Raw genomic sequence first — 550257 nt, forward strand, 5'->3', positions numbered from 1 at the left:
GCAGAGACTATTCCTGTGCATATCTCCAACTCCATTTGTCTCTGCATTCTCAAGAAAAACCACAGGTTCCTAACTGGTCCCCAGTACAATGTCAGTCCCTGAGCATTTCAATCAGAAGCCTGATGAGAGATGAGTTCATGGGCCCTCCTACCTTACCCCCCCCGCCCCCCCACCATGCCAGGTCTGTCTCTGACAAGACACCGAATCCCTGCAAAACATGATCATCAGGGGGATAGGCTGGATCCCCAACCTAAGGATAGACCACCAAGGATCTCAAGGCCCTGGAAGGGGCTCCCCAACCTGTGGTCCATTTCACCTGCCCCATCAGTCAGACACAGCCACATCCACACTCACAGGAAGTGAAGGTTGGAGGCTCCTCAATGGAAAACATTGCATCCCTGTTGAGGACAGGGTGTCCGTCATACTGGAGAACAGACAAGTTACCTCACATGGTGTAATAGCCTCTCTCTGGTGAGATAGGAGGAGGGACCATAAGGGAGGAAAGAACACTGGTTCCCTCCAGAGCTCTGCATTCTGTATTGCACCATCTTCCCACTAACTCCACAGGGTGGGTATTGCTAATTCCGGCTCACAGGAGAGGACAGTGAGGCTCCAGGAGGTGAAGTAGCTTAGCCAAGAACCATAGTGAATGTTTGGGGCTGATGGTGACAAATTCAAGACTTGAACCAAGAGACCACTGATTGCAAAATAAACTCTTTCTGCTAATATTCCATGACGCTTTATTCCATATGAAATGGAATGATATTAGAGTGTTTGTCTGAAAAAGAGGAGTGCAGAATCCAGGGGAAAAGGCTGGAGCCACAGAGACAATGATGAAACCCTTCAGCTGCATCCCAGAGATTGCATTGGAAGGGCTCTCAGACCTCAGGCTGTGATCTCAGGACATGGGCCCTCCGGTCTCGTCTTCAAGTTCTACTTCTAGGTTTTGAAACTGCTCCTGTGAGGCAGGGACCAACTTCTTGAGTGCAGGGAATGGACATGTAGGAGATGTCCATGGACATGAGGGAGAAGCAGGTTTACAGTTGTGAGTATGTAAAACAAAGTTTATTCTTACATTATTATTTATTAATTATTGCATGACTATATATTTTTTTATGTGAACAACTATAGACCTACGTTTGCCCCACCCTGTATTTTAATAGCATGCTGGCAAAGGGACATGCCTCCAGGCTCAGGGCACAACCCTCAGCTGGAAGGGATGGTGCTCAGGGTGCAGAAGCAAGAGTAGCTTAGAAACCATCATCTCTAGACTACTGGTTCCACATCCATGTTCCTGACAGTGCCTCTGTGTGTGTGTGTGTGTGTGTGTCTGTGTGTTCATGGTTGGTATGTACATGTAGTCTTTGCTGTGTGCAGTGATTTGATTCTCCATCATCCTCTTGAATTAATTCACCAAATCTTGCAATCCTATCGGGAAAGCTATAGGCCCTTCCATGGATCCCCACTCCTTTGGGATCACCACTGCTCTGAGGAGTACACTGACTCTCCCTGACCTGACCCTGATGGCCTCTTTGCCTCCTCGTTTGCCATTCCTAATCGTGACCCCTACCCCTCTCCCCCAGGTGTGTGCCATTCTCAGATTGCCTCAGGCCTACTTACCTTTATGCTTTGCACATACAGTCTCTCTGCTTGGAGTGTCCTTTTTCCTTCCCATATCTAGCCAACATAATCAATGGCCACTTCCTCCAAGAAGTCTTCCCTGACCTGACCAGGGTGGGTTCTGTTTGTATACCTTTGCCATGGAATTTTTCCATACTCCCCCATGCCCTGTCCCTCTGTAATTATCCATCTCTGTGTCTATTATTCTTCCATCAGAGTCTAAAATCCTTGTGAGAAGTGGGTCTAATCCATCATTGCATTTCTAGAGTCCCACCCAGGGCCAGGCACAGTGTGGGTATCCAGTGAGTGTTTGATGAATGAATGAACGAATGAATGAATAACAATGTAAGGGTTAGGGGGGCTGGCCCTGAGTCCCTGCTGCCTGAATTGTAATCCTAATTACTGTACTTACTGTGTATGACTGTGAGCAAGTTTCTAATCTTCCTGTGCCTCAGTTTCTCATCTGTAAAATTGGGCCAAATAGAGGTGCCTGCCTCATTTGGAGTTGTTATGAAGAATTAATGAGTCAACATATGAAAAGCACTTAAAATGGTGTCTGGCACATGGCAAGTGACATAGTAAATATTAGTTGTAATTCTTATTGCAACTAAATAGTTTGTTCATTTCAATTGTTGCTAATTTTCCCATAAAACATTTCAACTAGTGCCTTTTCCTGTGCCAGGCATTGGTTAGGCACTGGATTGACAGACAGACGTCATAGCTTTTGTCCTCAATATGGGCAGGGCCAGTGGAGACAAATACAAATACTGAAAATTACATCCCCAGGGAGGGGTCCCAGTGCTCAGAGGAGCATGGCTCAGGCAGACAGCCCCTCTCCTCTTGGAGCTCACTGAGGATGAGGCGGCTCCTGGGAGAGGCACCTGTATAATGAGAGATGGATCCTGGAGGTCCTCGGGGTCTGGGAGCCCTGAAATCCAGGTCCTTTGATTTTTCATTGACTAATGCTGCATTTCATTGAATGGAAGCATCCTGTTAAATCAAAACAGATGAGATTTTAAAAATAATTCTAATTGATTCCATCTTCAGAGTTCAAATCAGTAGCTATTGGACCCCACCAAGAGAGAAGTTGTGTAAGTATGTATGTGTATGTATGCCTGAGTGTGTGCACACCTACGTATGTACAGACATATGACAAGATGGTCACTTTTCAAATACCTACAGGGCACCTGTCACAGTGCTAGGCATCTTTCTTAGTCAATTTTATATAGTCTTCATATCACCTCTAGGAGGCAAGCACTGTCATCAGCACCATTCAAAGTAATGGGACTGGAGCTCAAAGAGGTCATGACACATGCCCAAGACCATGAAGCAGTAAGTGGTAGAGTCAGCACTTGTTCTTGGTTTTTCCTAGCTTCACAGCAACACACAGTGAGGGGTTATGAGAGGAGTGAGACCAGGAGGTGAGAGAGAGTCACCGGGCTTGTTTTGATGAAGCAAGGGACCCAAGAGATGTGTGATAACAACAAAACTAATACTAATGAAAGATGACACCAAGCAAACCCACCTACTGTGTACTATCATTGGCGATTTATAGAAATGAAATCCTCATACTATTTCTGTGAGAAAAGTATTATTATTCTTAGTTTTCAGATAAGAAAACTGAGGTTCAGAAGTATTAAAACAAACTTCCCTATCATACCACAAATAAATGTTTCTGGCTCTCAATCCCTTGTGTCTCTAGATATTATGTTCATTACTAGAGGCCCAGTGCATGGAAATTTGTACACTCAGTGGGGGCAGTGGGGGAGTCCCTCAGCCTGGCAGTCTGAGAGCCCTCAGGGGATGTCCCATTGATGGCTTAGGCTGCAGTTTGGCCTCCCTCTGCAGGAGGTGACCAGGCAGGCGGTCGGTGAGCAGCCCGTCCCCCCCCTCCCCAATCACCTGTCCACTGCTGCTGGTTGCTGCTGTTCCCCCATTGCTGTCCCCTTCCTCTGTCCACTGTCATGTGCCTTGGCTGGCCTGGTGTCGCCTGCTCAACAGCCCCATCCCCTGTTGACTGGTCATTCTACCGTTTGGTCAATTTTCATATTATGCTTTTATTATATAGGACACACACACACACACACACACACACACACACACACACACACACTAGAGGCCTGGTGCATAGATTCGTGCACCGATGGGGTCCCTTGGCTTGGGGCTGACTCTTTTGCAGGGGCTGGGGACACTTGACCACAGGAAGTCAGAACAGAGACCAAGACAACAAGACAATCAAGGTTTCTACTCTCCAGGAGCTGTGGGCAGAGACAAAGGCCCTGAATTAAGATACCAGGAGGGCCTCAGTTGGTTGAGGAGTGGCTATTTTGGTAGGTTGATTTAGGGGGAGGGGGACATTTATGAAGATAAGACCTGACCACATGATGTTTTCGAGGAGGAGCATTCCAAGCAAAGGGAGCAGCTATTGCCTCAGTCCTGAGGCTGGAATAGAAGCACAGAAAAGAAGGCAGGGGGCAGGGCAGGAAGGAGATCAGGTCAAGGCAGGTGCCTGAATTAAATAGTGCCTGGTAGGACAACACAAGTAAATCACCAGTAAAACAGTCAAGGAGGTTGGATTAAGTGTTATGTGTTATTTGCAGTGGGAGCCAAAGGAAAGTTTTAAGCAAGGGTGTGGCTTGAGCTGATCCATGGTTATAAGGATTGCTCTGTCTGCAGAGTGGGGAATGTTGGAGGAGGAGGTGGGGCAATGTGGCAGCAGAGAGCCCATCAAGAAACTATTGTAGAGTCCAAGGGAAGGATGGCTGTGACCTGACTGAGATGTCTGCAGGTGAAAAGAGGTGGACAGACTGCAGATACGTTCCTGAGTAAAGAGCTTTCTGATATACTGCATGAGGGGTATGAAGGATGGAGGAATCAAAGGAGATCCTTAGGTGAGTGCCTGGGTGAATGGTGGAGCTTTCACTGGAGATGTGAGAAGACCATGGAGGGGCAAGATTTGGGGGTCAATAGGGAGTTGAATGGGGATGCGGGAGATGCCAGTTAGATGCTCAAGACAATGCATCTGGAGTTCATGGCTATGGACTTAGATTTGGTTGTCATCAGCACATGAGAGACAACATTTAAAGCCAAAAGACCTAAGAGAATGTGGAGACTAAATTCAGGTGAGCCAGAGAAACCAGATGCAAACATGAGGGGCTCCACTGTTGCTTTTGGGTGTCCTGAGAAGGAAACAAAATGGTTTAGATACTTTGATGTTCAAAACTGGCTTCTCTCAAGATTTTGATAGACTACGCTAACTGTGGATCCAAACCAACTTCACATCCATCCTTCAGTGTCTTCCCTTTGATACTTACTCTGATCTCTCACGGATGCTCTTTCCTGTCTGCTCCTGGGGGTTGATTGCCAAGTTTGGGAGAAGGAACTAGGCTTGAGCAACTTAACTTTCTCCCACTCTCAGGGATCAACCTGCTTGCAGGACAGTTGTACAGGTGCCCCAGCCTCATATCTGCCAGGTCCACACTGATCTTTTCATGCGGGCAAGCCAAACCTATGTCCTGTGGGCCTTTACTTTCTCTCTACTCATTTGCCTTCCTCCCTAAAGACAAGAGGGGATTGGCTAGAGACATAGCTAGAATTTCTACTCAACTCAAGTTCATGTGGGGTCTGGAGAAATGAGACAATCATACAGGAAACTGCTGGGAATAGATCCAAAAGTGGATGGAACCCACACTTGTATTGTGCCACCAGGACCCCTCCTGCGTAAACAGTGGACTGAGACAGCCAGGTGTACACCACCCCTATTCCCCCTGGGCCCAGACCCTCACATCCAAGTTGCAGAGCAGACATCTCCACCAGAGCCTCCAGGTGAACTCAGCCCAGCCAAGCCCTCCATGTCCCCCACATCCCTGAAACCCACTGTGTACAGAGATGACAACACTCTTCTCTGTCCCCTGCGAGACTGTGGGTGCTGTGAGTGCAGGAGGAGTCATATTCACATTTATTTCCTGAACAGAGTACAAAGCTCCAACTAGAGCTGGCCTGCCTGGGAGTGACTGAGGATGGAACTGAGACAACCGAACCTGGAGCTGTGAGAGTGGTGGGGAGGACCAAAACCAATAAGGTGGGCTGTGGGTCCGGGAGAGGGAGTAGCGACTGTTGGGTCCAGTCCTGGTGGTACAGCCTTCATAAATGCCTCTAGGACTTTGTGGGAGTGAGAGAGCATTTTGAGTCTCATCACCCCTAATTCTAGGACTGGAGTTGGAAACACCAGGGACTGGAGGAGTTGGCCATTTACATGGGGAAATTGTAAATGGGAAAGATAAACATTGGAAAATTAGGCACTGACCCATGGGCTCACTGCTGGGACAGGGAAATCTGAGCCGAGCTCATGGAAAAACTATAACCAGAGTAGGCTGAGCCCCACCGTCCCAGAAAAGCAGATGGGGGCAACCATAAAACCTGACCCCTTTGAGCTGGCCAGGCCAAGCCAGGTGCTATTTTTAGACGCCAGTGTTATTCTAAAGCATTCCTCCTCCTTGAAATGCTGCCCTTTGCCCTGTCATGCAATGTGGTCTAGGGGTGCGCCACCTGAGGTCCCTGGGTCTCCACCTCTCCATCTGTGGAATGGGGTAATCTCTCTTCTTCCCTGTCAACCAACACGAGTCTACTTGGGGTAAAGAGAGAGTGCTTTTGCTAGAACATTCTAGAACTCTGCGATTCTGGTTCCCTTCTTCCCTTTTTGTCCTCATTAGAAGGAGAAAGGTTTTGGAGCTAGCATTACAATTCTCAAGCGTTCCAAGCTGTATGATGTTGGGCCAGATTTTTCAGCTCAATATCTATAAAAGGTGGGCATGGAGGCCCTTCTCCAGCCTCACCTTACTCTACCTTGCCAACTTCTTTGCTCAGTCTCCCTGTGTGCCCCTGTCTCTGTGCAATGCCTCTGTCTGGGATGCTTTCTCCTCCTCTCTCCGGTGTCCACACTCCTCTGACTATTCCACATATAGTCTCTGGGCACCTACCTCCTTTCTCCCAGTCAGACACTGGGAGATGAGTGCTGGGCTGTGGAGCCCGACCTGGGGACCCTGAATGCTTCCCACAGGTGTAGCACCTGGTGGATCCCGAGAAGAGAACAGGGACGCCGAGGAGGAAAAATTGACAGTAGGCATTCAGGCCAAGGGAATACGCGGGCCAGTGTGCAGAGGGAAGCTTGCATGCGAATGAAACTAAGCACAATGGTGTTTGAGGCCCATAAAGCGCAGGGTGAGGTGCGGGATGGAGGGTTCTGGAGAGGATCTTTGGGGATAATGTGTTTGTACTTACTCTGCCTGACAGCAATGGGGAGCCATTGAAGTGTTTTAAGCAGGGGAGTGACAGCCCATTTGCTATCTTCCCTCTCCATAGACCCCACTCTGACCAGGGATCACATGCAGTTTTTCTCAGGTGTTTCACAGCCCATCTGCTTAGCATGGACTTGTTCGTTCTCATTCTCACATGGCCTCCAGGTCCTTGTCTTAACACTCTGATACAGGCAAGTCCTTTAAATATGATGTAGTCCAAACCCCCATTGTACAGATGGACAAAATGAGACAAATAGAAGGGCAGATTCAGGCCTGGAGTCTGGTCTTCTGACTCCCAGCCCAGGACTCTGCAATGTCATGCTTTGCCTTCGAGTCCTGAACACGCTGGGCATGGTGGGAGGGATTGTGCCTGCAGGCCTGTGTGGGCTCTTTCATCACTTCTTGAGATGCAGTCCGTCTCTTGAGAGACTCCCATATATTCCATATCCTCCCCTCCATTTTAAGGGCAAGTTGCTTGTAAAACAGTCAAAATTAAGCCATTTATAGCAGAGGAGTTTGGAGAGGGTTATAAAAATGTATGGCTGGGGGCAGGGACATTGTTTTTCTTTTTCCATTTCTCTTCTGACTTTCTCTTCCAAGGGCTAAACTGGAATTGTCTGGAGCCTGGTAAACTCCTGAGAGATGAATGCCAGCGAGGGCCTGCTGGTGGAAAACTGTGGGGAGTGGCATCACCCAGGCACTTCCAGAAAAGGCTGGGCCCGTGTGGGTACCCAAGGAGAAGGAGGTCAGGAATCCTGGCCCTGCAATTCCAGGTCTGAGGAGTTTCTTAAGAAGAAAGAGGAGAAGATGTGGAAGAAGACAAGAGAAAGCCAGGTCCTTATCTTAACCCTCAGATACCATGTTCTCTAAGGGCAGGACAAGTCCTTAAAGATGATGTAGTCCAAACCCCCATTCTACAGATGGACAAAATGAGACCCAGAGAAGGGAAGATTCAGGACTGGAGGCTGAGGGAGATTCAAGCTAAACCAGAGTTTTGGAAAGACAGGGCCCCACAGGGACTGGGGATTTAGGGGGAGGGAGGGAGGCAGTCTGATGGGGGAGGCACCTCAGGCTCCTGTCCCGAACTCACTCTGTAGGGCTGTCAGCCTCTCCTTCTCAGTGTCCTCATCCTCAGAGCTGGAGCTGCTCCCTGCCTACTGATGGCTGTGAGAGTCAAGGAGATTATGGGGTGTGACAGCATCTTGTAAAGGTCTCTCAAAGAAGGGGAAGCATTGTGAATGTCATCATCACAATTTCCAACCAATAGTGAGGCTGCCCAGAGAGCTGGGCACTTCACCCAAAGTTTTGGCCTGTGGACTTGCCATCCAGGATGGTTACTGAGCTCCCCTCCCCTGTGGGAAACCTACGGGCACAGCACTTCTCTACCCACCCATCCACCATCTCACTGATTCCTTGCCCTGAGGCTAGGAAGCAAGTAGGGCAGAGAGCAGTTGACCATCAAAGGGCAACTTGCCCAAAGCTATGTAGCTACTAAGTGGAAGAGCTCCCACTTGTAAGGGCCAGTATTCTGGCCATTGGGACCCTAGGTATCCTAACAGATGAAGGCAGCCTGAAGCCACGGAGTTAATCATTCAATAGTACTTGCTAACATTTCGCAACATGTACTCCATGCCAGGGGCTCTTCTAAGAACTGTAGGAACAAAGCATTGCATTTGCTTGGTTCTTATACCAACCTTATGAAGTAGGCACTTTCATAGAGAAGAGGTAAGTAACTCGCCTGAGATCACACAGCGAGGAAGTAGCAGAGCTGGGATTTGAACCCAGGCAATCTGGCCCAAAACTTCATGTTCTTAAACACTAGAAGTATGCAAGCAAACCTCCAGGGGAAAGTGTCCTGGGGGAATTCCCTCTGAGAAAGTGGCATTTGAGGAGTATCTTATTCTCTCCTGAGATCAGCTCTTAGAAGGAAGTCCAGAGAGCCCCAGATCTTGGGGAGAAAGGGAGCAAGTCTGGGTGTGAGCACCAGGCTTGTTTAAAGTTTCTGGGTCCTGGGCGATCTCATGTGTCATGTGCAGTTGACTAGAGCAGGGCACCTCCAGCCTCCCAGGCCCTATAAGTGGCACCATCATCCATAAGTTTTTAGAGCCAGACACCTGGGCCTGATCCTTGATTCCTCTTCCTCCCCTGCAGCCAGTCCATCTGTGATTCTAACCAGTGCTTCCCCAGGATACCTGTTGAATTTGCCCACCTCTCTGCCTCCCCTGCTGTCACCTGCCTCCTCGATTTCCCTCTCACTCCACCTACAACCCATTCTCCACACAGCTGTCGGAGGGATTTTCTTAAAATATAAATCGAATCACATCACTCTTCAGCCCCAAAACTCTTCATTGCACTTAAATAAAATCCAGATTTCTGGCCATGGCCTAGAAGGTCCTGCATGGCCGGGCCCATTACCCTCTCAGGCGTCACCTGTGCTGTTCAGCCCTTGCTCCCCGTGTCTCAGCCCGGCTCATTCAGCTCTTGTCATGCACCAAGCGATATTCCCTCTCATTCCCTCTCATACACATTCTGCTCCCTCTGCCTAGAACAGTTACTTGTTCTTCCCGAGGTCACCTCCTCCGAACGGTCTTCACTGGCCACCTCTGGTTGGTTCCTTTGTGACTTAGAATTATTCCCTGAGGGAGGCCTTGTTATCATCCTCCCGTCAAGGCAATGCCTGCTCCGCACCTCCTCAGGGTCCATTGTGGGGGAATAAGGGTAGAGCAGGAGAGCTTCCTGGAGAGGGGCTGTGAGCGCGCCTTGGTTGAGTCATTTGGATGGGAGGACAGATGAGGACATCCAGAGAGAGGACAGCACTTGGAAAGGCTGGAAGGAGGGGGTCTGCTGGGAGCAGCAAGAATGACTGGGCTGGGCATGGGCATGGGCGTGGATGTGAGGAGGAGCAATCCAGCAGGAGGTCAGAGCCAGGTGTGAAGCCCACCCTATTTTCCCTGCCCAGTTGTCAGGGCCATGGCCTTGTTAATAGCACCATCAGCAAGGGCTCTGGAGTGACTGAATTTGGAAACTGGGGCCAGGGAGCCTGGTGAGGCCTGGCAGCTGTGACTTCCAGGGCACATTCGGACCCCATCCTGCCACCAATCAACTGGCTCATCCCAGGATCAGCCGCAGGAGTCTGCTCAGAGGTGACTGCGAGTTGAGGAAAAGCGGGCGTCCTGGGGTGGGAGCACGTGAGGGCTATGAACGCACATGGAATGTATTTGTACGTGCTACGGGTCGGCTGTGGGGAATACATAGTCTCTGAGGTGTGGGGTGCATGTGGGCCCATGTGCAGGCACGTGTGTTTCTGCGGGACTTGCTGTGTGTGCTCTCTGTGCATGCCTGTGTCTGTGAGTCCCAGCTGCCTGTGCGTGTGTGTGGTATGCGTGAGGGCTCTGGGTGTGGGACTGTCCCGTGCACATGCGCTCCCTTCAGCTGCTGTTAAACACTCTTTGGACAGCTCACTAGGTAAACATTCAATAATGTAATTTGGAAACCGGGTCCCCAGGGCCCCGCTGTGTGGCCAGGCAGCTGGTGGGTGGTGGGCGGATTAAGATATTAGCGCATTAATGCCATATCAAAGCCCAGCACCCTGGGCAGCAGGGTGTCTGCTGACAGCCGCACAGCGCCCAGGGCTTCGTGGGCCAGCAGCCCCCGCCGCATCTCTCCCAGAATCACAAGGAGGCCTTGTGCTCTGAGCAGCTCTCAGAGCCACAGGGCTTGCAGACATGAGCTCATGCCTGCCAGTCCCTTCGGGAGGCAGTGGGTGGCCTGCTGGTTCAGCAGGCCTCATCCCCACCACAGGGGCCAGGATGTGGGAGGAGTGGGGGCCAGGCTTTGGGGCTGCGCTGGTCTTTTGACCTGGCCAAAGTAGGCACTTAAGTGTTTGGTGAATGAATAAATGACTGAATGTCTTTCCAGGAACTCTCTTGAAACTCACCAAAGGCATGGACCAAGTTCCTCTCACCTTGATATCCCAGTGCCTACCAATGCTTACCACACAGTTGGTGGTCAGTTACCGTGTAGTGGATGAATGGACTGCTGGCAGAGAGTGGAGGACTGGACTGCAAGTCAGGAGGCTTGGATTTGCGCTTTTGATCTGCTTTGTGGCCCTGCAGGAACCCTTTACCTGCCTGAGGACCAAGTCAGGTAACAGTGATGCTAAGTCAGGCCATGAGTGTGAGCCCCCATGGCAGAGATCGCATTGGGTCTGGCACTTGTTCCCTGGGAAGAGATCATGTGGAGGGTTCAGATTATTGATGCAGATCTTTGTATGAGGAGGTCCTCAGGACTGATCAGAAAGGGCAGGAACCAATGCAGAGATTTCTACAGAGCAGACAGAGGGAGAAACATGGAGTTCAGATAAGTGGGTCCATGTCCAAAACAATTTAGCCTGATCCTGCTGTGAAAACTCCAGAGAGGAGAAGTGATGTCCAAGGTCACTCCATACACAGTGTCCACACCAGGGAGTCTGAGCAGAGGGAGTCTGCCATCTGGGAGCTGGCATCGGAGCGCAGCAGGGAGGACACTGTGTAAGGAAGGGAAGACGTGAGAGGATGAGGTTGGGACATCAGATGGCTAGGGCCTTGGGCCCAGAAGTGAAGGAGCATTTTCTGACTATTGGGCTGCTAAACAATCACCAGTATTGCAAGTAACAATAGTAATAGTCAGGGGTTACAGGACTGGTGATGGTGAGAGAAGCTACTTAAAAAAAATTTTTTTTAATTGATTATGATACCACATAATTGTCCTCCCCATTCCCATTCCCATTCCAAACCCCTCCCCACATATATCCCCACTCCCCTGTTGTCCATGGCCCTGGCTAGGCCCATATGCATGCACACAAGTTCTTTGGTTGATCTCTTCCCCTTACCCCCACCCTCCCCTACTTTCTCTCTGAGGTTTGAAAGTCTGATCACTGCAAGAGAAGCTACTTTTGATGAAGGCCTCACTGCCAACCGTTGTGTTCAATGCTCTGCACATTTTCTTATTCATCCTCACAAAGCCCTGTCCTCACAGAACTCCTAGACAGGGAGCGTGGTTTGTCCCAGGTTATGGTACTAGTAAGCCAAGGAGCCAGTGTGCACTAGGCCTCCAACTTCTTCCCCACTAGATGACACTGTGAGCTCTTAAGGTGGTGGGTGTCCTGCCTCTGGTCCCTGAGCAGAGGCTGGTGGCCCTGTCAGGGGAGCTGGAGAGAGGCCCTCGCAATGGGGGGTGGGAGAGAATATCAGATCCAATGACTTGATCTATTGTTCTATTGCCAGAAGCATCTCAGACTCCTGTGAATCTAGACTCCTGAGAGTCGAGGAGTTTAAGGATTTATGCTGACTCCTACCAGATATCACCATCATTTTCTTCTCTGACTCTGAAGGAAGATGCTGAAAAAGATAAGGAAAGTGTTCCAGATGCCTATGTCTAATTTCCAGCCAAGGAGTCAGGTCCAGCAGCCAATGAGGGACAGAATGAAGAGGGCATCCTCTCTGCTTTTGGGAACTCTTGATTCTTGGGATCCTAGTTTTTCAGAGTTGGAGGGTTCTGTGGAGGTTACTAACTTGAGGCTTGCCCATATCACTTCTTCAATTCATTTCTACCTTAGTCAGTTCAACTTACTTTACCTCAACTTAGCTTTACTCAAGATCATGAAATTCAACCCACCTTATCTCAATGTGTCACAAACCAAACTCAATAGATGCAACCCAACCCAATCCAAGCCAATGAATCAAACTCCAGTTAGCTCACCTTGACTCATTGCATCTCACCTCAAATTCCAAGCAGGAGAAAGAGCCTGAGCAAAAACGTGGAAGCCAGAGAGCTTGCATGGGGGACAGTGGGGATAGGAGCACAGTCAGCTAGGTCAGCGCACTGGGACAGAAAGTGTTAAATGGGCCGGGACCGGTTTGGCTCAGTGGATAGAGCGTCGGCCTGCGGACTGAAAGGTCCCGGGTTCGATTCCGGGCAAGGGCATGTACCTGGTTGCGAGCACATCCCCAGTGGGGGGTGTGCAAGAGGCAGCTGATCGATGATTCTCTCTCATCGATGTCTCTAACTCTCTATCCCTCTCTCTTCCTCTCTGCGAATAAATCAATAAAATATATATATATATAAAAGCGTTAAATGGGACCCTGGCTCTCACTGCCACAGCTGCCATGCCAGGCAGGGGAGGCAGCTTCGCCCACCTTCACTAGCTAATACTGAGAGTTCCTTGGAAGAATTTGACTCCAGAGAGGAGAACCTCAGAGCTCTGCCCCAGAGTCACAAGGAGACTCATGCTAGGGCCCCGGATGTGCCCTTAAAGAGGACTTTGTATGAGAAACCCTGCCACATGTGCTCTCACAGAGGAACCATTAAGGTTTTCACAGCTTGGCAGAATCTGCAAGGCAAGGTTGCTTTCCTTTTCCAGGAGCCCCAGAAAAGAAAGAAATAAGTGCCCTAGAGCAAGTTGGAGCTCTCTTCCCCCCTCAACCCTCCACCCACTTCTGCCCTGCACCATGCACAGCTTCCATCTTGACCCTGCTGCTTACTAGCTCTGTGTGTGGCCTGCGGCAGGGCACTGCGTGTCTCTGGACCTCAGTTTCCACATCTGTCAAATGGAGCTCTCATATGGTATTATTCACATTGAACAAGGTAATTTGAACTTGACACTAAGCACAGTGCCTGGTACCCAGCAGCTGATGACCAAATAACAGAGATCCTACCTCACTTCTTAACTAATGGCCAGGCACCGGCATATGGAGAAAGACAATTTCAATGAGTATCCCAGCTCTGCTACTTATACCAACCACGTGACCTTGGAAGAACTACACACCTGCTCCTTAGCTTCAGTGTCCTCAAGTGAAGACTGTGCAGCATTTATCTTATAGCATTAATAGGACAGTTGAGAGCACTTAGCTTAGATTCTGGCACTTAATAAACTTTCAATAAATGTTTTTATTATCACTGACCTCCTCCTATCCTAGAGGTAAATTGATAACGTGAAAAGCTTGTTTTCTTCTGCTCTGGGCCTCAACTTTTCCACCTGTCAAGTGGGTGTGTCATCACTCTTCAAGGCCTCTTTTCTCCGATATCCTGGGCCTGCCAGGTTGTGCTGGTTCATGAGTCTGAAGGTCAGGTAAAGGCAGGGGGACATAGGTTGAGGGTGGATTCCAATCTGCTGGGGTGTGGCCCTGAGAGTTCTTGAACCACAAACCTTGCAGGACCCAGGGAGCCTCTGGCACCTCTTGCCCCCGCCTTCCCCCAGCGCTGCCATGGGAACCATGCGAGCCAGTGTGGAGCAGCTTGTGATAAATATGCATGAACGGGCTATGGTTGGGGCTTCTCCTCGAGTCCATTTGGGGCACCTCAGTGAGCTAATTGAGGGTGGCCATTGTCCCTGCATCCCAGCCTGGGCCCCATTTTCACATTCGAGTGCCTGGCCTTGGTTTAAAGTGGTCGAGTGGCGGGTCCTATTTTTATTCAACAAAAGCCCCTTGAGAGGACGGATGGAGAACTCTGTGGGCCAGCCCATTGCCTGAGCCCATTCCTGTCCAGGGCCAGGGGGAGGGGGTCATGCCAGACCACCTGATTGCAATTGAGGTGGAGGCTGCAGGATAGGCACAATGCATGTTCAAGAGGTCCGCTCAGCTATTGGGATGAATAGAGTAGGCGCTTTCCCTTCAACCCCCTGTTAGAACCTGGTATAATTTCCCCCGACTGGGGGGAGGGTGAGCTCTTCAGGATGAGAAGGTTCAGAGGAGAGGGTGGGCTGTAATAAAGCCAGAGGCTCTTTGAAACCCACCCAAAAGACTCTGCTCCTTTGCCCTCCTCCCCTACCAGGAAAATGTCCAGTTAGCTTAATGATGGCATAAATGGCCTTCACGAAGGGCAGGAGAGCCTTGAAAACCACAGATGGAGGGGAGGAGAATAGTTAAGACTTAGGGTGTCTCACCCCATCCATAGCTCCCTTCATGAAGGGCTCTCAGCTAAAATGCAAAGGGGGAGAGAACAGTGAACTCCCCCACCACACCCACTCAGTGGTGGCCACCTTTTAACAAGGGTTAAAGGCCAGGGTGGCCCACTGAAGTTGGCTCTGCATCCTAGCTATAAAAACAACAACAACACAACACTAGCAGTGAAGAGAGAGAAGGGCGAGGATGGGTGGTCCACTCTTGTTTCACCTCCTATCGGGGAGCACAAAGCTTGTTGCAAGGTTGGTGTTCTGAAAGCTTCTGTCCCAGCACTCCCCAAATTTCACCAGCCTACAGGGGATGGACCAGCCCTCCAGTCTATCAGTGAAGAGATTGGCCTCAGAAACAGCTTGCCCAATATGAAGCTCCAAAAGACAGCAGGGCCCAGCAGAGAGGACAATGGTTTTAGAGGCCACAAACCCCGTCTTGGCTACCCAGGAGATGACAGAACCTTGGGAAATCAACTATGCTCAGACATCAGAAAAGAAAGCGGCCTATGAAGAGGACAGCAGGAGAACTGGAATGAGCAGTGTCCCAGAAACCAAGAGAAGAGAGAATTTTAAGAATGAGGAAATGGTCAACAGCAGTTGCTACAGCTAAGCTGAGGTACTAATTCACACCAAGAAGTCGGTGGTTGATTGAGCCAGGAGGACATTGCAAGACTACTAAGCACGACTTTTTTTTATGGCGAGATTAAGGTCCTAAGAAGTGAAGGGATTAACTTAGAATCACACAAAATTAATATCAGGGCTGTAGTTTGAATGCCATCCAAGGTTCCCATGCATGGCTTTTCTCCCAGAGACATTTTTTTTGAGGCCTTTTACACCTTTCTTAAAAGAACAACTATCAACATCTTACTTCAACAGTTCCTTGTGGTTGGATTTGAGTTTATGGTGACTAATTTTGGCACAGGAGCAGACCATGGGAGGCATGCTGAGGCTTAGTCCTCCAGCCTGCTGGGCAATGGCTGCCCAGAGGACCAGCCCATATTTTGAGGCCAAAATACACATGGACAAAAATCCCACAAATGGGATATTCAGAGAGCTTCCTCATTAAATCTCAAAGATAAAGGAAAGAAAATCCAGGTAAAGGAGAAAGTTGAGAATGTTTGAAAAGAAAACGAGGAAATGAAGGTGACTGAAGAGTGTGATCCCCCTGCCTTGTGGAGTTGTCATAGTCCAGAGAAAGGGCTCACACTCTGAGTGGTGCATGTCTCTGGAGGCTAGGATGAGGTTACAGACACATAGCTGCCAGCCATACATGTTGAAGAGCGTGGCAGTCAGAACTACCCCATGGTTGAGCTAAAACTCTCCAGGTAGTGAGGTCCCCATTAACAGGGGTATGCAAGCACGGACTAGTACCTCTTGGGATATTTACTGGATGGAGATTTGGCAAGATGCTTCCATATTCCTTTTATCAAAATCTAGAATTTTCTCAGACCCAGAGTGGTTTGGGTTTCCTTAGTGAAATAAAACCACCTGGAACGGGTGGAAAGGCCGCCCACTGTGCCAGGCCAGGAGGAATGTCCACAATGGAGCCTCAGCAGATGGGCCAGACCACAGCCTTGGCAAGACCAGATTATTCCATCACAACTGACAGGCGTTGCTAGGATGGAAGAACTCTGGGGGCTGTTCAAAAGAAACTGCCCCATTGGGATTTATGGCAATGCACAGGAGCGGTTCTGGGCACAGCTAGATTCCTATCATCCACTGATCAGGCACAGCTAGATTCTGGACACAGCTAGATTCCTATCATCCACTGGCCAGGTGTGTGTGTGTGTGTGTATGTGTGTGTGTGTACATGCTCAGTAGAGCTCCTGCCTGACAATCAACTGGTAGGTGGATCAATGAGTATTTTATTAAGCAAATTTTATGAGCTGGGCACTGTGCCAGAATCTGGGCTACACAGTGAATGAGAGAAAGCCCAGCCTTACTCTTTAAGTTTGGGAGGCAGACACATAAACATAATCATAATAGGCAGCCCTAACAATTTATTCTCTATCAAGCCCCATTCTAAATGCTTCTATCAGTCAGGATAAGAGAGGTATGTTGCAGTAACAAATGACTCCCTATGGCTTAAAATAGCAAAGGGTTATTTCTCATTCATAGCACATGTTTATTATGAGTCAGCAGAGGTGCACAGCACAATCTCCTAACTCAGGAACCCAGGCTGAGGGAGAGGCAGGACAAGGGGACATGGCTAATTGCAGTGCCTCCTTAGGCATCCTCCTGGAAGTGGCATACATTCCTGGGCTCACAGTTCATTGGACAAAGTAAGTTACATGGCCATGATAGACCTTAAAGCGGTGGGAAGTTCAGTCCTGCCATCTTCCCAAAGGAAGAGAGAACCAGGGTACCTGTGAACAGCCCCAGTGACTGCCACCTGTCGTTTGTCCATTATGAATGTAAACTTCACCTCAGCCCGATGGAGTAGGTGATTTAATTATCCTCACTTTACTGATAAGGAAACATAGGCACAGAGAAGTCAAGGGACCATTCCAAGGCCACAGAGTTGGCAAGTGGCAGAGCTTGGATGTGAACTGGGCAGTCTGGCTTCAGGTCCATGCTCTAAACTGCTGGGCCTCACTGCCACACATAGAATCAGGAATAATAGGGAAATATAATTTCAGTGGTCAAGGGAATGGTCAATGGGTTAAGGGAGCTTATCACAGGGACCCCATCCCAGTATGGGGTGGCAGTCCAGGATGGCATCTAAGGAAGTGACCTTTGTCATAAGCCAGGAAGAGTGAACCCTGCCTGGGTAAGGAGAGAAGAGGAAAGATGGCCAGGGAGGTAGGGAACCGGGCACACTGGAGGAGCATGAAGCTAGATCTCAGCAGGAGAGGTGTCAGCGTACAGGGAGTCAGAGGAGCCAGAACTGGGGGCTGTGAGAGCACAACTGTGGTTCCAGCCTCAGGGAGGGGTTGCTGGAGAAGGTGACATCTAAGCTGGAGAAAGTAGGGAATTCCAACCATGTTCCAGGAAGAAGGAACAACATGAACAGAAGCCAGGACAGAGGAGGGGCATGGAGGGCCCAGTTAAGTGTGTGCTCTGCCTGTGAGGTGGGAGGTGAGGCATATGGGTGAGCAGGAAGAGACTCACAGTAACCAGCTTCTCTACTTCTCTGCATCCTGGATGCTTTGAGTTTGGGTCTGTCTGATCTTAGAAATTGAGAACCTATTGTGTGCTGGCCTTGAACTTAGAACTCTCTCAGTCCTTATCTCCTGGGTGGAATCCTGAACTTTTGAGCTAACAGGTGGGATGCCTCCTACTGCCAGTGTGTTTTGTTATTATCTAACTTTCTCATACAACTGCCAAGTGGCTCTGGGCATCACCCTGGATTCCACAGTCTGACTTCAGGGCACCAGCAATGCCATCTCTGCCCTTTCTGTCCTTTGTCTGCAAGGGCCACCCAGGCCCTTTTTCTTGGCAGTTAAACTGGGAACAAACGCAGGATCCCATCAGAGAACAAAGCCTGGGTCCTCAAGAGGGCAGCTTGTCCACTCCGTGGCTTTGGACAGAGCTTCCAAGTCTTCATACTATGGGCAGCCCACTTTGAGGACTGTGGTCGGGCCACTCCTCGTCCCAGCATAGCCTCAGGTGAGCTGGGACTGACTTGGTCTTCTGGGGGTGGAGATACCTGTCCTATTATGATAAGAAGGCGATCACCTCAATTTAAGTAAATTTAACTGAACTTCACATCTATTATGTGCTCTGGCCCTTGTTAAGCATCAGGAGAAGCATTGCTTACTGGTCCTTATCCCACCTGAAGCTTTAATATGTTATGTGTCCTGTCAGTTCTTCCTCCTAAGTACGTCCCAAATCCATTTCTGGGTCTCATTCCATCTGCTCCATCTCAAGGCTGCTGCCTGTTGTCATCCTCCTCCTGAAGTGTCTGGGGTGGCCTCTTAACTGGTCTCCACACACTACACCACAGCCATGGAGGCCCTTCTAACCTAGGGATTTCATCATGGTTTCATTATAAGCATCACCTTATAATCTGCTTGAAATCCTTTAATACTTCCCCTTTGACCTCAGGATAAAGTCCAGACTCATTAGCTTGGTATTTGAAGCCTTGTCTCAACAAGCTGGCTGCCCCTTTCTCCTGCCTTATTCTCCACTTAATAAAACCATTCTTGTCCTTCTACACTGTACTGAAGCCATCCTCTTCCAGGAAGCCTTCACAGATCACCCAGTCCTCAGAGATTTCTCCCTCTCCTTCCAGCTTTCCATCTTTCCTACTCAGCTATCCTTGATGGATTCAGCTACTTACCCCTTCCTCCCTCTCATTCTTCTTCAAAAGATACTTTTGGCCAGCTAGATACTGGATGTGGGTGCATGAATGAATGAAAATATGGTATGATGAAAACTGTTATATTAGGAGGAAGCCCAGGAGGCTGTGGGGACAGGAGAGAGCATTTGATTCTTACGGGGTAGGAGTTCAGGTGAAGCTTCCTAGAGGAGGTGAAGGCTGAGCCAAGTTTCAAAGGGGTAGATCTTTTCTAGGAGAGAAGAGTTCCAGGTAGAGGGGACAGCATGTGCAAAGCTGCAAAGTGGAGAAAATATTGTACATTTATAAGTACATATGACTGAAATGGAGAATGCGATGGCAGGGATGGCAAGAGAAGAGGGGGTGTGGGGATGGAGCCAGGGCCAGAACATGGAGAATACTGTAGGTCTTAATCTTGACTCCAGAGGGTAGGTTTTAAGGGGTGTGTGTGACCTCAGCTTTTTTGGGCTTTAGAAAAATGAGTCTAGCTGCAGTGTGGGGAATGAGCTAGGGCAGGGGTGTGGGTGAGAGCTGTTGGGGCAATTCAGCAGAGTGGATGAATTCCAGAGACATTTAGGAGGCAGGCCTGGCAAGTCTTGGTGATTGATCGAATTGGGGGGTGGTGGGAGGGAGGAGAGAGAATAAAGATAATCACTGGAAACCCCAGGCCCTTGGGCTCTGACCACAGTCCATAGTGGGTCCCTTCAAGTGCCTGGATGCTGTCCCTGGGGCTCTCGGCTTGGAGTCCCTGACGTCATTTACACTGAACAGACCCTGTTTCCTGTCTGGCCATGGAGGCCTCAGAAGGGATGCCCTGGAGGCTGGCCCACTGGCTTCGGATGCCAAAGTGACTTGGCTGAGATTCAAGGAGCTTGAGGGGGTGAAATCTGGGCACTCAGTGTACACATCCTTGTCTGCTCCTAGAGACCTCAGTGTGGGGCAGAGATGCATTGGGGAGGCAACAGATGCCAATGTCTTGGCATCCAGAGGACCAGCAGGTACCAGGGAAGCTGACCTCTCCTGGGGGCATGGAGAATAGGAAGTGGATCGGAGTCAGATGCAACAAGCATTAATCAAGCTATTACTACGTGCCAAACACTGTGCTAATTGTCTGGGAGTCAGAGACACACATCTCTGCCCTTGGAGGGTACCCAGCTCCAAGATGTAAAGTGTACTGAAGGGCTCTGCTTGTTAGCCATCCTGGAGCAGGTGAAGGGCTGGAAAAGGGAAGAGAGGGCTCAGGAAAGATAAGGGGGGCGGGTAGCTTTGGCTCTGGCTTTGCAGAGGCAGTCTATTTCAGTCACTGGCCACTGGCCTGGACCCCACTTTCTCCTCACCCTTGACAGCTGGGAGCAGGGATTCCCACAGACTGACAGACTGCTGGCTGCTGTGGGGTTAGCTGTAGTCATCATTCTTTGGGGGGCATATCCTTGTTCACATTGGCACTATGTCAGAGGCCCTCTTTCCCGCTGTGCCACCAGCCCATGGATGTCTGCCTTCTGAACTCACCCAGCAAGGCCTATTGGCTTTATTCTGAAGGTTTCAGGCTCCCTCTCACTCCCAGCCGCTGGGATCGTGATTTGTTTCTCCAATTAATTAATTAAATAATTCTGATTATCTTTTAATACAGGCTCTTGAGCAGGTACTAAGGATACAGTAATAAAGCATTCAAGACTCACAGTCCAAGAAAGCCGATAGCAAATAATTATAACTGAGTGTGAACAAAGCCCTAGAGCCCAGAGGAGGGGTTGCACCAGCGGGGGAGTTCAGAGCTAGCCTCTCAGGCAAGTGGTGCTGAGCTGAGACCCTGGGACGCATAGTAGTTCTGAAGTGCAGTGTGGGGAGGAGGGTGCCCGGCAGTGGGCACAGAGAGAGTGTGGGCATTCAGGCACTGAAGGAAGCACACGACTGTGGGACTCCCTCTGGCTTTCCCCTTCTAGGCATATGAGAGGGTTTCCCTTCCTGGCCTCCCAGTGCCTGGGTGATTTCATAAGACTAGTTATGGCCAATGACTTATGAAAGGAAGTGAAATGTGCCCCTCCGAGGCTCCAGTGTGAAGCCTTCTGTGGACATCTTTCTTCCAGCAGTGACTGTCAATGTTCAAGGTGGCTGCTGCTCCAAGCCGGGGACCCTGAGTGACTCCGATGACCAGAGCTCCTGGCAACCCTCAATGGCCATGTAGTGTGAGTGAAAAATACTGATATTTTAAGCTTCTGAGATTTCTAGTATGCTAGGTAACTATAGCATAACCTAACCATATGCACTAATATAGTGACAGAGAGTGTGTGTGTGTGTGTGTGTGGGGGGGGTATTTTCTATAAAAATTTAATTTAAAAGTTTTTAAAAAATATATATTTTATTGATTTTTTACAGAGAGGAAAGGAGAGAGAGATAGAGAGCTAGAAACATCGACCAGCTGCCTCCTACACAGCCCCACTGGGGATGTGCCCACAACCAAGGTACATGTCCTTGACCGGAATCAAACCTGGGACCTTTCAGTCCCCAGGCCGACGCTCTATTCACTGAGCCAAAGTGGTTGCAGCTGATTCAAAAATTTTAAGCAGATAGAAACCAATTAAGATATGTGTTTTAGAAAAATGGCCCTGGCTGCGGGGTAGGGGATCTGAAGCGGGGTCCAGTGACCCATGTGAGCCCTTAACTAGACTTGACAGTGGGTGGTGAAAAAATGTGACCGGATCTAAGAAATCTTGGGAATTGGGAGGAAAGGGCAAGGGAGATGTCAGGGATGACTTCCCAGTTTTCGTGGAGCACCTCCTAGATGGCAGTGCCTTCTCTGAGGAGGAACCACTTAGGGGAGGGAGAATTCTGGCTGGGACATTTTGGGTCTTGAGGTTGTGAGAGTTCAAGGAGTCAGTTGAGCTCTCTAGTAGTCAGTTGAATATTTTGGTCTCAACTTTGGAGACAGGCTGCAGGGAGAGCTGGTGGGGGGCCCGAAGCATGGAGATGAGGACTGAAGCCACCAGTAGGGAGCTTGTGCTCCTCGGGAGAGCTCAGGGTGAGCAGGGCAGAGCCCCAGGAAAGCTCCAGGGGACAAAGGAGGTGGAGAGGCGCTGACTACCCCAAGGGAGGCAGTCTCTGTCTGGGGTGGAGGCCTCTCGGGGCTGACATGGCTCTCACCGCCCCCCCGAGGCTCAGGGACCTGCAGCAGCTCTAATGCCTCCACAGCAAATGAGAACACCCAAGGCCACGGCAAGTTCAGCATTCAGAGCCCTCTGTTGGAAGCAGGGAAGCAGGAAAAGTATAAAGTTTCCCGAGTTCTCTGCTGCTCTCTAAGATTCCAGACCTCTCGGAAAGTTAGGTCTTGAGATCCTGTTATTCTAAGACCCCATGACTGGGGCCCATGCTACCTTCTTCCATGGCAGAACTCAGCCTGAGTCAGCTGGTTTGGGCTTTTCTGGCTCTGTCTTGAGCTCATCTCATGGCAGGTTTCCTGGGAGAGGCTGATGCTACCTTTGCTCATCGTCACCACCAAAGGTGCTGTGAGTCCTCTGGGGGTGACATGGGTGCTCAGAGAGTTGGGCTCCAGGAGAGCTTTTGCTGCATTAACTGCAGCCTGTTCTGAGCCCCTGACCCTGAAAGCTATCAAATCCCCAAAAGGATCTTTGCAAATCTCTGTTTTGCAGAAGTTTCCACCTCAGGGCGGTGAATGGCTGGCTAGGAGAAAAGCCTAAAATTGGACCTGAGCCTGTTTCCTGGGAAGATGTGATTGGGGCATCTAAGGGTGAGAGCTCTGGACCCCGGGCCCCTGACCTGTCCCAATTGTCCTTCGACTCTCCATTTGGGGCTTGGGCCATATTGATTCAAGGAACAATGATTGTAAGGCCCAGTTTCTTCTTACAAACGCCAGTGTTCCCTCCTGCAATGAATTCCAGATGGTGGGAGCTCTCGGTGAGGGAGCTGGCTCCTCCGAGGATGGCCTTCCCCCTGCAGAGTGACAGCGGGCCTCGGACGAGCCAGCAGTCTCCTGACACTCCGGCCTTTACAAGTTACTCGACCCCTTTCCAGTTTGTTTAAAACCTTTTTCTTTTTCCATGCAGATGTTCCTCCGGGTGAGCGATCTTTATAGTTTTGAAAAGATTATATCAGTTTTCCATGAGATTGTGTTACTGTGTTTCTTGGGCTCCCCCTTCTTTAATGGCACTGGAAAGGCCAATTCCTCCAGCAGACATCACTAGTGGAATGCGGAGAGGGAGGCGGGCGGCAGAGCGCTAAGCCCAGGGCTCAGCGTCCTGCAGAAGGAAAACAGACTACCACCGGCTGCCTTCCAGAGGTGGCTGCGCTGGTCAGAGAGCTGAGAAAACTGCTGGGGCTGCGCATTTTTCGATGATTATCAAAGGTGTTAAAATAGAGACAGAGGCACATGTTTGGCCGGAGGGTGGGAGAGGCCACCGCACAGTTTTGCAGGCTTCAGCTGTCTTGAATCAAAACTATCACTTTGATACTGGAAAATTATTATGAAAATGTTAGTTTTGGGCCTTGGAGCACAAAGCAAAGATTGCTTGGAAGGCGGAGAGCTCTTCATTTAGCATTTGTGTCAGGTCCAACAATAACCTCTCCCAACTGCTGGATTTCACCTTTATCCAGGCTTAGAGGCGGCTCTGTCCCGCCCTGGAGCTTTCTAGGGTGCTGGAGGGAGCCTGAGGCCACCTAGTGTGTCTTCCAGTTCTGCAAAGATGGGAGGGCAAGGTCAGGAAGGCTTCCTGGGTGAGAAGGATTAGCTCCAGGCTTTGGAGGAAAAACCACGAATACCAGGAGAGAAGGCAAGAAAAGGGACATTTCCCAAGGACCTAGTCTGCAGTCGGCTGTGTTACCGGTGAGGTTTAGAGTGGTTGTGTCACACACTGAGGCACCTGGCGAATGAGATGAGGTTCGACCTGCATCCCTTACAATCCTGGACCAGACTAATACTGGCTAAGATTAGAGGGGAGGCTGCAGGCCTGAGGGCCGGGTCTGCGATCTGGGCTGCAATGAGTGTGGAAGGGGCGGCAGTGACCCGGAGAGCATCTCCAATGCCATCCAGTCAAGAGGATATTGTTCTGTTAGATGCTGGGTGATTTAAACAACTGCTACTCACATTCTAAATTAACTTTTTCAGCCTCATTGGCATGGCTCAGTGGTTGAGCGTGGACCTATGAATCAGGAGGTTGTGATTCGATTCCTGATCAGGGCACATGCCCTGGTTTGGGGCTTGATCCCCAGTGTGGGGAATGTGGGAGGCAACTAATCAGTGATTCTTTCTCATCATTGATGTTTCTATCTCTATCTCCCTCTCCCTTATTTTCTGAAATCAATAAAAATACATTTAAAAAATTGTTTTTCATGCCCCAAGGCCCTTTGCTGTATTTGCATCGCAGAAACGGGGAGGAAAGAAATATAGACATTTACTGACCTCCTGTGTGCTGGGCTTTAGGAAACCCTGCCCTCAAGAGGCTCACAGAGAATTAATAGAAGGGCAGAAGCCCCAGGGGCCCAGAGTAGAGGCTGCTCACTCATCCTGCTGCGATTGGAAGCAGCTTCCGGAGGAGGACTGAATGCCTGCTCCGAGCTTTGGGGGATGAATAGGAGATGACTGAGCTGAATCTTCAAGGTAGCTGTGCACCAAGGAAGAGGCTGGGAGGGGCACTTCAGGCGGTTGGTGCTGTTAGGGGCCAGGTTTGCTGCAGGTCCCTGGAGATGGGGAGAGCAGCCCCCACTGTGACGTGGCTGCTGAAAGAGCAGTCTGGGATACAGCAGAGATGTTATTAGAGAAACACAGGTCATCATCCCAGCAGACTCCGAGCTGTCCAGATCACCTAGGAGGGCTCTGTGCCCTTGCTGTGTCCTCCCTGGAGGCGATGGTGGGGGTCTGGGGGCTTCATCTTGGCAGTGATGGTTGCAGGAGTCGGCAGTTGTGCCAGGAATTCTCAGACTCAGGGCAGAGCTGCTACTTTGAATCCCAGCAGATGTGTTCTGGGGCATAGAGAGCAGGGATGCTGTGGGATGTGGCCCCAGGGAAGGCTTGGGACCAGGAAGGGGTGATCAGCATCGCACTCACCTGGTGGTGAGCTGTTGGCCTGGTGATGCAGTTTGCCTGGTGGTGAGCTGTTGGCGTGGTGATGCAGTTTGCCTGGTGGTGAGCTGTTGGTGTGGTGATGCAGATTTGCTCTCCCATTTCCTCCATTTCACTCCCAGACCTTCTGCCAGGACCTTCTGTTTGGCACCTCTGGTCTCATACCTGTCTTCATCTGGTGTTGACTTTAACCTCTAAAATCTCCCTTCCCCACTGCACATTTCACCTCCGTTTTTGAGGCTGTCCATCCCCATGAGGCAGGGATCTCAATAAAGTGCTCATGCTGGGAGTGATCTGATCTATTTTTGGGTCACGGGACTTGGGGTCAAGTCACTGACTTGCTGCATGGGAAATTCACTCACCTCTTTGGGGCTGGGTTTCCTTAACTGGGTCAGGGAACTGAGGACCCTGGTCCTATCTGTCTTCCTCCCAAATGAGGTCAAGGATGGTGGTGAGCACATTCTAATTGTTAGAGGCAGCCCAGGGCCAGGAAAGGCTATGTAGATCCTGGCTTCTGGCAGTTCTTGGCCACACCAATCTCCTCACTCTGGAGCCTCAGATGCTGTAAGTGTTTACTGGCCAGAGGTGAAGAAGTTCCATCCATGATCTCAACTTCCCACTGAAGTCGGCTTTTAAAACAGTAAGTGTAGGATCAAGTGGAGGCCCTTTGGGAAAGAGGGGCTTTCCATTGTCAGCAGACCAAAGTCTCATGTGTTGCCTGCTCTCTCTGCTCTCTGGTCACAAGGGGGACATGCTCCCCCACCCCGCCTCAGGGCCTTGGCACATGCTGTTCTTGTGCACAGAGCTCTCACTCTGCCCCACACCCTTCCTCTGGCTTACTCCTACTCAGCATTCAGGTCTCAGCATAATATTATTTCTTCAGAGAGGCTGCCTTCAGCCCCTGCCCTGCGGATGCTCTCTTTGCACCTAGCATATCCTTTCCAAAGCATGAACCTGATGCATAAACTGTTTGTTATTTATTTGTGTGGAGGTTTGTGTTGCCAGTTACCTCTACAGGCTGTAAACACTAAGTCAAGAATAATGGCTGTTTTGTTCACCACAAAACGGTATTCCTGGTACCCATTCCAATGCTTCACCCACAATAAATGCCCAATAAAGTCTTTGTCCAACTAAATGCATTAACTATCCAGTACACTTTGAGGTCATTCTAAATGTATCTGTGTTGCTTGTAGAAAAACAGACTGGGAGGAGAGAGGCAGCTTTCCCAACTTCTCATAGTTAGGGCCTCTCTTCTGGTCATTCATAAATTCTGATAGCCTGTGCTGGGAAGGGGAAGCAAAGGGAGAATAATCAGGCTGGTCCAAGGGAGGGCTGCTGCCCTACCCCTCGGGCTCTGCAGTGCCTCCACACTGGCAGACCTTGGGCTGAACTTGGTGGGCAGCCTGAAGCTCTCCTGTGTTCCTGCCGCCTACAGGTGCAACCCACATGAGCAGGTGAAAATGCAGAGGTGCTGACAGCTCTCAACCCTGCACGCCCAGGGGCATCTGGTTTGGATTTGGTCAGGGTTTTTACTAGTTGTTTTAGAGACACTTAAGCTTGCACGTTACACCTTGAGCCCACCACATGGCTCCTCCAGGGCCTCATTGAGCCACCCAAGGGCAGAGAAAGGGCATTCCATGGACCTGCCATAGAGAGAATAAGAGGTTCCCACCAGCACCCTTTGGGGACCAGGCAATTAGCAATCACTGTGCTGTAAGCCATGCCCTGCAGAGATGTGGGAGACACATGCAGAGTCGAGACCTGATCCACCGGGACCTCTGTCTTTTGACCCCAATGTCCCATTCCATCATTCTATCATTTCTCTCTCAATGGCCCTCCATGCCCTTGACACTTGAGATGTTCACCTCCTGTGTACATACCTTATGCCTCCTGCCTTTGCTTATGAACTTGTCCCTGCCAGGATTTCCCTTGCCTTTGTGGGACAAAGAATCATAAATCCTCTTCCATCATTCTGGCCTTTGCAGTGGGCAGAACCAAGATAGGATAGAAAGGTTGATTCCAATTCCATTCAAGCAAACTCTTCCCATCAGAGTTTCCCAGGAATGGGCTGACCTGTCTCAGCTTCAGTGAGGGCCTGGAACATCCTCCATTAGCAAACCTTGAGGCCAGTCCAGGTCTGCTTCCAGCTGTGGCCTTTTCTATCCCATCAGGAGTCCTGCCTTTGTCTTCATTTCAGAGGCAACTTCATGTCTTATCACAAATGCCATTTGGCCCAACACTCATTCTTTAGGTCTTTCCCTGGCACATGTCCTGGTTGTCACTGTGCCCCTAACATTGTAGTGGAAACGTTGTCTTTTCTCTGAACTTGGTTGCCTGCCTTAAGGCTTGGCTGGCCTGGCTGAACCTGAGCATGAAACATGAACTTCTGACAACCCCTGTTGGTTCTATGGGACCCTAAGTTTCTGGCGTCCCAAGGTCCTGGGATTCTAGATCTTATTTGTCTAATGTCTTGTGATTCTATTATTTGATACTTTTAAAAATTATAATACCCTAAAAGTCCATGACACTAATTTTGTAGCATTCCCTAACTCTAAACTTCCTTGTGCTTGGAAGCCTCCAGTCGCCAGCTGAAGGCCTGACATCTCATAGGTGTTCAAGAAATATTGCTGTATGATTTTCTGTTTCTCTTACTCTGCAATTCTACTTGTTTCCACATTTCCAGGATTCCCTGAGTCTATAATTGATCATTTCACTCATCATTGACAGAGACTGGGCTTTCCACTTTCTAATCAATTGTTGCAGAGACAGCTTTACTGATGAGTCATTATTTTGGGAGTGTGAGGTCGAGGGGGGTGGCAGGCCACATAGATGGGTCAGCTTTTGTTCTAGCTCATTTCCTCTACTTGTGGGTGGTTGAATGGAGTCTCTTGGGTCAGCTTTCACTAGAGCAAGTTGTGTACATGATAGGGTGTGGCAGGAGTCAGCCTTTACGGCCTGACATCACATATGCACCGTCCTGCACAGCCTGTGTCTCAGCCAGGGCTCAGTACAGCTTGCCAGCATGGCCTTGGGGGAGCTGTTAGGTAGTCCTCCTGCCCCCCTGGGACTCTTGAAAAAGGAGATAGGAGCCTTCCAGGCCTTTAGCCCCTGAAGGGATAGGATAAAAGGATGAAATAAAAGGGGATTGAATATCTGAGTGTCTGAAGACAAAAGGAATTTCACTGCTTTCCCCAGAGGAAAAAATGCAAGTGGCTTATAGTTGTTCTTTCATTCTCATGTGCTAGAGGTGAGCACTGCTCTGGGTGGATGATGGAATTCCCTCTTTTTTTTTTTTTTAAATATATTTTATTGATTTTTTACAGGGAGGAAGAGAGAGGGATAGAAAGTTAGAAACATCGACGAGAGAGAGAATCATGGATCAGCTGCCTCTTGCACACCCCCTGCTGGGGATATGCCCTCAACCAAGGTACATGCCCTTGACTGGAATCAAACCTGGGACCTTTCAGTCCGCAGGCCGATGCTCTATCCACTGAGCCAAACCAGTTTTGGCTGGAATTCCCTCTTAAGGTGTAAGGTACACCTAGATTGGCTCTAGGCCAAGCATCTGAGAACAAAAGCAAGGCCCATCTCTGGTGATTAATACTCCAGGGGCAAGAATCCTGAGGATGTCAGAGGGACCCTGCCTGATATTCATGAAAGAAGCCCTTGGAAGGAAGGGGCTAGCCTGAGAACCAGATCTATTTAGTAGTGGCCAAGCACAGGGAGGATTCAAGGACTTCGGGAGTCCAGGTTTTGGATGGGAGGTTGGCCACATGACCTCAAAGCTTCCTTTCTGTTGAAGGAGAGGATGGTCAGATTCAGGGTGTCAGAGTGAGAAGAGGTCTTCAAGACAACTGAGGGCTACCCCCTCTTTATTCATGTGGGGAAACTGAGGCTCCAAAGAGGAAATGTCTCACTGTGTGAGTTGATTGCTGAGCTGAGACAAGATACCCATGGTTTTGTCTCTGATCACTGTGAGCTTTTTAAAAATTAACAGATCAAGGTCAGCCAAGTGACTTTCTTAGCTCTGGAAGAGTGACAATAAGCAACAAAGCTTTAGGGCAAGGATCAGCTAGACCACTTAGGTGGTTGGACTTGGGCAAGTGAATCACCCTAAGCCTCAGTTTCTTCTGTACAATGTGATAGTAATAAGAGCCATCCCAGAAGCTTCCATGCCCCCACTTCTCAAACTTTTTGTGGCAAACCACTACCTGTTATCTTCAATCTTTTGCTGATCAATAATACCTTTGTGAACGACAATAAATCTTGTCATGGCAATGCCACCTATCGATAAACATTTCTAATAGCTTTCTTTCAATTTCTGAAAACTCATCACAAAATGGTAACCAAACAGCCAGGGCCAGCTGGTACCAGGCCTTGGAGCGCACTCGGAGGGCAACCGATATCGCTGTGTGTACTCAAAAATGACTTGAGTAAGTTCACGGTGGAGGAATGAATCAGCAGGAATCACAACATTATCATGTGCTAAGCACCTGCCCCATGCCCGGTGGGCTCCCCACATTATTTTGTGTGAAATCCCGTCTGCCTGCCTGGGTGGCATGATGACCTCATTCCGCAGGCTTCTCTCAGTTTCCAGGTTCCTTCTCCTGAGAGAAAGGATGGTGATCACAACCGATTCTCTGCTCTGCTCTGGAGTTGGCCTTGCAAGGGTTATTTGGGTTGACAGAATGAACATTTCCTGTTGCTGTTTAGGAAAATGTCTCCCTGGCCCTGGTGAGAAGTTGTGGTTCCCACCCAGAGCACATGGCACGGGCTGGGCACCTCCCCCAGCTCCTCAAGTTAGGGGATCTGGCCTGCAAGAGGCTCCCGGGCACTTAACCCTTGGGCGGTTGGGCACACGACTCTTTAGGTTGGCAGGAGAGACAGACCTGGGCTTTGCTCTGCCATTCTGCGTGCACACTGGAGAGGAGATTTATGGTGGCAATCTGGGGGAAGGGATAGTTTATCTTCTAAAGGAAAACTTTGGGAAGCCTCTGCTTGGGTCCCAGACCTCACAAGGATCTAATTAAAGGCCTATTAGTCAAACTAATTCCCGACATGACATCGGTTTGCATTAGACAAACATCTTTGACTTTTCAAACGCTCTCTTGGGAGCCAGGACTTGATCGTGTGACATCTATTGATACATAATCGGGGAAATGGCTGACAAGAAATTGGGCTGTCTGATGCCAGGGAGGGGGTGAGTGCTGGAAAATCATGAGGCTGGTTTTATTTGTTTGGCAGGTGTTCAGCTCATGAACCCCTTGGGGCTCCATTTCTCTGCAAGGTGATCCCTCTCCTTGGTATGTTGATTAAGTAAATGATTAAAGGCCTTATAAGGTCCTTGCCGGTTGTCTGTGCCTGGCTATAGGTTTCTGGTCTCTGTGTCTCTGTGACCTGGCCAGGACCCAGCACATAGTAGGTGTTCAGGAGTGAGGCAGAAGGAAAGGCTCCATGACAGCAGCCCAGCCCACAAGCGAAAAACACAGTCTCTGCTCTTGAGGAGAGCAGAGGCCAGTGGGTGGGCGTGCACATGAACAGCGATCGACCCGGTGACCCAGCACTGTGGTCAGACAAGCATGGGCTGTGGAGGGAATACCGACGTGTGTGTGTTTCCAGGGGCAGAGGCTGTGCCTCACGCAGTGCTGTGACTTAAGTGTGTCTGCTTCGAGCGTCAAGGATTTGGACATTGCTCCAGCCACACTGAGCCATTTACACATTATCGTTGGCCATCTCCCCCATCCAACAATAATAGTCACTTGTGTGTGAGGCTATGGGTCAGAATCGGGCCCAGGATCAGTGTATAAAAGGGTTAGGATTTGGGCTGCATTGAGGCCCCGTCTGAGTTGGGCCTAGGTCTTAACCTATAACTAGGACCAGGGCTTGGTTAGCTATCCAAGATCAAGGCTGAGTCAATAGGAGGATTAGGGCTCAGACAGGACAGTGTCAGGCTCAGTCAGTAGCCAGGCTCAGGACTCACACCTCTGTCAGGGTCAGGGCACTGTCTGCTTTTTCTGTGGAAAGTTCTTGGAGGGAGGAATCAGTTTTTAACCATCTCTCTTCTCCTAATCTTGTTGCACAGGGAGTTCTCAGACGGTGTTTATGAAACAGAACTCTGCTGATTTGAATCAAGAATGATCACAGTCTTTGCAAGATTGTCCTGTGGCAAAGGAAACAGGCCAAAGGCATTTTCCAAGGGACCCCATAAAGAGTGCTGTTCCATAGTCTGTATAGGTAGTGAGTGTCTCATTCTGGGAGGTGTGCAAGCTGAGGGAACAGGGGATTGTTGCCCCAGCGAGGGATGAGCCACAGTTTAGACATTTAGTCTGTGGGCATCCAGATGCAGAATACCAACCATTACGCCAAAGACTCTGCACAAACAGCAGCTGCCCAATCCACAGCCAGGGCCGGTCCCAGGCTTCCGATGTTCCCCATGTCTTCAGCTCACAGGGTCAGCCTCATCCATCAGCAACGCTGCCTGTCATCAGCCCTCGACAGGCCTCTGGCCACCAGGGTCTGCTGCTTGGTGAAAGCCCTTATTAAAATTAATCTCATTTTTACGACGGCACCATCTATCTTCTGTCCAGTGGGGACTCAGGGGTCACTGTATTTTTGTTTACTGTCAGCCTACTTCCTTTGGCCATAAATTGCTTTCCTTCCCAGCTGAGCTGGAGCCCTAGAGAACAACCTATTTTTTTTAATTTTTTTTTTTTTTTAAAGTCAGCCCAGCTTGCGTTGCCTCATTTCTCTGGCCTCTGCTGCCGCCCTCCATCTGCTCTCAATTTGGGGAGTCTGGTGATTTCAGTTTTTCCTGTCCCTAGGTGGCAGCCACCCACACTCTGTCCTCTGCTCCTCTCTCATTCTAGGCTAGAGAGTCCAGTTGTTATGAAAGTTCTAGAGATATGTGCTGAGCATCTGTCACGGCCAACCATTGTGCTAAGGTCACCAGGGACCACATTCCAGCAGGAGAGATGGGGAGGATACACATACAGTGCTGCTGTTCCTTCCCCTTAGAGTGCTCTTTTCCCCAGAGAACTCCTATTCATCCTTCAAAACCCAACTCCAGTTGTGCCTGCTCTGAGAAGCCTTTCCTGATCTTTCTCCAAGACTGAGTTACATGCCATGCCCCCTGTGCTTCCACAGAGTTTTTTTTTTTTACTACCACATTTCCATGCTGTTTTGTAATTAGCTGTTTATGTTGTGTTCTTGAAAGTGGAGAACCTTTCTCTATTAGCTTGTTAGGGGTGCCGTGACTTAGTACCACAAACTGGGTGGCTTGAAACAGCAGAGATTTATTCTGTCAACATTTCTGGAGCCTGGGAAGTCTGAAATGAAGGTGTTGGCGGGCCATGCTCCTTCTGCAGCTTCTGGGAGAAGATCCTTCCTGGCCTCTTTCAGCTTCTGGGAGCCCTGGCATTCCTCGTTACTTCAGTGTCTGCTTCTGCTATCACATGACACTCTTGTGTGTCTGTGTCTCCTCTTCTTATAGGGACATCCGTCATATTGGAATAAGGGGTCCCCCCTCGTCTCTTATGACCTCATCTCAGCTTATCTAATTGCATCTGCATTGATTCTGTTTCCGCATAAGGTCATGTTCTGAGGTGCAACAAGTTATCTTGTTGGGGGGCACAATTCAGCCTCATAACAATCTCTCTTATTCATTATATTCCCGGCATCGAGTACAACCTGTAGCATGTAGTAGGTGCTCAGGAGATTATGTCACATAAGTTCACACTTTCTTGAACAAATATATAAAACTAGAGGCCTGATGCATGAAATTCAAGCAAGAGGAGGCCTTCCTTCCCCCAGCTGCCGGCACTGGCCTCCCTCTGGCACCCGGAACCCGGGCTTCCCTCTGGCCGCCGGCAGGCACCTAGGACCAGGGTTTCCCTCACAGCCCCAGCTTTGTCTGGAAGGTCGTCTGGAAGGACATTGGAAGAATGTCTGGTCTAATTAGCATATTATGCTTTTATTATTATAGATTCGAGGTAGCAAAATACAGAAACCCTAGAGAGAGAGATAAGTGAGTGTTCCATGCACCAGGTGGAAGAGAAACGAATTCCACCTTCTGGGAGGCACTTGAAGAATAACTAGAAGTTCAAATGATGGACAAGTTTGGTGAAGGCAGTAAGGAGCAAAGCCATGGACACAAAATAAAGACTATTCTCATTGACCTTTGGGCCAAGCGCACCATGGAAGACAGACTTGTTTTGCAATCACATGGCTAGGAGATGGCAGAACCAGCACTAAAACCTGGATCTCTCCATTTCTAGCCTGGTTTTCTCCATTATTGTGTTTCTCCTTTTGCATTAAAAATTGAGTTCCCTCTGAAAGATTTGTGTCTCCTTTCTTTTCTTTCTTAAAAAAAAATATTTCATTGATTTTTTTACAGAGAGGAAAGAAGAGGGATAGAGAGTTAGAAACATTGATCAGTTGCCTGATCCCCTTCCCTGCACACCTGCACACCTGCTACTGAGGATGTGCCAAACCTGTTAGGGCTGTGTCTCCTTTCTTGAGAAGATCTTACTTGTCTCGAATAGGCAAATCACTGATGCTTCTCTCTGAGACTTGTCTCGTTCGTGTTCTCATTGTGGGCCTGTGGGCCTGTGGGCCTGTGGGCCTGTGTTAATTTCCCCTTTCTATGCCCACTTTTCAGATTGGCATATGGAAGCACAAAGTGAGTGCTTCTGTGCCTAGTTCCTTCAGGCCACTATGGAGTATAAGGAGCAGGATATGGAGAGCTGCTACTCACCTGCTCCCCCAAAGTTAACTCCCATTCAACAATTCCTCCAGCATTTTAAAAAGCAGGTATCCATAGGACTATGGCAGGCATAGAAAAATCACCTATTAACCTCTTTCTCAGGACAGTCTTGCGAGTAATACCCTCCACTGGTGCAGCACATCAGAGCGAGTTGGGGAAGAGCTGGGTCTTAAATGACAGGAGTCAGGAGTAGGGGTTGGGGACATGGGCTCCAAAGACAGACATCCCAGGGTTGTATCTTGGCTCTCCATTTACTAGCCAAGGCCTGTGCCTCAGTTTCACCATCTGTGACAATATGGCAGTACCCAGTGGGGATTTTTGTGAGCATTAAATGAGTTTGGATGTGGCAAATGCTCAGAGCAGTGCCTGCCATGTAACAATAGTAGTGGCAGCTGCTATTACTATTATTGCGTGGAATTGAGCTTCATATGTAACACAAGGAGAGAAAGGGTTGGGAGGTCTAGGTCTGGACCATGTGTCTACGATTGTGATAACGCTGGCTTGGAGACCCGTAGATACTGTTGCCTCCTGTCAGCATCACTGCCATCACATGGGAAGGCTGCTTCATGACTAAAGGGGCTGTGAAGAAGAGTGAGGGATGGGGTTTCAGAGCAGAATCTTTGTGAACAGAGGCTGTGAGGCAACCGGATGGGGCACTTGGATCTGGGAGGAAATCAGAGGGTTTGGAAGCACTGAGCCCCAGTGAGACTACAGAAAGGCACCAGTTTGTGCCTACTCTCTGTATTTATTTAGTCTTGCTCATTTTTTTTTATTTATTATTGTCTAAAGCTTTACATATGTCTTCTTTTTCCCCAGTTGACTCCCACTCAACCCCCTCCCAGACATTCCCATCCTGGGCAATTGCTCATCTTTTTAAATCCTGCTTTATATATTCTTATAACTGAGTTCAATGTAATCTTTTAAAATTTACTGTTACCAGTATTTGATTATACAAAATGGACAGTAGCTCTCTCTGGGGAACATCAGAAGATTCTCTGAGGATAGCTTCTTCCTCACCACCCTCTCTGTGAAATCACTTGCCAGCTTCCTGATCCCCTTCCCTTCGTCACATCTGTCTCCTTTCTCCATCCACGCTTCCCCGGCCTTGTCTACCTGAGCCTCCCTCACCTGGGCTCTTGGACCCCTGGCCCGGGGCGGGTGGGCAGGCCGGCCTTCACCCCCTCCTCCCCACGCCGAACCTCTCTGCCACCGCAGAGCTGGGTTCGTGGAGGTTGGCATCCGAGGCCCCCCCAGGATTTGGCTTCAATCTCTCTTTCCAAACCTCTTTCCCACCCCTGCCTTGAACATATTCTTTCCTCTTGCCAAAATGGACAGCTTGTATGAGGGAAAAAAGGAAAAACCATTAGGCCCTGAATACAAAACCACAGTTAAAAAAAAAAAAAAAGTGTTCGTGTGTCTCTAAAGTGTGTGATTCTTTTTCTCACCGTGTTTCCTGAAATGACTTCCCAGCTGTCTGCCCATTCTACTGACTGAACTCCTCCCCTCATCCCACCCGCCGTCCCAGCTCAGCTCAGCCGGCGTTCCACCTCCCCGGCCTTGCCAGAGGAATTTGTGTCTACGCAGAGTTTCTGCAGCTCCTTTTTTTTTTCATTTCTTTGGACTTCCATCATTTTCTGCCTTGCATTATATTTATTTCTTGTGTATCTCCTCTAACAAGCTCTGAATTCCTTGAAGGAATAAGCTACTTGTCATTGATTAATTAAGTAGTTAGTAAGCTAATTAATTAATTAATTCCACTGAATGTCCAAAAATGCCAGTGGGTTTTTCCTAGGCTGTGACGAGACCAAGACAAATAAGGCAGGTCTTTGCCTCCAAAGAGTTTGACTCTCATTACAAAGTTAAATAGAAAAACCCAGTGATTCTTAGCATTTTGGGATCTTTGACCCTGAGAGTGAATGCTGTCATTCACCAGCGAGAGCATGCACAGAATATTGTCTGACATGTAGGGTGTTTCCTGAAGCCACCGGGCCGTTTCAGGAGCTCTGGATCAAAGGGAAAGAGATTAACAGAGCCCCTACTATGTGCAGTTCTTGCAGAAGGGACTTCACCCATGCCATCTCTCAGTCATTGCTCCCCCAGCCTCCCCTGCTGCCTGGCACAGGCTGGCTCAGCCATGGCTCAGGATGAGCCAACAGGTGCTGTGTTGGGGCACGGCTCCCTCGCCAGGGCCTTGGGCTGCTGAAAGGACGCTCGGGGCTTCTCTTCCCCGTGCTGCCAAGGTTGCAGAGGGGTGGAATGGAGGCTGGTCTCAAAGGCAATGGTTTGTGTTTTTCTAAGAACCGGCTTCCTATTTTAGGACTTGTCACTGGAACGGAATGGCCTCTGGCCAGGCAGCCTCACTGCTGGGAGGTGACTGCACTTGGGAGTGAAAATGTCACAGGCTTATTGCAGGCAAGCCTGTCTGGGTCTCTGACATTTAGGCCGGTGTCTGTCCTTACATTTGCAGCACGGGAGCAAGGGGAGCGGATGAGAGAAGTCACTCGGCTGGCCTTTCCAGAGCCGAGGAAATGAGGAGAAGGACCGGCTCAGAGAATGGGAAGGAGAGGACTGTCAGGAGGGCTCCTTGCTGCAGCCCAGACACAGGAGCCCGGCCTTTGAAGGTGGCCATCTTGGTGCATGTTGGCATGGAAGAACAATCTAGAAGATTCTTTGCCCTTTCTTCTCCTTCCAGCAGAAGATTTGTGGTATCTGGAGAAAAAAAAATAAAGGAAAACTATTAGGTCTTAAATGTAAAACCACAGGACTTAAAAAAAAAAATGTTTCTTTTTCTGCAAAGTTTGTTTTTCTTCCAATGGGAGCCAAGACGCCCTCTCACGCCGGCCGCTGCTGGCGCTGGACGGAGTGGGGAGACGGCTGTGTGTGGAAGGAGTTCGCTGATGGGGACCAGCAGGCCCACGTGGAAGGGGGTCTGACTCACATGTCCTCCTGAGAGGGACTCAGGCGGCAGCAGGAGGTCTTGTCTGAGGAGCAGGGACATGGAGGACATTGGGGCAACATGTTGCCCATCTCACTGGAAAGAGAACTTTCCAGACTTCGGGCCAAAAATGATGGCTACTACCGTGTTTCCCCGAAAATAAGGCATCCTCTGAAAATAAGGCCCCCCTAGGCTAAACATAAGAAATTTGGTCCACTGATTCTGAAAGAAATGGAGTCACAAGGAATTCACCAGGAAATTCAGGAATTGGATTGTTATGATGATGTTCCAGAAGATGATGACATGATTGTCATTGAATAAATGAGTAAATTCTTGATAGTGTAGGATTCACAGTTTGTCTGGTTTGTGTTGACAACTACCGTACTACCGTACCGTATACAGGTAATAAATTTCCTTTATTTTCATTTAACAATAAATGTGTACCGTATTCTTCTTCATGGAAAAATAAGACATCCCCTGAAAATAAGACCTAGCGCATTTTGGGGAGCAAAAATTAATATAAGACACTGTCTTATTTTTGGGGAAACAAGGTAGTTTCCAAGTACCTGCTACGTTCCAAGCACCTAGCGAGGAGCTTTCTACTGGTATCATTTGCTCCTCCCAGAAACCTGTGGAGGGGTTCCTATGATTGCCATTTTACATATGGGGAAACTGAGGCTAGAGACTGTAAGTCATGACCCCACAGCAAGTAAGTGGTGTACAGCTGGGATTTGAACTGAGGTCTAGTGTGATTCCCATGTCTTTGCTCTGAAGTTCTTTGTTATCTAGTGTCTCTTAAGTGACCTTGGGCAAATGGTTTAATCTATCTGTGCCTCAGTTTTCCGACCTATGGAATGGGAATAATGACATTTTTTGAGGCTACAATGAGAAGATGAGTGTAACACACTTGCAGTAATGCCTTACACATAGTTACTGTGTGTTTGCTACAATAATAGGGATGGTTATTGTTCCATGTTGACAGGCTTTGCTTGGGGGACAGGAAGAGGAAGGAGGTTGGCCCCTTTGCTCAGGGGGTGCCCTGTCTAGTGAGGTCCTGGGTGCCAAGGACTCCATGATGGAGACATTTGGTCTTGAACTTCATTCACAGATGGGTATTGCCTGCCCACCTGCCTGGTATGGGCCAGGCCGCTATCATTGCTGGGTTCACAGGGAGGGTCAAATGTAGTCACTGTTCTGGGAGAGCACATGGTGCTTGGGAGAACAGGCGGGTCAGCAGATGAGGAAACGCAGCGCGGTCAGCCCTGTGCTGAAGGACCACACTGTGGCTGTCAGGCCCGTTCTCCTGTGCACACTGCATTCTACCTCAGCGGGCCGAGGCTGCCTTCTGTTCCTGGAGTACCCCTTTGCCTCTGTGTGTGGTGAACCCCTCCATCCCTGGCTGACCATCGCCTCCACGGAGGCTCTGTCCTTCCCAACTCACTGCCCCCTCCAGGGGCTGAGGACTCGCTTCTGCTCTCTGTGCTCCTCCTGCTCCTCCTCCTCTCCAGCCAGAACCTTCATCGCACCCTTGCTCATGTCTGCTTCTGGGTTGTTCTCCTCATGGTGGGGACTCGAATCCTCACAATCAGGGAGTCTTTGCTGAAATTCTAGGACTCTAATATTCCCCCCTGGAAGGAGGCTTGTGTTTTTGTCGGTCATGCCAAAAGAACCTCCAGAATGGTGTGACTTGTGGCTTTGGTGGGAGGGAGGAGGGGAGAGCTGGTGGGTGGGTAAGGCTCTTTGGCTATGGCTGCGGTAGCAAGCCTGGCCACGAAGCACATTCCTTGGAAGTAGACAAATGCTGTCAGAGACCAAGCTCGTCCACACTTTCACTGATGCCCTTGAGTGACATATTGAAATGGATCTGTTCCACATGTGTGAAAGGGACAGCAGCAGTATCCACTTCGGAAGCTTGTCAGGAACTTAAATGAGATAATAGATACAAAGCACTTAGCACACGGTGCCTGGCACAGGGTCAGAGCCCAAGAAATATCAGTGTCAGTGTCATTTCCATAGCGATGATGACAATGGCCAACCAATACTGGCAGAATTGACCCATGGCAGCTGTCTACGGGTTTATCTCTTTAAGACTGATTCCCTATATAGGTGCTAAGAGAGCCGCTGAGACGCCAGGGGCTCTCTGCTGGAGAAAACAGAAAAGTGTGTCACTGTGTAACAGTCATACTTTACTGTACCTGCCCCCGTGTGTGGCTCCTCTTCCAAGAAGCTTTCCGGGACCAGCTGTTCTCTCTCCTCTTTGAGCTCTCATGGCACGTAGCATCCGGGCTGCCCATTTAGCACTTGATTACAGACTGTCTGGTTTGCTCTCTAATTGCTTTCTCTGTGCATAGGCTTGTCTGCCCAGCTAAATCACAAGATCGGTGAGAATAATGATTGCATCTCATTTATATCTCTCAAAATACCTCTCTCTGCTTTCTACGTAGTAGAAATTTAATCAGTGATATGCTGATCTGACCTGCCTTCAAAACATCTGGTGTTTTACCTGTCCTAAGAGAACCACCAAAAGTAGAAACATGGATAAAAGGCAGAATTCACAGAAACAGAAATGTAAATGGCCTAGAAATTAAAAAAAAAAAAAAAAAAGTTGAATCTGGCTTATTAGAAATCAAAGAAATGTAAATGAAATTGAGATCCAATTTTCCTTATTATAGGCACTCATTTAAAAATTATAAAAGTGCTGGCGAGGTAGGTGAGGGGGCTCCTGCAAATGTTGCTGGTGGAAGGGTTAATGTATGGTCTATGTGACAATTTGCAGTAACAGCCAGGGTCTAAAAAGCCCAAACCCTCTGTACTCGGTAATTACACTTCTAGTAAAACCTTTCCCAGGAAATACTGAGAGATACAGACAAAGACTTAAGGATAAAGGTCGTCATCACACTGTTATTTTTAATTAGAGGCCTGATGCATGAAATTCGTGCAAGAGTAGGCCATCCTTCCCCTGGCTGCCAGCACCAGCCTCCCTCTGGCACCCAGGACCCGGGCTTCCTTCTGGCCCTGGCTTTTTCTAATTAGCATATTACCTTTTTATTATTACAGATAGTATAGTGAATTCTAAAAGATGGGCTAAGTACATTATGGCATGGGGGAGAATTGGGGCGGTAAGATAAGGTTTTTCTTTGAAAAGATGTCAACTCCTTTCTCATGATAAAAGCAATGAAAATTAAAATAAGAGACTATGTTTATAAATATAAAGAGAATAAAAAAATTGATAAAATGCAAGCTAGAAGAGCTGACATTTTAATATACCGCTGGGATAGTCATCAATGACAATTTAACAAAAGCAAAAATTTTTAAATTTTATACAAATTAAAGAAATGCACTTACCTAGAAATTGTACCTCCAGGAACCTAATCCACAGACATACACACAGATATATGCACAGATATATGCACAAGGTTACTTACTGTGGCATTGTTTGTAATAGCAAAAACAAAATGGATACAACAAAATGCAAATCAGTAGGCGATTAAGAATGAGGTACAGCTTACTTTTAAAATTCTGTTTTTGAAGAATTTTGAATGACATGGGAAAATCCTTATGGAATAACATTAAGAGAAAAAAATCCAAAATTGCATATTAGTTATGATTTCAGATTTGTGAAAACAAACCACAGACCAGCAAACCACTCTTGCATGGGATGGAGGGACTGGGAAAGTGGCTATGAAGTGTTGATTTCAGTAGTTTCTGAGTGGTGGGATAGTGGGTGACTTAAAAATGCTCTTTTTGTACTCTTCTGTATTTTATGAATTTTATACCATGAGTTGCATTGCTTTTACAAAAGAAAGGAGAAGAAAAGGAACATTTCAAGAAGGGAACGGAACAAATGACACTCTTCAATAGCTCTTCACAGATAGATGATATTGGCTCTTTAACTCTCACAACAAACAGTGTTATGCGGTGTGGTTACTAACCCTGTTTGAAGATGAGGAAACTGAGGCACAAAGAACCTTGGTTCCTGGGGCTCCTCTCTAATGATCTCACCATGTTGCCACCTTCTTAGTCAATCAAGTACAAACTTGACATGAAGCCTTCACCACGCCAGCCTCACTCCTGGCCATTTTGATGGCTCCTTCCTAGGTCACCAGGACAGCATCCCCAAAGAGGGTCAGCACTGATGCCACCCTGGCCCTCGGGACCGGCTGCTCTCACCTTGTTACCTGGCTTACATGTCTTCATTCTTCAATACCCAGCTCTGCTGCTGTGACCTGCTGTGACGAGCCCTCCTGGCTTCCTTGGGCTCGGTCAGGTGTCTCTCCTGGCTCCTAAGCTCCCTTGCCTTTAACTTCCCCTGCATTAAACTCCCTTTAAAAACAGAATCACCATCGTCATCTTTATAATCTTCATCGTAGTCATTGTCATCATCATCATCATCATCATCATCATCATCAGGGCTGTCGCTATTTTGTTTAAAGTTGTGATCGAAAAACCTGTGAACTGGACCAGGCCTGCAGATGCTCATACCACAGACTAGTAGTATAACATAGTGTTAAAAGAGAACTGAACTATCAGCGTTTCAACATTGGGAGATCTTGCAGAGATATCCTGAGTTTTGGCTTCTCTTTAAAACTCCACCTGGCAACACTGGATGCACACTCCTGCACCCTGGCCATTGGGAGGAGCGGAGAGAGGCTGCTTCCTTAGGTAGGGACAGTTTGCCGTGATCTTCATCGCTCTGCCTGGCAGCAGTTTGGTCCCTGCTCATCTGGGTGGTTCCTATGCCCACGGTCTGTGGCTGGCTGGCTGTTGTAGAGGTAATTAGGTCTCATCATCCAGCAGGCAAGCCTGGGGTGGGGGCAGGGTTCCCAGGAGCTGAACGAGGGCAGGACTCCAGTTCCATGTGCTTTTCAAGACGTGCACTTTAATGTTATGTGTGATAATGTCCCACTCGCCGAAGCAAGTCGTAGGGCAGTCCAGAGTCAAGGGCTTGGGAAATGGACCCCATACCCTGCTTGGAGGAGCTGCAAAGTGACATAACAAAGACTCGGGTGGGCAGAGATGAGAATTTATGGTCATTTTGCAATTTTCCACAGGCCTTGCCTTACTTGTCTGTCACTCATGGCAACATCATAGGGCCTGACCTGTAGGAGGATAATCAGTAAACGTTTGTTTAATTAAATGGAAATGAATGCAAATGAAACTATTTACCTCTGGCTTTGAAACCTCTTCTCAACACACTCTTCTTCTAAGCTTTCATTAGCTTTCCTTTCATCCTCAAAGTCCCTTCCCTCCTATTGTGCTCACCAGAAGCAGGGAGGGTGGGACATCTCAGGACCCCAGAGCCAAAGGTCCCGGTGAGGGCGTGCTTTGGGTTCAGGCTCCATCCCAGGCTGAGTTGTATGGAGTGAGAAGTATTTAGATCTATGGTCACTCTAAGCGAATGCCAATGAAGCGCAGCTGAAACTGTCTGATTGGAATGGTCCCCTGTGATTTTGAAACTGTGGTGAGATAATCTAAAGATGATCTTCGTTTTTGCAAAAGGTGGGTAGGGGGCTGGGAGAGTCTTCTTGCTAATGGGGTTGTGCCTGCCACACAGTCCTGCCCTTGCCTCTGGCGTGGCCCGTGCATGGCTCACAGCTGAGACTATAGGCACCCTCAAGGCAGAGCTGGAGACAGAGGTATGGATGGTGACCAGGTGCTCAGCCCCCATGATTCATGATGACTAGGATTCCTGCTCATGGGCCAGTGAATTCTCATTTCAGCCCAAGCACTACCTTGCTGTCCCTCTGACTTCAGACTCCTGCAGAAAAGTGTGTGTGTGGCGGGGGGTGGGGTGTGGGGGGGGTGGGAGGTTGGGGTGGAGAGTGTGGTCCTCCCTAAGCCCTTCCAATGCTGAGGTTAGAGGAGCCTGGTGAATGTTCATCTGGTCCCAGGATGCTCACGGATTCCAGTAAAACCCCCACTTTCTCCCCAGCTTTCTCACTGGCTCCCATGACTTCAGTTATGCACCTACTTCAAGTCTTGCTTAAATATCACCTTCTCAGTGAGAACTACCCTATCTACCCTATTTAATACTGAAATCCACTCCCCTTCATACCACTTCCCTTTACCCTGGTTGACCTTTTCTTTTTTGCATCATACCTGTAATCCTACCTAATAATAGAGTAATATGCAAATAAACCATCACTCCACTACACCCATCAGCCACGCCCACCAGCCAATCAGACTGAGCACGCAAATTAACCCATCAAAGATGGCAGTTAATTTGCATACAAAGTGGGAGGGAGGAGTGAAGACTGAAGACAGCATAGAAGGAAGAAGGAGGGAAAGTGGAAAGCAAGGGGTCTGCAGCTGCTGGAGGGAAAGCACTGGCAGTGCATGCTGGGCGGGCTGGGGTGAGGTGGGCAGAGGTGGTGGCTGCGGTTGCAGTGGGGCGGGCAGGATGGGCAGGGTGCATCCCCGCCTGCCCTGCCCCGCCCTGCCCTGCCTGCCACAGCGGGAGAGGTGGGGGGGCAGGAGAGGTGGCGGTGGCAGGAGGGAAGCCCGCCAGAAGTCTTGCAGGAATATTCCTGTAACAGGTGCCTAGTCTTTTAATATGTCATATAGTTCACTTATGTATTGTTTGTTTTTTGATGTGTGTCTCCCTCTTCTAGAATAATACCAGTGCCATTGGGTGGAGATCTTTGATTTGCGGATGTATCAGTGCCTGGCACATCAGTAAACAGTATCCCCTGACCTCAAAGGCTCTTTCTCCCACCAGCCTGGGACCTACCTCATGCCACCCCACACCAGGCTTTCCACCTGGGCCCCTGTCAGTGACTGGTGCCTCCACCCCAGCTGGCAGTCCCAGGACCTGCTGCTGTTCAGGAAGGAGGTGAGCAGGCAGGTTTGTGTGACAGGTCCTGGGACCCGTGTGACACATCTTTCATTTGTGGTCATGGTGATTTGATTTCTTCCTGCAGAATTCCTTCCCAGATTACACAGAATACCACCTGTCCTGCCCTCTCTCCTCCATCACTCTGCTCCTGGTCCCCCTGGGTCTCTCTCCTTCACGTTTTTCTCCCTCCAGGCCTCTCTCTGATTGTCTTCCTGCTCCTATGTGTCTCAGCTCCATCTTGTTCTCTCTCTCCCTGACTTTCTGCCTCTGCACTGTCCCCATCCCTACACCAGGGCCTTCACTGCAGCTGGCTTTCCCTTTTCCCCTCCCTGGCTCCCTCGCTGGCTTGTCCGGTCTCTAAGACTCCCGATGTGTTTTTGCTCTCCCATGCTTTCTCTGTTCCCGATCTGTCTCCATCTGTGTCTCTCTGCCTTTCTGTCCAACTCTTAGTCTATCTCTGCTTCTGTGTCCACACCCTGCCTCTCTCCATCCATCTCCACATCTCCCTGTCTCTGTGCCTCTCTCCGCCCCTCTGCAGCCCCTGAGACTGAGCAGGTCTGGGTGGGACCAGAGAGGAGCCAGGCGGGCTTCTCACCCCCAGCACACAAGAACTCCATCGCCCCATGGAACTGCAAGGCCTCTGCACACCGGAATGTGCTGGGGCTGAGGCCTAGAGCTGAGGAAATCCATTTGTCATTTCTGATGGAAAGGGCCCCTTCCCAGGAGGTCTCCACCCCCGCTCTGCTCCCCCTCGCCTGCCTGTGAACTCTGCGAGCACCTGAGGGAGAGCCGCTTGCCTGCCGGGAAGAGGGTTCCACATGGGAGCAGCTTTCCAAGGAAAACATCGCCTTGATAGATCATGTGTTGGGAGGGAGCTGGTTCCACACACCATAAATTGCCAGCCTGACCTCCCCGCAGGGCCTCGCAGCCCCCAGGTTGAGGTGCTCCTGCTGAGCCCAGCTGGGTTGGGGCAGCCAGACTTGGTGCCCAGAGACGGGAGGTCATGAGTGAAACTCCCAACCTGCAGCCATCAACCAGGCCAGGCATCCCACCCTTCCACGGGATGGAGAGCCCAGATCAGGGTGCGCCAGGCACCGGGAATTAGAGCAGGCAATGTTTGGGGGACTCCCGTGGGCCTTGTAGTCTCAAAGGGTGTTTATAGTCAGCACCTCTTTGTTTTCAAATCAAGGGGGCTGCTTAGCGCCATTTTAGGTGAGGAGGCATTCACATTCAGGGAGGAAAAAATGACTGAGAAAGCACCACAGCACATTAGGGACATAGTGGAGAATGTTTGACTGGAAATCCTATCCCCACTGCCCTCCCACCTCCAATTTGAAGCCAGAGGAGATGCCTAAGGGAGAAAGGCATCAGGTTGGACCTAAATAGTGAGCAACAGCGTTCATTCACCTATTCACCATTTGTTGGGTCTCTACTTTGTGCTCAGTGTCCAGGGGCCACAGGGGTGAATCTCACATGTTTTCCACCTGCCAAGAGCTTACAGCCTGAGAGTTGATACAACTATTATAAAAAAAAGAATAGCCCTATATAGGAAGTACCAGTCAGAACTATGAAAACCTAAAGGAAAATCTAGGAAGGTCTAAAGATCCCTCATAGGTGGGAGGAGGGCAGTTAGGGAAGGCTTCCTGGAGGAAGTGGTCTGTGAGTTGTACTTGGGGGAAGGGCATTGCAGGCAAATGGAAAAAGCAAGGTGGCAATAGAGGTGCAAAGGCATGAAAGCAGGATGTGTTTAAAAAACAGGGGGCTGGCCAGTTTGGCTGGAGGGAGAGGGAGAGTAAGAAGCAGAGGAGAGGACAGGGTGGTGAGGGTCCAGGTTCTGGGGGAGGCTCTGAGGAGGGACAAGGATGTCATGAGAGGGTCGAGACATGGTTCAGATGATATGGTCAGATTTGCTTGTAGATTTGGAGTATGAAAAGGATCAGCAGCGATGCTGGTAGGAAGATTTTTATGACGTAATGTGGTGATTAAGGGCAACTTAGATTCCTGCCTCACCAATACAGCAGCTATGGGACAAGTTAACTTCCCTGTGTCTCAGTGTCTTACATTCAAAAGGGACTAATCACAGTATTACCTACACTTAAAGCTACCCCCAGATGAGGCTGCTGGTGGCTAGAAGATTATAGCGGTATGCATCTTACTCCATGATTCAGCTGTGCTAGACAGAGCCAGTCCCTGTGCTGCCTAAACAGAGATTTAGTGTTTGAGTCCCCTTCTCACTGAGATGGTAGGGAATGCAATCTTAGTGTCTCTCAGGCTCAACTCCACCCAGTTTCAGGATCTTGCACTGAGCGGATCCTGGTTGTCAGTCAGCTACGTCAGAGCTGTCCCTTGCCCCTGCCACATGGCACCTTCTGGAGTGGCAGCTGTGGGGGGTGGGGGGGCACCTGTACATAGTGGGGTGTGGCTGCCTGGACACGCCTCTCTGAGGCCCATCCTCACTGAGCATCACAAGTCCTCTCTGCCTGGGTATGCACGGATTTGCTCTGCTCCTCTTTATGGTCTGGTTCTATGGGAGATCCTGCTGCTTTCTGTATCGTCCAAATTGGTCTGTCTCATTTTTCTGTTTCAGCTTCTCTGTACAGCCCTATTTCTTTTGGAAAGAAAAACTAGGAACACTCCCTGGCCACATTTTTTCTACCCTACCACATTCCTCCCCTGGAACAATGAGCTCAGGGCCATTCTGTGCAGGAGCAAGGCAAGGGCAAGGGCAAGGGCAAGAAGACACTACCAATGGCGGAATAAAATACTACTGTCTCTTAATAACGTTCATTGTCATCTTCATCTCAGTCTCAGTGAAAGGAACAAAGTTAGGAGTGGGAACAAGTGCGGGAGGAGGGGACACATTACATTAGCACAGGACTAACTCCATCGAACCATTAGGGGCAGAGATGGGAGTAGGGAAACAATCCATCCTGGGGGGAGCAGCTGGAATGAGGACCAAGGGGAGCTGCTGCTGTGCAGTTTCCCCCCTCCACTGCCTGTCATGGCTTGGCCTATGTTAGCTGAACTGGAAATGCCCATCTCACTCAGAGACATATATGTTCTCACACACACACACACACACACACACACACACCACACACACACACACACACACACACACACACACACAGTCACACATACTCAATCGACACAGATTCACTGAGAACATAATCTTGGGTAATGTATGATGCTAAGCCCTGGAGAAGAAAACTGAGTGTTTTCCAGGGAGAGTATTTGCTTGGGCTACCATAACAAAGTACCACAGACTGAGAGGCTTAAATAACAGAAATTTATTTATTCACAATTCTAAAGGCAGGAAGCCCAAAATCAAGGGCTGGTTTCCTCTGAGACCTCTCACCTTGGCTTGCAGATGGCCGCCTTCCCCCTGTGTCTTCACATGGTCTTCCCTCTGTGCTTGTCCATGTCCTAATCTCCTCTTCTCACAAGGACTCCAGTTTTACTGGCTTAGGCCCCACCTTAATAATCTCAGTTAACTTATTTATTTCCTTCAAGAGATCCCATCTTCAAATACAGTTACATTCTGAGGAATTGGGGATTAGGATAAAAGTGACCAGACGTCCCGCTTTTGGCAGGACAGCCCCAATTTTTAACAATTTGTCCCGCGTCCTGTGGTGTTTTATAAAAGTCCCGATTTTTTGAAATCTTTATAACGCTACGGGACGCTGGACAAATTGTTAAAAATCAGGACTGTCCTGCCAAAAGTGGGATGTCTGGTCACCTTAGATTAGGACTTCAACATATGAATTTTGAGGGGACATAGTTCAGCTTACACCAGGGAGCTTAATTCTAACTGGAAAGATAGACCAGCCAACAGAAGTATAAAATGAGTCAACTCTGATCTGGACTATAAACAAACCAAAATGGGCTGAGGGAGAGAACAGGGATAGTGGAATAGGCCTTTGGACAGGACGGGTAGGAAGGAGCATGAGACACAGGCCACCCCTCTCTCCCCCAACTCTACTCTGGGCTGAGTACGCATGGTGGGCCCCAGTCTGTTCACCTCTGTAGTCCAGGCCCCACAGAGGGCCTGGGCTGGAGTGTGGCTCAGCAGGTGTGCTGAGGGTGGGCAGAGGGGTGAGTGGATGAATGGGCGTGGTACACCTGCAGTTGAAGAGACCCGGCCCTAGAGGAGAGGCAGGCCAGAAAACATCCCGTGCCTTGAGTGCCTGGGTGGTCAAACAGGGTGTGGACAGCCTGGCAGGAACCCAGAGCCTCAGCCTGGGAGCAAAAGGGAGGGAATGAGAGAGATGCCAAGCACTGCCCCAATGCTAGCTCTTGGTCTGCTGTGTGACTTTGGGCAAGTTACCTAACCTTCCTGAGCCAGTTTCCTCATCAGTAATAAAATGGTAGCTACCTCCCAGAATTGCTGTGAGGATTAAATGCAATCGTGCATGGAAAATGCTTAGCACATAGCCTACCGTGTAATTGATGCATAATAAACAGCAGCTAATATTGCTGCAATTGCTGGTATTCCTCTGGAAGGCAAACACACCATGTAACTGAGTCATCCTTGACTCTGCCTCTCCCTTGTCACACCCATTCATAACCGCTAAGTTCTTGTTGATTCTGCCTCCTATATGGGCCTTCACCCTCCCCTGTGGTAACAGCCTGGACATCCCTCCAGCCTCCCCCTTGACTTCCCAGCCTCCAGCCTCTATACTGGCCTCCAGAGCAACTCTCTAAACTGCAAATCTGATCACATGACTTTCAGGCTTAAAACTCTCCAGAGCTCAGTTCCACCCACATGATAAAGGGTACTCAAAGCCTTTTTGGCTCTGTCTCAAATTCCAGCCACCATCAACTTGTACCAGACCCCAGGGGCATATGAGACTACTTCCCAGGCCCCAAATCTCAGGGGTTGCTCAGACTTCTGGGCCTGTTTGCATACTTTCCCTCTACTTGGAAGGCCCTTCCCAACTTCTCTGCCCTGACAACTCTTACTAATCTTCCTTGATACTGAGCTCCTGGGTCAGAAAGCCCTGCCCTGGCTGGATCACCCCCCACTGTGGCTCTTGGTGAGTCAGGCCCACTCTGCTGCCTTGAGAGCAGGGATTTGCATTGCTCTTTTGGATGTCCCCGGCACCTGCACAGTGTGTGGCTTACTGGGCTCCCAGGACATTCTGTGAGTCACTGAACAAAGGCTTGACCCTGTGAGGTAGAGACTGTTCTCTTAGTTTTACAAACAAGTAAACTGGAGTTCAAAAACACAAAACAATCTGTCTAAGCTTACACAACCTGGCTAACCATGTTCAGAACCCTTTCTACACACTGTGTCCTCTGCTGGAATCCTTGCCCTTTACCCTCTTTCCTGGCTCATTCTTGCAACCCAGCTTAGCTAGCACTGCCTATGGGAAGCCCCTCAGGCTCTTTCTTTTGGGTTCACCCAACACTGCTCTCACAGAACTGTAAAGTAGACTGCGTCCCACCTTTGGATTGTGAACACAGGGACCAGGACTGCCTCTAGATGTCGGGGGTTATCCAAAACCGGAATGTCAACACCATTTTGGAGACCCAATTTTATGGGCACCAACAAAAGAAACATCATGTGGGCTAAATGAAATGATCAATTTGCTACGCTGCTCTCTTGGGACCAGGCCTGACCATGGAGCCCCAGGACAAGACCACAGAAATGAATCCTGGAGCTCTTCAGGATATCTGGTCAATCTCATGCATGCAGTAGAGGAAGAAAGAACCTGGAAGAGCAGAAATGGACCAGAGCCTATGCAGGTCTCAGTCTGGGCCTAGAACCTTCTGCCTGTAGGGCACTGCCAGCCCCTAGGCAGTCCCAGACATTGGAGAGGGACTTGGAAAATTTTGCAGAAGGCACTCCAAACTGTAGGGCTACCTGAGTGGGAAGGGGGGCAGAAGCAGGAACACTGCTTGCTCAGGTCAAAAAGCAATACATTTAGGGACTGTACCCATCCTAGTCCCACTGGGACACCTTAGCCTTGGGGCCATTCAGATAGCCTGGTTGGTTTACACAACCCAAACCCAGTATGAGTCTAGAGAGTTATTAAAACTGTGGGCGGCATTACCAGGAGAATTGTCTCACAATCAAGGGAGGTCAGTATCTGCTATTTTCTGCTGACCAATCCACATCTAGAATTAGGTGTTCAGTGAGGAGCTCCATGTTGGAGGAGGCACAGAGAGGAATTGGACTATGTTTACCTATTAGAAGGGTCATGACATGGAAAGGAAAGCAAAATTAATATTGTGAGACCCGAGGGCAGAGCCAGGGTGGGGGATGAGAGGGGGGAGGTTTCAGCTGGATTTTAGAAAGTGTATGCTAATAACCCAGCTCTTCAGAAATGAACTGGGCTGCCTGATGAGACAGTGTGGTCTCTGTGCCTAGAGGTGTGCAAATAGAGCGTGGATGGGCCACCTTAGGGGGGCTGTGGGGCAGATTCCTATCCTGGAGTGGTGGCTTGGTTAAACTCCTTGCAAAGCCAGTTTACCCTTTGCTTCTGAGACTGAATCTTCATTAGCTGATATTGGGGGGAGTGGAGAAAGAGGGAAAAGAGAGGAGAGAGGTGGTGGAAAGAGGAGACAAGGCCTCAGACACCAAGGACATTATGTCATTTTGGGAAGTAGTAGAGGTTCTATGGCCTGAGACAGCCCAGAGGAAGGACCCACCTGGCACCATGACCACAATTCTGTGTTCAAAGACCAAGGGTGTTGACCTCAAGAGCAGTGCTGTCCAAAGGCAATGTCTACGATGATGGAAATGTTTTCTATTTGGGCTATCCACCGTGGTAGCCTTTTAAACAAAAAAGTTGATTTCAGAGAGAGGAAGAAAGAGGGAGAGATAGAAACATCAATAAGAGAGAATCATTGATCACCTGCCTCCCGCACGCCCCACTCTGGAGATTGAGCCCGCAACCCAGGCATGTGCCCTGACCAGAATTGAACAGTGACTTCCTGGTTCATGGTTTAACATTTAACCACTGAGCCACACTGACTGGGCCACCATAGTAGCCTTTAAAACATGGCTTGGAGGCTGAAATTTTCCTTTAATTTTGATAGCTGTATGGTGAGTGCCTACTGTACGGGGCAGCACAGATATAGGCCAGTCCCATCATTGTAGGAGGTTCTATTGAATGGCCTACTCCAGAGAGTTACAACAGGCAGCTCCATGTCCCAAGGCCCAGAAGACGCCTCTCCCTGAGGACCCTTCCTATCCTTCCCTATCGTATTAGCAACACAGAAAGGAAGGCTCCAGACTGGGAGTCAGAGCACCTCGCTTCAGCACTGGACAGGCCAGCTTGCTGTGCAGTTTTGGACACATCCTTCACCCCTCTGGGCTACAGCTTCAATAAAAGGAAAAGTTGAACTATAATAGGGCTTAAAAAAAAAAAAAAAAAAAAAAAGACTGCGTGGATTTGGGATTTGGAGATTCCTTTTCTATCCTGAAAGGAACCTTCACTCCTTATCCTTCCTTCCTCCCTTTCCCTCCATTGACCCCAACCTCCTACCACCCAGACCTTAGTGCCCCAGGACCTGAAGAACTTTTGTGTTTACCGCTTAGCACTTGCTGTACGGGTCTATGACCTTCTTTAGAAACTTTTTCTTTACGAGTTTATTTTGGCTTGTGCTGAGCATTCATAAAATTCCTAGGGAACTGCAGGTTTAAAAGTTGGGCTTGTAAAAGGAGTAGGTGAAAGCGGGCGGGGAGGGGGCAGAGAGGGGAGAGGACAGCAGCCAGCTCGAGAAACTGGGGGGAAAGGAGAAGTCTTCCATTCTCTCCCACCGACCCCCCCTCCCCCCCCCCCGCCGCCTCACCGAATGAGCTTTGGGGCTTTCAGGTCTCAAAAGGGGAGAAAAGATGGAGGAGACAGGAGAGGGTGGTGGTGGGGGGAGCCGGGAGGAAGAAATTGGAGGCATGGAGGCTGAGATTTTCCCACTGGGCGAGCAGAGCTGAGCCGGGTTCTGATAAGGGGTCCCTTTGGCTTGCCTGGGATTTTTCTTGTCATTCATCTCTTCTTTGGCCCGGCTGCTCCTCAGCAGGTTGGAGGTGCCGGTGAATGGCTGGGAGAGCACGGGGCATATGAAACAAATTAGGTCTCTGTTACAGCCACCCAGAGGCGGGTGATGGATGGGGGCCTGTGTTCACGGCAAAGCTAATTGGCAACACACAGAGACATCCAAGAAAGTATATTATTTTGCCAGACTTTGGAGTCATTGGGCTTTCTTTTTTTTATTGTAGAACATTATACAGCCAGAGATAAAAAGCACAGTGAAAGTTTTAAATCTAATAAAAGCTTTTGACTGCAGAGTAAAAATAACATACACAGAGAAGTTTGATTTGGATTCAGGTTTTATTAATGTTCTTTCATTGCAAAATGTTTCCAATTAAAAAACAATTCGGCGAGCGCCACATTAATAAACTGCTTGTCTTTTGGAAGGGCCAGAGATTTTGAAATGTAACGGTGGTCAGATACGCACGCACACATACAGTGCTACCAGGAGGTTATTACGACACGTAACATGCTCCAAATTGGGGTGTGTGTAGCTCAGACCTGGAGGAGGTGAAAGACCTCATTGCTGGGCTTAGAGTAGGGGTGTCGAACTCAATCAGAGAAGGGGCCAAAATCTAAAATCCAGCCTAAATCGCGGGCCGAATGGTTTACTGAACAGTCATAAACTGACAATGTCATAAACTGACAGCGGAGTGCAGTGATGACAGCGCGGTGCGGGCCACATTGCAAGGCCTGGCGGGCTGGATTTGGCCCGCGGGCCTTGTGTTTGACACATGTGGCTTAGAGAGAAAGCACCTGACGTGTATTCAGCATCACCTGATCCAAGGGCCCCAAAATAACACCTGGTCACGAGTAGGGATTGGCAAAGACTGGAGTATACTAGGCCTCAGTTTCCCCATTTGTAAAGAGAGACTGTTGGGTCTAGTAGTCTCCGAGGATTTCAGCGTTTCTCCAGGCGGGAATTCTTATTGATTACCCCCCAAGATATCTTCATCCCTGCTTTAGGAAAAGGTCATGAAATCTGAAATTGATCGGCAATCAGGAGACCAAACCACATTTGGAAACTGTCCAGCCAGGGGCGGGTGCTCGTGCCTCCAATTGTTTGTGAGAGTAACTGGTGGTTTGACTGCCTTCAACTGGGAGTTTGCGAAATGACTAGGCAGCTTTGTAATGTGGGGGAACACGGTTGTCACATTATTTTTAATGGGTGGTTTTCAAACGAACTTCATCTTGCAAAGTGAGTGTTAAATTAATCAGTTCCTTGACTAATTCTTGACAAGTTGTTTTTAGAATAACTGGTCATTTTCTATTTAAGCACTTAACTAGATCCAACTGTTTTATTTTTGCCCCCACACAAATGGAGGTTTCACACGGAGGAGGAACCACAGTTCTAACCTGGTGCTTTTTTTAGGCAACTTGAGCAGTTTGCCACCCCTTCTCCCCCCTCCTCCAAGGCCTGGCCTGGTGGCTCAGTTTGGGGGAGTTAAAATCTCCTCAGGAGACCGCTCACACCCGTTGGGGGCCCAGGAATGCTGATCACAAAGCTAAAGATACACCCCTCAGGTCCCCAAAGGCAAGGAGCAAGGGTTTTCGTGCCAGAGTGTGTCCGAGAGGGCTGGGCTCCGGTCATTGGAAGATGACCATCTTGCTCATCCACATCCTCAATCCCACACAGTCCTCTCTCCCATCCAACCTCTGGGACCAGACTGGATGAAGAGCCAGCTCCCGGAGGAGGGCAGAGGCAGCCGGAAACCCACAGAGTCAGCGCGTTCCCTCCTGCAGGGCCCAGCATGGCCAGCCCAGCACCGGCGTAGAAGCTCGTTCTTGGGTCAGCTTTTTAAACAGAAGAGAGGGAGGGATTTAGCTCATTTTTTTTCCCTTTCTGTGGCTCATGATCCTCCCCTCATTTGCCTTTCTCACACCTTCTGTGTCTCACACTGACTTCTAGAGTCCTGGAGACAGCACACAATCAGCCAGATGGGGTCTGGGCCTGGTCTCCAGGGAGTCAGCTCATAGCTCTGTCCCACCGCACGACCCCCTGACCCACCCTGCCTGCTAGTCTCCGCCTACAACCCCAGTGTCTTGGAGAGCTGGCTTGGTCTGGCAGTGACCACCGCCCCCGGGCCCTCTCCTCTCCACCTTCCCAGGGCCTGGATGGCCTTTGAGTAAACAGATAGCCCGGCGAGGTATGTGATCAATTAGCTTTGCTGAAAATACAATCATTTTGTTATTCCAAGCTGATGAGAAGGCCTCTTCGGCCTGCCTCTCCCAGCCTCCACACGCCAATCAGCCCGTGTCACCGATATAATTTTCCACATAAACACAACCTTTGTGCAACATCTACTCTTGTAAATAGATGTAATTCCCAAACCAAATAACGCACTTAGGAAGGGAAATGGATATTATGCATGCAAAAAAGAAAAGCGGTGATTTTTACACTTCCCAGGCAACAAATGATTACCCCTAATTGCGATGGGGGAGGGAACCGTGCGGGGCGAGGGGGGCGGCGAATGCTGGGAAGCAGGGAGGCCGGCTTCCAGGCGGTTTTTCCCCCTCTGCACATGTGTGAGAGCGGACCACCAGGAACTGCTTAACCTGGGGTTTGTCCTGTTTAGGCAACGGGGAGAGCGTGGTTCTTGTTGTTGATATCTTAAAGGAAATGGCGAGTTACTTAATTATATGGTTGGAACTCCCTTGCCAGCAGGGACCCCCCTCTCCAAACCCCAAACTGTACACATCCTGTTGCAGAAATGTCCCCTGCATTTATGGACAGGAATGGCCTCGGTGACCGGGGACTGTGTGAGTTCCTCTGAGTGTGTCTTGCTCAGTGTTCTGTTCCTTCAAGTCAATGATCATTAAATTAGGCCTTGAAAGCAGCGGTGGCAGTTCCCAGGCAGCCAGGAGGGAGGCCGCCCAGAACCCATGCGCAATCCTGGCCAGGTCTGGGCACGGCAGCCTCATGGGCTCTCGTGGAAATGAAGGCTGGGACGCCCCTCCTGTGCCTCTGGTCTCTCTGTGTCCCCTTCTGCTGGAAGAAAAAAGCCCTTTGGGGTCACAAGAGGCCCCTTGGAGGGGTCCCAGGCCAACTGAGTGCTCCAAGAAAGAGCAGCAGCGGCAGGAGGAAGCAGTGGCTTCGGAGCTGTCCCTGTACGGTGCCAGCCACCTCTGGGCTGGGCAGCGTGGCCCACACAGAGCCAGGAGGCACCAGCGCAAGCCCCTGGGCCTTACCCCCGCATCTAACGGAGACCGTCAGAAGATTGTCTTTTGCAAAGACACTTCCATTAGCAGGTGAGCAGTGACATCTTGGCCTCAAGTAGGCCTTGATGCATTCATTTAATGCTCTGGGTCTTTATTTTGTCCAAATTCAAAACAGTGAGTGAGAAGTTAGAGAGGAGGTGCCGGTCTGTATATTGAGAGATAAAACATGGGATCAGAGAGGAGCGACAGAGTGACCACGGGGGTGGGGGTTGGGGGGGGGGCATCCAGGTTCCCAGGTTCCAGGTTCTGTCTCCAGGCCTGGAAGGGGATGGGTGGGCAGCCCGTAACACCAGCTACAAAAGATTTTTCTTTCTGACCCCCGCCCCCACCCCTCCCCCTTTGCCCACAAACTCAGCTTCAGAATCCTCATCCCCCAGCTCCCATCCATCCCGGGCTCCTGAAGGCCATCTGAAACTCATTAGCTGCTTGAAATGATTGTCATGGGAGCTCTTGATGGAGAACAAGAAAGGGAGACGGATACTTTTAAAAGGACAGCAATCGGGACCCAAATGCTGGCAGATGTTTGGAAGCCTGGCTGTTTGAGGAAGGGCCCCAGGAGGCGCAGGCAGCGTGGGGGCCGGGGGGGGGGGGCGCAGCTCCTCCAACTGACCGGGCCAGCCCCCACCCTTTGTCTCAGGGCAGCTCCTGGAGCCCATGCTGGATCAACTGGTCTTGTTCTGGTTTGCTTCCCAGAGGAGGAAGATCAGTGGCCGTGGGACATGCTGCAGCCTGATTCAGAGGACAGCTGTGGTAGTCACCTGGTTCTCTGCCACTTACTAGTACAGCTACTAGTTACTAGTACAGCTTAATTCCTGTACTTTGTAGATGAAGCAACATTCTGTTTGTCATAACAAAATAAAAAAAATAATCAGCCATGTTGGGATTATGAGAGCACACAATATTAAAATCATGGAGTGAAGAAGCTTAGAATTATAGACTCTTCAAAATGTAAAACTTTAAATAAAATATACCCCTTTGCATTGTAGGGAGTTAGAAACCCAGGAGATTTGAATCACAGACTGTTAGAATTCTTGAAAAAAATATGATTTAGGGAATCACAGAAATGCTTTTGATTCTTAGTAAACAGAATTATGGAGTTTTAAGGATTATGGATTCAGAATTCTCAAAAACTAGAATCGTAGCACATTAGAAATACAGGAAAATTAAATTTATAGGAATCCAGAATCCTGGTCTCTTAGAATCATAGAATACAAGAATGGTGGAATGTCAGAATTGTTAGAATATTAGAGTACGGAAATACTGACTGATGTAATCTTAGAATCACAGAATATTAGCATCACCAATGAGAGAATTAGAGGCCCGTGGCTTTTACAATCACAGCAGCTTGTAATTACAGACTCGTTGGATGACAGACGTTAGAATCATGGAACATTAGAATTGGAGCATGTCTGTTTTGCTAGAGAGGTCTAGGATCTACAAATTACAGAATTTTGGAATTATAGGCTTTTAGATAACAGCCTTGTAGAAATTCAGGGGCAATAGGAGATTTAGAGGTCATTTGGCCTCACTTCTGGCCCGGCCAGAATATTCACCTAAGCCTTGTCACATACACACCCCACACCCAGCCCCTTGGCGATCCTGTGCTTAGGTCTAGATAACACGTTTAATTTGATTATTCCTTATACCCCCTGGAGCTGCTGACCTCCTTTTCTGCTCCCCTCTCATCATTACAAATTCCTACCATCCTCTGTGTTTTGAAGGGACAGTTTGCTTTTCTTTCTGCAAATCGCCCAAAATCTTAATTCCCCATGCCTGGGCCCTGCAAGACAAGACTATTTCAATGATTAACATGTTAGTGAAATGAAGCTTTGGCCCCTTCAAGGCCTGGGATAGGGAGCAGGAGGGACGGACAGACTGCATCTGTGTGTGTGAGTGTGTCTGTGGCCTCTGTCCTAGCAACAGCAGCAAATGGGTCCAGATATGAACCTCTGGCTCCCCATTCCTTCCAAAGGAGGTGGGAGCTACTGCTGAGGCCGAGACCAAGCAGCCAGGCCTATTTAGGTGAGAGTGGATTGGAAACTGTAAACTCTTTTATGCCTATTTACTTTATGATCCTCACAGGCTGGTGTTTATACAAATCGGACAACTTGGGGATTAGATAATTTGCTAGGAATTAACAGTCTCTGATGGTTATCAGTCTTGGGCTGACGGAAGCTGAGTTGATGAGGACGGCTCAGCGATGAGTTGATGATGTTTCCTCATGGGGGTTCAGAGTTGTGGGGGACAGAATGCACAGTGCACAGGGATGGACAATAACACTTCGGATTCTATTGTAGTGCTTAGGAATAAGCCAAAAGTAAAACAGCCAGCTTCAAGGTCACCCTCGTCCTTTGGAAAAATGTCACTTCCTAGTGAGTTCATCCCAAATTGTAAAAGGACTGGTTAGAGACAAACAATTTAAATACAGAATCTCTTGCTTTTTATTCAAGCACCATGAAGACTTCAAATATGAGGTTGTCCTCCTTGAAAGAGCTTTTCTCTGGCTCAGCTCAAGCACAAAATTGTCCAGCCCCATGTCCACCATAAGCGCCCCAAGACTCCTGAGGGAGGGAGCAGCTTAGGTTGGAAAAGCTAAGAGATCGATCAGTGCAGTTCTCCCCACAGTGGAAACTTTATCGATGATCCCTTTCACCAATTTCAAATCTTTGGTTAAAAGCCAATTTAGTTTACAAACTGCAAAGCACCCAAACCAAATTGCAGCACCCAGCTGGTTCTGGCAACACCATTTCTATGGAGCCGAGATTTTTCCAAAACAGAAATGCCTGCCTGAGAGGCAGAGCGTGGCGGGCTCCAGGCGCTCTAGCCCAGCCTGAGATGCTGTGTGCTTTTAGACAAGTAGACCTCCGCTCTGGGCCCCAAGAGGACCACCTACAGGTCAGAAGTTAGATTAAATAATCTAAATGGGGGAACAAAAATATTAGAAACAGGGAAAGAACAAGTTGGTTTTGTTTAAAAAAAGAAAAAAAACCTAGGTGGGGAGGGAAATTGGTTTTGTTTCCTATTTGTGAGTTGAATTTCAAATTAGTCAGGCCAGTGTTTCTATTTATTTTTGAGTCAGTTTGACGGAGAATTGCTGTTTTCATAGCTTTAGCTTTTGATTTCAGATGCTAAACAACAAAACCCTGACCCAGACTTTTGTATGCACTTTCAATGGAGCGGCAGATTGCATTAAAACAAATGACAAATGCAGTTGTCCTCTCAATTCTGAAAGAAGCACGGTGGAAAGGAGCTAACTGGGTGTCAAAGGATCTCATTGTGTGACTCAGTCTCCCCATCTGTAAAATGGGGAGGGGATGGAGGCAGGGAGAAATCTTCCTGCTCTGGAGCCAAGTTGGAGCTTCTGAGGCCCCAGCCCTGATTGTGAGCAAGGCTATTGGGGATATTGTGTCCGTTACATGCCCCTCTGGGCCACCCCTGCTAATGAGTGATGGGAGGGGTGGGCCTAGGGAAATAAAGGGTCTTTACAAAGGGGACAATGGCAAATCCCCAATTTGCGGACAAGTCCCTTTCACTGGGAGCATGAAAGGCTAAAGGGGTTGGGCAGGGTGGATGGGGCAGAGGGGGTGAGGTCCCTCTTGCTGTAGCCCCATTGAAAAAGTCCATGGATCCGGCAGCAATGAAAGAAAGTGAGTTAAAGAGGCAAGTGTGGGGGTGGGAGGTGGCTGTGCTGGGGGCTTGGTAATCTCCTAACAGATACCAGACATGACTAGAGTGCTCTGGCCATGACACAGCCACCAGGCATGGGTGGGACTTATGGATAGGACAGCTAAGACTGGATCTTTCTGGAAAGGCCAGTGTTGACAATAAAGTTGAAGGGTGGGTTGGTTATCAGCTGGTTTGATTGCAAGCCCCAGACTAGTCCATTCCTCCAAAATACCCTGTCAGGACAGTCCCCCAGCCGCCTGGCCCCACAGCTGGTCACTATAGACAAGCAGCCACTCTGTTCCTCCAATGATGGGTCAGTTTAGACAAACAACAGGTCAGTCCAATCAAAACAGTAGTTCAGTTCAGTTATAAAAATGGTCGGAGGGGAGGGGGGTGCGGGGGGGGGCGGGGGGGAGGAAGACCAACGGAAAGACAACAATACCAGTTCAATTTTTAAAAAGCAGCCTTGCAACGTGCTTGGCTATTATGTAAGGAAACAACCAGTCAGTTACTGAAACAATGCCGAGTGTTGTCCAGACCCTCGGTGATTTGACAGGTTGGAAGGAAACACTGGGAAATGGTCCTTTTGTCCAGTTCAGCAAGGTGGTGACCATGGACTTCCCGAAGTCCTGCCCTCACTGAGACCCGGCCAGACATTCCCGAGCAGGTGGAATATTCAGGATTCTTCTAGAGGGCTGCTGGACGGACCGGAAGCCTCCATGGGCATTTCCTCGTGACCCTACTACCATCCCGGGCCCACTCATATTAACTGCTTTTAAAAAAGAATTCACACAAAACAAAACAGAAACCTCTCAATCTACAAACAACATTTCTCAGCTAAGTAGAAAGGGGACATGCTAATGTTCCCTCTTAGGGGGAATAAGGGAAGAAAGGATCAAAAGAAGTCCCAGCCAGGTGGCTCAGTGGGTTGGAACGTCATCTCGTACACCAAGAGGCTGCAGGTTGGATCCCTGTTTGAGGTGCATGCAGAATGCAACTGATAGATGTTTCTCTCTCTCTCTCTCTCTCTCTCTCTCTCTCTCTCTCTCTCTCTCTCTCTCTCCCTCCCCCCCCCCCCTCAAACCCAATAAAAATATATCCTGGGTGAGGGTTAAAAAAAAAAAAAAAGAAAAAGCATGGGCATGGGGGATGGGGGAGGAAAGGAGGAAGGAATAGGATAGGAATGATGGAAATAATAAGCCCACTTTGCACATGCAGAGCACTTTACAGTTAGAACGTACCATACAGTGTATTTCGATGATTCACAACTATCTTCCAATAATTATGCCCATTTCAGAGATGTGGAAACCAAGGTCCAGAGCAACAAAGTAACCTTGCCCATGTTTCCACAGTCAGTTGATAGTGGAGCTGGGATAGAGCCTGGGTCTCCTGTCCCTTGTCACCCTTATCAAGCTCCCAGTTGTAACAATGTTAGACCTGCTGGGCATGGGGCTTGGGATTCATATACTACTAGTCTCATCGTAGGAGTGATAAAAGGAAGCTCGGACAGAAGAGCCCAAATGCCTTACCAAGAGAGCTCAGTATTTCAGAAGGTTCTGCTTCCTCTGAGCGGAGTGTCCGTCCTTGGCAGCAAGATCTTCTTGGTGTCTAACCACACTCTCTCTTGCTGCTGGGCCAGGCTGGATGCTCCTCCTTGTGGCCAGTTTCTGGAGGTGAGCATTCAAGGTATGAGGAGCCCGGGAGTGGGCTGGAAGCCCCTCTCCCCCGAGGTGGCCGAGGGTCTCGCTGGCGGAGGAGAGCCCAGAGGGCCGCCTCTGTGTTTGGTGAATAAACACCAGAGACCAGTTCCTGGCTTGTCACTCTGCTGCCTTTCAGCGTGTGAGAGGCGAGGTGGGCAGCAAGGAGTTCCCGCAGGCGGCACATGAAGGGGCCGGGCCTGGGGGTCTGGGGCCCAGGCAGGCCCCTCTGGACAGCCAGTAGAGTCAGCCTTTTCAGGCCACAGAACTTCACACCTTTGAAAGGCTCCAGAGCGATCCACAGCAAAAACAAACCGTTCCTCCCATCCATAGCAGGCCGAACATCCTCAGGGGCTCCACATCATGCACACAGAAACTCTGTAAAAGGGCCCAGTGTTTCCTTTTCCACTCCTCGAAAGGATGCATGCTGAGCCTCGTGAGGATGGCCGCGTTGGGTGAGAGTGTTCTATCCACGGCTCCGTCCCCCTGGGCTAAGCCACCCTGGCTCTTTGAGCCTTGGTTTACACACCTGGAGGACAGGAATAGAAATACCTACCTTTGGCTTGCCTTCTGTGTGTGTTTGATGGTACAATAGGCATATGTGTGAAAGCATTTAGCATGTAGTAGATGCTTTATCTATGGCCTCCTCTTTCTTTTACCACCTACATATCCTAGAGCGAATCTGAGTTCCTGTCCCAGTCTCAGTTCCCTCCTCTGAGACGTGGGGTAACTGCCTATTTAGTCAGGATTAAGTGAGACAAAGGGTTCGTGCATACACTGTCTGCTCAAGTAATAGCTTCTCTCTCTCTTCTTTCTTCCCATTCCCGCCCCTAGGTCTCAGGAGCATCATGTTACAAATGGAAACTGGAATGACCTGAGGATAAATGCAATGCTGTAAGCACCTGGTGGGCCTGGCAAAGCCACAGAATTGTGGGAGAGGCTAGATCTCAAAACTCATTGAAAAGAAGCAGGAAGAATACAAGGGTCAGCGCGTCCCAGGGTTACTACTACAGGTCTCACTCTAGGACATGCTTTGGTTTCATCCAGGGACGGTGCAAGCAGGAACGTTGGGAGCCTTGAGGAGAAAGGGAGGCACCAAGGAGGGCTTCCTGGGGGAGTGCGCTGTCCAGAGCTGTGGAGCTTAGTCCTTCCATCTAGTTTACTTCATTGCAAAAGCTGGAAGCCCAGGCTGCTGCTGGCCCCTAGGCACGTTGGGAGATGCTCCGAGAAGTGCTTTTTTTTTTTTTTTTTTTCTCCCACTTGGGATTTACAGCTGGGAGGCCACAGTCAGAACTAGGATGCAAGAGCAGATCCCAGTGTGAACTCTCCAGCAGGTACCCCGCGCGTGAACCCTGTGACAGGCACTAGGTGAGAAGTGGGACTATCTGATCGTCAGACTTTGGGGTCAGACACAGCCGGGCTCAGCCTCAGCTTTGCAGGTCAGCCCTGTTTGACCTTGGGTTAGTCTCCTAACCTTGGTAAAGTCCCAGGTTCCTCAGATGTAAATGGCAGGAAGTCCTATTTCAAAGAGTCGTTTTGGGAGATTGAAGGAGGTAACGCATGTAGCACAGTGCCAGACACATGTGGGTTCCCCCTGCACAGCTGAGAGTCTAAGACCTGATAGGCTGAAATTCGTAGGGGTTAAGATCCTATAGTTTGAAGTCTCTGAAATGGTAGGCGATTGCGTACACTTATTTAACAGAATGCTTACATAATGCTTGCCCTGTGCCAAAAGCTTTTCTAGGGGCTTTACAAATATTTACTCACTTAATCTTCAAAACGACCTTGTGCGGGAGAAACTGAGGCAGAAAGTTACATAACCTGCCCACACCCACACAGCTGAAGAAGGGACGGAGCTGAGATTGGACTCTGTGTGCCTAAGAGTCCTCAACCACTAGATTCTAAAACTGCTCCATGTTCCTAAAAAATCCAGATAATTTAATTTTATGGAAATTTTATTAAAGGACGAGATGATTCTAGAACAAGAGTTGGCAAACTTAAAAAAAAAAAAACACCAGAAAACGTTTTTATTGATTTTAGAGAAAGAGGAAGGGAGAAGGAGAGAGAGAGAAATACTGATATGTGAGAGTAACATTGATCAGCTGCCTCCTGCACAGACCTGGAGCATGTGCCCTGATCTGGAATCTAACCAGTGACCTTTCGGTACACAGAATGGCACCCAACCAACTGAGCCAGACTGGCCAGGGCAGGAGCTGGCAAACTTTTTCTGTGAAGGGCCAGATAGGAAATAGTTTAGGCTTTGCAGGCCATAAGGTCTCTGTCATGACAACCCAACTCTGCTGCTATAGCCAATCATTAAATGAATGGGCATGGCTGTGTGCCGATGAAACTTTATTCACAAAAACAGGTAGTAGGTGGATTCAACCAGAAGGCTGTAGTTTGTTGACCACTGTTCTTGAGACACAGCTCAGGCATCTTCTGCTCCGATGAACACCTGCTGGGGGCTCCCTTCAGAGCTGAGCCTTAAGGAGGCCCGGCTCTGCCTGCTTTGGAGAGGCAAAGGGGCCTGGGATGGCCGGGGTGGCGTCCTGGGGTGTGGGTGGCTGAGTGTGGCTTTCTCTCTGTCCTGGAGAGGCTGTTGAAAAGGCTCCTCTCTCCAGCAGCAGAGTCTCATTACTCACCGGCTGAAAAACAATGTTAATTTCCCCCAAGCGGGAAGCAGCTGCACTTGTGAGCCAGGGCTCATTTTGCTGCATGAATATTTATGGCATGTCCCCTAATTAAGCCCAGAAATAAAATTTACCCTGCGCGTAGGGGCCACGGAAGACTGCGAGGCAATGGCAGGAACCAGCCTCTTGTGCCTGCGGAGGAGGGTTGTCAGGAAACATGGTGCCCAGAGCCACTTGGCCAGGCCCAGTGTCCACAGGACTGCTGGGGTGGGCGTTCTCTAGCAGGTCAAGCACCCTTCTTGTGGTCACATGCTGGTGTGGGGGGTCTCCTTTGTCACCTCACTGCACCCTGGGGGGTAGCTATTGTCCCAGGAGCTATTGTCTCAGATCTGCGTGGGGTGACGCAGAGGTGACCTGAGCCCCAGGCCCAGGCAATATTGTTTTTCTTTTAACAGAAGGACTCAGGTATTTAATGACTGGGCCTCCGAGGTCACTCTAGTGGCATCGGCTCACAGAGGGAGAGCTCCTTCAGGAAGCCGGGCTTGAGTTCCCCTCTGACACTAATTCTGTTTGATCTGGGCTGGCTCTCAGCTTTTCTAGCCTCAGTTCTCGCTGCCACCGTGAAGGAGGAAATGCCAGCATCACGGGGTTGTTACCGAGAATCATGGGAGGTGACGGGAGAGAAAATATTTGGGGCAGTGGTTCCCACCACAGTTCTGGCGTTTCCTAACCTCCAGGCCCTCCTTCTCTCAGACTGGGTGCCGAGGAAGCTGGCTCTGCCCAGCCCAGCCCAGGCACCTGGAGGGTCTCCGGAAACCATAAATCTTGAGGGGTCCTATCTCCGGAGAGCTGCTTGGGCCTCATATCCTCTTCCGCGGGGGGCCAATAAACCAAGCAAATACCATAAAGCTCCTCCTGACCCCAGCCTGAGGCCCAATGGTTGGAGCCGGACCTGGAGTGAAGAGGCAAGGGTTTCAGAACATGACCATGAAGTTGAAGGTGAATACCCCCTGTCTCTGTCTCTCCCCCACCCCCGCCCCGCCCTTGCTTTCTAGAATTTGCCTTTGAGTCTTTCCCATTACTTTCCTCTTTAAACTTTTCACAGCACCCAAGAGATGCATCCTGTGCTGGGTGGGACTGGGACAGGAGGATGCTTTCCTAAGGTGGGCCCAGGTGTGTAATTGTCCCACGGCCTTGGCAATCAGCACACCTTGTAAATCCAAAAGTCAATAAGATGTGGAAGTGGGGGAGACCCCAGGCTAAAGAGGCGGAAGTCGGGAGGGAGGAGGAGTGAGGGTGGGCCAGTCAAGAGTGGTTTCAGTGCCCTCTGCCTCCCCCAGGCTGGGCCTGCCCCACCCCTGGGAGGCCCAGGGTGTCCGGCTCTCTCATACTCCTCCTTCACATCCTGAACTCGGGTCTGATCACATCAACAGCCTGATGGTCCAGACTCTGAAGGGGCCCCTACCCCCATGACTGCTCTCTCTCACCCTTGATTATCCCGAGTGAAGGAATTTCCAGCTCAGGATTTGGTCATGAGTACATGAATGAATGTTCATTGAAGAATGAATAAGTGAAGGGATGAATGGAATCAGATGGATAATGTGGGCTCAGATAATATATCTCTGCATTTTCTTCTTTTCTATCCCTCTTCTAAAATGTGCCAGGCCCAGATTTTGGCACATGCAGAGGTTTGACAAACATCTGAAGGAATGAATAAGTGTGCAGTGAATGAGTGGGTACAGAATTTATTACAGAGCACGCACTGTGGGCCAGCCGTGCGGCCAGATGCTGGTGTTACAGCTGTGACTAAGACGTGATTTTTGTCCTCAGGCTCTTACGTTTTAGCTGAGAAGTCAGGCTCACACAGAGAGCTGAACAATCCATTGCCTATTTAGTTAGCCTTGTGATAAATCCTACAAGAGAGGAAAATGAGTCAGCAAAGAAGTGAATAAGTGAGGAATGAGTGAAGACAGGAATAAGCAAACAGAATGAGGGAGGGAATAAATATATAAGAGAAAATGAGGGAGAATAAAGGAAGGTATGAAGGAATGATGGATGAAGATTAATCCGTTACAAGGGAAAGCATCTGTTCCACATGACCCAGTGTTTACGGACACAAGGCCTGGAAGCCAGAGTTGCCCAGAGCCAGCCTCTCTCCTCTTCCCTGGGGACAGGGTCTTAGGCTGGGCAGAGAGGCTCCGAGGCCAGGAAGCCAGGCCCTCTGCACCCCAAGGTCAGCCCTGTTGCCACTTTCAGTACCTCCAGAACTGAAAGTCAGTCTTAGAAAGGGTTGAAGACTTTAATGTGTAGAATCTCAGGGCCTGCAGATTCTAATTTTTGCTCAGCACCTCCTCAAAGCTCTCACAAACACCTCCAACCCCATGAGTACCCTCCGCCATGAGGAGTCAGGCTCAGAGGGCGAGGGGGCCCACCCAAGGCACGCCGCCAGGGCACCTGACTTCGAGGTGCCTTAAGGAATATTTGCTGGGGCAGATGTGGTCCTGTATAATCCAGCCCCATGTTCGGCTCTCCTCTCCTCTCCTCTCCTCTCCTCTCCTCTCCTCTCCTCTCCTCTCCTCTCCTCTCCTCTCCTCTCCTCTCCTCTCATCTCCTCTTTCTTGGGGGCCTCCTCCAGCCTCCAGGCCTCCTCCATGTTCCTGGCCATTGGCACTCTGCTCTTCGTTCCCTTTGGTGCGCCCAGACCTCAGCAGGGTTGGCTTCTCCCATCCTTCAGGGCTTTCCTCCAAAGTTGCCCTGAGGCCTTCTGTGGCCTCTTTGTCTATAATTTTATCTCTGACTCTTCTTTCTAAACCCCTTCCTTTGCTTTGATTTTTCTTTATTGTATGTATCCTTATCTAACACTGTATATTTTTCTTATTCATTTTTGTATCTGTTTCTCCCACTAGGATGCAAACTCCAGGAGGGCATGGATTTTATATTGCAGTACTGCATCCCAGCAACTAGAAGAGAGCCTGCCTACAAATAGGTCCTGAATGGTAGGTACCCACAAAACGTGTATTGAATGAATAGGTGCCCATAAAATATGTATTAAATGAGTAAATGAAGCCAACTAAATTCAATCTCTTCTCTCCATCTAAAAGCCACTACCACTGTTTTTCTTGCCTGGACACTGCGATACCCTCCTCCCCGACCCCCAGCCTCCTCTTGATCCCCAGCCTTCTCTTTGACCCCCAGCCTCCTACTGACTCCCAGCCTCCTCTCTGACCCCAGCCTTTTCCCTGTTTCTCAGTTTTTTCCTGAACTCCAGCCTCCTCATGACTGCCAGCCTCTTCCCTAACAGCCCAGTCTCCTCTTTGGCCCACAGGGGTCCTTCCTAGATAGCCTCTCTGATAGATATGACCATATCATCCCCCTCTGGAAACGCTATACTGTTTACCTCTTTCCTTTCTCTTGATTCTGCCATTCTTGACTCTGAGGCAAAGATCTAAAATAATACATGGTACAAGAAGCATCTGCCACATGGCACACAACAAGTGGTAGTTGCAGTTATCCCTGAAGACATGGCATGCACTCCGAAGGCGCAATGAGCAGGGTGGGGACTATTTCGAGGTGTGGTGGATGTGTGTAGCAGCAGGGATAAGCATGTGGGGATGGCAGCAGCATGTCATGAACTGAGGGACCGCCTGATTGCTGGCGGCCTGATTTCAGGAGGAGAATCCTGACCACTGGGTGACAGATTGGTTGGCTCAGATCCCAGGAGGTACTGAGTGCCACAAGGAGGAGCTCTGCCCGTGCTGCAGGCTGCAGGAGACCTCTGTGCACTCCTCCAACAGCATTCTGCACGTCTGCGAGTGCAGAGCAGGAGTGTAGTGCTCCGGTGGGCTCTTCTGTGTGCAGGCTTCAGTGGAAGTCTTACAGCGGTCCTTTGAAATCTGTCCCCATTTTACAAGTAGGGAAACCCAAACCCAGGAAGGTTGAATAACTTTCCCGGAACTTTGAACCAGTCCTAGGTGCCTTGAAATCTTTGTATCTTTTTATTTCCCAGAGGCCTAGCACTCATCAAGTGTTTGTTGATCGAATGCAAGATCTGCCAGAGCCACCCCAGCAGCCTGCAGGCTGGTACTGTTTACCCCCACTCAGCCCCTCCCCGGTTCCCAGAGCCACCTCCACAGCTCCGAGCTGTGAATCCTGTGAATCGGGCCTTCACACAGCGTTTCTCGGACTTGGAAGTCAAGAAGCGAATTCACAGCACTTTGGAAAACACATTTTCTTTTAAGGAAGAATTTCTTGTTTTCATTTCAAACAGCCCTGGCTGGTGACGAGTGGCGAGGAGAGGTGCCCTGTTTTCCATCCCAACACCTATTTCCAGGTGGGGGCAGGGAAGGCTCCATCCCGAAATGTTATTTCAAAACCTTTCCGGGCCTTGCAGCTCCATTTCCAGGCCACATGCCTCAAAGAAAAGCACCATTTCCCATTACGTCGTGTTGCCCTTTCTGAACTGAGCACCTTTCAAAGCGGGAAGACCCAGCTTGCTCCAACACTCCCCCTTCTGTCTCCATAAATAAAGTCTCAGTGCCTGATGTGGGGCTTAAGTAAATAGCCTTGCCGGGCACCTGATGGCCACAGCGCTGATAGGCGAGCTTGCCAAGAACAGCAGACTGAGGCTGCCCCTCCCAGCCCCTCAACGATAGGGGGCAAGGCTGCTGTGCCCCAGCACTCCCTGCCTGCTTTCTGCCATCTGAGGCACATTCACAGAAAGAGGAGGCCAGCGAAGTCTTGTCATCTGATGGGAGAAGACAGAGATGGATGACACGCTCCCTGCCAGGGAAGGCCACGGTCAGACACTCCCAGATAGCCGGCTGCCACTTTATTAACAGCAAATATCCCCATCTGAACCAGGCTGGGAAAGAAAATATTTATGCTCGCCTGTCAGGAGGAGCTTCATTTTTCTTCTGGGGAGCCAGCCAGGGTGCTGGGCCAAGGCGGAAGGAGTGTGACCTGTCTGTGAGGCTGCTCCAGCCCAGGGTTGACGGAGACTCAGGACAGCTCTGGAAGGCAGGAGAGGCTTCCAGAGGGATGGACCTGGGGCCCGGGAGAGGTGGGCGGGGCCTGTGTAGCCAGAACAGGTCCCAGGCCCTGTGAAACTGCAAATGAGAGAATCTGTGTGTGGGTGTGGACTCAGTTAGAGACTGAGTCCAAATGCACCATTAATGAATGTCATTGTTGATTAAAACATGTAGCTGCATTCATCTGAGAAGTGACTTTGAACTGAGAATAAAATAATCTTGTATTGTCAGAAAATGCCAACTCTGGAGCTGAGCCTGTCATTTAAATATATGCCTGCCAGGCATATATTAAAATCAGCTTATGGCCCTAGCTGGTTTGGCTCAGTGGAAAGTGCATCAACCTGCGGACTGGAAGGTCTCGGGTTTGATTGTGGTCAAGGGCAGATGCCCAGGTTTCGGGCTCAATCCCCAGTAGGGGGCGTGCAGGAGGCAGCTGATTAATGATCCTCTCATCATTGATGTTTCTATCTCTCCCTCTCCTTTCCTCTCTGAAATCAATAAAAATATATTTAAAAAAAAATAAAATCAGTTTACGCCATCACTCTTATCATGGTCATTATTTTGAACAAAGATCACAAGCCAATTCTTCAATGGGTTTCAGGGATGCCTGAGAACCTGTAGCCTGGGAAGACGAGCCTCGCTCTCTGTGCTCTGGGAGACAGCTGTCCCCAGTTACGATAATTGAGTTATAAGGTGTGAGGCTGAACAAGTCAGGTGGCCCCTAGGGAATGGAAGCTTTGGCCTGGTGGGCATGATGGGATTGTTTTTTTCTGACCCTCGTGAGGTTCCCTTTCCCCAAGTGCTAGATCATTTATCATCCTACAGAGCATGTGCATGGGAGTCAGGAGGCCTGGGTTCAAATCCTGCCTCTACCACATAGCAATTGTGCAACCAACCCAGAGCACCTTATTCAAGATTTAATTTCCTTGATAAAATGGAGCTAATAAATGTCTCCCTCTTGGGGTTATCTTGAGAATAAAGTAAGGCAAAGTCTGAAACACTTAGCCTAGAAATTCATAAGTGATAAGCAGTAGTAATGGTAGGCATGACACACATATATATACAACATTATTATCTCTTTTTAGAAGTGTGTCAATAATTTTTATTGATATGTAAGTTGCTATTTGCAAATGTGTGCAAGTAAAATTCCTAGTTCATATCTGTATTAGTCTGGTTGGGCTGCTATAACAAAATAGCTTACACTAGGTGGCTTAAACAACAGATGTTTATTTTTCAAAGCCCTGAGGGCTAAGAAATCTAAGGTCAAGGTGCTAGTGGATTTGGTTTCTGGCGTGTGCCCTATTCCTGGCTTGTAAATGGCTATCTTCTTCCTGTGTCCTCCAGGGCAGAGGAAGAGAACTCTGGTCTCTCTTCTTATAAGGACACTAATCCCATCATGAAGGCCCCACCCTCATGACCTCATCTTACCTAATTACCTCCCAAAGTCTCCAAGTCCTAATCCCATCACATTGAGGGATAGGGTTTCAACATAGGGATTTGGAGGTGAGGGAGGCACAAACATTCCATCCATAACAAAATCTATATATGATATTTGTATAGTTTATATCTAGGTCTGCTTATGAACCTGTGTATTGTATTAATGTCTATAAGTTAAAACAGAACAATGGTAGTAGGGGGGTTTATATATTTCTGTGTATGCCTCTGTGTCCAGACCTTCGTGTACCTGAGAGCCTAGCACAGGTTAAAGTCATGGGTTCAGGCTGCAAGTGTAAGTGTATTCCTGTGTAGCATGTGTACACATGGGTGTATACAAGCATGGGAAGGGCATGACTCAAACCACCGTGGGCAGCTGCCCCTCAGCTCAACCTCTGGGCTGGCTGGGCTCCTGCTCCCACCAGCCCCTACCAGGCCCTAGCAGCTACAAGGGAACTGGGCAGAGGGCCTCAGAGACTCTCTGGGACTGGGGATCTGTCAAGGCTAAGATCCTCGACTGCAGGTACCTGAGGATTTGAGCTGTGCTGTGGAGGAACCCTAATCCCTGAGAGCACAGTTTGCCTGGAGAGGGGACACAGACGCTGTCCTTGCATTTTGGGGGACTTTATGAACCCGTCTCCATCCAGCATGGGATCTGTCTTCATCTATTCAAATGGACCATTTACCTCATTTAGAGCCTCCCAAGCTTCAGTCCAAATGACATTTGCTTAGCAGTTGGCCTATTTGAAAAAGCTGAGGTATTAGAACGAAGGCATTCAAATGCTGTACTGACTTTCTGAGTGGGGGGTGCAAGGGGACAGGCCCATGGGAGAGGATGGCAGGGAGGTGGGGAGCATTCAGTTGGTCAAGGATCCCACGGAAACAGGCAGACACATTATCCACTCCAACATGGGCAATTTTGTCCCCGGGGTGGCTAATTAGCAGGCAGCTGCCCGGGCTGTCTACTTGACTTGCAGAATTAGGATGCTCAGCACAGAGATTTGTGTTTATGCTCAAAACCTGTCCTCCCTCTTCTCCAACCAGGAGGGGGGGTTCTGACTGCTAGCTCTGCAGCCTGGAGGCCGCTCAACTGGCACTTCAGGGGCCCAGATAGGGCTCCTTCTCCATAGAAACTCCTGCCCTGTTGGAGGCTTCAGAAAATGGCAGGCTCATCAATGCAGTCACACAGGACATGTCCACGTACAAGCACAAATTTCCTCCACTTAGGTAAATGTGACACAAAGACATGGCCACCCTCGGAGACACACGAATGCACAGAGAGATACAGGCCCTCAGCCGGCACATCCACTCACACAAATATCCAGAGATGGCCCGAGACCTACATCCATCCTCACATACAAAAGGAAACACATACTTGCACATGTGTACACACAGACACATACCTAGACTTATATGAATGCAAGTAGATACCCCTGCACAGGCTCCTTGGGACAGGTGTAGGAGGGCACACTCAGAGACAGAGATGCTGCTTCAATCTATAGAAACAATTCTTGGAACACAATCTTGGCTATTCTCAATCAGAATCTGAGAACAAGACCACATATAAGAACTAGATATGGTCTTTTGAGGAGACATGAGATATCTGAATCTCTGATATCAGACAACATATGCAAATCAGAATTCTCTTGGAATCCCCAGGGAGCTTTGCAGAAGTGCTCAGATCCAGCTCTCCCTGAATTTGCTAAGCCGTGGGTGAGGCCTGTGAGATAGTGGTAGCCAGGTGAATTTTGAATGGCTCCCTTGTATAATGAACACAGAACACTTTTATCATAGAAAATACAATTAAATGGCTCACTGCTGAGTATGAGGAGGAAGAAGAATTTGATTGGGTGAGAACCATTGGGATGTTTTAAGGTGGTGGTTTTTGGTTTTGTTGTGTCAGGAACATAGGATAACTCAGAAGTCACTTTTTACTGGCTGGCTTCTTTATGTTGTCATTAAGCAGAGAGAAACTGTAACAACAAATACAACTTGTCCAGATTTTGATTTAAACACAGATGTCTCAGACTTCCTGTTTAAACTGGAAGGTCCCACTCCGGTGGCAGATAGGGAAACTGAGGCCTGGGTGGGGCAAGCCACAGCTTAAGGTCATATAGCTATTAGTGATTTCTGTGAGTTGCACAGTGAGCGCACACAGCTGGAGCTCAATACGCGTTAGCTACTATGATTATTGCCATTATTCTTCTAATCGTAAGACATTATCATTTGCAGAGAAGGCTAAGAATCCAGATCTTCCTCCTATCTGGTTTGGACTCAGGATTTCCTTCCCAGTTGAGAAGACACTGAGGGACAGTAACAATCTGGGCAGCAGCTCAGTCCCATCTTTAATTTTGACCTGATGTGCTCCAAACCTTCCACTTCCAGGGTAAGGGGCAAAGGAGGGTTGCTGAAAGCATAAGGGAAACAGCAGGGTGAACTTTTTTGGGGGGATGGGGAGGGGGGAGTTTCCTCCTGATGAGGGGCTTCAAAGGATAGCAGCCTACTTCTGCTACCCTCTGTCTCCGGAGACACAATTACTGATTGGCATCTGGCAGGACAGAGCCCTTGCAGGTACAGGACTGGGAACGCCTTTCTGCATGCAGCTCCCTGGAGAGTCTCTTCCGGCCAAGGAAAGCTTTGTTCTAACCATTTCTCCGGGAGCCAGGGCTGCTGGGTGGTCTGGGGCAGGAGGGCAGAATGGAGGTGGGGCAGGGCAGGGTAGGGCCGGAAGAAGAATGAAGTAGAAGACTGGGGTGTGGGGGAGGGAAAGGGTGAAATCTGTGTGTGTGGGGGGGGGGGCGGGGAGGGTAAAGGCTGGTGCAGAAGGCCAATTGGCATCAGCATGGGAAGGTTTGGAGGTACTGGGGGACCAGCAGATGCCAAAACAGGGGAAAGGGTCTATGGAATCAGGTGGGGGTCTGAAAGAGTAAGTATAGACTAAGATCCCTCCCCAGATCCTGCCATCCCAGGTGGCTAGTGGGAGGGGTCCATAGCGAGGTGCTGAGCCTCCTACACTTTGTGTCTGAGTCTCCAGAACATGTGGCCAACACGCTCCCGCCCCTGCCACCCCCGCCGAAGGGCTGCCATTTGGAACACATTTGCAGACACATGGATTGTTTTTAAGTTAATGCTTTTTAATTCACTCTGTTTCCCACTTGTCGTTTTTTATTGAAAAGGCGGATTCTGCTGGTGTGTGTTCCTCTGCGGGGGCGGCAGGGGTGTTCTCCACGGGCAGAGATCCGATGAGAGACAGAGACAAAAGGCCCAGGGAGACACGGGGAATGAGTAAACAGGAACAGAGAGCAAGGACCGCGCAGAGAGCGATGCTTGGGCGAGACAGACAGGCACGGAGAACCCAGGAAGGCTAAGGGCAGAGTGAGTGTGCTGAGCAATCCGGCTTCTGGGCGGCAGATCCCTCCACCTCCAACTAAGGCCCCTGGGGCTGAGCTTGCTCCCCTATGCGCTCTGGTTTCCTTCAGCACAGAGAAGGCTGGACTGGCCTCAGGGAAAGGGCTGGGAGGATGTGGCGTGAGATGGACTGAGTGCGCAGGACCAGGGTCACTGACGGCTAGGGATTTGAGACCAGAGAGAGAGAGGGTCCTCTCCCAGGTCCTCGTACGCACACCTGTTTTTGAGCGAAGCCACGAATCTTGAATCCAGTTTAGGGGCTCTGGAGAGTGCTGCCCCTGGCCTGCTGTGCCGCCTAGGGTGAGCGCCCTAACCTCTCTGAGCCCTGGCTAAGCCACCTGCAGGAGAGGAGCGCTGGTGGCTGAGGGTCGAAATGGTTCGGGGGGCCGAGTCTAAGACACCTCGGTTTGGCGGTTACATCCGAATTCCCAGGGAATTTCAGCCTCAGCCGCTGCTGGGGCTCACGTTTATGTAGAACTTGCGCAGATGGGAGAGCCCGGTGCTAGGCTTCCTTCCTTTGCAGCTGAGAACCAATTCATCCTCTCCCTTCCCCGGCCTCCTGCCCGCCCCACGACCCCTCCTCTACTTATCGGTGCCTGGCTCCAGCGAAACTTCCCAGCGGCCAGTGTAGTCACACAAAGATGTCCCCAAGCCAGCACGTGGTGGCCGTGTAGACAGTTGAGCAAAGGAACACAGACACAGGACACAGGGTGCTTGGCCGGGGATAGAGCTTCCAGGCCCGGGCGAGAGGGCTCCTTCCGCGGAGCAGTGGCTCCTCCGGCTCGTTCACCGTTCACCGTTCACCGGGGCTCAGCTCCCAGGCCCGTAGAAACTGAAAGCCCTGGGTAATTAGAGCTAATTACATGTGTGCAAACAGCCACAGCGGAGGCCGCGGGCGGGACACCCCTCCCCCGCCTGACCCCCGCTCTCCCGCCCCCGGCAAAGGCAAAGGGGCTTTGCTGGCACAGCTGGGGCTGAGCGCCTGGGGGAAGGGCGCAGGCGGAGAGCCCTGGGCTCAGGGGTTGGGGTGAGCCCTCCGCCTCCAGAGCGCCCACCCCTCCACCCCTGCAAACTTCACATTCCAGCGCGCTCTTCGGTTCTGGATGCCCGGGATGGCTGGTCGCAACCGGGTTAGGGATTAGCAACAGAACTTGGTCCGAGCTCCCCATGGCCTTGTGCTGAGCGGGCCCTGGCGGCATGGGCCCCAGCATTTGGGTCCTTAGGTTTCTATGATCGTGGCCTCCCGAGCATTCCGGTTTCTGCGAAGACTCCAGGCGGCTCTCCTTGTATCCCGCCTAGGAGCGCCTGCCAGGGGGCTGAGGCTGCCGGATGAGGAAGGGACAGAGTCTGGTGCTTGGCTTTTAGTGATCAGTTTCTCTCTGCCTGGATGACCCACAGGACCCCAAAGAGGGACTTTTCTGAGCTTTCCTTTGCGCTTCCATACGCTGGTGAATGCTTCCTCCGATATGCAGAGTCCAAGGGGAAGGAGAGAGGTGCGAATTCCTCAAGTGTGAATAAGGCTTTACACTTTAAACCTCTAGCCCGAATCAGCTATCTAGTTCTGTGGATTCAGCAGCCTTTGGCGGGTGGGATTGCCGTGGTGGCGGGGTAGGGTTTTATATTTCTTTCTATATTATAGGTGAGGCTCAGAGAGGTCAGACGTGTCTTTGAAGTCACACAGCGGGGAGAGGCAGCTAGTTGTCCGGTCTTTGGATTTAAAGTCCAGACGATGCTCATCTCCCCTTCACTCCTCCCGGACCAACTCCGTGGAACCCCAGGCACCTCCCAGCGCTGAAGAGCCTGGGAACCCGCAGTGAGCAGGAATGAGGATCGCGAAGGTCTGTCGCTGTTTGTGGGTCCCGCTCGCTGTGGGCCCATGGCGCCCCCTTGCGCTCGAGGCCGGAGACGCACCCTGCTCCTGGACTAGCTCGCAGAGCCCCCAACCTTCTTGCCAGATTACTCTGCCTCAGTTTGCCATTGTGCAGGAGAGGGCTGATTACTTTCGGAAAGGGTGACATGAGGTGACACAGGGATGCGCTTTGTACAGCGGGGTCTCAAGGGCACTTAGTGATGACACAGAAGGGCCGAGGGCAGGGGACATAATTGGAGCAGGCTCGTAAGAAGGGAAAGGACTGGGGAGCTTTAACCCCACACCCTCTGCAAGACCGAGGTTCTGGGGCAGGAGCCCTCCTGGGGTGAACCAATACCAATGTGCTGAAGGCAGAGATTCCTGAGATCTGCCTGGGAAGAGGTGCTGGGTGCTGGTGCAGGCGGTGCGCAGGCTGAGCCCAGGGGTTCTCCAACTTCTGGAGCACCGGTTCTCCAACTTCTGGAGCACCTCCAGGTGAGGGCTTGCTAAAAACGGATGGTCGCCTGTCCCCTGGGGCTTCTGATTCCCAGGTGCTGCTGATGCTGCTGGTCCAGGGATCACACTTGGAGAATCACTACTCTGACCAAGAACTTCCCCTGAGGCTCCAAGGCTTACCAGCTCCTCACTTACCAGCCCACCTGTCTGGATCAATCTTATTTGATCAGTTTCCTTTCTTGGCCTTGGCCTCAACATGAGATGCGATGTGGCTGGGTCTCCAAGCTTCTTTCCCTAGTCCTTTCACCCCAGTGGGTCAAAGAAGAAGTACGTCTCCATCTGCCAGTTGGGGTCCTCTGGCAGGCTTCCTGGAAGAGGTGGACTGAACTTGAAGCACCGTTAGAAGGGAGTTGGGAGAACAGCTGACCAGAGATGGGAAAAGTGGAGGGAAGACCTTCCAGTGGCTGTATGTAACATAGCAGGGACTCAGGATTCTGCTCTAATGCTCCCCCTGAAAAACATACAGCCCTGGGCTGGGGAGAGGGATAAAGGGGGGACTGCAAAAAGCACCCAAATGAATGAACCTTTGCCAGCTGGTGTGGCTGGGACTGGCCCTGTTAGCTGCAGAGTCCCAACAGGCTCAGGGCGGGCATGGCCTCAGGGGCTGCCCTTCCTGCCTTGGTTTCTCCATCTGAGGAATGCGTGTCATGTGTCTGCTGATTCCCTGACCTTCCCGAGCTGCCAGCAGGATAATATATGGAAATTGCTTTGACCTCCTGAGAAAAGAGGGTCTCCAGGAATAGAAAGTTCAGCCACTAATCCCGTCCCCCCAGAGTTCCCACTAATTCCTGCTTCCGATGTCAGCCTGGCAGGTTGAGTTTAGCAAAAAGAAAGAACAACTTAGAGGGATGATGGTTTTTCTAATGGCCCCGTTCTCCAAACACATCCACACACAATACACACGCGCACACACAGTCTGGTCACAGGCCTACCCTCACGCACGGCACTTCCCCTGGTCTCGCTCGCACACATGCCTCCAGCAGAGCAGTCATAATTGTGGAGAATAATTAGAACTAACATTTGCACAGAGCCCTGCCATTGACAGAGGAGTTCCACCCTACAAGCTCGTTTAATCCTCACAACAACCCCAGAGGCAGGGCTTATTGCTATTATTAACTGAGGCTCAGAGAGGTTAAGTGACTTGCCCAAGGTCACTCAGCTAGTAAATGATAGGCATGGCTCCAAGTTGGTCTCCTGGCTCGAAAGGCTATTCTCTTTCTGCTGTCCTCTGCTCTTTCCTCCATGCATTTATGCACATTCATTTATTCATCCATTCATTCACTCAACAAATCTATATTGTATCTCAGGGTCCCCTTCAGTTGAATAAATGTGTGCAAACTGAAGGGGACCCTGTGCTGAACCGGGTGAGCAGGAAGACTGGGCTGAGACAAAGTGTGGGACCCCACCCTGGGCCAGACTGTGTGAGAGGTGCTGGCTGCTTTCCTGCATCTTCTCACTGAATCCTCGTGACAGACACGAACTGAGCACTTCACCCATCCCCACTTCACAGCAGAGGAAATGAGAACAGAGAGACTAAGTGGCAGATTTGAGATCTGAGCCCATAGTGTGGCTCTAGAGCTCTGGCACCCGTGCTATCCTGATCCCATAGACACACCGTGTGCACTCTTGCAGCCCCTCCTCTCCTAGGCAGGGCCTGGAGCAGCAAGGTACCTGCCCGGGCCCTGTGTGTCAGACCCCCAGCCTGTCCCTGTCACCCAGACATTTCAACTGAACAGGCCCTAATGCTGTTCAAGGATAGGATTTTCTCCAAAATGCCATTGGCATCTCTGGGGACAGAGTCACATTTTCCTACTGATTACACAACACTGTAGCATTTACAATAGTCACTCTGTCCATCAATATCAGTCAGAGGCAGCAAGAAATGTGTATCTCCCACCCCCACCTGTGCTGACCCGGGCCGAGAGCAGAGGTAGGATGCAGGGAAGAGCTGACATGGCCCTGCCCTTCACAGAGCCCAGGGGTGAAGGAGAGATTTACTGCCTCGGGGGTGGCCTAGGGGTTGCTGTCACTGGTGCCGAAGGACCTTAGTGTTACAAGACTTAGATTCTGACCCAGGCTTTGTGCTCACCAGCTAAGGGACCTTGGGAAGTTCAGTTACTTCCTTTCTAGGAGCCTCAGTTTTCTGGTGTGGAAAATGGCCCTTCTGTGGAAGGATAGTGTGTGCAAACTGAAGGGAACCCTGTGCTTAACAGGGTGAGCAGGAATACTATCAGGCTGAGACAAAGTGTGGGACCCCATCCTGACCTGGAAGGGCAGGGACCTTCAAGTGGAAGTTCCCTCTGCACTATACCACCAAAACAGAGTTTGAGTGTAGAGAGATGGTGAAGGGGGTGATGCTGGTTTGTGCCAGGTACATTTGGAAGTTTAAGTTCAGAGACCTCTCTTCCTTTGATACTGAGTCACAGAGGAAGTGCATGAACCTATGACCTGATCCAAACAACCCCAGGGGGCAAGGGGCCCATGCCCCCGAGCCGTGTATGGACATGGGTATCACTGTGGAAAGAACATGGGTTTCTGAGCTTGTGTTTCTTTCCTCATTTATTTAGTAACTGCCTATGTGAATCGAGTAAATGTATGTTGAACACCTACTATGGGCTAGGACTGTTCCAGAAGCTGGGGCTAAAGCCACAAACAAGATGAGCAAAATGGCAAACTTCACAGAAGCTGGATTTGGCAAGCCAAGCGAAGGAGATAGGCAATGTTCATGCAACAAAAGCAAAACAGCAGCAACAACAAAAACCATGAATCCTAGCTCTGCTGTGTGTCTTTGGGCAAGCCACATAGCCTCTCTGAGCATGAGTGGCTCCATTTGGAATATTACATAATGACTCCTGCTTCACAGTACAGTTCTGAGAGAACGTATATAAACTGAAAATATATTGCAGGCTGGAAAGCTTTGTGCTCATGTGCATTGCTGTGGTGTGTGTAAACATGTGTGCTTGCCAGCACCCGTTTTCCTTGGCTCAGTGAACATAGCACCTGTGGGACTCCGGAACTGGTCCCAAATTCCATAAAATCCACAGCTCCTCCCATTAGAAATGTAGGAGGAAACCATATGGCTCTGATATCCTGACTTTGAGTTTGGTTTTGCCTCGAGACAACACATCTTGCAAGTTTCTCTGCTTGGAACTTATTTCCAAATCCTCTTGCTCTAATAGGTTTCATTTTAAAGAGAGCAGAGGAGGTTGAGCCGAACCTCCCTAAACCTGGGGTGAGGGGACATAAGCTCAGCCCCAGGCAGTAGAGCGGAAACCCACTAAGGGATCAATGACAGAGCATTGACTCTCGGCACTGTTGTCATCCCTCAAGCTCTCCTTTCCTGGCTCTGACTGAGAAAGACTGTCACACTGGAATCAAACAATTTGACCCCCATGTCCAAGTATCTGCCTCATAGAGGGTCCCAGCACAAATCAGCCACCCTAATCCAACCCTTGCCAATACCACCCAGTCCAGCTCAGTCCAGACCAACCACACACATCTCAAACCTTCCAACTCAACCCAATCCAACCAATCCCAACCTCTCTTCACCCAACCCAGGCCAAGCTCACCCATCCCAACTCATTCCAACCCCACCTAGCTCAGTGGTTGGAGAGACTGGGGACTGGCTCGTTCTGTCTCTATTCCCCTCTCCCTCTGTTGTGCCTTTTTAATTCCACAAAGGCTGAACGCTAAAAACTATTTCCAAGACTTCCCTATAGTTAGTTTTGATGTGATATTGGTTTCACCAAATGCCATGCCCTCATGCAAAGCAATTTATTCAGAAGTTAATTAAATGGACAGAAAATCAGGGGATGAGCTATCCATGCAAAACATGACTTGCAAAAACAAACATGCAAAAGTAGAGAGAACAGTCTGGTGTGCCCTTATGTCCCCAATCACCCAGCTTCAACAAGTATTAACTTTTTTTTTTTTCACCTTTGTGCTATCTATCCGAAGAATTTCTTCATCACACTTCTTTTCTGAAGCCAGAACCTGTCTGTGCTTTCATAGTGAGGTGTGCATTGAGCTGGTGTGGACAGAGCAACATGTTTCTGGAGCTAGAAGCTCGGCTGCCGGCTTCCTGGTTTGGCAGCTGGCTTCCTGATGGCTGCAGAAGGCGCAGCTGCCTTGGTGGTCCCCTTCTGCAGAGCAGCTTTGGGAGCTGGTCCTGAGGATGCAGCCCGCAATCTGTTTCTTCAGCTCTCCAACTATTCTGTAAGCCATTAAATACCCATTCATGCAGTTATTTCTGCTTACACTACCCAGAGTAGATTCTGTTTCTGCAACTAAATACTGGTTAATCCCCAACCTAACCTATCCTCCTCAACTCAGTCCAGCCTGCCCCAAACTGATCTATCCCCAAACCATTCCAGCCCATCCAGGTCTGTTCAATCTAGCCTGACTTTAATCAATGTGGTCCGGCTGAACCCAGCTCCAACCAACCTCTACCCACCTTCTCCCCATCCCAAAACTTCATGCAACCCATCCCAACCCAGCCTCAGCCAACTCTCTCAATCCAAACAAGCCAACTCAACCTGTGCAATCCCATCCAATGACTCTCAGTCCAACCCACTCTATGTGAGCTGAGCAGCATACATAGCCCATTCGATTCCACACATATTTTCTGAGTATCTTTTGGGAGCCACCACAAGGGAGCAAAGCAAACATGAACTCTACAGATGTAAGGTTGCTTTCACTTGTTAGCATTTCTTTCCTGTTTCTCCTCTGCCCATCCTGCCCCCGGCCACAGACCCTGCCTCCTTGTCCATGCCCATTCCCTCTGGCTATCCAATGCCCCCGAAGTGCTTTCTGGGTGTTCAAGGCCTCCAGAGGAAGTCCCTCTCTATCCCAGTCCCCTCTTCCTGGGGAGCACCCTTAGAACTTCCACTCCTCTAAGCCTCCCATTGCAGTAGGCAGACTTTCTGTAATGGCTTTCCAGAGCTGTCCTGCTCGAATCCTGGAACTTGTGAGTCTGATGAGACTACACTAGGCAGTGTCGTCCAGTTGACATTGGGATCTAAGGGAAGATATCCCAGATTAACTGGGTGGACCCACTGTAATCCCATGAGCCCTTAGAGAGTTTTTTTTCAGCTGGGGCAGAGGGGAAGTCAGAGGAATGCAGTGAATCAAGTTAAAGGTATTGGAAGCATGAGAAGAAATTGCCTCAACGTTGCTGGCTTAGAGAATGGGGGAAACCACATGAAGAGGAACGTTATGACCTTCAGGAATCTATGTCAGCAAGGAGATAGGGCCCTTGGGCCATAGCTTCCAGGATCTGGATTTTGCCCACTACCTGGCTGAATTTGGAGGCGCATTCTTCCAGAGCCTTCCCATAAGATCCCAGCAGGCTGACAACTGGGTTTCAGCCCTGTGACACCCTGAGCAGAGGACCCAGACACACCCACCTGGATTTCTGGTATCTGGACAGTGAGATAGTAAATAGATGTTGGGAATTCATTTGTTTAGTCACTCAACAAACCTTCTGGTGCCAGCCCCTGTTAGATGCTCAGGAATGGGTTCTGGGTTTAGCTCATGCATCATGGGACCCTCTGGATGTCCAGTGAGAAAGCTGACTAAAGAAGCTCGAGGGTTAGTGAGGGCCAGAGGCCACACACTTTGTCCTTGCTGGAGGAAGGGGTGGCAGCAGGTTAAAGCTGGGATGGCCACTCTGGGAGCTGTGCTGTGTTCCCGCTGCAACCTGCTGCTGTGCACCTGGAGGTCAGATGGCCCTTCATCTGGACTTTGGCTCTGTTGCTCACGAGTGACACCATTGCTCTTGTACAGCTTCCTCTAGGCCAGTGTTTCCCAAAGTGTGGTACGTGTACCCCCAGGGGTACAGGAAGAGTTTGGTGGGGGTACACGTTGCACCGGAGTTTGGTGGGGATATGCACTGCACCGTGCTTAGTTGCGCCTAATTCTATGTTCTCATGAGTACGAGGGGTACTCAGCGTTATGAAAATTATAGAAGGGGTACACATATGTCAAAAGTTTGGGAAACATTGCCTAGGACCTCGTTTCCTCATAAGTAAAACTTGGGCAAACCACCTGCTGTGCTAGGGCTGGGTGTGAGAGGAGAGGGTGGTACTGGCACAGGGGAGTGCAATCAGGGTACATGTCTTCCTCTGGGCCATGTTCTGAGGTGAGAAAACACAGCTAGCATTCATGAAGCATCTTCTATGAGCTATGAACTTGGTGTGAGAACTGCATTCTTACAGTGATCCACTTGGTGGGTCCCCCCAATGTGCAGAGAAACTGAGACCTAAGGAGATGAAGAAACTTTCAGGTTCTCCAAACTTGCCCCTGTATGGAGTGTAGGAGCAGGATTCCAGCCCAGTTCTGGAGTCCACGCTCTGCACACAGTGTGGAGCCCCTGCCCAGGCTGGAAGGAAAGCCACCAGGGCCCTCAGGTGGAGGCCACTGGCGCAGAGCAGGGAGATTCAGGCCTGGCTGTGAGATTCAGCTAGTGCAGCACAAACAAACCCCAGCAAGGGGCAGGGCCTGTGGTTCACTGTGGAAAGCTCTAGGGTTGGGTTTGGGTTTCACTTTTTGACCTGCTCAGATGGGGAGTGACAGGGCTGGGGGCTGCCTGAAGTTCAAAGAGAATATGTGGCTCAGAGGTCGCAGTTCAGCTGAGAAGTCATTCCCAGCCCCCTCAGCTGGGAAGAATGTGTTCAAGCTGTTTCCCCCTCTGGCGCGCTCTCCTCCATCCATCCCCTTCCTCTTCCCCTTCCCCTGTCTCTCCCACTACACTGCGGAAGAAGGGGAGACTGGGACCCAATGGGCCTGGCTCCAGCCCCTCCTCCTGCAGGAAGTCTCCCCTGAACACTCCTGCCCCCGCCAAGCCCTTCACTCCTTCATTCTAATTTCAATGAGCACTTACTAGACACCAGGCTCTATGCCAGGCACTGTGATGATGAAAGGAGGAACAGACAAGAACAGATAATGTCAGCACATGATGAGAACTTGCATTTCCCCTCTGCCTCCTACTCCCTCCACCCCTGGGATCCTGATGGCTCCTCCAGAACCAGCGCCCCCTCCTATGGCACAGGCACCACAGGCAGCCAGGGCCAGGAGGCAGTGCCCTGCTGAGACCCAGCCCATCAGGGGGTTCAATCCCTGCTCTGATGCTAATTTGCTGAATGAGCTGAGGCAATTTCTTTTCCTTCTCTGAGCCTCGCTTTCTCAGTGGCAACTGTGAGAAATAAATAGGATCTTGAAGGAGACAAACATATATTCCCTACCCACCCAGATGAGTGCACACAGCATTTCCATCACTCCCTACCTGCCAGAGCCTGGCACTTTAGGACACCTGTCCCCGGAGTTGCTACTAGCAGAGGCAGCAGCAGCAGGTGCAGGAGGGACAGCACTCTTTGAATCTTATTTCCTCCATTTGCTGAGATCTATGGCTTGGGGCAAGCTGCTCCCCCCTTTCTGAGCCTCAGTTTCCTCATTGGTAACAAGCAGAGAAAAGACCCCATGTGATAATGAATGGGATACCATTGTAGCGCTGGGCGTTTTCTGCCATTCATCAATGTTCACGAGGACAGCTGTTCTGTGAGGGGCGCGTTGATGAGGAAAACAGCCAGGCATCATCGGGCTGGGGAGTGTGAGGTGCCCAGCTGCCTGGGCCACAGAGCTCCCCAACCACCTAGGGGATCCCCAGCAAGGAAGTACCCAGACCCGCTGCCAGCACGAAGCACCTGTCATAGTCACACCGTGGGCACAGCTACACCTGTGTCCATGCAGCCAGCCCACGTGTATCCTCACACTGTCCAGCTACCCACAAACACAGTGTGAACATCCCTGCCTGTACAGGACCAGCTCCCCCTGTCAGTTCCGGGGATGAGTCTGAGGCTGAGGGGGAAGGCACTTGCCCAGGAGACAGGGCAACGATGGCGGAGCCTGAACTGCACTGGGCGCCTGCTTCCCAGATGGCTGGTTCCAGTGAACCGCTGTGTCCCACTCGGTTGTGCAAAGGGTGTGGTGCACACCTAGCTCTCACATGCCCGGCCGGGGCACACGCATTCAAGCGGAGCCCTGGGGAGCGAAGGTCCAGCTTGGCGCACGATACCCACCAGGAGTGTCCAAAAGCTCAGCCAGGACGCGCCGTCTGACAAGGGTGCCATGCACGGCCCAAACACATCCCAAAGCCTCCCGCCCAGCCGCCCTCCTCCCCTTCGCCAGGGCGGCCCTTGGCCTCTCTAACCTGGGCGCAGGGCCGCCAGGGCCGGGGCCATTATGCGGGCGCATGGCCGGCCGCGCCAGGGCGCAGAGCAAACTTAACCTTCATTTGGGAGCGCCCAGCGGCCAGAGCTCCCTGCACAGCCATCGATCGCCGCTAATGGCCTCGTCTAAATGCGGAGCTGCTGCCTCCGCCCCGCGGGTCAGGGCGCACCCGCCCTCGCCCCGCGCTCGGTGCAAAATGGTGTTTACCAAAGTCAATATTGGCCGCGGCGCCCGCTGGCCTCCCCTGCCAGGGCCGCCTCAGGGCTGCTAAGGCCTCCTCCTTGTGTCCCAGCTGCCCCTGGCCCAGAGGAGGAAGGAGCTTGCGACCCGACCCAGGCGCGCCACTCAAGGTCGCCCAGGGCTCGGGCAGCTGGCAGACTCTGCTATGGGAAGAGAAAACGGGAGGTCTGGCCTAGGAACGCCGTGGTTTGACTCCTGGCTCTGAACCTCCCTCTGGGTAAATTTGGACAAGTCCCTTCACCAATCTGAGTACTCGGAGCAGCATTTGTGAAGGCGGTCCCCAAAGGGTTGTTGAAAGGATCACAGTAGAGGAAGTTCAGGGCAGGTGCCCAGCTCGGATTCAGGAGGGCACTTGGAGAGTGGCTGCTCCAACCTGAGACTGGGAGGAGTCTGTCCCCACCTGCCTGTCTATGGCCTGGTTCTCTTCCCCAGGGCACGGCTGTATCAGCTGCTGCCAGCATCAACTCATTATGAACACAGCATAGATTCTGGAAGGTTCTCCATCTGAATCCTGGCCTCACCACGGAAGAACCAGAGACAAATCCTAGACCTCTTAGATCCTGTGCTTCCTTGTCTGTAAACGTGGTGACGTAATTCCTGTTCTCAGACGAATGGGTGTCTTGAGCTGGAGCACGGGCATGCAGTGGGTGATCGTGGTGAGAAGTGGGGAACATGCTGGGGCCTTGGGGTGTGGTCTGAGGGCTCCATTTATGCCTTCCCAGGCTGCAGCCAGCAAGTGCTTATATGGCACTACATTAAGCTCATTGGGCAATAAAATCACCTTCCTGCTCAGGTCCCCTTTCATTCTTGCGTTGTTGATCTTTGGATTGATACCGTAAGGAAAACATAGTCATTGCAATTTCCCCTCCCTCCTCCTTCTCTCTGATCCCATCAGAGAAAGGAACAAAGGAGAGCCCAGAGAAACTTGGGGCTAGTCGCATATCTGAGCTCTGGCCCAGCAGGGTTAGGAGGGACTGGCACTCGAGTCTGCCACCTGGTGGCCATGGCTATGCTGACCGCCCTCCTCCTGGAAGCCGGTGATGAGGAGTCCTAGTCCCTGGGAATTTAGACTCAGTTGACATCTGAAGGGTCTCAGACTCTTAGAATCACGAGGTAGTATCCTCTTAGGCTCAGATGATTTTAGATTCTTGAGATATTGTGTGCGTGGAACTTTAGAACAGTAATGATAACTAATGTTCCCTGAAAGCTTTCTCTGTGTAGGGAAACTATAGTGATGCTTTTGGGAGCTGTGTCTCCAATCCACTCTGCAATATCAGCACATGGCTACTGTTCCACCCCACTGTTTAGGCGAGAAAGCTGAGATTCATAGGAAACAATTTGTCTACAATCACGTTATGGTAAGCAATAAGTTGAAATGTGAATCCCAGGTCTCCATACCCCAGACCTGTGCTGTTAACCAGCATACTTTTTTATAGCATCTTAAGATAATATAAGCTAAAACTTCCAAGTTTTAGTATTATAGAATTGTAGGGTATTAGAACATTAGAGCTGGAGAGTCTCAACATTTTGGACTCATGAAATACTGAGGAGGGAGGGCACCTAGACTTGTGGACTCAGGAGACGTGAATGGTTAGGACTGGGAAGGCCCTTGGGGTCCCCCATTTTGCCCATGAGATCAGACAAGGCAGGCACCTGTCTGAAAGGTGCAGGGCAGGGTGGGAACCTCGGTTTTCTGTCCCTTAACCCAGCCTCTTTCCACTGTGGGTTTCTCAATTAAGGCTTTTCCAGTCATGTTCTTTTATAGCCACCACAATAAAGCTGTGGACTTTTGCTCCAGAACAGCACATAAAATATCCCATTATTTGCCTCTTAACCTGAGCTTCTGTTTTACATCTTAAATCTGATGTGTAAGCCTCATAAAAGGTAATCATCTAAGGCCTGTTCAAAGAGAAGCCATAAATTGGCCATTTAGCCCAATCAGTCTTTATTGCACTCTTACAGGCACCCAACCAGTATAAGCCTGTGCCCGCCGAGAGGACGGGGGAGCATAAACCACAGTCCAGGACTGTGAGCTGCTTAACTGTACTCTGAAGAGGAGTGCAAAGATGCTGAGTCAATCCAAGAAACAGAAATGTCGCCAGGGACGTCACTCCATTGCTACAAAACAGGGTAGTGCGAAAGGCCAGCGTGGGCTGTGAAAACAAAGGTAGGACGTTTTTCCTACTAATTACTAAGTAATGACTGGGCACTAGGCACGGTGCTAAGTGTGTGATGATGTACATTATCACAAAGAATCTGCACAATAATGGTATGGAGTTGATACATGGGTGATCTGAGGCTCAGGAGGTAAGTGGTTTACCCCAAGTCCTAGCTATTAAATTCTGGACCTATGATTTGAAGCTAGGTATGTCTGATTTCAAAGCCTTTGCTTTAAATCAGTGTCATACTATGTTGGAATTGGGCCTTAAATGTCCAGAATGGCTACTTGAAGGAACTCACGTGGTGTATATTGGTATGGGGGCTGGAAGGCAGGAAGAAAGTTGGCTGTGCTAGAAAAACCACACCTGCATGCAGGCTCACCCTGCTCACTCCAGTCTCATTTGTAGCTCAGTGCCCCCAAGATGATCAAGGATACAGGTCTTTTCCCAAGCTTGGCAACCCAGCATCAACTCCATTGTTAGGCCTGATAGGGCCTGAGTCTCCCAGGCTTCCGTGAGTCATCTCTCAGGGGAATACCCCATGAGGATCCTCTCCTGCTGCCTTCCCCCTCTACCACCCACTCCCAACTCTCCCCAAGTCCCACAAATGTGTATGAAAGTCTAGGAAAGGGCCCTGCTGTCCTTCCAACTGGGGAAGGTGCAAGGGGAGGGTTTATCACCATCTTTCTGACAGTGTCTGCTGCAGGCTCTGCCTGTGACTGTGGGGACCTCTGTCCCTGAGGCTAGTCCTGTCTCCACTCTCTCCTTCACACCAAAGGTTCCAAGGTTCTGCCCACCTTCCTCCTTAATCACTCCCAATCCTCTTCCCCCTCCAGTTCTCTAAATCTCAGCCCTCACTCAGGACTCATTATATCCAAGTTAGGGCACAAGTCCCCTCACTGGTCTCCAGGCCTTCACTCTCCCCAATTTTATGCTCTACACACAAATGTGGGCACTGCCCAGCCGAGACCCCTCCAGGTTCCTCTAGAGTTAAAGGCTTCTCCTTCTCTACATCTATTGGCATCTTTAGATTTTTCTGTTTGGATTCTTTTGAATACAGGATATAGCCTGGATTAGAACTTTAATCTCACTGCTATGGGTCATGTAATCTTGGTAAAATTACTCAACCTGTAAATCTATAAACTGGAGATGATAATTGAACATTCTGCATAGGGTTACCACAAAGATCTGGTAAGTAAAAACTTGTGAAGTACTTATAACATTGCCGGGCACATAATAAGCCCCAGTAAAATACTCAGCGTTAGCGCCCATCAGCAACTTACACGATAGTTCTACATCAAACCACATGCTATTCTTCTAACTCAGCTGTTTCACAGTCACCCAGAAAAGGTCATTTAATTACCGAGGCATATTCAAAATGGCTAAAAGTTCTTTGGTCCTGCTTCTTCACAGAGATGGGTCTGTGTTTCTTCTCCTTAAAGGTGGCATGGCCTGTGATTGCTTGACCAATGGAGTATGGCATAAGTGACACTACGCCAATGCAGACCTGCCTTTAAAGAGACAGGTTGGTTCTGCCTGATCTCTGGGACCTTGACCAGCTATATAATAAGCCTGACTATCCTACAGAGAGACCACCCAGGGAGACCTTGAAACTCGTGGATGAGGCCCTGCTGAGTCCAGCTCAGCAGCCAACCCCACCTACACACTAGACATCTCAGCCCAGTCAGTGGCGGAAAACTACAGAGTGATCTTAGACAACCCCCCCACCACCCCCCACTGAGAGAAAGAATTGCCCTGTCATGCCCCGACAATTCCTGAGGCAAAGTTGAGAGATATAATAAAATGATTGCTGGGTTAAACCACCAAATTTGGGAATAGTTTCCACATACATTGAGTTGCCAGATTATTATGATCTCTGAACGCACAATAATCTGATCACTCAGTGTATGTATGTGTGTGTGTGTGTGTGTGTGTGTGTGTGTGTGTGTGTGTATTAGAGGCCCAGTGCATGCGTTTGTGCATGGGTGGGGATACAACCAGGCTGGCCAGGGGCGGGGGACATGGACAGCTGGCTGGCCTGTCTGCTGGTTGAACTCCTGGTCCAGGGGACAATTTGCATATTAGCCTTTTATTATATAGGATATACACTGAATGGCTAGATTATTATGTGTTCCGAGATCATAATAATCTGGCCACTCAGTGTAGCCTTAGATAACTAAAACAATGACTAAGGGGAATCTGGGTTGGCAAAGATGGACTCTCTACTATTGGTACTTAAAAATATTTTAAAATACATTAAACATCTTAAATAGTTAAACATCATAAGCTTAAGTGCATTACTTTGCATAGTTGAAGCTGCAGTTACAAATTATGTAATATACTTTGAGTCCTCTAAACTCACAAAACAAACAGACAAAATGTATACAAAACAGAGTTATTTAAACTTCTTGCTGTGTTCACATTTATACTTATCCTAAAAGCATTAGTTTCATTTATTCCTTTATTATTTCTATACATAATTTTTATACCTCCTTAGTTTCTTTGATATGTATTTTGATACCTAGCCAGGGTTGCAAAAACTTTCCAAATTGAAAAGAAAAGTAATACTGACTCAGACCAGAATCTGAGGTATCAATCATTTGATTCTTGATTAGAAATGAAACATGTTGCTTCTCCTAAGGGCTTTGAACAAGAGGCACTGGACCCGGCTGCCTCTTTTTGGCTTAATCTTCCCTTGTTACACCAGTAAAATTTGCAAGTCTGGGCCTTTCTTTCACACAGGATTCAGTTTTATTGCAAACTGGTGTCTCTCCCCAAATACGATACGTTGCACACCTCACTGGGTCAGTGTTCCATCACACATTGTCCCGTCATTGTGACGTATGGATCTGGCTGTGAGAATAATTTAGTTTTTTAAAAATTTCTTTATTGATTAAGGTATCACATATTTGTCCTCATTCCCCCATTCCCATCCCACACCCCTCCCCAGGCATGTCCCCGCCCTCCTGCTGTCCTTGACCACTGGTTAGGCTCATATGTATGCACACAAGTCCTTTGGTTGGTCTCTTCCCTTTATCCCCACCCTCCCCTACCTTCTCTCTGAAGTCTGACAGTCTGATCCATGCCTTCGAGATCCTTTTAATTATCTTATGATCAGTGAGGACATCTAGAGGTTTAATAGGAGATGAGGGATTGGGTCTGCCTGGTTTTTCTTCTCTCTGAGCTATTCAGTGAATCTATCTGCTTGGCTATTGGACCCACTATGCTGTGGGCTAGCTCCCCGTGGGGCTTGTCTCCTACTTGTTTGTTAGCAAGACCAGCTGTTTGGGTTTTCAATACAGTTCCTACCTTTGCTATAACTTCTTGGCTTACACATGGTTTCTTGTGATTTTCTTTCCTTTTTATGTAGCCAGAAACAGATACATGACAATGCTTTATAAAGACATAAATTACTACAAAAAACAGAATATCCATACTCAAACATGCTCCAATGTATTGAAATAAGAAAAATAAATAGATCTTTTAGTTCCTATTATACTTACCTTTTAATTACAACCTCCTTTTTGTATACTTTATATTGACTTTTTAAAGTCCCAGCCTTTCATTAACTTACTTGGTTTTAATAAACCATGTATCTTCCTCTCTCCCTCCTTGTCTGCCTTCTTTTTGAGGTCCAGGTGATCAGGACTTTGCCAGTGGAAGGCATTTTAAGCTACTCCCCACCCCCATGTTTGTTTAATGCCACACTGATATCCTTTAAAACCTTGCTTCTTGCTTTCCAGCAACAGCAGGATGCCCCATAACCATCCACCAAAGTTTCCCCCCGCCCCCCCCTCTATCCAGGACCTAGAACCACCTGTTCTCTGAAGCATGTGATTCTTTTCAGTGGAGAAGAGCATTAGAGATCAGGATGTGGGCACCAAGTGGGCAGGTTAGTCCTGGTGCGGTGAAGCCAGCTCTTATGTTTGGGCCTCATGTGATGCTGCCACATGGATATAAGGGGGTTGTGTTGAGGGCCCCCAGTGCTCCAACGGGATGTGGGACACTGCTCTTCTCTCCAACACACTGTCCTAACCTTCCCTTAATTTCTCAAGCAAAGCAGAAGTTTTCTATAACTTTTGATTGGAAGGTTTAGAGACAATGGGGAGGAAGGGATTAGAGAATAACATAATCTCTGTTATTGGTGACTTCCCTTAGAGCTCAAGTCTAAATCCATTCTGAGATGATGTTCAAAGCATTCCCTGCCTTCCTCCCAGGCCATCTCTGCAGCGGGAGAGGCTAACTCACACCCACCCATCCCTGCCCTCACCAGGATCCCCTGAAGATATCTGCCTTAGAGTTTTGGGCCAGCCACCAGAAGGCATGATGAGAAGGAATTTACTCTCATGCTAAGTGTAGGGGCCACTCCTGCCAGTATCAGGGTGGATGGCTGCCTGGCGGGTAGACAATAGCAATGTCCACTTCCCTATCTTCACAAAGACCAGGCCTAGTTCTAAGTGCCCCAATGACAATCGCACCAGAAAGCAACAACTGAACAACAGCCAGCACATTCCCCACAGTCTGTGACATTTAGCTTTATAGCCTGGCAGCACATCCATAACTGAGCTAGTGTGAGGTACACACAACCCAGTCTAGTTAATGGTTACCATGGGTCTTGCAACCCTCTCCCAGCAGTGTGGGCCTGCACACCTTTCTAGGTTCTCAGCTTAAACCATCTGGAACTGTTATTAAGTAAGAATGCACACACACATAAGCACAAAGAAGTGTAACTCATACAAAGCAATACAATATTTATCTCTTCTTTTGTTTTTAAAAAAGGAAAATAAAATTTGCAGGGACACAGCACTCACCACAACCACATTTGTCAATTTACATGACCAAATATCTACTTCAAGCTACTTAGACATTCCTCCTAAAAGGAATTGGGGGGGGGGGGGGGCAGGGGTACTTGTGTTATAAGATGTCCCTAAATGGCCAGTTCTTGTGTCTTCCCAAAGGCAGAATCATATATAGATTTAAAAAATGTAATGCATTCCCATGACTCCTACTTTAGAAGTTATAAAATGATATACAATGAAAAGCCTCCTTCCCACCCCTGTCTCCACCCAGCCACCTCCACCCAGAGGTCCAATGGATAGTTTCCCAAATCCCTTTGCAGAGATATTTATGCATTTGCAAGTGAGTGTGATTGCATGATCTTCCCCCACTCCTTTTAAAAACACGAATGAGAGCACACTATGCTGTTTTGCATCTCACCTTTTTAGCCTAACAATCTATCTTGCAGATCATTCCATAATATCTTATTAAAACACTAGAGGCCCAGTGCACAAATTTGTGCATGGGTGGGGTCCCACCAGCCTGCCCCTAGGGGAGCCGATTTGGGTTGGGCTGACAGGGGGAAGGGAGATGGGAAGTTGGCCAGCCCTGCCTCCAATGGTTGGGGGTAGAGCCGGTGGGGTAGCAAGCACTGCCCCCAATTGAGGTGTGTGTGTGTGGGGGGGGGCAATCGGGGGCAGGGCCAACAGGAGAGAGGGGCCATGGGAGATTGGGGGGCAGGGGAGGAGGGCTATTGGGCCCTGATAGGACTGGTTGGCTACCGCAGTATGCGTCATAGTGATGGGTCTTCAGATTATTCCAGTTGTTACAGCATTCCAGTTGCTTGGCTTTTATATATATAGGTTCTTATTCTTTCCTATCCCAGAAGATACATTGAATATATCCAGTATGTTTAAACATCCCCTACTTATTGCCATTTAGTTTGTTTCTAGTTCTTTACCATTATAAACAGTGGTACGATTAATTCCTGTATGTTCATGCATGTGTATAATTGCATCTGCAGAATGAACTCCTAGGGGTGGAGCTGCTGGGACACTGGGGACCAGCAGATGGACTCTGATGTTGCCAAACTGCCATCAGGAGAGCTGAACCAATTGACACCCAACCCTCCCCAGCAGTGTGGGCATTTGGCTTCCATTTATCTTTGCCAACAGAGTATGTCATCAAACTTTTTGATCAAGACAATCTGGCAGGTACAAAAAAAAGATCTTAGGGAAGTCTTAATTTGCCTTTCTTTAATTAAAATTATGAATATCTTCCTATATATTTAAGAGCTATCTATATATTTCTTACTTTAGGAATTATTTGTTTTATATCCTTTGCTCTTTTTGGAGGGTGGTAGAGTGTTGATCTCTATAATTGATTTTCAGGACTTATATTCTAAAGGACATTTACTTTTGCCTGTGACATGAGTTCAGTTGAAAGTATTTTTTCAAGTTCTTTATTTACCCTTCAATATTATATTGTAAACATTTTTGCATGTTTACTTTTACATATAAACTTGAGAGTTTGTGTAGTTCCTAAAAATCCTATTGATATGTCTCTTGAGTATTGTTGCCATGAATACAATTTATATTTCTGTATAGCCAAATTTCTTGATTTCCTTTATTTGTGGCGTCTCAGTTTTGTCACATTTAAAAAGTTATTCTTGTTCTGAGATTATAAAATCATTCTCCTTCTCTGAAATAAGCCAGTCATAGAAAAATAATTATCTTATGGAAACTAATAAACAAAATAAACTAATAAACAAAAATAGAAACAGATTCATAGATACAGAGAAAAGGCTGCATCTGTCAGAGCAGAATAGGGTTGGGGGGGTTGGGTGAAAAAGGTGCAGGGATTAAGAAAAAACACACACCTCACAGACAATAATGTGGTGATTGCCAGAGGGAAAGGGGATTGGGGAAGGATAAATGGTGATAGAAGGCGACTTGATTTTGGGTGGTGAACACACAGTACAGTATATGGCGATATATTATAGAATTGTACACCTGAAACCTATATAATTTTATTTAATTAGTTACCCCTATAGATTCAATAAAAATAAAAAAAACATTCTCTTTCTATGCTTCGTGTAATACTTTTAACGCTGCATCAAAACCTTTGACCCACTTGGAATTTTTCCTGGGATAGAAGCTTCTACCCTATTGTCTCCTGTGTCTACTCTGCTCCCCTAATACACCCGAGGCTCTATGGCAGCACAGGGCTGAAATATGTTTTTTCATGCTGCTAAGCACTGGGAGATACTGGCTGAACCCATGGCAACGGCTCATGTTTCTCAACCTTAAACCTGGTGGACCTCAGAACCCTCAGTCTGTGGGGAAGAAATCATCCAGAATACTCCACAGTCTCTGATGAAGACTTCCTTCCTTCCTTCCTTCCTTCCTTCCTTCCTTCCTTCCTTCCTTCCTTCCTTCCTTCCTTCCTTCCTTCCTTCTCTCTCTCTCTCTCTCTCTCTCTCTCTCTCTCTCTCTCTCTCTCTCTCTCCCTCTTTCTCTCCCTCTCTCTCTCTTTCTCTCTCTTTCTCTCTCTCTCTCCCTCTTTCTCTCCCTCCCTCTTTCTCTTTCTTATAAATTTAGAAATTGATTTTAGAGAAGGGAGAGAGAGAGAAATATCGATCTGTTGCCTCCTGTATGCGCCCTGACTGGGATTCAACCTGCAACCTGGATATGTGCTCTGACTGGGTGGTGGGAATCAAACCCACAAACTTTTGATGTGCTTCAACAGGAGACGCTTCAACACTGAGCCACCTGGTCAGTGCTGATGAGTTTTATAGACTATTCAGAGAACCATTTTTATTTATATTTATTCTATTTTTTTCTCATTTTTTCCTTTCTCTCGGATTATTCTGGTAATTTTGGGGTTTATTCTAGTACTTTATCATAAACAAAAACCCAAGCTCTTTTAAAAGATTTTAGGAAGTAGAGAAAAGAGTTTAAAAAACCATATAGAAATTTCCTAGCACAACCATTAAGAATATTTGAGTCCTCTATTATAATCTTTCCTACATCGACCTTTATTTTACATAGTTGAGAGGATACATGGTGCACAAGTTGTAACCTATTTTTTTTTTTTTTTTTTTACCACCAAATAGCTTATGCTCACATTAGGGTCAAGTATTGATATGCATCATCTTTAGGGCTTTAGACTTCAGAGAAGAGGATGTGCTATAGTATAATTTATGTAGCCAGCCTTCATTGTTGGGCAGGTAGGTTGTTTCTTCACATTTGTTATTACACACAATGATGCACGGAGCTCTGTACAGATGATAAAATTACTGGAACAATTTTTAAGGAACCTGGTCCAAACTTTTGGACTAAAGCCTGCATTTATAGAGAAGGAGAAATGGAAGCTGAGAACAAGTAAAAACCTTGCTTTCACCCACATTGTTTCCTCAGTGGTGCTACAAGTTCCTCTGGTAGGAGAAATCTGCGTGGGCCCTTGAATATTGTTGTTGTTGATGAGCTCTTTGCAGTATTGTGAAATGAATTAAAAGTATATCTAATGTTGAATAGAGAGAATCAGAGCTGGAGAGAGAAAGGGAAAGACAGTGAGATCAAATGTTAGGGAAAGATACCACTTTGAACCACATCCATAGCTCTCCTGTATGCTGTAGTTTTCCATCTTAAAGACTCCTCTAGAAACTTGGGTGTTTGGAGAAATGGTGAAGTCTCAAAGCCAGGAAAATGAGGTCTGAGGACTCAGACGTGTGCCCAGACACAGGGTAGAGTTGGCCAAGGCAGAGTAAGGCTGGGCTGGACAGCGGTCAACTGCTCTAGGGTTGGTCCATCTCATGTATGGACTCTAGGTGGCGCTGTGGCTGTAAAAGTTTTGGGCTGAGGAATTTTGGCAAAGCTGTCAGGACTCTGGGAAGAAAGGAAGGGAGAGGGAGAGAAGAAAAAAAAAAGAAAAAAAAGAATAGTGGACTGGAGAGAAGGAAAGCCGGGTGGGAGGGAGCGAGGAAGTGGGGGGAGAAAGAGAGAGAGAGAGAGAGAGAGAGAGAGAGAGAGAGAGAGAGAGAGAGAGAGAGAGGGAGGGAGGGAGGGAGGGAGGGAGGGAGGGAGGGAGGGAGGGAGGGAGGGAGAGAGAGAGAGAGAGAGAGAGAGAGAGAGAGAGAGAGAGAGAGAGAGGTAACATAGAAAGAGAGAAAGGGCAAAGAGGTGCCCCAGCATGTGCTTGTGCTTGGTCTTGATGAAATGGAATAAGCTGAGGGCTTATTCATTTGCTCAACAAGCATTTACCAAAGTCCACCGCAGGCCTGCTACTGTGGTAGATAGTGGAGATAAAATGGATAAAATGGTGGACTGAGCAGCTTATTCTCAAGGTCATGTTGTACATGAAAAGTGAGAGTGGTCAACATTACTTAACCTACACATGAGTAAATATTGGCACACTTGAGATGGGCCCTGAAGAAAGAATTGAGGACCCTTGAGGGCCATGATTAAGGAGGCCGCCTGGTTTTGGAGGGAGGGGAGAATTGTCAGACACAATCACCTAAGGGAAGCTACTGGAAGTGAGATTTGAAAGTGAAGGGAGAGAGGAGGAAGAGGGCATTCTGGGCAGAAAGAACACACACACACAGCTGTAGTGAGAAGAAACAGGATGGAGAACCAAGGCCGAATCAGAGAGAGGAAGACAGGGTTGGAGAGGAGACAGGTTCTGTTCATATAGCACCTTATTCACACCAGAGATTTTGGTCTTTATCTTAAGAGCGTGGAAAGGGGCTGAAGGGTGTAATGTAAGGTAGGGGTCATGCTCAGAGTAGCTTTTGGAGATCACTGGTTCAAGTGTGGAAACTGAGGGGTATTTGGGAAGCTATGAGGTAATGAATTGAGTTGCTTCAGTAGGTAGTGGCCATAGAAATGGAGGGGAATACACATGTTGAAATGTTGAGGAGTAGAGTTGATAAAACATAGTCAGTGAGAAAAATGATACCTACTGCTAAACTCCTGACATTTGCACCTGTTGAGACTGTGCATCATGGAAGATGACTAAGTTTGGGAGGAAATCATGATTTTGATTTTGGAACAGTAGGGGCAACTGCTCTCTCTTCCTGGTGTTCCTGCCTTCACGCAGGGAATAGAGACTCCCACCCTTTCAGAAGAGTCAGGAAAAGAAGCTCCCTCCTCCATCAGAATGAAGGGAGGCTACTTATCTTACAGTGAGATTAAAATGACCATGTGTGCCCTCGCTGGTTAGGCTCAGTGCATAGAACGTCAGCCTGAAGACCAAAGGGTCTTGGGTTCAACTCCAGTCAAGGACATGCACCATGGTTGCAGGCTTCTCCCTGGCCTGGGCCCTGGTCAAGGCATGTGTAGGAAGTAAACAATTGATGTGTTTCTCTCTCATAGATATTTCTCTCCCTTTCCCTCTCTCTCTAAAAATCAATGGAAAAATATCCTCAGGTGAGGATTATAAAAACAAAACAAATAAAATAAAATAAAAATAAAAATAAACCTGACCAGGTGTGAATGCTACCTTCTCTTGTTGGACTCAGCCTGTCCATAGTGATGGAAGGTTCTACTCTGCTCTTTCATGTGGAGAGCCCAAGGGGGCAGGGTCCCACCTGCTTCTTGAGGTTATCTGGCGGTCAGACTCTCTTTGCTCCCAATATTGTGTCTCAGTGGCTATAAAGATATGATTCTGCAGAATTGTGTTTGCTCAGTTGGGTGGATTACTCCAAGGACTTGCGTTGGGGTACGTTTCAGGAAGGATTGTGGCTACATATTTCAGCAGAATTTTCAATCCAGATTCACCAGTACTAAAGCTGCTATTTTTATCTGCACCTATTTGAATCACATGCCTTTCTTTCAGTTAGTTCAGAATGGAAGGAAAGGGATTGACTTGTTGCCTTAGAGACACCTAATAGATCTGAACCTTGGAAAAGAGGTCTGGGCCAGAGAGTTAAGTGTGTGTTGCCAGCCATGAGATCAGAATGGAGGAGAGAAGAGGCTCTTCGTCTGAATGTTGAGGAACTCCAGCATTTAAAGGCTGAGAAGGAGGATGATCTTGCAAAGCAGACCAAGTAGGAAGGGTAGAAGGAAAGTCAGGGGAAGGTGGTAGCACTGAAGCCTGTAGAAGAGGATGTTTAAAGAAGGAGGGAGTGAGCAATAGCAAAGCAGAATGTTATTTTTAGTGATGGGGAGGCTGTTGGTGACTTTAGCAACAAGTCATGTTTGGGAGGGTGATGGGGGCTGCAAAAGCCAGATTGCAGTCGGAGAAGAGAGTGTGGGAGTTGGAACAGAGGTAGCTGGTGTAGCCAGCTCTTTTGAGAAGTTTGTGGGAGGTGTAGGTGTAGACACCTGTCATTCTGTTTGGTTGCCCAGTAACTGCCTCACATCCCTATGTTTGGGGAATTCCCTATCTATGAATCTTGCTGAAAGGCAGAGCTGTCCTCCCACTAGATATAAGAAAGGTGGCCTTTAGCTGAGATGAGCACTAGATAGGGTCAACCAATCAGAAGCATCACTTGAAATAGGGATTAGTGAAGCATAAAAGGAAGGACATAGAGGGATGCTTTCTGACAGCAATGCTGGTTGTAAAAAGAAGAGTGCCTGGCCCAGCAGGGCTGGTGATGGTGGTGTGAATGGCCTCATCCTGGCACCAAAAGGAAGGCCAGTGATAGTGATGGTTATAAAACCATACCCAAACTGATCTCTCCATCTTCCTGGCAATCTGTAAACCAACCAAATTATCTATCTATCTATCTATCTCTATCCATCCATCCATCCATCCATCCATATTATCAATATATATCTACCTCTATCTTTCTATCTATATACATATATGTAACCTTGAAAATCAATGTCAGGTATAGTCTAGGTACTCAAAATGAACTTGAAGTAACGTTCAATGAGTTTTGACAATGTATGTGCCTGCATAACCACTATTCTCATCAATACATAGAACACGGTCATCACCCAGAAGATTTCCTTGTGCTCCACCACCCCTGCTCCCAAGGAACCACTTATTAGTTAGTTTATGTCTATAGATCAGTTTTATCTGTTCTAGAGTTTCATATAAATTCAATCAATATTTTTGTGTCTGGCTTCTTTCCTTCCGCTTAATATTTTTCATACTTATGCATGCTGATGGGTGTTATCAGTAGTCCATTCCTTTTTGCTGCTTAGTGTTCTCCCTAACTTAACATACCACCACATGTTCAGCTTCTCACTTGTTGGTGGTTATTAAAGTTATGTCCACTTTTTGGCTACTATGAACATTTGTGTACAGGTTCTTTTGTGGACATAGGTTTTAATATTCATTTAATCATTTTTTTTTTTTTAAATCAGCAAGAACTTGTTTTTGTAACTAGCTAAGAAATCTGACTACAGTAGAAGGGTGAAGGGAAATTAGCTGGAAGGGGGTGTTGGGTCAAGGAAAGGATTTTATTTTTAAAATGCAAACGATTCAAACAGGCTTCAACAATGATGCTCATGACTTGCTGAGAGGGAACTATTGAGAGAAAAGAAAAGCGAATTTCTGTGAAGGTGGCAGGGAAGTGGCTCTGCATTCTGGGCCAGGAGCAGCTTGGATGGGGTGAGGCAGAGCCTCCAGAGGAGCAAGGGGGAATGAGGAGAGAGTGGAGTAGGTGCGATGCAAGTGCCGTAGATAGCCGGAAGTTGACGGAGCTTTCATCTGAGGGTTTCACACAGGGCCAGAAAGAGAGATATTTACTTCCGATTCCAGGCATATTCTGAGGAGCACGTATCATTTATCTGCAGTCCTTGGCACCCAGCCGGGACCAACACAGCAAGCCTCTGAGGCTGGCCAATGGGTCAGTCCCTGAGTTAGGGCTTGGGGGCCAGACCTTCACATTGCCTGTAATTATGCACATCCTGTTAAAATATATGACCATAATTTCACCGCAAACAGAACTTTTCAACATTTGCACCACAAATATCTTTTGAGAGTGGGCTCTGAGCCAGTCAGTGGAGATGGAGCAGTCCCGACTGTGCAGGGAAGGCAGGAGCCATGAGGAGCTTATGTGCCAGTGCTGGTGCTGCCGGTAAGTTCGGACATCAGGCACAGAAAGACATCTGAATACAATGTCAGGTAGTAGTCCATAGTTACACGGAGAAAACAAATATAGAAAATATAGAGACCCAGGGGGAGAGAGGGTGGAGTGGGTAGAGTCCTAATACAGGGTGGGGGGTGGGAGAGTCCCAAGGCAGTATTTTATATGGAATGACCAGGGAAGGCCTCTGAGAAGAGACATTTAGGGAAATTTGTGATGAAAGTGAGAGGAAGTAGCAAAATCTAGGGGAAGAGCCTTCTGGGCTGGAAGAACAGAAAGTGTGAAATCCTAACACTTAAAGATACTAGGGATGCTCAAGGAATGATGAGACCAATAGTGTTGGCAGGGAGTAAGCAAAGAGAAGAGGGTAGGGAATGACATCAGAGGCACTGGGAGGGGCTGGGCCATGATCAGCAATGGGGACTTCATTCTAAATCTGAGGGGGAAGCACGGGGGTTCTGAGCAGGGGACTGCCATGATCTTTATAGTTACACGTATTACGTGATCTTAGGGAGTGTAGCCTGGGGTGTGTAGCAACAGGGAGGCTGGAGAGATGAGGGTGGTCCAGCCCAGGGTAGTAGCATCTGAGGGTGAGGGTGGTCCATGATTGCATATATCCTGATGGTAGAAGTAACAGGATGGAAAAGATGTAGGAGGTTAAGGGAGAACAATCAAATTGACTCCATGGTGTCTGCTCTGAGGGACCAAGTTTTGAATATGGAGATACTTTCTGATGTCCGAGTACAGAGGTCCTGGTGGCAGCTGGATGCCAGGGTGGAGTCTGGGCTGGTATGTAGCTTTGAGACTCGTCATGGAGTATTGAGAGCCATGCGACTGGCGAAGCCACTGAGAGAGGGTGTGTGGACAGAGAAGAGGCCCGCACAGAGAGAGCCACTAAAAGATCTGGCTGCATATAAACGCGATTATATACACCAGACTGACATGAGCTGGCAGTGGGCAGGTAGTGCAGTGTGATGAGGAGTCTCAGCAGAAGGAGGACCTGCCTGGCCATCCCAGAGGGTTCTCTGAAACATGGAGTCAGGCTGGGGCTGGCAGTGAGTACATCTGGACAGGCAGAGTCCTTGGCTCCAGAAGGCAGGGGCTGGGGTTGAAGCAGCCTCTGGCTTCCAGAGTAGAAAAAGCACAGATGTAGAGTCTTGTGGGCCTTAAATCTCATTCTTGCATCCACTTCCTGGCTTTGAGGTCCCATGAAAGACCCCTCATCTTTCCAAACCTCAGAATCTGTGTCTATAAACAGGGCCAGGAGCGCTGAGCTCCCATTGCCAGACACCTGCATGGAAACACCCGGAGAACGAGGGTCCTAGGAGAGTGGGTGCCAGGTGATGACTTGGCTCTCTCCCCACTCTAGGATCTGGACACCAATGGTATACCCAGCACAGGCATGTCCACACCATAAAATCTTGGGCTTTGGTGTTGGGAGTGTTTGAGCCAAACCCTGGCATGAGAATTATGCAGCGCTTACCATGTTAACACATTATAAACAGATGGGATGGGTCTGAAGCTCCACAGCAGTGCCTTCTGCGATGGCCCCCCAGGCCCCTTATAAATGAACTGGTAAGAACAACGACCAGGGCATAGAGGGAAGATGGTCTGCTTTGGGTTCTTTTTTACCTTGTCTTAGCCAGTGCTGCTGAGATGGCTGACTCCACTGGCCTGGTTTCCAAATGTAACCTTCTGATTGATCTGCTTGGATTCAGGGGGTGCAAAGAAGACCCAGCTTTAATTTAGTTTTCCAACCATTCTCGCCAACTGACTATCTGGGCCCTCTGCATCCCTGGATGACCTATTTTGTAGATCCAATAGCTTTCCCTGTTACTGTCAGGAATTAGAAGAGTCTTCTTTTCATGTATTAAAACCTCTCATTTGATAAAAAACAAATTTAAATTTCTCATCAAATTCAAAGGGGTTGTTTCCTCTGCTCAGCTCAGGGTAAGCCCTGTTACCTCCTCCCCTGCTGGAGGCTGCTCTCTGCTCCTGCAAGGCTGGGTGGGAGGTGAGATGAAGGCAAGGAGGACAGCAGTGCTCTCACTGTGGCAGCTGTCCAAATGCTGGCTCTTTCTCTGGTTGAGAACTTCGGAGGGTTTTGTTTTTCCCCCCACAGAGCCTCTGATTTTCTCCTCAATGTGGCAAAGTCCCGTTCCCGCCACCCCCTATAGCTGGCATCTTCCAACTCTCTCACTCCTCCTGCTCTGATAGTCTATTCCTCATTGCTCCCCTTCTCCCCCCACCCACCCAAGGATTCTCTGGCCTCCGTCCTTTCCACAGTCTGGTTGGTTGGGGAGGGGTGGTATATGGGTGTGGAGCCAGCTCAGCTCTCCCTCAGCAAGTCCTGCAGGGGTGGTCTGGCTTCCTTCTTCCGAATTAGGACACATTGTCTTTAGCTCTGGGGCCTTGGTTATGACTTGCAGACACCAGGAAAAGTTCCAAGTAACATTGTGTTACACTCTAATTCCGTTGCCTCAAGTGCTCAACTTTTACCTTAAGTACAGAAAAGTGGGTAAGTGTGCAGGTTCTGGAGTTTGGCACTGGCTAGGGACCACGGGCAAATCATCTAATGTCTCAGAGCCTCAGTTTCTTTGATGTGAAGCAGTGACAATAGTCTTTAGTCTCAAGGATGTCGTACAGGTTGAGCTGCTCTTTATATGCCTGGTGGCACAGGACAAGCCCTCAATAAATGGAGCAGTGCTCTGTTCATCCCTGCGGGGTCCCAGTTTCCCCAGCACAGACTGGTGTCCAGATCCGGCTAATCCAGAGGTGGCTCCTCTACCCCCCCACCCCCCCTCGGCATCTCCCTGCCTACAGTGCTCTTCTTGATAAAATGCTTATCATATCTTAGGCATCGTTATCTCATTTACAGCTCACAGCAATTCTGCAGGATAAGTATTATTATCATTCCCATTTATAGACGGCAAAACTGTCACTCGGAGAGGGATGATCTCTCGCACAGGGTCAGAGAACTTGTGAATAGCAGAACTGGGACTTGATCCCCATCTCTCTTGGTTCCAAACCCTGCACGTGTTCTACCACTCATTTTACTCCCCCAGCCTGCTCTCTTTGTTCTCTCTGTTCCCTCTGCCAAGAGCTCTTCTGCACTGTATGGACACAATAGAGCATCCCTTTGAGTGAAGTCACTTCCTGTTTGAAGTGAACCTTGGAAATGGATCCCCCATTGCTCTGTAGAATGGCGCTTCCTGTGTTGCATAATAACCAATCCCCATGGCAGCTGCCTAGAAGTAATATGAATTCCATCCCTCCCTGTCTATTATTTAAGCTATATAAAGTTGCATTTTTATGAAAAGCATCCAGTTAGCATTGATTTAGCATCTACTTGGCATCCAACACTGCTTTAGTCATGAAGGGGAAGGTGTTTTCTGATCTTAAGCTTAGAATCTATTTTGAGAGGTAAGATATATGTTGTAGACACCCATGAAGGGGAACAGGTCATTAGTACCCAAGGAGCTCAAAGGCAAGAGAAGTCTGGTGGCTGGGTGGGTGGAGAGATGGAAGGTCTGGGCAAGGAAGTCACAGAAGGCTGACTGGAAAATCCGGGGCTGGGGCTGAGCCCTGAAAGCTGGGTAGAGTTCAGATAGGAGAAAGTGAAGGTGAAGAAGACATGTTTGGTGTATTTGGAGCAAAGAGCAAGGAGGTGCCCAGAGAGGCAGAAGCCCAGCATGGGTGCAGGAATGTGTTCTTCCAAAGGAGCCTCTCTTTTACAACCATGAGCCTCTTTGCTCCCTGCTTGGGGGATTTTTTATGACCCCATCCATCTGTTTGCAGTCAGCCTCAGGTTTGCTTTGAAATTCAAAAGCTGAAAGGGAAATGCTATATTGGAGCCAGAGCAGCAGGCTGGGCAGCTGTCTCTGAGAAGGAGGGAACCGCCTCATGGAGCAAAAACCACAGCAGGCAAGCACCTCTTCTCATTGGCCAGGCTCCCTTGAAGCATGGGACCAGGAGCGCTGGAGGGGTGGTGGATCATTAGTTCCAATGGGGGTCTGAGCTGGCACCCAGTGTGTCCATCAGCAAGTGGCCCACGAGGGCATCGAGGTCCAGCATGCAGATGAGTGGTCCTTTAGCCAGGGCTTCATGCCTGGTCCGGATCTGTCCTGCCTGTGTTTGTTGCTCTTTCCTGCTCTGGCAGACGCGCCCGGGCCCGCTGTGAGAGTTGGCTCAGCCCTCTGTGCCTCCTGAATTCCCTGGCCCAGCTACCATCCCTGCATTCCTTATGAGCCTCAATATCCCAGAGAGGCAAGATATTTTCCATCTTCTCAAATAAAAGACTTTTAGCGACAATCATTGATGAAACTTAAAATCCACAGTCTGGATATCCAACTTCTGTTCTAGGTCACGTTCTTCCCTCAGCCCAGGTCCCCTAAGACCCAAAGGTAATGTCCTTTGCCTGCCCCCCTGGTGACTCCTCTATCAGATTTCCCTGAGGCCTCCCTACCTGACATTTACATAGCCGCGGGAAGTATATACCCACCTATTTAGGAAAATCCTCCTGGGGGCTCCTCTTACCCATCCTGCCCACATCCCACACTCCTAAGGCTGCTCCTCCCTCCTCCCATCCCAAACACCCCCCTCGGCCTGTTCTCCACGCCACAACCAACCACCTACCCTGGGTGTGCCCCTTGGCTTCTGCTTGAATGTGTTCAAAGTGCTTCTGTCACAGAGCGGGAGCTTCTCATCAGGTCTGGAAGAAGTCAAGTGTCCCCTTTAAAAGACAGTCCAGCTTCTGGGGCTCAAGGCAGCAGTAAGTTGGGAAGCTTTACCATTTTATGCAAACTAACTTTTTGGAGGGGTAGCTGAGTATAGAGAAGGACCTTGACATTTCAGCCTATCAAAGTTAGAGGGAGGATCCTTTAAAGATCATTTGCTCTAATTCCCACATTTTTCTCAAATGGGAAGCTGGCTCTCAGAAAGGAGATGTCATTGGCCTAGTGTTATTCATGCAGTTGGTAGCAAAGCAGGACTGGAGCCCAGTTTGAGGCTCGAGTTAGCCATAATTTTCCATTTACACTCTTTGGGGACCCTGAGTGACAGGGATTATGTAATTCAAGGCACATGCTTCTCCTCCCCTCCTACCCCGCTCCTCTTCCTCTTTTCCCTCTTCCTCCTCCTTCTTCTTTGTAAGGCAAATTCTTATTCTCTGTGTGCAATTCTTTACATCCCTCACCCGTGATTGTTTCCCCTCCCAACAAACGTATGAAAGCTAATCCCTCCCTTCCCCAGATTTCCAAAACACCCAGTGGGTGGTGATCCTACCCATGTTGAAAAACACAGATTTGAAGGTTTTATCTTAGAAACGATGCATGTAAGAGGGAAGGCTCAGACCTGTATTGTACCCAGAGGAATAAAAAATTTTAAAAATAGATTTTTACTGATTTTAGAGAGGAAGGGAGAAAGAGATAGAAACATCAATAATGAGAGAGAATCATTAATTGGCTGCCCTCTGCCTGCTCCATACTGGAGATCGTTCTGCACATACTGCACTGGGGATTGAGCCTGAACCCAGGCGTATGCCTTTGACTGGAATCGAACCTGAGACCCTTCAGTATCCACCGAGCCAAACTGGCTAGGGCACAGAGGAATAAAATTTAATCCTAGTCTTGGACAATATTTAGTCTTCAGACATAAAATTAATAAACTAGATATTAGTCCACTCAGGGGTTGCAAAGATAAGTAAGACCTGGTCTCTGCATACACAGGCTTTGCCTTTTTTTATTTTTAACGGTGATAAGACACAATCCCAATTACTACCCTGTTTACCCGAAAATAAGACAGTGTCTTACATTAGTTTTTACTCCCAAAGATGCGCTAGGTCTTATTTTCAGGGGATGTCTTATTTTTCCATGAAGAAGAATACGGTACACATTTATTGTTAAATGAAAATAAAGGAAATTTATTACCTGTATACAGTATGGTAGTACAGAAGTTGTCATCACAAACCAGACAAACTGTGAATCCTACAGTATCAAGAATTTATTTATTTATTCAATCACAATCATGTCATCATCTTCTGGAACATCATCATAACAATCCAATTCCTGAATTTCCTGGTGAATTTCTTGTGACTCCATTTCTTTCAGAATCAGTGGACCAAATCTCTCATGTTTAGCCTAGGGGGGCCTTATCTTCAGGGGGATGCCTTATATTTCACTCAGAAGGAAACCTGTAAGTAGGTCTTATTTTCGGAGGATGTCTTATTTTCGGGGAAACACGGTATGTATGGGTGCAAACACTGAAAAGTGAAGGAGCCTGATAAAAAATACATTTTATTGAAATATGGAGTTGGAGGAGAGCTCTACAGAGACCCTGGACTCCCAGAAAGCGACATGAGTGGGTCCTAGAGCGAATGAAGCCCAAAGCATCACTGGAGGCGAAAAGGACAAAACTGTCCGTGACCTACTTCAAGCTCATCCTGAGAAGGCAGGGTTCTCTGGGAAAGACAATAATGCTGGGAAAAATAGGAGGCAACAGGGAAAGGGCAGGATCAAATATGAGATGGGCAGATCCTATAAAGAAGCCATAGATGTGAGTCTGCAGGGGCTGGGTGGGGCTGCTCAGGAAGGGACGCTGTGGGCATCACTCATCATAGGCTCGCCAGGAGTCAGAATCAACTCAACAGCACATCACACACACAAGACGTAAGGAAACCACAACCGAAGGCAACTGCATGAAGTGTGGCCTGGACTTCAGAAGAAGTGCAAAGTGTGAGGCTGGGGGACCAGAGCAGCTTGTACGAGGAACAGAGTTAAACTAGGCCTTGAAGAGCAGAAAGAGAATTTTCAGGTAAAAATAGGGAGCAGGGGAAATTGGCCCTGGAGGGGATAGTGGGGGTTGATAGTGGGAGTCAGTAAATGGGGGGCAGGTATAAGGACATGCAAAAATTGTGCAGGATGGAGGCTTATTCTTTGTGTGGGACTCTTTGCATCCCTCATCCTGGATCGTGCCCCACTCCCAACAAATGTTTGAAAGCTAACCCCCTCCCCCTTGGCTCTACGTGGCTGGAGCATGACTTGTGGGAGGTTGAAGGAGACAAGTGGCTGGAGAGATGGGCAGTGGGGCCAAGGGGAGGGGAGGGAAGGAGGAGGTAAGTGTGCTTTCCTATCAACTCCAACTCTTGGAGGAAGGCCCGGACCTTCACAGGATTCACCGTACCCGCCTCCCCACAAAGCATCAGGCTTGGGGAGAAAAGGGGAAGGTTCAGTTCTCTAGTTGGGAGCTCAGTGTAGGGCACAGTAATTTTTGGTTGAATAAATGAATTTTTTTGAATAAATCTACACATGCCCAGTTCTGAACATAGAGCTTGGCCCCCTGCCCACCCAGGCTTGTGGAAGGTTTTGGAAGCTGAGGGGAACTGGACTCTCTGGTCCAACGCCCTGTGTCCAGGTGAGACGAGGCCAGAAGAGGTGCCCGTGAGTGAGGAAACCAGGGTTCTGCCTCCCCTGACAGGTGCCAAGATGCCTGGGGACAGTTTCTCCTTGGTGGTCCCCTATCTGCTCCATGAGGGGCGGAGCCCTCTCCAGCTCCCAAGCCTCTCTCCTTCAGGTCACCTGTTTGGAGCCTGAGGTCACAGCCTGAGCAGCACTACCCCTGAGGGCAGCTAAATCTGAACTCCTGATGAGGGAGACTGTGTGTGTGTGTGTGTGTGTGCGCGCATGCGTGTGCACACATGTTGGGGGGAAGACTATGGGTCTGGCTGGGGGGGGGTGCACCCCAAGGGGGCGGGAAGGAGAACTTTACCTTCACCTGCTGTCAGGGCACTCCCAGTGGTATTGCCCATGCCTGCCCACTCCCAACCATCATCACAGAAAAGTCCTGGGACCATGTGACTTCATGTGTCCTGTCCCTGGGACCAGTGGGGCAGGGAGCTGGGCCCCTTAACCTTCATCATCCTCATCACCGTGCAGAGACCTCAGGGCACTCAGGGTGTGCAGAGCACAGGCCCACCTTCTTTCCCCTAAGTCCTCACGGTGCTCTGTGAGCCGGGCATCCTCTCCCCTTTTGCTGGTGGGCACAGAGACTCAGCGGGAGGAAGAGACTCCATCCTAAAGCTGCCAGGGGCTCCCTGCTGCCCGCAGGGCAACGTCCATGTGCCTCAGCGGGTAGGCCACCGCCCTCACATGTAACTCTGGCCACTGCAGAACCGGCCTCCCCTGCCACCTTCCCCACACCTTCCAGGTCAAAGTCAGTGAGGCGTCCTCGGCCAGTGCTCAGGGACACACTGATCAGATCCCTGTGACAGTGGGTCCGTCTCCCCTCCCCCAACCTCTCAGCACAGACTCCAAAGTGTGAAAATGAGGTCCTGGAGCCAGCCTCCTCACTCCTTGGCACCTCCTTCCTTCCATGCCCTAGTCCAGGGTGCACCTTCTCAGTCCTGCATGGGGCAGCTGGGGTGATTTGAGAAATCAGACCCATCAGATACCGTAACAGCAGCACGGCCTGACTTCCGCACTGCACACGGTGCTCTCAGCACCAGAATGGGTCACTCCATGTCATCCCAGGGCAACTGAGGAACAGAGAACTTGAGTGATGTGCTCAGGGTCACCTAGTTGACCTCAGGGGCTCCCATTGGTTTCCTGATAAGGTACCAACTTCTGCACATGCACAGCAAAGGGGCCCAGACCTGCCACTGCCCTCCACTCCAGCCGCATCACCTTGGCCTTGACGGCTGTGCCTGGCTGTGCTAAAATACTCACAGGTCAAGCCAAAACCCGTTTGGCTCAGTGGATAGAGCATTGGCCTGTGGACTGAAGGGTCCCAGGTTCGATTCCGGTCAATGGTATGTACCTGGATTGCGGGCACATCCCCAGTAGGGGGTGTGCAGGAAGCAGCTGATCGATGTTTCTCTCTCATCTCTATCCTTCTCCCTTCCTCTCTGTAAAAAATCAATAAAATATATTAAATAAATAAATAAATAAATAAATAAATGAATAAATAAAATACTCACAGGCCTCCAACACATGGCTACAACCATCAACACATGTGTTGGGTCTTGATGTCCAGGAATTTTACATTCACTATCTCATTAAAACCTATTGCAATCTTACCGGAAGCATTTTTATTGTCCCTATTCAAAAGATGAGGGAAATGAGGCTGAGGCCCCCTGACCACCAGCCTTTGATCTGACTGAACCTAGAAGACCTTTGTATGGCGGAGGAAGGGTGAGGGGCTGCTCTACTGAATTTGGGGAGCCAGGCAAGCCTGGGAAGCAGCTCATGTTTTCAAGATCCTCCGGGAGGAGGACACTGTTTGCTCCCAGACCTGTCCCTAGAGGCCCACCATCTTGACTACTCATCCCAGGCCACAGCCTGCTCAGTGAGTCTGTGCCTGGTCCCCACTTTCGACAGACACCGCTGAGTTCTCACTCCCCTTGGTCCTGACTCTCTGGTCTGTTTTTTTTTTTTCTTTTTTTTTTTCTTTCTCTCCACTTAGGCCTCTTCCACTACTCTCTTTCATTCTTCTCTTTACCTCTCCCCAGAAAGTCTGACTGTCTCCCATCTGCCTTTGTCTATCTCTGTGTTGATCCCTCTCCCCTTCTCTGGATCCCCACTCCAGCTTGCTGTGTATTCTCTTTCTCTTCCATCTATGGCCCCCTGCACTCCTTTCCCCAAGCCCTCTGCTCCCTTCCTGCTCAGCCCCGCCCACCCTTCCAGAGGCTCAGGGAAGTGGAGGTGGTGAGAAGGAGCAGAGAACCTTCTGGGGAGCCTGGGAGGCCCCAGCCTTGCCAAGGGGCTTGTGTCTTCAGGTTGGAAACTTTATCATTTCTCTTTCGTGACTGATGGGGAGGAAGAAATGGAAAATACAAAAAAAGAAAACACAGGAAGTGTTTTGCAAGCCCAGAACTGACATAAAACAGGGTATTATGAATATTTTCTGAAAATAATTTCTTTTTATGATGCTGTAACAGTGGCCAGCCCTGTCTGGCTGGCTTGCTGGCTGCCGACAGCAGCAGCTGGAGGCCCCCCACCCTCACCCCACCCAGCCTGCCCCAGCCCGGATCCTGCCCCTCACCAGGCCTGGGTGTTTCCTTGGCTGGGGTGGCCCTGGAAGGTAATGACGAGGTGGGAGGGCTTCCTGCAGACTCTGAGCTCTGGAGTTCCTGGGTCCTTTAGCTCAAGGAAGCCGAAGGCAGGCAGGTATTAGCGTGTCTCTGTCCACCTGCAGCTCAGACAGCCAGGGCATGTTGCTCCAACAAACTTGACTGAGATCATTTCGGACACCCAGCTCCGGGGCAGGGGTCCAAGCCCTCCCAGAGCTCCTGAAGCCTTGGAACTTACACTCTTGTGATATTGTCCTGTCATTGAACTCCATGTGAACTTGGCTACGAGAATTCCCACAGCCCTGGTTTAGTGGCTCAGTTGGTTGGTGCATTGTCTCATATTCCAAAGGTTGCAGGTTCGATTCCAGTCAGGGCACATACCTAGGTTGTGGGCTTGATCTCTGGTCAGAGCAAGTTTGGGAGACAACGGATTAATGTTTACTGCTCACATTGACCTTTCTTTCTCTTTCTCTACCCCTTACTCTCTCTTAAAACAAAATCAATAAAACATATCCTTAGTGAGGATTAAAAAGAAAAATTAGCCTCTCCCATGGTCGCCCCTTGTTCCAAATTATCCCAAGCAGTGGAGGTTATTGGCGACTGGGAGAGCTGATGCAGTGAAGCCTCTCACAACACCCGGAAAATGATTATTGACTGCAAATCCCCGTTCCCACTCCCCTGCCCGGGGGAGCAGGCATTGTGCACACCTCCTTCAGTGTCTCTCCATCCTCCTAGCTCCTCACTTCTTTCTTTTGCTTGCAAAAGAAATGATAAAACTTCTCGCCCTGATCATAAAGGTATCTGCCCCCCAGCTCCTCTGAGGAGGGAGAAGCTGTTTTTTCCTACCTCAAGTCCCATGGAGCAGTCTTCCACACAAAGATGGTGCTTTCCAAAGGAATTTAATGCATACCATTTGACCCACCTCCTTTCATGTAGATATGGGACTGAGGTCCAGAGAGATCAGAGGGTGCAGAGGTGGGAGAGATCAGCCTGCCTCTGCCCTGGGAGGTATGGCTCCTCCATTGAGAGTTCCTCTGTTATCCAATTCCCATATTGGGGCACTCACTACTTTCTTGGCAGTGGGTCTGGATTCTGGGAAGCCCTTTCCCGCCTCCCTTTAGCTTCCCCTATGGGCCCAGCTCAGAGCTTGGTAGCTATATAGAGAAGCCTTCTGTCAGGGGCAGCCCCACCAAAATTTGGGGCCAAGATGGGGTCCCTCTGAATTTAATGATCTAATAATATCAGACAGGGCATCTGGTTTCTCCCCAGAAGGGTACTTCAGCGGAGCCAGCTCAGAGCAAAGCTAGGAGGGGGCACCGGGGCTCCAAGGTTGGGAAATGCGGACACTTGAGTGTTCCAGGTACCAAGGTACAGACACTGGAGTCTCCCCGTTGCCACCCACTGCCTTGTGCAGAGGAGTGTGTCAGGGGTTCTGAGGAGTCCCTGGTCTCCTCAGCCACCCATTTCATGGTATCTGATACCCCATTCCTGGGCAATAGCTTCTCCAGGGGGCACTTAAGCTGAGGACTACTTACCCCAAAGAAGGACTAGGTCTCACTCTGCCAATAAGGAGGGTGTGTGTGTGTGTGTGTGTGTGTGTGTGTGTGTGTGTGTGTGACAGAAGCCCCCTTCCTGATAGCAGGAGTCCTCACACCACTGAGACCATCATGATGGGGCTCCCCATGCTCTCTGCATTAGGAGCTGATGGATGGGACAGAGGTCTGGGCAGACTTCAGGACATGGGAGAGGCTCTGTCCTGAGACTCAGATGGGTCCTGACCTCACCCACCGGCCTGTGAAAGGGGATGGGGATGCCTTGCTGCCCTCACCGGCCACAGCCCACATAGGACAGCACAGCATCGCTGAGCTGAAGTTCAGAGAATCGGTTTGGAGCTTGGCTGCTTCGATTCCAATCTTGGCTCCAGCATTTACAAGCTGTGTGACCTGGTCAAGTTCCTGAACCTCCCTGTGTCTCGGCTACTTTATCTGTAAGCTAGAGAGAGCAAGAGCAGGTGTGGGGATGAAATGACTGAAGACTTACAAATGCTTAGAACATTGTCTGGTACATAATAAATGTTCAATAAATGTTAGCTTTCCAGTTGCGTTATTATCTTATCTGAGGGGTGGGCCCACCACCCGCAGCCCACATTGCTCTTAGTAGGAGCCAGCAAGAGCTCACTAAGCACGGCCAGTGACCTGCCTGTGGTGAAGGCTCTGCGGTTCCAGAAGCAGACACCTCTCCCCACCAACCTCTCAGTGACCTGCCCCTGTCCCCCCACCTCCCATGGAGGGCACATCGCTGGGGCTTCTCAGAGATGCCTGTGCCCTCTCACGAGTGTGTTAAAAGCAGGGACGGTATGCGATCATTTTGCGGTTTAGAGAGCTCACTCAGGCTGCAGAGGGGAGAGTGGACCAGAGGGGACACAGCTGTGGGTGTCAGTGAGTGGCTCAGAGGAAGGTGAGGTGGTCTGGGCTCTAGCACTGGGATGGAGAGAGGAGAAAGGAAGAATAACGAAGAATCAATAGGTTTTGGAGAGTGAGGGAGCGAGAGAAAGGGAGGCCCCGAGGGTGGACCTCAGGTTTGAGGTCTGTGGGCAGCTCATTCTTGCTGGAGAGAGTTATCCGGATCCCCTTGGCATGAGGCCCCTCGAGCCACTGGATCGCTGCCCAAACCACCCTCCCGGAACCGGCCTGAGGTTTGCATGGAAAATGGGCCTGTCCTAGTCCCTCCACGCTACTGCCTCGGGCCTTGGCCCTCCCAACAAAGGCAATTTCCCTCCATGCTCTCTGGCAGGAGGGGGGACCCGTCAGCACACAGAGATGCATCCTGCTGAATTCATAATGTCTTTTATTAATATATTATGCTACAAAAATATTTTTGGCAAAATAACATTAATAGCATCTTTCTTTGTCTTCTATTATATTCTTAAAGAACTCTTCATGATAATTCACAGAGGTGCAGGGGAGAGGTGATTGAAAGAACAGCATCACGGATACTTTCAAATACATTAAGGTCTGAAGCATGTGCCACACAGTGCGAGTCTGGCAGGGAACTTCTGCGATCCCTCCGAGGCCCAGGACTGGGGCCCGGGGCTCTGGCTGCCTCTGTTCTGGGTCAGAATCTCCCTTGGCCAAGAGCCAGGCCCTGCCACCCCAGCTACAGGGGCTCAAGGTGTCTGAAAGCCCCACCGGAAACTTCTGAGATTCAGACCCCACTCAAAGCACACTTGCCCCCGAGTGGGACCCTGAATGGAGGGGCCCTGTGAAGCTACTCTGCCGCCTCCCCTGCTCGCTGCCTGCTCCCAAGCCCAGGGCGGACTGCGGGCCCTGGGAGGAAAGCCGAGCATTGATCCTGGGGAGGAGTGGCGCCCCGCCTTCACGGAGCCCCAAGATTGCACACAGCATTTGCCCATATCTCCAGAACACCCCAGGCTGGAAACAAGGCCTCTGTTTGACAGATGAGGAAATAGACGCTCAGAGAGGGGCAGGGACTTGCCCAAGGTCACCCAGCAAAGTGAAGGACTCTCCAGAGAATCTCAGGGAAGGAAGTGCCACCGTCAGAGAAAGGGTGGGAGAAGCCGACGGGCCAGGGCCAGCTGAGGCTCCATGGGCTCTCATGACCCCTTCCCCCTCCAAGGGTTGGGGCAGGAAGGCAATAAGCTCTGGGTTGGAGCCAGGGTCCTGGGTTCCAGTTCAGCTCTCCTCCAGGGCCCAGAAGTCCCCCTGTCCCGGGGCAGCCGGCAAGCCTGCCAATTCCGTCAGCCTGGCTGGGCTCTTGGAGAACTGTGGCGCGCGGCTGGACTGATTCCTGAACCTTATTGGTTTAGACAGCCAGCCGGGTGATTTTTTTTTGGCTGCTCAGATGAAGTTTTGGAAAAATCACAATGTTCAAAGAACCTGAACATTACAGAGCCAGGAGGGGCTCTCGATGTCATCTGCCTTAGTCCCTTGCCAAGACTTCAACTCTCTGCCATTTCTCTCCAGCCAGGGTGCCCACTGCCCCTGCTCACACTCCTCTCCTGACAGAAACTCACCTGCAGAGGCACCTGCCCACTCTCACACAACTTTGGCTTTGTACAAACCACTCCACTAGCAAAGCTAACATCTGCCTCGCTCCTTCTTTCCTTCCTTCATTCTTTTCTCTCTCCTTCCCTTTCTGCACAGTTGTTGAGTGCCATCTTTGTGTCAGATGAAGATATAGATATGAGTTTACATGACTCTTGCCACCATGGAGCTCAGAGTCCAATAAGAGAGCACACATGCCATTAGACAGTCTCAGTGGGTGTTGTGCTAGATGCTAGAAAGCACAAAGGAATCACAGGGGGCTTCTTGGAGGAGGTGTCATTGAGTTGAGTTGATTCTCAAAAATTGAGCCGTTAGGGTAAGAGAAGGGACTTCCCAGGCCTAGCAAGCAGCATGTGTGAAACATCTGATCTGTCCTAGAAATGACAAATACAGTTCGGTCTGGTCAAGCGCAGAGTGTTGGAGATGAGAGATGCGGCTGGCAAGCAGCAGGGCCAGATCATGGAGAGTCTAGAATGGCAGGCTGAGGATGTGGTTCTTCTCCCACGGCCACTGAAACAGTATAGCCAGCTCCAATTCTGTCCTCGGCACAGAAACCATCAAAGCAGTCGTTCCCAGGCAGAACGTGTCTTAGCCTTCACGGTGTTTGTCATCAGCTTTCCTTTGGTGGAGGACCTTTCCTTGGGATCTGATGTCAATGGCACCAGACTGGAGGCTGGGCAGGTAGGACAGAACCCAGAGCCTCTAGGTTTGCCCAAGTCTGGCTGAGGCCAAGACATAGAAGATGGAGCATTCGATGACATCAGGAAAACTCACTAATAGTCTTTCAGAGCAAAGGTGACCTTGCTGGTCAGTACAGGTGTTCGTACTGCCTGGACTCCAGATCTTTGACTCTCAGAGGTGGAGGGGCCCTCAGCGGCCAGTGCAGCTACTGATAGCCTGACTTGTGCACCTTCGGTCCCGGCCTACCCCTGCTGCGGGTGTCAGGCAGCCTGGAACAAGACTGGCAGCACAACTATGCTGACCAGCCCCGGAAAACTCCTGGGTCAGTCAGTAATGTTTCCTGAGAGACAGGGGATCTGGGCCACCACTGACCTTAGGCAGGGTACGGAACCTGCTGGGTCTCAACCCGTCCATCTTCTCTGCCTGTCTTAAGGCCAACGTGAAAGCCCCAAGACGTGTACGCGATGCTCTCAGAACAACAGGGGCATTTTATGAGGCTGAGCACATAGCACATGCTGGGAAAGATGTCAGCAGTGGTGTGGATAGAGCATTTCCAAGTGTGTGATTGGCCACTGATGGAATGAAGGCTCTCCGGCCCAGAATGAGAGAATTCACGCACCCCCAGCCATTCAATTTCCATAAATGTGCCTCGGGTCTTCTGGGATATAAACAGCAAGCTCAGTTCATTTCAAACCCCGGCCAGTGGGTGGTCCTCGGAGATCAGCGCGCTTCGGCTGCAGATGTCTGACCCACGCTGGCTCTGCCTGTCCAGGCGGCACACGTCCACCGGACCAGTTGGCACATCCATCTTCCTTTAAACGCTTGAGTGCTTATCTGGGGGAGAGTTTGGAATCCCCCGAACTGCACCAAGGAGGGATCTGGGGAAGACCAGGGCTGAATATGCTGGTTAGGGAATGGATAGGATAACCTCGATGTTCCTTTAGGAGCCCAGGACGGTGCTGTGCGTCTCTCTCAAGGCTGAGCTCCTCTAGATCGGGAAGGTGGCGAGATTCGGGCCCGACATGGAGACTGGCACTGCGTGTGCTCGATAATCACACACTGCATTAATTTACCTCTGGCCCCGTGCCTGGCACAGATCTGGGCACGCAGTCAGGTGCCTGGACTGTTTACCCAAATGCTTCATCTTTAATTAACCTCAAGTTCCATCTCAATACATCGCATGCCACACTCTGCCCGGAGCAGAGGGAAATCTGGCCTGTGTGTTTCTAATTCCTTTACACTTATCTCATCCAAATAGTGCTCCGCACGAAGTGTTTGATGTCCCCCAGGCCTCTGAGCCTGCTTTATAACTCAGCTAAGCCCCTTCCCGCTCAGAAATAGGAAGTCTCGTTTCTGCCAAGGATATACCCTGGCCGGGGTCAAGTTCGGTTTACAGCCTGGTGCCCATGGGGCTGGCTGGACCCTCTGAAGTAGAGCTCAGGGCCCCTGCCAGGTCTCAGGCTCCAAAACATCCATCCAGGGCTGAGCTAATAAGAATTCAGAGGCCTGCCAAGATGCCAGTGGGACCTCTGACCATCCAATAGAGCTGCACTGGACCCTACTGACTCAGAAGGGACAGCTGCCCAGTTGGGACTGGGGTTAGGCAGGCACTGCCAGTGACGCTGGAGAGCACTGGTCTGGGATTCAGCAGATATCCAGCTGTGCAGTTTTGGGGAAACACCCCCTCCCCGGCCTGATTGTTATTCTTACAGTTAGAGGTCAGATGAGGGGTTCTTTTTGATCTCCGGTGCCAGGGACCTGTAATGGATGCGCCGCTAGGCCTATGAGGGTCCAGGACTTGAAGGCAGGGTCCTCTGCCTTCTCAGCCACCGCCTCGGGGGCAGAGGAGCTAGGTCTGTCTCTCTGAGGCGGAGCGGCCTGACTATCCCTGTTTGACTGGCTGCCAGTCTCCCCACGCTTCCCACAGCTGCCCCTCATTCCCTAGCCTCTTATTTGGCAGAAAAGCCTCTCATTGGCTTTAGGATAAGACAAGTCTGGGCCTGGGACACGTGGCACACACAAAGAGCCCTTTGGCAAGAGTGACCCACATGAGCAACTGTGGCCAAACAGTCTCTTTGGCGGAGTAAGAAGCTTGTGCTGGCTCGTGGGGCGTCCCTGTGTAGAGAGAACGTGGCAGAATCTGAGCCAGGAGATAAGCATCACTTCTCAGTCACATTTCTTTGGGGCCATGTCCTGGCTGGGTGACCTTGAGCAAGTCCCTTTGCCTCTTTTGGGGGTTCAGTTTCCTCACCTGTGAAAAGGGGATGGTTGCCTCTCCTAGAACTGGCGTGGGGATCAGTGATAAAGTGAGTGTGCAAAGTGCCTGCCACATGGTAGGCTTTGGACAAAATGGTGGCTCTCATTACAATTATTCCCACGTGACTCTTAGAGCCCGTCTCTAAAACTGCCCTTTGTGCCGACCCCTGTCCGTCCATCCAGCTCATTCCATTTGGTGGCGACTTCAGTAGCATCTCCTGTAACCCAAGCTGGATTAATGCTATCAGAGCAGAGAGGTCTGGATTCATGTCCCGTATCTCCCACTTGCTGTGTGACCTTGGGCAACCACTTTCCTCTCTTTGGATCTTGGTTTAACCATCAGGCGCACGGGCCTGGGAAACCACCTCCCTCAGCACCGACACTCTTCCTCCACCCAGTGCTTAGGTCGGAACACTTACCAAGAGCTCCGGAGGCCCCTTCACAGACACCCAGGGTTTACAAAATAGCAGCATTCTCTTTCCGAAAAAGTATCTTCCCAGCCCTAGGATGCATCCACGGGAGGGAAGGACCGTCAGCGTTCACATCTCTGGCTCCCAAATCCAGCTTCACAAAAGCTAAGCTTGTCTGCCTGCCCCTCCCTCCGAGGTCCCCGTGGTGGGAGAAGCCAAACCCAGGCACGGGAGGCTTCCTCCGGTCCAGAGCAGGCGCTGCACCGCCAAGGTCCGCATGAGGTCGCAGAAGTCCTGACAGCCTGGCTTCACCGCCTGGGTGTGCGCTGGGACTAATTAGGGGGTAATTGATATAGGGCACATAAAAATAGTTTTATCGGTGGAATAAATACATTTTTCTTTTTTAATATGGACACGTATTTTACAAAAGAGCCCCATAGCACTATGGGAAATTAAGATCCTTCTACAAAAAAGAAGATGTAACTCGGGTACAATAAAGCTCTAGGGTTCTAACGGATCCCGACTGGACTGCCCGTGAGGTGTCAGGCCCCCCTGGGAGCGGGGTGGCAGGGGCAGTGGGGTGTGGCCACAGACCCTCCTGCGGTTTCTCTGGCTTCTCTGCACGGGCAGCCGAGGTCAGGAAGGCCCGAAGGTGTGCAGCAGGAAGGGGGCTGCGAAGCTGGCAGCGACGATGGCAGGGAGGAGGCCCAGGGCCGGCTGGGAGTGGGCAGGCACTGAGCTGCTGGCGGAGCCTGGCGCTTCCTGCGGCTGGAGCTGGTCGGAGAGCTGGAAGAGGGGCCCGGCGGTCCCGGAGCTGTAACTGTGCGTGGGTTGGAGGGGCAGCGGGGGTGGCGAGGCGGTGGTGCTGGAAGGAGAGAACACATAGAACTCTGAGTGACGGCTCAGCAGCCCCATCCCGGGCTGTGGCCTGAAGGTGCAGATCTGACTTTATGAAATGAAGAAAACAGGGGAAGTGAGCAGCCCAGAGCCACACAGAAGGCTGGCCGAGCTCCCGAGACTGCACACACCCTCCTGTGCCAGGCTCCAGGGGGCGGGGGAGTAGGTGGGCTGGGCACTGGGAGCCACTGGGCTTGTGTGACCACTCAAGAGAACGGAGTCCCAGGCAGAGGGGATTAAAGTGTTATGGAGAATTAAAGTGTAATTCAAGTGTAGCTGGGGTCATAGTCGGGCCATCGGCCTCCACACCTTGTATACAGATGCCCCGCCCTCCTATTGCCCTCCCACAAAACACATACACCACCCCTCCCCCACCCCCTTATCCCAGCAGTCATTTATTGAGAGTATCTCTGGTCCTCTAAAAACCTTCACAGTCGCCAAAACCAGTTTGGCTCAGTGAATAGAGCGTCGGCCTGCAGACAGAAAGATCCCAGGTTCGATTCCAATCAAGGGCACGTACATTGGTTGCGGGCATCCCTGGTAGGGAGTGTGCAGGAGGCAGCTGGTCAATGTTTCTCTCTCATCGAAGTTTCTAGCTCTCTATCCCTATCCTTTCATCTCTGTAAAAAATCAATAAAAATATATTAAAAATAACAAAAACAAACCTTCACAGTGGCTTGCACCACCCCCTTCCCCAGAGGAGAAAACGGAGGCTCACGGGGGCCATGCGATGACCAGGTCACTGAGGATGTGGAGGCAGCACCTCCACGGGGCAGGAACCCTGGGGTCAGCGTAACCACAGGGAGTTTGAGTGAAAGGTGCAGTTCTCCATGAACTTATAAAAACAGAATCCTGCTTTGGAGGTAATGGTTAAGGATCTTGGCTCGAGAAAGCTTACATGAAGGTTAGGAAGGGAGAGAGACAGGGAGACAGAGTGAGAGAAAGAAAAGATTGACGGAAGGTGCCAGTGGGAAGTGAAGGGTAGGAGGGGGGCCAGGCAAGGTGCAGGAGCAGGTCACAGTTCAAGTCCTAGAAAGAGAGATGGAAAATTATGAATAGAGGGACAGGGACAGGGGAAGGGAGAGGGCATAGGGAGGGGAGGCTCAGGGATAAAGGGAGGGGCTGGCCCTAGAAGCTGTGGGCACATTTGCCCTACGGACCGTGGGCTGGGGGAGGCAGATGGACATGCAGGCCGAGGATCCAACAAGCCCCAAACAGCAGAGGGGCAAGGATGTGAGGGGACAGTGGAAACAGTGGGGATACAGAGGGCCACTCCAGTGCAGGGCTAGGAAGGTGACTCTGCAGTCCCCTATGAAGGCAGCAAGTCCAGCTTGCATGTGGCTGAGGGGTTCCCAGCAGGAGGGAGAGGTGCTCACAGAGTAGGGCCCGTGCCGGCTCTGTGTGAAGCCCTTAGAATATAGCGCTTCTCACAACAACCCCAAAGGCAGGTACCACTGTTATCCCAGTTTACTTCTGAAGAAACTAAGGCACAACTTGCTCTAGGATGCAGGGCGGGGGGCACACAGTACATGCGGGTGTCAGGAAGCTTGCCCCTCTCTGGGAGACGTTTGCGTTGTGTGCCATGATGGGGATCTTTTTCTGTGGGTAGCCTCCTCCATAGGAGACACTGCTCCACTTTTTCCTTCCCAGACAGGCTGCTCACCCCCAGGGTCTCTTGGAAGCCCCCCCACCCCACCCTGGCCAGAGTTCCCATGTGCTGGGTACAAGGTCCCAACATTTAGGCCACAGTCACCTGGACGAGATCCCTGAGCATCATGGCCACAGCCCTGCCCCACAGCCATGCGGCTGGATGCCTGGGACACAGCCTGACTCAGCCTCATCCTGGGGCTGGTGGGTGGGGCAGCCTGTAGTCACCAAGCACTGCCCTGCCCCTATGTGGGCTGGATTCTCTGCTCTGGGAATGGGGTCTAGACTTTTGCTCAAAGCAAAGTCTTTACTCTTCTTTTACTCTGCTCTGACCACAAGGGCCAGGTCCTTGCAGGAGGTCCTCAGGAGAGAAGGGAGCACACTCTTGCCATGCACAGGGGACAGAGGGACATGCTCCTGGGGCAGGAGGGAGGGTGCAGACCATGTGCTTTGAGTGCCCTTTATAACTCACAACATCTGACCTGTTGTGCTCTCCATCCCATGCCTCAGGCCATTGGAGAATGGTCATGGTCTGGGGCCCGCTGACCTCACGTCTCAGCACACGCCAACCCTCTCCAGGCACATCTAATGTTCTGTGGCCAGTTTCCCACTCGAATGCTACTCCCTTTCGAATGCAGACTCAATGTTCCCTCACCTAGGAGCCTCTTTGTCCTGCAGCCTCAATGCCCCCTGGGAACATTCAGGCTCCCATAAAATCTTGTACATTTCTCACTGATCACATTATGTCACAGGTACCTACAGGGCACACAGGGTTAGGATGAGTTTCTGTAAAGAGCTTTGAATGATGCCAGGCACATATGTTACATGGTATTGGCTATTTTTGTCATCACTACTAATATGCTTGCATGTGTCTCCCTTAATAATAACATGCTCCATTCATAGAGCACTTCCCACATGCTGGCAGACACTGTGCTGGATGCTGGGCCTGTGCCTTTGTTATCGTCCCCATTACTAAGATGCAGAAACTGAGCCAGAAGTAGGTTAGGACACAGATGTGTCCTGGGCAGTCTGCTGTCCAGCCTGACCCGGCCTGGGTGCCGATCTCACTGTGCAGAGGAGCAAGTGTGCGATAGGAGGGCCTGAGGTGAAGTGTGCTGCTTCCTGCTGGGACCTCGAAAACCCATGCCCAGCAGCGTCACTGCCTCAGGCCCTTCCCTCCCTTTCTTTTCTAAGAAAAGGACCCCCATCTCTGCATACAACACAAAAGGCCACGGAAGTTCCTCCCCACTGCTGCCCCGTCCTTTCAGTCTGAGCAGCAGCAAGGTGAGGAGGTCTGGCCTTAGGAGGGGAGCCTAGGGTGCTGGGTGGGGTGCTGGAGCTGCAGTGGGGGCCCAGGCCATAGAAGGAAGACCCATAAGAGTTATGAAAACTGTCTCACAAAGCACCTGAAGGCATTTGCTTTTACACTTTGAAAACCAAAGATGCAACCACCTCTCTTCCCGCTCAGAGCCAGAGTGGAGTGGGGCTTATTGCTTGGAAGGAGTCCCAGGGAAATGGGGGGAGGCGGCAGGCGGGGGCAGAAAGCCCCTCCAAATGCCCCACCTCCCTTGCTCACAGAGCTTATTCCCGAGTCCAGACCCCCTTCACCCCCCACCCCGCCCCATGCTGGGAAAAGTGTCTCATGGCAAAGTGGCCTCAAAGCCAAACCAAACACTGTGAGTGTTCCCAGGCTCCGCAGACGGCTGGCACTGAGGGGCCCAGTCTGCTCTGAGCCGAGGGGCCTCTGGGGTGGGGAAGGACCCTCTGCCTGAGGGGAAGGCAACAGCCCCGCTCTAGCCTTCCCTATGTTCCTGCTTGCCCTGTGACTCTGGGCAAGTCCTGTCCTCCAGGCCTCAGTTTCCCCAGGTGTACAATGAAGGAGCCTTGGGCTTTTCAGTGTTTTCTAGCAGCAGAAGCCAGAAGGTTGAAGTCCAAAGTATAAAGCACAGAAAAGCAGGCTGGTGTTTGAATAGTGTCAGCTGTCTGTCCCCCAAGGCCCTTTCACAGTTCTTCCTGGAGCAGGTGGCCAATCTTGGCATCAGAGGGTCTCCAACAGCCACCCAGGCTGGGTTATGGGAATCCTGGGGCTGTGGGTTTCTTGCCAACACAAGGGGCGGCTGGGTTGTGTCCTGGGTGGCTTCTGAGCAGGCTCTAAGAAGACAAGGGGAGATGGAGCCTGGGACAGCAGAGCCTGGTGCCAGGGGGCTCTGGTGCTGGGGGGCCCTAATGCCAGGTGGCCCTGATGCTAGGGGATCCTAATGCTGGAGGGCCTGGTGCCAGGTGGCCCTGATGTTGGGGGTGGAGGTCTCAGTGCGATCCCTTCACTATGGTTCCAGCCCGGGCCTGGCCTCTCTGAGCCAAGCACAACAAACACGGGCAGAAATGTAAGTGACTATAGAAAACCTGGGCAACAAACTCTCTGACCTTCCTTTTGGTCACATATTTTTCTGACATATCTCCTCAGGCAAGGGAAACAAAAGAAAGAACAAACAAATGGGACTACATCAAACTAAAAAGGTTTTGCACAGTAAAGGAAACAATCAACAAAATAAAAGCAACCCACTGAATGGGAGAATATATTGCCAATGATATATCTGATAAGAGCTTAATATCTAAAATTTATAAAGAACTTATATAACTTGACACCAAAAAAATTAAACAATCCAATTAAAAAATGGGCAGAGGGCCTGAATAAGCACTTCTCCAAAGAGAACATGCAGATGGCCAATGGACATATGAAAAGACGCTCAACGTCACCAATGCTCAGAGAAATGAAAATGAGCTATCACGCCGGGACCAGTTTGGCTCAGTGGATAGAACGTCGGCCTGCGGACTGAAGGGTCCCGGGTTCGATTCCGGTCAAGGGCATGTACCTTGGTTGCGGGAACATCTCCAGTGGGGGGTGTGCAAGAGGAAGCTGATCGATGATTCTCTCGCATCGATGTTTCTAACTCTCTATCCCTCTCTCTTCCTCTCTGTGAAAAATTAATAAAAATATATTAAAAAAAAAAAAAAGAAAAGAAAGAAAATGAGCTATCACCTCCCACCCGTCAGAATGGCTTCATCAATAAGTCAACAAACAACAAGTGGTGGTGAGGATGTGGAAGAAACAAAACTCTAGGGCACTGCTGGTGGGAATGCAGTTTGGTGCAGCCACTGCGGAGAATAGTATGGAGGTTCCTTAAAATATTAAAAATATAACCACCTGATGACCCAGCAATTCCAATTCTGGGTATATATTTGAAGAAATCCAAGACACTAGTTCTAAAATCAGGCACCTCTATGTTCATTGCAGCATTATTTACGATAGCCAAGATGTGGAAGCAACCCAAGTGGGTAAAGAAAAGGTGGTACATATATAAAATGGAATATTACTCAACCATAAAAAAGAACAAAATTTTACCATTCACAACAACATGGATGGACCTAGAGGGTATTACCATAAGTGAAGTAAGTCAGACCGAAAAAGACACATATGGTCTGATTTCACTGACAGGTGGAATCTAAAGAACAAAATAAATGAACAAACAAAATAGAAACAGACTCGTAGATACAGAGAACAAACTGAAGGGTGCCAGATGGTGGTGGGCTGGATGCAAAAGGTGAAGGGATTAACAAGTACTAATTGGAAGATACAAAATAGTCCAGGGGATGTAAAGTGCAGCATAGGGAGTACAGTCAGTAATATTGTAATAACTATGTATTAGTGGCAGGTGGGTACTAGAATTATTGAGGGATCACTTCATAAATTATATAATCGTCTAACCACTATGCGGTACACCTGAAACTAATAGAAAGTAACATTGAATGTCAACTGTAATTGAAAAGTTAAAAAAAAAAAATTTGGGTTTGCCTGCGGCTCAGCATCCCGGCATCTCAGGTCCACGGCAGCCTCTACCCCTTTGGCCATGTGGTTTTCTGTGGGAAAACCCCTCAGACTCCAGGGTCACTTCTGACCCTCAGGGCCCCAACCCCCCCAGCCCTCAGGGATTGATTCCCTTCGCAGGCAGCACAGGCAACATAGTGGGGAGTTGTCCCTGCTCAGCCATGGCCTGAGCCTCTTCCTACTCTGGTCCCCACCAGCACTTCACATGGGGCTGGGCATCCGCCTGGGGCCAATGAGCTCCTGCTCAGGGGGTAAGGCTGTGAGTCTTCGATGTGCCAAAGGCCCGTGAGCAGCTCCTGCTGTGAGGGGAGCATCTTAGACCAGTCACTGAGAGTCAAAGGCTCACCACTGGCCACCAATCCTGGAGACAACTGGTACCACTTTACAAGCACCATCTCATTGACCCTCTAAGCCTCAAAGCAAGTATGAGGTGCAGGGCTTAGCATCCTGTTCTACCTGAATTTGTCTGTGCTTTTACTCACTGAGGAAGCTGCTTCCCATTTCTCAGGGGGCATCTTCTACCTCTAATAGTCCTGGCCTCCAGCCTACCACCCTGCCCAGGGAGAGGGCTGGGCTGGGCTAGGAGGAAGCAAAACTGGAGGGCTTCAGGCAGGAAGAGCTGGTCGGCAGGAGGGGTGCAGAGCCCGCCCAGAGCCCAGGGGCTGGAGCCCTGGTCCTCAGCTCACACTTCAGGGGAAGCTGAGGGCCAGAAGGCAATGACCCCTGTCTGAAACCCTCAGCCTCTACATGGTGGCACCCCCAATGCTCTGTGTCCATCACCTACTGATGCCCTCTTGCTTCAGGCCATGCCCAGCTCTTGCAGCACCTGCCCCCTTATGACTGTCCTTCCAATCCTGGTGGCCCACCACCTTGCTTCCTTGTTCATCCAAACCTCTACCCCACCACACACACACACACACACACACACACACACACACACACACACGCACACACCCAAACACACACACCCAAACACACACACCCAAACACACACACACACACACACACACACTCCCCCTCCACACACCCTGTGGACTCAGAGAACCACAGAGCTGGCATGGCCTTCAAAGACCAGTCAAGGCCCTAACAGCACAAAAGGAGAAACTGCCACCAATCCTAGCTCATTGGGCGATGCTCTGCTCAAGGCCAGCCCGGGAACGGCCCTGCCCTGCTGCCCTGCCCGGCTCTCAGACGTGGAGCCCTCTGCCGCCGGCGTGCGGCCATCTGCGGCCACAGGCTCGGCACTTTCCACGGGTCCCCATAAATCATCCTGCCACGGGCTGCTGCTTCTCTAAACTTCCTCCTGTGTGTTTACATCTTGGATAATGAGGGGCAGGGGGAGGCCAGCCTGCTCCAGGTGGTATCCTGCCCAGGCGCTTGCAGCCCCTCCTCTGGCTCTCGCCCCTCCTCTCCCTCAACACACCCTCCTCGAGGCCTCCAGGGACGCACAGAAGTCCAACCCAGATCTGGCCCCCAGGGGCTCCCAGCCTAGAAACGCAATCTAGAAATCGAAGTCTGTGCGACCACTTCAGGATCAGACACCCACAGGCGCTACAGGAACGAGGGGAGGGGCAGCAGAAAAGCTAGGGCAGGAAGGAAGACTTCAGTGAGGATGGGGAGACGCTCGCCAGGTGAGAGTGGCAAGGGCATCTTCATGGTGGGCGAATGACTGTGACCCTTAGCATTAGACAGACTCCACCCCTGACTTGCTGTGCTACCTGACCTCGCTGAGCCTCAGTTTTCTTATTCATCAAACAGGGGCTCCTGAGAGGACTGAGGGACATGGTGAATGGAAGTGCCTGGCACCGAACAGGAGCTCACAAATGCCCACTGGCACCCCCCACCCCAGCCAGGAGAGAGGCAAGTACAAAAGCGGAGCTGGGGGCTTGGCGTGGTCCATAGAGAGGCTGCCCAAAGCCTGGCACAAACAGAGCCCTCTATCCCTTGGGAGGAGGGGCAGCGGGTAAGCAGGAAAGGGGTGGCAGGCACTGCATCTGGGCAAAACTGCAGGAAGTTAACCTGGTGATGGTGGGAGCTACAAAGAATTTGAAGCTGAGGGGCAGCGATGTGCTAGGACCAGGAAGCCTGTTAGGACCCTGATGCAGGATTCCTGGTGGAAGGTGAGCTGGACAGAGAGGAGCGGATGGAGAGGAGGGAGTGGAGTGGAGGGGTCAGAGGTGATGGAGAGAAGGAGATGGAGAGGAGGGGATAAAGAGGAGAGGATGAAGAGGAGAGGGTGAAGAGGAGAGGGTGGAGAGAGGAGGGGTAAGAGGGGACAGAGAGGAGGAGATGGAGAGGAGGGGGTGATGAGGAGAGGGTGGAGAGGAGGGATTGGAGGGAAAGGGATGGGAGGATGGATGGGAAGAGGGCTTGGGAGGACGGGATGGAGAGGAGGCAGTGGAAAGGAGGGAATGGGAGGAGGGGATGGGAGGAGGAAATGGAGGGGGGGAGATGAGAAGAGGGATGGCTCTAGGAGGATTCAGGGGGAAGAAAATGAGAAAACAGAATGAAATTAAAGTCCCAAAGAAAATAGTTTGGTTAGAAGGACTATAACGGGCCCTAGTCTCCCAGGGAGCTCTCCTCAGCCTCCTCTCGGAGAACTGGGGAACCTGAAGAGGACAGAGCGGGACCTGGAGCCACAGGAGCTGCGCCTGCACCAGGCCGCCCTGGAGCCCAGGCCTGCTACCTAAGAAACAGGGAAATGTTCAACAAACAGGCTGCCTGTCGGTGGAAACTTCCTTCTCCAGCCCGACCAGATGGGAGAACGTTACCCAACCATAGCTTACCTGTTGGGACCGGGAAGAAAAGCTGTTTTCTTCTCCTGAAACCAGGCTCTGTGTTTCAGAGCTACGTGTTGTGAAAAGGAAACTGTTTTTGGAGTCATTTGCCCAAATTTACCTTTCAGACATGGTTAGGGGCTGGGGGTCTCCTGCTGAAGCTGACAGCCCAGCCTCCTGTCACCTTGGGGGCTGGACCGGCCCCTGGCTGGGTCTCCTGGTCACTGGGCAGGTTGCTCACGGCTGCGGGGCCCGCTGGATCAGAGCACTTTAGGGGGCATCGGGGCCTCCCCAGGCTGCAGGAAGCAGCTCAGCAACCCCATGCCCTCGCTCCACGTCTGAAGGGGGCAGCCATGCTGGGCCCATGCTGGGCACATGAGTCGAATGTGTTGCAGCCAACACAGCTGCAGCAGCGCCTCTGCCCAGGCAGGCCGGGCTGGCGAGGGCTCTGCAGCGTACATTTCCCAGGAACCCACGTCAGGCGCTTCAAGCCAACACACAGCCCAGGGAACAATGGACTCGACTCTTGTTTGCTGGAAGTCTCTCTAAGATCGTGCACACCCAGCACGTTAAGAGAGCGGACTGGACTATGTCAGTTTCATGCCGATGACTCAGACCTGGAAGATCATGCCTGCGTTGCGCAGGAGGCAGCTCCTGATTTCTGTGTGATCCCGCCAAGCCCCTGCCCTGGGCCTTGGTTCAACATCTGTAAAGGCAGAACGGGGTCTGCATTTTCCAAAGCTGCTCAGAAGAACCTCCCGTGCACATTCACCACGCGGCTCTCCAGGCCCCTGCACGTGCTGATTTGTGGGGGGGGGGAGGGGGTCTGCAGTGGGGCCTGGGAATGTGTTTAACAAGGGCCCAGGGTGATTCTTTCTGGAAACTCTGAGGAGGTCCAGATGGAGATTCCTCGTCTCTGAGGGCCCACTGCGGGGACACGATGCCCAGGGCGCGGCTCCCACAGAGAGAAGGTCTCTGCCTCTCACTGATGGTCACTCCCTGGGACATCTGGGTGCCCTGGGGACGCTGTTCACCAAATATGAAGATTCTTGCCCCAAAGTGGAAACTAGGGAGACTGCACTGTACTGAGCCGGCAGCAGGAGAGGTGGGAGGGCAGGAGGAGTTTGGTGATAGCCAGGCAGATGTGGTGCAGGGTGGGGGAGGGTCACTCAGGCAGAGGACAGGGAGGTATCGGTATAGTAGAGGGATTTCTGCACCTGCCCATTTTTAAAGAGGTTTATCACAAACTCCCTGTCCCCTGCTGAGACAGAGCCCACAGCCTCAGGGTGCCAGATGTCCTCTGCCATCTCTCTCTTGCAGCCTCTTTGCCAGGGTGTCATCCACTGAGAGCTTCAGGCACAGGGAGCTCATGTCCTTGGCTGTAGCCAGCCTGTCCCATTTCCTCCTGGCTCCCATGGAGCCCGCTCTGCACACCAGGTTCATCCTAGGCAATCAAGGGCAAAGCAGACTTTTGTCCATGGCACTTGAAGGAAGCTTCTAGTCCCTCGCCTTTAAAATGAAGAACATTACACTCACTCTCACTCCGAGGATAACAATGAAAAGTGAGATGTGCGTGTGCTCTATCAGCCTGAAGGAGGAACAGGAGGTCCTTTGGGGATGGGAACAAGCCGACGCTAAGGTTTCTGCTGTGCACTCACCTGCCGGCCCCCCCAAGCAGGGCTTGTGGGTGACAGTGTGCCTGGCTCCGAGGGGCCTGAGGCTGCCTGGAGAGATGCCCAGCTCCCAGCAGCCTGCCCCTCCCCACTCACCTGTCCTCAATGCGGACCCAGAGGTCGTTGAACTGCCGCGGCCGCTGCTGTTTATTCTGCCTCTTGTGCCACTTGTTCTGCCGCCCGAACTCCTCCAGTTGGCTGAGGCTGTCGGGGAGCAGGAGGTGTGGGGATAGGGCTGGGTCCTCCTCCTCAGGCGGGGCGGTGGGGGTCACCGAGGGTGCTGCGGGGGCGGCAGCAGCAGGGGTCACGGGGGCCGGGCTCGCTGAGGTCCTCTCGGGAGGGGGTGCAGGGCTCCCGGCGGCAGGGCTGGAAAGGGCGACAGCTCATGAAGCTCACATGTTGCAGCGTGTCATTCATGTGGGACAGGGGGTGCAAATCAATGGGTGAGCTGCTGTGGCAAGAGAAGATGCTAGCGTGCCTCTCCTGGGCCCGGGGAGGATAACCCAGGACAACCAGTGTCCAGGGCTGAGAGACGGAGCTTAGACTCATTCTTTCATGTATTGATTCAATATATATTGAGCATCTACCTTGCACTTTTCTATGAATTGGGCAGAAGCAGTGACCTAAACGAAGTCCTACCCTTTACCAGCAGAGCCAACAATCTGAAGCAGAAAATGGAGAGTAAGACATAGAGATGTCAGATGGTGATGACTGCTGGGGAGACCAAGCAGAGACAGGGGAGAGGGTGGGGTTGGGGAAAGTGGTCTGGTCACTGCCGGCTGCTGCCGGTGATGTCTGAGCTCAGACTACTAGGAGGGGAGGGAGTGAACCGTGTCCCTGGCCCTGGGTCTCATTTATTCAACAAGTTCTGGGTGAGGGATTTTGGGTGAGTTATCTAACTGCTGTGCCTCAGTCTCCTGCTCTGTAAAATGGGGATATTACAGCCTATACCTGTAATAGCTCCATTGGGATTATGTAGGTGCCTGGCAAATAGCAAGCAGCTGAAACAGTTAGGTAATTAATATTATTAACTTAATAGTAATTATTACAATATTTAATAGTCATTAAATATTAATGTAAAAAATAATATTTATCAATAATTAGATTATTAACTATTAACTTAATAATTATTAATTATTAATTAACGGCATGGTTCAGTGGTCATGGTTCAATTCCGGTCAGGGTATGTGCCCAGATTGTGGGCTTGGTGCCCAGTGTGGGGCATGTAGGAGGCAGCCAATCAATGATTCTCTCTCATCATTGATGTTTCTATCTCTCCCTCTCTCTTCCTCTCTGAAATCAATAAGCATATATTTAAAATATTATTAATTAAATATTAACATTGTTGCTTATGTCATTCAGTCAACTACCCATTCATGCACTTAACACTCTCCCCTGAGCACCTTTTCAGGGAGGCAGGACAGTGTTAAGCAGTGGAGATTGACAGACATGGGTGCACATCCTGGATCTGCCCCTTACAGGCTGTGTGACTAAGAACAGGTGACACAACTCTCTCAAGCAGCCGTCAGCTGCAAAACGGGAGTGGAAATGCTACTCACTTCGCGAGGATGGTCACATGCCTGGCACATAAGCCTCTCTGTGATGCTGGCCAGCAAGCAAATGAGCCTGGCTGTAGCGGGCGCTAACACATCCACCTGGGTGTGAGTAATTCACATTCCCTACAGAGGTGTGCCCAGTCACCCCTTAGCCTGGGCGCATCCTCTGCAACTCTGCTTTTATTCTCTCCTGTCTGTGGCCCAAACAGAATCCCAAGGGGCCATCTGTCTCTGGGAGAAAGTTGGCCACGGTCTCAGGAACTGCGAAGGTTAAGTGGCCCCCAGGGCAGCAAGCAGCCTGTACCCTCCCGGCACTCCTGTGTGCACAGTGGGTGAGGGGGACAAGGCCATCAGCTCAGCCTGTCTACCCCCAGTCCCCACGGCAGCTCCAGATTCCCAGGGTCCAGGAGATGCCGCAGATGCTGGGGAGATAATTCAAAACAGGCAGACAAAAAGATGGCTCCAGGAAGCACCTGTGGCCATGATGGCTTGTATTGTTGGGCCCTCCACAGCAGCCCTGCTCCTTCACTCCACCCGCAGGGTTTCAGTCTGCACTCAGAGACCAGGCTGAGAGCCCTAGGAACTGGGTCTGGGGTGGGGAGTTGGGGGTGGGGCGAGGAGAAGGGGACCCTCCTCTAATGCCTGGGATCTAGATGAATAGGAGCCGAGGCGGCCTCTCCAGCCTGCCCCCAACCCCCATCCCTAACCTGACCTCAGATACAATGAGCTTCAAGGTGAAGGGGGAGCTTGAAGAATACTCTGTCTTCAAGACTCCCTTGTCCCTTACCCCTCAACACAGCCTAGCACCGTCTGACTGTATTGCACTTAAATGTTCAAGAAGAGCAATCTTGTCAGGCTGGCTCAGAAGATGAGAAGAGGAAGGAGCCCAGGAAGTTTGTAGTCCACCTTGACCCCCAGATCGGACACAGGGGGTGGTTAGGAGGTCAGGGAGGCCCTAGACTGCCATTTACTTGAGCTGTGCACCCTTCTGAGGTGACTTCACCTCTCTGGGCCTCAGGTTCCTCAATTTTAAGATGAGGACACTCGTAGTTCCTACCACACATGACTGTCATGAGGATCCAGTGAGTTAGAAACACTTAGATCCTGGTACACAGTGAGCTACTACAAACACTAACTATGATCGCTCAGGCTTCTTTTGGACTCTAGGTCTTGTAACGTCAGGGACGGGGGTCCAAATCACACTATGGTCACCCTCGTGGGCTGGTGAGGAGAGTTCTTTCATAAAGGCTGGGCGGAGCATAGGCTGCATGGGACCCTTGAGTTCGAGGATCCTGTGATTGATGCCGGAGCTGCCCAGCATGCTGACACTTCTGTGGTTCCCTGCCTGTTGTTGGCACTATGGGCCACACAGGGACCCAGTTGACCCCAGCCTTTGGGCAGCTCCTGGGAGGAACCCCCCACGGAAGAGAGGATGCCATTATGTGGCTCTGTGAGTGGAGTGGTGTGTTCTAGCAAGACAGTTGAGGCGATGGGCATGGCCAAGAGGCAGCACTGGGGAAAAGTATGGTCAGGGGACGGTGAGGACCAGGTGCGGGTGCGGCTAGGACACAGGAAAGAGGCTAAGCCATTGTTCACGCTGACCGTGGCCCCATCTCAGTTCAGAGCCCCAGCATCCCCAAGTCCTCTAGGCAGCCACCCAGGCGTCCTACAGAGCCCTTCCGTCCCACCTGATCACCAGTCTCCAAATCTTGACCCACTCTCAAACTTTAACCCTCCTCCCATTCCACCACCTCTGCCAGGCCCGCCACCCTTCCCTCCTGCCAAGGCTGTGCTCCTGTTCAGCCTCCTGTCTAGTCTCCCCACCTCCAGCCTAGCTTCTCCTCTCTTAGGTGCCTGGTCAAGGCCAGTGCCTACAAAGGCCCCATCTCACCAGAGGGCCTGAGCAGGGAGGCAGGGGGCAGCCCGCCATGCAGCCCACGGTCAGTCCTGCCCTGTGGACCTCCAGCAGCAGGCCAGCCAGCCCCATGGTGCAGACACCCCGCTGCTTACCTGTGGATGGTCTGCCCTGCGGGTGTGTGCTCCACCTCCAGCCCCGCCTGCCGGAGGACGTCAATGACTGTGTTGTTCCCCAGGAAGTGACCTGGAACACAAGAGACAAGTGGGCTCAGCTCCGTGCCAAAACACCAGGGACTTACGTCAAAGCCGAGGCCCCGAGCAGTTCGGCATGTCGGGAAGATGTCCTGATGCCACCTTCCTGGGTCCAAATCCTGGCTCTGGTGGTACCTTCTTGTGCCTCAGTCCTCCCGTCTGTAAAGTGGGCACGATTGTGATAGCAACTTCCAGAGTGGCTGTGGAGGAACAGTGCTAGTGTGCAGTGAAGGCTCAGTATGTCCCGTTGCAGGCATCGCTGTGCCTCATACCATGAAGCTGACCCAGCCCGGACTGTGTAGGTAGGGGCAGCCTACAGCACTCCATTGGCGGGGGGCACATTCATGAGGCACTTGCTCTGAGGCCATCCTGTACTAGAAACTGAGAATACAAGTCTAAATCACATAACCCACAGCCCAGCTGAGCAGGTACCACCATCCTTCGGTGGGACACAGGCCTGAGGTCTGAGCACACAGCGAGGCTCCAGTTAGGAAGGTTAAAGAGGACTCTTGGGAGGCTGAGGGACTGTGGACACAGTGGCTGCTGGAAGTTGGCACCCTGTTGAGCCCCTCTTGCTCCCTGGTCTTCAGTCTCCTCAACCTGGTCAGTGTGGGCAGAGTGGTGGAGGGCCCTGGCGCCCCCACCTATGTGCCCACAGGCAGCTCCCTTCTGCTCACCATTCATCCCGGAACCTGGGGGAACTCCCCGCACGGTTACGGTAATTGCCTGTGACGGGTGGTGACAGGTGGGAAGCTGGGAGGTCAGCATGTTGACAGCCCCAAGGAGGGCTGAGCACAGAGGGTGGACGGGCTGCAGGGGAAAGGAGAGACTCCAGCACAGAGGAAGACAGGTGGGGGCTGCCCCGTGGCTGAAGTAGAGGGTGAGCCCGTACTCCCTCACCGGCTGGCTCTACACTCGCCAGCAATCTCCCCATTAAGCAATCTCTTTAGCCAGCCCACCACGGTCCCTGAAAGCCACCTCTGGACCACTGCCTAAGATCACTGGGCCGGGATTCCCTACACTCACCCTGAGACCTTGAGCAAACCCATGAGGCTGGCATGCCTTCTTTCTCTCCATGTACGAGGAAGTGGGCTACATGAAACCCATGGCCTCCCCTAGCTCTAAGATTCTGTGAAGAAAGCTTTGACTCCAGAGACCTTTAGGAAAATGTGCTCTCCCTCCCTCCCTCATTCCCTTTCTGTTCCCCTTTTCCCATCTATCCAGCTGGCAAACGTGGAGCAAGAGTGTACCTAGTGCTGGACAGTGTGCACAGGTAGGGCCTGCTCCAGGCACCCACAGGCTTAAGAATGAGGCTCTTTTGATCCAGGCACCAACACTCTGCTGAAGGAACCTCACAGGAGGCATCTGATCCAACCTGGGATCAGGGCAGACTTCCTGGAGTGGCATTGCTGGCTGAAGGATGGGATAAGAGTTAGCTAGGTGAGGATGGGAGTGGGCTGGCACCGAAGAAAGGCTGTCCAGGTAGGGGAAATGGCACATGCACAGACAAGGAGGTAAGTGAGGCTTCTGGGAAGCCAGCTGCAGAAGACACTCGGACAAAGCAGGTGCGACAGGCCCTCCCAGGCTCCGGTCCTGACCCAGTGCCGTTGAGGATAGAAGACCCAGGTTCCGGCCAAGGCTGCGGGTCTCCACTCTAATCCTGAGCAAGTGGCTTCTCTGAGCTCAGCCTGTCTTCCTGAGTGTCACATAGGCACACCTTCCTCTGGCCACAGCTCCCTCTGGCCACCTGGGCAGCTCTAAAGCCCTAATGAGGCAGATAAGAGAACACCTTTCTGAATAGCCCAGTGTGCACTTCTAGTGGATGGGCTGGGCTGGCCCCTGCCTGAGGCCACAGGCTCATCCCCACTCTTGCTTGTCCCAGAGCAGGACTGGGCAGGAAGGGGGACGGGCATGCAGTCTCCAGGGCATCAAATGCAGGAACTCCTTGCTAGCAGCTCTTGGAATCCACTATTGGCGGCAAAGCCAATCCCTTCCCTGTCTCCATGGAGACAAATTTAAAGACCAGGCTTCTAGGCCCAACATGGTCCACCCAGAGGATTTCAGCGCCACCAGGGAAAACAGCCACCTCGGGCTGCACAGGGGCAGCAGGGAGTCTTCACTGAGGGCCTTGCAGCTGCTCCTAAAGTAGCATCCCTGGGGCTGCCGTAGGAGCACTAGCAGGGGCCAGGCCTTACAGGATGCCCACCAGACTTCATTTCCAGTAACTTTTCAGCGTCCAGTCGGTGCCCCACTTATTCCCTCCACTGCCGCCATTTCAGGCCCTAATTGTGCAGCGTAAGACCCCAAATAGAAGACTTTAGGTACTTGGAGAAGTTGGAAGCAATCAGAAAGGATGTTTTCAAATTGCCATCCCCTCCTTCTGTATGCCACCTTCACTCTCACCTTCTTCCTCTTGTCCCTCCCTGCACGAGGCTCTTCCTTTTTTTTTTTTTTAAATAATATTTTTATTGATTTCAGAGAGGAAGGAAGAGGGAGAGAGAGGAACATCTATGATGAGAGAGAATTATTGGTCAGCTGCTTTCTGCATGCTCCAAACTGGGGATTGAGCCACAATCCAGGCATGTGCCCTGACCTGGAATCGAACCCCGAACTCCTGGATTGTAGGTCGACACTCAACTACTGAGCCACGCTGGCTGGGCATGAGGCTGCTCCTTGCACAGCTCCAGGAGGTGCCCTTCCAACGCAGGGTGTGCCTCAGGACCACACATGCAAGCCACTCACCCCCACCACCCCAAACCCATCTCATTCTCTAGGACAGGGGTCCTCAAACTTTTTAAAGTGGGGGCCAAATCACGGTCCCTCAGAGAGCTGGAGGGCCGGACTATATGAACTACTAATTCCTACTGTAACACCTCGGCTGTGCTCACTGCCCAAAAAACCTGGTGGGCAGGATCAGACTCCTCTGCGGGCCGCATGTGGCCCGCGGGCCGTAGTTTGAAGACCCCTGCCTAGGACTTGGTTTCACAGGACCACACAACTCTGCTCTTCCCTGGTCCACACTCCTCTCATTGCTCGGTGGGGGTCCTCTTTCTCCTGCTCAATAAATATGGGGACCCAGGGAACCCTGTCCATGGCCCTCACAGTTTGCAGACAAATCATCCACCATCTGGTGTCAGTTTACCATGCAGTGCTGACCTCTGGAACTGCAGCCCCTGCTCTGTTCAATGGCCTGCTGGAATCTCCACCTAACATCTCCCAGAGCCAACACAATCAGATGGGCCCTGTATTGACTCCATTCTCTTCCTCCTCATCCCCATCCATTCAGTCATCAGAATCCCCCCAATTTTACTGCCTAACCATGCAGAACAGAAATCACTGCTCACACCACCTGCCCTTGTCCCTGCCAGGCCACCATCCTCGCTGCAGCTGGGATGCTCTTCCCATACCCAGAGCTGCCTCTGTCAGAGCATGTTCCCAACAAGCTGCTGGATGGGAGACTGTGCAAAGACAGGGACATACCCGATTCATCTCTGACCCAGGGCTGAGCCCAAGTCTGGCTCACAGTGGCAGCTTCATGATTATTGAATGAATGAATGACAAAAACTGCTACTCCATATCCTTTCCATGATCTCATCCAATCCCCAGGAGGCCTGAGCTCATGATCCCCTCCTCTCTGCTTGCAGCCTGTGCCGGCCCTTTGGTGTTGTTCATGCAGATTCCACCAATCCCAAGAGCTTGGCTCCTGAACCTGCCCCTGGCCCAGTGCATGTTGTCCCCAAGGGCTGGCAGACAGGGCCTAGGCTTGCCTCCAAGACCAGAAGTCCTGAGACCGGTGCCACACCCACCCTGGAACCTGCAGGAAGGTGTGGACAGTTTCCAAAGGGGCCGGTGTTGTGGGTCAGCCTGAATGGCTTGCTCAGGCTCCCGGGTCTCCTGGCCACCGCTCAGCAGCTCCTGCCAGCACTGACAGCTGTGCTCTGGCCAGCTCTCTGCAGGAAGGCACGTTCCATTTCATCTGCAGAGGCCACGTGCGTGAGGAAAGGAGGGAAGAGAAGGAGGACAGTGGGGGTGGGGCCCACAGAGCCTCAGACAGTGGGGGAGACACACAGAGAGGCAGGGAGGAGACAGAGACACTCACAGGGACAGAAGGAGCTCCAGGCGGAGAAAGACAGTGGAGAGGAGGAGAGGGGGGCCCAGGCCAAGGCAATGAGAGACAGACAGCAGCACAGACAATGGTGGGAGAGAAGGCAAAGGAGAGACACCCAGACAGGGATTAAAAGATAGAAAGAGCCGAAACCGGTTTGGCTCAGTGGTAGAGCGTTGGTCTGCGGACTGAAAGGTTCGGGGTTTGATTCAGGTCAAGGGCATGTGCCTTGGTTGCGGGCGCATCCCCGGTGGGGGGTGTGCAGGAGGCAGCTGGTCGATGTTTCTCTCTCATCGACGTTTCTAGCTCTCTATGTCTCTCCCTTCCTCTCTGTAAAAAATCAATATATTAAAAAAAAAAAAAAGATAGAAAGAGGCAAGGATGGGGAAGTGAGATACAAAGAGACATAGACAGAGAGAAAGGCTGAAAGAGAGAGGAGAGAGGGAACCCCAAAATGGAAACAAGGAGCATGGTGGAGGAGAGACTAACCCACTGAGGACATCAGGATGGCTTCCTGAAAGAGGGGCCCGGGTAGCCAGGACTCCCAGGATGGGATTCAGAGAGACATGCAAGGAGCAAAGGCCTGGGGGAAGCTGCTTTGGTGTCACCTCACTGATTTTGCAAGCCGGACTGCCACGTAAAGGACATTCATATACAAACAGGCAGATGTCCTGCTCTGAGGGGGCACAGTCCCACCATGTTTTAGGGCAGAGAAAAGGGCTCCTCTTTTCCCGGGCCCAAGCAGGCTTGTGCCAGAGCACCAGGCTCAGTGAGCACAGGCTGGGCACCGCCCAACAGCCCCAATTGACCCTCCAGCACAGAAAGGCAGGGTGGGACAGAGAGAAGAATCCTATTGTTGGGTTAGGACAGAAGACTTGGCTCAAGATCCATCTGGTTGTGTGACCTTGGGCAGCTTCATTGTCTGCTATGTGCTTCCATTTCCCCAAACGGTCCAGAGGCCCTCCCACCTCTATGATTTCATCATAGATGACCTGAACACAAACTCCTACTTAGTGAGCCCCCTGGGTACACGAGGCTTTCCCCACATTGTTTTATTCCATGACCTCACAGCAGCCTTTGAGGTCCCCCACTTATGAGGGGACAGCAACTTGCCCAGGCCACACAGCTGGTAAGAGGTGTAGCGATGTATGTCCTCACTCACCACCGCACATCCCTGCACACTGTTCTGAAGTCCTGACGACTGCAAAGGATCCTGAGTTCATGTGTTGGGGGCAGGAAATTGTCAGAAACATGTGTACCTTCCAAGGTTCACCAGATCGGAGGGAAAGTGTGTGAGCGCTCAGCAAGAACAACCTGCCAATTAACAGGGTAATTTCAAGACAGTTGTTGGGGGGCCGGGCGGAGGGGAGGACCAGATGTTCCCACAAAAGCTCCAAAGTAACACGGGCTCCCCTCGGCCAGCACACATGTTTTCTCTCCCGTGAGTCCACTGGGTTTCCAGTTTTCTCCTCCTGGAAGAGGGATCCCGAGCCCATATTTATGTTCCGTCTGAAATTAATGCAAGGGAAACTTTCAAATGCTAATCTAGCTGCCAGGAGCAGCAGCCGGATGTCAAGTGACAGGGGTGTTTGTTTTCGTGAGGAAGTGTGACAGGAGGGCTGAATGGAGGGACCAGGGGAAGGATGGGCAATGGGGGGCCCCCAGGGGGCTTCTCATCTAGCAGAGCTTCCTTGTTCCTTCTCTGGGCCAGCCCAGGGCAGGGTGTGGGCTTGGACCGAAAGGACACCTCCTGTACTTAACACATGTCTGAAACACATGTGTTTCACATGCCAGGGCCTGAAACACATGTCTCCACTCCGAGGCGATCACAGGGTGGAGAGGAGACAGGTAGCATGATCCATGCAAGGAAGGAGGGAATCTATGTGGCTGAAGAGAAAGGGGTGGAACCCAGACTAGGGGATCAGCGAGGAGGGACCCAGATGAGTCAATGGAAGGGAAGAAGAAAGGCCTTCCCAACATTGGGCATTGCACATGCAAGGGCACAAAAGGAAAAGTGCGCTGGCCACCAACAGCGGCTCTGGGTTGTTAGAGCAGAACGTGAAAGAGGAGGTGGGTAATGGAAAGAGTTGGGGCAGGAGATATGAGTGGTGGCATTCTGAATCAAGGCAGGGTAAACTAAGGAGGTAGGTTTTAGCTGGTTCCAAAGAACACTCCCCCAGGCAACTGTCCAGCTCTGCAGGGCGTGAGTGCCCTGTCTCTGGGGGTGTGCAAACAGAGAATCAATGAGTGCTTGTCAGGCTGGTGCAGAGGGGATTCAAACCCCTACAGACAGCTGGGGCTGGTTGGGTGGCACCCAATTCTGCCCCCCCACCCCCCTTTACTGTTTGATCCTCTCTGGGGACAGTTAGAAATCAGGATGTCTGACAGCGCAGATCTGTCCTTAATGAAACAAAGATGGACATTGAGAAAGCAAACCCCCTACCATTTCCCCAGCACTTAGATTGTACCAAACACTTTGATTCATTTTCTCACTGAGGTCACAACAGTCCCACTGAGGCCAGCAGACTCTTTCAGTGCCACTTAGGCAGAAAGGGCAGAGCAGGGTTTGCCTGTGCTCACACTGATTGTGTCCATCTAAAGGGAACTCCTTGCCCAACCAGGGTGGCTCAGTTGGTTGAGTGTTGTCCCATGCACCAGAAGTCACAAAATCAATTCCCTATCAGAGCACATGCCCGGGTTGCAGGCTTGGTCCCCAGTAAGGCACATGCTGGAGGCAGTCGATCAATGTTATCCTCTCACATCAGTGATTCTCTCTCTCCCTTCCTCTCTCAGAAATAAATGAAAACATATTTCTTTTAAAAAGGGCACAAAGCAGGCCCCCTCTTGGTGCTGGAGCTGCTTCTGGGCTTTTGACACCCGTCTGGCAATTTGCCTAGACTGGGTGTCCCCTTCAGGATCTGTCCTAATTGTGCACTCCCTCTTAAAAGTATGCCCCTCCCCCAAGTCCACCCTCCAAGCCAACACTCTTGGTTCCTCTGAAATACCCATTTCCTTTGGACCAGATACTCCTTCAATCAGCACTGGGTTTAGAGGTGAGGACACAGGCCCTGGGGGTTTTTACTCACTCTGAGGGCTGGAGACAGCACTGTTCTCCTTTCTCCAGGAGCCTTTACTGGGACCTCCCACAAGTCACGCATGTGACCTGCAGGGGGCAGTGCCCAGTGTAGGGCTCACCTTGGGCATGGTAACACCCTATAAGAGCCAGAGGCTCCGTTTCTAGAATCACAGCACCCAGGATTCCAGGAGACCTTCCTGTCAGCCAATGATGTGGACAGGGATGGGATCTAGCCACATGTGAGCCTCATGGTCACTTGGAACCGAGACCAGCGGGATTTCCCTGTAAGTCTCCCAGCTGAGTCCTCAGAGGTCAGAGAGCCCTTCTGCTTCTCCCTGGGATGGCCCTGCTTTCTTCTGTGTGAGTCCTGTCTTTGGAGGAACGGGGGCTCAGAGGGGCCAGGACCCTGAAATAACACAGAGCTCACATTCACTAATGGATGGTGCTGCCCAGGCTCTGAGCTGCACCACCACCAGCCCATGACTCCCAGGCTCATGTCGCAGAGGGGAAATCTGCTGCCCAGAGAAGCTGGGCCACCTAGGCTGCTTCCTCTAAGTGCCAGGTTTCCAACTCGGAGCCTGGCTCTGAAGCCCATGCTCTCAATCTAGGACATGTTCTTCTCTCCTGCCTTGCCCACACTGGCTAGATAGAGCGCTGGACCTACGGCTGGCATTTCACCCACCCTGCTCATTGATGACACAGCCTTGGAGCTCAAGCCTGGCATGAGGACCTCTATTCTTCTAGACTCTCCCCTGTTCCAGAGGCCAGGCTGGCTCCTGTTAGAGACAGACTAGCAGATGGGATGTTCCTCTGTTTGGTTGGATGTCCTGCACGGGAACAGGAATCTGGACAAGGACTGCAGCCCAGAGTAGGTGTGCCATCTGCCAGATGTGCACATGGTGGGGCACAGGGTCCTGTGAGGCATGCGGAAATTCTGAGACACTTCCAGACACTGTGGCCCTGCACTCCAGCATGGGGAGCGTGGCTGGCCAGGGGCGTTTGCCTGAGAGGGGAGAAAGCAGCTGGCATGTGCTGCCTGTTTGTTTCTAAGGTTGAAAAGTCCCTATATGGGCCATGACTGCTCTTCTGTATCCAATCATGAGCTCTGAAGGGCTTCCTTCTGTTCCTGAGGCCACGGAGTAAAGAGCTAGGGGGGAAGGAAGTGGGTGCGAGTCTTGTCCTAAGGACTATGGGATGATGAAAGAACTCAGAAGTAGCTGGACCTGCATCCAGGAAACTTCAAGTGGTCTCACCTCGTCCAGGAAGCCTTCTTTCACTCACTCTGACTCCTTTCACTCAAATCTCTGTCAGGTATGTGTGGAATTGCTGAATGTTGGGGCTAGAAGGGATGCTAGCAGTCACCCTGTCTGGCATCGGCCTGGAGCCTGGGCGTGCTGGCTGTGGGGGTACTCGGAGTATAGCTATAGCCCCTCTGTCTCTTGAGTTCACAGGGCCTGCCTATTATCCTGCTTTCTGCCAGGACCTCTGCTTCCTGTGGGGGCAGGTGCCAGTAGCCCGACTTGAAGGAAGTTTCAGATCTTGGAAGGCTCTTAGCTCCATACTTCTCCAAAGGAATCCAAGAGGGATGGAAGCAAATTAGGCCAGAATGTTAGAATGCTATGATCATAGACAATGGGATATGAGAACCACATGATCCTAAAACAATAGACTGCTTGGGTCAAAGGACTTTGCCATGTCAGAAATTAGAATTACTTTCAGATTTTAGCACGTGAGGGTTATAGGATGTGCGATAACCTGTGGCAACCTCTGGCTCTCAGAGTTCGACATGAATGACCTTAGAGGTCTCCCTTGAGTCTGGCTATGTCTCCAGCCCAGCCCTGCCAGTTCTGACATTACTCATTCTGTTCTAGGCTGCAGGATGGTTGCACAAGTAAACAGGTCCTGAGAAAGCCCAGTTCCCCGGAGCTAGGGACACAATTGCCATTTTTATCTACTGCCCGGGACCGAGACACCCCATCTCCCACTACCTGAGGCCTGGGGTCCAGGAGATGCCTTGTGACTGAATGGAATGAACTCGATTTTGGGTGATTTGGTCCTGGATGTCTTTATAGAACATTCCTAGGTGTTGGCAATTCTGAAGAGGAGTGTGCCTGCTCTGGAGTAGTTCATATACAGTGGGAGGCTCATTGAGCAGGGGGTACTAGGATAAATTCAGGAAGTGGCCTGGAGGGCAGCATCCTCATTTGCACTCCAGATGTTCAATGTTGCTGTCAGAAAGCTTACAACCTGTGTCTTGAGATTACTGCAGGTTCACGGGTCCTCATTGCTAGTTAGATCATCTGTGTTCTTGACAGACAGAGCAGGTATATAACAGGCATGTGCCCTAATCCTGATCCTCAGCAGGCATCACTCATCAATTAGGGCTTCTTCTCTGCTGAGCTCTGATGTGTGTTATCAATCTTTACATCCTCCCACTCCAGGTAGCCACTACCAATCAACCACAGTTGGCCCATGCTATGAAATTCATTTAACTTCCGGTCCATGCCAGTTCTTGTGGCCAATCTCTCTTGAATTTGTGGCAAATGTTCTCCTCTTCACATCAAGAATCTCCCATCTTCCTGCCTTTTCTCTGCAGATTACTTCACATTTTACTCTACAGAGTGGAGCTCTTATGAGAAACCATCAGCTGAGACCTCTCTTGCCTTTTAGCCTGCTGGCCTGCTCCCTCCTTCCCTTTGATTCCAGGGGAGGATGGCCTCCTCTACCGAAGGCCACGCCCTCTATCTGAGTTCTGGTCACGTCCCTCCTGCCTCCTCAGAGCCCTGGGCCAGTAATTTGTTCCCACTCTCTCTCTCCTGTACTACACTCCCTCTAACTCTAGTCTTTTTTTTTTTTTTAAATATATATTTTATTGATTTTTTTACAGAGAGGAAGAGAGAGGGATAGAGAGTTAGAAACATCGATGAGAGAGAATCATCGATCAGCTGCCTCTTGCATACCCCTTACTGGGGATGTGCCAGCAACCAAGTACATGCCCTTGACCAGAATCAAACCTGGGATCTTTCAGTCTGCAGGCTGATGCTCTATCCACTTAGCTAAACCGGTTTCGGCGCTAACTCTAGTCTTTTCCCACGTGTGTTAAATATGCTCAGTTCTCTCCTATCTGTAGAGAAGGTGGTTGGAATAATATAGTTACCAACTTTTTATTTTGCCAAGTAAGGACTTGAAAAGCCCCATTTGTCTTATATCATCATTATATTTTCAAAAGAATAGTTAAACTTCAAACACAGTAGAAAAAAAAAAGATCACCAGACTAAAAGATAAGCCAGCAAATTGCATAAACTTAGCTAATAAAAAGTTCCCCAACTTGTACTTATTTTTCTCGGTTATTTGAAGATCAGAGGAAATCCAAAAACCCACCTAACATCTTCGGGGGCCCTTCAGGGTCAGCTTGTCCTTCTGCAGGATCCTGGCAGTCGGGAATCTGACCTCCCCTCCCCCGGGCTGGCTCACTCCTCCACAGCAGCAGACTGGTTCCTTCCAGAATAGTGATTTGCACACTCGTCACAGCTACCTCCCGAGAGGCAGGGCTTCCATTCAGGCCCCCAGACGTCACCCAGGCCTGCTCCGAGTTTGCACACATGTCTGTCCCCCAATTACCCCTGAACCTGCTGAAGGGTTCTTCTGCTGGCCTCCAGAAGAGGCCAAATAGAAACATCGCAGACATGAGGAGAGTATTCTTTTGTGAGGTGCACCAGCTAAAAAGACAACCTCCCCACAAAATGGCCAGCATTTCTGGGAGTGTCCAGGCAAGGGCACCAGCACAGGAGAAATGGCCAGGACCCGTACCCAGGAGGCCAGGACCCAGAGGTCTGCCTGCACAGCCGTGTGGAAGACACTCTCCTCTTCTGGGCCTTGGTTTTCATCCAGAAAATGTGCATATGAAAACCCATCTTGTGGTGTTACTGTGAAGATCAAAGGCAATGCAATCTAAGAGGATAGACTGATGACTGACACACAGTAGGGGCTTTATTGTAAGAATCCCTCCACGCTGGCACAGAGTTTTAGCCCGGTGATCTAAAATGAGTGTACTCAACATAATCGCATGAGACAGGTGTATTATCCCCATTTTATAAAGGAGAGGCTGAGGCCCTTAGAGGTGAGATGGCTTTCCCAGGCTCACTTAGGGGACGCTAGTAGAGCCACACTTTACACCCAGGCATCCTGACTCCAAAGCCCTGGCCCTTTGCCCCAACTTCCCCTGTGGAGCAGCACAGAGGAGGGGCCAGTCTGCCATCAGCACTGGAAAGGTCTGGATAGGCACTGGTCAGGGTATGGGGAGTGGGGGAGAGATAGGCACTGGGTGGGAGGGGCAGGCACCAGTGCCACTACCCACCTCCTTTCTCAGCTTGTGTGGCCCCTCCCCAGTGCACCGGAGCCCAGAGTCTTCAGGGCCTTCACTGGCTTCTGGTGTGAGCCTGTGGCAGAACCACAGCAGGGGCCCTGCTCAGACACCTGGCAAAGCTGGGCAAGCATTGTGTGGGTGTCTTATAATTATGTTTCTGTTTCCCAAGCTATTTCCTGGGACACCCAGTGAAACTGGTTCTGGGAGACCTATGCATGAGCAGACACACACATGGGGGGTGGCTAGGCATATCTCCAGTGGCATAGACCCACCCTTCCTTCCTTCCTTCCTTCCTTCCTTCCTTCCTTCCTTCCTTCCTTCCTTCCTTCCTTCCACAGCATTGGGGGCCCTGTGCCTTTTTTGAGGATGGGGCAGAGGATGGATAACAAGAGTCAGACTGACTTAGGTCCCCAGAGCCCAATGATATGGGAAAGCCTGAGACAGAACCACAGAGGTACCCAGACAGAATCCGTGGCCTTAAAGAGGCTGCCCCAGAGGTCCTGTGTGTCTGAGGCCACCCATGTGCCTCTCCTCATCCATGTGCTGAGAGCTGCAGAGGAGGGAACACAGGCATAGATATACGAACCCTAGCTTTTGCCCTTCAAGTTTATGGGGTTGAATGGCAGGAGCAGGAGGTGGAGGAAGGCAGACCTCAAACAGTAGACATGTCCCAAAGCGTAATTAGGATCCTTCCAGGTTAGACCAACTTGGAAGGTCTAACTCAGCTTGGTCTAACTCAGCCTGACCCAGGCAGACCCTGTGTGGGAAACGGTCCAGTGAAGGGAGGGGTGAGAGGGCAGTGGCTGTCAGTGCTCACCAGGCCTCTTGCTTAATTCTCATGAAACAGGAGGTGAATTTCATCAACCCAAATGGTGGTAACATGAAAAAAACACATGTTTGTTGTAGCTCTGGAACAAAAGCTGACTAGTAAAGGAGGCAAATGCAATATCCTGTTCCCAACATAGACATCACTGTCATCAGCAGTGCCAGCACAGAGACAGGAAGAAAAACTTTGGAGAAGAAGAGGGAGGGGGAAAGGAATAGGGAGAGACGCTGAGCAAGCCCTGCATCTGGACATTGGGACTTCACTTTGTACAAAGAGGCTGGAGCCCCCAGGAGAAGCATCAAGTTCATGGTCCATATTGGGATAATAAATCTTGTTGTAATTGTCATGATGATGATCATGATAATAGTAGCCGCCATTGTGAGTTCTTACTATATGGCAGGCTATTTAAATGTTGTCACTGATTTCTATAACTCTTCTCCAAGATAGATATTTTAAATTCATCGAATAGTTTTGCTATAACTCATAGAGAAAGACTTGAGCCTCTGAGAAATTACCACCCAAAGGTCATGCAGCCTGGATGGGGTTTGGGCTGAGATCTGTAGGCAGGTTTGGGGCATATCAGAGCCCACCTCTGCCCACTGAGTCACAGGGCCCTGGCTCTGCTGGAGGAGGGGGGTCCAAGGCTGGGCTGGGGGTAGTGGGAACTGGCTCAGTTCTGGCTCCCAACATGGCCTCCTGGGACATGAAGGGCCACAAAGACTGTGCTGGCCTTGGCCAGAGCTATCCTCTTTGTTCACAGAGACTATAATGAAAAAAACTCTTGACTAGCAACATGAGAACCACGTTGGGTCCCAGGTCTGCTGAGCACATTGTAGCTTTCCCTGCCCCATTGCGGGCCTCAGCTTTTCCCTTTATGAAGCAGAGGTCAGGAAAGGGTTTAGCAAATCTCCCAGCCCTTAGGAATTCCGCAAATAATCCCTTCCCCATTCTGGTCCAAACCTGCTCCGAAGGCAAAGAAACAGATCTTGTCTTCGTTCTCCTGAAGAAGCGCCATGACCCTCTTCCCCATGCGCTCATTCCGCTTGTAGATGAGCTCCTGGCGGAAGTAGCTGTCGATCTCCTGGGCTGTCACCTGCTCGTGTGGCGGGAGTGTGGTGTTGATAAAGTTGGGCAGCTGCAAAGGTGAGACAGAGGCTGCCTTCAGTTCTTTCTGGAGCAAGGTGGGCTTCAAACACACACACAGCCTAAATGGGCAAGCAACTTACCTTTTGTATGTCCCCCCTCCCCCCCCCGCCCCCAGTGGGCTATATGTTTTTCATCAGTTCCAAACCCTTTGAGATGAGTGTATTTATTCCACTTTTATAAGTGAAGAAAGCAAGAATGGAAAGGTCCAGAGACATGTGCAAAGACACACAGCTAGCAAAGAGGCTGAGCAGGCAGAGAGCCCAGACTGCTGCCCTCGCACGTGTACCCTTCCGTGTCTCTGCATTGTTGAACCTCAGCTTCTAGGCGTTGAGGTCCTGGGAGGTAGCCAGAGCTCAGCTGCTTCACTGTTCTCCCTTTGGCAGTCTGGCACTGGCACATCCGGGAAATTTTGTTCAGCAAGCATGTGTGGATGGTCAGCTGAGCTGCATGGTACAGCAGAAGGGCCATAGGGTATGGCTTCATGCCCTGTTCTGACACTCTGTGACTTTGGACAAGTTACTTAACTTTCTGAGCCTCAGTTTCCTCAGTTGTAAGATGGGGCTGACAATATTTTTTTGGGGGTTACATGAGATGATTGCTGCTCCCATGAGCCACATTAAGCCCACTCCATCCTGCAAAGATGAGAGCAGAGGTCCTAACTTGGGTTTTCCCAATGCCTGAGCCTTGTTTCCACCACTAACTCACCATCCCCAGCTTCACCGCTTCCCAGGACATAACCAAACTCCTCCATCCTTCAATTCCAAGACATGGCTTCCTCCATAGTGGTGGCTTGTTTAGCAACGTGGCCTGGAACTATATCAATTTCTCAGCTCTGGACCCACTGTCCACACCCAGCCACGTGACCTGGGGCCAATATCACTGACATGTTCTTGAACTAGGCAGAGAACAACTTGAGTTCAGGGGCAGAACCTTTATCAATGCCTGGAACAGAAGAGGCAGCCAGAAGAGGGTTCTGGAACTTTGAACATAAAGCTGTGCTATACTTCCCGACCACATGGCCTTCTCCTGCATTCTTCCCTTCCCAGCATGTTGTCTTTCCATTTGGGTGACGGGTCCAGATGTCCTGCACTGTGGTGTGACTTAGAAGCCATAGCCATGGAGGAAAGAGAACAGACCTCTTTCCTCACACCTGTCAACGTCCATGCTGTTGCTCACGGCATGTCTTCCTCCTGGTGTCTCTTCTCCATTTCTCTGTCTTCACCAATCCAGGCCTAACGCACAGGCCACAAGGCCCAGCTGACTGATGGACTAGCTAGATGGAGAATCTGGCACCAGAAGACTAATTTCCTGCAGGTTTTAGCCCCCAGAAGAATCATGTGGCCCAGCCACATGGCTTCTAGAGCCACTGACGAGTTGTCAACACTCTTTCTGAGGAAAATGAAGGCATCAACGGAGGCTGAGCCCCGAGGGACTTGGAGAAGGCCGAACATCTGTCTCTGATATCTGCTAGCCAAGGACCAGTGTGCTCCTCAGGGCGAGAGGGGAGGGGATGCTTTGCCAGAAAGGCCTGGCTGTTCTAGGCTGAGCAGGACAGGGCTATGGCTAGGGTCTCCTATAGAATTGTAGGTAGGAGCCATGCCAGTGTCTGATAGGCTGGCGCCCACGGGCTTTTGGGCAAATGGATAAATGAAGAAATGGAGTTCTTACTACATCCCCTACTGTGGAAGGGATGATTGGCAGCTCAGACAGTACAGGCCACACTTAGATTTGCTGTAGCCATAAGAAAGGCAACCCTGTAAGCTTCCCCTGGAGGGGAATACAGAGAGCTGGGACCCAGAAGGGTTATTTATGAAAGCATGGCCCTCTCAGGCTCCTCTTCATTCCTTGAACATGGGAAAGAATGTAAGACACTGTTGTACCAACACACAGATATTTGTTCACACTGTGAATGAATGAATGGTTGAATGAGCTTAGAGACCAGCAGAGTTAAGGTGATATGAATATGGGTCCAGAAGTCAGGGCAACTTGGGCTGGATCCCTCTTCTACCACTTTCCAGCTGGGCGGCTCTATAACTAGCAAGTGACTTGGCCTCTATGATACTGGGTTTAGAAATTGGTAACATGAGGGTAATATTTTTATTGTCCACACTCATACACTTTTGAGAGTGAAAGCTCATATATAATTAAGAGTCAGAATAACTACCAGGCATGGGTCAGTCTGCCCTAACCATGAACCTGGAATGTCCGGGAAAAAACCAAGACATGTTCACTCTGTGAAGTGCCTCCTGTGGCTCCCTAACCCCTCAGCACCCTCTCAGACACAGATCCCACAGTGTTCTCATGGACAAGTCTGACTCCCCACTGGGCTGCAAGCTCCATCCATGGCAGCAGACCCAGTCCGAGGATGATCTATGGTCCCCTAGTTTGATACAGGGTTGTACCAGTGGGACTTCTCAGAAGATGTCTGTTGGATGAATGGGGTGAAGAAAAGGGATGAGGCCATTGAGGCCTCTGATGCATGAAGACAGCACTCAGCTGTCAAACCTGACCCAGTCCTGGTCGTGGGTCAGGGGAGCCCACACTGAGGTCACACCCACAGCCCTAGCCCATCTTCTCACCACCCCATCTCATACCCATCACTCTAGGGCCCTGGGGACCTGACGTGTCCTCTTTAAAATCTTATCATGTGCCCTGCATTTACATTTGTCACAGAAAATGTAAGGCTGCCAAAAAGTCTAATGACATCATTAATTTGCTCCAGGCTCAAACCCAGGACCCACAGGACCCACCCTTGGCATTGAGCAAAGGCCCATCAGCATGAAACAGGCAGAGAATGTTGGCAGCCACTGAGCAGCCCAGGGAACTTGGGTGCCTCACCCAACTCCTTTGCAGCTTTGACATTCAACTTTCTGGTTCTTGTCCTTGTTAAATGTTCTTTAGCTTCCTAAGGAATGAATGGAGATTCATTTTCCGCACATGCACACTCTTGGTCAGGAAGCAAATAAATCCTTTCTGGTTCTCTGATGGCTCCAAAGGCCATCTCTTCTCATCTCCGTCTCTGCCCCTGCCCTAAGCCACCCTTACTGTGGCCTCTGCCATCACAACTCCATGCCCCAGGTTAGTTGTATGGAGCTGACATTTAGTTGCGACTTCTTCTGTGCCATGCACTGTGCTATGCATTTTCCAAAACTGATCTTACTCAAACCCTAAAATGACATAGGCATCTCACCCTTCAGAGACAGCTCACAGAAAATCTGAGCTTGCCATTTCCCAAGGCCATGCCATTCCCCACTCCCTCAGTTTAGTGTCAGCCACAGCCTGGCTAAGCTCTGTCCTGCATGCCCCTTCTTCCAGCAGGGCCACATCATGGCCTGGACATCTCAAGGGGTGACCAGGTTGCCTCTGCAACACAGCTCTGTTTGCTCAGGGCTCACCAGCTTCTCCCTAATGGAGGACACAGGATAGGACTCTGTCACAAAGCAAATGGCTGGTGGAATGCCTATGAACCTTGTGGTGTCGGAGTTCTCTCCTGCCTCCTTCTCCACTATGACAGAGCTCTCAGAATCTGAGTCTCCTGTGGCCAGGTCTCTGGATCATTTCTCCTTCCTTCTCTATACCAAACCATGTACAACGTGTGTCTTACTACATTCGTTCATGCACCAGTTGCTCACTGATACACACTTGTGCCAAGCCCTGTGCTGGCACTGGGATCGAGAGATGAGCACCACACCCTGCTCTCAAGAGCTCTCGCCCCAATGGGGTGGTGCATGAGCAGAATGACACAACATAGACCCCGTCTGTACCTCCAATGAAAACTCTCACCCTCTTCCTGGTAGAGCCATGCTTAGCTTCTCGGGGTCCCACCCACTGTCTGCCCAGCCTGTGGGTGGTTTTTTCTCTAGGCTTTAAAACAAGGCAGAAAGCTCTGGGTTAGACTTCAGCCCAAGCTCTGAGTCTGATTAACTGTGGACTTTCTCTTCCTGGGTTTTAATTTCACTAGATGCTGAGCTGGACACTCTGTTCTTCCAGGCTAAGCTTCTTGGATCTACACACATCAGGAATCAAATACTGTTCTTCATAAATTGATAACCCAACAAATAATGAGTGGTGTGGCCTTGGACAAGTCTCTTCCCATATCTGAGCCTCAGTTTTCCCATCTGTAGAATGAGTATCCCAACAGCTCCTGCTTACCATGGTTGGAGAGAAGATTGTGTTTGGCACACAGTAGGCATCTAATAAATGCCAGGTGGGTTCCCATGGGTCTGGCCTTGGGAACTAGTGATGCAGGGGCTGTCCGGGCTGGAGGAGGGGAGCCTCACCTGTGACGTGTCATGGTTGAAGATGACAGCATTGAGGTCCCCGCAGTTGTAGTGCTTGATGAGGTCCTCCGTGGTGTAGGGCGCCTGCAGGCTCCCGGCCCGCACGCTCTCGTGCTGCAGCAGGGTCTGGTTCAGGGCAAACAGCACCTGCACAGAGGGAAGAAAAAGAAATAAGCGCTGTGCTCAGGGACCTGGCTGAGGTCCCCGACACCTCCAGGACTGGTGGTCCTCCCTCTGGACCTTGGGGCAACAGGCACTGAAACAGAGAAGGTGTGTGGGGCCGGCACCAGCTGGTGCAGTCTGAGCGTTTCCACATTTCCCACTCCTTACTCACCGACCTCTGAACACGTGCAGCCTGTTCCCGTCCCCAGCCCTCTGCCCACACTGTCTCCACTCCTGCGAAGAGTATTAACATCGTTTTTTTAGTTTTTTTTTTTTTTTATGGTTTTTAAAAATTGATTCTAGAGAGAGGGGAAGAGAAAGTGAGAGGGAGGGAGAGAGGGAGGAGGGAGGGACACACACACACACACACACACACACACACACACACACACTCCACCTCCTGCATGCCCCCACCAAGATTGAGCTACCCACAACCTGGACATATGCCCTGATCAGGAATCAAACTGACGACCTCTCAATACATGGGACGATGTTCAACCAACTGCACCACACTGACCAGGGTTGAGTATTAATATTTTATCTAAAGACTAGAGGCCCGGTGCATGAGATTTGTGCACAGGGAGGGTGTGTCCCTCAGCCTAGCCTGCACCCTAACCAATCTGGGTCCCCTAGAGGGATGTCCGACTGCCCATTTAGGCCTGATCCTGGTCAGACATCCCTCTCACAATCCAGAACTGCTGTCTCCCATCTGCTTGCCTGTCTGCCTTCCTGATTGCCCCTAACTACTTCTTCCTGCCAGCCTGATCACCCCCTAACTACTCCCCTGCCAGTCTGATTAATGCTTACCGTATTTTCCGGCGTATAAGACGACCCCCTGATTTTTTACAGTTAAAACATAGGTTTAGGCCTATATTCACTGTATAAGACTACCCCCCACTTCAGAGGCAACACCAGTTCTTTTTTTAATAAACCACCTCTCTGACTCTGGCCATCTGAGCATGCTTTTTACTAGAACACAGTGTAGCTTCGGGTACAGAACATGTATAATTTGCATGCATAAAAAGCCTGCTTGGATTGGCTGAGTTAGAGGGGAGGTCCGAGCAGCCTTGCAGTGATTGGTGCGAGATCAAGTTGGAAAATTCGTTTAGCGGCATATCGAGACGTTTTTCGGGATATACTCGGCTTATAAGATGACCCCCGATTTTCGGTTGACTTTTTTTCCGTTTCAAAAGTAGTCTTATATGCCGGAAAATACGGTAATTGCTCCCTTGTCAGCCTGATTGCCCCTAACTGCCCTCCCCTGCAGGCCTGGTCCCCCACAACTGCTTTCCCCTGCAGGCCTGGATTACTCCCCCAACTGCCTTTCCCTGCATGCCCAGTCGCCCCCAACTTCCCTCCTCTGCCAGCTTGGTCATCCTTATCTGCCCTCCCTTGCAGGTTTGATTGCCCCCAACTGCCCTCCCTTGCAGGCCTGATCCTTCCCAACTGCTCTCCCCTGCTGGCCTGATTGCCCACAATTTCCCTCCCTTGCAGACCTGGTGTCCCTCCCAACTGCCCTCCACTGCTGGCCATCTTGTGGTGGCCATCTTTTGTCCACATGGGGGCATCGATCTTGTGTGTTGGAGTGATGGTCAATTTGCATATCACTCTTTTATTAGACAGGATAGAGGCATGGTGCACAGGTGCGAGCCTGCTGGTTTGACCTGAAGAGTATCCTGGATCAGGGTAAGGGTTCCCTTGGGGTGTGGGCTGGCCTGGGCGAGGAGCCTGTGGTTGTTTGCAGGCCAGCCACACCCCATAGAGACCAAAATAGAGGCCCTGGTATCTGGGATTTATTTATCTTCTATAATTGAAACTTTGTAGCTTTGAACGGAGGCCAGAGCAGGCCAGGGCAGGTGGAAAGCTTGGCTTCCTTCAACTCCAAGGAAACCCAAGCCTCCTATTTGTTCTGTGGCCATTTTGTTGGGATTTATTTATCTTCTATAATTGAAACTTTGTAGCCTTGAGTGGAGGCCAAGGCAGGCCAGAAAGCTTGTCTTCCTTCATCGCCTGGGGCAACCCAAGCCTCTTGCTCTCTCCAGATCCATGGCTGCCACCATTTTTGTTGGGATTTATTTATCTTCTATAATTGAAACTTTGTAGCTTTGAGTGGAGTCCACGGCCAGCCAGGGTGAGTGTGAAGTTTGATTTTCTCCATTGCTAGGGAAAACCAATCCTCCTGCTTGCTTGGGTTAATTTGCATACTTGCTCCTGATTGGCTGGTAGGCATGGCTTGTGGGTGTATCAGAGGTACAGTCAATTTGCATATTATTCTTTTATTAGATAGGATGTGACAAAATAAAAACCCTAATTGTGTCTGGATTTTGGAATGATGGGTAAGTTTTCCTTTGGGTTCTTCTTTTCCTGTGTTTAGGAATGTTCTAGAATGAGCACAAACTCACTTTGTAATTGGGAGCACCCCCAAACAAAGCAAACAAACAAATGACCCAAACAAGCTTAGATGTCAAGGCCTAACCCAAATGCCACCCGTTCCAGAAGCCATTCTCACCAGGAAAGGCCTAGGAGCTGGGCCCCCAGGGCTGACCCATGCCCCCAGGTCAGACACATTCACACATGTTTCCTCAAGAGCCTCTATGCTGGGCCCTAGGGACACTGCTGTCACCCAGGCAGACCTGACAGGCATCAGGATCACCTGGAATGCTCCCGACTGTCGGATGCCCAGCTCCCATCCATGGAATTGGAATCTAAGGTGGAGCCAGAATGTGAGTCTTAACAGACTCCCTGGAACTTCTTCACAGCCCAATGGCTCCTGGTGTTTGAGGACCAGGGGTCTAACGTAACATGACTCACCTGAGGCCTGAGAGCCCTGAGACATATCTTCAAGGTCCCTTTTTAGATGGGAAATGGAGCCTGTGAGGGGAAGGGACTTGCTCAGTTTCACACAATGACTGTATGCCAGTCTCCCTTGGCCAACCAATAGGAGGAGCCTGACATTGAGTTATTTAGCACAGATATGGGGAAAAACTTGTTGCAAGTCCTGTGCAAAACATTTGGAGGTGGTCTTGGGCTACCTGGCCCGTGAGTTCTCAGGCTCTGTTTATTCTGTTTGTACACTGTGTTGGATGACAGTCCCCCAGCCTCTTGATTCATACCAATTCAGGCCCAGGCATCTCTCACTGGGTCCACTGCTCTATGCTGTCCCTACAGACCCCTCCCATCCCATCTAGCCCATATTCTTCTGCCAATGCCATCTTTTAAAAACACAAATCTGATGGTCTCCTCTTTTTTGCTCAAAACTTTCTTGGGTGTCTCCTGCCCTCACATAAAGGCCTAGTTCTTCAAGAAAGTATGCAAGGCAGTGACCTGGACCCTGCTGTGGTCAATGACCATGTTTCTGACCCAGCCCTTATGTCCTCAAGTGCTCAACTATGTAGCCATCTCTGTGCCTTGTACATGCTATTTCCTGTGCATTCCATCTCCATTCTCCACTTACAAATTTAGACTTGGCCATATAGGCTCAGCTCAGATATCTCCTCCACTAAACTTTTCTGAGCCCTCCATAGGATTCCCAAGGTCTCCTTGTATTCATGCCCTTTTCCCCGGAATTCAGTAGCTCCTTCCCATTCTGATTCTGGGATATTACTAACTAGTTCAAGTAGTGGCCTGAAAAGCTCTAATGTGCTTCTTCTGCCCCTTGCATCTCCACTATTGCCCCAAAGGCACCCAAGCTAGCCTGCCGGGGGATGAGACATGGAGGGCAGAGCCACATTGCTTCAGTTGTCCCACCAAGACCATTCTCACCTAGCCAACAGCCATCCAGCTTCCAGATATGCAAGCAAGCCCAGCAGAGCCCACTTGCAACTGGGCTCAGATAGCTGAGCAAACGCTCATCGCCATTGCCACATAGCACAGTTGTGGCAACACTTCCCTCCATGTTTCCCTCCAGTACAGCGTGTACATTAGAGTGTAATGCCATCTCTCCCAATAGGTTATGAGCTTCTTGAAGACAGGAAGTGCTCCTTACTCATTTTATATTTGTAATACTCAGCATGGGACCTGGGAAAGACAGCATGCTACCCCACCCTTTCCTTAGCACTTTGATAGCTGCTCTGGTCACTTCATAGTTCAATGCTGCTTGACAATTCCTCAGACTAGCCCTTAAAATGTTAGCACCCTGTCTGCATTTGGGGCACACCATGACCACATGGCATAAGTTCCCACCAAGTGGTGTTACCGCATGGTTCCAGACAAAAAAGCTCATGCAATAGGTACACAAAATCTGCTCCAAATACTGTCATGGGCAATGGGACCAAAATGTGCTTGTTAGATCACCTCCACCCATCTCCTCCCACATTTATTTCTGGCGGTGAGGAGAGCTGGATTGAGTTTGGACGCAGCAGTCCAGACTGCTCCCCCTAATGAGCTGGCTGGAGATGAGGTCAGACCCCACCACCCTACCTCTGGGCCTTCTCCAGGCTCTGGCCACTACCCCTGAAATCTGATCTGCGGCCACCTGGTGCAGAGTGTTGATGGCAGCATGGTGGCTGGGGATGGATCACAGGAGGCAGTGGACCTGTTGCTGAGGACATTGCTAAGGCAACAGGCACTTCCTCCCACATGGCACATGCCTTGGATGAAAGCATCCGTGTCAAGCTGGAATGCTCCGCTTTCCTCCTCTGGCAGCTGAGACACACAGACCTCCTGTGACCACACCCTGTTGCTGCACACACCTGCCCAGTGCTTCTCAGGGCAGGCCTGGCCCCGCACCACTTGGCCTGTGATGAGGTCATCCGCTCAGGCACCCAGAAGACACGCCTGGAGGAGAAATGGCTCCCTTGGACCTTCTTAGCCACACGAAGTCATTTCCTCAGTCAAGCGGCCCTCATGGAGCCTGGAGGTACTCTAGTGAATGAAGCACTTACAATCTGCAGGGTGCTAGGAACAATTCTGGCAGTAGAGAGTGCTGGCTAAATGACACTTGGAAAAACATAGTTAGTCCTTAACTTTTCTTGATTGGAGCTGGATGGGACCTTGGGCGTCATCAGGTCCAAATGGTTTTCCAAACCTTTTTTAGCCATGGGATCCCTTCTTTGTTGTTACTGTTTTCCAGAGGAGTCTTACTTGGAATTCAAAATGTGGAGCAGATAAAAATATTTTAGAAACTTCCCTGATTGACATAAGAGAGACAGGCTGGATCCTGAAGTCCTGCTATTTCAATGTCCCCTGCAGCAGGGACTCCCAAAGCTTCTCCATGGAACTCATGGGTACCCTGGAGCCCAGTTTGAGAACCACTGATCATCCTGTGCCCTCAACACATAGAAGAGGAGATAGAAGCCCAAAATGGGCAGGATTGGGGTTCACCCAAGCCACACTGTGAGCTGGGGTAGAGTGGGCTCACACCCCAATCTCCTGATACCCGGCCCAGAATGCTATGCAGTCCCTTGGACCTCTGGGGAAGGACTTCCAGCTGTCCACTGGCACAGTCCACGTTCATCCTGAACACATGGCCTTTCTATAGGAGACCACCAGCAGCGTTAGTGTCCCTACTACAAACAGGACACGAAAGAAGCGAAGAGAAAGGACAGGCCCAAGGCCACATAGCTTGTAAAGGAAGAGCTAGGATTTGAAGTCATGTCTGTCTGGCTCCAGAACAGGTTCCCAACACCAGGACTTCAAAGCAAAATGTGCTCCATCCAGAGCATTCTTGGTGCTTCCAATAGACACAGGGAAGCTACACTCATTCATCCCTTGACCAAACATTTACCTGCTGCTGATTCTCTGCAGGGATCTGGGATTGGTGAATTAATTGGGTGTGGTTTCCACCCTCGTGGGGCTCATTTTAGAGACAGATTTGCCAACTGGCCGTGCCAGTAGAGAGTGGGTAAGTGGGTCCTGTGTAAAAGCACCACCTTGCCTCCCTCCCATTCATCCTGAATTCCGGACCTGGCCCAGTTCACAGGCTCCTGGGCCTTGGTGCCTTCTGCTCCCGGCCACTTTAGCATAACATCCCCTCCTCGCCCGGAGCCTCGGTGGCCCACTCTAGGATAATGTTTATGGTAAGGCTTTGACATGGAATAACAAACACCAGGTGAAGGCTAGAGCCGCCTTGCTCCGCTTGGACGTCTGTGTGCAAAGGCCCTGCCACCAAGCGCCCCTGAGCATCCCGCTGGCCCCCCTCGCCAGTGCTCGCCGGCCGGGAGCTGGCCTGCGGCGTCTGCTGAATGTAGCCCGGAATTTAAACACATCTTCAAACACGGGCCTAGGATGGAGTGAGGCAGGCGCCAGGAGGGTGCGGACGGGTTTATTGTTGCAGATTAGTCTAGTAAACAGTCCTGAAAGGGCTGAGATGGTGAACACTGAGGCCTTGTGTTCACTTGACGGCTCAGCAATGTCCTTCAGAGAGAAAGGCAGCAGGGCCCTTTGTCAGGAGTGTGTTGGGACCTGGGGCTCCTTTGGACGGGCTGAGCTCTCAGGCTGGGGTGCGAGGTGGGCGATGAGCACTTCTCACAGGGAAGTCACAGCAAAGGCCTCACCCGCTCAGCAATGCTTATCGAGCACCCACCATGTGCCAGACCCTGCTCTAGATGCTGGGGACATAGGGACAAAATAGACCAAAGCCTGCCTCATTGAGCTTACTTGCTGGGGGGACATGGAGAATAAAACAGAGAAGTAGCAAATATTAATATTTTGAATGTTAGAGACATAGCAATGATTCCACTGAACTGGAAGTTAAGTTTGCACTTTAGCCACAGGCTCCTCATGCCTCTGGATCAACAGGCAGAGAAGGGAGTCACTGTGCTGGCTGGGGACTGATCCTGACTACCGAGGGAGCTGGACTGCCACCCTCAATGGAGTTAAGGAAGGGTGTGTGAGCACAGCAGGTCTCTTAGGACATCTCAGTATCACCACACCCTGCCCTAACAAGCATCGTTGAAAACTACAACACAATCCAGGCAGGATTATGGATGGCCCTGAACCCTCAGGAATCAAGACCTGGGTTAGCTTTCTAGATACAGAACCAACTGAGGAGCTTTTGGGAGGCAGAGGGAATATAGAAGTGGTAAGGGAAGAATGGGGTTTTAAGTATAGGCTCTGACCATGTGACTGGTTACAGGAACAAGGACCTTGTTGTCAGGACTATTTCTTCCTTATTTTGTAAACAATGTGTGTGCAACATTTTTTGTTTTCTTTTTCTGTTCTTCTCCCCCATCATGTAATGTCAGATATATTGATTTTATGTCATAGTATTTAAGTACTATTGACTCTACATCATATATACGTAAGTTATGGGACATCAAGCAGAAGAGTAAACAGCATTCTGGGAAAGGTATAAGTGTCTTTTGGTTATACACAGGATCATGACATCAGGTCAGGTGGAATTATGACCTTCCTATTGTCTCTTTTTGGATATTAAGTATGGTTTAAGAATATGGTTGCCGAGAAACCAAGATGGCGGCATAAGGTATACACCTGTACGTGCTGCCTCTCACAACCACACCAAAATTACAACTAAAAGACAAAACAACTATCACCCAGAACCACGGGAAAGCTGGCTGAGTGGAAGTTCTACAACTAGAAGGAAAGACAAAAGCACATTGAGACTGTGTAGGAGGTGCAGAGCCATGGAAAAGCAGAACTATGGAGGTGCACGCGAAGAGGACTGGCAACTGAGGACATGGTTGTCTTTTTCAACGGGGAGAGAGACACAAGCTCCCAACTGCTCTGAACTCCAGTTTCTGGCAAGACTCTGGGGATCCAGACTCCTATGGGGAGAAACTGGACTGTTTGGCATTGGGTCAGAAAGTGAGGGTGCTTTCTTGCAGATTAGCATGCAGGAATCATTGTTTATTGCACTGGGGTGCAGGACTCGGGGATGTGGAAATGCATAAACCACTGAATGGCAGCCATTGCTGTTTGCCATGCCCTAGTGGTTCCCTGAAATCCTGCCCTGCCCAATTTACGAACCAACCCAAACTGTGTATAGTGGCTTTTGCATATGAATGGCCTGCTCTATTGCAACTTAACCTAATAAACTGCAGCTGGGTCAACTCCAAAACTTTCAAACCCCAAGCAAAGAGGAGAAATCTGCAGATTTTGCTGTATCTCCTGCTGGGTGGCCTCAGACAGTAGCTGACTTGCACCTCCTTGAAAATCCAGAGGTCAGTGTACCTAGTGGTCAGTGTGAGAGGACACCAGATTTCAACTCTTCTCATTCATAAGCGACACACTCAAGAGGCAGACTCAGTGAGCACCAAAGCCCCACTGAAGCAAGTCCTGTCTTCAGCACAGCAGTTCTTCCATTATAGACACAGCTGATCCTCACAGCCAATTGGACTGAAGGTCAATTCCTCCCAGTGTACCAATAGCAATCAAGGCTTAACTACAACAAGACTGTGCACCCAGCCCACAAAGGGGTGCACCCAAAGTGTCCCCCTCAGGTGATTGGGGAGGCTCAGCCACTGGGCCCTATAGGTCACCTACCACACAAAGCCATTCCATCAACACAGGGAAGCAGCCAAAATGCAGAGACAAAGAAACATGTCACAAATGAAAGAAATAGAGGAAAGCAAACTATTGGATATAAAGTTCAAAACCACAGTTATAAGGTTACTCAAGTATCTTCTAGAAACCACCGAGAAACTTAGTGAGACCTTCAAGGATCTTAATGAGAAGCCAAAAAAATGGAAAAGGACCAATCAGAAGTTAAGTATATACTGTCTGAAATAAAGAATAATATACAGAAATCCAATAGTAGATTAGAGGACCCCAACAATCAAACCAAAGATTTGAAATACGAGGAAGCAAAACATACACAATCAGAAAAACAAAAAGAAAAAAGAAGAAAAAAAAGTGAAGATAGTGTAAGGAGCCTCTGGGACAACTTCAAGCGTACCAACATCCAAATTATGGGGGTACCAGAAGAAGAGAGAGAGCAAGATACTGAAAACCTATTGGGAGAAATAATGACAGAAAACTTTCCCTACCTTGTGAAATAAATATTCTTATAAGTCCAGGAAGTGCAGAGAACCCCAAACAAAAGGAATCCAAAGAGGACCACACCAAGATACATTATAATTAAAATGCCAAGAGCAAAGTAGATAATATTAAAAGAGATAATATTAAAAGCAGCAAGAGAAAAACAAAGAAGTACCTATACGACTGTCAGCTGATTTCTTGCTACTCTTTTCTGCAGGCCAGAAGGGAGTGGCAAGAAATATTCAAAGTGATGAACAGCAAGAACCTATAACCAATATTACTTTACCACTCTACCCAGCAAAGCTATCACTCAGAATTGAAGGTCAGATAAAGAACTTCACAGACAAGAAAAAGCTAAAGGAGTTCATCACCACCAAACAAGGATTATATGAAATGCTGAAGGGTATTCTTTAAGAAGAGGAAGAAGAAGAAAAAGGTAAAGATAAAAATTATGAACAACAAATAAATATCTATCAAGTTAATCTAAAAAATCAAGTCAATAAAAAATCTGATGAACAGAATAAACTGGTGAATATAATAGAATCAGGGGCACAGAAAGGGAGTGGACTTACAATTCTCAGGGGGAAAGAGGCTTGGGGAGTGCATGAAGAGACTGGTAAAAAATCTTACACCTATGGATGAGGACAGTGGGGGGTGGTAAGGGCAGAGGGTGGAGTGGGAATTAGGTGGAGGGGAGTTGGGGGGGGGGAAGAGGAACATCTGTAATAATCTGAACAGTAAAGATTTATTTAAAAAATAAAAAAATAATTGAACACATTAAAAAAGAAAAAGGATATGGTTGCCACATTGACAAGGGTGGACTTGTGATGTCAATTTTGTCAACTTGCCTAGGCCATGGTACCCATATATTTGGTCAAACATTGTTCTAGATGTTTCTGTGAAGATATTTTTTAGGTGAAATGAACATTTTAAACCAGTAGACTTTGAGTAAAGCAGATTATGCCCCATAATAATTGAATAAGGGAGGGCTTCATCTAATAAATTGAAGGTCTTAATAGAAAAAGACCAACTTCCCTCAGGGAAGGGAATTCTGCCTACAGACTGCCTTTGGACTTGAACTTCTTTTCTCTGAGTTTCCAACCTGCCTTAAAGATTTTATACTTTCCAGCTTGCACAATGTGAGCCACTTCCTTAAAATATATATCTATTCAAGTATCTATGTATCTATTCATCCTATTAGTTCTGTTTCTCTGGGAATCCTTTGCCAGTGACAAATAGAGTGTTTGTATTATGTAGAGAAAAAAAGGCAGAAAAGGAGTGGAGAGTGATGAGGGAAGGGGGAACAGCAGGTGCAGAGGCCTTGAGATGGTAAGTCACCTGCATAAGGTCTCACATTGGAGAACTGGAGCAGGGATTCAAGCACAGGTTGAGCTGACAGGCTGTGGGTTCTTTCCGATCCCCCTAGGCACCACCCACCAAGCCACCTTCCCCCACCATTGGTGGGAAGAACAGACATAAACAGAAAATGGGGCCAGTGTGGGAGGCCCACATTCTGAACAGTGAGCTGGAAAGGAGAAGGGGTGCTAGAACCTTAGCCCTGGGGCCTGTTCAGAGCTGACATAGGAGGAGAGGAACATGACTGGAAGATGCGCCCCCCCCCCCCCCCCACCACACCCCCCACAAACACATTGTTTTCACTCTTTCAGACCCTCATTTGTGCCAAGCTTTTCTTCCTTGCTCTGCCTCTGCCTGGAACCCTCTTTCCACCCTCTGGTTTACCTGCTGCAGAGGCTCCTTCCTCAGAGCACTTCCCCAGGCCATGCACTGGGCAGGCTCCTGCCTAATGCCCCCAAAGCACTGACACTTCTTGCTTCATTGCCATCCATGCTCACCCTTCCTGCTCCAAGGGGACACTTGAAGGGCAGGCAACTCATTTGTCCTTGTGCTGTTTGTCCAGCAAAGAGCACAGTGCCTGACCTACATAATAAAGGCTTCAACAATATTTTAGAAGGGATTTGAATAAATGAATGAATGAAAGCTGAATGAACCACCCTTTCCAAATCCCATCCCAAGAAGTTCCTTGTGGGGACCCAGTGTCTCCAGGGTATAGAGCGGGAGAGCTGAGCCCCCTGGATCCTGGGCCACTCAGCCTGTCAGCGCCCTGGGTTGGGGAGGAGGGCAGTCTACCTGGCAGGAAGCCTTCCCCAGCTGGGGGGACATTTCCTCAAAGGTCAGAGCCCACCAGACTCTGGCTGAGCTTTATTTATTTATTCTCCTTGCCCCATCGGCAGCACCAAAGCAGTGCTGACAACTTCCCTGCTTCCTGCTCAGTATCCGAGTCTCCAGGGCCCATGGCACAGAATCCTGTCTCCAGATACTGTGCTACTAAGCAGCGGGCATCCAAGTAAACACAGGTTTCCTGGAGCTTGGACTGGCTCTGGACTGGGAGGCAGAGCGAGGATCTAGTCACCATCTGAATCGCCACCAGGAAGCCCTGGGCAAGTCGCTCTTCTTCTCCGGGCCTTGTTTTATCCACCCACGAAAAGGATCAATTCACACCTCACTGAACAAATGTTTATTGAGCACTTAGGTACCCAATGTTGTTCCAGGACCCGAAGGCAGAGCAGTAAACACAACAAATAAAGCTCCCTGCCACAAAGGAGCTTTTATTTGCTGGAAAAAGCTGGCAACAAACAAAAACAACTAGTAAAACATCTATATTAGAGAATGACCATTGCTAAGGCACGGAGTACAGAAAGTGTGTGTGTGTTGGAGGGATTGACATCTTAGATACAATATCTAGGAAAGGCACAGTGAGAAGTGACATCTGATGAAGATGACATAGGTGGTCCTGTGGGTATCCGAGAGAAGAGTATTCTGGGCAGAGGAAACAACACGTGCAAAGGCACGGAGGCAGCACGGGCCGGATGGGCGTGGGGAGCAGAAAGGAGGCAGTGTGGTGGGAGAGAAGTGGGGGAAGGGGAACTGATAGATGAGATCTGTCTCGGGCAGGAACCCAACAGAGAACAGATGGCGCTTTGCCAGTGACATGAGTTCCAGGGAAGGAGCTTCAGCTGAAAGGGTCATTGAAATGTGTTGAATGACGGGAATACTCACAAGAGTGTGTGTGGACAGGGCATGAGGGAGCAGGAGGAATAGCAGTAGCAGGAAGCTTTCCTGCCTATAAGCCTTGAAGCGAAAGGGGTGGGTGGTCAGGAACCTGAACCTGACCAGAGTCATTGCCTTCAGAAGGCAGCATCACTCTCCCGCTCCCTGGCCTGGACCACAGCAGCCTGCAGGTAGGAGGGGGCTGGTGGGGGCATGATATGTCTGAATTGTCTTCCTCTCCTGCCAGTGCTTCCCATTGGACTTGGGATAAGGGAGCCCAGGTGATGTCACATCAGTTCAGGGCTCAGAGCAGGGACAGCAGAGGGTCTATCTGGGGAGGCAGCAGGGATTTCCAGGGCACGGTCAGAGTTTGGCAGGGTGGGCAGTGGGGGCACATCCTGTGGGGCCAGTGGTCTTGAAGGCCTTTGCCTGCACCCTGAGTGAGTGGGAAGCCCGGGAGAGTGTGAGCAGAGGCTTTCCCTGGTGGCTATGTTAATGTGGAATCAGGGAGGCAAGAGTGAAGCCAGGAGATCAGCCTGACAATGAAGGCACCTCTGTCTTCCTCCTAAGGAGGAGGAACTGAGCACGTTCCTCCCTTCCCCTCACCACAGCCTATCCCCAACCTTCAGCCACAACCTGAAGAACCATTGACTTGGCCTCTAGCACAGACGTTCCCCGCTCCGGGGACGCCCACCCGTTGGAGCCGGTGGTGCTGGCCACATCCTCCATCTGCCCTGCAGTGTGGGCTGGCTGGGCCCTCTGTGCTTTCCTGGGCGGGCAGCGGAGGCTGACTCACTAGCTTTTTTCCCCTCTTTTCCTTGAATGCCTCATTTCTCCACCCAAAGACCACCCTTAAAGATCCCAGCTTTCCTCTTCTGTCCTTCAAGTCATGCCAGGAAATGCTCATAAATCCTGAGCCACCCACATGAGGAGATTAGCATTCTGCTGGATAGGAGTCTGATAGCTGGGCTGGGTCTGGGTGGGAGGGGCAGGCCCAGAAGCTGGGTCTCTAGGAAAGGCTTTTACGTGGAGTCTGCCCTGTTGGAGGAGCCCCTTGGATTTCTGTTCTAGGAACAAGTAAGCCTGAGGGAGGCTGCAGCCCCAGATTCTGGTGCTTCAGGTTCTGACCCAATCCAGTTGTGAGATCCACTCTGCAGGCTGCAGGATGCCCCTGGAACTCGAGCATGTGAGACCGTTCCCCAGCTCTGGAAGTCATGCTTTGAGCCCAACATTTAGCAGTGACATCCCATCAACTCATGATTTAAACCATCTATAGTTCCAGGCACTTTGCACATGGAAGCTCATTTATTCTTTATAGCAGCCCTGTGAGGCCAACATTCCTGACCCCATTTTGCAGACAGGAAGAGCAAGGCTCAGAGAAGGAAGTGACACCCCATGCTCTCCCATTTCTGGGGCTCCGTTGCCTAGGGTGTTAGCTCTGCCCAGGCTTAGTGCCCTGAGTCCTCCCTGACCTGGGTGTCAACTATTTGACACCTATATGAATTGCTTTTGCTCTGCAGGAACCACCTCTGATCATCTAAATCGATTACACATTGGGCTGGAGAAAAAAAGAACAAATTATATCAGAATGTCCCAGAGAATCACCTGGGCTGACCTATTCCCAGTTATAAAGCTTTGAGGAACTTCAAGGTGGTGGTGGAGATGGACAGAGAAACAGGTGAGTATAAAACCAAGTGATACGTTACTGATAAAAGGAAAAAACCCCAGAGGTGTTGGGGTCTTTGGGGGCCGGTTCAAATACAACCTGGGAGTCATGATGAAATCAAGCATAAACTGGGCTGTGCAGGATGAGTGGGGTGGAGAGGGATGCATATAGGTAAAGGGACATGGAAGTAGATGGTGTGTTTCAAGAGGTGTCAAGAGGCAGGCCAGGAGCCAGAGAAGGTGGACTTGGCCCTTCTCTAATCCGGACAGCAAGCTAATCCCCAGTGGAGACTGAAAGAGATGGGGACCCATGGATGAGCAGATTAAGAGACCTACACGATAGGCGATTGGTGGGCAGTGGCCCTGGTTACCATCATCATCATTCTTATATGAAGTGGCTGCACCCATTGGTTGAAGGAGTGTAGTTTTATTTTTTCTGCTGTCTCAGACCTGCCTGCTGACACAGCTGCCTAGACTTCAAAAGGCAAGTCTCCATTTTCATTTGCAAAACCAGTATGAAATTCCTAGAGGGCTTGTCTAATTCCTTCTGGTCTGACCACACAGCAATTACCAATTTGCAGGGTGGCGGGGGGAGTCTCAGGCCCCGCAGCAGTGTGGGGACCTCCGCTCTGCCTGGGACCTGGGCGGCAGCCAGGAGGATGGGATTGGAGCACGCACCTCCAGGTGGCCTGGGAGGGAAGCGAGGGGCTGGCTCCGGGAGCGTGTGCACTCCGTGCTGGTGAGTGACATCTGAACCACAGGCTACCAATGCTTCAGAGATGAGTGGTGCATAGCAACAGAAAGGGCAGGGCTTTGGCCCAGGTTCAAATCCATGGCCCTGTGACATGCAGGTGGTGTGAAGTGCCTGGTCTGGACCTTCTAGTGATATGCTGCTATGAGAACACGGGACTGGCCCTTCTGCTCTCTGGGCTTCAGTTCACCCATCTGCCAAGTGGGGAGAATAGTATTTCTCTTCCCTGCCTAGTGAGCTGGCATTCTAAAAACATTGTACCCTCCTTCCTCATGGTATTTTTTTTTAACTACATTTTATTGATTTTTTACAGAGAGGAAGGGAAAGGGATAGACAGAAACATCGATGAGAGGGAGAACATCGACCAGCTGCCTCTTTCACACCCTCCATCGGGGATGTGCCCGCAACCAAGGTACATGCCCTTGACCGGAATCGAACCTGGGACCTTTCAGTCCATAGTCCACTGAGCCAAACTGGTTAGGGCTCCTCATGGTATTTTTTAAAATATCTGTTCCATAGGCAGCAGTGGGATGGCTCTGAGGAGCCAGCGTGTGTGGATTGGGTTCTCATTCACTCCTCGGTGTTCAAAATGGAGCAGTTCCAGGCCCTGTGTTGGGTGCTAGGGCCACGGAACCAAACACACACCGTTTCTATTCTCAAGGAGTTCAATGTCAGGGGTGAGTGGAGCAAAGGAGGAGGTACTTAAGGAAGACTTGCAACAAGATGCTAATATCACTCATGTCACTTATCACTCATGAGAGCTGGGCTCAGGGATGGACACAGAGGAAGGGCAGACCCATGCTTCCAGGGAGGACCACATACAGGATTCCTGGTGGAGGTGATTGTTCAGGGTCCCCTGGTAGGACCATGCTGAAGAGCAAGAAAAGGAATTCCAGGAGTGTCGATGCCCGTGCAAAGGCTGGGAGAAGCTGGCAAGTTCTGGGAAACACAGTGATTCCTGTGGGCTGAAGGGCAGCATGTGGCTGGTGGAGGGCATGAGATGGTATTGGAGCTGGGAACAGAAGTGGGATCCAGAGCTCAGACTTATCTGAGGGACCACGGGAGCCACTGACATTATGAAGCAGGGACTGACCAGCCAGACCTTCTGGTTCAGAAGCTGCCCTCTGGCTGCTGTGTGCAGTGCAGAAAGGATGAGGGAGCAAGGACTACAGGCAGGAGACTGTGTTAGCACTCTCCAGTCAAAGAGAGGTTGGGAGACCCACCTGGGCCTCGCAGCCTTGGGGATGTATGGAGGAAGTGAAGGCTGGTTCCAACGACAAATCCTTCCTGGCTTGGATGTTCTAGAACCCTGTAACTCATGGCTCCGAGGGTCTCCCCTTGCACACACTGCCCTTTCTTTCTGCCCTGAATTTCAGGGTTGGGCCCTCACCCTCTTTTCCTCCACTATGGAAAGCCTTACACCCTACGCAGGGGAGCAGCTGGTCAGAGGAGGAGCAGGTCCAGGATGGGAGGAAGGAAAGAAGACTGTGTGGGCCTGGCACGGGACCCATGGCCTTGGGAGCCAGGGGTTGGAAGCTCTTGCAGGAGGACATCAAAGGAAACAGCTGGATAGAACTCGACCTCAGAGACAAAACTAAAAGCAGTCCCACCGTCTCCTGCATTTTTCCTGTTCAAAGTCATAGGAGACACTTCCTGGCGGCAGGATGGGAGCGGTGGAGACTGACTCTGCCAAGAGAATTTCAGGCCCAGGAGAGTCCTGAGAGGACGCTGAGGCCCAGAGACCTCAGGAACGTGCCCCTGGCCACACAGCAAGCTGGGGGTGCAGATGAAGGCAGGAATGAGGCGTCTGTCTCCTCTCCTTGGGTAGCTTGTGTCTCTTATGCCCCTAACCCTTCCTTACCCCCACCACAGGCAGGGCAAATGTTTTTAGGCCTGAGGCAAAAGAATGTGGAACTGAAACCTGAGCCTGGGGTCTTGGGAAAAGAACACAGAGCAGTTTAGACACATTCTGGATGAGCACAGATCTGCTTACACTGCAGATGGGAAATCCTCAGGGCTATCCGAGGCCTCCTTGCTGTGCCTGTCGGACCTGGGAGGGCAGGCCGAGCGGGAGCTGATGGGAGCAGAAAGAGAACTCAAAAAGTGCTGGTTAAAGGGCCAGTCGGCTTCTAGGATCCACCATGGGCAGAGGCCTGCTCAAGCCTCTTGCCTGCCTGCAACCCTCTCACGGGGGCCTCAGGCCCGGGCTGGCATTCCACTGCCCTGCCTGGACTTGCCACCAGGGCCCTGCCAGGTCAGGGGCAGGTGTCCTTACTGGCCCCCACTGGTCCACACCCACACATCGACCCTGCCTGCCTGGAAGCTCACCTCCTCTAAGAGCCCCCCCCCGCCTCCCCCCCCCCCCCCCCAAGCTCCAGTCCATGTCTGTCTCCTAGTGGGAGCGTGTGGGATTGGGAGAGCCCGTGTCCAAAACCAGGAGGTGTGCTTTTCATAAGTGGATGGAGGGGGCACTCTGGAAGCCCTGATGTGGGGCCAGAGCTGGGCATGGAAGGGGCCCCAGAAACTGCAGTCCAGGCTTCCAGCTGAGGCGTTTCTCCTGGGGGCCCGTGTTGCAGATACAGGGCGAGGGGCTGTGGGTGAGTGGCAGGGAGCTCATCCCCTGCCCGCAGGCCCTGCCATAGTGAGTACAGATGTGACTGTGGAAGCCTCTCCTTGCCCTGTCCTGACATCTCCTCCTGGAAGTTGCATCTCCCGTTGGAAGAGCCAACCTGCTTCTGAGATGGGCCTCTGTCCCTCTGGAGATGAGGGCCCAGCGCCTTCCCGGGACACAAAGGGGGACCCCTGCCACTTTCCCTCTTGGTCACACCCAGGCATCAGCAGCGAGAGACGGGCCCTGGGAGGTTAGCAAGCCTGGGAGGCGCCTCCTCAGCTCCTCAGCCCCCCTTTGAAGGGGATCAGGTTCCCCCACAAACATAATTGAACAAAAATATGAGAGAGAAAAGGTCTTTGTTCTCCCATTTACAGCGTCAGAAAATATGTAACAAATTAGCCGTTTATGAGGTAAGAGAACAGGGTTGTGCGCTGCGGCCGGGAGGCAGGGCCGCCGTACAAGGGGGCCTTTCAGCGCTCTGCGTGTGGGGGCAGCCAAGCCGGGAAGGACGGGCTCTGCCCCAGGCCGGCCTGCCTGCAAGCACGGCCTGGCACCGGCAGGACGGAGGGAGGCCCCATCTGACCCCCTGGCTTGGACTGGGTGAAGCCTGGCGAAGAGAAACATGGCGCCAAACAGTCAATGATGAATGCAGCTCTTGGAAGGGGCCGGTGGCCGGCGCGTGGAGCTGGGACCAGAGGCCTGGCTCCTAGCGCTGCCTCTGACAGGTTCCCCGGAGTGACCCTGTATGATTTCTACTCCTTCTGGGGACCTGCTTTTCCATTGCTAACAGGAGGACCTTGCTCACAATATCTCGGGGTTCCTCGGACACTCGTCTAACTGCAGTAAGCCTGTGCGGCGCCCCGGCTGATCGCCCCGAATCTTAAGAGATGGGGAGGCGATTCTTGGCATTGCACGGGCTTTCTCTCTCAAATACCCTTGATTCTTCTTCCAGAGCTTGATAAAAAATTCCAGCTAAAGCATCCAACACAGGATGTCCTTCAGGCCAAGGGGAGGGGACGTAGGTAGAACCAGTGGTGGGGTGGCTGGCTGAGCAGGAGGCAGGCGCTCAGCAGGGACACGGGAGAGCACCTCTCATCAACCTTGTCCTGGCCTTTATTTGCTCACTAAGGTGCCCAGAAGAGCCAGGGGCTGGGCTGAGAGCATGTGGCAAGAGAGTCTCTGGGTTATCCAGTGTGGTGATTCTGAGAGCTGGGATTGAACAGCCTCCGACTTGACCTCTAACCTTATCGCGGAACAAGTCCATCTCTTGCATTCGATGGCTTTGGCATCTCACCGTTTGGAATTTCTGATTCTGAGGTTAGACCCTGTGTTCGTAGGGCCTGCATTTCCCTAAAACGAGGGGTGTGGCAGGCCCCCAAGGCCCTGGATACCTGCAGGGCGGGCTTCTCCCCTGCGGCCAGGGTGTGGGACTCTCTAAGAGACACAGCCTGGGCTCCAGCCCGGCTGGCCTGCACTCTCCTCTCGGGTCGCACAGGGGCAGGAGGCGCATGGCCCGGGCCTCCTGGCAGATGCTGGTGAGATCACGGGTCCGTGCCAGTCCGGTGTAAAGCATCCCCGAGAAAACGGGGTGCCGGCCTTCAGCATGAATATCCTGAGTGTTCTATTTGCAGTCGCAAACACATCGCTTTCCTGGATCTGATTTTATTTATTTTGATTGGATCTTAACAGTTCTTTACAAGGCTGAAACTGAAGCCGCCTGGGGACCTCGGGAGACTTGCTAAAACTTCAACTGCACCCAGTTTAGCAGAGCGACTTGAAAGTCAATCAGCGGCGAGGGACAATTCGCCTCATTATTTCCAGTCCTGGAATTTGGCAGCAGATGGAATTCTGGGCCTGGCGTGGACGCGGTGCTGGGCGAGGAACATAGCAGGGTCTGTCGCCCAGGTATGTCAGTGCAGGGCCTAGGGCTGGACGGGCTGATATTCCCTGGGAGGGTAGGTGGTGCCAGGAAGAATTTCCCGCCAAGGGCAACAAGGGTGACAAGGCCCTGACCCCAGGCTCAAGGCTACCCGTGTGAGTCAATGCTTTAGACTCAGGATCCCTATCATCCATGTGGGTCCAGCCGGCGGGGCTCTGGGGAAGCAGAGGTAAGATGGGACATAGTTGCTCTCCTCCAGGAAGCAGACTAGAGATGGGGGTAAATTCTAACAGGGGGACAGGCCCTGGGAGCACACAGGAAGGAGCACCTGAGGCCGAGGCCCCTCCACGAAGCCTCACTTTCTGGGTGAGGAACACTTGGACCCCTTGACTTAAGATGGTATCTCCGCTCCCCATAGACATTCCCCTCCTCCCCCATTTACTCTGCTGTACTTTCTAACTCACAACTCACCATGTTAGTTACTCATTTATCACATCACTCCCACTAGATGGTAAGACACTCTGTAAAGGGCAGTGATGTTTGTTTGGTTCACTAATCTCTTTCCAGCCTCAGCACATAAAATGTGCTTAGTAAATATTTGTCACACGAAAGAAGGGATGAATGAATGAACCTGTGGTATTTTATTACCGACTCCTCTTCCCAGGCCCCCTGAGAGTCTGTTCTTGCAGCAGCAGGGAGGTGGTACTTGGGGAGAAGGGATGGTGCTTACATCCTAACAGGTCAACTGCTCACTTAACAGAAGAGCTCAGAGAGGGGCGGGGGCCTGCCCAAGGTCACACAGCACAGAAGCACATGCTTGGACAGACCTTAAGGCTGTGCCTGTGGCTCTGTCTGCTCCCAGAGGACTTCTCCGAACTTGCTGTGGCCCCAGGAAAGAGGCCCTGCAGGGAAGGGGGACCAGAAATCCTCCGAGAGGCCAGCAGAGGTGTGCAAGGTGGGGGCCCTGGCTTCTGGGCCTTGTTCTTGCCCATCAGTCTCACCTTCCCTCCCCATGTAGGAGTAACAATAATATGCCATCTATTACATACTGAGAACTCTGCGTACACATACACAAAACCTCATTTAGTCTTCTCTCAAATTCTATGGTAATTATGAATAGCTGTGTTTGACAAAGGACAAAACTTAGGCTCAGGAAGACCTAACACTTGCTGAGGTCACAAAAGTGGTTGGGAAGTTTTGATCTCAGCGTGCTCTCTCCTTCCTCTGGGTCTTTGTGCCCCCACCCTAGGTGTTGGTGCTATTTTATGCTGTGTTGTGTGTGTGGTGCCCTCCCTGCTTGGCACTCCTTCCCCTCGCCCATGGCTCCCCTCCGGCAGAAAGTCGCTGAGGAGTACAGGGCCCTCTGTGTGTGAGTAGCTGAGTCTAAAGCATTAACTCACATGGGTCACTCTCACACACAGGTGCTATTGGAGGCAGAAAGCCAGGCATCTGAAAAATAGGTCTAAGAAACCCCAGTGCTGTTGCAGGGTCGCAGGGCCTGGAGGAGCCTGACTCAGCCCCAGGACTTGGCTTTGGGAACAGGAATCACAGCTCCAGGTCGCAGGACTGGAAGAAACCCGCTTGATGCCCAGGCCTGCAGGCATCCTGGCCTCTCCTTGCCTGGCAGGCACTGGGGGCTGAGCCAAGCTCCTGAGCAGACCCCTCCACCCCCCACTCCAATTTCCAGAAAGTGTTTTCACAGAACTGGCCCCTGCCCACCATCTCGGGTCAGCCCATAGGCACTTGTCTGTGCACTGGGATCCTGCACGGCTGCAGAGGGTTGGAGCAGGAACCGTCCTATGGGTCAGCCCTTCTCCAGGTGGACGCCCGCCTGGAGAGCCGTTCTCTCAGCACCAGCATGGATTCCAGACCCCCCAGCCCTGGCCACTCTCTCTGTACACCCTCCAGGCTGTCATCATCCCTCTTCAAAAGCAGATGCAGTCACTGGAGAAGGAAAACATTCTACAAGCGTTGGAACAATGAGGTGCCGCTGATTAACTCTCAGCCAACCAGAAAATGTAATTAACCTCCCTGTCCAACCCGGAGCACTGGGTAATGCTCTCTCTCTCTCAAACCTTCCCACACAGACACACACATTCATGTGCATGTGCACACGCACTCGCACAGCGCTGAGCTCCTGCAGTGTCTAATGTAGACACACATCTAGATGGGTCCACCCCAGGCACACACTTAGTCACACTCACGGTCACACACAGTCACACACAGTCACACACACACACACACACACACACATTCCTTCAGCGGCAATCCTGCTCATCTCTTGGCCTGACCCATCTACCATGCGTTGTCCCAGTCTCCTTCCTCCTCCCACAGTGGGCTCACTCTGGGGAGAGGTCTTTCCACCTTTCTCCTCTGGGCATCCACGAATCCCCAAAACGAGGCTGTTGTTTAGGTTTTTCTGTTCCGGTGTGGAGTGCAGCCCCCACCCAACTATCTTGGGCTCAAAAGGCCCCTTTCAGTACACCCAGCACTGAGCTACCTCATCACAGGCAGTGGGGCGGGACCCAGGCAGAGAATCTGGCTGTGGAATCCAATGCTACTCACTCAGTAAGCTTGGGCTGGTCCCCGGGTCTCTCCAGGATATTTCCTCATCTGTAAAATGGGACCGTCTTTCTTGCAGGGTTGCTGACAAAGTTAGGAGTAATGTACATACTATGCTTTTCATTTTTAACTCTTTTAATCCCCTTAACGAACTTACAAGAGGGGTGCTATTTTTAGCAGCCCCATTTTGAAGATGAGAAAACTGAGGCACTTAGGGAGTGAACAGCAAACACGACTGTGTGGTTATCATAGCAATGCCCCTTCCCAAGCAGCTTTTAAACAGCCGAGGGTCAGGAAGCCAATGCTAAGACACTCTTGAGCACTATTTGCCCCTGGTCCAGGTGGTCCTGTGGGAGCAGGCTATGTCCCCCTGAGCATGTCACACAGGGAGCACAAGCCTGGGCCACCCTATAGGTCCTGCAGTCAGTCCACCTGGCCCACAAGTCCCTTGCTGTGAGGCCGGCCTTGCTGTCCTGTGCCATGTGAGGGTTGGGGCTGGTGGTGGACAACCTACCCTGACAATGTTGCCAGGGGCTGTGCTGTCAGTATCTCGTCTTGGACAGTTCCAGGGAAGCTTGCCCTGGGCACAAGACCTGGGAACACCTGGTCTGGATGCTTGGTCCTACCGGAGTCCCTCCAGGGTATCACCTGCTCCTTATCCCAGGGCTGGTCCCCTTCACCTGAAGGAACGTGACTGAGGGACGTTATGCTGGCAAGGCTTTTGGGAGCTGAGTGTAAGAGGGGGCTGGCCTGGCCCAGCCAATGGTATGACGAGGTCTGGTGTCACTCATGTGTCCTTTGGGCTGCTGTTGTTCGCCCTGGGACTGCTCTCTGGAGACCAGTGCAGGCCTGGAAGGCAGGAGCCCTGAGCACACATGGCAAGTGGCAGAAAGCCTGCCATGTTGGTGTAGTGTTAGCACGTTTTTGGAGCAAATGCTCTGAAAAATCCCATCCTCCGACTTCACTTCCAGGTGGAACCAGGGCCTCGCTGGCCCAGCAGGGTCGTGCCCAGGTCACTGCCTGGGGCTGGAGACTCTGGGGGCAGGGGAGAGCCCTGGGAGGCCCCTCCTGATTTTCCCGCCCTGGAGCACAGGCCTCTGCTTGCGCTCCCCCTGCAATGACACTCAAGGCTTCAGGGGAGGGCACTCTGGGAGGCAGGCCTGGCCTGGCTCTTGAGAGTGGGAGCATGCTGGCAGGTGTGGCGGGAGCATGGCCGCCATTTGTCTGGGAGGAGAGAGGGAAGCCTCGTGCAGCTGAGGCTGGGCTGGTGGGAAAGAGGCCTCCAGCCCCGCAGGACCACTGGACAGGACAGTGGAGGCTTTGCCACAAGGACCAGTGTGAAGGCAGCAGAGGCCTGCAGGTCTCCTAGTCTGACCTCTGGGCTCTCGTGAGGTGGGGCAGGCCTAGAACTGAAGCCTGTGAGTCCCAGTCAGAGCACCTTCTGTTGGGAAGCTATGTAAGGTGTGATGTTTGAGGGGCTCCAGGAACCCCCCACTGGCAAGAGAGTTCCCTTGGGGTCTGACTGACGTGGCACACTGCTCCCTCTGAGGATGAAGGTGTCTGCTAATGTAGCAGCTCCATGCCACCTCTCCTCCCCAGGGAAGTGGGCGTGTCCTGTGGGGGGGGGGAGCATAGTCCCTGCTGCTGGCCCTGGGAGGGATGTTGGTAACATCTTCCTTCCTGAGCCTGAATTTCCTTGTCTTTGCAAAGTGGAGGCTGTTAATCCCTACTTCCTAGGGTCACTGTAAGGGTCAGTGACACACGTGGGAACCACTGGGCACAGGGACTGACATGCACAGGGTTTTGGCTAGGACCGTGGTCGGCAAACTGCGGCTCGCGAGCCACATGCAGCTCTTTGGCCCCTTGAGTGTGGCTCTTCCACAAAATACTATGGCCTGGGCAAGTCTATTTTGAAGAAGTGGCGTTAGAAGAAGTTTAAATTTAAAAAATTTGGCTCTCAATAGAAATTTCAATAGTTGTACTGTTGATATTTGGCTCTGTTGACTAAAGAGTTTGCCGACCTCTGGGCTAGGCCCTCCCTGCTGGGTGTGGGAGGGAGTGGGCAGCCCCCACCAGATTGGCTGTAACTGGGAAACAAGGGGCTGCAGGGCCTGGTCAGCCCATGGCCACGCATTGTTCCTAGTCCTCTTCTCTTTCTCCTCTTTCACCTGCCTGCAGGCCTGCCTCTTTAGGCAGCGCAGGTATGCCAGTGCCATTCCTGTCAGCATTGCAGAGGCAGGGCTGGGGGTGGGGAGCCTTCAGCACTGAGAGCTATTGGCTCCGCTCAATGTCCCACAATTCAATTGTTCCTCAATGACCGCCTCCTGACACCCACTTTGTGGTTATCACATGACTCTATGGGTGGATGAGGGTGCCCTCCCCATTTCACAGATGAGGAAGCTGAGGCCCACAGAAGTGCAGTAAGGTGCCCAGGCATACAGCCCACCCAGGAGGCGGAGGAAGTGGCACTTCAGCTCCTGTGTGCCTGCCGCGACCATGCCCTGTTCCCTCGCTCCTCACACTTGCTGGAAGCAGTGGACACTGGCAGAGAAGGGCTGTGTGGAAGAGAGGTCTCTGAAACCAAGAGGTACAGCACAGGTGCAAGTGACAGGATGAATTACTGAGGGTGACATTGGAGGTTCCTGGACCTTTAAGAGTTTCTTTCCTTCCACTTTGTTCCATTGTTCCCAGGCCCCGGAGCCTGTGGAGCAGCTAATCACGGGCAGTTACCGCAGTGGCACATCATAAACAGTCAGTAAAAGGCCCAGGGAGCTCAGCTCGCAGTGCACAGAGCCAGACAATACCCCCTCGCACACATACACATGCACAGACACACATGTACATTCACATGCACACATGCATATACACATATGAAGACACACATACATTTACAAGCTGCCCATAGGAGGAGGCACAGCCCTGGGATTGCTGTGTCTTCATCCCAGCCACAAGCCCCTGTGAGGGAGATGGATGGCCAGGCCTACAGGATCTCAGACTCAGAGAGAGGGGTGACTTTTCCACGGACACAGGGCAAGCTCTGGGTGGACTACGGACTGGATGTCTTGGTTTCAAAGACCAACATGAGCAGGAATAAAGGCTGACCCTGCTGGGATTCCCAAAGCACTTCAAAAGCTGAGTTCTCATGAATTCTCAGAGTAGCTGTCGTGGAAATGCAGAAAGTGGGCACAGAGGAGAGAAAGCCACCATCATCACCAGCCCCGGTGCTGTAAAGACCTTCCCATAGCAAAAAGACCTTCTCATTGCCTTGCTCCAAAGGCCACTGTAGCTCCCACTGCCCCTTACCTTCATGCTTGAGCCTACTGTTTTTAAGACTCCCCCCTTATTCCCCCACAGTACTGATCCAAAAGGCACTGGCCTGGTCAGGAGTCCCCTAAGACACGGTTCTCTTTCACACCTCCATGCTTGTGTGTAAGCTCTTCCATCCTCCCCCCCTCCCTCCCCCCCGGAGATTCTCCCACTCTTCTCCACCTGGATTGAGCAGCCATTCTTTATGGGTTTGCACTGAAGAATGCTTGGATCTCTGGGATTGGATGCTAAACTCTGCAAGGGCAAGAACACAGGGCTCCAGTCACAGTGCCCAGCACCCAGCCTGGTGCAGAGAAGGTGCACAGAGAGACTCTCATTTCTGTGAGCAAGGACCAGCCTTGCAGGAGGCACCCTCTCTTACCTCCTATGAGAGGACTTCCTACAGGTGCAGGGAGCCCTGGGTGGCGGGGGGGGGGGGGGGGGATGGGGAGGGGAAAGGGAGGGTGAGGGGAGGGTGGTAGCTGAGCACTAAGTGGGAGAAAGCTGCTGAGTGCCCAGCATGTAGCTCCAAGCCTTTCTGAGGCTGTATCCGTTTGTGGGGCCTTGGCTGGAAGTCAGGAGCCTGTTTCTTGTTCTGCCTCCACCACTAACTTGCTGTGTGGCACTGGACAAGTGCCCACCCTTCACTGGGTCATGGTTTCCTCATCTGTTCATGGACATAGGTCAGAGGGCATAGGTCTCTACCACAGAATAGAAACCAGGTCTGTGTGCTCATGAGCACATGCTGGGTGCCTGGCAGATGGTAGGCACTCAGGACACACTTGTTAGCTCACCAGGAGTGATTCTCAGTGGGGAGGCTGGGGTGTCAGACTCTTGCTGGGGGCTGGGTGGAAGGTTGCCTGTGCTCTGAAAATAAAGCAGCCCATCCGGTGTGGAGCGGCCAATGGTGGGCTCCCTCCTTCACACATGGGCCCGGGCATAAGGATGGGGTTGGCGCTGAGCCCAGACTTAATTGTGGTTGAAGGAGAAACACCTATCTGTCTTGCCTGGTTGTACCATAGCTTTTGGCTGTGGTATAACTCATTACATATATCATTTTATTTAAGATAAAGCATAGTTAACTCATGATATCTAGTGTATTTTACATATGTAATTTATTTCAAAATATATATTGATGTTGAATAAGTAAAAGAGGGTCTGAGATGTTCATGTTGAATTAGGAGCCATGATGTTCAACCTGCAGAGAGCGGAAAGACACCCTCCCCCCCCCCCCCCCCCCCCCCAGGAAGGGTTGCTCTGAGGAAGACATTCCAGTGGAAGGTGGTGTTCAGGAAGCCAATGGGGTCCCTGGTTCTGTTTCTGTTCTGGCCCACTACACGCTGGGAGGCCTCTTTACCCTGCTGTCTCGTGGGTCCAACATCCATGCAGAATCAGGGGAGTCTGGTGTGTGACTGTGAGGTGAGAAGGGGGAGGGGGCTCCAGGACCCCTGCTGGGGCTACTGAGGGTCCACCTGGGCTTCCTCGCCCCCTTCACACCATCCACTCAGCAGGCTCCCCTGAGGCAGGCTCCAGCCCCTGAGGACAGTGGGCATGTGGTAGAGGAGCCCAAGCCCAGGACTCTCAGAAACATGAACGACCAAGGACATCCCCAAGCAGGTAGTTTGGTTTCTCAAACCAACGGTTCGTTTAGACTCGCATCTGCATGTGCTCCGCAGCCAGGCCCCTGGGTTCGAATGCCCTGTCGCCTCCTCCATCTGTGTGGCCTGTGGCAGGTCCTTTGGGCTTTGCTCTGTATGTGTGGCCCTTAAATTGCCCAGGAAGGGTGGGGTAGAGAATGCCCAAGAGCTCCTGGAAGGCCCGGAGCCTGAGAGAAGCTCTCCTGGGATCCCAGATGCCACTGCCTTGCCTGGTTGTAGTGAGCTCAGGTCTCCCAGCCCTGAGAAAACAAGGGCAAACTGGGAAGGGGCCTACAGGGAAAATCATCCTAACAGCTACTTAGCGCTGCTCAGATGGGCACGGAGCCCCAGCAGGGAACACCCACCAACACTTTGGCTCACAGTGAGATCCCTCCTATTTTAATAGGAGGCATTAAAACAAGTGATTGACTCAAGCTGGGGCTATTACCACCTCAGGACAAGACAGCCTCTTCAAAGGCTGGTCAAGAGAGCTGGATGCTGGGCTATAGGAGGTGGGGGGTCCTGGCAGGGTCACAGGTGCAGGGACCTCAGGCAGGGCCAGAACCCAGCACCTTTATCGCCACCCCTCAGCTAGGGGTAAGCTGCCGTCCTCTGTGCATGCCTTCTTGTCTGTGACACACTATCAACATGCGAGCAGTGCTGGTGGGGACTATGGAAGATAATGGTTTCCTCTGATGCCTACCTAGGACAGGAGGCCTGAGAGGAGGATGACTGGCCCACAGTGGCTCAGAGAGGGCCTGTCAGCCTGTCCCTTATGCTTGGACAAGCATAACTTGGGTTTTCAAATTCTTCTAAGAAGCTAATTTTAAAAATCCCAGGGGCAAGACACAAAGAATGTGCTGGCGTCTCAGACCCAGGCTGCCCACAGAGCCCTAGATGGCCTCGAGGAGAAGCCTCTTGGCAGTTCCGCAGGAGCCCTCCGTGGGGCTGAGATTGGGCAGAAAGGGAGGGAAGTGAGAGGAACTCGGGAGCTCTAGGGAATAGGGACTGGAACTCAATTCTCACACAGACTCAGACCCGTAGAGGAATGCTGGCAGATCACTACTCTGTGCCTTAGTTTCCCCAGCTGTCACATAGGACTTATAATTTTAACCAGCTCGTAGTAGATGCCCTGGTCTCCACCCTCCTGGTCCTCAAGCCCATCTCCCAACTTTTCAAACCACCACTCCTCTCCACCTCACTCTCGAGTTCAGGTCACCACTCTGGTTCTCCTTCCTACATCCCTGTCCTTTTTACTTCCTTCTCTATTAGTTCTAAGATCCAAATCAAAACACAAGCTTCCATGGCACAGTCAATGAGTATTCTATGGATAAGTCCATGCACAACCCTTAAGACACTTGTAGAAAACACAGATGGCAAGAAGTCCTTAGGACAAAGGCGGGTTCTTACCCAGCATCAGGGCCCCTGGCTCTCCTGGCCTTTCGTCACTGCTCATCTGTGGTTATGACAGGCTGCTTCTCAAAAATGTCAGGCCCTCTCTGGCCTCTGGCCTTGAACTTGCTTCTCTCTTCCACTCCTCTGCCTAACTTCTGCCCATCACTCCCAAGGCCCTTTCCTGCCTGGTCAGGAGTCCCCCAGTGCTCCCGGCACTCAGAAGGATCTTCCAGGGTCTCACTGCCCTGCCCTGGGATGGCCCTCTCACAGGACAGGACCTCCTCCAGGGCAGCAGAACACCCTGGCCTTATTCCCAGACAGAAGGATGGGCCTGGCCCAGAGGAAGCCCTCAGCACATCTCAGATAAACAAATGAAAGGCAGATCACCTGCAGGGACATCTAAGACTAGTCCCTGAGGGGAGAGTCGGGACAGAGGGAACCCCAGGGTTTCACATACATCAGGCATCTGCTACTGAGAAATTAAGGGACTTAATACAACCACTTGAAGGCAAAAACCCTCCAGGCTCTGCCCCAATCCCAGCTCTGCCCCAAAGCCCTATTGCACCCCTTTTCCAGGGCCTCAGTTTCCCTTCCCAACAAAAGGGACATGACCCCACTTTGTACATCTTTGAGGATCAGACAAGATAGTGGTGGTGAAAGGGGCTTTGAGAAGTACAAAGCTCTAGCTAGACATATAGGATGACAGATATTATTCAGGCACAAAGAGAGGTTTCTCTGGGGCCTGTTATCTCTTCTTTATTTTCTTTCAAGGAAATGTCTCAGCTCAGCCCGCCGGCATTATTGTTGGCACTGTGCGCCAGGGGCTGAGGGAGGCAGAGAGGGAGAAGGAATCTTTAAGAGAGACTCTCTGGGGGACACTAATATTTTTAATAGTTTGTGGGTTATGAAGCAAATCTCTGTTCTCCGTATTATATATCTCGGCTGAGCCTGAAGAATGTTTCCAGAGACTTTAATGAAACTGAAGCAGTTACCCAGCAGAGAGAGAGAAAGGAAGAAAGAGGAGATTTATTTGCAGAGATGTTTGCTCAGAGAGAGGAGAAAGCGGCCGGAGGCAGGGGGCCTGACTCAGCCACATTCCCGGGGCCATCGAGTGCCCTGATCCTGTCCTTGGTTGCAATGGACCACCTGTCCTCACCTTTGAAGAGCACAGAGGTGTACATGGCCTCTTCTCCCCAAGGCTGGGGGATGCCTGTGCTTTCCCCTCTAATTGTCTGGAGAGGAGGGCGAACTCGCCAGCAAGAGGGAGTGGGAGTGGGGGGGACCGGCTTTTATAGCACGTAAGAGAGCCGGCTGCAGCCCAGAGCCTCGGTGGGAGAGCGGAATTATTAATAGGTCCTACCGAGGCCTCGGGAAAAATGCAGGACTGCGTGGAGTTTAAAAGGTCAGCGTGAATAACAAAAACAGACTTTCTGGGGACTAAGAATGGATTTAAAATACACTCAGCGGAGCCTGGGGCTCCTTTGCTGTGGTGGGCGCAGCATGAGTGTCTTTGTGTGTTTGCAGGCCTGTGTGCACACCTCTGGGTTCTCGAGACATTTGTCAGCTCCCAGGGAGCTTTGCTAGAGCTTTCAGCCTCACAGGATGTGTGCTCTGGGCAATTTTTGAGTGCCAAGAGTGGCAGCTCAGTGGCTGAGCGGCTATGTGCCAAGGCAATCACTCACTCCCTCTCTCTATAAAGTGAGGAGAGTGAATTAGCTGGTCCTGAGAACATTTCCAAAAGCTGTGGAAAATGGGAAGAACCTGGCCCGGCACCACACCAACCTGGGTTCCAATCTTCAGCTGGCCATGTAAAGGGTTAGGTGACTTTGGGCAAGTTGGTTTCTTCCCCTTGGCCTTGGGGTGTAGTTCCCACCCTACAGGGCTGCTGTGGGGACAATGTGAGCAGAGTGTGGGATGTGCCTGGCACACTGAAGTGTTCAAGACATGTGGTTCTTTTCTCCTCATGGCAGGTCACTTCTTTCAGAGATTCAGCACTCATCTTATACCTGCATTTTAGAAGATTCATTCGTTTGATCAGACCAATAGTTATTGCATACCTACTATGTACCAGACTAGAGTGTCCTCACAGCAGAGGCAGTAAAAAAACTCCTGTACTCTGGAGCTCACATTTTATGATCCTTTGCATCTGCCTGTACTGGGTTAGGTGAGTCAGATGCTAAAAGAAGATGCTGGAGGTGGGAGCAGAGACCGGGAGCCCCAAATCTTTCATCCAGTCAGACTGACATTTACCATGACTGTGGAGGAGATGCCTCATCTCCCCAAACCTTAGTTTCCCAATCTACAAAATGGGGTAACAACAGCAATTCTCTCTCTCTCTCTCTCTCTCTCTCTCTCTCTCTCTCTCTAATGCACAACATTAGTAGGGAGTTAATCAATACTTGTTAGTGAATGACTAGTAAGTGTAAAAACATCTGTAAACTTTAAAGGACTATAATCCTTCCCTTTCTCCCTTTCCTAGTCTTCTGCACATATATTAAAGCTTCATGTTGATGGGTTGTAGTAAGAGTCTCTAACAAGTCCCAAGAACTTTGTAGTGGGTACTATTATTCGAGCACCTGCTATATGTTGGCCTGGTGCTGGGCGCTGGTGCATGCAGATGAATCTAGGAGATTCCTTGTCCTTGTTATATTGGGTGGTTGAGGAGACACAGCTGAAAACAGTCACGAACCATTTGGGATTATCTGTGTGGGACAGAGGGAGGCATTGGAGCTCATGGGAACCCAGAGAGGCATCTAGCCCTGCTTTGAAAATCTGATAAGACTTGGTGACTTCTTTAAAAAAGGACCCCTACCCAACTGTCACAGTCATAGGCTTCTAGTCTCAAAGCATTCTTTAAGACCACCCCCCCCCCTTTTTTTTTGGTAGGTTTAGAAATCAGGATCATGTAGATCAAGTTCTTAGGGCATACATATGGAAGGTGGCAGAATCTACCAGGTATGACTTCCAGACTAGTAATCCCATGGGAACTTACATTTCAGGAAATCTGAATTTTATTTTTTTTTTAGTACAAATGTCTGTGCAAGGCAGTGTTTTAGTGATGATGGTGGAAAGCTTGGCACTGTGGGAGATGGTGGCAGAAAGGTTCCAAGATTGGAAGTCCTAATCTGAGTCCCAATTTACCTCTTCCTGAGCCGAGGTCAGCAGGGGAAAGGACACATCACAGCTGAGGAACCATGCTGTGAGGTTTTAAGATAAAGTCTCAGGTCCTACCTGGCTTCTGGTCAAAAGTTACAGCCTAGAAGAGAGGCTAAAATTTACAAACTAAAATGACTCCCCCGGATGGAGCAGTGGCATTTGGTTGGGTTCAGACAACCAAGATCCTGAAAAGTTGTCAGGTGACAGAAGATGCTGGGATGGGTGGACAAACCTTCCCCCGTTAGCAGTCATAGAAAACCAGGATCTCATCTTCTTCAGTAACATTTACCTGTATTTCAGACTACCTTGATCATCCCCTTCTGAGAACTCATATGACCCTTATAATAACCAAGCTTTTGGGGACCTAACAGATTTTCAGAATATTGCTTTTTTGTACTCCCCTAAACACAACTTTCCCCTCATGCCATATATTCTGCCTCCAGGCAAAAGTGCAAAACATTGGCCACCAGTGAGCCACTTGGTGGAATAAGGACTTCCAAAATTTTCCTCCTCCATAAAAGCAATAAGAACAGTCAGAATCATTTTTTTCTTCCTTCAGAATTCTGGAAATTAACAAAAGACGTGAAGCAATATAAGGAGCATTTATTTAAAAAACAAACAAAAACAACAGCGTAACTTCAGTAAAAATAGCAAATGTTGTGTTATTTTAACCTTCCCTATTCCCACCCCCAAATCCCTTAATGGTAGTCTTGAAAACCAACACCTGCAATCACAGTAAAAATCAGCAGCTGGCAGCCACTAGGGGGTACAAAATGGTGTGGAAGCTCCTTTAAAGCCTCATCCCTAGAGAGCTGTCATTCTATGACCTGTCTGGTGATCCCTGGTCATATTATGACCTGTCTGGTGATCCCTATAAGACTTTATCAAGACTGTCTGCATTTGACCTAACTTGGAGTTCTACAGTGCTAATAGTCATTTCCCCAGGGTTGTTTGTTGAAAAACAACCAGAGGCAATTGTTTAAGCAGCCTAAGGCAGTGGATAAGTTGGGGCAAACAATAGATCAGTAGCTAACCATTAAATGAACTGAGGTGAGACTTTAATTGCCATACGTGACAAAGAATACACACATTAGAGTAGTTAGAGTATTAGTGCAGGAAAGTCACTAAGCAAATAGTAATAACAACAAATATAGACAACATATCTCTACCCGAGTAAAAGGCAGAATCTGATTTCTAGAGTTGTCACATTATATGATTTTAAATACCCAGTTTTTTTTTGTTTTGTTTTGTTTTTTAAAGATAAGACATGCATAGAAACAAGAAAATAAGGCCCAGAAAAAGCAAAAGCAAAGAAAGTGTCCTGGAAAAAGTCCATAAGTTGTACTTACTAGTAGACAAGGACTTTAAATAATCTATTTTAAATATGTTCAAAGAATTAAGGAAATTATGTCTAAAGAACTAAAGGAAAATATAATAATGGTGTCTCACCAAACACATACTATCAAAAGACATAGAAAGTATTTTTAAAAGAACCAATTGACTTCAAATATTGTATATATAAAAAGTACAATAAATGAAATTAAAAAATTCACTGGAGTGGCTCAATGGCAGATCTGAGCAGGCAGAAGGAAGAATCTGCAAACTTGAAGATAGGTCAATGAGATTACTTAGTCTGAAAAACAGAAAGAAAAAATAAAGAAAAATGAACAGAGATCTATAGGAAACCATTAAGTGTATGAACATATTCATAATGAGAATCCTAGAAAAAAAGACAGAGAAATGGACAAAGAGAATATTGAAGAAATAATAGATGTAAACTTCCCAAATTTGATTAAATCATTAATTTACACATCTAAGAAGTTCAATAAATTTCAAGTAGGATAAATTCAAAGAGATTCAAACTTAGACATATCATAATCAAATTGTTGAAAGCCAAAGATAAAGAGAGAACCTTGAAAGTAGCAAGAAAGAAATGACAGTACATTTCTGAATAAAATTAATTATTAACTTCTTATCAAAAATCATAGAGGCCAAAAGGTAGTTGGATGGCATACTTCAAAGTACAGAAAGGAACGAAATTTCAATTAAGATTTCTATATCCAGTAAAACTATCCTTTAAAAATAAAGAAGAAATTAAGGCATTCACAGATAACAAAAACTAAGAGAATTTGTTGCCAGCAGACCTTCTCTATAAGAAATTTATAGGGAGTGCTTTAGGCTGAACTGAAAGGACGCTAGACAGTAATTTGAATCTGCATGACAATATCAAGGTGAATATATTAGACAGTATAAATAATTATTTTGGTTTGTAACTCTTCTTTTCTACTGATTTTAAAGGCAACTGTATAAACCAATGATTTCAAATCTATTGATGGGCTTTATGATACCTAAGATTATGATTTGTAAGAGAGCTACACAAAAAAGGGGAAGGAGGAAAAGAAGCTTTGTAGAAACAGTTTAATATGTTATGGTAATTAAGTTGACATTAATTAAGATGTTAATTATAATCCCCAGGGAATCCATTAAGAAAATAACTACAAATACAAGAAATCATAGACCTGGATTCACATGTCATTTCATTGTCAGATGACCTTGGGCAAACTACTTCCAATTTTTGAATCTTAGTTTCCTCATCAGACAAATGGCTATACATAACCCACAGATTGATTCATCCCCCAATAAGCGAGTGAGTGTGCTGTGCATGTTGGTGGGAGAACACTGGTTCCTTCCATTGGACTGTTGCAGGCCACACTGGTTGTGAATTTTGCCTTCTTAATTGTGTGACACTTGTTATTCAACTTCTCAGAGCCTCATTTTCTTCTTCTGTACAATGTCAAAACAACAGTCTACGTGGAATTAAATGTTGCTGTGTGCTTTATTTGGCAAAGTGTACATAGGTATCTATTAAATGTCAGTGATTATTCTTATCTATGAGCAATCCAAGGGCAGGGATCTCTCCTTAGTCAGTTCTGGGTCCCCAGAGCCTAGCATAGAGAAGCTGTCCAGTAGTTGGAATGTTCATTAAACTGAACCAAAATTTGCTATCCCTTTTGTTATCCAGATGAAGCCTAAGACCCTGTGAAAGTTCACACCACAGGGGAGAGGTTTGGGGCTCAGGAGGCCAGGGCTGGAATTAGGTCAGAGATGGAACTGGTGGGATCCATCTCAGTCCCCCGCTGAGCCTGAAAGTCCCCAGCCAGGCCCAGCGGTATAGTGGGTGGACTCCTTAGAAGCAAATGTCATAACTTCAGCATCAAGAGGGAATGGGTTTGCGTTTTTCCCACATTAGGACATCTTGCTAAGAATGGGTTCCTGGCCCAGAAAGATATCTAGGGTTCAAGAGTGACCAGGCCTGTTTCAAATCTCTTAAAAGAGCCACACATCTTCCTTCGGCCCTGCACACCCCACCCCCTCTCCCCACCTTCTTCTTCACAGCTTACCATCCTGTTAGTCCCTGCTTCCCACTGCCTTCTCCTTCCCATGTCACTCTGTCTTCCTCCTCATTATGGCTCTGGCCAAAGTCTCTAAGAGCCTCCTTGTGAATGATTCCAAGTCCAGCACCTGGCTGACTGGTATCACCTGGGTCATCAGGCCTCGCAGAGCCAGGAGAGAGGCCAGCTGGGTTTCTGGGGATGCACCTTCCATGCCTCAGGTCCAGCTGAGAGCTCTAAGAGTGATGAGTTGAAAATAATCCCAGAGGCATCTGCCTGTGAGCAAACGTGCAGGAAGCAGGAATCATATTGCCCACTATGCACCAGGCCTTTTCTAAGCCCCATCCATGGGTTTCTCCATTTAGTCCTTACAGCTACCCTATGAGGCAGATAGGATTGTGTCCCCCAATTCATCCCATGAGAAAACCGAGGCACAGAGTGGTTAGACAGTGTGCTCCAGAGTGAGGGGTGGAGCTGGGACTGCCATTCAAGCAGCCTAAGGGCAAGGTCATGCTCTTCACCAGAACCCACTTAGCCTCTCAAGATAGGACATCCACTCACCCGGGCAGGCCAGGGCAGGCAGCAGAGCCCCTGCCTTTGCATAAATGAGGGCTAATTTCAGAGCTTGGGGTTGGATTTCAGGAAGACAATCAGCTTCAGTGAAAGCAGCACCAGGAGAAAGCAGAGAGGAGGAGAGAGTGCAATTTGTTTGCAATCAGACTTGACCACGGTCTTCCCTCCTCACCCCTTGTCAGTCATCCACAGTAGGATTCTGAGCCAGGCTAATCTTTGTAGAAGTTACTCTCCTAGAGACCTGGAGATGTCCTAGCAAGAAAGGATGTAAATGGCCTGCTTGGGTGATGGGCAAGTGTAGGGAAGGCTGAGGCCTCTGAGGGCTTCTTCCAGCATAGAGCACCCCATTTCTGGAGGGAGTCCACTCCCCTAAGTCCCAGGCTGCAGACTACCTTTGGGGTTCCTGCTGGCTATCTGAGTCTCTGTGTTGGCCTGCAGCTGGCTGAGTGTCCTTGGGCAATTCACTCACCTCTCTGAATCTCCTATTTCCTGTTCAGTAACACAAGGGTGTTGAATGATGTTTTCAAGGGTCAGGTACAGCTGATAGCTCAGATATTCTTCCCCAAGCTACTTCCTGGGGAAGACTAAATTCTTTGGTGGCACTTTTAAAGAGACACAATGCAAACCACAGACCCTGGGTGAGGTTGCAACCCAACAACCAGCAGACAGAGGCAGGTCCAGAGGACAAGGGACTAACCGGAGGGCCATGCATTAGATTCAGCATGCTGGGGCCTTGGGCAAGGAGGAGAGGAATGAGTGGCTCCATCAGAGAGACAGTGACCCACAAAAGGAAAAGGGGTCTCAAACCAGGGGCTACGGTTAGAAGTGCACATAGACCTGGGCAAGTCTGTCATCCCAGTATTCCTGCCTCACCCTCTGCCTAGTGAGCCAGGCTTCAGGCCCCACAGAACAGTCTGGGAACAGGCAGGGTGGGGTGAGTGAGATCACAGATGTGAAGTGCTCTGATGGCAGGACGTGCTACACAGCGTAACAGGTGTTACCTGAGTGGCTGCCACCCCACCACAGAGTCTATTCCAAAAGCAGAGCCTGCTGCATAAACAACAGGACTCTGACAAAAACAGCCATGTCCCAGCTCTACTCTGGGCAGTCCCCACTTCAAGTGCAGAGGCCTGACCCCTCCTTTCATCCCGGCCCTGGATCCCCACCATACGCAGATATACACACAGACACTCAGGCACACACACACACACACTCACATGCATGCATGCACACCTATGCCCTCTCACATGTTCATGCATATGCAAGTATGGTCATACTCACATACAAAAACATACGCACACTACATGCACTCTCACACACATACTAATACACATACACATGTGCACACAGACTCACACCTAAACAGCCTCCCAGTCAGGCTGAACCTGCCACTTAAGTCCCAGACACCACAGATTTCTCTTTCCTATGCCGACACCACCTGCCTCTGGACCTCCACATCCTTCACCTGGACTAGCCTCCTTGGATTCCTACAATCCAGGCTCCAGCCTACAGCCAGAGGTCATTTTATGAAATGCAAGTCCTATCTCTGAGAGGAAGGGAAGGGAGAGCAAACTAAGGACGTTCAGAGTTGACAGCTTTGGAGTACGCCTGGCTCCTGAGTGAAGTGCTTGGTGATTGGGTAATGCTGACAGTGTCTCCCCTACCCCCGCCCCACCTCATTACCACAACTGCCTGCAACGGGACGACTGATTGAGCAGAGTCAAAGGCCATGTGCTTAACATCTGTTGCACTACTGAATCTTGCCAAGGCTCTGCGCAGCTGGGAGTGAGCCCCTGTCTACCTGGTAGAATAAAGGTGAGGACGCTGAGCCACATGTGGGCGCTGTGGAGCACAGAGTCAGCACTCCATCCACAGTGGAGCTTGTTGCCCTCACTGTCCTCACCTTGGCTGTAAATCTGGTTGGTGTGGGCATCTGTGAACTGAGTGCTCCTGGAGGGGTTTACCTCCTCAGATCCAGCTCTGGGCCCTGGGGTGCAGCTCAGGACCCGAGCAGAATTTACATTTGCTGAGTGAACGACTTGATCATCTTGTTTGAGTCTCAGCTCATAGGATCATAAGGGTAAGAAAGAGAGCAGAGGCAGAGGCAGGGTTGGCAAGTCCATTTCCCAGGCGAACTTTTTTTTTTTTTTTTTTTTACAGAGAGGAAGAGAGGTAGATAGAGAGTTAGAAACATCGATGAGAGAGAAACATTGATCAGCTGCCTCCTACACACCCCACACTGGGGATATGCCCGCAACCAAGGTACATGCCTTTGACTGGAATCGAGCCTGGGATTTTTCAGTCTGCAGGCCAATGCTCTGTCCACTGAGCCAAACCAGTTCCAGCTCCCAGATGCCCTAAGTGTGGCTCAGATACGTTTCAGAACCAGGCAGTGCTTTGCATAGCAGAGCATCCTTGTAGGGAGCGGTTGTTCCTTCTTCTACATATGAGTGCTATCACGTTGGGGATGAGGATGGTCTCAGTTAGTCCTCAACACATCCTCTCCGTTTTCGGAAGTGGAGACTGAGACTCTGAAAGTTTCAGTGACATGTTCAAGGTCACACCAGTCAAGCTCGTAAGTGGTAGAGCCATCATTCAAGTCTAGATCCCGCATCTAACATTCTTTTCTCTGCTCAGACACACCCTACAGGCCCAGCACCTTGGGCCTCCCTGAAGCAAGCCCCCTGACTTGGTCCCCAGCATCGCCCAGATCATTCACGTTTGAAACAGAACTTGGCAGACTCACTGGGATTAATTAATTACAGGCCTATCTCCAGGGTGGCCCCGTCGGCTATCGCGGCGGCTGCATACCTGTTGATTGCATAATCCATAAATACATTTGACATCTTTAATTGGAATCAGGCCCCCGGCCCTGCCCACAGTTGAGTTACGAGCTCCAAACTCCCTGTTGGCAGTCCCGAGCTTCTGCCTGAATGGGGGCCCAGGAAGGAGAAATCAACTTGGGGCTCGATGACATTTCTCCAGGATCACAGAGCAGAGAAAAAAATAATTGCTCCGCTGTGAGGGCGGGGCTCTTCCTTGAGTGCAGCCATAGTGGACCGCTTCCTCATCCCACCTCCCCCATCCAGGGAGCCTTCCCAGCTCGCATCACATGACATAAAACAACCATCCTGGGTTTGACAGATGAGCTTTTGGGGCTCTCTGCTCATCCCACAGCAGTCTAATTCTCACTCATTTCCTTTCCTAAGGTAGGCCCAGCCCCTCCCCAGTCCAACACACACAAACCAGATGACACAGCAACAAGATAGGAAGCCCTGCTTGCTGGGACAGGGCAGGGATGCCCAGGCTGGCGTCGCAATCTGGGAACTGTCACCTACTGGGTCAGTATAAGTTCCACAACCTATCTCGTCTTCCTGGACCCATTCAGTCCCTCACTTGCTCAGCATCACAGAAGGCTACCAGCCTGCCAGGCTCCTGAGAGGTTCTGGCTGCAGGGATGGAGGGGAGCTGTCACTTAGGAGGTTCCTGTCTGAAGAAGCCCACAGCTTGGAGGATAAGTGTGGACAGAGGGGCGCAGGGAGGCATGGGCCAGGGGCAATTACGTGGAATTGGGGAGTGATGAGGCAGAGGGGAAGGGGTTCCCTAGAGCCACAGACCTGAGCTGAGCCAGTCTTCCTGGACAGATCCTGCAGGGTCTCAACCCTCACTCCCGCCTGCCCCTGACCGCAACACTCCCCTCTCCTCTGCATCGTTTGATAACACAGTGGTTGTTGTGAAAATTACACAAAAAGCCTGTAGAAAGTGCCCGGCGCAATGCAGCTCTTTGATATTAGGTTCTCTTTCCAAGCTTTTTCCTTCTAGACTCGTGTGGAAATTGCATTATTGGTAGGGCACACTGGGATAAAAGACAGGGGCTCTGACCACCCCTGACCTTGTACGGCCACCCCTAGGCCTCAAAGGGTCATAGTTGGGCCCACCTGTCAGGAAACGCCATGTCAGGGTGCTCCGCTCACATCCCCAGGCGCCTCTGTAAACTGACTGCCCTCCCAGGAGATCTCTCAACCTCCTGTCCTGCTTTTCTGACTCTGCCTGGTCCCCCATTGGGGCTGTGACTGTCCAGAGGGAGGGGACTAGTCCTACACATTGTCCCTTCGGCTCCCTCAGCCCAGTCCCCACAGAAAGTTTTCAGGTGATACAGTTTGGAAAAACAAACTCCAGGAAGGAAAAGGTGTGTACTGATAGGACACATAGGCAGCCAGCGTGGCAATGGGCTTGCTCTGGGCCCTGGGCAAGTGGTTTACGTGTCTGAGCTTCATTTTCCTCCTCTACACCCCCTCTTAAATGGTTAGCTGAGTGATTCAGTCATAGGAATGTGTCTACTCCATTCAGAAGTTGTAGATTCCGGGGATAAGACAGCAAACAAACTCTCTCACGTGATGCAGTGATGTGGAAGAGACAGGGGCTAATAACCAAGTAAATATACTGTGTCCTGAGGGATGGCAACCTCTAGGAGAGACGTAGTTGGGGTAAGGGAGATCGGAGGGTGCTGGTGGGGTGCTATTTTATTTAGTGAGGTCAGGGAAGGCTTTGCCGGAAAGGGGATATTAGAGCACAGATCTGAAGGGGGTGTGAGAGCAGGCATGGGAGGGTATGGAAGAACATTCCAGATAGAGCAGAGTTTTTCAACTGCTGTTCCGCGGCACACTAGTGTGCCGCGAGATGTTGCCTGGTGTGCCGTAGGTGCAGACAAGACAAGAATTTTATAATTTTTCACTATTTTGTTTATTTAATATTTCATAATAAAGTAATTATAAAATACTTTCTTTGTGTTTATTTGATTCCTATTCAAGAGAATTACTTTATATATAGTCAATGTAGGCACAGAGTTAAATTTTTTAACATTTTCTAATGGTGGTGTGCCTCGTGATTTTTTTCATGAAACAAGTGTGCCTTTGCCCAAAAAAGGTTGAAAAACACTGAGATAGAGGACATCTCCAACACGAGGCAGGGTCTGCAGCACAGTGAAAGGAATGGGAGGAAAAGATGAAGTTAGGTGAGGTCACAGTGGTAACAGGGTGGGGATGGGGGAGATCATTACCAAGGGCCGTAGGCCACCATGAGGACACTGGCTCTTTCGGAGAGCCCTAAGCCAGGGACAACGACATGTATTTTAAAAGCTAACCTTGACTCCTGTGTGGGTAGTGGAATACCAGGGGACCAGGGGGAAGCAGGGAGCCCAGGAGACAGGCTTCCTCCCCAATGGGGAGTTAGAGTGGGCTTTGGACCAGGGAGATAGAGAAGAGATGGTAGATGCCTTGGATCCAGCATGACGTCCAGCCCACAGGATATGGGGATGAAATGGCACAGATAGGAGGGGAAAAGGCCAGTTGTTTGGGCTGGAGCACCCGTTGGAATGTGGGGTCCATTTCCTGAGATGAGGAGCAGGTTTGGGAGTTAGTGGGAGGCCCCAAGTCTGTTTTGGGGTGTGCTAATGTTGAAGTACCTGCTAGGCACAGAGAGAGACGTGGGAGACAACTGGACAAGGAATCTGGGATTTATAGAGAAATCCAGGATGGAAATAGATGTTTGGGAGATGACCTTAAAAACGAGTTATGATGGAGAAGGGAAGGGGTGTGTGGATGTAACCGGAGCTCTCCACGTTTAGAAATCAGGAACGAGGAGAGCCAGCGAGGACACTGCAAAGGCATAGCCAGCCAGGCAAAGGGAGAAGAAAGAGAGGTGGCCTGAAATTCAAGTAAAATTGTTTGAAGAAGAAGAAACTAGCAACTGAGTCAAAGACTGCTGACCATTAGACCCCGTTGTAGGAGAAGACAGATAAGGTGTATGTGGGACCTGAAAAATGGAGGGAACCAAACACAAGGTCATTGACCTCCTTCTCCGGAGATGCCAGCTCAGAACGGATCTTTTTGGAAATTGAATGACCAGGGCTGTCCAATCTCTCGAGATGGGCTCCCAGCCCCAGGGCCATAGCCTGAAAAGAAAGCCCCAATAGAGGCTGATGTTAGCCCTAACGCCTGGAATGCCTTTGAACCCCATAAGGAAAAGTGGGAGCTCGGAAGCAGGTAATTTCAGCCAAGTGCACTGTGTTTGCTTAGAGTTTGGGTGCAGCAACCAGTTAATTACCGAAGTAAATCATGTCACCGTCCCCTGTAGCCGCAGTGCAATAACACCATGCTGACCACACTTTTAAGGGTGATATAAGTCTCTGAGTGCAAGCTAAGAGGTTTTATAGGCCACCCTTTGAATGAGCCTCTTTCTCCCAGAGCCCACAGGAGTTGTGTGTGCCCACACCCACTCAGCGGTGGGCCTAGAGGGTGGCTTTTGGGGGTCACCTTCTTAGAAAAGGTCAGTATGACTTGGGACCAGTCCAGAGCTGGCTGGTAGCCCAGCTGGGAGGTGGAAGAATTCCATCTTTTGTGTCTTCTGCTCATGTCATTGTGATGTGTTTCTCTCACTGTCCAGACACTGCCCAACTCAAATCCACATCAGTTCAACCAACATCTTCTGGGCCTTTCCCAGTGCTGAGAGCTTAGAACCCAGAGTTGCCACTGTATTGTCCTCCAGGCAGTCGTAAGAGATGGGCAGAGGCTCTGCTCCTGGAGTGAGGCAGGATGAACTAAGTGCCTCACAGGAGACAAAAGCATAGAGCAACGTGAATGATGAGAGTGGATGATGAATTCTGGGACATCTGTTCCTACAAGGCCTACAAGGATAATATTTCAATAGACAGGATTCAGGGATAAAGAAATTCCAGGCAGTGAAAACGGCATGAGCAAAGCCCAGGGACTCGTTGTATTGCACAGTTGGGCCCTCACAGAAGCTCAAATTCCTCGACTCAGACACTAGGAATCAGACTCTCAGGTTGCTTGGGTCCTAGAATGCAAGAATTTTGGCTCATTGAGCAATACAGAGGTGCACCTGGCCAGATCTCTCCCCCAGGGCAGGAGAGCCCACCTCCAGTCTCCAATAGGCGACACTTTCCAATATGGGTGGAGACACAAGGGAGGATTCCATCCTGTCCAGTCATCCGCTCAGCATCTTTGTCCCCATCCATCAATCTCCAGACACTGACCAGGTGCGCACTGTGACCAGCTTTGTTCCACTGTCTCTTCCTTCCTTTCCAGCGGGCTGGCCTTTCTGTGGCGTGTCAGGGGCAGGGCCGGGCCCATTGGTGTGCTTGTGCTTGATAGCAGCCTAGGATCTTGCTGAGGAGTTTAGACTCTGGCCTAATCCTACTCTAATGCATTTTACCTCCCTAAGCCCCAGCTTCCTCGTCAATTTAGGATAATAACATCAACAGCAAGCAATGATTCTGCTTTTACTACGTGTCTGGCACTGGGTTAAGAGCTTTATAGGCATGATCTCTGCTAAACAATCTATGATACAGGCAGTATTATTCTTCTCTCTCATACTGGGAGACCAAGGCACAGAGAGGTAAATTAATTTGCCCATGGTCAACCAGCTAGTAAAAGGCGGAGCTGGGATATGGACCAAGTCTTCCTCCAGAGCCTGCTATTAATGACAGTGATCATCATCATCATCATCATCATCTATCTTTTTCTAGGAGTAGGTGTAGAAATATATTGGATCAATGGGTGTTCAAAGTCTGTCTTGAGGGGCTTTGGATATCAAGTATATGGCCTGTGGCTGCTGAGAAATTGTTGTTTTTTGTAGTGAGGAATATATTTTTATCATCTGAGTAATTTCCTTTTAAAGTGTTTAATTCTAATTAAAAACTGTGTTTAATATGTTCATTCCAGGAAGTGAAAATGTTTTGTTCAAGTTGAAATCCCCAGAATAATGCCTGGCACACAGTAGGGGCTCAATGGATGCTTGCCAAATGAACGGAGCCTCCTCCCAGACTCACACAGTGGGCCTCCTCTCTCCAGGGCTGACCTGCAGGTTGGGCACGTCCACAGGTGGATGCCTGTGCTTATAGGCATTTGCCAAGGGTGTCTGGGTGAGTGGCAGCCACGTGAACATCCCGTGCCTGGTTCTATGGCAATACTTGAATATCTGCTGTGAAAAGACCCCTAAAGCCCCTCAATGCAGAAGCTTAAAAAAAAAAGCAATATACAGATTCTTGCCCACTGCCCGTCCAGTCAAGCTAATCTGAGAAATGGCTCAGCTTGCACCTGGGCTGTGAGAAGAAGCTGACTTGGTAGAAATGATGTGTGCCCGCTTTGAAATCAGAGGCCCAGGTTCTGGTCCCGTTTCTCCAATTTGCTTCATGACTGCAGCAGGAAATGCAATGGTGAATGCAGCAGGTCTTGCACCTGTTGAAAGGCCTGATAACTGCCCCTATTTCTGCGGTGTCTGGGAGGTTGGGTGAGACAGTGAGGCACGTGAAATATGGACACTGGCTCAGGGACACTAGTACATCTGGTCAATTCAGGGGGGAAAAATCCCTGTAGGGGCTCATCAGGTCCTGCAGACCAAGCATCTGTGGCTCACTGGGATTTCCGTAGTTCAAACCACGTTGAGCTGGTGCACGGACAATGGGTGGCCATATGGGGCTGCAATGCCTGCCCAGCCCGGGCGTGATTCACATCCTGGAAGACATTCTGACTTAACATAATGCAGGCCAGGTTAGGTTGAAGCACATACATCCACTCAAAAAATGAGGGCTGGCTGCCCTCTGACCCTCGGAGCAACAGCTACCTCCCGGGCAGTGATCCTAGGAGACAGGAGTGTCCACATCAAAGGCGGAGAAGGGGCAGATTTATGGGTGTGCAGGGGCTCCTCCCAGGTGTGTCTGCTCCAACCCCTCCCCACCGGAGCATCTGGAGAGAGGCATTGGCCTTGGGAAGGCAGAGAGAAAGGGCTTTTCCTGAAGCCAGTGCCTTCTCTGGAGTCTGACTCAGGGAAGCTGGGCCCGCTGCCAAGGCCCCAGCTGGGGTGAAGGGAACATCACCTCAACTGACAAAGCCTGGAATGGGTCCTTCCTGGCCAGGCAGAGTGACTCCTCCTTCCTGGTGCTCTGCAAACACCTTCACCAGGAAGCCTCCCCTGGCTTCTCCAAAAGGACAGGCTGCCGCTGTGCTCTCAAAACGTGCGTCTTCCATAGACCTTCTCTAGGAGGGAGGGCCTGGGTTTCATTCATCCTACAATGCCCAGCTCAGTGCCTGATGCATAAAATAAGTGTGGCGTTGCCACGAGGGGACTCATTCCTGACATCCCTACGTAGACAGATCTAAACAGTGCCCTCTCACAGTAAAGATGGGGAAACTAAGGCCCAGACTTGCCCGAGGTGGCTGCCAGGAGCCAGCAGCCCATGCAGGACAGAGCTCGGGATGCTCTCCCACCCACTGCAGCACCGGTGGCCTTTGCATGCTTATCTGGGCTTCGCTAGAAAGTTCTCCCTCCCCGCCCTGCCTTAATCCACTGACGAGGCTGTGCACAGACCAGCCAGAGGGGGAAATAGCAGCATTACAAAAATCATACGAAAGAAATTATGGATGGAAAAATCATTACCTTATAAATCGGCCAAGCTGTTCAGAACTTGTAGGAAACAGGGCATATAAAATTCATATGGCACGTTGGGGCTTTGATAGCGCCTCATTACAGCTCTCAGACTCCAGTGAAAAATGTCCTCACCCAGAGAGGGCTAATTTTCCTTTATTAATGACATGGGGCGGGGCTGATACCATGAATTCCAGCTACCTGAGGGCCCTGGGCTTGGGGTAAATGCTTTTGAGTGACACATCTCTCAAGGTTGCACTGTCCCTCCTTCCTCCTCCCCCACCAACTGCTGTACTCAAAGGAAGCAAGACGGGGGAGGGGGACCACCCCTGCCCAAGCCCCCCACCTTCACACCACAGAAACACAATTTGGGGGTGGTGGTGGAGGAGGCTAGCTTTTCTCTGATGAGGGCTTGACCTGAAACGTTTAATAAACCAACCCCTTCATGGGAGAAGGAGTGCTGAGGATAAGGGGAATCACGTATTATCCAAAACTCTAGGTGTAATTCCTACAATGGGAGTGGTGTGCTCTCTGCCATACTCCTCACAGCCTGACTGTGACCAGGATCAGGGCTCAGGCTATTCCAAGTGGGCAAAACTGGACCCTGGTCACAGGCCCAAGAAGAACCAAGAAGATAGAGTCACAGTCATAACATCAGAGAAGAGTCAGGCAAGCCTGGCCCCTGAAAGCAAACCTGACTCCTAGCCTGTGGCTAGCCTTTGTCACAGCTGCAGTCAGCACCCAGAGTTCCACAACGTAGAGGTCTTCTAGTTCAGTGGTCGGCAAACTCATTAGTCAACAGAGGCCAATATCAACAATGCAACGATTGAAATTTCTTTTGAGAGCCAAATTTTTAAACTTAAACTTCTTCTAACGCCACTTCTTCAAAATAGACTCGCCCAGGCCGTGGAAGAGCCACACTCAAGGGGCCAAAGAGCTGCACGTGGCTGGCGAGCCGCAGTTTGCTGACAACAGTTACTACTTAAATTCCCTCCCTCCCATGACACAGATGAGAACACTGAGGGACCACACATACTCCCCAAATGCCAGCATAGTGACCTGAAGGGGCAGGGAAAGTGAGCCCAGGCCACCTGCCCCTACCAAGGGTGATTGCAGCTGCCCACACTTCTTCGGCAGGATGAAGTGATCGAAAAGGATGCCAGACACAGCCAGGCCCATGTGCTCCCAAGAGAAAAGGAAAAGGGAGAGTTTGTCTGTCTCCCCAGGTGATCTCATGTCCTCGAACACTCCTCAGTGGCCACAGCTTCTTGAAATGCCCCAGCTGTCTGTGTCCGTGTGGGTCCACATTTAGCAGCCCTTCTCCCCTGTGTGTGGCCATTACAAGCTTGTGCCTGCTGCCCACACTGAGGTCTACAGCAGCTTCCCAGCCAAGGTTACAGATGAAAAATTTGAGGGGCAGAGTAGGAGATGGTTGTTATGGGCTGATTCGTGTCCCCCAATTTCATATGTTAAAACTTTAGTCCTGGCTGGCGGGACTCAGTTGGTCATCTGTGCACAGAAATGTTGCCAGTTCTGTTCTTGGTGGGCTGGCTTGCGGGAGACAGCAGATTAATGTTCTTTCATCTCTCTCTCTCTCTCTCTATATATATATATATATATATACACACACACACACATATATATATATATATATATATATATATATATATATATATATATTGTATATATATATATAAATCAATAAAAATTAAAAAAAAACAAAAAAAAACTCTAACCCCAGTTCATCGGATCATCAGATGTGAATGTATTTGGTGTTAGGCGTTGGAAGTAGTTGAGTTAAAATGAGTCCTTTAGGGTGGGCCCTAATCCAACTGGACTGTTGTCTTCATCAGAAGGGAGATGAGGAATCACGGAGGGGCACCACATGTGTGCACAGAGAGATGGCTGTGCACAGAGGCAGAAGAGGGCTGCTGTCTGCAAGCCTGGGAGAGAGATCTCGGAGGAAGCCAACCCTGCTGGCACCTGATCTCGGACGCCCAGCCTCCAGGGCCATGCACAAATGCCCTTTGTTGAAGCCCCCAGTCTGCAAAATGTGTGATGGCAGCCCAAGCTAAGATAGCGGTTTATCCAAGATTTCCCAAGATGACAGTTGAACCCGGGTCTCCTGACTCTCAGTTCTGATTCCTCCCTACTGACCAGTGGGCACCTCTCAAATCCCCAGACAGCTGTCAGAAGTTGCATCTCCAATGCCTGGCACCTGGCTTGGCAGTTGGCTTTGTGAGTCTTGGCTGTTTTGTTGAACCATGTGTGGGCTTATGAGGTGGGCTTGCTGGGTGGGGGTTGATGGGGGATGGGAGGGAGGATAGGGCATGCCTGGCCGCCAAAGGCAAACTTGGCCCCCACGGGGTGCTTTTGCCTTTGTGATAGCTGAGGTCAGCACCCGGGTTACACAACCGCCTCTTGCTCCGTCCCCACCCCCTGCAGCCAAAAGTGGAATCCCCTGATGGGATATTTGGCACAACCTGGGGTTTCACAGGCCTGTTCCTTCCAGAAGAAGCTGCAGACCCAGCCAGCTCTGGCCCACAGACTCACAGGAGAATTGCAACACCGGGGCGTTCACCCAGATCAAATTCCCCGCCGTGGGTCTTTGAGCTACTTATTTATGCGGTAGAAAAATCTATTTCGCACCCTCAGCAGGGAGGTGGCTGGACACAGACAACAGTGCCATTGGGGCACAGCCTAGGAAGCATGGCTCTCGGGGACTCTGCCGCCAGCCACAGTCCCCAGAGGGAGCTGCAGACTTCTCCCAAGAGCTGGCCCAGATGTCCTGGCCAGGGCAGGGACAAAGCCTGGACACAGGCTCGGGGGACACATGGCTGCACAAAGGCCTTTCTCGCAGGCTGAGCTGACTCCTGATGCAGGCAGCGGGCTGTCCCCAGCGGTGCTGAGCTCGCTGGCAGCGGTGGTGGACAAGCTGCTGCTGGACATTGAAGAAAGGCCCTTAAACATCACAAGGAAGGTTGACCAAAATGACCCCAAAGGCCTCTTCCAGCCTTGGATAGGCAGGGGGTTAGAATCTAGATCCATCCAATCACTGAGCATTTTCTGATGAGCCCTGTGTCATGATGAGAGAGCTGGTGAGGGAGAGGGAATGGACAATTACAATCCAGAATCAGGTTCACAGAGACAGACAAACATCCAAGATGTGCCTATGACAGACACTGTCCATGCCTCTCCCGACCCTTTCCCTGAAACACTCCTGGCCCATTTCCAACTTCTTGGCACCTGCATTTTTTTGCTCGAGGCCCCCTCTGACCAGCAGCTCGCGCTGGCCTGAGCAGCTGAGTGCTGCAAATGAAGGCTCCCCTCTGGACCAGCGCCCACAGGAACTGGGGTGTGGAGACCTCAGCTCCCTGCCTCACAGTGCAGGGTTTGAGGTGCTTGTTCTACACCATTTCCAGGTCCCAGCTCACCTCTCCCACCCAATGGGTTCAAGTCTCCTAAAACAACTTGTACTCAAAACCTTCACTCAGGTCGGCTTCTGGAGGAACACCATCTAAGGCAAACAGAGGCTGTCCCGATCCCATAGAAAGTGGAGTGGGGGTTGTAGCCAGGGTTTGCCCCAGAACAGAGCTCTTTCTGGAGGAGAAGGGCGCCTTGCAGATGGTCAAGGGCAACTGCACAGACAGCAGTGTATGGAGGACAGAAAGAGCCTCGTCAAGACAGAACACAGGAGGGGAGACTGAGGCAGGGCCCATGGGGCCTTCTACTTAACCAGCCTAGTGAAGGCTGCACATCACCCATAGGCCCACCCCTCTCACCTCACAAGGGTCTCTCTGCCTCTGGTCCCCCACCCCTGGCCCACATCTACTCAGCCCTCAGCCCCGAATATCTTCCCCTCTTTCGGAAATGTCTCCCTGGGCCACTTCCTCACTCTGTCCCTCTCCTGCTGTGCCCCCTACACCCTGTGGGCACACCATATGGATGCAGCAGAGCTGAGATGCCACACGGGGTCTCTCTCATGCCCCAGACCACGCTGTTTCCTGCCTTGCTATCTCCCTGTCTTTGTGCCTGAGCTGCAAACTGGCTCAGACCAGGAGGGGAGTGAGTATTGGTTAACTAAATAAGTGAGCAACTGTAGGAGGGGGAAGGAAGGAAGGAAGAAATCCTGCAGGCTGACACTTGACCCCTCTCAGTCTCTTCTGGCCCATTCCATATTCCATGTTCTCTGTGTGGACGTTCTATCAGGGATGGCAGAAGGGGCCTAAGCTCGAGGACTATCTGGCTGACAGATCCCTCTCTCCGTCTCAGGCTGCCTGGAGTTCTTTAGTTACTCTCCTTGCTACCGCACACTCCGCCACCCACCCCAGTCCTCAGAACTGAAGTAGCTTGTCAGCACCTAAAAAGTAATGACTAATAAATCCTCGGAATGGGAACCTCGCCTCTGAAACACTGAGGCCTTTTGGGGTGATAACCATGTCCCTCAGCCTAAGCGGATTCACAGGAATGTTCCTGGGCCTGCAGAGTGTGTGCAGGTTAGTTACAGAGCAGGGTATGGGGTGGGGCGGGAAGGGAGGGGAACAGATGGAGAGATGAGAGAGAGAGACAGAAAAAGAGGGTGAGGGAGAGATGAGAGAGAAGTAGATAGGGAGGAAGGAAGGGGGAGACAGAGAGAGAAGGAGAAGAAGAGGGAAAGGGAGAAGGAAAGGGAGAGGGAGAGGGAGAGGGAGAGGGAGAGGAGGAGGAGAGGGAGAGGGGAGAAGAAGAGGGAGAGGGAGAGGGAGAAGGAGAGGGAGAGGGAGAGGGAGAGAGGGAGGAGAGAGGTTTATTTTTTCATTATGTTCAGAAAGAAGCCTAGGCTTTCTTTTGAGTTAAATGTAAGCTGAGAAGTTGCCAGTTTTCTAGAGTCAGAGGCTTATGTTCAAGTCCTTCTGCCACTTGCTAGGGGAGTGACTTTTAGGCAATGGCACTCAGTATCCCCAACCCTAATGGGAGTGATGATCTCAACGTCCCAGGCCATGGTAAGAACTGAGTGTGTGTGTGTGTGTGTGTGTGTGTGTGTGTGTGTGTGTGTCAGAGAGAGAGAGAGAGAGAGGGGGGGGGGGGAGAGAGAGAGAGAGAGACAGACAGACAGGTGCTGACTTACTAAGTGCTAGACAAGAGCACATCACCCCACCTGAACCCCTTCCTGGGTCTTTCATTGACCCTACAAGGCAGGAACTATTTTATTGACAAGCAACCACTTTATTGGAAAGGGAGTGAGGCTCAGAGAAGTCATGTGAATATCCCAAGATAACTCAGCTAATACTAGTATGTGACAGAGGTGGGATTTGAGCTTTTAATTGACACAATTAATACAGTAGGTCCTTGAAATAAGAAAGGAGCAGCCGGAAGGCAGGGAAGCCGCCAGGAGCCATTCTGAGCACTGCACTGGGGCTGAGCTGGGAAAGCAAACCAGAAAGACAGAAACTGTCCAAAATATACCCCAAAGCCAAACACCACAAGCCACAGCATGGCCCCTGGCGCAGCTGGGCTCCCTAGAAATCCCGAGACAGACGAGGTGAAGAGAGGCTCAGGGCAGAGCTGCTTGGGGAGGCCTTGGGGCTGCCTGCCCCAAAGAGCCCCTCTCCTAAGGACTCGAAGACTATCTTTGCTGCTGTTGGAGACTAGACATTCCAGCCCAAAGTCACCTAACCCACCATGAACAGAATTGCGTTTCTGTCTGCTCCCACCTCCCGACCCAGGATTCATTTTCACTATCCCCTTTGAATGGTGCAAGCCGGAGAGAGCCAAAAACAGGCCCCACGTGGCCACACAGTGCCAAGAATCTGAGCCTCCCCGCAGTCCACCAGGGCCACCGCTGCCGGACAGGTCTGGCCAGAACTTTCCGGGAACCAGTACACTCTCCAAACACATCGCACTGCTCTCAGCTCCCGCTGAGCTGTTCCATTTCTGCTAACCCAGAACCAGCCAGGCTCCGGGCGCTTGTCACACATTATCTCACTTAATCTTGGAGGAGGAGGCGGCGGCGGTGCTATTGTAATCTCCCCTCTGCAGATGAGGAGATGGGCTGGGTAATTTGTCCAATTTCACTCTCCCAAGCGTCTTTGAGTCAAAAGCTCTTAACAACTGTAATACCTGGCCCAGAGCTGAGCGACTCCAAGAGTATTTTTCTTGGCCACCTCTAAAATGGGAAAGATGGGGGACTCACACCTCTCCCAAGGCCAGGCTGAGTTCTCATACTCTCTTTGATGTTTCAGAGTTTCCCTTCCAGGACGTCTCAAAAGCAGCCAGAACCTGACGGGGCAGATAAGAGGGGGGAAGGTGGGGGAAAGCCTGCCGTGTGCCCTGGAAACAGGCCTCGCAGAGCAAAGCCTTTCCTAATGAAGGTGGCCAAGCAGAGTGGCCCCTGTGCAAACACCCTGAATCGGGGCTCGGTTGGTGCTGGGACCCAGGTCCACTCACCGGGCAGTGGTCAAGCCGGGAAATGTCAAGCTCTGGGGGATGAGCAAACAAATTCCTGGGAAATCCACATTCCTCGGGCTGCAGCCTAGGGCCCAGACCCACCAGTGTGCCCTGGCATTGTCCAGCGGTGGCCCGAGTTGGGCAAGGGGGCAGGATCAATATTTGCTGGTACATATTGGGTCCCAACGCCAGCAGCATCTGTGTTTGGACAACCCTACCTCCCACTACCCAGCACTTCTTGTCCTTCGAGCCCCGGGGTTGGGGATAACTTTGGTGGGATTTCCCATAGCATCTGACCTCTAACCTGTCACATATTTCAGAACTAGACAGTCGTGCAGGGAGCCTCACTCAGGGCCTGCTTGTAGCGCAATTTAGTTAATGTGGGTAATTCTGGAAGTCATCCTTGATTCCTCATCTCTCCTTCCAAATCCCACTGTCAGTCCATCCATCTATCCATCCATCCACCCACCCACCCATCCTTCCAATATTTATAAAGTTCTAAATAGCTCTGAAAGTTTGTTTCCTCTCAACAGTCCCTGGCCCTGCCCAAGCCCAAGCCCCTCTTGCCTGAATACCTGTAACAGCCTCTTACCTGGCTCCCTGCGTCCTGCCGCGAGCCCTGCAATTTGTTGTATAGGCTGCAATTTGTTCTAAACCACCATTACAAGCCTGTCTCTCCCTGCCTAAACCCTGCCATGCTCCCATACCTGCAGGACCGAGCCTAGCTCCTCAGTGATTGCATTACTGTTTCCTTCTCCCTCTGGCCTCATCCTGGCCTCCCCTCCACGGGAGTATGATGTAACACAGGTCTTTGGGCTCCGAAAGACACGGCTTTCAACTCGGCCACTTACAAGCTATGTCCTTTCTGGCAAGACACTTGCATTTCTCAGCCTCTGTAAAATGGAGGCTCTTGGGTATGAAACTAGGAAAATGTATTTCAAACTCTTAGCACACGCATACCACCGACAGAGTTAGCAAGATTAATCGTGCTACAACCCAAAGACCCTGGAAGGGGCCATATGGAGGTGTGTGGATGCTTCGCCAGCTCTCGGATTCTCTCAGGAAGGAGGCTTTCCCAGGTTGGCTCTCTTCCTTCCTCTGATCTCTCCACTCCGAGATTCTGGTTAGGTTTTGAGCAGGGAAGAAAATATTGGGGATAATGCCTTGGGCATCTGAATTAAGATTTCCTTCCTTTGGGGTTATATAGTCAAGATGCAACTGGAGCAGAAATGTTTTAATCAGCCAGTGAAACCAAATCTCTTAGCTCATTGCCTGGAATAAACCATAGTCCTCTACTGTTTAGTGGTGAGGGTCTCAGCTCTGAGTGTCAGGAGCCACACTTTAATAAGTAGTGTGAACCACGCAGAAAAGAGTGCTTTAGGCCCTACTAGGGTAGACATACCACAATTTGCATTTTGCAGTGAGGGTGAGTGAAGCTCAGAGAGGGAAAGTAATTCACTAAAGGTCACAGCAAGAGGCAAAATTCAAGGTTAGGTTCTGACCTCTCACCCCTGAGCTCGTTTATTTTATTGAGTTAATAATGATTTATTGAGAAAGGCAGATTGTGTAGGTGTTGAGAGGAGAGACCATGGCTTTTGGGGTACCCAACAGTCTGAAGTTCAGATCTTCCACCTAATTAGCTGTGTGACTTTGGGCAAGTTGCTTGCCATCTCTGAGTCTATTTCCTCATTTGTGAAACAGGGTAATTGGCCTCCTCCTTGGAATGATGGGAGATGAAATGTGAAAAGGGTCAGCAGAGCACTTTGCACAGGGCTGGGCCTCCAGAGGACCTCAGACTTGTGGCTCATGTGGGTTTTTGAGTCAGACTGTCTGGGTTTTGTTTAAACATCTTTACTTGAAGTTATTTCAAACAAACAGAAAAGTACAGAGAAATTGAACAAATACCTATGTACTTGCCACTGAGATTTAACATTGATCTTTATAATATTTGCTTCACATATTTTTAAAATAAATGAAATTATAGCATCAGAAGTCTCCTTGTTCTCTCCTTCAGAGGTCATCACTTCTGAGGCTGGAGTGCACCCTTTTGTCCGCATTTTTATATTCCTCTATTACATGTGTATGTGTGCATAAACAATATGGAATTATTATTCTATTTTTTTAATTTGCATAAGAGGGAGAAGACTGCACACATTGTTCTGTGATTGGTCTTTCTGTCCATTATGTGAGACTTACCCATGTTGACACATGTAGGCCATTCATTCCAATTGCCACCTATTGTTCCATCGCACAAATATACTATCCTTTATTTACTTGTTTGATGACAACTTCCCAGTCGTGCTCACGCTGTTTTCACTAAACAATCATAAAGAAGAGAGGTGGGGGAAGAGAAGCCACTCTCCCTGCAGGATGGACGAGCTACTTTCTACGCTGGACTCAAAGAAAGAAAGGCCCCTGAAATGCGGATCAGCCTGGGGGAGTGGTGCCAAGACAGCCAAATGTTTCCTCCCCTTGGAACAGGAGGCTGCTGCATGCTCTGCCAGGAGGAGAGAGAAGATGAGGCAGGATCCCTGCCCGCTTCCACACACACATCCCCTCTGCACACTCTCTGGAATGTTCCTCACCCCTGCTCTGTGGGTCTTTCTGCCCCCATGTTGGCTATGGACCCAGGCTCCTCCCTCTGCTGCCCTGCTGAAGGCTTGGTGCTTGGCACACAGTAGGTGCTCAGTTAAATAATAGTGATGGATGCCTAAGAGAGTGAAGTGAAGGTGAATGAGTGCGTGAATGATGAAAGGACTTAGCAGATGAATGCAATTAGTTGTCAAATGTCATTTGGGGCTTAGAGAGCCTCTCGCACAACTTGGGAAGGCAGCTTGGATCGGGCTGCGATTCCCATCCTTGGTTCTAGGCTCAGCCCTGCCGCTGACAGCCCAGGCTCCCCGCACAGCACGTGCTCAAAAGCTGCGGAGTCTTCCCAGAAGTGACGCTTGAGGTTCTGAGCAACACTAAGGGCCCCTTCCCTGCTCCAGCATACCCGCCCCCATGCCCCGGCTGCACACTGTCCACACATGGCCTCTCATTTTTCAAGAGCACAGTCTGGGATGAATTCCTTGCTCACCACCTATGGTAAAGGAGATTTATTACCCCATGAACTCTTTTTATCCTCTTCCTTCCCAGAGACTTGAATGGATTTTATCTTGATAAATGATGAGGCCTGGGCCCCGTGGGCAGAGAAAGAGGTAGGCGGGGAGCTGTGCGCCTGGATAGGAGAAGGAAAAGGAAAAAATACTAGAGGCTGTTGATGTGCAGGAGGCGCTGTCACTCAGAGCTCCTCCACGGCTGAAGATGGCCCCAACTAGGAGGTTTTTTTTTGTTTTGTTTTGTTTTTTATATTTTATTGATTTTTTACAGAGAGGAAGGGAGAGGGATAGAGAGTTAGAAACATAGATGAGAGAGAATCATTGATCAGCTGCCTCTTGCACGCCCCCTACCAGGGACGTGCTCACAACCAATGTACATGCCCTTGACCAGAATCGAACCCAGGACCCTTCAGTCCGCAAGCTGACGCTCTATCCACTGAGCCGAACTGGTTTCGGCCAACTAGGAGGTTTTGGGACAATTTTGGCAAGCTCCAGCAACTTGCTGGGTCATCACAGTGGTATGGCTTTCTTCATCTGTATCCTCTGGTGCTTTGGACTCAACTGTTATAAAGGCACCTTCCGCATCTAATTGGTCAGTCTTGGTGCAAGGCAAGGATTTTCCTGAAGTGGCTTCTCCTTCCTCAGCCCTGGGTCCTTCGAAGGTGCTCCCTAATAAGGGACCTCTTTCTGTCCTCAGCCTGCCTCCTTCCCGAAGCCACTCCCAGAGGTTGCTGCCTGAGTGCTCATCTTAGCCTGCAGACTTCGCAGGTGCCCTGCCTGGCTCTGGTCCTGTGAGCTTGGGCTCTCACCACATCCTAGCCCTTCCATATTGTGGGTACCTTCCTACCTTCCTTCTGCAGGCCTGAGTGCTCTCTCCTTGGGGAAGCTTAAGGACCCCTTCTCAGTACCTAACTCTGATCCCTCAAATTCCTCCTGAAGACTCTGCCTGAGGCCTGACTGCTCACCTGTTTGTCTCTCCAAGTCACCCCACCTGGGTCACTGGTCTGATCCAGGGCCCAGTGGGGCTTGCACAGAGAAGGCCTCCGACAATGAATAAAGGAGTTGAGGGAGAGAGAGAACGCTCCCTGAGACCCTGTCTTATGTCAGTGGTCTGTCCCTGGACACGGGGACTGTCCTTTGCCACACAGTAAATGCTCCACACATGGTAACTACTGCTAGCAGTGTCTGTGCTAAGCACTGTGCCAAGCACTTTGTATCTTATTTAATACACTTAATGAGTAGTAGAGTAGATCATCCCGTGTTAGACGATGAGGTTAAACATGAGCAGAGGGAAGCGACCTCAAGTCCACACAGCCTGTAAGTGCAGTCAGATCTGAACGTGACCACCCTGGAGCCTCCGTTTCCATTCTGCCTTGCCCACACCCAGTGAGCAGCAGGGCTGCGGCCTCCTGTAGAAGCCAACTAGGCAGAAGGAGCTCGCCTTTGCCCCCTGGAGTGGCTAAGCCTGCAGGCACCCCGAGCAGGGCCTCAGGCTGGTGGCTTGGGGGTAGATGGAAGGGGGTCTGGGAGCAGTGGAGAGCTCCTGTCTTGGCTTGGGGATTGTGGTGGCTTGGTCAGGGCGGTGGTCCTGGGTGCTTCCTAAGACAAAGACAGCCAAGCAAACAATGGCCACTGCTCAACTTGGAGAGGAGTAGAGGAGTTATCTGCTGGGAGTTTGCCATTTCTTTTTTAATCTTCACCCGGAGATATTTTTCCATTAATTTTTAGAAAGAGAGGAAGAGAGAGGGAAAGACAGAAGGAAACATTGACATGAGAGAAACACATCAATTGGTTGCCTCCTACACATGCCCTGATCAGGGCCCAGGCTGAGGAGAAGCCTGTAACCAGAATCGAACCCGGGATCCTTCAGTCCACAGTCTGATGCTCTATCCACTGAGCCAAACCAGGTAGGATGGAGTTTGCCATTTTTTCAAGACATGGGCTGCCTATCCTACAGCTGGCACTTCACTTCATGCCAGCACCTGGTTTTGTGGGCCTGACGCTCGTGTTCTTCATCCTTCCTTTTCTTCTTCCTCCTCCTGCCCTCTCTTCTCCTTCTGGCCTATCCTCCCACCTCTGGATGTCCTCTGCCTTCCAGTGCTGTGGCCCAGTGGTTACAGCCCATGGGGCCCAGCTGGCCCTTGTGAGCTCCAGCTGGACCCCGGCCCCTGCATCCAGAATCAACCTCCAACACCCCTCTGCCCCCACCATCCATTTCAACAACTGTGTCTGAGAGTAGCTCATGAGCCTTGGGCATGGCCTGCCTTGGTTTTGACTTGTAAAGCTCTGGATGTGGAATTCCAAAGTCTTTTTGCAGCGGCCCCTTTCTGGCCTGGCGCTGGGGTCAGGGGAGGCTTCTGCGTGTACCAGCAGGCCCTCAGGCAGAGCCCAGGTTGGGGCCTTCCTTGGCCACTGCTGCCCACTTTGGTAAGAGAAGCAGGGGTTACCCTCATTGGCCCATCCCCCATTTCCACCTGCCCCAATGGGAGAAGGCTCCGCCCTGCTGCCTTCTGGAGGGCGAAGTCCTTAGTACCTTCTAGCCCTGGCAACTTTATCTCAGGGCTGATCTCATCCCTTCATCCCACTTGGTATGATAACGATCACTCCTCTCACCGGGCAGCTCTTCACAGTTAACCGAACCCTCAGGTGCTCATGAGCTCACTCAGCCCTCATCACAACCCCGGCCTGTTGACAGATGTGGAAATGCAGCACAGAGAGCTGAGGCCAGCGGAGGACAGAGTGGATCGGAGATGTGAATCCTGCTGGTCAGAGGACATGTTTGAAAACGCCTGCCATGGGCTGGATCAGTGCAGGGCCCTGACAGTGAACAAAAGGCCCCCGACCTTGACATCTCGTACCTTTCATTGTCCTGGAGAGCTCAATGCTGGGTGATTTGGACAGATTCACGCCACGACCTCTGCTCCTCTATTCTTGCCTTTCTCTCTCAAAGTCTTCTTCAAACTCCCAAAGGCTCTGCTTAAGTTTCCTTTCTCCAACAAGTCTTCCCATGGAAGCCCATGTCCCACTGCAGGCCAGCTAAGCTGCTCACCTTACCCTGCTGCAGGCAGCCAGACTGGTGACCTGCTGAGTTGACCAGCAGAACAGCCTGATTCCTCCTTCTCTTGTCTCTTAACCACCGCCTCCTTTCACCTGGCACAGGGCTGGGCACCTAGAAAGAATGCCTCATACACTAGCCCAGGGCTCACATGTGTGAGGAGGAATGGACCCAGAGCTGAATCTTTGCTACAAAGGACACGGAGCTCTGATGAGTCCTGGGTTCCTGAGTGATAGCAGGCACTTTCCTTTCCTCCTTTGGATCCCAGAGTCTTATTAGTAAAATGACGGTCTCATGGTCCAAGGGAATCTAAGCCCTGGCAAGCATCAATTTCAACCTTCAGTGCCACAGGGGAAGGGACTGGTTCCAGAGATGGTCATTGGTTCCTGGCAGAACCAGGATGACACCTGGTCTAGCCTAGGTGATCGCAACAATCCCTTCCAAGTTTAAATTCTTTATCTGAGTCTTATTTTCTCATTTGTGATGTGACCATTAAGTTTCTAATGACCCCCCCTAACCTTGCATTCTGGGCTCCTCTCACTTTCTGGGAATGGTGGTCATAATCCTGGCCAGACCCAAGTTTTGAGTTAAACATGCAAACCCGTGAGAGAGGCAGACACTTCGGGGCAGTGGAGGGACACAGCAGCCTGGGAGTCAGTTGGGCCTTGAGCTCCAATCTCAACTTTCCTCTTGCAAACAATATATTACCTAAGCAGGTTTCCTTATTCCTGTAAAGGGAAATACTGAGAGGTGCTGCAGCGATATAAGTGACATAAGGTGTGAATGGAAAGGGCCTAGCACGGTGCACAGGCCATTGTTACCATGATGATTGTTACTATGACGATGGTTGATCTTTAGAGGTCAAGAGGCTCATCTGCATTGACTAGGTGCTAGGCTCATGTTCAACAGGAAGGTTAGCCCTGTCCACATGCTAGAGGGTCCCAGGCCTGCAGGGGATCAGCCTGGACATAGAAACTATCAGGAACCAGGGGCTCTGCCCCTCGAAGGTCCCAGTCTGAGAGAGGTAGACGCGGGCAGGCCACTCAGCTCAGGGCTAGTCAGATTGGCAAGAACAAAGAGAACACATCTCTGTGTAAGTCCCAAATAGGGACCTTTAATTCTTAGGAGATGAGGGAAGTCTCAAGAGATATAATTCGACTTTAGAAGTTTTGACTGTTTCTCTCCAGTGGCCCTGAGGAGGCAAGAGGGGGTCCACCCTGCCTATTTCCCAAAGACAAGGGCTCACACTCTGGGAGAGAGACATTGGTCCCATCTCTTCGAAGCTTCTGAACCGGTGAGTGGCCCGGCCAGGACAGCACTCCCTGTTTGCCAAATCCATTATCACCAGCACAGACCTCCCAAACCTTTCTTAGTCCAGGAGAATCTTGGAAAACTCCCAAGGCATGTCCTGTGATGAAGGTGAAGGCTAAGCCAGGAGGCCCCTTGGCTGTGTTCCTCCTGTGCTTTAGAACTTGGCAGTGCCTGTGATGCAATTCAGCGGACCCTCTCTACCTTACCCTTCCCGTCCAAGCCTGTTATTCCCTGACTTTCTAACAAGCGCCCAAATGAAGGCAGGCTGAAAGGCCCCGGGGGCCTCTACGTCCAGGAATGGGCTATTAGTGGATTTCAAAGGCCCATATTTGACTGCAAAGCTGCAGCCAGCTAGACCCTCATCCTCAGGCCCTGTCATAGCCAATCTGCCCCTCACCAGCTGGTAAGAGATTTCCCTACACTCAGCTCTACAGTCAGACATCAGAGCCACCTGCCTGTTTCCGCAAGGAAGTAAAATGTGTAATGACAACTGCATTTGCAGAGCTGCCTTGGATTGTGGACCCAGATGCTCTGAAATCATTCTTGGCTGTACTGTGCGCAGTGGCACATCCGCTAACAAATGAGAAAACATGGTCTTTAGCAGAGAGGGAAGGCGGAGATGTCAGTCCTTCTCTGGCTTGCACCCACAGACAGGCTCCATATCTATCCTTTTCTACAAAGTTGGGGAGGAACTGGGGTGGCATCAGGATGTGAAAGTAGGAGTGGCTGGTGGTAGAAAGAGAGCAAAGTGATGAAGCTGCACCAAGAGGAAGGCAGCACCTGGTGCTTCCTAGCGAGGTGACCTGGGTCAAGTTCGCCAGCCTGTCTGAGCTTCAGAGGGGCCTGGGAGGAGGATTAAATAAGATAATGTTTGTGAAGTACTTAGCATTACATACATTGGCTTCCTTCCATTTTTTCTGGAAAGGAGGAGAGGAGGGAGGGAGGGAGGGAGTGAAGACAGAAAATGGTGATCTCTTCCAAGGACAGGCAAACATGCCCAATGGACATCAGAAGTGTAAAATTGTGTGTTTGCAGGCTCTGGAATAACTTTCCTGTGACATTCTGGGTTTTAATGGATTCCAGAAACTTTACAATTTCTCTGCAGTCAGAACAGGATGTTTAACTTTCGTCCTTTGTAGGAAAAAAAAAATACCGATGCGCTCACTAATCTCTTCATTCACTGGAAATATGTGGGAAACAATGAGACGTGGGCTAAAAAAAGGCCAACGTGAACTACTCCGTTTTTAAATAGAAGCAACCAACACGAGTGTAGCAAATGTGGCTGGAATCAATAACAAAACTCTTGGAGATGAACCATTGCGAGTGATACTTGATCGGGGGCAAGCGTTTGGGAGGCTCCAACTTCGGAGGCTGGGAGTGGGGTTTGGACTTCCTTCAGGACCTCAAGGGCAGGAAGAGGAAATGCTTTTATCAGACGGGGTAGGAGGTGACCTGGCTTACTGAGAAGACGCCATCCCCTTGTTCTTTTCTCTTGAATTCCTTCCTAATGTGAGATGCGGAAAGGAAGCTATTTTGCAGGAAACCTCAAGGTGGGAAACTCAGCAGTACCCGGGCCCGTTGGTATTTGCCATCTAGAGGAGAGTGTCATTTTTTAAGACATGAATCCCTGAGCCAGATACTTCAGGACACCAAGGCCGGTTGACCTTGCACTTGACTGTTCCCAGCTTGGTCACTGGTGCTCGGTGAACACATCTGAATGAAGGAAGGAAGGATGGAGGGAAGGAGAACTGAATAAGAGGATAGGTGGGACTTGGCTTTTTCCACTCGAAAGCAAGGTCCAACTTGGGAATGTTACTCCACTCGGCTACAATCAGCCTAGAAACTTCTGGGAACTTTGAACCATGACACCTCATCTTCCCCAGAGTGGCAGGTGTCCTCAGTCATTTTTGTAAAAATAGAGATGTCTGGCCGGAACCTGTTTGGCTCAGTGGATAGAGCATCGGCCTGCGGACTGAAAGGTCCCAGGTTCAATTCCGGTCAAGGGCATGTACCTTGGTTGCGGGCACATTCTCAGTAGGGGGTGTGCAAGAGGCAGCTGATGGATGTTTCTCTCCCATCGATGTTTCTAATTCTCTATCCCTCTCTCTTCCTCTCTGTAAAAAATCAATAAAAATATATTTTTAAAAAATAGAGATGTCTGTCCTCAGCCACCCCTCCTCCCCAAGGCTTTGCTCTGGACCCTGCCCATGAGCATCACACAACAATCAGGGAGAATGCCCCTCTGAAGATTCTCTGATTGGTCCTTCTTCCTCTTCTCTCTTCCCCTTCCCCCAAATGAGCGAGGTTCATCCTATATATCTGTGCTTCCCCAAAAGGGCCCCACAGCATGGGGCTGTCTCTTAAAGTGTCAGTTTCTCCCCACTGGAGGACAGGAGCTGTTTTATCCATATTCCTATCTCCGTTGCCTAGAATTTAGTTAATTCTCAATAATAAGTTTACTAAATGGTGAGCAGATAATGGCATGATAGGAGGAAAAAGAAAAGGAAAACTCTCCAGGCTTGTTGAACATAAACACATGGTTTAGAGCCATAGGCCCATCATGCACTGGACAGGGCACTCATTATAATCACCAGGACAGGCACATCGATCTGTTTAGGTAGGTGTGCACCACCTTGGTCTCCAACAGAATGGTGCATTCCTGGTCTCCATTCTGATCGTTCCCAGCCTTCTAAGCTCAGATACCTAGCAAGGGGTGGCAGGAAGCACGTTGCCAAGTCTTGGGGCCATGGAGTTGACTAATTCTTGGCAAAGGCTGCTTCCTCTTTGTCAAGGGAGAAGGCGGGTAGAGGGCAGGGAAAGAAGGCTTGAGGAACATATTTCTGAGGCTTGAAGGCCATCAGATATTACGCAGAATCACGTTGCCTTGAGCACAGGGGAGCTGAATCAGAAGCACATGGCATACATTCCCTCCCAGTTACACATGGTTTGAAAAATCAGGGCAAAGCAAAGAGCACTTGGAGGCCATCAAGGCAACCAGAACTGGCCCCCAGAGGTTGTTCTAAGGAAGGAGGGCAGAGGTATGAAGGGTATGAAGGCAGAGGTTGTTTTTTAGACCTACTGCATCACACCAACAAGAAACTGGGGGCCCCAGTGTATCGGTCAGGGTCTAATCAGTAGACAGACACTGAACGGGTTGAATGTTTATGTTCCCCAAATTCACATTGAAACCTAATCCCTGAAGTGGTGCTGTTTGGAGGTAGGAACTTTTGCAGGTGTTTTTAGGTCATGAGGGCAGAGCCCACATGAATGGTATGAGTGCCCTTATAAAAGACACCCCTGAGCACTCCCCTGTCCCTTCCACCACGTGAGGACACAGAGGGATGAGTGCTGTGAATGAACCAGGCCCTCACCTGAATCTGGTCCTGGACTTCCAGAACCATGAGAAATACATTTCTGCTGTTTATAAGCCACCCAGTCTATAGTAGTTTGCCAAAGTATCCAACACTGACTATGCCAGAAGCCACACAGTGATTGGAGCTGTTGATGCCTGTCCCGCTGATGGGAATTCTGTGCTGGTATCTGAAGAACAACTTACACCTTTAAAGCATTTTCATAAATAACTGAAAACTCAGTCTCACCTCCTCTTCCTCAGATTCTGAGCTCAGTCCTCCCCCCCTCCCCCCGCCCCCAGCCTCAGTCAGAAAGAAACCTCTTGTCCCGCAGTGTGGTTATCATCACCTGCCGTGGAACCTCCTGGGCCATGTCCCCCTCCTGTCTCCCAGCACCATTTACGGAGAGATGAACACAGCTCCCACCCCCTGCCCCAGGCCTGTGTTTGTGTTAGGGACGCAGAGGGGTGAATTACTTACAGTTCCTCAAGCCTCTCAGTCTGGTGGGGAGACAGACCTGTGAGGGGAGAAGGCAGCAGCATGATGTGCTCTAAGTGTGATCCAAGTGCAACAGGAAGCAGAGTCAGAGCGCGATCAGTGGTCCATTAAGTGTGCCAGAAACGACAGGTCAGCCTGAATTGGACCTAGGCAGAAGGAACAGCCTAGGGAAGATGTGGAGGCACTGAATTTCAGAAAGTATCAGGGCAGCAGGGCGATGTTCTTCAGGGTTAGAGCACACAGCACGATCATAATCGCAATCATAGCAACAACGGCAGATACACTCACCAGTTTTCTATATGCCAGGCAGGGTCCTAAGTGCTTTACCTGTGTCTACTCTTTCCATCCTCACAAGCAAGTCTATGAGGTGGTACTATAATTTCCATTTTACAGTTGAGGAAACGGAGGCACGGTCGCTTGCCCAAGGATGCACCAATGGTAAGAAGCTGAGAGTCACCAGGGCTGAAGCTAGAGGGCTGGGCAGGACTGGGGGTGGGGGGAAATTGGAAGGACCTGGAAAGCTCTGCACACCTGCTGATCAGAAGGGCTCCCTCCCCCCCCCCCCCCCCCAACACACACACTCTAACCAGGACCAGACCTGGATCAGGTTTGAAATCTGATAAGAGGCAAAATGGCTTGGAGTCAGCAGAGGAAATACATTCACTTCCAAGAAAATTACATTGTTGTTTAAGAAGAGAAAGAAAAGAAAAGCTCTCCCCACCCCCAATGAGCAACTCAGAGCCCTGAATGAATGTGCTGGCCTCCCACGGTGTGACCCTTTCACCCTTGATGGCCAACTCCTGCAGGACTCAGGAGGGGAGATAGTCAGGGCAGGTGGGAAGATGTGTTAAAGGGGCTGGTCGTGCCCCCTCATTCACTGCTTCACAGATGGGGACAGAAAGGTGGGGGCTCCCCATGGGACCAGGCAGGTTAGTGGCAGAGTCTGTGCAAGGGCCTTGGTCCTCGGACCTCCATCCCATGCCCTTTCTTTACCTCATTCACCCATTTCCTCCAGGCTCCCTGGAAGCCATTAGCTCTTGTCACCAGCAAGTCCTATTGGTACAAGCAAAGGCAACAAGGTCTCTGCAAGGATCTGGGGCTTCTCTGAGGCGGGGTGGGTCCAAGAGGGCCAACAGGGGCCTGTGCCTTTGTGCACTGCTCTGCTCCTGGGAGAGAACTGGGGACAACCGGGACGGGAGTCATTCCACACTTGCCCCTGTGGGAACAAGTTCTACTCACGACCCATTGTACTGTGGACTCTTAGAAGAGAAGGCAGCTCTTATACCTGTGACACACCAGGTGTGTCAGCCAGTGCTCCCTGGAGCTTCAGTCACCATTGGGAGAGCAGCCCACAGGGAGTCACAATGGTGCTGTTTCCATCCTCTCTGGGGAACCCTCTCTTCATCTGCTCATGTCTACTTTGTCACATACTTTCTGGCTAGTTTAGTCCCCCTGGACCCACGTCTGGTCTCCTGGGGTGACTTTCCACTCCCTGTCTGGGTGGGACATGACTCAGGCTGTTGTCATTCCAGATGAGCTTGACCAGCCACTGCATCCCTTGGCCTCATAGACACTGGCTGCCACCCTCCCCTGCCACCACAGGGAGATGTGGGAAGAATAACGGATGAAGGAATAGATGGATGTGTGAAGAGATGAATGACGGACCCAAGGTCTCACTAGGAGCATGGCAGACAGAACTAGAACTCAAGAGTCCCAACTCCCAGCCCAGGTACTTGCTTCCACCTCCATGTGCTTCAGGAGGCAGCCCAGCAGAGGTGAGTGGGGTGAGGGAATGAAAAGCGAGGTGAGGGAGGGGTAATGCAAAGGGACAAGTGAAGTGAGAGAGTCAGAGAATGGCTGCATAACCTTGGGAAAGCCACGTGGCCTAGCATTAATATCTGACTCAGTCACCAGACTGCCCAGATTCACATACTAGCTGGTGATGAGCAAGTTACTTGAATTATGGGTGCTTCTATTTGTTTGCAAATTGGGGATAATATCAACTGCCTCCCTTATAGGGTTTTGATGAGGTTAAATGTGTTGATATTTTTAAAGCACTTAAGACAGAGCCTGGCACCCTGTGCCATATAAGCATTCCCTCTCATTCTTAGTTATGAAAAGCTAAGCATCAAATGGCATGAGAGATGCCAAAGGGGTGACAGCCCACAGCTATTATTCCTACGTGCTGACCAGGTCCCACCCATCAACCCAGGGGTGCCTTTTCCAGGAGCCTGCCCCATGGACCGCTCTCAGATGGAACCAGGCTTGCTTTGTTCCTCCGCCCCCCCCCCCCCCAACATGCATCCTGGGAGCCCTGGCAGTGTTTACAACCAATTGGCCCTGTGGCTGCCCAGGCTGCCCACACCTGACTACTCTCTGGCACTCTTTTCTTTGTAACACCGCAGCCTTGTATAGTCTTCACTCCACTTGCTTCTCAGCAACTCCACGAGGTGGGTGGGACATAGCATCCTTGTACACAAGAAGAAATTGAGGCTCTGAGAGGTAAGGCAGTTTGTTGGAGGGCAGCAGAGCCCTGAGGGCCCAGGGGAGAGCGGAGGCCTGTTAGTGAGGTTTTGAAGGGCCAGGAATCACAGAAGTAGTCCCATGCAGACTGATCCTTAGAAGTTATTTTTATATATAAAGGGAAGGAGAGTCTTGGGGAGAATCTGGCTCCCTCAGGGGATAGAGAAACCCTCTAGTTGCCTGAAGACTGGAGAAACGAAGGTCACAGGAAGGGTGTGAGGGCTAGGGGTGTGAGGCATCCAGGCTGGGAGGCTGCTCCCCGTGGGGCTCCTCAGGGCTCCTGTGCCTGCCAGCCCGGGTGCCTCCCACATGTGAACCCAGGACCGGGGAGGGGAAAAGGGCGGTGTGTGGCTTGCCCAAGTGTCACAAAGGGAGCGTTCCTGAAGTGTCTGTGATGCTATTGCCAGGTTCACAGTCTTTATTTGCTATTTTCCACCAGATTTTCTGAGTGGACACATTCATTTCTGGCTCACTATCTAAAGCGCTGCAAACACACACACTCTTTACAACCAAAGGGAGTCAGGGCCGCCTTCAGCGTGTGGCTGGGGCGAGGGGGACGGTGCTGCGCGGAGCAAGTCCACAGGGCCAGAACAAGGAAGCAGAGTGTCGGCTGTGATTCGAAACACAGCACTGCCTTCCAGATGTGTCCACACAACCAGATTTTCCTGTCTAGACTAGGGGACTGATTTCCCACTCCCCGTGGAGAACTGTGGGGAGGTCTGAACAGGTTTCGAATAATGCAAGGCCTCTGTGGCCCAGCAAACACCTACTGTGTGCCAGGTCCAGGGACGAGAATGTGGCCTGGGACATTATTTGATGTGGTCAGGAACAAATGCAAAGGGCAGTGGGCTTGGGAGCCATTTTTACACTAAATAAAGTTGGTCTTTGCCTTTTTTCCCCTTTTAAAGGCAAAACCTGGCTTTCTACCTAAGAACAAGGGCCATAAGAGGATGCCGATGCTAAGGGGGGATGTATGATGGGAGAACTCACTGTCACATGGCTCAGAGCAGGCATGGTCAGGCCGTGGCCTTGTCATGCAGAAAGAAGACTGCCTGCCTGTCAGAGGTCAGGACAGAGTACACAGCTTGTAAAACTGGAAACCTGCCCAGAGAGCCCTTGTCTAATGCTGGAGCAGCGGGTCCCATGGTGAATTCCCACCAGGCAAAGTCAGTAACTGAGTGAGCAACGCAGTGGTTCTGTTCAAAGGAGGTAGGAGGAAGCGGACTTGTGAATTGGATTTTAAAAGACAAAAGGCATTTACCAGCAGGTAAGGAGGGGGAGGGGGCTAGGCTGTTTGCAAATCCTTATGCGCTTAATGGAGAACCTTACAGGCTTGATAGATGCAAGAACCACAGATCCTCTCAGCTGGCACCTGCCTTCTGGATGCTTCAGATTGGTAGCCACTGGCAGAGAGTAGAATGCAGGGATGGTCAGCTGGCCTGGCACCAAGCCCAGCCACGTTCAAGGAGCTGTGTGGTCTAGTGCAGAACCTTGGTTTTCCCAACCACAAGTTGGAATAGAAGTCCTTTCCTATAGCCCTCATCACCCCACACAGTGAGCACAGCTCCTAAAGGTCTTTTGCAGAAAGGATAAGAGTAGACAGAGGCACAGAGGGTTAATGGGAGACCCTGGCAATAGTTATGCTTGCCAGGGGGTCTGGAGTCCAGGGATGCATGGAATAATTGAAAACAGAGCTGGAAGGGACATTAGAGATAAAATAAGCTCTATCCCTCTCACCCTTCCATTTTAGAGATGAAAAGACTGAGGTTCAGAAGTGAAAAATGGTAATTCTTGTCTCCCCACTCACTACTTCTGAGGAGTTCCTCAATCTAGTGTCTCCTTACACATCAGTGCCCATGGACTCGCAGGTCCTGAAGGGTTCTGGTGACACGGTCAGCTGTCACCCAGGGCTCTGCACACTGAGGGAAGGTCAGTGCTGAGTGGCTCACGGTTCCGACTAAGAGGTTTAAAATGTGTCTCTAGGGTGGGCTGAGCCTTAGGTGTTAAGTGGAGATCAGCCCCTCCCAGACAGGAAACAGCCTCTGCTCCAAGTTGTTAAAAGCAGGTTAACACTCCACCGAGACTTCTTCCTGAGCCCACGAAACCGGACGTTTTCCTATGGAGATAGCCACAGGGATTCCCTCTCCCCCACACGCACACGCTCACATGCAGCCTGAAATGCTACCCATTAAACCTGACATTTACAGTGAGGCTACAGCCACGTTTTCTCTTCGGTATGACTGATTCCATCCCTGGGCAGGTCACTAGACTTCCTCAGGGTCCCCAGCTGAGATGTGCACCAGATACAGGGTCCTGGCCTCCAAACACTGAGGTCTGGTTCATGTTCGTAGTTCCCACTGACCCTCCTACCGTGCTGTGCACTGCATAGACACACAGGATATAGTTAAGCAGCGAAAATGGGAGAGAATAACATCTCAGATCAAATCCAAGACAGAGATTTTCTACAACTGATGGTCACGAAAAGAAATGAGGCTCCGTCCAGAGGAATAGGTGATCTGCCTCCCAGAGGTCAGCTGACCTGAGCCCATCCGCTCACGCCTCCTACAGTCATGAAGAGGAACCTGCGGTCAAGCAAGCCTGGCTTTGTCCCTCAAACACCACGTGTCCCTGTGTGCTCCTGGCATCTTTGTGTCCATGAATGTCCATGTCCTCATGTGTATGTGTGCGTGTGTGTGTGTGTGTGTGTGTGTGTGTGTGTGTGTCCCAGTGGTCCTGTGCTTATTTGCATGGATCTGCGTGTGTTTCTGTGTGCCTCTGGCTGTCTGAATGTGCCCATGTGTCTGCACACCCGTGGGGAGTCACACAGGGCTCAGAGCCACATCTGGCTCTGACATCCTGCCTGTGGGGAGAGAGTGGCAGACACACTAATCCCGGGCGTGTGAGCCATGGACGCCGCCTGCCCTGTGAAGCCTGGAGAGATCCCACAGACGCTCGCTCCACAACAGTGAGGCAGGCAGGCGGGCACGCTGCTGGGGGCCTGGCTGGGTTTATTTTCAGCAACCGAGGAGGCCCCGAGGCATTTAATTAATTCCACTCCCTATGTAAACACCAGCAAATGCCGGGTTCCAAAGGCAGAAGCATGTCCCGCCTCGCATCCCCTGCGGCTGCTACCACACGTAGGGACGTCACTGTGGTGACCGCCCATGTATGCCTGCGTGCCCACCAGAACGATCTCGTCCGTTCTGCTGCCAAGGCAGTCTCCTCACCCCCTCCTCCACCCTATGGCACCTCCTCTGGCTCGGCTTTCACACTAGCTCTCTGCTGCACTCCTGCAATTCTTGGGGGGTGGAGGGGGGGTCTCTTCTCAGCTCCCTCCAGTAGTCGACCCTCCTCCCAGGGACCAAAGAGGAGGGACTGAGCTTTGAAAAGGCTGGCATGTCTGATGTTTGGTTCAGATGGAGCAGTCTGCTAACCTTGACCTTGACATGCACAGTCTGCCTGTGTGACAGTCACCTTGTGTGCCAGACAGAGAGCGCCTTCTCGAGGAGAAGCAGGCCGAGATCCTGGGTCCCAGCGTTGGCTGCAGCAGGGACACGCTCTGGGAGCACTACACATTGCAATCAACATGAGGGGTGTGGGGACTCGCACAGACCTCCTCGTCAGGCCCTGTGGAAATAGCCCTAGTGGGTAGTTCTGGGGACATTTCTTTTCAGTGAGGAAGATGGGAGTGAGGAACGACTGAGGCCTCTCAGGGCAAAGCAGAGATGACTGTTAGGAAGGGGGCAGGTAAGCAGTGCCCATGGGGGTCAGGGACCCAGGGATCAAGAAGAAAATCTCGGAGCAGAAGCTGCTCACTCCCAGGACACACGGCAGGTCCTGCTCCACTAGGTGCTAACAGTATGACCTCAGGGAAGTCCCTCAGGAACCCAGCATCTCTCCCCAAGTGTGCTGTGACGACGACTGTTACTCTAGGTGCTTTCACTTTCTCAGACGCAGCGCCTGGCTTCCCACACCTTCATTCACATCCTCCTCACAGCACCCCTGCTCTCTGCCCTGCCCCAGATGACAGACAAGGAAAGGGAGGTTCAGGGTGGCAACTAGTCCAAGGCCACATTCTGGCTAGGCAGCAGAAGTGAAATTGAATCCCAAGTCAGAGCCCTTGCTATCACACTGCCTCAGTTCTCTGAGTCAAAATGCTGATTTTCAAGCTTGATGTGCAGATCCACTGAAACTCAGACCTACCGGCAGCAAGAGGGAGATAGCTAGTGGGGAGGGAGTCAGAGAGGAAGGCTGAGGGAAGACAGAGTGGAGAAGACAGAGAAAGAAGAAGCGTGGGCCTCTATCTGGGGTGGTTGCTCTGAGATGCTGGAGGAACCAGGAGCCTAACGCCCTCGTCTGTGTCATAGAAGCAAGATATCAGCTTGGTTAACCAGCTCCAGAATAAATAAAAGGCCCTAGGGCACATGTAATGTCTGCACCAAAGCAAAACACATTTGCAATCATTTTGCTCCAACTACTGGGAGGCAGCTGCTCAGTCTGACAGAGGGTGGCAAACGCAAAGCCTTGGTTCGGTCTCCGTGATGTCTCACTTAGATGTGTAAATGTCATTGGCTTTCTCTTTATTTACCAAGTTGCTTTTATTTCTTATTTTAGTGGAAGTTAAAAAATAGGCACAAAGCATTTGGGAGGGCTACGCCCACCCCAACTTTCCCAGAGGCTCTGAAGTTCCTGAACCCTTACTTCTCTCTCCGTGGGGATTTTAGGAAGCTGAGCCTGGTGGCTTGGGAGGGGAGACTGTGCCTGCCTCCCAGGGCTGGTGGGAGGGTGATATGTGACCAGGTACATGGAAATAAATTCTAAAAGCAGCAGACCCATGTTTGTGATGCTTATGTAATGGGAAAGTTGCAGAGCCGCCAGCCTCATATCCATAAATAGGTCTGGTTCTCTGGTCTTCCTGGAGTGGAGAGGCTCTTTCCTACCCGCTTTGAAAACAGAAGTGGTCACTGCTTTGGCCAATGAAAAGTGAATGGAAATGGTGTTCGCCACTTCTCGGTGGAAGCTTTACAGCCAGAATGAGATCGGCCTGTTCTCTCTCCATGGGGCAGAGAGCGGCTGCTCAGAGGTCCCCAGAGACTCGGTGTGAAAGACATCTCATTCATCCCAATCTCTCTGATGGCATCCACTCCCTGCCCCCCTATTTGTGACAGTCATGCAACAGAGATGAGAAATAAACCTTTGTTGCTTGCAGCTGCTCAGAGTTTTAGGATTGCTCATTGCTGCAGCAAATCCTACTTATCCTGACTCTAACCTCCCACACCTACACACCTACTTGGAGGTCCACAGAGACTTGGAGTGAAAGATCTCATTCATCCCAATCTCTCTGATGGCATCCACTCCCTGCCCCCCTACTGTCCACACACTACACGGCAGCCAGAGACATCTTTTAAAGCCACAAAGCTGATCACAGCAAGGCTTCTCACTCTCCAGGCCACTCTAAATCCCCAAACAGGGTAAAGTTCAAGGACTTCCTGGACCTGATCCAGTTTAGCTCTCTAGTCACAGCTCCCACCACCTCCTGCTTCATTCTTGAAGTCCTATTCATACCAATATTGTTTCGCTCTTCCAAAGGTTCCATGCTTTCTATCACCCCCAGGGCTTTGCACATGCTGTTCCCTATATATAAAGCACTATTCTCTGTCCCCCTCATTTAACTAACTCCTGCGGCTTTGAGCCTCAGCTTAGCTCTTACCTCCTCCAGGAAGGCCTCCCTGACTCCCAAGGCTAGGTGTCTCCTTCACTCTTCTGGTTGGTATCACTGTGTATTGTCTACATACTGCTGACCCGCTTTGGGCTGTGGACTCCTTGAAAGCAAGAGCTGTGTTTTGTTCTTCAGAGTATCCCCAGTGCCCATTATGGTGTCCGCCACTTGGTAGCTATCAAGCACTATTGAATGAATGGATGATTAGTCTCTCCACACACACAGGTCCTGTAGCTGTGGGAGGGGTCAGCAGTTTAATGTAGCAGGAGAAGCTTCCATACACACCTCCCCACCAAATCTCTGGCATGAAGGGAAAAGGCAGGGAGTCTGTGGTGATAAATAGAGACCTTCCAAGTGGCTCAATGGCCAGGACACTTGGAGGGCAGCAGCCGGGGGCCTCCTGGGGAGTTAATGGTTTTCAGGAGCCATTTAGAAACAAGTCCCACAACCAGCCAAAACAAAATATAACCTCTCCAGGCCTCTCTGTCCCAAGTACTCAGCTCAGAGAGAGCTCAAAAGAGCTTAATGAATTATGTCCACATTTCTTGCTGATAAATGACAGTCTCATGCTTCATTACCAAGTGCTGGTTGTAATATTTAATCAAAGTCTAGTTTCATGCATCAGTTGGTTTTGGAAATAATATTTATGGGTCTGGAATGCCTTCAACCTTCAGGCATATGGCTGAAGAGAATCATTATTTTGTAGCTACTGGTCAAGAATATAGGAAATGAGATAAAGGAACTTGGAAGTTCATTGGTGCATGCTCAATGCCAGGTCCTTTACTAGACAAGTTCCTTCACACCCAGGACCCATCATCAGGTTCAAACCTTTGCTCTATGGTGCCTCTATCCTCTCTCAAACCCAATTCATCATCTAACCCATCAGTTCAAGTCCCACCTCCTCCAGAAAGCCCTCTGTGATCAACCCAGCTCCCAGGGAGGTCATGTTCTCTAAGCTCAGCTTGTTCTCTACCACACATGCACGTGCTGGGTTGGCTGACCTTTACCCTTGGCCATCCTACATAGCTGGGGATCTCCTGGGTTTGGTTATTGTCCCTCTCCACCTCTCCTCATTGTTGGACACTTACTGGTGTTAGTGAAAGTCCATTTGATTGGACAGAATTGAATTTATAGCCTTTAGATCTTGCACACAAAGGAAGTTTAAAAGTTATCTGATTCTATCATAAATCACTCCCCGAGTTTTGCTCTTTTCTCTGTGCTCCCTAGTTCAGTGAATATGCCAAGCCAGACACCTGGAAGTCATTTGTGAGTCTTCCTTCTGCTTCTTTTATTCATTCATTCATTCATTCATTCAACAATTAAAAAAAATAAAGAGGTATTACCTGCTTACTGACTGCTAGGCATGTGCTAGGAGCTGGGGGCAAACTGGCAAATTAGGCAGAAATATGGTCTAGTGGGATTTTACCTAATATATGTTCAACTGGTTTTTCTCCTCTACATTCCCAAGGCCTTGGTCTGGACCTCTTCATCTCTAATTGGCTTCTGACCAGTCGCCTGTCTGCAGCCTTCGGTACCTCCACAGCTTCATCATCGCACCAGGTCCACAGTTTCGAGAACATGGAAGTGGGAGTGGGATGGGGTGGAGAAAGCAGTGAGGGCGAGCTCACAGGGGCTGGCTTCTAGCTCCCTATGTAAAGTTGTCTGGGTCTTTCCCCCTTGAAGCTTGAGTTTAATCAAATGTGAAGTGGGTCAATAATCCACACCTTCCTGTGGATCTACCTAGGAGGCAGATCTGGAAGAATTAACAGGGACAGTTTACTGAATGAGTCAAGCACATTACACATATTTACTCAATCCTCCCAGCAATCAGAGGTGGGCAGCGGTTCCTAGTCTTACTATTCCCATTTTGCCACATGAAAACAGGCTCAGAGAGGTCAAGTGGCTTGGTCGGGTCACACAGCTCTCAGTGGCAGAAGTGGGATTCCAAACACAGCATTGATTACTCCAGATCTTAGCTTTGAGATTTACTAGCTCTCTCGGTCTGCGAGCGGTTTTGATCGGGGTGGGGTTTGTGAGTCATGACTCAGTTTCTCCTAAATAGAGGACAAGAGATACCTTGTCTTAGGAGGCAATCACACTTACATCTATGGCTTTCAAAATGTTTTCAGATGCATCATCTAAGTGAAAGCTGTGAAAGCCCTGGGGGTGGGGTGGTGATTATAGGATATAGTTAATAAAACAGTCTTAACCTGAGCAAAGCAGGTGGATGTTGCCAAGAGCAAGAAGGGCCAAAACGGTGGTATCGGTGGTATCACCGCAGACAGGAGCACCCTGGGGAAACAGGTCTGCTTCATCTCGAGGCTGGGGAACGGTGCCGAAAGGGTCAAGCAGGAGGGGAGGGGGCCAGGTTCTTGTCTCGCAGAATAGCCTTTCAGTTTCTCCCCCAAACCAGTCCTGGGTGCTCCCCACCACCCCCAGAAGCTTCCCCTCTCATTAGGGTTTCTCTGACAACCCCAAGGATTTACAACGTGAAATGTTTCCATTTCCCTGACATGATGTCTCCGCTTCAAAGCGCCCGCGCCTGCCCTCCGGAGCCCGGGATGGCGGTGATTTTGAGAGGGAGACAAATGAATCAAGGGGCTGACACCCATCCCTTTCTTTTCCCCCCATAATACATCTGTTTATTATTGAACGGGGGCTCGCATGGTTCCGTGATGAATTGTCTTCTCCTCCGTAGCCGTGTCCCCAGACGGCTGGGCAGGCTGAAGTGTCTTCCAGGAGCATCTGCTTTTGATCTCTGGTCCTTTTAAATCTCGGGTTAAAATCTTTAGCCTGACGGGTCTGAAAGGCAGCTTCTAGCAGGCAAGCAGCCCTGACGCTCTCGGAGAGGATCATCTGGGTTCTCTCTGGAGAGAGCCCTTGGACAGGCTGACAACAGAGTGAGGGCCTTTCTGGCCGGAAGCAGCCCCCGCTTGGGGCCTGTAGGGGCCATTCTCATCTGTAGGCGTCATGCCCCTTGGGACCCCGGGAGAGTAGGACTTGGGCTGCTCCATTCACCTGCTGGCCTGGGTGCTGCCTGAACACAGGCTGAGCCTGGTTGCCTGGTCTCTTTGGAAATGGCACTTTTTTAGGGAAGCTGCATTGACTACCTCCAAATTGGGCTACCTGCTCACCAAACCCGGGTCCTCCCTTCCTGGCACCTGGCTAGATGGCTTCTCCAGCCTCCCTTACAGGGGACAAGGCAATGCAACTGGCTCTGGCCAATGGGACACAAGTCCACTTGCAGGCCTGGCCCTAACACCCTCCCCTGAGTGATTCCTGCTGACTCTTCCCACAAAACCTGCCTGGTCTCCCTGTCCAGGGAAGAGCCTCTGTCCGCCTGGGTCGCCGAGCATTTCCTTAGCCCGCCATGATACTCACACTGCAGCTGTGATACCACAAAAGTTTGAGCTTTGCTGTCACCACCATGAGTGTTGTTCTGGATTTGGTCCCTGAGGTACTGCAACCTCCCCCTAACCCCCCACTCCAGCCCCCTCTGCTTCTTGGTTGTGCTCGGGACTCTTGATATTTCATTCTCTGGAGAATTCATGTGACAACTGCATCTCCCACTAGACAGTATTAGTGGAGACCGTCTCTCCTTCACCACTGAACAGGTGGGCTCCACACAGCACTGTGCACACAAGAACCCAGTGAACAGCTGTAGGACGACTGACTGGCTAGGGCAGTGATCGGCAAACTCATTAGTCAACAGAGCCAAATATCAACAGTATAACGATTGAAATTTCTTTTGAGAGCTGAAAACCGACTTCTGTGCATGAACCACAGAGTTTCAATCGCACTGTACGTGCGTGCCCGCACTTGGTATTTTGTGGAAGAGCCACACTCAAGGGGCCAAAGAACTACATGTGGCTTTCGAGCCACAGTTTGCCAACCACTAGGCTAGGGGATGGTAATCCTTCCAAAACCTGCAATTCACCTTGGCAATGGAGGAGTGGAAGTATGGGTGGAAGCTGCCCAGAATGTAAAGCCAGGAGCCCTAGTTTAGATCCCAGCCCTGTCACACAGGGACTGAGAATCTGGTCATCTCATGTCACTTCTCTAGGCCTCAGTTTTCCTTATCTGTTAACTGGGTACAAGTGGGACAGCATAAAGGATGGAGAGTGTGAAGAACTGCCAAGCACAATGTCTGGCTTAAGTCACATCAGCAGCGGGTACCTGAGTCTTAGAATGTCAGGGGTGGAAGTGATCTGTTACAAACTGCAGGGAAGGTAAGGCAGATGTTACCAGCAGATGATCAATATGAGACACTGAGAGGCCTAGATACTAGGTCAAAGGTCGGCAGCTGCATGGATTCAGTGGAAGGATTGCAATGAAGGAAATGACAGTCAGACCTTAAAGCTGAGGTGAAGATAAAGTGGTTAAAACTTGTGAACGCACCTGTGTCTGACCTGGGGGAAGGCCTCTGTAAATTCACTTATTTAGCTCTGTTTGGTCTCTAAGATTTTTAATACCTGGAAAACATTGTCTAAGTTGCTGAATATCTCTGTCTGTGTTTCCTTTACCTCATCTGTACAAGACGCCCTGCCTACCTCACCAACCTGCTGTGGCCGCCAATGGTGTCACTCTGTAAATTGCACGGTATGCTACCTATGTTAGTGGTTAACCACAATGACTATTGTTAGTGGTAATAATATCAGCAGCTGTGGCTGAACGTAGGGAAGTCACTCCAGCAGAGTTGGAGCACAGGATGAGGTCCTCAGCACCGCAGCCATGGTTGTGAGGATGGAGCCACAGTGAGGGGGATAGTGGGGGGTTCTGTGGGAAGCGTAGACTCTAGGGCTGAGAAAGGGGCAACAGGAGGGAACCAGTTACGAGGTTACTTATCATACACAACTGTGGATGGTGACTCGGGCTGTGGTACTGAGCGGGAGAGATGGTGAGAAGGAGGGGCAGAATGGGCAGAATGGAGCTGCCATCTGCTGAGCTGAGAAGCCTGGGTGAGAACCAGGACTGGGGCCAGTGGAGGGAGAAATCAGCTGGTTGGTTCTAACGCTGTTAAGTTTGAGCTGTGAGTTTGCCATCCAAGTGAAGATTCTATCAGCTGGTGGGAAAAATGAATTTAGAGACTTCATATGAATGGAGAATTTGAGTGGAAGCTATAAATGTAGACCTCAGTGTAGAAATAAAAAGAGGGATGAGCAGATAAGGTAGAGAAGAGCGCTGAGGATTGGTCCCTGGGGGACCCCTCCCCCACTCCAAAATCAGGTCAGGGAGATGAGGAACCAGCCAAGGAGATTGGGAAGGAGCATCCTGGGAGGCAGGAGAGCCGAGAGAAGGTAACGTTCTGAAAAGTGTTTCAGGAAGGAAGGTGCGCTGATAGGTTGAGTGAGATAAGGGCTGGAAAGTGACCTCAGGATTTATCAATGAGTGCATGGCAAAGAGGCGATAACAGCTGCATGAGGTATTGCCTGGTCTGGAGGGAATAGAGGCCATAATCAGAATGTGGGCCATCTCCATGGCTCCTGCAGGGCCAGTGCAATGAAACAGCAGGTATGAACCAAGTCTCCAGTTTTAGGGCCTGGGAAGTGCAGTCTGACAGGCAAAGCTTTTAAATTTTATGAGGGCATCCAGAGGAATAGGAAGGGGGAAAAGGTAAGCTGGAAGGGACAGATTTATGCTCACCATGGAACTACATAAAAGGTGCCAGGGGTTTGGGCACCCTGCACAGACCACAGTGAGGTCGGGGGCAGAACTCGTTCCATGAATCCCTATAGAATGTCGTCCAGCCATATGGCTCCTCAACCGGTGGACTCGTGTCATCTCCAAGAGGAGTGGATACAGTGACTGACTTGCTACTTTTTGTTTCCCAATTCAATTCAATTGATCACATATACAATCTTCAAATACCTAAAAAAGATTTGTTTGCTAGGAATTGTCCTCTTTCCAACTCCCAGCTTTCCCAGGGACAAAGCGCTTTCCAAGGGACTCCCGGAGGAACAGCCAGCGGGAATGGCCAGCATGCGGAAGTCAGAGTTGGGGTATTCTCACTCCATTACTTCCTAGCTGGGGGCTACATGACAAGTAACTCAGCCTCACTGAACTGAGTGTCCTAGGTGTCATCTTTTCAGAATAGCTCAATTCGTACCTGCCCTTCTCCAAGCCAGTGTCCATTCCCTTTTCCACCTGCTCCTCTCTCATTTTGCCCTGCATAGCTTGTTGATAGTTTGAGTGTAAGCTCCATGTTTAATTTGTCACTGAGTACACTGTGCAAAGAAGTCACTAAACACACTTCTTTTGCCGAGGAAATGGGCAGCTGTGACCTTCCCAGGGTTATTCCAGGGACTAAAGGAGAACAGGCCTGAGAAAGCCCCTGTCCACAGTGTGATGACAGAGCAGGGGCTTGCAATGCTTATGAACAGCCTGGATTCATTAGAAGGAGGAACTCGGGTTCTGTGAGGGCTCAACTGTTCTGGCTGCCCCAGGATTCTGGCTTCAGTGATGGGGGTCGCTAAAAGTGATTTGGGGGTGACAATGGTCTTCCTGGCCTGGCCCTAATTTCATAGTAGAGGACATGTGCCTCATACCCCAACCCTCTCCAAAAAACCACTGTGCATTCAACCTCTGAGAGTTCATCGTGATCCTCCTTGAACTTATATTCTCAGCCTGTATTCATTCACTAATTCATCCATCCATTTACATTCTTTTCTTCAATAATTCAAATACTATGAGTGTTTAGTGTATGTGGTGTACTGCTCTGTATGCTGGAGATAGAGTGACAGCAGGATGGGGTAGGGGTCTTGTGGACACACATGGGAAGAATGTTGAGACTCTATAATTGAGGGTCAGACTGCTGGGTCCACATCCTGGCTCTGACATTTAGCAGTGTGACACAGGGCAAATTACTTAACTTCTCTGTGCCTCAAGTTCCATGTCTGTATAACGGAGATATAATGGTGCTGACCTCCTTGGGTTTGGGAGGATTAAATAACTCAATCATATACTAGTAAAATGCTTTGAATAGTGCCTGACCCTTAGCAGGTGCTTACCAAGTCTAGCCATTCTCACAGCAGTGAACACGACACAGTTCCTTGTCCTCACAGAGCTTACATTCTAAGGGGGACAGACAACAGGCCCACAATACCCAGCACCTGGTAGCAACATAGCACGACAGCAGGGCAGGACCAGGAAACAGATATGAGAACGGGGTCTGGAAGGCTGTCAGAGGATCAAGGCTTCCAGGCAGAGGGGACAAGGTGTACAGAGGCTGGGTAGCCAGGCCACAGGAGGGAGCCTGCCTTTCTTCTATTTCCTCTGCACTTCCTTTCCTTAGATGTGCAGAGCACTGATGTGGTGGGTGGGATTTTAGAAATGCCTGTTATTCACTGCTCTCTTCTCTAGCTCTCACCTCCGGCCTTCATTCTTCCCCGAGTCTCCAAGGAGGAGACCAGGGCAAGGGGATAGAGGGCCAGGAGCAGGGCCCTTGGGCTACTACTCAGTTTTATTTGTCCCAGCTGTGAGTGAGAGGACTCGTGGTCCTGTGATCTCCAGGGTGGTCCTGGAAGCAGGCACAGAATGAATTCCATGAAGGGCATGTCACTCACAGTTGTCCTTCCATACAGCCACAGGGACGGGATGAAACAATGGAAGAAGGCTTCCAAACCTCTCCCGCCCCCGTCCCTCATCACTGGCTACATCACCTGGCGAACTTCACATGCGGGGAAAGGCTCTGGGCACAAACTGCACCACGGAGAGCCTTGCCAGACAGGCTGGCTGGTGTTTAAAGGTTTGGCTACAGGTATTTTCTGAGCACCTAACGTGTCTAAGTGCAAGGGCTGGTGAGACCTCAGAGGAGCAGAACAGGGGGTTTCTGTCATGTCTCCAGCTGGGAAGGCAGGACTCCAAGCTCCGACGTTTGAATCCCTGCTCCACCACTGGGATGGAGTGTGAGCCACTGGTTATGACACACCTCCCCTCTTTGGGCCTCACTGTTCTCATCTGAAAAATGGGAGCTAGGATCCCTGTTCATTCTGCCTCAAGGAGTGGAGGGCTGACCACTCTCAAGGATAAGAGTGACACTGTCGAAAATGTAAAGCCCTGGGTAAACTTCAAAGGCCACCTGGACCAGATGAGCATTCCTGCACAGCGTGACGCCGGGGGTCGGAGACCTCGGCTCCAGATCCAGCCCCACCATCTGCTAGCTGTGTGCTCCTGGGTCATTCATATCCAAGTTTGAATGTTAGCATCTGTAGCACGCGCTCTTGGGGCTGTGGTAAAGATTAACTAAAAAATGTGTGGGCAGTACTTCAGGAACCAGGAAAAGCCAGGCAGGTGAGCAGCTGCTACTATTGTAGTAGTAGATCACTTGACATACTTGACCTTTGCTCGAGGAAGGGACTGCTCCCTTCCCTTTGTCACGGGATACTGGGACCACAGCACAGTGCCTGTGGGATGTGGGGAATTCCCTCCCTTAGGAACTAGGCTCTGCAGGCACCGGACACTTGGGAGTATTTGAAGTTCGGTGTCGTGCTGGTTTTGCAAGAGACACGTGGCCAATTTTGCCCCGCAGACAAGGAGCACCTGAGCATGCAGAAAGAGCACTGAGGAATGCTGGCTGCCTTCTCAGACAAGTGGCTTTTGCAGGAAGGGAAGATAGAATGTGGTGAACTTCAAAAACAGGCAGGGCTGCTACACTGTCCTCAAGTAACCCAGCTTAGTTTCAGGGTTAGGGCAAGCTCAGCCTCCATTTATTTATTATTTGTGGTTTCTCTCTTAAATCTGTCACTTTTTAAAACATTATACTGACATAAACAATATATAAAAATACACAGATGTCATAAGTAACAGCTGGACGGTGACATTAAACCAGTCAGCTCGCAGATCATTCTCAGTCACATGTTTGCCCCTAACTGCCATCCTAACTTCTAAAGCCAGATTAACTTCTCCCACTTTTAAACTTTATATAAATGGAATTGTACAGGGATATTCTTTGTATTTGGCATCTCTTGAAAAAAAACACACACCTTCATAATTTTGTTCATGATTGTTTATATTATTGCATGACACTGTGATTCATTCATTTTCACTGCAATATATTCATTGTGAGAATATACCACCACTTATTCAGCATTCTACTATTGATGGACACTGGATCATTTCCATTATTAGCTGTTGTGAATAGTGGCATTAAGAATTTTCTTGTAATATTTTTGGTGAATATAAGTGTTTGTTTTTCACTGGAGAGTGGAGATTCCTGGTTGGGGGTATACTTATGCTCTGCTTTATCAGACCCTGCCAGAGTCTCACCCACAGTAGTAAGAGTTATGAAGAAGGACATTTCCAGTAAGAGAAAGAACAGGGCAGGAGTAAAGCCCGTGGATGTGGCAGTGAGCTGCAAAGAATTTGGAGCACTGCCTGGATGCATGCCCAGTGACGTGTGCTAAGGGCACAGATGTGGTTCAGATGTGACTCTAGCTTGGGGCGATGGCCAAGGCATGACCACGAAGAACCAGAATACCTGGTAAGAAGGCCTCAGGGAAAAGAGGTGAGTCAATGGAAGGTCTGGAACAAGGCTCCTGGCCGCCTGCCTTCCATCCACCACCTTGTTCTAGCTCAGGTTTGTCTTGCCTCCTGGAGACTGGCAGACACTTAAAGAGCTCTCAGGACAAAACTGGGACCAGAACCCAGGTCCATCTAAATCTAGAGCTGCATTCCCCGGTAGCTCTTGTCCCGTCCCAGGCATGTGGATGGGACACTCTCCAGGGAATTCCCAGGAGAGGGAGATCTGCGCTCCAATACACAGTCCTCATCACAGCTCAAGCCCCACACCCAGACACAGAGGATGAGTCGGGCTGGGGGTGGGAGCGTGGGAGGAGGGAGCAGATTGTCTCATGCCATACACTCACCACTCCAAGCCCATCACCCTCTTCTCCTTGGAGTTAACATAAAGCACAGCCTGTATCTGGTCCCTATGTGTGAGCACTGCAGAGAGCTGTGGGTTGGTTGTTCTGCTGAGCAGAGGGAAACACGAACATTTTCAAGCTCAATAGCCTCACTGCCTGGCAGTGGTGCCCTGGGACTGCCCAGCCCTGGCCCCTCCTGCCATAGCGAGAGAAAGGCTCCTTGTTGAGGAGAGGGGCTGGCAAGGCAGCTTCCATGCCTCGCTCCCCCAAGACCAGGTGTGCTGCTCAGCAGCAAACCAGAGCCGTCCTGGAACCAGCCTTGTTCAGACTTTGTCACCCCGTCCATCACCCTGGCTTGGCTGCAGGGCCCAAGGTGCCAGGAGCCGGAGTTGGCTCCTCATTTATTTTCAGCAGTTCCCTCAGGGGAGGCTGGAGTAAAAGTCTCTGGCAATGACAGTGTCAGAAAGCCCTGGGTGCTCTTCTCTGCTGATGGGGACCCAGACGACAAGGACTTCTTCAGGTTCCGCTTCAGGGGAGGGTGGGACAGGGATGGAGCTGGAGATGAACCCAGACCCCCCTCCCCCCCACCTACCAGCCCTGCTTGCCAGTATCAGTGTTTGCCTTTCTCCCAGAGCCTGCCCATCATCCCCATCACTGGGACTTGCTCCACCCGTGGAGGGGACAAGCTACCTGGCGCTCCAGCCCAGGCAGCAAGACTCACTCCCGCTGTGGCTGTTGGGGCACGGCGCCCAGCTCTGGGCTGCAGAGGGGCATGTTATGATCTCCAGCCCCAAACCGCAGGCCGTCTCTGCATCTGTCAAGTGCGATCGCTCCTGGGCCCCTGCCGGCCCCTCCAAACAAGCTATCTTTATGAAATGGAATGACTACCCTTCATATATTAAAATAACACCTCCCCAGGAAGGACCTCGCATCAGGGCTGCCGCACAAAGGGACATTCACGGGCTGGCAGAGGGAAGCTGGTGGAGGCTTGGCCCAAGGCCCAGAGGGAAGAGAGGATGGGGAGCTTGGGGCTCTGGGGTTACAGACAGGAGGGCGGTTAAGGGGAGGCAGAGATGGGGGCTGTGGAGGCAGGCCAGGTTTCCCTGAGTGCAGCTCTGGGCATGGCTGTTTCCGGCCTCGTCCTCAATGCCAAGGTCTGCACTGTCTAAACGTCCCCCTGGAACGCAAGCGGGGACCCTGGTGGGGAGGTGGGGGTGAAAGACATCTCAGGTGCCAGAACCCGCTTCCCAAGGACCCCACAGAAGCTCAGCCTGTGGGTCCACAGAAATCCGGCTGGTGTGGGGAGCCTGGCCTGGCTGAGCTTGCCTTCTTTGGGCCCTTCTGCCCCTCAGCAGGGGAATGCTGCTCTAAACTCGAATGGACCTGGGTCATGGTGAGGTAGGTGCTCTGCATCTTCAAGGGGACTTCTGAGCCCAGAACCAGCCTTGGTAATACAGCCCTCACGCCTTGTTGGCAGTTCTTGAAGCCAAGGAACTCTGAAGAACCACAAGTCTTTGGTAACCTAACCTGAACCTCCATGAGGCTCAAGTCTTTTTTTTTTTTTAATGCAAAATTATTAAATGTTTAGTTAAATATCTACAAAGCCATAATGTTGTCAACCAACAAGCCTTGATCTGTCCCAATTTTGTGAATTAGCACGTTTTGCTGCACCGCTATTAATGCATATGATAATGGGTCCCCAGAGGAATGTTAAATGGTAGCTAGATATATACCATATTTTATGATCTAAAATAAAAAAACTAGAATTCTGAAACCAATGTGGCTTCTAGGGTTTTGGATAAGGGATTCGGGATCTGCTGTACTCAGTTGCAGATTTCTTCAATTGCTAGTTCATTTGTTCATTCACTCACCCAGCAAGTCTTCACCACCTTCACCATGTACTTTTATCCTTTTGCTGTTAGAGAAAGTCCTGACCATGCACTCGTTCATTATAAAGCACCCACTGACCCACACTGGATGGGGGATGCTGCACTGGTCTCTGCTGCTGAACTTGCCCCACTGAGCTACAGTCCTGTTTCCATCTAACTTCCACGCCAGGCCAGGCTTCCTGGTGCGCAGGACTGTTTTCTTCCACCTTCCCCCTCAGAGCGTGGCATGCAATGGAGCTCAGCAAGTCAGTGCCCTCAAGGATCTCCTACAGAGGAGAAGGCCCAGCCCTGCTGGCTAAGGCGCTCATGCGCACCTGCAGAAGCAGGTCATCACAGTGTGGCCTGGAGGCATCACAGACCAGGAGGGCAGAGAGGGCCTGCCAGCACTCTGGGCCAGCCCTTTCCAGTGCTTTGGTCCCCTCAGTCAAGGTGTGCCAAGGTCACCTGGACCCCACTGAGACCCATCCCATAATGCACAAGGCCAGTTACAAAATACTCTGCTATCTGGTAAGAGAACATCCTCTCTCCTGGCATTCTACCCATGAATCTCAGGAGCGGTGAGAGATGCAATTTATTCTAATGAGGGGTGGGAATCAAGAAGGCTTTCTGGAGGAGGTAATATTACAGAATTCTGAAGAAAGAAAAGATAAAGCCCTGTGTGTTTGTTCAGGGGTCCTGTGTGTGTTGTGTATGTTTGTGTGTCGTGTGTGTGTGTGGGAGGGGTATGGTGGGTAGATACTGTATTTCAAAGAAGGCACTTGGGAACAATGACGAGTCCTGGCCATGGAGGATCCTGTTCCAGTGAAGGACTCACTGCCTCAGCTGCTGGCAGTGTTGCTCTCAGAATGTAGCCTTCCACTGCCAGCCACTCGGGGCCTGCCTCAGCCATAGGTCAAGATCCTGCCCTTCTAGTAGCATTCCTCACCCAATGTATAGATTGGGACAGGTGTATAGAGTCCCAAGCTTCCCCATGGAAAGATGTTCACACCTGCATCTCTGTGTCCAATATGCTTCCTCTCCAGCAAGTCTCCAGGCCCTTTGCCAGACAAATGCATCAATCCCAAGGGGATTCTTAATAAACAGTCCCAGAATCTGCTTCCCAGAAACCTCAACCTGTGACACCGGGAATTTCAAAAGAAGGGCATGAGGGGACAGTTAGAACAGAAGGCCGAAGAGGCAAGCATAAGGCACCTGCTCTTTATTTATTTTTTATTGTTTTAAAATATATTTTATTGATTTTTTTACAGAGAGGAAGAGAGAGGGATAGAGAGTTAGAAACATTGATGAGAGAGAATCATCGATCAGCTGCCTTTTGCACACCCCCTCCTGGGGATGTGCCCGCAACCAAGGTACATGCCCTTGATGGGAATCGAGCCCGGGACCTTTCAGTCCGCAGGCTGACGCTCTATCCACTGAGCCAAACCGGTTTTGGCGGCACCTGCTCTTTAAATGATAGGGCCTGGCCAGCCCCAAATGCCCCTCTCTTCCCGCAGACCTAGTCTTAGCACAGGGCCAGCCTGTTCAGGGACCGGTGCTAACGCTGTGAACTGGCATTATCTGAGTATGTGCCACTTGCCAGGCACTGCACACCTGTTATTTAATGGGGTCTTCACAGCAGCTCTGCTAGGAGGTATTACAACTCCCAATTCTTAATAGACGAAGAAACTGAACCCTGGAGAGACTCAGGACCTGCCCAAATCACACAGCTCGAACGAGGCGGAGCCTGAGATTGAACACACATCTGATTCCTAAGTCTGTGCATTTTCCCAAAGGTGGCCTCCACTCTTCCTTGGAACAAAAGCACTGCAATCTCAAAGGCCTGAACCTGGCCAGTAGTCTGTGCTCTCTAAATGGAAGCTGGGAAAACCTAGCTTTCTTCGTGCTAAGAGCTCAACTGTGGCCAGGGTCAAGGCTGAGGCTGTGGCTGGGGTCAGGTGTGTGCGTGAGTTTGGGTTCAGTCTGAGACTACCCGACAGCATTTTTGTCTCTGTAAAATTAACTAACCATGGCCCTACTGGAGCCATCCTGCTCCCTCAACCCAAACACCATCTTTCAAGAGAGAAAGAAAGCAGAGAGGGGTGGGAGTGGGCACCGCAGAGTAAGGAGACGGATTTGAAGGGGTCCTATTCAACCTTTTATCCATCATCAAAACCCTCTGTCATTAGGATCGCTGTGCCCGTCTGTCCCATAACATTTACAGACAATCATAAAAGGGAGGGTAATGACCGCAATTACAACTGAAGGGCTGCTTTAATGAATATTAAACAGCTTTGAACATCAAAGTATTGACTGAAGTGGAAACCTAATATCTCTCCTCCCAGCCCCTTCCACCCGGAGAAAGGGCAAGGCAGATGGCCTGGCCTTCTGCGGGGCTGTCAGGAACAATTTGCACGAGTCACCAAGTGGCACTTTGAACAAGCCCTTCTGCCTAGAGGCCGGCCCAAGAAATAAAGGGATCTGCCATTATCTTCTCTGCAGCAGTCAATCAGCAGGGAGGAGAGGGGCCATCGCACACAGGCAATCTGGAGCCCATGAGAGGCACACAGGGTGTCCCCTCCTAGGGGCATCTGCTCAGGTCCGACTGGAGAGAAGATCCTGCTAACCAGCTCTGCTCAGCAACAGGGAGCTGGGGCTTTGCTATCTGGCCAGCCTCCTCTGGCTCCCTCAGCCCTCCCAGACCCCTTCCTGGTTCTGTCTGCCTGCAAGTCCTCCGCTCTTCTTGCCTCATTCATTCAGATATTTAGGGAGCTGAATGAGACAGTCCCTGACTCGAGCAGTTGCTAGTCTAATGGTGGGGACAGAGGTATTCTTGTGCAGAGAGATAACCATGTGGGCAGACTCATGGGGAAGAGAGGGGTACATGGAAAAGACCTGGGACCTCAAAACACCTAGGGTTGAGTTAGGGAAATGGACATGTCGGCAGCTTGTGGGACAAGTGAAAATCCAGGAGGGACAGTTGGGACTCCTTGACCAATCAGGGAAGACTTCAGGGAGGAGGTGACCTTGGAGCTGGGCATGGAAGAAAGAGATTGTGGGGCAAGGAGGCACAGGACACTCCAGGCAGAGGTAGCTACTCTCCCATGCTAAACCTCCTCCCTCCTGATTGCCTCCACCCACTCTTACTCCCCAGCACACCCTTCTCTGCACCAGCTTCCCACACCATCCCTGGGATTTGTTGTTCATGAACTGCCAGACAACTTAGACCAAGCCTCCTACAAGCTGCATCTTCCTGTGCTGGTTCTGGCCAGTCCTTAGCAAACATTTACTGGGGTGGGTGTGGTGTGACGGACAGGCGTTCCGCATACTGCTTTCTTGAAGGACCCTTGTAATCTCACAGCCTTGACATGAGTGAGGCAGCTTCTGCTCCTTCTCCAGAGCAGGTTCTCAGGTAGGTTTTTCTCTTGTAAACCCGGTATAGGAGGCACAGAATATGACATCATGAAATAACTGTGGAATGAATGAGCAGCCTCTTTGTTCCAGCAAATGGAGGTCCAGGAAAGAGCTGGCACCTTCTGTCCCCCAGGAAGGAGCCCAGAGTCCCAAGGTCACTCTTGGCACCAAACACTAGTGGCCCTGCAGGCTCTTTGCTGTGGATCCCAGCCCCTCTCCACTCTAGGTCCAATGCTGGATAATCCAACTTCCTCTGAGGATGGAAATTCTGTAATCTATCTGCTCCACTAACCATGCTGACTGCTGAGTACTTGAAATGTGGCCAGGGCAACTGAGAAATTGAATTTTAATTCTGTCTAATTTTAATGAATTTAAATTTAAATAGCCACATGTTGCTAGCAGCCACCAATTCATCATGGTCTCTCAAACGTGCCAAATTTTTTTCCATGCCTCTGGGCTTTGGTGTATATTGTTCCCTCTGCCTCAAATGTCATTTCCCTCTTCTCTTCCAGTTTCACAACACAGTTCACGATCAGCTTCCTGAAGAAAGCTTCCTAGGCTGGGTGAGATGCCACTGCTACTTCCCGCAGCTCCTGCGTTTCCTCCGGTCACAGCACCCACTGGGTGTAGAGTTGCCTATCGATTTGTCTATCTCAGCTTCCAGCTAGGGATAGCTGTGGGAGAATGCCCTCCGAGGGTGTGCATCGTATCATTTGGGGACTTCTGCATACTCCACACCTGCAGCTTCTGCACATTCCCTATGCTCTACTCTTGCCTGAGACCTGGCTGTGGCTCTCCTACCCCTCAACTGAGCCGCATTCATTGGTGGCCCAGCTACATACTACTGAGCAACAAAAAGGGATGGCGAACATTCTCAGGGCAGAAATGTGTAAAGTGTGTGTGGGGGGGCTTCTTGGGGTGAACGAGCTGTGTCAGCTTCATGTTTGTATTCCCAGTGCCCAGCACAGAGTCCACACAGTGATGGGATTAGGATTCTATGGGGAGTGATGGAGGGAGGGAGGACCAGGAGCTACCTGGAGTGAATTGGGACTTGAGAGCCCAAGAAAATTATTAGAAGCCTAAGGTCCATCTTCACAGGGTTTCCTGGCCAGGGCAGTTGGAGTGTGGTGGGGGGGGGAGCTCTGAAACTGATCTAAAGGCAGGTGGAGGGAGTTCCCTCCCCAAATCCCCCAGGGTCACACTTGCCTCCCATTCCTATAAATGAGAATGGCTGCTAAATCCCACATTAGGCTAAAAACTTAACATCTAGTATAATATTATTAATCACATGTACCACTAATTAACCCCCACTGTCCCTGAGTTCCAGCAGTCCAGGCTACAGAATCTGCATCCCCAGGTTGCTCTCGCTTGTCCATACACACTGCTCACAATCTCTGGGCCAGGGCCTATGGGATGAACCCATGACTCTGAGCTTCCTCAGGAGCTCACAGTGGGGAAGGAGATAGATATATTTATCTAAAACCTCACTTGGGCGTAAACTAGCATGAAGCATGCAGAAAAAGCTGCAACAAGGCAATGAAGGGAGATGGGTAGTTGCAATGGGGAGAGGAAGAAAGGTTTTTTGTAGGAGGAGGAATCTGAGTCTGACCTTGAAAAATGGGGAGGCAGGTTGTGCTAATGGGTCAAGGTCAGGGAGGCCATTAAAATAGATGGGACAGGTTGACCACAGGCTAGAATGGGGGAAGCACAGGATGTGGGAGAAGCAGTGAGGAGTGTATAAAGCCTGGGTGGGAGGGAAAGGGGCAGGAGGAAATAAGGGTGGGGTAGTTAGCAGGGTTCCCATTGGGGACATCTGGCAGAGGAGTGTATTCGGTAGGTGGAGACACTGAGGTACTGAGTCCTTTCCCAATTCTGGGCAAACTCTTATTGGAGTAATCCCCAATCCCTGTAGGAAACCATGTTACTGTGGTTACAATAATGGAGCAAAAAAATGCTACTGCCCCAAAAGTCCTCTAACCAAATGCCGAGGATATGTCATCCCTCCCTCTCTCCTCCAAGACAACCCAGCACAGCAGGGAGGAGAGTCTCAGAAAGGCATGTCAATCCACAACACACTAGAGGACTCTACTCTCTCCTTATACTTATCACTGCCCTTCCCTCTGCCAAATGCCCCAAACATCCCCCACCATAAACCTGCCTCCAGGCCAGAAATCCCACTAGTGCCATTCTTCCACTGAAGTTAAGCATTGCCCTCCTGATATTATGCACTCTGTTTTCAAATGATTAATTCCTCCCTCTGCTCTCCCATTATAACTGACTCCTAGTGCAGCAAATCACATAAATTAAGTTTCAGTAAGCTTTCCTTTAGATTAATTGTATTTAATTCAACATAATTTAATAAACAGAAACCCGTGAACATTCTGAAGCTGAAGCCTGGGGCTTTGAGAACACAAGGACAGAGCATGCCCTCCAGGAGCATACGTCAAGAGGGAAGGGAGGGAACCTGAGCATAAATAACAAAGGGCGCTTGGAGATCAAATTAAGTGAGGCAACACATATATAAGTGCCCTGCGTGCCTGGAGGGTCTCAGTAAATGGTTGCTAATTTTTAAACTCCACCCCTTCATTTTTTTCTCAAAGGATTCAAGTCTTGGAGACACTATGGTGGGAGGAACAAAGAGAACAAACTTCCCAGAGAAGGAGAAGGAGAAGCAGGCCTGGCCAGGGCATTGGCAGCTGGGGCTAGGGAAGGGGTGTTGAGCTAGGTGTCTGAATAGGAAGTTGTCTGAAGAGTCCCCTGACTCAGCCTCCCTCTTTGGGCCTGTTTCCGGTTGGCTTTCTCTGGGGAGTCGGTGTGACCATCTCCTCACCCCAGGCAGCAGAAATGAGCTGGTACGCCACATCTACGGGGTCACCCAGCCTCCCGTGGCTGCACTTTAACCTCAGATGGATATCTGCCCTTTTGCCTCCTTTAGGGCAGGTCTCCAATTCTGTGGCTCTATATAAGCCCTTGTCTTTTTCTTTTCTCTCTCTGCATGTCAATCTCTCCATCCCCCTCTCTCCCTCTCCCTTTTCTCCTGCCTCTTCTTTCTTTTCCTCTCCTCCCCCCAGTCCTGCCAAGCCTCGGTCTCTCTGGTTTGTGTGTGTAAGAACATACATACATACATCTCCTACATGGAACCAGATTCATAGGGAAAGAGAGGGGTGCAGGAAAAGGCTTTAGTTCTGGGGAAGGCTTACCTACTGGCTATCACCCTGCCTTACCGGCCCCTGTCTCCACGCATGCCACTCGGACCCAGGAACTTTGAGTTTTGACTGAATTTAGAGGCCTTCTCAGCTCTATTGCCACATCTAGATTTTTTTTGCAACCAGAAATGAGTTCAGGATGGCTCAGAGAGTGGTACAGACTTGACTAAGGTCATATCACAAGCCCCTGGCAGAGGTAGGATCAGAAACCAGGTTTGCGGACACCGGCTTTGAGCATTCCCCACTCTGATGCTCCACCTGCAGCACTAAGGCCCGTGAACAAGAAGTAATAATAGCTACATCTGTGATGTCTGCCATGCGCTAGGCACTGGGCTCAGTGTTTGCCTGGCTCATCAAAGAAGCTCATCACTCACTTCCTCTTGAAAACAAGCCGATGAGGTGGTCACTATTATTTCCCCATATACAAACGAGGGAATTTAGACTCAGAGAGGTGAAGGAACTTGCTAAAGGTCAACAGTGGTTGAGCTGGACTGGACCGGGGTCGCCTAGTGCCAAATCCCATGCACATTGCCATGGTGTACTAATTATTGCCTTTCTGAGGACCCAGAGATTCTGATCAGTCTCTCTCTCTCTCTCTCTCTCTCTCTCTCTCTCTCTCTCTCTTTTTTTCAAAATCTCAGTCTTGAACATGACCTTTATCCCCTACTCCTAGCTCTATTCTACCCTGACAGGGTTTGAGCAGGGAGGGCTCCGTCCAACCTCCCCATGAACATGGACTCCCACCCTAGACCTGCTAGGTTACAACCCCGGTTTGGTGGCAGTCTAGCTGGGGACTGACAACCACCCCACAGGGAAAGCGGGATTTCTTCACAGCTACTTCTGAAGTCCAAAGGAGAAGGGGTCCAGCATCTTAGCAGGATGGCTTATACTGTGACAATTCCTGGAGCATTGAAAGCAAAAGACAGCTTAATAATGCAGGGGGGAGCGGGGGGGGGGGGGGCGTGGAGAGGGGAAAGCAGGTCCCTTGGCCGGCTCTCGAGGGCATCCATCCAGAGCTTAGTGGGGTCCTGCCAGCGTCAATCCCTAGTGCTGTCTGTCCTCCTCTGGCAACAGGGGCGATGTGCTCTAGAAACACACACAGTTCCTGCCCAGGTTCAGCCCCTTCCACAGACAATCAGGGCCTGTCCCTGGAATAGGCTTGGAAGTCTCCAGCCTGCAGATGACAGGCAGGCCATGTGAGCACTGGCCTCGCTGATCTGGGGAGGAGGTGGGGGGAGTCTGGCTCCAATAACACACATGTTCCAGGCACAAAAACGTGGCTATTCAGTCAGGGATGCCATAACTTCCAGCAGCTGGGGCTGCAGGGCCCAGACTGCCTTGGCAAATAGACTTTCATACTTACTGGAAACTCTTTCTTTCATGCCGAGGGATCTGTTCATTTGCTGGCTGGGCCACTAACACAGCTTTTTATAAGGGAGTTCTGTGGTCAGCGGATTCTGATCGCTAAGCTCTCCTCAGCCACCATTGAATAAAGGGGATATTTAACCAAGAATGGGTAGGCCCACCTCGCAAAGAAAATGATGAGAATAAAAACCAATATAATTTCCAAAATTATTTGTTAAACAGCATTCTATGTGGTATCATATACCCAACCAACCACCCTTCACATTCCCTGTATTCTTTCTACTTTATAGATGAGGAAACTAAGGCCCAGACATAAATCAGGGCTTGAGATTGCCCCATAAATATGGGGAGAAGCCAGGATTTGAACCTGACTTTGAGCCTGATGCTTTTTTATTACGCTGAGGGATAAGGAAAGAGGGATTGGTTAGGGCTTTTACTGCCTCTTTCACTACACATTTTCTGGATTTCTTTTCCTTTCTCCTTGGAAAGTTACACTGATAAGTGCTCTCTACCATATGACTATGGAGACTTGAGAATGAACTGTGCTCTGTGACCACTAGAACTGATACCATGGACACATTTTCACTGCAGTGGACAGCTTCTCACGAGTGACTGTGAACTGAATAAAGGCCGGTATGTACAGTGACGAGCCCCTTTTTATAAATATGCATTCCTCTACATGCACCTACATAGACATGGATTTGCATGAGGAAATGTCTGGATCGACCTACATCAAATGTTAACATGTTATTCCGCAGGGGGTGGAATTTATAATTTTTTGTTTATGGCTTTTATAAAGATTGTGTACTCTTTAGGGTCAATTATACATGTTCGTGTGATTTTAAGCGGAGAAAGAGAAAACTTTGGAAGCAGATCACCAACTGGGTGAACTCAGGCGAGTCTCAGAGTTCTCAGCCTCAGCCTCCTCATCTGTAAATGGGGCTCAGATCCAGTGCCGAGGCCAGCTGCTGCCAGTAGGTAAGCTAATGCTGCTCGGTCTCTCCTGGCTCCTGTTGTTGGGCTCCAGGCCTCCTCATTTCCCATAACCAGTCTCTCACTACCTCCTCTGTTGCTCTTTGCCCTCTACCCTGCCTGCAGCTCTCACTCCTTCAAGCCTCTCTGGCCCTTGCTCCAACCCATGCTGGTTCAGAGCCAGGCCAACTGCACAAAATCCACTGATTTCCCAGCCTGGACCAAGGTGGCATTCTGATGGTTTTCTCCACTGACATAACCTTTGGAGATGCCCTCTAAACAAGCTTGGGTGGGATGCCCACCAAGATGACTCTCTTCAGAAACTGCTGGTCCCAGTTACCTTTTTCCCAGTGCCATGTTAGCATAGAAAGACATGGACATTGGGGAGCAAGAGCCTTTTATTCTTAAATGTGTGTGGGGGGGTGGGGGTGGGGTGAGTCAAAGAATACCCAAGCCATTGAATCTTTTGGAATCAGTCAGAACAAAGCATCAGCCACACATGGGTGAGGTCCTGGACATGAGTTAAACATGGTCCCTGCCTCAGGAAGAGATCAGGGGTTCTTACGAGAGCCATGCACTTCCAGTGGGAACGCCCTTACATCCTCTCTCATCTTTCCTCCAGGACCAGCTGCATCGTTTGTAGGGCCCACTACAGAATGAAATGATGAAGAATTTCACAGTGGTGATAGCAGAACACTGAATCAATGGGGCCCTGTGTGACCACGTGGGTCTCTCACTGAGGGAGCTGGCCTGCCCCATTCAGTGCCCACCCCTGTGCATAGTAGGCAGGCAGGCAGGCAGGCAGGCAGGCAGCAGGCACATGCTTATGAAAGTAGACAGAATCCGTGTGGATCACACAACCGACAGCACTCTGGCCTCCTCATCAAAGCAGCTGGGCTGAGGTGGTTTTGTTTTTCTTTTCCCCAGTCTCAAGTCTTTACATCTCTTGGAGGAGGGGCGTAAGGGAAGCAGGGGGTCAGGGGCCAGAGGCCACACAGAGCACACGCCTCCCTGGATGAGTGAGTGGGCAGGAGCGAGCATCAGGCATTTCTGAACCGTTCCCCTTCTTGTTTCTTGCCACAAGATATAAACTAATCTATTTAGTTAGAAAAACATGGTTTATTGCAATCTAAGTAATTTGTATTTCTCTTTCTACCACAAGATGTAAACTAATCTAGTTAGCTAGAGCAAGTTGGTTTAACTGAATTCAGAGTAATTACCCTCCAAAGCAAAGCGATGTGTGTGTTTTTTTGGTTGCCCAGCCTTTTATTTTTTTTTCTTCCCAGTATTCAAAGGTTGAGGCGTATGTGCACTTATGATTAAATAAAACCCAGCCGTCTTTTGGTTTGCAGGGGCCTTGGCCTTTCTGGAGGGTCTCAGCCCCCATCGCCACCACCTGGGATTTCCCGAAAATGTGCTGGAGGTGGCATGGAAAATCCAGTATGTGCTCTGGTGGAAAAGCAATTTGTAACAACATTTCCTGGAGCAGTGGAGCTCCAACTCATTGGGAGGGTATTTACATACGCTGGGAGGGCTGGCGGGGCAGCCCAAGCCTTCCCATCTCCCAGATGGACATGGGGCCTCGTGGTCACCTCAGACTGCGGGGGCTCCCCAAGATGACCCCTATGTGCCCGCCCCTTATGGTAGAACTCCCTCCTCCCAGGCCTGCCATGTCCTGGGGGCTGGCAAAGATGCATTTCATACTCCTTAGCCACTACTCTCCCCACGGCCACGGAAGAAGACCTGGGGGTCTCAGGGAGGAAGTGACCTGTCTGTGGCCTACAGGCTGGGAAAAGCCCAGGTTGCCCAGGCAGCGTGCCAATCCCATGGGCACGCCCCTCTGCAGCAGGCTGCGGACTAATTCCCCTAATGGCTGGGCAGCTGGACTCTGAGAAAGTCCTTTCCACTTCACCAGTTCTGTTTCCGCACCAGGCTTGGCTTGGTCTTCTGTGAAACAGTCTTTTCCCTCTGATATTAGGGGAAAGCGCCTGCCTCCTCCCGAAGCGCCTTTTCCACTTCGACCCCTGGGTGCTTCCATGTAGCCCCTGTCTCACTCCCCACCGCCGCGAGACACAGAACCCCTCTCTCCGCAGCATCTGTGATCCTGGGGAGGGCACAGCCTTTTAGCCACCTGCCCTGGGCTGGAGACAGGGCCTGGCTGGAGTTAGCTGCTGTGGCTTCCAGGGGTCACCTCACTGGAAGCGGGACGGCAGGGATTGACCTCGATGATACCATTTGTAACGGCAGAAAGACACCCGATAGGAAACCTTTGGTTCTGGCAGAGCCAGCTGGTGGCTCCCTTGGCATCTTATTCTGCCCTTCATCCTTAGATCAGGTGCCCACCCTTCCTCACTAGGCTTTGATAGATGATACTCGAGGTGGCTACGTTTTTGTCCTTTAAGGCCCCAGCACAGACCCTGGCTTGTGAATGTGAACTCCTATAGAAGAGTAGAATCCGCACTTCCCTTCTCTCTGCCTTTCCTACCTGTCCCATCCCTAGTTTCAGGAGCAGAGCTGACATGTCTTTTTTAATAAAAAACATCAGAAAGGCAATCAACAATAAAGGGAATTATGGAGAGTAGGGAAAAGAAGCTACTGTGTGCCTACATGGGCAAATGTTAACTTTTTTAATATTCACATAAACACTCACGAGGGGTATGACTGCTGGCGTTTTATAGATGAGGAAACGAGGTATGGTTGATCAATTTGCACAAGCTCAGCAATGGAGGCATCTCACTGCAGAAGCCAGCCCTGACTCCAGATCCCGTGTCACAGATACACCTACTTTGGGTAAAGTGTTGGACCTCCTAACTGTTCCAGCTTCTCGATTCTCTGTAGCTATCCCAGTGTTTCCAGATATCCCCATGACAGGGTCTGGATAACTGAAAATGAGGGAGATCATTCACCTTCAAAAAACTTCCAGCACCCAACAGACAAGGTTGTGAGCTCTGAAACCCGACGCTGTCCCTGAAGGTCAGGCCAGAGACCACAAACACTTTCCTTGTCAGTCACCCTAGCAAAAAGACGCCTGGTCTAGCCCTCGAAGGCCAGAACCAGCCTCAAGAATTCGAGCGTGAAGCAGACACCAGGGCATCAGGAAGAGGGTGGGATCTGACCTGAAAACCTCTCATACACAAATGTTTTTCTTAGGGAATTTCCACCCCTCGGCTCTTTCAGGGTCCTGTCCTGGTGACCTGGACAGATTGTGCCGAGCCTGCTGGGGGAGGGCAGGCCTCCTGGGGAAGGCCACGGAGCTGGGCCAGTGTGACGGACTGTTGGAATTAATGAAGGAAGGGGCCCCGAGCCAGCTCATTTGCCCATGGGCAATTTTAGCAGCAGTGTGCAATGGGATAATTGAAATCAGGGCTGAGTGCTGGTATGCAAGGAGCAGGCTTCCAATACAAATACAGAAGACAACTCCGGCACCCACTGGGCCTCTCTCCTTCCATCACCAAAGTGTCTGGGCCCAGCCCCCCGTGGAGAAAAAAGCCTGTGCATTGGCACTGTTGCAGAGGCCCAGACAACAGAGTCTGAAACGGGCTATGGAGATGGAATTACCCTTCTGGTGGGTCCCAGGGATTAATACTGGGGCGGGGGGGTGGGGGAGGGGTGGGATCATGGTGCATCACATAGACGGGGCCCTCTGTGCCTAGTGCTGTGGGTACTGATCTGGTTATGTTATTGCTGCAGTTAGCTGGTTATTAATAATAGGGAAGGAGCAAAAGGAAGGCCAGGCATTATAGGCACGTCCTCTGGGCAGCTTCACCAGGAAGCTGAGTTTTACACTCTCCATTCCCTGCAGGTTACTGGGGGAAGGGACTGGACAAAGGGGGAGATGGGCACATGCACAGTGAGGCACGGTGACCTTGGGAAGGTGCTTGCTGCTAGTCAGACCTGGGAACAGAGATCAGTGGCCAGAAGGGACGGGGCCATGACAAACCCATGAAAATGTGAAAATACATCATCCCCCAAACAAAGGAGTCTGCTCTCTTTTGGCTCTTGGTTCCTCTGGCTTTGCTCCTGCCCGTGTTCCTTCCATAGCCATGTGGCCCTGCGAATCCCACATGGAATGGACTGATGAGCTGCAGCAGGTAACACAAACCAAGCTAGCCTAATGCTGGATTGGACTGCATCCCAACATGGAAAAGAAACTCTGGGTAATGGCCTTGATTGTAGATCTGCTGAAAGAAAAAATGGGACTTCTTCTATGGCAGGATGGAGGGAAATGGGACCTTAAACTCAGCGGTGCCATTCCACAGAAATAAAGCTTTCTGCAACATCTCATCCTCCTGTGCAAGTCTCAGAAAATGCTTTTTCTTGAGACATTGCAAGAAGCCCACTCCCACAAGCAACTGGTGGAGACCAGGAGAGTTTCCCACTGATAACAGTTCGACATGGTCCCTGTCCCTCAGAGCTCAGTCACAGGGAGAAAGACACAAAAACAGCCCCCTCCAGTACAAGGAGGTAAGTTTCACGAGGCAGATGTAGCAGGAAATAGGGGCACCGGGGAGCAGGAGGGGCAGGCAGGACTTGCTCACCCACGTCTTCCCAGTACTTACAACAGCACCTGGCACATAGTAGGTGCTCAGCAGGCATGTCTGCAGCTGAAAGCAGTGAGACAACTGGGGAAAGGCATTCCAGGCAGAGGAACTTCACACATAAAAGTTGGGGGGAACAAGAGGCAGGGAGACTGACCTGTGTAGGAGGCTAGAAACATCTTCCTAGAACTGGGCCTGGAGAGGTCAGGAGCAGGTGGAAACTATAGGCCCTTCTTAAATGCCCCTGACAATTGAAAATACCAACTCAAGGTCACATATAGTCCCTCGGTGAGGTATCCCAGAGTCAGAGGCACAGGGGCTCACATTTAATGAATGTGGAATATACCCCAGGCCCTATGCTGGGTCATTTACACACGTATACCTACAAGCTGCCTCTCCCAGTCCCATCTCACAACCCACTGAGAAAATCTTTATTGGCCCATTTTACAGATGAGTAAATAAGATCCCAAGAGGAAAAATAAGATACCTGAGCTCACATAGCTCAAGAGGGGCTAAAGAGGAAAGAAAGCCAGGTGGTTAGAACACTCTGGCTCTTTCACTCCACTGAGCAGAGCTGAAGTCAGAGACAGGGGGCAGGGATGAGGGAAGAAAGCCAGGTGGTTAGAACACTCTGGCTCTTTCACTCCCCTGAGCGGAGCTGAAGTCAGAGACAGGGGGCAGGGATGAGGGCTGGCCCCAGCGAGGACCCAGTCAGAACCAGAGCACCCTGGCTCCTCTGGCTGCAGGTGGGGTGTCCTGTCAGTCACAGTCTCCTGTAACAGGGCACGAGGGGCTGCGGTACCCAATTCCAGGCCCAGGGAGCTGAACACTCGGGGTGAGCCCTGCTGTGCCCCCACCCCTCCCCTGCCCCTGAGGTGGTGACCCCCAGCTGCCTCGCAGCCGTGGCTGACAGGTCTCTGGGAGACACCTGTTTTTCATTGCAAGCCCCCGTGGCTCTCTGGCAGCGGCTGTGTTTGCTTTTGGGGGTGTGCAGGGTGGGAGAGGGAAGCTGTCTCTGTAGGTCTGTCTGCAAGGGCCTGGGGTTCCTGAGGAGGCAGACAGACAGCCTTGAAGGAAACCCTTGAAGGGATTCCCAGTGTATCACAGATGCTGGTCTGGTGCCCCTGTCCCTCACTTAAAGGGGCAGCAGACTTTTGGTGGTGGGGGAGCACAGTAAGTGATAAGGGGAAACAAAATCACTGAGGACAGGCCCTTAAATAAGTCATTCATTCATTCATTCATTCATTCATTCATTCATTCATTTGTGCATTAATCATTCAAACAGTCACTGAGTGCTGGAGCCACAGAGATGAATCAAACTTCTCCTCCTCGGTACCTGCCCCCCCTTCCCCGCCCCACCACCTCAAGGGGCTCACAATCTGATGGAGGTAATGGGGGTAAGAGCTATGCAAACAGAGCAGCCTTGTGATGAGTGCTATGACAGAGGGCTACAGCAGAGCAGGCTGGGAGAGGCATGCAGGCTGGAGGAGCTAACGTCTAGGGAGAAGGTCAGTCACGGAGGGCGCTCAGGAGGACGGAGCACTTCACAGTCTTAAAGGTGGAAGAGGAAAATGACACCTCACACAGGGAGAGCAGCAAAGGCCGAGGGAATAGAAAGGAAAAACTTTACACAAATGGCAAAAATTCCATTTGGCTGGAGCACAGCATCTTAGGGAAACCGCAGGACTTGGGGCTGGAGTCAGGAAGGGGCAGGCTGAGGGGCTTTTCATCCCCTCCTTTAGTGCCCGCCCAGCTGTACTCTTCTCCTAGTCAAACCCACTTCCCTTTCCTTCTCCTCTCCATTCTCACTTTTCAATCCTCTCCCTTGCCCACAGTCCAGCCCTGACAGTAAGAGCCACACCTTGAAAACCACCACTGTGCCTCAGGCTCTGGCTGAAGCACTTTACACAGCTTAATGTTTGCGCTTAAACAGGTTTTATAAAGAGCACACTATTTTCTTATTTTACAGATGACGAAACACGCTCTCTGAGGTGAATTTGACCAGATCACCTCACAGCTCCTGTAGCAGAGCCAGGGGCCACACCCAAAAGCCAGGTGTCGCAGACTGACTCCAGTAAGCAGCAGACCAACCGGAAGCCTGAGGGCCGCGGGGGTGAGGGAGAGCTCTACAGGCCCTGGGCCTGCTCCCATGATGCGCACCCTGTGGGCCTCACAGAAGACCCAGCGACAACGCTTCCCAGGCATGCCCATTTCCTGAAAAGGAAAAAGGGGGGAATCCTAAAATTGTGCATGGCCCAGGTGAGACTACTAGAGCAAGAGCCTCTGTGAGGAGCTCTAAGAAGGGGAAAGTCATGGAGGGCTTCCTGGAGGCAGGGGCACTGAGGCTGGCAGTTTGGATAGAGCCGGAATTCCAGAAACCAGTAGATGGTGAACCTGAGATGCTAGATGTGTAGGCCCAGGGTGTTCCTCTGAGATTCTAGCCTATCTTTCCTGCCACAATGAAAACCCACTCTCTCACACGTGGGGGAGGGTGGGGTGCAGCAGGGCAATGTGGCGAGAGAAGCTGCTGCCTGCATCACTCAGGGGACATTCTTCCCAAGCTCTCATGGGTTAGGAACCAGTGCTACTGTCTGCCTCCTAGTCTTTTCCCGGGCCAGCCTTCCTGGATGCCTGTTATAACCTGTGACATACATGGTGAAGAGTAGCTCTATGCCATTCCAAAGCCTGTTAACATGCATTGTCCTGCCTTATTCCCACAACAGTTATTCTTCTTCCCATTGGGCAGTTGGAAGAACTGAGAGTCAAAATGAAGTCTTAACAGTAAGTTGCTTCTTGGACTCAGAGAAAACCTCTCACTTACACTACTTTCAAGTGCCAGCTAGAACTCACCACCTCTCTCGCACCTTCTGTGGCTCTCAGGGTGCCCCCAGTGGACCTCAGACCCAGGTTCCATCACACTGCATGCAAAGAGCAGAACCACCTGTCTGTCTTTGAATGCTTTATTTATCTGGATCCCTGCAGCTCTTAGGAGGTCTAACACATAGGAAGAGCTCGACAATCTTGTAGCAAGTGGATGCATAATCAAACATTTGAGAGTCTATGGTGTTTCAGAGTGGATCCTATAGGTTAATTGCTATCACGTCTTACAGAGAAGCAAACAGGCTGAGAGCCATGGTCAAGGTCACCTAGCTATAAGTGGCAAACCAGAATTAGAATCCAGGTCTGCCTGATTCCAAACACAGTGGCTCTGCTATCCTACAGGATAAAGACATTTCTGTTGACTTTACTAATCCTCTCTTCCTCCCCTTCCCTTCTTCCTTTCCTCTGTGGCAGACAAGCCATGGTAGAGGAGGCCACGTGGACGCACGTGCCCCAGATAATCATCTGAAAGACTGGCCAGAAACCAAGATGGGGCTGAAAAGAGAAGATCAAGCTCTTCACGCCCAGCCAGGCTCCTTGCCTCCTGCACCCCCATGCAGCCCGGGGGAAGCCAGTGACCACAGCCAGAATCAGGGTGAGGAGTGAAGAGATGCGGAGCTTGCGCTCCTCCTGCCCAGGCTGGCGGGAGCAGAGGAGTTTGGTAGCTCAGGACTAAGTGGCCCCAGAGAACCTCAGCAGGACCTAAGGGACATTTCGTCCTCCTCTCTCCTTGGGGAGGAACGTGTGGATGCCACTTCTGCTGGGGTGCCTCCTTGGAGCCCACTGTTTGATTATCAGTCTCTCCCACCTCGTGCTCTGTGTTTACTTGCTAAATGAATGAGGCAATAAACAAATAAAGTGGGCCAGTAAATAAAAGAGTAAATAAATGACTAAATAAACAAGGGGGAATGAAGTAGATAAATAAACAGATGAATGAGAATGAAGGAGTGCCTGGCTGGCTGGTGGGGTGAGTAATGGATGGCATGCAGGCGGCTACTCCACAGCAAGCTACCAGGAGGCTGAAAAGTCTTTCAGCCACAGGGAGCTCCTGGCTTCAGTCCTGTCCTGGGGAGGCATCTGCAGGCAGAGGGGAGCTTCTTTAACCCCTTCCCAGGAGAGTCAGGGAGAGCAGTAGGGCTATTGGCATACTCTGCCCTTACCTGCCACGTGACCTCGGGGAAACCAGTATGGGCCTCAGGCTCCTCATCTATAAAATGAAAGGACTGGGCTGGGCTAGGAAGATCCTAAGGGCCTTCTAGTGGGACAGCGCACAGGGAAAGAACTCTAGAGAGGACGCCACTCAAGGAACAGAGCTCACATCTCCCAGTCAGCCCTGGTGCCCGAGCTGAGTCACTCCTGCAGGTCAGCTCATGCAATTAGTCCTTCCACTATGGCACACTGAGTGGATAGCACGCATCACCTTATGCACATGACTCTCAAGAACTAGGGGAGCTCAGGAGGAGATATGTCAAGAAGGACTTCCTGGAGGAGGAGGTTTTGGTGCCGGGCCAGGAAGAACAGGCGGATTTAAACTGGTGAAGAGGTGCTGAGGGGGCTCCAAGGTGGGGTCAAGAATCTGAAGGAAGAATGCTTCCTTCGGCAGTGGGAGATGAAGGAATGCAAAGGCACCTAGGACCAAACAGGCCTCTGCTTCCTGAAGTCCTTTCATAGGAAGCTCAAAAACCTCTGGGACTGGCCTGCTACTTTCTCCTTGGATATGTGAATTTGGTGTTTTTGTAGTCAAATGGGAATGACCACAGTGCCTGTATCAAAAGGGTTTTCCTGAGAACAAGAAGAGGTCGTGCATGCCCAGGACGGGGCACATAGTAAGAACTCTGCATCTCTAGGAGGTAGGAAGAGGCACGAGTTATCACTCTTCTGTACAGAGAAGGCAATGAGGCTCAAGAAAGGAAGTGATGTGTGCAAGGTCACACAGCCAGTCAGCCCTAGGTCTCTGGACTTTCTACCTCTAGGCCTCATTCCCAGAAAATCAGAGGTCAAGGGTATATCTGTTTAAGACACTAGACCCCTCTGTCTTCAGAACGATGCATCACCTAGACCAGTGGTCGCCAACAAGTGGTCCGCGGACCACTGGTGGTCAGTGAGGCCCGAAAGATTGGCGACCGCTGACCTAGGCCACATGACTCTATCAGAGCATTTTTATCCAAAAGTGCTGCTCATTCAAAGTTCAAGGTGGCCCTGGGGGAGCAGGGTGATTCCCCTGGGACCTGCCTACCTGCCCTGCTCTGGGCCTGAGGCTGCCTCTTTGGAGGTCAATTTTAAAATGGAAAGCATTCCTCAGGATTGCTCTGAAGAGAGTAAACCTTGATTTTCGAAGTCTTGTTTCTGGAAGCAGCTAAGACTCTGGTAGCCAAAGCTCAGTGCTCGACTACCGTATTTTGAGCATCTGTATGTTACCTGTAGTCCTCTGTTCTATCTCTTTTATGAAGGCCCAGGCAAAGGAATGGAGCTTTCCCAAGGGTTCTGCATGCACCCAGAGCCAGTGGTGCATGCAGAACCCTAACCCACCCTCTCAGACTCCAAGTACAGTGCTCCTTCCACTGGAGAGCCTGCCCTGACTATGGGGACTGCTTATTTTATTACAAGATCTAGCAGTGCCTTTGAGGTTTGCATCCTCAGCACACTGCACCGCACTTGGCCAATCGCATGCTCTCGCAGTGCTTCTCAAACTTGACCTCAGCATTTCCTCTGTACTTGGAGCTTGTGAAACCTCTCCCATGGTGGCGTCTCTCCCTGTCTTCAGATCCCCCAGGTATGACAGGTCAGGATGGTCCAATGATTGGAACGGGCTGACCTGTGAATTTCCAGAAGTGGAGGCATTTCTAGGCTGGAGATGATGCAAAAATGCACATTCCCTCTGAGACCAGGACAGGCATTCTAGGAAAACAAGCCCGTGGTGGGGCTGGCAGGCTGAGCAGAAGCTTCCTAAGTCCTTCCTGGACTCCTCCCAGCTCCCAGCACTCTCTAGTGACCGGACACACACACTGCCTCCGTCACAAGGGAGAAAACATAGAGTCACTGTCTCCCTCCAGGCGCCCCAGACTGAGTCTTAGTGCTGGGGGTTCCATTTCCCCTGTCCACCAACACAGTGGTACCTCTGCTCCATTTTAACTCTCAGGAATTTTCTTTTTGTACGTTGCAAAGATGCTTGGAGACTCTAACAGTGTAGGGCTCAGCAAAGCCAGCTGTCTCTGAAATGCTCTTTGGCCCCATGACCTTATTTTGTTGTTAGTCCTCACCCAAGAATACTTTTTCCATTGATTTTCAGAGAGAGAGTGGAAGGGAGCGAGAGAGACAGAGAGAGAAACGTCAATGGGAGAGAGACACATCTATTGGTTGCCTCATGCACAGGGCTGGACTGGAGCCAGGGATCGAGCCTGTGACCAAAGTATGCACCCTTGACCAAAATCAAACCCAAGACCCTTCAGTCTGAGGACTGATGCTCTAACCCAGTGGTTGGCAAACCCATTAGTCAACAGAGCCAAATATCAACAGTATACAAAGATTGAAATTTCTTTTGAGAGCCAAATTTTTTAAACTTAAACTACATAGGTAGGTACATTGCTATTAACTTAATTAGGGTACTCCTAAGCTGGCCTTTGCTAAAAACTCAATGGACCAAAGAGCCGCATCTGGCTCTTTGCTGATCACTGCTCTAACCACTGAGAAACTGACCAGGGCCCCCTGATCTTTTATTTGCAAAGTATCTACTATGTTCAAGAAACTCTGCTGGAAATTCTGACACTGCCTGTTACCTCTGTATCCTTAATAAAGGACTTCACGTCCATTTCATAGTAGTTGCTCAATAAACGACTATGAAGAAAGTTAAAGGAGCTGATATTTACTGAGTACCTACTGCTATATGCTAGATTCTGTACAAATAACTCTACTCCATTTCTCAGCAGTAAAGTAAGTCCTGTGATCCCCAGGTGACAGTAAGGAAACATGTTCAGAGAGGCTAGGTAAGCTGCCGAAGGCCACACAGCTAATAGGTGGCAGAGCTGGAGTTTAGACACAGGCCTGTCCATCTATCTGTAAAGCCACACACTTTCTGCTGCAGCCCTTCAGGTCTTCATTTAGCCTGTGGGGTGATCAGCATCTACATTCTTCTTGCTCCCTGGATAAGCAGCAATGTGGGCTGGCCCAGGCTGCTTGCTATCTGTACGGAGGGTGACAGAATCAAGAGGCCTTAGGCGGGGCTCCACCAGAGCCAGGAGCAGAATTAAGTGGGTGACCAGAGTTGGGGCCTCAGTCCGTGGCTGGAGCCAGGGCTTACTCCCAGTGGGTGGTCTTCCTACACCAGAGCCCCGCCTAGGTTCCCACAGGTGAAAAGGGGTCCCAGAGTCATCCACTCTGCTTACTTGTCCCCAGTGACTGTGACACAGGATCAAAGCAGAATACGACACAGCAGTGTTTTGTGAGCTGAGAGGCTCTTCACCTCAAGTGACATCACCGTCCAGCACGTGGGCTGCTGCCCTGGGCCACAGTCCGCTAAGGAACCAGCCACGCCAGCTCTCCCTGAGGTGGGAGGAGGAGTGCCTGGGTGACATCCCATGAGAAAAGGAAATCCTGTCCACCGGGACTGATGCCTCTACCCTTCCATCCTCCCCCCAATTCCCACCTTCTCCTGCTTGACCCTAGTAGGAGTGGGTGCTACTGGAACCCCAGATGGCTGGCGGACAAATGGTGTGGCATTTTCAAAGCAGTAAATTTGCCTTCACTTAGGGAGAGGAAAGAAAGGGAAAACCTACAGAATACATCCGCTCCGAACCTCCTCCCACTGCTCAGCTTTCACAGCTGCTCCTCCAAAGAAGGTTCTCCTGGGCCGCTGTGGCAAGGACCAGAGCTCAGGGCCGGTGGGGGGAGGGTGCGGGGAGCCAGCCCCACTTTGTGAGTCATGCTGCTTTAGTGAGTAAGACCTGCAGGTGCGGAAAGGGCAAGGCTCTCCTGTGACCAGAGACAGGGCTCAGGTTCTCTTCGGGCCAGAGGTGTCAGGGAGTGACCCCAGCTGGTGTCCATTCCTGAGAGGTCGTCCAGGCCAGAAAGTAACTGAATCATTCCCCTGATATTTCTAGCCAACCGATCCGGCCTTCTTGAAACCCAGCCCAGAAATGTCAGCTTCTTTACATCGTAAGCTGGGACAGAAACTTCTCATGATTCTAGTTTTTATTAGTCCTACCTCTAGTTCCTTCTTGTCACTTTCCCCCAAAACAACCCTAGCCTTTCTCTGGTCTCCTTCCACATTTCCTGAGGGTGTTATTGAAAATAGCCTGTAAAGACATATTCACACCTCGCACAGCCTCTTTCACCTTTGTTAAGTGGTGAAGAACTAAAACAGCATCGGGAAGATAAATAGAAAAAAGAATGAGAGGGAACAGGGATTTGAAAGAAAAAAAATTGTATATTTTATACTCGGAATAATCCTGGTTAATATTTCTCTTCATGTGATTTAAGCGCCACTCCCCGAGTGAACGGGAACAATATCTGTAGTTAAGTGGCAGCAGGAACTAACATTTACCGAGAGCTAATAACTTACCGAGTTCTATTTATATAAATTCTTTCATTTAATCCTCACTGAGCACAGCTCAGAGAGGCCGTTACCACTATTATCTCCCCTGCACATACTGCAAAAGGATGCTGGAGCCTTGTGACCTGGCTTAGTTTAGATTCCATCTCAGAGGGCACAGAAAATCTCAACCATTCTGTTTGTTCTATGGAGTAGGGTCTTTTCTTGATAGGGGAGGCAGTGAGAGATGAAGTTAATACTTCTTTGAGCATTTACTACATGCCAAGCACATGCTAAGCTGTTTGGCAAGCATACTTTTTCTAATCTTGAATCCAGTTATATGAAACGTGTTCTTATCCGATCTTATAGAGATGTCCCCCAAATCTGAGTTTGCCCTGGTGCATAGAAGAGGGACTAACGAGGAGCCTGGGTCTCTGCCCGCTCAGTTGGCTACACTGCAGATGACCCCGGGGAGGCAACACTGCATGCCACTCAGCAGCACGGTGCAAGAGTGCATCTGCTCTCCCGTCTGCAAGTCTGCGCTGGCCACGTCACGGTGCCATGAGCCTCTAGAGAGGAGCACATGTTTCTACCAAGGGGCTCTGGCTCCCAGGAAGGCGTGCTTGGCCTCAACCCTACTTGATTTGTCAGGGCTCTGCTGCTGTGTAGAATGGTGGGTTCCAGCAGCCCCAGCCAGGCTGCTGTTTTATAACCGTCCTCGGTACACCATCCAGACTGCCTCAGATTCGGCCTCAGATGCTGCCGGCTGGGCTAAGAGCTGGGTGGCAGGACCTTTCTGGTTGAGAGGTGCAGCCATTGCTACCCAGTGGCCATGTGCACAGAGGGGTTGGGGAAGATGGGAGGGTGGAGGGTAGACACTTTCAAATATCTTCCAAACATTTCCATAGAGGAAGGAGACCGAGGAGAATTCCCTGGGGCATGCAAGTCACAGGCTGGTGCAAACCTCTCAGCCCATACCCCCTCCTCCAGCCCCTGTGCTTAACCCTGGGCGGGGGTGGGGGTGGGGGTGGGGGGTAGCATATTAATAACCTTTTCTAAGTGCCAACTGTGGATTTGCCAGAGAGACGCAGATACAGTATAAATTCTAGTTCCAGGTTCAAGTAGTGGATGGAAACCAGGATCTACCCACAAACAAGTTCATGCAGCCCAAGTACGCACTGGTGGGGATTGTATGACGCAGGCCGAGTTCACCAAATGGAATGGAGGTGAAGGGGAGTATGTGGGGGGAGTCCCCTCAAAGGGCCTTGGATGGCCTGGGAGGGCTGAGATTGAGAAATGCAAGAAGCTAGAAGGCCATGCTCAGAAAGGGGTCAACATGAGCTAAGGCGAGGGCAAAGCCTGGTGCAAGGGACTGTGGCCCTGAGGGCTGGGTGGGCTCCGACCATCAGAGGCGCCAGGTGCTGCCTTCCTACTCTGAGTGACTCAGTCCTGTAGCCCCGTTTCCCTGGCAATGTGGGTAAATATGAGGCCTGTAAATCCATCCACAAACATCCACTGTTCCGGCACCTTCTCTTTTCCAAGTTAACAAGCCCAAAGCCATCCCGGGGAGTGTGAGCGTGGCAGTGCCAAGCACTGCAGAGACACTGTGGGCATGAGGACAGGCTTTGCTCCTCCTGAGCCCCTCCCTCTGGAGAACCATGCCCTTCTAGGCCAAGGGGGCAGCAGAGGAGTAGCAAGCCAATGCCCTAATTGCCACAAAGGATACTGGTCCTTTATCAGGAGAGGCCTCCCCATTAGGAAAAATGCAGGACTACCTAGGAGAAGAGGTGCCTATTGAAGATGCTGGCCCAGAGTGCCAAGAAGGAGAGGCTGCCGATGGGAAAAAGCCCTCCCAAAGAACACTGGGTAGGCATCGCCAGGAGTGGGCAAGCCCCAGGCCTATCTGAGCTTCTGATTCTTCCAGAACAGGGAAATGTGGGGGCCTGAAGCTGCGGGGATCTCCCTTTTCCGCGTCCCGCATGGAAAGAGATGAATGAACAGATTCTAAGTGGAGGTGCCCAGGGATTGAGAAATATTAGAAATAAAGAGAGAAGACACAGAGATAGATTTCAAGCTGGGAGCTGGGAGGGCGGAGGGCCGCCGACCTCCTCTGCTGGAGAGACTAACTAACGACCTCCTAAGCCACACAGCACATCTATTTATACTCCAATCCAACAAGGGGTTTCACAGGAAAACAAGGAGCCTGGGAGAGCCCAGGTTCCACCCACTCCTTCTTCTTGGACAAACACAAGCCAGGAACTAAGAACATCTCTGCAACTGACATGATTCTGTCAATATCCCGGGGCCAGTCAGCAACTCTCTAAAGAATGTCCATGTGTCTTCCCATTTGGCCCTCTACAGGGAAACATTCTCCTTGCCCTGACCTCTGTCTAGATGCTGAATGAAATGGAAAGAAATTGCAAGAAAGATCTTGGCTTGAACAGTGTGTTTGCTCCTCTTCCCTGCAAGGGAGTCAGTCTTCGTGGATAGGCGAGTGCTTGGAGATGGTTCAGCCCTTGCAACAGAGAGGGTGACCCATTGTCTGGCAGCACCAGTAGCACCTGGGAGCTGGTCAGACAGGCTGTCTCTTGGGTCCACTTCAGACTTTCTGAGTTAGAATCTGCCTTTTGAGAAGGTCCCCAGGTCATGCATGGGCATAGTTAAGTTTGAGAAGCACCTGCTGTTCATTCTACTTGTATACTCTTCCTACTGCTTTTCAAAACATCCTTCAGTTTCTCTGAGTCAAAAGCCCTCTCCCAGGCTCCCACTGCACTGACTCCTGTAGGAAAATACCTGGGTATAGTGTAAGTGGCTCATATTCATATTCATATCTCTCCTCATATTCATTGACTATGATGCTGCAGTGTTCAGTGGGACCAATGCTTCCTCATCTCTGATTCCCCAGCACCCAGCCAGGTGGGTGCTCAGGTGTGGAGTGGAGGCTCGTTGAACTGCATTCCCTCCCAGTTTCCTGGAAATCACATATTGACTTTCCCCTGACCCCTCCAAGAAGGTGGATCCTGAGCCACTGGGTCAATGGAGGCTTAAGGTTCAATTTCCTGAATGGCTTTTTGTGTCTGACAGAAGACACCAAAGAAGAGAAAGACCAGGAGGCCAGGTGATTTATGAGGGAAGCTGGGCTCTGACAAAGTCTGAGACCCGGAGATTGGGTCAGACAGGTGCACAGTGCGCAGCCCCTTCCTGAGAGGTGCGGGGACTTCTCTAGGTATCTTCACTTTGATCCCTTTGGATCATCACTGAGCTCCTGGCTGATTCCAGCAAGTCCCTGGGTCCACATTCTGAGACAGAACATGGCCACTGGCAGTTTAGGAGGTTGAAAAGAAAGGGAGCCACAGCCTTGGAAGCTGTTAACCAGGACTGCATTGTCCCACCCCCTCTGTAGGGTCTTTGGTGGACAGAGATCCTGAAACAGCTATGTCACAGGATACACATGTACACTTTTGCTTGTAAGTTGGCAGCATACAGATGAAAACTAATGTCTAGTCATCCCTTGGTCCCCCTTCCAGAGTGCCTTATTCTCAGGAACACACACACACACACACACACACACAAATAAGCATCTTGAGGCTACAAGTGGTCCAGGGGGTCTCTCCCTCCTGGCAGCCCTCCTCTCCAGGGCCCCAGGTGATTAGGAGGTGATCTAGGGTCAAGCCCCTCACTTTACAGAGAAAACCTGAGAACCTGAGGCCCAGAGTGGAAAAAGGACACAATAGGATCTCACAGCAGCTTGGGAGCAGAGCTAGGACCAGATTTTCCATCTGTTGACTCATGTGTTCCAGAGACCACACCCCAAGGGTCTCAGCACATCTGTCCGGGCGGAGGAAGCAAAGGTGGGTGTGGCTGCCACTGGGGGAAGACAAAGGTCTGGCCATATCTTCAGGGCTGAGCTGGAGGCTCTCTAAAGTCCCTCCTGCTCTAGAACACCGAGGACTCCACAACAAGAAGGCAGGGCAAGAAGGATCATCTCCATTTTTCAGATAAGAAATCAAAACCAGCACAACAGAAATGGCTTGTTTTACACATAACCAACCATCCATCTTTCTGATACCTACTATGTGCCAGGCACTGTTTTAGGTGCTGGATATAAAGGAGTGAATGAGACAGAGAAGATCTCAATGCTCACAGAGTCCGTATTCTTGGAAATGACAAGGATATAGGAAACTGAGGTGAATAGAGGTGAAAATGTCAATGCAGCAAACTGAACGTGGCCGCCAAGTCTGACATTCCTCCCATCAAGAGGTGAGGTTCCCACTCCTTGAATCCCAGTGGGTTCTGTGATGGCTTTGACTAAGCCATAGGGTGAAAGTGATGCTGTGCCCAGGTCAAGGGCACTGGCAGCTTCCACTCGGGTCTCTTGGAACACTCACTCTTGGAGTTCGTTCGGTGCTGCCACGTAAGAAATGCAACTGTGCTTCTGGGGACAGCACGTGGAGAGCCCGAGACCACATGGGGCGAGAAGGGGAGCACCCAGTGGAGCCCAGATTTCTGTGGTACCTGCCTTTGAGAGGGGAACTTGCCTGAGCCCTCCACACCAGCCCAGCTGCCAGCTGAATACCCTGAGTGATCTCACAGGACGCTATGAATAGTAGAATGGCCCAGCTGCTCCCTGACAAATCCCTGACCCACAGGTCATGAGCATAATGAAGGGACTGTTAAACAACTAAACCTGGGACAGTTTGTTGTGTGGCAACAGATAACCCAAAGGTCAAGTAGTGACAACTATCATGAGGAAAATAAAAGAGAATAGAGGGATATAGAGTGACAGGGATGTTCCTTTCTAAGACTGTGCCTCTCTGGGAATGTGATATTTGACTCAAGGCCTTACGAAGGGAGGAGACCGGCATGGAACGACCCAGGGGGAGGAGTGAGAGCCAAGGAGCCTGAACTGGGAGGGAGATCTGCTCTTCTGAGGAAATAGGGAAGCATCCAGAGAGGCTGGGATGTGCTGAAGTCAGTGGGAGACCACAAGGCCCTGGAGAAAGGAAAAGCCTCTGCACTTCTTCCACGTGTGGAGGGAAGTAGGCATGGCAGCGCCAGAAGGACAGCGATATGCTCTGGGCCATAAGGATTCCTTTGGCTCCTGTAGGAGCGAACAGTACTGGAGTAAGGACACCCATCGAAAGGCTCCTGCAACTCATACATGGGCTTGGGCAAAGACGGTGGCCATGAGGATGGTGGCAAGAGGCAGGATTCAGAATTTAGCGTGAAGTGGCCCAGCTGGGACTTTCTGATGGCTTGGATCTGGGGGTGGAGAGGAAAAGGGAGGAATCATAGATGGCTCCTGGGATTCTGGCCAGAGCCATTCACCAAGACAAAGCCTTAGAGAGGAGCAGCTTGGGAGGTGCAGGAGGGGTACCTGACATGCAGAGTTTTAAGATTCCTGACAGACATCCAAGAAGAGTTGCTGAGTAAATAGTTGGAGATACTTGTCTAGAGCTCAGGGCTAGAAATATAAATTTAAGCATAATCAGCATGTCCCTAGCTAGCTCATACTTATTGGATCCTTATAAACCCTGGCCCCAGTTCTAAGACCTCTTTGTGTCCATGGCATACATGGACAGTATACATGGAGTGAAAACATGGCTTGGCCCACCAAGTGCCTCACGGGCCACACTTCTCTCAGGTAGTTGCAGAGAACGTTCTGCAATGAGGGGCATGCTGTGGACCTGTGCTGCCAGTACAGCGGCCATTTGGCACGTGTGGTTATAGAGCCCTTGAAATGTGCTGGTGCAACTAGGAAACTGAAATTTTAATTTAATTGAGTTTAAATTAAATTTAAATAGTCACAGATGGCTAATGACCGCTCTATTGGACAGCACAGACAAAGGGTACAAGGAAGGTGGGGGAGGACTGACGTTATGAAGTTTAGTATGTGCCAAGCTCTTGACTTTGTTTAATATGTTCATCTTCACAACAGTCCTGTGAGATGGGAAATACAATTATTCCCATTTCATAGACAAAGAAATTGAGTCCTGGAGAGAGGCAATGGCTTGCCATGGTCCTTTCAGCTTGAAGCCTGCACATAGGTCTTCTGATCCTCAAATCCCTGGTTCTTTCCACCATGCTAGGCTCATCCCACACCTCTCCAGGTGCTTTAGTGGAAGACCCTTCCCCGCTCCAATGCCCTCCTCCCTCTGTCCACAGAGTATGCCTGGGTCAGGCAGTGCTACTGCAGCCCACTCTCTCAGAGATGTCTGGGGACACGGCCTGAGGGGGTGGCGCCCACAGGGGCCCCTGGCTGCTGGAGTGAGGGGCGGGACAGCCCCAAGCCTGCAAGCATTACATTCCCACTTGCGTGAGCCGCTTTGGGGAGTTCTCTCGTGCTGTTGTAATTTATTGTTTCTGCTCTAATGATTGCTCCATGTCTGATTATAAATGCCTTCTGGCTGGGGGCCCAGATTCAGAAAATTCCCATGATCTGCTTCCAAAGTTGATGGAACCACAAACGGGACCCGTGTTCCCTTTTCGTCATCCGCCACATTTCCAAGGTAGGTAGGGGTAGGAGCAGTTCAGGGCCTGACACAGGGCTCTGGGTGGGGCTGTAAGAAAGGAACCTGATCACCAGGAATTCCAATAAGAGTCGCAATGAGGCATCTCCTGCATCCTAACGAACCTTCGAGATGGCCCTGGAATGAGCCTGCTCCTTTCTGCTCAAAACAGAAGGCAGAGTCTGAGTTAAAAGCAGCAGATGATACAGCTCACATTGAAAGGGGCCTCCAGACAACTCGTCCAACCCCGCCAACACCCTTCTCTCCTATCCACCTGCCAAATGCCACCTTATCCTTCAGGAGGCAGCCGTGGTGGCACCTCCCGGAAGAAGCCATCCCCCAACAGGTCGTCAGTCTCTGCTACTTGCAAACCTCCTCAAACATAGTATAGATTATAGAACAACGGTAAGAAGACCTGCTGTGTATTGAGGCTCCCCTGTTCGCTAGGTGCTGTGCTGAGTGCAGGATGCAACTTATCTAATCCTCATCTCATCCCTGTTGGGGAGGCACTCCCTTCACTCCCTTTTCACAGATGAGGGAACAAAAGCTCAGAGGGGTTAAGTGACTTGCCTAAGGTCAAACAGCTATCAAATAATGAAACTGGATTTGAATTCAAAAGATTCTAATTTAACCTCACACAGCATGTGCTTTCATACCTGTCATCACAGCAATGCAATGATCTGCTTCATCTCTCACTTCGCTGCAATAGAGCTTCCGGGGCTGGGGGTAGGTCTGACCCCACCCAAGACAGGTGCTCAGAAATGGACCGCCATAAAGACAGCCTCACTGCACAAAGTAGGTAGTAGAATTAGGGTAGTGCCTCATTACTGGCAAGGTATTTAAGGAGCCTTAAAAAAAAGCAGTGAATGCGTGCTTAACAAGCAAGTGAGACATGGTTACACAGACAAATGTTACATCTCAACAGAGACTGAAAGGCCTGAGTTTTCTGGGTTAGTGCTAATTTCAAATAGCATATCCCACTAGTTGCTTATGTCACCAGAGTGGCCTAGAAATACCAATATTCAGGTACCTAAACTGCATCACCTCAATGATGCTCATGCATGCAAGAGGCATCCCCAAGGTCCCCCCTTGTCTTGTGATTTTTAGTTTTGGAAATAAAGCCACAGACGGGAAGAACATCAACTTTACAGGCAGGCAGACCCATGCGCAAATCCACTCTGGCCACTCATTAGCTAAGACATCTCGGACAAGTGTTTTCCCTTCTCTGAGCCTCAAATGAAAAAAATGGAGCTAAGAACTGCTACCTCGCAGGGCTATTACCATAGGAGCATAAATGGAGAATCTATGGGGAAACACCCAGGAGGGGCTTAGGAACTATTGGGTCTCCCTTTCTCTCAGATAAAGTCAAGGAGGAGAGAGACATTCTTAACCAAAAACCTGGCTGAAAGTAGAGGCTTGGTGCTCTGGTAGACCAAGGACCAGAGAGAAGACTGGCTGACCTGGGGCTGCCATCCTGAACTGGATGCTTCATCACTAACAGACTCACAAAGAATTCGGATCAAACAACAGTCTAGCCTAAGACCAGCCCGGCACCAGGGCAGAGGAGAGAGAGAGGTGGGCAAAATCCTGCCTTCTCCCAGCTGAGCCCTTATACGCTAGGATAAAAACACAAAAGGAAAGGAGATCAGGATGGGCAGGTGGGGAGGGGGGCAAAGAACAGGCTGACAATGTGGGCACCCAGGTGCCAATGAGGAGCCCTCCCAGGCCTGGGGAAGTCAGATGACGCTGTGGAATAGCTGTCTTTAAGAATGGGTAGAACTTGTATGAAAGGGTGTCTCCAGTTAAGGAGGGGACAGACAAAGGAGAAAGCATTGGGGGGGGGGGGAGGAAGATAAGGAATTTAAAAAATTATATTGCCATTATATTTTAGACTTGGAAAGGAGCCCTGAAAAATCCTCCTTGTTGTCAAAGGTATTTTGTTTCTTCCATTTATGAGCTGTGTGATCTCACCAAGTTAATAATTTCTCATCTGTAGAAAGAGATGATCAAAGTACACACTACACTGGAATGCTGTAAGGAATAAGTAGATGGAAACCATTTACAACATATTGATGAATAAATAAGAATTATCACTGTCATCACCACTATCATTGCCATCACTATCATCATCACCATCACCACCATCATCATCATTATCCTTTTTAAAAAATATATATTTTATTGATTTTTTACAGAGAGGAAGAGAGATAGAGAGCTAGAAACGTTGATGAGAGAGGAACATCGACCAGCTGCCTCCTGCACACCCCCTACTGGGGATGTGCCTGCAACCAACGTACATGCCCCTGACCGGAATCGAGCCTGGGACCTTTCAGTCCGCAGAATCATCATCCTTTTTACATATGAGGAAACCGAGGACGGGAAGAGGGAACTGTCCAGGGTGACTTAAAGTGGCCGGCCCCAATACTTTCATTTCTTCTAACAAGGACAGAATTTTCAGACAAGCTTCTCATGACAAGTGATGCTCAGAGATCCCTGATAAGGGAGCAGGGGTCCAGGAGATGGAGAAACACAATATTTACACAAAAGCATCTTCTCTCAAGGTCAGTCTTCCCACCTCCTGCCCTGTTGGTGCCACTGTCCCTCAGCCAGGCTGTCCCCATCTGCAGTCGATGACAGAGGGCAATATCCCAAACCCAGCCACCAGGGAGAGGAAGCAAAGGCCCAGACTCAGTGAAGGGTATTTTTGTTTTGTTTTTTTTTTTTGGGGGGGTGGCACTAATCTGTCACAACTTCCTTGTTCCAAGAGGAAATGGGAAACCCCCAGATCCCAGCCCGTTCCCACAGCGGTCTCCAACAATATCATCATTCTCCAGCCCTACTCCTCATTATATATTTTGCCAGCCGCAAACGGGGCCTAAATTACATATCACAGCTACCAAACCTCAGGCGCAGGCCCACAGAGCAAGGCCTGAGGGAAATTAGGTGACAGCAAGGGAACTCAGGCCTGGAGGAGGCTAGACACCAAACAAACAGAAGGGATGAACAGTCCACTCACAGGACCTTTCTCGCTTTGGGGTGAGTGGGGGTCAGGCTACAGGTGTGGCAAGGACAGAGGGGACAAGGGAGAGAGAACTCAGGACTAAAGAGTCACGAAACTTCTGGACTGTTCTAGTCCCAGCTCTATCTGTTGGCAACATGGCCTTCCAAAACCTGTCAGTCTCCTGTCTGTTTATCTGACCCCTCCTTCTGTCTACAGAACTGGGCTACACAAAACAGGTGGGTCGGGGGTGGGAGGTGTGCACGGAGACATGTGCTCAGTCTGTTTTCCTTCTGGAACCACTGGGAAAAGACATTTTCCTCTCCTGCCCCGAGAAGTAGTGTGTTTTCTGTGACTTTAGCATAGTAACAGCTGGGAGTCCCAGAAGAGTTCTGTTCTTTGGGATTGAGGCTGGGAAGGGAGCAGAGGGATCTTTTTTTTTTTTTTTTTTTTTTAATGCATTTAATCACCTTTATTTTTTTGTTTGTTCTTGTTAATCCTCACCTGAGGATATTTTCCCATTGATTTTTAGAGAGAATAGAAGAGAGAGGGAAAGACAGAGAGAAACATCGATGTGAGAGAAACATCGATTGGCTGTCCCCTGCAGGAGCCCCGACCAGGGCCAGGGCTGGGGAGGAGCCCACAACCAAGGTACATGCCCTTGACCAGAATTGAACCTAGGACCCTTTGGTCTGCATGCCAATGCTCCATCCACTGAGCCAAACCGGCCAGGGCAAGAGGGATCTTTTTAGCGGATTATTGTGCTCCTGTCTGTACAACAGTGGAGTTAGGCTGGATTCCACTCAAACGGAGCACAGAGCACCAGGCACTTGTGGGGTGGAAGCGATGCACACTGCTAGAGAGGTGGCCCTGACTGCTCTACTGAGTAGTTATAACAGACAAGCAGGACCTGTGAGGGAGCCGGGGACAAGGCCCACTCCTGGAAGCTGAGGTCTGAGAAGGCTTCCTGGAAGAGGTGGGATACAAGGTTGACTCTGATAGGTTCAGAGTTCCACAGAAGAGTATGAGTGTGTGTGTGTGTGTGTGTGTGTGTGTGTGTGTGTGTGTGTATGTATGTTTGTATATATGTATGTATGTAAGAGAGAGAAAAAGAGAAGAAGAGAGAGAGAGAGAGAGAGAGAGAGAGAGAGAGAGAGAGAGAGAGAGAGGAAGAGAGACAGGCAGATAGACACAGGGGTCAGGAGGAAGAAGCAGACCTGGAGGCAGGGAAGAGCTGTCCAGCCTGGAGGACCAGGACCAAGACCCTGCGATCACACTGAGAGCCTTGAGGATGCCGTCCTTCAAACATCTACGCAGAGCTTCCCGTGTCTCAGAGCCTGCCCGAGCCCAGGCCTCCGGGACCCTTCGTGCCAGCCCCCAGCCTCTGCAATCTGTCCATCCTCCACACGGCGCTCTGAGAATCCAAGCAAAGTTAAAACCTTGCAGGGCTTCGATGCCCCAGTGAAAACTCTGTCAGGGAAGGTCCTTCACAATCTGGCCCCAACCTGATTGGCCAGCCTGTTTTCCCACAGCATCCCTGAGGCCCCGTCATCCCAGCAGCATCAGGCTCCCTCTAGCCCCAAGGACCGTGCCCTTTTTCCAGTGACTCTGCCCACACTCTCTGCCCCTCTGCTCATAGTGCCTATCCTGTCGACTCTGATTCTTCAAGGAACAACTTTGGAAACTCCTGGCTCCCGGGTGCCTGCCAGCCCCTAGCTGATGGGTGCAGCAGGCTCTCCCTTGCCCTGCTTCCTGAGCAGCTCCCAGCATCAGACTGTGAGCATCTCAGGAACAATAAAAGGATAAGCAATTAAATGGGTTGTGTTGAGGGTGATTAGGGGCAGGTACTATTATCACCTCATTACTGTTCTCATTACTATTATTATCTCAGCTCCCATTCCTTGGAAAGGACTGAGCTAGGGCTGACAGTGACTATCTGATAGAGGCCACGTGTTGCCACTGTCTCCCAGAGCGATGGCACACCCTTAGTGACCTGAAGAGCAGTGGTGCCAGCCCCGGAAGCCTCCCACGTCCTGCGTCTGTGCTCTGCTCCATCTGCCAGGCCGGCTTCCTGGGCAGGCCCTGGCTGCCCTGCGTGAACCCGGTCACATCTCCCCGTCACATGTTCCTGGCACACAGACACAGATGGCAGCAAGACGTGAGCCTGCTCATCTGTGTGGAAGCAAGGACAGAGGTGGCGTGTGGGAACCCAGAAAGACAGGCTTCAGTCAGAGAGAAAAATAAAGTGAGCAGTGTGGGCCGGAGCTGGGGAGGGGAGGGGGCATGGCAGCCCAGGAATTTGGAGGGGAAAATGCCCATAATGGCATATTTTCCAGCAGTGAAAAGCATTAAGACCCACTTTAAAAATGTAGTTCTCACCACAGCTATTCCTGGACGTCAGCCCAGCAGAGCAGTCGGGCGTATGAATGACAGTCTGCCCACATGTACCCACTCCCAGCTCTCTGTCCCAGTCCCAAACATCTTGCTCTCCACACACCTCCTCTCTGCTCACTGGAGCTCCCAGCAGCAGAGAAGGACCTAAAAGAGGAGGGCCTCTGAGACTCTTCTCGCCCACCCCTCACCTATTGCAGAGAGAGGAGGGAAGGGACCTAATCAAGGTCCCAGGACCTCAGTGGTAGGGCCAGATGCACACCAAGGTCTTTCAGTTGGAAGCCCTTAGGACTTCCACTGGCCACATTGTGTCTCAGCAACCTCCCCAATCCACCTGACCCCTCCAAACAAATGCACACTCATGCAGGCACACACACCTATGAACACACATGAACATACGTATGTATATGGAAATGTATGCTGGTGAGCACACAAACACAATGCAAACATCTATGCACACACTTGCAATCATGGCGTGAGCATACACACGCACGCGAGCGCGCGAACACACATACACACACACGTGTGTGCATGCAGCCCAGTGTAGAAAACACCAAATTAATATAGTATGTAGAGCCAGGAAGCCTAAATTCTAATTTAATCTGGCCACTGACTTGCAGTGTGAATCTGGCCATACCACTTCACAGCTCTAGTCCTCACATTCATAAACCAGGCTGATAACCCTGCCTGACTCACAGGGTTGTCGTGAGGCTGAGAGAATGCATGAGGAGGCGCTGATGAACTGCCTGCATCGCTTCAGAGGCTGAGAAGTGGCAGCGCTGAAGCCCAGCTACTTGGATTGCATCCCTTCTCTGCCTGCATCAGCTGTGTGACCCTGGGCAAGTCCCTTACCGCTCTGACTCTTAGTTTCCTCCTCTACAAAATAGGGATCATCCAAGAACTGGCCCTCTGGGTTTTGATGTGGTTAATGAATCCACAGTTGTTAAGTTCTTAGAACAATGCCTGGAATTTTGTGTGTTCAAGAAATGTTAGTCGTGTACCATTATCGAATTAACACTTACTGTTGTTTGGCAACACGTTGGAGCTCAGGAAATGTTTGTCCAATGAATGAATGAACACTACCGGGGAGGACAGTAAGGCTGTCAGATGCCTTCCTCCCCAGTGTTGGAGAACTGCTCTGAAATGACGTCTAGCCCGTGGATGCCAGGAGCTCCTGGGATGCCTTTTATGTTGTCACGTTCTCCTCCCACAGGGAGCACCAGCCTCGCTCTCCTGGAGCACGAGCTGGGCAGTTCCTGGGCTCAGCAGCCCAGAACACATAAGACCTTAAGACAGAGCAGGGCCAGGGCTGGGAGCGGGCAGGGCTGGGTGAAGAGCCCAGAGCATGGGAAGGCAGTGTCTCCATAGTTGGGGTGCTTGTTTATACACGTTTAGGATCCTGCTGTAGCAGCCAGCAAGCAAACACTGCAGGAAGCTACTGTTTTCCAGGCCAAGTAGGACTCGGGCGCTGTGTGTTCCTCTCCAGGAGCGAATGGGCTGGACGGCAGCCTAGCAGCTGCAGGGACATTCCCCACAAGGACATCCCTAGCTACCACCGAGTATCCTCCACAACAGAAGAGCCTGCAGAAGTCAGGACCCCAGGCCTGGATGGAAATAACAATGACCATGGCAACAATAATAATAACATTAAGGAGAATAATTCCTAAGACTTATTGCATATTTACTAGGTGCCAGGCAGGCAGTACTTTGAGCTCTCTATGCATATTAACTTATTTGATGTGTATAGGAAGTAGATACTATTATTATACCCATTTTACAGAAGACAAAATGGAAGCAGAGGAGGTTGAGGAACTTTCCCAAGACCACAAGTCTAGTAGGGGGACACAGATGGGATGTAAACTAGGCCGCTGATGCTTCTTACTTTCGATGCCCAAGCATTCACTGACTTGTCATTTCTGACCAGGTTAGAGGTTTTGTTGTGTGTGTGTGTGTGTGTGTGTATGTGAGTGTGGTGTGTGTGTGTGTGTGTGTGTGTGTGTGTGTGTGTGTTTGTGTGTTTTGGAAGCCTAGATGCAGAGGCACTTGACCTCAAAAGAATAGCACAGGCTTTGGAACCAGGGAGCAGTGGGTTCAAAATCCAATCATTGGGTGGTTCCAAGTCTTTAGGAAAGTTTCTTCTTCCCACTGAGTCTTGGTTTCCCAGTCAAAACCAGTATGAGAATAATACTGGCTCCCCCAGAATGGGGTTTTGAAAGTTCAGTGAGGATATGCACACAAAACCTCTACACTAGGACTCACACACAGCTAACATACAATAAATGTTCATTTTCTTCCCCACTTTTAGCAAGAAATTTCAAATGTGGGTGAAAAATATAACTATGTTCCCCACAGGCAAATTGTACCGAAGTGCAATCAATATCAAGTGACAAAGTGTTTATTGAGCATCTTTATAACTTGGCGTTATTCCAAGTTCATATGACGAACTCTTAGCCTTCATGGAGATAGGCGACGGGAAGAGGAAAGAGTGCAATCTCAAAAAACAAAAACAAAAAAAAACACTATTTTTAAAAATATATATATATATTGCTTCTGGGTAAGAACACAGAATCTAGTTCTGCAAAGATTGTGGGATTTAGAGCCTGATTCTCTATCACAGTTGGTGAAACTGAGTCCCAAAGGAGGACAGGGTTACATAACAAGCTGTTGGCCCAGCCACCCAGGCTTGCACTAAGTCTCTGACTCCATCCTAGTGGGGTGCCACCCCACAAGGCATGCATATGTGTGTCTCAGGAAAGAAATAACACAATGTAAAAGGTTTCACTGTCTCTCTCTTTCCCAGCTATGCATGGGATGCATCAACAAAAAAAACCACAAAAAACAAAGAATGCATTAGAAGGAAATGTCAGCTCCAATCTACAAAATAAGCCATCAATGGAATTTACTGGAAATCAACCATGTGTATTTACCATGCACCTATTGCCTGCCAGGCTGGATGCTTGTTGCTTTACCCCCATTATCTCTTCTAATCAATCCTGACAACAGTCATGTGAAAGTCACTCAGACTGTCAGCTTGCAGTTTCTGCACCTTAGTCCATGCCATGCACAATGGTGAACAGTCACCAAGCCAGGGGCCATTCCCCGAGATTTGTGGAAGGTCTGAAAGGAGGAAGCTAACTATAGAATAAGAGATGGCACTGAAAGACCCAGGAATGCATAAGCCCAGAATGAAGGGGCCACAGGATATGGAATTCCTCTGTGTGTGTGTGTGTGTGTGTGTGTGTGTGTGTGTGTGTGTGTGTGTTAGACAGAGGGCAAAGGCAGATAAGTTAGATGCAGCTGGGTGCAGAGGGAAGACAGCAACCCTGACATTGAGCTGCAGATGGTGGGCACCATGAATGGTGGGTCTGTTGAATGAATGAATAAATGCATGAGTTAAGAGCAAGTGCAGGAAGAAGTTAAGACCAACGGGAGAAAAAGTAATAATCAATGAGGTGTTCTTCCGGAAGCAGAAGCCAGAGAGAGCAAGATGAGCAAGCCATTTGCTGGGGGTAATGCTTGCAAAAGTTCAGGGGGATGGGGAGCAGAGCAGGGCCAGGTTTCTGACTGTGATGATGGCCATGGGCACCACAGACAGAGACGTAACAAGCAGACTGATTCTGGAACTCAGAAGAGGAAGAATGCAGCTCTGACCTCGGGGGACTCTCCAGGAGGGAGTATCTCGGGGATCCTTGGAGGTTGAGGAGACAGAAAAAAAAGGGGCCGAAATTCTTGGATTAGGGAATAGCTCCATGAAGGCATGGAGGTAGAAGGAGTCTGATTTTGACAGCAAATACAAAGTAGTGCAGCATTCCTGGAACTCAGGAGGGGCTGGGAAAGTCGTGGTGGCCTAGGGGATGGATTCAGACCTCCCAGCACAGGCAATGGGGAGCCTCTGAAAAGAGGGCCAGTGTGTGAATTTCTGTTTTTGATCTGTGGGAAGCATGTGCAGGGGCAGAAGGTAGGTAAGCAGAGAGCAATGAGGAGACTGCTGCCTTTTCCAAGGAGATGACCAGCCTCCAGAATAAGCCTTGGATTGGATGGGGATGTAGCAGTCGCTCCGAAGCTAGTCTGAGAGACTACTCTCTCGTTTTGCCTTTCCAATAATGTCATATAAATGAACCTGCAGTATGTGGCCTTTTGAGTCTGACTTCTTCCAATTAGCATAGTGCATTTGAGATTCATCCATGTTGTCAGTGTCAGTAGTTTTTTTCCTTTTCTCTGCAGAGCAGTATTCCACTGAACAAACATACCACAACTTATCAAATTCCCAGTCTAGAGACATTTGGGTTGTTTCCAGTGTTGGTGATTACAATAAAGCTACCATAAACATTTGTGTACAGTTTCTGTGTGAAAATAGGCTTCTATTTCACAATAGTGGCCCAGCGTGCGATATCGTGTGCAGTAGGCTGCCTGCTGCTTCCATGGGAGGCTGGAGGGAGTCGCTGCCGCTGCTCACAGGAATGGTGTGTGTGTGTGTGTGTGTGTGTGTGTGTGTGTGTGTGTGTGTGGAGGGGACTTAGAAGTGCTCCATGCGTGTTCAGCCTGTTGAACCGTCATTACTGTGACACCGTAATGGACAATTTGCATATTACATCTTTATATATATAGATAGGTAAATATGTAGGAGTGGTATTTTCATGTATATTAAATGCATTTTTAACTTTATAATAAACTGAAAAACTGTTTTTACGGACTGGTCATTCCACTTTGCACTCCCAGATGGAATGCTGAGAGTGGTAGTTGCTCCATAATCTTGCCAACACTTGGTATTGTTAGTTTTGTTTGTAGTAATTCTAATGATGTAGCAATTCTTACAATTCTCATGACAGTCTTGTTTTGCATTTTCCTAATGACTAAAGATATTAAGCATTTTTAATGTGTTTATTTGCCATCCATATATCTCCTTTTGAGAAATGTTCAAATCTTTTGCTCATTTTAAAATTGCATTAGTTTTCTTATTGTGTTTTGAGGGCTTTTTATACAGCAGTGGGCAAAAGTAGGCTTACAGTTGTTCACATGGAAAATAGCACAATAATTAATAAACAATAATACAAGAATAAGCTGTTTTACATGCCACTGTAAACCTACTTTGCCCACCCATGTATATTCTGGAGACAATTTTTTTTAAGTCAAGTAGAGGATGTATCTTGTTCCCAGTCTCAGGGGGAAAGTATTTAATTTTCACCATTATGTTTGATGTTAATTGTAGGTCTTTTGTAGATGTCCTTTATCAGATCAAGAAAGTTTCCTTCTAATCCTGAGAGGTTTTTTGTTTGTTTGTTTGTTTTTGTTTTTATCATGGACAGTGTAGAATTTATTTGTCTGTTATTTGTCTATAGTTTTATTCTTCTTTCTTGTAATGTCTTTTGTGGTTTTGGTATCAGAGTAATGCTGACCTCATAAAGCTGAAAGGGCGTTGGGGAGTGCTCCTTTCTGCTCCCTCTGTTTTCCCCTTTTAGTACTTTGTAGTCCCTTCCATCAGTGTTGTCATTTTTGGTAATTCAAATGACTTCAGAGACTAACTTGTGCTTCAGACAACAGCCCAAAGATAACCAAGGCCAGTTTTCTTCCACAAGGAACTAAAGAGAAACAATAATAATAGGTACCTGCTCTTTTCCATGCATTTTACTAATATTAGCACCAACCCTACTGCAATCCTGTTATGCCGGTGTACAGGGTTTTAGGGTGAGAAAGGCGAGGCTCAGGAGCATTAAGCAGACTGCCTAAAGCCACACAGTTCCCATGGAGCAGAGGTGTGGTTTGAACCCATGTTCAAAGATTCTGTTCTTCACACCTTGTTTTGTCATTTCTCCTAATATTTATGAGCACCAACTAAATGCAAGCTGCTTTGAATGCTTTAAGGCTAGTATTCTATTCACAGTGGATCCCTGTGACTTTCTGAGGTATGTCTTACTTTCCCCATCAACAGTAAGGAAATTAAGATGCAGAAAGGCCAGAGGCCTCACTCAAGGTCAGTGAATGGTGTTAGACACCAAAGACTCACAGTGACAAGGCACAGGAGGTAATGAGCATAATAACATAATTAACACACTCATATATGACCTATCTACAAAGCAGCTTTGCAGAGTGCTATAATTGAGGCATAATCGGAGGGGGTGACAGCAGGGGAGGGATTCACTGGGACTTGGGTGCTCCTAGAAAATGCACAGAAAAGATGGTAAACAGTGAAACCAGACAGGAGGGCTGGAGGAACCGGAAAGTGGACCGAGTTAAAAATCTGGGCCAACAGCAAAGGGTGGACACGGCCCATGGAGCAAATGAAAGCCAAGACAAGCAGGGCACGTAGCTGGATTTTCCAGTGTCACGACGCTGACGCTGAGCAGGGCTGACAGGCACTAAAATAGGAATGGCTCACATCTGCGCAGCACTTTCCTTTCCAACACATTATCTCCTCCACCCTCACAAGCCCCCGCTGGGTTGTTGGTGATCTGCATCTTAGAGGTGAGGAAACCGAGGCTCAGCCAGGTGCACAGCTTGTTGATGATTCTACTCTGCCTACCAGAAGCCCCAGGGCGGGACTTGATTCCAGAGCCCAGGATTCTACCAGGGACAAAAAGGCAAGGACAGAGCAGACCAGAGAGTATGAATCTGAAGTCAAATGAGCATCTGAAAGGGCTCTGGGGCTTTGTTAGCATGGCTCTAAAATTCAAGGCAACCAAAATTCTGGAATTTTGAGGCCATGGGCTTTGTGATATTGAGTTAGGAAGTTCTGAAATTTTGATGACACAGGCCCTACAATCTTGGGGTCAAAGACTATGAAATAATGGGGATGGAAATTGGATAAAGGTCCTGTGATCCTAAGGACAACTCCCGGGGGTAGCACACAGACCACTAAAGGTTCATAAGCAAAGTGGAATCATCAAAGATAATAAGGGTTAAGCCCAACATCAAACTTTCAAATCTGTCACCCAAACCAACCTGTGGTCCCTGAAGTACCAGATGGTAAACACACCTCTCAGACCATTGATATTTCACCTCCTGATGCCGCTGACCCAAGGGCAAGGAGGTAAGAGTTGTGCATAAAGGACGGCCTTCAGACTTAAACCCCAAATGTGCTTCTTTCCACTCCTTGAATTTTTTAATATATATTTTTATTGATTTCAGAGAGGAAGGGTGAGAAAGAGATAGAAACATCAATGATGAGAGAGAATCATTGATCAGCTGTCTCCTACACACCCCCTACTGGGGATCGAACCTGAAACCTGAGCATGTGCCCTGACCGGGAATCAAACTGTGACCTTCTGGTTCATAGATGACACTCACCACTGAGCCACACTGGTTTGGCTCCACTCCTTGGATTTTTTTTTTTTTTTAAAGGGCCAACGTTTGTATTTGTAGGAGGGTGATGGAGAAGAAACACAGCTCAAAGATCTCACTCCAAATTCTCTTCTTGGCACCTGGCTTGTTGGGAGTCTCCTGACCCCTCCCTCCCACCTCCGGAGTGTCTCTCTTCTGCCTATAGGTCTTCAGTTCCCAAGCTAAGCACTTAATGTGTACTTTTTTTCCCCAATATATCCCCATGACAAATCTATGAGACCAGTATACTACCAATAACCACAGGAGAGAAAACTGAAGCTTAGGGAGGTTATGTGACCAATATAAGGATACATGGATTGTAAATGTCAGAGCTGAGTTGGAATAATAACTGTAGTTCTACTACTAATAATGGTAAAAATAGCTAATAAATAATAATAATAACAGTAATCATGGGTAACACTGATATATGCTTATTATGGACCAGGTATTATTTTAAGTCCTTATTACCTATTAACTTCTCAAAACAATTATTTTGGGAAGTACTATTATTATTCCCATTTTACAGATGAGAAAACCAAGGCAAAAAGAGCTAAGGAAAATGACCAAGGTCCCACGATATGCTTGATCTAAAGCCTGGTCACCTAACCTCTCGAGCTAATTCGCTAATACCAGTCTATTGTAACTTTCTAGACCATGATTCTTCAGATATGTATCCTAAAGGTCCCAGAAACTAACTAGGGAAAACAATAAAATATTCTGAGAAAAGTCCCTGAAAATCAAGACATTTCAAATTTCATTCATTCATTCATTCAAAAAACACACATTTACCAACCTCCTAGAATGGGCCAGGCAATGAGCTTACATCCTAGTCGGGGAGACAGAAACACAACACATAAGCATATAAATATTATGATTTCAGGAAGTAACACATAATATAAAGAAAAGGAGAGAAAGGTAAGGAGTTAAAGAATGTGAGTGAGAGGAGACCCCTTATTGGTCAAGGACCAGCCATGCCAACCTCAGGAGAAAAGAGCTCTGGGCATATAAGCTGGAAGTGCAAAGGCCCTGAGACAAAAGTGAGTGTGGTGTGCTGAAGAAACAGCAACAATAGAATGAGACTGGACAAGGTCAAGAAAAAGGAGACATTTTTGGTGAAGCTGGAGAGGAAAACAGGAAACGGGTCACTAGGGGCCAGGATACAACTCTGATTCTATTCTGTTCATGACGAAGGCTTCAGCCGGTTACAGGAGGAGTGAGAAGAGGAGGCTGAGACAAGCCGGTAGGGAACACTGAAGTCACCTGCAGAGGCTGCCTCTGCTCACCCACTGACCCACCCTAAACCTCTGCTGACCCACTGACCTTCTCCTCTACACAGAGTGGAAGAAAGACAGACCCTGAAATCTCAGCCACCTATATCTCAAGGTGTGAACTTGACAAGTTGCTCAGCCCCTTAGAGCCGCCATTCGTCTTTCTGCAAAATGACAATGAAGACTTAGCTAGAGGAAGCAGTAGAGGGGCCTGAGACCTGAATCCTGAACCCTGGGCCTCCCTCCAGGAGGGAGGAGCTTCACTTCTGTGGGCACAGTGCCTGACACAGGGCAGGCCCGCAACACGTTTCTGGGGGCCACAGGGGTGTGGTGGCCCCAGAAGACCTGCAGGGCCTGGTAGGCCGGGGGACAGAGCAGCCAAGGGCTTGGGTGCCTCCTTCTCTTCCTTCCCAACAGCCAAGTCAAGCGGGCAGCGGCAGGCCCATGGACCCAGGACAGACTGGTGGGCGGGCAGGCGGGGGCGAGCCAGCGGGTACAGGGAGAAAGAAGGCCATTGTCTGCCAAAAACCCAACCAAGGGGCCAGGGCCACAATGCAGGGGATTCTTTTGGGAGAAACAGACATGCCTTTCTTTCCACCAACTGCTGCTAAAACAGCACATTGGATTTGATTCTCTCCTATTTCACCCCAAACAAATGATAAATAAACAAACCTTGGTGAGCTCAGAATACTGGAACCAGGACCCTGGGCCCACGGCAGAGTGGACGCACCCACCGGGGTGAGCGGGCCCCGGGGCCAGGTGTGTGGGTGTCTGCAGGGGCGGTGGGCAGGCTCCCGGCCATGTGTCCTGAGGAAGTCCTTCCAGATGTAGGGTGGGGCTGCTCAGGCTGCGCTGTCCTCAAAGCCGAGGGAACATGGTGGGAGGATGGGGAAGCACATCAGAGGAGGCAATGGGCCTGGCTGTAGGAAACACGGCCCTGGTGGGCCCCAAATAAGAAAAGTCCCAGTGTCTCCGACCCCTCGAGTCTGTCTGAAGTTGTCCCTGGAGTGATTTCACTGGCACATCTGCCTGGTCCTCCCAAATACTCAAGTGAGGTGACAGAGGTGGCAGTGGGTTTCAATCTCCCCTCTTTAAGCACTGGGCAGCGAGTCTCAGATGTGACATGCCTTGCTCCAGGTTGCCAGGCAAGGTGATCACAGCATGCGAGAGGTCTCCTCCAAGGTCCTTGTCTTCTAGGTGATCTAACTGAGGCACGTGGTGATAAAGGACACTGCCTGAGTCATCTGACATTCTGACTCACACACGCAGCATCCTCAGTGACAGGACAAGGGGGAGGCCACTCCCACTGGAGGAGCCTTCTCTTGTCTCAGGAATTCTTCTCAGCGGAGTGAGCTACAGCCTCAACTGAAGAGGCCAGGCACTGTGCTAAGTGCCACTTGCAAGGCACCCCTCAGTCTGGGGTCCCCACCACATCATGCTCCCATCCGGCCCCTGGCTCTGTGCACCTATGGGGCTCCTATCCTGCTTTCCTTCCTGCTTGTCCTAACTCTCTCCTTCCTTGAGGCCACTGGTGTACTTCCTCCTCCAGGAAGCCTCCCCAACTCACTCCTGCCTCCACTCATCTAGGCCTTCCCTATAGCCTCTGCTAGCCATCCTGTCAGCTGGGTTCTACTGAGTTGCCAGGCAAAGACCACCTTAGGTAGGGTGCAGAGGGCAGCCAAGCTAACACTTGCCTCGCACCAGAAATGTGCCAGGCTGCTGCAGGCCTCGGCTCCCACCCATTGGCTGTTGTTCCTTGTATCTACGACATTTAACTTCTCTTCTTAACTCAAACTTCTCCCCCTCTCAGACTCCTCCCCTGACACCCAAGGCCCTTGGTGCAGCACGCCCCTTTATCTCAGCACCTGTCACCCACTCTAAACTGACATGTGCACACCTCTCGCTCCCACAATGCGGTGAGCCCCTCAAGGGTGGGGTGCACAGAGCGGAGAGAGAGCCATCCCCACAGCTCCTTCAGCCTGCACCTAGTCCCACTCATTCAGTATGTGCTGGGCTCCGAGTGAGCAGGAGGAATGACCCTGCTCTTACACAACTGCTCTCCCATGTGACCTGTCTCCTGCCTGGGGATGCTGTGACCTTCCCAAGGGCAGGTCCAGTCTCTCATCTGGGCGGGGTCTCCTCTCACGGACTCATTTTGCTGTGACAGAGGGACTCCACCTGGCTCGAACCCAACAGGCTCCAGTGCAGCCAAAAGGTCGGTCAGGGCCTGGGAATGCTTTCCTTCTTTTAATTTCTTAGCTCCTGATAACACATGACTGAAAAATGCCACAGAGGACAGCCCAAACGCCCCAGAAAAATGGGACCGAAGGAGCCAGCTGGGCCTAAGAGCTTGTCCCAGTGCAGATGAAGCAGAGGGGCCTGGACTGAGTCCGAGGAAGAACCAACAGCTTTCTGAGAAATCGGGACAGCTGAAAATTAAACACATACATACGTGCAAAGGCCGAATTCCTCCCTTGGAGCTTGGGAGAGACACTTTCACAGTTTTTCATGACATCATGTCAAATGTTTCCAGGCATCCCAGACAGAGTTTGGCCCTAAATACCGTGTATTCAAGTCACACGTTCCTTTGCTCTTAGAATTATTGGGCCCAACAGGACAGAGGACATCCCTGCCTGCTCTGCCTTCCTGCCCTTCCACACAAAGGAAACCCAGCTTCTTCCTAAGGCCTCAGGGCTGTGGGCCTCGGGCGTCGGATGCCCAGTGCAGCTCTGCACTCGGGCCTGAACCACTCTTAGCGACACATAAGAACCATGCAGTCAGGCAGCCTGTGACGTACCAGCTCTGTGACCTTAAACTGGTCACCTCATCTCTTTGGGTTGCCCCATGTTATTAAATAAAATGAAGATAAGGACTCAGCATATGAACCAGCATATAAACTTGCTCTGTGGGTCCATGAGACAAAATGCTGAGTATGAAAGCATATGGCTTCAAGCCTCACTTCAGGAGGCACTGAGACAGCGAATTTCTCCTCCCTTCCCCAGCCGGGGGTCGGTGGCTGAGGAAGGGTGCCTGCCTCTCACTCTGGTGCCTTTCCAGTGACCGGCTCTGCCTCCCACAGAGGCGATCCAGAGACCAGACACTCGGAGCTCCATCCTCCCTGAGTGGTGGTCAGCTTCTCTTCTTTCAACAGTTCTCATTTTACAGACACTACGATTCACTCCAACAAGCATTTCCCCTGGGCCTACGGTGTGCCCAGTTATAGGAGAGGTTCAGGTCACAGCTTCAAAGTGTTGCAGAAACAAAAGATACCAAGTTACAAGGGAAGGCAGGTAGGGGGTCACAGCCAGATGCAACGGGAGCACAGGAGAACAGTAGGTGGCGGGCTACTTGGAGATGAGTGATCCCGGCAGGTGGAACCATGGGGTGTGTTCTCTCCATCATACGTTCACCCTTACTACTTTCCACACAGGCTGCAGCCTCCAAGGCCCTGGCTGAATGCCCCAGTGCTTTTTCAGGCCTCTATCTGCCCCACCTCCCTTTTCATAGAAATTCTCCTCCATCAGCTGCCACCGTTCATGGAGTTCTGTCCCGGGTTGCAGCGTCATGGAGGGAGCAGCCCTGGGAAGCTCACGGACTGGTGGGAGAACCTTCCATATTACAGGTAATCGCATAACATCAGCTAGTGCTGTGGGGAAGGTGGAGCAGGGGCTGTGGGGGTGAGAGGAGGGACTAGCTAAAATGGTGGTTGGGGAGCTGCCCAGAGTTTTCCAGAAGAGACAAAAGACTTGAGCTGACAATTGCCAAAGGTCATGGGGTTGAGCTGGGTGCTTGCATGCATGTGTGTGCATGCCGTGTATAGACACATGCAGGCACAGGGGCATGGATTTCAGCAGAGGGCCAGCCTGGGCAAAGACTTAGCAACTCTTGGCATCTGGGCAAAGGGAGAAGTTGCACTCTTTGATTTGCATCCCACGTCTCTGGCCACTGTGACCCCTCTGGTGCTGCAGCGTCTCCTCTCTCTTCTCTTGGCCCTGAGGATGGCTATCCAAACTGCAATCAGTGGTCTCTTTTCTTTCTCTCTGTGCTCTATCTCCTCCCCACCCCTGGCTTCAATCTTGTCCCGAGGCCTCCTGAGTCCTCCTCTCCAGCCCAAACCCCGTCCCTGGGCCCCACTTTCTGACAGCCTGCCCACTGGGGCCCTTTGAATTCATCTTCCCTCCTAAACAGGCCCCACCCCATTCACATGTGTCCTCTACCTCAGCAGCCACCAGGCCCTAGGGCTTCCTCCTTCGTGATATTTCTCCTGGTTCGGATCTCCTTTCCACACCCCTCCTTCTGCCTTCACCTAGGCCTCTGCACTTTACAGGCTGCTGCTGACAATTATGACACTGCTCTGACCGCCTCTTATCATCTCCTCCCCCAATCTCGTGCTCCTTCCAGCGGCCTACCTGAGTCCTGCCTCTCCTTTATAACCCAACTGTCTGCAGTACAGACATACAAAGTAGTGTGGACTCTATGCCACCATCTGATTCTTTATAACAGTCTCCTCAAAAGGTGGCCAGTGGCTCTGCATCCCTGGCTTGGCCTTCAAGGCTCCCTTGCCTGGCCTTCTCTCCTCGGTCCAATCCCAGGCTTCTCCCCTGATCACACAGGCCACCAGTGCTCTGTTACCCCTGGCACACGGCTTTATTCCTATCTCTGGATCTCACCACCCACACACCCACCTGAATCTGTACTTGACTTTCTCCCTCCAAGTCTCGACCATCCTCCTATATCAAGTCAAGGCCTCCATGAAACCCCTCCTGCCTAAGCCTCTGATATCTCCAGTCCCCTCCCGCACCTTCCTCCTGTCCAGAATGAGGCTCACTGCTCACTCTGCTTTAGTGGGCCTCAGGCTAAGCCGCACCAGATCAGAGTCCCCTGATCAGGAACGCCAGGAGCAGGGGCTTATGGTCTGCCCATCACAGACCTGATTTCAGTTATGCCTATGGAGAACTCTGGGCAGCTTGTGTCTATTAGGCCTCTGCCTCAGTTTCCCTACTAAGCAACCTCATAAATCGCTGGCCTACCTAGTTAGCCCTGGACCACGCTACCTGATATTGCCCATTTCCTGGATGCCGGTTTCCTCCCTGCCATCAGTGAGAGAGAGGGAGGGAGGGAGGGAGGGAGGGAGGGAGGGAGGGAGGGAGAGAGAGAGAGAGAGAGAGAGAGAGAGAGAGAGAGAGAGAGAGAGAAAGTTTTTTGCTCAGAACTTGAACCAGGAGAAAGCTGCTGGCCACCCCATTTCACCTATGACCTCCTGCCTCTACACTGTAGAAACCCTCCCACCAGATAAGACCTGAGGGCTACGGAGAATTATTAGTTTTAGAAACTCAACTCACACTGACCACAGCCCACCAATAGGCTACTTCAGCTTCTCCTCTTCCCACCTTTCACCCCTCTAGACGCTGAGTTCTCTGAACGCTCAGATCCTGACACTCGGCTCTCCCCCACAATAACAACAACGTAAAGATCTGGTACTTAGTAAGCACTTACCACGTGCAAGGCACTGATCCGCACACTTTACACGTACTGATTCCTGTAGGCCTCACAGCAGCCTTTGCAGTAGGTTCCTATGCCTCTACTTGATAGGTGAGACTGAAGCACAGGCACGTCAGAGAGTGTGCGCTTTTCCTCTGTTCTTCTCCATCTCCCAGTAGGGCCACCGCACACACTGGAGCAGTCTGACTCCTGCCTAAGACAAGCCATGCATCCAGTGCAGGCTGCATGCACTCATGGTGTCTGCTTCTATGTCACACAAAGGCACCGCACAGGTGGGCCTGCTGCCCAGATGAGAAACAAGGTGGGCCTAGCTGCTTATTCACCTATGAGTTGGAGCTAGAGTTCTATAACGCTGGTATCTATTCATTCATTCAATTAAAATTAATTTTATGTCTGTGTCCGTCCCAGTGAGATAAACTGATGTAAACATTCATATGCATGGACCTTCTCCCACACAGGAATTAGCAGGTTTCTGAGAGCAGGGACCATCTCACAGAGAAGTGCCATCACACCCATTCACCGGTGTTGAAGATAATGACAAACAGTAGGTGACATCTGGATGAGGCTCAGCTGTCCTTTACTACCTCCATCTTCAGGTGGCGGGTGGTAAGCAGACCAGAAGGATGGGACCAGAACCCATCCCTCCTGGAGCTGCTCTTTGGGGAAAAGGGAAGTTATCTCCCCACCAAAGCCTTTCAGAAAGAAAAAAAAAAAAGAAAAAAAAAAAGGAGCAGGCGGTTCCTTGAAAGGACACGGAGGGCTGGAACAGCAACTTCAGTTGTCTGGATGTGGAAAAACTCTGAAGGTCAGAGGAATGGAAAAAGGTAAGTCAAGAAAAGAAGCTGGCATTTAGCAGTGGAGATAAACTGAGCTGATAACTGGCCTTTGAACACTTGAGTTATTTATTCATTTGCATTCAGTTCTTGGAAGGTTGTTAATTCCAGCTGAAATTCCCCGGTGCCCTGCTCACGTGCGGCACATTCTGTACCCATCTGGCAGCAAGACAGACACCTCCCCTGGCAACTGGGCGCTGAAGTTTCAAACACATTTACGTGTTTCCTCCCAACAGTACTGGGGCAGAAAAGAACACCCGGGGTTACTGTGCTGCTTCTCCCCGGCGGGACTGCTAGCCTTGTCTGCAGTAGGAGCTCAACAAACACATGAGGAAGTGAACTTGGGCCAAGGCCCAAGGCTGGACTCGCTGAGACGCTCTGTGAAGCAAACGTGGCCGAGAGAGAGTCAGAGAGGGACAAGGGCTGAGGTAACCACGAGGTCCCCTTTGCAAGATGAAGATAATTTGTTCTGGTAATTTTTTTTTTTTTCACATTCCCTCTGCTTAAAGAAACCCTGCCAAAGAGAACTCCTGCTCTGATTGTCCATGGAAAGGTTCCCTGGAATGTTGGACGGAGTCTCTGGAATGTATGGATTTAACGAGCCAATTTGGAAATTAACGGAGATGAAAAGGAAGCGTTCTGGTTACATTGCACACAGAATCCCTACCTGCGTGAGAGAGGGAATGGGGGGAGGGACCTTGGAGCTCCCCACGAGCAGAATTAGCACGTTCCAGACCCGAAATGTCGGCCACCCTGCAATTTTAGGGACGGGAAAGTCCAAAAAAAAAAAAAAAAAATCACTCATAGTGGGGGAAGGATATACCTTTCATTAAAAATCCTGAAATACTGAAAACATGGTTTCCAGACTTTTTACTGAGCAAAGACCTTCCCACCCAAGGCCTGCTGAGTGTCATGTTTTTGAAATATTTTCCCTTACGGTACACATTGCATCCCTACCCCCAAAAGATTCTGTCCAAGTGCCAATCCAGGCTTCTGATCAGGAGGAGATAACAGAGTCTGAGCCTCGGATACCGATCTGATGTATTCAGGGGCTAAAAGCTTGCCATTTGCGTTATCTTTGGCGTTTTGCTTCCAATAAATAAAATGGTCCTTTGGTTGCTTGTATGTTTAATATTGAACAGCCTTGAGATTTCAACAAGTGCTTTCTACTTGGCCCGGGAACTTGAGGCCCAGGCGGGGCCTGGTCACTTCATCCGGCCTCTCTCTTGTGGCAGATGAGGTGATGGACGCGTAGGGGAGGAAGACAACACACCCACCAGGTGCGCACAGGCCAGGGAGGGGCTGCCCCCAGCACGCCAGACCCACTTCTCCTCACTCCAGGTTCGACTTCCCTCTTTAGGGTCGCTTCTTTCTTCCATCCAGGGCACTGAGCCATCTGACTGAGTCTCAAAACATAAATCCTTTTTGTTTCTAGATGTAGTCAGGGACTTTCAGCACTGCACATGATTCTTCCTCGGGCTTTGATTTTTCTTCCAGGACTTGATCAAGTGGGTTCAACTCCAGCATCAAGGCCAAGTTCAACCCAGAGTCCCTGGGGAGGGGGGTGGCCTGTCAGGTGGGAGACTGGGAGGGTTTCCCACAAGACACGAGTCTGACCCTCCTGGGAACTTGAGGGCTGCTTCCTCTGGCATTACAAAGCGATGCGAATCTCTGGCAGCATCCAGGACCGGGTTACAGATCCAGATTTGCAATGAAGCATCCTCTCCTGGTAAACAATCCCCTTTAGGGCCAGAGAGTCCAATGAATTCTGGTGGAGCATGTCAGGGTGGAGGGAGAACCCGCCAGAGGCCTCCAGGCTCCCTTGGGACATCTGACATCTGACTGCCCCCTCCCTCCTGTGTCCGGAGGATGGCTGCCCAGCTGGTCCTAGCCCTGCCCCCACCCCAGCCCAGGAAAGGAACTGACCTCTGGGGGAATCTGTTTCTTCAGGGCCTCTGATAAGGAAGTGATCTAGGTGTGATTCATACCCTCCTCCCACTTTAGTTCACCGAGAAAAGGGGTGCACCTTCCTTCCTGACATTCTGTGATTGGGGCTGGCCTGAGTCAGTGTGAGTCCTTCCCACATTTAACCACGGGATGGTACTCCAAGTCATAGAGAGCAGAGGTACTCAAACAGGTTCCAGAGACTTGCAGCAGCCCCTGCGCCATGAAGGATAGAGCAAGGGAGGGAGAATTGCCCTCCCTCTCCCCTTCCTGTCCAGCCAAGAAGACAAGAGGATGACTTTGTAGGTAGAAGCTCCTCGTTGTTGACAAAGAGGGAACAACCCCAAACAAATAAAAAGCGTAGGTCACACTCAGCATCACAGCCACAAGGAGCGATCCGTGTCCCTTGAACAATGGTTTGGTGCAGTTTACAAAGAGGCCTACTGAACAGCAGGGCACATTCTGACATCTGGAAGCATCAGCTGGGCCCCGGGAACCCACGAGGCTGGTCTCCAACGTGGACACATGCAGAGCGGAGCCGGCCTCATGCCCACAGCCGGGCTCATCCCTGGCCCGGCTGTCATCTCACACCAAAAGGGAATGTCAGCCATGTCGAGGTGTGTAAGATGCAGGTCTCACCCTAGGAGCCAGGGAGGACTCAAGGATACTCGGCTTTCAGTGTGAAAGACAGAGGGTTGTGCTTCCTGGACTGCCTGACAAACATGACAGAAGCCGGGGGACTGAGACCCACCTGGAAAAGGGGGTGCATCTCAGCCTGGGCTGCCAACACAAGAGATTATAGAGGGGGCTTGAACAAGGGGAACATATTGTCTCGTAGTCTGGAGGCTGAAGTCCGAGGTCAGTGTGCCAGCCAGGCTGGGCTCTGGCGAGGCCCCTCTTCCTGGCTTGCAGATGGCACCTCGGGCTGTGTCCTCACACAGCAGACAGAGCCAGCACCCGCTCTCTGCTGTCTCTTGATATAAGGACATTAATTCCATCACAAGGACTCTATCTTCATGGCCTCATCTAACCCTGATCCCTCCCACAGGCCCCTTCTCTAAGTACATCGGGGCTAAGAACCTCCAGCCTGTGAATTTGGGGAGGACCCAAACACTCCGTCCATGGCAGCCGCTCACCTGAACTGCCCGATGCGGTGGGTGTGCAGAGGGTTTTCCGATAACAGCTTTGCCCAATCTTAGGAACAGACTGTAAACATCAGTCAGGTCCATACTTCAAACATGACAGTTTAGTGTCCATCGATTAGGCTTTAATAACACCCACAAAATTTCAGACATTTGAAACCCAGGTCAATCACTTGGCAGATGTTTAAATCCCCTCAACCATGAGCTAAATGGGCAGTTAGCAGCATGAGTTAGAGCAGCTGCAGTGATGGGAAGGCAGGACCCCGGAGGCAGCCGTCCCACCAGCGGACTTCTCTGCCTGTGGGCTGACTCCTCCTTGCTGGCTGTGGTCGGCCTCCTGGAAGCTTTCCTCCACTGATCTGGTGCCGAGTGAGAGCAGTTCAGAAATGGAATTAACAGAATTACCAAGCCTCACCTCCCACGGCCTATGAGTATATGTGGATAAACCTGAACACGCACACATACACCCTAATTCTCCATGTAACCAGAAGTCCCATATCTGGTAACTTCCCATCCAGAACACATGTTCACACGACAACATCGCCACTGCCCTGCATTCCTGCACTTGACTCCTAGAAGAAAGCCTTGGCGTCTTCATCTGAGATGATTTAGTTTAGCTCTGGACTCGCTTCTCATAGACCTGATTCTCTGGCTTCCTGAATCCCAAAAGATTAAAAGCAGCCGATAGGTTGCAGCGGATACCAGCTCTGGTAAAAGTCAAACCTTCAGCCTGACTTTGACGAGGGAGATGGCGAGACAGTCACCGAGACTCCCAGAAACGAGAGGACGACAGCAGTCTAGGATCGTCGAGGGAAAAGGCGGCCCCTGGTACACACCTCTTCATGCATGGAGGGCTACTGGAATGGCCCCATTGAAGAGGTTGCTATTGTGTGTGACAAACATACTTTCAAAAACTTCCCATCCAAAGTCACATGTCAGCTAACCCCATGGTACCTAAGAGTTATGATTTTATTATCTAGATAATTCACTTTGGGTGGAAGTGCTCTCTCTACACTGATGTTGCCTAAATGAAGTGTCGCTGTGTGTTATCTCACGGTGTACCATGTGGTTTTCAAGAACAAACAATAATGCTGATGATTGTGATGCATGGCGCAGTGGTGGGCACCACCCTGGATGGCTGATTCCCATGGCTACTGGAGCAAGGCATGAAAGTATTGCCTAGTAGAGGCACTTACATTACCTGCTTCCACAGTGATAAGAACTGCTGAAATTAGCATCGTAATGCTTGATTCAAAACAAATACCATCCCTGCCTTGAGATAACTGGGCATTCATAACCCAGCTGCACATTTCCCCATGAATATTTATTTTCAATTCTAATTTGCTCAGTACATCCTTTTCTGGAGAGCCAGGAAGGTAAACTGCAGGCTGCTCCTTCCTATGACAATCACTGTGGTTTTACGCCCTCCACTGCCCCCGAGATCCCAAGCTCCCAAGAGAGTTGCCAGAAGGTCAGGACTTTGGACATGCGTGGCCAAGAAGGGACAATAACTCTAAATTGTCTGAACAGCTGGAGGAGAACAGCTAATGCTAAATAATGTTTAATCCAAAGTCACTCATCCTGGGCTCCAGGAACAAGGGATCACACCCAGATGTGCACATGCAAGTGCACACGGGCATGTACGCACACACCAAGACACTATCGCCCCTTGGAATCACCACAACCGCCCAGCATGTATGAGCCCCAAGGGCAGAGGCACCAGCAATAGTTAGGGGTCACACGCTGCTCTATATTAGATAAAACTGTCTCTGGGGGGTTGGACAGGGGCACTTCAGAACCTCTTTACCCTCTCACATCAATATCTCTCTCTCACATTGATGTTTCTCTCCCTTTCTCTCTCTCTATAATCTATATAATAAAAGCCTAAGCGACCATTACAGAGGAACAACCAAAACAACCAGGCACTATGATGTGCACTGACCACCAAGGGGCAGATGCTCAATGCAGGAACTGCTTGCTCCCTGGTGATCAGTGCGCTCCCACAGGGAAAGTGCTGCTCAGCCACAAGCCAGGCTCATGGCTGGTGAGCACAGTGCTGGTTGCGGGAGCCTCTCCCACCTCCACAGCAGTGCTAAAGAGCAGCAAGCTGAGCCATAAGGAGTGAGCAGGTGGGTGGTAAGGAGTGAGGGCTCCCAGACTATGAGAGCGATGTCCACCTGCTTGGAATGGGCCTAAGCTGGCAGGTGGACATCCCACAAGGACTCCTGCACTACGAGAGGACACAGACCAAGCTGAGAGACATCTCCCTCACCTCCTGGCCCAGTGCACAGATTTCATGAACTGGACTTCTAGTATTAAAAATAAACATGTCCTCAGGTGAGAATTAAAAAAAAAAAAAAAAAAAAAGACAAAGCAAAACATAGCCAAACCCTAGATCACTGCAGGCTTAGGGAAGGAGAGGCAGGGAGTAAATATTTTTAAACAGTGATATAATCTAAAACCCATCTTTGCCATAATGAAATTGAGCAGTTCAGTAAAAGAAATCGGGTGTTGGAAATGAAAGGCCTGGTTTTGTATCATGGCTACACATCCTGCACATTTCTGAAGGCCTCCAACATAGCATATGTACTCCTAAAATATTCCTCATTCACTGCATATGCACTGACAACCTGCTATGTAGAGGAATACCATGGCAGACCCTGAGCCAGACTGGTGTATCAGTTCGGTGTGTCCCGCTCTCCTGGAGGTGTGAGTGAACTCTTTTTTCCCCTTATCCTTTTGCTGTTGCTGTTGTTGTTTTTGTTCATCTTCACCCAAGGATAGTTTTTTCTATTGATTTCTAGAAAGAGTGGAAAGGAAGAGGAGAGACAGAGAGAAAAACATGGATGGGAGAGAGACACATCAATTGGTTCTTCCTACAGGCACCTCGAGCCCACAACTGAGGATGTGTCCTTGACCGCAATTGAACTTGTGGGCAACACTCTAACTACTGAGCAAACTGGCTAGGGCATGAGTGAATCTCTTAACCCTCTGAGTGCCAGCTCTCTCATCCACCAAGTGCAGAGAGACCACCTCAAAAACCTGAGAGAACCATGGGAAGCTGGCCTCCCCACATGCAGTTTAAATGGAGAAAGGCCTCTATCAAACATCATGTCTTCCATGACGCCCAGGCTAGTGAGTCCTGCTGGAAGTGAGCTCTCACCAATCTGAATCCTTAAAAAAAATTAATTACCATGAGGCTCAAGGTGCATCCAATCAATGAGAATTATTGAGGTCCACCTTGTGTCAGGAAGACCTGCCCAGCCACAAGCCTCTGCCTCCCAGACATACATTCTACCAGGGAGGAGAGGTGCCTTCTTCCAGCGTACGGTGTCAGCACCCGGCCCCATGCCCACAATAGGTGCTCCAGAACCCCCGGAACCTCCTCAATCGATTTTCTCACTCTTTCCTGGAAACAGCTTCAATGACAGATTTCCACCAAAGCCTTCTCATTCACCCAGAAAGAAAAATGCAGTTAATCAAAGCAATCTGGACTTTTCTTTCCATTCCCACCACCCCTCCACCCCCACCCCAGCGTGAAACCTCCATAAGTGATTAAACGTTATAATAAAAATTTGGCATATTTGCCTTGACAAAGACTGAGCTTTTGTGGCATCTCATGGAACGCAAACAGATTGAAGAGCCAACACGGAGATGGACTATCAGCAGAGACCAACCAGGAAAGAAAACAACCAAACCTCCAAATAAAAAAGCCCTCTTAGTCTCCTCCAGGAACCTCTAATCACATACAGACGGAGCCACGCATGGAACTAACAGCGCCTTTCCAGCAAAAGGACGCTCATTAAGTAGTTATAGAAATTATTGCTATTATTAGCAGTACCGTTATTATTACAATAAATTAAATGCTGGCTAGAAAATCAAGTCTTTCTTTGGGACCTGGTTCTTTCCACTTTTCTGAGACACTGCTTCTATTCCGCGGTGGTTCTTCATGGCCCACAGGCGAAACTGACTCCCTCGTCCTTGTATCAGAGCCTCTCTAGGCAGTGGTTAGCAACGTACTTTCCAATCACTCACTCCTCCAGCAATGGCTTTTGAGCACCTATTCTGACCTAGGCTTTGCTGGTCTACAAACCATAATTCTACCTCTCCGACCCTTTCTCCTTCTACTCCTCTAACAGAAATCCTGGCCACGTTGCCTCATGCCTTCAATGCCCTTCAAATTTATGACTATTTCTACCTCGTCCAGGCAGACCTCAATGATGCTTCAAGGCATCCCTGGGGGCATACCTTCTCTCTCTTGTGGCCAACTGCACATATATGAGCATGCTACCCACACTCCGTCCCTTACCCACCTAGACAAAGACTTTGGCTCATGCCTAAGACAGCATTAGGCAACAGTTGGTGTTCAATAAATACTTGTTGACTGACGTTTTTGTAGACATAAGTCAACACCAACCAATATATGCTTACCTAGTGGCATACTTGAATCAACAAACAGAACACTATTCCGATCCTTCCCTGTATGTGATGTCCCAGAGGGGCTGCTTAGAGTGTTGCCAACAGACGAGATTTTGGTGAGGCTTTCGTAGTGAGGCCTTGTTATCTCATTTTAACCTTTTAAACGTGTTCCTATCTCAGCCTCTCCTGACTTAATTTAATGGTACCACCATGTGCAAGCGCCATACGTTTCTGATCTCATCAGATATTGTCAGCTCCACTTCCAAAACCCACCTCCACCTGCTCCTCCCAGGCCCAAGCCATCCTTTACCTGGACTATTCTACCAGCATCCATACTGGTCCCCAAGTTTCCTCTGCTCTTGTCCCCAGGGGAGCCCATTCTGCACGACAGCCAAAGCCATCTTTTAAATATAAAAGCAAATCAGATCTTCCCCCACTTTAAACCAAGGGCTTCCATTGTCATATTACAATCCAAATGCCTTCCTGTTAGCTGTGGGCCTAGTAAGATCTCACCCCGCCTCCTCTCTGCTCCATTTCTTGACACTGTCCTGTGAACATAGGGCTCTAGTCACATCATTATTTCTGTTCCTTAAACGGGCCTCAGGGCCTTGGCATCTGTGTTCCTCCACCCAGGATGTGCTTTCCCAGTTGTGCATGGCTGGCTCTCCCTGGTCCCCCTGGATTCAGCTGGAAAGGCACTTTCTCCTGAAAACTGTCCCTCCCTCTTTTCCCCACATACTCCTCAGCACCCTGGTCCCTCTCCAACCTATTGCCTTTTCCCTTTATACCCCTTATCATGCATTACAATTATTTACTTGTTTATTCACTGTTAAACTCTCCCTGGAATGAAAGTTCCACGCAGGAAAGGGACCTTTTCTTTCCCACTCACCGCTCTATTTTCAGCATCTGTCACAGCCTGGCACATATGAGCATTCAAAGAGCACTGATGGAGGGAGAACAAAACTCCCCGCTCCTGGGTGTGGGCTGCTCACAGTGGCATCTTTCCAGTGAGTGCACAGATGAAAAGATGAGAAAAAGAGTAACTTGACTGTAGAGAAAGTAATAAGCAGTGCATCAGCCAGTGACCACGGCTAATATCAACAGTGATAAGTCATGCTGATATGATAGCAGGTACCATTGATATGAGGATGGCACTTCGTCTATAATCTTCCTCCCCCAAACACAACCCCAGTCTAACCATAAGGAACACACCAGAAAAATCCCAAATGAGGGACAAGGATCAGATCAGGACTCAATGCCAAGGTTATCAAATCCAAGGAAAGTCAGAAAAATGGTCATAACCAAGAGGAGTCAAAGGAGAGATGACAAGTATAAATACTATGGTGTCCTGGAACATAAAAGGGACATGAGAGGGGAAAGGAAAGCTGAACCAGGCAAGGATTTTAGTTTATAATGATGGATCAATGTGGTTCATTCGTTGTGACAAATGTACCATCTGTAATAATAAAAGCATAGTATGCTAATTAGACCAGATAGCTGAACAGCAAAATGACCATCCGGATGAAACTGGGGGCTGCTGGAGGCTGCAAGGGCCAAGGCAGCCAGGGTTGCAAGGGCCAAACCCTGTGGACGAATTTCGTGCAGCGGGCCTCTAGCATTGACGTAAGTACCAAAAGAGGGGGAAGTGGGTATGGGGAACTCTTTGGAATTAGATCGTCTCAATGATTCTATACATCAACAATTATTCTAAAATTTAAAAATCTATTTAAAGACACATTTGTTAAGTGCGTGAATATACTGCAGTACATGCTGCAGAGATATTTTCAAGTGTTTTTAAAGATGTATTGAGTGAGCACAGACTCCAGCATGACACTAGAATACTGACGAATTCCTGAGGCCAATTCCTGAAGTTGAGCACTTGTGGGCCACTCTGTTTGCAGCATTATTTTGTTTACAACACACGCTGAAACACTGTAAAGGCAGCTCTGCCCGAACTGAACTTCCAGTGGTTCAAAATGAGGATTTTGGGTCAAAGACATAAAATAGCAAATCTTACCCTCCTTGAGGAAGAATCACATTTCCTCGTTGCTCTTAAGTCCATCCAGCCATTAGCACTGTTGAGGACCTACTGTGCATCGAAGCCCTTGGCTTAGCAGCCAGCTCCTGTTCTGGATGGAAGTTCAAGTCAAACCCGCAGTGATGCTGATCCAACATAAGACCCTTTTCCAAAGGGTCAATGGAGCAGTCTTAGGTGACCCTGCTAGCGGTTCTCGACCCACAGGTTGAGAACTGCTGCTATAGAGTCTAAGACCATCGGAAAACACAGATATTTACATTATGATTCATTAACAGTAGCAACATTACAGTTTTGAAGTAGCAATAAAAATAATTTTATGGTTGGGGGTGACCACAACATGAGAAACTGTATTAAAGGGTCGAGGCATTAGAAAGGTTGAGAACCAATGCGAGGGTCCTAAACATAGTAATGGCTCAAAGAAGCATCTGGTGAATGGACAAAGGGAACTAAGAGTACCTCAGAAACTAAGAAGCCAGGACTTTACCCTTCACACCACAGACTGACCTGCAGGGTTTGCAGAAAACTCTAGGCTTGGTCAGTATGATGATAATTCCTCTACCATCTCACCAACCTCTCCTTCTGCTTTGTTTTCCTTCAGCACTTACCCAACTCTGACTTGTTTCTTGTCTGTCACCTCTCAGTCATTCAACAAACATGAGCTGAATGCCTACTATGTGCCAGGCATGTCCGAGGTGCTTAAGGATACAGATAACAGAGACAAAAATCTGTACTCTCATGACATTGACATTCTAGCGATGGCATAAAGGGCAACAAACAAAATATGTAATGTATATGCAATGCCAATTGGTGTCAGGTGCTATGGAAGAAGGACAGAAAGGGGTGATGTGCAATTTTAAATAGGGTGGTCATGGGGGGAGACCATCTTTGAGCAAAGATCTGAAGACAGAGTGAGCAGGAATTATTTTCTGTTGTGTTCACGGACACATGCCTAGGACCTGGAGCAGTACCTGCATGCAACCGACACAGAAGAATGAGTGTGTTGGGAAGGTTAATTAATTTTTCTAATTAAGCTTTTTATTTTGAGATAATTATAGATTTAAATGCAGTTGTAAGGAAGAACACTCTCCCCCCAGCTTCCCCATAGGTGACATCTTATATAACTATAGTACAGTCATATCAAAACTAGGACATTGACATTGACACAATCTACTGATGTGACTCAGATTTCACAGTGGTACGTGTGTGCGCGTGTGTGTGGGTGTGTACATGGTATATTTGGTTTTATGCCATTTTAAGGGTTAATCCATGTTTATCTAGGAGGATGGACATTTTCATATATGTGACCTTCATTAATCCTCACAATCACCCCAAGAAGGTAGGTACTTCACCCCCATCTTACACGTGTGAAAACGGCAGGGCTCAGAGAAGGAACTTACTGGAAGCCACACAGTTGACAAGCAGAGAAACCAGAACTCTAAACCCATGACGGTCGGGTTCCTTCCCTGGGGCTCCTTCCCGAACACAAGAATGGCCTGAATAAAAATTAAACAAGATGAATAATCTGCGAAAGCAGGGACCCAGAGGAAGGCCTGGCTCCAGGAGACGTTGGAAGGGAGAGGAAATGAGGGAGGAGCGGGTGAGGATGTGTCTATGGGATTCTGAGTCAGGGAGAACAGAAGTGCCATTCACGGAAAGAGGAATGGAAAACTGGGGATTCTGAGGGAGGAGAGAAGGGCTCAGCCCAGATCTGATGAGTGATCTTGGGCAGACTGATTTACATCTCTGGATCCATGTTCCTCACTGGGACAGGGGTGAGAATGGCCACCCATACCATTTGCTCTGAGGCCAAGGAGTGATGCAGCCCTTTGCAAAGCAAAAGTGACAAACCCAGAAAGAAGGTAACCCAGCCCAGCGGCCTAGACTGCCTGTGGTCTCCCGAAGAGAATGACTGGCTGGCTCTCCCAAAGATGAAAATGCGGAATTTAGGTCAGCACACACAGAGAATCTCACTTTGTTTACAGGAGACAGAGAGTGGGTGTTCCTATTAAATGCCTTTGAGTCCCAGCGATGATGAGAGACCCAAGGCTGTTTACCACTTTGGGTATTTACTTTTCTCATATACAAATCAGCTCCAAGGCCGTCAGCACTGACGCCACCTCACAACCAGGCCCTCTGACGTCCCTGCTCTTCCCCAGTGCCCACACATGGTTTGAATTTATTGGTTTTAGCAGCTTTCATTTATATTGTGTGTGGATCACGGAATGGCCAGCAAACAGAAGCTCTGATCCGTGCCCTGGAAAAAAACACAGAAGCGTGAGGAAGGGGGTCGGGCAGGAGGGCTGGGAAGATGCCTTCACTCCTAGAAGTGGCTTCCACCCTCAGGGGGGCCCAGTGGGAGCCCTTGAAGCCCCAGTGGGAATGGAGGATGAGCAGGAAACCACAGCTCCATCCGGAGACGATGAGAGAGAGAAAGAGAGAGGCGGGGGGGGCACTTAATAGTCACAGCCACCAAAGCCGAACACTTGGGTGTCTCAACGCTAAACATCTGGAAACCTGGGAACAGAGCAGAGGTACGGGTAGGGGACTTTCTGTTTCCCACCCAGAGACTCAGGCGATGAAGTGTAGATACAGCCGGTAATTGTACAGCAACCCACAGCATCCCTGAGTGTGTACTTAAAGCCAGACCCTAGGCAAACCCAGATTCATTAGATGAGGTTCCTGCCCTCAAAGAACTTCAGACTATGGAGAAGGCAGACATGTAAACATGTCCAAGACAATAAGACAAAAAATGCCCTTTTCTAGTAAGGTCAGAGCTAGCAGAGAAAGTGGTTTCGCAGCAGTGGGGTGTGGTTTCTGGTTTACCAAGTGCTCTCACACCCGCTAAGGGGCTCAGAGATGGGAGGGACCTGCCCGGCTCATGCAGCTGACTCTAATTCAGGGTTCACATAATTTACAGGCCATTTACAGACCACAAACCCTCCCACCCCCCGCTTCCATTTGGAGAGCCCTCAGAAACAATCTGTCTCACTCTCCTCCCCCTTTGAACAGGTGGAATCCCCCAAATCTGCCATCGGATGGATCTACATGAAATGCAGGGACATGCTATCCTTCAGTAGCTATTTTAGACATGGTGATCAGGGTCTCATGCTCCCTACAGAGTCCCTGTAATATACAGGGTGTCCCCCCAAAGTGAATACTCACTTTGAATGATTATAAAGACAGCGTTTATTTACATAAAGTCATTTTCAAAATTTAAAAGAATCTACAGAATGAATAGTTGTAGCGTGTGTGTGTGTGTGTGTGTGTGTGTGTGTTTGTCAATGCTTGTTTTCAAACTGATGACTGATATGGTCTAGGCACGGCTAATAACATGAAGCAATGGAATAGCAAACATCAAGAATCATTTTGTTTGGTATCTGTGTGCCCTCAGTTCATCAACTGTTGCCAGTTTTGTACCGTAAGCTTTATCTTTTATGTAGCCCCATAGAAAAAGTCTAGCGGCACTTTGTTCAAACTTAGTCTGGCATCACCCATTATTTCAAATCAGTTAAACCTGAAAAGGGGTGAAAATAAGGTCAGTTATCAGCTATTAAAATGTGTATTCATTCTTGAGACACCCTATTATTTAATTAGGAATGGTGTCATTCATCCACCCCCACTTTTATGATCCAGTTTTTAGGAGTACCCCCACCCCGAGTTCCTGTTCCAGAAGTGGAGAATCTGTCTCCTCTGGTGCAGCTGTGAGAGCATCCTGCATCTGATGATGAAAAAGACCCTCCCTCATTGGGCAGCTCCTTCCTCCAGCCCATGCTTGCCATTTTCAGGCCAGCCTGATGAGAGGCTCCAGTGTGATGAATGATTATCTTACAGAACACAGGAGTGGGCCCCCCAATACACCAGGATCAAGCCCACACTTTAACGTGGCTCAGGAGGCTTCCTCCACGTGGCCCAATTCCTTACTCTCCGTGTCACCGCCCCGTATACGGTGCTTCTGCTGAAGCCAGGAACACCTCTTTGGCCCTCAGTGCTGGGCTCAGGTGACATGAAACTGCAAGTACAGCATAAGTATAGGTCTAAATGCCTAGCCAAGCCTGCTTCTTGTAAGGAGAGGTGGTTGCCTATTGCATAGAAATTGAGCATCTTCACCAGCAAAGAGTACTCCTGGACAGCAAGGGTGCAGTCTATCCATCTTGTTATAGCTTCCATTTGGCCTCCAGAGGACCGGCTGAGTCCCTGCAAAGCCCCAGCCACCATGGGGGTAGGGTCTTAGGCTCAGGGCTCAGCAATGACAGACAGATGGGAACTGATACGCTGTCCAGCTACTATGGCTAACTGAACAGACTCCTTGAGACTGGGGGGCTGGAAGTGGCTCTTTGTCACCTTTCCCCATGCCTGAACCCCCATAGAGAGCTCTGCGGGGAAGCACCCCAGCTATCCAGGCTGGTGCTGTGACAAACTGATAGCCTCCACTTCTGCTGGGCCCTCAGGCTGCTGTGCCACCCCTTCACCTGCCAGCATCAGCTTCTGCTCTCAATCCCCACACAGCCTCTCTCCTCACAATCAGCACCTCATTCTCTCCTTCCCATAGTGGCAGTCTTCTGCAGGAGGGAACATCAAAAAGCTATCAACTCTCTGCCCTCCCAACCTTTCCTACTTCCAGTCTTCCCTAACTATCAGATTCAGTCCCTTTTCATCAGATACAGAGGTTGAGATCACAAGCACTGCAGCCAGACTTCTTGGGATTGAATAAGGATCCTCCACTCATTGACTGTGTAACTTCAGGTGAGTGAATTAACCTATCTGTGCCTCAGTTTCCTCATCTGTAAAATGGGCCTGAATGATAGTATGTACCTGAGAGATTGTGTTGAAGATTAAGTGGGGCAGTGCATATAAAGGACTTTTTCTTTTTAATAGATTTGAGAGAGAGAGGAAGGCAGAGAGAGAGAGAAAGGGAAACATTGATTTATTGTTCCACTTATGTATGCATTTCTTGATTGATTGATATTTGTATGTACCCCAAGAGCTAATAAAGTCCTTCCCAAGCTTTGTTCTCAAACCTTGGCATATCAGGATGATGCTCTAAGAACTAAACTACCCGGCCATGGTGACTCACCCCTATTCTCAGCACTCTGCTATGAAGCACCTTCCACTGAGGTCTCTTCAAACCCTCCCTTCCTCACCAGCCCCATATTCATGACCCAAGACTAAGCCTGGCACAGTGTAATTCCCAATGTCACTTGTTAACAGAGATGAACAGTTGCATCATAACAAATTCAATTCCCTAAGCCTTTACAGGGTGTTTCTCTCTGGGAGAAACAGGAAAGGAAAAACACCTGCACACCCAGTACTGGGAGCACAGAGCAGTGGAGAGCTAATAAGTCCTTCCCAGGCTTGGGCCTTGATGCTCCCCTAACTCTGAGTCCCTGCCATTGGCATCCAGTCACCTGCGCAGTAGAGGGAAAGGACCCTCAGAGAGGAAACCACCCCAGATCATGGGTCTATAATCCCTGAAGAGCTGGACCTCAAACCAGGTCCCCAGCCTAAACGTCTTGATCCCTCTTTTTGATGTGTCCCCACTTCAGGTAGCAGTGGGAGGCCACAGGGAAGCCGGATGAAGAGGATCCCACATGACACTCTGCAGATGGTGGGGAAAAACCAACCACACTCCCAAGTATCAGACTACCTGGTTCCGATCAGGACAGCCAATCACCATCCCTGCTCAGGGGGAGGCTCAGCATGTGAGACTCTGAAGGATCTCTACGGGATGGGCTTCTCCTCAAAGCACAGACAGTGTGAAAATGGGCCCATAACAGTAATTAAAATCACCTTCACTTCAACCATCACGATCACCATTCATCACCTTCCCCCGGCTGCCAGGCACCAGCTAAATAGTGCACTTGCATTACCTCAATCACTCCTCACAGCATACCAGGGGAAAGGACTATTGTGAGCCCCGCTTTTTCAGATGTAGAAACAGACCCCCCAGTTGTCCAGCCAACCTGGGAAAGCTTGGAATTCCAACCCCAGTTCAATCTCTCTTATCAGGTATCAAAAGATCCAAGTAGAAATCCTGGCTCCATCCTTTCACACAAAGTACTCAGCCTCAATTTCCTCAAAATGGAGGAAACAATACTTACCTTTCAGGAGTGTTTTAGGAATTTCCTATGACAAACCCTTAGCACATAACCGGCCCTCACAATGGCTCCTTTGGGAAAGGAAGGTACAGGCCTAGTAGAGGGAAGGCCAGGCACACCCTCTCATGTCCCCGACCTGGGCCTGGTGCGTTGGCTGAACAGTCTCCTTTCCTCCAGGCGAGGCTTTTCCCACTCCCACGTCCAGGGACCCCAATCCTCTTCAACTCCACCGAGAACCCCTCTGGCCTTTCTCACCATCCTCTCCACCAAACTATAATGATGGAGCAGAATAATGTAAAACCACCTGCAAGGCTACCAGCAGGCATGGGGATTGTCTAGTCCTGGGGCCACTAGTCATCCCAGTCAAGGGCAAGCACAGTGACCAAGTATGACCACGGAGGACCCAAAAGGTCTTCATGTACCCCCCTCTCCCATGGCCCATTTGCTCTTCAAGATACACCTCAGCCCCCACAGACATCTGGTGCTCAAAGCTGTACCCCCATCCAATAGATGCTGTAGCCACTCGGCAGGCAGAATCCACCAGGACCACTGGGAGTCTGAACACTGTGGGGCAGGGGTGTAGTGTGTGTGTGTGTGTGGGGGGGACCGGTATAGTCCGTTCCAGGTGTCCCCAGGGGGGGTTGGGAGGAAGGATACTAGTGCACGTGAAAGACTGAAAATTGCAAATCGAGATGCAGATGGGTGGAATTATCATCGCCTATTAAGCTTTTGTCTCTTCGCAAACTCAGGGCTGAGCAGCTCAAGAAAGGGAAGCCTCGTGAACAAAGGCTAAAGGATGAGCCAGAGAGATTTCCAAGCGGCTTTTTCCACCGGAATCTTCCTTTCTGTAAAGGGCTTTCAAATGGGACCCGAGGCTTAATTTGCCAACTGCCTGGAAGGGGCATTAAGTCCCCAGGAGACAAAACTGGCTGGAAAACTTTAAATAACCTTAATAGGAAGGAAACAGGTAAGCCCTTTAAACAGACAAGGTGGTGGGAGGGGTGGGGGCGGCCTTGCCTTTTATCTTTGCACTGTACCTTCCTGAGGCAGGGCTGGCGGTGGAGAAGGGAGCTTGGCATTTCCCCAGGTGCCAGCTTGCAGGCCCGCCTGCGAGGTCCCAGTGGGGTCGCCAGCCTGGCCAAAGGGTGGGCGGGAAGATGTGCTGCTCTTTCAGGAAGGATCACTGGTGCTGGTGAAATCCAGCTCAATCCAGGGAGGCAGAAGCACAGCCACGTGGCCTGAGCAAAGCAGACCAGCTGGGAGACGGGCCTGGCACATCTCTGCGCTCTGCCCAGAACAGCGCCTGCCAGGCAGAGGCGGAGGTGTGCAGACAGCAGGCAGGTGGTTTCATTCAGCCTCAGTTTGCCACATCCCATGCGCAGGGCCAAGCTGAACTTCGGAGAGTCTGCACCACGCCACTCCTGGCTCTGATTTAGTCTCCTGGGCCTAGAACCCCTCAGTGTTTGCCTGCTAAGTTTTACTCCTTCAGTTCTCAGCTTCACCTGCGCTTCCTCCAGGAAGCCCTCCCAAACCTCCCTAGGCCTGGGGAGTGTGCTGTCTTCTGTGTGCTCCCACAACACACTGTTTTACCCGCAGGCCGCCCTCATCCTGCCACAAGGCGAAGCACCTCTGCCATTCCTACCCAACACAGAAAAGGAACAGCATCATATTGTTCCCTGTTCTTTCTCCAGCATGTAGCCCAACTTCTGACACACAGTAGGAACGAAACAACATTCCTTCACTTGTAGTAAAATTATGCTAATTTAAAAACACACTGGTAACTATGAACTAGCGTTTCCTGAGTCTCCTGGGTGTTTGGCATTGCACTATTGTATACTAACCAGTCCTCACAGCAATCAGATGAGATTGGCTAGTGAGGAAATTGAAGCAGGGAAAGGTCAGGTAACCGGCCCAAGGTTACTTACACTCCCAGTAAGTGCCATGATTCCGGGCACTGAAGGGGTGCTGGGCTGTGAAAACACCCCCCACCTAGCTGAGTCAGGCCGTGCTGTGTAAACTTATTTTGACTAGTTCTTGGTTCAAAGGTAGAATCAGACCAGTATATCCCTCTGAATGAGGGACATGGGGTAGGATTTTTATGCAGAGAACACAGGCTCAGAAGGAAAAAGCAAATGAGAAGTAAATTGTAATGTTTCCCCTGGCCCTTCCTGACCCAGTTGGAAGAAAAGGGAGACCCCAAAACAAAGAGGTGACAGGGTGTCAGCAGGGAATATTGGCACTGTCTTCAGGGGAGGAGAATGGTGGTCCATACTGATCTGAAAGCCTGCAGGGTCCCCCAGGGAAGCCCTCTTGCCTAGCCAGGGGGAGGGGGGCGGAGATCAGACTCCAGCATCAGATGCCACTGCAGAGACTGCACAATCCTAAGGCCCAGGCTGTCATCCAGAGATGGTTTCAGGGCTCTGGCCTGTATGGACCTTGTCTGGTAATGGTCAGGTTTTTTTCAAGGGTACTCAGGCATTCAGTGTGACCCTGGTACATCTCATCTACTGCTGTGGACTGAATGTGTGAGCCCCGCCCATTCATATGTTGAAGCCCTAACCTCCCATATGAAGCTATTTGGAGATGGAGACGGGGAGGTAATTCTGTCTAAGGAGATCATGAAGGTGGAGCCCTGGTAACGGGATTAGCGCCCTTATAAGAACAGAAACCGTGAGTTTGCTTTCTCTCTGTTTCAACTCATACCTCTACACCTCTCTCTCCACCCTTCCCAACTGGCCATGTGCGCACACAGTGAAAAGACAGCTGTCTGTAAGCCACAGAGCTCTCACCAGAACCCAACCGAGCTGGTACCCTATTGCACACTTCTAGCCTCCAGAATTGTGAGAAAGTAAATTTCTATTGTCTAAGTCAGTCTATGATATTTTGTTATGGCCGTCAAGCAAACTAAGATACCCACTGATCCTTTCAAAACACAATGCAACTTTGCAATATATACAAATATACAACCATTGCACTGTACATCTGAAACTAATATGTTGTGTCAGTTATACCTTGATAAAAAAAAAAAAAATTAAGGAAAACCCCCATCATGCTAAAAAGGCAATCACATCATTACATCTAAACTCAAACTGCTGAGTTACTACCCTGTTTCCCCGAAAATAAGACAGTGTCTTATATTAATTTTTTCTCCCAAAGTTGTGCTAGGTCTTATTTTCAGGGGATATCTTATCTTTCCATGTGCTAGGTCTTATTTTCGGAGGATGTCTTATTTTCGGGGAAACACGGGTAATATAATATGATCAGGTAACATCAGCCCATGGGGAAGTGCAATCTTATGACTGTGAATAAAGCTCTAGTAATGGCATTTGCTTGAAGAGTCCAGACTTTTATTAATCCTCACTTGAGGATATATTTTCCATTGATTTTTTTTTTTTTTAAGAGTGGAAGGGAGGGGAGAGACACAGAGAGAGAAACATGGATGTGAGAGGGACACATGGATTGGTTGCTTCCCACAGCTCCCCCTGACTCCACCCCACCGGGGCCCGGAATTGAGCCTGCAATCGAGGAATCAAACCCGGGATCCTTCAATCTGTGGACGGATGCTGTATCCACTGAGCCAAACCGGCTAGGCAAGAGGCCAGTCTTTTAAAGTTAACTGCTCTCAGGAACCTTTGCTGCTTCAGAGGAGTAAGAATTAGCCAGGCAATAAAAACTAGGAAGGTAGAGGGAACAGCAGAAGCAAACAAATGGAGTCTTGACCAAGGTTTGTATGTGAGAGGTAGGGAGGGAGGGAGAACCAGGACAGGTCACATCACTACAGCCCAAACCAAAATAGCAAGTAACGGGTCAAGTTAAACATTTAAAAATGAAAACAAAGCGGGAGGGTGGGGTGAGCCCGCCAAGGCTCATGGGTGCTCTGAGGAGTAGAGAGGATAAAAAAGAGGCCTTTGTTTGCAAGTAACTGATGAGGAAGAGCAAACAACCAGTATTCCAGGCTGCAGAGAGAGAGCACTCTCCAACAGGATGCTACAGAGCCCCGACCCAATGAGCCAGCGTCAGGGCAGAGCTCGCTACACGGCTCCTGCGGGAAGTTGAAGGGCTTTCCTGTGCGTATCGAGGCCAAGGTGCAGCCCATGTTTAACAACCAAAGCTGCCAACACCCCAACCACAGAACGCACCACAAAGCCCCAACACCAGACCTGGAACCCCTTCCGCCTAATTTTGTACTCAATTGTGAGCATATTTTAAACTGGGTTTCGAATCTGGGTCTATTAGGGAAGAAAAGACTGCCCCCGTAATCATTGTCCTATAAACTAAAAGACGTAAGTGCTGACAGAATGTCGTAAAACGTCATAAAAAAAAAAATCCCCAGGAGGGGGAAAAATAGATGTGGGGGGGGCATCAAGCAACGCTTTGAACCCAGCCTTCCCAAGCAGATTGGATTTAGCAGCATTTGGGAGGACTTCCTGGAGGAGGTACAGCTTTGAGCTGAGCCCTGAAAATCTGATGGGATTCAAAAAGCAGAAGAGAAAAGGAGGAAATTCCTACAGAGGGAGGGGCCCCGACACAAGCAGCAGTGCTTCCAAGCTTGGGGCAACAGTGCTGTGTTCCAGCCGCTACAGGGCACAGATGTAAAAGCCTGCGGATCCTGGAGGAGCTGCTTGCTCACTCTGCGAGACAGCTTGGCAGCTGCCAAGCAGAGCTGAACGCCGGGCCACCGGCTGCCTGTGGATTAAGTGGGCGGACAGAGAGCCAGCGATGGGAGATAAAAGGGAGTGAAGTGGATAATATTTAGAAGCAAACTCGAGGGGGAAAGGACGCCGGCAGCTCGGCTGGCAGGCCGTGGTGCACGTCGCATTCTTCTGTTTCCTCCCTCGGAGAGCTGCATTACCAGGCGACCTCTTCCTGGCTTTTGGAGATGCCCAAATGGGAACTATTAACAAAGGCACGCTCCCATTTTTATCTCCGTCACAAAGTGCTCCACCGCTCAGGCTTTCCGTCTCGGGGCCTGCCATTGGCTGGCAAGCGTGCTCCGGGAAGGAGATCAATGGGTTTTCGGACTGGGCTTCTTGGAATTCTTGAGGACTAGTCCCTTCCAACTCTAACATTTTAGAAGTCTGTCTATGAGCTGAAAATTCTTCAAAGCGGGGAGGCTAGGGTTTCATAATGTGAAGATTCTTCGAATCCCAAAGTGCCTCTAAGCTGAACATTCTAAGATTTCACCATTCTTAGTTTCCCTGGGCCTCTGAGTCCTAACTTAGGATCCCGAGATTCTGTAATTCTGAAAAGTTTCATCCTGCAAATGTCCAATTTTGAGGCCGGAATATTTCGTGACATCTTGGTCACCTCTCGTTTTCTCTCTCCTTCCACAGAGGCACCTAAGCCATCTGCGCTTGTTCCCACCCCCACTCCTTTATTGTGTCAATATGTGAAAGGTTAGAGTCTGAGTTAGCCAGCTCAGAGAGAGCGGACACAGCCTGCCAAGTCAGCAGGGGCACTCTGCAAACAGCTCTCTGGGCACAGAAGGAATCTAATACGCATCCTTAGGGGTTGATGCTAACAGGTCCCCCTTCCTGTGAGGGACTTACTTCCACGCCATGTGCCAGGCATTTGTTGAGAAGCTCCTAACCACAGGGCTCTGTGTGGGAGACACAATGGGGGTGGCAGGCTACAGCGCACAGGGTAGAGATGGGCCGGAGGAAGCCAGCTTCCCAGCCCAGGAGCTAGAGTCACACGGTGCACGCTGGAGTCACATGGTGCACACTGGGTCAGCCTGCACCGAGGGACTCTCACTCTGCGGATAACTTCTGGGGAGAAGAGGACTCTGCATGGTCTGAGGGGTGCCCTGCTGCCTTGGGGAGGTTTCTGATCCCTTACTCGGAAGGACACATGGATTTGATGGGGAGCCACCAGGAGGGACTATGGCCTTGGTCTTGAGGGACCACTGGTCAGTGCTGTGGCAACTGCCATGGAGGCTCAAAGCAGACAGAGGGCTTGGGAATGGCCATTTTTGGAGAATAGGAAATGAGACAGGTTCTGAAAGTTGGGGACAGGAAGGGAGAGGGAGGACAGGGTCTCCATGAGGTGTGGAGAACCAGGACATGGAAGAGGCTGATGCTCCATCCTCGGTTTCCACAGATGTCTACAAGGACTAATGATTCCCATTCTTCCCAGCTTGTCAGTGAACTCTCTGCAGGAAAAAGTAGGCTGTTCCCAGGTCTCCGGTCTAATAGTAAGGTATTCTGGGTGAATGAGTGGGAAAGTGAGGGAGGGAGAAGAGTCTAATGGAAGAAAAGGTTCCAGGGCTGGGCAGATGTCTAGCAGACTGTGCTGCAACAGGCTGGGCTCTCTCTACTTTGCAAACTGCAGTGGGAGACAGCAGGGTCACCCACCAGAGACAGCAGGCTTCTGGGCAAGCAGTTATCAGCAGCAGCGAGCCAGAGACTGCCAGTCCCTCCCAGTTGCAGAGAACATGGGCTCAACATCTCAGGGTGGCTCAGGGTCTCCAAACGGGGCCCAAGAGGAGCACCGCAGAAATGAGAACTGGGCCAGCCCTGGGAATCACCCTCCGCTCCCCCCCGCCCCCCTCGTGGGACAGAGAAGACAACCTTGGCCCAGAAAGGGAAAGGGACTAGCCCAGACTCACAGGGAAGGTAGGAATGGGGTCAAGGCTGGAGCCTATTTTGTATATGAACAGCCCATTTGATGATTTTCATATTTTGTAGGAAGGGCATGGAGCTATTAAAGTTCAAGGAGGAGGCTCCTCATGTATGTAGTTCGTTTGTTCATTTATTCATTCATTCAATAGTGCTGCATGGTGGAAGGAAGGGAAGCAGCGATAGTGATATCATGATTTCTGACCATTCATTCATTCTCTGAATACTTATAGAGCACCTAATAATATGAGTTGGCCCGCAGGGTGCAGATATAGGAGCTCTGACCAGAAACCAAGGAGACTCTCCCTTATTTAACTGTGCCTGCTTTGGGGTGCCATCCTCACAGTGGTCCCTTGGAAAGCTGAGGATGTCTTCGAGAACTCTAATTTTAGAACCACCCGTAGATCCAATTTGTAAGCCAGTAGAAAATCAGTGTGAACACTTTTTAATTATCTCTCTCTCTCTCTCTCTCTCTCTCTCTCTCTATATATATATATATATATATATATATATATATATATATATTTTTTTTTTTTTTTTAGCAAGATATGACCATCTCTCACCACTCAAACACCCCCATCCCCTCCCGATAATGCCTTCTATTAAAAACAAAAATCACATCCGCTCTCACGTGCCTAAGAAGCATGGACTCTGGCATCAGACCCAAGTTTGGACCCTGAGTCCACCTGACCTGGTTGTATAATCACAGTCAAATGACTTACCCTTTGTAAGCCTCAATTTATTATCTGAGGAAGAGAGATGATGATACGTCTTGTCACATCTCTGTGAGGTTGAGAGATGATGTACTTACAAGGTCTAAGGTAGCGCCCTGAACAGAGACAGAACTCAATAAATGGCGACTGTATGGTTTCAAACTCCCTAGTGCAGGGGCTGTGGAATTTTACATACATCTTGGATAACCTTAGCAGCCATGGCCAAGTGTTTAGGCTTTGCACGGCCTGGATGGATGACATCGCATGTTTGTTAAAACAAAGTACAGAATGACAGGGTCCTCGTTTTCTCATTCTGCCTCAGAGAATCACATAGCTTAGAGGGCCTCTCAGGCAGCTCCTTACCAACTGGTGGGGTGGGGCGGGGACTGAGGCCCCCTAGAGGGAGAGGGAGGTCTCCTAATCAGCCCAGCAAGTGAGTGGCAGCCAGTACCAGTCCCTGGAGGCAGCTGACGGAGCTGATTGAAATCTGCAGGTCCCAAGACTGTCACAAGATCTGGACTCAAGGTTCAGGTACCGATAGGGGCCAGCACCACTCCTTATGACTCCAGCTTCACTCTGTGCAACACAGGATGGGCAGTGGGCACGGCTGCTAGGAGAAAAGGCTGACAGGGCAGAGATGAGGCTTCGCTCCTCTTTCTTTCTTTCTTTCTTCTTCTTCTTTTTTTTTTTTAAATATATTTTATTGATTTTTTACAGAGAGGAAGGGAGAGAGATAGAGAGCTAGAAACGTCGATGAGAGAGAAACATCGACCAGCTGCCTCTTGCACACCTCCTACTGGGGATGTGCCCGCAACCAATGTAAATGCCCCTGACCGGAATCAAACCTGGGACCTTTCAGTCCGCAGACCGACGCAGGAAGCCGAACCAAACCGGTTTTGGCTTCCCTCCTCTTTCTTTCTCAGTCCCGGAGCTTGCCCTCTATCTAGGTAGTCGTTTCAACCTTTCAATAACCTCCTGCATGTAGAGTCGTCTCACGTCCTCCCCAAACCAGCTCTATTGTGAAAGACTGGTCACTAACTGCCCCATCTGACAGACAGGAAAACCAGTTATGCACAAATCATTGGCATTCAAGCCCGAGGAGGGACTGAAATCTGGAGGCCAATCTCCTTTCAGCCCTCGCGGCCGAGCTGTTTGTCACGACCTGCCTTCACCATCCCTGCCTCGGCCCCAAGGCCAAAAGAAATCGTTTCTCCATAGGTGGACATTTTCTAAGCAGTAAAACGTTTAAGCCCTCACGTCCTAAAAGGGAGAAAGAAGCGGAAGAAAGGACTGAAGGAAGGATCACAAGAGGACACAAAGTACCTAGTCATATGGGTGGCAGGAAGCGTGAATCCTTCATGGAGAGCCAGGCAGACGGGTTCTGTTCCTTACTAGCCACGTGACCTTGGGCAAGTCACCCGACCTTTCTGACTACGCACCTTTGGAAACCACAGGGCTGTGAGGATCCAACAAAACGGAGAAGCATACGGGGCTTCCTGCAGAGTGCCAGGCACGTGGAATTGATTATGGCCGTCCCTCGGAATGTCAGGGCTGGAAGGGACTTGGATGATGACCTCATCCCGGTGTCTCATTTCACAGAAGGGAAAAGCAAGGCCCAGAGAGGGAAACTGACTTGCCCAAGGTCACACAGCACACTCAGGGTGATGTTGGGGCTCACACACTCTGTTTATATTAAAATCACAGACTAGGGCCAAGGAGCCCGATCTTCCAAGCTGTGCAAAGGTGGAAGAGATGTTTTCAGTGGTTCCCCAGCCCACGGAGTTCCAAAACATAAGCTTCCTTTCTCCACTGAGCCGGGGGTGGGGATGGGGGTGGGAGGGAGAATGTGGTGTTTCGGCCCAGAAGAAAATATAAAAATTTGAAAAATACTCAAATTAAAACTAAAATCCCAGGTCTTAATAAAAAGGTTTCTATTTCCCACCTTCCTCTCTCATTGCCCCCCACCACCACCAAAAAATACTTTGCAATAACAGTAATGCTGAAAGGAAAGAAAAAATAAAAATCTGATGCACTTAACAGATATTTTGGTACAATAATGCATCACAGATGTTCCTATCAAACTGTGCACACGCGCATACAATTTTACTGAGAAGGCTGTTGCGTTTCTGACGTTGGGGTGGGGGGACCCCTAACAACCCCATCCACCCAGGCTCTGAAATCCCTCCCTTCCCAGTTTAGCCCACAGCAGCTCACGAGGTCAGAGGAGAGATGTCATCACCTCACTCCAAAATGATAACAGGACAAATTGGCGGGGGCCGGACGCTCTGGCAGGTGGTGAAGAGTGTGGAGATTAGGGACCCGAGAGGAGTTTGGGACTTGCTTCCTGCAGCCCCCTCGGCGGCGAGCTGGACCCAAGCACTGCAGTTCAGAGCGGGCCCAGGCTGGAGATGGGGTGGGCGCCTTTGTGAAACCAGAGAGTGGAGTGCGTTTGATCTTCAAACATGGGCTTTGGAGACTGTCAGCGGGCTCCTCGCCGGCCGATGAATGGCTCTCGGGAACTTTTCCTAAAACATAACCTCGCACACTTCCCAGCAAATGTTTGCAACCTACCAAAAGCCGTCACTCGGTGGAACGGCAGTGTTTCCAGACCCCGAAGAAAGATAGTGTTGTTGTTTTAAGAGAAGACAGATTAAAGCCAGGGGCTGTTTAACCAGGGGGCTGGTGCGCTCCCTTCAGCGCCTGCCCGTGGATGCCTCTGTGGTGGGTACAAAGAGGGTGTTGAGATGATAGTGGGTCCCCCACCTCCCCAGCCTAAAAAAGATATCGAAGGCGAGCCAGACAGGAGGCCTCTGAACAGAGGGGCCTCCCTCCCGAAAGCCTGCCTCCTCCACAAATGCGAGGGGCGGCAAGCTCTGGGGAGCCGGGCACAGATAATATCAGCTCACGAGGCTGGCAGGGGAACGTCACTTCAGAGGGAGAGAGCCGGTACGTTCAGAGGAATCCGCGCGGGGCCGGAGAATGCACAGGATTTTCCCCCGTGGAGAAGGAGTCAGGCGTAGTCAGAACCCCGCGGGGCGTGACTAACTGCCCCAATATCCCTGCCACCGGGGCCCTCTGGGTAAGGACTCCACCATTATGGGAGAGCCAGCGGGAGGACCGACAAACCCGCCTTTCATTTGGCCGGCAAATCAATCTGGCTTCTTACCTCCCCGGGGACAATATTGCATTTCCCCTGGAAAAACAAAGGCCAGAGATCTCTGAAGGGGGATCAGTTTCTGCCGCTGTTTCCCTGGTGAAGAGCTTGCAACATCCCCAGGAGCAGCCAGCAGCTCTGGTCCCCGTGGTGGCTGCTGGCCTGGCCAAAGTACGGGCCCGGGCCGTCTCCGTCACAGAGGAGCGTGTCTCCCGGGGCCACGCCTCACGACGTCTCACTCCTCATGGGGGCATCGGCCCAAGCCCCATTCTGGGGCCTCTGTGCAAGAGCCACCAGCCTTGAGGCAAGAGCCCCCGTCCCAGTTAGACAGCCTGTTCTCGAGGCGCAGATGTGAACTCATTGTTCCCAGGGCCTCCGAGTTGAGTTTGGGGCCAGTGAGCGGCGAGTGACCTCTGCCCATGCAAACAGGGCTATTCATGGCTTTTTGCTGGGTCAGGTCTCTGGCAGCCCGAGACTTTCAACCTCCTCGGCCGGCTCGTCCCTTCTCCTTGCCTCTGCCCCTAGGTTCAGGAATCAGAACTGTCAACCTTGAAGTGGACACATTTCTCTGAAATTATTAACCCCAGAGCTATCCTGGCTGGCTTTCTCCCAGCCTAGGGAGGCGGTCCGAGGGTCGCCCCGGGAGCTTCGCAAAGGCCCGGAAAACGACAGTGCTGAATTCACATCAACAGCAAGCCATAGACACCGGGCCCACTCACCACACCTGCCCCGCCCCCAGGCCCAGGCACCGGGCCTCCCTCTCAAGTCCTCTGTTTACTCGCTGCTGCCTGGATGTGCCCACACAGCAGCCTCGGGACAGCCTCTTGATCCTGAGATCCGGGCCTCGAAGGCAAACGTTCAGCCCCCTCTTTTTGTTTTTCATCACTCTGATGCTCCCAGGGAAATTCTTTCTGCTCAGGCAAGCACGGCCGGTGGGGAGTGTATATCCCCGACAGGTAACACCGCTGAGAGGGAAGCCAACACCCAGACTCTTAACCCCCAAATCCAGCACATACCCGTTTTCCCCTCAGACCACCCCCAAAAGCAGCTGGAAGCCGTTCCACAGACCAAAAGACCCTCTCCCTTTGGGGGAAGGAATGGCAGGCACTGGCTGCCAGAGAAGGAAGACCATCAGAGAAGCAGACAAAGGGGCACGGGGGCTCCCAGCTCAGGGCCCAGGGGCCGCGTGCTGCTTACCTGGGAGAAGTTGAGCCCATTGAGGGGATGGCACTGCTCCTCCACCCGCTCCACGGCCCCGGTGCTCTTCCTCATCTTCTCGGCCTGCTGGGCCAGGTAGAGGTCTAGCACCGGCACGCCCCGGGAACGCACGTCCGTCTCTGTGAGCGAGTTCACCATCAGCATCACCCACACGGGCCTCTTGCGCTCCCAGTTGCCCGCGATGGCGTTGAACAGGTAGTCCGCGTAGAGCCCCTTGCCCCTCTGCGCAGGCGTCATCCAGGAGGGCATCATCAGCTTCACGTAGTCCAGGTGGCGCTTCAGGCGCCAGTAGAGCTCTCGGGGCAGCACGTCCTGGAGGTTCTCCCCATGGGGCAGCAGCTGGCAGCTGGCCAGCGCCGTGATGGTGTAGGGGTCCGTCAGGTCCAGCTCGAAGTAGACGCGGGCGCTGGCCTGGAAGGCCGCCTTGGAGTTGTCGGGGATGAAGTCCCAGACACGGGTGTAGGGGACGTGGATGGTGCCAAACAGGTAGGCCGGGGGGTCACGCCGAATAGTCCACAGAAAGGAGTTGAGGTCCCTTTGCTGCAGGAGGGGAGGAGAAGGAAGGCAGTGAGGCTGATGGCAGCAGAGTAAACCAAGGCTAACTCAGAGGGGGCAGGAGGAGGTGGGGAGGGCGGGCAGACACCCACATGAGGCCACGGGGAAGAACAACGGCTTTGGAAGCTGAAATACCCAGAGACAAACCCTTTGCTTTGTCTTAGCTGTGTGACCTTGAGCACACTGCTTCGCTTCCACAGACTCAGTTTCCCCATCTGTAAATGGGGGCGGGGTGAAATAAGCTACCTCAGGGGTCCATGGGAGAATAAAAACACACAATATCTCAAAATGAGCCCTCAGAGCAGTGCCAGGCACAGAGGAAGGGGCAATGAAGGAAGCTCTCGTTATGATTAGCTTTCACTGTGTGTGCCAAGGTCTGCCACACCACCTGAGAACATTCAGGCTCCGGCCAAGCCAAACCTTTCACCAGTGGCGTGTTTCACCGGGAGGGTGGGAGAGAGGGGGAGTCAGAGCACTGCTCTGGTAAGGCGGGAGGAAATCATATAACTGAATTCCAACCAGTGGAAGATACTTGCCAAGAGCACTTTGAAAGCAGAACACCTATTAAAAATAGCACACCTATTTAAACAGTGACTTCCCATTCATCAGGGTGGATACAGTTTTCTTTTTGGAGGGCAGGTCTGGGTGTCAGCTACTCTGCTCCACCAGCTGAAACCACAGATGAGAAAGCGCTTTAAAAGCTGCAGGCTGAGTGAAGTCTCAGGCCCCGGCCTGGGGGAGGAGGACGCCATAGAATCGGCACCAAGAAACATACATGGTCTGGGTGTCTGAGGGCTGCTCCCTTAAAATAGGTGCGCCTGGTCTCCAACCCTATTCTCTGCCATCTATGGCCTAAGTTCTGAGGAGAGTGTGTGCCGGGGTGAACACCGAGGAGCATGGAAACAAGGGTCATTTCTCCAGATCCAGTTTAGGGTTAGGGGTTAAGGGGCATGAGAAAACAAACTGTCATTGCTCACAGGTCAAGTCACTTTCCAACCAGAAAAACCCCTGGACTGTCTGTCCACGTGGCACCTGCAAACTTCAGGTCCATTCAACGTTTCTCTACCTGATCTGAGCACAGGGGAGAGTATGTTTCAGGGTGGGTGGAGGAAATGGCCCCTTACTTGACTTACAACCAACAGTCGTGAATCCCAGAACGCTGGAGATGCATGCTGGCTCTGAGCGAGCTGCAGGTCACGGAGCTCCAGGTTTCAGCAGGAGTCAGGACCCTGATGGAGGTGCACCCTGTCCACGGTCAACCACCTCTCTAACAAGGCAGCGAGGAAGAACCCTACAAAATCATCTCCTGCTCGCCTGGCCTCCAATCCAGGGTCATTTTCAATGTGTTAGTTTACACATTGAGGGGGTACACTGAGGGAAATCAGGAGAGTCCTTGGTTTGGAAGGAAAATGAGGAGAACCAATAATGACTCAACCCCAAGGAAATATCAGGACAGCATCCCTTTCCTGGCACTGCTTCTCCTGTCCTCTGAAATGGGGCATTTGGAAGCGTGGGTGCTGGGGTCTGGGTTGGGAAAGGGAGAAAAAAGTGGAAAGCTGCATTAGGGGGAAAGTTTGTCTTAGGTCAGAGTGGAGCGCAGGGGATCCAGGGAGGCTGGGAGGGGGCGGCGTGTGAATGAGAGAGAAGGGTTGCATGGAAATCAGAGGATAGACGGCAGGGAATGGTAGAAGCAGAGTCTGTAGGCAGAGAGAAAACTGGAGGGTAAAGACAGGTTAGAGGCAAGAAGAAAGTAATGAGTCAAAGGGGCGCAGAGGAAGCATCTGAGTAGGACTAAAAGTTTAGGAGAGCCCGAGAGAGCGTCAGTGCGAGCTGGAGGAGCGGCGAGGGAGCGCCCATCCAGGCTCCCGGAGGAGCTGGAGCGGCTGGAGCGGCAGAAGCCCGGAAGGGCGCCCGGGGCAGCACCTGGCGGACGGAGGTGCAGCGGATGGGCGGAGGTGGGTGCGGAAGGCAGGACCCCAAACCATCGTCCCCACCACGGGGCTGCAGTGGCCGGGCAGGCGCTCGCTCACCGATCCGGGCGGCCGACACTGTCCTCCTCCGTCCAGGGGTTGCGGGCGGGCGCGGGCGGCGGCGAGGAGGGCGGCGAGCAGCGGCCCCGCCAGGGCGGCGTGCATCCTGCCGGGGCCCGCGGGGCGCGGGGGACCCTCCTGGGCGGCGCCCCCTCTGCGGGGCGGGGAGCCCCCAGCTGGGCACCAAGGTTCCTCCGGAGTGCGGGGCTCGCTGCGGGATGCTGGGAGCCCTCTGGGTGTAGGATGGATGTTCCTGCCGAACCTGGGGGTCTTTCGGGGGCGGGGCGCCGTCAGTTGGAAGAGGGGTACCCGCTGGGGCGGGGGCGGGGCCCCTCACCAGGGCACGCAGCCCAAGTCCGCCTGGCCCGGGCTTCTGAGGGTGCGCGGGGGTCCAGGGCGCGCGAGGGTCCGGAGCTGCGTCGCGGTCCGGGGCGTGCGGGACTCCCGGGGCGGCACTGGGGTCCCGGCGTGCGGGCTCCGGGATTATGCTGGGGAACCTGGGGTGCGCCAGGTCCCAGGGGTGCGCCGCGCTCCAGGGGCGCGCAGGGGGACAAGTGCGGCAGCGGGCGCGGCGGGGGCGGGGGTCTAGTCCGCGCGCCCAGCTGCCCCCGAGCCGGGCTCAGAGGGGCGGCGGGCGGCCGCGCGGCCGCTGCCCGGGCTCCGCCATGCTGCTCCGCGGCCGGGAGGGAGGGAGAGAGGAGGGCGGGAGAGCGGCGCGGAGCCGGGCCGGGCGGGGGGCTGGGGCCGCCGGGGCGGGGGGAGGGGAGGGCCCGGCGCGGGACGCGGGGGGCGGGGGGCCGCGCCGGGCCGGGCCGGGCCGCAGGGAGTCCGGGCGTGCTCCGCGCCCCGGCGCGGCGAGGCGGGGTCTGATGGGCATGGCAGGCGCTCGCTCTCTCTTCTCTCTTGCTCCCTCGCCCGCTCCCTCACACACGCGCGGAGGGAGGCGAAGCCCGCAGCAGCCACTTCCCAACTTTCCAAACTTCCCAGCGCAACTTTTTCCTCTCCTCCCCTGCCCGCGCCTCCTCCTCCTCCCCTATCCCTCCCCCTTTCCCTCGCCTGCTCCCCGCCGGGCGGCAGCTTCCGCACGCGGCCGCCAGGGGGCGCCCGGGCCGAGGCCCCGCTCCACCATCAGCGGTAGGCTCTGAAATGCACGCAGACTGGGCACAGGGATGGTTTGAGGACCGGCCTCTTCCAAGGCATCTGATGCGCAGATCCTGGGGGGAGTGAACAGCGGGAGGGTCAGGATGGGCAGGCTGGCTGGTTGGTAAGGCAGCATTCAGAGGAATCAGGGAAGCTGGTATGTACAATTTTGTATCCCACCACTTTTCTGACTAACTCTGGCAAGAGCTGAGTGGGTGTTCTGCAAACACCAACTGAATTAAAATAGCAAAATAGTCTTCCTTAAAATTCCTCGGGAATTTCCAATTAAACAACCCTGTCCCATCAGTATCTTTGGACCCAAATCGGATCCCTGAGAGGGGCCTGGGAGGTAAGAATTGAAAGTGCCCTTATGCTCTAGCTGGTTTGGCTCAGTGGCTAGAGCATCAGCCTGTGACTTGAAGGGTCCCCAGGTTCAATCTGGTCAAGGGCACATGCCTGGGTTGTAGGTTCAATCCCCATTGGGGGATGTGTAGGAGGCAGCCAATCGATGATTCTCTCTCATCATTGATGTTTCTATCTCTTTCTCTCTCCCTTCCTCCCTGAAATCAATAAAGATAAATTTTAAAAAAGAAAAGAAAAGAAAGTGCCCTTAAAACCAGCTCCTTTCTGCCCAAGCTTCAAATGTGGAAACTGAGTCACAGTCACCACTGTCCAGTTCAAGGATAGTTGACTGACTCTTCCTATCCTAACAACTGACACTGAAGTATAAATTAGGTAGAATTGTCATAACCCCACAGGTTTGAGAGAGAGACAGACAGGGACAGACACACAGATGATTAAACTATAAATGATAAGTGCCAGGAGAGACAGAAGCACAAGTAAATGGAAACAGAGAGAAGGGGCTCCAACACAGTCCAGAGGCTCAGGGAAGTCTTCCTGGAGTGGTCTTGAAGGATAAGTCACAGGTAGTAGCTGAGTGAAGGGGGTGCACAAATTCTTCCTGGAGGTGGGAGAGCACAGGTGCCTGCAGAGGTCTGCAAGCAGGGCCACCTCTGGGGAGATTGGCAGGGAGTGGAGGGGTCTCCTGACCCCACTCATGCCTTTGGGCACAGATTGAGTAATCAGATAATGGCGCTCTAGAAAGTTAGGAGAGGAAGACCAGCTGGGATAGAAGAACAGAAAAACTTCCAGGGCACAAGACCTGGGCCTCTGGCAGGAACCCAGGGGGACAGCAGAGACCGGCAGTTTGAACCCCATGAGCTTGCATTTCCATAGATCAGAAATTAATAAACGTTGACAATTTCATGTAGTTCAGCCTGCTAGGTGTCCAGAGAACTTCAGTCTCTCAGCCACGCACACATCTGGTGACAGACACAGAGCAGGCCCTAGTGCCCAGACAGCATGGAGAACCGTGTGGCTCCATGTTTCCCACACACAGAGCGCTGAGGACTGCAGCTGTGACCAAAGAGCCCGTTAGAGCCTCCACCCACCAGGCCCCCAAACTCCCTTCAGGACCAGCACTCTGCGTGGGGGGATGAGGTGTGAAGTGGGAGAACTGAGTTCCACTGAGAGGGAGTGTGATGGTCTCCATGGGGAATTAGGACACACAAGCAAACAGACAGAAAAGGACTGGACCAAGTTAAAAACTGATCCATATCATTAAAATGACGGTACGTGTGGATATGAGTGTGATTTTTAAAATGTTTTGGGGCTTTCCCCCTAAAATTATACCAGGTGTTTTTTTTTTTGTTTTTTTTTTGCTAAATGTCATGAGTTTCAACTATATCTCCTTTTGGGCCCTATCTCATGGCTGTGTGACAAGAGCCAAAATAATTAACCTCTCTGCTTCTCTCTCCTTCCAGCTTCCTGTCAGTATTCTCCAAGGCAACGTGTGCAATAATGCTTTAGGATTTCCACTGGTATTGTTACTGAAATTGTTCATGAGATGCAAGAACCAGCAGGTTTCTCTTCTGGGGACAAGAGAATTGAAAACAGCACACAAAAACTGTGCACAGATATTGATAACAGCATTATTCAAAATAGCTAACGAGAGAAAACAACCCAGTGTCCAGCAACTGATGGATATACACAATGTGGCCTTTTTCATGTGATAGAATATTATTTGACCATGCAAAGGAATGACGTACTGATACAATATGGATCAATGTTAAAAACATTATGCTACATATAAGAAGCCAGTCACAAAAGGACATAATATGAAATGTCCAGAATTGGCAAATAGATGGAGGCAGAGGGTAGACGAGTGATTCCTTAGGGGTAGGAGAAAGGGGTAGATTGGGGGACCGTAGCTAAAGGGTACATATTTCTTTGGGGAGTAATGAAATACTCTAAACTTGATTGTCATAATGGTTGCACAACTCTGTGAATATATTAAAACCATTACATTGTACACTTTAGAAGTGTACGTGAATTATATTTCCTTAAAGCTGTTACTAACAAAGAACAAGCTAGTTTGGAACCCAGGAGAGAGTGCTCCCCGCAAGGACAAGGGTCTAGTGTTTTCAAACAGTTTTTTTTCTCCCACATGGTTCCTGAGAAAAGCCCTGGATGGTCCGGAAGTCCTAGAGATTCATCACACTTCTGCGAATGTCTGCCTGAGCAGCCTCGGGAGGCTCTGTGGTCCGGGGCCTCACGTTCCCTGTCATCCGTATGAACAAACTCACAGAGCGGATAACCTTTAAGCCTCTTCCATACTCAACTCTGGTGTTCAGAGTACCCTGGCCACCGCCTGCCCAGTAGCCTCTAGGCAGGATGGGAAGGACACAGGGCTCAGGAGGCAGGCGGTGGACTCAGATGCCTGCCTCCTTTCCCTGGGCACATCTGGCCCACTTTCCTTTTATTGCACTTTAATTAAGTTGTTCAATCAGATGGGTACCAGGAATCCGTAGGCTGGAACAGCTCAGGCAGGAGCAGAGCCTTGTAGCGGAACTAAACCAACAAAGTCTGCCTCCTGAGCAGATCCAGGAGCCCAGGGCCCCGCCTCAGGGCGCCTCTTGGGGAGGGCCGATGAGGGGCTTTCCTATTCTGTGGGCTCAGAGCGGAAGCTTTGCTCTGGGCCTGAGGGCTGCCCTTGTGGTTAGCCATTGCCGGAGCCTCTGACCACACGAGTGCTTTCGAATGGACCTGGCCTGGCCTGGTCTGACTTCCAGCTCCAACTCCTCCCCCTCCTCCCCCTGTTGTGCCTGACTCCCACTCACACCCAGGCTCTGTCTTCTCTGCCCCAGCTTTAATGGTTGGAAATTAATCCCAGACTGAAGGGCAGGATTGCCTTGGAGAGTAGGGGGGGGGGGGGGGGGGCATAGAGTCCAGGAGCATGCAGAGATCCCCAGTCTTAAGAGAGTCTAGAGTGATGGAAGAACTAGAAAAAGAGGTAGACACTGAGACAATTCAGAAACGGGCATTCCCTTACAGGAGTGGGGAATGGACGCGGGATCATAGAAGCACAATCACGTATTAGAGTTGCTGTACAAGGTGAGTCATTAAAATAAAAAAGCCAACGATAGCCCAGCTCAGTGAGGGAATGGAGAACACGGAGGAATCAGCCCCAGATTTTGTCCTCAGGGAGCTTGCAACCCAGGGAGGGAGACAGAGATGCAAACAAATAGGGTGCTTTTGGGAGGATGGGGGAGGAGAGCCGAGCAATCTTAGAAGAAAGTCAAGTTAAGGAGAGACGAGGTCAGCAAAGAACTTTGCAAAGAAGGTGATGTTTGAGCTGGGCCAGTAGTTGGACAGGGAGAATGAGGAAAGCAAGATCCTTCCAGACAGTGGGAACAGCACCTGTAAAGGCCCGGAAGTGTACGTGTTTGGCATATTTGGGGAATTATAAATGATGGGGAGAGCTAGAATTCGAGGACTATTGGGGAAGTTCAGAAACGAATTGGCACCAGGAAGGGCCTTGCATGACCTTGGGAAGAGCTTCATCTTGATGTTCTGAAGACAACATCTTAGCTGCTCTGCATAAACTGCCAGTATTGCTTGAGGGTGGCCACATGGCATGATCCAGACGAGGTGTGTTCACATCCTGTGCGCAGTCATCGGTGACATAACAGCAATGACGGACATCCTGCTAACTCGCAAATGCTTATTGGTCCCCACATGCCCTGTCGTGTGTTAGGCGTGAAGGAATGTAGTCCTGACCTCTGGCTACTTGCAACTTTTCTACAAAAAATACCCAGGCAACTAGCTAAAAGGCATTTCAGTGCCAGGTGAGTAACAGTATTATAAAAGTCCAGGAGAGGCGGTGAGCACTGAAGTACAAAGTGGGGGACAACGATTGTTGTTGGGGTGTCAGAATATCTGGGAGGAGAGGGGTTTGAATTAGGCCCTGAAGGAAAAGTAGGACTTAACAAGGGAAAGAACCTTGCTTGCATCCCAGGTAAGGAAAATGATGAATGGGAAGGGAGGTGGGGCAAGGGGCACTAGAACTTTCTGGCTAGAGAAGAGGGGTGATATTGAGAGAGAGCTGGAGTGGAGGCTGGGGAGGAGGTCATGTTAGGGCCTTGGCAAGTGAAGGAGCTGGGGGATAGTGAAGACTAATGTGCCAGACCCTTTATCTAAACTCTAAAGGATCTCAGCAACACTGTGAGACTGATATTTTAGTCCCCGTTTTAAAGATGAGGAAACTGAGTCTTAAAGGGGACACATGATATAATTCAAGCTACACAGCTGATAATTAGAAGGCTTAGAGGGTTGAGTTCTTTCTGTTAAACTACTCGCTTTGTTTACGACACAACTGGCAATGTACAACAGGTTGAATGGGTCAGACTAGGCCTGGCTGGTGAACACACACACACACACACACACACACACAATCAGTGGGGGACACATTTACATAGCATATGGCACATACTGGGCTGTTTCTCTTAATCTAATTAGGAGGTGGGACGATTGTCACTTAGGAGACTCCTGCCTTTCACTGTAGGCCAAGCTGTGTGAGACTCAATTTCTCTACGTAGGATCCAATAGACGTATGGAAAGGGAAAAAAGAAATGTGATGCTTGAAACAAAATACCCCATGGAGCTGACCACTAAATAGCACTTAGACCCCAAGTATACACACAGCTGCTTTCTGTAATGAAGGCTGCGGACCATGTTCCTGGATATAAAATAACAAACCACATATAACGTTTTACATTGCTGTGTAATTAGCACGCATCTGTGAGTGTGTGAGCCGACCAGGGTGATCGAAGGGGGGCTGGGGCCTCGAGCACAGCGCGCTGTGGAGAAAAGAGCATGTGCCGTGGGGCCCGGAAGATGGGACTTTGAATCATTGTTCCCCGCTTTGTACCCCTGTGACCTTGGGCAAGTGGTTTAAACTCTGTGAACTTCTAAATTCATATCAGTGCTAGGGGCAAAAGTTGATGCCTTATAGCAAGAAGTCCAGCAAAGCCAGACACGTAGGACACCGGGAAGAAAAATCTAAGAGATCCATTAGCCCTCCCTGCCCCACAGGGGCACTTGGCAATATCTAAGGATATCTTTTTAAAATATATTTTATGATTTTTGACAAAGTGGAAAGGAGAGGGATAGAGAGTTAGAAATATCAATCAGCTGCCTTCTGCACACCTCCTACTGGGGATGTGCCCACAACCAAAGTATATGCCCTTGGCTGGAATTGAATCTGGGACCCTTCAGTCCATAAGCTGATGCTCTATCCACTGAGCCAAACTGGTTAGGGCTCTAAAGACACTTTTGATGATCAAAACTGGGAAGGTGCTACTGGCCTCTAGTGAGTAGAGGCCAGGATACTGTTAAACATCCTACATGCAAAGGATAGTTTCCACAATTATCCAACCCAAAATACCAGTCCTACTGAGACTGAGAAATTCTTTCTTACAGAGTTGCTTCTTCCCAGGATGTAATGATTACTGACTTTTATTGAACATTTATTGTGTGTCCGGCACTGTTTGATCACTTCAGTCAAATGTCTTAACTTCCTGGATGAAGGAGGTACTATTATTAGCCTTATCTTCTATATGAGGAAACTGAGGCCCAAAACCTTGTCCAAAGTCACACAACCATTAGTGGTGGAGCCAGGGTCTGTACCCAGGCAGTGTGGCTTGAGAGCCTGCCACCTGCTAGGCAAGCTCATGCTTAGCAAGTGCCTCTTCAGTGTGTGGCATGTAGTAGTGGCGGTGACTTCTGAACAGAGGAGGAGAGGAGCCATTCATTCATTTGTGCATGCATGCATGCCAGGCGTATGTAGTGAGCATCTAATCATTGCTTGGTGCTAAAGAATTGGTGAACAAGCTAGGTAGGGTCTTTGCTCACACAGACCTTACTTTCTGGTTAATGAAGAAACATAATAAAGAAGTAACCAATACCAATGAAAATTCTGGAAGCAATAACAAGTATCTGTTGGATGATGGGGAGCCTGCCAGGAGAAGGCAGGGAGAGGAACACTCCAGCAGAGGGGCCAGCCTGGGCAAAGTCAAGGGAGGGAGCCACCTTGGTGTCAGAAACAGAAGTACAGCAAAGCCAGACACATTAGACACCGGGAAGAAAAATGAGAGGTCAAACAGGGAGATGGGAGGGATAGTAAGACTTTATAGGTCGAAGTAAGTAAGGAGTCGGAATTCCAACTTTACTGAGAAGCTAGAGGAAGGTTTTAAAGAAAAATAACACAATCTGATTTGCATTTTAACAACATGGTTCAGACACTGGTGTGGGGGTTGTTGTGATGACAGGTGAGGAATTCAGGGGGTCCAGTTAGGGCACAAGGGCAGTAGTCTAGGTGAGCAATCAGAGGTAAACAGATGACATGATTTGTCCAGGATCTTCCAGCCACTACGCTCTTTCTGACCATAGATCGTGCTCTTTCACTGACCACACTGCCTCCATACAGAGCCAGCCGGGGGCCTTGGGATCCAGTCAGCCTCAAACTTCCACCTCTGAGCTTTTTCTTCATTTCCCCAGAGTGTTTGGCAGTCCCATTGTTTCTTCCCCCTCAGATCATCGGATCACGCCTGTGGTCTAGCCGCTTCAATGCTAACCAAGTTGAATTCTAGACCTTTCTCCTCGAGCCTTTGTAGACACGCTGCAGCTGGAAGGATCCTCATTTCTAGCTGTTGCACAGAGCCTTAGCTCAGGACTAGGGACAGGAGTTCTTAAGAGTGATTTCAAAGGACTTTTAAAAATATATATTTTATTGATTTCTTAGAGAGAGGAAGGGAGAGAGATAGAGAGCCAGAAACATCCATGAGAGAGAGACATCGACCAGCTGCCTCCTGCACAACCCCCACCAGGGATGTGCCCGCAAACAAGGCACATGCCCTTGACCTAATTGAACCTGGGACCTTTCAGTCCACAGGCTGATGCTCTATCCACTGAGCCAAACCGGTTTCAGCTCAAAGGACTTTTTATCCAGGGAAAGAATGGTTAGATAGAAGCTTGAGGAAGGTAGAAACCGCCAGAGTTTTCCATTTAACACTGTGCATAGATCATTTTCATTGTAGCTGTTACCACTAGCTGTTATGGCTAATTGCTACCACTGGAGCACTCCGGTGTTAGGCATTTAGTGATGTGCTAGAGTTACGAGAGTTCCAGTTATGACCTCATCAACACTTGCTCTTGTCTATTGTTGTAATTACAGTCATCCTTGGTACTTGCATGCTGTTAGTTCCAGAAGCCCTGTAAATGTCAAAATTTGCAAATGCTCAAGTCCCTTCTATAAAATAGCCTAGTATTTGCATATAACCTATGCACATCATCCCATATACGCATCCATTGATTGCCTCTTGTATGTGCCTTGACTGGGGATCGAACCCACAATCTTGATGTATTAGGACGATGCTCTAAACAGGCGTCTTCAAACTACGGCCCGCGGGCCACATGCAGCCCCCAGGGGAGTCTGATCCTGCCAGCCAGGTTTTTTGGGCAGTGAGCTCAGCCAAGGTGTTACAGTAGGAATTAGTAGTTCATATAGTCCGGCCCTCCAGCTCTCTGAGGGACCGTGATCTGGCCCCCACTTTAAAAAGTTTGAAGACCCCTGCGACTAACTGAGATACCCAGTCAGGTCTCCCATATACTTTAAATCATCTCTAGATTACTTATAGCATCAACTACAATGTAAAGGCTAAAAAAAATTATTGTTGTGCTGTATTGTTTATGGAATGATGACAAGGAAAAATGTCTGTACGTGTTCAGTACAGATGCAACCAGCATAGTACATGTCAGCAGATATGTAACTTTTTTCTCAAGTATTTTCTGTCAGTAACTGTTGAATCTGTGGATGTAGAGCCCTCTAAGAGCTGACTTCAGTCATCTTTGTGGATGTGAAGTGGTATCTCATTGTGGTTTTCATTTGCATTTCTCCAGTGACTAATGATGTTAACCATCTTTTCATGTGATTATTTGACATTCCTGTATCTTCTTCAGGGCTGCCTTTGTTCAGATCTTTTGTTCAATTCTACTGGGCTGTTTGGCTATTTACTGGGTTGTGATAGTTCTTTAAATATTCTGTTTACAACTCTTTTGCCAAACATAGTTTTGCAAATACATGACTTATATTTTCATTTTCTTAACAGTGTCTTTTGAATAGAAAATGTTTTCATCTTGAAGAAATCCAATTTATCATTTTTCTTTTGTTTTAGAATTTGGGCTCTTTGTGTCTTATTTAAGAAATCTTGGCCTAACCCATGGCCATTTTCTCTCCCTTTTTTTCTTCTAGAAATGTTTTAGTATTAGGTTTAACACTTAGGCCAATAATCCACTTTCTAGTTGAATTTTGTATGAGGTGTGAGATAAGAATCAAGGGCTTCGTTTTTTTGTTTTTTGTTTTTTGTTGTTTTTTTTTTGCTTTTTGGAAATGGATATCCATTGTTCCAGGATCATTTGCTGTAAATATTGTGTATTGGATTACCTTGGCACCTTATAAAAAATCTTTGGTAATTTATGTGTGGACCTATGTTTGGACCTATATTCTGTAGCATTGATAAACACATGTATATTTATAGCAACACCACTCTGTCTCTATTGCTATAGCCTTATCATTAGTCATGAAACTGGCTGCAGGTCTTCCAATTTTATTCTTTATTTTCAAATGTGACTGCCTTGAATCATTTGTATTTTTATACAAATTTTAGAATAAATTTGTAAGTTTTTCACAAATCCTGCTGAGATTTTGATTGACATTGCAATGAATCTCCAAATCAATCAGGGAAGAATTTACATCTTAATAATATTGTCATATGATCCATAATTTGGCTTATCTTTCTTTAGATTTTCCTTAACTCCCCCCACCCCACCACCCTGACAATATTTGGAGGTTTTCCAGTGTTTATAATTTATACAACTTTTGTAAAATTTACCCCCTAAAACATTTCATAATTTCTGATGCTTTTATAAATAGTATTCAACATTTTTAAGTTTATGACTATACTTGGCAAGTATGTAAAATACAATTAAATTTTGTATATTGTTACTTTCCACAACTTTTCATTTTTTGTATCTTTTGAGATGAACATATAGATCTGTAATATCCCCTTTTTATTTCTTATTAGTAATTTAATGTGTATTTTTATTTGTATATGTTCTTGCAAATATATGTTGTATGCATGCATTTTTAATTTATATAAGTGATGCTGTATTATTTATCTGATTCTGTTCTTACTTTTTGCATCAAAAAGTATGCTCTCACAATCAATTTGTATCTCCTCTGACTGCTGCCTAATATGCAATGGTGGTATCCCATTTATTTTACCTGTTTTCTCTCTGAGGGATAATCTTCCAGGATGCCTCCAACTCCCTAACTCCGCAAATAATGGTACAAGGAACATCCTTGTCTATATTTTCTTACTAATCTGGGCTTGCTTTTTGTGGAATGCATACTCAGTCACTCAAGAGCTGAATTATAAAATATCCACATACTTAATTTGGCTAAGTGACAGGGAATGTTCTCCAGATTGGCTCTGCCACCTCACAGTCCTGCCAGCCTGAGGAATATAGGGAATCCTACCTCCCTACAAATACAGGGTGGAGCAAGAGTGGGTTTACAGTTGTGAGTATGCAAAACACAGAGTTTATTCCTGTATTATTATTATTATTTATTGTACAATTTCTCTGATTACTAATGATTTTGAGCAACTCTCCATATATATTTTGTCTTCTTTGGATTTCCTCTTCTGAAAATTGCCTATGTGTGTGTGTATCCTTTTACTTTTCTCTTTTCTTGCTGATTTGCAGGAACTTCTGGTATCTTCTACATGTCTGTCTTTGTCTGCTTAGACATTGTGAGTGTCTTATTTCCTGCCTTTTAGTTATTAATTTTCTCCATAGTGTCCTCCAACCAAACAGAAATCTTATTTTTATAATGGAATCAAATGCAATTTTTCTCTTATTGCTTGTATTTTTTAAAATCTTGTTGAAAAATTCTTTCCCATTTTTAAATCAAAAAGATAGTCTTCTACATTTTTATTTACTTTATATTTTTCATTCTTCCATGAACCTTCTTATTCTATTAACTTTATATTTTGTCTTTCATATCCATCCTTTAACCTACACAATATCCCCTCTGTGCATGGTATTTAGTAATGAATTCCGTTTTCCTCTTCCACATGTGAGGAAGCTAATTTCTAAACGCAACTTACTTAACCATCTGTATGATCTGATCTATCAACTCACTTCTATTGTATACTAAGTTAATGCACATATGATCTACCTACTTACCTACCTCCCTATGAGGGACCTAGCAAAACAAACAAACAAACAAAAAAACAAAAACAAAAACAAAAACAAAAAAAACAACAAAAAAAAGCACAAACAGAATGCAGGCCCAAATGGATAACTGAGGAGAGCTCAATGCTCAATGAAGGGGTAGTAGGTTAAGGAAACCAACAAGAATGGGTGGGGTACTCAGATAGCAACAGTGGGGAAGCTCTTATCCTTTGCTTCCGATCCCGCACTCCCCAAACATTTAAGGGAAAGGGAAGGGAGTGACTATCACAACCCAGAGAAAGCTTGGCTGATGCTCTGGTCTTTAGAAGAGGCATGCAGCCTGAACCACGCTAGGAGAGAGTTAGGACCAAGTAACCTGCAGGGAGAGAGGTAGGACATAACTATCCGCTATCTTTCTTTCCTCTCCAACCTCCCTCCAGTGTCTCTGAATAGCCAAACTCAGCTGGAATCACAGGGCAGTGGAGTGTGGTTAAGCAATGCAGGGCTGGGGCAGCTTCTTGGAACAAGAGTGGAGTAGAGAAGAGTGAAGAAAGGATCTGGAAGGGCAAGCAGAGACTATCCAGCACAACATACGTGTGAATGTGAGTGTATGTGTCTCTGAGCTCTGTTCTATACCAATGGCGTACCGGTCCTTCTGTTCTTGCGCCAGTACTACAATGTGTTTATGACCATGGTTTTGTAGCATGTCATTATCTGGAAAGGTGACTTCTCATTTCTTCATCTTTCTTCTTTCAACAATGCTGAAAGTTTTTAGGTTAAATGCATTTGTAATTCTTCATGTATATTTTAGAATAAGGGTATTGAGTTCTCAAAAAAAATCAACTGGAATTTTGATTGGCCTTTTATTAAAAGTTTATATTGATTTCAGAGAAGGGACATGTTTTTAATATTAAGTCAGCCCATCCATGAGCAGGAATCTCTCTATTTATTCAGATCATCTTGTATGCCCTCTACTGATTTTATATTCTTTTACATAGAGGTCTGTTGTATTCTTAGTTTAATTAATTCCTATACTTTCTATGTTGTGGCCACTATGAGTGGCGCAGGCCCTATGTTGCTGGTAGGAATACAGTAGTGATCATGGCACGGTCCCTGGTCTCACAGAGTTGACGCTGCAAAGACAGACATGTAAACAGACAAATCTGTGACCACACATTGTGGAGAGTGTGCTGAAGCAAAGGCCCAGCTTTCCCCCTGGCCCTCTGCCTTCTCCGTGTCATTTCTCAGTGCTCTGTGTCACTGCTCTTACAGAGATCCTGACCAGATGTCAGGAAGCCAGGATTTCCAATCCGAGATGTGATTCATCTAGCCAGCTTGTTTATCTTAAGAACAAAAGGTTGACTAGGCAATGTTTTAGGACTCTTCCAGCACAACCCATCTCCCTCCTTTCCTTCCTTCCTTCCTTCCTTCCTTCCTTCCTTCCTTCCTTCCTTCCTTCCTTCCTTCCTTCCTTCCTTCCTTCCTCCTTTCCTTTCTCCTTTCCTCCCTCCCTCCCTTCCTCTCTCTCTTCTTTCCTCCCTCCCTCCCTTCTTTCCTTCCCCCCTCCCTTCTTTCCTTTCCTTTCCTTTCCTTTCCTTTCCTTTCCTTTCCTTTCCTTTCCTTTCCTTTCCTTTCCTTTCCTTTCCTTTCCTTTCCTTCCCTTTCCTTCCTCCCTCTTTCTTTTCCTTTTTTACTTATTTGTTCCATGATAGAATGTGAAAGAAAGAACAGTATTGCCTGAGAAAGAGAAACTGTTCTGTCTAGTTTTGAGGGCTGTGTGGCTAGTCAGGCCAGGTGTCCACAATAGAACATGCAGGTGTGACTCCTGGGAGAAGAATCCATGCTAGCGATAGACAATTGAGATATACATGTACAGTCACAGATGTGAATAAGACCTTAAAAAGAGTGTATAAAATAAGAAAAGAGGAGGATTAAGAATAGGACCTGAGGACTAAGCCACTTAAAGTAAAATTAGAGAAAGCAAAAGGTACTTCAGAGGAAACCTGCCGTAGGTTAGTTTTATAAGGCAAAGGTTTTTCACCTCCTGTGAAGGCACTTTGGAAGGAAGTTTAGTTAATGTTTCATAATTAATCTTCTAGAATCCCTTTTTATATCATCCTCACTCTGGGATAAAAATGACCAAATTGATGATTTTCTCTGATTCCAGGAGTACAGCACAGACTTTCAATTATATGCACTTTATTGTTTATTGCCTCAGTGTCACCATCTATAAAATGGGCATAATAAAATTTATTTGATGAGGCTATGATGAATGTGGAATTCAATTCTAGAAAAGTAAGACATTTCTATCAAATTAGGAAATCTTAGCATTATCAGTCTTTATAATAATACCAAGGGTTACATTTGTTTTCTGTCTTTGACTATCCCCTCACCCCCCATCTAGTGACTAAATTTTTGTAAACTAGTGTTCATTCCATTCTCATATATCTCTTCATTCTGTCTCAACTCCTCTGGGTTCCCCACGCCCAGCAGTTGGGAGATCAGAAAGACACCATCTGCAGATGAATAAACAGACATGTATTCAGTTATAAGTTGATTGGATCAGGGTGTCTCCTGATGTCCTTGTTCTGAGTGTTCATACATTCCACCACAGAGTCACTTATCTAAGGTCACACACAGAGGCTCTGTGGCTGGGATGAATCACATATGAGCTGACTAGTTTTTCCCAGAATTCATGGGCTGCAACATATGTGAGTTTAGCCAACGTGGACACCTGCCACCTACTCAGAACAGGACTGGCTTCTGGTGATCATCTCGTTACAGAGCCCACTTGGCACCCTGCTCATTGAGGGTGAGGATCATGAATTGGGCTTCTACTGAGCACTGTCTGCATACTCAGCACTGGGATGTGTGTGCATGTGGTGGATTAGAATAAACCAGGAGACCTGGGTCCTGGTTCCTTGGAAGGAAAGAGGACAGCAGGGGATGATGACAGGTTTGAGACAGAAACTTGAAGCATTTCATGGGAAGCTCATTATTTATCGAGATCAGATTGGGTCCTAGAAATGCACAACTTCCCCCAAATGGATGAATTCTCTGCATAAAGATCCAAAAATGTCTGGAGTCCCCCCTCTGAACTTATTGGCCTCTGCTGGCTCCCATCTCGCTCCGAAGCGTGCTTATTTCTCTGGGAGTTGCAGGCTCTTATGTTCACAGGGGTTGGCCAGGGCCTTGGCCTGTCCTCTGAGTGGAGATGAAAAGCTGCAGATTGATCTGGACTCCACAGCCATCTTCCTTGCATTCTTTATCCCCTGCTGGGTGTCCCAGAGACATTAATAGATGACGAGGGAGTGTTTCCTTTTTTAAAAAAAGAGATGTTGAAGAAGCAGAATGATGCACAAAGCCAAGAGGAGTCAGTCGTCCTACTGCCTGAAAGTTTATAGGCACAAAAAATCCTATTGTGAGAAGGGTACAGTGCTGGTCAGTTTGCATGGCACTTCCCGTTTTCCAGAAGGGACAATGAGGCCCCCAAATTTCAAGCACTTGCCCAAAGTGTTGTGGAAAGTCAATAGCAGAATCGGGATTAAAATCCATGTGTTCTTTTCCCCAGTCTGAGCCACTTAGGACAGCCTGTGGAGACAGAGCCTGGCGCCCGTGGCCACCTCTTCAGGGCCTGCAAACCACTCACTGGGCGTTCAGGCCAGCCCTTCCTTGCTTTCTAGAAAGAAGGACTGCCATCAACATAAGAGAGATGACCCGAAGGAGCAACCAGGAGCTGTGTCCGTTGGTACATCAGCTCTGCAGGCCAACTCTAAGCTGCACACCCACCACTAAAGACAGGGTCTACACGCCAGTGGGTGCTGAGTGGATGGAGCATGGACTGTGGAGTTGGACACATCTAAATTCAGGACCCAATTCTATCAATTCTTAGCTGTACCATCTCCCACAAGCTACTTTCTGAGCCTCACTTTCTGAATTTGATGTTTACACCACCCCACGTGAAGAAGGCATATTAAGAAACTAAGCATCAAAAAGGTAGCATGACTGCCTCTTTGTGATTCCAATAGTAAGTGGGAGGGGTAGGTCATGGCGGGTTGGCCCTCATCACACGCCAGGTACTGCGTATTCATCCCTGGTGCCAGCTCTGAGGGAGCTGCCAGGCTTGTCCCATTTTATGGATGAGGAAACTGAGGCCTGAAGAAAGGGGGCACTGCTTTTGAGACCTCAGATGTTCTTCATGTGTCCCTGGAGGCAGGCAAGGAAACCCTCCCCACTTTATAGGGGAGAAGTGAGGCGTAGAAAGCAAGATAAACAGTGTGCCCAGGGTCACCCAATAAGGAATTGGTGGAGAAGCTGGATGTGCATCCAGGTCTCCTGGCTCCCAGCTCAGGGCTCTCTTACTGCCTACACTCGCTGGGCCCCGCCAAGCCCCATGGAGGGCACTCTGCCCTGGAGTGGTGCTCTCCCAGGCCAGCCTCGCCCCCTTGCCCAGGAAGCACTGCCCTTATCCCCTGCCAGAAAAGCTTTGTTGCCCAACTCGTGGGAAGGAGCCAAGCCTGGCAGCCTTTGGTGGGCATCCAAGTGGAGCTGCTCTTTCCTGTGCCGAGCTTAGCACGCAGCATGGCTTCATCATCCAAGTATGTCCTGCCAGACAGCCCTCAGCTGCTGGCCGGCGGGGCACTTGGCGGCCGGAGAGAGCTTGGCGCTAATTGGGCCCAGCCGACATAAATCATGGTTCTTGTTAAGAGGAAGTCCAGCTGTTCTCTGGCAGGCGAGGGGCGAGAGGTGGGGAAGGATGGCAGGGTAAGGAACCTCCCGCTAAAAGGGGTTGGATCCTGCAAGGGCCCCGTGACCTCAGCAAGTGTCTGCTCTCTCTGGCCCTGTCCGTCCATCTGAAGAGTGAAAAGGCTGCATCCAATGATCTCTGGTAGTTTATGCCAAACTATAGAGCTTCCTGGGATGTGTGTGTGTGTGTGTGTGTGTGTGTGTGTGTGTGTGGTACTGCGGTGTTACTTTCTCCTTGGAGCATCATAGGGATAAATGTCTTTATATAGGTGATGCAGTGGTGCTGAGTGTCACCAGACTTGGTGCTTGAGTGTTTGTTCCAGTAAAAGAAAGTCCTCCATGAACAAATGGCCTCCCAGAGCTATTTGGTGTCTAGAACCTTCATGGGAGAAGGTGCGGGTGGATTCTTTACAGAGCAAGGCCCTCCAGGAGGGGCGGCTGCCTAGCTAAGCTGGGTCGCTCATTGATATGATAGGAAAGTCAGAGGTTGCTTGTCAGGGTCTGTTCTAAGAAGTGAGCAACAATCAGTGGTCAGCCATGCTAAGATGAATTTGGAAAACATTGGGTCAGTTTTGAATTTAAATTATAATCACCTTACAACTTCTGACGTTGCCAAGCATGCATGTGCCTAAACCCCCATGCATGGGCCCGGGGACCTCAGCATGCACCAGGGCATGCACTCACACAGCGTTTATGAAGCACTAGCTGTGTACTAAGTCCTGTGCTGGGAACTAGAGATATCAATCAATCTGACTCCATAGTTGCCTTATTCAAAGTCATGGTTTATAGAGAAGGGCACACAGTGGAAAAGTTAACAACAAGATAGTGTGATACATCCTTTACCAGAGATCCTCTGAGTATAGAGGAGGAAGTTAGGGGCACTGACCTGGGCAGGGCGTGAAGGGGGCAGGCAGGTGTTTCAGAGAAGGAGGCATCAGCAGGGCCTTAGAGAATGAGCTGGAAGTCCTGGAGAGGATGGAGTAGAGAGGAGAGTATGAGCAAAGGCTGAACAGAAATACAACGTGGACACTATGGTCAAAGAGCAGCAGAGTACCCTGTAGTTTGAGGAATGATGGAAGGGATAAGGGGCAGAATGAAGGCCAGAGTTGAGGCAGAGGGTTGGGAGATTTTAGTTTGTTTCAGTAATTTTTCTTTTTTTAGTATATTTTATTGATTTTCCACAGAGAGGAAGGAAGAGGGATAGAGAGCTAGAAACGTCGATGAGAGAGAAACATCGACCAGCTGCCTCCTGCACACCCCTACTGGGGGATGTGACCGCAACCAATGTACATGCCCTTGACCGGAATCGAACCTGGGACCTTTCAGTCCGCGGACCGGTGCTCTATCCACTGAGCCAAACCGGTTTTGACTGTTCCAGTAATTTTTCACAGCAGGTCCCAACCCTGCCTGTGCATCCGAAACACCTGGAAAGATTTTATAAAGTGCAAATAGTCCCCACCCTTGATTCGGCTGGCCTTTTGGGAGCCAGGTATCTGCATTTTTAAACCAGCTTCCTAGGTAAGTCAGAGATAGCTAGCTGAAAGCTTAGCATTTCTTCAAAATGTGTGATTCTGACAAATGCAATAGAGACAAAATAAAGCAGAATAAGGAGGCAGAGAGTATTGAGGGAAGAGGGTAGCATGGTTTTAAATACTAGAAGATCTAAAGAGTAAAAGAGAAAGCCATGCAGAAATCTGAAGAAAGAGCATTATGGGATGAGAAGACAGCAGGTGCAAAGGCCCTGAGGCAGGGCTGACTGATGTCTTAAAAGAAGAACAAAGAGACCAGTGCTGCTGAAATATAAGATATGAAGTCAAAGAGACAATGGGTCAGGTGGGTTATGTAGGGTTTATACCATGGCCTTTTTAAACCCATCACCCAGTGAGGAAACAGGCCTGGAGAAGGCACACGTTAGTAGCTACCTCTGCTCTCTGTCCCTCTTTGCGAGGGTTTGAACAAGGCTGTGTGGTTGTGTGGTGTAGAGGAGCATAGAGATGAGTGAACTGTAGGCTCTGTTTCCCCCAGGATTCCATTCTGGAGGGACAGGCCCAGGCTCATGCTGTCCTTTCCAATAGAAGGCAGACTGCAATCCCCACTACTACTCCAATTCCAACTACAACAGAAATAGCAAGCACCAACCTCCTGGAAAGAGGTCGGCACATGACTGAGCAGACTGTAACTGAGTAGCACCTGGAAGGGTGGGTAGAGCTCCAGTGGGCACAGCAGGAACCACTTGCCTGAAGAAGCAGGGCTAACATGAGGCTGAATGGATATCTGTGGTTTGGGGGAGGCAGCATCAGAGTGTGGGGTCAGCAAGGCCTGGGCTTCAAGTCTGGCTCAGCCTTGAAACTTGAGACCAATGGGGAGGCTCTTTACTTCTTTGAGTCTCTCTGGCCTCATTTTCCCCATCCTTTCCAGAGGGTAAATCTCTCTGCATACGGGCTGTGAAAATTAATAAAGTAATGTGTGTGCATGTGTCCAACAGCCCAGGGCTTGGTGTGACTATGTGCTCAGGATGTGGGTTTCACGTCCTCCCATTGATGGAAGGCACAGGCTACTTCCATCAGCTCCAGGAAGAGGAAGAAAGGCAGGTGTTAAGGGCAGTAGCACAATGTTTCCTTTCCACATATACCTCCACTTGCTGGCTTGATGGAAGCCATTATGGGCAGGGTGCCACTCAGGAGTGCACCCTAATGATTTCACTGCCCATCCCATTGGCTTTTTCTCTATCTCAGCTACACTCTGCAGGTGGCATCGTCATTATTCCTGAGTGAGGGCATGTGGAGGGGGCAGCAATGTCAGTGTCAGCGAAGGAGCCAGGGCTTCTCTGTGTGTTTTCCTCTTTCCCCTGCTAGGCCTCCCTCACCATTTCCACTTCACAGGCCTGCGCAGGTGCAGTCAGGGGCAGCCAGGCTGAAATGCTCAAAAATCATAAACATGAGAATGAAGACAATGTCAGATCCAGGGTCACCCCTGTGGGAATGTGAGAGCCCCGCCTCCCCCGAAAGCCAGCAAGTACCTCTTTGGTCACATCCTTCAGAAGAGACCCAGAGTGTTGCCTCTGCCAGGAGCCCAGCCCCTTGAAAAGGCTCCTTCTTCTCGTCTTCATTCTCCTGGTTCTATCCATTACCCCTGAATGGAAATGGAAGCTTAATTTTTCTCACTTGAAGTCCTTAACACTTGGGGCTCTTGACAGGAAACACAGCTCAGCTTTAATTAGCCACAGCAAGCTCCCTGCAGGAGCTTCTAGCGCAGCCGGGCACTTCAAAGATAAAGGCTTCTCCATTCTCGCTAATCATGGCTATTAATGAGCCAATTAAGGCTTTCTCTGGGGCCGAGGCAAGCAGCTCTCTCCGTACCTCGGGCACCCTGCTTTGCCCGACTGCCTGCCAGGGAGCTTAGGAAGGACCGGGGCTGGGAGCCCCAGCTCTGCAGCTCATCCGCTGTGAGTCCCAGCATGGGGCGCATGTCCTCTCTGAGCCACTGTCCACAGCAGTGGAGCATAAGGCTGTTTCTCCTGAGGAGCAATTATCATCACAGGAGTAATTCCAGGTCAGTGGTTCTCAAACGCCAGCATGCTTCAGAATCAGCAGGAGAATCAGCTTCAGACTCCTATTCAAATGCCTGACTGGGCTCCACCAAAGTTTCTGACTCCACCAAAGTTGGTCTGAGAGGGGCAGCATGCAAAGTGTTCATTTCTCACTTGTTCCCAGGTGCTGCTGCTGCTGGCCAGGGACCACATTTTGAGATGCACCCTTCTAGATAAGTGAAGACTTTGATTGCATTCCCATCTCTAAGTGCCCCCCACCCCCCCCACACACACACCGGACAGCTCTTTCCCTCACCTGTGTCTCACCTGACAGTTTTCAGGTCCCCCCCACCTTGGGGATACATGGACACAGCAGTATTTATCAGTGTGCAGTGGCACACCAGTGTATACCACTCAGGTGTGCTCAGTCCCGGGCAGAATTTGTCAGGGCCATGTGTTTACCTAATCCCCCCCCCATTTTTTTTCCAGAGAGAGGAAAGGAGAGGGAGAGAGAGATGGAAACAGCAATGATGAGAATCATCCATTGCACATCCCACACTAGGGATCGAGCCCCCAACCCGGGCATGTGCCCTGACCGGGAATCGAACATGACCTCCAGGTTCAAAAGTTAATGTTAAACCATTGTGCCACTCCAGCTGGGCTGTCTTTACTTAATCTTGATTCTCAGATCCCAGGTTCTGATGTTGGTATCTTAAGTCTGTAGCATCATCTTTGGGAGGGGAAATGGCTCAGGACTTCCTGATTCCAGAGAAAGCAGGGAGCACAGAGTCTTCAGTCTTCTTGACAGATACACTGCAGTGTGGAGGCTGGCAGGATGGAGAGGTGCAGAAAGGAGGTCACTTCAGGGCAGAAAACCTGAGCAAAGGGCTGGGTGTGGGATAATGCGTGTGGTTTATGGGGGACTGCTTAGACTCCTTTATTAATGGCCCAGCCAAAGCCTCAGTGAAGTCCCTCCTGTTGCGTTTTGCCTGTTTCCTTAGGCAACAGAGACACACATTCATTTCAATGACTGCCTCAGGCCTACAGTGCCTGACATTATAACTAGAATCACTCTGTGCTTCTGGCTTTTAAGACAGACTTTTGTGGTCAAAGAAGAGGTTTGCAGTTCAGGTACTCAGGATGCTGGCTTTCTGCTGGGGCTGTTGCCTCCCTGTCCAGACCCCTCATCACACTCATCACCACCCGCACTGCATCTGTCCTTCCTGTCCCCTCTCATTCACATCCAGTTCAATGGCCCACCTTAAGTTCTCAGGTGATTTTCTGTTTTGGGTACCAGATCCCAAAGTGCACAGGAGTTTGGGGGATGTCAGAAGCTATCACATGGCTGAAGTGTCCTCTGGGGAGTGAGTGCTGGACCAGGTGGATTAAGGATCTTCTCTGCAGGACCTCTCAGAGCCTTGCACATACCACTGTGGGTTGGGGGACTCAAGAGGAATGCTTAACACGCAGCATTTTCCAAACTTATTTCACCACAGAATGTATACATTTTTCCACAGAGGACCTCGCTTTGATACAGAGGTGCATCATATGCTTCAGATTCCAGCACATTAAAGTTCCAATCCTGGAACTTCCATTTCTTATTCTATAACATGGTGGTCCTTACCTTGGAGGCTATGGCAAGGTTTCGAGAGATGATGTATGAGAGGTGCTCAGCCAGGGCCAGGTGTGCGAGGTTCGGTAAATGTGTGTGTTCTCCTTTTATTTTTTCCTTTTCTGGTGGAAGCTACAATCTGAGTAAAAAATGCACTGTATGGAACAGAGTTGCCAATGCAGCAGGTCCTTGAGTAACGCCTTTTCCTTTAAAGTTGTTCCATTGTAACATTGCTAGGGGGGAAAAAGGGGGGGGAAAGGCCTGTGTGGAGTTCACACCTTCTCCCCATGCCTGTGTGGATTTTCTCCTGATATCCTGGTTTCTTTCCCCAAATATGCACGTTGGGGAAATTGGTGTGTCTGAATTGTGCTTGGCTGAGTGTGCTGTGTGTTGAGTGCCCCGTCGATGGAAGGGTGTCCTATCCAGGGTGGGCTCTTGCCTCGTGCTCTGATCTGCCAGGATGGCTCTGGCCACTCTTGACCCTGAACTGGAGAGTAAGCAGGTTAGAAAGTAATATTCTTACTTGTTTTTATGAATCTTTCTCAAATGTATGGATAGTACATATTTACTTCAATGTTTAATATTAGAAATGTTTTTGGTCTCTAGAAGTTTGGTGATGTTTTCTGAGAACAGAAATAGGATATGGGAACTTAACTCTTGTTTACATCAATTAGCTTATGGTAAAATTGGTCTTGGTATACATCGTTTCACTTAAAGTCGCAGTTTCTAAGAACCTATTGATGGTGTTAAGCAAGGACTTATGGTACTTGGCATATGAGGGTGAAGCCACACTTAGACACACAAGGTTAGAGATGTGAGAGCTCAGAAGGGACCAGGCCAACCAAGCAGGCTTCCTGGTAGAAGCATGCCCTTGCTAGGTCAGATCCTGAAACTAGCTCTCCAGCAAAAACCTGGGGCAGGGAGCTGGGAGGTGGAGGTTTGAGACCTGCAGCTCTGTGCGAGCAAGCTACAGCAGGAATCCTTCTCTTTATTTTTCTTTTCCACCCTGGAGGCCCATTTCCCCATCAATTCCAGCCGACGCAGCACTTGCCTTCCCCTCCCACGGCCTGAACTTGGCCAACATCTCAGGTTCCAGAGGTGTGATCCTTTGAGTGGGGCCCTCCTGGCTTGTGGAAATTCACTGGGCCCGCATAAGCCCGCTGTGAGTACTGGCGCCTCAGGAAGCTCAGGGCAAACAGACCACCAGGACCTGGGTGCTGGCCCAGACCCCACCTATCCCAACCTTGGCCATGGGGGTAGTGGGATCCAAGCAAAGGTGGGGAGGAAGCCACGCTGGAGATTTTCTCTTGCAGACTCTTTCTCATCCCTACCTCTACCCTCCCAACTGCCATGTCAGGAGATCCCACTTGGAACCAGGCATGGTTCCTCTATAGCTCATTTCCCATCTACTGATGAGAAGCAAAGCCTCATAGTTAGCTTGAAACAAAGCCCATTTGGTCCGAAGGCCAAGCTCTTCGCACAGGTGCTCCAAAGCCGTTTATTGCCTTTTGTGTCTTTCCTGGGTGCCTGGCATATCACCACCTCCAAGGAGCCTTCCTAGTACTCACCTGGGCCCAGACTCATCTCCCCTTCTTTAGAGTGTGCACAGTTGGAACCACAATGACTATGCCCTTTAGTCTGTATTTCTGGAAGGAAAAGACCATGTCCTACTACACTGTCACCCCGGTGAGGGCACAGCACACATTGATCTCTGTTGGGAGAAGGGATAGAGTATGATTTTTCTGACTACATGGAAAATCATGACCTTAGTACTGAGTTGTTCAGTACCTTCTGTCCCCTCTGTATTTCTTTACCCTTCCTTACACCACACAGGGCTGGCCTCAGATACTCATTATCTCAACTTTCCAGTCTTTCATCTGTTCTATCTTCCTGCAACTCAGCTTGCTTGCTTGCTAGAGGTCAGCAGGACCCCTAGATATTCATGAGCAGACCCCTGTGGCTGGATACCCTCAGGAGGGGCCCTATGTAATCTCAGCTCTAATTCTCTTCCTCCGTAGGAGCTGCGGTCCTGCACGTTCACATCAGACCTGGAGCTTGCCCCGCTGCCCGCCAACACCCGCTTCAATGAGTAGCGAAGGTGCCAGGGAAATTATGAAAAACATGTGACAGGTAAGTGGCTGCTCCTGCAACTTTCTTAGGTTTCAAAGGGAGGACGGCTTTCTCTAGTGTGTGCGCTGGGCATTCAGGCTTTGCAAGAGCTTTCAGAATGCATGGGGCAGAGCAGATCCCTGTAGGATTCTGCTTTTCTCATCAGTGGAATCCGAATGGGCCTCTGGGCACTGGGTTACTGAGACTGATCATGGAATGGGCTTCATCCAAACACTATGGCTTTGTTCCCCTCCATGAAGCACAGAAAGGCAAATGGGTTCTGAGTAGAAAGGGAGCAAAGTAAACAAGTTGGAGGGTTCCAGAGCTAAAAAAAAACAAACAAACAAAAAAAAACAATTCTCTAAGTTCAATCCTTTTACTTTCCAGACAGAGAAACTGAGGCCTAGAGCAAGGTATGTGTATAAAATTATATAGCTTCTTAGAGACTGAGCCCTGACTAGGGTGAACACATCAGTCTCTCTCTCTAAAATCTTGGAGAAGCAGGTGAAAAAAGTCCATGAGGAATTGTGTCTAGAAGTGGAGTTAGAAGAAGTGGGGTGTCAGTTGGTTGGGCAATGGGAGCCGTGGTTTGCTGACCGGTGGCCTAGCCTATCTGTGGCTGAGGCTGGCCATGACCTGCTAAGGGGTATAAAGTCAATGCAGGTTGACTGGGATCTATAGCAATGTATATCTACCAGCTTGTAGCCATCTGGCTCTGTCCCTAGTTCTCTGTATCTAGATGCCCAGAGAACTCATAGACAGACTGTATTCTAGAACAGAGTTCCACCTGGGCACCGAGTTGCCATTGGCTTGGGGAGAGGATAATCTGTAGCTGTTAAACATCAGGCTGTTTCAACAGAGTCCCATGAAATACCTGTGGAAGCATTTTCCACAGCTACCAGTACTGGGCTCCTACAGATGGCCCTTATGTAAACGTACAACTCTCAGGTGCTAGCACCTTCAGTGTCTCCTGTAACCTGCAAGAAATTGAGACTAAGTCCTTCCCATGATGCTTAAGACCTTTATGTACCTATCCGCCCCACCTCTCATCGGTTATCTCTGGAAACTCACCGGTACATGCTAATCCGGCCCATTGCACTGAGAACACTGCCCATTGGATGCCCCTGGATCTTTTTCATAACTGCCTACAATGCTCTTTTCTCTTTATCTGGAGGACCCTCATCTTTCTCACCATTCCAGAGAAGTATCACCTTCTCTGTCAGGTCTTCCTTCTCCCCATCCTTAGGTAGTTGGACCCCCAAAGTAGATCTCAAACTTGACCCTTTCTATCATCTGCACTGCTGTCTCCCAGGTCCAAGCCTTACCTGGTCTACTTCAGTAGGCTCCTAATTGGTCTCCCTGCTTTGTATCTTTTCCCATTACAAGCCATTCTCTATGGAGCAGCAGGGTGATTTTGTACATCATAAATCAGATCCTATCATTTCTGTGCTGAAAACCCTCAAATGGCTTCACGTTGCAACCTCACCATGGCTTGCATCGACTCCCCTGCCTGTCTCTCCATTGTTACATCATTCACTCTCTTTGCCATGTTTCCCATGTTCCAACCACAGTGACCACCTTCGTCGTGTTCCTTGAACAAATCAAACTCGTTCAGAGACCTTTGCCTTTCTATGTCCCTGGATGTCTCCTCCTATCTGATCCTCCCAGATCCTCCTATGGCTGGCAGTTTTCATAATCTAGGCTTTGGCTCAACTATCACTTCTTGGAGAGGTGATAGGAAGAGAAACCTGAATGAACCATAAAAGGATGGTAGGGTTTGTGTAGGTAGAGAGAATCAGAGAAGGTATCCCAAGAAGTAGGCTTGGCCAGGAGCATACACTGAGTGGTTAGAAAGAGAGAGAGTGCAGGACAGAGAATGCTGGAGCAGGGAGGCTGAGTAAGAACAGAGGAGACAAGGTTAGCTCTGTGCCTAGGCGTGAGGCTGAGAGAGACCATTGGGGGTAGGAGTGGGACAGCAGACTCTGGAGGCCCTTACAGGACAGACAGGGGAGCCCTTTTCCCTCACTCTTTGCACTATTTCCAAAGCCATTCCCTGCAGCCTCCCTTCACATGCACACAGGATCATTTCTAACAGAAAAGGTAGACGGGAGCCACAGGAATTTAAAGCGTCACATAATATCCTCATTGGCAAATAGAAGTGAAGCGCACCCCTGCTTGGGCTGAGCAGTGTCTGTGCCAATACCAATAGGGGGTCCCAGGGAAGTTGGAGTAGAATTCATCTGGACGGGCAGGAATAACAAGTTACAGAGTCTTTGCCTGCAAATGGGCTCCAATGAAATCCAGCCACAGAATTTTTGAATCACAAACTTTCAGGATACACTGTTCTACAGGCTCGGAGAGGCTACAAAGTCCAACCTCGAATGGCCTTTAGCTTCATTCAAAAGGACATTCGTCGCTCCTTGCACATCTCCAGTGACACAGAGCTCCCACTCTCATTGCTGGAAAGCTGATTCTCTGAAAGTCTTCCTCATATTGTAATGAATCTAGTTGCCCTGGATCCCCCTGCCTGACTCACTGTGACCCTGGGGCTGCTCATTTCGTCCCCAGGCAGCATGGGGGACACACACAGCAGCCATCACACCTCCAGGGCCGTCTCACCAGACCACACACTCCTGTCACTTCTGTCTCCTCCCCACTCTAAGCATCTCCTTTGGGCTTGCCCCAGTTTGTCACCACTCTGCTTCCATTGCTCTAGGGAAGGCGCCTGCAGAAGGGTGCCAGGTGCCCTGTGAGTCCATCTTACACTCTTTAACTCCAACTTCAAGACCACATGGTACTGTTGGGATTGTAAAATGGTGGGAAACAGTATGGTGGTGCCTCAAAAAAAAACTTAAATGTAGAATTACTATAGGAGGCAGCAATTCCACTTGTCAGAATATACCCAAAAGAATAGAAAGCAGAGACTTGAATACTTGTATACCTATGCTCATTGCAGCACTACTTATAATAACCAAAAGGTGGAAGCAACCCACTCTCCGTCAACAAATGAATGGATGAATAAAATGTGATATGAACATACAATGATATTATTCAGCCTTAAAAAGGAAAAGAATTCTGATACATGCTACAACATGATGAGCCTTCAAAACAGTATTCTAAGTGAAATAGGTCAAGAAAAGGACAAACACTGTGTGATTCCATTTATACAGAGTGCCTGGAATGGGCACAGAGATGGAAAGTAGAATAGCAGTTACCAGGGGTTCAGGGAAGTGTAAGGGGGGGGGGGGGGGTTATTGTTTAATGGGCACAGAGTTTCTGTTTGGGGTGATATGAAAGTTCTATAAATGAATAGTGGTTGCACAACATTGTGAACATATTTAATGCCATTGAATTGTTCACTGAAGAATGGTTAAAATGGAATATTTTGTTATGCATACTTTACCATAATAAAAAAAATTAAGTCCACACATATCTACTTTCTATTCTCTGCCAAAGAGCAGTCAAGCATCAGGCATTTGTAAAGTGTCTTCTAAGTACAGGGACTGTTTGACACACGGTGGGCCATCAGGTTTGGCAGTAGAGACTCTCCTTATTCATAAAGACGAACAGCCAAGTGCTAGGTTAAGAAATTAACATGGATTACTTTATTTAATCCACACAACCTTCTCAAGTTACTATCATTGCACCAATTTGACACTAGAACTGAGACTCAAAAGAGGCTAAGTAGCTTGCTCAAGATTACACAGGGGCAAATTCGGGGATTCTAGTGTTCATGTCTAATGCCAGAGGCTAGGTCCTTAATCATAATGTTTGACTACTTTTTGAAAGAAATTGGGAAATGCTTAAGAGCAAGAAAGCACATGCACTTGCATACACATGCAGGTACACCCTCTCTGAGGTGGTTTGCTGGGTGAAACGTGTACAAAGACTTCTTACAGAAGGGAGCAGGCATAAACTCCAGGAGTGTGCAACTCACCTCTCATGCTCACCGTCCCATCCTCAGTCAGTGTTTGTGGAATGGAAGGGTTGTGCGACCATCAGAGTGTCCTGAAGGAATCAGATTTCCTGAAGGAGGTGACATGTCAGCTGGGCCCTGCAGTGGGAGGAGGGAAGGAAGAGGATCTCCATCACCACTGTGTCTGAAGGCTCCCCTGACCTCCAGGCTGGGCTGGGGGATACCTGTGCCCCATAGCTGTCCTCCACCCCCAAGCTTCCTTGTTGACGGGCGCCTGTGCCTCTTAGACTGAACTCACAGGTTCACTGTATACTACTCCACTAGATGGGCACTCCTGACACACAGGGCAGGGCCCCAGTTTCACCCTCTCTGCTCAAAGCCCAGCTAAGAACTGCCACAGAGTCCATGCTCTGGGCTTTCTCACTTGAGATGAACAATGGAGAATGTTGGAAGAGCCCTCCAGAGGAGTTCAACCTTGAGGGGCTCTTGTTCAATTCTCCTTATTTCTTTATAATTAGAACAAATTCCCTGTTAGTTCAGTTTCCATTCCCGAAGGTGGAAGGAATTCAGGAAACTTCTCCCAAGATGCCGAGCCCCACTCTCAGTCTGTCTAGACATAGGATGGAGGCTGCCCTCCCTGTGATCTTGCAGAACTGGTGGGGGCTGCAGCAGCAGCTGGTGCACGTTACCTCTGGGGCTGGCACGGCCTCCCCTCTGAGCCGAGGAGCCCTCACCCTGAGACAGCAGCCCTGGCTGAATGGCTGAGGCTCGTGCCTGACTGACAGCCTCATGTGCAGGTAAGGCCTGGGCTGCTGCTGCTGCAATGTACAACCTCAGGAGCACAATTCACATGAAAGGCAAAGTGAATGGGGTTAGCGGGAGGTGTGCATCTGGGGCAGGGGCGAGTCTGCAGGGAAGATCTGTGGTTGGGGACATCTCCCAGCTGTGTAGGAGCCTGTTGCCCTCAGAGTTGGCCTGCTGACCTGTGCGCTCTCTGGCCTGGATCCCCCACTGCCAACACTGCACTGTACTTGGACATCTCTCTCTTCCAATTGAATGAACAACACAGAGCAGGGAAGGGGTACAGGACAGACCTGGCTTCAACTAAATGCATCATATTAGCTGTGTGATTTCATCTCTTGGAGTTTCAGCCTTGTCACTTTGTAAATTAGAGATCATAAAATCTACCTTCAGCGTTCTTAGGAAGGTTAAATAAGGTAATATTTATCAAGTGTTTTGAACCGTGGCTGGGACATAGTTTTCTATGAATGTTTGTTAAATGAATGCAAATTTATCTCAGGTCCCCAGTGTCAATCTGGGACATGCGACTTTGGGTGAGTGTGGGTCTTCTCCATGCCTCACTTCTCCATATGTACGATGGGGTGCATGACACTATCCTGAGGGTCTCCTCTGGCTGGAACAAGAGAGGGCTCAAGAGCTGGCATCATAGTCCCCACCAGACATCCTCTTGGCCAACTCTGTCCCCAGCTACCCTGGCCCCTGGAGGATCCGGGCCTTCTGGGCTGTGGAATTCAGGCCCCTTGGAAATAAATGCCTGGGCCAGGATTGTCAACATGGATTAGTTCTGGGACGCACAACAGCTAGCAGTGTCCCCAGAGAGGGTGCTTATCCTGCCTGGCCCCCCCGAGGGGGGGGTGGGCTGAGCATGGCTGAACATTCCAATCAGCCCAGTGGCCTCAGGGGGGAATTTAGAGAAAAGGGCAGTGGGAAGCTGGTGCTGAGGTCTCTTAATCCTGGGGAATTTAAAGCCACCACAAAGTGTACTCCTAAATGAGTAAGGATTTGCTTCTCCTCCCAGCTTCCAGACTGCTGCAGAGAGAGAGGTTTTAAATAGCAAAGGTGACTTGGCGTGATTTGCCTGAGCTTACAGTTGGACACATTCCTCCTTTGGTTCCCAGGACTCTGAATGGTCTGGTGGGGGATGGAGTTGTCCTGGGAGAAAGGAGATGGTGGTCTTCTCAAGTGTCCCCGGTACAATGTTCCAAATAAATGTGGAGGGCCCTCCTGAACCATCATGGGATGTTTTATGACTCAGCAGGCCTTAGAGCTATCTTGTGTGGCCCTCCTAGATTGAGAAATTGAGTCCCTGGAAGAAAAAAGATCTGTTCAAGGTCACCTTTGAACAAACTAAGTCAGTGGTAGAGACAGGGCTAACACATGGGTCTCTTGACCCTAAAGTTGGCTGACTTCTACGCCATAGACACACAGCTTCTGCACCAGCTACAGCAATCATATGCCTGTGTGATGTTTTTCTCAGTGCACACTTATGGAGACTTTGCCAGGTACAGGTCCTGAACAAGCACAGGGACATGTGGGTCTGGGATGAGACAGAAATGAACCAGGTATCACCCTTGTCCTCCAGCTATTAAGGCAGGAACTTTAGCAGCCTGAGAATAGATGCTTTAGGAAGCAGGAACTGAGCGAGTTGGGATTGGGCCTGGGCTGGGAGCTGGAAAGCTTCTCCTGTTTTCTGTTTTTTCCTTTTCACTGGTTTTATCTTGCCTGTTGGCCTAAGAGGGGGATTAAGGCTTTTTCAGTAGCTGGGGTGCTCCCTAAAACCAGGTTTCTAAGCTCTTCTCCCAGCGCCCAGCACGACCCCCCATTGAGTCTCCCTTCCAGTGGCCTCTGGTTTGTCCCAGCCTGGCTCCTGCCTGGCTCAGGAGAATCATTTCTTATGTGGCATATTTCTGACCTTTGGCGCTCTAGCCCACCATGGTCTCTTGCCTCCTGCTCACTGCTGCTAGAGTGGCCCTTTGCACCAAAGCAATCTTTAGGGGCTGAGCTATGTGGGAAGCTAACAATGCCTTGAATTCTCTTCAGGGATATCCTATGACAGGTGCAGCCCCAGTGGTTCTGGCAGCCCCATGGGCAAAGTTAGGACAAGTAAGAGGAACGAATGAGACAGGTTATTTCAGCTCCAGGGCAACAACCAGCCAGCCAGAGGGTTGGGTGCTGTGACAGGCTGTTAGGTGGGGGAAGGAGGGAGAAGGGAAATGTTTTCCCCATCTTGGGAGGTGTATGAACAGGGACTTGAGATCCTATTGCCTGCCCAGACATTAGAGTGCATTTAGGCAGTGAATACAGGCACAAATTCCAGACCATAGCCCAAGATTGTAAGCACTCAGCACACTGTCTCTGTTTTCATGTCTGCATCCCTTCTTGGGCAGAGAGCAATTTGAGAGCTTTTGTGGTTGCAAATAAGCATGTGGGTCTGATTCATCTCAGCCTCTTTGGCCTTTAGTACAGAGCCTAGCACTGGCTAGGCTGAGAGGCACTAAGGAGTGAATGAATGACTTGTGAGAATCTGAGACCCAGAATGACTCCAGGACTGGACCCAGCCTCTCCAGCTGAGAACTGATGGGGACTTGGCTGCCAGTCTCTGAGAGCTCCCCAACTTCAAAGAACTTGTAGATAAGAAAGGCTTTCTGGGCTAAGTGAGATTCTGCCTTTCCCCAGCTTCCCCTCCCCCTACACCAAATGTGCACATGAAATCTAGCTTCCTTATCTGCCTAGGCTCAGATTTGGCACCCTGGGGCTTGAAAGGCTGAGAGAGCAACTGATGTTTCATCCAGATGTCCTTAAAGACCTCCAGCTGAGGACCATGGGACATTGTTCCTTCTGAGGTGCCAGCTCTAACTTCCACCTGCATGAAGGTGTGAGTCCCTGCTTGGCTAGGAGTACTAGACAGTGTACTAGAAATCAATGGGAAGGCAGAGGATCTCTATGGGAGTGACGGACCTAGCTAGAAGGATCCCAGAAGGAAGAATGCAAGAGGACAAAGAAGGTGGAGGCTCTCATCTTTAAAGGGGGAATCCCCTGTACAAGACAGAGTGGACAATTGGATGGCTGGGAGGATGGATAGCCAAAATGCATGGTGGTCCATTCATTCTAAGATTTAATGGATGCTTCCTTAGGTTCTATGATAAAACAGACTCTGTCCCCAAATAGCTCACAATACACACTGGATGACACCACAGATGTAATTCAGCTTGAAGAGGGGCCTTGAAAGATGACGGAGAGGGTTGTGGCTACATGCTGAAGACAAGATCAAGCAGAATTCTCAATAAAGTTCAGGGGTCATTGCTCTAGGATTTGAAACTCGGAGCATGTCATCAACCACTTCGAGATGAAATTCAAAATGACAAAATATCTTGGGATGTGTATGAACAGGGACTGTATAATAACATCTGGTGCTAAGTTTATGCCTTCTGAAACTGAATTTCACCTATAGTGGTCATAAAAGGTCATAAAAAAGCTTATAAAAGAAGATAAAAATGGAGAAAACTGTGCCTTTTAATGTAGTTTGTGTGAATTGAAAACTTGAAGGAGAAGAGTACTCACTACAAAGTCTTTCATTTAACACAATCCATATGAGGATTGCTACACACACTTTTCAGATAAGTACACTTGGGTTCAGGGAGGTTAAGTAACTCATTCAAGGTCACACAGTCAAAGTGACAGGTTGGAACTTGGTTCCATAGCTCTGACTTAAAAGTCAGCTGATCTCTCTTACATCACATGGATCTGAAGATGTATCTCAGCAAAAGGACTCCTGGGTGCAGTCCTGGGACTCCAGTGGTCCAGAAACAGAGATTGAAAATCTTAAGTCTAGAAAAAAACTTGTAAGCAGAAGAACCAGGGTCAGTTTCATAGAAAATGCATGACCAAGGAAAGCCTTTGCTACAGGGAAGGAGAGGAGGTGAGGCTAGGAAGGGGGCAGGCCAGTTTACAGGGGGCTTTGCACATCAAAGTTGCTCCCCTTCCCAATTAGTGCCCTTGGTATAGAGCTAATACCCACTAGCTCTTTGTTGGGGATATTTATTTTAAAAAAAAACACACACCAAACAACAAAATGAAAAGAGGCTCGGTATGGTAAGAGGAAAAAAAAATGAGGTTTGAGTTATTTGAACTCAGTTTCTGCTGTTTCTATGGACAGAATTTAGGACAAGCACTTCAACTACGAGTAACATTTATTGACAACTTACTTCATGCCAGGCACTGTTCTAAGAACTTTACATAAATTAACTCATTTATCTTCATAACAATCCTATAAGATGAGGACTGCTATGAACCCATTTTACATAGGAGCAAATGGAGGTAGCAGTTGTCACATTGGACAAAGTCACATTTTCTGCGTTCCCGTTTTTACATCTATCATATAGAGAATTGAATAGAATAAAATCACTTCTGTGAATATGGTCAATACAAGATGGTACACAAGAAATGTTTGTTGCATCTTAGTCTGACATGAGAGATAACACAACAGGCCAATGTTTTCTGACTCCAGACTCTTTGGTTCATTGGCTAGCCCATCCCCATCCCAAAGGTCTAGCACATAGAAGGTGAGCATTGAATGCCTATTAAGTGGGTGAGGAAATCTTTGTGAATTCCAGGGTGTGTCTTGGACTGGCTGCCTCCCAAGATCCCACTTGTAGGAGAGATAGGTATGTTTCTTGAGCTGCTTGAGGAAGGTCTCCCCTGTGGATGCTGCTTCTCTGACTCACCAGCTGCCTGATCTTAAAATTGAGAAGTTGCAGGCACTCTCAGGGAGGGGTGGTAGGGATCCACACCCAAGGGAATGCTTCCCTTTATGCTCCTGACAGCCTTGGGCAGGGTGGCTTCCTACTCTCTGCGGTGTGTGTGCAAGACTGCCAGCTTGTGAGAGCCAAGTGTGGAGTGACGTGCATGTGCCTCCCCCAGCTGAATGTGTGCAGCAGCCTGGTTCGTCATAGTGCAAAGGAATCAGTCTCCGGGCCCATTTCCTCCAGGAAGTGCATTTCCTTCAGAAACAAGATCAAGGGCACTCACACTCTGCAGTGTCAGGCTAGGAAGAAGTTGTGATGTGGGTGTCAGACAGTGGACACCCTGCACAGTGCTCTTTGCAGGGGTCTTCTCTTGAGCCCTCACTCCCTGCCTGGGATTGCTGAGCATTGGTGACAGGACCCTTGGGATAACAACATCTGGCCTTGCCTGGGCTTTGGATGGAGCAAGGGGGGTGATGAAGCTGATTTCATGAAAGGTAAAACTGAGGCAGAGAGGGGATAGATTAAAAAAAAAAAAAAAAGGCACAGCCAGTGGGATTCCCTAGCATCCTGTCCATCCCGTGGCACCCAGTAGTATGATGATGCAATGGGAAGCACATGGCCTCTGATGCCACCTACTCCTGGGGCCTGCAGCAAGGCCCAGGGGTTTGCACTGAGTCCAGTCAGAGCAGAGCTGACCAGGGAGGGGCTCTGTCACTTTGGAACAGGGAGGTGGGGCGGAGTGACTTTTAAAGTCAGCCTGTTGGCTGAGATCACAGCACCTGAAGTCTGCCAGGCAAGCTCTCAGCCCCTCTCCAGAGCCTGTAGAAGGATGCATTCTAGGCCACCTTGGGGTGGGAGCTGTTCTCAGGAAAGCTCAGCTCACCCTGACCTGTCAGACCTGCAGACCCTCTCCCAGCCCTCTGTGGAACCTGCCAGCTGGAGTCTGTTTGCACAGCTGGGACGGAGTAGAGGATGGGTGGGGAGGGGCTGCCCTTTGGGTCCTGAGGCTCTGGCCAAATATCCTTAGGCCAACTGGAGCTAGCCCAGGATGATGAAAGCGCCCTGCAGATCCCTGAATGGGACACGGAGCCCTGGGGCTGCTACTTTCCAGCTGCCTGCTCTCTAAGTCACTCGGACTCTATGAGCTTTCATTTCCTTATCTACAAAAAGGAGAGGATAAAATACATAGCAGTCTTTGGGGAGAATGAAACCTGATCAGAAAGTGGGGGTTAAGATATTAGTTGCCTTCTGTTTCTTCTCTTTATATCCTTTTCTCCTGTACCTCACTCTGCAAAACCATTCTTTTAATTACTCTGATACATACTCATGGAGTGCCATTAACAACGGTCACTGTGGATGCCTAGCAACTTACAGCCTCGAGGCAGTGCAGACAGACAGGACCATGCTATAGAGAACATGGGGACAGGATCTGGCTTCTCAGAAAACATGTTGCCTGGACTGATTCTAAAGTATCTTCAGCTAACAGTCCTAAATGGTCAGATGCCCTCCTGCTGCCTGAGTCATTTGGGCAGCTTCTAGTCATCCTTTAAGCACTGCCTCCTCCAGGAAGCCATCTAGGTTTCCACCCAACCTCCCGCAGGGCATTGTACTAAAGACACATGACTGTCCAATCTTTGGAACAAGGCTGTGATCACCCGGTTTACAGATATGTCACCAGGACTTAGAGAAGTCAGTGAACAATGGCAGGATATCATTGGAATTCATCTCTGTCTGAGTACATGGTCTGAGCTCTTTATACAAAGCTAATTTGCCTCTTCCTTAGTCCTTTCTTCTACCCTGAGCCCACTCAGCCCCTCTCGGAGCAATTATTACCTGATTTTAAATTATTTGTTTGTTGAGCCGTTGATCCCACCCATCTAGAAACCTTTCAGGAGCTGGACTATATCTGATCCTTTTCTCTGACTGGGGCCCAGCATGCTCCCACACAAAACAGGCCTCACTGAAGGTTTGTTGAGACTTAGCCAGTCCAAAAGTACATCACAACAGCTCTCCCTCCATCCCCTTTGTCCTGGCCCCTGCCATTTGTGGATTAGGCAGGCAGAATCTGTAATTGGAATGGTCACCCTTCTCTCTGGATCCCATCTCCGCAGTGTGACCCCACTCAGTTGGCCCAGGTCCCTCCTACGCTCCTTTCTTCCTGGTCCCAGGTGTTCTGGGGCCAATAGGGTATGACAGGGAAGGATGTGTGGTGACCACACATGTCCAACCACGCAGAATTAAACCTGATTGTACATCGAGGGCATGAGCTCTGGCTCACACTGAAGTAAGGAAGATGGCAAGCACAGAGAGACATGCCAGACAAGAAGTCACACCTCATAAACCCAGGAAAACCCAGGAAGGCTTTGCAAAGGAGCTTAAGGAATTCAGGGTTGGGACAAAGGGCTTAGAGAATGGGCCCAAAAAGCAAGAGGCATATCTGGCTGATTCCTCAGACATGGGTCCATCTGTGCTGGCGTCTGAGTGGCTGCTTCTCCTCGCTGTCAGAGCCCAGCTATGCTTGGCCCATTTGCTTGGGTCCCAGCAGGCCTGAGGCCATGGGAGCCTGGGAAGGCGCTCACCCGGGGGAGTGACTGACAGGTTGTCAGGCGGGCTGACTTTTGGATGGGAACTCAGTTCCTGGGCAGATCAGACAGCAGCTCAGATCCCAGGGGGAACTGGCCCTGGTGATGGATGCTCTGAGACCTCTCCGTCTGCCTCTGCTCTGTCTCCTCTGCCCACCCCCAACTTTCATCCTGCTTTCTTGTCCTCTCCTTGGTCAGTGGCCAGTGGTGCTGGGGTGGAAGAGCCTGCAGATTCATTAGGCGGGGATGCAGGGAGGCTAGAGCCATCAGTTCATGAATCAGCTCGGCTCTGGCGCTCCTGTCAGCTGGAGACAACACAGCGGCACTCAGAGTCTGTGTCCCAGGGACACTGTTACGGAAGGAAGGAGGCCCCCAGGACCAGGCAAATCTGGCCTCAAATCCTGGCGCCACCACTCATCAGCTCTGGGACCTTGGGCAAGCTACTCAACTTCTTTAAGTCTCAGTGTCTTCCTCTGTAAAGTAGGGAATAACAATTTGTTGTGAGGATCAAGTGAGAGAAAGGGTTTCCACATTCATGCCCCTGGACACCACCATTCTTGCTAACCACACAGTGGGCAAGTGGGAGAATGCAGCTCAAACCCAAATCTCCAGCCTCCCGGGCTCTTGTTCTTACTTGGCACTAGCCCCTCCTATTGGCCTAGCTGAGGTGTTTGCCTGGTCTGGAGGTGGAGGGTTAGACTTGATGAACTTATGTGTTCTCAATCCCTTCCAGGGATTGAGAACACATAAGAACTGGGCCACTGGTATGTTTAACAGATTAAATGCCTGACTGACGAATATTGCTGATGAAACTGAACCTACCTATGAATCTCTAAACTGATCACTGGAGACTCAGGTGAGAGGTGTGTGATGGGGAAGAGGCAGATACAAGCTCAGGCCATTCAGAAAGTTGCAAACTCTGTGGGGAGGTGGGACATCCATTGAAGAGCTATTAGCTAAAAATGTAGGACTGAGCATCCAAGATACCAAGTTCTGGTCTGTTCATCATAGTATCCCCAGTGCCTAATGCACATTGTCAGCACTCAATAAATGCCTACCAAATAAAGGAATAGAGAGATGAATGAATGGCACAGAACAATTTGTATGTTTTTTGTATGCCCCGTGGGACTTCCATGCTCCTGGAGATTTGGGGGAAGCTGGATCTTGGGCTCTGGCTGCTTCACAGTTGTTTGTCATGCTTTCCTGTCCTGCGTATGAGAGTTCAGCCTCCTCCATGCACATCAAACCATCAGGCCCCCACACAAAGCTTTGCCCCTCTCCTTTTCCTACAAGAATGTAATCCCTGGGAATGTTTCTGTGTTGGTCACTTTACGAAATATTTGTGGGGATCACAGGTTTGGCCAACTTTAAAAGTCATCCCATAGACCTCCCTGTCCTCCAAACTCCAAGTTTTTTACCTGTGGCCCTTCCCCAGCCTTCTTGGAAATGTGGCCCTCCCATTTCTTTTCTGCCCCAATTCAGGGCTTTTCTTGTAGGAGCTAACTGTCAGCCTGCTTTCCTCTGTCTTGGAGAAGTCCAAGGAATTCATTATTCTCTACTTTTTTCTTTTCACAGCAATCTCCCCAGACCCTGTGAGTTCCCAGAGGGTAGTGGGTCAGGTTCAGAGTCAGGGTAGAAAAGGCCTGTCTAATGCTGAGAGCTATCTAGAATGGATGTGCTGGGCTCCCTGTCATAGAAGGTATGCCAGCAAGAGGGAGGTTGCAGAAGATCCTTTGGGGTGCAGATGTGACTTCTCAGGTAATTATTCAATTTGGGACTTAAAAAGGATATGAAGCCAGAAAGCAGGAGAACTGGCTATATGGCCCCAACAATCTTACCGACTCTCAGAGTGGACATAATTCAGTCCTCACCTGTCTCTGAGCCTCAGTTTCCCCTTTCACACAATGGTTGGGAAGCAGAGGAGAGGAAGGTCAGACTGGGTGCTCTCTTAAAGTCCCTGTGGCTCTGAGACACTGTGACTTCCTGGTATCTCAAGAGTGGAATGTGATTTGCTTTTTCTGCAATGGGAACTGAGTGTCAAGTGTGTGGGAAATTGAGTGTCGGGGTCTTCTTATCACTCTGGATCCAGGCCCAGTTGGAGCTTCATCTGGCCACAGCAGAGGGGCAAGGGGTGCCCAGGACCCTCCTCTAGTCTGGAAAACATGAAGGAGGACATTGGCATCCTGTAGGAAGTAGGCCCGGCCAGGCAGCCTGTGGAGACAGAGGATGTGAGCAGCACAGAGCAGTGTGGGGTGGGTGCGGGCCATCTCTCTACATCTCTCTGCTGCTCAGGGTCAGGGAAGAAAGCTCTGCTCTTGTGATGGGACAGGGATATGGAACCCATACCCATCTGTCTTCCTCTTGCAATGCAGACTCCATGAGGGAATATGTGAAACATGGCCCTCTGATTCTCATTGGGGTTGGTCCAAATATCCCAAAAATTTTCCCTTCTAAAGTCTCCAGAGATCCCTTTAATTATTAGTAAACATTTTTTTTTTTAAAAAAAATCAGCTATTGCATGCCAAGTTTTGTGCTGGGCATAGAGATATAGTAGTGAATAAGGGAGAAATGGGTGGCCCTAGTCCCACAGCACACCCACTGCTCGCCCCCACCATCTTCTGGAACCATCACCAACCTTCCCATACCTTCCCAAACATCATGCTAGAGGGCATGCCGTGTGACCTGGTGGGTGAGGTTATCAATAGCTTTGAGCAGAAGGCATTCCACCTTATAGCCAGGAAGTTCCTTCAGGCCTTGGATGGAAGGATGCTGGGAGCAGCCTTACTGGCCTGAGAGACGGGCCATTCTTTCCCTGTCTGGAGAAATAGAGGAACTCAAGGTGGGCAGTGGCTATGCCTGGGAGGCGTTCAATGTGGTGAAGTCAGGACCAGCTGTGCTCTAGGAGACCAATCCAGTGGAATTGAAGCCTGACAGCATCGAGGGGACTTCTGCATGCAGATTGTCAGGAACATCACTCATAGTGGTGATTCAGTAAAATGTACTGATAAAGAAACAGCCTAGCCCTAGCTGGTTTGTCTCAGTGGATAGAGCATCGGTCTGCAGACTGAAGGATTCCAGGTTCAATTCCAGTCAAGAGCACATGCCCAGGTTGCATGCTTGATCTCTAGTGGGGGGCATGCAGAAGGCAACCTTGATAATTCCCTCTCATCAGTGATGTTTCTATCTCTCTCTCTCCCTCCCTCTCTAAAATAATATATATGTATATGTATATATGTATATATTTTTTTTCAAAAGAAAAAAAATAATCTATTGTTTAAGCCCAAAGATCGGTGCCTACAAGACTAATGCTTTTAACTGGAGCTAAGAATGATAGGGGGACAAAGCTACAGTCCCCTTCAGCACCCCTTGATGTGCCCCTGGCCATAGTGCTGTGGTCTGGAGTTCCAGTTTATTCCACTTTACTCATTCATTTTTTCTCTTATTCATTCATATTTTTTTTTTCTGGGCTGGGCATTAAAGATCTGTGAATAGACACTTGCAACCTTGAGTGAAGACAGGATCACAAGAACAGGGGAACAGGGAGCGTTTTCAGAGGAAGTGACATCTGAGCTGACACCTGAAGGATTATAGGATTTGGCCAAAGGAGTGGTGAGGGTTCCGTGCAAAAGGGTGGGTGTTCCAGACAGAAAGAACAGCAGGGAAGGCCTGGGAGCATAAGAGAAGGACCCGCACCAGGTGCTGGGGAACCTGAGTTTGTGGCCTGTCTGGGGGTGAGAATGGACAGGTTGTTTGAGACCATATCACAAAGGGACTTAGGGAGCCAGGATAACAGATTTCAGCTTTATCTGAAGGGCAGTGGAGATCCACTGATGGGTCCTCATCCACCCAGCTGGCCCTTACACCCCTAGCCTTCATCCTAGTGTCTCCTCTGCTGTTATCTCAGTGGGAGACCTTGGGCCTGTCTTCTGCCCCATCCCAACCCTCCCACTTCTTTTAGGCCTCTTCATTTAGACAATGAGGCATGTGGACTAGGTGAGGCTCTCCTAGCTCTGGGATGCTCCAACTCTGTTTGATTCGTTAATTAATTGATTAAATACCCATCTCCTGAGCACAGATTCCATGCCAGGCACTTGGTAAGGAGGTGGAGTTCACCAATAGGGAGTCAGATCCACGAATCTGTACCTGAAACACAAAGCAGTATGAGCTCAGAGCTGTGGGAGCACAGTGGAGCCAGTGATTCACACTCCCTCCGGGGCCTGGGGGCGGCTTCAGAGATGAGGCAGTAGATGATCTGGGCCTGGAAGGATATGCTGGGGAAGAAGATAGGGCCTGCTTTGTTCAGGAAGAATGAGTCACCTGGGGCGCTGGAGGCAGGACACGGGGCCTGGAGACAGGTGGCCACCAAACCCCTGGAGGCCCCGAATGCCAGGCTGAGGGCCTGGGGAGCACGGAGGAGTTTGAGAAGGGGGTGAGCTCATTCACTCTGTCTTTAGGACACAGGAGTGAACTTTGCTTCAATGGACTGCAGTCAAGTGCCTATGGTGCATATGGGAAAGGTAGGTCCATTGAGAGCCCCAGCTTTAGGCCAGGCTGTGAGCCAGGTGACTAAAGTGCTGTATACCTTTCCTGTTTAACCCTGACAACAACCTTCCAAGATAGGAATGGTCATTCAGCTGTTCAAAGGAGGAAACTGAGGTTCAGAGGCGGGAAGCACCATGTCGGAGGACACAGAATCAGAAGGTGGTGACCATACCCAGATCCCGGTTGACGTGCCTGACTCCAGAGCTGTGCTCTCCCACCAACACCGACTGCTCAGCACCCAGCCCTGTGCTCTGAGACAGGACTTGCCATCAGAGCCGGTGCTGGGTCCGAGGGCTCAGTCCAAGGTGTTTACTGCTGTCCTCTGAGGATGGGGGGTGTGGAGGAGAGTGTGATGGAGACAAAGGGGAGGAAGTACCTCCCCATCTGTCCTGTCACTGGACACCCTCCAAGAATGGGCACCAGGCTCCCCACTGCCCGGGTGGGAATAAACTCTTGAACTCTCTGCAGAGATAAAAAGCGCTATCTCTTCCCAGCCCTGAGTGTCGGCAGATGGGGCCTCTCCGGCCAACCTCCACAGGCAGCTGTAAGGTAAAGCTGTCTGAGGCAGTGGGAGGGGCAGGCCCCTCGGTTTTGCCCTCCTCTAGGAATGCCCCATCAGTTGCTTTCTAATAGTCCATTCCGCACAGCCCCTCTCCAGCGGAGTGTGTGCAAGACCAGAGGCAAGTACAAGTTCACTTCCCAGTTCTGCCTTTTTCTCTTTGTAGAGCCTCAGCTTCTGCATCTGTAAAATGGGCATAATTACTCCTCCTAGGGGTCAAGTGAATTGGTTCCTGGTGCACAGCAATGAACAATGATTTCAATATCGTGGTAAAACGGAGCCAGACCTCCTGGGTTCAAATGCCAGCTCCTCCTTCTCCAGTTGCAGGACTTTGGGAAAGTTGACTTCAACTCAGTGCCTTGGTTTCCTCTTTGGTAGAATGAGGGTAGTGACACTGTTTCATTCAGAAAAAGCACCTTGGACAGTGGCTGGACAGTGGCAGGTACTGTGTAAGAATCAGTTGTTTGTTATTAGTGTTGCTCTCTAATCCACTCTCTGATCACCCGTCGGGGTATTCCAGCCTTCTCCCCTGGTCCCTCCTTTCCCAGAAGCCCCGTGTCTAACTCTGTTCTCTGCCCCTGGGTGGACCCCTTATACCCACACCCTCTCTCACATCTTGGGGGCAGGGGTGCTCCATGGGTCCCTTCCCAGCACGTGTGGAGGGGTTTGAGGCTGATGGGGACACAGCCTTTCTGGCCCAGCTTAGCGTGAGTAGGCAACACCCCTCTGCCTCCCACATCATCTGCCCAGTGCTGGAGAACAGAACATCCTTTTCCTGGCCCTACAGACAACATGCCACTGTGGTGATTCATGGACTCGGGATCCCAGAAAAAGTCAGGGTAGAAAAGGGCCTCCGAGGGCATCCCTTTGATCCACCTCCCTCGCTCCCCACCCTCAATAGAAAACACTAGACCTTCAATAGAAGGCTCAGGGCAACAAGACTGATCCAGTTTACCCTACCGTTCAGAATGACGCCCAAGGACCCCTGGGTCTGGGTCTCCTTAGGCCTGGGGATGAGCCTGCGTGTCCCTTCACCGCCACAGCTGGGCCGACTGGCTCTGAGCCTTTGCTATTTGAGGGATGTTTTGATAACCTCTTTCTGTGCCTCCCTCTCCTGCAAAGCCCCACCTGATCACCCTGCACTCTGGGCCGCCTCTTATCTCCTCGCTCTAAGCTCCCCATCCATTACTGCACACGAGTTTTATCTGAGCCTTCCACGAATGAGATTGATTTCTATGAATAATTGGAATAGCTGGCTGGTGACCCAGTGTTGCTGCCACCAGGGTGGTTGGGGCTGCAAAGCTCACATCCAGCTCTTTCTCTGTTTCCATTCCCGTGACTGCCGTCTGGCCCAGGACACCCTAACCTTTGTTTCGGCACAGGCTGACTGCTCCTCTCCCCCTAAACTCCACCATCCACCCACTCCATCTTCTCCCGAGCAGCTGGATCAATCTGTAAAGCTCGAACCTTCTGAGAGCGCCCTGCCCTTGGCTTGTCATCCAGGGTCTTCCTGACCCAAAACCCATTTAACTTGTTAACCTCACCAGCAAAGCTTCACCCTTGCATTCCCTAAACTAATCAAAGAAGTCCTTTGTCCACACCCCGCTCTCTGAGGGTGTTCATGCTTCAGTCAGTTAACTACTGTCGAGTACCTACCTTGCCCAGGCCTTCCATAAAGCACTAAGAATGCAGACACGGGCTTATGGGAAAGGTAGCTTCACAGCCAGTCATCTGTGATGGGGTGAAATAGGTATTCTAGAGAAGCAAAGGGTTGAGGGGGTGAAGGAATAGAGCTGTGAGAGCCCAGAAGATCCTAATGCAGTCTGTAGTTAGTAGGGAAGGCTTCCTGGAAGAGGGGGCATAGAGTAGGGTCCTGACAAATTAGAAAGCTGGCCAGATAGACAATAGAAACTTCGCCTGTTGAACAATACTGGCCTCTTGAACCAGCCCAATTAAAATGCTGCTTCCTGTAAGAATTCTTCCTTAATTGGCAAGACCTCCCTGCCCTCCTTGAAGGGATGGCTCTATGGGCGTGCCACCTGGGTAGTCACATGGGGTCCCACACTTGGAAGAGTCCCACAGCTGGTTTAATCTTCTGCAATTACGGTCTTGAAGTTATTAGTAATTTCAATCATTTTCATTTTTCACTAGGCCCCTCTGATTTACGTGCCTTGTGCTGCCTCCTCAGCTCTTGTCCCTTCCAAGAGCTGTGTTTTTTTTTTTTTCCTTGGAGGGCACCTGCAATTCTTGGGGCTGGGGGGCGGGCGGATCTGACTCATTTTTGTCTCCAGGGTCCAGCCCAGACACGGTCCTCCAGAGGCCTCTGCGTCTATTTTGGTGAATGCAATGAAACCCTGCTGGGATGCAGCCCTTCCATCAAAGCCACGATCCCATCCCATGGGAAGGGGTGTGGTCCAGCCTGCACATACTCCAGGAATTCAGAGAGAGGAGGGATGGCTGAGGCCAGAGGCATCAAAGTACTCCGCAGAGGAGCCTCCACCACTCTTCTGTCAAATGTCCCTTCTTGGCTGAAAGCCCTTCCTGATCTCTGGTCTCACTTCTTGCCGCAATGTTCCCCACCCCCACCCTTGTGGACCTCTCCCCAGGCCTCTGGGAGGTAGGATGACAGCATCTTAATTTCCCTGCTAATTACAAGTGCTGGGAAGAGGGGTGCTAAATGCCAGATAATTACCCAGGAGGAGACACGCGCCAGACTCCTGGCTGCTCCCAGGCCCAGGAATTTTACTTTAATGGTTTTCTTTTCTTTCTTTCTTTCTTTCTTTCTTTCTTTCTTTCTTTCTTTCTTTCTTTCTTTCTTTTCTTTTCTTTTCTTTTCTTTTCTTTTCTTTTCTTTTCTTTTCTTTTCTTTTCTTCTTTCTGAGAGAGAGAGAGAGAGAGAGAGAGAGAGAGAGAGAGAGAGAGAGGGAGAAAGAGTTAATGGCTGGCTTTCCCTTTCCTTAGCTTTGGGAGGTAAAGAAAGCAGTGGCTTTCTTAAAGCCCCTTCCTTATCAGGGACTTAGATTCATACCCTCCACATTGGGTCTGGGGAGAAGGTCTAGGGATCAGCGACCATGACCATGTTTGTACTTGACTTAGGCTGAGGGTGTGGAATGGGGTGGGCGGGAGGAGGAGCCCCAGCCCTCCCCTCCCTGGCACAACCAGAGACGTGTGCAGGAGCACACTCAGACACACCCACACACACCACAGCACCCGCACCAGCACCACCAGCACCAGCACCAGCACCAGCACCAGCACCGCCACAACTACACTTTGGAGAACAGAAAACCTGAGCTGCTGCCTTGTTCAGGGATGCAGGGCATGAAGAGACAGGGTGGGGTTTCCTGTGGTCCCCTCCATGGGCTCTACTACTCATTTCCCGGAGGGGGGGGGGGCGTTGAGAGGTGGTCGGCTGTGAGTGGAGCGGGGAGGAGACAGTGTCACCCAGTTGCTTGGCCTCACTCCCGTGCCCTGATGCCTGCCAGCTTCAGGCGCAGCTTGAAAGGTTCCCAACAGGAAGCTATTAAGTTGATGAGCATTCTTGTGGTCCTGGATTGATACAGCGACGCTCTGTTTCTTAATGCTGTTGTAATTTCTATAATAACATTTTCCTCTTCTTAAGTAAACTTGGACCTCAGCCCATAGAACGTGGCTGGCTTTGCCTGGGGAATTCAGGACCTGAGATCGTGCAGGGAACACTCTCTGGAAAGGTGGGAAGGGGAAGGAAGCGGCTCAGCTCTCCCACCCAAGGGCTGGGCCTCAGATGGGCTGGTAGAGGTGGGCTGAGCAGAAATCAGCTCTGGGCTTGGCCAGTGCACCTCCATCCTTCTACATATATACCTCTTATAACACAGGGAGGCAGCCGGGACATGATTAAGAACATGGACTCGAGGTTTCGATGGAACCATTATATACTACTTTGTGCAGTCTTAGGGAAGTCACTTAGCCTTTCTGGCCTCAGTTTCTCATCTGAAAAATAGGGATAAAAATATCACCTAACATAATGCACTGTAAATTATGAATTTTGAATAAAATAATACCTGTAAAGAGCCTAAAAGAGTTGCAAAGCATGTGCATAGTACATCTTCAAACAAAATCTACACAAATGACCATGTCTCACAGGTAATCTTATAATTTTAAATTTCTCAGGTTCCAGAGTCAGGGAATTATAAAATCTTACCTTTTTTTTTGTCATCGAGTTTAAGAAATCTGAAATTAAGATCATGTACTAATAAAATAAGATAAAAATTATCATGTGGAGTCTTCAATTCTCAAGGTCCTATACTACGAAACAAAATGGTATTCACATCTTAAGGTCTTCAAGGTCAACCTGGCACTGGCCATCCAGCATCTGCTCTCACATCTCCATGACTCTGAGTCCACCACCTTGAAAGTTTTGCCTCCTGGGACGTTAAGAGTGAATACAGATTTGTTTCCTTTTTCAGCCCCCATTGCTCTGAGCTCTTCTTTCTGGGCCACCAGAGTGTGTCTGCTTCCTCCTCCCATGAGAGCTCTGAGAGACTGGGGGAGATGGGGATGGGGGTCTACCCAGTGCCTGCTCTTCCAGCTGCTTTCTCTCAGAACAAGGCTTTCCATTATGTAACCAGTGGGCTGCCTTGGTCTAACCAAACCTGCCACCTAATATTCCAAAGTAAACACCAGGTGAATCTGACCATGGTGAGCTCAGAGGGACTTCTGTCACCCATCCTTGTCTTTTAACATGGTCCAGAAATAATGCTCTTTCTGGCAGGTTAGCTTCTCTGGAGCTCAATTACTAGAGCCCATTTCAGTGAATAAGTATGTGCAAATGTGTAGAAGGTAGGGAAGGGAGCTTTGGGGCTGGATTTCAGAAGTTAAGAACACCAAAACTAGAAAGGGAAAAGAAAGGAAGCGAGGCTGGCCAGTGTGACTCAATGGTTGAGCATCGACCTATGAACCAGGAGGTCACAGTTTGATTCCTGGTCAGGACATGCCTAGGGTTGCAGGCTTGATCCCCAGTGTAGGGCAAGAGGCAGCCAATCAATTATTCTCTCTCATCATTAGTGTTTCTATCTGTTTCCCTCTCCCTTCCTCTCTGAAATCAATAAAAGTATTTTTAAAAAGAAAGAAAGAAAGAAAAGAAGAGAGATGACTGGCAATCCTTTCAATGGGAGACTCGCCTCGCCCTCTCCATGAGTGGCATTTGTTGAAGTGATGGCACTTGCAGCAGGCTGGAAAGGTCCCTGTCTTACATACCTTCCAACCGGTGTAAAGCACATCCATAATTCCCATAATTATTTCATACTTTTCCCACACCCATTCCTTTCAGAAGAAGCACATTTTGCAGGTGGGAGGCCCATTAGCCCCTGATGCCAGTGAGACTGAGAGTTGAAGGTAGGTATTTTCCCAAATATCACTGGTTGGGCATCTTGGTGAGAGTTGGGAATGTTGCGTATGACTGTACTGATATGTCTTACACAATTGTGCCTGGCCAAAGGGCAAGGTGGGTCAGGACCCAGCCAGTGCTCTGCTCTGCTCATAAGACACACAACCTGGCATGGTGCTGCCTCCAACCAGAGGAGAAGGTACCTTTTTTTCTAATGCACACACAAGTGTCCCAAGGTCTAGCAGCAAGCAAGGGGGTGGTGGACTGGGTGATGAAAAATGTAAGCCCAGGGATACAGAACTTGGGAAGAGTAACAAATTTATTTTGCAGTGAGAGGCACAGAACTAACTCATACCCAACCCCTCTTCTTGAGGGACTCTAGTCTAATGCAAGAAACACCCAAGCAGACCAATGAGAGGCCGTGGGAGCCTGGATGAAGATGGGGATGGGGGGCTCCATTTCTGGGTCCTGGAGGATGAATAGGACTATATTGGGTAGGAGAGGCTGGGAGAGGAGGCCCACACAACATGGCGATGTTGAATGGGAATGCAATATTGTGATTTATAAGAAATATGTATTTGGTGATCATGGTTCCTGGCTCACATCTTCTCAAACCCTGACAATAAGAGCAATGTTAAAATGTTTTGGTCACTTGTCCTCAGTTCCTGCAACCACTTCAGAGACATAAAGGTGAGATGGAAGTCTTATTATTCATAACAAGCTCCTCTCCACACAATTGTTGATGTTGATGGGGTGCCTTTTGGAAATGGTCTCAGGATGGGGGATGGCTGACAAAGGAACTGAGCAAGAATGGAGGATCAGTACTATCAGTCCCAATCCCTGATTTCTTTGGAAGGGAGAGGGGCTGGAGGTTAAGTCATCACAAATAGCCAATGACTCATGCCTATGTCAAGAAGCCTCCATAAATCCCTGAAAGGATGGGGCTTGGAGAGCCTCGAAGTTGTGAAAACGTGGAGATGCTGTGAAAGTGACCCTCCTGGAGAGGGAATTGAAGCTCCACGCCCTTTCCCCACACCTTGCCCTCTGCATCTCTTCAGCTTGCTATTGGTTCCTACCCTTCAACATCTTTTGTAATATACTGGTTATCTAGTGAGTACACAGGTTCCTGAGTCACGTTAGCAAATTAACTGAACCCAAGGATGGAACCTCTGATTTATAGCCAGTGGGCCAGAAGCACAGGTAACAACTTGGGCCTGGGATTGGCATCTGAAGTGGGGAGAGTGAGCACAATCTAGTGGGGCAGAACCCTTCACCTGGAATCCGGTGATAGCTCCAGGTAGATGGTATGGAATTGAATTTTAGGACCCAGTTGGTATCAGAGAATTGCTTGGTGCTGTGGGACCCACTCCTCCCATCCCACCCCCACATTGGAATTGGGTGTTAGTCATTTTAGGAATGGTTCTCAGCACCCAGCAAAGGGCTTAGTATGAAGAAGGCCTTTAACACTTAATTGATGGATGAATATGTGATTGAATGAAGGTGCATGGATGATTGTAGGGGGACTGGAGGGAGATAGAGTTTGGGAGGTGGGCAGGGCCTGGATCTGGACGGCCCCCTTGGGCTATATATGAAGATGCTAGAACATTTCTCTTTCTGGTGATGGGGAACTATTGAGACACATTAGTATACTTGTTAAAATCATCCCTCTGGCAACGTTGTGGAGCAGGCTCTGAAGGGTGAGACTGGAGCAGAGTCGCCATCAGCTACAGGTGTTGTCATTGCTCTTCAGGAAGCCCTGACCTTGGGCTGTATGACTGGAATCAGGCAGACTGTGCAGGGACCTCCAAGGGTTGAGGAAGGCAGAGCTGTGTGGACACTGAGCTGCCTGTGCAGCTGGAAAAGGTAGGGGAAGCCGAGACACACCCAGGTGCCCCACAAGCCTGGGCCTCATGGATGTGGGGCTCTTTTTGTTCCGACAAGAGTGTTATTTCTATGGTAAATTGTGTTGCTATGAACATGGTGCATATATCCTTTCTGATTAGTATTTCTTCTAGTTTCTTGAGAAATATTCCTAGAAGTGGGATCATTGGGTCAAATGAGAGTTCCATTTTTAGTTTTTTTGAGGAAACTCCATCCTGTTCTCCACAGTGGCTGCACCAGGAGCAGATGAGTGGATTAGAAAACTGTGATACATCTATACAATGGAATACTAAGCTGCTGTAAAAAAGGACTTCTTACCATTTGCAACAGCATGGATGAAACTGGAAAGCATTATGCTAAGTGAAATAAGCCAGTCAGAAAAAGACAATTATATGATCTCACTCATTTGTGGAATATAATGAACAACATAAACTGATGAATGAAAACAGATCCATAGACAGAGAAACATCCATCAGACAGTCAAACCTCAGAGGGAAGGGTGGGGATAAGGGGGAGAGATCAACCGAAGGACTTATATGTATGCATATAAGCCTAACAAATGGACACAGACACCTGGGGGGTGAGGACATGAGTGGGAGCAATGAGGAGATAAGGACACATATGTAATACCTTAATAAAGAAAAAATATTTTAAAAAAGAGTGTTACTTCTCCAGACCTGAGCCTGCAGGTCAGAATCAGCACCTAGAGTCTCTCTCAGGATAGACAGGTGACAGCCTTCCTCTCAATTTCAGAGCTTGGAATCAAGGGATCACCTGAGTGGTCAGCAGCTCTGGACCCCATCACCTGCCTCCTCCCTTGGGACCTTCTAGAAAGCAATGCCATGGCTTCTGGGTTCTATGCAGGAGGAGCTAGGAGATCCAATGGGTAAGACTAACAGTGGTGGAAAACAGGGGTGGGCATCCTGCCCCAAATCTGGAGAACTCACCAAACATCCAAGGAAGAGGCACATTCACCTCTCTGATGGAGACTTGAGGTTCAGGGCTTTCTAATCTGCTTCAGAAGAAGCAGGTGGATGAAAGGCATGCTTGTAAAAGAAGAAAATCTGAAGCTTGTAGAGGGCTGTGAGATGATGTGTCCCATGAGAGGATGGGGCATCGCACATGTGAAGGAGGCAGGGGCTGAGTCCAAGCAGCTATTCTTTCTTCCTTTTTCCTTGCAGCCTGGCATTCATGACCCTCTGGGATAATCCTGGACAATGTCTACAGGCATGTCTCTAACTCAGCTTCCCTTTACCCCCACAGCTTCCTAGACTTCAGCTCTTTGCTCTTCAAGCACTTCCTCTCTGCCTCCACTTCTGAGCTCATCGTTGATCCCTCCTGTGCACCTTTCTGGTCTGCCTTGGAATGCCCGCAGCTCAAGGGTCCTTCTCTCCCTGCTTCACCTTCCAACCTGGAGCCAGGACCCTCCCTTCTTCTCTTAGCAAACCTTTTGTTACATCTGAATCCTAACTATGTGTGTATTGTGACTGGTGTCAGAGGTCCGGGTTTGAACCCCTGCTCTTGAGTGGGATATAAATGTGGACATGTCCTTAATACCCCCCAAGACCTCATTTCCTGGTTTCTGAAACAAGGACATGTACCTTTGAGACAGGGCCCACATCTGTCCTGTTGTGTCAGGGACAGCAGGGTTTATGCTGATTGTCCTTTGGAATTATTAGCTGTGCTCCCTTCCACTCCCAGAGTGTCTTGGTTTGTGTCTTGATAAATTATATGTTCACCTCATTCCTGAAGCTCTTATGAAGATTAAATTAGATAATCTCATGATATAATCCATGTGAAGTTCCTCAGCAGAGTGCCTGGCATAGAGTAAGTATTCATTAAATATCCACTTGTTATTCTGTTCCCCACAGACGGAGCTCCTTGAGAAAGGAGACAGGGTGTCTGGTTCAGTTACAATTACCAGATGAGAATTGCCAATTATCCGAGAATTTAGAGTCCAGTCAATTCTAAAGTAAGGTAGAGGGTGACTTTGTCTCTATGACTCAAAAGCCTGTTAGCAACATTATGACACCGCTTTTTGGCACTGTACTGTGGCCTGGGAGCAGAAAGATCCATATTTCCTGTGCACCTACTACGTGCTAAGCTTGCTCTCTCTCTCTCTCTCTTTTTTTTTTTTTTTTTGTCTTGTCATTGAACCCTCACATTCACCCCGAGTGGTGGGTCTGAGGTTAAAAGGACTGTGGCCATTGAAGAGCAGTTCTGTTTTAGAATAGAGTGATAAGTAATGGGTCCTGGAGTGGTGAGACACGAAGCAGAGGAGTTTGCAGGGAAAAGATGGCTCGGTGCCTAACAGGCAGGGGTAAAGAGTTTGTGTTGTAAAAGCCACTGCAGGTCTTAATCCAGCCAGTGATGTGGACAGAGTCAAGCTTGTATTTTAGAAGGATCACTTTGGCACTGGTGTAGGGGATGACCTGGGTGTGAGTCCAGATAGGAAATGACTGTAGCTGTAATCCAGGGGGGAGTTACTGAGGAGCAGGGCCAGCAAATTCCAAGTTCAAATGTGCAAAAATGTCTAAGGTAGTGGTTCTCATAGTGCTTAGCACATGCCTAGTGCATCGTTTGTCCCCTGAGGTTGCCTTCCACTGATACAAGCTAAGGCTGACCCAGGGAGGGAGCAGCTGGGGAGTGGGGGAGGGCATTGCAGGCCCCATCCCCTCACTTCCCCAGGCTTTGGTCCCCTGGTGCTTCTAGGATCATCTCTCTTCCTCCAAGATCTGTGCAGTGGAGCCATCCAGCTTCCTCCAGAGACCACCATCTCTCTTCTAATTGGTGGAAAATTGGTTGCTAACTGTCAGGAAATCGCTGATTTTCCATCCATTACTGGGAGGACAGGGCTGTGGAGCTGTGGGGGCCTCTGGGTGGGAAGCAGATGCTGATTAGGCCTTGCAGTTAATGATTAGGTTTGTGGACCTCCTCAGGCAGTCCTCCCAGACTGCTTATTAACTCCATGTGAAGACCCATTGGGTAGGAGATATTGGTTATGTAGAACGCAGAGCCACAAAAGAGTTACTATTCATTAGACTTTGGTTGTGGGGAGGGAGGAAACTGGGGGGTAAAAAACTAACCTCAATCCAGGAATGTTAAACAGTCTCATAAATTGGCAGAGAACTTTATAATTGTTGCTATTAAAATATATGTATTTATATAGGTGATTTGTTGGAGGAAAGAATTTCAGCATTCGAGGGAGATCCCTGCTATGATCTCACCCAGGATTAAGTTGTTAGGGACTAGATATTAATTAAGGCTGAGGGCCCCAATCCCTTCCTAATTAGCTCCTGGAGTATAATTTGCTACTGTTATAATCACCTCAAATTTGCCTGGAGCTCTACCCCAGCAGGATTGGGTGAGTTCTACCCCAGTTCATGAGCAGGGGGAGAGGGGAGGCAGGAGGCCTGGACTCCGCTCACAGCCATGTTTCTGACTCGGGAATGGGTTTCTCTCTCCAGTTTCCTCACCTGCAATGAAGGGTCACTAAGGGAAAGGATGTAATATGCTTGAGAAGTCCTTCCCAATGGATGTCCTGTGGCCCACAGTGCTGGTAAAAACTCAACAGTGGCATGAGATTGGGGATATATTGATGCCAGGCTTCTGTGTTCTTCACAACCTAAGACAGTCAAAGGCATTACCTAGAGGAGACAGGGTGTTCTCCCATGGAGCTATCTTCTAAAGGTCAGGAAATGGGGTCATTTGTCATCTTGGTGACAAGCAGAAGTACACACCTATGGTTCTCACCCAAGTGACGCCCTGCTTCCTCTGAGCTGTCTATCTCTGTTCACTGAGCACCTTGTGTTCAGGCATGTTCACGCCAACTCGACTCTGCTCTTAGGAATTCTGCTCTTCACTTTCCTGACAAACTCCTATAAATTCTTTAGCATCCAATCAAAATGTTTCTTTTTTGTTAAGCCTTTTCTGATTGTCCCAGGAAGGGCTAGTTAGGCCCTTCTCTAAACTGCTTTTCTTGAATCCTCTATCCAGACTTTCTTACCAATCAGAACTTCTTGAGGGCAGGGCCATACCATGTCTGATTCAAGTTGGTATCCACAGAGCTCATTCCAGAGGAGGTATCAAAGTTGGTTGAGGTTGCTTTATATTTTTGCTTTGGAGTCCTTGAGAAAGGGCTCCCAGTCCTTTGCCTCTGGTGTGAGGAAGAAAATGGGCTTTGAGGGCAGGTGATACCCAGGTCCTTGGATAGTTTCTGGGGCTGTGAGAGGCAGAAAAATTGGCCCTGCAGCTCTGTGGGCTGGGAGCAGAGAATCAAAAGCAAGGGAGGTGCTGCTGACTGGAAGTATAAACAGGTTCAAGAAGGGATTAAAGAAATTCCTGGATGACAGATCCCTCACAGGTAACAGGTCATTAATAACCATGAAAGATAATGATGATAATAATAATTAATAATAATACCTCTAAGAGAGCTTTTATATTTTTTAAAGCTTTTTTTTCTGTGCCACTATCTCCTTAAATACTCTCCACCCACTTAGGGGAGACTGTAAATGCTCAGAAAGGTAGAGCAACTTGCCTGTGGCCACACATTGTTCAGGGCAGAGCCTGAATTAGGTCCAGATGGTTCCTGATTTCAGAGAAAGTGTGGGATGTGTTCTTAGTCTAGGGTCCTATTTCTGTCTCTTTCCACCCCTCCTCCCAACCCCCCTCCCCATCAGTGGTAGTGCTTTGTTAAGTTATTCATTCAAAGGTGTGTCCAGGGTCTTTTGTCATGCTCTATCAGTGCTCTGCTACTTGACATCAATCATGAGTCCTTCTCTTGCTTCAGTTTCCCCAACAGTACAAGGTGGTGGTTGGATATTCTGGGAAGTTAAACTCTTGGATCTACTTTTCTCCCTTTGTAAAGTGGGGTGGTAGGAATGCTTGTCACTGCTATGAGAAGGAAATGGCACAGTGTGTGTGACATGCTTAGCAACCTGCCCGGCACATGGTGTGCACTCAACAAATATGAGTTTGGGGCAAGGCCTGAGGAAAGCAACCCCAGGGTGAGATACTCCAGGTGGGTGCAGAGCAGGCTGACTGCTGGCTGTCTGTCTGCTGTTCTCCGGCTCCAAGGGTTTTCCCTCGGGTTCTGTGAGCTCTGGTAGACTTCTGGGGAATTTTACTCTCCTTTCATGGACTCTGCAACAGTTCCTTAGAAAGTTATTGGTGATCTGTGGTATCTTGCTTGTATTAGAAGAGGCTATTTTATGAGTGGAGAGAGGCCTTGGAAATTGTGTAAATTCACCAGATGTGCTCACTTCTGCACTACGTGTTCTGAAGCCAGTTTCTCTTAAACTTACCCTGTTCTCTGGAGCACTTGTTCTCAAGTGAGAATTATGATTCCCCCTGGGGAGTGAAAGGGATCTGTGCTGCCACCTACAGATGGAAAATATATTAGATTTATTTCTTGAAGAGCCTGTTTAAGAACAACAACAAAAAGAATTAGTTGCCAACCCCAACTGCTTCCATCATCTTATGACCCTACTATCTAACAATCCATCAGTGTCCACCATTACTGTCTTCAGATGTCCACCTTAATGGAAATTTCTGGTTGTGACACAGAATGCATATGGTGCCACTTCTGTTTGGGACCAGGACTAGAGCCCTGACTTGTATAACCCAGCCTTATATAGGGTCTAAAATAATTAGGTATCTGTTCATTCATTTGTCATCATACATTGTAGAATTGCTTTGGTGTTGGATCAACATTTGTGAAGGTCCTACGCATAGCTTTGGTTTAGCAGATCCCATGAGATAGTATTATTTCAAGGGAGGTTATGGGAATTGGCCAAATGGGGAATTCTTGCTTTTGTGGATCAGTGAGTTCAAGGAGCTTCCTCCAGATACAATTTGGGCCAGTGTCCAGATTTCAGAGAGGACATATTCTGGATCAGAGATGCAACCTGGCTGGTGTAGACAGCAAGGGAGAGAGCTCCGAGTCCCTGAGCTCCAGGTCTCAGGGTGGAGAGGTGGCTGGCTGCCAGTTTCCCATTGCCATGAAGAGCAGTACGTGAACTTGCACTGGACAACCTGTGTGTACAGAGCTCACAGAGCCTGAGAAAAGCAAACATGTATAGACTTCTTAGGGGAACATATGCTAGAGGATCACAAAGGACTCAAAGGAAAGTTCTCTGGTGTCAAAGGAGGAAACTGGAGCTCAGAATGGGGCAGTGCCCTGTCGAGGCCCCCAGCAGGTGAAGAGAAGAGCCAGGACCAGAACCCGGTCCCCTGACTCCTCCTGGGAGGTGCTCTGGGAAGCCTTTCACAGTAGCTGACCTCCTGAAACAGGACCTCGCTTTCTACCCAGAGCGCCCTTTCCCTGAGGGCTACAGAGATGGAGCTTAATTTTTAATGAACTGGCTTTTAGTTTAACTTCCCACTTGGCAATGATTAATACCCAGTGACCTAGTCTGGCATCTGCTGATCCTGACCAGGGCTGACCCATGAGAGTGTTGGTGGCCTCTAGGCCCAGGTATGGACTCATATGTAGCTGGAGGAGGTTTGAGGGTGCTGAGATGTTTTTCTACCTAAAGGAATCTCTTCTGTCCGGTGCCTGGAATTCTGTCATTAGATATCACTCCTCAGAAGTAGGACATCACAAAAGGCCGTGGTTGGGGGGAACTAAGAATAGAAGGGTGTTGCGAGTATTCATTGGACTATTGGTTTGACAGTTCTGGTGTCCAACAGCTAGAGACATGGTTGGATGCATACTTTTTAGTCGAAGGTTAATCTAGTGAGACCATAGCACAAACAGACCGTAAGCTTCTCATGGGCAAGGACGGGGTCTAGAGAGCAGAGACTCATCAGGGGAGAGCTCAGATTTGGAGCTTGAAAGTCTAGGTCTGATAGCCTGTAACAGGAGAGCATGGGCAAGCCTCTTTCAGCCTGTTCCATTGCTATCAGGTGGAGAACACAATAGTTCCAAGCTCTTTGAAGATAGGAGAGATAGTCCCTGAGAAGTATCTGGTCTAGAGGAGGCACGGACTAGATGGCATTTGTTCTTCAGTTTTTTCCCTTCTCTGACTTCGCCTTAGCTGACCCTGTGCTGAGAGGTATAGTAGATTCCAGGTGCATCTGAGAAAGAGGACTTTTCCTGCAAATCTGGATGCTTACCAGGACTTTACCAGGACTGTGTCTCCCTTTGTGAAATCGGGTAGTTAGCCAGGTGTCAGGGCTCCATTCTTTCTTGCCCCTCAAGGCACTGGAACCAATGAGCAGGGCTGGGTCTGCCTCCCTCAGTATCGGCCTGCCTCTCCTGATGATTGTGTACACTGAGCTGAGAAAGTGCCTGGGTCTGAGTCCCTATCAGCCTCTTGCCTCTGTGCTGCATCTTAGCACCAGCCTGGGCTCGCTCGGCAGCATCTCCATCCCAAGTCCTGGTCTGAGGCCCAGTGTTCACTGCCCACATTTTCCTGGGACTGTTGAGATGCAGTCTGGTGTGGAGGCAGGAAAGTGGCTCCTGTGACCTTCCTAGGGAGGATCGATGGGGAGGCTGGGTTGGGGTCAGGCAGGCTGAAGCAGGGAACCATGAAGCCCCCAGCGGAAGCCGTGGCTCCTTTTCTGTTTTGGTTTTGCTTTTGTGGGCTTTTCATTTCAGAAGTTAATCTAGTTAATGCCAACAATGTCATTTCGGCAAGCCAGCAATTTCCTCTTGCCCTTTATTTAATGAGCTCCTGCCCCCACTTCAATCTCTATAATAAAAGGCATGCAGGTGGGTAATTACAGAGGTGTAAAATAGGGGTGCTGGGCCACGGCCAGCTGAGCATTCTGGAGCATCCGTTGGGGAGGATTCTGAGGAACTACCCAGCCCCACTGTTCGGTTCCAGGTAAGTGTATTGAAGCTTAGAAAGACTGAGGAACTTAGATAAGGCCATCTAGCAGGTAGAAGGCAGTACCAGAACAGGAATCCAGATCCTTAACCACCCAGCTGGGTCCTTTCCACTACTCAGTGCCAATTTAATATCCTTGCCTGTATCCTACAGAGCATGCTATGGGAGCTCCCACCTGCTATCCATCCATCCATCCATCAATCCACCCACTCTCTCATCTATCCACCCACCTGCTCATCCATCCATCCAACGTGTACTCTATAGATACTTATTGATCACCTACAATGTGTCAGGCACTGTAAACACAGGAAGAACCAAGACCGTCAGTCCTGTCCTCATAGAGATTGTCTTGTCCTGTTACATTCTCATACTCAACCTGAAGGAGGCACGTGGCATGAACAGATGATTTCAGTACCAGATGGCAATGCTTTGTTTGTTATAAGCACTGGACCCCTAATTCTGCCTGTAGGGCCAAACAGATATTTTCAGAGGAGAGAATAAGGCATTGTGATGAGTATTAAACAACAGGGCAAAGTTTGTGAAAGGTGGAATATTAGAATATAAGAAGTTTACAAAAGAATCTGGAAGGATATTTACCTAAATGTTAACAGTGTTTATCTTTGGAGGATGGGATTTGCAGGGTTGTAAGTGAGAAGGGTTAGAGGACAAATTTTTACTTTTCACTTCCCCACTTTGAATTAGAGTGTGTGCGTATTCAAATTTTAATTTAAAAAGATATTGCTATTTGGGAAAAATTGTATAGGGTATTTAAGGAACACTAAGGGGCTCCGTGTGACAAGTGCAGAGTGTTGGAGAGAGGGGGGAGAATATGAGGCTGTGAAGGTCAGCTGGGAGCAGTCCAAGAAGACTGGGTAAGGAATTTGGAGTATATTCATAGGGGTCTATCTAGGCGAGAACAGAGGAAACCTTCACAGAGCCGAGCAATGCCTGCATACATTAGATGCTCAATTAATCTATACTTGGTGTTGAACCAATGGGATGGCCAGGTAATGTGGAGTCACCTAAGGTCTGAAGCTGAGGGTTGTGGAGGTGTGGTGCTTTACCACCATGTGTTGGTGGTAGGGACTGGGCAGTGGGGAACCCACTATGGGAAACTGTGTGCCTGCAGAAGTGAGTAAAGAGGATGGGGAATCCATATGAAGGGAAAGACATGCTGTGGTTTCTTGTCAGACCAGAGCAGCATGGAATGGGTCCAGAATAGTCGATCATGGGGAGTACTCTTTTATATAAGAACGTGCCCAGGACATAGGCTTTTCCAGACCACACTAGGGTTTTTGGTGTCCTTCATGGCCACAAATCAATCAAAGCAGGTTACCATCCTGCTTTGCCCCCAGATGTGTCTACTTCAATCTCTCTTCTGTTCAGTACATCTTCAGCACCACAGTGGGAGTGCAGTTCAGGTCACCTTTCCTCCTGGCTTGAGTCCTTCACAATAGACGTCAGCAGCCTCACCTGGCTCAGGAAGACTTTTTAATGTGTTCCTTGTCGATTTCTCCAAAATTATTTTCTACAATGTCTTACTCAAGCTTTACTCTGAGCCAGGTCCATTGCTCTCAGTTAACTCAGACCCATGAGCTACTTCATGCCTGGATCACTCTTCCTTTCCCTCAGGATGAGCCACCCTCACACCCTCTTTCTACCTCCCATTTTCCTAATTGACCCCTAGCCCTCCTTTAAGGTTTAATTTTTGAGTCATCTTTCTGAAGCCTTTTCTGATCATATCTCTCCCTCCCTGGGGCCTTTGTGCCAAAGTGTTCTGTTCTATTAAATAGACTTACTAGTTAATCACCGTGTCTCCTTACTGAATTTAGTGTTTGTGCATCTACCTCTTTCCTGCCCCATTCCTCACTGCCCCCTCTTGCTTTCCTATAAGCTCCTCAATGCCAGGGACTATTTCTGCTCTCCTTAGCCCCTGGCACAGAGGCTGGAGCATAGTAGGTGTTCAGTAAGTACTTGGTGAACCAGTGCATGAATGAAGAACAGGGCACCTCTGCAATGTTTTCACTTATAAAATAGAAAATCATATCACACTCCTACCTTCCCTCACCTTGAGGAGCCAGGAGGGTCTAAACATTCCTGCAAGAGGCAGCAGCCTCCTTCATTAGAAAGATGTTAGGCAGGGAAGCAGAGGACCTGAGTTCTAAACCTGGTCCCTCTGCCCTTGAGTGATCCCCTGCCCTTCTTTGGGCCTCAGTTTCCCCATGTGTACGAGTAATCCTAGTACTATTTTCCCATAGAAATGTTGTGAAACTCAAAGGTGAGCTCCAAACCACTTCCTATATAAGCTCCAGGCAGGACAGAAGTGTCAGCTGGGAAAATGTGGATGTTTGCCAAGCAGCCAGGCCCAGGTTCTTTTTTGGGGGGACTGGGAAAGGGGGGGCATTTCCACCACTGATGGGGACCTGCTCAGAGACCCTCCCTCCTCGAGCTCACTCATGTTGTGGGGCTCAGAGAATGTTAATTATTAGGCCCCAGCCCACCCGGAGAGCCTCAGATGAAAGCAAGCTCAGAGTGTAAAGTCTAATCGATGCCCCGTGCCTGGCGTCAGGGCCTCGGCTCCCTCTGTCTGGAGATGGATCATTAATCCAGACACTGCGACCTGGAACACTGGGCCCAGGAAGTCCCGAAACATTCCTGACCACCCACGGCTCAGACCTGCAGCCCCAAGAGCAGCCAGCCTGCTGCCACCGAGTCTCACAATTTTACAATCTCCAAGTTAGATGAGACACAGAGAGCAGCTGGTCCAGACAGGAATCCAGGCTCAGTCTGCACACTCCCCACCAACAGACTGCCCACAGAGGTGTGCCCCGACCAGCATCCCTGGACTTGAAAGGGACAGATCTGATCAGCATGACTTTGAGCCTTGCTTTTCCTTTCTGTGAAAGTGGGATAAGATCACCTAACTCGTAAGACTGAGGTTGGGAATTAATTGGGTGGCTTGAAAGCTTTATTTTGAGATTTGTGAATGATATTCACAGGTGAGCTGTCATTATCTTTGTTAACAGTGTGAGCTCCTGGCCCTGGAGGTATTAATTCTTTATCCCCAGAGTCTTCTTTCATTGACAAGGAGTTACTTCTCTGCATGAAAACTTATGTATCCCTGGGGCCTTAAATAGAAAATCAGGAGCCTCCTGCCTTGCACCCAAGGCCCTTCAGGCTGTAGTCGCCATCTCCCTTCTCAGCTGCATCTCCTGCTTCTCCCCACCTAGCCACTACTTCCCAGGTGCAGAAAACTCACCTTTGATGCTAAGCTCCTCACTCCTTTTCTCTTGGTGAATTTCAACTCATCTTTCAAGGCCCTGATTAACTGTCCCATCCCCTGAGAAGCCTTCTGATTCCCTGTGACAAACCTCTGGTGATGCTGGTTGTTGCTTCTCCTAGTTTTCATGCTAAACTCTCCCTCCCACAGGACCATGGTATATTGTTGGAGTGTTATTTTTCTTCCTGAATGAAGAGGGAATATTAAAATGCCTCTCCCATGAGAACCAGCATTGTTCTGGCTTATTATAACAACACAGGTTATTGGTTCCTCGGCATAATGCTTTTTTAACAGCTGGATATCTGGGTTCTAAACAAAATGTTTTTAGAATCAAACAGACATGGTCTGAATGTATATTCAACCACTTCACAGCTTCATAACCCTGGATGCTACTAAGTTTTTCTTCGTTTGTTTATTTGTTTGGACAATGGGACATTAACAAAGCCCACATCTTAAGGTTCTTGTGGCAGTGATAAGAGATGTCTGCACTGAACAGTAGAGCATCTTGGCCTGACTCAGGACCATTAGGTTTTTCATCTGGGCCCCAGCTCAGCCTCTTTCTGGCTCTCTATTTCCTTATCTGTAATAGAACATGATTCTACAACCGAATTTTTCAGACTGTGTTCCTTGGTCACATGGCTGCATCACCTTCCAGGTGGAGGCCATTCTTGACCACACAGACCCATTCTTATTGATTCATAGATTTTCTAAGGTGACTAAATTGAGTTCAAAGGATCCTCTGGCTCCAAACTCCTATGACACCATGAGTCTGAGAGTGAGGCAGGTGACAGGGGAAGAGTTGTGATGAGGGAATGAGATAGAGGAGGCTGAGAGGCCATGTCCTTTTCCCTAGTTGAAGGATCCCAGGTACCTGGGGCAGGTGAGAAAGCAGGGATTTGTCTGCCTTTTGCACATCCCCTCATTCATGCCTTGCATAGTTTTCAGTACCTAGGAGGTGTTAAGTGAGTCTGCTGAATGGCGAAAGGAAGAAGCCACAATGAATGGTAAACTGAAGTGATGCCAGGCCCGACCACTGTTGCCTGTCGTGAAGAAACAGTCATTGATTGTGCTCACCCAGCCCAGGTTTCTACATTCCATATTCTCAATGGCCACTACAGCTACCAGATCACACCTTTAGACTGAAATGTGGAAACTTCCTGTAGAAGGATGGATCTGAAGGGAAAGAAAGACTGAGGGAAACTGAGGTAGACAGGTGGTGCTGAGACATCACTGAGTTTCTTAGAGAAGAAAGCAGGAGCCCCTGAATAGAGGCAATGAAAGAACTCTGGGGATTCCTGAACTTTTGTCCTGTATCTCTATCTGTGACTTTGTTACTAGGTGAGTCTTCCAAAGGAGTAGCTGTAAACTCTGAAATGGAGAAAGACTCATGAGATCAGGTCATTTGCAGGGTTTGGAGAGCTGGGGAGGCTGAAATTCCTTGCAGCGAGGAGCCCAAGATGATCACAGACAAGTACTGAATTACAGAACTGAAGAGGTGGTCAGGCAGAGGTCCTGGGGTTTATGTATAGGAAGAAACACAAGGGTCCATTTGGGCATAAGATGAGCCTTGGGGCCACTCTTCCCACTATTATGAACTCTTAAAGGATAGACCTGGGGCTCAGTGTGGCTTAAAAGATAGGACAAGGGGCACATTACTGTCCCCATGGGCTCAGCATCAAGCTTTGCAAATATTGGATACATGATGAACACTGCTGGAACTCAAGTTTCCCTCTTCTATTTTACTCTTTTATTTTTAAGCTCAGATCTTTCTCCTCCAGATGGAATTCTCCCATCTGGTTACAGAAACTGGATCAGTGGAAAGAGAAACTCTAGGATGCTGGAATTTCAAGAATGTTTCCAGGATGCCAAGAAAAATAGCTCTGTGATGAGCCAATGGCATCATGATGGCAGATCTGAGAAATAGATTTGATTCCGTCTGAGTTGCAATCTCATAGGATCACAGGGACATTGAGGTCATCTGGCTTACTCCATGGTGCTACACATGGATGACCTGAGGCCCTGGGAAGGGCAGAAATAGCTGGTGGCAGAGACTGGAATTGAACCAAGAGCTGCAGCCATTAACCTCATTCCAATCAGATGCCAGCCCCCCACTGCCAGGCCCTTCTATGAGCAGTCTGGCACGTGTAGCTTTGCCTTATTTGCAGGAAGAAAAGATGACAGTGCAGTCTTTTCTGACCAAGCATCCATCGGGACCCACATAAATATTTTCCCAGCATCTGTATGGCCAGCATCTAGTTTGGCTATGTTCCAGGGAACAGTAAATAATTCAGATGACTAGTTGCTTCCTGACACTTTCTTGGGTGTGTTTTCTGACGACTGTTTTTGGAGCGGATGTTGTGGAGACCTTAATGAGGGCAGTGGGCCAAGCTCTTACTGGATGCTCTGATGGCATTTCTGGTCGGGAAGGAAGTACCCATGGTGTCTTGATGTCAACGCACTTGAGGCAGAAGATTACTTTCACTTCTTTTGAAAGGCCTTTCAAGTGGGGCCAGGAATTCATTACAGGGATTAGAACAGAGTGAGTTTAGAGACTCTGGAGTTTAGAGACAAAAAGTCAGAAGAAATCAGCTCAAGTGTAGTGAGTTGGGTAAACTTGACCAAAGGTATGGTGGGGTCTTGGCAGCTGAGCTGCTGGGGAAAGTAAGGCTAGTGTTGGAGCTGGCATGGCCTCAGGTCAAAATGACCAGTCTTGGAGCTCAAAGGTCAGGAGGGGTAGGATATTTGGGGTCCATCGGTGCTGATGCCCCATCCAGGGCCTCTGACTGGGGCCAGAAGTGGGAATTTCAAGGAAGTATTTGGTGGTCAGATTCTGGTTGTTCTGCATGGTTTACAGTAAGACTTCAGTCAGCTATTTAAGCATATTGGAATGGAGGTGAGGGCAGGAAATAACTAGAAACAGTGGTGGAGTCAAAGAGTCTTAGAACAGATAAGCCTGATATGACAGCAAGACAACTTCTAAATTTTACCCTCTGGTGGGAGGGTTCATTATCCTGTCTGCAAGGGACAAGATGGTCTCAGTGAAAGTGCAGGTCTGAGTGTGCAGCGGGAAGGCTCTCCGTGCCTCACTTGTTCAGGGTGAGGAAGCTGGGCTGACACTGAAGCAAAGGTCCAGCATCCATCCCACTTAAGGAAAAGCACACTGTGTCTTTGATGGGTGTAAGGGTGTAGAATCCTAGACTAATAAAAGGACCCATGGATGGTCTTGCCAGAGCTTCACAATGAGATTGATGGTACCCTGACTTCCAGCTCACAGCCCCACATGGTTGCCCTTGGGAACCCAGTGGAGATCACAATTGCTCTACAAAGTCAAAGAATGGGAGTTTGAGGCCCAAGCTGAATTCCTTTATGTAGTTCTTGAAGTGGAATTCTTCAGCCCCCACCCTGGTTCTGTCACCTAGGTATTTGGTAAAACTTTTTAGACCAGCCTACAGTCTAAGCTTGTATGCTCCCTAAGGATGGGAGTTCCTAAGTTTAATTTATCCCAAGCTATGTGGCAAACACATTCATTCTGATTCTGAAAGGAAATGTAGGATGGTTGAAAGACTGGGGGTACTGTAATCAGCTGATTTGGGTTCAGGTACAGGTTGAGCCAAATTACTGTGTACCCTTGGGCAAATTACTTAACACCTCAGAGTCTCATTTTCCTCTTCTGAAAGAGAGAAATGGTCATTGGAAGGCTGAAATGATGTAATGAGGATAAAGTGCCATGCCCATTTACTGAAACAAACTAGATGCGATACTGATTACTGATTGCCTTATAATTATTAATTTAAAGCAATGAAGACCCAAATTCTGGTCTTGGATCTGCTGAGTCAGGCTTGGTGTCCTTGGGCAGTTAGTTACCTCTCCACTTGAAGACACAGTTGTCTCATCAGTAACAGTTTTCACAGGGCTGTTGTGAGGTTTTAATGAGATGCTTGTATAAAATCCTCAAGTTCCTACTAGTTCCCAGATTGAGGGGGGTAAACACTTTATCATGTAAGTGACTAGAAAAATGGGAGCTCACCCTCCAAATTCCATAAGAATGCAACAGCCTCTGATTCTAGGCTAGATCCCTTTTTCAGGCTATTTCTTCCTTTTTTCACCCCTTCCTAATTCAGGCCTCATTCCCCTCACCCAGGTGGTTACACCTACCTCTTTATGGATCTCTCCCAGCCATGTCTCTTTCTTCCATAGCAGGTTTTCTCCACAGCAGATTTTTTTCACTTTACTCTCCTACACATTGTTTCCTGTGGCTCTTCAAAGTGGGTCTCACCTCTTTGTCACAGTATTCAAGACCCTCCAAAATCTACCCTTTTACTCGGTCCCTAGATTTTTCCCTACAGCCCCTCAAATAATTTACATTTGCATTTCCCCAAATCTTCATTTGGAAAACATCCTTGGACTCAGAATCAGCAGTTGTATATTCTGGGCCTTGTTCGGCTGCCGCCTGACCTTCTACATACTGCTTCCTTTCTCTCCGCCTGCCTCCGGTTCTCTATCTGAAATGTCAGGACTGGATAAGTTATCTCAGGGCCTTTTAAGAGTTAAGGCATTTTAATCAAATTTGATAGTCTCGGGGGTGGCCAAGATTTCTTTTTCTCTTTTTCTCTCTTATCAGACATACACAGCACACAAAGTCATGGATCCCCTAATACTTGCATGCAAACTCTCACACAGTTATATACTCACTTGTATTCATTGACATGTGTTTTCACACACACACACAACACACCCTCATATATATACTTAAATACTCCCTCATGCACTCTCGGACTCACACTTGTTTGAACACACTTTCACACATATACAATGTATAGTCTCTCTTGTTTATCACTGAATCCCTAGCACTTAGAGCAAAGCACCCAGCAAATCAAAGCTTATCTGTGGAATTAATGAGTAAACACTGACACAGGATGGACACACACCACACCCATATGAACAACCAATCAGATGTTCACACTCGGGGACAGGGTACTTGCTAACCTGCATTAGACACACCCAGCACACTCATTACCACCAACGTTTTCACACTTCATGGTCCCTTCTAAGAGTTCAGCTAAGGGAGATTCTTTTCCTACATGTCACCCTGAAGGCTCCCTTGTTGGTATGAGGTTTGGCTCCAGGAACATCCAAGGACCTTTGTCCAGGTGTCAGGAATACTTGATAGCTTTCTATGTGGACAGTGCTTGGTAGAAGTCTGACCCTTTATCAAATGATATCCTACTTGATTCTCTTAGCAGAGGTGACAGAGACCTGGAGAGGAAGGCGATCTGCTCAAGGTCAGAAAGCCTGCTGGGAAGTGACTCAGCCACCAGAACCCTCACTACCCCTTCCAGGACTCTCTCTATTGACTTTCCCAGTGACTGCTTTAAGAGGATTATTTATTCTTTAGTTGTTTTCCCCTCTAATTTATTTATTTCTATTTATTTATTTATTTATTTATTTATTTATTTATTTATTTTTTATTTATTTTTATTTTATTTTTCCCCCCTCCTGTTTCTGCCAGCAAAGAGTTGGGTTTCAGCAGGGAGTGATGGAGGCCAAGTTCACTGTCAGAAAAAAATCTAAAAATACTTCCATGTAAATCCCGGCCAAGGTTCCTGCCAAATGTAGTGAGAACTTACCATACCTGCATATACCCACCTTCATAAAGAACCAAGTTACAAAAGAAAGCATTAATAAAGTTAATATCTACTTTAGAGTACAGAGTAAGGGCCCTGGACATATAATTTGCCAACCAATTAAAAAATGATTCATACTGTTTTATGATTTTTAAAAATTTGCCTCATTTTTTGATCCTTGGACAAAACAGGTGAAGCGCACACTCCAGTTGTCTTGGCTTTGGGATGATTGGTGAGTTTGTGAGTCAGTCTGAACTGTTTCTATTCCCCACTATGGAACAGCTGGGGACTCCTCTTGGGCTCTGAGGAATGAAGGCCTGACCATAGCCTTGCTTGCATCTCTCTTCCCTGACTCTTGCAGCTCTCAGTGACACAGTGATAAGGTTGTATGACAAGACCACTAATTTTGGAGCCAGACTGACCTGTTTGAATACCAGCTCCATCCCTAAGTGGCCATATGACTTTGGCCACTTAACCTCCTGGGTCTCAGTTTTATTTTCCCCCTCATCTGTGCAAAGGCTATTGATACTCATGCCTTAGCAGGTGATTGCAAGAATCAAGACCAATATACATAAGGATCCTGACACATAATAAGTATGTGAGAAGTTGTAGAGACCATCAGATTAACAAATCTGGTACTTGACTCTACTTTGCCTCAAATTTCTAAGGGGAAGGTTTTATGGATTGATGGGTTGGGTGTGGGAGAGGGAAAGAAGAGAGGCATATCTGGTTCTATAATGAATTTGGGAAATTCCAGCCCCTCTCAAGGACTCTGTCAACCCATCCGGATATCCCTAAGAGGTTCCCAGCCTGTGAACTCTGTATTCACCAAGGGTTAAGACTGGATCTTCTCCTTTCTCTACCTCAGGAAGGGAAGATAAGTCAGATACACAGCAGATGTTCAAAGACACTTTAGCTGACTGACCTTGACCACTGCTGGTCAACCCCCAGAGAAATGATGGAAACCATCTCAGGTATACGCAAGTCTAGCTGTGTACATTGAGTAAGAGAGACTCATGAGGATATAATCAAGAAACAACTTTTACTGATTACTCATCAGGGCTGAATCTCTCCCATCCTATTTCATGGAACTTGAACTTGTCAATGACTTCTGTTTTCTCTGAGATAATAAGAAGTTCCCCATTTATTTAAATTCAGAAAACATTTTTTTTCTGCTCAATTATTAACATGTCTTGTCCCCTGTACTACTCTTACTACTCTTAATAATAATCCTATATAATAAAAGCCTAATATGCTAAGTGTCTGGTTGTCTAGTCATCCATTCAACCAATCAAAGTGTAAATGCTAATGATATGCTAAGGCTGCTCAAACACTCGCTATGACATGCACTGACCACCAGGGGGTAGATACTCTGACCAGTAAATTAGCTTGCTGCTGAGGTCTAGCTGATCGGGACTAAGCAAGACGGGCCAGACATGCTATGGAGCCCTCCTGCAGTCCTTCCCCGCTGGCTAATCTCCCACATCCATCCCTGGCCCTGATTGTGGGTGGGTGGGTAGGAGGTAATCAACCAAAGACCATCCTATATAATAAAAGGCTAATATGCAAATTGACTGAATGATGGAATGACCGGTTGCTATGACACACACTGACTACTAGGAGGCAGGCACTCAATACAGGAGCTGCCCCCTAGTAGTTAGTGCACTCCCACACGGGGAATACCATTCAGCCAGAAGCCTGGCTCACGGCTGGTGAGCACAGCTGCGGTGGTGGGAGCCTCTTTCACCTCTGTGGCAGTGCTAAGGATGTCCTACTGCCAGCTCAGGCCTGCACAGGGAGTGGGCCTAAGCTGTCACTTGGACATCCATTGGGGGCTCCTGGACTGTGAGAGGGCACACTGGGCTGAGGGATCCTTTCTCCCCCAAGTGCATGAATTTTGTGCACTGAGCCTCTAGTAGGAGAAATAAACTTCAAACTTCCTTTTGTTTTTTTCTTACTACCCACTTGAACTTGGGACTGCTGCTGGCCAGTCTCCAGCAAAGAGAATGAGGCTCAGTTTCTTCTTTTTTTTCTAACTTGAGTATCACTTTTCCTTCTTCATTTTGCTAATTGTTGTGGATTTCTGGTCTCTGCATAGTAAGAAACCAAGGGAGGGAGAGGAGAAGAGCAAAACAGGAAAGTTCTTACCTCACTAGCATAGACTTGAAGACCCAGGGTCAATGCTCTCTGAGCTTGGCAGGCATGTAACCTTGATTATTCTCTCAGGGGGTATTTTTGTGGGTTCTTTGGAGAAAATCCATCCTCCTCCCCATACAGGTGATCCCTTGATGTGGGTAAATACATTTCTACTCCAACTGGCTGCTTCTGACTTCTCCCCAGCCTCAAGGCATCTGCTAGCACCACCAGCCTCTCTCTGCTGAGCTCTTTCTTCTGGCCACATGGTCTTCTAACAGGATCTAGGATGAGCTACCATCTCCCTTTTGTGTGGCCCAGATCGGAAAACACTTCTGTATCCTCTGCTTGATAAACTCTGAGGATATGGTTACTCCAGTGCAGTAACTTCTCTTTACTCTGCTGTTAGAATAGCTGGTCAGCCAGCCTTTAGATTTAGCAGTGTGAGCCAGATTCCAGACCAGTGTATCCTCCAAATATAGGAAAAACACCAAGATCTCCAACTATCCCATTAAGATCACTTTTCTTGGGCTTGAGTTAAAGGAGGGAGTGGACAAAGATGTACATGTACTTACAGCTCTTTCCAGAAATCCCCTATCTAATCTTGGCTCTGTTCTTGGCCTCTCCTACCTCTTTCATATTCCAGAGGTGGGTGGTCACCAAAGAACCACAAAAGCTGTTTTCAACACCACCTTTCTCAGCCCTTGCTTGGTGGTCTTGCACTTTACTTGGGGGTGTGTTATCGATTATCTTGGGGCCTCCCATGAAGTCTGAACTAGCATAGTTATGTTTTAAGATTTTCTTTCCATCTAAAAATATTTTTCAAGGCAAACCTTTGAGATAGAAATTGCTGTCTCCATTTAAGAGCTGATAAACAAGTTCAGAAAGGCCGAGAAACTAACTCAAAGGCATACAACTTGTTCGAATAAAAAAACAGGTTAATCAGATTTCAAAACCTGTGACTGAGGCTTCACCTCTGTAGCAGCCAGGGGACAGACAGCATGACGTTGGAGAGCCCATCGCATAGTCAGCAAGAATATGAGCTAAAACATCAGCATAAAACTCCAGGTGACTGTCAGCCACTTATTAATCTTAAAATATGTTCTTACCCATGAACTCTTTTGATGGGAAATCATCCAGTACAAAACTCTTCCAGGGAATTGCTTTGGAAGAACCTAGCAAGTCGAAAGATTATCTTGTGCTTCTCTCCAACATTGATCTCTTCTTCTCAGATTCTCTGCAAAACTTTACTTATTTATTATTCATTATTATTATTATTATTATTATTATTATTATTATTTAGTTCTTCTGATTATTACATTGGAGAGTAACCTCCATTAACACCATCTTTTTTTTTTTTTTATCACCACCACCACCACATATTAAAAAAGTATTAATTTTGCCCTCGCTGGTTTTGATCAGTGGATAGAGTGTTAGCCTGTGGACTAAATGATCCCAGGTTCCTTTCCAGTCAAGGGAACAAGCCTTGGTTGCAGTCTCAATCCCCAGTAGGGAGCATGCAGGAAGTAGCCAATCAATGATTCTCTTGCATCATTGATGTTTCTTTCTCTCTCTCCTTTCCTCTCCTTTCCTCTCTGAAATCAATAAAAAATAAAAATAAAATATTAATTTGTGAATTAGCATCTTCTTTATTCTTATTCATCTTCTGTGCAGCAGTTCTTAGTAAATACTGTTGCTCAGTGGAGGTTAGCTGAATTAATTAATTTGCTGAACATAGTTCAGTTGTGAGTAGGTTAGGAGTTCAGGGAAAAGGATGAGAAGGAAAGAAAATGTGTAGCTAATGTGGGCTGTCACATCAACCAAGAAGGGCTCAGCTCTAAGTCCAGACTCCCTGGGATATCCTGGATGAGTCATTCTCTGTCAGCTTTAATTTTCTCCTTTGACCAATGGGAATGAGAGTCCCCATCTTGTCGGCCTCATGGGGAGTGTAAGATGAACCTCAGAGGATATCAGAGATGTGAAAAGGAATGAAGGAGTATCAAATGTATGGGTTTGGTCTGGGAAAACAAAGCTTCTGAGTCAGCCTGACAGGCCAGGCTGTTCATACAGCGGGCTGGGAGGATCCAGAGAACCACTGTGGCCTTTGTGGGTCTCAAACAGAGGCCTCTACTTTCTGGGATAAATTATCCACAAGGCAGAGGCGTCAGGGCTGTCTGCTCCCAGTCTGGCCTTCTTGGCCATCTTACTTTATGAGACGTAAATTCCCAAGACTCACTAGTCATTTTTAATCTTCATCAGTGTTTATTTTTTCAGTTCTGTCCCTCTTTTTTTTCTACCTTAGAGGCTGCTTGGTATTTTATAGGGTTATGGGCCAGGAGGGCAGAATGTAGCTACAAATCTCCCAGCTCTCTGTGCTGACACAGGGGGACACAGGGAGTGAGCTGCAGTGGTCTGAAGCAGAGATGCCCTAAGAAGCTTTAGCCAGACTGAAGGCATTGCCTTGGTGCCTTTCCTAGGGGGTGGGCTCTGGAGTTCACTCTCCTGTTGTACCCAGGCCTCACAATTTAGAAGCAAATGGATTGACTAGCATGCTCCTATGGAGAGAACACAAGCATAGCACTGGATTCATCACCATCACATCCGACTAATCTATGGAGTGCCTCTTAGCTTGTGTGCCTCTATTTTTAAATGGAAGTGACAGGGTGGGTGGGAAGAGATCAAACAAATAATGTGTATGCATATATGCATAACCCATGAATACTGATAATATGAAGGCCTGGGGCAGTGGGTGGAGGCTGGGGGAGGGGGCAGGAGCAGGCAAGAAGGGGTAATGAGGAGAAAAAGGGACATATGTAATACTTTCAACAATAAAGATTTAAAAAATAAAATAAAATGGAAGTGACAATACTTCATTATTGTGACTCAACTGAAATGACCAAGAGGTCTGACACACTAGCATACGTCATTCAGTACAGATAATTCTACATCAGTACTCTCCTCTCTTCAGAAGCCTGCAGTTGTGAAGTAATGAACTTATCATCTGATCTTCCTCTAGACCCTATCAAATGTGAGCTCACTGAGGGCAGGGACTTTGTCTGTCTCAGACACCCTGGCATCTAGTATAGTCCTGACATATTATACATTCAATGAATATTGACTGAATGATGGATGAAGCCAAGTCCTCTGTGTGATTCCTGTCGGTAGGGAGGAGTTTCATTCAAGAGAACATTGTCACAGACATATAGAGGCATTCAGAGTGAAAGGACTTTAGAACAACATGCAGCTCAAGAGTTTTACTGTTGAGAAGGAGGCCTTAGGTTCGGGGAGGAGGAGGGGGTTGTCCAGGATTCACCAGAAGTTATGGGGAGGCCTGGGACTGGAATCCAGGCCTTCTGATTTTCTATCTGGGGTTCTTTGTAGCAAACTATACTGTTAGTCATCTGTTTAAGGTAGAAGGAAGAGGTAGAAAACTAAGTAAAAGACAAAACTAAGAAAAGGAAAGCTAAGGAAAAGAAGGCATTTCTGCTCAAGGGGTGTGTGTGTGTGTGTGTGTGTGTGTGTGTGTGTGTGTGAAAGAGAGAAAGAGAAAGAGAGAGAGAGAAAAAAAAAGAGAGAGAGAAAGAGAAAGAGAGAGAGAGAGAGAGAGAGAGAGAGAGAGAGAGAGAGAGAGAGAGAGAGTCTTAGAATCTTAAGAGTGGGTCTAACAAGGAAATAAGTCTCAAACAGATTGTGTCACATGACCAACAATGTGAGTGCTTCTGCAGCACAGAGCCCTGCCCCCGGGCACTGGGGCTCAGCAGTGCACTTGATCTTTGTCCATACAGCTCACAGGGGTCACATTTTGGGGGTAAGAAAGCTTCAACTTCCACCAGAAACCAACCCATATTGCCTGTTTCATCCTGGCCATCAAGTCCTTATGTTTTCCTCTTAACCTACACAATGATGCTACTGCCACTGCTCTTCCTAATGTTGCTATTACTATTAATACTTCAAAAAAAAAGTGTGATATTATATTTTTAATGTTTATGATATGCCAGGTACTATCCTAAGTAGTTTACATATATTCGCTCAGTTAATCCTCATAACCAACCTCAATTTATAATGGAGGACAAGGAGGTTAAATGACCTACTCACGATCATTCCCTGAGCACAGAGAGAAACCAGCCTTCAAGCCCAGCCATCATGCAGGGTTTGAAACCCGGCACCACTCACACCTTGCTCCTGCTGTCCATCTAGATGCCACTTTACTTCCATTGAACACACCCAGATTCTTTTGTTTTATTCAGACGTGCTTTGATCATACTTCCCACTTTTCATGTCTGCAATAAAATACTGTTCCAGGTTTTGTGCTAGGAGCTGAGATACAGAGATGAGAAAAGGTGCAGCCAAATGGGCAGACTGATATTTAAATGGGACATTGGAAAACTGTGCTTTAAGACCCTGGGGGAAATGCAGCCTGAGTGTGTGAGGAGTTAGGAGTTAAAGCAGTATCTGGAGAAGAAAGGGAGACATTTGAGCTGGTCCTGAGGTTGAGTTAGCACCAGAAGGGAGAGAGGACATTCCTGCTGGGGGAACAGGGAAGATGGATTGATGTGCTGCTGCCATGTGGGGTACTGGGGGAAACAGTGTGGTTCACAATGGAGAGGGCCAGATGTGAGACTGAAAAGGGACTTGGGATCAGGTCTGGGGCTTCAGCTTAGGGACACTCGCCTGTGTGAGGAATTCAAGAATAAACAAATGGCCCAGCCAGCATTGACTCAGTGGTTGAGCACTGACCCATGAACAGGAGGTCACGGTTCAAATCCCTGTCAGGGCACATACCCAGTTGTAGGCTCTATCCCCAGTGTGGGGCATGCAGGAGGCAGTGATCCATGATTCTCTCTCATCATTGATGTTTCTATCTCCCTCTCCCTTTCTCTGTCTGAAATAAATAAAAATATATTTTAAGCCGAAACTGGTTTGGCTCAGAGGTAGAGCGTCAGTCTCCGGACTGAAGGGTCCCAGATTCGATTCTGGTCAAGGGCATGTACATTGGTTGCTGGCCCATCCCCAGTAGGGGGTGTGCAAGAGGCAGCGATGTTTCTCTCTCATCGACGTTTCTAGCTCTCTATCTCTCTCCCTTCCTCTCTGTAAAAAATCAATAAAATATATTAAAAAAAATATATATATATATATAAAAAGAATTAAAGAACATACTGTCCCCCATGTTGACTAGCACATAGAAGGTGTTTAGTAAAACCAGCAGATTGTTGATAAAAGTGTTTGTTGAAACTTCTCCATAGCACCAGGCAAAATACTGGGGTCCTTTCTATTGGAGGCACAGCCCTACCACAGCAGAGAAAACTTTCTTTCTGCCCTCAATTTTCTTCAAGCTGGGACTTCACTCCTTCTGGCTGCTGATGGTGCTCCTGGCTCTGGGATGTGTTGGGCTAAGAATTTCTGCCAGCCCCTGGGCTTCTTATGAAATCTGAGATTCAGTCCAGGCCCAGTTTCCTGACACATGCCTAAATCACTTCCACTGCTTCACAGTCTACCCGCCTTCCCACCACTCACCATGGCCAGAGGGGTCTGCGGCCAAGTTGGGAAGGATCAAACCTCCCATCTCCAAATCCTGCAAGATGTGGGGTTAGGACCAGGCGTGTGGGAGCCCAGGGGTCCACCCTTATCCCTGGTAGAAGAACTTACCAAGTGTGCAGCCGCAGGCAGCTTTAATGACTCTGGAGCCTGCTCACAGACATCAGCTCTCGGTTTTATTTTGCTATTTATAGTTACTTGTAAAATAAATAACACATTGGATTGTAGGCTGTTAAATTGGTTCTTGCTGCCTGCCAAGGGCCTGGGAAGCCTTCTCGGGTGTGAGCACTCCGAGCGATCTATGAAGAAGCTTGAATGTTCTTCTTCCCATCCTGGTTCACAGCACTCTTTCCATCTGGCTATGATCATACCTGAGGCCTGTTGCTCCCTCTGGCAGCCTCGCTCAGAACTAGCTAAACCTCCCTGCCTTTCTTTAGCCCAGAGGTCAGGGTGTACTCTAGCATGTCCTACTATCTTAGAATCATAGTATTTCAAATCTAATTAAAAAAAAAGAAAACCCTAGTCAATTAAAACCTAAGAATACTCAAGCTGTAAATTGTAAGAAACTTAGGATTCTGAAACTTTGAAATATGGAATATTAAAATATTGAATGAGCCTGGCTGGCATGGCTCAGAGGTTGAGCGTCAACCTATGAACCAGAAGGTCATGGTTTGATTCCCAGTCAGGGCACATGCCCGGGTTGTGGGCTGGATCCTCAATGTGCGACATGCAAGAGACAGCCAATCAATGATTATCTCTCCTCATTGATGTTTCTATCTCTCTCTCCATCCCCTTCCTCTCTGAAATCATAAAATATGTTAAAAATATTGAATGATAAGCATATTAAGAAGTAAGGAGCTCAGCTTAAATTTAGTCCTCTGTTTATTATTGAGGTTTAGACAAAGTTGACCTTGCTAAGTGATGTATGTGAATGGGCTGGGGTTGACCAAGTGATGCTCAGTTCTAGGCAGATAGACCTGGCAGGAAAGTGAGGAAGGGCAATCCATTTCTTTTCTTCACCATCCTTTATAGTCCCATTTACTGAATGGCCCAGTAAGAAGTAAGAAGATATGACCTTCCAACTGACCAGATGTATTCATGGAGACATGTAAGATACCTATTAGGAATTTGGGGCACATGGGGCAGGAACCAGTGCAAATTTGAGTTATTACTATATGTAATCTCATTTATTTCCTGCAGAAATTCAAGTTATACTTAGAATTCTATACTCTTATGGCTTTAGAATGTAGCACTCTCAAGTTCCTAGAATTTTAGGCTCCCAAATATTTAGTTTAGAATCTGGAATATTAGATTGCTAGAATCTTAGAGTTCTAGGATATCATAGCCTGAAGGGGCCTGAGAACAAATCTAATTCTTTCAGAGAGCCTGGGCTTTCAAAGACACATTGGGAGCTATTGCAACTTTTGCCGTCTATCACAACACCCAAGGCTTGCTCTGGGCATGGTGAGAGATGAGGGATGGCAAAGCAGTAGCACATGGTCACCTCTAGCAGGAGACACCTAACCAGGATATCCATTTAATGCTGCTTAGTGCACTTCATATTCAAATTTAGAGAGATTCCCAACCCAGAGTCCTCACTTTATGCTGAGGCGGGTCTAGATAAGGAAAGTGATTAGTCTAGTTTGGAACAATCAGTTAGTGACAGATCAGATTTGGACACCCAAACGTGTTTTCTGACTTCCAGCCAGTTATTTCCCTTTCCCTTTTCTGGACTGAGGTCACTCATTTCATTCCTTTGACAACTTTATGGGAAGCAGTTAGCTTATCACTGGCCTATTTTGTAAATGGAAATATAAAGGATAATAAATAAAAAATAGATTGCATGATGGGATCTCTGAACAAAACTCACCAGTTAATACAGGGCAAAGCTGTGAGTTTTATCCATCTGTGGCCCATTGTCTCTTTCTGTCACAGACCGATTCCTGTTCTTGATGGGCTGAGCCTAGACTATGGTCATAAAGCAAGGCCCCAGTCTGGTCACAGACCAACCCTTGACCTTGGCAAAAGCCTAAGTCTGGATGTCAGTAACAAAATAAGAGAAAATATTTAGCGAGAAAATAAGAACACAGGCCATGTTTTGTTCTGAGCAGAATGCAGGGCATTTTCTCTACTGAGCAGATTTTCTGTGTGTTGGGACAAGACAGTGGGCTCTGGAGTTCCCCAGAGAAGAGGAACTGGTTTCATGCTTAGGGGGTTTCCAGAAGAAAGCCTTCCCACCAAGCACATTCCAGATTTCTCTATCACTATAGATAAGTAACTTATCAGATTGGTGAATCTGGGCAGAAGTTCTGGGCATGTAGAGCTCAGCACTATTATTTTCCTTATCTTGGGAGGTATCTGCCCACAGGAAGTGACTCTTTGTTGGTGCCTTGGGCCCTTGTAGCCTGAGATGGTCCCTGGACTAGTATGCTCTGCCTGGTTGCACAAGTCTATCTATTTATGGGGATCATTTAATAGTACTGCACAAGTCCTGACTTTTGAACCAACAATTCCCATATTCCAGTGGCGTTGTGTAGTAAAACTTAGTTTCTTGGTCATGATACTTACAAGTGTGGGAAGGATCTAAGTTCCTTCTGTGCGGCTTTCCCATCTTCTAGATCAGTTTTTCTCAACCATGACATTGCAATTCCCCCCCCTGCCCCCCCCCCCCCCCCGGAATATTTGGAAGTGACTGTGGACATTTTAGTTTTCACATTGGCTGGCAAATGGGGATGCTATTGGCATCCAGTGGGTACAGGTCAGAGATGCTTTTAAATATTCCAAAATGCATAGGACAGCCCCTGCAACAAAGGATTGTCTGACCCAAAATGCCTGTAGTGCTGAAGTTAAAAAATCCCATCCTAGTGACTTATTGAGGCATCCAAACAGCAGATGAATAAAAAGAAGAGTAATAGAAAATTACACATGGGAGGAGTGGCTTACAATATTTTTGCCCGTAATCCATTGTCTAGAACTAAGTCACATGAGGACACCTAACAGTGAACAATGCTGGAAAATATCATCCAGTTGATGGACAGAAAGAAGAGTAAAAAAGCAGATTTGCTGAATTGTATCTGTCACAAGACACATTTGTCTCCAACTCTAACCCATAAAGATACCATTTTGACCTCTTTCTATATTCTCTTTTATATCTTAAACCAGTCAGGTTGAATCAATTTTGGATTCAAATACTGACAAAAGCAAAAATGCTCTAACTCTATGGTCCTTTGTTTGCTCATCTACAACATGGAGGTAATAAAATTGACCTCACAGAGATTGCTATGAGGGTTTCTCCTGCTCTATCTTTACCTACATTCTGAGAAGTGACCCCCTCCTTCTTCCACTTAGAAGAAAATTCTGAGGTAAGCCCTTTCAGAAAGTGAACTTTCATCCTGATCACAAGAGAGGAGAAAGAAGTTTGCAAGAAGTTTTTACATCTAGGGCAGGATTCCGAGATATCTCTTCAGTGACTCAGAAATTTCCTTTGAAAATGAAAACAACTTCAGAAAATGAGCCTTGTCTAAGAGACTTCTAGTTTTAGTCCTGCCCCTCTATCTGCATAGCCTTGGACACATTCCCTGTTGGACCCTTAGGGTCTCTGTTAAGCAGTGGGCAAAGGTGACTTTATATTACAATAGCTTTAAGGCTCAATGTAAACTTATGGGAATCCTGGATTCCCCTCTCTATGCTCCCCTCCTTCCCTTGACTCGCGCCCCTTTTTTCTAATCCTCCCCCAAAGATATTTTTTTATTGATTTTTTAAGAGAGAGTGAAATATAGAGAGAGATTTTGATGTGAGAGAAACACATTGATTGGTTGCTTCCTGCATGAGTCCTGACCAGGGCCTGGACCAAGGAGGACCCTGTAACCTAGGTACGTGCCCTTGACCAAAATCAAACCTGGGAGCCTTCAGTCTGCAGGCCAAGTACACCCCTTTCTTGTCATTAATATCCACCAAAGAATGGGATCTTGTTTATAAAAAGGTGGGTAGTTTAATGATCATCTTCCCTCCTGGGGAATCCAGTTGGCGGAGGGAAGTCCTCAGGAGGTTGCCACAAGTAACCAAGCTCTTATTCTCACATTCTCAGATTGAAGTTTCAGTAGTGATTGATGTCGCCCATTTGGGCAAAATTGGGAGCTCAGAGAACGCTCCTGGCAGGTCTGCATGCACATTAACTCCAGCTTGCCTGGGAACCAGGGTCTCAGAAATCCTTGCATGTCCTGTTTAAGAGCCTCAAAGAAGAGGCAGAGAATTTCAGGTCAGGTGAGAAGTGAGAGGTCAGTCAGTGGGCAGGGAGAGTAAAAGCTAGACTTTTCTGGAATCCTTACAAGGATTTCCCTCTCATTCTCCTTCTCCCAGAACATCAAGAACAGAACTCAACATACAGCAGGCATCATTAAAACCTACTTGACTTGACATAGCTTGTTTTTGGTCAATTCTAAACAATTGTGCATTAAAAGAAAATACGTAGTGGGAAAACATGAGGCACAAGGGGTGTCTGTTCTCCCTACTCAGCAATGCTAAAATGCTGAAAGGAGGAGTGAAAGGGAGGAAGAATGTGGGGGAAGTGCCTGAGACAAAACTCTGCTGACTTCAAGATCTGGCTGACCCAAGTCTTAATCCCCCCAAGAGAGATGTCATTAAAAACTTGTTGATTTAGCTCAATATGCAGCCTGAAGCTTTCTGGGCCCAAGGCTGCATCGACCCACTCCCCATTTGTAAGCCTCTTCCCCACCCCTATGGTCTGGGCCAACAGCAAGGCTCCCCCATCCAGCTTCTCTGCTGGACTTTTCTATCTGAATAAGTGATTGCCCTGCAGCTGCTAACAATTGGGATCAGATACTTCCTTCCCAGGTAAATAAACATCCCAGCCAAAGCCAATCTTCACTGTAGCTTCGAAGCACCCCACCCCCAAGTCAGCACAAGAAGATATATTAGGAGAGGGAGGGAAATTTGTTATAATTATAGTGGGAAGTGCAATGTTCATAGAAAGGATACTCCCTCGACTTGACTTCTCCCCTAACTTAATCTGAGTGAGAGAGGAGGTTCCAAGGGAGAGAGCCCTAGAGATTGGGAGTGTCCATGGGAAGAGGAGGCTGGCAGTTCACTCGTTGGTTAGATGCTTGCTGAGGTGCTGAATCTGCAGGCCCATCCCAGGCCTGCTTCAGAGCACAGCAGAACAGGAGAGAAAGTTCTAAGAGCAGCTAAGAAAGTTCTGTGACCCATGACCACAAGAATTTGAGGGCACACATGAACCAGAGGTAGATGCTTGCTTCTTTAAAAAATAGCTTTAGCCCTAGCTGGTTTGGCTCAGTGGATAGAGCATTGGCCTGAGGACCAAAGGGTCCCAGGTTCGATTCCGGTCAAGGGCACGTGCCTGGGATTGCAGGCTCGATCCCCAGTAGGGGGCATGTAGGAAGTTCTCTCATCATTAGTATTTCTATCTCTCTCTCCCTCTCCCTTCCTCTCTTAAAAAATAGCTTTATTGAAGAATAATTGATGTACTGCACATATTTAAATTGTAGCATTTCATAAGTGTTGCATCTGTATATATTCATGAAACCAACACCACAATAAAGATAGTGAATAGATCCATCATCCCCCATTTTCCTTTGTAAAAGTTTGTTCCTTTGTAAATTACTCTTCTCATCTCATCCCACACCTCATCTCCCCAGGCAACCATTGATCTGATGTCTGTTACTACAGAATTAGCTTGCATTTGCTGGAATTTTGTGTAAGTGGAATCATACAAGACATCCTCTTTATTTGTCTGGCTTCTTTCACTCAGCATAAATATTTTGAGCTTCATCTGTGTTACAATGTGTATCACTAGCTCATTCTTTTTGTTGCTGAGCAGCATTCCATTGTATGTATATACAATTTATTTATCCTCTCATCAATCAGTGGAATTTTGGGTTGTTTCCAGTTTGGGGCTATTACAAATAAAGCTGCTATGTTTACTCATGCACAAGACTTTTATAGACATGCTTTCATATGTCTTCAGTGGAATGGTTACATCGTATGGTAGCTGTGCATTTGAAGAAAATGTGAACCTGTTTTCTGAAGTGGTCCTACCATTTTACAATACATTCCCACCAGCAGTGTAAAAGAGTTCCAGTTCCTCCACATCCTTGCTAACACTTGGCATGATGAATCTTTTTAGCCATTTTTGTGTGCAGTGGTATTATATTGTGGTTTTAAAATTACTAATAATGACAATCACCTTTTCATGTGTTTATTTGCTATTTAAATAGCTTTTTTGTGAAATATTTTCAGATGTTTTGTCCATTTTTTATTGCTTGTTTTCTTTTTATTGAGTTTTGAAATTCTTTATAGATTTTTAGGTAAAAGTCCTTTTCATATGTATGTTTCATAAATATTTTCACTAGTCTCTAGCTGGTCTTTTCATCTCCTTAATAGCATCTTTTGAGGCGCAGAAGTTCTAAATTTTTAAAAGTTCTAACTTATCAAAATTTTCTTCTATGGATTATATTTTGATATTGAATCTAAAAAACTTCATCCTTATGTTATAAAGATTTTCTTCTATAATTTCTTATAAAATATTATAATTTTATGATCGACATTTAAATCTGTAGAGTGTTTGTTAAACTTTTGTATATGATATGAGTTATGGATTGAACCCCTTCCTCTTTTTTTTTTTTTTTTTTTTTTTTTGGCTTATGCATATCCAGTTGTTCCAACAGCATTTGTTGAAAAGATTATTCTTTCTCCACCAAATTGCCTTTCTGTATTTGTCAAAAACCAGTTGTCCATGAATGTGTGGATTTATTTCTGGACTCTGTATTCTGATCTATTGATTTATTTGTCTATTTTCTTTTTTAAATTTAAATTATTTATTGTTTAAAGTATTATATGTGTCTCCTCCCCTCCCCCCCTTGACCTCTCCCTGCTCACCCCCACCTCCCAGCACATGCCCTTACTCCCTCCCCACAACCCCTTCTGTGTCCATTGGTTATGCTCATATGCATGCATATAAATCCTTTGGTTGAGCTTTTATCCCCTCACCCCTCTTCCTTCCCCCATAGGTTGGACAGTCTGTTCGATGCTTCTATGACTCTGGTTCTAACTTGGTTCATCAGTTTATGTTGTTCATTATATTCCACAAATGAGTGAGATCATGTGATATTTATCTTTCTCCGACTGACTTATTTTGGTTAGCATAATGCTCTCCAGTTTCATCCATGTTGTTACAAATGGTAAGAGTTCCTTTTTTTTTTTTTTTTAATAGCAATGTAGTATTCCATTGTGTAGATGTACCACAGTTTTCTAATCCACTCATCTGCTGATGAGCACTTAGGCTGTTTCCAAATCTTAGCTATTATAAATTGTGCTGCTGTGAACATAGAGATGCATATGTCCTTTCTGATAGGGGTTTCTGTTTTCTTGGTATATATTTCTAGAAGTGGGATTACTGGGTCAAATGGGAGTTCCAGTTTTAATTTTTTGTGTGGAAACACCGTACTTTTCTCCACAGTGGCTGCATCAGTCTGCATTCTCACTAGCAGTGCAGGAGGGTTCCTTTTTCTCTGCATCCTCTCCAGCACTTATCCTTTGTTGATTTGTTGATGATAACCATTCTGACAGGTGTGAGGTGGTGCCTCATTGTTGTTTTGATTTGCATCTCTCAGATGATTAGTGACTTTGAGCATGTTTTCATGTCTCCTGGTCTTCTGTATGTCCTCTTTTGAAAAGTGTCTATTTAAGTCCTTTGCCCTATTTTTTTTTCTTCATTTCAATGCTATACTTTTGATTATTGTAGCTTTGTAATAAGTCTTGAAATCAGGTAAAATTATCCCATCTACCCCTTTTTTTTTTTTTTTTTTTTTTTTTTTTTTTTTTTTTAGAGAGAGAGAGAGAGATGGAAATAGAAAGAAAGTGAAAAAGAGAGAAACATAGATCATTTGCTTCATATACTCATCCCAACTAGGGATTGAACCCACAACCTGGGCATCAAACTGTGGACCTTTGGATACACAGGTTGACAATCAACTAACTAAGTCACACAGGCCAAGGTCCAACACTACTTTTTAAAAGTTCTTTTGGTTATTTAGGTTCTTTGCATTTCCAGATGCATCTTAGAATCAGCTTGTCAGTTGGAAAAAAAAAGTCTTCTGGATTTTAATTGGGATTACATGAATTGGTTTTCTGATCCACGAATATGGTAAATCTCCATTTATTTGGGTTGTATTTACATTCTCTCAGTGATACTTTGTAGTTTTCAGTATGTTTTATTGTATCTTTTGTCAGATTTATCCTGAATTATTTAGTATTTTTGATACTTTTGAAATATTTCTGAAATTTTTTATTTTGTAATATGTGTTGGTAACCCATAGAAAAACATTTGATTTTTATATATTGATTTATGTTCTGCAATCTTGGTAAATGTATTTATTAATTATAGTTTTGTGGGTTTTTTTTCACATCCCATTAGATTTTATATATAGACACTCATATTGCCTTGGATTAACAACAATTTTATTCATTTTTAATTTGGATCCCTTTTATTCTTTTTCTTTAATGATTGAGTTAATTTAAACGTATAGTACAATATTGAAAAAATGGTGAGAGTGGACATATTTTCTTATTTCTGATATTAGAGGGACAATTTTTAAATTCTTATTATTAAATAATCTGTTAGCTATAAATTATTTTTATAGATTCTCCTTTTCAGATTGAGGAAGTTCCCTTCTATTTCTAGTTTGTGGAGAGTCTTTATCTGGATAATTGGATTTTATAAGAATGTTGGATTTTGTTAAAGCTTTTCAGCATTTATTAAGATAGTAATGAGGTCTTTATCTTTTGATTTGTTAATATGGTGAATTGCATTAATTTTAAAAAATTTTTAAATTATGACAAAAAACACATCACATAAAATTTACCATCTAAGTGTGTTCCAGATATCCAGAACTTGTGTTGGTTTTTGAATGCAGATGCACCTGCCTTGACTTCTTTGGAGAAATTCCACTTGACCATGACATATTATCTCTTAAATATGCTGTTGGATTTGATCTGTTAAAACTTCGTTTAGAATTTTGCAGCTGTGTTTTTGAAAGATGTTGGTTTGTATTTTACTTTTCTAGTAATGTCATTACCTGGTGTGTCAGTATCATGGTTTTGCTGACATTAAATAATGAGTTGGATTTCCTCCTCTTTGATTTTCTGGAAAAATTTGTGTAGAATTAGTATTGTTTCTTTCCCAAATGTTTTGAAGCATTCACTAGTGAAGCCATCGGGTCTACAGTTTTTCCTGTGGAAAGTTTAAAAATTTCAATTTCAATTAGACCTAGACCTGTTTGGTTATCTATTTCTTTTTAACTAAACTTTGTTACTTTGTATCATAAAAGGAATTGGTTCATTTCACCTGAGTTGTCAAATTTATAGGTGTACAGATGCTTATAATAGTCCCTTATTATTTTTTAAGTATCTATGGAATCTGTGGTGATGCCATTTCTTTCATTCCTGATTTTGTTTGTTTGTTTGTTTGTTTGTTTTGTTAATCCTCACCTGAGAATATTTTTTTAATTGATTTTTAGAGAGGGTGGAGGGAAGGGGAGAGACACAGAGAGAGAAGCATCAATGTGAAAGAGACACATTGATTGGTTGCTTCCTGCATGGGCCTTGACCAGGGTCACAGATCAGGCCTGCACCTGAGGTACGTGTGTTTGACTGGAATCGAACCTGAGACCCTTAAGGCTGTGGTCTGACTTTCTAGCCAGTGAATCAAACTGGCTAGAGTTCATTCCTGATTTTATATTTGGTTTCTTTCTTTTTTTCTTGATCAAGCTAGCCAAGAGAGTGATTAATTTTATTGATCTCAAAGAACCAGCTTTTATTTCATTGATTTTTTTCTACTGTTTTACTGTGTTCTCTTTCACTGATTTCCACACTGAACTTTACTTTATTTCTTCTTACTTTATGTTTAATTTGCTCATATTGTTTTTTTCACTGCTGTACCAGTTAACTAATTATTTCTTCTGCCATGTTTAATCTACCCTTAATCCTATCCAGAGTATTTTTTTTTTTCATCTAAGACATTATTGTTCTCTAGAAGTTCTACTGTATCTTTTGGATATCTTTCATGTCTCTACTTAATGTTTTGAATACATAGACTATAATTATAAAAGTATTTTGACATCCTGGTCTGCTAATTTTAATATCAGTCTCAGTTCTTAGATTGTTTTGATAGATTAATTACTTTCCTTATTAGGGACTGTTTTCCTGCTTTGTTGCATGCATGGTAATCTTTTTATTTCTTTTATTATTGCTTTTTAAACCTCACCTGAGGATATTTCTTTGTGTGTGTGTGTGTGTGTGTGTGTGTGTGTGTGTGTGTGTGTGTTTAGGGGGAGAGTGAGAGAGAGAGAAACATCGATCAGTTGCCTCCCATATGTGCCCCTGACTGGGGATCAAACCTGCAACCTAAGCATGTGCCCTGACTAGAAATCTAACCTGTAACTTTTGGTGCACATGTTCCAACCAACTGAACAACTGGGATAGGCACATGCATGGTAATTGTTGATAATATGCTAGAAAGTATGACTTTTACCTAGTTGAGTGGTGGATCTTTTATGTTCCTATAAATCTTCTTAGATTTCTGTTCTGAGATGTTACCTAAAAACAATTTGATTTTGTGAGGTCTTGTTTAATTATTTGTTTGGCATATATGCAGGAGTGTAGGGTTAATTATTTCCCATGACTCAACAAAACCTTCTTGAGAACTCTATGTAAGACCTAAGAATTACAATTCCTTTCAGTCTGGCTGGGGAAAGATACAGTATTTTCAGCTCTAGATTAGTGTTAGACATTGTTCTCTACTCTTTTCAAATTATCCCTCCCCTCCTCACCCCCACGCACACAGAAACACGGAAATCCAATGTTTCTTCACACCTTCACACAAATTTATCAACCATTATTCTTCTGAACATCAGAGAGGGATCCTCTACATATCTTTGGGGTACTCTCTCCATATAGCTCTTCCTCTTGTTTACTTGATCCTCTGAACTCCAACCCATTTGATGTGCCCCCACCTGCTCCTTCCACCCCCTGACTCTCAGCTTCATCTCCTTTGCTCAGATTTTCCTTCCTTGCACTAGCCTGGAAACTCTTCCAAGACAACTCTCTTAAAGCTTTCCTCATTTGTTTCTTGTTTCTCAGAGACCACTGTCCTTTGTTGTCGTCATGTCTTGAAAACTGTTGTTTCTTATATTTTGTCTGTGTCTCTTTGTTTGTTTTAGACAAGAGGGTAAATCCAACCCTTGTATCTTTATCTTGGGCAAAAGTGGAAATCTCCTGGCATCAGCTTCTTACCACAGATGTCTGATAGCAGAAAGCTTGGCAAAGCCACTTACTTCTGAAGGGAGAGTAGATGCTCTAGTGAAGTTGTTCTGTGAAGAAAAAAAATGCTCTGCTCTTTGCCCGCTTTGACAACTTCCTTTCAGCCCTTGAGGAACACAGAAAGAAGAACCCCATATTTTTCAGGGCTCCAGAAAAAACAAACAAACACAGAAAGTGGCAAAAAAGGTGGAAGCTCTTATGGTCATAAATCAGGCAAGATGATATCCAGACTGAGATTATTTGTTGGATAAAGGCAGACAGGGCTAGCCCTCTCTGTGCTGTTCTCAATAATGGAAGGGACTGCAGAAAGATGAACAGCTCCCTCCAAAAACACATAACTCCCTGTTCTACAATATCTATTAGGAGATCAACACATTGGCAGAGGCACCAGAAACAGAGGGAAATAGATTGATCCCATGTGAGAGCAGGGGTTTCTTTCCACCAGGGACAAGCATCCTCTCATTTAATGTGAACTCTGCTGTCCTTCCTAATATTCCTTCTTCCCTCAACATGAGAGGCACTAGACTCGGCGAAGAAGGGAGAGTAGTGAGAGTTAAGATCAAGCCTCCTTCACATGCTTAGAACTTGAGTTACAAGTTTGGCAAACTCTGAAGGGAGAAGAGTTGGGTATGAAAAATTAGATATGACATTGAAGTTGTGAACTGAACTAGTCTGGACTTTAAACAACTGAGATTGATTAAAAAAGCAATGGGATCTGCCCAGGACAGTTAGCCTGGGAAAAGCATGTTTAATTGCAGTGAATGGAGAAAATAAGTTGAACTTTATTTATACCCCAAAGAATTGAGCTTTCTCAATCAAATGGATACATGTGATCTGCTAATAATAGCTACCAAATATTGAGACAGGCAATGTGCTGAGTGCTGTACATAAATTACCTCATTTGTTCTGATAGTTACTTTTTTCTTTCCTCCATTTTACAGATTAGGTAAATTGAGGCACAATTGCTTGACTAAATATGGAGTGTAAAAATTTCAGATCTGAAATACTGATTGTAGTAGTTTTATATCTACCACTCCAGTCCAGGGAAAATTCAGTTAACATAACATCATTCTCTTACGGATGGTATCTTTAAATATATATATATTTTATTGATTTTTTACAGAGAGGAAGGGAGAGGGATAGAGTTTTAGAAACATTGATGAGAGAGAGTCATCAATCAGCTGCCTCTTGCACTCCCCCTACTGGGGATGTGCCCGCAACCAAGGTACATGCCCTTGACTGGAATTGAACCCGGGACCCTTCATTCCGCAGGCCAACACTCTATCCATTGAGCAAAACCGGTTTTGGCAATAATGGTATTTTTCTAACATTTTGCCTATGTTGAGTTTTTTCCTATTTCCCCTGGCTATTTCCTGTTGGTGCATCTCCTAGGGAGACCAGGACAGCTTACCTGTAGATGAGGAAAGGGGACATTTTAGGAAAACTCATTTTAAGCAGGTAATATGTTAGATCAGTGTGCATGAAACCATCTTTCAGTGAGAGGCATCAAAGAGGTATGTGGCCTTGGACAAGTCACTTAACCTCTTTGTGCTTTGGTTTCCTTATATGTAAAACGGGGATAGTAATTGTCTTACTCTATTCAGGCTGCTATAACAAAACACCATACACAGGACACTTATGAACAACAGGAATCTGAGTGCTAGAGTAGTTGGGTAAGTACTGTCTTCCAGACCACAGACTTCTTGTTGTATCCTCACCTGGTAGACAGGGTAGGGACCTCTTCAGTGTCTTTCATAAGAGCACTAATCCTATTTATGAGGATCTCACTCTATGTCCTTGTTACTTCCTAAAGCCCCTCCCCCACCTGCTAACACAATCATTTTTGGGGGTTATATTTCAACATCTGAATTTGGTGGGACACAGACATTTAGACCAAAGCAGTAATTGTGCCTATTTCATAGGGCTGTTGTGAAGAACAGTGCTAGTACAGACAAAACCCTGACCTGTGTCTGGCACATGGTCTGCGCCACCTAAGGGCTCACCATTATTATTATATCCTTTGTTAATACTTACCAGTATTAACTGGTAAGTTCCCTTCCACTGATGAAAGAGAAAGTCTGAGCAAACCCAAACATATGCATTTCTTTTTTTCTCCCCACATCTTCATGGTCTCCTCTCTTATTACCCTGTCTTTATCATCATCTGATGAAACATTACTTAGCAAAACCACTTTCCCCACTCATAGGAGAAAGAAGTAGAACCTTTTTTGCTAGTCCTAGAAAGAACCCATATTGACACTGGATTTCTTCCCAGGTTTTCTAAGCACACTCATGGTTACATTGCTGGAAGGTGTCAGAGTGAGCAGCAAAGCCCAGCTCTGTCTGATGGCTGATTACCCAGATGAGAAATCCTAGAGTCCCATTCCACCTGCGCATGAGCTTCCTGGGCCTGTGCGGTCCCTGCAGTACCTTCTGTGGGCACCAGGCGGCAGGTGCCATGCCTGAAATGTAGGTGAGGTTGCACAACAGGTTCTGCTGGCGGCTGCAGAATCTCCTGGGAGATGTCTAACAGCACAGATGCCCAAGCCCAATTCCGAAATCTGGAGTAGCATGGACTTGGTGAGGGCCCAGGCATACACATTTATAAAATCTCACAGGTAATTATGATCCAGTGTGCTGCAGTGACCTGCTATTTGGAAGCCACTGCCTTAAGAATGTTCCAAAGCATGGCAGCCACACAAGTATGAGGTGTGCAGTGATGCAGTGCAGACCACACCCTGAGCTCCTGGAACCCAGAGAGAGAGAGATTTTACAGTGTGTCAGCATTGAAAGGGAGCTTACAGCTTACTGACGAAACCTTGGATAAGGAGGCTGAGTCCAGGCAGGACGTGTCCAGGGAGGACATGGCCCAGTCAGAGCCCTGCCCACTGTGGTTTACAATGCTGTCATTTCCCCGCTAACTCAGACATCTGAGAATACTTTTTGAGGAGCTACAGGAAGGACCCTCCTCCTGAGTCAGTGTCTTTAGCTATTATTGGAACAACTCCAAGCCCCAAATAATTCAAAACTGCGTGGGACGTGTTTTGGCCTGAACCAGGACTCACATCCTGGCGCCCTGGCCGCAGAGACCGTGTCCCCAATTAGGCTGCATGGCTGCCTCTGCGCTGCCTGGGAGCTCTCCTGGCCCCCGCTGCTCGGCTCCTGTGCCTCAGTGAGACAAGGGAAATGATTACCCGAGGAAACATAGGCATTGCTGTGTGTAATTATAGCAGTCAAATGGGGCTCATCTCTTCTCTATATCCTTTTTGACTTTGAATACAGTTCATTTGGATTCTAGTCTCACAGAGGCTGAGGATCTTGGAAAAGTTTTAGCCTAAATTCCCAAGTTGATAGAAGAGCAAATGGGGCCCAGAAAGCTGAGTTGCTGTGAGGGGAGGATTAGGACCTGGATGTCCTGATTCTCAGGCCCCTGTTCTTCCCTCCCTTTCATAGCGCATGGCTCCTGTGGAGCCTCTTACTCTCCTTATGGTACGTATTGCTGACTGCTGGCTGGTCCTTTTCCCTCACCCCTCTTCCTGCTTTCCTTTCGTCAACATTCCGAAGGACCTATTTGACTTGGGGCCCTGGATTAGGTTGGTGTTGGAGAAACTTATCCATGAGAGGCACTAGGTAAGTGTTTGACAGAGGTTTATTTATTTACATATTTAGCAATAAGCACTTGCTTTGTGCAAAATTCTTTTCAGGGAACCTCTGAGGGATTCAAGAAAAGCAGAGAACATGATTCATAATGCCCTCAGAGAGATGGCAGAGTCTGGGGGGAGAAAGCACATGTGTACCACAAAGACACACACAGACATGAACACATGCATGCACACACACACACATGCACACACTGACACAGACATGCACATGTGCATGCCTGCACACACACAATCACACACAGACACACACAGAGACATGCACTTGTGCATGCATGTATACACAGACTGACACAGACATGCACACGTGCATGCTTGCACACACACAATCACACAGAGATACACACAGACACACACAGACATGCACTCATACATGCCTGCACACACATAGACATACACAGACACACACTATGAGAACAATGGGCATCTTCTTCAAGCCAATTTAACGTAGGGACATTAGTTCTGCTGTGTGCAACATAGTGGCAGGAAGCTAGTTGTGGTGGCCAAGAACTCAGACTTGGCTTCCCGCCCACCTCTATGGCAGTGCTTTCTCAGCTTAGTCCCGACTACCTCTTTTAACCCCTTATGTGCCAGGTTCCCCTTCTGACATGAATCCTCTTCTCTTCTCTCTGTATGTGGGCTTTAATGGATGGCAAGGTGCCATCCATTTCCTTGCTTTCTTTCTTCATGGCTTCTAAATCTGCCTCTCCAGAGGCAAGTGTCTGACTGTTACACCCTGACACTCACCTGCTTCCTGAGGATCTTTCATCAGATAGCTAAAATGCCACTTGTCCCAAAGGACTCATTTCCCTGTCAATGGGCTTTCCCTCCTTCAGCTCAGTTGCTCAGTCAGAAACCCAGAGGGGCATGGTTATGGGAAAATGGAGGCAGAGGTTGGTGTTAGGTTGGCTTTAGGCTGTCCTGAGCCAGCGAACAGCTGAGGCTGCTGCCAGAAGCTGGACAAGGCAAGGCAGGATCCTTTCCTGAGGCTTTGGAGGGAGCATGGCCCTGCCCACACCTTGACTTTGAATTTCCAGCCTCAAGAATTGGGAGAAAACCAATTTCTGTTGTCTTAGCCACCTAGTTTGTGGTACTGTTTAATGGCAGCTCTAGCAATCTAATACCACCTGTTGTGGTACAAGTACCAGTCTTTCCAGCCTCATCTGCAGTCATGGGCCTCAATTCTTGTGTTTACAGCTCTCTAAACACACCAGGTACATGCACACCTTCACTCCCGCTGGTCCCTGTGCATGAAGGCTCTTTCTCCTCCCTCTCCCCTCCCCACGCTCCCCTCACCCTCATCCTGCAGCACCTTCCAGTGACTCCTTCACTCGGCCATGGACTCCTTGAGAGCTTGGACTCTGTTTCTCTCCTTTCTTCCTCCCCAGTGTCTCAGCCCTCAATCTGATGTAGTGTAATGCTACAAAAATTTCTTTGAATTTAGGCCCATGTTCTTCCACAATTTATGATAGTGGTTGATGGTGGGCTTTAAAACACTTCTTCCTCACTCCTCACTGGGTTGCCGAAGTGGTTGCTACCCTGATTTCACCCACCCCTAAGAGCGAAGCAGCCACAGGGCATGAATTCTAGAAATCTCTTCCAAATCGACAAATACTTCTCCCCACCCTGTTGCCCAGGAGACCCTCCAATAGGCCCCAGGGAGGGGTCCCGGAGAAAGAGATTTTGCACGTTCCTTTGAGGCCAACACCTAATCACTGTCCCTCTTCAAATGAAAAATGGGGAAAACACTAGCTAACTGTTGTTTAGTGACCCCAGCCCCCACCCCTTTAAAATAAACACTCTTTTCAATTAGGAAGATTTGTCACTGGGGACAGTAATTCCGTGTCCTACCAAAACAAACACAGTTGTAATTAGTTTTATCCAGGAAGAAAATTAACTCTGTTTATCTTAGCATAATTAATCATTGACCCTTTCTGTCTGGGCAGCTTGGGGGAGGGTGTGGGAGTGGGGGGGTTGTGATCTACAGCGAAGGGGCATTCCAGGACCCATCTATCTCTCCTCTTGGTTACACAGCTGTCCGCGTGAGTTATTTGAAATAATATTCTTGGCCAAGAGTTATGGAGCTGCCTCAGCGCTAGACTAGGAGAAACACTAAATAAGGCTATGACTTTATGGTTTTGTTCTGCTGGACATTTTAGATGAGTATATATCAGATGGGCATTAAGGCACGTTGTGGACCTGGGGATTGGCTTGGCTTCTGTTGTACCTTTCACCATGACCTTCATGAGTCCTGGGGATGGGAAAGGAGCTACAGGCAGAGGATGTGGCTGCAATGAGAAAGGCACAAGCGTTGGGGGTTGGATGGACTTGGGTTCTAGTCCTGACTCTGACATCCTCTCGCTGCATGACCTTGGGCAGGATACCTTACCTTTCCAAATCAGTCATCGCCCAAGGCAGTGGTCGGCCAACTCACTAGTCAACAGAGCCAAATATCAACAGTACAACGATTGAAATTTCTTTTGAGAGCCAATTTTTTTTTTTTTTTAAACTTAAACTATATAGGTAGGTGCATTGTTATTAACTTAATTAGGGTACTCCTAAGCTGGCCTTTGCTAAAAACTCAAGGGGCCAAAGAGCCGCATGTGGCTCGAAAGCCACAGTTTGCCTACCACTGGCCTAAGGCGGGGGGAGGGGGGGGGGGCGGAGAAGGAGGGAGGGGAAGAATGATGTGGGGATCACAGTTGAGCTCCATAGCCTCAGGGGTTGTGTAAGGATTAGAAGGGATGTATGTCAAGTCCATTGGATAGTGCCTGGTAACAACTAGTTGTTCAATAAACATGTAGGTTTTGTTATTCTGGCATGAACTGACTGAGGACCCCTGGCTGGAAGAACACTTTGGAGGTCTTCTCTCTTTAACAGTTCCTACAATTCACAGAGACCCAACTGTGTGCCAGGCTCTGCACTAGGCCCTGGAAATAAGAAGAGGGTTTAATCATGACCCTGGTACCCCTGGAGTTCACAGCTCAATGGGGAGAGAGAGACATACCCAGACATTCTCAATCTGTTGCCCCCTTTACTAATCCAGAGACACAGGATGAGGTCCCTATGGTCGCGGTGCAAGCAGAGACTGAAGAGAAACTGATTTCACACGCTCTGGACACCACAGTTGACATGTAATACCTCCTTTAGTCCTCTCAATAATTCCAAAAATAAGCAGGAGGGAGAGGGCACCAGGGACAAGGTAACCGAGGCTCACAGATGTGAAGCCATTAGTCACAAACTGTAGCTAGAAAGTGGTGCAGCTGGGATGTGAAGAGGGTTTGTCTTCTCTGAAGCCTGTGCTTTGTCAGCTTCACCCTGGAGGTCCTGACTGAGTTTTAATGGCTGGTGTCTTGCCCCAAGGCCCTGAGTGAGGAGCATTGAAGCAGCGCGCTCCCCAGGGCTGGCGTCAGGAGTCCCCACAGTTAAAATCGCAGCTTCTTAGCCCTTACCACAGGTTCTTCCAAATCAAAACCTCTTGCCTAGGGAACTATCTGGGGTGATTCTTAAGTGTCGCCATCTGTCAGAGCCATAAAATCTTCCTTTTGCTCATGATGTAGAGATGGTTACTCCTAGAGATGTGCTGGGGGTGTGGAGCTTGTCTTCTAGATCAGGGGGCAAGAGAACTGTGAAAAGAGGGAGACCCCCCCTTTACCACCACCCCCCATCCTAAGATGAGAGAGACACCAAGGGAAGGTTGAGAGAAGGTGAGATGGGCCAGGACCTCTTGAGAGTGGCTAATGAGCTCACATTGGGGTAGTGTCTCTAGAAGCGGAGAGAGGGGTGGCACCTGCTCTGAGCACTAGCCTCTCAGGTACACAGGCCTGTGACAGTAGCCTTCCCAGGCTGTTGAGAGCTACACAGGTAGTTTCTTGAAGGGGGAGAGAGCTTAAGCCTGGGAGGCAGCACCTTCTGCCCATCACAGATGAGAGCAAGGCTGCTGTTATTGATGTACATGTTGTCGGCAGGAGTTGGGGCAGAAACAAGTTCATTTTTGGTGCTGCAAAGCCTCCTGGGAAAAAGTGGATTCTGAGGGCGTTGCATATGATTTTTCTGGGCTACTTTGATGCCTAACTCCACAAGGGTGGGCACCCAGATGGCAGGGCACCCCACAGGCACTGACAAGTAACACAGGCTGACTGGGCAGGCAGAATTGTATGCTCTGGCCCACTCCCTTGGCCAGGTCAAGCTGAGCAAACTTGGAAAATTTCCTTCACTTCCTAGTGCCTCAGTTTCCTCATCTGTATGACAAGAATAACAACATCTATCCTGCCAGACTTTTATGAGGATTAAATGACTAACTGCATTATACACGTTATCTCATTTAATCTTTACCACAACCTTTGAAATAGGGATATAGCTGTTCTCAAATTCACAGTTGAGTGAGAGTTGGGGGCAGGTCCAAGGTTACATAGGTTTTTTTTAATGGCAGAGCCAAGACTTAAACACAGTTCTGTCTGATTCTAGAACTTTTGCTTTTACCATATTTATAATGCCTCTTTTCTAGGAATGAATGGATGGATAAATGAATGAATGAATGAATGAATGAATGAATAAATGAATAGATTCTGTTATATATAATCATCCAGCCTCTGCAGTTTTTCTGACACCCCTGATTGCCTCCTCATGAAGCTGGGTTGAGCCCTCCTGTGACTTTCTGCTGTAGCACCTGGACCTGCCAGCTTGGCTAATGTACACTGCTCTCATCACAGGAACCTCTAACTGCTGACAAAGTCAGAGGTTATGTGGCCCAGTGGTTTTGGGCACAGGCTCTGTAGTCAGGCAAACCTGGGTTACACAGAAAATCCTTGGACTAAAGGACACTAAGTGAGGCAGATATGGTCTAATGAAGGGGTTCCCCAGGCTCTCAGCTTTTAGGGGAGCATGCAAGTAGTCCTAGAAGAATCTTGGAACCTTCCAAAGAAATACCTTACACCCGCCCTCTCCCCAAGAGGCTGCAGCCAAGAGGCTGGAGCCCAAGGTGGAGTCTGGGCTTTGTGAGAAAGGAAGGGAGGGAGGCTCTCACAGAAATGTTTCTATAATTTAAAACCTTCCAGTTAGAACTCTAATGCAGGATTTAATCAGCAGGAAATCCAGACAGGACTCATTTTTCTCATTGCTTCTCTAAGTAGCTGCTCCCTGATGGCTGGCCTCAGACCAACACCCATTTATTGAGAATGTACTGGGCGCCCGACCTTTGCTGGGGAAACAGGAATGAAACAGGGACCATCCTCATGCTTAAGGAGATTTCAGTTCTGCAGCTAGGTGGTCAGGCTGTGTGTGTGTGTGGGGGGGGGGGGGGGGTGTTGAGAGAGAGGGAGAAAAGGAGAAGAAGGGAAGGGAAGGGCTGATGCATCCTCACAGTAGGTATGATCTCTTGTGCAGTCCTGGGAGGAACCAGTCACTCCACATACTGGTCAGGACCAACTCTGGTTGTGCTGAGCTGAGCATGGAAAGACAGCTTTGCATTTGGGAAATCGTTTGTATTTGTCCTGGAAAGAACGTAAGAGTTGGAATCATTCAATAAGAGGTTTTTGACGCCAAGCTGAGCTCTGTGGGTGTTGGTTAGCAGATAGACACCTATCTGTGTTGGGGAAAAGGGGAGGAAAGAGGTAAGACAGGACAAGAGGAAGGGGCTGGGGAATTGGTCTGGCTTTAAGCCCAAGTCCCCAACCATAAACATCTAGTCTTAAGGAGCTCAGTCTTTTGCACTGTTCATGTGAGGACATTGAGAACTAGGGCAGTCTGAGGGGAACAGGAAGAGGCAGGTTGATTGGCTGCTCCCAGGTGCATGCAGACTCGCCCGGCAATGACATGTGAGTCACCCTGCCCTCCATCCGGGTCAGAACACACTGAACCAGTCATCTTCATGTGTGGGAAACCACACTTTGGATAGGTTTTACCAGGATGGGGGGGGGGGGGGGTGTGGTTGGATAAAGTCTGAAGGAGGGAAGACTCTGGGGGCTGGATCTCTGACTCTAAGTTTCTGAAGGCCCAAGGCAGAAAAGCTTGAGTTGAAAATGGAGACAGCTATGCTATCAATGCATTGCCTTATAGGCAGTGAGTTCCAAACTTTGGATGTCCAACCAAGTCTGGAGGACAAAGACCACTCCTCACTGTGGCTGGGCAGCCAGGGAGGGGTGGAGAGGACAGAGCTGGGATGCTGAAGATCCCCTGACTAATTATCTGGTGGAAGGATGGGTGACAAACAGGGCCACCTGAGGCTTTGTTCATCTCATAATTGAAGAATGTCAAGTTTACAGATTGAAGTTTATAGGGCAGTCCTTCAGGGAAGGCTACAAAGTGAATTCCTCCCCATAGTGGGTACTCTGTGGCTCCGGCTTTCCCTGCATGACTTGGCTTTTGGAGAAAAGGAAGAAAGAGCAGAATGGTTTCTTAGTCCATTGGGGCTGCTGGAACAGAATGACACACACTGTGTAGCATATAAAAACAGACATTATTTCTCACACTCTGGAGGCTGGAAATTCAAGATCAAGGCGCAAGCACAGTCAGTGTCTGGTGGGGACCTGCTTCCTGTCTTCTCGCTGTGTCCTCGATGGTGGGAAGGGGAAGGGGGCTCTCTGGGGTCTCTTTTTTAGAGCACAAATCTCACAAGAGGTCTACCCTCATGACTTCACCACCTAAAGGCCCTGCTTCCTGATACCATCACATTGGAGGTAATGATTCCAACATATAAATTTTGGGGACACAAACATTCAATCTAGAGCAGATGAGGATGAAAGACAGGGAGATAAAGGACAGGAAGGGACATCAGAAGATGCCAGCCACTATTTATTGGGCACTTGCTATATTCCAGGCACACTCACATATTTGATCACATTTAATTCTTAACACAACCTTCTGTAACTTTTTTAAATTTTTAAATAAAATCTTTATTGTTGAGATTATTACAGATGTCCCTCCCCCCCTCCCCCAGCTCCTCTTCATCCAGTTCCCACCCCATCCCAGGCCCTCGCCACCCTATTGTCTATGTCCAGCTTTCCCATGGTTCTACATGACAGTTGTTCTGTATTTTAGTTGTAATTTTGATGTGGTTGTGGGAGGCAGAAAGTACAGGTGGTCCAGCAGCCCTGATATGTTTAGCTATGCCGCCATCTTGGTTCTCCTGTAATTTTTTTTATAGAAGAAGATCTGAGTTGCACTGTCAACCAGCGAGGATCAAGGGACACTTGGCTGTGAAGCCTGCTCTATCTGGGGTAGCCCACTGCCTTCCTCATGGTGGGTAGCACAATATCTCATGCCTGAAAGATCATTAGAGGTCATTTTTAGGCCCTTACCCTGTTCCTGGATGGCCTGCGTCCTGCAATATGTTTGCCCATCCCTTGATTTGCCCAATTGGAGGTCTGTACAAAGAAAAGTGGGGCCTTTGGCGCCCTCTTGCGGTAGGATCAGTCAGGAGCTGTTGCTTATGGCCTTTTAGGAACGCTGCAGTAGAAAAGGCCTGGCCACTCAATAGGTATGAGCTTATTCCAGCAATGGGGTTTTCTGGCACATAGTAGGTGCTCCATACAAATCTGATAAATCTTTGAGTGAAACAGAGACATGGTTTCGGAGGTAGACTGTCTGGGGAGAAGAAACCAAAGCAAAGAATTGTTAAAGCAGGATAGGCAGCTGGGAAGCATGCCAACTGGGGCTGAGCTGGAGGCTCTGGTCAGGGCTCTCCCAGCCACCCCTGGGAGTCCTATACAAGCCACCTCCACCGCAGGGCCTCAGCCTCGCCTGCATAATCAGGAGGCTGATTTATATCCACGGTGTTCATTCTAGATTGTACTTATTAATCACCAGGGAAGCTTTAAAACATCCTGATAACTGAGTCTATCCCAAGAGATTTTGACTTAATAGGTCTGGGGTGGGGCTTGGGCATTACTGGTTTTTGTTTATTTTATTTTATTTTATTTTATTTTATTTATATATATATATATTTAAATATATTTTATTGATATTTTACAGAGAGGAGGAAGGGAGAGAGATAGAGAGCTAGAAACATTGATGATGAGAGAGAAACAGCGACCAGCTGCCTCTTGCACACCCCCTACCGGGGATGTGCCCGCAATCAACGTACATGCCCTTGACCGGAATCGAACCTGGGATCTTTCAGTCCGCAGACCGACACTTTACCACTGAGCCAAACCGGTTTTGGCTGTTTTTTTTTTTTTTTTTTTTTTTTTTTTATCTCCCCAGGTGATTACAGAAGACAGCATGGGTTATTTCCTGGACCCCACAAGTTCCCATTGCCCACTATCCCCAGATTGTTTTTGAGGAATTTCACTAAATTTAATTTGCATTTCATTTTTAGGAGATGATGTTATAGCATCATTAGGACAATAGGCTGAAATTTGTCACCAATAAACTAACTGAAAGATAAATCGGGCTGTTTGTATTTATAAGGCAATCCCAACCATATGATTGGGAAATCATATGGGAAATATGATTTATTTCCCATGCCTCTAATGTAATTAAGTGTGCATTTTAGAGAAAGCTGCCCGATCAAGATGCAAATTAGTAATGGCAGTGTACCTTCCAATTGCCGTTTGGTTGAGGTTACCACTGTGTGGTTTCAAGTCCTTAACAGTGCATTCTTCGTATAGCAAACACAAGTCCACTGGGAGAGAAAGTGCAATGCACTCAAGAGATCATTTGAGGCCTCTGGACTTCGTCACATCCACAAGAACTATTACTTCATCCCCTTTCCTGTTTGTTATCTTTCTATTCTGCACCAAACTGTACAAGAAACATAACACTAGTGGGGAAAAGGAAAAAGAAAAAAAAATCTGCGGCTTGGCCAGTCACCTTTACATATGCCACTTACAGCAAGTTGTTCTCATTAGACATGTTCAAAGAGCCAGCATCATCTTGAGGCATTTCTCGAATGTCTCCCTGCTGGGGAAAACCACGCACCGAAAGGGAGGAGTGTGTGAAGAATATTTTGGAATTCTGAGCCCTGTCTGTGTCTGGCAGCCTGGCCCGGGCCCCCTGCCTTGCAGTCTCTCCCCCATCCTAAGGGGGCTCTGGCCTAGCCACTGAGGCAGCATTCAGAGAGAGGTTGCTAACGTGACCCAGATGAGGCTGCTGCCAGATGACATAGCTCTGGCTTGGATTAGCAAGAAACCATGTGGAACAATATCAGCAATAAGAACCACTATTGATTGGGTGCTACCATATTCTAGATGCAATGCTTGAATGGTGCCCTTCACCAGTCTGAGGCTGAAAGAAATGGTTACAAGGTTTTTAGTTCTCATTGAACTAGTCAAGGTCTAGCTGTTTATCATAGGTACTTTCTTTGACTTTTCTAAGAACATCTTATAATTAAAGAGTTTGGTGATGCTTCTAAGTTCCCTCAGTCTATCAAAGAGATCTTCATCTTGTTGATTCTCAGAAGGGAAGAGACAGGCTTTAATCCCTTTCCTTAGAGATTCTTTGGCCCTTTGCAAATCTAGCCTCTTCTAAGTAGAGAGTATTTGCAAAGGACACTCTTCGTAAGCCTCCAAGAATCCTATTAACACACCTATTCCACATTCAGTGTGGACTTTGTGGTCTTTTGTTTGTACCCACTAAGAGGTGCAACCTAAGTGCTTAGAGAGAAGTCAAAGATCCACTTCAAGGCAATAAAACGTACAATGTTTGTCAGAGGGAAGCCACTGGCAGCTCCTCTTGATGAAAAAACCTTCAGTGCTGTCTCATTTGGCAGTTTATCATATATGGGACCCTAATCTACTCCTCACAGCAATTCTGCAAGGCAGAAGAACTAATCTTATAAGTTAGAATTCTTCTTATTATTATCAGAATGATAGTAGAAGCTGGTATTTTCTCAGGCCTTCTTAGTTTCAGGAATTGGGCTAGGTAATATGTATATCACAAATACTCTTGCTGGTCCTTACTATCAGACCACAGATAGGTATTATCATTCCATTTAACAAACTAGGAAATCATCTCTGAGAAATAATTAGCCCGAGGATCAGCAGTCCTGCATTCCAAAAGTGACAGCTGGGGTTCAACTGCTTCTTCCTGACTCCCGTAATTTGCACAGGGACCTGCTTGCAGATGTTCACTTGTCCTGCAGATGGTGCTCTTCCAAAGGACCCTGTCCCAGCAAGGGCAGAGAGCGCATTTCAGAAACGTTGTACAGGCTATTCCCACTGAGGGGAGAGACTGCACAGTGTCCCCTTCAGCCCAAGGACTGATTTGTCATGTATCTGCAGATGGTCCCATTGCTGAGCGGAAAGAATATGTTAAAAAATATTTGTCGGCTAAATAGTGACCTCCTACCCTGAGATTGGAAAATACATCATTCCTATAGATTGTGCAAGCTAGTGCCTCTCATTTTATCTCATATATACAAGCTCAATAAAGTGCATTTATGGGATGAAAAATGGTTAAGATAGTCAACATTCTGACTTGGGACTGATTAAATGATAAAACTCACTAGGAACGGTCAGGGAAGAAGTTACAGTGATCTGCAGATGTCAAGGGAGGTGGAGGTATATTTGATCCAGATGTAAAACAAAAACAAAAAACAAAACAAACAAACTTGTTTACTTCCCTCACGGACGGTGAGGACAACTATCAGGCTGTGATGATTAGTGGTCTCTGGGAACAAATCTCTGTGACTTCTGCATGAGCAGCCTTTAAAGAGGCTGCAGTACTAGTTTTACCTCCAGATGGCACTCATGTACTTTTATAGCTTTTACCTCTTGGCTTTTCAAAGGAACTCAGCAGTTCTGTCCAATGCCCATTCAACTTCATTGTGCTTTTGGAGATCAGAGTGTCCACTTATGGTCAACAAAATATCAGAGGACAAACATGATTTCATCTTATGTACTATTCATCCAGTCATGTTCAACTCCTCTCAGCCTAAAAAGGATTTTTAGGCTAAACAATCTGGCATCTTGTATTATAATATTTGAGGTAGACAATGCAGATGCCCTTGAAACAGTCTTTCTGGTGGCAGAGCTGTTCCCATCCTCTCTGGATCTTTGCAGAGAGTCAGGTCTTGGACACTGAGTCTATGAAGGAGCAAGATCCTGGCAGAGCCCCGCTCTGGGTTAAAGCACCTATTTTGTCTGCAAGGAGAAGCAGGGGAATTTTGTCCACTTTAACTCCATATTTGTTACCCCTTGTTTGCTTTTACCTGTGCTACTCTTCTGAAACACAGGCAGGTGACAGGATGAAGGAATGCAGGGTCAAGATCAAATCATATGCATGGTGTTTGGAAGGGTCGTGAGAAACAATGAATCTTGCAATGTAGTAAAGAGATATAATAAACAACAAACTAGAAGTATAGGAAGAGATATAATAAACAACAAACTGCAGGTGAGGTGAGAGCTGGTGAAAGAGAGACCCTATCATCCTGGATTCTCTGTCTGTGAAGTGAAGACGAATTTTGGATGAGAAGTTCTGGCAATGAGGCTGTGCCTAAGTTAGCTGAACTTTGAGCGGAAGCTAAAGCATGCTCTCCTTCATTCCACCATGTCTAGAACCTCATGGCTATGCCTTTATTCAATTAATATCTGCACACCTCTCACATTACAAGAACTGGTAGAGGCATTGAGGGTGCAGCTATGAAGAAGACAAAATTCCTGCCCCTGAGCTTACATTTTAGTAGGGAAAACAGACAGCAAATAACAAGATCAGATGATGATAAATACAATGTGGATGACAAAATTGGGAGCCATGATAGAGAGATGGGGTTTATTTAGATCAGGAGGTTATATGTTTTATGGGGTGGTGTTAGAACTGAAGCCTGAACAACGACAAGGAAATGGAACAAGATCCTGCAGAGCCCTGGAAGATCCCGTATTGGCATTGAGGCAATCAAATAAGATAAACAAAAATAAGAACAATATAGTAGAACAAATAATTATCATAGAGTTACATACCATTACAAATATGACAGCACAAATAAAAGTATTCTAAAAGTTTCAGAGACATAGACAGACTCCCACTAAAGAAAAATGTTAAGTAAACAGATGAGCATCAAATTTCTCATCAGAAACAGTATACTGTATATATTCTTTTTAAGTATTCACAAAACATTTACTAGTGGACCATGAAACAGGTCTCAACAAATTACAAAAGATTGAAAGCATATGAGGTATATTCTCTGACCAGAGTGGAATTAAGCTAGAAGTGACTGTCAAAGAGATAACTGAAAATTATTAAGAGGTATGGAAAATTATAAAATATACATCCAAGTAAGGAGTTCAGCACCACCAAGTCAGTATTGTGAGTATTGTTAGAGTCTGTATTTTTTCAAGTTTGGTCTTATATTCTTATATTTAGGTCTAAAACCCATTTTGAGTTAATTTGTGAACAGTGAAAGATCTGTGTATAGGTTTCTCTGTTTAATTCTTAAAGATACATAGACATCTAATTGTTCTAGCACCATTTGTTAAAGATTATCCTTTTGCCATTGAATTACATTTACTTCCTTGTCAGTGATCATTTGACTATATTTGTATGAACCTGTTTCTTGGTTTCTCTTCTTTTCAGTTGATGCGTTAATCTCTATGTATCTATTCTTTCACTAATACCATGTTGTCTTAATTACTGTAGCTTTGTAGTAGAAGTCAGGTAGTATCAGTCCTCTGACTCTGTTCTTTGATATTGTGTTGGCAATTCTCAGTCTTTTTCTAGCTATGTAAACTTTATAGTCTGTTTATTATGATCTACAAAACAATTGGCTGAAATTTTGACTGAAATTATGATTAACCTATAGATAAAGAAGGGGAAGAATTGAACCTTGACATTATTGAATCTTTTTATCTATAAACATGAAATACTTTCAATTTACTTAGATCAGTGATAGTTTTCAACAGAGTTTTATGTTTCTTTTGCATATGAATCTTACAAATATTTTGTTAGATTTATATCTAAATATTCATTTTTTGGAAATATTTTAAATGGTTTTGTTTTTTAATTTTAAATTCCATTAGTTCTTTGTTGGTCTATGGGGAAACAATGAACTTTTGTTTACTAGTAAACTTTGTATTCTATGAATTTACAATGAAAATTTTAGTTCTAGGAGTTTGGATTGATTATTGGGAATTTATATGAAGACATTGATGTCATCTGCAAACAAAGACAGTTTTCTTTTTTCCTTCCAAATATACAGTATATACTTTTCTCTCCACCCTGCTCCCCTGCTAATTAATTATTTAATTAGCTGTTGCTCCAGTATCATGTTGAATAGAATGGTGAGATGAACATCTCTGTCTTATTTCTGATACTAGGGAAAAGCATCCAGTTATTAAGTGTGATATTATCTGTAAGTTTTTGTAGATACTCTCTTACAAGTTGAAGAACTTCCCCACTGTATTAGTTTTCCAGGGCGTCCATAACAAAGTACCATGTGGTTTAGAACAACAAAAATTTATTTTCTCACACTTCTAGAATCTAGAAATCCAAAATAAAGGCAACGGTTGGACCATACTTTCTCTGAAGGCATAGGAATTTATTTTATTAACCTTTTAATTTTTATGTATATTTATAAGTCTCAATAATAAAAGAATTATACATTTAAAAAGAAAAAGAACAAATAAATTGAATAAAAAATAGTAAGATGGTAGATTTACATACAGTCATATCACTAATCATATTAAATTCACATGGTCTATGCATCTCAGTTAAAAGGCAGAGATTGCCGCATACCAAAAGCAATTATACACTGCCTACAGGAAACCCACTTTACATAAAAGGGCATAATTAGCTCTAAGTAGTAGGGTGGGAAAAGAAATTATGCTGTTACTAATCAAGAAAGCTAGAGTGACTATCTTAAAAAAAATAGATTTCAGGACAAAGAATATTACCTGGAATAAAGAGAATTATTTCATAACTATAAAAGGAACATTTCACTGGGAGACATAAGCATTTTAAATCATTATGTACTTAATGACAGACTTTTAAAACATCTGAAGCAAATACTGATAGAATTAAATGGTGAAATAGGCAAATTCAAATATTTACTTGGAGATTTCACAACTCCCTCCCTCAATAATTGATTGATAAGGAATCAGAAAATCAGTAGAAGACTTCAGCAACACCATAAATCAACCTGACCTGATTGACTTTTACAGGAAAACTGCACCCAACAGAAGGAGTAGCCATGTGGATGTGCTCCAGCTATGCCTACAGATAATAATCTTTTCACTTGCAGCCACTCCTGAGAGCCCCAGCCTGTATACGCCCTCTGGAAAAGGCAGGGCACTTCTACAGAACAGTCCTGGTCTGTACTCCCTTCTGCAACATTACAGAGCATCTCCAGCCTTCTCAGATTTTCATCAGAACTGGGCCACTTTACAGACTAGAATTGGCTGGACTCCTCTGTCAGTTTGTGTGCCAATGCAGAATACATGTATCCATAGCAGCCATGCTCTCTTCAAATAGATGTAAATATTTTCCTTGGTGTAAAACATTTTCTCCGTCTTTTGTTTCTTTATTTTACATTCATCCTTAGTCTAGGGCTGCTTTTTTTAATATTTACTACTACTGAACCCTACAGAACTTATTGAGCAATTGGCCACATATTACTGTTGTAGATAAGAATAATTTGTTAAAATTTGCATATTTGAGAATCTGGGGTGGTTTTAGTCCCCTGAGTTGGCCCTGACTGATATACAAGGGGGTGATAATGTATTCAGCTTAAATGCTACAATCTATAGCATGCCTTGCAGAAAGGGGCAACAAATGAGATGGTGGGTGGACTAGAGGCAAGAATTTAAAGAGCCTTGACCTGGCTGTCACATGCCATTTAGCTTTTCCCCTATTTCACATTCTTTGTGCTTGGAAAGAGAACATAATGGCTTGAAGTCTAGAAATCATCATGATCATGAGGTGATCTTGAAGGTGAAAGCCAACAAATTCAGGATGACAAAGCAAAAAGAATAAAAAGTCTTCATTCCTTATGGTTTACTGGAGTCACTACACTACACCTGAACTATCTGTCTCTGAATTTGTAAAACAATGACCACCACCAAAAAAAACCTTAGACAAACCCTATATTAGAGAAATCCTTGGATTATGAAGATATACTATGGAAGAATCTTAGATTGCTTCAAAACTTCTGCTGCATAACAAATTACCACAATCCTGGCAGCTTAAAACAAGACACCTTTGTTATTTTACAGTCTGTAGGCTGGGAATCTGGGCATACTTTATTGTGGGTCCTCTATTTTAGGGTCCCTCGCGAGGCTCTAATTAAGGTATCAGCTATGTTAGGTTCTCAGTTGAAGGTTCGATGGAGAAGGATCTGCTTCTAAAATTACTTACATGTTTGTTGGCAGAATTTAGCTCCTTTTGGGCTGTTGGTCTGGGCACCTCAGTTCCTAGCTGGCTAGTATTTGGAGGCCACCCTCAGTTGCTTAGCACTTGAGTTTCCCAACACGACAACTTGCTTCATCAAAGCCAGCAAGGCAGAGAGTGCTTTAACAAACTGGAAGTCAGAATCTTTCATAACTAACCACAGAAGTAAAATGCCTTCAACATTGAGGTAATCTATTGGTTTATAATCTATCAGTTGATATGCCAGCACAACAAGAGAGTGAATGCCAAATGGTGGAGATCTTTGGGGGCCAATGTAGAATTCATCTCACCACACTGAAGAAAAGTACCTTAAAAAAAAATATTCACTGCAATTATTTTTCTCACTTTAACAGAATTTTTACTTCATTAATGGTGTTTTGGGTATACTGATAGCTAGTGAGAATGTGGAGAAGGAAAATCCTTGCACACTGTTTGTGGGAATGCAGTTTGGTGCAGCCCCTGTGGAAAGGAGTATGGAGTTACTTCAGTAAATTAAAAGTGAAACCGCCTTATGACCCAGCAATCCCATTTCTAATAATTTATCCCAAGAAACCAAAATCACAAATTTGAAAGATTATATGCACCCCTATGTTCATTGCAGCATTATTTTTAACTAGAGGCCCAGTGCATGAGATTCGTGCACTAGAGGGGGGTCCCTCAGCCTGGTCTGCACCCTCTCATAGTCTGGGACCCCTTGGGCCCTCTCCCCACGGGAAGCAGGCCTAATCTGGCAGTCGGACATCCCTCTATTAGTCCAGGACCCCTTGCTACTTACTGCCCACTTGCTCACTGCTCTTTAGCAGTGCCACAGAAGCAGGAGAGGCTCCCACAACTGCCGCTGTGCTCACCAGCCCTGAGTCTGGCTTCTGGCTGAGCAGCGTCCCCCCTCCCCCCGTTGGAGTGCACTGACCACCAGGAGGCAGCTTCTGTGTTGAGCATCTGCCCCCCCCCATGGTCAGTGCACATCATAGCGACGGATCATTCTGCCATTCAGGTCAATTTGCATATTAGCCTTTTATTATGTAGTATAGTCAAGATTTAAGAGCAGCTGAAGTGCCGTCAGTAGATGAGTGGATAAAACTGTTATGGTACATTTACACAATAGAATACTACTTGGCCATAAAAAAGAAGAAAATTTTATCCTCTGTGACAGCATAGGTGGACCTGGAGAACATATGCTAAGTGAAATAAGCCAATCAGAGAAAGACAAGTGCCATATGATTTCACTCATATGTGAAATTTAATGAACAAACTGAAATAGAGGCAGATCATAGATAGAGAGCAGACAGTTGCCATTGGGTGGGAGTGTGGGAGATGGTGTGGAGGGATTGAGCATAAAAGAAAACAAAAGAACTCATGGACAGGGACAGAGTGTGGTGGTTGCCTCAGGGAGAAAGGGTGGAGGTAGAAGATGATATTGGGGAAATAAATGGTGATGGAAAAAAATTGAAATAAAATGAAAAAAATATAGTAAGATTATGTATAGCAGTTCAACTATATTAGTAATTATACTAAAAAAGATTAAAAACTCCAAATAGAAAGATATCTATCTAATAAAAGAGTAACATGCTAATTGACTGTACCCTCATGATGCCCACCAGCCAATCAGGTGTGAGTATGCAAATTAACTCAACAAAAATGGAGGGTTAATTTGCATACATATGCACCAAGTGGCCAGGGGCAGGGTGGGAGGTATTCTACCCTGCCTCCTGCTGCTCTGGACCTCTGGGCAGTGTGGGAAGGCAGAAAGGCAGCTCGAAGGCGGTGTTGACAGCAAGGAAAAGGAAGGCCCATTCTGGCATGAATCTTTGTGCATCGGGCTTCTAGTATTGTTATAACAGTCAAAAATAAATTCAAAATGATTCTTCTATGAGACACTTTGTTTTGTGGTTTTCAGAGACATTTTTAATATTTCAAAATATGTTTGTAAGGAATAATTCTTTGAAAATATATAATCAAGTTTCTCTCCCTTTAAAAAAAAGGGGCATGGTTTTGTTATTAGATATTTAAAAGGAAGTGATATATAATTTTTACAGTTTATACTGTTTTACATGGTATTAAAATTATTTATTGATATTTTAAGCTTTTATGAACAGTGATCTCATTTCAATAGTTGTTAATACACATAAAACAATTTAATCTGAACTGTTTTTACTTGAAATTCATGCCATTTAAATATAGAATTTTACTTTTGTTTGGCTAATGGGGAAAACATGTAGGCAAATGAAAGTAAACCCTGACGTTTTATATATTTAAGAAAATACATATTTCAATCTCTTTAAAACCAGATGCTTACATTGTATGCACATCTTATTTATTCATTAAGATCAATTCTTAAGGGTTTTTATGTGCCAACATTTATTGACTTAAGTATGAAATATGGTAATTTTGAAAGTAAAAGTTGTAATTCATTTTTTCTTAAACTTCATTTGCAAAACTTTACTGATTCAGGTTGCTAGTCCAGATTAGTAATATTTAAGAGCAGTGGAAAGAACACAGAGTTTGAAGCCAGACAGGCCTGGTTTGAATTCCAAGGCTGCCACTTTTTAGCTGCTTATCCTTCAACATATGGCTTAATCCTCATGAGCTTTGTCATCATCCAACTGGGGCACTTTTGAAAATAAAAGAAAGTGTTGTTAATAATTACTCTGGAAAGAACAAGCATAATTATGGACGGTTCTGGGAAAACCAGACAGATGGTTGCTCTATCAAAATGTGACTCATCTTTTAAATTTCTGGTTTTTGTTCTTTAGGTTGTTGGTAGGTGGTGTTTTGTTTCAATTTTTATATCATTGCCTTCAACTACAAGGAATTAAATCTCCTATCCAAGTCTCATGACATCATCTTGAATCTGTCACATTCAGTTGTAAGAATATCTGTATTAAGGTTATTAAGTCACATATTCATGAATAGAAAAGTCCTAAAGTCAAGTCCAAAGCTTATGTAATTCAAAACTTTTCCTTCCCCCAATATCAGTTCTGACTTATGGCTGTGGGGACCCGCAGAAGGAAAGGGTATATTTTATCCCATTTCTCCTTTTTTTTCATTTTAAAATCATTTTTATTTTTTAATTACAGTTGACATACATTTATATTAGTTTCAATGATTAGACAGTATGTAACTTACTAAATGATCATCCTGATAAATCTCAAACCCACCTGACACCATACACAGTTATTACAATATTGGCTATATTCCTTATGCTGTACTTTATTTACATCCCCATGACTATTTTTATACCTGGAAATTTATGCTTCCTAACTGCTTTCACCTTTTTCACCCATCTCTTCTACCCTCTTCCCATCTGGCAACCATCAAAATGCTCTGTATCTATGAGTCTGTTTCTGTTCTGCTTCACTTATTTGTTTTTTAGATTCAATTGTTGATAAATATGTATTAATTGCAATTTTATTGTCCATATTAGAGACCCACTGCATGAAATTCCCTCAGCCCAGCATATACCCTCTCCAATCTGGGATACCCCCATCACAATCTGAGATTGCTGGTTCCCAATTGCTCGCCTGCCTGCTTGATTGCCCCTAACTGCTTCTTCTTGTCACTTTGATTACCCCCTAACCACTCCCCTGCCAGCTTGATCAATGCCTAACTGCTCCCCTGCTGGCCTGGTCACCCCCAACTGCCCTCCCCTGCTGGCCAGTCACCCCCAATTCCTCTCCCCTGCCAGCCTGGTTGCTCCAACTGCCCTCGCCTGTGGGCCTGATTGCCCACAACTGCCCTCCCCTGCTGGCCATCTTGTGGCAGCCATCTTGTGTCCATATATGGATGGCCATCTTGTGTGAGGTCATGACAGTAAATTTGCATAATACCTCTTTATTATATAGGATGTTTTATCTTTTTCCTTCTTCTTAAAGAAGAACCTTTAACATTTCTTCTTCATTTTTTATATTTTTGCCTGAAGATATGTTTTTATTGATTTGAGAGGGAGAGAGATGTACTGGTTAATAATGTGGATTTTATAATAAAAGAAAACCTGATAATTTCAAGAGAAACATCAAAAGTGCTTTATTCAAAATGATGTCCATCACTAGCTAAACATTTCCCACATCTTTCAGGTAATTTGTGGATTCCGTCCCAATAGAACTTTTCTTGTTTAGAGGCAAACAATTCAGAGACCCAATCATCCACTTCTTTGTACGTTTTGAAGTGCTGCTCAAAAAATGTATGTGCCATTGATCAGAACAAGTGGTAATCTGAAGGAGCAAGGTCTGGTGAATATGGTGGGTGGGTTACTACTTCCCAGGCAAGATCTTTTAACTGGTTTTGAAGTGTATGATGGTGTGTCATCATGAAGCAAAATTACTTTGCTGTGTTTTCTGGCCCATTCTGGTCATTTCACAATCAAAGTGTGGTTCAAATTGATTATTTATTGTTGGTAGTGATCAGTATTAATGGTTTCATGTGGTTTTAGAAGCTCATAATACACCATACCTTACTGATCCCACCAAACCATTTGGCCTTGCAGTAGATGTTGATGGTTGACTTGGATCAACCCATGATTCTGTGCATTTGGGATTCTCAAAATAAATTCACTTTTCATCACTAGTCACAATTATATGTAAAAAAGACTTTTGCGTTGTTGAAGCAACATTTTACTGATGACTCTACAGTTTTCCAATTGTCTTTTGTTCATTTGATGTGGCACCAATTTTCCTTCCTCTAAAATCTTTCCCATTGCTTGTAAACAATTGGAAATAGTTTGCTGAGCAACATTTAATCTTTCTGCAAGTTTTTGAGTTTGACATGCATCTTCATCCAATAATGCTTATAATTCAAACTTATTCGGCTGACCTGGACATTCTTTGTCTTTCACATCAAAATAATTTCTTTTAAAGTATCTTAAGATGGAGCATGTTCATTATAAGCTTCACAAAGTATTCAGCAGCACTTGTTTTCAAAATAAAGTAATTAATTAAAACTTCCTGCAAATGCTCTTTTTTTTGGCACAAAATTTGACATATTTAAGTGTAAAAATATCTATGATGTTAACACCTTTAGCAAATTTGACATATGAAGTTTTGAAGCTTGTTGTCATTACAACAAAATAGCATATATTTCAAATCGCATATATATGTATGTGTAACTCCATTTATTGAAAAAAAATATTAACTGGTACAACTATAAGCAAGAAACATTGATTAGTTGCCTCCCACATGTGCTCCAGCCAGGGTTAGAAACCACAACCCATGTATGTGCCATGACCAGGGAAAGAACCTGTAGCCTTTTTGGTATACAGGATGATGCTCCAACCAGCTGAGCTACCCGGCCAGGGCCCTTTAAAATTTCTTATAACACTGGTTTGGTGGTCATGAACTCCTTTAGCTTTTTCTCATATGGAAAGCTCTTTATCTGTCCTTTGATTTTAAATGATAGCTTTGCTGGGTAATATTGATCATAGGTCCTTACTTTTCATCATTTTGAATATTTCTTGCTAATCCTTTCTGGCCTGCAAAGTTTCTTTTGAGAAATCAGCTGACAATTTTATGGGAGCTCTCTTGAAGGTATCTAACTGCTTTTATTTTGCTACTGTTAAAATCTATCTTTGTCTTTAAACTTTTGCATTTTAATTATTACATATCTTTGTGTGGGCCTCTTTGGGGTCATCTTGTTTGGGACTCTCTGTGCTTCCTGGACTTGTATGTCTATTTCCTTCACCAGGTTAGGAATTTTTCTGTTATTACTTTTTCAAACAGGTTTTTCAATTGTTTGCTCTTTCTCTTCTCCTTCCTACAACTGATGATGCAAATATAGTATGCTTGAAGTTATCCCAAAATCTTCTTACACTATACTCATTTTTTTAATTCTTTTTTTCTTTTTGCTGTTGTGATTAGAGTTTTTCTTTTTCTTTTCTTTTTTCTTTCCATATATTCCAAATCAGTGATTTGATTCTTGGCTTCATCTACGCTACTGCTGATTCTCTGTAAATTATTCTTCATTCCAGTTAGTGTATCCTTCATTTCTGATATGTCCTTTTTTATGCTATTGAGGTTATCACTAAGTTCATTGAGAATTATTATAATCATTGTTTTGAACTTTGCATCTAGTAGATTGCTTATCTCCATTTTTTTATTTTATTTTTTAGTTTTTTTCTGATTTTTTTCTTTTCTGCTCCTTCATTTGGGACATATTTCTTTATATTATCATTTTGGCAGCATACCTGTTTTTGTTTCTATGTATTAGTTAGAATGCTATATCTCCCAGGCTTGGTAGAGTGGTCCAATGTAGTAGGTATTCTATAAGGTCCAGTGGCACAGCCTCCCTGGTCATCACCCAAGCTGGGCACTCAAGGCGTACCTCCCATGTGGGCTGTGGGACCAGCCTGTTCAGCATCTCTACCCCTCCTACCAGTCTCAAGGTAGCTTTTTTAATTCCCTAGTTTTAGGACTTCCATTCAACTATATTTCAGACAGTTCAGAATGATGGTTTTTCTGTAAATTATTGTAGTTTTGATGTGGTTGTTGGAGCAAAAAACACTTTCATTATCTATACATATAAAAACCTAGGCAACTGAACAACCAGTTGCTATGATATGCACTGACCACAGGGGAGAGATGCTCAGTGCAGGAGCTGCTCCCTGCTGGTCAATGCACTCCCATAGCCAACCTCCTGCAGCTGGCCAACCTCCTGCAGTCCCTCCCCCTAGCCAGCTGGATCTGATCACCCCAATTGGGGCCTCTGGCCAATCTCCTGTGGCACCTCCCCTTGCCTGCCAACCTCCCATGGACCCGATCAGCCTTCATTGACAGCCAGGCTGAATGACCTCACCCATGCATGAATTCATGCACTGGGCCTCTAGTAAGAATATATAATGGGTTAAAAGTAAAAGAATGGATAAGGACAGCCTGTGCCAAAAGTAACCAAAGATAAGTAATATAGCTATTCTAATATCAGACAAAATAGATCATAAGACAAAAAGCATTAGTAGAGATAAAGATAATAATTTAATAATGATACATAATGATAAAGGTATTTAGCACAAAGATATCAAATTTATAACACATGTTTATAACACACTAATCTTGTACCTACCACTCCCATGTCACCATCCTTCTTTGTATCAAGGATGTGTAACAAAGTCCAATTATATCTTTTCTACCTGAGTGCCTATAATGGATTAAATTTCTGTGTCCTAAATTTGTTTGTTGAAATCCAACCTCTCAATGTGATGGTATTAATCGGTGGGGACATTTGGAGGTAATTAGGTCATGAAGGTGGAGTCCTCAAAATGGGATTAAATTTCATTATGAAAGAGACACTTAAGAGCTCACTCACCTTCCTTCCACTATGTGAGGATGCAATGAGGAGATGGCAGTTTGCAACCTGGAAGAGAACCCTCACCAGAATCTGACCATACTGGCACCTGATCTCAGACTTCAGTCCCTAGAGCTGTGAGAAATAAATGTCTGGTGTTTTTAAGCCATCTTGTCCATAGTACTTTGTTATAGCAGCATGAATTGATTAAGAGAATGCCTATCTTTCTTCTCTTTATTACCCTTGTTCTTCTTGCACTAGGCTCTTATCAAGCTTTCACAAGCTCTCTTGGGGTCCATGGTTTGGTGTCTGCATTCCTATCCTGGTTTCTAGCCCACTGGGGCCTGCCTTTCTTTCTGCTTCTATCTCTGTTCTAACCAGGCATTTAGCCTTATCTGACACTATCACCTAAGAAATGGCATGCACACATACATCATGGACTTTAAAATATATATATATATATTTTATATAGATATAGATATAGATATAGATATAGATATAGATATAGATATAGATATAGATATTATTGATTTTTTACAGAGAGGAAGGGAGAGGGATAGAGAGCTAGAAACATCTATGAGAGAGAAACATTGACCAGCTGCCTCCTGCACATCCCTTTCTGGGGGATGTGCCCGCAACCAACGTACATGCCCTTGACCGGAAGTGAACCTGGGGCCTTTCAGTCCACAGACCGATGCTCTATCCACTGAGCCAAACCGGTTTTGGCCCTCATAGACTTTTTGAACAGAATAATGGCCTGGTATACACTGCTCTCCTACTAGAACTAATATCCCACAACATTATATTTTGGAGATTAAGATCTGACTAGCTGAGCTTGCATGAATCATCTTATCTGTGCCAAAATTGTTGCCTCACCCAGGGGATTGGTCTTCCTTATCCATTTCTCGTTCTCTTGCATGTGAACTAGCCAAACTCAAATTTAAAAAAAAAATTGTAAGTTATAAATATCATTTTCAGAAAAAAAATTAAGTGGAAATATGTTTCTCTTTTGCTGATGGTGAGATATTTTATCACCTTATCTCAGAGTTCAAACTGCTTTTATTGGAAACTGTGGCTTGTTAAATCATCTTGAGATAGGCAAATACAGACAAGCCTAGGCTTCAGCTAGTGCCAAAGCTTCTGAGAAATTCTGTATTATTTTCTCTGTGTGGGACATAGAGTCAAAAAGTAAAAGGGGGAAATAGAAAGAAATCATTATAATAGTATCATATGTGTTGTAAGCCGTGTAACACTTCTATGAACTTCAAGTCATTGGTAAAGCAATGGACATTACAAATGCTTGGGATATTCAATTCTTTGTGGATATTATTAAAGTCATTGAGATCTGCCTTTGGTATTATGTGGAAGCTAAACAGGGACAGAATGGTTAATTTTAGTGGTTAGAGATATAGGTGACATGCATATTTTGATTCTATAGAAATTTCAGAGATTTCTGGACTTCCCCCAAATATGGAACTAGTTAGGGTTCAAGGACACTTCATCTAGGACATTGAGGAAGAGGAGATACTCAAATAAGATCTGGATCACAGGCACATTCAGTAAATTACATGTCCCACTCTGTCATATCCAGCTCCTCTTTCAGAAGCTGCCAGAAGAGTTTTATATCTGCTTTATGCTCCCAGATACTGGCCTGTGACTTCTCAGGAGTCCCCAGACTGGTAGAAGTCTCAAATTTGGGGTTAAAGTTGGAGACTTTCTCTTATAGCCTCCTTTTATTCTCAGCAATTAACCAAAGCCCCTGTGACTACTGTCCCTCAACCTCTGGTTCATAGTTGGGATTTTACTTTTAAAGGCCAATCTCTTTCTCCATGTCTGCTGTTTCTTTTTTCTTTCTTTTTAAAAAAAATATATTTTATTGATTTTTTACAGAGAGGAAGAGAGATGGATAAAAAGCTAGAAACATCGATGAGAGAGAAACATCAATCAGCTGCCTCTTGCACACCCTGTACCAGGGATGTGCCCACAACCAAGGTACATGCCCTTGACCAGAATTGATCCTGGGACCTTTCAGTCCACAGGCTGATGCTCTATCCACTGAGCCAAACAAGTTTTGGCATGTTTCTTGAGACAGTGCCTCTGTCAAGGGCCTGGTTGCTGTGGGAAATGGATCAGAAACTGAGATGGTGAATGGTAGAGACATACTAGTACTTTATGAATTTAGCAGTCTATTCATCCTACTGCTTAGACCTGGTGTGACATACAATCTTTCAAGTTCCACAATATTCATATGTGACTTGTGAATCCTTCCCGTGTCTTCTCACATATCATTGTTCCTCTCTGGGCATTAGTTTCCCTAAACTTAAGATGAACCAAGAGATTTTTTTTTACTGGTCTATGATGCTAGGAATATGATCAGGTCACTAGAAGGAAAGATTAACAATGCCATTTACTTCTTCTTGTACCTCTATTCTATTTTTTAAATTCCCTGCTGGATGTCCTTAGTCCTAATTTTTATCCTGGCTCTGCATGGGACCCTATTTTCTTTGGAATAGGGTCTCTGCCTGGTTCTAATTTGACCCAATAGAGATAGTACTTCTCATCTTAAACTATTGCCTCTGTCAGTTCTCCTAGAAGTTATGCTGCATATCATTAGCTACTAGACTGTCAGCTTTGTAATCTAGGACCTGGAAGCCTTTAAAATAATTGCTTCTGCCGAAACCGGTTTGGCTCAGTGGATAGACCGTCGGCCTGTGAACTAAAGGGTCCCGGGTTCGATTCCGGTCAAGGGCATGTACCTTGGTTGCAGGCACATCCCCAGTAGGGGGTGTGCAAGAGGCAGCTGATTGATGATTCTCTCTCACTGATATTTCTAACTCTCTATCCCTCTCTCTTACTCTCTGTAAAATATCAATGAAATATATTTTTTAAAAATAAATAAATAAAAGAATTGCTCCTGGATTCTGCCCTCTTGCCACCAACAATAGTGACCACGATTTGTCACCATGGGACAAGCAGATCCAAGTGACCTGTTTGAACTCTCTGTCTAAATGTCCTTCCTTTGTTCACTGCCTGCTGTATTAAGGGACTGTAACTTTATATAAAATAACAGCTTCTTATGCTTCCATTGGGATTCCTCCTTTCTTTTCCGATGAATTCAGGCTGCACAGATGCCCTTTACGTTATAAAAATGATGACAATATGATTGGCTGCTGCTGATTAGAGCCCAGAAATGATTGAATCTGGGAAGGAAAGACACATCTCTGGGATGGAGGCTCTCTGGAATATTGCGCTGTATAAAGGCAGAAATACAGTCATCTGTTTAGTAACTGTGTCCATCACTGTGCTCTTTTCAAAGCTCTCTCTCACATAAACACCACCATTGTAAGGTAGGTTGGGGAGCTATTTTATATTTTACCATATTAGCAATAAAAATGAGGATTTTAAAAGTGTAAGACATTTGCTTAAAATAACACAAAACTACATATGCTCAAGAAAAACAGAGTTGTTTAATTTTAATGAAAAGCCATATGAAGACACAGGCTTCTTTTCATTCTGGCCACTCCCCTCCCCTTCCTGCCCCCCATTTCCTATCAGGATCTATGGAAACCAGGCAGTAGCTCAGATCAGAGAAGACAGGATTCCAGGCAAGTCCAGGAAAGAGACCTGAATGAAGTAATCAAACAACACATCTAAAAATGGAATGGCAGAATAAGGAAAGGTAAATGCCATGGTCAGAGAATCCAGGAATAACCTGGATTCTCTCCTAGGCTCTCCGTTTACCTTCCTTCAGTCCAAACTTCTATCCAGTAAAAAAAAGTTTTTGCCATGCTTCTTTGTGTGTGTGAGTCAATTCTATCTATTATTACCCTTTTGATTCTTCTTTTAAATTATAGTTTGCATTCAACATTATTTCACCTCAGGTGTACAGCATGGCTATTAGACAGTCACCTTCTTTAAAAGTGTTCCCCTGATATTTCAGGTAGTGGATATTTACCATGATTCTTAAAACTCTGCATCTACAATCCCATCTCCTATAATAATTCAGATAGAAAAAGCCTTACTTCAGGTAACACACATAATCTCACACATTCTGTGTCTGCAGAGAGCCCATGGAAACTATAACTCCTGCTCTTCCAGTTTATAAATTTTCTGCCATATCGATGGAACCTACTAAGGAAGGAAATGTGTTGGGGGCAAAAGGAGAGAATGATGTTTCTCACTCTTTTCTCTCTTTTTCTCCTCAAATATTCAGAAACAAAAATCAGCTGTGATAATGGAGTGGGTAAAGGAGTGAAAAGTCTATTTCTTTAACATGTCCCAGATTCAAATGTTTTGACAAATATTTAGTATCTTATAAGATATAATTGCAAGAGGAAGAACTTGCCATTTTCAGAAATATTTTGCCTCGTGAATGGTCTATGTCTCCATGTTTTGCAGATTACCATGTTTGCTATTGAGCTATGATCAAGTTTCTCTGGATGATTGGTGAGCAGGACAATGGTCCTTAAGTTCTTCCTGTCCCAGGTAAATGCAAGTGATATGTCAAAGTTTTGTTCTTAGTTATCATATTCATATTTAATTGACTCAGCATTGACCTTTGTTTGGTGGTGTGGTAGTTTAATTTTACAAACATGAGACTTTGCTCCATTTAACACATATAGTAATACTTTGAGAACAGAATTAATATTTTTCTTTTATGAAGATTTGTCCCAGATCATGCAGCACACAGCAAAAGCAGGCAGGAATATAACACAGGCCAGTGTGATATATGTTACTCCACATTACTTTATAAGCTGTGTATTTGGGGTTAGCCCACAGACTCTGGGGCATCAGTTAGGAGTTCCCCTTAACAGGGGATGCAGGAAGTCAATAAAAGAAGAGTCTAGGACCTACTTCAGATGAGGCAGGTTGAGCAGGCAGTTATTCAGCAGACTGGCAGGGTTCAGGGTCCAGCAACTCAGGGGATCAGCTAAAATAACCCCCAAGAGCAGATTGTGTATTGAGGTTTTGTTTTCTTTTGTTTCGCTGTGTATGCACCTCCACAACTAATACTATTTTACTTTATTTTTTATTTTTAATAAATCTTTATTGTTCATATTATTACAAATGTTCCTCATTTTCCCCCCTACATTGCTCCCCTCTACCAGATTCCCACCTCACCATCTGCCCTTTCTCCAGCCCCCATTGTCCTCATCCATAGGTACACAGTTTATGTTCAGTTTCTTCCCACACCCCTCACTCTCCTTTTCCCTGAGAATTGTCAGTCCACTCCCCTTCCATACCTCTGATTCTATTATATTTACCAGTTAATATAGTTCATCAGATTTTTTAATTCCCTTGGTTTTTAGATTCACTTGTTGATAGTAACATATTTGTTGTTCATAATTTTTATCTTTATTTTCTTCCTCTTCCAAAAGAACCCCCTTCAGCAATTCATATAATTCTGGTTTGGCGGTGATGAACTCCTTTACCTTTTTTTTTTTTTTTTTTTTTTTTGTGAAGCTCTTTATCTGGCCTTAGATTCTGAGTGATAGCTTTGCCGGGTAGAGTATTTTTTGGCTGTAGGTTCTTGTTATTCATCACCTTGAATATTTCTTGCCAATCCTGTCTGGCCTGCATGGTTTCTGTTGAGAAATCAGCTGACAATCGTATGGGTGCTCCTTTATAGGTAACTACCTGCTTTTCTCTTGCTGCTTTTAATATTCTCTCTTTGTCTTTTGCTCTTGGAATTTTAATTATGATGTGTCTTGGTGTGGTCTTCTTTGGATTCTTTTTGTTTGGGGTTCTGTGCACTTCCTGGACTTTTAAGTCTAATTCTTTCATCAGGTGGGGGAAGTTTTCTGTCACTATTTCTTCCAATATGTTTTCGATATCTTGCTCTCTCTCTTCTTCTGAGACCCCCATTATTGTGATGTTGGTTCGCTTGAAGTTGTCCCAGAGTTTTCTTACATTATCTTCAACTTTCTGGATTCTCTTGTCTTCTTGCTTCTGCGGAGGAGTGTCTTCTGGCTCTTTATGTTCCAACTCTTTGACTTGATTCTTGCGATCTTCCATTCTGTTTTTAGGACTCTGTATAATATTTTTTATTTCAGACAATGTATTCTTTATTTCTAGTAGTTCAAAACCACAGTTATAATGTTTTTTTTTAAAAGACTTTCCTAGAAAAGGCCGATAAAGTAAATGAGACCTGTGAGGATATGAAAAGGGATCAACTAGAAATAAAAATGAGATCAGCTAATACTATTTTAGAAATACTCTAATAAAGGGCTTAGAATATGCTTCATTTTAATGCTACATAATGGTGCCCTCTATACCTGAGATGGATACAAAATTGGGTTGGGTCAAGGCAAGGAGCAGTGTTAGAGAGTCATTCTCCAGACTTTAGAAGGGATCATAGCAAAAGCAATGGCCACACATGGGATACCTGGCAGGTACACAGACAAAGGCAGGTCCAACTCCCAGATCCGGGCAAGGCTTATGAAGCCACTTGAATTCTAACCTGGGAGAAGTGGACTGGATGAGCCTCAGACAAGTAAAGTAGGGAAGTAAAGAATGTCTGCTATGTTTGACATGACTACTCAGATCTCAAAGGCTTCTCAAATTTGACAGTACAGATATTAAATGTCTGGGCTAGCTACCCCAGAGAAAAGGCTGGGGTAGCTAGTATTTCAACTCAAGTAGCATACAAAGACTTGTTTCTTTCTCAAGTCCATTTACAGAGTGTAGGGTTTCCTGACCATAAGGGGTACGGACATTGAGTTCCAACTTAGGTGATTCATCCCTTTCTGCTCCTGATTAAGAGATCTTCCCCAAGAAATCAGAATGGTGCCTCAGCAACACTCAATTTCAACAGTGATAAAGACTCAGTCTACTAATCTGCTCAGGCCTCCAATAGCACTGACACCTCCCGCTCTGGTCTTCCTTTTGAAAACTATCAATCCCACCATGTTTTTATTTTACTTCAAAATTCAAATTCCTGCAATCTCTTCTTCTCTTGGATTGTTTTATACCTTTACTCTTTCATTTTTTTTTCCTACTCATTCTATCTATTGGCCCAGGATACTCATTTTATGTAAATTCACTCTATCTATATGTTCACCTTATTTTTATAATTCTTTCTTCCTCCCTCTCTAGGTTAATTTTATGTGTCAACTCGGGTATTTCATGGTTCCCAGTTTTTAGTCAAACATCAGTCTAGATGTTGCTCTACAGGTATTTTTAAGATTTTATTAACCTTTAAATAAGTAGGTTTGTGGATAGATCTCATGCAGTCAGTTTAAAGTATTAAGAGAATAGATTGAGGTCTCCTGAAGAAGACGGGATTGTACCTTTAGACCTGAGAAAGCAACATTAACATTTCCCTGGGTTTCCATACTCCTGGCCAGATCTACACATCTCAGACCTGACAACCCCACAATTGCATGAGATAAAATAAATCCCTTTGTGAATATATACATCCTATTGGTTTTCTTTCTCATGAGAATCTTAACTAATACACTCCCTTAAAGAAAACTTGACTCAGCCTCATGGAAACCACCTCCCACCAAGTGGGTGTCACTAACTGCTTTTTCTCTCCCACAATAGACCATAGAGTCAGCATTTTATAAGCCTCCCATTTACTACCTCAGAAGTCATATTCTTTTCTGATCAGGTAAAACCCCCTTTTTTTGTTATTGATGCTATCCAACCAAGAGAGTACTAGGTTTATGTTTCTTACTTTTGTCATCTACCAACCTCCACATCACTTCCACCCACTCACTCAAGATAACAATGCCTGGCTCTAGCCTATGCATTTGGGACAGTGATATCTATCTTGAAGGATAGCTGTTAGAACTAAAATCAATGTGTATAAAATACCTAACTCTGTGTGACCACATAGGAGTTATTAGCATTTATTATGTTTCTATATAGGTCCTTGTATAACCAGATAAGGCTCCAATGACCATAAGGACAAACCATCCAACAGACCTGGTTTCAAAGTTCTTTGACCTTCATTCCAAAAACTCTCACCCAAACTGCTCTTTGGCCACTCATATCACAGCAAAGTACTGTATCTTATTAGTTTAAGAGGGAAGCATGTTCCTTAAAATTCCCCAGCCATTTACCACAAACTAGATTTACATATTTCAGCCAGAAGAAAGTCTTATTTAAAAAACCATTTCTGTGATTTCCATGAAAAGAAAATTTCTCCAAACACTGGTCTCTTGCTCCATTACTGTATTCCTTCCATCAAAAAAAGAGAAGGTGTTATGGTTGGTTGGTGACAGCATTAACCAAATTTTTTCTCAATTTGCTTGGAGATAACTTGTCAAAAGTCAGTGACCACAGGGATTCAATTTATAATATTTTCTAAACTCAGTCCAGTGTAAAATCCTAGACAGTATTTTATTGTCCAAACACCTATTTCTTTTCAGGTGGTCCCAGGAGGATATGAGTGGTGAGGATGGGTATGCAGGGAGTCCATTTAGTTTTGAAACTAAGCCAGCAATTTTACTGGTGATAAATAATTGTCATTTATTAGCCTTCTTAGACCTCACTTGTCATTACCAAAAACTGTTTTACCTCTCTGAAATCTTAAAGGACAAAATATTGATTTATGACTATATCTTTAGACATTCAGGGCTTCTCACACATTTTCCTACTGTAACTATTCTTTTATTACATGACGACATAACCCTAAACTCCCTCTATATTTTGTCATGACAAAAACAATGCTGAATTGGTCTCATTTCCAACAGGGCTCTAGATATGTGTAACAGGGACTATTTGTGGCTGTTGTTTGGAGTGTAATGAACTTTATGCAGTAGAAATCTCTAATAAGTCATTGTTGAAAGATTGGGAGGTCCCAGATGGACACAAGCAAGATACTGGTTCAAGCTTCAAAAGAAGAGAATGTGTGTTTGAGTGTGACCATGTATACACTGAGATGCCCTACAGTGTGAATCATGAGAGTCCCTGCTGGGCAAGCACAGTGCCCACCTCAGTGGCTGATGAGAAGTCACATCCTCACTCTGGACTATAACTTACAAAATACCTCATCTCTGCTAACCTCTTGACCATAATTACTAAGGGGTCAGATTAAGTCTCTTCTTTAGGTAACTCCTTCTTTTTACCCTAAACGTGAAAGTTATTTTAATTTCCTAAGGATTTCAGAAAACAATGACAATTGATGATACTTCCAATGACAGAAGTAAGAGAGTTATCACAGGCAAAAAAGTAAAGTACAAAATTCAATTTTGTAAGGTGATATTTGACAGGGGATTTTCTTCATTTAGAAGTTTGGCTGCTGCTTAGATGTACTTATGCTGCTGTTTCTGTTACTGGTGGTGACTTGCCTTGGCTTGACTTGAGTTTGCTCATTTGAATCACCACTGTGAGTGAGATGGTTGCCAGTACAGCTCTGCCTTGCTTCGTTCTCTTTACATAGCAGCAACATTATCAAGGTGGTGCTTTTGGGAACATCCAGGAAGCAAGGACTTGTTCAAATTTCGAATGGATTAAGTCATATACATGTGAGTAGTCTAATCCTTTTATTCCAATCTAGCAGTGGCCATTCTCAGGTTCCATTCTGTATTTTTTAAAATATTTTTTTACATCTAGTTTTTCTTACTATGCTGGCTCCTGCTCTGCTCTAAAAAGGTAAATTTGTTATGGTCCCATTTAGGGAAAGCCCACAGAGATAAACTATTTGATTCCATGAGTTCAGAGCTATCTAGTTTCTGGGAAAAGCAGATGCAGAAAATCAGTTTGCCTTCTCTTTTGTCAGATAGGTTACAGTCACTAATATAAATAGGACATGCAAGGAAATGTATCCAGGTTCAGAATAAGAGCAAGGGATACCCCTTTTTGAGACAATGATTCATTCTGATATTTCCTTAAGGTCATCATTTAAAAGGGTCTCCCTCAGATTTAGGGAGTTGCCATATTCAGAAACTTAAAGGCCAGCTGTCAGGATGCTACAGTGTGTTGATTTTGAGGCAGGCCATTGTAGACAGGACACATTCATGCTTTCCTTATGGAGATGTATGAACAAATAACAAAGAAATATATAATATATAAAATATGTCCTATATATGTAAGAAATATATAAAATAGGGGTCTGTTATTTATTTATTTAGCTTCTTTTTAAATTTTATTTTGAATTTCATTTACATTCCATATTATTTTGTATTAGTTTCAAGTGTACAGCATAGTGGAGAGATAATCATATACTTTATAGTGTGCCCCTTAATATTTCCAGTACCCATCTAGCACCATACATATTATTATAATGTTATTGACTGTATTCTCTATACTGTTTTGTGACTACCCATGACTGTTTTGTGACTACCAATCTGTACTTCTTAAACTTTTCATGCTTTTTATTCATCCTGCACCCCTCCTCCCCTCTGGCAGCCATCAGCCTCTTCTCTGAGCCTATGAGTCTGTTTCAATTTTGTTTGTTTATTTTGTTTCTTAGATTTCACATATATGTGAAATCATATGGTATTTGTCTTTCTCTGAGTGACTTATTTCATTTAGAATAATACCCTGAAGGTTCATCCATGCAAATGTTAAGATTTCGTTGTTGTTTTTTTTTTTATGGTTTAGTAGTATTTCATTACATATATGTACCACAGTTTTTGTTTTTTTGTTTGTTTTGTGTGTGTGTGTGTGTGTGTGTGTGTGTGTGTGTGTGTGTTTGTGTGTTTTAATAAATTGTCTATTGATGGGCACTTGGGTTGCTTCCATATTCTGACTATTGTAAATAATGCTGCACTGAACATAGGGGTGCATGTATTCCTTCAAATTAGTGTTTTGGGTTCTTCAGATATATACTCACAAGTGTAATAACTGGTTCATTGGGCAGTTTCACGCTTAATTGTTTGAGGACCCTCCATACTATTTTCCGTAGTGATTGCACCAATCTGCATTCCCACCACTAGAGCATGAGGGTTTCCTTTTCTTTACATTCTCGTCAACACTTGTTGTTTGTGGATTTATTGATGATGTCCATTCTGACACATATGAGGTGATATCTCATTATGGTTTCAATTTGCATTCTCTGACAGTTAGCAGCATTGAACATCTTTTCATGTGTCTCTTGGCCATCTGGACACGTGTCTATTCAGGGAAAGTGTTTATTCATGTTTTCTGTAAGGGCATGTTTTTTAGAATAGCAAATCCTCTGATCATGTTTGACTTTTAATATTTCAATTATATTATTACCTAGTCTCCCCTCTATCCCCACCATCAAAATTATGTGGAGTTTGCTTGAACACTTACCCAGCAAGGAAAAAATTTGATATCCTATATAATAAAAGAGTAATATGCAAATTGACCATACCTCTGCTACACCCACCAGCCACATCCACCAGCCAATCAGAGTGAGTATGCAAATAAACCCAACCAAGATGGCTACAGCCACAGAGAGCAGGAGGGAGGCTTGGGTTTCCCCAGCAATGGAGGAAGCCAAGCTTTCCGCCTGTCCTAGCGAGCCTGAGCCTCAAGGCTATGAAGTTTCAATTATAGAAGGTAAACAAATTCCAACAGGAGACTTGGCTCTGCTCCAGGCTATAAAGTTTCAATTGTAGAAGGGAAATAAATTCCAGATACCAGGGCCTCCACTTGAGTCGCCAGAGGGCATGGCTGGCCTGCAAACCATCACAGGCCCCTCGCCCAGGCCATTCCATACCCCAAGGGAACCCCCACCCTGATTTGGGACACCCTTCGGGGCAAACCAACTGGCCCCCACCCGTGCACTAGGCCTCTATCCTATCTAATAAAAGAGTAATATGCAGATTGACCATCACTCCAACACACAAGATGACTGCCTCCATTGGTCAAAGATCCTGCTCCCATGTGGACACAAGATGGCCACCACAAGATGGCCAGCAGGGGAGGGCAGTTGGGAGGGACCAGGCCTACAAGAGAGGGCAGTTGGGGGCAATCAAGCCTTCAAGGGAGGGCAGTTGGGCAGGACCCAGGCCTGCAGGGAAGAGCAGTTTGGGGGGAAGCGGGGAGGGACCAGGCCTGCAGGGGAGGGCAGTTAGAGGCAAGCAGGCTGGCAGGGGAGCAGTTACACATCAATCAGGCTGGCATGCAGAAGCGGTTGGGGCAATCAGGAAGGCAGGTAGGTGAACAGTAGGGAGCCAGCAGTCCTGGATTGTGAGAGGGATGTCTGACTGCCCGTTTATGCCTGATCCCACCGGGATTGGGCCTAAATGGGCAGTCGAACATCCCTTGAGGTCCCAGACTGGAGAAAGTGCAGGCTGGGCTGTGGGAACCCCTCCTCCATGCACGAATTTTGTGCATCAGGCCTCTAGTAACTATTATAGTCTTCATGTCAGTAACTGGTTATAAAGCTGTAAATAGTATTTATAACTTCTTTCATTTTCTAATCCAGATTCCCCTTTTCCTCAATTTAGATATCAGAGTTCTTTACTGTTAGGAGACTCTAATCTTCATTCCTAAAACATTTGAGTCTTTAGTGGTCTTGCCTTTATTCATTACTTTGGTCTTTAATTAACATCCTCTATTCAACTTGAAGTAATTAGATGTTTTCAAGAGAATCCCTTGGATCCCAGGCATAGTCTTCTATGCCTTGAGAGTGTCTGTTACTTTTTAATAACTGGATTTTAATACATTTTTGCTTATTGATTCAGTAGTATAAGGAGCCCAAATTTGCCAAATGGCAGTCTCAACTTCCATGTTGCCAGGGAAATATTGCTTATATTTGTGAAATTATTCCTCCCTTGAGAAGACCTTTAAACTGACAGAGCTCAAAATTATTGGAATGGGAAGCAGGGGTTCAGTGAATGGATTATTGGGTATGATAGTAAGAGAACCTCTCCCACTTTTGTCTCTTTAGTCTTGAACCTATGTGTTTTGGCAATTGAATTAAAAAGCACCACATATAAATCATTGATTCAAAGATAGACTGATTCTTATGGGGTAGTGTTATAGCTTTGCAGATGGTACTTTCCAGCAAGCACCATACCTGAGTCTTCAATAGGATATGGCAATAACCTATAAGGCCAGCTTCTTCTGTGTAAATGAATATATGATATGATCCATCAATTTCATAAGTATGAGCTCATTACTGTACTTTTTATCCTAAAATTAGTTCCTGAATCAGAAACCATTTTGACAACAATAGCGCATTGTTATAAATTTGTTCTTGGTGAATCTGGCAGAAGCACTGCAGCCAAGGAAGGCAAATGCGTAGACGGATAATTATCCGTCTTCAATTCAGAAAGGACAAATTGTCCTTTTCACTCTGGTGGCAGAGGTCCAATGTAATCAATTAGCGAAGAATGGTTTCTCACCCAGAGGAATACTTGAAAACATGGGGCTTAATGTTTAACGCCTGCCATTGGTAATTGGGCAACCAGTGATGCCAGTAGGCAGAAACTGTGGAGAGGGAAAATCCATCTTGTTGAGCTCATGCATAGACCTCATCGCATAACAACAGCAGCTTTGAATATAAGCCCATTAAACAAACACTGGGGTTGTTCATAAGAAAAAGTTGGTTTACATCCACAGAATGGGGCACCTTGTCCATTTGAGTATTGAGAGCTTTCGTTGCAATAGGCAACCTTGAAAAACCATGCAAAGAATTTATGAACATTTTCATACTTCATGCTCATTGTGAGTGGTACATTCACACAAAAACTTTAATAGACTGTCTGTTATTAATCTTCCTACGTCATCTACTTCAAGATTCTGACCAGTTGGCCAGTCTATCAGTTAGTATTATGAGCCAGTATAGATCTTTATTGTCACTTAGTGTCTCATTATGAGGCATCTAGTCTCGACCAGAGTGCAGGGATAAGCCAGAAGCTGATTCTCTCAAGGAGAAAAGTTAATTGCTGAAGATGGTCTGTCTTTTCCTCCCCAAATCTGTAGAAATTTACATGGTATTCTTGAAAATGAGAGACTCATACAATCTGATTTCATAGCTCAACATACACTAATCAAGACAATATGGCTATTGCTGTAAAGATACACAAATAGATTTATAAAAGAGCAGAGTTAATAAATAGACCCAAATTTTCTGCACTTTGACCTTTATAAAAAATGTGTTATCAATATGTACACCTATCCCCCTGTTGATACAACACTGTTTTGATCAGTATAGCTTTCTATGATAATACATCTTGAGATTAAATAGGGTTGGGTCTTTAACTTTGTTATTTTAAAAAAGTATTGGACTTTTCCCATATAATTTTGATTACATAATTGCCTCAAAATGACATGCATGGATTTTGGGGTTAAGTTTAGTTTATAAATAAATTTCAAAATATGGACATAAACAATACTGAGTCTTAATATATCTCTCTACTTAGGTGGGTCTTCTTTAATTTCTAAGATGTTTTGGAATTTTCATTGTAAAAATTCTATACTTATTTTATTAAATTTATTTTGAGATGTTTAATTTTTATATTATTGTAAAATGTATTTTTAAAATTTAATTTTCTAATTATAAATTATAATATCTGAAATGAAATTTATTTTATTTATTGGTGTTATTTCCTGTACTCTTATTATATTTATTTGTTAGCTTTAGGGTTTTGTTTTTATGTAGATTCCATGGGTTTTTCTATACATATATTCATGTCACCAGTTAATAGAATAAGTGTTATATTTTTCTTTCTGATCTTTATGCCTTTGCTTTTGCCTTCTTACACTGGATTGGATAAGTACAATGCTAAATAGAAGTAATAAGAACAGACACAGTTGCTTTAGGTTCTGGCTTAACAGTAAGTGTTTAACATTTCATCATTAAGTATGACATTAGCTATAGGTTTTCTATAGATACCTTTTCTCAGACTAAGAGAAAAGAATAATAAACATAAATATAAATAAATAATAAATATTATTCTATTTATATTTTGAAAAAAAATGTTATGTGTTTAGTTTTGTGAAATAATTTTTTCTGTATCTGTTGAGATGATCATATAAGTTTTGTCCTCTATTTTGTTAATGATGTAAATATTCTGTTCCACTTTTTTTTCTTTTTTTCTTTTAACCTTTTCTTCTCTTTTAAGTTCAGTTTGGATTCTAGTTTTCATTCTTCAGGTTTACTGCCCCCATCCCCCCTTTTTTTGTGGTGTCCTGTCTGTGGTCGATCCATTTAAATTAACTTTTAAAAAAAATCTTTATTATTGAAAGTATTACGTATGTCCCCTTTTCCCTTCTAAATTAACTCTTTTTATATAATATCATGTATTTATATTTATCATTTTTTAAACAGTGTCCATATTTCTGGAAAAAATTTCCATCTGTTCGCTCATATTGTCACTTTTCTAACTAGATATTTTATTATATTTATATAATTGTCTTAAAGTAATTGAGTTGTAAATCAAATATCTAAACCATCTCAAGGTCTGCTTTTACTGACTCCTCTCTTGATGAGGCACATGTTATTGCTTGTTCATGTCTGGTAAACTTTTATTGCATATCAGACAATGATATGCTAATTCTAAGTACTGAATGCTAACTCTAATCATAAAAAAAGATGTTTCTTCTTTTCTCGGGGGACTAATTAACCTAATTTGTAGTTGACCTGCATCATAGCAATTTCAGCTTTTGCTTCATTTAATTTCACTACTTACTTGAAGTGCTGTGGGTATGGGATCAGAATTTTCTTTAAAAGGACTCTAGGAGCAAGTTATATGAGATATCTTTATGCTCTACAACCCAGTTGCCATCTTCCTGATCTCTGAGACATCTTTCTCTGATTTATATTCAAACTGCCAGCTTTTTGGTTCACTAAAGATTTCTTTTTGCTCTCTTGTCATAATTTAGTGGTTCCATTTCTTAGAAGATCTTTCACTGCCCTCTTTCTCTGCTAGAAGACCAATGCAATGCTACTGATGAATGAATTTCTAGGGAGAATTTATCTTGTATTTTCTACCTTTCCCTCTGTCTTGTACTTGAGGGACATCCTGCTTGCCTCATGTGATGTCTCTCTCACCTCTTATGCCCTGTCCCCAGTTTTTCGTATGCCACTCTCATTCACAATTGAATTCCCATGGGAAACAGTTGGTGTTATATACAGACTTTGTGGCAAGAGCCATTCTAATCTATCAGCTCAGCCCACATACGACTGTTAAAAGTTTAGCTTATTTTGCCCATGGTAAATTTTCCTCCTCTGAAAATTTCACCTGAGATGAAAGAAGCTAGAAATAGGTCTTTCTTCAACTAGATTCCACACCCTCCCCGCCCCCCCACCGGGATTTAGTTCATTAAGTTTCTTTGAGTTCTTAGCTCTCTCATGGTCTTTACAAAGCTATAATTTTATAGCTTATCAACATTCTCATTTTTAGGGTGGGAGTAACAGTCTCTTATTACCTAAAAAATGAAACAATTTTCAATTTTTATCAATGTCTCAAGACTAGTACAAAAAACAAATATGCCCAGAGGCTCCATAAAAGTATTATTTGTCCCAATAAAGTTCTTTTTAGCAAAATATTCCAATCCAAGATTATACATAGTGTCTACTTTTCAGGTCTCTTTAGTCTTCTTACATCTGGGAAATTTCTTCAAATTTTCTTTCACTTTTGTGACCTGGGAATGTTTTATAACTATAGAACATTCATTTTGTAGAACATTTCAATTTAAATTGGTGTGATGTTTCTCCTTGATTAGATTCAAGTTAATGACTTTAGGCTGAAATACAACATAATTAATCCTATGTTATTCTTTTTAAAAAAATATATTTTATTGATTTTGTACAGAGAGGAAAGGAGAGAGAGATAGAGAGTTAGAAACATGGATGAGAGAGTCATCCATCAGCTGCCTCTTGCACACCCCCTACTAGGGATGTTCCTGCAACCAAGGTACATGCCCTTGACTGGAATCAAACCCGGTACCCTTCAGTCCCCAAGCCGACGCTCTATCTACCGGTTTTGGCAATCCTATGTTATTCTTATTGCATTATGACTGGTGGAATATGATGTTGATTTATCCTATTTCTGGTAGGAACTTTGATCTCTTGATTAAAATGTTGTCTTCCATATTTTTCCATTATAAATATAAATTTTACATATTCCCCTAATTTTTATTGATAACTATTTTATAGGGAAGATTATTTGAGATTATGTAAAATCCCTTTTCTCTTTTTACTCCTACCTGTTACACTTTAGTATTCATTAATGTGACTTATCAAATTAATTATTATGATGATGGTTGAAATGGGTGATCTTCTAATTTCCTCATTCTTACTTATTAGTTGGTATTTGACTGTAAGAAAAATATTATTTATTTATTTTTTATTTATTCTTTCTTTCTTTCTTTATATGTTTATATCAGTTTGAACTCATGGGTTTCTAATTTATTCAACAGATATAATCCATAACTCTATTATTTACTTTGAAACTCAAATTGCCCCAAGTTAGGCAGGGGGAGTGTTGAATTCTGTGTCCCCATCATATATTAATTTAAGGATCATCTTATTTGTGTGTTTGCTTTTACCCTATGAGTCTGGAATTAGTTATTTGTCTAAAGAACTGTGATTCCATTGAAAATGGAGTGGTATTTAGAGACCAAGAACTGGGTGCTATATATACTCAATGTTACTAAAGTGCTAGTACTCCTAGGCCCTCTCAGTGGACATAGATCAGAAAGAAAGAAAGGAAAAAAAGGAAGGAAGGAAGGAAGGAAGGAAGGAAGGAAGGAAGGAAGGAAGGAAGGGAGAGAGAAAGGAATTATATATGTATATAATTTTATTGCTCTCTATATACGGTATATATGAATATGTGTATATATGTGTGTCTTCTACACTAATAAAAGAGAAATATGCAAATTGACTGTACCTTTGTGATACCTGCTAGCCAATCAAAGATTGTGGGTTAATTTGCATATATAGGCATTGAGCGGCTGGGGGCATTGCACCTCAGCTGCTCTGGGCCTCTGTGCAGTGTGGGAAGGCAGAAAGGTGACTTTGGGCCAGAATGAAGGCGGTGCCAGAAGCCAGGGGAAGGAAGGCCCATTCTTGCATGAATTTTCATGCACTAGGCCTCTAGTATCTACATAACTTAAAAAATATATATGTATTTGCCATACTATTACATACCAGCCATACAAAGGAGAATATTGGAGAAAACAGGAGGAGTTGCTAAAGTAACCCATCTTGTAGAAAGACACTGAAGATTGATCTTCTGTTGATCTAAGATGATTATTTGGTAAAGACTTTCTAGTGTACAAGACACAACTGTGTTCAATTGTATATAGGCACCATAGTTTTCTTTGTTTTTACTTTGTCCTTTGCTGTGTTATGACTCAATGTGGATTTGTGTTTCTATAAATTTTATTTGTGTGATTTCATGTTAAACCTTGAATAAATGCTTCCTTATATATAGATAGATAAACATACACATATATTTATACATTTATTATCTACCTACCTATATATATTAAAACCATGCCTTTAAACCAATTATTCTAACTCTAACAAAAAGTCACAGAATCTATTCTAGCTTTCTTTCAATATTTGTAGCTCCTTTCTTATACTGTAAAAAGCCTGGCTCCTATTATTTCATTATTTGTTGTCTTTTTAAAGTTCTTGACTGATTTTACTATGAGGTAATGATAAGCAAGCTATTCTGGATGGTTATATTTTTTTCTTAGTATTAGTTTGTTCCTTAAATGTTTAATTTGATTAAATTCACTAGTAAAGTTATGTGGGCTGTTAGTTTTCTGTATAAAAAGATTTTAATTATAAATGTAATTGCTTTAATAAATATCCACTATTTATATTTCTTATTTCTTATGTCATTTTTATTTCTAGTTTCCTATTTAATGTACATGGTGAATTTATTGTCATAAAATGTTCACAATATTTATTTAATTTCTACCAGAATACCTCCTTTACACAAATGATATTGGCAATTTCCTTCCCCACATTCTTTTTTGCTGTTTTACCAAAGATATATCAATTTTGTTAATCTTTAAAAAAAAAACACATCTTTGTATTTAATTGATTTTTCTCCATGTTAATTTTCTATTTCATTGATTTCTATTCTTGTTTTTATTTAATTTCTTCTATCTTCTAAAAGTTTGTTTTGATTCTGTTTTCCAGCTCCTTAAGGTAGAAGCTTGGACACAAAACTCTGGGGAGGGAAGGCATGTATTGGGGAGGGGGGCAATGGTATATGTACACAGATAATAATTTAATAAAAAAAACAACAAAAAAATAAAATAAAAAAGTAGAAGCTGAGACATGAATTTAATCCTTTAATTTTTTTCACATAGGCATTTAAAACTACAATTCTCTATCTATACTCTGCTTTAGCTGCACCTACATATGTTGAAGTGCTGTGTTTTAATTCTCATTTAGCTCAAAATATTTTCTAATCTCTTCTGAATTCTTTTTGACACATGGGCTATTTAGTAATGCATTGTTTAAATTTCAATTATTTGAATATTTTCTAGATTAAAACAGTGGTTTCTATTTTACTTTCCTAAAATAATGGGACTTATTTTTTAGGATTTTAATTGCTTGGAATTAATTGTGACTTGTTTTATGTATTTGATCTGTCTTGGTGTATGTTCAGTTTCTGGGTATAATCTTCTATAAATATAATGTTAATTTTTAATAGACTTTAAAAAGTCTTATTATTGTCAAAACCAGTTAGGCTCAGTGGATAGAGTGTAGGCCTGCGGACTGAAAGGTCCCAGGTTCAATTCCAGTCAAGGGCATGTACCTCAGTTGCGGGTACATCCCCAATAGGGGGTGTGCAAGAGGCAGCTGATCGATGATTCTCTCTCATCGATGTTTCTAACTCTCTATCCCTCTCTCTTCCTCTCTGTAAAAAAATCAATAAAATATATATATATATATATTTTAAAAGTCTTATCATTATTGATTTCAGTTTACTTTTTCTGTCAATTACTAAAAGAGGAACATTAAAATCTGCAACTATAGTTGAGGATTTGTCTATTTCTCTTTTTAGTTTGGTCTTTTGAATCTAATTAGTAACATGCACTATTATGATTGCTATGTTTTCTTGATGGGCTATATTTTCATCATTATGAAAAGTTCCTCTTTATGTCTGCTAATACTTTGTCCAGAGTCTGTTGTTTGACAGTTATAAAGTAAGATAGTGATATGTTTCCTATTGAGATGGTATGTCATTTTTGAAATTTTACTTTTAATCTTTTTGTCTTTATATTTAATGTGTTCCATTTTTATCCACTGATGAAATGAACTGTGAGAAACATTCTCTTACGTCTACATGGAAATCTGTGAAAGAATTTATATACCCAAATATCTCCTTAGTATATCACAGATACATGAATCCTTAAGGTAATGCTAAATTAAGAGAGTACATTCCAAAACAGATGGGTTTATGTTCACTCCTACCTATTGTAAATGATTGCTCCTATTGTCCCAATCTTCATCAATACTCAGTATTATTCAACTTCTTTATTTTGCTCATTTGATGGGTGAAAAATTGCATTTACCTGCTTAGTACTGAGATTATGAATGTATTTATTCAGATTTATCTATTCAGTTCTACCCTTTGATGAACTTCTTATTCATACAATTTAACTATTTATTTGTTATTAGAATAGATATTTAATTTAAAGTTGTAAAATTAATTTTCATATACATTTTGTACTTTGTGGACTTATTAAGAAATCCTTTTTACTCCAATGACACATAATCCTGAGGGGTTTTTTTTTTACATTTTTTTTTTTTTTCATAGAGTGAGCTATTTTCTTCAGGGATCTATCCTTGTTCAACTGATATGTAGTTCTACCTGTTTTAGTCAGGTTTGTGGAGGGGAATAAAAGGCAGAGTTAGATTAAATTCTGGAGATAATCAAATGAAGAAAATGTTTATTCAAGAGTAACTGGAATTAAGTGAGCTAACAAGATCCTCAAGATCCGGCTAATGATGAGTTATCTCCCCTCATCACGAAAAACAAAGGAAAAAATGTTGCCAAAGCCTACGAGATCCAGAACCTTGGGTGATGGGCCATGAGCTGGCTCTGTAGTTGTAGAGAATGAGCCCATTGGCTGAAGTATGGACCAAAATGAAAGGGAGCAGGAAAGAGATCACCTGGCCTTTTCCCAATCTTTTTTTTAAATATGTCTTTTTAAATTGCTTTGGAGAGAGAGGAAAAAAGAGAGGAATAGAGAGATAAAACATATATGAGAGAAGAACATTGTCATGAGAGAGTAACATCATTGATCAGCTGTCTCCTGCATGTCCCCTACTGGGGATCAAGCCCACAACCTGGGCATGTGCTCTGACCATGAATCAGACCAGTGATCTCTTGGTTCCAGAGTCAACACTCAACCATTAAGCCACACCCAGCTGGGCCTTTTTCCAATCTTTAGTTTCCTTTCTATGGCCCTCATAGGCAATAAAAGAAAGGACCCCAAATTATTGAGTTGGTAGAGTCAGCTATGAAGCTACAGAAGAAGGAAAAGAAGGGTAAGAATGGATCTGAAGGTACAAATGGAGAAAGACCAGCTTATGCCACATATATCAAGTGCTGCAGGTAGGTTTTTGACTCTCTATTCTGTTTCATTTGGATTTGAGTTTTCTAATACCAGGACTACTCTGTGTGTGTGTGTGTGTGTATTTTCTTCTACTATAGTTAATTAATATTTAGAGGAATGAATTGAAAAAGTTTGTCCTATAATTATCTTAGCTATTAGTAAACATTATTTTCCCCCATAATTTTGAGATTAAACTATTTTATTATTTCTAATATTCTGATAGCACTGTATTAGAACTATAGTGAATCTATATATTAATATAAGATAATTTAAAATGTTAATATTTTTTCCTCCCTGAATATTATGTACCTAATTATCCAATTAGTTAGGTATATAAAACATTTTTAAAACTCCAATGAGAGCTCACACATTATTAAATTAATTTAGTTAAGCTGGAGGAAAGGAGTATGATGTTTTAAAAATGTGTTTGTATTTGTCCATCATCTTATCACTTTCTATGTAAATTATATCATCCACATTTATTATTTTTTCTTCTTCAATTTTAATATTGCTTGACTGACATCTTTATTTTCTAATTTTGTTAGATAAAAACTTTACTTAAAGAGAAAAATTCAAAATAATTTTCCTCATTAAATATACTTTTTATGGAGATGTCTATAGGTAGTCTTTATCAACATAAATATGATTCTTCCTATTTTCATTTTCAAAGACTAAACCCATGATATATAATCTTACCAGATAAAAGATTCCTAAGATACTTTATTGTGAGTTTTCATCATAGAAAATTTAAATGATTCAGTCTTATGATACATAATGAAAACTTTGCTTTACTCTCTATTTTCAAGGAGAGGCAAGTCAAGTTAAAACTTGTGCTTGAGAATTGTTATTGAATCCTGATGGCAAAAATGAGTTTGAACAAAGTCCTACACACTGGGTGGGGTTGCCACCTTCAGATTTTTCTTGCGAAGGGATGTGTATACATCTTAGACTAGAAAAATAAGCTGTTGTACACAGGAATTCATTGGGGTGTGTGTTACATATGTGTTTAAGGGTGTGAGGAGGCTATCCAAAATATCCGGAAGAAATCTATGTCTTTAACAATCTTGAGAAGCTGACCTACCAGTCTTGAAATGTATGTCTTTGGCTTTCTTTGATCATGTTTAAGAAAAACTTAAAGATAAATAATGAATAGGTATAAATAGTATTTATAATGTATTTGCATTAAAGAATAACAATAAACTGAATAACCATGTAACTGCAACCCAAATTGATTTAAGAAAAAAAAAGGACATAATTTCATCATTAAACAAGATGAAAGAAGACTAAAGGTGGGTTTCCAAAGTTTACAAAGGTGGGACAGCTTTGTAAAACTAAGGACCCAGGCTCCTTCTGTTTTACTTGGTGCTCCATCTTTTTCAGCCTATGTCTTCCAGTTCAAAATTCAAGATATATATATTTAGGATAGCTATCAGGATGATATTCAGCCTGACTCCAAGGAGGAAGAGAAGAAGGTGTGCCTCCTTCCTTTAGGAATTAAAGAATATTATTTACAGTTCTGTTTGCATTGCTTTGACCAGAAATCAGTTATACAGCTTCACCTTGCTACGAGGCATCTGAAGTGTAGCTTTGTTTGAGTTGTTCAAGCTCCTTCATATTCACTGGATGTTCTTTACTAAGGAAGGAAGAGAAAATGATTCTATTTAAGAGACACTAGTGATTTGTATAATAAGGATTAATTAGTATATTTTAGATATTGATCCTTTGTTAGTAGTAGGTGTTTTAAATGTCTTCTTCTATATTAGAACTTGCCATTTTACTTTCTTTACAATATCTTTACATAAACACACTGCTAAATTTAATGGAGTTGAGTTTTCCATTGCCATTTTATTTATAGTTTGAGAAATTTGTCTATATTCCAATTTCATAAAAATATATTACTATTATCTCCAGATCCATTTATGCTGTTCCAAATGGTAAGAGTTCCTTCTAAGTAAAATAAGCCAGAGAAAGACAAATACCATATGATTTCACTAATACATGAAATCCAATGAACAAAATAATCTGATGAAAAAAATAGAATGAGAGGCATGGATACATGGAACAGACTGACAATGTGAGAGGTTAGAGAGGTGGGGAGGACCGGTTAAAAGGAAGAGAAGAGATTAGTCAAAGAACATACTGTATATGCAACAATGTGGTGAAGATCCAGGGGAGTTTGGGGTGAGGACTGGATGGAGGTGAACATTCCCAGAGGGGAATGAGGGACATCTGTAATAGAATCAACAATAAAAAGAAAAAAGTATATTACTATAAAATTATTCAACAGTTTTATAGCTTTGACTTAGCTTATTTATAGCTTATAGATTTAGAATAAATCTATTCTCTATGCAGCTGTCTCAGCACCATTCATAGAAAGTAATTATTTTCTTAATTGATTTGCAATGCTACTTCTATCATGGATCAAGTTTCCATGTGTGTTTGGGTCTATTTTGTTGATTTATCTATACATCAATTTCTACATTAATATCACAACTCTTTCTTATTACAAAAATCCTATCTAATAAAAGATCAATATGCAAATTAACCATCATTCCACTGCACCCACAAACCACACCCACCAGCCAATCAGAGCAAGTATGCAAATTAACCCCAACCAAGATGGCTATAGCCACAGAGAGCAGAAGGGATGCCTGGGTTTCCTTGGCAATGGAGGAATCCAAGCTTTCCACACACCCTGGAGGGCCCAGGCCTCCACTCAAGGGTACAAAGTTTCAATTGTAGAAGATAAATTACAGATACCAGGGCCTCCATTTGGGTCGCCAGGGGGCGTGGTTGGCCTGCAAACCACCAGAGGCCCCTCACTCAGGCTGCCCCACACCCAAGGGAACCCCCACCCTGATTCGGGACACTCTTCAGGGCAAACCAGCTAGCCCCCACCCATTCACCAGGCCTCTACCATACCAAATAAAAGAGTAATATGCAGATTGACCATCACTCCAACACACAAGATGGCTGCCCCCATGTGATCAATGATCCTGCCCCCATGTGGACACAAGATGGCCACCACAAGATGGCCAGCAGGGGAGGGCAGTTGGGAGGCACCTGGCCTGCAAGGGAGGACAGTTGAGGACAATCAACCCTGCGGGGGAGTGCAGTTAGAGATGACCAGGCTGGCAGAGGAAGGAAGTTGGGGGAAAACAGGCTGGCAGGGGAGCAGTTAGACATCAATCAGGCTGGCCTGGGAGTGGTTAGGGGGAAATCAGGCTGGCAGGCATAAGTGGTTAGGAGCAATCAGGAAGGCAGGCAGGTGAGCAGTTGGGAGGCAGCAGTCCTGGATTGTGAGAGGGATGTTCTACTGCCCATTTACATCTAATCCCACTTGGATGGGGTAGTTGGACATCCCTTGAAGGGTCCCAGATTGGGGAGGGTTCAGGCTGGGCTGAGGGATATTATTTAACTCAGATTGTAACACATTATTTTTCTTTATTTTAAACAATTTTTATTCTTGACACTATTACAGATGTCTCCATTTTTCCTTCCTTTGCTCACCTTCATCCAGCCTCTGTCCTCCTTTCATCTGGCCATCACCACACTGTTGTCTGTGTCTATGGTTTATGCATATACAGTATGTTCTTTGGCTAATCCTTTTACATTTTTCTCATTCAGTCCTTTACTCCCCCCTTTCCTCTGACATTGTCAGTCTGTACCATGTATCCATACCTCTGGTTCTATTTTGTTTATCAGTTTATTTTGTTCTTTAGATTCCATATCTTGTCTCTTTTTTGACCCAATACTGTTCTATCTATGTTTTGGAGTCATAATTTTAAGATTTATAATACAAAACAACAACCAAAAAATTCAAAATTTTGACTGAGAGTGCATTGAATTTATAGAATGTGTTATGTAGAAGTCTATGATATTGAATTTTCTAATCCATAAACACTAGGTCGTGTCTCTAGGATTTTAGAATTCTGATATAGTATCTTTCAATTATTCTAGTATTATAATAGAATGTCATAATTTCACTAATAAATATTTTGCATTTTTGGTACATTAATTCCTGAGGACTTTATATTTTTGTTACTATTTTTAACAATTGATAATTGCAAAAAGCTAAATATGTTAACTCTTTTGTTGGCAGAAATGCAAGTAATTTTATAATAAAGAAATAAAGTATTTAGAAAAATATTATTTTCTATGTAAAATCACAAATTGTTTAACAATCAGTTATTAACATTTTGTTTATATGATTGTTTGTTTGATGTTGATATTATTTTGGGTTATATATGTAGGCTTACTGTTAAGATATTTATATTCCTAATTTAGTTATTACCAATAATGTCATCATGAAGTTTACTAGTGGCCTGGTGCATGAAATTCATGCATGGGGGTAGGGAGGCGTATCCCTCAGCCTAGCCTGCACCTTCTCCAATCTGTGACCCCTCAAGGGATGTCCGACTGCCCATTTGAACAGGCAGTCAGACATCCCTCTCACAATCCAGAATTGCTGCCTCCCAACCGCTTGCCTGCCTCTGCCTGATTACTCCTAACCACTCTGCTGCCAGCCTGATCGATGCTTAACTGCTCCCTGGCCAGCCTTATTTCTCTGAACTGCCCTCCCCTGCAGGCCAGGTCACCCCCAACTTCCCTCCCCTGCCAGTGTGGTCGCCCCTAACTGTCCTCCCCTGCAGGCCACACCTCCCTGCAACTGCCCTCTCTTGCAGGCCTGGTCCCCCCACAACCACTCTCCCCTGCAGGCCTGGTCTCCCCCAACTGCCCTCCTCTGCCAGCCTGGTCAGCCCCAACTTTCCACAACTGCCCTCCCCTTCTAGCCATCTTGTGGCAGCCATCTTGTGTCTTGAAGAGATGGTCAATTTGCATATTACTCTTTTATTAGATAGGATTGTACATTCTCTTGGTCAAATATGCATGTATTTATCTGATCATACATCCAGATGTAGAATTGCTGGATCACAGGCTTTTTATTTTCAACTTCAGTGGAAGATGCTAAAGTGCTTTCAAATGCAGTCGTCCTTCTTATCTGTGGTTTTACTTTAGGAAGTTTCAGTTACCCATGGTCAACCAAGGCTCAAAAATATTCAATGGGAAATTCCAGAAATAAACAACTCATAAGTTTTTAATTGCATGACATTCTGAGTAACATGATGAATTCTCACACTGACCTGCTCCATCCCACCTAGGGCAATGAATCATCCCTTTGTCCAACAGAACCACACTTCTTATGCTACCCACACATTATTCATTTAGAAGCTCTCTTGGTTATCAGATCGACTGTTGTGGTAACACAGTACTTGGTTCAAGTAGCTCTTACTTTACCTAATAACAACTCCAAAGTGTAAGAGTAGTAATGTTGGCAATACATACGTATATGAGAGAGCTGTAAGTGTATGCACATATAGGAAAAAAACATAGTATATATAGGGGTCAATGCTATCTATAGTTTCAGGCATTAGCTGGGGGTCTTAGAATGTATCTGCTACAAATAAGGGTGTACTGCCGTATCCTTGTACCAATGCATTCAAACTGGACATGAACACGAGGAATGGCCAGGACACATTATACCACATCCTCATAAAAACTTGGCATTGTCAAGCCTTTTCCACTGTAGCCATTTTGGTGGGTGTGACAATTACATTGTGGTTTTAATATGTATTTTCCTGATTTTTAATGGTTCTACATTTTTTTTCTTTTCTTTACTGTTATTGGGGTATTTTCTATGTTGAGACTGTTCAGGTCCCTTGTCTATTTTTCTTTTGACCTATCTGTTTTAAAAATCATTTGTGCCATTCAAATTATATATATATATTTTTTTTTCAGGATATGAGCTCTTTTATCATTTGAAGTTTTGCAATTATCTACTCCCAATCTGTGTCATTGCTTTCAGCTAATTATTATTTCCAATTCCATTTTCTTTTTAATGGTTAGATTAAACCATTATAAGAGACATCTAACCTGCAACTTTTGTCTTCTTTAATACATCATTTTATATACTTGTACTACAAAACACAAATCTCAAAATGGAATCACATAATTTATATTTGGGTGTAAGCACTTCATATTCTAGCAGGTTAAATATAATATTTTATTTATTAATGTATTTAAATGTTGAATATATAAACAGATATGTCCCTCTCAATCCAGCATGCTAATGCCTATCTCCATATCATAGCAGTGTCTCCTTTTTTCTATCTAGGGTTCCTAGAAAAAGAGCCCAAACCTATTACTAAGAGTTTATTAGAACTCTTAGTAATCTCTGACATCAACAAAGATTAGTGAACTCTGACATCAACAAAAATATATTTTTTTAAAGTGAGGAAGGAAATTAGGAAATAAAGCAAGAAAGGAGTAGCATAGCAGTTTAGGCAGGAAAGGGATGGGGGAGTCTGGCTAGTGTGACTCAGTGGTTGAGTGTCCACCCATGAACCAGAAGGTCATGGTCAGGGCACATGCCTGGATTGTGGGCTCAATCTCCAATAGGGGGCATGCAGGAGGTGGCAGACCATTGATTCTCTCTTATCATTGATTTCTTGTTCTCTCTCTCCCTCTTCCTTCCTCTCTCTGACATCAACAAAAACATTTTTTTTAAAGTGAAAAACATTTTTTTTAAAGTGAGGAAGAAAATTAGGAAATAAAGCAAGAAAGGAGTAGCATTTATCTGCTTGCTTATTCCTATTACCTGTTAATATCCCCTTACATCTGAATGTTTTGACTAAGCCCTTCTGGGCAGCTAGCTTCTGATGTGGCATTTTCTTTGAATGCGGAAGTAGTGAGTGAGGCCAGAAATCCCATAGATTCAGTGGGATTTCTGGCCTCAGAAATCCCACTTATAACAGTGATCTTATCAATGTTTTTCTAAAGCTGGCCTATCCCTTACAGCAGAAGGCACACAGTGCCCCCTTTAGGAAATGAGGTCACATCAGAAGCAGCAACCAGGGCTCTCCATTGACCAAGTGGCTCAGGCCAAGGGGCAGTTGGAGCCGAATGGAGATGTATACAGCTGGGTTCTGTATACCTTTATGTTCTGGCCTATCACAGCTGCCCTTCAGAATAGTAATCTAAGGAAAGCAGTGAGCCACAGTAGAGCACAGGAAAGAAGGAGAAAAAGAAAGCATCTCAATGGGTCTGACATTTGTGGGTTGACTAAGTCATTTGGCTGCACATCAAAGGGAATTCTCTAGAAAGACAGGATTTCAAAATTCTCTGTCTCTCTGTCTCGCTGTCTCTCTCTTTCTGTGTATGTGTGTGTGTGTAGGGGGGGGGGGTGGAGAAAGTGTATTATATGATTCTTGTTGCCTGATCTCACAATTGCTGTTTCATTTTCCAGGTGTAATGGAGCCCTCACTTTCCTGTGTATCTGGATTTTTTCTCCTCTTACAGATGGTGCTCACCTCGGGTAAGGACATCTATTATTTTTCATGGTGTGTCACAGTGATAAAGATCATGGAGGTAAATGACACTGAAGGAAATGAGGACGTTTTCTCACTGATGTTTTTCAGGTCCCACCCTTTCTGTTGGTAGTATTGAGGATAGAAGGGAGGCGGTAAACAACTTGTGATTAAGAAATGTTATTTCAGTGACTGAATCTTTCTCAGTCCTGACTCCATCCACAGTGCTGTAATGATGTGCCGAGGAGATGAGACAGATAAATGTCTACCATCTCCCCCAGGGAGGCTCGAATTTTCACTGGCAAATCATAATGAATATATCCCTTATGTTTAAGAACAAAACACGGTCATTTATGTGACTACAAGTTTAGTTTAGAATTATAAGTTTATTAGAACATCAGGTAAGAAGGTGGTGTGAGCTGGATCTGTCCACAAATTTTTCTTTATTGCAGTAGACGTTAAGTCTGATAATTCAGATTCCTTATGGTGAGAAGGAAAAATGTTTTCGGCAGAGACAGGAATGAATTTGGCATAGTTGAAAGAAGCAAAACCTCAGAGTACTGGAAGAGCTGTGTGATAGTCACCCATAGGTTTATAACAGGTTACCCCCCAAATGAATGTTTTAAAACAACCAACATTTTATTACATTTCACAGTTGGTGGGTCAGGAATTCTGGCTAGTGCATTCTTCTGTCCCACATGACACAGACTGAGGTCCCTTGCGGTATTCAGCTGGTGGGCAGGATGGTCTGAAGAACCCAAGGTGGTTTCATTCATGTCTGGAACTTTGATGGAGTAGGATGGAAGGCTGGGCTTATCAGATGGCATGTCAACACATGGCCTTTCTGCCATGATGACTCAGGGGAATCAGATTTCATTTTGGCAGCTCATGGTTTCCAGAAAGAGTGTTAAAATATAATAAGGGAAATAAATTAAATGAATGAGAGCTGGTAATTTCTTAAGAAAGGCTCAGAAATCATTGCAGGTCATCTCCTGCCATATTCTACTGAGCAAAGCAATCACAGAACATATAGTTTCAAGAGGACATAGACCCTTTATCTTCATGGAAGGTGCATCAAAAAATTTGTGGTCATCTTAATCCACCAAAAAGGATACTGAAAAAAGCAGCTGTGTGTTTGATAAGTAAAGGATGATGTTGGGCAATAGTGGTTCACATCCTTGGGTTCTTCAGACCATCCTGCCCACCAACTGAATACCTAACTCTGGACAATGGGAGAATCTTCCATTCCTTTGTTAAGTATTTACAGAGTGTGTCGTAGGCACAGACAGTGTTTTATGCACTGAGGATAATAAAGAGAATGTAAAAAGGAATAAGACAAAACTCTGCTGTTGCATGACTTACACATTAATGGGCCATGAGAGAAAATAAAGACAGAAATTAACAATATCTTCATATGTGCTATGAAGACATGTGTAGGTATGATTAGGGGAGATGATAAATGGGTACTCATACACAGTTTCCTAAGGAGTTGCCATTTAAGCTGGGACCTAAGAGATATGAGGCCGAGTATAGATGTCAGAAAAGAGATACTCCTGAGAGTCAAATTCTGAGTCAGAAAGAACTTGGCATCAAGAACCAGAAAGAGGCCAATGTGTCTGGAGCAGAAGGGTCTCAGTGGAGCACTTTTCTGTGGCCTTTACACTAAAACCTCAGTCTCTCACTTCCTTCACAGAGCAGTTCACTGTGCATAGCACCAGGAGCCACCAGGTGGTCCTCGCAGGCCAGCACACTGAGCTCAGCTGCCAGCTCTCCCCACCGCAGAGTGCGGAACACATGGAGGTGGGCTGGTATCGGGATCACTACCAGCCGATTTCCATTTATATGAAGGAGAAAAAGCGCTCTGAAAAAAGCACTCAGAACTATAAAAATCACACAGTGCTTCTGAAGGACGCCCTGGGAGAGGGCAAAATGACCCTCCGGATCCAGAATGCCAGTGTTATTGATGAGGGGAAGTACCACTGTTTCTTTAAAGATGGTGACATCTCTGAAGAGGCCATCATAGATCTGAAGGTAGCAGGTAAGGGCAGAGGAGTCATCTCTGGGTTTCCTATGTAGTGCCACTCTGGACTCATGATCCAGAATTCATGAATGCTGGGCCATGAGGAAAAGGTCTAAGGGTATTTAAAAAATCTAGAACTTTTATAATGTACAGAAAAATACATAGAATAATGTAATAAACTAGATACTTGGTTAATAATTTATTATATTTACTTCTGATCAAGTTAACATCATCTTTGTACTCATCAATGATGCCATTCACTTTTTTCCTTTCCAAAAAGTAACCATTAAACTCATAATCTCTTTTGGTTAACACAAAGACATTCTTAAAAATACTATTATTTTGTGTGTTTTAAATTTGTAGTATCATTATGCATATTCTATTGACCTGATTATACTCTTAGTTTTTTATTTTTATATAAATCCATGTTTTTTCAAGTGGGTACAGTTCATTCTTTAACTTCAGTATAGTATTCCACTCCATAAATATGTGACTATTGATTTTTGTATTTCCATATCAATGGACATTAAGGTAGTAGACAAATTTCAGTTCTTATGTTAGACTGTAGCATTTGTGTCCAAGAGTTCTTTTAGGATATACAGCTTGCAGTTAAGTTATTAGGCCATTGTGTACAAATATCTTAAAATTATTAGCAGTTACCCACCAACATGATTTGATCAATTTATATTTGACTCAAGTCATGTAAAAGCTACATCCACACTGATACTTAAAATTACTATGTTTTTAAATGTTGCAAGTTTTAAAAATATTTTTATTTATTTCAGAGAGAAAAGGAGAGGGAGAGAGAGATAGAAACATCAATGATGAGAGATAATCATTAATCAGCTGCTTCCTGCACACCCCCTACTGGGGATTGAACCTGAAACCTGGGCATGTGCCCTGACTGTGACCTCCTGGTTCCTAGGTTGACGCTCATCTACTGAGCCACACCTGGCAGGGCAAACTTTGATTTAGTTTAGCTTATCCTTAATAATAATAAAGTTTTATTTATTATATAATAGAGAACTTTTTTCTGATTCTTGCGTGTTTATTATTTTTGCCCATTTTATTATTGAGTTCTTTGATTTTTTTTAATTTGTGGGAATTGTTTTTTATTCTGGATATTACAATTTAGTTTTTTATTTTTGTTGCAATTTGTTTAGTCTACTGCCTTTTAAAAAATGTATGGTAACTTATTTTATGTAGATTTAATTTTGATATTATCAAATTTATAGTCTGCCAAATTATAATTTATCATTTGTGTCACATTTGAGAAATTCCTTCTTATCCTCATTTATGAAGATATTTGCTTTAAATTTTTGAAGCTATATTTTCACATTTAATTCCTAATCTATATGAATTTTACCTTTGTGTCTTTTAATGAGCTAATAAAATATATACTTATTGACTATTCCCAAAAATTATAAGGTAATTCTGTCATCTACCAAGTCCATACCTCCGCATGGGTCTTTTTATGAGTTTTTATTATGTTTACTTTTTAGGTTATCATTATCTAGTTATCTATATCTAATACAATACTGCTTTTCTTAAATTACTACAGCAATGTGTCTTGGTTTGTGACACATCTTGCTATCTTTCTCCAAAATTGTTTTAGCCCCATATAGTCTGAATTGTAATTATTAAGTTAAATCCTCTTAGGGATTATGATTAAAATTAAATTGAACATATAGACTAGAGGGCTGGTGCACAAAATTCATGCATTGGGGGGCTGTCCCTCAGCCCATCCTGCACCCTCTCCAATCTGGGACCCCTCGAGGGATTTCCGACTGTCCGTTTAGGCCTGATCCTAATAGGGTCAGGCCTAAACGGGCAGTCGGACATCCCTCTCATGATCCAGGACTGCTGGCTCCCAACTGTTCTCCTGCCTGCCTTCCTGATTGCCTCTAACTGTTTCTGCCTACCAGCCTGATAAGCCCCTAACCATTCCCCTGCCAGCTTGATTGATGCCTAACTACTCCCCTGCCAGCCTGTTTGCCCCTAAGTATCCCCCCACTGCATGTCTGGTCACCCCTAACTACCCTCCCCTGAAGGCTTGGTCACCCCCAATTGCCCTTCCCTTCAGGCCTGGTTACCCCCAACTTCTCTCCTCTGCCAGCCTGGTCACCCCTAACTGCCCTCACCTGTAGGCTTAATCATCCCAACAACCCTCCTTTGTAGACCTGTTCCCTCCCATCTGCCCTCCCCAGGTGGCCATCTTGTGTCTATATGGGGGCAGTCATCTTTGACTACATGGGGGAGTGATGGTCAATTTGCATAGTACTCTTTGATTAGATAGAATAGAGGCCTGTGTGGGGGCCAGCTGGTTTGTCCTGAAGGGTGTCCCATATCAGAGTGGGGGTTCCCTTGGGGTATGGAGCACTCTGGATAAGAACCTGTGGTGGTTTGCAGGCTGGCCACACTCAAGGGAGACCCAAGCAGAGGCCCTGATATAGGGATTTATTTATCTTCTATAACTGAAACTTTGTAGCCTTCAGCAGAGCCAAGACTCCTGCTTGCTCCATGGCCACAGCCATTTTTGTTTGGATTCATTTATCTTCTATAATTGAAACTTTGTAGACTTAAGCAGAGGCCAAGGCAGGCCAAGGCTGCCAAAACTTGGCTTCCTCCATTGCCAAGAGCAACTCAAGCCTCCTGCTCTCTCCAGCTCTATAATTGTTGCCATTTTTGTTGGGATTTATTTATCTTCTATAATTAAAACTTAGTAGCTGAGGCCAACGCAGGCCCGGGAAGGTGGAAAGCTTCGATTCCTCCATTGCCTGGGAAACCCAAGCCTCCTGCTCTCTCCATGGCTGCAGCCATTTTGGTTGGGTTAATTTGCATACTTGCTCCTGATTGGATGGTGGGTGTGGCTCATGGGTGTAGTGGAGATGTGGTCAATTTGCATATTACTCTTTTATTAGATAGGATTTTAAAAATTATTCTGTACTCACTCGTTTCTCAGATATATTATAAATGTCTATTATGTAGCTTTATTTTTTTACCTTCTACATATTGTCTTTTGTTGTTGAACAAAAATTAACTTTCATAAAGTCAATCATCTCTTCCATGGTTAATACCTTTAATGCCCTGTTAGCTTGGGTGGTCATCTCTGCCCTATTTGTGGTCATCACCATTAAAGTTATAGCACACTCTGCCAGCCACAGAGAATGAAAAGGAACATTTACTTCTTTATTCTTGAGTCCACACCAATAATTAATGTCAATTCTCTCTCTTCCTCCAGCTCTAGGATTGAATATACAGATTAATGTTCTTGTTCCTGACACAAAAGGGCTCATGGTGGAATGTAACTCAGAAGGGTGGTACCCACAACCCCAGATGAATTGGAGAGACAGCAAAGGGAATGTAATTCCAGCCTCATCAAAAATCTTCTCTGAGGATCAAGCTGGATTATTGCACATAAAGACAAGTGTTCTGCTAAAAAACAGTACCCATGGTCCTGTCACTTGCTGCTTTCATAACACAGTTACTGGTCAAGAGAAAAGGGCAAGTATTGTCCTACCAGGTGAGTATCTGTGGCTTGGTTCTACCAAGGAAGAATGGTTTTCATCAGTGTGACAAAATAAAGATAAAATTAGGTACATTATAAATGAGAAATTGCTTTATAAATAGCGAACTGCTGTAGACATACAACATTTAAACCTTATTAAGTATCTAGACACAAGGAAAATATCAGATGCTCAGGAAACCTGCTCTTAAAAATTGTAGGAACTGTAATAATTAGAGAAAATCCCTTATTTTGTTTAGCATCTCAAGGCTTCAAAAGTTATATGTCATTTGACTGCTAGATTCACAATTTATAGTTTTATGAACTTGAATGTCATGTAACCTTTAAGACCATTGATTTTTCTCATTTAGTGATGGTAACATATATTTTTTGAATTTTAAATAAAATATCACAAATAGGATTTATAAGACATAAAGCAATATGTAGAATTAAGATTGATTTAAAAATTATTGATGTCATAAGTGGACTGTACTACTACCTTGTGAAGAAATAGATATGTAAAAAGTCCATTACTAAAGATTCAGCAACTGGTAAGTGATATATCCACGATTAGATCCCATCTCCTCACCCATTATCCAGGACTATTTTTCTCTGGTACAAGGTGGTTATGATCAGAGAGATTAGCTAACTGTAAAACTGTGTTCTTTGTGCTTCAGCCTGTGACTAGGTCTAGTCCCCAGACAAATTAAGATGTATAGAAAGAACAAGAGGTAAGCAGAGTGAAAGGATTAATTTTAAGTAGGAAAACAGTTTAGCTGTTACACAAAAACCCTGTCCCTAACAGCAATTCAAACAGAATGGAAATCATCAGATAGTTCATGTGGCTATACTCTTTTAAGTAATTCAAACACTCAGGTTCATGTGTATTGTTGACCATTAATCTCCTTAATGATCTTTTGAAAACCTGTTGATCAAGCAAAACTAAGTTTATTAGACCTAAGCCATTAAAAGAGAACATAATCTTTACAGAGTGTTAATAGCATTATAGAATAGGTAATTAGGGAGGATATTTATAATTTTAGAGCCTCTAAAGATTTTTAAAAATACATTTTTATTGATTTCAGAGAGGAAGGAAGAGGGAGAGAGAGATGGAAACATCAATGATGAGAGAGAATCATTCATCAACTGCCTCCTTCATGCCTCCTACTGGGGATTGAGACCAAAACCTGGGCATATGCCCTGACTGGGAACCAAAAGGTGACCTCCTGGTTTATAGGTTGGTACTCAAACACTGAGCTACGCTGGCCCAGCATACTGGGTGATTTTTTTAAAAGTAAGTCTTGCAAGCTGAGAAAACAAATTATAATTTACAGTTTATAATATAACTAGAGGTCCAGTGCACGAATTAGTGCATGGGTGGGGTCCCTTGGCCTGGCCAGTGATGGGGGCCAATCAGGGCTGGCCCAGAGAGAGGACTGCAGGAGGTTGGCCAGCTGTGAAGGGCTTGGCTGTGGGAGCACACTAACCACCAGGGGGCAGCTCCTATATTGAGCGTCTGCCTCTGGTGGTCAGTGTGCATTATAGCTACAAGCCTGTTTTCCAGTCATCCAATTGTAATGGCCACTTATGCATACACACACACACACACACACACACACACACACACACACACACACACTTAGTGAGCATAGCAATATGAAGGTCTTAAAGTGAGTCTTGAGCTCATCATTAGTTTTGTTAAATAAGCTATTATCTCCCAGGAGCATGTATTTCCTGGAGGCAGTAGCCAACTTATTGTTGTTTGCTTTCAGTTGCATAGTATAGGGACAGGAACTATGCCTAGCACCAAAATAGTTTACCATAAGAATAGGACACTGATTTATTCTGGTATTGCTTAAGGGACAGGGAATTATTTTGGTTTTATTTCTCAAGGGGGACAATGGCTGAAAAGGAGAAAGAGAGGGCATTCCCTAAGGGAGATCATTAGTGTCTACCAGAGGGACTTCGGATGTGATCTCAGGTCAATTTTAGCCTATTGTTAGAGTACTCCTGAAGAGTAGGTAACTGTTTAACTAGGTTCAATTCACAAAGGCTTAGTATTAGGGAATTACAATTTTTCTCCCTCATAGTCATGGAAGTATAACTAGGAAGCTGATAAATAAACTTTGGAAGCCCCTTTCTCCTGTTTATCAAAGCCTCACTTTATGTGCTTGCATCTCTTTGTAACACAAAATTAACTCCCTTTGTTAACTCATAATTTCAATTTTATCTTTTCCATCATGGGAGACTTATTTTTGGTTTCCCTTTCAATCCTACATTTATATTCGGAGTCATTCAGGAATCTTGGTAGCTGACCTATTTAGTGTTGTTAAAGCTGAAGTATAAATTTAGAACCCATGTCCTTTCCTTGTGGATTTTTTTTTATTTTCATTTGAATGAAAACCTTTCATAAAATGAAAGAGCAAATTCAGTCCCAGTGATAGCCAAGTAAGGGGTGAATTATATACCTTGACAATGGAGTTGTTATTTTTATGTGTTATGTATTTGTTGTTGCTAAAATTCAAATTCCAATAGTTTGGTGCCAAACCCTGCTTTACTTTCAACCAGTTTTTAATTTACTATATTAAATAAATTATTTATTTAATTTATAGATATTTATTTTGTGTTCTGCATCAGAAAATTACATTATATGGAGGTATTGATTGTTTGCTTCTATAGTTTGTCTATTTCCAAGTTCACCTTCTTCATTCTCTGGGAAACAATGCTTGTCTCTTTACACAACATCTCATACACAAGGCTTTTTGAACCCAGGTCACCTGTGATCGGTAGTTAATGGTACTAACTGCTGCTATGGTGCCTGTCACCATCAAACAGAGCAAATACAGATATTGCACTTTCTTTATTTTCTGCACTTTGAGGACTTTCATGCTCTAACACCACACAGAAATTTTTAACTTTAAAACATATTTTTTAAATCAGGATATTGAATGTTTACTCCTGAGAAAATTTTTCTGTCACATTGATCCTAGTTTGCAGGGAATTTAAACAATGAATGTCAGAAGACTTTTGCAGTTTTATTTCTGAAGTTTCAGAACTCCTATATGTATATAACAATTTTAAACTTCCTAGAATTTTGCCAGAGGCACTTCTGATCCAGTTCCACAGCCTTTGGCTTCCCCAAATCCTCCATATAATCTGGTGCCCAGGACCCTGTCCTGTAATTTCCCTAATCTCACAGATTTGTCCCCTGGAATATAAGAAAAGAAATAGAAAGTTATTTCTCAATTCAGTCCTGTTCCATCCTTGCCCAATACTTCCCAAATCCTGGACTTTCCCCTAGTCCAGCTACACTGGCAAGTTTCCCTTGTCTGAGCACACAGTGAATACATAGTACAGAGTGTAATAGGGGTCATAAATGGGTATCTTGCTTCCTTAGAGCAATATTCCATGCCCCTTGGAGTCTTGTGATCCTGCTGCCCTACTTACCAAAACTTTCATTTTGCTCTCTCTCTCAGATATCCTGTTAACATCGGAGTATATGTCAACAATGTCACATATAAAGTGGTGGCTCCAGATATATATACTATTAGTTATGGTTATGCAATTTCTTCTGTGTTTGAGAACAAAAGGTATTTCATTCAGATATTAAATGCTTTGAAGAGGTTAATACAAAAACAGTCTAAACTTGCACATCTAAATGTATCCCACTGCTATATTTGCCAAAGAAGGTCTCAATGTCATTAATTATGCTTCAGGTCAAGTTGTAATTTTTCCTCCATATGTGTCTCTCAGGGGTGCTGCTATAGTGCCTGTTACCACCAAATAGTAGTTGGTCCTGATTCCTTCATAGCCATCATTGCTTATTTCCCAGTGCTTGGAATTCAACCATGGTAATTCTGTTCTCTTCGATAGGCAACCATGGATAGTTAGACTTACCCACTCAAAGTGTTCAGAATATTTTACTTTGATAACAAGAAGAAGTACCTATATCCAGATTATTTGGTCCTCCTTAATCTCCTCTCACTACTTCTTTTGCACTTTCTATGAAACTAACTTAAATATATTCTCTTTCTTCCTCATTAGAGGTAGGAAATAGAATCTTAATTTCAGGGAACTGAGGGCAAAGAGTAGAGTAGGTATCCTATATAATAGAGATGTAATATGCAAATTGACCATCACACCCTCACACAATATGGCCATCCTCATGTGGGCACAAAATGGCTGCCCCCATATGGTCACAAGATGGCCACCCCCATGTGGTAACAATATGGCTGGCAGGAGAGGGCAGTTGTGGATGATTAGGCTAGTAGGGAAGGGCAGTTGGGGAGCAACTGGGCCTGCAGGGGAAGGAGGGCAGTTGGGGGCAACCAGGCTGGCAGGGGAGGACAATTAGGGGTGACTAGGCCTGCAGGGGAGGGCAGTTGGGGGTGATTGGGCTGGCAGGGGAGCAGTTAGATGTTAATCAGGCTGGCAGGGGAGTGGTTAGGGGGTGATCAGGCTGCCAGGCAGAATCAGTTAAGAGCAATCAGGTAGGCAGGCAGGTGAGTGGTTGGGAGCCAGCAGTTCTGGATTGTGAGAGGGATATCCAATCTAAACCAGCAATTGGACATCCCCTGAGGGGTCCTAAATTGAAGAGGGTGCAAGCTGGGCTGAGGGACACCCCCCTAGTGCATGAATTTTGTGCACTGGGCCTCTAGTCAGGTATATTTGAGAATAACCTCTTAAGTACTTGACCTTAGGAACTTCACACCATATAAGGTGAATAACTGAAGTGATAAATTATGTCATCCAATACTTGACATACAAAACAGTTCCTAAAATAAGGTGACCAGACGTCCCGCTTTTGGCAGGAGAGTCCCAATTTTTAACAATTTGTCCTGCGTCCCACGACGTTTTAAAAAAGTCCAAAAGATTTAAAAGATTCTTTCCAAAAATTGGGACTTTTTTAAAATGTCATGGGACGCGGGACAATTTGTTAAAAATTGAGACTGTCCCGCCAAAAGCAGGACATCTGGTCACCTTATCCTAAAAGAAAAGAGTTGTCATGTTTCTAGGATCTTTTGGAAGGAGGAAGAGAGGGACTGGGATATTTGGGGAGATTATTTAATCTATAGTGACATATACATTTCACAAGACAAGTGCTTTTTGAGAGCTCTCATAAAAATTAGATTTATTTATGATTCAGGAAACATAAGGCTAAAAAAGAATAGACAATTTGACTTGCTCAGCCCTCTACCCAATTTATAAAGACCTACATAACTTTGGATTAGCAGTTATCATGTACCAGCAGATGTGATAAATACTTTGTAGTAAATATCTTATTAATTTCTCCAAACAATCCTATATGGTAAATTCTATTTATTTTTAACACTTTTAGATGACGAAATTAAGGATCAGAATTTTTAGGTGAATTGTTCAAGCTGAAACAATCTATAAATATATTCAGGATTGGAACCTAGATATTTTAAATGCCAAACACTTTGCTCCAACCATAATGCTCTTCTTTATGTTGTCTATGGGTAGTAAGACTTCCTTGAATTCTTGCAGTGATGGGGAGGTCACTAACTCATTAGGCAGTTTGATTTTTATTTGTTTATTCAACAAATTTATATTGAGCACCTTCTAAATACTAGCCACTATTCTAGATATTGACAGTACAGTAAGGTGGTTGGAGCCAAAAGTCTTTGCCTTCATAGACCTAATTACTAGTGTAATTTGAGAAAATCTGTCCTTTTTGAACTTTTTTGTTGGTAATTGCTTGTATTTGTTGACTTAACAAAAGTATTTTTCTGCCTGACTTGGATATATTTTATTTAAATATATATATTTTTTAATTTTTTAATTACAGTTGACATACAATATTATATTCACCCAATGATTAGACATTTATAACTCAATAAGTGCTCACCATGATAAATCTAGTACCCATCTCACACCAAACATAGTTACTACAGTACTATGATTATATTTCACATACTGTACTTTATATCCCCATAAGTATTCTATAACTACCAATTTGTTTTCCTTAATCCCTTCACCATTCTCCAACCCCTTTTCCTTCTGGAAGCCATCAAAATTTTCCCTGCATCTATGAATTTAGTTTTGCTTGCTTTTTTTGTTTTGTTTTGTTTTGTTTTGTTTTGTTTTGTTTTGTTTTGTTTTAAGACCTATTTTGCTTGGTGCAAGAATTGCTACCCCAGCTTTTGTTTGTTTCCATTTTCATAAAATATATTTTTCCATCCCTTTACTTTTAGTCTCTGTGTGTGTTTTGATCTGAAGTGAGTCTCTTGTAGACATCATATGAAAGAGTCTTGATTGTTATTCATATCAGGCTTCATATATCTTTTTATTGGAGTATTTAATCCATTTGCATTTAAAGTAGCTATTGATAGATATGTATTTATTGCCATTTTACTATTCATATTTAAAAACATTTTTTTCTTCTTCTTAAAGAAGACTCTTTAATGTTTTTTGTAATATTGGTCTGATGGTGATGAAATGCTTTAGCTTTTTCTTGTCTGAGAAGCTCTTTATCTGTACTTCCATTCTTAATGATAATTTTTCTGGATAAGATAATCTTGGTTGTAGGACCTTGCTTTTCGTCACTTTGAATATATATTTTTTCTTTTTGCATTTAGGTATTACAAATGTGTCCTTATCCCTTCATTGTGTCCCTATCCTCCAGTCCTGCCCTCATCCTCACCCCCTGTTGTCTGCGTCCATCACTTATGCTTATATGCATGCATACAAGTCCTTTGGTTGATCTCTCCCCCAGAATCCTCCCCTCCACATCTTCCCTCTGAGGTTTGAACATCTGATCAATGCTTTTCTGTCTCTAGATCTGTTTTTGCTTATAAGTTTATGTTGTTCATTATAATTCACAAATGAATGAGATTGTTTGATATTTATCTTTCTATAACTGACTTATTTCACTTAGCATAATGCTCTCCAACTCTATCCATGCTGTTGCATATGGTAGAAGTTCCTTCCTTTTTACAGCAGCATAGTAGTTAATTCTGTAGACATGTCAAAGTTTTTAATCCACACATCTGCTGATGTGCACTTAGGCTGGTTCCAAATCTTAGCTATTATAAATTGTACTGCTATGAACATAGGGGTTCATATATCCTTTCTGATTGGTGTTTCTCATTTCTTGGATATATTTCAAGAAATGGGATCACTGGGTCAAATGGAAGTTCCATTTTTAGTTTTTTGAATAAACTCCATACTGTTCTCCACAGTGATTGTACCAGTCTGCATTCCTACCAACAGTACATGAGGATTACTTTTTCTCCGCATTCTCACCAGCATTTGTCATTTGTTGACTTGTTGACCATAGCCATTCGAAGTGTGAGATGGTACTGCATTGTTGTTTTGATTTGAATCTCTTGGATGATTAGTGATTTTGAGCATATATTCATATGTCTCTTGGCCTTCCTTATGTCTTCTTTTGAAAAGTATTTATTTAGGTCTGATGCCCATTTTTTGATTGGGTTATCTTTCCTTTGTTAAGTTGTATGAGTTCCCTGTAAATGTTGGAGATTAAACCCTTATTGGAGATGTCGTTGGCAAATATGTTCTCCCATGCAGTGGGTTTTCTTGTTGTTTTGTTGATGGTTTATTTTGCTGTGCAGGAGCTGTTAATTTTGATGTAGTTCCATTTGTATATTTTCTCTTTAGTTTCCATTGCCCTAGGAGCTCTGTCAGTGAAGATATTGCTTCAGCATATATCTGAGATTTTGCTGCCTGTGAATTCCTCTAATATTTTTATGGTTTCCCATCTTACATTTAAGTCCTTTATCCATTTTGAGTTTATTTTTGTGTATGGTGTAAGTTGGTGGTATAGTTTCATTTTTTTGCATGTGTCTGACCAAATTTCCCAGCACCATTTATTGAAGAGACTGTCCTGACTCCATTGTATGTTCTTGCCTCTTTTGTCAAATATTAATTGAGCATAGTGGTTTAGCTCAATTTCTGGGTTCTCTATTCCATTGGTCTATATGTCTATTCTTGTGCCAGTACCAGGCAATTTTAACAACAGTGGCTTTGTAATACAGCTCGATATCTGGTATTGAGATCCCACCTACTTTGTTCTTCTTTCTTAGGATCACTGCAGTTATTCAATTTTTTTTTTATTCCAGATGAATTTTTGGAGAGTTCTTTCTAGATTTGTGAAATATACTGTTGCTATTTTAACACTGAATCTATAGTTTGCTTTGGGTAGTATGGACATTTTAGTAATGTTTATTCTATCAACACATGAACACAGTATGTTTTTCCATCTGTTTATATCTTCCTCTATCTCTCTCTCTTTTTTTTCAACGTCCTGTAGTTCTCTGAGTAGAGGTCTTTTACCTCCTTAGTTAAGTTTATTCTAAAGTATCTTAATTTTTTTGTGTGCAATGGTAAATGGGGTTGTTTTTAAATCTCTCTGTAAGTTCACTATTTGTGTATAAAAATGCCAGAGATTTCTTGGTGTTAATTTTGTATCCTGCTACATTGTTAAATTCATTTATTAAGTCTAATAATTTTTTTGATGCAGTCTTTAGAGTTTTCCATGTACACCATCATGTCATCTGTGAATAATGACGATTTTACTTCTTCTTCTCCAATTTGGATGCTTTTTATTTCATCTTCTTGTCTGATCACTTTGACTAGCACTTCCAGTACTTTGTCAAACAGGATGAGAGTGGGCATCCCTGTCTTGTTCCTGTTCTTAAGGAAAATGGTTTTAGTTTGATGTTGGCTGTAGGTTTGTCATATAAGTCTTTGATTATGTTGAGGTATGATCCTTCTATTCCCACTTTGCTGAGAGTTTTTATCAGAAAAGGGTGTTGGTCTTTGTCAAATGCCTTTTCTGCATCAATTGATATGATTATGTGATTTTTGTATCTCAGTTTGTTTATGTGATGTATCGTGCTCATTGATTTGCAGATATTGTATCAGCCTTGCATCCCTGGAATAAATCCCACTTGATCATGGTGCATGATCTTACTAATGTAATGCTGGAACCAGTTTGCTGTAATTTTGTTGAGAATTTTAGCATCTACATTCATCAGGGATATTGGTCTGTAATTCTCTTTTTTTGTGGTGTCTTTATCTGGTTTTAGGATTAGAGTAATTCTGGCTTCATAGAAAGAGCTTGCAAGTTTGCCTTCCTCTTGAATTTTTTGGAATAGTCTGAGAAGGATTGGTTTTAGTTCTTTGAATGTTCAGTTAAAGTCCCCTTTTGAAGTCATCTGGTCCAGGGCTTTTGTTTGCTGGAAGCTTTTTGATTACTGTTTCAATTTCATCAGTAGTTATTGGCCTATTCAGGTTCTTTGTGATTGTTTTGGAAGCTTGTATTTTTTTAGGAACGTGTCCATTTTGTCGAGGTTGTCCAGTTTGTTGGAACAGAGTTGTACATAGTATTTTTTATAATTCTTTGTATATCAGTGGGGTCAGTTGTTACTTTACCTCTTTCGTTGTTTATTTGGGTCCTCTCTCTTTGTCTCTTGGTGAGCCTGGCTGGAGGTTCATCAATCTTGTTTTTTCTTTCAGAGAACAAGCTCTTGATTTCATTGATCTTTGTATTATTATTATTATTATTATTATTATTATTATTATTATTATTTTGGTCTTTATGTCATTTATTTCTGCTCTGATCTCTATTATTTCCTTCCTTCTGGATACTGTGGGCTTTTCTGTTCCTCTCTTTCTAGTTCTTTAAGTTGTAAGGTTAGATAATTTATTACCAGTTTTTCTGGTTTTCTTGAAGTAGGCCTATAGAGCTATGAACTTCCCTCTCAGGACTGCTTTCATTATGTCCCATAGATTTTGGATTGTTGTGTTTTATTGACATTAGTTTCCAGGATGTTTTTTATTTCTTCTTTTATCTCTTTGGTAACCTAATCAGTGTTTAATAGCATGCTATTTAACCTCCAAATGTTTGATTTTTTTCATTGTTTTTATTGTAGTTGATTTCTAGTTTTATGCCATTGTGATTTGAGAAGATGCTTGTTATGATTTCCATCCTCTTGAATTTGAAGAGACTTTGCTTGTGTCCTAACATGTTGTCTATCTTTGAAAATGTTCCATGTCACTCAATAAGAATGTATATTCTTTAGCTTTGGGGTGAAATATTTTGAAGATGTCAATTAAGTCCATCTGATGTAGTGAGTCATTTAGGATTGTTGTTTCTTTGCTGATTTTTTTTAGTTAGAGTATTTATCCAGTGGTGTCAGTGTGGTATTAAAGTCCCCTACTATGACTGTATTCCTATCATTCTCTCCCTTGATATCTTCCAGAAATTGTTTTATGTATTTGGGTGCTCCTGTATTGGGTGCATATATGTTTACCAGAGTTTTATCTTCTTGTTGAATTGCTTCCTTTAGTATTATGTAGTGACCTTCCTTATCTCTTATATGATCTTTATTTTGAGGTCTATTTTGTCAGATATAAGTATTGCAACCCCAACTTTTTTTTCCTTTCCATTTGCCTGAAAATTTTTTTTCCATCCTTTCATTCTCAGTCTGTGAGAATCCTTCGTTCTGAAGTGGATCTCTTCTAGACAGCAAATATATGGGTCATGTTTTCTTATTCATTCAGCTTCCCTATGTCTTTTAATTTAAACGTTTAATCCACTTATGTTTAATGTTATTATTGATAAGTACTTGTTTGTCATCTTTTTTATTTATTTTAATTTTAATTTTTATTGATTTATTTTTAATTTTTAAAAATATATATTTTATTGATTTTTCACAGAGAGGAGGAGAGAGGGATAGAGAGTTAGAAACATCGATGAGAGAGAATCATCGATCAGCTGCCTCTTGCACACCCCCTACTGGGGATGCGTCCGCAACCAATGTACATGCCCTTGACCGGAATCGAACCCGGGACCTTTCAGTCCCCAGACCGACGCTCTATCCACTGAGCCAAACTGGTCCCAGCCTTATTTATTTTTAATGTCGGTGTTTCTTTTTGCCTTCCTGTTCCTGTTCCTTTTTTTTTTTTTTTTTCTAGCAGTCCCTTTAGCATTTCTTACATTTCTGGCTTGGTGGTAATAAAACCTCTTAGCCTTTTTTGTCTGTGAAGTTCCTGATTCCACGTTCAATTTTGAATGATAGCCTTACTGGGTATAGTATTCTTGGATTTAATCCCTTGCTTTTCATCACTTTGTGTATTTCATTCCATTCTCTTCTGGCCTGGTGTGTTTCTATTGAGAAATCAGTTGATATTTTAATAAGATATCTCTTGTAGGTAACTTTCTCTCTCTCTCTAGTAGCCTTTAAGATTCTTACTTTGTCACTGGTGTTTACCAATTTAATTATGATGTGTCTTGGTGTTGGTCTTTTGGGATTCATCTTGTTTGGGACTCTATGTGCTTTTCAGACTTGCCTAGTTTTTTTTCTTGCCAATATCAGGGAAGTTTTCTGTCATTATTTCTTCAAACAGGTTTTCTATTCCTTGCTTCACCTCCTCTCCTTCTGGTACCCCTATAATGCAAATATTGTTTTGTTTTATGTTGTCCCAAAGCTCCCTTAGGCCTTCCCCTTGGTTTTTAAATTTTCTTTCCAGTTGCTGCTGTTTTTGTGTGTTTTTTTCTACCTTGCCTTCTAGTTCACTGATGCGATCTTTAGCCTCTTCTAGTCTACTGTTTAAGCCTTCTATTGTGTTCTTTATTGCAGCTATGTCATTCTTCGTTTCCTCTTGGTTCCTTTTTATGGTGGCATTTTCAGTTAGCTCCTTATAATTCTCATTGAGTTGTATATATTTATCCTTGCGTTTTGTGTATTGTCATCCAGTCATTTGAGCATCCTTATAACCATTATTCTGAATTCTTTCCCTGAAATGTTACAAGCCTCATTTTCATTTGTCTCCCTTTCTGGTGATTCCTCTTTTTATTTCCTTTGGGGATTGCTTTTTTTGTCTTCCAATGTTTTGCTGTAATGTTTTAATCATAGATCTGATTGTTTTGCTACCAGGTTCTTTTGGGAATGGTGCTAATGTTGTGATCTATCAGGTCTCCTGGGATTGGTAATATAGTGTAGCTCCCTACTTGAGGTATTTGGGTTCTCTTGATGTATGCCTGCAGGCTGGAAAGGTGCAACTGTGATGTCTAGAAGTCAGCAGCCATGAAAGGGGTGTTCCAATTTTTGCTGTCTTGCACCCTTGTTTGAAATTCCAAGTTCCCAGCAGCAACTCACAGTGACACCCAGGAACCATATTGTTGGGGTAGTGGGGCTTAGGAGGTCTGTGCTCTGGAAAGGCATGGCTGTGGTGTCCAGAATTCTGTAGTTGTGGTGTGGGCAGACTCAGCTTTTGCTGCTGTCTCCATGGTTGGATACACATACCCCCAGTGGTGGCTCACAGGGGCTCCCATGGTGTATTTGCCAGCATGGTGTACTGATGTACTCTAAAGGGCCTGGTGCAGAAGCCATGTGATTGTGGTGTCAGTGGGCAGGTATTCCAGAAGAGGGAATTCAGTTTCTACAGCCCAGCAGTGTGTTTATGTTTGTATAATTGTGCTCCCAGCAGGGGCTCACAGTGGCACCCAAGGGCTGTCTATGGAATGGTGGGCTTTGGAGGCCTGTGTGCTGGAAAAGCATGTGACTCTGGTGTCCAGAGTTCTGCAGCTGTGAGGTGGGAAGACTCAGTTTTTGCTGCTACACCTATGGTGGCAACTCACAGGGGCACCCACAGTGTCTTTGCCAGCATGGTACCCTGAAGCACTCTGTAGAGCCCTGTCACTGAAGCCACACAATTGAGGTGTCTGTGTGCAGGTATCCTGGATGACTGAATTCAGAATTCCTACTGCTGGGGGAGTGTATCCATGTTATCCAAGATCATACCTAGTGGGGGCACACAGTGGCTCTCAAGAGTGCCCTGTGGATTGATGGGATCAGGGGGCCTGCTCACTGAAAATGCATGACTGTGGCAGTATACTTGCCAGCACAGAGTTCTGACACACTCTGGGGGGCCCTGGGGCAGAAGTTGCACAGCTGGGGTGTCTATTTGCAGTTATTCACGAAGAGGGAATTCAAATTTCTACTGAAGGACAGTGCACCCTTATCTGTACAAAACCACACCCAGCAGGGGCTCACAGTGGCTCCCAAGAGCTGCCTTTGTAGTGGTGTGCCCAGGAGGCCTGCTCACTGGAGATGTGCATCTGTGGTGTCCAGACGTCTTCAGCTGGGGAGGGGGGAAGTTTCACTTATTGCTGTGGGAGTGGTGCCCCCTTGGAGGTGGAGGTCCCAGGATCTGCAGGACTGTGGGTGGGGCAGCAGGATTTTGGCTGGAGTGGAAGCTGAGTCATGGGCAGTGTCCAAGGTCTATCTGGGTGGTGGCCCTGATGAGTTTCTAGAAGTGGCTGCTCTCCCCTTCAAGATGGTGTAGGCTAAGTGCCCTAGCCCCACAGTCTGGAAAGTGCCTGCAGTGATGGTAGTCTCTCCCTGTCCAAGAGAGCCTGGTTTGCCTGCCCCTGATGCTCCTGCTGGATTTAACTGTCATTCACTCATTCACACATCTACCACACACTCTCCTTTCATCTCGTCACTCACTCAATTCCTCTCCCTCACCTCCATCCTGCCAGCACCATCTTTTTAGAGTTTCACTTTGAATATTTCTTGCCAATCTCTCCTGGCCTTCAAAGTTTCTTTTGAGAAATCAGCTGAATATCGTATGGAAACTCCATTTTAGGTAACTTACTACTTTTCTTTTGCTGCTTTTAAGATACATTCTTTGTCTTTAACCTTTTGTATTTTAGTTGAAATGTGTCTTGATGTGGGCCTCTTCAGGTTCATCTTGTTTGGGATTTTGTGCAAAATAGAAACAAAACCCACATTCCTTTCTGGATTTTCTCTACTCTATGCCAAGTATTTATAGTTATTTTTTTGCAATATGTGTCTCAGAATTACCCAACAATCTTATCATTTTCCTCTAGGAATGTTATGAATCAGTAAGTGAATCTTTTCTTTAATCTAGCTTGATACAAGAAATTATTCTATATAATAAAAGTCTAATATGCTAAGTGTTCAGTCATACAGTCATCCATTCAACCAATCAAAATGTAATGTGCTAATGATATGCTGTGGCTGCTCAACTGTTCACTATGACATGCACTGATCACCAGGGGGCAGACAGTTGACTGGTTGACTAGTCGCTAAGACATGCAGTGAGCACCAGGGGGCAAATGCTCTGATTGGTAGGTTAGCTTGCTGCTGAGATGTGGGCAGATTGGGACTGAGCAAGACAGGCCAGACACATCCTAGAGCCCTCCCGCAGTCTCTCCCTGCCTCACTAACTGCCTGCATCCTTCCCTAGCCATGATTTGCACTGGTGCAGTCCTTCAGCCTGGCCTGTGCCCTCTTGCAATCCAGGGCCCCTTGGGGTATGCCAGAGAGCTGGTTTTGGCCCGATCTCACAGGCCAGAACAAAAGACCCCACTAGTGCATGAATTCGTGCACCGGACCTCTAGTAGTTTAATAAGAAGTGTTGTCTAGCCTTGAAATGATATTTCTCACACTTCAGTCAGCTCCCTAGAAATAAATATTCAAGTAAATAGTATCTGAATAGCAGGGATGCTGTGGAGAAGAGCCTTGTATTATAACTTAAGGCTTTTACATCTATAAAATTCTTGGCTTCCAAGGCATATTTTGTTGTGTGAACTAACAATAATTTCCCAACACTAGTATTTTGTTGGTCCCATAAACTTTAGACCCTTAAATATTTACATATTAGTGACCAGGCCCCTAGATCTTATTTCCAGGCTGATTACATGCTGCTCCGAATGGGAGAAGTAAGAAGAGGTCATTCTTCCTAACCCTGCTCTGTCCCTAGCCTAAATGACTGTGAGCACTGATTCCTGGCTTTATCTTTACCCACATTCCTGCCCTTCATACCTGAGCTCTGACAGAGGTTGAATATCTCTATGTAGGCATAGCAATAGACCTTTAAAATTTTTTCTGTACTCAGGGATACATTGTTGTTATTCCACTGTATCCCTAAATTCTTCCTTCCTTATTCTTTTTCTCTTTGACTCTTTTTCAGATACACAAAACATTTGCCACATTTTTTGGGAAACGGCGTTGGAGTGTTTACCATTCCTGATGCATGCTAGTATCTTTCCTATCTACTGGTATCTGCGGGATAAAGGTAAGTGTAACTAGAAAAGTGAGACTTTTTTTAGGTCATCTCTTCTTTGGCTGGTACCCTCTTCACTAGAAGATATTTTCATAAAGCTTAGTGACATTTAAAGTAACAGGAAGAGGAGTCAGAGTTCAGGTGATATCTAAAAGTCTTCAGATTCTGTTCCCTGAACTGTTAGAGGCCAGAGTTTTAGGCAGTACTGATTGTGTATGTCTGCCACTACTTATGGTGATATTTGCTGTGCACCAAGGGAAAGATAGATTTCTTCAGATTTTATGGACATTTAATTCAATCTTATGAAGTCCAGACACTCATTTACAAAACACAGTTACTGATGTCACCTATACGTTGGTTCTAAACCCATGATTCAAAACATTTTTGAGTTATGGATCTTTGAAAAATTAATAAAAAATATAAAACCATAATTTTATTTATTTTATTTTCTACTCAGTATCAAAACTATTGAAAGCTTATCATTTTGCCTATATACATATATATATGCTATTAGAACTATAATTATAATATATTAGAGGCCTGATACATGAAGATTTGTGCAAGAATGGGCTTTCCTTCCTCTGGCTACTGGCACTGCCTTCACTCTGGCCCAGAGCTACCTTTCTGCTTTCCCACACTGTCCAGAGGCCTAGAGAGGCTGGTGGAAGGTTGGGGGGTGGGGGTGCGGAACACCTGTGTCATTGCCATGGCGATGACATAAGCATCCTGCCCCACCTCCAGCTGCTTGGTGCCTGTGTATGCAAATTGACCCACCATCTTTGTTGGGATAATTTACATACTCTCTCCTGATTGGCTGGTGGATGTCACGAAGATATGGTCAACTTCCATCTTTTTTATTAGTGCATGTACTTTATTATGATAGTATCTGGTAATTAGCAATACCTTTCATTCACTTGCAGTTTCTGGGAATTATTTACATAAGACAATGACAAGATAAACAAAAGGATCACTTTATTATTTGGGAGAGTTTTTTCAAATTTATTACTGAACTAGCCCCAAACAAAGCCCATTACATATATTTTCACCTCCAGTTACAAACCCAATCCTCAAATCTTAAGAAATAAATGAGCTGAGAATACAATCCAATCAGAAAGTAGTAATATGTAAGAATGTATAAGATGGCACTCTTTTTTCAACATCATGGGGAAATCTAACTGCCAAAAACACCCTCTGATAACAATATATGTGCTGCAATATCTATCTATCTATCTATCTGTCTATCTATCTATCTATCTATCTATCTATCTATCATCTCACTCTCTATTAAAAATCTATATTTATTTACCAACCATTATTTTCAAGTTATTTTTTAGCTATTTAGAAGCATTCCTAAAGGAAATTCTTCATATAGAGGAAAATAATACAGAAGGAAATTTGGATGTTAGGAATTAAAGAAGAGTAGGAAAAATGATAAACATCTAGGTAAATCTATTAGATATTCTTCTCCTTTTGAGTTCTTTTTTTTTTTTTAATATATTTCATTTATTTTTTTACAGAGAGGAAGGGAGAGAGATAGAGAGCTAGAAACGTCAATGAGAGAGAAACATCCACCAGCTGCCTCTTGTACACCCCCTACTGGGGATGTGCCCGCAACCAATGTACATGCCCTTGACCGGAATCGAACCTGGGACCTTTCAGTCCGCAGACCGACGCTCTACCACTGAGCCAAACCGGCTTCAGCTTCCTTTTGAGTTCTTAAGAAATCCCAGTCAGGGCACATATCTGTACCATTAGATATTTCTCTTCATGTTGTTCCATCACTTGGCACTGGGCACAGGGAAGGACAAAGGAAGAATACAGCAAAGTGGATTTTTTAGTCCATGTAGGGTGCTATAACAGATTGAGTAGCTTAGAAATATAATTGACTCATTAATGAATACAGATGGAGTCATTAGATGGGATGATTAAAATTATAAAAAGGAAAATTAAGTTATTAAAGATACATTATAAGAAAACAAAAGAAGAGTGGAAATGTGTAGATAAAATAGAAAGGTCAAATAAGCACAGAAAAATGTTAGAGATTTGAAATATTAATAAGCAAAAGGGATAATGAAATATTTAAATACAATAATTTTTAGACAGAATAGATTAAAGAATTTAAATCCAATTATGTGCTTTCTGAAAGGGGAACATTAAAGCATAAACATAATTTACTGAGTCTGAAGTGAATTAATACCTTAAATATTTTTGGAAGTTAAAGAAAAGTGTCTTGGATTTCATCTTTTCTTATGGCTGTGTAGTATTCCATCATATATATGTACCACATCTTCATTCAGTCATCTAAGTGAAACTCCATATTTTAACGCATACTATTCCTTCTATTTGGAAGGATATGTCTCTTTCAATTTTTGAAACATATATGAGTATTTTTATAAGATTTTATCTCTTAATTGAAATATCTAAACTTGTTTCTGATTTCTGATGAATGTTGTCATTTAACAGATATTTAATAAGGGCCTACTATGTTCCAGGCTCATTTCTAAACACTGGGGATTCAACAATGAACAAAAAAAACTAAAAGGCCCTGACCTTCTGGAGCTTACATTTTAGGGACCACATTTTACATTAATGAAATGAAAACCATCATCTTTAACTTCTGTCTAGTCCTTCTAGGGCCTCATCACAATGAAAGCATTTTACAGTCTTGAATTTAGTATCATGGCTCCTTTATCTTTGTTTGTCCATTTGTTACTTAAGTGGATTGAATTTGAGCTCCTTCAACATCATGGTCCTATTCAGTACACATTACATATTCAAATTTAGTTTTCCATCACTGCAATTAAAGACAATTTTGTTTTATTCAAATGGTCAGAGGTCCAATTTATTATCTCTATGATGCTTCTGGAACATTTTGCCTCTGCAGCTCCTAACCAAGTGTATGAAAACAAATGAGTGTATTTTCAGATACTTGTAGACACGTGAGTAGACCCCTCCTGGTGGGCACTCATGACTCAGCCCAAATTCTGTGCACCCTCTGGATCATCTAAACTACCAAGTCTTATCCCGTCATAATGCCTGGAGTTGCTGTCCCAAATTAGGCCTAGGAAAGGCACACTCAAGTAAATGAAGGTTAGAAGGCAGATTTTCCTTTTTCAGTGCTCCTCCTGCCCTTGTTAAGTGGACTGTTTTCTTTATTTGTGCATACTTTCCAGTTTCCGTTTGGTTTTCTTTAAAAAATATATATTGTTGGTGGTTTTTAATTTTCTCTTTTCCAGCCTCTGTTTTGGATGTCGAAGCCCCATTTTATAGTATTTGGATGAGTGATATGTCTGAGATCCTGGGTATACTGATGACATTTTTCACGCTACTCATTTTTGGTCTGCTTTGTACCCTGGAAGGTAAGTGAGATGGTGAGGGTGGGAGCTCTGATGACATTGTCACCTAAACCTCCACCTGAATCCTTTGTATGGTTAACCTGCACACTGAAACTTCTGTTATAGGGTCAAATAAACTCTGAAAAAATGGCATGGGATATCCACATATTTCTTCTCCATCAGCAAGCAGAATGGGGACATTTTAGCAATAACCTCCTGCCTTGCTAAATACTCATCCCATTTCATTACCAAATCCCCTTTCACTGATAGAACACATATGTGTGGGAATGGGGGCTTTACCATTTACATTAAAGACTGGGCAGCACCAGAGAAAGACCTCAGCCCAACCATGCCTAGCTGGTAACCAATTAATTGTTGAAAATTTGCTGCAGATTCACAAAGGAGGTTCCTTTTGACATTTCAATGGAATTCTTCCTTCAACTAAATCATAAGTTTTACATTAATATCATAAGTTATGGTAATGAAGGCACATGTATAGGGAGGGGTGCCATACCATTCATATCATAAGTAATTCTCATGTAAAAATCAATAAAAGCAAAAAGAAAGAGCAGATGTAATAGGCTAAGAGCCAGAGCAACCAATACAGACTTATTTTATACTTTTGTGAATGCTGTGGCTCCAAATCCTAATTAATTATTTAATCATTTTTCTTGTCTCAGACTAATAAATCAATGTAGTTCATTTAGAGACCTGGGGGATATATAGTGAGAAAAAATAAAGACCATATCTACTAGTAAGATGCATACCCTGCCCTTCCAGGCCTGTGAATAAAACTTTGAGGAAAATTCCCACTGACTGCAACTTTTCTCATTTTGCCTCAGTTTGGTATTTTGTTCTAGAGGGTTTTTTGTTTTTGTTTTTGTTTTTTTAAGCATTTCTCCCCATTCTAGTATTGGGAATAGAAAAAGGTGAAGACATTTGGGAAGTCACAGAATCTGAATGTCTGCACCTTATTATTTACTATCTGTGTATTACACCTACAATATCCCAAAAGAAATGATGAACATAGACATGGATGGGGAAATTGCTACTCCTTAGTATTAAAAACTTTTTCTAAAAAAGAGTTAAACTTCAGTAAGTGTAGATTGGCCCTACTGCTATTTAAATTTAAGTTAAGCCTCAGACCATAAACTAAAATGGCACCAAATAATTCAGATCTGTAAGCTCAACAAAGATATTCCCTTTAATTGACCACTCTACTGTGAAGGACGGCTCATACAAATAGGGCAAGCTATCAGAAAGGAAATTAGGACAAGGGCATGAAAGGCCAGACAAATGTGTGTTTGCCCCAAGAAAGGTTTATATTTAGGCTCTTCCTCCTTCCTGATTTAATAATGAAGGCACAAGTACAGGGGGAGGTAGCATACCATCCAGACAATGAGCAATTTCTGTATAAGAGTGCCATGCCAACAGAAAAGAGTGCCATGCCAACAGAAAAGAGCAGAAGTAACAGCATAAAAGCCAGAGAAGGGCTGTACTCATTCTAACACAGGCTCATTTTATTTCCTTCTTGCCACTGCTTAGGGCTTTCCCTTCCGTCTGAGAAAGAATCAGATAAATTCCAATTGGTCATAATTTTTTATTTCATAGCAACGGTGGAGATTTATTGAAGAATGAGTACAGACTCCCACATGGAGAGAGGGAAAGAGTCCCACAGAATGGATTCCCAAGTAGGGAGAGGGGAAAGGGTCCCCCAATTGGTCATAATTTGGTAGTACCCACTACAGCTCTAAGCCCTTGAATTGGGGGTTTCTTTTATGAAAGGGACCAAGTATGTGTCTTGTCCTGGCTTGTTTCTAACTAAGTCAAGCAACTGCAAAGGTGTCAGGCTTCCTTTTCTTGAATTGCACTGCCTAAGGAATGAGTCATAGCTGTGATATTTGAGTTAACATTTCACTTCCAAACCATATCATTTAACTCCCTTAACAAATATATTCTAACTATCCCAATGTGGATTTGAACTACATCTGTCTTGGGAGAGATTCCACTTCCTTGTATAAATGATATACTCCAGATTTGTAGTAGGCAACCCTCAAATTTTGTGACGTGTGTGATATTTAAACCAATATCTTTGCTCCTCTGTATGTATCTCTTCATCCACTCAAAGTTCTTGAATAACACATGTAACTTACATTAAAATGATAGTTGATACTGGTTTCTGCTATAGAATTTAACCCTATAAAGCATTACAATCAAGGACATTCTTTTCCTTCTCCAATTTCATTCTGTCTATAAAATGTAGATTTTTTATCTTGATTTTCATTATCCTCTGAATGTCAGTGAGTACCATCATGGCCTCTGATGTGCACTCCTCCCCATATCTTAAGTTTAACTATACTTGAATCCATGTACCTCCAATAACAACAGTCACTGCTTCTCTAATAGATACTTCACAAGAATGAACATCTGACTACTCATCTGAAACACAGAACACTTTGGAACAATAGAACCAGTGATGAAAACTTTGAGGAAAAGGTATTTTGGACCAAGGACTTGTATTTTTGTATAGAGCCAAATAATTGCCAATGTATGAGAGCAAAATAAAAAATTTCATAGATATTTTGTAGTCTTTCAGTATATTTATTACATAAGTATTTTCCTTGCAAATTTACACGAGAAATTACCTATACCAAGTGTGACCACACCACAATTAAGATCTCAAACAACATAATATCTATATGTAGAAAAGTGATAAGCCAAGAAGCAAATAAATGTACCATAAGATCTAAATATTTTCCTGCAATAATTGCAATGTATCATTATAAGCTATATAAATAAACTTAAATCTCTGATTTTTAAACTGAGACTAAAATTGGGTAAAATTACAAAATAAAATACTTTTGATTCATGACATAGGCTGTGATGGTTATTTGTTAATTTTATGTGTCAACTTACAGAGAACATATTGACAGCTATCAAAGGGGCGGGATGTTGCAGAGCTGAGTGAAAAGATGAAGGGATTAAACAACAACAAAAAGAAACCAATTCATACACAGACATCGGTACAGTGATTACCAGAGGAAAAGGAGGGTAGGGGAAGAAAGAAAAGGATATAGGGGGAATAAATGGTCATGGAAGAAGACTTGACTTATGGTGCTGAACACACAGTACAAAATATAGATGACATATTATAGAAATGTACACCTGAAATCTATATAATTTTATTAACCAATATAACTCCAATACATTAATTTATTAGAAAAAAAACTGTAAATAAAATTTTGTGCATCAACTTGTGACTATGAGCATGTTATTAGAAGAGATTAGCATTTGAATCAGTAGACTGAGTAAAACAGATGGCTCTCACCAATATGGGCAGGCAACATCTAATCCAGTGAGGGCCCAAATAGAACAAAAAAGTGGAGAAAAAGCAAATTTGTTTTCCTTTTTGGGTTGGGATGTCCATATTCTCCTTCCCTTGGATATCAGAACTCCTGGTTCTCAGGCCATTAATCTTAAACTGGGGCTTATTCAACTGGTTCCCCTGGTCCTCAGGCCTTCAGACTTGTGCTGAATTATACCACCAGCTTTCCTGGTTTTCTAGCTATAAAAATGGAAGGTCATGGGATTTCTTGTTCTTCAAGACCACATGCACCTATTTCTGTAATAAATTTTCTATTGGGTATATTTTTCTGGAGAACTCTGATTAATACATATGCTTAAAACTTAATGGTAAAAACATTTTCAATGTAAAAGGATGGAGAAATAAATACTGAGAACATAATAGCTGTATAACTAAGCTAATACTAGTAATTATAAAGAAATTATACTAGTAATTATGTAATTGTTGGTACATAATAATAATAGGTATCAGTGTTTTAAATTCTAGTCATTCTGATTGGCATGTAGTGCTCTCTTATTGGAGTCTTAATTTGGATTTCTGTGATGACTACATATACAGTATAACTCAGAATAAAGTATAGGGAAAAGCAATATATTTGACTGTAATGCATTGTCTCAGTGTAAAATGATTAAAAGCAATTGTACATGTCTACATAAGACTTAGAGCGAACTGTTGTACCTTAATAAAAAATATCAGAGAAGGAAAAGGTTGGACCTAACACCTCAAAGAAATATTTTTTTGAGAATGTGGAATTTAAATTGGTGATTTAAGATGTTAACTTTTGGGACTTAGAAAAGAAGAGAAAATACAAGAGGGGGATACTGAGTAAGGCTAAGTAAGAAATAGAGGGTTTTTTTTGTAAGATTGGTTTGTTTTTTTAAGCAGTCTTGCTTCTCTCCTAAGTTCTTGGTAATTTGAAAAGGTCCACTGTGAGATCTGTATGATTGGATCAGAACTAGGAACATCCTAATATATAGTTCACTGAATGACATAGCTAAATAAGTTGTGGAGTTTGAGTGGTGGTTCAGTATATTTTGATAGGATTGACCTTAAAATAAGAAGAGGCAAGGAAACTTGTGATTTCTTGATCTCTCTCTCTCTCTCTCTCTCTCTCTCTCTCTCTCTCTCTCTCTCTCTCTCTCTCTCTCTCCTCCCCACCCCTCCACAAAGAAGACGTCATGAGAACACACAGTGAGATTATGGTTACCTACAAGCCAGGAAGAGGTACCTTACTACAAATTGATCTTTAACTTTTGGTTTCCAGAACTTTGAGGAAATAGATGTTGCTTATTTAAGTCACCTAGTCTATAGTGTTTTGTTATGGCACCCCAATCTGAGTGATGCATTTCCTCTATAAAACAAGAAGTAAAATGGGAAAAATATGTCATAAATCAACTTTTATCAGAACTCTGGAAACTAACCAAAAGCTTTCAAAAACCATGGAAACAATCAGGAAAAAAAAATCTGAATTTAGATAAGAACAGTGAGCTTGCAGTACTTCAAATTACCCTTTTATATTCTGCTCAGTGGTTACCTTGCAAATAACAGCCTGCATTCCCTTCCTAATACTGGAAGAATGGACCTCATTAGCAAAGATATATACAGGGAGGAACCCACATTCATAAGCTAAATGCTCACAAAGATAGAGTGAAGCAAATATTGATTCTTGTTGCTTCTGGCTACTTCAGGATTATTGCTTCTGACCTCATTGAAGAGACTGTATTGTAGAATCTAGGGCCCTTCATCACAGTGTTACACATACATTTGGCATAGGAGTCAGAGATTTGGGAGAATTCATGGAAAGTAGAGCAATTGCAGCTCTAAATGCACATTTTTCTTGTAACCCACTTAACCCGGAAATATAAAAGAAAGAGAATTCTGTAATGTATATTTCAGCCTAGACAAGTTGAATCATTATAAAGCTATTGCAATGTTCTTAAATCAAAATTTTCATATCTGAGTAAGGATATGTTCAAAATCATCTGAACATAAAATAAGAGAAAAAACAGACTCTAGAAACAGACTTAACAGTCACATAGTAAATTAAAATAGTAAAATTAGCTGATAAGTTTTAACTAACTATAATTGATTTGTTCTAACATGTGAGGAAGAGTTACATAACATTACCATGGAAGTGGAATCTAAGAAAAATACTTGGGATTTCTAGAATAATGAAATGTTATATTCAGAACTTTAAAAGAAAAGCTCATCAGAAGAGTTTAGCAGCATAGTGGGCAGGGATTTGTGAACTGAGAGACTCTATAGTTGAACATATCCAAACTGAAGAAAAAAAAGAAAAATAGAATATACAGAAAAAACATTGAGAGGTAAGAGAAATTATGAAAATATCTAACATACATGTAACTAGACACCCAAAATCAAAAGACCATAATGCACAAGAAATATTTGAAGAAATAATGGTTGGAATTTTATTTTTAAATTTATGTATTAAATGAGGAATGTGAAACTCAAGCAGGATAAATATAAATTTAACCATATCAAGCACATCGTGAACAGACTATGAAAAACAAATGGAAGCAAAAATATTTAAAGCAATCTAATAAAGATACATTGTCTTTGCAGAAGCAATAAGATATCACTGATTTTTTCAACAATATAATACAAAGGTTCTGAAACAATGAAATAACCTATTTGACACATTGAACGGAAATAAGTTCCAATTAGGGTTTTGTTTAGGTGACAATAGCCTTTTAAAAAATGTAGGTTAAATAAAGACAATTGTATCACAATCTGAGATAAGAGATTTTACTTTAATTTAAGAAGATATTTACAAATACCGCAGTATTCTGGCTCTTAAATAAAAATTAAAAACAAGGTTATACCTTTACCCTCATGTGAAAAGTGCAGTCAATGCCTGAATTTTTGTAAGCCAGAATTTCTGCTTCAAGTTTTCTAGTTTTTCAGAAAGCATTATCTCCCTGATAATTTAATATGGGAGCTGAGAGCATCCCTTGGCTAAAATGCCACAGATTCCCACTATCCTATATAATAAAGAGGTAATATGCAAATTGGCCATCACTCCAACATATAATACAAGATCGCTGTCCCCCATTTGGTCAAAGATAGTTGCCCCGATGTGGACACAAGATGGCCATCACAAGATGGCCAGCAGGGAAGGGCAGTTGTGGACAATCAGACTAGCAGGGTAGGGCAGTTGGGAGGGACCAGATCTGCAAGAGAGGGTAGTTGGGGGCACCTGGCAGGTAGAGGAGGGCAAGTAGGGTCAACCAGGCCTGCAGGGGAGGGAAGTTAGGAGCAACCAGGCCTGCAAGGAAGGGAAGTTGGAGGGAGGAGGGTCCAGACCAGCAGGGGAGGGCAGTAGGGATGACCAGGCTGGCACGGGAGGGCAGTTAGGGGTGACTGGACCAGCAGGGGAGAGTAGTTGGGGGTGACCAGGCCTGCAGGGGAGGGAAGTTGGGGGAAATGGGGCTTTCAGGGGAGCAGTTAGACATTGATCAGGCTGGCACAAGGATAGTTAAGGGGTGATCAGGCTGGCAGGAAGAAGCAGTTAGGGGCAATCAGGCAGGCAGGCAGGCAAGCAGTTGGGAGTCAGCAGTCCTGGATTGTGAGAGGGATGTCCAAGATTGGAGAGGATGCAGGCTGGGCTGAGGGACACCACCCCCTCCCCATGCACAAATTTTGTGCACTGGGCCTCTAGTATTTAATAAGATTCAGTTAATTTTTTTGAACAAATTCTCTTCAATTTGTAATGTAAAACTAATAATAAACTAAATTATGCACAGGTTATAGTTTGCTGTATATCTCTTTGTTTAAAGTATTAAATTATTTGCCAATTCAGCCAAATATTCAATAAATATTTGTTCTTATTTATTTACCAGACATAACTATCTGGAATTTGGTGTGCAGTTTATGTTTTTGTATATATTATGTGTGTGCATGTATTTATAAGTATATACATGAAGTGGCCAGATTATTATGATCTCTGAATGCATAATAATCTGGCCACTCAGTGTATTTGTATCTCAAATAGGTGCCATAAGTATTCTAGACTTTCGCTGGAGATCAACCACCTTCTATCAGCCAGTGCAAAGAGGAAAATTGATCAGGTGCACGATTTATAGTATCTTTGATGTCAAATAAGTGAGCTGCTCAAGAGAAGTATACTGAGTGGCAGATTATTATGCATTCAAAGATAATAATAATCTGGCCACTCAGTGTATTTCATATATCATTATTTTATTTTACTTCAAATGTATATCACTAAACTTGAGTTATTCTTTCTAAGATGTACTCATGTTTTAAAATTATCTGTTGCTGCAAACTAAATGTTTGTGTTCTCCTTCCCCCAAAATTCAACCGTTGAAATCAGATTCCAATGTAATGGTATTTGGAGGTGGAATTTTAGAGTGTAAATAGGTTATGACAGTGAAACCTTCATGACTTGTATCATGCCCTTATAAAAGAAGCTCCAGAGAGCTCCCTCAGCCATCCCATCATGTGAGAATACAACAAAAAGACAGCAGTCAATAAACAGGAAAGTGGGTCCTCAGCAGACACTCAATTTATTGAATCCTTGATCTTGAACTTCTCAACCTCCAAATCTGGGAGAAATGAATTTCTGTTGTTTATAAGCACCTAGTCTACAGCATTTTGTTACAGCAGTCTGATTTGACTATGGCATCTGCTTAATATATATTCATGCCATTCAAAGGAAATTTACTTATTTATTGGTGGGGAGAGGTGCTCCTCATTCCCACCTGTTGCTCATGGGGTTGGGCTCCTGCAGTACCCAAGAAAACAAATTTCCTGGGACCCACGTGGGAGGATGAGATACTATAGAAAGCTTTACTATTGTGTAATCAAACCCCTGAGTTTCAAGGTCCCATTTCCCTTAGACCCCTCAAGGAGGAAGTCCCATTTTGTCTTTAGCAGGTCTAAAATCAGAGCCAGTGTCCAGAGCTTCTGATCCATGTTGGAGCAATCCAATACACTGCAGCATCAAGCTAGCTTAGTTTGTGTTCCCAGTTGCAATCTGTCAGTCAGTCCATTGCATGTGGGGTCCACAGGGCCACATGACTATGAAGGAAACACAGGCAAATGCAACAAAGTAGGAATAAGAGAGCCCCTCAAGTCAAAAGCCAAGAACCCCATAAGCCAAGAGAGAGCCAAGAGCCAATAGTGGTTTTTTTTTTGTTTGTTTGTTTTGTTTTTTAAATTTGGGAGATTATATATCCCCAAATTTTCAATGGCTTGCATCAGCTCCACCCACTCTGGTCAAAGATCTTTGTTCTCAGGTTAGATTGACAGAAAATATACGCTTCACTGCGCATGTGTCTATCTCCCCTTTGTTGGAACCTTCCCATCAGTGAACTGTAGGGAATGGCTGGTGGTACCCTGGGGAATGTGAAATTATAGCTTCCTGATGAAGCTGCCCAGATGACATGCCTAAAAAGTCTGTCCTCCCTTTGATCTTTTCCTATTATTAATGAGTAGAGGCCTGGGGCATGAATTTGTGCACTAGTAGGGTTCCTTGGCATAGCCTGCGAAGATCTGGATGAAACTGGCAGTCCAACACCTCTTGCTGTTTCTGCCTGCTCATCCCTGCCCCACTGTGCCTGCCACCATCACCACCACTAGGTAGGCTCACTGCCACTCTGCTGCAGCCTCTAACAGCACACTGACCACCAGGGGGTAGCTCCTGCATTGAACATCTGCCCCCTGGTGGTCAGTGTGCATCATTGCAACCACTCAACCGTCGTTTGGTTGCTTAGGCTTTTATATATAATATATATATATATATATATATATATATATATATATATATATATATATATATATATTTATAATCAAATATTTATGATTATTTGTGGAAATGGAACATTATATATTACTGGTTTGACACATAGGGAACTGTTTGACATTGAAATTGGGTCTCAAAAGAACTGTTGGCCTAGAAAAAAAATTCACTACAGACTGATTCATTTGCCTTTCAGCATAACCATTATTGCTTGTCTCATTTTTGGTTCTTATAAGTGTATTTTCAGTAGGATATATATATATATATATATATATATATATATATATATACACACACTAGCTAATTACAAGATATCATTTTCCATTTTGCTCTTGCTCTTTCTAATTTCACTCAGAACCACAACAAATGGAAATATAAAAATTTAATTCATTTTTATATTATAATAATTTTTGTTAATTGTTGACAATTATCTCTCTCAGTGGTTTTTACTAATTTATTTTCTTTAAATTTTTTAATTTATTGATTAAGGTATCACATATTTGTCCTCACCCCCAGTTTTCATCCCCCACCCCTTCCCACTCATGCCCTCACCCCCCCGTTGTCCTTGACCACTGGTTAGGCTCATATATATTCACAAGTCCTTTGGTTGATCTCTCCCTTTTATCCCCACCCTCCCTCTGAGATCTAACAGTCTGATCCATGCCTCCTTTTCTCTGGGTCTGTTCTTGTTCATCAGTCTATGTTATTCATCATTTCCCCTAGATGAGTGAGATTATGTCCTACTGAAAATACACTTATAAGAACCAAAAATGAGACAAGCAATAATGGTTATGCTGAAAGGCAAATGAATCAGTCTGTAGTGAATTTTTTTCTAGGCCAACAGTTCCTTTGAGACCCAATTTCAATGTCAAACAGTTCCTTGTGTGTCAAACCAGTAATGTATAATGTCCCATTTCCACAAATAATCATAAATATTTGATTCCTTTAAACATTTATTAGTCTGACAGCGATAAGATTAAGTGTCATTATATTGAATTTCATTACCCTGAATTATGATTTTTAAGAATCTTTTAACATATTATTTTATTTTATAAATGAAATTTCTATAGCACCATATCCTGAAAAAAAAGCTACACAAATATTAAAGTAGGTAATCATGATTAGAAACCTATGGAGCAGGTACTATTGTTTGATCTGCCAATTCCTGGTGCCCAGAAGCATACTAAAATTTTATTCAATATTTTTAGAATTATACTTGCATTTCTTTAAGTGTTTTCTTGATAAATTTAAGAGTGCATTGTTAGTATATATGTACTGTACATCAATATTTAGAAAGTTTTAGTATATGGTCCTCATCTTCATTTTGTGAATGACCTTGTTATCCCTGCTAATTTCTTTTTAATTATATTTTCCCCAAATATTAATATATATTTTCACATATATTTTTGGTAGAAATTGTATGGTTTTTGGTCTTTGTATCCTTGTGTTTTCCACTTTTCTCTGTCATTATGCTTTAGTTAAGTCTCTTATAAGTATCATAGTTTGAGACTAGTGTTCTTTTACTGGGTTACTACTTGACATAACATTTAATTATTGATGTAGATTTATTCCTAATTTTAAAGTTGTTTCCATTTTACCATATAGATTATTGTTTTATTCCAGTTATTCCCTTAATTTTGTCATCCTTTGATAACATTTTCATCTTTTTGCATTAATTAATAGTTTGTAAAAAGCTACAAATGAAATGCAAATTTGAATATATTTTATTTGCCCTCCACCTGACAATTACTTGGTTATATATAAAATTGTAGGGCCACTGTTAACGTAAGAAACATTCAAACCTATAGAGAATTTTTGTGAGCCAAGCTATCGACAATTTCCGGGAAGCCAAATCTCAAAGGATTGAGAAAATGCTCCAGAGAATGGCAGTTTTACACTTTTTAAAAATACATTATAATAAAAAGAGAAGTAGGTTACATAAAATCCACTGGTGATAGATTTGAAAGGCAAGAAAAAGAAAAGTGGGAAACCTCTGGGATTGGATAAACAGTAAAATGAAAGAGACATATTTTCTTTACATAGGTGGATACAGGAGAGTTAACAATCAATAATTAACTCAATAACATTGAGGGGATTTGTGGTCTCTACAGAGTGGTACCTGAACATGAGGGATACAGGAAACGGAAATTGCTTTCACATTCCAAAGGTGTGTTATGATAGATGCAAAAAAAACAATAGACAGACTTAAGGTGAAAATTGATCTTTGTCAGAGAAGATTTCTAGGAAATGACTACCCACCATAAACTGCTTTTAGTTTAGAAGTTTTAATTTCAGGTCATCATTTGTGGGTTTTTTAGGTCTCTGAGTTTTGTAGGGTTGCCATGCAGGTCTCCTCTTCTACTGTACTTTTATCCAGAGTTCCAGATGAGATGTTTGATGCTTGTATCCTATATTCTAGGATACCTGTCAAGGAATTAAAAATTCACATCTTACTAAAGACAAATAGTCCAATGAAAACATATTTGAGAACATGTGTACCTCCTTTGAGATGTCAGACATTTTTGGAAAACCCATGAGAAAGAATTTACTTAGAAATCATGAACCTGAATTCTTTAGCTTCAATCAATGAGAGGGAAATTTCTGCAAAGTGGAAGTCTACAAGGAATAAAGGCATCTAGAAAGGGGTCTGATTTAATTTGCATGTTCTCTCTTTGCAACAGAAGTAAATATAAATGGATAACTTAGTGAAATTTAATTAAGTATTCTCCCTCTCCTCTCCTCCCCTCCCCTCCCCTCTCCTCTCCTCTCCTCTCCTCCCCTCTCCTCTCCTCTCCTTTCCTCCCCTCCCCTCTCCTCTCCTCTCCTCTCCTCCCCTCCCCTCCCCTCCCCTCTCCTCTCCTCTCCTCTCCTCTCCTCTCCTCTCCTCTCCTCTCCTCTCCTCTCCTCTCCTCTCCTCTCCTCTCCTCTCCTCTCCTCTTTTTTTCCTGGTGACTAATTCTGCATTTCCTACATATTCATAAGAAGTCTTTCATCTTTAGGCATTAGTTAGGGGATGTTTCAAAGTTATATGCCCTCCTGTGAACATAGATTCAGAAATGTTTCTGGTTCAGCTTTTGTGGACAGTTCAAAGTTTCTGAAAGAGAAACTATAACATTAAGTTTTCAATTCTGCATTTGAAATCCAAATGGAAGAAACCACCTCTGGTTTATGAAGAGCTCAGGATACAGAAAGCTTTAGTGAGTGTTTTTAGATAAAATAGTGGGGCCTTCAAAGTTTACTAAGAGTGTTGTCACATTATGAAGCCTGACTGAGACTGGCATTGGAATCTGAGGCACTAACACGGGCAGAAACTCCAGGAGCCTCCAGGAGTCTACAATCAGGAAACCTTTACATAGGGCATAGCTTTTTCTCTTCCTCCAGCTATTAAGGCACAAAGACTGGAAAGGTCACATCTTGGGACATCTGCAGATCAGTCAGATGAATGGTACCTTCTGAGTTACCTCCCTTCCCTTCCCATTTACCTCTGAATTTAAAGTAAATAAAGGAAATGATCATAGTGATGAAGACAGTCAGAACACACAGGATCACCGTGATATCTTCCAACCACATAGTATCCAATTGGAAATGTGGATCTGAAGCTGGAACTGAAGAGAGATGCAATAATTAGGAAGGTCATAGATTTGTAATAGATTTACTTTTCAAGTTCCTATTCCTCCATACTTCTGGCCTTATGTGAGGGTGGGGAGAAATAGGATGGGCCCTGGGGATGATGCTGGAGATGGGTATACTTGGGCTCAGTCTGGAAGAGGGCAGTGCTGATACACATTCTTCTACTCAAGAAGCATGACACTTGTTTTCTAGTTAGCCAGTTTAAAGCATAAGTAGACACTTTATGTCTTCTTCTTTTTTAATGCCTTCATCTTTTTAATCTGGTGCTGTAAGCCTTCAAGAATTCCAGGCCTTGTCCAGCCAGTATGGCTCAGTGGTTGAGAATCAACCTATGAACCAGGAGGTCCTGATTCAATTCTCAGCCAAGAAACATGCCCAGATTGCAGGCTCAATCCCCAATAGGAAACAAATAGGAGGCAGCAGGTCAATGATTCTCTCTCATCAGTGATGTATCTCTCTCTCTCCTCCTTTCCTTTCTGGAGTATATGGGAAACTGATACTCTTGCCCCAGCTTCTGAGCGGTGTCCACCCACTTCCAACCAATGTGAACTCTCACACCCAGGGCCACAGTCACAGGCCTCACAGCTCAATTGCAAATCACTTTTAAAAAATTCTTCGCAGTCTTTTTAAGAGCACCATTTGTTTTTAAACATTGCCCTTGCACAGCCCAAAGAGACTTCTTAATGTTATTATTGCTCCTGGCAAACCCATTTCAATTCTCTGAAAACATCTTTGCAGTGTTTTTCTATTTGCACTGTTTCCACTCAAACTGGCTGGCATGTGGCTGGCTTTCCCTGCACCCCTCCACTCCCAACTTCAAGCATACCAATATCAGAATTATGGGGGTGCCAGAAGAAGAGAGAGTGCAAGATACTGAAAACCTATTTGAAGAAATAATATCATAAAACTTCCCCCACCTGGTGAAAGAAATAGACTTATAAGTACAGGAAGCCCACAGAACCCCAAACAAGAGGAATCCAAAGAGGACAACACCAAGACACATCATAATTAAAATGCCAAGGGCAAAAAAACAAAAAGAGGATCTTACAAGCAGACCTTTTGAGAGGTATTGAGAAAGAAAATAGTTTACGATCAGCAGAATCTCTGAGATGGGAGAGATATTACAATTCTCAAAAGCCATCCTCTTATCTGGAACAGAAGTCTTCTTTAAAGTATCCTTTTTGGGTGACTCTAAAGTAGAAAACATCCCCCTCTCATAATATTGGTTAATATATCTTGGGAAGGGAGCACCATTACCAAAAGTTAAGGTATCTGTTTTATTACTGGACAGCTATGCCTATTTTCCTCTATAAACTGTAAGTTGCCTCTCTGTTAGGGATTGTTCATGGATTCCTAATGAATGGATTCAGAACAGGCCTCCCCAGTATATATTACTTTGGCGTGGGCATTATTTTGAGCTGAAGATCAAAATTTGTATCTCTCCCTTAAAGAATTTAAATCGGGTCCTTGCCCATTATATGAGTTATTATCAGAGATAACTTTATATGACAGAACTATAGGGCAGGGCAAACTTCTAATTACTGAACAGCTGCTCTTATTATTATTCTGTGAGTTGCCTTTCTCCCCTCTGTAACCCCAGGCATTTTGCATTATTCCTTAGCTCAGAATGCCCTATACACTTCATTTTAGCTTTCTGTCTTGAAACCTCATGTATGTGGACCCTCTGACTCTCTTATATGAGTAGGGTTCCTTGTATATACAAATATAATTAAATTTTGTTATTTGTCCTGTTAATCTGTCTCACATCTATTTAATTATTAGACCAGCTGAGAGAACTTAGAAAGGTAGAGAAAAATTTTTTCCTCCCCAAACTTTTCTATTTTATAGAGAAAGACAACCAAGATGGCAAGGATGAGGAAACCAGGGTCAGGAAGTCTTAAATCCATGTCATTGAAATAACTGATGATATTGTCTTTAGAGAAGACTTAGCGGCATTATGATTGCTGGTCTCAACTTTCATGTCATGAGGATAAATAGTCAAAATATTCCATATGGTCTTAGACTATACAAATGGAGGGGAAAGAATTCACCTAATTAATATATATTCCCCCCACCCCTATAATTCAAGAGAAATTATTTGCCTTTAATAAGGTCAGAGATTCCTTTTTATAAAAGTAATAGCATACATTTTAAAGCATAGCTAAATTGCTCTAGGTAAGTGTGCAGAAGAGTGAAGAGTCAGAAAACTCTCTCTTGATTACATATATCTATTTTTCTAACTATAATGTTTAGGAGAACTTCAAACATCTTCTCATAAAGGATAGGAAATAATTTGAAGCAAATTTGAAAAAAACAAAAACAAAAACAACAACTTGGAAATAATTCAAAAAAGGTAAAAATATTTACTCAGAGGAGTGTGTTTTTATTTATTTATTTATTTATTTATTTATTTATTTATTTTGAGGGGTGTGTTTTTAAATCTAATTTTTTAAAAAAAATTATTTCTATATGACTAGAATTGCCCATTGTTTAGATGGCAAGTTAAGATCATGGTGGGGTGCAAGTGAAGAAAGAATGGTATGAGCTAAGGAAGGAAGGGAAGAAGGAGAATGGCAAACACAAGCAGCCATTCTACCAGAATGAAGTCACCAGAAAGGGATCCAGGGTAGAATTTCTAACTAATGCCAATAATAATGATAATAATAGCAAACAATAACATTGCTTGTACTATGTTCAAAGCCAGGTTAAATCATTTTGATGTATTGACAAAATTTAATAAAAATATAATCTTATACAGTATGTATACAGTATCATCCATATTTAATAGATAAGAAAACTATAGTTCAGGTACTTTATAAATAACGTTCCCAAGTTCACACAGTTAATAGTATAACCACGGAAGTCTGTCTCTAGTCTGGCACTGATTCTTGGAAAGAAATGGTGTACCTCTCGAAGGTTTCACTGTATATAAATTCCACGGAGAATAGGCACAGCAGAATGTGTCTGTTGAAGATACAAATGCTGGATACCTCTTTTTAGAAGAAACAATTACCTATATTTTGGAAAGCAATCTGATTTATTGTAAAGTATTCAGAATAAGAGACACGTGGTTCGAATCCCAGGAATAATCTTATTACTTGCTAGAGCAACTGAAAACAGGGAATCATGTTTGATGTTCCTCTGTATCTGCATTTCCAAGATGGAAAAGATGACAGACATGTCATAGGATGTAACAGAATTAAGGTATACAATGCTTGTGAAATTTTCTGGCAATGCATATTTGTTAAATTAACTGGTAAGTGATTTTTGAATTGATAAGCACCAAGAAATAAAATTAGTACAGAAAAGGCAGGATAGAGTGGGAGGCTGCTAAATGAGACATTTACAGAGGAAGTAGAAAGTCCATTTCAGTAGAAAGTCCATTTAAAGTAAAGAGAAAGGTCAATAGCAATTGAAGAAGAGGTTAGCAGATGGACCAGGTTTATTGCCTAATTATCAGGAGTTTGCAGCCATGTCAGCAGAGACCTCTGTGATGACTCAATTTTAGGTTCTCAGCGAAGAACAAGCAAAAATAAAGTTTAATCTCCTAATTCATTCTTAAGGATTTCAAGTCAGTTTTGACAGTGACAGAGACCTGAGCCTATTCTTGGGGCTATGGGCTATCTCCTGGAAGCCTCATAAATCGCTAAGTGCTCAGGCTGTATTTCCCTGCAGTGACCTGTTTTTACAAAATGACTAGACCTACATCTCTCTCTTTTTATTTTCATTTTATTTCTTTTCATAGAGGAACAGTAAACTTGTTGAAACAGAAGGCTGCAGGATCTAATTTCCTGAGCTGGGATCCCGGCTTCACCATCACTTAACTGTGTAAGTGAGCTATTTAACTTCTTAGTGTAACATATTTTATCACCAATAAAATCTAATTCACAGAAGTGTAAGTACAGTTGACTCTTGAACAACTCGAGGGTTAGGGATGTAGATCCTCTGCATGGTCGAACATCTGCTTTTATACTTTGATTCCCTCAAAATTTAACTACTAATAGCCTAGCAGTTAAAAATAGCATTTTTTTTTTTAACCAGAGCCTATTGACCAGAGCCTTGTTGATCACACATTCAATAAACACATATTTTGTATGTTATATGTATTACGTACTATATTCTTACACTAAAGTAAGTTACAGAAAAGATAATGCTATTAAGAAAATCATAGGAAGAGAAAACACATACACGTATTTTATGTATTCATGACATAACTCATTCTTTCTTATTTTAAAAAAATATTTCTAGGCTATAATGTTCATCAAGGCTATAATGTTCTTCAAATTGTCACAAATCTCCAAAAAGTTTTCCAATACATTTATTGAAATAAATCTATATAGAAGTGGATCCATACAGTTTAAACCCATGTTGTTCAAGGGTCAACTATATATTAATCTATGTAAAATTGGTAGAGCACACAATAAGTATGTAATATACTAGTAATTAACCTACTATTATAACATTTTGCTTATTTCTTCTGATATGGATGGATGTGACATTTAGTTTGCTAACATGGGTAATATGCCAGACTCAGGTATGGACTTCCTTAAAGTATAAAAAGCACTTCCAGTCTGGTTTGATGTAAGGTCATTTGTGTCTTCATTTCACAGGAGAAAATTAATAAATAAAATCCTCCAAAATAATCAAGCCTTACTTTATGACTTCCATATCATGATTTTGTGGCTATAGCTATATTTCTTAGTTTATAATAAAGAATTACCTTACCTTGCTGCTCATTGCCTTACATATATAATTTCCATGGGGACCTCAAAGATAAGAGCTGAGGGCACACTTCAAATGTGTTAGCTTCAGCTATCCCCCAACTTATACAATTACCTTTATAATTTCACCCTCAAAGAGAGCCAGAGAGAAGGAAAATCAGTTTCATGTGTTAATGCACACTGCAAAATTGAGCAATATATATGTGAGCATATGAATTTATTTTGAGAAGAGGGTCCTTTGCATAATTCTCTAACAGAAATCTTTGACCGCCAAAAGTTTAAGATATACTGAACTGCTATCTCCTCTAGGCTAAAGGTATAGAAAGAATTGGCATATTTTCTTAGGCGAAGTGATGAAGAACTGGTGCTAATAAAATGAAGAAAACATTTTCTTTCTCTAAGGGGCAGAAGCGTCAACAATTTGTATCATTAAACTCATGAAATTCAGAAGACTGGAATCCAAATCCTATGACATGAGGTTCAAGTGTGTTTTGTTCTGTAATTTAAATAAATACCACTCTTCTTTGGTTAAATATTTTACCAGAGACTGAGGAATTGGAAAAGGAAGTATTTTCTGGACATTCCCACTTTTTAATCCCACTTACCTCTGCTTTTGTGATGCAAATAGACAATGAGTGAGGTGATTACACTTACAGTAAGCACTATTATTATTAGGCCCACTACTATAGGGTTTCTCATTTTGCGGAAGCAATCTGAAGTAAAAGAGACATAATAATTGTTGGTTATTGCTGTGAAGGTACTTTGGATTGTGGGGAAATGCACCAAGAAAGCAAGAGCTATATTTTAATGTCATCCCTCTGTATTAATTTAGAATAGGACTAGGGAAAAATAAAAGAACGGGACAAAGATGTAGTGTAAAGGATCTAAGGACATAAAGGTTCTAAAGGCTTAGGTCTAAAGGTGTTGATGGCCAGGACAAGAAGCAGAGCTATTTCTAGGATGGGACAAGTTTTTGGCTGAGGCTACACAGATCTGGAGAAAAGCAACTCATTTTTCATTTCCTCCATCTAGCCCATCAATCAATGTGCATAAGACAAGAGTTATGCACTGACCATTATCATTTTACCCAGATTTGAAAGAGGCCAGGAGAGCTCTGAAGACCTCTGACTATGTAAGAATTTCATGAAGCAAAGCGGAAGTGAGGGTTTGGCAGGGGGGGGGGGGGTGTCAGACAACATATTGTTTAAAATCGAATTTTATATCTATATATCTACAACTATATCATTATACTGTCATGGGATATCTAGTCTCTCCATGAAAATCTTCTATGGTGTGGCAGCTCACTACCACAAGTGGTGCCCATTCTCTTGCTGGAGAGTTATAGGCACAGTTTTACTTAGTGGTTAAATTATCGCATACAAAGATTCATGAGCATTATGGTGGAATAACAAGTCCTTTGTTTTTGTCTCCCCCATCAACAACTAAATTTGGCACCCATCTGCAACAGGAAGTGGGAGTTGTGGGACATAGGGCCATACACCAAGGTCCCTAGGAGAAATCTTGCCTACCTGTGCATCCAGTATTAGGCAGGCAGTCTTTGGTACAGACTCTGGAACACACAGAAGACCGTGCCCTGGATCTTTTCTGCTGTGGTTCTGAAATACCTGTAAAACATGGAGGTAAGTGGTTAGCTACCTAAGAGAGAGCCTTGTGGAAGTCTAGGTTTCCAGAGAAGAAGTTCCATCAGGCTATTGGAGAAAAAAAAAAAAAATGTGGATGCATTGGAGTGCCTAAGAGGTCCAGCTCCACGCTTCCCCAAGTAAAATAGCTTAGGGCTAAAAGAGATGGCTGTGATTTCTCCCTTGGGTGATGGGAGAGCCAATGAGAAAATGCCTGGCTTTCCCAGCTGTACAGGAGGCTTCCAAAGAGACTCATTTACCTCTCAGAGTATCTAGTATATTCAATGGGAAGGTCCATGATGGGGAAATGGAGAAAGGAGCAGATCAGGAGACTGCATATAAGGTTTAAGGAGGTTATGGGATATGGTTCTTGCTGAATGCATTATGGATTCCCATCAATTAGCCTGCCTATGAGCTAGGGGAAGGCCTAACTAAAGGATCTTCCAAATTGGCCTGCTGGCACTCTCAGCACACTACATGCCAAATCCACACCTCTCTCCACTTTGTGGCTGGCTCCCTGTTCCTGCCCTGGAGGGCAGCATGAGCAGAAAGTGGGCCAGGGTGTGTGAGATAGTGAGAACTGTATAGCCACCTTCAGGGAAATATGAGAGACAGAGTAGCCACCATGGTGTGCTGCAAAATCAAGAAAAAATATACAAGCTACTGAATCCTGCCATAAAAGGGTACAAGTGTGGAGCAGCTATAATGCATCCATACAAAGTCTGAGAGAGCCTCAGAATCTACAACAGTTGCAGTCATGCACCTGATAAGGGGTTAATACCCAAACTATACAAGGAATTCAAACAGCTCAATAGAAAAAAAAAAATCCATTTTAAAAATAGACAGAGGATCTGAATAAACATTTGTTTTTCAAAAAGATACAATATATAATCAACACATACATGAAAAGATGCTCAACATCACTGATCAACAGGGAAATGCAAATCAAAACCACAAAGAGTTATTGCCTCATACCTGTTAGAATGGTTATTATTAAACGACAAGCAATAACAATTGTGGACGAAAAGGGGCCACATACTAACCTGATGAGCTCACGGAAGGCCTGCATGGCGGCCTTGCAAACTAAAAAAAACTAAAGAAACCAAAGGATGGTCTGAAATTAAAACTATTTAAACAAAAAATCAGTTTATGGTGGGTAGCCATGTCCTAGGCTGGTATCTTCCCTGACAAAGGTCAATCTTAACCTTAACTGGGTCCTGTTTATTGTATTTTTGCATCTATGATAACATACTTTTGGAATGTCAAAGTAATTTTCCTTTTTTTGGACCCCTCAAAGCACAGGCACTGCTCTGTGGACACCACAAATTCCTTCATTGTTATTGAGTTAATTGTTGAGTGTAAACTATCCTGTACCCACCTATGTAAAAGAAGTATGTGTCTCTCATTTACTTTTTATCCAATCCCAGAGGTTTCCCTGCTTTGCTTCTTTCTCCCTCCATAATCTATCATCAATGGATTTCATGTACCCACTGTGTCTCCTCTTTTTATTGTACACACACATAACATAGTGTGTAAAACTGCCATTTTCTGGAGCATTATCTCAATCCACTGAGATTCTGCTTCCTGGGAACTGTTGGCACTTTGGCTCAAATAAACTCACAAAAATTCTTCAAAGGTTTGAATGTTTCTGACTTTAACACAAGAGTTGGCCAGGGTGTAGAGAAAAGGGGAGCCTTGCAGTGTTGGTGGGAATCTAAATTGATATGGCCATTATTGAAAACAGTATGGAGGTTCCTCAAATATTAAAACTAGGAATTCCATATGATCCAGCAATTCAATTTCTGGGTTCAGCCATGTGCCATATGTAAAGACATTTAAATCAACAATAAGCCATCTATATGACTGTGGTTATATATATATATATATATATATATATATATATATATATATATATAAAAGCCTAAGCCACCATCCAACCATCTGACTGTTTGACCATTCGCCTGGTAGCTATGATGCTCAATGACCACCAGGGGGCAGGTGCTCTGACCAGTAGAGGAGCGAGCCCAATTCCTTGCAGAATGAGACATGGGTTAGGTTGCTGTTGGGGCACTGTTGTCCCAAATCTGCTTCACACGCACTCCGGACCCAGAGATTGGTTTTGGTCCAATCCCTGCAGGCCAGGTTGAGGGACCCCACTGGTGCACAAATCTGTGCACTGGGCTTCTAGTAAGATTATAATGGAACTGAAAGTTTTCTATCTCTTAGTTACATCTTAGCCATCATAATGTGGCAGCACAATGCATTACATAAACACAATTGTTTTGTACAGTTGCCATCAGTATTCAATAGAGTAACATACTATTAATATATAGATTTATAGCCTAGCAGCTATAGGGGAACAGAATGTGTTACCCCCAAAATATGTCTATTTGGCATAAGAATTATTTTAGGCTGGTTAATTTTAAGAAAAAGCAGACCTGGGAGAAGCACTGAAAACCAAATAGAAGTTACCAAAAATGCATTTACATTTGCAAGGAAAAATCTTTCTTTGTAAGGATGTCTTCTTAGTTGTACCAGGAAAAGGAGGATGGACTTATCTCTAAAAACGCTTATCAATGCAGAAGAAAATTGACTTAAATATGCATTATAACCTTATCCTTACCCTTATCTACTGTGATTTTCTGGTAATCCCACCCCCATTCCCACCCCCAAATCTTCTTTAGTCTTCAGCTGAAGATGATATTTAAGGTTCTAGCTTTAGCTGTTTTGGTGAATTATTCAGTTTTACTGGATCTCTCCCATGTTATAAACTTTGGTTTGTTTTTCTCCTGTTAAATTTTTTATTATTACTGTGATGTCTTAACAAAACAAAAACAAAAACAAGAAACAAAAAACAAAAAAGGTAGAGGGAAAGTTATGTTTTTCTTTCCTACAGAGCAATCAGCTGTACCATATATAGCCTAGATATATAATAAGCTATACCATCTAGATTTGCATAACTGTTCATACAATAATGAAATTTTCTAATGATGCATTTCTCAGAATGTATCCTTGTCACTAAGTGGGGCATGACTATATTTATTTGAAGAAAACGAAAACACTAACTTAAAAATATATGCATTACCATGTTCATTGTGACATTATTTACAATAGACAAGAAATAGAAACAACCTAAATGTCCATCAATCAATGAATGAAGAAAATGTCACACACACACACACACACACACACACACACACAATGTAATATTATTCAGCCATAAAATGGAATAATATCTTGCCATTTGGGTCAACATGGATGGAACTTGAGGGCATTATGCTAAGTGAAATAAATCAGAAAGAGAAAGACAAATACAGTATGATTTCACTTACATGTGAAATCTAAATAAATAAATAAATAAATACATAAATAAATACATAAATAAAATTAAATTAAAAAGTTTGGCCCTGGCCAGAGTGGCTCAGTTGGTTGGAGTGGTGTCCCAAAAAGTCACTGGTTTGATTCCTGCTCAGGACACAGACCTAGGTTGCACATATGATTCCTCATTGGGGCATGTTTGGGAGGCAACTGATCCATGTTTTACTCTCACATGGATGTTTCTCTCCCTCTCCCTCTCCCTTCCACTCTCCCTAAAATCAATAAAAAGAATGTCCTTGGGTGAGGATTAAAACAAAAACAACTTATAGATACAGAGAACAAATTGGTGATTGCCAGAGGAAGAGCATGTCAGAATGCACAAATAGGTGAAGGGAGTCAAAAGATACCAACACTGGCCCAGCTGGTTTGGCTCCATAGATAGAACATTAGTCTGCGGACTGAAGTATCTCAGGTTTGATTCCCGTCAAGGGCACCTTCCTGGATTGTGGGCTCATTCCCCAGTAGGAACCCTGTAGGAGGCAGGAGGCAGCCGATCAATGATTCTCTCTTATTAATGATTCCCCCTTCCTTCCTCTCTAAAATCAATAATATAGATATAGATATAGATATAGATGTAGATGTAGATATAGATGATATAGATATAGATATAGATATAGATATAGATATAGATATAGATATAGATATAGATATAGGTATAGGTATAGGTATAGGTATAGGTATAGGTATAGGTATAGGTATAGGTATAGATAGATACCAATTGCCAGTTAGATATTAAATAATTCATTGGAATATATATATATGCAGCATGGCAACAATAGTTGCTAATATTGTATTGCATTTTTGAAAGTTGTTAAGAGAGTAGAACTTAAAAGTTCTTATCACAAGAAAAATATTCTGAAACTGTAGCAATGAATGTTAATTAAACTTATTGCAGCTTAAGCTTCCCCACACCCTTTTTCATCTCCCGCCTTTCAAAAGTACTTACTTTGTAATCTATGTAGATCAACACTGGGCACCATGATAAATATCACTAGCAGAGCCAGAATTATGCTCAGAATTAGTATCCAAACAGAGTTCCACGGAAACAACTGATCTGAAATAGAGAGCCACAAAGTTTACCACTTAGGAAACTTGGAGCATTTAGACACATCAAACCAGGGATGATGATTCATCCAAAGCTTATTTCCATTCAAGACCCCCGGAACCTGGGATATTAGCCCTAAGCCAGTTTGGAGAGGCAGTTATACTTGGGTAGTTGAAAAGTGAGGAAAGATCTGGAGTGAGACTGAGCCAGGGGTGAATAAAGGTGAGTGAAGGAACACCTCCCTTCCCCCCGCAACCTCGTGTCTTCCCATCCATTCTATCTCATGTTCTCCCACCAAGTCTCAGCCCCAACTTAGTCCTTCAGTCCTTTTGTCTAAGCAGATATGGGAATTAATATATGTGTAGCCCTGAATTCTCTAATATATTCACTGGGTTTGGCATTATTCTTTAGGATACATTTAGAGAAATATGTTTATGTAAACTTCCCTCCTTTTCATCTTCTTTGGCTTGCTGGCTGCACTTGTTGGGCATGGACACCTGTCATTTTGTTTGGTAATCTGATGTCTTTCTTCCCAGAGAAAAATCTCTGTTCCAACTAGAACACACCATTATATACAAGGAAGTAAACCCAAGAGGTAGCTAGAGATCCAGTCACAAGTTCTGCTTCTCACAATTTTGGCTATGTTTGGTGGGCAGGAACCTGGATTGAGCTGGTGCAATTCATGGGATTGAGAATCTTATGATTTTGGAGCCAATCCTATATCCAGGTGAGTTCTCCTCCCCTCACCACACCATCCCCTGAAACCAAGGAAGCTGAAAAGAGCTTTGCCAGCTCACAGGCCAGACAGGAACACTAAATTTTGATTATGATCTTTTCTTTGCCATAACTTTTGAATCTTATTCATGTTTTCTAATGTACAGAGAATGGAAAATAAGATCTCCCTCAGATGTCTTTATTTCCCAGAACTTTAACTTGATCCCCTAAGTTTGTGTAATTATATTTCTTTTAATATATGTTTTTTAAATGCATATCTACTTTAAGAATATGTTAACTCAGGCCGAAGCAGGTTTGGCTCAGTGGAAGAGCGTCGGCCTGGGGACTGAGGGGTCCCGGGTTCGATTCCAGTCAAGGGCATATACATTGGTTGCAGACACATCCCGAGTGGGGGGTGTGCAGGAGGCAGCTGGTCGATGGTTCTCTCTCATCGACATTTCTAACTCTCTATCCCTCTCAATTCCTCTCTGTGTAAAATCAATAAAGTATATTTTTTTAAAAAGAATATGTTAACTCAGAAAATATGCATCTTGATATTTACTGAAGTAAATAAATTCACAAAGATTTTATCCATTTCTCTCTCTCTCTCTCTCTCTCTCTCTCTCTCTCTCTCTCTCTCTCTCTCTCTCTCTATATATATATATATATATATATATATATATATATATATATATATATATATTTATCCATCCTGCTTAGAACTCTCAGGGCAGAGGGTGGGTAGTTTAATCTTTCTTTATCCCCTGTAACTGCTTATCTTATAGAAGTGTCTTTCTGTTTGTGACACAACCATAATATGAAGCTTTGGTTGTTTTCTGGAAGATTAAGTGAGCAAATAAACACAAAAATAATCTAAAAAATTAGCAAATTGTTAAGCTTATTAGGGAACTTAATCCTATTATAATATTCCGGAAACAGTTGTGGTATAATAAATACATAAGACCAACAAAAATTTCTATCTTCATGTTTTAGAGAAGGAGATAGATAAGGGACAATAAAAATAATGAATAAGTTACAGAGTAAGTTAAAAGGATACATCCTATGTTAAAACATTAAGGCAGGGTGCCAAAACTGGTTTGGCTCAGTGGATAGAGCGTTGGTCTGCGGACTGAAAGGTCCCGGGCATGATTCCAGTCAAGGGCATGTACCTTGGCTAAGGGCATATCCCTGGTGGGAGGTGTGCAAGAGGCAGCTGATCGATGACTCTCTCATCGATATCGATGTTTCTAGCTCTCTATCCCTCTCTCTTCCTCTCTGTAAAAAAATCAATTATATATATATATATATATATATTTTAAATCGAAAGAAGTTCTTTAAAAAAACAAAACATTAAGGCAAGGTAAGAAGATAGGAAATCCTGAGTAGGGGTGGCAGGTTAAATTTTTTAAATTAGCTTATTAAAATAGTCCTTATAGATCTATTAGATCTATTTTTGTTCATCAGTTTATGTATTTTGGGTGGGAAGAGATCAACCAATGAACTTGAATGCATATATACATAACTCATGGACACAGGTAATAAGGTGGTGAAGGCCTGGGGTGGGGGCCAGGGTTGGACTGGGAGAGGTCATTGAGGGGAAAAGGGGACAAATGTAATACTTTCAACAATAAAGATTTTAAAAATAAAATAGATAATATAAATATGCAAAAGAAAAAAATAAAGTAGTTCTTATGAAAAAAATGAGAGTTGAACATAAGCTGGAAGGAGAAAGGACATTTAGTGGAATTAGAGTGTTCTAGGAAGAGGAGCAACTAGATCAAAGACCCTCACTCAGGAGCAAGCCTGGCATGTTGGGAGACATAGCCTAGAGCAGATAGAGGAGAATATTAGGGATGAGGTCAGCTGGGTAATGGGGCACAGATAATGAAGGGCATCATGGGGCATTTTACTCTGAATAAAATGGGGAACCATTGCAGGGTTTTGAATAAAAGGTAATGTGTATCTTCTGTTTTAAGTGGATTATGCTATCTATGTATTGAAAATACATCATAGTGGACAAGGCTAGAAATAGGTAGGTCTTTTCAGATGTTTTTGCCAATATTCAGACCATAGGTGATAGTGTCTCAGACTTGCATGGCGGAAATAAAGTGGTGAGACTCTAGATTAACTTTAAAGGTAGACCTAGTATTATCTTTTAACAAATATCATATAGAATATGAGAGAATGATGGGGGTCAAGAATGACTTCAAGGATTTTGTTCTTTGAAACTGAGAATATGAAGTGTGGGTTGGGAAGCCAATAAACTACACAAGTCAGGAGGTGATTGGGAATTCAGTGTTTGATGTGTGGGATTTGGGATATATAATAGACTTCCACATTGATATGCTAAGTTTAGAAATAAGACTAAATTTAGGGAGAGAGATCTGGGTAAGAGATACCACTTGGGGAACCATTGTCATATTGATGGTATGGAAAGCCATGAGATGGAATTAAGACACAAGAGAAAATGCTCAAAGACTAAGCCTTTGGGAACTCCAAAAGGTAATAAAAAGGGTTGACATAAAAGATAAAGTAGCAGAAGGAAATAAGAAAGAAAATGGGAAAAATGATGAATAAAGCCAAGAGAATGTAACATCCTAGAAACCAAGTAAAGAAAGTATATTAATTTTTCCCTTTAGTTTGTATATTTTATGACAATGGTCATCATTTGTAGAACAAGTACATTGATCTCACCTGATAGGACAATGCTTGTCCTTTCCTCTTGACCAGTTACGGGGTTTCGAAGGCAGCAAGTGACATTCTTATGGGAGCTCTGTTTAAGGAGAAGGGTCATCTTCATGTTGAACAATTTATGTGTGTCCTGTGAATGGGATATGGATGTAGGCAGAATGATCTCTCCTCTGCTGTCTCTCCATTCCATTTGAGGCTGTGGGAACCAACCTCCTGTACTACACTCTACCAAAAGACCTTTGGTATTAGGAGGATGCACAAGAATCTGTATTCCTAAGCTTGTAGCTGGTTGGAAAGAAAAGGAAAAACAATATTTTTACATGACGAAAAGGAGAAAAACAGAGAAAGAAAAGCTTGCATCCCCCACTCTAATCCCTGTTCCATTAGCTCTACTAACAGCCAAGCACTGTGGGGCTCTGATTGTCACCACAAACAGGATAAACCAGGCTGAAGGGTTATGGTTTACAAATTAACAACTCAGGGAGAAAATGCATGTTTGTTCCATTTATCAATTCAAAAATAGTATTTTTGTTATTTACTACATCTAGGAGATTTAGCTATAAACACAGATATAATAAAGAACATAAACAGTCAAGACCTCTGTCCTTTTGAATTTATAGCTTATTGTTCTTTTTCTTGAATCTTCCCCATTAGTCATGTTTGAGCTGCCATCAGTTATAAGTAAACAAATATAAATATGTTTAAAACTTTAATAACATTTTATGTATATGTCTTTGCATGTAATGAGTATTTGCATAAAATGGGTAATACACTAATATTATAGAAATAAAGCAATTCATATCAGTTTAGAGAAACTAGTAGCTTTTGAAAAATTTCAGTTTATTGGCATCAGGCTTGCCTAAATGTGCAGACGAAGGAAGAATAACAGAGATTTAAAGCATTACTCTAGAGCAGCTCTGTTCAATAAGCTTCTGCAATGATGGGAATATTCTATATCAGTGCTGTCTGATACAGTAGCTATTTGCTACATGAGACTATTAAGCACTTGAGATTTGGCCAATGAGACTGAGAATTTATTTGTAATTTTTACTTAACTTAAATATAAATAGTCACATGGAGCTAATGGTTGTCATTTGGATAGCTCAACTCTAAGCAATAGTACTGAGTGTCATAATCTCTATACATAAAACCCTAATATGCAAATAGACCGAATAACTGATCAGTATGATGTGCACTGACCACTGGGGGACACACATGAAACATGGCGGGCATCAGCAGCAGGTGACAGAGAGTGGAACATGGCAGGCATTGCCCATGGTGGGATGGTGGAGCAGGTGAGCAGAGGTGCTAGACCAAGGTGGGGTGCCAGTTGCTGTGATCAGGGCAAGTCTCTGGTGGTTACTGAAAATGCTTTGTTCCCATGTGCCTCTGTCCTGCCTGGTGCTCAGGCAGTTGGCGCCGGAGCTGCCACTCGGACCCACTGCTGGTGTCGGCCCCGCTCGCATCCACAGCTGTTGCCAGATCCACTACTCGCACCTGCTGCTTGCGCCCAGCGCCAGTCCCATCGTTTGGCGCTGTCAGTGGGTGTGAATGGTAGCTGCTGGCCCTGATCACCCCTGAGGGCTTTTTCACCTCACCCTGCTCCTGAGGACGATTGAAGCAGTAGCTACTGGGCAGTGGCAGGCAGAGTGGGGCCAGGATGATCGGAGTGGCATGGCCCCTGGCCCAGGCTTGGGATCCTCCCAGGCCACCTGCTGCTTCACTCACTATTACATTCCTCCGGGGATGTTGGACTGTGGTGATCAGGCCAAAACCAGCAGTCCAACATCGTCTGAGGGGTCCTGGATTGTGAAAGGGCGCAGGCCAGGCTGAAGGACCCTATTGGTGCACGAGTATATGCACCAGGCCTGTAATATATATACTAATATATATACTGATATATATATATACACACACTAATATATATACTAATATATACTAATATATACTAATTATATATATTAATATATATATATAAATATATATATATATGATTGTAGATGAAGGCTTTTTGAAATAGATTTTAAAAAATTAGTCTGAAACTAAGTAGTCAGTGAATTGAGTGAGAAATGGGAATAAAAATTGTCACTAAGGAGACTATCATAAAGATTTAGGTAGTTTACAAAGTTTCACTAAAGTGTTGTCAGAAATAATTAAAAGCATAGTAATGAATCCTGAAAGGAGTCTGTTAATATTTTACTGATATAACAGTGTATATGGACATGGGAAAATAATTCTGAAAATGGTAATGTGTGTGGGAACAATTGCATTCTTAATCCTATACTCTTCTCAGTTCCAAGACTCAATGCATGAATTTAAACTTGCTAACCAAACCATATTCAGAAACACTGAGAATTTCCCTACTATTCAGTCCCAGATGGGTTGAGAATCATGGATGTGTAGAAACCTCAAAGAGATCCATCCCTACCTGTGACCTTCACGTCTGTGATGGCTTCTTCATCAAAATCACCATCTTTGAAGAAGCAGTGGTACTCTCCATGGTCATCAACACTGACATTGAGGATCCTGAGGGTCACTTTACCCTCTCGGATAGCTTCTTTCCGCAGCTCTGTCCGCTCCACATACCTGGAGATAGTTTCTACATGCAGGTCTTTGCCATTGTTGTACAGGTAAACAGGTTGTGTATAGCGATCCCGGAACCAGCGTATCTCCATGTGTTCTGCATTTTGTGGTGGGGACAGCTGGCAGCTGAGCTCAACTATGCCACCAAATGGGGCCAAGATTGGCCCCTGTAAGCCAGTCACTGTAAAATGTTCTGTGAAGGGAGATGGTAAGCAAAGAGTGAGAGTATTAGCTACACACACACACACACACACACAAACACACACACACACAACATTCCACATGTTTCAGTGAGGTGTTAAAGGCCATTTTGCCACATTTACATATTGTAAAAATATGCAAATATATACATTATATATTTATGTTCTTAATAATTCCACATTAATTTCTAACTTGACTCATAAGGATAATCTGAATTTCTACCATTCTAAATATCAGTGGCTTCTAAACATCCCCTACAAATGGGCAGAAGACCTGAGCAGACATTTCTCCAAAGAGGACATACAGCTGGCCAATAGACATATGAAAAAATGCTCAAAAACATAATCATCAGAGAAACCCAAATCCAAATCATAATGGTGGGTATGTAACATTATGACCCACCTGGCAAACTCACATATACTGGTGGTGGAAATGTATGTTGGTAACTATTTCAAAAGAATATTTGCAACATAATAAAATAGCACATAACCTTGACCAGCAGTTCTATGCATAGAAATATTTCCTACCTATATACTCAGAGGTTTTGTCAAATGCATGTGTAAAATTTTCATAGAAGCATTACTTTTATCAGCCAAAGATATTATACCAAAAAAAAAAGTGCACCAGAAAGATTTCTACTATTTAACAGGTAATTTTTACTAGAAACTTTATCTTTTATGCCATTTATTGTCTCAGGCTTTGCTTATATTTGTCTCTAAATACACTATATTTATTTCTGCTTTGCATAGATCCCCTTACAAAGGCAAATTTTATCATATGTTGGCTCCCACTAGCCTATTCCTTCCTTCCTCATTGGATGCCCCACTGCATTGATAACTCACATGGATTCCAAAATGGATCCCTATCCTACCACTTCTTCGCTGTGTAAGTGACACATATACTGAGTCTCCCCAATATGAATATTGGGTTCGCAAGGGTAAATATTAGGTCTTCTTCATTTGTTTCTTCTCCCAGGAATTTAACACAAATCCAGGTACATGATAAGGACGACTTACTGATTAGAAATAATTTTTTCCAGCCATTAGCTGAATCCTATAGTACATGTCCTCATTATATAATTATGTGTTAAACCTGAGGGACAATGGTCAAAAGAGCTTAACCCTTTTCTTTGGTCCTTGCTTTTTCTGGCATACTTGATACTGCCATGATTCATGCAGGTAGAAGAGAGGGTCATACCTGAACTTGGTGCTATCATCTGAAGGAGGAGCATGGGGACAAAGTATCTGGTGAGAGATGGTTCTGTAGTTTTCATTACACCTGTGATAACAAGTGAGGAGGGTTCAGAAACAGCCATAACAGGAGTAAGAATTTTCAGAAAGCACGTATTTTAACATGTTGTTTTTTTAGGCATTAATAAACTCTCAAGTAGTGTTGCTAGACAATGTTGTAGGAGTGCTGTATGAGTCCCAGTTATCTGAATATCAAATTAAGTTATGGATATAGAACGCCCAAACCTGTAGAGAATTTTTATGAGTTTGTGAGCCAAACTAATACATATGTGTGGCTCATATGCTTACATGCTCTGAAGAATAACAGTTTTGCAGCTTCTTTTGTATATTCGGAATTAAGGAGGGGACATAAGGAAGATTACACGAAGGTGGGCAAAAGCAAGGTGGGGGTTGGTTTACAGGATGGCTAGCTAGATTATGGGCTCTCATGATGTTTGCAGCTTATTTCAAAGTTATGTTAAACTAGATGTACGGAAACAATGTACAGAGCTTCCTTAGGCAAAGATAAACCTTGTACCAGAAAGTTATATGCTTGGGGCATGATGACCCACCATGACTTGCTTAATTAGGAATTTATGACCAGACACCTTGTATGAGGTTACTTTCAATAGAACCTCCTTTTTTTTCCCTCACTGTGAATAACTTTCTGTTATACATATTTCCCACCCAATTTTTGGTATCCTGCAATACTTATTTGCTAGATCTGGAAACTCCAACTCTTTTTAAAATTTTATTGATTTTTAGCAGAGGGAAGGAGAGAGAGAGAGAGAGAGAGAGAGAGAGAGAGAGAGAGAGAGAGAGAGAGAGAGAGAGAGAGAGAGAGACTAGTTGCACATCTAGGTGACTGGCGAATAACATACATAAGAATAACATTTTTTTGTGTGCCTGAACAAACCAGATTCCAGAAATTCAGCCCAACATTTGCTGTAACATGATACTGCAGACTGAGTTTCAAATGACCCACAAAGAAACAATGAGAAAAGACTTTCCTTAGAGGGGACTGGGATCTCTGTTCATACTATCTCACTAGTCCATAAATATATCTGTCAAGTCCCTTGAAATTACAGGTGGTCTCCCAGAAGGCACAAAGAAGAGGAAGGGATGGAAGAAGTGCTGACCATCTATGAACAGAGAACTCAATCTGAAATCTTACACTTACCGGAGTTCCTGACGCAGCTCTCCATTGTCCCTAGAGAACGACAGTGCCAGAACCAGGCAGAGTACTAACAAAGCTCCTTCTCACTGCTGCCCTCCACCACTGAGCACCTGATTCTGCAGTGCTTTCCTTACGTTCCTTTCCAAGGGAAATTCTAGAGAGACTGGCTGTTCCAGTCTGAGGATAGGAGTCTTTGTTTAACTTTAGTGGTTGCAGCTGGCATCGCTGTACCAACATCACAAGTACTAACAAGACTTGCCTCGCTCTGAAAGGAAGCACCACCCAAAATGATTTTTGCATTCTATATAACTCATAATGAATAAAATGGGTATGATCAAGAATTTATTTTGAACACTGTCCTGTACTTAGAAAAGAAAGAAAAATAACTATGGAGACACACATAAAAGACACTAAATTTAGATCAGGCATTCAAGGAAGGTGATGATGACTAAGAGGAGTCTTGAATAACATGAACAGTTAGCCATTTAAGAAGAGAAGCTGAGGAGCAGATTAGGTTTCCTAGGCTGGGGGAGGGACAACTTGCAAGGCATTTGAGAGAAAATGTTCAATTTAGAAAACTTTAAGTAGTTTACTGTGGCTACAATGGGAGATATGATCAGAGAAAGAGGTGAATGAGTTGTACAGAGAAACAAAGGCAAAATTGTGGTATGAATGTTAAGAAATATGTGTAATATATACTTAAGTATATATAGATTCACACATATTCATTCCTAATTCTCATAAATATAGATAATATACATATATGAGTACTAAAATATATAGCTACGTATATAATATATACATGTGTGTACATATATGTATATACTAGTAGTTATAAAGAATGGTATCTTTTTGCATATATGATTGCATAAATATAAATGTAAATGTAAATATATATCATATCTATGTTTTATATGCATACATATCCTAATTGTGTATATATGTACAATATATAGGGGCAGGCAAAGTAGGTTTACAGTTGTGAGTACACAAAACAGAGCTTATTCTTATATTATTAATTATTGTATTATTTACTTGTATCACAACCATAAACACTTTTGCCTACCCTGTATATGTGTAAATGATGATATCCTATATAATACAAGGGTAATATGCAAATTGAACCTAAAGGCAGAACAACCAGGAATGACAGTTGCTATGATGTGCACTTACCACCAGGGGGCAGAAGCTCAATGCAGAAGCTGCCCCTTGGTGGTCAGTGCGCTCCACCAGGGGGAGTTCTGCTCAACCACTAGCCAGGCTGATGGTTGCTAGTGCAGTGGCAGTGGCTGGAGCCTCTCCCATCTCCTTGGCACCATTAAGGATGTCTGACTGAGGCTTAGGCACCCTGGGGGAGTGCGCCTACACTGACAGGTGGATATCCCCCTAGGGGTCCTGAACTGCAAGAGGGTGCAGTCCAGACTGAGGGCTCCCTGAATGCATGAATTTTTGTGCACTGGGCCTCTAGTATATATATATATATATATATATATATATATATATATATAGTATGTCTATAATACATTTGACTATGTTTATACATACACAAACATATGGACAGCACATATAGACATATGTGAGATAAAAACATACATATACACATATGCATATGTAAATCAATGATGGGGACAAGTACAATGAAAAGCTAAAGTAGTGGCAGGGCAGACAACGCATAATTAGAACAATTTGAGATCTATTTGGGATGAGGCATTGATAGATAGAACATATGGAATAAGGAAGTTGAGGGAAAGGAAGACTGAGGGTCCCTCCCAGAGTTCAGCATTTAACTGACCAGATGAATGGAGAGAATATTTCTTGAAGTACGGCTTAAGGGAAGAAGAGCAATTTTAAACATGAGAGTAAAATGTTTATGTGTATATATGCTTGTGAACAAGCTTGGTTTGGAACAGATTGATTGGAATGCACATTGAATCCTCAGAAGGTTTTGTTTATGAGGCACTTGGTAGTTTGGGTCTAGAACTCATGGGTTCATCTTTGATCCCCTCTTAACCTGTTAACCAGGGAGCTCCCTTTTTAATTATGCAGCCTGTAATGGGCACGTACTTCGTGCCTGGAGGACGTAATTTCATATTATCTTATTTATTTATTTATTTATACTTAATTAAAATAAATGATATATATTTTTTCATTTATTTATATATAAAGCACAAAGGAAAATACAAAATTACAAAAAATAGAAAAGAATATCAACAAAAAAATGGAAACATCGAATTAAAAAATTATAAATTTTACAAACAATTATAAAGATTACAAAAAATATATACCGTCCCTCTCAAGGTGCAACATATATTTCCAGGACATATTCATACGTCCTACCCGTTCCTGATATTGTTTACGTTTGACATATTTATACATCCTGCTCGGTTAACAGGGGATGAGACTCCTCTGTCTCAAGAGAACATCCATTTACATTACAATTCCGATATGTTTCTGTATCAGGCTCTGGAGATCACACATTTGAATCAACTAGGGAATATTTTAAAGCAGCTTTGGAGTGGGAAATACCATTAGCTTTATTTATTTATTTGTTTGTTTATTTTTTGTTTTGTGTATCAATTTTTAATTGAGAATAAATTCACATAACATAACATTTACTATTGAAAAGTGTATAAATAAGTGGTTTTTAGTATACTTACAGTATTGTACAACCATCATCACTATCTGATTCCAGAATATTTTTGTCACCCTAAAAAGAAACATGTGTCTCCCAATTTCCCCCTGCTACCATCCCTGGCAATCACTGACCTTCTCTGTTGATCTTCCAGTTCTGGACATTTCATGTTAGTGGAAGCATAGAGTATGTGGCTTTTGTGACCTGCCTCTTTCACTTAGCAAAAATGCTTTCAAAGTTCATCCACGTTGTAGCAGGTATTAGTACTTCACTCCTTTTTATGGGTGAACTAGAGGTCCGTTGCACAAAATTTGTGCATGGGGTGGGGGGTGGGGGGGAGGCCCCTCAGCCTGGCTTGCCCCTCTCACAATCTGGATCCACTAGCTCCTAACCACTTGACTGCCTGCTTGATCACCCCTAACCACTCCCTCTGCCTGCCTGATTGCCTCTAAACCCTCTGCCTGCCTGCCTGATCACCCCTAACTGCCTCTGCCTGGGCCCCTGCCATTACAGCTTAGTCTGGAAGGACATCCAGAATGATGTCCAGAAGGTCATTTGGCTGTCCAGTCTAATTAGCATATTACACTTTTATTTTTATAGTGTTCCATTTATGAATATACATCTTTTAAAACTGTTAACTCATTAACAGATTTTATTGTTTCCATTTGTACTTTCCATCCCTCATTATAGTGATATTTTTTTAATAAAAATTTGAACTATGATTAGCATATTGATATAAATTTAAGACACATGTTGATTTGATTCACTTATATATTGCAATATGACTACCACCTTTATCCCATCTCAAATTGTCATTTCCTTTTTGTGGGTGAGAGTGATTAAAATATAGTCTCAAAGGAATTTGAAGTTTATAGCACAGTTTATAGCTGTGATGTGCATTTAGATCTCCAGAACTTGTTTATCTACTATTACAAGTTTGCACCCTTAAACAAAATCTTTCTGATTTCCCAAATCCTCAGCTTCGATTTGATTTCTTTACATTCTGTTGTTTTTTCTTAGATGCCATTGGTAAGTTCTGAAGTGATTTAATTGAGATGATTTAATTGTTAAAAACTATGTCTTCATAGCTAATAGATAGTTCTGACACACACTTAGAAATTTTGAAGGCTTTGACAGGAAGCATTTGAAAGGCAGAGTAATGAAGTTTTCTGAATTGCGGGTATTGGGAAGGGTATTGGAGGTATTCCAAATCCTATAAGCTCTGCTATTGTTACTCTCTAGTTCTGAGTGTGGGATTGCACTGCTAGGAAGAACAAGCTTCATCTTGCAAAGAAATGGCTTCATGTGCTGTTATCTCCATCTGCTGCATAAGGTAATGAGAACACTTGTTTTCATTCTCTGTTTACAGAGTCAGAGTTTCATCATGGTTGATGGGAAAATTCTGCCCAGTGGGATCAGGCCTAAATGGGCAGTCAGAAATCCCTTTTACAATCCAAGACTGCTGGCTCCCAACTACATGCCTGCCTGCCTTCCCTAACCACTTCTGCCTGCCAGCCTGATCACCCCCTAACCACACCCGTGGCAGCCTGAATGATGTCTAACTGCTCCCTTGCCATTCTGTTTGCCCTCAATTTCTCTCCTCCTGCTGGCCTGGTCACCCCTAACTGCCCTCCCCTGCAGGGTTGATCACCTCCAACTGCCCTCCCTTGCAGGCCTGGTGCCTCCCAATTACCCTCTTGTGTCCACATGGGAGCAGAATCTTTGACCACATGAGGACAGTTATCTTGTGTGTTGAAGTGATGGTCAATCTGCATATTACTCTTTTATCAGATAGGATAGAGGCCTGATGCAAGGGTGCGGGCCAGCTGGTTTGCCCTGAAGGTTGTCCCAGAACAGGGTGGGGGTTCCCTTGGGTGTGGGGTGGCCTGAGCGAGGGGCCTGTGGTGGTTTGCAGGCCATCCACGTCCCTGGTGACCCAACCAGAGGTCCTGGTATCTGGAATTTACTTACCTTCTACAATTGAAACTTTCTAGCCTAGAGCGGAGCCAAGCCTTCTGCTCACTCCGTGGCTGCCACCATTTCTGTTTGGATTTGTTTACCTTCTATTATTGAAACTTTGTAGCCTTGAGTGGAGGCTTAGGCCAGCAAGGGCAGGCAAAAAGCTTGACTTTTTCCATTGCCTGGGAAACTGAAGCCTCCCTCCTGCTCTTTGTGGCTGTAGCCATCTTGGTTGGGTTTATTTGCATATTCGCTCTGATTGGCTGGTAGGCATGGCTGGTGGGCATAGTGGAGTGATGTTAATTTGCATATTACTCTTTTATTAGGTAGGATAAAATTGAATAAAATTCTCATCAAAATGTATAATTTCCTCCCATCAAAATTCAGTGTTAAATTGCCCTGAAGGGTGTCCCTGATCAGGGGGGATTTCCTTGAGGTATGGAGTGGCCTGGGCGAGGGGCCTGTGGTAGTTTGCAGGCTGGTCACACCCCCTGGTGACCCAAGGGGAGGGCCTGGTATCTGGAATTTATTTATCTTCTATAATTGAAACTTTGTAACCTTGAGTGAAGGCCAGGGCTATAGAAATTTGGCTTCCTCCATCGCTGGGGGTAACTCAAGCCTCCTGGTCTCTCCAGCTCCATGGCTGCTGCCATTTTTGTTGGGATTTATTTATCTTCTGTAATTGAAACTTTGTAGCCTTAAGCGGAGGCCAAGGCAGGCCAGGACAGCCAGAAAGCTTGGCTTCCTCCATTGATGGGGAAACCCAAACCTCCTGCTCTTTCTGTGGCCAAAACCACCTTGATTGTGTTAATTTGCATACTGGCTCCTGATTGGCTGATGGGCATGGCTTGTGAAAATAGTGGAAGTACGGTCAATTTGCATATTACTCTTTTATTAGATAAAATTTACTTACTTAATAACAAACCCAGAGACATAAAACTCAGCTAAAATTTGTCCAAATTCCTGATCCACTGAAAGTGGATGAGTTAATATTTGCTGTTTTTTCTTTTTCTTAAAAGCACTTGGAGAATTTCAATAGATACTTAGTAGCACCCCATACTAATTTCTTCCCCCCCCCCCCCCTCCCCTTTGGCAACCATAAGATGTACTCTGAATCTAAGGGTCTCTTTCTATTTGGTTATTATTCATTTGTTTTGACTTTTCAGATTGAACTTTTAAGTGAAATTATATGGTATTTGTCTTTTACTGTCTGACATACAGGTTGGGGCAAAGTAGGTTTACAGTTGTGAGTACATAAAGCACAGTTTATTCTTGTATTATTATTTATTAGTCATTATATTATTTTCCATTGGAACAACTGTAAACCTATTTTTGCCCCACCCTATATTTAACTTATCATAATACTCTCTAGTTCCTTCTATATTGCTGCAAATGGGATGGTTCCATTCTTTTTTATTGCTGAATAGTATTCCATTTTTCTTGTTTGTGTGTGTGTGTGTGTGTGTGTGTGTGTGTGTGTATGTGTGTGTATGATATTTTCTTTATTCTTTTATCTATCAATGGACACAGGTTGCTTTCATATCTTGGCAATAAGTGAACCTAAAAGTCAATTGAATTAAAAATCTAAGGAATAGAATAAACTAGTGAATATAATAGAATCAGGAGCATAGAAAGGGCATGGACTGATAATTCTAAGGGAAAAAAAGGATGGGGGGCGGTGCAGGAAGAGACTGGACAAAAGTCATACACCTATGGATGAGGACAGTGGGGAGGAGGTAAGGGCAGAAAGTGGGGTGGGTATCGGTTGGAGGGGAGTTATGGGGGAGGGGGGAAAGAGAAACAATTGTAAAAATCTGAATATTTATTAAATAAAAAAATAAAAAAGAATGTATTACCGATATCCACTATTTATACCCATTGCCCCTCCAGAGCCTACCCCCCTTCTACCAAACTATTACCTATGTCCATGGGTTATACATATAAATCCTTTAGTCTCTTCCTTTTGGCCCTTCCCTATAATCCTTTTAATATATTGTTGAGTTCATAATGCTAATACTTTGTTGAGAATTTTTCAAAAATTTGTATTAATTTCAGAAAGAGGACAGGAGAAGGATAAAGAGATAGAAACATCATGATTAACATTGATTGGCTACCTTTTGCAAGCCCCTTAATAGGGATTTTTGCATCTATGTTCATCAAGGATATTGAACTTTAAATTTCTGTTTTGATAATGTCTTTATCTGGTTTTAGTTTTATGGCAATGCTGGCTTTGTAGAATGAATTAGAAGCATTCCCACCTCTTCAATTTTTGTTAATAGATTGAAAAGGAAGCTGTCTGGTCCTGAAATTTTGTTTGTGAGAGTTTTTATTATTATTATTATTATTTATTATTATTACTCCTTCAATTTCATTGCTACTAATAAGTCTTCTTAGATTTTCTATTTCTTCCTTGTCCAGTCTTGGAAAGTTGTTTGCCTCTAGAAATTAATCCACTTCGTGTAGGTTGTCCACTTGCTGGCACATAATAGTTCATAGTGTTCTTTAATGATTCTTTGTCTTTCTGTGCTGTTGGTTATAATTTTCCTCTTATTTATTTGGGCAATATTTTTTTCTTGATCAGTTTGTCTATAGTTTCATCATTTTTGCTGAATTATGTATTGGTTTAAATTGACATCCAAATATATGTACTGCCATGGCTGGTGTGGCTTTGTTGGTTGAGTGTTGTTCCATTCACCAAAAGATCACCAGTTCAATTCCCAGTCAGGATAAACATGCCAGGTAGGGTGTGTGTGTGTGTGTGTGTGTGTGTGTGTGTGTGTGTGCAGGAGGCAGCATATTGATGATTCTCGCTCATCACTGATGTTTCTATTTCTTTCTCCTTCTCCTGTTCTTTCTCTCTACAGTCAATAAAACACATATATAAAAACAAATATATGTACAAGTTGTATTTCATTGATATACAGTATGTTTTAGTTATAAAACTATAGAGCTAATCTTCTGTTTTTCTCATTTTATTTTCTTGCAACATTTATTGAAGAACTTGTATCATTTCTTGTTTAGTGGTTTCCATGTCTACATTTTGTTGATTGCATCTCTGTCATTTTTTTCCATATATTTTTTCTATATACCCTACAAATTAGAAGTTAAAATACAAGTTTAATAAGATTCAAGGTTTTCCTTTGTTTTTTATTTTGTTGCTGTTGTTTTCTTTCTTTTTACCAGGAACATGTCATCAATATTTTGTTATTACTTCCAGAATAATCTCTGGTTGTCTCACTTTCTGTCATATTAGCAATCATTGGTTTTCAGTGATTAGGTTATTAATATATTGTTACATTATTTACTTAAATAATCATTATATTGGCAACTATTATAACACAAAGTATTTTTAAATCAATATTTTATTGATCAAATTGTTTTATTTATTTCTTACATATTAGTTGTTCATCTAATTTTTTACATATTCTCATTGCCATTTGAAATTTTTTCTTAAATAATTTTCAAATAACCTATTATAATAGTAAATTCTTTACATCCTTGACTATTTTTGCTCTTATAAGAAATTATTTAGAATAGGTAAAATTGTAGACTAAAAACACACTCACTCATTAGAATCCCATGTATTGTTATCGTTTTTTCTAACATCTAATGATACAAATAAGATGTTCACTATCTATTTAATACTATGTTCATTTAAGAAAATTATGTCAAAAAAGCAATGGGAATTACTTATGATTTTATGAATTTAAATTCACTTATAGGAAGTTGTTAGGGGAAAATTATATATCTGAACACTTATTGGCCATCATTCATATCAAAATCTTCGCCAAAAAAAAAACTACAAATAAGACTTTTTAGGTTACAACCTATTACTTGGGATTCCTGGCTGAACAAATGTGGAGAAATGGTAAAATTAATTCAAGAAGGCAGGGTGAGCAGTTAAATAATGTCAAAATTGAATCAAGTATTAGTAATTTTTAGTGAACGGAATAACATAAGAGCTGGATAAATCAATCTATGTGAACAGCAATGTCACAACATGAGCTTGGAGAGACCTGCATTGCACTCTTTTTGGGTGCTAGAGATATAGATGCCAATATAAAAATTGGCCTACATGTTGCAGAAGGAGAGTAAAAAATCTGAGAAGTATAGCTATGGTTTAGTGTATTACTAGCTGAAGGCCAGAGCAGAAGTCTTAAGGTCAGAGCAGAAACAGGTCTCTCTGTGATTGTGCATTGAGACACTATAACTTAACCTTAGTATATAAATGTATAACTTGACAAAATATAATTTGAGACTTATTTTGTTTTCTCTCTAAAAATGATGAACTTTGTCACTAATAACCAGGTAGAAAATGGGGCCTTACAGGGAATGGAATATGTGTGCTGGAAAAATGATAGATTAGAGTCATGATTAACCCTGACCACTTACCTCGTACTGTGGAATATAAAATACAGATAAGCAGAGGGTAAAATACCATCAGAATCATTACCAAACTTGCCATATACCATATCCAGTCATTATACAAAGGAAAAAAAGGATCTGAAAGAGAAACTGCAAAAGGTGTAAAAATTAGAAAATTAATTAAACTGAGAACAAGGGGGTGCTGGGAACCAATTCCAACATGTCTTAATTACAAGAGTTTCACCAAAAGGTTGGTGAAGCTTGGGCAGCTCAACAAGGGTGAGCCACATAGTAGTTTACCTGTTGGAATGGCTAAACAGCACTTCCCCAAAATCTGAATAGGATTGTCTGCTGCCAGATAGCTCAGGGCATTTTATTGCTTCCAATTGGCCAAACACCTAAACAGCTATTCCCCAAACTGATAATGCTTCTGTACCCTTTGAAACCTTACCCTTTAAAGCAGGGGTCTTCAAACTACGGCCCGCAGGCCACATGCAGCCCCCAGGGGAGTCTGATCCTGCCCACCAGGTTTTTTGGCCAAGGTGTTACAGTAGGGATTAGTAGTTCATATAGTCCGGCCCTCCAGCTCTCTGAGGGACCATGATCTGGCCCCCACTTTAAAAAGTTTGAGGACCCCTGCTTTAAAGTGTATATCTCCACCTTGCCTTAGGACAGATTGTATTAAATAAATAGCATGGTTCCATAAACAAGGAGGTAGTCTTCAATTCCTTTATCTGAAGATCCCCCCCAATGGCTTTCAAAATTATCTTTTGTCTTTGGACTCCTTTTTAATCTATGCATCAGCTCCTTTCTCCAGATTGCTGAATCCTTTCTAATGCTGGGACAAGAATCCCGGCAAGGGGGAGAGAATATTCAAGAACCAACATTTAGTAACTTTACTTGTACTGATAGTTTAGTATTTAAAAGCCATCATTTTACTACTTAAAATGGACTAATCCAATTAATCCTCATAACAACTATATAAAATAGACACTAATATTCTTTTATTTTCTTATTATTAATTTTAAGTTCATGTTCTGATAAGTTGAGACTTGGATGAGTAGAAGAGATTTTATGTTTGGGAGAGATGTGGATCTTTGGGGATGAAACAGACTATCATAGGCAGAATGGATTGCACCCCCTACTGAGGGATACCTATACCCCAATCCTTGGAACCTGTAAATATCTTGCACTGCATGGAAAAAAAGGTTTTGCAGATATAATTTTAAGGTTATGAACCTTAAAATAGGAAGATTTTTTAGGAATATTTAGGTGGGGAAATCTAATCATATGAACCCAAGAAAGCAGAGATATTCTCTGGTTGCAGTCAGAAATATATGGCAGAAGGAGAAGTCAGAGATTACAAATGCTTGAAAAGGACTTGACCCACCATTTTTGGCCGAGCATCATAAAAAGCAAGTGAAGCCCTGACTGGTTTGGCTCAGTGGACAGAGCATCAGCCTGCAGACTCAAGGGTCCCAGGTTCAATTCCGGTCAAGGGCATGTACTTTAAGTTGCAGGCACATCTCCAGTAGGTGGCATGCAGGAGGCAGCTGATCAATGTTTCTAATTCTCTATCCCTCTCCCGTAAAAACATGAATAAAATATACTTTAAAATAAAAATAAATAAAAATAAAAAGCAAGTGAAGAAATCCAGGCAGCTTCTAGTCCTTCTGCTAATAATCAGCAAGGAAATGGAACCTAAGTACTACAACTACAAACAACTGAAATTGTCCAACAAACTAAATAACTTTGGAGGTACATGAGTGAGGCTCTGAGTATAATCTATCCTGAGGTAAAATTCTTTTTCATCATGGATTGTGAAACTAGAATAAATTATCTCTTCATCTTATAATGGTGCAATAGGCATAGGGAAGCCATTATAGACATTCCATTGAAATGAAGAGAAAATTATAAGAAAAACATGTAGTTACTACTACCAAACAATTCCAAATTTCTAAGGGGCAAAAGCCTTATGTTTCAAGTCCTGAGGATAATTCTCTAGGACTCGTGGATTTGGCCTCTGGACCTGGAGTCCTTATTCTAATTTCATAAAGGATAGTATATGATAGTAGGCTGGATAATGAACTCCAAAAATATTAAATATCTAACCTATGGTATCTTATGCAGTAAAAGAGTATTTGCAGATGTGATTAAGTTAAGGATCTTAAAGTAGGGACCTTATTCTAAATTATCTGGTTGGGCTCAATGCAATCACTAGTACTCTTATTAGAGGGAGACAGTTTATTTTAAACACAGAGGAGAAAATGTGGAGATAGAGAGGAGAGAAATTTAAAGATGTTCATGGAGGAATGGACCATGAACCAAGAAATAAAAGGATGGAGCTCTAGAAATTGTAAAAGACAAGGAAATGAAATTTTCGTAGACCTTCTGGAGGATGCACAGTCTTTGTGACAACTTGGGTTCAGCTGAGTGATACATGTGTTGCTCTAAGACACTAAGTTTGTGGTAAATTGGTACAGTGGCCATAGGACAGTAATATCTGTCTGCATCTTTACAGTTTTATTGTCTAGTTTTCTGTCAATAAACTTTAGAAATTCAACAGTCTTCATTTATTTTATCTTTCTGACCTGGTTAGTGCAAGTTGGCAGTTTTTCTGCTGGTATAACATTCTCAAGAGCCTTGAAGTTTTCCTCTGTGTGTTATAGGACAAACTCTATTAGATAAGAGATCCCTCAACGGATGTTTCCAGGATAATATAATAAGTATTTCTAGTTCCTGATGATATTGCTGAAGATATCCATGAGTCAACATCTAATCTAATCTAATCTAATCTAATCTAATCTAATCTAATCTAAGTACACAATCCTCTTCGTGATTGGATACTCTGATTTGATTTCATTCCTCCAAGATTTCAGCAAAAGATTTTCCAAACACACACTAGGCTTTCTCTATAGGGCACACTTTACTAACAGTGACTCTCCTAATTTTTCAATGGAAAGAGTTGAAAAGTCCTATATATGTTGTTGATCGAGTCCTATTAAGCATGAGGATAGGAACTGAGGGAAGATAGAGAGCCCTGCTGGTAACCACCCTAATTCTCTAACATTCTTCTTTGTGGTTTAAAAGCAATGCTTCAAGTAAAATAAAGTTTCAGGGTTTTTTTTGCTTGTTTGGAGTTATTATCTTATATATACATTTCCTTATATATACATTTCTTTAAATAATTAAGAATTGTCAAATCATATTTTTAAATATTATTATATTATGCTGGCTGGTTTGGTTCAGTTGATAGAGCATCAGCCTGTAGACTGAAGGGTCCTGGGTTTGATTCTGATCAAGGCATATACCCGGGTTGCAGGCTCAATCCCCACCCAGTGGGGGGCATGCAAGAGAAAGCTGATCATTGATTCTCTCTCATCATTGATGCTTCTCTCTTTCTCTCTCTCTCCCTTCCTCTCTGAAAAAAAAGGAATAATATTATGTTATTTTATCAACTTTATCTCTAAGTGATAGCCACGTTTTATAGATATTAAGTGCAAGGAAGGATTTCAATGTTTCATATGCTTTCCGAAATTACATGCAAACTGAAGAGGTATATGTAAATATTACTCTCAGGTGGAACATTGTATATTCAATGTAAACACTAAGCTGCAAATAGATAAACACTAACTTATTGGTAGAGTCATGAAGGCACACCATCAGTGGCCCAGTAAAGTAAATGAGTGGTTGGACTCCATATTTTCTGGAGCCAGAATGTGTTTTCCTCCTTGTAGTGGAAGGGCTATATCCTTAAGCACAGTTGAGAACATCTTTAGTAGTTACAGGACCCTCAGTCCTTGACACCCACAACAATCTTAGTGTTGGGATATGGTCCTCTAAGATGTCACCCAAACCACTGATCTTCCTGGTGATAATGAGATAGTCACAAAGCTTGACTAAGCAACCCCCCAGGAAACAGATATCCAGGAAAAGGGAAAGTCCCTGAACCCATTTACCTTGTCTCCGGAAGATCGCATATATACTGAGCGTTGCACCAAAGCATAGAAAACCCACTGCTTGAGCACAAATTGAGTTCATCATGTGAATTAAGTCATATGAAAACTCTGGAACAGAGAGAGTTAGAATTAATTAATGAGGAATGCAGCAATTGTGGGCATCACTGACCTAAGGACCATTATAAAAAAAAAAAGCACAGCCATTATCCCATGCCCACTCAACCTAGATAGGACTCAGGATATGAGTTTAGTTTGTGAGTGGTGGCAGGGCCTAGTAAGATTGGACTTGTAGACTAATAGGGCTAAGAAAAGTTTCCATTCCAAGTTCTCACTACCTAACCTACCACAAAATTAATCTGTCTGGGAGGACTAGAGAGAGGCCTTAGAAATCTTCATCAGATTTCTGGGGATTCTGAGGATTGCGGGACTGACCAGATGTAGCTGTAATGACACTGAGCTGGCTGAAAGAAAAATCTATCTGTATCCACAGACTGAAATATTTAAACCTTTCAACTTGAATTCCACTGTCAAGGAGCTTATTTTTATAAGCTAACCAGAGATGATTAAAATGTTTTTCTGTGTATTACTAAAATATGTATTTTTTTTTAATCTGTGTCACCTTCCAGAGGAAAATAACAAGAACAATTAGGTTATTTCTAAAGAAACTCAATTGTAGTAAAATTATGATTCCCACTCAAAGAGTTTCATGGAGAAGCAATGAAATTCTAATCATTGTTTTATAATGGGCAGTTATGTATCAGTAGGTTAGATTTTCACAACGAAGAAAATCCCCATGATACTATGCAACAGGCTGCTACATGAGTTGATAAGCTTCACAACCATTAAGGTGTGCAGGCAGAAACCTGACACTAAATACTGGAAGAAGCACAATATTTAGAGCATGAGAATTGGAGCCAAACACATTTGCATTCCAATCTTGGCTCTGCTTCTTATGAACTATGTGAGTCATCCCATCCTCATCCATCAAATGATGACAATAATAGCACTGCCTTTTAGGCTTAAATTAGATAAATTCTGTGAAATTATTATCACAATGTCTAGCATAAGGTAGGCACTGAATAAATATGATATCAGGTTTTAAGGATCTGGTAAAAAAAAAAAAAGGAAAAGAGCACAATAAATTGTATCCTCTCTGTTGACTCATCTCCTCATCCCCATTTAATTGTCTACTCCATCTCCAAATTCACATCCCTCATCTAGCAGTTTACTCAACTATATATGAGCTATTTTGCTTGGTCATATTTTAGAAGAAGAGTTGTTTTTAATAAAGTCTGTTGTACATGTACATGATGGGCCACTGTATCATTCAGTGATCTGTTCATAAAGAAAGATGATATAGTCATTTAGTTTAGCCATAAAACCCTAGGGAACAGTCTGGTTACAAAGGACTTGTTGTCTTAGAGGTCTATTTCTTTTTCATGTTAATTTTGTTCTAGTCCTCAAATGGAGATAGTATCTTAAACATTGATGGCAATCTGTGCAGGCAAGGAGATTGTGATCAAATGAAGTGTATCCTAGATACATTTAATTTTGATTGGATAGACTCTTACCTAAGATAAGAAGCACTCCTGGGGAATACAGAAGCAACTGGGCCTATGCAGCTCAGGAGACATGTATATTGACTTTATTCCTCTAAAAACCCTTGTTCTGGGAAGCTCCTAATTGAGAGGTGTGGAGTTTAACATTTCTAAAGTGAGAAACAAGCCTAAATCATTCTATGTAAGGTTTAGCACTTGTGACAAATATCATGCTGCTCTATTTAAGCCCACCATGTGACTTAGGTATCACATTAAGAAAGATGCCCTAAATGACTCTTACCTTTGTTGTAGCAGTTGCCTATTCTTTTGAATATCTCTTGAAAGAAAAGGTACACAAAAACAAAACACAGCATCACACAGAAAAGTGGAATGAAAGTCATTAGCAAACTGTGGACAGGAATAAACAGGTCACCTGAAAGAAAAAGCAGAACAACTTGAAGTTCAATAAACGCATGACAAGCACCACTATCACGTTAGAAATTTTACTGGTAATAAGCAGGATTCCCCTTCAGGTCCTGCATTGTCTTTATTTATCTATTTATTTATTTTTGGGTCAAGGCAGTGAAACAGTTTTAGTGACAAGTACAGACCTTAAGATTGAGCTTGTTTGGAGGACAGAATTGAAACTGAAGCCAAGTGAAATGAAAGAAGTCTCTCTTGTCTCTTATTAATATAAAGCACAAATGCTTCCTGATTATAAAGGAAACAATCAAGAAGAAACCTGGATTCCATAAGTCGTGCTGGGGGTTGAGAAGCTCAGTGGCTGTAAGAGATCTTCAGAATTATCTAGAGAGTTCTTAGGGTGTAAGGATAATGTATACAAAGATATTTATTTTATGGTTTGCATTTTTGACAAGGTTATCTCTTATAAAGTATTTTCCTTGGAAATAGTCTGTTTAAGATGTAGCATTTAAATTCTAACTTACATGAAATGTATTTTTGTATATGGTTGCATGCATGAGTCTTTTTTATAAAATAAAAAAGTTGGATTAAATGATTTTGAAATTAGTATGGAAGAATGAATATCTACAAATAATAGGAAAGAAATTTTAAATGAATAGAATTTATTTTATCAGATAATACATAGGGATGTAAAGTATATAATATTGTATTAACTATGTATGGTGCCTGATGGATTCTGCATTTATCAGGATGATCACTTTGTAAGTTATATAAGTGTTTTATACAGTATAACTATACTTTATACCTGAAACAAATATATTGTATGCCAATTGAATCCTATATAATAAAAGCCTACTATGCTAAGTATCCAGTCATCAGGTTGTCCATTCAATTAGATGTAATATGCTAATGATATGCTAAGGCCACTCAACAGCTCACTATAACATGCACTGACCACCAGGGGCAGACACTTCCACCTGTAGGTAAGCTTGCTGCTAGGGTCCAGCAAATCCAGACTGAGACAGATGGACGGGACATGCCCTGCTACCCTTCCACAATCCTTCCCCAGTTGACCAACCTCCTGCTCCCCTCCCCTGTCCTGATTGTGCACCAATGGGGTCCCTCTACCTGGCCTGCACCCTGTCTCAATCTGGGACACCTCAGGGGATGTCCAAGAGCAGGTTTAGGCCAGATCCTGCTCAATGCAGGAGCTGCCTCCAGTGGTCAGTGCACTCCCACAGGGAGAACACTGCTCAGTCAAAAGCCAGCCACAGCAGTAGTAGTGGTTGCCTCTCTTGCCTTTGCTGCAGTGCACCAGATCTCTAGTTAAAAAATAAAACATTATTAAAAGCTGATTACAATGAAGTGATTATATTTACTTTATATTAATTTTGTCTTCATGGATATAAGTATTCCCATTCAAAGCATTCTTTCACAAACAGTTTTGTCCTTTTGAGGTCTTTTAGACAGGGTATGTGCTGTTTTTCAGGTAGGTTCTGCATGTGCCTTGTGACTCCATGTATTTTGTGGCTAATGTTAAGTGCATGCTATTTCCCCCAGATTTTTCTTGGGGGCTTTAACCATTTTTTTTTATTATTATATCTTCACTCTAGTTTACAATTAAGAAAATATCTTATATATTTATCTTTTGGTTTCATATTTACCTGTACCATATACTTGGTACTTTTTAATAACAGCAATATTTTTTGTATAGTTTTCCAGGAAAAACAAAGTTTATCATGCAGTGCTTTTGCAGATTTCATGTTTATATAAAATGTTTAACATGTTTTGATATTTGTGAATTAAATAAAGGTATAAGAGCTTTATTTATTACATGAAATATTAAAAAATGATAACAATATTGCTCATCTAGTCCATGAAAGCCTTTTCCTTCCAAGTTTATTATTATGTAACTTGACTTCAGGTATTACCCACTTAATTGCATCAGATATGGCTTCATTTTTTTCAAATTGAAGTCTATTTTAATTTTAACTTGATTCCTATATGAAACTAATATTCGATCCATCTATATAATTCCTTTTATTTTGTATAAGAAGCAACTATCTTTAGTGAAACAGCAGGAAATATCAGAAAGAGTAAAAAGAGGTTCTAATGGAAATTATTTGTTATCATTGATAAAAGAATGAGATCAAAACAAATATTTCTAAATATTGATCTTTGTCTGCTTATTTCCTGCCTTTCTCCTTATTCTTTCTCAGAGAGTTTGTAGGTTTCTCTTATTCATCTAAAGGACATCTAAAAGGCATGCTCCAAAATGCAATTCTAGAATTTATTTTTATTTATTTTTTGTTCCCATTTTTTTTAATCTTATCTAGTGTTACAGTTGTAAATATTCATCTTAGGTTGAAGATGTTCACATTATGTCTCAAACTTGGTCCCTTCCATAAAATTTTAACTCCTAGTCAACAATTTTATTTGCATGTCATATAAGCATGGTGTCTTATCTCCAAGATATGCTCATTTTGACACACTTCCCTATCTGAGTAGATGCAAACTTATCCTTCATGACTCAGAACCCTAACTTTATAATTATTCTTTATTCTTCTCTCTTTCATCACATATTCAATCAATCAGTGAGTCTTATTAACACTTCATTTAAAATATTTATAGAATCTTATCAACTCTTATTTTCAGAAAGTTTTATTTTATTTTATCTTTTGTGCTATTTCTATTTCCAAAATCATTTTTATAGACTCCTATCTAGTCAGGGTAACATTCCCCCCCAGTTTGATTTCTAATTGTCTAAAAAGATTAGAGAGTATTTCTAGGAAAAAAGGCTGTGCCATCAATTAGGCCAGAAAGAGACTCCCTGAAGTGACACATGAAGACCCACCACTCTGCTATAATTAGTCTAGACTTCTCTGCATAGATGTAAGCTAAGGGTGTCATTGTCACACACAGGGCATAGCTTTTTCCTATTTGACCTTTGATGTCTACCCACCATGCTTCTGAAGATGATATATTGGTCAACAATAAAAAACTTGCACTTTAGTTTCAAATTTTACTTACTGTTGGCTTGACTGGGTTCTCTCAACCTCTGTTTACCTATAAATGGTCATAATAATGCCTTCTTACTGAATTTTCAGAAAGTTTTATTTTATTTTTATTTTTTAAATATATTTTATTAATTTTTTTACAGAGAGGAAGGGAGAGAGACAAAGAGGTAGAAACATAGGTGAGAGAGAAACATTGATCAGCAGCCTCCTGCACACCTCCTAGTGGGGATGTGCTGCAACTAAGGTACATGCCCTTGACCGGAATTGAACCTGGGACCTTTCAGTCCACAGGCTGATGCTCTATCCACTGAGCCAAACCGATAAGGTCAAAAGTCTTAAAGGTAGTGTTAGTACTTTATAGAAGATTTGTTCTTCTACTAATGAAACTAATTTTTGTGACAAAATGTCACCAAAACCATGAAGTATGACTATACTTCTTTCTAAGATAAGTATATTCAGGAAGGTAAGTAACATCTTTTAAGTCACTGAGCTAGAAACTTGTTAAGCTTATACATGAATACTATGAATAAAGATGGGCTCTGTAATAAAATCAGTGCAAAAAATAACCTCACAGGCTAATTTGGTCATAAAGTCCTAACTGGCAGGCCATGGTGGATAGTCATGCCCTAGGCCTATAACTTGTTTAGTAAAATATTTTCTTTCACTTTAGGCAAGACTTATCCATTGCTTTTGTGCCCCTCAATTAACAGACCTTTGAAATGCCAGAGTAATCCCCTTTGAAGACTCCTGGGAGGCATAAGCACCCTCAATGGATCACACGATCTCATTAACTATCCTATAATCTAATCACAGAGATTTCCCTGCCTTGCTCTCTCCCACCTCCATGTAATCTTTCTTATGTCCCTCTTTAATCCAAATATATAAAGAGAACTGCAAAACTGTCCCTCTTGTGAGCATATTAGATCTTGCTTCCAGGCACGTCATCAGTTTGGCTAAATAAACTCTTACAAAAATTCTCCACAGGTTTGGACATTCTAGCAATGTTGTAAGGGTCTAATGAGATAATGCACTTTCCTTTAAAGCTGTAAAGTGTACCCAAATCTATAACAATTATAAAGAGTCACATTGAAAGAGTGCTTGATAATGTACAAAGCTTTTTAACATGAATTATCTCATTTATTTTCTCTATATATTGCTTTACTGACAACCAAACCCTGCCAAACACTCACCAGCTAAGATGATCTTTATTTGTTTCTCTTCATCTGATAGAGGGTTGTGAATGTAACAAATCATATCACCCTGTGATTTGTATCTGAGAAGAGTCATCTTGATGTGGAATAATCCAGCTCCATCCTGTGAATAGGACTGTGATGAATGTGGAATTACCTCTCCCTTGCTGTCCCTGCACACCATCTGGGGCTGTGGGAACCAGCCTCCTGAGTTACACTCCACCATAAGTCCATGAATTCCAGGAGCCTGAATATGGATCTGTGTCTCCAAGCCTAATGCTAGGTAAGTGAGACAGAAATCAAAATAGTTATTGTACTGAGGTTGAGTTGAAAGGTGAAAGGAAAAAGTGTCTTATTAATCTTGTATTCTGCAATATAAGAAGAAGTAACACTCGAATCTATATCTAAGCTACGTGGTGGACTATTTTTGGTTACTCGGCACTGTTTATTTACTGCATAGTATAATTTTGCATTAGATATAGTGGTTCATCTTCTATTTAGAACACTTGAGATACTTTGTAAAACATAAAAAAGACAATAAATAAAAATGATATATTTTCCACATATTTCAGCTCACAAGGTCATTGATATGCAATGCTTCACCATAAACATACCTGCTACATTCAGGTCCATGCTTGCCACATTGCTGAAGTTGCTATCCTTAAAGGAGCACTGGTATGTTCCATTATCGGAAACACGGATATTATGAAGTCTGAGCGTCACTTTGCCCTCCCCAATTGCTTCTTTCACAAACTCTGTGCGATCCACATATTCTGAGGCAGCTTTCCCTTTCACTTCATGACCATCTCTGTACAGGTGAACAAGCTTACTAGTAGAATGGTCACCCTTGAACCAGGACACCTCCATATGTTTTGCACTTTGTGGTGGGGACAACTGGCAGCTAAGCTCAGTTTGTCCTCCTACCATAGCCACCAAGTGTCCCGTGGGAATGTTCACTGTCCACTTTTCTGTAGAGAAAGAAAACTATAGGGTAAATTTCAGGTCAACTATATCTTTGTTGCTTTATATTAAAGGACACACTATTATTCACATCACACATTCATATTCTAAATATTTAGCTCTGAACATATCTGTCTAAATCAATATTTTATTTATTTAAAATATCTATGTTACTGCATTATTTTATTTAACATATACTTACTTTGGCTTCTGAGAAGATGGCAGAGCAAAAAGCACCAGGAATCTGAATCTCTACTTAGACAATAATTGCACTGGCAGAATCTATCTGAAGTAACTATTTTAGAATTCTGAAGTCTATGGAAGGCCTTCAATTTTCAATGGAAAGCTTGGATGGTAAACTGCATCAATTGTGATCCATTTTAGCTCATATCACAGCAGCATCTACCCAATCCTCACCTTTAGCCCCATGGTAGGTAACTGTGCAACTCTCCCTGGAAAGCGTATCCATAGTTTTCACATAGCTTATGGGATCCTGAGTAAGGTCAAAGGACCCTGCCTTTCAAATACTGGGAATCTGTGCTGTCATCTCTGATAGTTGCTCCCAATCACAGAGATTGGAGGTCAAAGAGGCAAGTATTGTACCTTCTATTTTTTCAAGCCACACCTCTCTAACTGAAGTAACATTCTGGGAATTTAAAGGGTCAGCATCCTTTCATTCACCCCTTTATTTTCCTCCTTTTCCCCTGCTGAGCACCAGACATTAAAGATTAGAACATTCAAAAGCAAGTGCACATATGGGGAAAATTAGAAAGTGACCACATATGTTCAGGAAAGGGGATAGGCTCAGAAAAGACCCAAGGAGACCTAAAAGTTTATATCTCAAGCTGATCCTGGTCACACCAACAGCCTACAACAATAAAACAAAACAAAACAAAATAAGAACAATAAAGAAAACAATAAAATTAAAAAAAGACAGCAAATCCTGGAAAAGTTAGGGACTCATATTTTGAGTTAACACATTAGATTTCAATATCCAGTTTTCTTTTATAAAAAATCACAAAACAGCCAAAACTGGTTTGGCTCAGTGGATAGAGTGTCGGTCTGTGGACTGAAAGGTCCCAGGTTCGATTCCGGTCAAGGGCATGTACATTAGTTGCGGGCACATCCCCAGTAGGGGGTGTGCAGGAGGCAGCTGGTTGATGTTTCTCTCTCATCAACATTTCTATCTCTCTATCCCTCTCCTCTCCCTTCCTCTCTGTGGAAAATCAATAAAATTTATTTTAAAAAATCACAATACATACAAAGAAACAGGAAAATATGGCACATTACAAGGATCAAATAAATAAACAGAAACTGTCCTGAAAAAAGACTTGATGGCAGATCTACAATTATAGATTGTAAAACAGCCATCTTAAAGATACTCCAAAAACTATAGGAAGAAGTGAGATAGTTAACAACAACAAAAAATATATGAATAAAATGGAAATATAAATAAAATGAAAATCTAAAAGAAAGCAAAATGGAATCCTAGAGTTGAAAAAACACAACTGAAATGAAAAAGTCAGTAGAGGGATTCAATTGCAGATTTAAACAGGAAGAAAAATAATCCATTAACTTGAAGATAAAACAACAGACATTATTAAGCTGGAGAACAGAAAAAACAAAGATTGGAAAAAGTGAATGGAACTTAAGAGGGTTTCTGGCACATCATTAAGTAGACCAATATATTTATTGTGGGAGTCCCAAAAGGGAAAAAGAGAGAAAAAAGGGAGCAGAGAGAATATTTGATATAATAATGACTGAAAATTCCCAGATGTGATGAAAGACATGACTATAAACATCTATGAAGATCAACAAACTCTGAGATGAACTCAAAGAAAATAACAAATAAACACTTTAAAGTCGAAAACGATTTGGCTCAGTGAATAGAGCATTGGCCTGCTGACTGAAAGGTCCCAGGTTCGATTCTGGTCAAGGGCATGTACCTTAGTTGCGGGCACATCCCCAGTAGGGGGTCTGCAAGAGGCAGCTGGTTGATGATTCTCTCTCATCGGTGTTTCTAACTCTCTATCCCTCTCTCTTCCTCTCTGTGAAAATTAATAAAATATATTTTTTAAAAATAAATAAAGTCAAACTTTTAAAAGAAAAAGATAGAATTCTGAGAGCAGCAAGAGAGAAGCAACTCATCACTTATGAGGGATTATAAATATATTTCTCATCAGAACTTTGGAATCCAGAAAGAAGTGGAATAATATATATAAAGTGCTAAGAGAAAAACAAAACAAAAAACCCTGTCAACCAAGATAAACAAATCTGAGGGAGTTTGTAACCATTGGATCTGCTCTACAGAAGAAGAAGAAGAAGAAGAAGAAGAAGAAGAAGAAGAAGAAGAAGAAGAAGAAGAAGAAGAAGGAGGAGGAGGAGGAGGAGGAGGAGGAGGAGGAGGAGGAGGAGGAGGAGGAGGAGGAAAGAGAAAGAAAAAAGTACTCAAGGTAGTTACAGTAACTTGAAACTATATGAAAAAATAAAGTATCCAATAAAGATAAATACATGAGCAGGAATAAAAACTATTGTTTTTTAAGTTATTGCACTAAAAGCTAGCATTATTGCAACTTTGGTTTATAGGTCCACATTTTGCACTGTAAATTATAAGAGCCTAATGTAATTAAAATAATTATTAGTTTATGTCTTAGGGCACACAATGTATAATTTTGTACCTTCAACAAGTGAAAGGAATAGGTACAGAGCAGTTAAAGAAACAGTTTTTTAAAATCTTATTAAATTTAGGCTGTTACATATTCAAAATAGAGTATAATACTTTTAGGATGTTAATGTAATTTCTATGATAACCACTCAAAAATAGCTATAGAATATGTAAAATAGGAAATGAGGGAGGAATTTAAACTATTTATACAAAAACTCAATTAGATACCAAAAAAAATGAGGGACAATAAAGCAATATAGCATACAAAAAAGAAATAACAAAATTGCAAAAGTAAGTAATTACTCTAAATGTAAATGGGTTAAAATATCCAATCAACAGGCAGAGCTAGAAGAATGGATATGCTACTTACAAAAGACTCACTTTAGATCCAAATACTCAAATAAATTAAAAGTTAAAGAATGGAAAAAGATAAGTCATGGATGAGGAAAAGATAGTGATGATTATTAATATATTTAATATTAATGAACTTTACACTTAAAAATAACTAAATAGTTAATATCATTTTATGTGAATTTTACCACAATAACATTTTTTGTTGATTTTAGAGAAAGGGAGGTGGGGGGGAGAGAAGGGAGGAATATTGATTTGATTTTCCACTTATTTATGCATTCATTGGTTGATTCTTATATGTGCCCTGACAAAGGATCAAACTCATAATCTTGGTGTATTGCCAATATGCTTTAAACAACTGAGTAACCCAGCCAAGACCGCAGTGAAAATATATGCTTGATGGAAAATAAAACCACATAGGCAAAAAAGAATAACAGCAAAGAACAAAGACAACAAATAGGAAACAGTAAACAAAAATATGTTAGACATTAATCAAGTTATATCAATAATCACTTTAAACATCAGTGACCTAAATAAACCAATTAAAACACAGAAATTGTCAGTGATTCAAAAAACAAGATCCAATAAAGTGTTGTCAACAATAAACCCAATTTTAATATAAATAATTTCAGTTTTATAAGTGGAAAAGTGTGACATATACAAAACAGAACATGTTACCCAGCCTTAAAAAGTAAAATCTTGTCATATGCTACATGTATGAACCTGGAAGAAAATACATAAAATTAAATAAGCCAGTCACACAAAGACAAATATTGCATAACTCCACTTATCTGAGGCATCTAACATAGTCAAACTCATAGAAGCAGAGTAGAATGGTAGCTGTTTTTTGTTTTTTTGTTTTTTTGTTTTGTGATTGAAAGGAGGAAAAAAAAGAGGAGTAGTTTTTAAATAAGTTTTTTGAAAAACATTATATTACTTTATGGATAATGAAAATATCTTATAATAACTAAGAATTCCTAGTATCTTTCTCCATTTCTTTGCATCATCACTGTCATTCACTTCAGTTATACGTAAACTATAATCATTGATTTTACTTTGTTGCTATTATTATTTTGAATAAACTATTATTTTAGGTCTATTAAAAATAAAAAAAATAATACTGCCTTAATTTATTCCTTCCCTATTGCTTTTCTTTGCTTTATGGAGATCTGATTTTCTGATCTGTTTCACATTTCTTCTCTGTGAATAACTTAACATTTCCTATAAGCTCTATAAGTGAACTGGGTGGGTCCCTCGGTTCCTGGATTCTTTAAAAAAAAATTCTTTAATTTTCTGTTGTTTTAATATCATATGCCTCAATGTAATTTTTTAGTGTTTATCCTGATTGGTGTTCTGTATGTTTCCTGGATCTATGGTTTGGTGACTGATATTAATTTAAGGAAATTCTTAGTCATTATTATTTCAAATATTTCTTCTATTCCATTCTCTTTTCCTTTTTGTTCTGTTATTGCCATTATACACATATCACATTTTTTATAGTTGTATCACAGTTATTGGATTTTTTCTTTTTAAAAACCAAACTCATTTTCTATTTGTTTTTAAGTTGTTGTAGTTTCTACTGATATTTTTTCAAACTCAGAGATTCTTCCCTCACTCGTGTCTAGTCTGCTATTGAGTCCATGAAAGGCATTCTTCATTTATGTTACAGTTACATTTATGTTACAGTTTTTTCCTCTATAATTTTTTTGCTTTTTGTTTTTAGTATTGAGCAGCCAAAGTGTCATTCAGTGGATGAGTGAATATAAAAGCTGTGGTACATTTACATAATGAAATACCACATGGCCATAAAAAGAAATGAAATGTTATCCTTTGCAACAGCATGGGTGGAGCTAAGGAACATTATGCTAAGTGAAATAACCAGTCAGAAAAAGACAAGTACCCTATTCACTCAAATTTGGAATTTAATGAACAAACTGAAATACTGAACAAAGTAGATACAGACTCATAGATAGGGAGCAGGCAGACAGCTCTGGTTGTGTGTGTGTCAGGGGGGCAAGGGTTGGAGGAGTACTGGGGAGAATGGAGGAATTGAACAAAAAAAAGAAAGAAAAGAGAGAATTCACAAACATATGAAAATGGTGTGGTGATTGCAAAAGTAGGGGTGAGGAGACATGGAAGTGGAAGAGGAATAGAGAGAATAAATGGTGATAAAAAATATAAAATTTAAAAATAAAAAAAGAGCCAAAACTGGTTTGGCTCAGTGGATAGAGCATCGAACTGCGGACTGAAAGGTCCCAGGTTCGATTCTGGTCAAGAGCATGTACCTTGGTTGGGGGCACATCCTTAGTAGGGGGTGTGCAAGAGGCAGTTGATCGATGTTTCTCTCTCATCGATGTTTCTAACTCTCTATCCCTCTCTCTTCCTCTCTGTAAAAAATCAATAACATATATATTTTTTTTAAATCTTTTTAAAAAAATAATAATAAAAAGATAAAAGAAGCTCTAGCCAGTTTGGCTCGGTGGATAGAGCATTGAAAGGGCCCAGGTTCTGGTCAAGGGCACAAAGCTTGGTTGCAGGCTTGATTCCTAACCCTGGTCAAGAAGCAAACAATCAATGTGCCACTCTCACATCAATGTTTCTCTCTCTCCTCCCTTCCTTCTATTCTCTCTAACAACCAATGGAAAAATATCCTCGGGTGAGAATAAACATAAACAAACAAGCAAACAAACAAATGCCATATTTCAAAATTGTTTTTCCCCCTTCCTAAAACATGATGTGATTTTTCTCCAATATTCACTGTTAGATCCTAGTAAAAATGCTGAAGGTAAAATTTACAAAAGTGAGTTCTCCCATGTAATTCAGTAATTACAGCTTAGATCTCCTAACCCTGGTACTGGTTTCCATAGAAGTTTCTGATGTGGATGGAGGTTGAGTCTCTAAACTCTCCACTTGTCTAACTCTTTCATTTGTCCTATAGCCTCACTTCCCTGTTGAACCTAAAAAGACTTATCGATTTTCAGGTTTTTGTGTTTGTTTGTTTTTTCAGATTTTTAACTTGATGTTAGGATGCATGGATAACTTCCAAGGTCTTTACATGCTGAACTGGACACTGGAAGTCTGTCCTGGGTTTTTCTATAACTGTGACTCAATAAGAAAAGAGTAGATGTCCTTACCTGATGCTGATGTCATCACTTGTAGGAGAAGAAAGCCCACACAGTACCCAGAAAAAGAAGAGGATTTAAGCTTCATCATGCCTGGGGGGGGGGGGAAACAAGGAGAAAGTCATAGACTATGAGATATTTGTAGAAATTGTCAAGATACATTAGATTAATCAAGATCACAAAGAGGGACAATTTTGAAACTCTTCATTCAGAGTATAACTTCTCTCAGTGTTCAACAAAATGATCATGTCCACCCAAAGTGTTCTGATTAGAAAAGGTCTTCCCAGTCCCCGTTTCCCACTAAATCACACTTGCTTTTTATCTCTCTTTCACTTTGTGACCTAACCCACTAAGTGAACATTTCCTTCAGTAGGTGTAACAAATGGAATAGAAGAAACATTCTAAGTGGGGGGAGGAAACCAAAATGACAAGCACAAAAGTATGAATGTCTAAGCATGCATGGTAAAGTAAGGAAAGTCTTTTTTGAATTCATGTTTTTGAACAATTAAGATAAAACTAAATTAAGGTGGTACTAAATAGCTTGTTAATAAATGTTTTCAATCCTCACCTGAGAAGTGAGAATATTTTTCCCATTGATTTTTTTTGGGGGGTGGGTGGGGAAGAAAGAAGAGGAGGGAGGAAGAAGGGAGAGAGAGAGAAGAGAGAAACATTGATGTGAGAGACACATCGATTGGTTGCTTCCCATACATCCTCCAACTGGGGGCAGGGATTGAACCTGCAACCCAGCTGCATATGTGTCCCTGACCGAGAACTGAGACATTCCAATAAGTGCAGGCCAATGCTCTAACGACTGAGAAACAATAAAAAAGGTGGTCAAAAATATATTTTGAAGTCCAATAAGATGTAGAACTTTATTAAAATCCATGTACTAAAGAAATGATTCAATATCTCAAGGAAGAAATTCATATGGTCCTATAAATTAACAAAATCTATCTACTATTGAAAAAAAGAGGTTTATCTGTTCTATATTTATTATTTTCCAATGTGAAAACAAATTAAAGTAATGGTGATTTATATTTCACTAGTGCCCCAGTGCATGGATTTGTACATATTGAAAAGGAAATTAATTAAAAGGTGGCCAGCGGGGCGGGACTAGGCAAGAAAGACTGGACATACCCTGGTGCCAACCTCTGTCGGTACCTCCCCAGCCAGGCACACCAGGGGTTTCTCAATAGCTCAGAGGTCTTCTGCAGAGTGAGCAGGATCCCTCTGGCAGGGGGATTTAAGCTTCATCATGTGGGGGTTAAGCTGAAACCATACATACGAGGGGTTCAGATGTATGAGAGGGCACTCTGCAAAGTTGTTATTGCTTGGTGGTCAGTATGCATCATATCTACTGGCCAGTCAGCCAGTAGCTTAGCCTTTTATATGTATAGATTATTTTACATATCTAACAGATATGACAAATAATTATCAATAACACTGGCCCATTAGACTATTTACATCCTAGCGTGTGGAGGTAGGTTGGTAGGTTGCCATACCACAAAGAAAAGCAGATTACAATTTTCAAAGAGATGTAATGATTTCTAGATGACTCCCTCCTTTACCATTCCTATTCAGAATCAGTAACTTGAATCTATGAAAGACAAGTGCTTATTTTTAAAAGCTAGTGATAAGAGAAATAAAAGCACATGTCTATATTAAGACTTGTATCCAAGTGTGAATAATGGCTTTGTTTGTAATAGTTAACAACTGGAAGTAATAGTCAGAAACTAGAAATGGACAAACAAGTTGTGGTACATCTATGTGATGTAATATACTTAACAAGAAAAAGGAATTAACCATTTTGCACACGTGTGAATTTCAAAAGTATTGTGTTGTGTTAAAGAAGTTAGACAGAAAAAATGGTCCATACTGAGTGAATACATGAAAAAAAAAATTCTAGAATTGCAAGTAATCTCTGTGGTTGCTTGAGGAGGGGAAAATGAAGAGGAAGAAACAATTACAAGCCTACTTGACTTTTCCTTCATTTTGGAGAGTGATGGATATGTTTTCTATATTGATTAAAGATAGTTTCACAGGGTATACATATGTAAAACTTGAATTGTTTAGTCAAGCTATGCATATTCTTGTATGTCAATTATACCTCAATAAATCTTTTTTAAAGTCTACTTAAAATACGATTAAAATATTAATAGTAATATTTTATGAAGTATTTATATTTAATAATGGTACCATTTGTATCATGTCTAAAATATTGGCTTCACTGTAAGTTTTCTTTGAATTGTTTAAAAAAAGAGATAGGGACCCTGGCTGGGTGGTTCAGTTGGTTGGGGCAGTGCAACCCACCGACTGATGTTTCTGTTTCTCTCTCTCTCTCTGTCTCTCTCTCTCTCAATAAAAGCACGTCCTTCGGTGACGATAAAAGAAGAGACTAGAAAAGGGGCACTATTTCTGGGACCCAGAGCAAAAAGAACCGGTTTTTCATTATTAACAAGCCAATATTAACATTTGAAAGCAGATCTCTTTTGAAACACCTCACTGCCTGTTAACTTTCTAAATCCCCGATATCACTATTCTGTGATGAAAAGATTGGCAGTGAGACCTCTAACACCATGCCTTGTCCTTAATGTCATTCACAATCTGATCACGTACCTGAGCTCTAGGATCCAGGAGAAATTTCTTTCCGGTCCTTCAGAAAGTCACCTCAAGGTCTCAAGGTGATTCGGCAGTGCTCCTCCACCAACAGTTGGTAACAGCTACACTTCAGTCAAGCGGGCTCTCTATTTAACAGAGCTTCCACCTATTGCCTGTTGGAGGAACTTTTTTCCCCCGACATCTGATATCAAAGTCCCTTCATAGGAAAACCAGCAATGTATCTGTTTCATGTATTATAAAATCTCAGATCTATTTGCAGCTAAACCTTACATCACCAAGAGAACTCCATGTTATAGTTGCAAGAGACAGGTCCCAACATAACATGCCTTAGGCTGAGATAACATCTGAGCTCAGGAATCTTTCTGCATGTGTTTTCCCTCTGTTCTTGCCTTGCCGTCATAAGAATGCTGAGATGAACCTAAGGGGAATTCTTCCTTATTAAGTTATAGCCCTTTATGTTATCTTTGTAAACACAATTTAGCGTTTCCTCCTACTCATCCACCCCTACTGAACACGCCTTTCTACTCCCCTACACCAGTGCTGTTTTCTTCCCGAAAACTATATTACTTCTAATTTTGAGAACAGCACAGATAGGCACCTGGAAAATAATATTACATGTTTTTTAAATTAACCAAACAATGGATTTTTAAAAGTAAGCCTCCTGGATGAGGCTTAGATAGTCTTCTGTTGGAAATTATCTGGTCCATAGGGGACTTTTAAGGACTGTGTTCTAAAGAAGGGGTGGGAGCCCTGACTGGTATTCTCAGTGGTTAGAGCATTAACCTAGGGACTGAAAGGTCATAGATTTGAATCCCGTCAAAGATAAGTACCTGGGTTGCAGATTCAATCCGCAGACCAGGTTGGTGTGTGTGCAAGAAACAACCAATCAATGTGTCTCTCTCACGTTGATGTTTCTCTCTTTGTATCTCTCCCTTTCTCTTGCACTCCCTCTAAAAATCAATAGGGGAAAAAATATCCTCAGGTGAGAAATAAATAAATAAATAAATAAATAAATAAATAAATAAAAGGGGGCCTGAACATAGGTCACTAATGCCACAAAGTGCAGGTGTAAAATGAGGCTATGGAGGACATTACTTACAAGTTGATAATGCATTATCTCCAGATCTCAAACCACCACCAGTGTTTTGTGAAGCACCTCAGTACAGCCCTAAATCTTCCTATGGTAGGGGTCTTAGGTAGAATTGTTTTTATAAATCTATTCTAGACTTAACCTTTGAACCTAAAATTTCCTGTTCCTAGTCTCCACCAAAATCTGATGCTATTCTTAGATAATAAGCAGGATAATAAGCAGGAAAGAAGGCTGATACTTCTTGTCTGTGACAACTCACAGACAACATCAGATATCTTTAGTTAATAGATTCTACACAATTTACCAAGGGTAATAACTCTGAAGATAAGTATTCAGTTGATCCAGATCAACTGAAATTAACCAAATGCTATAAACATATTATTTCCTACCTCCTTTCTGTAACATTAGCTCTACCTCTGCCTCATCCTATTGATAGGATAAATTAGCCCTATCAAGATAGTGGGGTAACTATCAACTTTCCTTAATTGCTTTTCTTTTAACATCAGAAACCCAAACACTGTATAGAACTTTTAATTCTAACTCTGATTAAGTAACAAAGGTGGGAGCTACTGTCATTAAATAATTATAAAGCAAGAAAAATTTGCAAAATAATCTGTCTTTAAATTTTAGGAAATAAACACAAGAAAATCAAGCGATTCAAGTCCTACGACTGTCTCAGCTTTCTGGAGGTAATTTTTTATTGTGGGCAAAGGAACAGAAAACACAAACAAATCGCCAATAGGCCTAACTAAATTGAGAAGACATACTATGTCTCAGGGAGGCTAAGGTGGCAGGAAGATGTAAGGCTGACTTGTAGAAAGAAGAGAACTAGGAATAAAAATAGTACTAGACCTTTTCAAATAAAGCCCTTTGGGAAAGTTTTGACTATTGAATAGCACATATGAAAACTAGGCAAATAATGATCAACATTGCCTTAATGTGAGTACCAATGAAAGAGAATAGAGAGCCTAGTAACAAACCCATATATATATATATATATATATATATATATATATATATATATATATATATATAATTACATAACAGAAATATATATATATATATATATATATATATATATATAATTAAATAACAGAAAAGAGTGCTAAGATCATTCAATGAATAAAGAAGAGTCTTTTGAACAATGAATAAAGGAGAGTCTGGGAAAACTGGAAATCCACATGCAAAAGAATGAAGTTGGACTTGTGCTTCTTCATATATTAAACCAACAAAATTGATTAAAGACCTATGAAAGCTAAAATTTTATGACTCTCAGATGAAAACATAGGGGAAATTTCATGATATTAAATTTGAGAACGATTTATTGGTCATGATGCCAAAAACACAGGCAACAAAAAAATTTGATATATTTGGCCACATCAAAATTAAACTGTGCATAAAAGGGCAAAATTAACAGAGTGAAAGGCAACCCATGGAAAGGAAAAAAGTGTTTGCAAATCACATACTGATAAAGATTAATATCCAGAGTATATAAAAGATTCCCAAAATAACAACAGCAAATTATTTAAAAATGGGCAAAAAGGTTGAATAGACATTTCTTCAAGGGAGATATGCAAACAACAAGTAAGTGCACGCAAGGATATAAACATCATTAATCAGTAGAGAAATACAAATAAAAAAACACTACCTCATACCCATTAGGATAACTACTATAAAAAAAAAAACACCAGAAAATAAGTGTGACAATGATGTGGAGAAATTGAAACACTTGTGAATTATTCATAGTAGTTAAAATATAGAGATATCCCTTCACTTAGGATGGGGTCAGGTCCTAATAAATCCATCTTAAGTTAAAAATATTAAGTTGAAAATGCATTTAATACATCTAGCCTACCAAACATCATAACTGCCCTGGCTGGTGTGGCTCAGTTGGTTGGGCATCATCCCATGCACCAAAAGGTTCCCAGTTCAATTCCTGGTCTGGGAACATGCTTAGGTTTCAGGGTCAATCCCTGGTTAGGGGCATGCAGGAGGCAGCTGATTGGTGTTTCAATCTCACATAGATGTTTTTCTCTTTCTCTCTAAAACTCGATTTAAAAAATTTTTAGAAAACCTAAACCCAAACATCAGAAAAGCTTAGCCTATCTTAAATGTGCTCAGAACACTTACATTAGACTACAGCTGGACAAAATCATCTAACACAAATCCTATTGATAATTCCCAATATAAAAAGAAAGTATCATACTGCGTATCGCCAGACTAGGAAAATAACAAAATTCAAATTTTGAAGTACGGTTTCTACTAAATGCACTTTACTTTTGCACCATCAAAAAAATCATAACTCATACCATCTATTCCCACTGCTGAAACAGAAAAAGCAAAATGTGTTATCTACATTCAATGCAGTATTTTTCAGCTTAATTCTGAAATATGTTATTACATGGAGGAATCTTGAGGAAATTATGCTAGGTGAAATAAGTCAGTGAGAAAAAATAAATACTGTATGATTCCACTTACTTTAGTTACTGAGAGTAGTCAAATTCATGGAGACAAACATAGAAACATGACTGCCAGGGGTTGGTGGGAGAGAGGAATGGGACTTATTGTTTATTGGATAGAGAGTCTCACTTTTTAAGATGAAAAGATTTCTGGGAATAGATGGTGATAATGGTTTCACAACAATATGATTGTACTTCATCATTAAATTGTATGCTTAAAATGGTTAACATGATACATTTTGTTACAATTATTTTACCATAATTTTTTAAAATTTTTTTTGGGGGGACTATAGACTTCAGACTAGCCTAAATTAATTCAGTGGGTGAAATTATACTGAATTTTAGCGTAACAATAAGTTACTTTGTTCATCATGGTAAAATTAAAATTCTAGTTAAATAAATAAAATTTTATGATGGAGAGTTCTAAAACAACATAAAGTTATATTCAGCCAAACCCGGTTTGGCTCAGTGGATAGAGTGTCGGCCTGTGGACTGAAGGGTTCCAGGTTCGATTCTGGTCAAGGGCATGTACCTTGGTTGCGGGCATATCCCCAGTTGGGGGTATGCAAGAGGCAGCTGATCAATGCTTTCCTCTCACTGATGTTTCTAACTCTCTATCTCTCTCTCTTCCTCTCTGTAAAAACTCAATAAAATATATTTTTAAAAAATAAAAATAAAGCAGAGACCGGTTTGGCTCAGTGGATAGAGCATCGGCCTGGGGACTGAAAGGTCCCCGGTTCGATTCCGGTCAAGGGCATGTACCTTGGTTGCGGGCATATCCCCAGTAGGGGTGTGCAAGAGGCAGCTGATCGATGATTCTCTTTCATCATCAATGTTTCTAACTCTCTATCCCTCTCTCTTCCTCTCTGTAAAAAATCAATAAACTATATTAAAATAAATAAATAAATAAATAAAAATAAAAATAAAATAACATAAAGTTATATTCAGATAAATGTAATCATCCCACTTCTTTTATGCTTTCTACTTGTTCTCATCCTCATTGCTCCTATTTATCACATAAATTCTAGTGTGTTACTAGTAGTCTTTGGCATTGGGTATTTCTAAGTTTTATTTGATTTATTTTTTATTTGGACCAATATTTGAATAGAAAAGACTTGACAATTTTTTTCTTTACATTTCCCAAGTTTTTATAATTTATCTATTTGTATTTTGTTGTTGTTGTTAATCCTTTCCAAGAATAATATTTTTCCATTGATTTTTTTTTTTTTTTTTTTTTTTTTTTTTTTTTTTTTTTTTTTTTTTTTAGAAAGAATGGAAGGGAGGGTGGGGAGAGATATAGAAAGGGGGAGATATTTATCTATTTGTATTTTTGTTAACAATTTCTTTTTTTATGGCACTTGATAAGTCAACCTGTTCTTCCCCATTTCTCCTTTAGAGAATTTAGTAAAGTTGTTATTCCTGGTTAACAAAGAATCAGAAATGGAGTCAGTACTCAATAAATGTTAACTGCAATCATTCTGAATTTTAGAGTTCACTTGCCTCTGTGGTAAACATTGGATTAGATGATGGAATTTTTAGTCAAAGATATTATTATAGGTGATCATTATTGTAATATAGTCGAGAAATTGTTGTACATGCAAATCATACAAGAGTTGATGGTATGCTTATTTTGCAAATATCCTACAAGGTCTTTGAAAAAAGTAAAAATAGTAATATCTAACAAATACTCAGTGTCTCATATTTGCCAGGTATTGTGTCCAAAGTCCCACAGCCAGTATACAATAGACTTGGGATTAAAATACAAGACCTGTGTGACTCTCAAGTCTGTGCTAATTTTACAGTCTTTGACTTCCTGTTTTGTTTTTTTAAAATCACACTTAAACATCTCACTCCTGATTCTTTATAAATAGCATGCATTTTCCACATAGTATACATGCCTTTTTATTTGCTGTCCTCCAACAATCAGTAATCATGAATAACATCATTCAGCACACCTTTTCCCACTTAGTATATATGACTTTTGTGTAGGAGTTTCCTTTGAAACTTAGACCTCAGCCTATTTATTTACTGAGGAGAAGAGGTTCATTTCCAATTCAGCATCTTAGGAAAAAATACATCTGACTAAACAGGCTATAAATCCACGGTAACAAAACCTATCAGGACACTTATATGACAAACCTAAAGCCAGATTATACTCAATGGGCAAAAACTAAAACCATTTCCCTAAGAACAGGAACAAGACAGGGATGCCCACTTTCACCACTCCTGTTAAACATAGTATTGTAAGTGCTACCATAGTGATAAGATAAGAAGAAATAAAAGGCATCCAAATTGGAAAAGAAGCAGTAAAATTGCCATTATACACAGATAATATGATATTGTACATAGAAAACCCCAAAGACTCCATAAAAAAACTACTAGAACTAATAGATGAATTTGGCAATATAGCTGGATACAAAATTAACACCCAGAAGTCTATGGCTTTTTTATACACCAATAAAGAACTCACAGAAAGAGAAACTAAAAAAAATTCCATTTACCATTGCAACAACAACAAAAATTAAGATACCTAAAAATAAATTTAACCAAGGAAGTAAAGGACCTGTACTCAGAAAGTTACAGGATGCTGAAAAAAATGATAAAGGAAACCATAAACAAATGGAAGAATATACCATGTTCATGGATTGGTAGAATCAACATCATTAAAATGTCCACACTACCCATAGCAATCTATAGATTCAGTGCACTACCCATTAAAATACCAATGGCATACTTCAAAGACCTAGAACAAACTCTCCAAAAATTAATCTAGAATTTAAAAAGACCCCAAATAGCTGCAGCAATCTTGAGAAAGAAGAACAAAGTTGGAGGTATCACAATAGAAATATCTCCAAGTAGCTATACCTCCAAGCTACTGTTCTCAAAACTGCCTGGTACTATCACAAGAATAGACATATAGGCCAATGGAACAGAACAGAGAACCCAGAGATCGACCCAAGTCATTATGCTCAATTAATATTTGACAAAGGAGGCAAGAACATAAAATGGAGTCAAGACAGTATCTTCAAATAAATAGAATTGGAAAAGTTGGATAGATAAATAAAAAATAAAAAAAAATAAAAAAAAGAAAAAGAAAAAGAAAAAAAAGAAAGAAAGAAAGAAACTAGACCACCAGCTTATACCATACACAAAATAAACTCAAAATGAATAAAGGACTTAAATGTAAGATGGAAAACCATAAAAATCCTAGAAGAAGCCATAGGCAGCAAAATAGCAGACATTGGTCAATGGAAACTAAAAAGAAAATAAACAAATGGGACTACATCAAAATAAAAAGCTTGTGCACAGCAAAAGAAACCATCAACAAAATAAGAAAGCCCACTGCATGGGAGAACATATTTGCCAATGATATCAACGATAAGGGTTTGGTCTCCAAAATTGATAGGGAACTCATACAATTTCACAAAAGGAAGATAAACAATACAATAAAAAAAAATGGGCAAAGGACCTAAATAGACATTTTTTGAAGGAAGACATAAGGAAGGCCAAGAGACATATGAAAACATGCTCAAAGTCACTAATCATCTAAGAGATGAAAATGAAAACAACAATGAGGTACCATCTCACACCTGTCAGAATGGCTAGCATCAACAAATCAACAAACAAGTGCTGGAGAGGATGCAGAGAAAAAGGAACCCTCCTGTACTGCTGGTGGGAATGCAGACTGGTGCAACCATTGTGGAAAACAGTATGGCGTTTTCTCAAAAGATTAAAAATGAAACTTCCATTTGACCCAGTAATCCCACTTCTAGGAATACATCCCAAGAAAACAGAAACACCAACCAGAAAGGATATACGCACCCTTATGTTCCTAACAGCCCAATATGCAATAGCTAAGATTTGGGAACAGACTAAGTGCCCATCAGCAGGTGAGTGGATTAGAAAACTGTGGTACATCTACACAATGGAATACTACATTGCTATTAAAAAAAAAAAAAAAAAAAAAAGGAACTCTTACCATTTGCAACAACATGGATGGAACTGGAGAGCATGATGTTAAGTGAAATAAGCCAGAGAAAGATAAATATCACATAATCTCACTCATTTGTGGAATATAATGAACAACATAAACTGATGAACAAAAATAGAACCAGAGTCATAGAAGCATCAAACAGACTGTCCAACATATGAGGGAAGGTAGGGGGTAAGAGATCAACCAAAGAACTGTTATGCATACATATGAGCGAGACCAATGGACACAGATAGAGGTGGGGTGAGGGCATGTGCTGGGGTTGGGGCTGGCTGGAGATAGGTCAATGGGAAAAAAAGAGACTTACATAATACTTTAAACAATAAAGAATTACCACAAAACCTATTGGCACAAAAGTATACACAGTGTCATTCACAATGAACAGCATAACGAACAGGTGTAAGGGTAAATCTAAGATATATACAGAATAAGAGAAAGAGTATAGCACTTAGAGACCGATGATCTGCTTTTGGAAACCCACCATGTGATCAGGAAAAAAAAGATAAAATCTTTGAGTCTGTTTCATTATCTTTTGAGTAGGGATATAGATAACAGCTATTCAGCCAAGCTTCTATGTGCATAAAAGTGAAATATTTTTTTAAGAAACTAGATACTCTGGGGCAATGGATAAAGATGCACAATTCCTGGTAATAGAAAAATATGGCAATACAAGAAGATGATTGCAGGAAGTACCACCCACATAATACAATTAAAGAGTTACTAATATTCCAGTGTATGTTTATACCACACTATCTTTATTCATTTTTCAGTTGGGTTTTTTTTTTTTACATATCTTGGTTATTATGTATAATGCTACAATGAACACAGGACTGCAGACATCTCTTTAAGGCCTTAATTTAAATTCTTTTAAATGTAGACTCAGAAATCAGATTGGTGAACTGTAGGTTGTTCTATTTTTAATGTTTTGAAGGATATCCATATTGTTTTTCATGGTTGCTGCAACATTTGAAAGTCCTGACAATAGTGTACAAAGGTTTAAATTTCTCTACAACCTTTATGGAAATGCTGCCATTTTCTTTTCTTTCTTTTTTTAATATATTTTATTGATTTTTTACAGAGAGGAAGGGAGAGAGATAGAGAGCCAGAAATGTCGATGAGAGAGAAACATCGACCAGCCGCCTCCCACACATCCCCCACTGGGGATGTGCCCGCAGCCAAAGTACATGCCCTTGACCAGAATCGAACCGGAATCGAACCGGGGACCTTTCAGTCCGCAGACTGATGCTCTACCACTGAGCCAAACCGGTTTCGGCGAAAGGCTGCCATTTTCAATAACATGGATGAATCTGGTAGACATTATACTAAGTGAATGAAGTTAGTCATGGGAGTACAAATACTTCATGACTCCTCTTACAACTAGGGTCTAAAATAGTTTAACTGACAGAAGCAGAGAATGCATAGTGGTTGCCAGGGGCTGCTTGGAAAGAGGTGGGGAAAATAAGAGTCTATTCAATTTGTTTTAAGTTATGCTTAATAAATAAATTCTAGAGCTTTCCAGTACAAAATAGTGCCTATAGTTAACAATGTAGAATCATGCACCTCAATATTTGTTAAAAGGATAGGTCTCATGTTAAGTGTTTTTACCCCAGAACACAAACACACACACACACACACACACACACACACACACACTAAACAAAACAGAAGGGCAGAATGAAACTCTGGTGCGTATTGGTGATATCACCTTGATTGTCGCTATAGTATCACAGCTTTTGCATTTGCCAAAACTCATCAGATTGTACACATTAAATATGTGCAGCTCTTTGTATATCAATTATACTTCAATAAAGTTCTTTTTAAAAAGTTAGTAATAGAATTACAAGTGCTTGTTCCCCAATGTTATTGAGAGAAATGTTGCCTATTGGTACTGACAAAGATTCTTTGCTTGATCAAAATGTATTCAGGGTCTTGAAACTTCTCTTATGCCCACTGGTGCACTTCCTTATAAAAGTCCAGTTTTAGCAAGAACTCTGCTGAGTCAGTTTAACTAGAAACCCCCACCCGCAATATCTGACCATCCTCAATGTCTGACCAGTGACTTCCTCCATCATCCCCACATGAAGTCTAATCACCCAGCCATGTCTTCAGCAAAAAATCCTGTCAGGTTGGTTTAGCCAGAAACCCCCTTACTCCTGATGTTTCTTTTTAGTAATTTTCCATGGACTGATTTCCACCTGCTCCTTGGCTGTAAATTCCTGCTTGTCCATGCTTCCTTTGGAGTTGAGCCCAATCTCTCTTTCCTGCTGTAAGAACACCACTGCAGCGGTCCCTATATCAATCGCAGGGCGCTGATTAAAGAGGTTAAGATACTTTTTTTTTTTTGAAGACACAGCCGGTAAGTAGCTGAGTGGACACTGAAATTTATGTCTGTCTGACTCCACCAATCAGGTTTTAAGCCACAATTTGGTTTGAAAAGAGATTTACAGAAAAAACATTATGGCTGGGAGCCATGTGAGAAGAGAATCCTGCTGGTGAAGAGTGCCAGCTCCTTTAGGGCTTTAGGGGTATGTCTGTGTATCTATTTATCATCCATTCATTAAGATTCAATTCCCGGAACCAAGGTGGCCACCTGGGGAGAGCATCTACATTGACAAAGCAGATGGCTCCTGGGAACTGCCTGGAATTTCCATTCTCCCCCAGATGCATCACAGAAACTATCACACCTCCCCCACCCCCTGATGGGCCCTTTGCCAATGCCAAAGCCAACTTCCCCAGAAATGAAAAGGGAAGAGCAATAAAAGATCAATATCATGTACTTTTCTAGAGGTAAAATCTGATAGCATGAAGATCTTTCACGCTAACAAGAAAATTCAGCCCTAGATGGTTTAGCTCAGTGGATAGAGCATCAGCCTGCGGACCAAAGGGTCCCCAATTTGATTCCAGTCAAGGGTATGTACCTTGGTTGTAGGCTTCTCTCCAGCCTGGGCCCTGGTAGGGGCTCATGCAGGAGGCAACCAATCAATGTGCTTCTCTCACATCTATACAATATTTCTTTTTGTCTTTCCCTTTCTCTTCCACTCTCTCTAAAAATCAATGGGAAAATACCCAATACCCGTAGGTAAGGAAAAGAGGGAGAGGGAGAGGGAGAGGGAGAGGGAGAGAGAAAGGGAGGAAGGAAGGAAGTAGGGGAGGAAGGAAGAAAGGAAGAAAGGAAGGAAGGAAGGAAAGAAGGAAGGAAGGAAGGAAGGAAGGAAGGAAGGAAGGAAGGAAGGAAGGAAGGAAGGAACTATGTATTGACTATGTGGTGTCTGGCATTATGCTGGTGTGAATAAAAAAAGGGGGGGGGGCTGTTCTATGAAAAGTAACCTCACAGGGTGATATCATAAATTCCTAACTGGTCTGGTCACAGTGGGTAATCATGTCCCTGGCATATAACTTTTAGTTAAAAAATCTATCTTTGCCCTGGCCAGTTTCTCTCAGTGGTTAGAGCATCGGCCAGAGGACTGAAGGGTCACAAGTTCAATTCTTGGTCAAGGGCATGTACCTCCTTTGCAGGCTTGATCCCCAGCCCTCGAACTGAGCACATGCAGGAGGCAATTTTCTCACATGGATGTTTCTCGCTCTCTCTGTCTCTCCTTCCTCCCCGCCACTCTCTCTTAAAAAAAAAAAAAAAAAAAAAAAAAAAAAAATCAATGGAAAAGATAAACTAGGGTGAAGATGAAAAAAAAAAAGTTTATCTTTGCCTAAAGCAAACAATGTCCATTGTTTCTGTGCATCTAGGTTAACATAATTTTGAAATAAGCTGTGAACACACACAAAAGAGCACATAACTACCCTGTTATTGAGTCCTCGCCTTGTTTTCCACACCTTCATGCAACCTTCCTATGTCCCCTCCTTAACTTTAAATGCACAAGAGAAGCTGTGATCTGCTATTCTCCAGAGCATTTGAGATCTTGCTCCCCAGCATATGTCCTCAGTTTGGCTCAAGTAAACTCTTCTAAAAATTATCCACACGTTTAGATGTTCTTGCATTGATATCTGCTTATTTGATATTTAAATTTAATTGGGAGTCTTACATTTTATCTAGCAACAATACTGGAGAGTTCAGGGCTGCAGGCACTCCTGTTATCACTGTTTCTGAACTCTCCTCACTTGTTATCACGGGTGTAATGGAAACTACAGGACCGTTTCTCACCAGATACTTTATTCCCATGCTCCTCCTTCAGATGTCAGCACCAAGTTCAGGCTTGTCTCTCTTACCTGTCTGAGCTATGGCTACATCAAATATTCAAAAACACAGCCATGGTTCCTCAGGTTTACTACATAATTATGTAATGAGGGCATGTGCTATCGATCTAGCTACGGTGGGGTAAAGTTAATTATTTCTAATCAGCAAGTCTTCTTTATCATGTACCTGGAGTTGTGTTAAATACTTGGGAGAAGCAAATGAAAAAGAACTAATACTTGTCCTTGAGAACCCAATATTCATATCGAGGAGACTCGGTATATGTGTCTCTCACACAGTGAGGAAGTGCCCAGGATATGGATCCAGGTTGGAATCCATGTGAGTTATCAGGGGAGTGGGCATTCCAACGAGGAAGGAAGGAATAGGCTAGTGGGAACCGACAGGCGATAAAATTTGCCTATGTAGGAGGATCTATGCAACACAGAAATAAATATAGCTTATGTGGAGACAAATAAAAGTTGAGACAACAAATGATATGAAAGATAAAATTTCCTCACAAACATTACCTGCTAAACAGCAGAAATCTTACTGATGCACTTTATTTTTTATTTTTTATTTTTTGGCATCCTGTCTTTGGTTGATGAAAGTAACGCTGCTACAAACTTCTTGCACATGTTTTTGAGCAAACCTGTGAGTCCACAGGCAGGAAATATTCCGATAAGTGGAACTGCTGATCAAGGTTATATGCTGTTTTATTTTCTTGGAAATGTTCGGAAGTAGTTACCAATATACATTTCCACCAGCGCACACGTGAGCTTGCCAGGTGGGTCACTTTGTGAGACATTATAGGGTTTACAGACACTACAGGTTCCAGAAATCTTCATCTTTTCCTAAGTTACAGATGAGAAGTAATTCTCACGGTGCTTATATTTTTCCTTTTTTATTGAATGAAATGGAGTATCTTTCCCCAAAATGGCATTTCTGTTTCCTCTGAATGCCGGCATGTGTCCTTCCTCCAGGTCTCCTTTGCACAGTTGATCTTTCTTTTGTTGGTTTTTAAGAACTTTGCAGGTTTGGATGTTTCTTAGATCGACACAGACGATGTGATGATGAGCAAAATCAGGCCAATCCCTGCTCTCCAGAGCTCAGTGGGAAGAACATGGATATTTGAGACCACAAAGCAAAGGGTGGGGACAGGGGTCCCCAGACAAGTCAGCAACACAGGCAAAGGCCATGCAGTGGCAGGGAGCACAGTGCTGCCAGGAAGTGGACGCCCACAGTGAGGGGCGTGCAGAGAGCAGAAGAGATTTGAGGCAAATTGAAGCTGTAGGTAGAACACAAGGGGACCAGTAAGTTTTATTCACCTTCCTGGTTTTAAGCAAGGTGTGGGGTTTGGGGGTGACATGCTCTGAGTGACATTTGGAGAGTTCTCTCTGGCTTTAGGGTGGAGGCTGGATGAGTGGAGGGAGGAGAGGACAAGCCTTGCCCTGCCCTGGACAGAGCAGGGGTGAGTCCTTCACCCCATTCCAGAGCAGCTCCCTGTCTTTCCTCTGTCCACGTTTGATCTCTGCCCAGTGCTGCTTTAGGGAGGACCCTTCTCTCCTCTTTTCATACCCTGAAGCCTGATCAATAAATCCTGGTTTTGCCCAGCCAGTGTGGCTTAGTGGTTGAGCGTTGACCTAGGAACCAGGGAGGTCTTAGTTTGATTCCAGGTCAGGGTATATCCTGGGCTGCAGGCTCAGTCCCCAGTGTGGGGCAGCCGATCAATGATTCTCCTTTATCATTGATGTTTCTATGTCTGTCTCCCTCTCCCTTCCTCTATGAAATCAATATATATATATTAACCTGGCTTTCATAGTCCTCTCATAAATTCTTGCCTAGCAATTTTGCACTTCTGAGAATTATTCCTACCCAAATAATCAGAGATACAGACATAGCAAGATCTGCAATTAAGGGGGAAGGGGGGAGTAGCACAAAACCACCTTCTTCATTAGTTCCTTTAATATTTTTTAACTGAAACATTCTAATCACATTCTCTTTTCCACCAGTAAAGCCATGGTACCACTGGGTTTACTTGCAGCCAGGGGTCCCTCTTCACGCTGTAAGGCACTAGTTTTTGTGGTTACCACTGAAGTCTCCATCCTCTGACCTCAATCTCACTATTATTGTAACTATCAATAGTTTGAAATGAGAGACTTGGAGAAGCAATTTATTCAACGTGGCACAAAAAGTAAGGTAAGGAATAAACAGTCAAACGTGGGTTTGACTGACTCCTAAGGCCTGGCTCTCTCCTCTTGCTCTGATTTTCCCTGAAACCTCCCGTGTGGGAGGGATCTGATCCACTTTCCTCTGAAGCAGTGCTAGGTGGTGGGTGAAAGCCTGAGCTTTGGTCATGATCAGCACTGTCTTTGCCCAGCACCCATCAGTGAAATGATAATGAGCTGTGGGTGGGTACATGCCTGAGTTTCTGAGATTCAGAAAGAATATGTGTCTTCAAAAAGTAGGACAATTCAGAAAAAGCCAGCCACATAGAGACAGCATTTCAGAGCTTTACAGAGGCTTAGAGCATTTCAAGGAGTTTCAGAACATTTGAGAGATAGTCAGTTTCCAAAAGTTTCAAAGAGAAATAGAAAACTGCATACATTTGCATATTTCCGAAAGATATTGGGAAATTTACACAGAGAACCTAAAAACAATTCAAGTTTGAAATGAGAGAAATAAAGTCAGAGCTATTTGACACTGGCTCTTGTGTGCTGTGAATGTCTGGAAATTTTTGACATTCTGCTTCACATTAAAAAGCCCGGTAAGTCCCTCATTTATCTTCAGATATTGTAAGTGGAAGTTTAGCTCCAATACAACATGACAAGGGAGGGAGGGAGGGGAGAAAGGACAGTCCCCTGGTGGGCTCTGCCCAGAGGGACAGTGGGATGAAATATCCTAAATTTTGTCCTTGTCCTCCCTCTTGTGGCCGTCTCTTGTACTGCAGGTTCTGAAAAGGGCAACCTTTCCATGTCCTAGGAAACCCAAGCCAAGGGTTTGAATCACCTGCTTACTAAGCCAAGGCCTTATAAGAAAATTCGTACACAAATCACTCTGTTCTCTGAATTCCTATGTCACTTTGAATAATTGTGTGCATTTGTCCTGCATTTGAAAGTTATCACCAAGAGAGTGCTTCCCATGGGCCCAGTAGTGAGCAAAAGGTTTTATATTCTCTCCTTTCATAGTCACACATATCAAGCCAGGTGCCCGGAGACACTGAGCTCAAAAGAGGTGAGGGGCCTTGCCTAAGGTCACATGGTTAATAAGATGAAGTGTTGTCATTCAAAGCTGTATCTATTTTACTTCAAATCCATCATTCTCTTCTCTGCTCCATCTCTGAGCTCTCCAGCTCATTTCTTTAAAGAAAGGACAGGGCCCAGTCTCCACTTAATTTCCCTCAGGTCAGATACACAGTCTAAGATTTTTAAATGATGGTGATTAAAAACTAGCTGATGATTGATTAATCAATTATTGTTAATCAGGGCCAGGTTAAAGTCAGTGATTGGCTAGAAAGTCATCTAAGGACATGTCAGGTGATTTTCTTTAAACCTAATGGGCTCTCTGGGGCCAATGAGGTAGAGCACACCTCTACTTGCTACAGGTTACAAAGGCAATTTTTTTCCCCACTCCAAATCACATTTGCCACGTCAGAATGCAGGGGAGCCAGGAGCCCTGCGGAAGTGAGTGAACTTTCAGAGATAACCCCTGCAGGGAGGGAAAGGACAGGTGGTGTCTCAGTCTAACCAGAGTTGCAGTCTGGGTGTCACACAGCAGAGTCTAATAGAGCAGGCATTACAGTCTGGCAAGGGGCAGATCATTCCCTCAGTGAGTTTGCCTCTTTCCAGTAGGTGGGGCATTTTCCTGCCAGCTCCTAGCTACGGAATGAAGCCCAGGTGGTGGATCAGGGCTGGCCTGGCAGACAGTGAGCACTGGCTAGGGGTCTTAGAGCCACCCAAAGCACTGGGCTGGGGTTGGGGAGGTCCCGCCTGGATATGGGAGACCAGTGCTCACAGCCTGCACTGCCACCTGCTGGCCTTCTGACCTAGGACAAGTGATCTGACTATCATCCTCCTTTTTCTCACATGAAAAATGAGATAAGAACTTGTCTTCCATGAGAAGAGAACTAAAATGAACTGATCTCAAAGCCCATAATCTTGGCTGTTCCACTCCACACCAGTTGTAAACATGACTGTCCTTTGTTTACGGTGTGAACTTAACCCAACTTCTCCAACCCCATTTTCTGTCCCAGACTGATTAGTAGAGTTTGGAAGGGGCCTAAAATTATATGTCACGTACCTCAAAGGGTTTGGTGCCTGTCTCTTGCCTGTGTTCAAAACTCTCACATCACTTAGCACACTGTATGCTAAGAGTCTCCTTAAGGGCCAGATCTCTCAAATCACACCAGGGGGTCCTTGAGAGGGACTGGGTCTGGCTCTCAGAGTCCCCAGCACCAAGTGCACACTCAGCAGGTGTCCTTGAGGGAATTGTGAGGAAGGAGCCTACCTCCGTGATCCCAGGCAGCCCGGGGCAGGAGGACAAGGGCACTAGCCTTGTAGCTGGGAGCCTCAGGCTCCATCTCAGCCCTGAGACACTAACTGTGAGGCCGTGGGAAACTTGTGGCATCTCAGGACCTCAGCTCCTTCAACTGTGAAGTGGAGGATGATGGCCTGATTCCTAAGCACCTTTTAATGGTCAGCATAGAGTTCTGGTAAAATCTGAAAATGATATTTCAGAATAACTGGGCAGAACTACTTGGCTTTCCTCCATCTTCTTTTGATGTGGAATGTTTCTTTTGACTAAGTCCTGGCTCTTTGTGATTCATGTAAAACATTATCTTCAGTTCTTTGTATATTATGTACAAATTAGAAAATGAAAAATGTGTGAAATCTGTAATAATAAAAGCATAATATGCAAATTAACTGAATGGCTGAACAGCGGAATGACCATTGGACTACCACACTATGACACCCACTGGTGCCAGGCCAGCCAAGGCGGGTGCGATGCGATTGGTTTGGGGACAGGCCATCTCCTCGCAGAGGGAGGCTCAGGCCACCAAATGGGGCAATCAATAGGGGCGCTCCAGGCCACCAATCAGTGGGCTGCAGCATGTGAGCGGGGCCTACATCTTTGGGGAGATCCATCATGGAGCCCCGTCCGGGTGGGCAGGGCCTCCCTCTACAGGGCAATTGATTATGGGTCTCCCAGACTGTGAGAGGATGCAGGCCGGCCTGAGGGACCCCCACTCCCACCCAAGTGCATGAATTTTGTGTGCTAGGCCTCTAGTTAAAAAT

General features: G+C 46.2%; 4 protein-coding genes across 6 annotated transcripts; 1 reads left to right on the top strand and 3 right to left on the bottom strand.

The window, feature by feature from the left end:
* Positions 1 to 111549: 111549 nt before the first annotated feature.
* On the bottom strand, positions 111550 to 310337 carry TRABD2B (TraB domain containing 2B). Its single transcript, XM_084872358.1, has 7 exons — positions 309362 to 310337; positions 306756 to 307316; positions 148470 to 148616; positions 144004 to 144178; positions 130572 to 130662; positions 127102 to 127371; positions 111550 to 116990 (listed from the first exon to the last, which is right to left on the bottom strand). Exons 1-7 carry the CDS (start codon positions 309464 to 309466, stop codon positions 116762 to 116764), a joined length of 1578 nt encoding a protein of 525 aa, XP_084728484.1. The 5' UTR covers positions 309467 to 310337; the 3' UTR covers positions 111550 to 116761.
* LOC311616691 (putative selection and upkeep of intraepithelial T-cells protein 1 homolog) lies at positions 308487 to 474973 on the top strand. 2 transcript variants are annotated; one of them, XM_084872367.1, is made up of 9 exons: positions 308487 to 309286; positions 333042 to 333153; positions 448287 to 448355; positions 450041 to 450385; positions 453609 to 453890; positions 457349 to 457462; positions 468861 to 468965; positions 472190 to 472312; positions 474695 to 474973. In XM_084872367.1, exons 3-9 carry the CDS (start codon positions 448292 to 448294, stop codon positions 474709 to 474711), a joined length of 1050 nt encoding a protein of 349 aa, XP_084728493.1. In that variant the 5' UTR covers positions 308487 to 309286; positions 333042 to 333153; positions 448287 to 448291; the 3' UTR covers positions 474712 to 474973. The 2 variants fall into 2 exon arrangements, with proteins under 2 accessions (XP_084728493.1, XP_084728494.1); XM_084872368.1 differs by lacking the exon at positions 308487 to 309286 and adding an exon at positions 321686 to 321738.
* An 8165-nt stretch (positions 474974 to 483138) lies between these two features.
* LOC311617334 (putative selection and upkeep of intraepithelial T-cells protein 1 homolog) lies at positions 483139 to 504461 on the bottom strand. 2 transcript variants are annotated; one of them, XM_084873776.1, is made up of 8 exons: positions 504444 to 504461; positions 503232 to 503312; positions 501679 to 502026; positions 499254 to 499535; positions 495747 to 495854; positions 491312 to 491407; positions 484914 to 485036; positions 483139 to 483855 (listed from the first exon to the last, which is right to left on the bottom strand). In XM_084873776.1, exons 2-8 carry the CDS (start codon positions 503305 to 503307, stop codon positions 483746 to 483748), a joined length of 1143 nt encoding a protein of 380 aa, XP_084729902.1. In that variant the 5' UTR covers positions 503308 to 503312; positions 504444 to 504461; the 3' UTR covers positions 483139 to 483745. The 2 variants fall into 2 exon arrangements, with proteins under 2 accessions (XP_084729902.1, XP_084729903.1); XM_084873777.1 differs by lacking the exons at positions 483139 to 483855; positions 484914 to 485036; positions 504444 to 504461 and adding an exon at positions 490309 to 490495 and having other exon boundaries at positions 503232 to 503547.
* Positions 504462 to 518453: 13992 nt separating this feature from the next.
* On the bottom strand, positions 518454 to 533477 carry LOC311615825 (selection and upkeep of intraepithelial T-cells protein 8-like; the record flags this gene model as incomplete). The annotated part of the gene is made up of 6 exons (XM_084871260.1): positions 533238 to 533477; positions 530634 to 530714; positions 524138 to 524491; positions 523524 to 523802; positions 519195 to 519326; positions 518454 to 518461 (listed from the first exon to the last, which is right to left on the bottom strand). The coding sequence occupies exons 2-6, from the start codon at positions 530710 to 530712 to the stop codon at positions 518454 to 518456; spliced, it is 852 nt and encodes a 283-aa protein (XP_084727386.1). The 5' UTR covers positions 530713 to 530714; positions 533238 to 533477.
* Positions 533478 to 550257: the final 16780 nt, after the last annotated feature.

The sequence above is a fragment of the Pipistrellus hanaki genome (genome assembly GCF_964339955.1).
Source record: "Pipistrellus hanaki genome assembly, chromosome: 2".
Classification (NCBI taxonomy): Eukaryota; Metazoa; Chordata; class Mammalia; order Chiroptera; family Vespertilionidae; genus Pipistrellus; species Pipistrellus hanaki.

Excerpts from the sequence above, each read along its gene's own strand:
- TRABD2B (XM_084872358.1), bottom strand. The coding sequence starts at position 309,466 with ATGCACGCCGCCCTGGCGGGGCCGCTGCTCGCCGCCCTCCTCGCCGCC. Across the intron at positions 307,317-309,361 it reads AGTGTCGGCCGCCCGGATCG|CAAAGGGACCTCAACTCCTT; the intron begins GTGAGCGAGCGC and ends CCCCTCCTGCAG. Across the intron at positions 148,617-306,755 it reads ATGGGCTCAACTTCTCCCAG|GTGCTGTTTGCCCTGAACCA; the intron begins GTAAGCAGCACG and ends CCCTCTGTGCAG.
- LOC311616691 (XM_084872367.1), top strand. The coding sequence starts at position 448,292 with ATGGAGCCCTCACTTTCCTGTGTATCTGGATTTTTTCTCCTCTTACAG. Across the intron at positions 450,386-453,608 it reads CATAGATCTGAAGGTAGCAG|CTCTAGGATTGAATATACAG; the intron begins GTAAGGGCAGAG and ends CTCTTCCTCCAG. Across the intron at positions 457,463-468,860 it reads TCTGTGTTTGAGAACAAAAG|ATACACAAAACATTTGCCAC; the intron begins GTATTTCATTCA and ends ACTCTTTTTCAG.
- LOC311617334 (XM_084873776.1), bottom strand. The coding sequence starts at position 503,307 with ATGAAAACTACAGAACCATCTCTCACCAGATACTTTGTCCCCATGCTC. Across the intron at positions 499,536-501,678 it reads CACAGACGTGAAGGTCACAG|CTACAAGCTTAGGAATACAG; the intron begins GTAGGGATGGAT and ends CTTTCCAACCAG. Across the intron at positions 485,037-491,311 it reads GCCTAATACTGGATGCACAG|TTCCAGCTTCAGATCCACAT; the intron begins GTAGGCAAGATT and ends ATCTCTCTTCAG.